Genomic DNA, 514,997 nt, shown 5'->3' with positions numbered 1-514,997 from the left:
GATTAAATATTAGTCTTGAAGTGCTGTATATCTAACTGGACGTGTTTCTTTTAATTGCTTGTGATGGGATTGATCTTCCTTGGTCCCTGGAATGAGAGAATGGCTGGTCTATAAACTGCAGTAGAACATCAAATTTCAGAATGTAAATTCAAAGAGGGCTGAAAAATTAAATGTCCAAGGGGAAATTGTTAATTTTTTATGGAAATGTTTTCATGTGCTGTGGCGATGATGCTGTATTTTAAAAGTATTTTTGTGTTTTTTCTGGTTATTTTCCTCCATTAAAATATCAACAGATCTTTATAATTTATTATACTTAGGCTGATTGTTGTTCTTCTTTACAAAATGGTATCTCAGTGAGTGTCAAGTATTTTTATTTTTTGTAATTTACCTCATAATTTTGTTGAAATAAATATATCTCTGTTCTATTAGAAAACAAAACAAAACAAGACAAATATGCATTATAAATAAATTAAAGAGTTGTTTTTTTCCAAAAAGACCTATACAAAAGATGAAATTTTGGGAAATCAAATCAGGAAAAAAGAGCAACAAGCTCAGATGGTGGGGGCATGGTTAGGAGAGATGAAAATTTAAAAGAATGAGAGATAAACATCTACACAAATACTCTAGTAAATGGGTGATTTTCGGGAAAAAAATCACAAAAATATCAACTTCTTTTAAAAGCCAAAGAATGTTTTTGCTTTACCATATTATCACTTTATTCATCAATTTATCAATTATCATCAATTTATTCAACAAATATGTTTTGCTTAGTGTTATGGGATTTATAAAGGTGAGTGGGACATGACCTCTCCCCTCTTGAAACCTAAAATCTAACAAGATTTGTTGTTGATTGATTTATATTCTATCTTGCTCCCACGATGTCTTTTAAAGCTGCATTATATTAGATATGCGCTTTTAAAATGAGGCAAAGAGAAAAAAAGGTGGCACCAGGAATGAGGACAAAACAACCACAATGCAAGAAAAAATTTTCAGTGTCATAAGTACGAAATTAAGTGCTCCAGAGGATTTTGGAGGACAGGGTCCTTTGGGCTGAAACAATCACCGAGGGCTTCATGGAGGCCAGGAGTCTTCAAGTCAATGATACTGGCTTTCCAAAGAAACCAGCTTTGTTGGTTCTACCACATTCTTGACTTCTGCTTCTTTGTGTGATTTGCATAGCACTGGTGTTGGCTGATTAGCTGATCAATGGCTAGAACACAGTCCTGGTTCTGAAGTTGGTTCTCATGAGGATTGGTCAAGTCCCTCTGGCCTTTGTCCACATGTCATACATACGACTCTGGTCAACTTTCTTACATGGTCAACATGTATGTTGGGAGGAGGCAGGGCAGAAGAGGGTGTTAAGAGCAGAGTAAAACACAGATCTGATCATGTCACCCTCTTGCTTATGTCCTGAAGTCCAGGCTACGAGGGCTGCCAGGCCCAGCACATGTTTCCAGCCTCCTGCCAACCACTCCCTGTCACAACCCTTCACTGAAGCCACATCACCCCACTGGGTTGCTAATGGCTCTACCTTCTCAGTTTCTGTTTTGATGCTAAATTCCTTCAGCTTAGAATCCCTTTTGCTGGTTTCCTGGTGAACTTACTCTTATTTTTCAGGGGACAGCTCAAATGTCACAGCCTCTGTGAAAATTCCAGGGCAAACACCTCCAAGCCAGAAGATGTATAGCTGCTTCATCAGAATTCTCATAATACTGTGCACACACCCCACTTACAGTTTTTGCCAGTAGTATTTTAATTTTATTTATGAGTCTTCTCTCTTTTTTTCTTAGTGAGTCCGGCTAAGGGTTTGTCAACTTTGCTTATCTCTCAAAGAACCAGCTCTTGGTTTCACTGATCCTTTCTATTGTTTTTTAGTCTCTATTTCATTTATTGCTGCTCTGATTTGTCACATAGCTTTTTAGTAAATTGTTCAAATGTTTTCTTTTTTCTTAAGCCTTTGAACACCTGGAGATTAGAGAATGTATTTTCAATTCATCTAAATTTAGCAGATATTTATGGAACATCTACTATGTGATAAAGATATAATTTAGAAGGAGGGTGTGAGGGTTGGGTCACTGAAGAATAATTCCAGCACAGTGAGATAAGTGGATAGACATGTGCACCAGACTACGAGAATACAGAGAAGGGGTATTTGTGGAGCGTGTTCTATGTCCCAGACTCTGTGTTGATGCTGGAAATTCAACATTCAATAAGATGTACTTGTCTCCTGCTCTTCTGGCACTTTTCTGGACCGGGGAAGTCAGGAAAATAAAATGGAAGTTAGGTGGGCTGTGAAGAGCCAAGTGGAGAACGGAGGAAAGAACATTCCAGAAGAAGGAAGGAGCATGAGCAAAGCTGGATAAGGTGGATAAGATTGGTTGTCTACAATGAGAAGAAAAGATTTTAGTTGGAAGGGTTGACTTAATAGATAAGCATTAGAAAGAATGAGGTGAGATCCAAAAGGATCTCTCCATTTCCTAATCTCTAAAATGCCCTGGTTCAGTGAAGAGATCACTTCGTTATTGTGATGATGGTCTAGGTTCAAGGTGGCACTGATCTAAGAGTGTAAATTCAATCTCTGTAAAGGCTGCTTAGCATGGCAGTGCTGGTGTGTGTGCTTGTGTTTGCCAACATCAAACAAATGATTAAAAATGTGTCATGAAAGGGTAGCATAGTGTCGTACTTAAGCTCACACCAGTAAAGCGAGGCTGCCTGGGTTCCTGTCCTGGCTTAGACAAGACCTTCAAATTATCAGTTCTATTGTTTTTAACAGGTTTTTTGAGAGGATCAAATGAATTAATACGAAGTCCTTAGAAAAAGCCTAGCACATAGGAAATCCTCAATAAATGTTAGCTATTATTATTTTTAACGCCATTTTCAAAATATACAGTTCGCTTTAAGTTTCCATCAACGCTGAAGACAAAGAAATCCTCTAGTTGATTAAAAAGGTGTTACAAGAACAAGATGTACTAATAAAGCCAAATATTTCCCCTTATGGTCCTACATAAAAAAAATGCTTGTGTTTCTCACCTCAAATGAAAAAGACTATTCAACTATCTCTTATGTGTAACAATCATTAGCTATTATGATATGTCTTTAGACAAAATTAGGTCTAATTGAAGTCATGTAAACTAACACCAGTCAAATTAGCAGCTCTGGTGTGGCCTGGAACTGAAACCCAGGCAGAGCTCTGAAGGGGTGAGGCTTATGGGGAGTTAAGTGTGTGTGTGTGTATGTGTGTGTGTGTGTGTGTGTGTGTGTGTAAGGCACCATTGCTCATGAAACTTGAAATCTCTAAATTCAACCATGCAGTAAACTTTATCAAAATTCCACTAACTTGGTCAAGATAAAGTCTCACCGAACTGGATTAAAAATTATTGACCTAGGGGCCGGCCCAGTGGCGTAGTGGTTAAGTTTGCACACCCTGCTTTGGCCGCCCAGGGTTACTGGGTTTGGATCCTGGGTGTGGACCTACACACTGCTCATCAAGCCATGCTGTGGTGGCATCCCACATACAACATAGAGGAAGATTGGCACAGATGTTAGCTCAGGGCCAATCTTCCTCACACACACATAAAAAAATTATTGACCTATTTAACTATTCCTCCTCCTTGGTATAAAAATAGTACTTCTTGATCCCTAGCTCCCAAGTTTGACTTCTCTTTTCTACTTTTAAGACTTTGGTTTAAAAAAAAAAAATGCATTACTGTATGTAAATTATGCCTCACTTAAACACGAAAATGATAAGACAATGAGAAAGATATTTTTCAAACTGCCTGTTGGGACCAAAGCCAGGACTGTGTTTTGAGAGGGGCTAATTCTTCCCTGTGTTCTATTTCTCTTTTTGAAAAGAGTGAACACTCCCAAATCTCACAGCTATTTACGGGTATTTCTGTACCATCGCTCTTTCTGAAACCATAATTTTTAATCTTATAAGACTTGAAGCTTTTTGTTATTATATTTATGTCCCCAAATGTAATTAGCGTCCTAGTGAACTCCTATCATTTGTTATCAATTAGAGATGTGCTTCAGGGACGTGAATGGAGTGAACCATGTGACTTGCCACAATCCCACGATGGGTCTCATTGCCTACGACACCAGGTGGGCCCAGTAAGGTAGGACTAAGGCAAGGAACAATTGGGCAAGAAATAGTCCCATTTCCTTAGTGGTTTGAGGATATAGGCTTGCCAAATCACATAAGGGTGTCTAGATCAGAGTATTTTAAGTTTCCAATTAAAATGAACTTTAAAAAGTGAGCAAAATGAATATTCATTCAGCTGATGACAATAGCTTTGTCTGAACTGATGGTCCAAGGAAAGTCACATTGATTTTCTTTCTGGAAAGAGCTAGACTATACTCACCTGCTTACGAGTAGCCATGATGTTGACTGAGTATTCTCTTTAGTTTTCCACTTGGTTTGACCCTAACTGGTTATATGCCAAATATGAAATCTCTGCGAGCCTTAGAGGAAAGGCGAGGGGAGGGAGGAGAAAAACATACCAATAGCATCAACTTGGCCTCAGATCTTCAGGATGCAAGGTGCTAAAATGCACAATATTATTGACGTGTAACAGAAAATGGGAGAAAAAAGAACAGAAGGCTGATTTTGCTTTATCCTGAGGCCAAATCTTCTCACACGGCGATTTTAACTCTTGATTCCTATGCGGCATATGAACTAAGTAACGTTTCATAATAACATATAATTAGCCTACCTGCAGAGCCATCTTTCTATGCATTGCAGAGAGATCACAAAATATTGCCCTGGATTTCTTGGGCAAGATTCCTGATAACGGTCATGAAATCTTAGGAAAACTGAGTCCTAGAACCACTTTTCACATTCGGGGTACACACACGTCTTTCAGGAGCGGTGTATCCAAATCGGATGATCTTTCACAGGCATTTTCTCCTCGGATCTTTGTTCTTGGCCGACTGGAGCATTCAGTCAGGAGCTGATGGAGGAGTTGAAACTCAAGACTACTTGCTACTTGTTAAGATTTCTTAATTATTTGAAATTTTCAGTTATCGGTGTTATTGATCTTCTATGCCGTTCCACCGTCCCATACACCATGTATGTTCAAGCACGGATAATGGAGAATTGATTTGGTTGTATCTATATTCTTAGACCACAGGATTTATTGTATTTATCTAAGATGTCTCCCAGATTCTTAGTAAAGAAAGGCATCTGCATGAGGCAGCTGACCGAGTGACTACTAAAACTCCTAGTCCTTCTAACAGCCTGGGATTCTTTGAGAAAAGGATTAATTCTCTAAAGACAGGGCAAAGACAAACATCTGCAGGCAGAAGTTGTATTAGGTGCCACCTGACCTAACCCTATGTTCCTTACACGTGTGTCACTTTATACCTTCTTGTGGTCTCTTGGTCCAGGTGTTTTCCTGCTAAAAGCTTCTTCAAGACCACCTGGAAAAGCAGAGTGACAGAACAGGTGGACAAGTATCACCTGGCAGAGGCAGTATTGTGGGCACAGGAGGCTCTTGTTCTGCCATAGTTAATGTTTTCTCTTTATTGTGGGACGCGTCTGACTCAAATTCCACTTTACAGGTCTTTGTGTGGTATTTTCTCAGGTTCATAACTCCTTATGTCTTGATTAATTTTCTATGAGTTAAGAAAAGAAAATCCTTATCCTTCATAAATTTAAAGCCACAGCATCTAGATACTGGCTTATGATAGAAAATGGCTTTGAAGTAACAGATTGTTGGTGTTCCTAAAAAGAAATAGAAAGTTTATATGGGGAGAAGTGAGGCAGTATTTTGTAATATGGAAGGCATCACAATAAATACTCCCATTATTGTATAGGTTTGGGAAATGGATTGCTTTGAATAATAAATTATTCTAGTCAATAGGGATTTCTTACGTATACTTCACATGATTAATGGTTTAAGAAATTGAACTACAATTACCTATACTCAGTACTAAAACTAAACACAAAGTAATTTATGTGTTTCAAAAAACCATACAAGATCCTTAAGTGCTTTGTGTTTATCACGAATATCAATTATCATTCCATTTTAGATGCACAGAACTAAAGTCAATTGATGAAAGTTGGGCTTTATAAATTTTACATATATTTTTATGTTTTAAAGCATTTTAAAAGTATACAAATAATACATGTTTATTGTAAAAAGAATTATGTAAGACAGATAAAGAAAAACAAGAAAAGAACAAAACAATAACTGACCTAATTTCACTATCCTAATTTCATCACTGATAATATTTTGGTGTGTATCCTTCCAGGATTTATAACAAAAATGAAACCATACTGTGCATAGTAATTTCCAACCTATTTTGTTGTTTAATGTATTGATATTTTTCCATTTGAATTGGGTATTATAAATTGAGTTCAAGATAAAGAAAAGTGTAGGTCTTCAAATGGCTGAAAGTGGGGCAGTTCAGTATTCATTTGCAGTCCAGACTCTTGCTTCAATGTCCCTTCCTTTAGTGTCTTCCACTTCCAATGTCACTTCCTACAGCCCCTAGACTGTCCTTCCGCAGTCTAGGGGCTATATCCTAAATGTATTAAGTTTTAAATTATTTTAAAAAACCATTCTTTGCATTCCTTTGACTTGAAGCAATGATTTTCTTCTGTTTTTAACCAGCTTCTTCGCCCAGTGTTCTGGGTGCATGACTCTTCAGACAGGAAGCCCGTCCTCCAGGAAACTAGTTGCCTGCTCCCACTCATAGCAGGAAGACAAGAGGGAACTCCCAGCTGTGACCGCCCATCTCACACCTGTAGCTTTTCTATTTGCTTGTGGGGCAGTGGAGACATGAGACAGGTGTGGGCCAGATATGATTGAAGAACGTTTACTATGCTTGATTACAACTTAAAATGGGCTACCAGTATCACTGGTCTGGTTTTTATCTTTCTTTTTCCTATTAGCTAGGGAGAATATTTTAGAACTACTTTATCATTCAACATTAGGATGGGGAAGGGAATATAGGAATCTAAAATATTCTTTTTCTGGTCATATAGGCCTTTTACATAAAGCATTTTCCAAAGATGAAAATTGTTGCTAATTTAATTTTTAATTTTTTTTTTTTAGCAATTCAAACATATTCACGGAAGATACAACCTAAAGAGTAATAAGTTCTAATCATTTCCGATCCTGTAAATTACCTTTTAACTTTGAGTTGGCTAATTCCAACCAGCATGAATATTGTTTTACCTTCCACAATTTTCATTAACAGCATACTCCAGATATTAAAACAATTTTCCTAGTTTACATTTTTAATAGACAGAAGGTGTACCACTATGTTACTTTATGATAGTTTGCTATTTCCCTACTCCTTGACATTTGGGTCATTTGTCGCTATTGCAAATGGTACTGATATAAATATCTTTGCAAAAATAATTATGAAGTTCTTTTATTTCTTGGCGATTTTCCTAGGTGAAGTTTTATAGCTTTTGTTACATTTATCAGCTTGTACTTCAGAAACATTGAGTCAAGTTAAAGTGACACCAGCAAGGAGGTAAAAGCTAAGGAAATCTGAATAAGCTATACACTTTAGTTAATAAGGTATCCATGTTGATTCATTAATTGTGACAAATGTACTATGTCTGTGTAAGATGTTACCAATAGGGGAAACTTGTGTGTGGTGGGGGGAAGAGTATCTCTTCACTATTACTATCTGCTCCATTTTTCTGTAAATCTAAAGGTGTTCTTTAAAAATCTATTAATAAAAAAAAAGCGATAGGAAGAGGAGTACAGAGCAAAGATGGTAAAATGTTAACATCTGAGGGATAGGAGTAAAGAGTAAATAGATCTTTGTACAGTTCTTGCACCTTTTCTCTAAGTTTGGTTTATTTTAAACTAGAAAATTAAAAATATATATAACTGATTATTCCTTTGTTGAACTACATCTGATCTAAATGCCCACCGATAGTTAATCCTTCAATGTAAAAAGAGCATGTTATTGTTATTATTAAATAAGGTTAGTCCCAGCCAATGGGAATCTCAAATGGCCTGTTACTAGGCAGACTTCAGGCTCCCGGTAACCGGGAAGGGGAAAGGGTTGATCAAGGATAGCCACAGGGTGGCTGTTTCCCGGCCAGGTAAATAAAGATCCAAGAGGTATATCCCGCCAGCCGCTTGAGTTTCAAAAGGGTATCTTGAGCCCCAGTCCCTTCTGGTGGCGGTTTGCCAAGGACCCCACATTCCCTATAGTCTGTCGACTGCGGCCCCCTGCCTGACACACTCCCCCGCCCCTCCAATTTCATAGACGTGCCCTTTGGGTTGAGAAAGAGGTGGACATGCACTCAGGCACCAACCCCTTAGCCTGTGGGAAAAAAAGAAAAAAGAAAAAAAAAGAAAGAAGACGCTATACAGTGTATCAACAACAGCACAGCAGTTAACAGGTTCGTGGAAGCAATTTATTTTTTCTTACAAGCTTCGCTTTGTGGCTCTGACTCTTGAAGAATCATTGCGCCTTAATCACGCGTCTGATGGAGAAGTAGAACTCAGGGCTGGCTATAAATGGAATGAAATTCCCTTTAGAATTAGGTGAAAGCGTTCAGCGTAGATTTCCTTCCAGCACAGACTCCACCCAGTTGAATCTGTATTTGGCAAACGCTGGGATTGTGATCACATGGACTGTGTGCGTGTCCCGCTTTCTCTCCTCCAGGGCATCTCTGGGAGAGGAATCCCTGCCAGACAGCCAGACTCTCTCGCTGCACTCTCCAAGTTTTAAGATGATAAAATTACATTGAAGTGCTGATGAGATGTTACCATTGTTTATCCAAAGTCCATATCCAAACAGTGACTGAATAGCAAAGGTTCTAGGAATTACGAAAGGAAGTTTAAAGGAGTTCTTTAGCTTGTTTTTTATTTTAACAGACCTATCAAAGGGTCCAGTTCAGAAATGATAAAAGCGACTGCTCACCTACTGTATTATGATCTCAAAATGATGACATAAGACACTGGTTTGAATTTAAAGCATAAGCATTTTCTCTATTTTTCTAATTTCTATTTTTCCCTAAGGGCAAGCAAACTAATGTGAGGTGCTCTATAAAACTTCCAGCTTGGGGTTGCTGGGGTCAGCTGTGCTGTAGGTTGTTGAATTTTACAGAATTTATCTTCTATAGCTGAGCTCATTACAACTGGCAAATTAGAAATAGATCAAGTCCTTGGAAGATGATAGAAAGCATGTTTTCTCGCGAGTGGTCTATGGCTTATCTGTATCATTACTTTGCTTGTTAGATAAAAATTGCAGAGGCCTGAACTCCATCCCAGATTTAGTGAATCTGAGTCTCTGGGGCCAGGACTGGGGAATTTCATTTAATCCAGAGGCTCCGGTAATTATTCTGTTTACTGAAGTTCGGAGGCCAGGACTGGGGAATTTCATTTAATCCAGAGGCTCCGGTAATTATTCTGTTTACTGAAGTTTGAGGACCGACTTCTGCTCTGCCTTACCTAGGCATTGTGTAATAATAAGAAACATGGAAAATTTTAGATAAGAGTATCGATACTTCTGTGATTTGGGCTAAGTATTTTCTGAATTGCCAGTTGCCCTACAGCATCTCATAAAGCATTACAAATCTTTGCCCCTATACTCGTAAAGTGAAAGTCCTAAACAAAAACTTCATCAGAGATGTCCATTTTAGTCATATGGCTTAAAAAAAGTTTTCATGTTATTTACTTCAATGTTTATTGTACTTAAAAAATTATAATGGTAATAAAAGCACATTTAAAATTTAGAAAATGGAATAAAAGGGAAAAACCATACCATTGTTAGCATTTTGATATATTTCTTACCATAGGTTTAGGGTTTTTCCCTCTTTTTAAATAGTTGTAGTCACAGTATAATATGATTTCCATCATGTAGCCATTCTTCTATTGCCTATTGAGGGAGCTTGCTTCTAATTTTTAATTATTTATAATAATTCTTCAGTCAATACTCTTAAGCATAAAACATTTTCTTCATTTAGAATTATTTCCTTAGGACTTTCAGAAATGGAATTACTTGGTCAAAAAGTAGCAATTGTTTTTGAAACATTTGTACAGATTAATGCATTTTCAATCTGGGCATAATAGATGATCTCTAATCTTTATTCTTGAACACTTAAAAAATCAGTCACTAAAATAATTAGTCATGAATATTAGTGATATATGTATATATACACGTATATATATGTATACGTGTATATAAACAATTTGCTAATTATCATTCTTCAATGACAACTCCATAAACCAATTTATATAGACTTTGTTAATGGAAGAATCATGCAACAGAGGCTTTTGTTGCTTTGAATAGAATATATACTGTGACTATTCAATCTAACAGTTTCTCGTTGCGTGCCTCCCAGATGCCAGGCACTGTGCTACAGAATAAGATACATTCGCTCTTAACAGAACTCACAGATTGGGGTGTGCTGGTGAGAGAGAGAAACAAGCAAGTGCAAAATAATATGGTGAGTGCTGGGATGGTATTCTCTATCTCAGATTTTAGGAACATCTAATTTAGAGTTCAGTGATCAGGGACAGTTCCCTGGAGGAAGTACTGTCTGAAAGGGACCTAAAAAGATGAATGCACCAGGCTAAGGAATAGCACATTCAAAATATGCCAGGAAGGCCCAATAAAAACGTCCTGCAGAGAAAAATAGTTGGGCAGTTTCTCAAAAAGTTAAATATGAAATTACCATATGACTTAGCAATTCATTCCTAGGTATAGACCCAAAAGAATTGAAAACATATGATCATACAAAAACCTGTACACTAATGTACATAGCAGCATTATTCATAATAGCCAAAAAAAGGAAATAACCCAAATGTCCACCAACTGATGAATGGATAAACAAAATGTAGTATATCCATACAATGGAATGTTATTCAGCCATAACAAGGAAGGAAGTATTGTTATATGCTACAACATGGATGAACCCTGAAAACATTATGCTAAGTGAAAGAATCCAGACACAAAAGGCCACATATTATATGACTTCATTTGTATGAAATGTCCAGATCAGGTAAATCTATAGAGACAGTAGATTAGTGGTTGTTGGGGGATGGGGGCAGGGAAGAATTGGGGAGTGATTGCTAATGGGTATGGTGTCTCTTTCTGGGGCGATGGAAATGTTAGATAGTGATGATGGTTGCACAACATTATGAATTATACACTTTAAAATGATTTAAATTGTGAATTTTATGTCATGTGAATTTTATCTCAACTTTTTTAAATTTGGGGAAAAAAACCCACAAAAAATCTGGAGCAAGAACTTAGCACTTTTCAGCAACTGCAAGCAGCTCTGAATTACAGGAAAGCCTGGAACAGAGAGAGTGAATGGGGAGGGCTCAGCTATGAACTGAAAAGGTAACTGGGTCACACCCTGAAGGGCTGTAAAAACTACGCTAGGAGTTTGGCTTTAACGGGAGGGCAAAAAGATGCCACTGGAGGAGATGCACTGGGGTGGTGACCTGACCTGATGATGTGTGTTTTCCAATATCTTCTGACTACAAAGGAAGGGGACAAAGAGGTTATTTTACCCACTGGCTGTCAATCAGTTCAGGACTACTGCAAATTGACCTGAGATAATTTTGCACAACATTTGGGTTTTTTTGGAAGATAACAATAACTGTTCAAGAAGTTTAAGGTGGGGGAGACAGTTACCTACCTGCCCACCCAACTCAATCGTGATACATGGATAAATGGTTATAATAAAAGTGAGTCTCAGACCAAATTCTACTGCACATTTTTAAAAAGAAAAATCCATTAGCAAGCAGAATACAGTTTATACCACCTGTTCTGTAAGCTCAGTGAGGTTCCTAGTTCTCTGGTTTTTTTAGGTGCTTCAACCACACCCTACATGAAAGTTCACTTGAGGCACACACAGTCTCCCCCAATGGTAACATCTTACATAACTACAATATGAGATATTTTAAAGTAAATTATAAGAATATATAAGTAGTTTTCAGGAGACATACATGATGTCTCTCCTACTAATACCATTGCAATTTTTAATTTAATACTAGTGTGTTTTACAGTTGGCATTACAATAAAATATTCTCAACAGCATCACTACAGTTTTAACTCTTTATTGCATTATTATTATCTATATTATAAATCCTAGCAATAAAATTTACTCCCATCTATGGTATTACAATTTTTATGTTCTTAAAACTTGTCATAAATTAAAAATGTAGCAGAATGCAAACACACATGTAAATGTTGTTCTTGGAAAATAATGGACTTTTTGTTTCTATCATAGAGGAACTCAGATTCTTTAGTGGAGTGGTTGGTGATTTGCAAGATGGGAAAGTTTGAGTGTCCTGATAATCCAACTTCTTTATAGATGAAGAAAAATGCCTTGTCCAAGATCACCCACCCCAGAAATTGACCCATCTTCTGACTTCTAAGCCATCTCTCATCCACTAGCCGTGGCTGAACTGTCTGGCTCCTTGTTGTCAGTTCACTAGTTAGATGCTTATTTGTACACCTCTCGTTATGTGCGTATATATATTATATATGTCACCGTTCTAAACATTGGAGATACAGTGGTGAACAAGACACACAAAAATGCCTGTCCTTGTGGAGCTTATGTTCTGTTTTGGGAAAAAAGCAATAAACAAAAATATCAGTAGATAAAATACGCAGTATGTTAGATTTTTCTAAGAAGAAAAATAAAGCATGGACGAGGACATAGAGTCTCAGGGCAGTGTGGAGGTTTAAATTTCTCATTGAGATGATCTGGGAAGGCCTCACCAAGAAGACTATAATTTCCTTAATGCCAGGATCCACCATGCCCTTATCCTATTTATATATTTCTTACCATGCTTAGCACAGTGCTTTGAACATAGAAGGCCTTCAACACATATATTAAATTTAATATTTTCATATCTTGACACTTGAAGTAAAAAACAAGCTAAGAAGTCCCTTTTCTTCCCAGCAAAATGCAAATAATCATAGAATTTCCATAAAGCTAGATAGGTCCTTAATGATGAAACAAACTTTGGTCATTAGTTATTGTTTTCCTTATTTTTATTTTTTGCCAGGAGTTTCATTTTAACACCTATGGTATACTTGGTATATATATATTATTTGCCCAAAATTAAAAAAAGAAAAAATCATATTTTGATAATTGGCAGAGTAGCTCCTCACACAAATATAGCTTAGGTTGAGTTTCTCTTCTGAAACTCCATAAAATCAGTCGATGTGTCATGCCTGGAAATAAGAGAACTTCTCTCAAAGATTAGTTTAGAATAAACCAGACAAGCTACATTCATGGGAAGATTTCCAACCCAATTTCTTTTTAGTATAAGAACTGCCAATATACTCTGATTCCTTGGTGCTTTTCTCATTTTAACCTAAGCATTCCAGGGAGGAAGGGATGACAATTACCAAAAGAGAATTTGTTAAACGTATCTTGCAGACAAGACTTTTCTCTTATAGAAAAAGACCTAGTTCGTTTACACAATTAGCAGATGTTTATTAAGAGCTGACCATGTGTGGGTCCTGGTGGGGACTATGAGAGTGGAGGAGGACCATACAAGAGCTATTAACTGTCTCGCAACTACTCATACCTGTCATCCAGGAAAAAGAGCAATTCCCTTTCTTTCTGTGTATCTTCATTAAACAGAAGTTTGTGACGGCTAACTCATTTCATTTGGTGAGTGTGGTGAAGAGCCCCGATCTTGCAGTTGGAATACCTGCTTCTTGCTACACCTCTGTCTTTTATTTTTTTAATTAAATTTTTTTTATTGAGATATAATTCTCACATCATACAATGCATCCTTTTAAAGTGTGCAATTCAATGGTTTGAAATATTCAAAGTAGTGTAACCGTCACCACTCTCTAATTTCAGAACACTTTCATCCTTCCAAAAGAGTCCCCATACCCATTAGCAATCACTCTCATTTCACCCCAACCTTCCCCTAACCCTAGGCAGTCATGAATCTACTTTCAGTCTGTATGAATTTTCCTGTTCTGGAAATTTCATATAAATGAAGTCATACAATATGTGGCCTTTTGTGTCTGGATTCTTTCACTTAGCGTAATGTTTTCAAGGTTCATCCATGCTGTAGAATATATCAGTAACTTTATTCCTTTTTATGGCTAACATTCCATTGTATGGATATACTACATTTTGTTCATCCATTCATCTGTTGATGGACATTTGGGCTGTTTCCACTTTTAGCTATTATGAATAATGCTGCTATGAACATTTAGGTACAAGTTTTTGTGTGAACGTGTTTTCAGTTTTCTTTGGTACACCTAGGAGTGGAATGCTAAGTCATACAGTAACTCTATATTTAACATTTTTAGGAACTCTAAACTATTTTCCAAAGTGACTGAACCATTTTTTTTTCTTTTTTAATAGGACTTTATTGAGGTATACTTTACATACAGAAAAATGCCCACACTTTAAGTGTGTAGCTGGTTAACATTTTACATAGCATGCACCCACGGTGACCACCACCCAGCTCAACACATTGGAACCCCAATCCCTCATCCCAAAAAGTTCTCTCGTGCTCTTTCCAGTCACTGAACCATTTTATATTCCCACCAGCAGGGTATGAGGGTTCCAATATCTCCATATCCTTCTTCACCAACACTTGTTGTAGTCCATCTTTTTGATTATAGCTATCCTAGTGGGTATGAAGTGGTATCTTATTGTGGTTTTAATTTGCATTTCCCTAACAGTTAATGATGTTGGGCATCTTTTCATGTGCTTATTGGCCATTTGTATATATTCTTTGAAAAATATCTATTCAAATACTTTGCCTATTTTAAAATTGGGTCATTGGTATTTTTTTGTGTGTTGTATAAGTTCTTTATACATTCTGGATTGTAGCCTCTTATCAGATATATCATTTGCAAACATATTCTCCCATTCTGTGGATTATCTTTTCACTTTCTTGATCAAATCATTTGAAGCACAAAAGTTTTAAATTTTGATGAAGTACAATTTATTTTTTCTTTTGTCGCTCTGCTTTTGGCATTCATTTAGGAAGCCATTGCTCAGGAAGTTTTACTCCTATGTTTTCTTCTAAGAGTTTTATGTCTTTAGATCTTACATTTAGGTCTTTGATGGATTTTGAGTTAACTTTAATATATTTGAGTTAAATTTTATATGATGTGATGTTAATTTTATGTATCAACTTGGCTGGGCTAAGGGCTGCCCAGATAGCTGGTGAAACAATATCTGAGTGTGTCTGTGAGAGTGTTTCCAGAAAAGATTAGCATTTGAGTTGGTGAACTGAGTAAAGAAGATCACCCTCACCAATGCAGTGGGCATCATCCAATCCACTGAGGCCCTGAATAGAACAAAAAGGTGGAGGAAGAATGAATTTAGTCTCTTGTTTGGGCTGGGACGCCCATCTTCTCCTGCCCTTGGATGTTGGCACTCCTGTTTCTTGGGCCTTTGGACTCAGACTAGGACATACGCCATCAGCCCCCTGGTTCTTGGACCTTTAGATTCATATTTACATCATTGGTTCCCCTGGTTCTCAGACCTTTGGGTTCGGATTGGAACTGCACCACTGGCTTCCCTGGGCCTCCAGCTTGCAGACAACAGATTGTGGGACTTCTTGGCCTCCATAATCACGTGAGGCAATCCCTCATAATAAATCTTTTTCTATATATGTATACATATCTCTATATCTATCTATCTACCTATCTATCTATCTAGATGTATATATCCTATTGGTTCTGATTCTCTGGATAACCTTGACTAATACAGGTAGAGTCCGACTTCATTCTTTTGCATGTGGATCTTCAGTTGTCCCGGCACCACTTGTTGAAAAGACTATTCTTTCCCCATTAAATTTTCTTGGCACCCTTGTAGAAATCAACTGCCATAAATGTAATGGTTTATTTTTGGACTCTCAATTCAATTCCATTGACCTAGGTATCTGTCCTTATGCTTATATCTCACTGAATGGATTACTATAGGTTTGTAGTAACTTTTGAAATTGGGAAGTATGATTCCAACTTTGCTCTTCTTTTTCAAGAATGTTTTGGCTATTCTGGGTCCCTTGCATTTCCATATGAATTTCAGGATAAACTTGTCAATTTCTGCAAACAAAGGCACCTGAGATTTTAATAGAGATTACGTTGAATCTATTATCAATTTTGAGAGTATTGCCATCTTAACAATATTAAATCTTTCAATCCATGAACACAAGATGTCTTTCCATTTATTTAGGTCTTTCCTGGGCATGCACTCAGCCCTACCATTTGTGTCCTTCTAGATTTCTAGGAATACTCTGGACCTTTTCAAAGCCCCCTATGAGTATCTCCTTCCCCAGCTTTTCCATTTAAGGTTTTTGGTCAACTTCTTGTTTGTCTCAATTGTTCTCACTGCCTCAGGCAGTTGTGACGTTAAACAATTGCCGATTGATTGCTTTTGACAAATGTCCCTGGAGAAAAAGTTGTTCTGAGTCAGTTCAAATTAAGACAAAGCCTTAAAACAGGGTTTTCAGGGGAACTGCCAGACATGTGAAATAATGACAATTCTCTGAGAATCGTGTTTTGGGAAGTTCCAACCCATTCTGCCTCCTCCAGGGGCTGCTAGGCTGCTGGTTTTCACTGTGCATGCGGTGCTGTTTGTTTTTAAGGCTGCTGCAGAGCTGGGAGAAGGGGTAGGAATAGGGCAAATGAAAATGCCGCAAAGCTCCCAGTGCTTACTGAAATTCAGCCATTTTTTGTAAATAAATGCTCCCCTTTGGTTAATTGCCTGAGTTCTGAAAAAGCTGTTTTTGACAACTTTTGCCAGTGTTCTCATTGTTTTTATGGAAGATCAGCTTTTCAGAGGTCGTCACACCGCCATTCTCACTATTGTCACTGCCTCTCCACCTCTACTTTGCCCTTCATTTTTGAGTAAATTTCTCTGAGCCTGTTTCTCCATTTGAAAAAAAAATGGAGGTAATAATTCACTCCCCAGAGAATTGTAAAGCTCAAATTATACACTCACAGATATATAGGCCCACTGAAGAAACTACAAAAAGTTATACAAATATGAGTGCAATTGCTATGCCCATTGTTAGGGAGGATATAAATTCTCTATGTTCTATCTCATGTCAATCCTGGTTCCTTAACCCTTCCTGGTGTGTGAATTCATTTCATTGCTTTGTTTTGTTTTTTTCTTTTTTGTGAGGAAGATCAGCCGTGAGCTAACATCTGTTGCCATTCTGCCTCTTTTTTGCAGAGGAAGATTGGCCCTGCACTAACATCTGTGCCCATCTTCCTCTACTTTATGCAGGACACTGCCACAGCATGGCTTGACAAGCCATGCGTCAGTCCATGCCAAGATCCGAACCAGAGAACCCCGGGCCACCGAAGGGGAGCCGTGAACTTAACTGCTACACCACCCGGCTGGCCCCTTTATCCCATTGTTTTTGATTGCTCAAGCAATTTATCAGTTTAGATAGTATTGGTTACTGAGAATTTTCTCTTTCACCCTAGAGTCCAGACTAGAAAGAATTGGGAAAGCTCCCTTGTTTCCTTTTGCTGTAGAAAGAGGGATAAATCAAGAATTTGAGGCAAAGAGCAGTGAAGTGATTTTTCATTGATCACTAATAATTCGTAGACTCAATATTGATTCTCTGGCCTGCCTGACTTGCTATTTCCATTGTGTCATTTGGTCTCCCAAAAGGCTAGGGAGTGGGAATAATAGAGTTCTTTTGGTACAACTTATTCTTCACTGTATGTATTATTTTTAGAGACAGTGGGGAAAAATGGATAATCTGACCCAAAGCCATAACATAAAAATAATATTTTACTTAGAATTGAAGCAATATTAGCCCCATCTTAGTAAATGTAAGAAACTTATTTGACTTTTGTTTAATTAGTTTTTGCAGGCTGCAGACAAGATAGAACCACCTTGACAAAGTGGACCAGGAAATTTTCCCTGGAGTCTATAGCTACTAAGCTAAGTTTCCAAGGATCACTATGACTTGCTTCCTTTCAGCCTATAAAGTGCAAATCATTGCACAAACAGCCCAGATAATTAAGGCACTGTTAACTTATTGATCTAGTGTGACGCTTGTTTGGCCTTAATTCACTGGTCTCGATGCGCATCGCTAGTGCTTCTTATGCCACAACTTTTCCATTATTAAATTTGCCTTCTTTCTCAGTTTGCTGAGTGTGCCTTGGAGTAATTTTTTTAGAAATGGCACGGAGGTGGTAGATTTCTGGGCCCTTGAATAACTGAGAATGTATTTCTGTTGCCTTCATGTGTGAACAACACCTCAGCTGGGCATAGACACTTGGATCACAGACGTTTCCCTCTTCAAGGTACAGACATAGGTGTAGACATTCCACTTATTAATATAGAGTTGCAACATTTCACAAGTTCTGGAGAAAGGATCTGTATGAATTACAAAAGGGACTATGCAGAAAGCCCCAGGCCCCGGTTTAGGTATTTCAAATGCTTCTGAAGGTATCTACAATGTCTTTTAAAAGTCTACTAAGGAGGAGTAACTCTGCACTGGAGAGTGTGGACAGAAGCTTGGAAAAGGAATCAATTTCTATGGCAACTTGAGTGAAATCTTCCCAGATAAAGTGAAAGGCATGGAGGCCGGTGCTTAGTCAGACCCAGTGGAAGTTAGAGCCTAAGTTCATTAACCCTTGCAGTGGACACTCCAAGAACAATAAATGCCTGGATAATTTAATAAGCCACGTTCATTTCTATGACATAACTAACGCCTATGGCTTAGCATACCACGTTGTAATAATAATAATAGCTAATGTGTTCTAAGTGTTTACACATATTAATTCATTTAATTCTCACAACAACCTTTTTATAGATGAAGAGACTAAGGCAAAGAAAGGACAAATTGTCTGCTCAAGGTTGTACCCTTCACAAGTGGCAGAGCCTAAAATAAAATTGATTGAGGCTGATATCAAAGAATTTGCTTCTCTCCACCACCCTATATTGATATAATGACATGGTAAAACTTTATCAATGTAAATGTCTTTAAAGTTGCTATTGTATTATCTGTAAAAAAGAGAGTTTACTGATTCTGACTATAAAGAATATTGTAGGAAAATGTTAATGAGAACATTCATGAATATGGACTTAGACTCTTTGGTTTGAGATAACTGAAGTACCTTTACCTGGTTCAGCTGCTGCTGCTGCCTGCTCTGACATCACTCGCTCCCCTTTTGTGACTACTTCTGTTCCTTGTAAACACAGTTCTTAAAATGATATGTACCGTGAAGGAGTTTAGATGAGGTAATCACTCAGGTTTCTTCTAACTAAAATTCTGTGATCCTGTGAGAGTTGTTAAAGAAAGGTGTTATGCCTATTAAAGTCATCAAAATAAACTGAAGTGATAAAAATATATTGGACATGCTGAAGGGAAACAGGTGCACTCATTTATTACGTAGTTCATTCGTTAAGTTTTTTCTTAAGAATAGTTTGAATATGTGTGTGCGTGCGCGCGGGCATGCATGTGCACATAGGTTTAAAAATCTGGTATTTCCATTTCTAGAAGATTATATCAGTTAGGAATGCTTTTGGCCATAAATAACAAAAAACTTGACTTGGCTTACAGTGGCTTAAACACGGTTTATGTGGCTGGTGTAGCGAGAGGTCTAGAGACAGGTGGTTGCTGGCATGGGTTCAACAGTCCAACTGTGTTTAGGATGGGCCTCTGGGATGCTCCTGGTCTTTCTTGTTTGGTCACAAAAAGACTGCCTTTGGCAGCCACAGACATTCACCACCCAGATCTCTTGCTGCGGGAGAATTCACTGACAACTCCAGCGGTCTGCATCTCCCATGGTGTTCACGCTGAGCTGCTCCCAGCCGGTGACTGACACCCCGGGGGTTACAGTGCAGGCGCCTTCCTGCAAGATGCTGTAAAGGACATTAGTGGGACAACTGGCAACATTTGAATAAGGTCCATCGATTAGACTATAGTAGTGAATCAATGTTAATTTCTTGATTTTTATCATTGTAGTGTATTATGTCAAAAAATGTCCTTTTTAGGAAGTACACACAGAAATGTTTAGGGACAAAGGGACATTATCTCTAGAACTTACTCTCAAATGGTTCAGAAAAAAAATATATAGAGAGAATGGTAAGGTAAACATGGTAAATGTTAACATTTCGGGAATCTGGTATACAGAATTTTTTTTTTTTTTTGCAACTTTTCTGTAAGTCTGGAATTGTTTTGAAATAAAAAATGAAACATATATAAAAAAATATTCTGAGATTCAAACTAGGTCTCACAATGGTCATGAATTTGTCCAGCTTTATTGTGTAATAAATGAGGAAAATGGTTCGTTGTTACCAATTTACCCTATCTTGTATTGTATTTTCTTATCACTTAGAAGTTTCTGTGCTAATTTATCTAATGCCAGTAATAACTTGCTACTTCTCAATGTAAATCAAAAAAAAAAAAAACCTGTTTTTAAAGTCCTGCTTTTCAAGGAGAACCAGTGGGAAGCAGAATTTTGTCATTCAGGTGTAACTCCGCTGGGGCATGTGCCACACCCTTTCCCTCCTGCTCACCCTCTGACCTGATGTCCAGTCTCCGGTCTCCGTGGCTCCAATGTTAGTTTCTGTTCACGAGTCCCTTAGTGCTTTGTATTTGCCCCAGGATTAGGGCCTTGGAGCACCTCTATGTTAAACTTCAGTTCAGATTGTTTCTTTGCCTGTGGTATCTCTTATTTCCTTAAATAACATTCCTTGTCTAACCCTGGACCCTAGAACCCCCCATTCTCTCCTGTCCCTTGGCTCAGCAAGCTTCAAGCCATTCTACCCTCCCCTCCCGCAACTGGTCAGAGATAAAACAAAATCCACTTATTTATCCCTTCAACAAATATTTACTAAGGGCCTACTAAGAACAAGGTGCTGTTTTAGGCCCAGGCAACAAAACAGACCAAAACTATGCCCTCATATGGAACCTACATTCTAGCAGAGGGAGGCAGAAAACAAAATAAATAGGCAGAAAACAAAATGTATAGTTTGATAGATGGGGGTAGAGGGCTACAAAGGAAAATAAAGCTTATCTTATGGAGCCTGTGGGTCCAGACCCAAGAGGCAGTGACCAGGAATAAGAGAAACCAGGAGGTAGAGGTGCATTGTGAATCATGAGAGGTGACCAAAGAACACTTTTCTAGAAGGAGAAACAAATACCTGTGACACCAAATCAAGCTGGCACAAGTAATTAAGTTCTTTCCAGGAAGGAGAATAAGCAAAGTGTAATTGGACCTTCTTGGAAATTAAGTGATGTGATCTAATAGTAAAGATAATCACCCTGCTTAGAACTGGCATCCTGATTTCCTGCTACGGTGGCCTGAGTGCTGATATTAATACAGAGATTCCAGGGACTGGGATCCTCCAGGGTGTAATTTGCTGTCTTCACCAAGACTGAGCCTGTGCTGCAGTTTACAAAGGCATTTACAATGTCATATGGCTGTCCCAACCATTCTAATCGGTCTGGTACCTGCTCAGTGTTCGAGTCAGGGTGGTGGTGGAGCAGCTAGGAGGGAGGGGAGGGAGCTTCTCTGTCTGTGCCCCTCCTGCCTCAGCCTTACCCCAGCCTCAGGCCCTAAATATCTCAGAGAGTCCTTAAGTTCCCCAAGGCCCCTCATTGGGCTCAACTTCCCCTGTAGCAGGGATAGCGGAGTCTGCTCCAAAATTGTCCTCACTCCGTTACATGTCTTTCATTTAAAAAAAAAAGAATTCCATTCTTTCATGGTAGGGAATCTCAGAAGCAAAATAATCTGATGAAACCCTCTCACTCTTGGCTGAGTGTAGACATCAGGCATGCAAGGGAATAAAAAGGTGATTCCTGGGCCCCAGGCCAGATCTACTTCATCAGAATTGCTGCGGTGGATCCAGGTAGCTGGTACGGTCACTGAAGTTTGAAAATCCCTGCTCTTTTCCATACCTGGGACTTCCCAATGCCTTTATAAAACAGACACCTGGTTCCCAAACTTCCCTGATGATAAGACACACCTGGAGCCTTGTTAACCGTTCACAGTCCCATCCAAGCCCCTGAATCAGAATCTCTAAGACAGAGGCCTGAGAATCTGTCTTTTTAATTAGCCCCTTGTTTTTTTTTTTTTTTTTTTTTTTTTTTTTGATTATCAGAGAAGTCTGAGCATGCTGCTCTGGAGGACTACCTAAAATAAATGAATTTTAAAAATATGACAGGGAGGCTACCATCAGACCAGAGAACACACGTCATAGATCAGCCATGGAATGGCTATCCAGTTCCAGGTCAGTCTGCTGTGGTCAGTTAGCATGGTGTCACATGATATAAAATATGACCACTTATATCATGGAAATAAGTGTGAGCAGTCCTGGAACCACAGCAACAACAACAAAAAGCAGAGATGTGATCTAACTTCCGAGAAATCTCAAGTGGTTTTCAATTTATGGTAAATGAAATTGGCAATTCCAATATGAATGAAGCAAAAAATGTGAAATAAGGAGAGTTTAAGCTGAAAACTGATAGCACAAATACATGTCACAGTTTGAGTTTTCAGCAGTAGCTTTCATGTTCCCCTTTGCTTGAACTATGCTGAGTGGATCACTGATTTTTGCAACTAATGGCGTCCTGCCCTTATGGGAACAATTACCCAGAAGCAAAGGAAATGGATATATTATAAAAACTTTGATTCCACATCGCTTTCCCCGTAAAATTCCTAAAAATCGTGCTGATAAGACTAATAATCTCTGAATATAAACATAGAGCCCGCTTCTATCCGGTGATTGCCTGGTATGTTGCAAAGCTGTTTGGCCCTGTGGCATGTCATGTGCTCCTCTAGACCACAGATTCTCCAACTTTTTGGTTTTTGGGGCCTTTTACACTATTGAAAATTATTAAGAATTCCAAAGAGCTTTTGTTTATGCGGGATGTATCTATTGATATTCACTATATTTAAAATTAAAACAGATCTTTAACATTTTTATTTCTTTATTCATTTTAAAATAATAATAAATGTATATGTTAACATAAATATTCTTCAAAAAATTTAGTGATAGAAGCGTCATTGTTTTACATTTTTGCAAGTATCTCTAATGTCTAGCTTAATGCAAGATAGCTGGATTCTCATCTCTGCTGCTGTGTTTGATGGGGTGTGACGTCACATGTCATGAAGCCTCTAGGAAACTTCACAGCACCCTCGTGAGAGAATGAGAGTGAAAGGGCCTCAGAGGTCCCCTCAAAGGGTTTTGGGGATTCCCAGATGTCCCCAAACCACACTCTGAGAACTGCCACTCCAGGCCTTGGAAAACATAAATTATTTTTTCTTCTTGAATGTAAACAATCTTTTCCTTGGCTTTTATAATATCCTCTTAGTCTCTAGCTTAATAACCCTCTCCATTCCCTCATCAAATTCATTCTCCAGGGGCCAGCCCAGTGGCATAGTGGTTAAGTTCGTGCACCCTGCTTCAGCGGCCCAGGGTTCTCAGGTTCGGATCCTGGGTGTGGACCTACACACCACTCATCAAGCTATGCTGTGGCAGGTGTCCCACATATAAAGTAGAGGAAGATGGGCACAGATGTTAGCCCAGGACCAATCTTCCTCAGTAAAAAGAGGAGGATTGGCAACAGATGTTAGCTCAGGGCGACTCTTCCTCACAAAAAAAAAAAAAAAATTCATTCTTCACTGCTATCAGTGTCTTAAAATAGTGAGTTAACATTTATTGAGCAGTTTCTACATGCCAGGTCCTAGACTACAAGCATTATCTCCTTTCATCTTTATACCAACCTGTGAGATAATAGAAAATATGTATGTTGGTGTCTGTCTCTGGTTCCTGGCACAGGCTCCTAAAACCCTTGTAAATTCCTAACTGATAAGAGCACCAGGAGCATCTTTTGTTCTAACATTTGGTCTTTGACCCTGGTTCCTAAATCTCTTGGAATTTCCTGGGTGATAGCAGTGTCTTTTGTTCTAATGAGGTAACTCTTGGTGGGCTCCTGGCTGGGGGCTAGTCACCAGAAAGACTAAGCAGTGATTAGAAGCTGGGAATTTCCAGCCCCACCCTCCATTCTCCAGAGAGAGGAGAGGGGCTGAAAATGGAGTTAATGATCCATCGTGCCTAAGAATCCCAAAAGTACGGGGTTCGGAGAGCTTCCAGGTTGATGAAGGTACTGAAAGAATGGCACACCCAGAGAGGGCATGGAAAGTTCCCACATATCTTGCCCTATGTGTCTCTTCCATCTGGATGTTCATGTGTACCCTTTATCATATCCATTCATAATTTACTGGTAAACAATAAGTAAACTGTTTTCCTGAGTTCTGTGAGCTGCTCTGGCAAATTAATCGAACGCAAGGAAGGGGTCATGGAAACCTCTAATGTATAACCAATGGGTCAGAAGCACAGGTGACAACCTGGACTTCCGATTGGCATCTGAAGTGGGGGAGGGGAGCAGTCTTGTAGGACTGAGCCCTTAACGTGTGGAACCTGATGCTATCTCCAAATAGATAATGTTAGAACTGAGTTAAATTGTGGGATACCCAACTGGTGTCACACAGAATTGCTTGGTGGGGGAAAACCCCCCCCGTATCTGGTGTCAGAAGTGTTCTGAGTGTGGTAGTCATGCGAGAGTAAAGGAGAAACACAGGAGGAGGACCAAGGTTTTCTTACATAACCAGGAGGCAGGTGGTATTATTAGCCCTATTTTACTGATGAGGAAAATGAGGCATGGAAAAGGGCCTCGTGTGCCCCAAATCACAGAGCAAGAGAGCTAAGAAACCAGGAATCCAACCCAGACTTCATGCTTTTAATTGTTCGATCTTTCTGATGAGTAAGTAGCCCATTTTAAGCTCAAATATAATTTTGAAGCAAAATTTCTCATTTTATGCATTCCATGTGTGTTTTAAATTGTTTTCAGTTTTGGGAAATTCTGTTCAGAAGATTACATGTCTACTGGGAACCCTACAATTAGAGGTTTTCTATTTTCTTCTGTATTCATTAGGAGTTGTTCTGTAGTTTGACTTCAGAAAGTTTGGAGTCTTTAGCTGAGCATTGGTTTTGGGGTATCCTGGTCTCAAATACATACCCTTTGAGTTTTTGTTTTTTTGGGTTTTTTTGGTCATCACTGTTGTTCTACCCATTTGTAGCGGGTTGAATAGTGTCAGCCAAAAATTCATGTCATGGAACCTCAGGCTGTGACTTTATTTGGAAATAGGTCTTTGCAGATGTAATTAAGGTAAGGCTCGAGATGAGATCCTACTGGATTAGGATGTGCCCTAAATCCAATGAAAGTGTCCTTCCAAGAGACAGAAAAAGACACAGAGTGACACACGGAAGAAGGCCTTGTGAAGACAGAGGAAGAGATTGGAGTTAGCTGCCACAAGCCAAGGAATGCCAGGAGCCACCAGAGCCTGGAAGAGGCAAGGAAGGATTCTCTTCTAGAGATGTTGGGGGGAGTGTGGCCCTGCCAACACCTTGATTTCAGACTTCTGGACTCCAGAACTGTGAGAGAAATAAATTTCTGTGGTTTCAAGCCTCCCAGTTTGTGGTAATTTGTTACAGCAGCCCTAGGAAACCCAAGCACCATCCTTCAAGACCTGGCCCCAAATCTACCACCTTCCTGTGGCCTTCCCTCATCATCTAAGATAGACGTGTTTCTCTATCCTCTGAACTCCAAGAGGACTTGCACCATTGCTGAGGTCTTAGGTTTTTATCATGTGTGTGTCTGCTTCTCCAGGAGGAAAGTTTGTTTTTTAATCCCTTCTTGAGTCTCTGCTTAGCTCCTAACTCAGTGATATACATATATTAAGTGTTTAATACATAATTGTTGAATGTATGTTTTCCCAATTCTTTCTTTTTACTTAATAAATCCATTCAACAAATATTCATTGAGTGCCTGTGATATGTCAGGCATTTTTTCTTACTTTTGGGATAAATCCATGAACAAAAAAGACAAAATGTTTTCTCTGTGAAGCTTACTTTCTAGTGAGAATCTAAGTTTATGTATTGAAATTCAGGCGCCCTAGCCCCATGTTTTAGACTAGTTTCTGTAACTTTCTCTGTCCCTTTATTGTGTGGAGCCCAGTTTCCAATGCTGGGACTCTTCTGGCATCCTTTCAGAAGTGTGTCCTCTTGACTGCCAAGGCCAGGAGATCAGGGAGTACAGTGATTTGAGGGGCATCTCAGTTCTCTCAGTCTGGTTCTCTCTCATAAGCCACCCTGTCTGAACTTCCCTCTGTCCATTTAAACATATTTGTGCACTACGTTGAAGCCAGCTTCTGGAGATTGTGTTCGTAAGTCTGGATGCAGGCCGAGAAAACAGGAAGGCACATGCAAATCTGGGCACGGTGTTAGCTAGGACCCAATGCTTTGGTCTAGTCCCAGATAGGTGGCTGGTGCCACCTTTGCCAGGATCTATGGCTCATCAGCTGTCCTCCATTGCTGCCAAAATAAAGCACTCTTGCTTTTCTAAGTGGGACAAATGCCAGGCACCAGGACCACACGTATGGGATAAGTAGGGTGTGTGTTTTGATAGCAGAAACATGTAGAACAAAGAATGGTGTTCTCTAGTCTCATTTTGATTTTTCAGCCCTGAGGAAATCTGATTGATATGAGAGCCGGGCTCTTTGTAGCTAATTTGAGGAATAGGGGTGAGTGGTGTTGGAGAGAGAATATTAGTGTGTCAATCAACCTGTCCAATAGGCAGATGCATGTTGAAAGAATAATACTTAGTTGTTGGAGAGTGTGGTAAAATAGCACTCTCATAAACTGTTATTTAGAGGAAGTAAGGTAAATTGATACAAACTTTCCAGTGAGAATTTTGGCAACACATTTCAAAAGCCTTAAAATGTGCATCCTCTTTAATCAAGTAATTCTATTTCTAGGAATTTATCCTGAGGAAATAATCTTATATTTTCACAAAGACTTATTCAGAAGGATCTTCTTTGCAGTATTCTTAACAATAATGAAAAACAGCACAAATATTCAACAATACAGAATTGGTTAAATTAACAATGCTACATCTATGCATTAGAATATGAGGGGGCCATTAAAAATTATATTCAAAGATTGGGGGGACCGGCCTGGTGGTATAGTGGTTAAGTTTGTGCACTCTGCTTCAGCGGCCCTGGGTTCACGGGTTCAGACCCCGGGCACAGACCTACACACTGCTTATCAAGCCATGCTGTGGCAGGTGTCCCACATATAAAGTAGAGGAAGATGGGCATGGATGTTAGCCCAGGGCCAATCTTCCTCAGCAAAAAGAGGAGGATTGGCAACAGATGTTAGCTCAAGGTTAATCTTCCTCACAAAAAAAAGATTGGAAAATGTTAATAATTTTTAAATTAAGTGATGAGTATATGAGGGTTCATTATGACATTCTCTATACCTTAAGGTATGGTTGAAATTTTCCATAATAAAAACTAAAAACCCTGGTTCTCAAAGAATGTTTACATCTAATGGAAAATGTTTATAAGGCAATATTAAGTTGAAAAGGTAGATTATCAAACAGTATGTATAGATGTATGGTAGGATTCCACTTCTGTAAAACAAACAGAGCTGATATATGTATATATAAAACAAATGTTAACAGTGGCTGTCCCTGGATGGTACAAATATAGGAACTGTAGATTTTTCTTTTTATACTCCTTCATATTTTCAAACATTAATTTAATAAGCAAGTATTACTTTTATAATCAGCAAAAATAATAATTCAATATTAAAAGGGAGGAGAGCCTTTTAAAAGAAGGGGAAGAGTCAGACAGGTCTGGGCCCTGGCTCATGACTTACCAGCTGCATGACCCGGGGCAAGTTTCTTAACCTTCCTGGGCCTCAGCTTTGTGTCTGTAATGAGCAAGAAATTTACCTACTCTATGGAGTTTATATGAAGATTAAACACAAACAATGCAGATAAAGCTTTAAAATGATATCTAATAGAGAGTAAGGGCTCAGTATATGTTATTTTAATAAAATCCAAGTCTGACTTCTGCTGTGGTCCTGATAGCATAACTGGTAGTTGATTAGCTTTTCTGCAATAAATAACTAGAAAACTGGACAAAATATATGAAACAACTGTCTTCAGACATTAGACAACAGGCATGCAGAACTTTGATTTCTGAGAGAAGGAAAACAAATTTAACGAGCCCTCTGATTTCCCTGGCTTTCTGGACTATAGTACAGGGAGGAGGGTTACAAGGAGAGCATGGCAGCATCATTGAATGAGGAGACAGACATAGATCAGAGTTTGGGGAGATTCAGGCAACTGGAATTTGTGGGACTAGTTACCCAAGAGAAAGAGGGTATGCAGAAAAAGGACTGTATAAGTATTCATAGAATCCCCTTGAGTCTTTGGCCAAAAACTAGGCTATACATGTGTAAGGAGAGGCTCCATAGGCTGGGCACATAAAACAACTACCAGAGAAAGAAAAACCACCAAGGACTTGCAAACTGAAGAATAACCAGAGCTTGCAGAGAGCTGAGAGACATTCTAGTTCCAACCAGCTGGAAATTCAGCAGACTCCAGAATGGCCACACCTTAGGAATAAGGCTAAAGTAGTCCTAAAATAAAGAGTACTTGAGACCCTCCTGAGAAAAGCTTGAAAATAAGCCTCAAAAAGACCAAGATGATCCCCAACTAAATTAACTGCCTTTAAAGGAAAAAAACAAAAATCCAGACACTCAACATGATACTCACAATGTCCAGAATCCAATAAAAAGATTACCAGACGTCTGAGAAAACATGAAAATATGATCCTTAAGATCCAGAAGAAAAACCAGTCAATAGAAACAGATCCAGAAATGATGAAATTAGCAGATAAGAACTTTAAGAGAGCCACTGTGAATATGTTTAAGGATTTAAAGAAAGACTCAACATAATGAGAAACATGGAAAATTACAATAAAAGAAACAAATGTAACTTCTAGATCTAAAAATCAGAAATGCATAATTCACTAGATGGGCTTAGCAAAAGATTACACACCACAGAAGAAAAGATCAGTGAACTTGAAGATGTAGGGAAAAAATGAAAAGTCCAAACTGAAGTTCAGAAGGAAAAAGAGCTAGGAAAAGAAAAGAGGCCCAGTGACCTGTGGGACAATGTCAAGCAATCTAACACATGTAATTTGAGTCCCAAAAAGGAGGAGTGTGGAAAAGATATTTGAAGAAATAATGGATGAAATTCCAGATTTGATTTTAAAAATATATATTTACCAAGAAATGCAATAAGGTCAACAAACCCCAAACAGGATAAACTCAAAGAACCACATCAAGACATATCTTAATCAAATTGCTGAAAACCAATGATAAAGAAAATATATTAGAAGCAGCCAAAGAAATAAAGACACATTACTTTCAGGAGAACAAAGATAAGAATGTCCACTGACTTCACATCAGAAATAATGTAAGCTAGAAGACATAGAGTAACATAGAAAGAGAATGTTATCCTAGAACTCTATATGCAATAAACATAACCTTTAAAAATGCAGATGAGGGGGCCGGCCCCATGGCGTAGTGGTTAAGTTCAGTGCACTCTGCTTTGGCAGCCCAGGTTCATGGGTTCTGATCCCAGGTGAGGACCTACATCACCCATCAGCCACACTGTGGTGGCAACCCACATGCAAAAGTAGAGGAAGACTGGCACAGATGTTAGCTCGGGGCTAATCTTCCTCAAGCAAAAAAAGAGGAAGATTGACAACAGATATTAGCTCAGGGGGAATCTTCATCAGCAATAAATAAATAAATAAATAAATAAAGACAGGAAAAATGAACAAAGAAGAGATAGGACAGATAGAAACAAATAGCAAGATTGTTGATGTAAAAAACCCAACAATATCAATAATTGCATTAAATATAAATGGATTAAACACATCAATTAAAAGCACAGATTGTCAGACTGAAAGAAGACAAGGTGCATATAGGTTGTCTAAAAGAAACACATTCTAAATATAAAGACAGTTTAAAAATAAAAGAATAAAATTCAAATATACCATGCAAATATTAATCAAAATAAAGCCTTATTAAAGTGGATTTCAGGAAAAGGACTATTACCAATGACAGAGGGAATTTCATAATGATAAAAGGGTCAATTCATTATGAAGATATAACATTCCTTATGTGTATGCTTGGTAACAGAGCTTCAAAATACATGAAGTAAAAACTGACAAAATTAAAAAGAGAAATAGAAAAATCCACCATTATAGTTAGAGATTTTAATACTCATTTCTCAATAATTGTTAAAATAAGTAGGTAAACAACCAGTAAGAATATAGATTTGAAAACACTATATATCAACATGACTAACTGGTGTAGATAAAATATGCCACCCAACAGTGGCAAAGTACATGTGCTTTTCACGTACACATAGAATATTCACCAAGAGAGACCATATGCTAGGTTATAAAATAAATCTCAATAAATTTAAAATGAGAGTTTTTTGTTGATACTGTAATTAAATGAGAAAAATATAACTGTAAAATATTTGGAAATTAAACAAGACGTTTCTAGGTAACCTGTGGGTCAAAGAAGAAATTATAAGAGAAGTTATAGAATATCTCAAGCTGAATGATAATGAAAATACAAAATATCAGAATTTGTGGGATTCACTTAAAGCAGTGCTTAGAGGGAAATTTATACCATTAAATGCTTATATTAGACACAAAGAAAATTCTAAAATCAACATCTAAGAATCACACCTTAAGAAGATAGAAAAGAAGATCAAAATAAGCTCAAAGTAAGTAGAAGGTAGGAAATAATAAAGATAAGAGCAGAAACCAATGAAATTAAAAATGGGCAAAAATGGAAAAATCAAGTAGAATAAAAGTTGGTTTATTTGAAGGATCAATACAATTGATAAACCTCTAGCTGGACTGAAGAAGAAAAAAGGGGAGAGGATGCAGTATTAGAAATGAAAGAGGGGATGTCACTGTAGACTTAGAGCATTTATGACAACACATTTGACAATTTAGGTGAAATTGAGAAATTCTTTAAAGATACACATAACTGAAACATAGCAAGAAATGGAGTGTTATATTTCAGAGCCTGGATTTTGCAACCTGGCTGCTAGGGTTTGAATCTGTGCCCTTTCACTTATTAGCTGTGTGAATTTGGGCAAATCCCTTAACTTCTCTGTGCCTCAGTTTCTTCTGTAAAATCAGGATAATAGGGTTTTTGTGAAGATTAAATGAATTATTTTGTAAAGCTCTGTGCCTGGCACCATATAAGTGTTAGCTTTTATTGTTTTGTTAAATCTAACGTGATTTTTCTGAATTTAGACTTATAATTGGTTCTGATGGCCTAAATGAGAGTTGGAGATTTTGGGGGAGTGCTAGAGCTTTTTTTGGTCACTAAGATGGAATATTAATGGATATGGCTAGAAAGTTCATATATGCAGTTCAAAAGTCTATTTGTAATTTGTTTAAATTCAACATAGGAAATCAATCAACTCCAAAAAAAACAGAAACAAACAAACCCTGATGAAACTTATCCTCTTTGCCATGACCCTCCTAGCCCCTGACATTGTTCAGTTCCCCACGTAATTCTGAAAGCGAGTTAAAAGGTTAACTTTATGGTATGTGGGGAGAGTTATGTATGTTCAGCAGTCAAAGTGCAGCTACAAGTGGCTGTTGGAAACAGGAGGTCTTCCTGGGTCAGCGAGCAGATGGGAGGAAATGAAGCTTATCTTCTAGTTTCCAATCAATTAGGAACAGAGTTTTTCAGCCTAGTTCTGATACACTGGGAGTTTCTTGCCCATCCAATTTCCCTCTTTCTATGGGCCCCAGAGTCTGAGCCATGCTTGCACTCTCTCAAGTCTCCGCTGTGCAGTGGACCCGCCAGCCTGTTGCCATCTATCACGCTGAAAGGCCCGGCGCGAGGCTCAGGCTCTCTGCCAGCAAGACTGGCAGCCAGCGACACCCCCCGATGGCCAACGCTGGCTTCTCTTGGGGGCCTCTGCCTGCTGCCTGGTGAATCAGCCAGAGGTTGTCCCCTCTCAATGCCTGCTCAGAAGGCTATTGTCCTCGGTGGCTTTGTTGGGACTCAGTCCCCACCACACATCAGCTGGATGGCAGTGCCTCAGGCAGAGAGGTGAGCCAAGAAATTATCCACCACAAAGGAACATGTGAATTTGAACATCTGTTTCCTATGTAACACCCTTCAGAAAGCATAGCATTGTCTGCTTTCCAAATCAGTTCCCAGAATATAAAAAAAAGCCATCAGTGTCTGAAGAAAGGCTGGGTCTTCTCTAAGAGGGCAATAGTCCTTCTCTCTGAACCTTGGGGTCCTGAGGGATGCCAAACATTTAAAGATCATGCAGACAGGTGTCCTGGCAGAGTTTGTGAAAACTGTTCTTCATGAGAAATCTGGAGCTCTCCAAGGAAGGGACAGAAATAGGCATGCACTTGAAATCCTCAGAGAATTTGGGAAGGGATTGATTGACTCCTTAAGACAGGGTACAGCAGTTGATCTAGAGTCCAGACCTGCTGTTCTGGTGAACATCCGGTAGCCAGAGATTCCACAACCATAGTGACCAGGGCGTGGGCTCGGGTTACACAGGCCCTGGAATTTATGAGCCATGTGACCTCAGACAAGTAATGTAACTTCTTGGAATTTTCAGTGGTCAAATGGAAATCATAATGCTTCCTTTATGGGATATTGTGTGATTAATATAGTGTACTTGAATAGTGCCTGGCATTGAGTAGATGCTTAATATTATTAGCTGTGCTTCTTACTATCATTATTAGGCTCACATCATCATCAGTCAGTCCTCATGAAACACATCCTGTTTGGCACATCGGGGTTTTTTTTTTTTACGGAATATGAAAATATTCTATAATATAAAGTATTACAGAAATATTCAGAAATATTCTGTAATATTCAGAATATAAAAATGGCACATTGGATTTTTTACAGAATATAGAATATGCAATTTCTGCCTTTGGAGAATTTATATCCTAGTAGATTTAAGATGATCTAACTCAAAGGGTAATATTCACTAGTTTATAAGGGAGGGAAGCAGATTAGGAAGGGAAAGCTTTATGAAGGAAGTTGGAGATTAGGGCCTCAGTAACTACAATGATGAGTCTACTACTTTCCAGTTCCATCCATTCATTCACTTAAATCACTTATTCATTTATTTGCTCGCCAAATTTATTAACCAATACTTGCTAAGGGCCTTCCTATGTACCAGCCATTAACTTTCAATATGAAAGGCCTGAGATATTGTGGTTGTGGTATGGAGTTGGAATTACAGCCTGCTGGCGAGATCTAAAATAAGATACCTGGTCAAGCAAACTTTTATGTTCTTGTTGGCAGATAATGGTAGCCCCCAAAGAAGTTTTGAGCAAGGTAAGGATTGGCTTCTTCCCCACACCTCACTACCAGGTTATAATGAAAGCAAGTTTCAGACCAAAGCCAGCCACACATACAGACGTTAGGTAAATATTCATTAGCCAGAAGGCATAGCACAGTTCATACAACTGTTCTGGGAGCTTAAGTCCTAGATCTCAGCCCTTTTAGGTGCTTCCACCATACTCCACATGAAAGGTTCGTTTGAGGTAGGCTTCTATGACTTCTAGTGGGCGTCAGACAATCAGAAATCCTCATAAATCAGTGGCTCGTCTTGGACCTGGTTTGCGATCAAGACTCAGGCACCGTTACTAAAGATTCAGGCTAAGGCCTTGCTGGATTTTTACACCTTGTTCACATAAGGATAAGGATTTCCTCTACAGTATTCTCTAGCCACTCGACCAACCTTGAATTCCTTTCATTTCACTGCTGAAAGCCCATTTCTAACATCAGTCATATGCATTAAAATGTCACTAGTTTCCCAATAAAAACCCATCTCTGATATTGAGCATACTTATTGGAAACCTATTGGTTGTTGGTTGAGGTGTGATAATGCAAAGACTGGCTCTGCAGCAGGACATTTTCTGATGTAATGCTGGCTGACTGCCCCTTCACTGCGCTTTCTTGAGTAGTCCCAGGGTTTTGGCTTAACCTAAGAAATACACATGAAATATCGCATTGTAAATGCTGAAATGCTTTAAAATAAATTACAGACACTAGAACACCTGTGTACAAAGAGCACTCACAGGATGAACTCATCATCTGGGATCTGACCATCGGTTTCCTGGGCCAGACATTTGATTTTGTCCTCGCATCACAAGAGGAAATTAACCAAGCTTATGGATTCTGGTGCATAAAACCAGAAAGTCAAATTGTTTGTTTACCATGAGCTCTCAGACTGTTGTGCAGCTTTGATACTGATGGGATAAACATATTTTCTCCCTGGACACCATTTTAAGGGGAAGTTATCATCATCACAAGTTGCTTGTTGAACATTGAAATGTGAACAAGAGGCTGTGGTTGGCTAATCCACAGCAGGTATAGACCTGCCAGAAGTACGCGAATCCATAAGCCAGGGCACTTTTTCTCCTTATCTTAGTTTAAATGGGCATTGCTAGGGGCCATCCCAGTGGCTTAGCTGTTAGGTGCGCGCGCTCGGCTACTGGCGGCCCGGGTTCGGATCCCGGGCACGCACCGATGCACCGCTTCTCCGGCCATGCCGAGGCCGCGTCCCACATACAGCAACCAGAAGGATGTGCAACTATGACACACAACTATCTACTGGGGCTTTGGGGAAGAAAAAAAAAGGAGGAGGATTGGCAATAGATGTTAGCTCAGAGCCAGTCTTCCTCAGCAAAAAGAAGAGGATTAGCACGGATGTTAGCTCAGGGCTGATCTTCCTCACACACACACAAAAAAATTCATTGCTGATTTCTGACTTTTTGGGCTCCATGCTCCAGGCTGCCCACCTTTCTTCTGTTCAAATAGCCCACAATTCAGGCCACTATATAATTCAGTGTGTTTCTACTTACTAAATTACCATGATATTTTAGTTCCCATTTCCTAGAAATATCCTTTATTTTCCTTTATTGAAGTTGGGAGTATAGTCAAATTCTTCCATTTTGACAGGAAGATGGCTAATCACATTCGCTTTGTGTGTGTAGATTATACTGATTGGAATTTCAGAGGGTGCATTAAGCAGTGTTCTTTTAATTATAAAGGGTGGAAAACCCAACTCAGAATTTGTTGGTTTATGTAACTTTGAAGTTTCTGGCACAGCTGGATCCAAGGGTTCAACAATGTTATCGACCCAGTCCTTTGGATCTGGCTCTTGCCAGATGGTGGCCCCTAACAGCTGCAGGCACACACTCTCCTAGTTTCAAGTCCAGTTGAAAAAGAGCTTCTCTTTTTCTCAATAGCTCAATAAAAACTCCTACAATTAAATCTCATTGGTCTGGCTTGGGTTATGTGCCCATCACTGAACCAGTCATGGTGTCCAGGGCAATAGGATTCATGGATTGTCTAGACCTTGGTTACATGACCACTCCTTAGTTCTGGTTTTTGAGCATGAATTGAGAGTGAGTGTAAACATGCGATTTCTGCACTGATCCCAGACCCGACAGAATCAGAATCTGCAAGGGAGTAGGTCCTTGTACTTTGCATCTGGGGCCGAGCCCAAGTGGATTTCGGGACATCCTTCAAGCCCACATTCAGCCTGCCTACCATTTTGACAGGAAAGCCCACTTCCAGTCACGTTACTTAAAAAACCCCATAGCCCTTCCAGACTAAGATTCCTCTGCCCCACCCTGCCTTACTTTTATGGCTTCGGCTGGAACCAGAGCCCAGGTGTCACAGCCTTTGGGCTGAGAAGAGCAGAGCTGAGGTGGATCCAGGAAGGGGGCAGGGTATAGGCCTCTTCACTTTAAGGAAGAAAGCAAGAGCCTTATCAGATCCACAGGATTGGCTAAGTGTTTCTTCCTGTTACTGCTCTATACGGGTGCATGGGCACAGGTCAAGAAGAGAGGCTTTTCAGATTTTGTTTGGAAAAACCCAGAACTGCGTGACGTCAGCCAGCACTTAATCTCCAAGGGCAGCAAGGACTCCCGGGCACAAACTGCAGTGCAGCGGCCTCCAGCCCTTTGCAGGAGTGGGCGGGTGTACACTCAGGTAAATAAATACTTCCACTGAGCACACATTGCCAATCGGTGACATTTTTTGCCTGCCACTGTGCTCTGCACTGAGTAGCCTGAACACTAATGTTCTAAATTAAAGGCTGTTTCCGCTGAGGAAGAAGGCCTGAGCACACTCGTGGCTCTCTATGCAACTTTTCTGAGTTCAGGGTCCTCCGTACATCTTGAGAACTGTATCAGCATTTTTGGGAAGCATAAGAGTGGACTGTGCTGTTTATATTATTTAAATTGAGCAATCAGCTCACTTAAAATTTACAAAAGCTCTACCGGAAACGGAAGAGAGAAGCTAAAGGACAGACAGACCCCGGTGGGCCTTGTCATTTTCTTCTCAGCTTATTCGTGCAGATGCCTGAAGGTGGGCACACCACGTTGGGGGTCCCGGCTGCTGTGCGTTCTGTAGTCCTGCCACCTCTCCACACTCCTCCATCTCCCTCTGGGGAGCAGGACTGAATTAGCAGAGCTGCCTGGAGGCCCCTTCCCAAGAACAGGGTCAGGAAGAGGGCACCAGGGCTGCTCCTCCCTGCAGGGCTCAGGGGAACAGCCGGTGAGTGTGTCTTTCAGACCCTGGTCTGTGCCTCCTTTGTACTTTGGTGTCCTCCAGGGCCCCAGGCTCCTGCCACTTAGCTCAGGGCAGACCAATTCAGGCCTGGCTCACAAACGGCAGTATTTGAGCTCAGGAGCTCCTGCTTCAATCAGTTGTCTCCTCAGCCTGGGATGCCATCTGTTTTCCTTCCCTTAACTCTGTACACATCCTTCTCCCTATTCCTTTTGTATTCAGTTTTCAGTCCCTTGGAGGAGAAGTGCGGTTCTAATTCCTCCTGGCTGCCTCCTAGCAGGGTGATTACTTCTTGCTTCCAGCTTCCTGGCTCTGCTGACGTGACCTTTGGAATTTCGTGACTCCCTGCCAGAAACCCCGGTTCTTCCCAGCATCTGTCTAAACACCGCGCTTCCGGGGGCGATGACCTTTGCCTTTTTAACCTTTATGTCATCAGGCTCCAAGTTCCAAAGGGGATTTTACTGCCTATCAGGTCGGTAACAGTGCCCTGTGGCTGGAAGAAAAGGCTTACTAATGCATTCTCTTTGTGTATGGAGTTTCCAACGTTTTAATTACAAGTGGGCACTTGGAGAAGATTTCAGGGCTTCTCTTTACACGTTGAAAAAGCCACAGCCTGTAGCCTGGTCTTCAATGCCCTCCTCCATGCGGACCAGCCTGCCTTCCAGCCTTTCCTCTAACCACAGCTGCTTTCCTCCAGTTTCTGCTTGCACTTTGTCCAGTACCCTGGCCTCCTGGACTTTGCTTGAGCTGTTACCTCTGTCTGGCTCACCTTCCCCCACCCATTTTCTATTTCTGCATGGCACAGTTCCTACCCATATTCTAAGTGTCGATGTGCACTCCAGAGAGCTTTCCACATCCCCCCATCTGACTTAATCTCTCCCCCAGCCCCTGCACTCCCATCATGCTATTATATTTTCTCAGTTCTAAGAGGCACATTTTTTTGATAACAGTTATGCTGAGATATAATTCACATACCGTACAATTCACCCATTTAAAGTGTACAATTCAAAGGCTTTTAGCATAGTCACAGTCGTACAACCATCCCCACAATCAATTCTAGAATATTTTCAACATGCCTCCCGCCAAAATCTCGTACTTTTTAGCCATCAGCCACCAATCCGCCCCCACCCCCAATCTTCTCCAGCCCTGTCCCACCACTAATCTACTTTCCATCTCTCAAGATTTGCCTATTCAGGACATTTCATACAAATGGAATCATACTGTACGTGGTCTTTCGTGACTGGCTTCTTTTACTTAGCATGTTTTCAAGGTTCATCCATGTTGTTACATGTATCAGTAGTACTTCATTCAAGAGGCATATTTTAAAACATTTTAGTATCTCTGAAATAAGGACCCATCTTCAAATCAATGATGTGCATAGTTTAATTACCAGCAATTTTTCTTTTTTAGTAATACTTAAAATAATGATTTCATCTTCCATGGTGTCAAATTCAATGAAATGATATATTTATGTCTATTCTATACGTCTTATCGCAATCAGCTTTGCAGCCAACTCATTTGTTTATGTGTCTATCTTGTCTCGTAAACTGTAGGCGCCAGAGGGAGAGCCGCTATGTCTTAATTATCTGTATCCCTTAAGAGACCTAGCACAGTACTCGGTTTTTAGGAGATGCTCCGTAAATAAGACACAGCAGCTTCTTACTGTTATTTTTGGGATGTATTCTCCAAAAATAACACGACAGAGCAGGAGAAAGGTGCAAAACCTTCATGCACAGTTGAAAAGTATGAAGTGTTCTTATGATTGTTAAGTTTTTGGTGACTGATATAGTTAATTAACTAAACATTTGAGCACATACTGTGTGCCAGGTCCTGTGTTCTAAGCAGAGAGTGTTACAAAGACGGTGAAAAGATTGTCTCTCTCCCAAGGAAGTCATATTTTGAAAAGACATTTATGTAAGTGGTAATGTAACAAGGAGAATGGATAAGTGTGATGGAGGGGCCACCAAGGCTGTGAGACAGAGATGGGGAGGAGGTTATTTAGAGGGTGGCGCCTGTGCCTAACACATAGGCATTAAGAACACAGGCTATATTGAGGCTGGCCCGGTGGCATAGCAGTTAAGTTCGCACGCTCCACTTCAGTGGCGGCCTGGGGTTCACCAGTTCGGATCCCAGGCGTGGACAGACGCACTGCTTGTCAAGCCATGCTGTGGTGGCATCCCACATAAAGTAGAGGAAGATGGGCATGGATGTTAGCCCAGGGCCAATCTTCCTCAAAAAAAACAAAAGAAAGAAAAAAGAACACAGGCTATACAGTCTGACAGTCCTGGGTTCTGCTACATCTCTGTGAACTCAGGCGTGATATTGAACTCCCCATGTCTCAGTTTCTTTATCTGTAAGATGGGCATAATAAAAGTATGTATCTCTTACAGTTGTTATTACAATCAAATGAGACAATGAGTGTGAAATATCTGGCATATTAGCAAGTGCTCAAATAAATGATAGTTATTCTTATGAATTTTAGATAATTAAACTTTTGGAGATTTTAGAAATTATTTAATCAGTATTCCCCGCACATACACCTAATTTTATGCCTTAGGATCTGAAGCGCTAAGGAGCTTACCCTCTAGCTGGAGAGACAGAGGCAGGCTTCCCAGAAGGGAGACTTTTGAGGGATGAGAGATGTTAAAATGGCTGAGAATTTTCATCAAGTAAGATGGGCACTTTGGAGGTGAGTTTGAGGAGGCCTGTTCCTTTAGCCTAGCCCGTTGGCCTTCCTTTTTGCCCCACCATGGGCAGCCACTTTGTTTATTTCAATGGAGCCTTCATATTCATATATGTAAAATATGCCCTGTATTTGAACAGCTTTTAGCAGGAAAGTCTCAGCCCAGTCTGGATTATAAACTCTACTTCCTTCCTGAGTATTATTTTTCTCTTCTCAACAAAACTGTACATTCCTGGGACTGTCAGGGGCTGAGGTTTCTGCATTTTTATTCCTCAAGTGTGTAGCATGATGGACAAATGAGTCCTACTTAAGTGTTGTTGTTTTAACTTTGAAATATTAACAAGTGTTGTTGAATGAAAGAATGAAAGACTATATTTTAAATGAATAGTGAATAAATGAACAAACACGGTTAGTGTTGGCTATAACAATTGGTTCCTCAAACAAACCACATTTATTTTTTAAGGATAAAATCAGGTATAGATTAAAGCTAAAAGAATTGTACTCATTTATTAACATTTTTTCAGTTTTATGACTAGCATCTTATTCACCACTGTTCAATCAACAGAGCTAGAATGATTGGGTTTATATAGTTGGCTTCTCTGCTAATAGGCACAGCACTAGGAAATCAATGTTTTATTTTTCTGCTAAGAAGACAGACTAATAAAGTTGTTGCTCCCATGGCTACCAACCTTTGTCTAAAAGAAGATGCTGAGAGATACACAAGGCTAAGAAGCATTTTTTGGAACCTGAGTCTATGTTCTTCTCTCTCTCTGGGTGGTAGAGCCATGGGTGGGACTCCAGTTTCAGGACATTGGTCTCTCAAACCTGGTCGGAGTATGAGAAGGCCCAAGTGTGCACATACCACGAATGGGGTTCTGTTAAATAGAGGGCATGAGTGTTGGCTCAGTTAACAGAAAATGTGACAGAAAATCTAAACTAATAGTGGCTAAAGCAAGATATAACTGATATCTCTCCTACATAAAAGAGTTCCAGATGAAGATGCTCCAGGGCAAGAATAGCTCTGTGGTGTCGGCTCCTTTCAGCTTTCTACTCCACCATTCCTAGGGTATGGTCCTCCAGTTTCCACGATAGCAGCTGGAACCCCAGCCACGTATCTGGGGGGAACCAAGAAAGAGGCAAAAAGCTCACACCACTTCCTTTTAAGAAGGTTTCTGGAAGTTGACCAACTTTTTAACTAATACCAGAACGCATTGACCAGAACATAATCATAGCAACACCAGGCTCCAAGAGACTGGGAAATGTAGTCTTTATTCTAGGTGATCATGTGTGCAGAGAAAAACCACAGTTCAATCACCAAGAAGGAAGGGAAGAATGAATATAGGGGTAGCAAGCAGCCATCTCTGCCACAAGTGTACAGTCCCCATTCCTGCCTCTGAGTGTTAGGGTAGGTGTGAATGATGGGCAGGGGTGAGGGGCATCTATGTCCCTCAGGGAAGCTCTGTTGGGTAATAGGCCTGGGTAAAGTGCTGTCCTGAGAGTTAGCAGCTCCTCTTCCCCCGATAAGAATGGTCCACAAGGCTTTGCCCCCTCCTCCTGCAAGCCCCCACACTCACCCTAGGATCTCTTCTGAATCCAACTGGAATGTTTTATCCCTCTACTTCACCACTCGACCATTATCCTTTGAGATTAGATTTGAAACTAGTCTCAGCTTGGTAGATATGTAATTTTGGACAAATTTTTGAACATCTCTGCACCTCATTTTCCATACCTCTGAAATGTTAATAATCTCTAATAGTAATATGCAATAATAATAATAATCAGGCCCCACACAATCTAGGTACCTAAAAAAATGTTAACTTACTTTCCCAACCAATGGGCTGTGTGAAAGTGGACTCCCCGCCCCCGCCGGTGAAATGGGCACTTTGTTGCGATATTCCAAACTTAACCCATACTCTAATCTTGATCCAATTCTGATTTTGTTAATGATGCTAGAATTTATTGAGCGCATACTATGTGCCAGGCACTATTCTAAGGGTTTTGTGTGTGTTAACTCATTCAAACCTCACAACCACCCTATGAGCTAAGTGCCATTACTATCCCTATTTTACAGAGAAAGCTTAAGTAATGTACTACAGCGTTGAAAACTAGGATGTGGCAGAGCTAGGCTGTGGGCCAGGTGGTCTGGCTCCAGAGCCTGTGAGCTTAACCACGAGTGAGAAAGCCTCCCTGGGGGCGTTCCACCTGCCCTCTCATCCATTTAAGATCTTAATCAAAGCTTTGTAAATTCAGCTGGGATCAGACCTTTTGAAGGCCCCAAACCCCTCCCACCCTCCCCATCATTTATCTTCGTAACTTTCAGACTCTTACAAAATCCTTTTTACTGGAGTTAATGATCAGTTATTCAACAAATATTTGTGTCAAGACCCAGTCTTTGTCTCTTAAGACTTAAGAGTTCGCAGTCTCGTTGGGGAGATAAGAAGTTAAAAGACAATTACAGGGCCGGCCCTGTGGCTTAGCGGTTAAGTTTGCGTGCTCCACTACTGGCGGCCCGGGTTCGGATCCCAGGTGCACACCGACACACCGCTTCTCCGGCCGTGCTGAGGCCGCGTCCCACATACAGCAACTAGAAGGATGTGCAGCTATGACATACAACTATCTACTGGGGCTTTGGGGAAAAAAAAAGGAGGAGGATTGGCAATAGATTTTAGCTGAGAGCCGGTCTTCCTCAGCAAAAAGAGGATTAGCATGGATGTTAACTCAGGGCTGATCTTCCTCACAAAAAAAAAAAAAAAGACAATTACACCATATAATTCAGCAATTGTACTTCTGAGTATAGACCCAAAAGAATTGAAAGCACAAACTTGAACAGATATTTGTACACCAATGTTCATAGCAGCGTTATTCACAATAGCCAAAGGGTAGAAGCAACCCAAATGTCCATCAACAGATGAATGGATAAACAAAATGTGGGACATACATACAACGGAATATTATTCAACCTTAAAAAGGAATGAAATTCTGATACATGCTACAACATGGATGAATCTTGAAGGAATTATTCTAAGTGAAATAAGCCAGACACAAAAGGACGAATATTGTGTGATTCCACTTATATGAGATACCTACAGCAAACTCATAGAGACAGTATACAATGGTGGTTGCCAGGGGCTGGGGGAAGAGAGAAGGGAGAGTTGGTGTCTAATGGGCACAGAGTTTCAGTGTGGGAAAAAAGGACTGGAGATGGATGGTGATGATAGTTGCACAGGTATGTGAATGGATTCAAGTCACAGAACTGTACACTTAAAAATGGCTATAATTGCTAAGAGGCTGCAGGGTAGAGGCACACGACCTGGGCAATTTTGCCTGCTCATTTATTTGGTCACTCATATGACCTCTGCCTATCTCCTCACTCCTTTTCCTTGGCCAGTCTGGAAGCATTCCCTTCTCTTGGCCCTCAGCGCTGCTCTGTGGGAGCCAGAAGGGAGTGTTAGAGGAGCCGGAGCAGCCTGGTAGAGTAGCTTGTCGCTGCCAGGGGCTGGAGGAATCCTGCCGGTGCTGTCCAGGTTGCTGAGGTCTGGACTGGGGCAAAGTGCAGGCAGTCTAGGGTGCAGCAGCTGAGGTCTGAAGCCTTCGTGTCTATCACTTAGCAATCCAGGCGAATGAAGATGGGGGCCTGAACCAGACATGGGCAGGAGGAGATAGAGAGAAGCGTAGGGATTGGAGAAAGGTTGAGAGAGCTTAGTGACCTATGGGAAGAGCAGCAGGAGGAAAAGGAGCACCCAAGGAGGACACCCAGGTTTCTGGTTTGGGTGACTGGGTGGACGGGAGGCTGCTCCTGAGATGTGGGATGCAGGAGGAAGAATGTGTTTGTTGGGGGAAATGATGAGTTCTATTTTCTATTTTTGGACATGCTGAGTTTAAGGTGCTTACAACGTATCCAAGGAGCCAGTTACCCTGAAGGAAATATCAGTTTTGATTTTATACAAAGAAGTCTCAGAAGGATCCACTAGGAGAGTAGATTGAGATTTTGAAAAAAAGAAAAAAGATGGTGCTCAGAAACCTTCCAAAGAGAATATAGCACCAGATGTGCAGCTTGCATAATTCTGGCATCTTCCTGTGCAAGTCTGATTTCTGATTTATGTTTATTTGCAGCAAGTAACCCACACTCAGTTCACTTCTCTTGGTTCTTATTAGCAAAATCACTGATTGGGATCCAGAACCAGTCATGTGGTCTTCCTGGTTGAAACCCAAGCCATCATTTCCAGTGCTTGAAAGGAAGGAATAAGCCCCTTTAGTTTTCAGGATTGTAAAATGCAACCCCCTAATTTTATGTTGTTGGGAATGGTTTCTTTGTATCTAAGCTCAACTTGCCTTCAAAAGGATTTTCATGGGGGAGATATTTCCATTATTTAATTTGCTTAGTTTTTAGATGGATTACTTATGTGTACCTCCCATTTTACATCTATTAGCACTATGGCTACAACCTTTAGACATTACTTCTGGGGACACTGAATTGGCCTTAGCCTTTCCAGCTTGTCCCCTCCTTCTCACGGCCCTCCGAGGCTTGAGGATACAACCACAGAAATCATCAAGCTCAAACCCAAGGCCTTCTTCCATCTGCTAAACTTGAGACAGTCTCTCTTCACACGTCAGCCCAGTTTTCCTTCCTCTTTTGAGATCCAGTGCAAAGAGCACTGAAGAAAGACTTAGGACACTTGGGTTTTGGGCATTGTCCCATTGCTTATCAGTTTGTGTGACCACAAAAACCCAGAAACAATCTTGTTTTTGTGTACTATGTTGCAATATACAAGTAATTTTCATTCATTATCTTATCATCACCTCCTGGGCCTCAATTTCTTAATCTGTGGGGATCAACATATCTACTGACCTTTTGTACTACACACACTTGTAAAGACCATGACTGATAAGAGATATGAGAGCCCCTGGGAAACTACCAAAACTGAGTTTTAAAAATATATACAGTATTTGGGGCCAGCTCGGTGGTGTAGTGGTTAAGTTTGCGCACTCCGCTTCGGCACCCCGGGGTTCGCAGGTTTGGATCCCGGGCATGGACCTACGTACCGCTCATCAAGCCACGTTGTGGCGGCATCTCGTATACAAAATGGAGGAGGATGGGCACGGACATTAGCTCAGGGCCAATCTTCCTCAGCAAAAAAAATATATATATATACGTGTGTGTGTGTGTGTGTGTGTGTGTGTATATATATATATATATATAGTATTCACCTTATAGCTTGTATTTCTGAAGCTCCTCAACAGCTACTCTCCTGTTTTTCCTTTTTTCCAAAGTACCTGCTAGCTCCTATTCCAATGCTTTTTTTACATGAATAATATTAATTATAATAAAACTACCATTTATCAGGAGCCACCCTGGGGTCTAGTGGTTAAGTTTGATGTGCTCTGCTTCAGCAGCCAGGGTTCAGTTCCCAGGTGCAGACCTACGCCACTTGTCGGTGGCCATGCTGTGGTGGTGACCCACATACAAAATAGAGGGAAATTGGCACAGACGTTAGCTCAAGGAAAATCTTCCTCAACCAAAAAGAGGAAGATTGGCAATAGGTATCAGCTCAGGGTGAATCTTCCTCACCAAACAACAATAACAACAACAACAACAAAACAAAAAAACCTACCATTTGGGCTGGCCCCATGGCTTGGTGGTTAGGTGCTCGCGCTCCGCTGCTGGCGGCCCGGGTTCGGATCCCGGGTGCGCACCCACGCGCCACTTCTCCGGCCATGCTGGGGCTGCGTCCCACATACAGCAACTGGAAGGATGTGCAGCTGTGACATGCAGCTGTCTGCTGGGGCTTTGGGGGAAAAAAATAAATAAATAAAATCTTTAAAAAAAAAAAAACCTACCGTTTATCAAACACTTACTAGAGTAAATAACAATTGCATTAAGAATCCCATTTAGTTCTCAGCCTTGAAAGCAGGTACAAATATGCCCATTTTACAGGTAAGGAAACAGAGGCTCAGATAGGTTAAAATAGCCAACTCTAATTCATGGGGTGACTAAGTGGCAGAGACAGGATTGTAAACCAGATTTGCTGTGAATCTGGACCCTCTGCCCTTAACCACTACAATTTACTGACTCACTAGCTCCCCATTTTTCAATGCAACCTCTTTCTTCTCTCCTCCTCCCCTCCCTCCTCTCTCCCTTTCCTAAAAGTATCTTTCCCCCCCGGGCCTTGAAAATGTCTCTTTTGGAAACCACAAGTAAATAAAAGCAATCTGGTTGGATGTTCTCCACGGGCTTGGGGAGTCACGAGTGTGGATGGGGAGGTGTGGGATGGAGGGAGGTGAGGGGTTCACCAGGTAAAGGAAAACACATTTGACTGTCTGCTGCACCCCACCATCCTGCCCCAGACGAGAGTCGGCAGACCCATGGAACAGGTCTCCAGAAGAGGAGAGGCTCCCTACTGCTTTTCAGCTTCCCAGTCCGTGGACTCCTCCCTTTTGACAGTGATGTTTTCTACCCGCAATCTTGTGTGGCTTGGGGGTTGGCCAGAGGAGGGAGGCAGAGGGGGCCCAACCGGAAAGCGGGTGGGGGAGAGGAGGACGATTAAGAAAAGGAAAGCAGCTGGAACTCATCTCCTGGGGTCTGGCCCAGAAGGAGGCCAGGCCCTGGGAAATCTGCTCGTCTCCTGTGCCGTCCCCTCCTCCCAGCCTCCTTTTCAGTCTGTGTGACCCAAGGACTTAGGCCACGTGTGGCAGCTCCCAATAGCAGGGGCTGCAGCCGTCCCAGCAGACATGGAGACCCCCACAGGGAGGGAAGATGCACTTCCAAGCTGCGAGGAGCCAGTTGCCAAAATTTAGAGCTGTCCTTCCAAGTGTCGACGTGCAAGTCAGGGAAAAAATCTCTGGGTGTGCATGACTCCAGCCAGCTGAGCAGTGTGGCCAGCAAGTATGTGGATACCTAGAGATAGAAGGACAAGAAAAGTACTGGACTTGGTCAAAGGAGAACTTTAAACTTCAGTATTTCTGCAAGACCAGTCTCCAGAGGAGCTCAGCAGAGGTTAGGAGCTCATGTGTAGAGAAAGGAACCAGGAAACGAATTTGATTGAATGAATGTGAGGGAGACTGAGAGAATCCTCTATAGAGGGTCTTCAAGTCATTCCAGACTTGTTTTAAATTTAAAGAAAATTAGATCATTCTGGAATCATCCTTTGGCTGTGCATGAGATCAGGAGAAACTATTTTAGAAAATAGAACATATCATTTCACTCCTCTGCTTAAAACTACTGGGAACTTCCGTTAGAATAAAAATAATTTCCAAACTTCCTGCTGCAGCCTGCAGACTTCATGACAGGCCCCTGCTTATGTTTCCCGCCTCATTTCCCACCCAGTAGGCTCCAGCCATGCTGGCCTTCATAGGTTCCGAGAACTCCAAACTCAGGGACTTGGCGTCTGCTGTTCCCTTTGCCTAGAAAAATGTTGTTCCTGGCCTCAGCTTATGGTACTGCTTTTCAAACTACACGTTGTTCATGGTGAAATTAACTTAGTGGGTCATAAACAACTTGAAAAAAAACTGAATGTAAATATAACAGAAAATATTAGAATGTACCATGTAATAAGGATAGGTATTTTTTTATGAAACATGTATATGTGTTTGTGTATTCCAGATTATGATGTAAAACAAAATTCTTTCTAATGAGTCTCAGTCCATAAAGTTTGACAGTCACTGGCTTAGGAGTTGGTGATGGATAATTCAGGCTTTTTTTCCCTAACAAAAAGCTACTTTTGATTTATAAGCTTTCTGATCTCTTTGTAAAGGCACTATTATGAATGTTTGATAGAAATGAATTGAGCCTGGCCTCAAAGATCGTTAACCAGCTCTAAAAAGCTTTCACGTGTCATGCTTGAAAATTAGTTAGTAGTTTGTAGTCTCCAGGTTGTATGCCTTTGTGGTATTAAGAGATGGCTGCATTTGGGATCCCTGATTAAAAGTTCTATAGCAGACATTGCTGTTTAGCCAACCCATCAGCCTTCCCCAAACTCCTGTTCCCTCACCATGTTTTACTACAGAGGCTGGAAAAGCTAGATATTCCATTTTCCAGGCTCCCTTGCAGCTATGGATGGTCATGTGACCCAGATCTGGTCAATGAGATGTAAATGAAAGTCTGCTCAAATGTTGCTGGAAACAATTTTGCTTTTCTCATAAAAGAAGCACCAGCTGGCATTGCTTATACCTCGCCTCTTCTTCCTGCTTTGAATGCAGATGTGATACGTATAGCTCTTTGGGATCAACAGCAGCCATCTTTTGACGATGAGGGAAAGTCCTAGAAAATCACAGAGATGCTGGTGCTGATACCTGGGAGTTCTGCAAGTTCTGCTTGTATCACATTTGCTGGTGTCCCCGTGGCTAAAGCCAAGCTCAGAATCAGTATGGCAGAGGACTACCCAAGGGGTGGATACCAGGGAACATGATTCATTGGAGCCATTAATATAACAATCTATCATTACCTTCCTCAAGACACTTTATTTCCATCTATTGGAAAATTGTTGTAGTGTACTCATTTTATTAGAACAAGACACTTAACTGTCATCTGCCCCTCAAAATTATTGTAATAAATATGCAAATCTATGATGTCTAAGCTGAATGGTACCCTCTTAGATGTGGGATCGTAGTGCAGTGCACAACCTGCACAACCATACCTAGTGGCCCTAATAAGTCTTAATAATCTACTTTGATTGTGTGTGAGGGTTAACTTCAACCTTTATGTATCTTTGGTGCTTCACACCTAATACCATGCCTGACATTTTATGAATTCGTATCTTCTGTCACTTCCTCCAAATTCCATTTGCCTACCACCGAGCTGCCAGGGCTAACGTTTTAAGCAAAATGATTAGAGAAACTAATATATTTTGAGTCCTTCTAATGTTCCAGGCACTGTGCTAAATATCTCATTTAATCCTCACAACAACCTTAGAAAGTTTTTTTTTTTTTTTTTTGGTGAGGAAGATTGGCCCTGAGTTAACATCTATTGCCAATCTTCCTCTTTTTGCTTCAGGAAGATTGTCACTGAGCTAACATCCATGCCAATCTTCCCCTATTTTGTATGTGGGACACCTGCCACAGCATGCCTTGATGAGCAGTGTGTAGATCCGCACTGGGGATCCGAACCTGCAAACCCCGGGGCCGCCCAAGCAGAGTGCACGAACTTAACCACTACACCACCAGGCCGGCCCCAGAAAGCAAGTATTTTTATTATTCCCATTTTATAGGTGAGGAAATTGATACTTAGACATATTATGTAACCTGCCACAAATCACACAGCTAGGACAAGGCAGAGGGAGACTGGAACTCAGATCTGTTTGTTTCCTTCCAAAGCACATGTTGGCCATCCTCTGAGCAGTGTTTCTCGCAGTGAGAGCTCTGGACCACCTGCTCAAAAGCACCTAAGGTACTTGTTAAAATGCAGAGTCCTGGGCCCCATCCCAGACTTACTGGCCCAAAGGGTAAGGCTTGAACTTCTTAGCATGGTTTACAAGGTTCCTCATAATTTGGCCTTTGCCTTACTATCCAGCTTCATCTTGGGCTGGTCCTCCCCTTGCCCCCATTGTCCTCCACCCAAATGCACACACTGCAGATACACACAGAAGTACTCGGCATGTTGGAACATGTTGGCCCCTCACCTTGGAACTTCAACTCACATAATGCAATTCCTCCTTGGAATAACTGCTTCCGCTTCTTCCCACTGGCCCAGTCCGGTGAAATTCCTTTTATCCTTCCAGGCTCAGCCTAAAAGCCAGCTTCTCTGAGAAACCTTTCCTGGTGCCCCTTCTAGCGACTGGACGCTGCTGTTTCTGAGCTTCTCTGGGTACTTCACAGCGCTACTCCACACTTCCCGACAAGCCTGTTAATTTTTTTTTTTCACACCTTTATTATTGCAGAAGGTTCTTCAAGGGGAAATGTGTATCCAAGATTTCGACTGGGGCCCCAAATTCACAATGAGTCATATTTAGACTTTAGATGATGTATTTTGGAAACAGTCCAATTATATTGTTTTGTGAATGTGTGTTAAGAATTAATTTGTTTAATGTAAACATTTAAAATATTCTACAATTTTTGTGACTTTTTTGGCATTTATCAATTTTTTTTAAAAAAAGTATTCTGGGAGCCTCAGCAAAAGGAAGTGGCCTGGGATGCTCTTGGCCTCTGAAAGACTGCTGGGGGTTAGAAGGATTCAGAAAAAGTTGCTCTGGTTGGTATTGTCCTGGGTTTTCTTCCCTAGCAGCTCCTGTCTGAAACTGATGGAGACAGTGCCAGGGTTAGAATTGAGTCCAAGAGTGGCAAAAAAGGAAAAATGAGGGAGAAGCCATTGCGTGAGGTGGCAGGAGGTGTTTTGTCGGAGAGGCAGCAAGAAGGAGAAAATAAGACAGCGCTGAGGCAGGCATACTGAGACTAGTTTGTGAGCAAGGGGAGGTGCACCAAGCTCTCTGGGTCCACAGAAGGAAATCTGGACTTAGCTTTTATTTAATCCAAATGTTTTTGCCCTTCTTAGAGAGCAGAAACCAACGCACAAAAAGCCAGGATCCTAATAATTAAATTTTTTAAAACTTGAAAGCAAATCTCTAGAGACTTAGACACTCACCACAGGACATATGGACAGGGAGGGCCTGAATTTCTGCGTCTTAAAGGAAAAAGAAACCCCTGGTTTCCCATCTCCCCCCGCCCCCGGCAGGCAGCTCTGACAGAGCCCTCTCAGATCCCCTGAGGCTTTGCCGCCATCTGCGGCTGCCGCTTCACCGTAAGGGGGAACAATGACAGGAAATCAGGGTCTCCTACTACACAAGCTCTAACCCACGACGGGGAAGCAGCCCCTTGGCAAAGCAAGAAGTAAGAATTGCTGACTAGGTTCACCCTCCCTCCCTGGGAACCCAGGGGAGGGCTTTGCAGAGTTGGTGGTGTCCTGGAGAGAGGGTGGCCTTTGTGAAAAGTGCAGGTTCAGCGGGATGCCTGGCATGACCGCTCCCGGCCGCCCTGAGTTCTCCTCCAGGAGGGGGAAGGGCGCACAGGGAGCCGGGTGTGAGGACTTGCTTCGGCAGACACGGAAGGCCTACGACCACGCAGTGCCGGCTGTTGGCTGGAGAAAGAGAATAGGGTCTGGGAGAACAGCCAATAGAGAAGGCCCCTGGGGTGGCTCGTTCGTGAGTTCATCCGTCCAGGCCGGTTAAATGACAGGCGACTGTGTTGCCTAAGAAGCAGTTCACACAGCTGAAGGTGAGAGAGCTCAACAATAGCAATCATGATGCTTTCCTCTGCGTGTGATTCACTGTGGAGGGTGTGCAGGAGAGGGCGGGAAGATAGACTGAGAGAGAGTATGACTTTTTTTTTCTTTTCTAGTAGCAAGTGTGGAGAGCATGAGCAATGATAAATCAGAAATGCATTTCTCAGAAATCTAAAAATAAAGTGATTTTGTCACCGATATAATTATTAACAACATTTCAAAATTTTTTCTGACTTGCACCTCCTAGTTAGATTTTAAGCTGTGCAGGGCTCTTTGTGATGAATAAACACATGGTAGGCTTTTGCAGTCTAACAAGTTTATGTAGCAAGCTGCATTCTTTTTGATGTTTATGCATAAAGAGAAGCCACATGGAAATTCGGATGAGGCATGGAATTCCAAGATTTTAATAAAGACCAAACACAGGAAAAACTAAACTACTTGTTTGGGATGAATGACGTTCTTTGCCAACTGCCTGTTAAGGCATTTTGATTCCAACTCAGGAAGGAGGGAAGGATGGGAGGGAGGGAGGGAGGAAGGAAACATCTTTAGGGTGCATTTAGTAATGCATTCCCGCCTCCCACACCAATGGCATCTTTCTTCTTTAGAACTCTATTTTTATCTTTGTTCTCCTTCTAGCCTCTTTCAACATTCTTCAGCTTGCAGGTGGGCAATGAGGCATGAAGAAGGTGAAGTATCCAAACTGAGGCCCAGTATGAACCTGGTTTCAAGTAGACTTTTCTTTAGACCTCACTACCTCTGCTACAGCCTAAATTCCCAGCCCCCTTCTAGCATTTGTAGGCACAGAGCCAGTCTCAGGCGTGGGAGTGGAGCAGAAGAGCCATTTAGTTCTGGTCTCATGTTCATGGAGGGCCTCACATATGGCCTTTTGGCATGATCTCCAAATGAGCTTACACGTGCAGTCATTATGTTAGTGTGCGCGTGTCAAGAGCATTGATTTATTAAAGGATATTTAAGATATAACAATTAAAATTTTTGTAACTATTTTGGCATGTCTTCATTTAAAAAATATCTTCAGAGCCTCCAAATGAAGTGGCCCAGGCCTCTTTCACCTTCTGAGGAGACTTGAGCGCACAGTTATCGCGCGCGCACAGCAAAGATGCCTCTTTCTTTCATACAGCGTCGCCCTTGATGAACTGGAGGGTAGAAATTCTCCGCATTAGTGGCCTGCCTCGCGAAGAAGCGAAGGGGAAGATGACAATCCATCTTGTAGGGGCACCCTTGGTCTCCAGGACGGTTTTTTTCTTTGGTTTCACAGCATCTCCTGAGCTGTCAGTGGAGTTTGTGGGTTGGGGCGGAGGTGGGCAGACCCAGAGAGTCGCGCACGTTCTCTCGCTCTTGGCGACAGCGACGCCCCATCCTCACGGGGCCCCGCGGTGGAGGGTTTCCTCCCTCCGCTCCCTCCTCCTCAAAGAAGTGCCGGGCGGCAGACGCTTAGTGTTAAAAGGAAACGTAATTAACAACGAATGTTTCCCCTTTGAGATAATGCGAACGCCCTGGGGAAGCTGCCAAATGTGGTGGGGGAATCACAGCTGGGGACTTGGAGGAAGACCGCGCCAGTGGCCGCGACCAGGCGGGCCTGGGATTTTATGTAAATACAGCGAGGGGAGGAAATGAGGGCAAGTTAGAGAGAAAAGCAAGGTTCGAGACCTTGATTAGCGGCTTTTTCATCTTTCGGATTCCTGAGAGTCAGCCGAGAGCAGAGGGAAGGGGTGAAGGCGGGAGCAGACGGTTGGCTGCTGCCTGTGGAGGGGACACCTGGGGGGAGACTGAGGCCCTGCGGGGGGATGGAGTCAGATGGCTCCGACTAGGCACGTGGAGCAGACCACCCCTTCACTTGTCAGTGCCGCCCACACAGCTCTCGCTCCCGTCAAGGACAGTCCCAGGGCCTGGGGCGCCTGCCCAGTGCCGGGCGCAGCGCTGGGGGCAGGGACGCAAAGGTAAGGAACACACGGGGGCTCACGGGCTTGGGAGGAGATGGGCTTTGGGGAGAGAATTACAAAACAGAGTGGTGGGTGCAAATATTCACACAGGGCAGTCGAAGAGCAGGGAGTTTGTCAATGTTGTTACCATTATTTATTTAACGTTTATGATCTTTTATTTTGGAAGGCTATAAGCACCTGGAGGAGGGCAGGGGCCAAGGGTTGTCTGTTTTGTTCACTGCTTAATCACTCCCACCTAGAATAACTCCTGGCAAATATATTGAGAACAGCGTCCATTGACTAAGTGCTTATGATATATAACTACAACTATGTAGATGTAGTGTGTGTATATATGTGCATATATACATATGCATACATGTATGTGTATATATGTATATATAAGTATACATATATACTTTATTGAAGTCATCTGATCCTATGCATAACCCTATGAGATATCAGCAGCATTTTATAGATGATCAAACTAAGGCATGGGATAATCGAGTACCTTGTGCAAGGTCACATAGTAAATTTGGCTTTGAATATAGGCTATCTGCCTACAAAACCTATGTTTTTAATCATACTTCTGTAAATAGATAAAGAAGATATTTTGAAATGAGAAATTGATTTCCCGGGGAGAGTCTAAGGCCTTCAGAGATTGAGGAGCATTTCCTTCAGGACTTGAAGAATGACTAGGAGTCTGAGAGGGCTTTTGGGGGGCTGGGGGGAATCTTTTATTTTCATACCTCTGTTCTTCAGGTGGTTGAGAGTAGGGCATCCTACAAGACCCGCTCATGTTTTGTGTTCACTACGATTTCCCAGGAGTTGGGCCGATTGCCTGTCTGAATTCCGGAGCAGGTGGCACAGGCACAATTGCTCATGGTGCAGAGGGGCTGTGAGTGAACAGAAAGGGGGAAACTAAGTTCTAGTATCTTTGTACAGAATTATACTCCATGCGAAAGCGAAGAGATGGGGCCATATTCAGTTGGACAAATGTGAACCAATTGAGCCTTATTTTTGCTGCCCTGAGTTGTCTACATTTTCCCACCTAGATCTTTCTAATCTCTTAGATACCTAACTGCTTTCTTCCTCCCTGTCTAGATCTGTACTTGGGAAAAGAAGTGTAACTCATTCACAGTAAGGTGCAAATGGCCAATAACATTTATATCAGCAAGCATTTAATGAGCCTACCCTGCAACTTGATAGGTAGATGGATACATAGAATGGATAGATTAGTGACAAAACATGAACAGAAAAATATTAATAGTAGAATCTAGGTAGTGAGTATATGTGTTTTCACTGTGAAATTGTTTATTTTTGTTGTATGTTTGAAAATTGTCAAGGCCTTGATTCCTATATGGGAAAGGGGAATAAGGAGTATGGGTACAAAAAGGAATAAGACAAATCTTTGTCCCTAAAGACCTTTTAGTCATTACAGGAGGTAAGGCACATATACAAATAACTGGGTTCTAAATCTGGGATAATATTTTGAGATCACAAGTCAGGTCTTTTTCCTCTATGTTCTTTTCCTTCTCCCATCTAAGGCAAGGGATATGACTGACTGGGGAAACTAGAAGGAGGCTGCAATCCTTTTTGGTTTTTATGTCTGAAACTTCAAACTCTTAGGAAAAGGAAATGCCCTAGAAGAGCAGAGGAGGAGTGTTGTTTCCTAACCCCTCAGATTAAAAAAAGATTCTGGAAACAGAGGGGCTCTGCTGGCTCGTGTTAAGTAGTAAGTGATATCTCATTGTAGTTTTGATTTACATTTCCCTAACAATTAGTGATGTTGAACATCTTTTCATGTGCCTGTTGGCCATCTGTATATCTTCTTTGGAAAAATGTCTGTTCAGATCCTTTGCCTATTTTTTAATTGGGTTGTTTGTTTTTTTGTTGTTGAGTTGTACGAGTTCTTTATATATTTTGGATATTAACTCCTTATCAGATATATGATTTACAAATATCTTCTCCCAATTGGTAGATTGTCTTGGTTTTGTTGATGGTTTCCTTTGCTGTGCAGAAGATTTTTAGTTTGATGTAGTCCCATTTTTTTATGATTTCTTTTGTTTCCTTTGCCTGGGGAGACATGGTATTCAAAAAGATACTGCTAAGACTGATGTTAAGGAGTGTACTGCCTGTGTTACTGTGGAAAACAGTATGGAGATTCCTCAGAAAATTAAGAATAGAACTACCATATGATCCAGCTATTCCACTTCTGAGTATTTATTCAAAAAACACAAAACCGCTCATGTGAAAAGATCATTGCAGCATTATTCACAATAGCCAAGACTTGGAAACAACCTAAATGCCCATCGATGGATGAATGGATAAAGACAATGTGGTATATATACACAATGGAATACTACTTAGCCATAAAAAAGATGAAATCTTGCCATTTGCAACAACATGGATGGACCTTGAGGGTATTATGCTAAATGAAATGTCAGATGGAGAAAGACAAGTAGCATATGATTTCACTTATATATGGAAGATAAAAACAACAACAACAACAAACAAACACACATATAGAGATTAGATTGGTGGTTACCAACAGGGGGAAGAGGGGAGGGAGAAAGGAGTAAAAGGGCACATGTGTAATTAGGCCACATGTGGATGGTAATTAGTCTTTGGGTGGTAAGCGTGATGTAGTCTACATAGAAATTGAAATATAATGATGTACACCTGAAATTTATATAATGTTATAAACCAATGTTACCTCAATAAAAAAATAATAACCAATGTAAAGCACTAAAAAAGAAAAAAAAGAAAAGTGGTAAGTGCTCAGATTAGAAATGGCTGTGTGTGGTTTAGGAGAGGACAACCACCCTTTCCTAGCTTATTGACCAAATCAGGACACATCTGACAGTGAAAGGAGGCACTATTGGTAATTACACTGGGGCAATAAGCATAAAGCAGGACTGTCCCTGGTAAACTGGGATGTGTAAACCGGGAACAGAGGCTGCCTCAGAAAAGATCTGAATGCCCTAAGCAGGGCACGGAAGCATCAAGCCACTGGGCCTGAAGGGGCCATGCAAATAGGAGTGATGGATGGATGTCCCAGTGGTAAACCTGGGTGACAATTACTTGATGGTACTCTCCCCCTTCCCCCAGGCCTTAGCACTGCCTGAGCCCCCTGGAACCTTGGCACAGCTCAGGGTGACGCTGGGGGAGGGGAGTGGGCCTGGAAGCCATCAAGATGAAATGAATATTACTCATCTATTCATTAAACCTGGAAAGGTAAAAAGAGAGAAGGAACGAGTAGATGCTAAAAAACTATGAGCTTCACAAGAACAGGGATCATGTCTGTTTTGTTCAATACCTTCTAGCAGAAACATTTCAAAGTAAGACTTAACTGTTGAATAAATGAATGAATGAGTGAATGAAATAAATCTGTGCCCTGGGAAGAATGATAGCGCTAATAACAGAAATAGAGACAGGAAATGAAGTGGGTTTAGGAGGGAAGATAGTTTTGGTTTTGAAAATACTGATTTTGAGGTGGCAGCAGTATACTTCTGAGTTCTGTGTGTGAATAAACTGGCTGTCGTCGAATGGAGCTTGCAGACAGAGGTCAGTGCTGGGTACAGGAGCCAGATGCATGTTGGTAGTGAGTGTCATGGAATGAATGCCATCACTCAGGGGGAAAACAGAATAATACAGAGCGCTGGGGGGGGGCTCAAGGGGAGAAGTCAAAAGAGACAAGAAGGAATGACCAAGCTATTTGAATTTCAACAAGGGTCAAAGTTTACATTAAAAGAATGACTCGCTAAGGATGGAATTTAACTCACAGGCAAGGCGTGTTGCGAGGGAGCAAGTAAACATTATCTACTGAGGCAGGCTATTAATTGTCCCCAGTATCTTTTTTTTTGTGAGGAAGATTAGCCGTGAGCTAACATCTGTTGCCAAGCCTCCTCTTTTTGCTGAGGAAGATTGGCCCTGGGGTAACATCTGTGCCCATCTTCCTCTAATTTTTATGTGGGACGCCGCTACAGCATGGCTTGATAAGTGGTGCGCAGATCCACACCTGGGATCCAAACCTGTGAACCCCAGGCTGCCAAAGTGGAGCACGAGAACTTAATCACTAAGCCATCAGGCTGGCCCCCCCACGCCGCCCCGTATCTATTTTTAATTCCTCTGTTTAGTAATAGAGGACCTTGCCCTTACTGAGTTTTTTTTTACCCAACAATTTATTTGAAAATTTTCAAACATACAACAAAAATACAAGAATTTTACTGTGAAAACACATGTACCCACTACCTAGATTCTACCACTAAAATTTTACTCTTTTTGTTTTATCACTAATCTGTCCATTCTGTCTATCCCTGTACCTCTCCATCAATCCGTTTAAATTTTTGATGCATTTCAAAGAAAATTCCAGATGCACCCTAAATTCTTAGCATGTCTATTATTAACTAGGGTTCAATATTTATTTAGTTTTTTCTTTTGATGTAAAATTTAAATACAATGAAATGTACAAATATAGAGTATATGCACTGTTTCTCCTTAATATTTTATTATAAAAGTTTTCCAAATACATAGCAAAGTTGAAAGAATTTTATAATGATCCCTTGTATACTCACCGCCTAGATTTTACCATTAACATTTTCTTATACTTGCTTTATCACAATCTCTCCATTTATCTGTTTATCGATCCATTAACCCACCTAATTTTTGAGGCATTTCTAATACTTTCTTTCTCTCCAATACTTCAGCATACATATCATAAATAAGAGATAGATGTTTACAGTTTTCTATCTTTTACATGTAGTAAAATGCACAAATCTGTAGTGTATATTTGCTGAATTTTAACAAATGCATATACCTGTGTAACTCAAACTCCTATCAAGATATAGAACATTACCATCACCCCAGAAAGCTCCCTCATGCTGCTGCCCACTCGACCCCTGTTCCTGCCTGTGCCAGAGACAATCACGGGTTTCATTTTTTTCCACTGCAGATTTGATTGGCAAATGGAATCATACAGTATGCACTCTTTTGTGAAAGGCTTCTGTCACACAGCATAATATGTGTGAGATGCATTCATGTTGTTGCTTGTATCAGTACTTCATATCTTTTTATTACTGAGTAGTGTTCCATTGTATGAATATGCCAAATTGTTTGTTCTCCTGTTGCTGGATACCTGGGCTGTACCCCGTTTGGGGTTATAATGAGTAAAGCTGCTATGAACATTTTTATACATCTTTTTGTGGGCGTATGTTTTCATTTCTCAGGGGTAAATACCTACGATTGGAATTGCTGAGTCATAAGGGTAGACATATGTTTAGTTTTAGAAGAAACTGCCAAGTATTTTTCCTAAAGTGGTTATACTATTTCACACTCCCGTCAACAGTGTAGAGTTTTGGTTGCTCCACATACTTACCATTTGGAATTGTCAGTCTTTCTAATTTTAGCCATTCTGGTGCATGTGTAGTGATACTCATGGTGTTTTAAATTTGCATTTCCCTGATGATTAATGATGGTGAGCACTTTTTCGTATGGAAAAATGTATATATTTTTTGTGAAGTATTTGCTCAAATCTTTTGCCCATTTAAAAAATGAGTTGTTTGTCTTTTTCTTATGTTGTAGAAGTTTTTTATATATTCTGGATACCAGTCCTTTGTCAGATATATGATTTGTGAATATTTTCTTCCAGTCTGTGGCTTGCGTATTTATTATCTTAATGATAGCTTGTGATGAGCAGAAGTTTTTAATTTTGATGAAGTTAAATTTATGTTTATTGCTTTTTGGGACCAGTTTCACAAAACTTTGCCTATCCTCAAGTCACAAAGATATTCTCTTATGTTTTCGTCTAAAAACTTTATGATTTTAGCTTTTATGTTTAGATCTATGATTCATTTAAAATTAACTGTGTATGGTGAAGAAGAAGAGACCAGATTCATTTTTTCCCATATGGACATCCAGTTATTACAGCATTATTTGTTGAAAGAACTTTTTCCCCTATTTAATTGTTTTAGTGCCCTTTGTTCCCCCCAAATAACCATATAAGTGCCAGCCTATTTCTGGGCTCTATTCTGTTCCATAGATCTGTTTGTTGATCATTAAGCCAGGATCACACTTTCTTGATTAATCTAATTGTATAGTAAATCTTGAAGTCAAGTAATATAAGTACTCCAAATTTGTTATTATTTTCGAAAATGCTTTAGGTATTCTAGTGTCTTTAAATTCCCATATAACGCTGCAATGAACACATGGGTGCATGTACCTTCATGGATGGACATTGAGGGTATAATGCAAAGTGAAATAAGTCAGAGGGAGAAGGTCAAATACCGCATGATTTCCTTCATTAAGTAGTAGATAATAACAACAATAAACAAACACATAGGGACAGAGATTGGATTGGTGGTTACCAGAGGGGAAGGGGGGAGGGAGGAGGGTGAAAGGGATAATTCGGTACATGTGTGTGGTGATGCGTTGTAATTAGTATTTTGGTGGTGAACATGATGTAATCTATGCAGAAATAGAAGTACAATGATGTACACCTGAAATTTTTACAATGTTATAAACCAATGTTACTGCAATAAACAAAAAATTAAAAAAAAAAAATTCCCATATAAATTTTAGAACAAGTTTGTCAATTAAAAAAACATGTCTCTTGGGATTATGACTGGATTACATTGAATTTATGATCAGCTTGGGGAGAATTGATTATTTAAACTTTCTGTTTATTTAAACTCCTTTAATTTCCTCTCAACAATGTTTTATACTTATATATAGAGGTCTTATATGTCTTTGGCTAACTTTATTCCTAAATATTTTGTATTTTTACACAATTATATATTATAATTATAAATTAAATTTCTAGTTCAATTTTCTTTTTTTTGAACTAAGATAAAATTGACATGTAACATTGTATAAGTTTGAGGTGTACAACATGTTGATTTGATACATTTATATATTACAATTTGATTGCCTTTGTAGCTTTAGCTAACACCTCTATCACATCACATAATTATCATTTCTTTTTTATGGCGGGAATAATTCAGATATAGTGTCTTAGCAAATTTGGTGTTTATAATACGGTGTTTTGTCTATAATCATTATACTGTGCATTAGCTCTCCAGGACTTATTTATCTACTATGTAGTTCTAGTTCAGTTTTCAACGATTTCCTGCTAATGTATAAGAATACAATTATTTTTTGTATATTTACCATGTATCTTGAAACCCTGTTAAATTCACTTATTAGTTCTAACAGTTGTTTGTGGATTGCTTAGGATTTTTTTTTAAAGCAATTTTGTCATATGCAAACTTTTGCCTTTTATTTCTTCTTTTTGCCTTGTGGCAAAGCCTAGGAGCTCCAGTACAATCTAAAACAGAGGTGGTTACAGTAGATATCCTTTAAAAAAATTTTTTTTTATTTATTTTTTTACCCCCAAAGCCCCAGTAGATAGTTGTATGTCATAGATGCACATCCTTCTAGTTGCTGTACATGCGACGCGACCTCAGCATGGCGGGAGAAGCGGTACGTCGGTGCGCGCCCGGATCCCCAGCAGCGGAGCGCGCGCACTTAACCACCAAGCCACGGGGCCAGCCCTACGGTAGATATCCTTGCCTAGATCCCAGTTTTAGGAGAGAACATTCAGTATTTCACTATGCATATATGATGTTAATTGTAGATGTTTGGGTGAGTTGTATTTTTCAAGGAAGTGCCCATTTCATCTATATTGTTGGATTTTTTTTGCATAAAGTTGTTCATAATATTCTTATTATCCTTTTAATATTTGTAGGATCTGTAGATCCTTTGTGACATAGTTACTTGTATTCTCACTGTTTTTCCTAGATTAGATTAGCTAGGGATTTATCAATTTTGTTGCCTCTTGCCTTTTTAAATTTTCTCGATTGTTTGTTTTCTGTTTTGTTGATTTCTACTTCTGCCTTTGTTGTTTCCTTACTTCTTACTTTTGGTATATGTTGCTCTTTCTTTAGCTTTTTGAAGTGGCAACTTAGGTGTTGATTTTAGACCATTCTTCTTTTCTAATATAAGCAATGTAAAGCTATAAATTTCCCTCTGTTCACTTCTTTCAATACATTACACAATTTTTAATATGTTTCATTGTCATTCAGTTTAAAATATTTTCTAATTTTCCTTATGATTTCTTGTTTTTTGACCCAGGTATAATATAGAAGTGTGTTGTTTAATTCCCAAATGTTTGGGGTTTTCCTAAGTATCTTATTGTTATTAATTTCTAATTTAATTCCGTTGTCAAAGAACATAATCTGTATGTTTTACTCATTTTAATTCTATTGAGATTTGTTTTATGGCCACGCATATCGTCTACCTTGGTGTATATACCATGTGTAATCGAAAAGAATTGTATTCTTCTCATTCGCTGTAATTTTCTGTAAATAGTTAGATCTAGGTGGTTGATAGTGTTCAATTTATCTACATCCATCCGGATTTTTTGTCTAGTTTTTCTGTCAGTTGATGAGGGAGAGATGTTATGTTCATGAATTTGTATTGTTCTCTCTTAAATTTGTTCATTTTTGCTTTGTGTATGTTGAAGTTCTTTTAATCAGGTGCATACGTATTTATGATTGTTATATCTTGCTGATGAATTGACACTTTTATCTTTATGAAATGTCCCTTTTTATTTGTGGAAATACTTTTAATTTTTTAAATTTTATTTATTTTATTTTCTTCCCCCAAAGCCCCAGTAGATAGTTGTATGTCATAGCTGCACATCCTTCTAGTTGCTGTATGTGGGACGCGGCCTCAGCATGGCCGGAGAAGCAGTGTGTCGGTGCGCGCCAGGGATCCGAACCCGGGCTGCCAGCAGCAGAGCGTGCGCACTTAACCGCTAAGCCATGGGGCCAGCCCAATACTTTTAATCTTGAAGTTTATTTTATCTGATATTAATAAAGCCACTCTAGTTTTATGATTAGTTTGCATAGTTTATCTTTTCTCATCTAATTACTTTCAACCTATTGGTTTCTTTATATATTTATATTTTAAATATGTCTTGTAGAAAACATATAGTTGGATCTTGCTTTTTTATAATTTATTTGGATGGTTTCTGCCTTTAAATTGGAGTGTTTAGGCCGTTAAAATGTAATGTAATTATTCATAATGTTGAGTTATAGGGCTACCATCTTATTTGTTTTCTCATGGTCTCCTCTGTTCTTTGTTTCTCTGTTCTTCCTTTTCTGCCTTCTTTTGGATTGTTTGAGTATTTAAAAAAATTCATCTTTAACTTAGGAGTTGACTGTGTAGTTATAGCTTTTGGCATTTCTTAATTGATGATCTAGGGATTATAATTACAGATCACAATGCTCTGTAATTTATTAAATCTTTATTTTTTTTTCCATTCTTCAAATGGGATAATTTCTATTGATTTATTTTCAAGTTCACCAACTCTTTCCTTCATCATCTCTATTTTGCCTTTAAATTCATTCAGTGTATTTTTCACTTCAGATATTGTATTTTTTAGTTTTACAATTTTCATTTGTTTCCTTTTTATAGTTTCTATTTATCTGCTGAAATTTCACTATAAGCTTCATTAATAAACACTCATGAAGAGCCTTTATTTATTTTTATTTTTATTTTTATTTTTTTTGTGAGGAAGATCGGCCCTGAGCTAACATCCATGCCAATCCTCCTCTTTTTGCTGAGGAAGACTGGCCCTGAGCTAACATCCATGCCGATCTTCCTCCACTTTATGTGGGATGCCGCCACAGCATGGCCTGACAAGCAGTGCGTTGGTGCGTGCCCGGGATCCGAACCCGGGCTGCCAGCAGCAGAGCACGGGCACTTAACCGCTACACCACGGAGCCGGCCCAAGAGCCTTTATTAATGAACGTTTTCCTTTACTTCACTGAGCTATATATAATATTATTATATTTATAATAAATATATTTATTATATAATTATTGCATATATTATTAATAATAATATAATAATAGTTTAAAATCTTTTTGTGCTAATGCTAACCTCTGAGTTTCCTCAGGGTTGGTCTTTGCGGATTGTCTTTTCTCTTGAGATTGGATCACAAATTCCTGCTGCTTCTTATGTCAAGTGATTTTAGATTGTAACCTGGATAATGTGAATATCATATCCTGGCAACTCTGTATTCTGTTATATATTTCGCTGAAGAGTGTGGATATTTTTGTTTTGACAGGCAATTAATGTGGTTGGAATCAAATTTCAAGCTCCATCTTTTGGGCAGTAGCTCAAATCTCAGTTCAGTTATTATTGTATCATTATTTTTATTTATTTATTTTTAACAGGAGCCATGAGTGATTTTAATACATGAAAAAATATGTAAAGGGGTAAATTATTCAAATAATATAGGCTATCAGGCTAGTCATTTGAAAGCAAACGAAAGTAGATCCTTACCTCACACTAAATCTTGTCAACTAACATGGGAGCAATGATCCATGAATAATATAGATTAACCCAACAAAATTTACGTCATGCGTTATAAAAAGGGAGGTATGCTGACAATATGTCAGGTTCAAAGGTTAATTTCTTGGGTCAATGATATAACAATTCAAGGAAGCATACACATTTGTTTCAAGTTGATTTCTTTTTTTTTTTTGTGAGTAAGATCAGCCCTGAGCTAACATCCATGCTAATCCTCCTCTTTTTGCTGAGGAAGACCGGCTCTGAGCTAACATCTATTGCCAATCCTCCTCCTTTTTTTGCCCCAAAGCCCCAGTAGATAGTTGTATGTCATAGTTGCACATCCTTCTAGTTGCTGTATGTAGGATGCAGCCTCAGCATGGCCGGAGAAGCAGTGTGCGAGTGCGCGCCCGGGATCCGAACCTGGGCTGCCAGTAGCGGAGCACGCGCACTTAACTGCTAAGCCACAGGGCCGGCCCTCAAGTTGATTTCTAATGCTCAAACTATTTACATCAAAATTTACAGAAAATAAGATAAATCTCCATATGAATACCTCAAAATAAATGATTTACCTAAAGTCCACATCTCAATTGCATAACTCCTACAAAAGTGGAACTTTCTATTTTAAGTTATTACTAACAGAGCATCCTAAATCAACTGGCTTAAAAATAAATTTAATCTTTCACAAAAGAAATAGTCCAGAGGTGGAATGGCTATAAGGTTGGTTGGTTCAGTGGGTCAATAACATCATTTAGGTACCAGGTTATTCCAATCTTTCTGCTCTCCTGTGCTTAAATTATAATTCATTTTTGAAAAGACGTAACCAGGCATCACATCCAGACAAGGAAATGTTCAACAAAAGATAAGATTCCACTTCACTCTGCATGATTCCTTGAATCTTTGAGGAAACCTTTTCCAGAAATAACCTGTCGGATATCTCCTTTGTTTATCTGTCTAGAATTGGGCCCTGTGACTACTCTAAACCAATTGCTGGCAATGAGAAAGGGATTATTATTAATAATTGAAACTAATCAGGATTTATCCCCTACCCTGTGAGGAGGAATTGATACCCAAACTCTGCCAGCAAACAGTGAGGAGGGAATGACTAGGGTAGTCACTCAACAATGTCTGCCGCAAACCCATATTAATGTGTTCCTAATTCATTCAGTAATAGGAAGGAATACAGCTTAATGTTTAAAAACACTATCGTATCAAATAAAAATACAGATAATTTGTAAGTTACATGGTATTTTGTGTTCTGCACACTTACACTTATGTAGGCACCCAAATAAAATAGTAGATGGAAAAAATTAGATAAAAATAGTATTTTAAGTACATTTTTTAACTGTATAGCGTGCAATGAGTACTACAGCTGGTTTTCACTCCTGGAGACTTCTGGCATTAACAATTGAAAATTATCTATGCAAAGTTTTCTATTTTATGCATAGATTTCTGATTCTTTTGCTGACAGATCCAGTTGAAAATGTTATAAAAAACATTGGGTTTTTTTTTTTTTTAAGATATAATTGACATTTAACATTGTATTAGATTTAGGTGTACAACATGATTTGATATGGATATATTATTGCAACATGATTACCTCAATAGGTTTAGTTAACATTCATTATCACACATAGTTAATATTTTTTTATTGTCATGAGCACTTTTAAGATCTACTCTCTTAGCAACATTCAAATATACAATGCAGTATTGTTAACCATAGTTACCATGCTGTACATTACATCCCCAGGATGTGTTCATCTTATAACTGGAAGTTTGTACCTTTTGACCACTAACCCATTTTGCACTCCCCCATTCACCCATTCATCCATTGATGGACACTGAGGTTGTTTCCATGTCTTGGCTCTTGTAAATAATGCTGCAATGAACATGGGGTGTTGATATCTTTTCAAGATAGTGATTTTGTTTCCTTTGGATAGATACCCAGAAATGGAATTGCTGGATCATATGGCAGTTCTATTTTTAACTTTTTGAGGAACCTCCATACTGTTTTCCATAGTGGCTGCACCAATTTACATTCCCGTCAACAGTGCACAGGGTTGCCTTTCTCCACATCCTCTCCACCACTTGTTATTTCTTATCTTTTTGATAATAGCCATTCTGACAGTTGTGAGATGTAGTTTTGATTTGCATTTGTCTGATGATTACTGATGTTGAGCACCTTTTCATGTACCTGTTGGCCATCTGTATGTCTTCTTTGGGAAAATATCTATTCAGTTCCTCTGCCTATTTTAAAATTGGGTTATTTATGTTTTTTTGCTATTGAGTTGTATGAGTTCTTCATATATTTTGGATATTAACCCCTTATCGGATATGTGGTTTGCAAATATTTTCTCCTATTCTGTAGGTTGCCTTTTCATTTTGTTGATGGTTTCCTTTATTGTACAGAAGTTTTTTAGCTTGATGTCCTTCCACTTGTTTATTTTTGCTTTTTCTGTCAAATCCAAAAAATCATTGCCAAGACCTGGGTCAAGGAGCTTACCTGCTATGTTTTCTTCTAGGAGTATGGTTACAGATCTTATATTTAAGTCTTTAATCCATTTTGAGTTGATTTTTGTGTATGGTGTAAGACAGGGGTCCAGTTTCATTCTTTTGTATGTGGCTGTCCACTTTTCCCAACACCATTTGTTGAGACAAATTGTATATTCATTTATTGTATTCATTGTATATTCCTGGCTTCTTTGTCCAAAATTAATTGTCCATATATGCATGGGTTTATTTCTAGAGAGATCTGTTCCACTGATCTATATGTCAATATGTCTTTATGCCAATACCATCCTGTTTTGATTACTATAGCTTTGTAATATAGTTTGAAATCAGGAAGTGTGATGCCTTCAGCTTTGTTCTTCTCAAGATTACTTTGGCTATTTGGGATCTTTTGTGATTCCATCCAAATTTTAGGATTGTTTATTCTATTTCTGTGAAAAATGCCATTGGAATTTTGATAGAGATTGTGTTGAAACTATAGATTGCTTTGGGTGGTATGGATATTTTAACAATATAGTCAGGTATCTCAGCGATGGGGATACATTCTGAGAAATGCGTCATTAGGCGATTTCGTCATTGTGGAAATATCAGAGAGTGTACTTACACAAACATAAATGGTATAGCCTACTACATACCTGGGTTATACGGTACTAATCTTGTGGGACCACCATCGTTTATGCAATCTGTTGTTAACTGAAACATCATTATGCTGTGCACGACTGTGTTAATTCTTCCAATGCATAAGCATGGAATATCTTACCATTTATTTGTGTCGTCTTCAATTTCTTTTTTTTTTTAATTTATTTAAGTTTTTGGTGTTTCTTTTTTTTTGCTGAGGAGGATTCGCCCTGAGCTAACATCTGTGCCAGTCTTCCTCTATTTCGTATGTGGGTTGCTGCCATGGCATGGCTGACTAGTGGTATAGGTCCACGCCCGGGATCCAAACCCACAAACTCGGGGCACTGAAGTGGAGTGTGCCAAACTTAACCGCTACACCACGAGACTTGCCCTTCAATTCCTTTCATCAATGTCTTACAGTTTACAGTGTACAGGTCTTTCACTTTGGTTAAATTTATTGCTAGGTATTTTATTCTTTTTGATGTAATTATAAATAGGATTGTTTCCTTAATTTTTCTTTCTGATAGTTTGTTATTGCTCTATAGAAATGCAACATATTTTTGCATATTGATTATGTATCCTGCAACTTTACTGAATTTTTTTATTAGTTCTCCAGTTTTTTGATGGAATCTTTAGGGTTTTCTATTTATAATATTATGTCATCTGCACACAGAGACCATTTTACTTCTTCTTTCTGATTTGGATGTCTTTTATTTCTTTTTCTTGCCTAATTGCTCTAGTTATGACTTAACATTACTTATGTTGAATAAAATTGGTGATACTGGGCATCCTCCTCTTGTTCCTGATCTTAGAAGAAAAGCTTTCAGCTTTTTACCGTTGAATATGATGTTGGCTGTGGGCTTGTCATAAATGGCCTTGATTATGTTGAGATATGTTCCCTCTATACCCACTTTGTTGAGAGTTTTTATCATAAATGGTTGTTGAATTTTGTCAAATTTTTTTCTGCATATATTGAGATGATATGATTTTTAGCCTTTATTTTGTTAATATGGTGTATCACATTGATTAATTTGTGGATGTTGAACCATCCTTGCATCACTGGAATAAATTCCACTTGATCATGGTGTATGATCCTTTTAATGTATTGTTGAATTTGGTTTGCTAATATTTTGTTGAGGATTTTTGCATCTGTGTTCATCAGGGATATTGGCCTGTAATTTTCTTTTCTTGCGGTGTCCTTGTCGGTTTTGGTGTCATGGTAATGCCGACCTCATAAAATGAGTTTGAAAATGTTCCCTCCTCTTCTATTTTTTGGAAGACTTTGAGAAGGATTGGTGTTCTCCTTTAAATCTGGTAGAATTCACCCGTGAAGCTCTCTGGTCCTGGGCTTTTGTTTGTTGGGTGGTTTTTGAGTACTAATGCAATCTCCTTACTAGTACTTGGTCTGTTCAGATTTTCTATTTCTTCATGATTTAGTCTTCGGTAGGTTGTATATTTCTAGGAAGGTATCCATTTCTTCTAGATTGTCCAATTTGTTGGCATATAATTGTTCATTGTAGTCTCTTATGATCCTTTCTATTTCTGTGGTATCAGTTGTAATGTCTCCTCTTTCATTTCTAATTTTACTTGTTTGAGTCCTCTCTCTTTTTTTCTTGGTAGTCTAGCTAAAGGTTTGTCTATTTTTTTATGTTTTCAAGGAACCAGCTCTTAGTTTCGTTGATCTTTTCTGTTGTCTATTTTAGTTTCTATTTTATTTATTTCTATTCTGATCTTTGTTATTTCCTCCCTTCTGCTAACTTTGGGCTTCATTTGTTGTTCCTTTTCTAGTTTCCTGAGGTGTAAAGTTAGGTTGTTTGTTTGAGATCTTTCTTGTTTCTTGAGGTAGGCATTTATTGCTAGGAACTTCCCTTTAGAGCTGCTTTTGTTGCATCCCTTAGGTTTTGGTATGTTGTTTTCCATTTTCATTTGTCTCAAGATATTTTTTGATTTCTTATTTGCCACATTGGTTGTTCACTACCATGTTGTTTAATCTCCACATATTTGTGTATTTCTAGTTTTTTTTGTTGTAATTGATTTCTGATTTCATACCATTGTGGTCAGAAGAGATGCTTGATATGATTTTAATCTTCTTAAATTTATTAAGACTTGTTTTGTAGCCTAATATATGATCTATCCTGGACAATGTTCCATGTGTGCTTGAGAAGAATGTGTATCCTGTTGCTTTTGGATGGAATGTTCTATATATGTCTTTTAAGTCCATCTGGCCTAATGTGTAGTTTAAGGCCAATGTTTCCTTATTGATTTTCTGTCTGGATGATCAATGTGTTGATGAAAGTGGGGTATTGAGGTTCCCTACTATTATTATATTGCTGTCTATTTCTCTCTTTAAGTCTGTTAACATTTGCTTTATATATTTAGGTGCTCCTATGTTGGGTCCATAAATATGTACAAATGTTATATCATCTTGATATAAATGTTATATCATCTTGTACAAATGTTCTATCATCTTGTTATATCATGTTGTTACAAATGTTATGTCATTTTGTTGCCAATGTTATGTCATCTGGTTAGATTGACATCTTTATCATTATTTAATGACCTTCTTTATCTCTTATTACAATCTTTATCTTAAAGTTTATTTTGTTTGATACAAGTATAGCTACCCCAGCTTTCTTTTTGGTTTTCATTTGCATGGGATATCTTTATTCATCCCTTCACTTTCAGTGTGTGTATGTCCTTAAAGCTGATATAAGTCTGTTGTAGGCAGCATGTAGTTGAGTTTTGTTTTTTTATCCCTTCAGCCACTCTATGTCTTTTGACTGGAGAATTTAGTTCATTTACATTTAAAGTAACTATTGATAAGTAGGGACTTATTATTACCATTTTGTTAATTGTTTTCTGGCTGTTTTGTAATTTGTTCCTTTCTTTTTCTCTTGCTTTCTCTTTGTGATTTGATAATTTTTTTATAGTGCCATGATTTCTTTCTCTTTCTCTTTTGTGTATCTACTATAGATTTTTGCTTTGTGGTTACCATGAGGCTTACATAAAATATCATAGAGTTATAGTAGTCTATTTTAAGTTGATAACAACATAAGTTCAAATGCACTCTAAGGCCCTAGATTTTCACTCTACCCCCTACCATGTTTTATGTTTTTGACATCACAGTTTATACCTTTTTATCTTGTGTATCCATTAACAAATTATCCTAGTTATAGTTATTTTTACTACTTTTTCTTTTTTTTTTTTGTTTGCTGGGAAAGATTTGCCCTGAGCTAACATCTGTTGCCAATCTTTCTCTCTTTCTTTTCTTTTTTCCTCCCCAAAACCCCAGTACATAGTTGTATATTCTAGTTGTAAGTCCTTCTAGTTCTTTTACATGAGGCACTGCCACAGCATGGCTACCGACAGATGAGTGGTGTGGTTCCACACCCCGGAACTAAATCTGGGCTGCCAAAGTGAAGTGTGCCAAACTTTAACCACTAGGCCATCAGGGCTGTCTCTGTCTTTTAACCTTCATACTAGATTTATAAGTGATTAACCCATCACCATTGTAACATTGTATTATTCTGAATTGGACTACATATTTACCTTTACCAGTGAGATTTATACTTTCATATATTTTCCTGTTACTAATTAGTGCCCTTTTGTTTCAACTTAAAGAAGTCCCTTTAACGTTTCTTGTAAGGCTGATTTAATGGTGGTGAACCCCTTTAGCTTTTGCTTGCCTGGAAAACTCTTTATCTCTCCTTCAATTCTGAAGGACAACTTTGCTGGGTAGAGTATTGTAGTTGGCAGTTTTTTCTTTCAGCACTTTGAATATATTGTGTCACTCTCTTCTGGCCTGCAAAGTTACTGCTGAAAAATCTGCTGATAGTCTTATGGAGGTTCCCTCATATGAAACAAGTTGTTTTTCTCTTGCTGCTCTTAAGATTCTCTTCTTGTCTTTAACTTTTGACAATTTAATTATAATGTGTCTTGGTATGGGTCTCTTGGGATTCTTCTTATTTGGAACTCTGTGGTCTTCCTGGATTTGGATGTCTGTTTCCTTCCCCAGGTTAGGGAAGTTTTTTGGCCATTATTTCTTCAAAAAGCATTCCTGCCCCTTTCTTTCTCTCTTCTCCTTCTGGGACTCCTGAAATGTAAATATTGGTCTGCTTGATGTCCCTTAAGTCCCTTAAGCTATTTTCACTCTTTTTCATTCTTTTTTCTTTTTGCTCCTTTGGATGAATTCCACTGCCCTGTTTTTGAGTTCACTGATCCTTTCTTCCACTTTATCTATTCTGCTGTTGGACTCCTCTATTGAATTTTTCAATTCAGTTATCGTCTTCTCAGCTCTGTGGTTTCCGTTTGTGATTTTCTCATATTTTTCTAGCTCTTTTTTTTTAAATTCATGTCATAATAGTTTATAACATTGTGAGGTTCCAGCTGTACATTATTATTTGTCATTCACCACATAAATGCACCCCTTCATCCCTTGTGCCCACCCCCCAACTCCCTTGCCCCTGGTAACCACCAAACTGTTCTTTCTGTGTGTTAGTTTATATCCCACATATGAGTGAAGTCATACAGTGTTTGTCTTTCTCTGTCTGGCTTATTTCACTTAACATAATGCCCTCCAGGTCCATCCATGTTGTTGCAAATGGGATGATTTTGTCTTTTTTTATGGCTGAGTAGTATTCCATTGTATATATATACCACATCTTCTTTATCTGGTCATCTGTCGATAGACACTTGGGTTGCTTCCACTTCTTGGCTATAGTGAATAATGCTGCAATGAACATAGGGGTGCATAAGCTTCTTTGGATTATTGATTTCAAGTTCTTTGGATAAATACCCAGAAGTAGGATAGCTGGATCATAGGGTATTTCTATTTTTAATTTTTTGAGGAATCTCCATACTGTTTTCCATAGAAGCTGCACCAGTTTGCATTCCCACCAGCAGTGAATGAGGGTTCCCTTTTCTCCACATCCTTTCCAACATTTGTAAATTTTTATTTTATTTTATTTATTTATTTAGTTTTTGTGAGCAAGATCAGCCCTGAGCTGACATCCATGCCAATCCTCTTCTTTTTGCTGAAGAAGACGGGCCCTGGGATAACATCTTTGCCCATCTTCCTCCACTTTATATGGGATGCCGCCACAGCATGGCCTGACAAGCGGTGCATTGGTGCATGCCTGGGATCCAAATCCGGGCCACCAGCAGCGGAGTGCGTGCACTTAACCACTACACCATGGGGCCAGCCCCAACATTTGTTAGTTTTTGTCTTAGTGATTATAGCCATTCTCATGAGTGTAAGATTATATCTTAGTGTAGTTTTGATTTGCATTTCCATGATGATTAGTGATGTTGAACATCTTTTCATATGCCTGTTGGCCATCCATATATCTTTGATGGGAAAATGTTTATTTATATCCTCTGCCCATTTTTTGATTGGGTTATTTGTTTTTTTTGTTGTTCAGTTGTGTGAGTTCTTTATATATTATGGAGATTAACCCCTTGTCGGATATATGATTTGCAAATATCTTCTCCCAGCTGGTGGGTTGTCTTTTCATTTTGATCCTGGTTTCCTTTGCCTTGCAGAAACTCTTTAGTCTGATGAATTCCCACTTGTTTATTTTATCTTTTGTTTCCCTTGCCCGGGTAAACATGGAATTCGAAAAGATCCCTCTAAGACTGATGTGAAAGAGTGTTCTGCCTATATTTTCTTCTAGGAGTTTTATAGCTTCAGGTCTAACCTTCAAGTCTTTGATCCATTTTGAGTTAATTTTTGTGTATGGTGAAAGATAATGGTCTACTTTCATTCTTTTGCATGTGGCTGTCCAGTTTTCCCAGCACCATTTATTGAGGAGACTTCCTTTTCTCCATTCTATATTCTTAGCTCCTTTGTTGAAGATTAGCTGTCTATATATATGTGATTTTATTTCTGGACTTTCAATTCTGTTCCATTGATCTGTATGTCTGTTTTTGTACCAGTACATGCTGTTTTGATTATTATAGCTTTGTAGTATATTTTGAAGTCAGGTATTGTGATGCCTCCAGCTTTGTTCTTTTTTCTCAGGATTGCTTTAGCTATTCAGAGTCTTTTGTTTCTCCATATGAATTTTAGGATTCTTTGTTCTATATCTGTGAAGAATGTCATTGGGATTCTGATTGGGATTGCACTGAATCTGTAGATTGCTTTAGGTAGTATGGACATTTTAACTATATTTATTCTTCCAATCCATGTGCATGGGATATCTTTCCATTTCTTTATGTTATCATCCATTTCTTTCAATAATGTCTTATAGTTTTCATTGTATAGGTCTTTCACCTCCTTGGTTAAATTTATTCCTAGATATTTTATTCTTTTTGTTGCGATTGTAAATGGTATTGTATTCTTGAGTTCTCTTTCTGTTATTTCCTTATTAGAGTATAGAAATGCTTTCTAGCTCTCTTTTGAAATTCTCACTTTGTTCATGCATTGTTCTCCTGACTTTGGTGAGTATCATTGTGACCATTAATTTGAACTCTTTATTGGGTAAATCACTTATCTCTGTTTCATTAAGGTCTTGTTCTGGGGTTTTAACTTTTTCTTTCTGTTGGAACATACTCCTTTGTTACTTCATTTTCCTCAACTCTCTGTGTTTGTTTCTGTGCATTAGATAAAACAGCCACCTCTCCTGGTCTTGAAGGAGTGGCCTTGTGTAGGAGATGAAACTCAAAATTCAACCCTGCCCTACCTCTTGATTGTCTCTCAAACCTTTGTGATTGTTCAAGCAGCTTTCTTTGTTCTTAGTGGTTCCCAGTAGTGGAGGGTGTGCCAAGACCTGTGCATGTCCCAAAGGGGAGGGTCTCAGTCAGCACCTAGATGCAGGTTGGTTGAAAGCAAGACTCTCAAGCAGCAGCTTTTAAAATATGCAAAAATTCCTCCTTTAGGGGAAAACTGGAAGATGGGCATTTCTATCTGTTCCCTCTGCACTGAGCCCTGGGCTGATAGCCAGTTAAGAACTGTTTCCTTTTTGCTACCATCCTGTTGAACCTGTGAACACAAGTGCTGCTGGCCACGAGAGCCAGGCTATCAAAGGATGTGTCCTCTGGGTGGCAGCCACAAAAGCCGGGGCACCAGGCGCATGCTCAAGCTCCTTTCACAGGGACACTGGTGACCTGAGGTGGGGCAGAGAGAGAGTGCAAAGATGGCACCTGCTTGGCCTCGTTGGTCTCTGAAGAGGATTGCAGTTGGCTCCTACATGTATGTTAAATTGGAAGCCTGTCCATGAGGCTACAGCCTTTAAGATCTGCAAACAGGCCTTGTTCACAGAAAGACTGGGCTTTTCAGGCTGGTGTCTCTGTGCTGTGCCCTGGGGGGATAGCTACAGTGAGTCTGTATGAGCCCATTAGGAACTGTCTCTTAGTTTTCTATAGCCTTGTGGGTCTTGTGGAGGCAAGGCCTGTTGGCTTTCAGAGCTAGATGTTTTGGGGGGCCATCTCTCAGGTGGAAGTCTTAAAAGCTGGGGCACCAGATGTGCATTCCAAACATTTCGCTCTTTAGGGAGAAGCTGGGTGTTGTGAGTTCCCTCCAGGTTGTGTGTCACTATGCTCAGGGTGGGGTTTGGTGAGATTGTGTTTCAGCCTCTCCTACCCATTTTGATGTGGGTTTTGTCTTGTTCACCGGATGTATAGAAGTAGCTCTGGATTTTTTTTCAGAGGGAATTGTTCTATATGTAGCTGTGGATTCATTGTGTCCGTGGGAAGAAGTGAGTTCAGGAGCCTCCTATGTCACCATCTTGAACTGGACTCTTTTTATTTTATCTACTTGTTACAGCAGCTTAGGTTACACCTTAACTATGATAAAAAAAATCCCTGAGAGTTTCTATCTTCAGGATCTCCAGTAATTGGATGAAGGATAAAAACCAGTTACCTATTTAGTCAATGTCAAATAACTAGTTTGCCCTAGTTTTTAACTTTTTCTTCCCACTATTTTTTTTTTGTGTGTGTGTGTGAGGAGATCAGCCCTGTGCTAACATCCGCCAATCCTCCTCTTTTTTTGCTGAGGAAGACGGCCCTGGGCTAACATCTGTGCCCATCTTCCTCCACTTTATATGGGACGCCGCCACAGCATGGCTTGCCAAGCAGTGCGTCGGTGCGCGCCCGGGATCCAAACCAGCGAACCCTGGGCCGCCGCAGCGGAGCGCGCGCACTTAACCGCTTGCGCCACTGGGCCGGCCCCCTTCCCACTATTTTTTAATTGAGATATAATTAACAATCAGTAAAACACACAGATCTTAAATGCTCAGTTTGATGAATTTTGACAATTACATACACCCATGAAACCACCACCCAAAGCAAGATATAGAATATTTCCATCATCCCAGAAAGTTCTTTTATTCAATTTCAATCAGTTAGCTTCCCTCCATCCCTAGGCAACCATTTTCTCATTTCTATCAGTATAGATTAGTTTTGCCTGTTCTAGAACTTGATATAAATGGAATCATACAGTATGCACTTTTTCGTGTGTAACTTTTTTTGCTTAACATAATGTTTTTCATCTATGTTGTCATATGTATCAATAGTTCATTCTTTTTTATTGATGGATAGTATTCCATGAATTAATGTACTGTAATTTGGTTATCTATTTACCCGTTGATGGACATTTGGGTTGTTTTCAGTTTTTTGACTATTGTGATTCAAGCTGCTATGGATATTTTTCTACAAGTATTCTTGTGGAGATATATTTTTATTTCTCTAGAGTAACTACATAAAAGTGGAATTGCTAGATCATAGGGTAAATATATGTTTAATTTTGTAAAAAACTACCACAGTTCTCCAAAGTGGGTTATACGCTCACCAGCAATGCTTAAGAACTCCATTTGTTCCACATTCTCACCAACACTTGATTTTAGTCATTCTAGTAAGTGAGTAATGAAATCTCACTGTGGTTTAAATTTGCGTTTCCCTGATAATTTAAAAATATCCATCACCTTTTCATGTGCTTCTTGGCCATTCATGTATCTGTGGAATGTCTATTTCTTTTGCCAAGCTTCTAAAATTAGGTTGCCTTTTTATTGCTGATTTGTATTCATGTGTCAAGCATATTTGTATTTAAGCATTAGGGACAGAAGTCCTTGTGTTAGCTACCTCCTACTGATTTCTGATCAGTTTGATCTGAAGAGCTGTGGTTCTGCTTTTGTTAGCAGGCTGATAAATAAATGAAAAGCCATTTGGTTTAAAACTAATTCAGCCTGACCTTGTTTTTCCGGAAAGCCCTGATGTGGCCTGTTGAGCATGCATTGTACATCTGCTTTAAACATTTACTAAGTCCCAAAGACAAGAATGATGCCCTTAAAGATAGGGATTTAACTTCCCCCCATATCGGAATTTCTTTATGGATGAGCATCTCTTCCTGGAAACTAAGGATTAATTACCAATCTGCTGTGCTCACCTTGTGACCACTGATCTGCTGTGCTAGCTAAGTATATTGTGACAGTAGTAAAAGAGATATTCCTATCATATGTGATGTATGCTCTTTGTTCCAAGATGGTATATAACCACTCTGTACACCCCACTTCTTTGGTGTGCTTCCTTCCTTGGGGAAGGAAGTCCCTGGGCTATAGTTCTCAGACCTGGCTCATATAATAAACTCATCCCAATTTTGATTTATAGATTGATTATGGATTATTTTTATCAACAAGCATATCATATACGTTCTCAATTAGCCATGGCAGTGCACATATTTAAGTATCCAGAATAATGATGATCATGCACATTTCTTGCCCTATCTGCCAAACATGCTACTCTCTCTCCTACCTGTGGAGGCACATTATTTAATCACATCTTGATTTCCTTAGATCCTAAGCACATTATTCCTTAGCCTTTAACTGACATTTACAGGAAGGCCTTACAATTTGTCTTTAAACCCTGTTATATCATCTTCCAAATTTATTGTTCAAAAAGAAGAGGTCTTCAGTAAGATTTGTAGAAAATTCAAGGAATATATTTTTAAAAGAAGCAAAGAAAAACAAGTAGAGGAAGAAAAGGATTTGCATTCTCATTGTGAAAAATATATGTCTATTCAGGGTTTCAAACTTAGATTAAAGCAATTATTCCTTGCTTTGGGGAAAGTTTCCTCAGTTTTAAATAACAACATCGAAACACATCCAGTGATGCCTGATTAAATTGAGTTTATTATTAAACTCACTATTAAACCTCTTGAGTAACCTTAGAAAAGGTCTATTTATATCCTCAGGTGAAGCTCATTTTTTGCCTGTCTACTTGCACAGAACCCTCGTCCTGGAAGGGATATCAGACTGTCCTCCTGTCTTTTAATAAATCTGCTTCCAAACCAGTTCATACCAGCTGGATCTGTATTCTATTGTTTTCTTTTAATTGTCAAGAAGGAAGACTCATGTTTTTAAGTTCTCATTCCAATGCCTGTGAGCTTACTTTGTTGGGTTATTCCTTCTTAACTCATTTCCTGTCACTACAAAACAAACCCAGTTCCTATATTCTGCTTTCATTAGAGAAGGGAAATGGCTCTCATTCACTCTTATACATACTTAAACATACCACAAAGGCTTCTTGTAGGTATCTCTCTCTCTCTTTTTATTTTTTGCTTGAATTATGTGAAATTTTTTTCCCCTAAATTGAAAAAAAGCATATTCTTGACTTTACTCACAGGTTTTCCCTTCCAGTTCTTTACTCGTTCCAACTTTATCCTTTCTAAGTCACCCCCAAAAAAGAAAGAAAAAATATAATTGGAATCATTTGGGAAATGCAAGAACAGGATGATGACAGTTGTAGAGGTTGAGATAGAAACACAGACAGGGAGAGAGAAAGGTATAACACATGGAGACACTCTGGGAGACAGACACACAGAGGCGTGCAGAGGCAGAGCTGGGCAGACAGACTGACAGACACAGCTTATACATGCTCTTAAATAGGCCTCAATTCAAATCTATTGCTTTAGGTACTCTGAGGAATATGAGTGTATGAAGTACATTTAAAGAAAACATAAATGAGAACTGCTTTCCTTTGGAAACTTTCTCCTTAAAGAGTTATAAATTATCCATTTGATATGTACTGTTTTTTCCTTTATTGTCAGAGAAATAGTTCTTACAGAATCAACAACTACAAAACTCTATGTGATACCAAAAGGTAACACTAGGGTAATAGTCTAGCAGAATAAATCTCTGCCAGTTATCAATTTATTGCCTCTTAGCTCCACAATCACCCTTTAGTATATGTTCTGTGATAGAGGACAGAATCACTTTAAGTCTCTCCCTTACAGTGTGCATGATGTTAAGCTTTCTCTGTAGAGGGTGCTGGAGGGGCAGGAGGGAAGGAAAAGACTATATTGCTGTTTTGGCTGTTGCCTGGTCATGAGTGGTGTGGGTGTGAGGACATCTGGTGGAGCTCTGCCCCAACCATGGGTTCACTCAGTGACCGTGCAGTCTCAGCAAGTGGTAACCTTCTCCCTGCCTTGTGGACTAGAAACCCCAGGGCCCTGAAGGAGTCTTGTGTGCATCGATGCCCTGAGGGCATTCTGCCAACACCCACTGCCCCATGCGGATCACCTACTACTCAGAGGGTTTCCCCCGAGCAGCACCTCTCTCTGCAGGCCCCCACTACCTGCCTTGCGTGCACATCCATGTCATGGGTGCTGAGCGAACTCACCAGGCCTGCACTCTGGAGGACTGCTTCCTGCTTGCCCAGGAACTGCAGACCAGCTCTGGCCTGGGCAAACCAACAGAATTCTCTGCTATCAGTGGGCTGAGTTCTCCAAGGAGGTCTGAACGTCAGCCTTAGGAGGACACCCCTTTCCAAGTTCGTCTTTCCTTAGGTACTCTCCCGTAGCTCCAGGGTATTGTATAGAATTTCCTTACATTCTATAGTCACTTGTTTATCAGAATTTAATAATTTCTTAAACTTCCCCTGTTCACCCCACTGTGTAAAGCAACAGCAATATTGATGTTTTAGCAAGAAATGCAGCTGCCTTTCCACTTAGAGAAGATTTGAGAGGAAGTTACAGAATGAAGTAGGAATAAATGAGCCAATTTCTTCACTCAACTTTTTTCTTGCCTAATTTTGATTTTAGGGTTTTGAAATTGGGTGATAGCTCCTTTCACTTCTCAACGGAAGTTAACACATTTTTGTTTCATTGGCTAGACTGTCAAATCCACACCAAGAGAAATTCTGACTCCTAGGTAGCATGAGACCTGTGATGTGAGGAAGCGACAGAAATCTGAGGCAAGTCCCCACTCACAAGGTCTGTCGTGATTTCAGATTAGTGCAGATATCATGGCAGAACTTACTTCCAATTCCTGACATTCCCTCTGAGTAAAAATAATTAGTGCAATTGAGCCTGAAAAAGTGCTTAGCTTGTTTAAATTTAAAACAGATCTAGGAGAAAGTGAGCAGGGAAAAAAAAAACCATCACAATCTTGGGGATTATAAAAATAGCAGGGACAGTATTAACTCACAATAATGACGTTAACGAGAGTAACATGACTGGCTTTGAATTTCTGGTATTATTATTACATGAATTCCTACTACTGTGATCACAACAATGGAAACTATACACATGACTGTTGTCAGTGGCTCTCAAATGTTAAGTGTATCAGAATAACTTGGGGAACTTGATAAGATGCAGATTCCCAGCCTACTTGGTTGTGTCCCAGCAACTGGCACTTTTGAGCACCCTGGGATTCTGATGCAGATGGTATCTTGCCCGCACTTTGAGGAACCATGACTGACTTAGTGTCTGAACGAGCTCCCATAAGAAAAGTGAGGTTTTATTTAGAAATAAGTAAGAAAACTGTTCGTGTGTCCCTTTCTGGTATTAGACTGGTCTTTATTATTTTATCCCATGCTTCATTCCAAAGAGTTAAGGCAGCAATAAATACCTTGTCCCCAATAATCTCTGTGTAGAAAGGCCTTTTGCGTTCGTCTGACTACTTTATACTTTGCTGGAGATGGAGAAGTTATTTCTGGCTGAAGTTCTTCCTTTTTCTTTCCAATAGTAAGGTGAATAAAACTCATAGTGTTCTAAAAAAGGAAAAATAATTCCAACCTAACAAAATAAAGCCAATAATGTCATGGAAAATTAAAGAGAAAAATCTGGAAACATGTAAGAATAAAAAGCCAACGTTTTCATAGGTATCTGGAAAAAAACCCAATATCTTAATAAAAGATGCTTGAATAAAATACAAACTTAAAGGTAGAGCTCATATTAAGAACAACCATGATCTACCTTTTAAACTCAGAAGAGATTTTAGATCAGATATTAACAATGGGATAATAGGAAAACTGGGATGTCCCAGGCTGGTTTCTCCTTTATATTTCCCAAAGGACCTCACTTCAGCCCTCACTCCTCACCTCAACAGTCACTCATTCTTAGTGGTTGACCCAAACTCACTAATCTTCAAGTTTGAACACCAGTTGTGCAAAACAAAACCTCAAGTGTTCCCCTGGAGCAAAGGAAAAAAAGTTTGGTTTCGACAGCGCCTCTTGGAGAAACTCGGACACCTTCGCGACGGCTCCTCCCTGCCTTCTTTGGGCGTAAGCGGCCGCCAGAAGAAACAAAACAGCATCAGAAAAGGCTGTCAACCAACATGTAGCAACATGTCCAGGAACTTACTTCTTAAGTGGCTGAGGAAGTTGGAGGCCTCCCAATTTTGTCATAGGACATGGTGCTTTCTTGGAACTTCACAGGTTTCTTGAGTATCAGCATTTGGATTACTGCAAGGCCTTCCCACTCCCACCTGACATGTATTTCTGAAAAGACCACATCCACAGGGACAGTTAGAGACTGTGAACAAACATTCTTGATGATGTCACGTGTGTCCTGAAATCTTGACCAACACGTTCCTGGTTGCTGTGTCATGATCATGGCTGAGGATTTGTTTGGAGGAAGAAGGACGGCTTCTACTGTAGATGATTATTTTTTTAATAGTGGGAAAAGAATGCAAAATAGAAAAAGGGTAAAGAACAGGCTTATTTTCTAGCTAAAGGCATTTAAAAGTTAACAATGAAAACTAGGTTAGTGGTTTCTTCTCATCAGAGCACAGAGGTCAAGTCCTGTTAGAATAAATATCACATCTACCTAAGAATTAGATTTCATAGTCACCCTTGGTACCTCACTCATGTCACAGAACATTTCAGTGTAGCAAAAGAAGGGATGTTCTCCCAAGAGTGTCATAAGCTTTCAGGTGTTGTGGCATGCAAAGTAGCATTACCTGCTATTCTACTGTGTGGAGGAGGGATCACTTACTTTGACATGTATAAATTACAAAAGGGATGGAAAAAGACTGTATGTGTAAAATGCTGCCAGTCAAATCCTTAAGAATAATCATTCAGAAGAGTGTTGGGAATTGGGAGCTCCAGAATCCTTCCAAGGAATTTCACTAAGAACAGCTGAAGACATTTGCTGGCTGGCTTCAACGTGATCTGACCCCAAGGAACCACTCAGTATCAGCAAGACAGTTAATTACCAATTGGAGTTGACTTCAGGCTCCTGTGTTGGTCTAAGTCTGATGAAATGTCAGTAAGGTGCACTGTTTACCTTGACTTCAAAATGAGCATGCAGTGTGGCTGTAGAGTGCGGTCGCTGGTTCCACTGATTTCCTGGGAGATGGGACCTCTGAATATAAGATACAAGCTTTTGAAAACAAATATTCCTGAAAACCAAGGTCCTGTCCTACTGTATCAATGGAGTCAGAGAGTGTAAAACCGCCACAGAACAAAGCAACTGCTTGGGTTGACTGCTCCCAAGAAACTGCTGGGTGGCCTATTCGTTCTAAGTTTTTCAACAGACATCTGTACTGGGACCAAAACTACGGTTTTCAAGTTCTTAACCAGAAGATAAATTTCATTAAGTAATGAAAATGTACTAAGGAAGAAAGAAGGGCATTTTGTACCCTCATACAAACTTCACTCTCCCAATACTCTAGGACTGGCTGCTATGGTACTTGCAGCCCAAATCAGCAGAGGTGGCCACCAGCCACGGATTAAGCACATGTGAAAACAACAACAAAAAATAACGCAGAGCCTGGGATGCACCACCTGCTCCAAGTATTAGGCCGTTGCCATCTCCAGCAGCTGTTACATGGCCTGGCCACTGGCCCATAGCCTCCTTCCGTGGTCCTAGTCCGTTTTAAGAGACTTACAACTTGGGCTCTTGAGTCCCCTCTGAGACATTGTTACTGAAGCACGATAGTGCAAAGTCAGTCTTTGATGGCAAGGAGGGAGTTTTTAATAAAAGTGTGGTTGATAGGTTTGACATTTTAGGAAAACAAACTTTTTTTTAAAGCATCAGTGAAACAGCCTGATAAATATATCTCACTAAATATAGGGTGTATTGAGCCCAAATCCCGTACAGGAGGACAACATGAATTCACTTTTGAATCATTCAGAAGAGTGAATTCACTTTTGAATTGACTTGGATCCTGGCCTTCCTCATGTCACACAGGTTGGAGAGTTGTTGTCCTTGTTAGTAAAATTCAGCTTTATCTTCCCACCACAGTGATGATGACACGAAGCACTAGGAAATGATGCGACACCCATGCGATAAAGCCTTCTTCCCCAGGAACGCGCGTGTGTTCCTGTTTGTTGCAGGAGTGAAGAGGTGAGGACTGACAGCAGTGGAAACTAGGATTCTCCCTACTCAGTTTAACACAAGTGTAGACGGTGTACTCAGATTTGTAAAAATCAGACGAGTTTAAGAAAAAACAAAAGTCTCCACACTCAGTGTCACTATCTTTGGAATTCTTCATTTCATTAAGGTTGTCACAAAATACAAAGCTCAAACATAATTGTCTACGTCCACCACAAAATAGAATCAAATAAGTGGTTAGCACACAAAACAATGATCTTTTTTCATTTTAAAAAATATAAATAACAACAATGTTCAAGGTTTTACAATTTTCTTCTGTGTGTTTCTTTTTAAGGCTTTATGTTGCAGACCCTTCATTAATGAGTACTTGTACCTGTCGTCAGAACACACTGCCCACAAGCAAGGAAGGCCACTGTGGATACATTCCTGAGGGTGACACACACTGATCTGTGTTGCCTCGGCCTGTTAAAAACTAATGATCAAACACCCTCCAATCAGTTCTCACAGTTTCATTAATTTTCTTTCTACTACAAGTAATAATAGAAAGGGGCAAGTTCCCAGCAGCATTCACGCTCTCAGAAGATCAATCATGAAGGGCAAGAAGAAAAAAACAGGCTTTTTCCTGGACAGAATTTTTCCTTTTATCCAGAAAAACCCCCAAATAACCCATATAGTTTAAACAGTGGTTTGTACTAAAACATTTTTCAGATTAAATAGTGTTGAGAGAAAGGGTGATCTTTTGGTTGGGTATTTTAGAAGAGGTTAAAGTGGAGAGGTTAATGTTGGAAAAATACCACTGACAGTACCTCCCCCAACGGGAGTCATTTCATTGGCGAGGTCGGGGGGCAGAGCCAGGGCCCCTGCCTTGGGAATGAAATCCGGGGGAAGACTCTCCAGCAGACACTTGACCTGCTCCTGGCCAAGTTTGATCTTGTCGTCCAGCTTTCGCTGCTCAATGAGGAGTGTTGACTTCATCTTCACAAAATGCTGGTAATCCTGGAGTTGCTCCTCTGAAAGGTAATTGGCCAGGATGTCCAACACCACCCGCTCCCTTCGGTCCAGGTTCTCCTTGAGCTCCCGGGCATCCTCGTGCTGTCCAGCCAGGACCTTCCTCTTCTCGTTCAGAGAGCTCTGCCAGGGCGAAACAAGCAGATCAGCGAAGGGCAAGGGGAAGGAAGAAAAGAGCCAAACAGTCTGCAAAGACACTTTTTCCAGGACTGCAAAATAGCTACATTTCTATTTCAATTGTCACTCTAAAGTAAGGACACAATTTTTGGAAAATCAGTTTATTACCCTTCTGTTGCATGCATATGGTTCTCTAACTTGTCCTGTGGCAGCTTTAATTTGAGAGAGGTTACATTAAATTGGCAGGGGTTATGACTTTAGGCTTCTAGACTTAAAAGGACAATCAGTGATTCCACTTATATGAGGTTCTTAGTCAAAATCATAGGGACAGAAAACAGGGACTAGGGGGTGGGGAAAGGTGAGTTACTGTTTAATGAGTAAAGAGTTTCAGTTTTGCAAGATGAAGAGTTCTGGAAATGGATGCACAATAATATGAATGTACTGAATATTCCTGAACTGCATACTTTAAAATGGTTAAGATGGCAAATTTTCTGTTATGTGTAGTTTACCACAATAAAAAAACTGAAGGGGGAAAAAAAGGGCCAGTCATCAAGTACTTACATTTATGGTGGTTCTCAAAGTGTGGACCAGCAGCAGCACCTGGGAACTTGTTAGAAATGCTAATTATCAGGCCCTAGTCCACCTATGGAATTAAAAGCTCTGAAGGTGGGGCCTAGAAATCTGTGGTTTAAAAGCCTTCCAGGTGATTCTTTTGCAGCTGAAGTTTGAGAACCTCTATCCTAATCCACAATCAACAATGGGAACGTTTTATTCACCATCTCTGAAGAAATCAGTTTCCATTTTTCAGCCCTCTGAATCTAACATGAGGAAATTCTATTTAACAATGATGGCAATTTCGTATTCTGAGAGTTTCTTACACAAACCCAATGGTAAGGTAGCATGTTATCTTTAGGGCTAATTTACTTTATAAAAATCTTTAATGTGGTTTTTTTTACCCAATGTGCTGACACGTAATGAATGTCATTTAAAATTTTTCAAAAATTCTATATTTAACCATTCATACTTTTCAGGCCAAAGTGATTGAGAAACATTAAAATGAAAATTAATCAAGAAATAAGATTATTTAAATATATACCTCAATACAAATTAGCTGATGTAGGGTTATGAAAGGCTCATGTGTCTTTACCCTAACTTCCCTTGAACTGGCCTGTGAGATCTTACATCATACTGCCTGGGGGAAAAGTGCAAAGTTACAGGTTTATCTTACAAACTTCTCCATTTTCACAGGCTTCTTTCTCCCAATCAGAAAAATACATCTAAAAAAAACCCCTTAGGGATTGAATTTGAATGAAGACACCGATCAAAATATTGTAGAGGTGTAAGTTAACAAGTGAGAACCTCTTTCTCACCTTTAAAAAAAATTGTGAAATATTTTAAACATCCGAAATCTATAGAGAATGGTATAATATCCATGTACCCATCATTAGTAGCGCCACATCTTAACATGAACATTTTCATATTTGTTTCAGATTAAAAATAAATCAGAGGTTCAGGTGAAGCCTAGATATACTTCTCCAATCCCCCCATCTTCCCCCTTTCCCCTCACTGGTAACTATTGTCCTGAATTTGGCATTTATTGAACCAAATATGCTTCCTTTTCTCATTTGTTTATACTTTTAGTTTCTTAACAAAGACTAATCATTACAAAAATCAGTACTACCGTAGTACCTGGCAGGTGGGCAAGCTTTCACTTGTATTTAAGAGTGTGTGTGTGTGTGCACTAAGTGTTGAGGTGAAGTCAATTCTGGAACAACTCATCTTCCCCTAACTAAACACTGCTCCAGGATTCCTACCTCAGGTATCTGCAGATCCATCCAGGCGGCCAAACAGGAAACTTGAATTACCTTCTATCTATCTTTCCCCTCATCTAACACACCCTGCAATTCAAACTCACTCTCTAACTCATTCCCTATTCTCTATCCCCATGACAATTGCTTAAACTAACAGCCTAAACCCTCCTTGCTGGACTCTTACAATATAAGTCTCCCAACCGTAAGCATCATCCTTACCCCTCCCCAGGCTGGTTATGTCATGAAATTAGTTCACGTCTCTCTCAGCCTACAGGCTCAAGTCCAAAGTCTTAAGTAGGGCACAGAAGGTCTTCATGATTATTTTTTGCATTGGATACTGCTGACCCCTCCAGATCCACTCTCCTGAGCCCTGCTCTGTGCCTGGCTAAGCTGAACTCTGAGGGCTGCATCACTTGGGCTCCCTTGCCCTCTGGGTTTCACCAGTGGGAGCCATGGGCAGGAGACTGGAGGGTGGGAGAAGAAAGGAATTGGGGCATTTATCCCCGCCTCCCTCCTTGCCAGGTGGTGGTGGCTGCATTCTTTCACCAAGGCCTCAGTGCTGCAGGGCAGCTATGGCTACAGTTCTGATAAGGGCTCCCTTCCTCCTGCTCCTTGAGGTCTAGAGGTAGTAACGGTTTCCCCACTGATGCTAGCCCTGGGGGGGACAGGGAGCTTCATTATCCCTTCCTGGTCTCCCTTAATCCTTCCCACACCTTCTTAGAACTTTCTTTGTTGATCTCTTTTGTTTGAGCCATCTACTTCCTGTCAGTTCCCTGACTACATACTTTTCTAATATTTCCTTACAATTTACTATTTTTAAAAACAAATCAGGGCTGGCCCCGTGGCTTAGTGGTTAAGTGCACGTGCTCCACGACTGGCGGCCCGGGTTCGGATCCCGGGCACGCACCAATGCACTGCTTCTCCAGCCATGCTGAGGCCGCGTCCCGTATACAGCAACTAGAAGGATGTGCAACTATGACATACAACTATCTACTGGGGCTTTGGGGGAAAAAAAGGAGGAGGATTGGCAATAGATGTTAGCTCAGAGCTGGTCTTCCTCAGAAAAAAGAGGAGAATTAGCATGGATGTTAGCTCAGGGCTGATCTTCCTAACAAAAAATAAATAAATAAAAATAAAAACAAACCAAACAATTACTCGATGCTCTAGACATACCAACCATACGCAAATCAGTTCCTGAACATGCCATGCTCCTCCTTGACTTTGTCCATGACATTGCTTCTAAATGGTGAAGCCCTTCCCCTCTTAGTCTACCCAGAATTAAGAAATTCTTCTAGACACACTTCTTCTAGACACAATGCTTCTTCCAGACCGATTTTCCTCACTGTATGTTGAGTTCCTTGAGGACGGGGCCTGTGTTTTAGCCAGTGTTCATCCCTAGCGCACACAGCACCTGCTATTTGACAGGCTCTCGTTAGCTGCTTGCTGAGTGGAAGAAAGGACAGCACTTTTGAGGCAGGTACTATTAGACAATTTCTAGAAGAGGAAGCTAAGGCTCAGCACATTTACATGAGGAGGGCACTCGCTGGGAGTGGAGCTGCAGAAAGTTCCTGGATGCTCAGAGTCACATTCCTAAATGCTTACCATCTAGACTTGTTCTAATCCTTTTAAAATCTATTTGAAAAAAGACATCTTTCCTTTTAATGCAATATATTAGGAGAAATAATTGGGAAATCCCTCATAGCACTGAAAGAGAGTGCTGTAGATAGGAGAAGGAGCCAGAAAGCAAAGGAGCTTCTTGATGGCTGGAGCACTTATCACCTTCTGGCACATATATATATATATGAAATAGTTACAGTTCCATTTATTGTCTGATTCCCCTTGATAAGTTTCATAAGGGCAATGATCTGTCTGCTTTGTTCACAGATGTATCCCAAGTGCCCACACCAGTAAGTGGCATGTATTAGACACCTAGTAAATATTTGATGTACAGATGAGTAGATGAAGAATGCTCTGCAGCTATGGAATTAAGTTCAATGTAGTAAATAAAACTGGGGGTCTATAACAGGAGTCCTCATATCCTGGCTCCATCACCTACTGGTCTGTTGTGAGGATTCACTGAGACTGCACATAAAGCACGTAAGCCCACAGTGCCTGATGAAGAAGAAGTACTTGAATTTTACCCAGTATTACCATGACTGTTCCCTGTCCTCTACCTTCCAGTGAGGGGTGCACTGGAGACCCCTGGGTGCACCCTTACTGCCTGCAGCCCCTCCCCTGCAGATTCCTGGAGTTTGAGCTCACGTTCCTGTGCCCTCTCCTCATCCCCAACAGTTTTGTTGTACCTCTCTTTTTTTTTTTTTTTTGGTGAGATCAGCCCTGTGCTAACATCTGCCAATCCTCCTCTTTTTTTTAGCTGAGGAAGACTAGCCCTGGGCTAACATCCGTGCCCATCCTCCTCCACTTTATATGGGACGCTGCCACAGCATGGCTTGCCAAGCAGTGCGTCGGTGCGCGCCCGAGATCCCAACCAGCGAACCCCGGGCTGCCGCAGCAGAGCATGCGCACTTAACCGCTTGCGCCACCGGGGCCCCCTCTGTTTTTAATGTCAACACCCATCATGCTTTTATCTTTTTTTTTTTCCTGGGATAGAAAGGAAGGAAAGAAACTCTGGTACCCATGTTTCTACCTTACTAAGCATTCCCTGAGCCTGAAGTGTCAGCATTACATCTTGGCATGGAAAGTGCCTTCTTCTCTGTTTCCTGGTTGTCTCTATGTTGGACTCTCTCCCTACTCCAAAGAGATCTTAATCTTCCCGAGAAGGGATCATGTCTAATCGTACCTCTCTGTGCACATGGGCACAGAGGGAAACACTGAACTGAATTGCTAGGCCACCTACCCTTTCTTCATTACTGGCATCTTCACCAAGGCCGCTCAGGACGTTCTCCACACGGGCCAGGCGCCCCGAGAGGGAGAGCAGCAGGTTTACTACCTTGTCCAAGTCCCCGATGAACATCTTGTACTTGTCAAACTCATTGGGCTTGCAGAACTCACTGATCAAGGCCTCCACCTCTTCTCCCAAGGCGTTATTGAGCTTGATGTCCATCAGCAGACTCCCCTTCGCTTCCTGGAGGTTCTCAAGCTTGTGGGTGAGGCTTCCAATCAGCTCAGCCTGTAACCACAGAGGAGACACACAGCAACGTTAGCCAGCCAGAGTGGTCAATGGGAGCATGATTCACTTCTCCCAGCCACATCCTGTCTTTTCTTCAAGGCTCAACTAAAGGCACCCCTATATGGACTTTTATGGACTGCCTCCAACATTAGGCCACAATATTCTTTCCTTTCGCTGAATGTCTACAACTGCCTTTCTCTGAACCTATTCAGTCCTCACAGGCCAACACTTCATCACACGTATCCTCGTACTGTTTTCCAATTGTGTCATGCTGTGTACAGCTCTGCCTTTCCAACTGGTTTGTTAACTACTCACTTTTACAAGTCTTTTTGAGACATGCTCTCATTTGATCCTCACAACAAAACCACAGGCAGGTAGGGTAAATATTCTTGTTTTACAAACAGAGAAGCCAAGAGTCAAAGGAGTGAAGGGACTTGCCCAAGGCCACAGAGCTGAGTTGAATATTAATCACAGCTACCATCTGTAGAGCAATTACTATGTGATTGGGAGGAAGGGAGAAACTCTACATGGATGACTTTATTCAGTCCTCCCATCAATCTTGGAGATATTATTTTATCCACATACAATAGGTGAGGAATCTAAGACTCAGTGAGGTGACACATATACCATTAGGTGGGGCTGCCCTGAACTCACGTCAGCCTGACTTTAGTCATGGCTTGTACAATCATTATAAATATTCACACCAAGAACTTTATCAGAATTCAGCCCCTCCCTCTTTCCACTACACCCCACTGTCTTCAGTTACCAGAGCTATGTAATTTGCCACCTTAGTTACAAATTTCTATACAGATAAAACAGTTACACAAATATCCAATATATTTAACTGAAGAAATGAAGTAAAAGTCCTAGTGGTTTCAAGTTTGAGTTCATTTATATTAAGTGCCTGCTACTTTTTTGCTGCAAGAGAAATTAAACTCCATGGGTTTTGAAATTAGCCTTTCATTTTCCTCTTAGCCTAAAGTAGCCAGATGGAAAAAGAATATAACCTTTTTTGGTTAAAACCTATTTCTTTACCACTAAAAAGGTTCCAGCTCAAAAAAAAAAAAAAGCTTTATACGTATATATAAAAAAATTTATGTATCTCTATCTCATCTACCTACCTATATATATATCCAAGCTGTGTGGCTTCACCTGGAAACTTGGTAAAAAAAAAAAAAAAAAAAAAAGGGTCACGACATCTATGTTAGAGTAAATCTTCATTTTTAAAGAAAGGGAAAAAATATAAATATTTTTGACTAACAGAATTGAAGAGTACTGATGACTTTGTCTACTATTTCTTCAAAATCAGCACCAGAGAATACAATAATCACAATGATACAGAGAAATATTTATTTCTCCATGATCTGCCCATCTTGGAGTTGGACCACCAGAGGTACTTCGATCTTACTAAGGCTTACAATGTTTTTGAAATGTCCAGGTGCTGGATTTAATGGTGACATTGTGTTGTCTTCTCAACCTGCCTAATCCCAGAGGCTGAAGGGTGGCTAAAAAATTCCCATCTGCTGCACCATCACATCAGGCGTTACGATCTTTGGCTTTCCTCAAGCTGTTTAGTTAAGACAAAGTCAACCCAAAAGACAATTTTTAGTAGTGGAAAAAACTGTATTGTGTATGTTACTCCTCAACTGAAGAGTCTGAGCCCAGAAAAATGCAGGTGGGAGAGAACAGTGTTTAATGTTTAATTTTCCTTATATTCTCCTGGAAAACTCATCCTTTTCCAAAAAAACAATGCTGGCTGGCAGCAGTGGTATTTGCCTGTGAGATAACCTGCGAGGCACCTCTAGCAAAACACCCAGCAGGTGTGATCTTTCACTGTGGTAACAGTTCTTATGAAGAGAAGAGCAAGGATACTGGAAAGGAGAGCAGTAGGAGAAATAAACACCACCTGCTGACACATCTCCCAGCATTCCTGCTGGACAGAGTTAAGTCAAGTCAAAGGTCATCGTTCCTGTTTTTCAGATCCATAATGAGAGCGAGACTGACATCACATGAGGTGATGTGATGGAGTTTTTAACCTCGTAGCTTGCATTTCCCAGGCTTGCCCCTCTAAATGTTACTGGACAATACCCTCTTATAGAAAACCAGGTTATACCAAATCCAAAGAGGTGGTGAACTGAGCAGCACCATTCTTATCACTCCAACCTCAGGAAAAGGCCTTCTGCTTATTCAGATTTGGGATCCATTTTAACCTCATGTTGTGAGAAGTATAATTTCTAGAAAAAGCTTTTTAAAAACTAAATAGTAGAAAGAAAAGAAGGTAACAGCCTCATGTTTTTCATTATTCCTATAAATATGACTTCTTTTGAAACTAATACTGTGTGTCATCATTTCTGGAAGGAACTTCAAAGCACTTTTGTTAATAATTTGGTATTTTAAAAAATCCTCATGACTCAGGCTGGTATTTTTGGGGACAGGTGTGATGATTTTTAATTTGCAAATGAGCAGGAACTGGTGAGGATTAGTCTGCCCTCACGTGTGGGGGTGCGTGGTGCAGAGAGGGGAGAACCCTTCCCCCACGTTTCCACTAGACTCTGCTCACCGACTCTCTCAGGCTCCTATGCAGGTCAGCAGAGCTGAAAGGGCAGCCAACAAGCAAGCACAGCTCAACCGGCGAGGACGGGTCAAAGAATGTGACACAGCTGAACAGGGACCAGGCTCAGCAGTCCCATCCATTCAGTCTTGCCTCTGTAGACCGTTTTTGTTTTCAAAGACCTCAATGCTAGGCAGATAAGCCTATCTGTAGAGGAGCTGATGTATGCTCCAGGCTTCATGGTATAAGGAAGAAAGAATGAGACAAAACGTCTAGGAGTGATCCAGGGAGGCTTCTGTGGGGAGAACCAATGCACATTGTGTGGCATTTTGATCTCTGAAAGCTATTTGCTGGGCTGTCATGTGACATCTCACAGCTCAACCATATACGCTAACGCAAGAACGGCTGAGCAGTCCTAGCAGGCACTCCTGGCTCCAATGCTGCATATTTGGATGTATTTGACTTTTTTTATTTTACATGCCCTTAAAATATGGAAATTTGGATTTAAAAATTCTGTTAAAAGGGATCTGAGTAAGTAAAGGCAACAAGGGAAAGTTGGCTGTACTAAATAGCCATTTCTTTGCCAGGGAAATCTCTTCAAAAAAACTACCAACTTCTACCCGCAGAATTCTCTGGGGGAGAGAGAAGAGCTATTCTTTGGGATTTTGTTTTGTCTTGTTAATAACATATTAGTCTCTCAGGAGCTACTTAATTTGCAAAATCATTGGCATTTGTCTACTTCTCATCTGGCATAAACTGTTAACTTGCCCAGTGAGATGCTATTTATGAGTTCTTTCTCTAAACATAGTTTAAGAGACCCTCCCTCCCACCTCACCATCTGCATGCAGCAATCCTGCTGGGCCCTCTCCCACCTCCTTCCTGCTCCAAAACCAACACGGACCAGGAGTCAGGAAACCTGGCTCAAGGAAACTCACCTGCAGGCAAGTCACTTGACCTTGTGTGTCTGTTTCCTCATCCTAGGAAGGGCATAATACTACCTGCCTAAAATTAATAGTAATGTGTAACTATCGAGCTCTTCTCTGTTCCAGGCACCACTAAGTGTTTTACTATTCAATTACTACTCACAATAACCTGATGAGATGGGTACTATTATTATCTCCATTTTACTGATGAGGAAAGTGAGGTGGATAGAGGCTACTAATTTGCCCAATCTCATGCAGCTAGAAAGTGCCAGGCTTAAACTCAAGTCATCTGGCTCTAGTGTTCAGGCTTTTAATCACTACATTAAAATAGCTCATAGGAATGTTATGGGGCTCAAATAAAATAAAGCTTGTGCAAGCATTTTGGAAAATATAAAGATATTATACACTTTCAAGTTATTATTTTTGTGTGTGTGCTATCATTAAGATTAGGCAACAATTTGATGAATGTATCCCACTCAGTTTAGGTAGATGCCTCCAGGGAATACCCAACTTCTCCCCAACACATGACAACATGGCTTTGCCTTCTGCTCGGAGGACTTGTGCTGCCAATAATGTCACTACAAACACACAGTTGGCCTCTGTTGATTGACTGTCATCATTTCAAACAAGAGCGATTCACGGCTCCTAGCCACATGGCTGGAGTTCAGGGACAGAGTGGAATTCAGGCTACTGCTGGCAAAAACTAGGACTAGATGAAGACGTTTCAAGCACAGGCTTTGTTGCTGTTTCTTTCTTTGTCCGGTTTTAAATGGGAGGCTCCAGGCAGCCACACACGACTGTTTTCTTAGCTGAAGTTTCACCCAAGAGAGAAGTCAGGGGCAGTTTCTGTCCTGAGGACAGCAGCTGGATCAAACCTCCATCTCATCTTGTGTGACCTGATCAAAGCAGAAAGATCATGGGGACTCGACTGCTACTTCAAATACTCTTTAGCACATTCTCTGTCAAGAGTGGTTCTTTAGGGGCCAGCCCCGTGGCTTAGCGGTTGAGTGCGCGCGCTCCACTACTGGCAGCTCAGGTTCGGATCCTGGGTGTGCACCGACGCACTGCCTGTCCGGCCACGCTGAGGCTGCATCCCACGTACAGCAACTAGAAGGATGTGCAACTATGATATACAACTATCTACTGGGGCTTTGGGGAGAAAAAGGGAAAAACAAAAAAAAACAAAAACAGGAGGAGGATTGGCAATAGATGTTAGCTCAGGGCCGGTTTTCCTCAGCAAAAAGAGGAGGATTGGCATGGATGTTAGCTCAGGGCTGATCTTCCTCTTCTTAAAAAAAGAGTGGTTCTTTACCATCTCCTATCAGGAAGGCATGTGACCAGAAAGTTGTTGCACCTACTTAGTATGGTCTCTTGGTTCTGGGTACCAGGAAGTTTTGACACACTAGAAACAATATTAAATTTCTTTAAATTCAACTAAGCTCATCATCCTCCCTCCCGAATGACCTCCCCGTTTTCCCCATTTGAGTTATGACGATCCCACTGCCACGAACTGAGGAGTCCTTGACTGTTTCCTTTCTTCCATGCTCCACATCCTATCTGTCTAATCTGTCACCAGGTTCTGTCTATTTTACTTTTTTTTTTTTAAATCCATCTATTTCTTACTGCTCCTACTGCACTGCCCTAGACCCATATGCCCACCTTCCTGGACAGCTGTAACACGCCTCCAACTCCCCGCTCTCCCTCCTGTCTGACTCCACACACAGCTGCCAGACAGACTTTTCTAAAACGCAAGGCTGCCACTTCTCTCTGCTACTGATAAACCCCGGGAGGGGAACTTGTAAAGCTGGCCAGGATGGCACAAGCCCACTGCAGCCTCTCCCCACCCCATCCTTACTACAGCTAAAATCCCTGGACTCTGAGGAGGGCTCTGTCCAGTTACAACAGGGGTGGCGAGCCAGACCTGCAGTGTGATCCCGAATGGGGGTGTTTCCTGTCCCCCTCTCTCTTCTTTTCTAGCTTTGACCTGAGGACAGCCCCAGTGCAGAACTGCACAGAGCGTGCAGCAGCAAAAGCTGAGAAGGCCCTGCCTTTAAAACCAGAGGACTAGAAAAGCTCTGTGAGCTAAAGAGTGTGGGGGAAATCCTGTTTCCCCCGCCCCTTCTCTTTTTTTTTCTTCTTTTTTCTCTCCCAGCCCTGCCCCAAGGATGGATCCACGTGCAGGGCTGTACTGCACAGTGATGGCACAGGCACTTCAAACCCCCGGAGAACACCCTTCTTTCTGGTCAGAGGAACTGGGAAAAGGACCCTGGGTGCCAAAGAGCATGAAGGGAATCCCCACTAGTTTTTCTTTCTCTTTTATTGAGGGTGGTCCCAGCCATGCAGCACAGCACAGCAGCACAGGCCAGAGGCCCAGGAAATGGGCTGCTGGGGGCCAGGGTGTGGGGAAAATAACGGACAGGAGAGAGCTGGAAAAGAAAATGCCCTAATTCTGTGTCTGAACTCACTGAAGTCCCAGGCTCACCCACAAGCTGCACATGTGTGGGTCAGACCCAAAGCAGCAGAGCAAAGGTTTTGAGAACTGAACTACGATAGAAACAACTACCCAGTCCCAGACTAGCCCCCGAACGGTGCATGTGTGGGACAGACCAGTACAACACAGCAAGGGCTCTGAAAGCGGAACTGACATCAGAACCATCACCCAAAGGTGGGACAGAACCTGTAGTCTGAACCTAACTAGGTTGATTGCCTGCTAAAACAAAAACAAAAACAAAAACAAAAAATCAGCATTATCCAAGGATTTCAACAGAAAGCAGTCTCACAACATAATACTCAAAATGTTCAGAATACAATACAAAATTACCCAATATAAAAAGAACGAGTAAAATGTGAGCAATTCTCAGGGGAAGACAATCAACAGGTGCTAACCCAGAGATAACCCCAATGTTGGAATTACCAAAGTCTTTAAAACAGCTTTTATAACCATGCTCCATGGTAGAAGTAAACACTCTTGAAGTGAATGGAAACATAGACATTCTCAGCAAAGAAACAGACACTATAAAAAAAAACTGAGTGGGGACTGGCCCAGTGGTGCAAGCAGTTAAGTGCATGCGCTCCACTTCGGCGGCCCAGGGTTCACGAATTCGGATCCTAGGTGCACACCGATGCTTGTCACTGCTTGTCAAACGATGCTGTGGCAGTGTCCCATATAAATTAGAGGAAAATGGGCACAGATGTTAGCCCAGGGCCAATCTTCCTCGGCAAAAAAGAGGAGGATTGGCATCGGATGTTAGCTCAGGGTTGATCTTCCTCACAAAAAAATAATAAAATAAATGAGTGGAAATTTTAAAACTGAAAACTATTAATATTTGCAATAAAAAAAGAACAGAGCTTTAGGGACTTGTGGGGTAATATCAAAAGGTCTAACATTTGTGTCACTGGAGTCCCAAAATGAGAAGAGAAAGAGATTAGTGCATAAAAAAATATTTAAAGACATAATGGCTGAAAACTTCCTGAATTTGGTGAAAGACCTAAATTTACAGAATCAAGAAGCTTAGCAAACCCCAAACAGGATAAACCAAAGACATGAGGCCCATACACATCAAAATCAATCTGCTGAAAATCAAAGATAAAGAAGAAAATTTTGAAAGCAGCCAGAGAAAAACAACACGTTGCCATAGGAGGAACAAGTATTTAAATGAGTGCATTTCTCATCAGAAACCATGGAAAAAAGAAGAAAGCAGAACAGCAATTTTCAAGTGCTGAAAGAAAAAGAACAGTCAACCCAGAATTCCATATCCAGTGGAAACAGCCTTTAAGAATGACAGCAGAAGAAAGACCTCCTTAGAGAGAAAAATGAAGAATTTGTCACCAGTAGACCTATTCTAAAAGAAATGTTAAAGGAAGTTTTTCAGGCCGAAAGGAGGACAGACCAGAGGGGAGCCTGGAACTTCAAGAATGAAGGAAGAACAGCAAATGGGCAGCTGAGAACCCCGTGGGTCGCCAACGATCTCTTGGGGAAAGTCAGCTCCGAGGAACAACAGTTTCTTTTTGGTTTTTGAAATATTCCACTAAGTCTCTATGCCAAAGCCTTTTGGCGTTCAGAATAGAGAATCATGGGATCTGTTTAAGAAGATTTTTGCCGAATAGATACAGCAGAGTTTAGCCAAAGAATGGAAAGCTCTAATTATTAAGCCGTCTCTAGTTTTTATGTGTGTCGGAAGTTCAGACAATGAAGTGTTTCATATTCTAAGTAATTTTTGTATTTACTTGGAACATTATAATTCATTATCTATGATGTATACATAGAAACTGTATTAAAGTAGAATTGATTTAAAATGCTGATTTCAATTTTAAAAATATTTATTCATAAATCAGGACTCTAGTTTCCATTGACTCTTTGTGAGTTTCATGCCTAGAAATATATCTGAGGTTATTAATAACTTTAAATATTAGGTAACAAATGATTACTTTGCAAAAGCTGGTGGAAGGCTACACTCTGCCTCAGAACAATCTTGACCAAGCATCATTTTTTAAAACCGTCCTTAGAAAAGCTTGTTGTATAACAGGAAGAAAAACGCACTTTCAGCTTTATGCTGGACATATTAATAGACACCTGCAACAACATCACTTAAAGCTCACATATTTTCTGTTTCCAAATCAGAATGTAAATGCAAGTGACATTAATGAAAATTCTATTACATATTAATAAATTTGTAGTTCATTAAAACAAACAAAATTCTCATAGGGTTCTCCACTGTCACATTGTAAAACTCGACCTCTTTGGCATTTCACACAAAGCCCCATGTGATCTGCATGACTTTCTGGCTCCTGTGGATCCTCCCAGCCTCCTCTGCTGCTATTTGTGGCCTTCCTTTGTTATTCTCTATATTTGGTCATTTCTAATTTAATCACAAGCCTTTTTGTTTTACATTCCAAAATATCAAACTACTGGAAGTACCTTTCTTCAGCACACACACTCCCTATGGTGTTTTCACACCTCTAGGCCTTTCTCATGCTGTTCCTTTGTCTTCAATGCCCCCTCTTCTCTTGTCCTGACTCATTCTGACACATGCTGATTACTTCAGTGTAAAATGTGGCAATACAGGTGTCAGGGCAGTTTTGTGTAAATAGATAATACAGCACTACATAAAAAAACATAGCCCACACCTAGAACATAAAAAGTGCTCAAGAAATAGTACCTAATGTTACCTCTCATGAGGATTAATCTTCTATTCCTTCATATTCTCAGTCTAAAAATACTTTTTGCCACATAATCCTCAGAGTGAGAGGGTGATAATAAAGTGATGGAAAAGTGGTTAACAAACAAAATTAAGATGGGAGAAAAAAGCAACAAGTAATCTGCCACATTGTTATTGTAAAGCAGGATATGTCTATGTGCAAAAAACAAAACAAGAACAAAAACTGTGTAAAATGTTCAGTTCAAGATGTCATGGCAACCTGACGCTTGTAATGGTGTTTATACAGCTCCCTCTTTGGGATAAATATAGACAGACTAGAGCAAGGTAGGTGTTTTTTTTCCCCCCAGTCAGAAGACTCATTAAATGGGGGCACTCAGCAGTGCTGAGGAAAGGATGTGCCAGGAGTGTGCTACGGAGCAGGTGTGTACGTGGGAAAACCTTGGGCGGGGAGAGCGTGTGTTACTAGAGCGGCTGTGCCAGCATGTCGGCCGTGTGCCGTGAGCCCCGAGCTGGAGCAGCAGGAGAGAGAAGAACACTACCGATGGAGGTGCTTCTGAAACCCCGAAATCCTCCTGTCCCATAACCCCCTGCGCCCAGGGTCCATTATCCTGTGGTCTCATCTTAGCACATAAGCAAGAGGGCTTAGAGCACATGTTACAGAATACATGAAACAGAATCACGTGAGAAAGTTCCTCCTGGAATTGGTACCACTGAAAACCACTTACATTCCAGGATCAGCGAGAGGCAAGCTTTAACAAAGAGTCCTTTTTCAGCGTGCACGCTTGAGTTATATGAAGAGCTGTAAGCACAGTGGCAAGCAGCCCCTCTGTGACCGCAAGGAAAGAGGAATGGCAAGAACTTTCTCCCCTGCAGGCACAGCTGGGCTTAGATCTCCATGGCATGTGGGAAGACAGCAGCAGCATCATGGTCATTTTTTTTTTAATTTTTTAATTTTATTTATTTTTTTCCCCAAAGCCCCAGTAGATAGTTGTATGTCATAGCTGCACATCCTTCTAGTTGCTGTATGTGGGACGTGGCCTCAGCATGGCCGGAGAAGTGGTGCTTCGGTGCGCGCCCGGGATCCGAACCCGGGCCACCAGCAGCGGAGCGCGTGCACTTAACCGCTAAGCCACGGGGCCGGCCCCAACATGGTCATTTTTAAAATGCTTAACATTTAAGATTTCTGTAGGAGTATCAAAGCTAACAACTAAATTCCAACACTGTGCTTTCAAGCTATTCATTGGGGTATTGGAAAGAGAGTTGGGGAATCTAAAGATTAACATTAGCTTTTCTCAGAAATGTCTTTTGATAATCGATCTCTCTTTCCTTGAAGTTTCTCGATTTTCTAGTTTTCTTTTTGACTGTGAAACATGAAATGAAAATCACACAGACCATTGGCGCTGGCTGGTCAGCTCTGAGAAAGTGTTGGGGTCCCTGTGCTGAACTAGGAGGCAGATGACCTGGGTTCTAGTCTCATCTATGAGAGAGAAAATAACTTATTCCCTGTAACCTTCACTTTTGTCTCTTGTAAAAATGAAAATGACAGAAGAGCTATGAGGAAATTGCTCAAAGTACCACGCAAGTCCAGAATCCAATGGTGGTTTGGGCGAGGTTCGTGATGGCCAGGCACCTTCCCTTCCTGCCGGGAGGGGCCTGTAACCCTGCTAGGACCTTGACAATCTTTCTGGGGAGAGCAGGACATAGGCCCCAATTCTTTCTTTACCTTCTTTTCATTGACATCTGCTTGCTCCTCTTCCTCATTCACCTCTTCTGGCATATCTTTGATTTTGTTCAGAAGTTCAGCCTTGGGAGCAGACACACTGTAGTAGGCAGAGCAGTTGACCAACATGCCCAGCGCTTCCTTGTCTTCACTTCTGGGTCATAAAGAACAAAAAGTACAGCCACACACAGCACATAACAGAAGCTTCATTTCATCACACGTCTGTCCATTCAGAAATGTATAAAACATTCTATTCAATTTCTTCCTAGAAACTGGGATGAACTAACTAATAAATATTTACTAATGAGTGATTACTATATGTAGGGCTCTTGAAGCCAGGCAAACACGGGATGGAAAACCACCAAAGGCAGTAGTGGGAAGAGGAGTGGGAGTTGGGACCGTGGACCTGTCATTTAACCTCTCTGCATAGTCCTCCTTTTGCAATAAGTAAAAGAATGATACTGACTCCCTATTTCACAGAAAGACAATGAGGGGCCATGACTCAATCGATGTTAAAGTATATTCAAGATGCTGCACAAATCTCAGATTTTAGGTTATTTCCTACTCTTCCAGGATTTCCCATAATCTTTCTGATCCCTACTATAATTGTTGCTTGGACACTTATCAATGTTCCTTCTCATGTAAGCCTGATACCACATATAAACCTGGGAAATTGGGAGCTTTCTGGTCAAAGAATACAAGATGTGAAATCTACTCATTCATTACATATCAGGGGGTTTCAAGGCTGGAGAACAAATTAGTAATTGAGAAACCTCATATCTAGTGTTCTCTGTTTTACTATAATCAAGCTGCCTTTCAGACTACAGGTCAGATCCTACCCACTGAATAAATGACTCTATGGAAGTGAGTTAGGTTCTCTTGGAGAAGTATTTCAACTATTCAATCTTATGACATTATTTAACATCTAGACCATCATTTTACTACGGAATAAAGAACCACAAAAAAGTTATTTTTACTAGTTTCCTGCTTGATGGGACTATTCCTCTAAGCAATATAGTTACATTTAATCCAGTTAATTGAAAAAATAGGAAAAAGGTCTTCTGATATGTTTTTTCTCCCACATGTATTCATTTCATTACAAATGGGCTTCTTGGGCATTTGATGAACTAAACCTCACAATGGCTATCTGCTGAGTCTCATGCACAACAAGACCATGCTCATCTTCACCAGAAGATGGCGCAGGTCACTCGTTTAAAAGCACTCTGGAAGGTCTCAGTGCTGCAAAAGCTACATGACCATTTCACTTCTAAATTGACTGAGAAGGTATATTCTCAATGATAATGCTAGGAAATGCTTCTCGAAGGATGTATTTGTAAATTACTTTGGTCTTTCTACAGCAAGTGGTCAGAGAACAGAATGAAGTAAATGGAAGCCCCTCACTTTGACCTGTGACAACCACACGAGGTGAACTGACTGGCACACCCACAGAAACACATCTTTGGGTCCTTCGTGGCACCCAGGGGATTGCTTTGCACGTTGTAGGTGCTCAGTAAATGTCTGCTAAACACATGACCCTTGGTAAGTCACTTCACCTCAATTAGTCTCTGTTTGCCAAATCTGAAAAAGAAGGATGGACAGGTGACTGTTCAGGCCTTATATTAGGAGAGCCTCCAATAACATATCACGTAACTTCTAAGTCTTACATAGCTCTTTCCTTTCTCCCGGCCCTCCCAAGTCAAAACACGGTATTCTTGTTAGTAATTTGGTTAGGATCAGTTGGAAATTTCTAAAATGCAAGCCCAAATTGAGATAAAATGTTCTGTTTTATTTAGTCTGGAAGCCACTAACTGCTGAGCCCCAGTCTGTCTAGCCACATAGTTTTCATAGAAAATTAAAAAGAAAATAAAAACCACTCTAAATCTTTCCCATAGTAGTCCTTTACAAAAATCAAACATGCAAGAAAATATTGCAATAACCCGGGAGCAGTTGAAAGAATAAAAAATTCAGACGGCTCACAGTCCTTTCACCCCACGGCCGGGCGTTGGGACACATGTTACAGGACAATAGACACGTGCTGCTCAGGGAGCTTCAGGAGCAGAGGCTCACGAACAAAACCACGAGTGCGCCCCCATTCAGATCTTTCTTGATTTTCAGGATCTGAGCAAACATCCACCCTAACTCTTCAAAGGTGAATGTCAGTGTAGTAAATAAATCTATTTCTCTAGGCTCTCATCCTTTTTTAACAGATGGTGTTCACCTCCGCCTGGGGGGCTTCTGTCACACTCACCACTTCTCCTGCTCCTCTCTCAGCACTGACCCCTGGAGGACTCTCTGTAAAGCTAACTCTGACAGAGAACGGGCAGTTGTGGAGTTAGAGGCACTGTATGATCGTTAAGAGAGCAGGCACGCTCAGAGTGTTGAGGTCAAATCCCAGATGCCATCACTCACGTTTTCTCTGACTTTGGTTGGGCATGGTCTTAATTTCTCTGTGCTTCCATTTACTCATGTGTAAAATGGAGATAAAATTGGTAGCTATCTCAGAAGGTTCTTGGGAAAATTAAATAAGATAATGTTTATATAAAGAAATCAATACAATGCTTGACATAAATAACATGAACAGCAGGTATTAACAGCAATTATTATTATTACTATATTTTTCTTGTTGGGTAAGTGCCTGGTAACTCAAGGTCAGTTTGTCCCACATCCTACTCCTCAAGGCCATTCCCCTAAGGCTGAAATGGAATGTCACTCTTGGGCCAGGATCTTTGGAAGCAGGAAAACATCAGATAAATGGTCCTAGACTTACCTCTTGCCTTCACATCCTAGGTAGTTGACAGTTCTCTGCGTGGCCTTCTTCTTTATGCTGTTTTCCTTTAGCAAATTAACATCTCGGGGAAACAAACCTTCCATCAGGTCCATAGTTGTCTTCATTCTGGAGTCTGGATCCAAAATGTCTGCCAGAGATTTGTCTTGGTGGACAATTTCCTTGGCCAGAGCCTCTGTTCTGATGTCTTCTGAGGTCTTCTGAGGACCAGAACTGACATTCTTTTCTAAACCCTGAGTCTCACTGACTGGGTCATGGATGAGGCTTTGGGTCCGGATGGGAGGCAGCTGCCCAGGGCTTGGTTGCTGGACAAGAGACCCAGCAAGTTGGGGCAGAGCGCCCACGGTGGACAGCAGGTTGGTCTCAGTGGCCTCTGAACTCTTGATAGAAGTTTGGGATCTGGAAGCTAGTAGCTGACTACCAACCAAATGGGCTGCACCAGGCCTGGGCCTTTCCTTGGCAATAGTCACCTTGGCAAATTTGCTGGAGCTGCTGGGGGTATCAAAAAGAGAGTGGTAAGAGAAGAGTCAAGAGAAGGGCGAAGGAAGACTCAGGGCTGTACCTTCCCATATCAGGAGTGGAGCAAGGTGGTCACACTTCTGAGGTTATTATTTCCTCAAAACCACCAAAGGAGCCTTCTCCTGAGCCTAGTAGTTGGTCACAAGGAGGTTGTAGACTTTTTAAGGGGGATGGATCAAGGAGGAATTCAGTTTTGGTGAATGCTGCTGTGAGACCCAGAGCCTTCTGAAAGGTCCAGGTGAACAGAGGGTGGTGGAGGTAAATTACATGGTGTTGAGAGGAAATTACCACAAAGGTGAGGTCGGGCAATGTGTTTTTTTGGTGTTGAGAGATCCCTTGTCCTAGGGAGTATGTGTTGAGAAATGCTTCTTCCCCATTCCTCTGGCTTCCTAGAAGTTTTCCCTAAACACTACTGACCTTTAGCCCTACTCTTTATTCCTCCCCATGAAAAGGGGGTGACTTTGGACAGAGAAGCTGACCATTCACAGTCCAGCCTCTTCTCTTCTAAGAGTAAGGCTGCCTCCAGGCTCACTCTGTGTGCTCGCACTCCGTGTGTGTGTGTGTGTGTGTGCGCGCACTCGCACTCCGTGTGTGTGTGTGTGTGTGTGTGTGTGTGTGTGTGTGTATCTAGCATGGACTGTGACTAGGCGGGTAAATCTATTTAATCTGGGGGCTCAGTTTCAGAAGGCCCACTAACACTCCAGCCTCAGCTGTATCAGTGATAAATGTAATGTTTTTGTCATCTATGTACCTTCTTCTTTCGTCTTATTTGTTAACTGACTCAGAACTCGGGCAGGGAAGAGGGATGCTATTTATGTGGTCCCTTTGAATCGGCCACGTCCACAGAAGTGAACTGTGCCTCCTGGGTCTTGGCTTTCATCTTCACTGCTCCCACCCCTTGGTGCCCAATGACCACGAGTATACCGTCCACCCAAGGTAAACAAGTAAAACAGTCCTGCCAGGTCCATGAGCTGAGCTTGTATAAAAAACCCACACCAGGGCTGTCCTGTGGCCAACAGAAGCAGGCTCTGGGAAGCCCGGAGCGTGAAAATCTCTTACTGGTGAGGGAAACCCTTTTCTCCCCCGTGGAAGGCTCTTACCGAGTCTGCTCACTCACCTGGCATGGGGCTCCTTGTGATCCTCGCTGTCCAGCTGCGCCTCATACACAGCTTGGGGCGGAGGTGGAGGAAAGTCATCCAAGGTATTCACTGGGGTTTCCTGGCTAGGTGGAGGCGGCGGGGGTGGGGGAAGAGCTTCAAATGTAGGGCTGGAAGTGGCATTGGGGTGCAAGTCCTTCACAAACACCTCATCATCATAGTCCTCCCGAGGTGGGGGGGAGGTCTGCAGGACAGACTCGGATATTCGAAGGGAAATCCACCCCAGAGTGCTTGGGACCCCAGGAGGCGTGTCTGGGTCAGAAGTGCTGCTTGAACTTGGAAGATTTTGCTGTTTTTTGTAGTGCTTCAGGTCAGCAAACTCAGGCGACAAGGATTCTTCGGGGAGGCTGTCCTCTCTGACTGCATGGGCCCATTTCACCCGTGGCGGGACAGGCTTCTGAGGCAGTGAGACCCGCTTCCTCATTCCCTCTTCTATCCCATGCTCTGGGCTGTTGGGCTCATGGCCCCTCGGACTGGGAGGCTGGGCCAGGCTGTGACCGTTGCTTCTGTGGGTCACTGCTGGGGTGTAGGGCAAAAGAGGCTGCTGCCCCATCTGACCATCCCTTCCAGTCGGCTGATCAGCAGCAGCCTGTGAGCAGAAGCTGGAGGGGACAGGGGAAGGCAGAACAGAGCTGAGGGGGGTCAGTGGTATAGCCCTGGGATCTGTGAGATGCCCCTGCATTCCTGTGGGCAACGGCCTGGGGCAAGGTGTTCTGCTGGCCTGCCTTTGATGGTCCAGCAGTCTAGGACATTCGCTGGGAACTGAGGCACCACTAATTGCTTTGCAGCCTGAACCACCCCAACGAGGGCTAGGATGGTGTTTGAGCAACGGCATCTCTTCTTGGCCTCTTTCCAAACAACTGAGTGACCTGCAGCAGGATACAAACACGAGGGGTACAGCTCTGAAGAAAGGGGCAAACACAGAAAAAAGCATTTGATGGGGAGAAGGCCCCCAGACTATCTTCCCTGGGCTGCTCATACAAAGAACCAAGTTTAAATTACGTACCAGACAGGAGTAAACTCCTACAGGAAAATGTCACATGGCAAGCCTGGGGTCACAAGGCATTTCCTTGTATTAGCCCCCACCTCCCGCCCCCAGCACCCATATAAGGCAGCTTTTGAGGACAGGCTTCAGGATATAAAAAGAACAAGTAGGTACATTTCTTCCCCTCCTTTTAGGACTACTTTGGGAACCAGCTCCTGACTCTGGGGAAAAGGAATGCTGCCTCATTCTCGCCCAGTGTGGGCCCCACGGGGAGGTCTGTTTGGAAAGCATTTGCATGGGCTGCTAAATCTGGAGGTTTTATTTACAACTTTCTGTTAGTCTCCTAGTGTTTTCATTTCTTAAAATGGAAAGTAAGGAGGAGGGGGAGAGTCTCACCTAAGGAACTAACATGCAGTTACCTCTGGAGAAAGAGGTTGACAGTAATGAGCAGACAAGGTGCCCGGTAATTTAAACAACTGCTGTCTAGGCTCCAAGGAAAAACCCAACAATTTCCAATACTTTTGTTATTGTGTTCTAAAGGAAAAAAGGAGAACAAAACAAAGAAAAGAGGAGTCTGCAGCACTGCCTGCCTGCCACACGCGAGTTAATATGAGGATAAAACAAGTCTCCAGCAAACCACCATAGTTTGTAAATTCCACATTTGGAGCTCCCTGCTTAGGATGCAAGCAAATCTGGAGAGCAGATGGCACTTTTCATTTTACAGACCTGAGTCCTGCCTGCCACAAAATCGTCTGAATGTCAGGCTGCACATGGAAGGAAAAGACCGCAAAGAGCCAAATTAGCTCTTCTCGTGCCGTTATTTTTTCTTTATTATAAATGCAGATGGTTCAATAAGGGGCCCATCTCTCTCAGGTGCAGCCCCTCCCCTCCTGTCACAATCCTTTTCATTTACAGGCGGTTTCTTTACCAGGAACCTCTCAATAGCCAAGCTTGGCTACTGCGTTCTTCCTGGTGGGTTCCCAAATGGGTAAACGAGAAACCCAGAGGCAGGAGATGCGCTGGGGTGCTTTCTTCTCCCACATCTTATTCAATGTGGTACCCCAAACACCTGGCACAAAATATCCTCTCAGGAAATGTCTGTGGAATAAACAATGTCTCTTCTGCCCCACTGCTGTTCAGACTGTAGGACATGAACTATTTTTTTTTTTTTTTTTTTTTTTGAGGAGATCAGCCCTGAGCTAACATCCGCCAATCCTCCTCCTTTTTTGCTGAGGAAGACGGCCCTGGGCTAACATCTGTGCCTATCTTCCTCCACTTTATATGGGACGCCGCCACAGCATGGCTTACCAAGCAGTGCATCGGTGCGCGCCCGGGATCCGAACCAGCGAACCCCGGGCCGCCGCAGCGGAGCGCGCGCACTTAACCGCTTGCGCCACCGGGCCGGCCCCATGGACATGAACTATTTTTAAACTTAGCATCCTCCAATAGGACATGGAGTCACTGGAATCTGATGTTTTAATGACTAATTCGGGAACCTTCATTTTATTTATTATATCTTGAGGCTTTTTAAAAAGGGGAGACATCCCTAAAACACACAGTAATACAATATTTATCCTTTAAGGATCCAGCCCAAATAAACCTTGATGTGATGTTTTTAGTTTATGTCTAATCTTTTTAGTTTACAGGAACCATACTTAAACTGCATATTTTGAAGGTAATATTTGAGTTAAATGCTTAGTTTGGTTGAGAATGCTTCTCCTTGGTGATTGTTTTGTATTTTTCCAAGAACAAAGAACACAGTAAAAAAGTTTTAGTTTGAGTCTCCTTTATAGTAAAGTGTGAGAGGCAAGCATCTGTTGATACATATCCAGGAATCCTAATATTCAAGAATGGAGTTTGAGAGCAATTGTCTGTTTCCTTCATAGCACCTTTTTTTAATGTGGTAAAAAATATAACATATAATTTACTACTTGAACCATTTTTAAATGTTCAGTTCAGTAATATTAAGTATATTCACATTGCTGTGAAACAGACTCCAGAACTTTTTCATCTTGCAAATCTGAAACTCTATACCTATTAAGAAACAACTCCTCTTTTCCCCCTCCCCCAGCCCTTGTAACCACCATTCTACTTTCTGTTTCTATGAATTTGACTACTTTAGATACCTCACATATGTGGAATCGTAGAGCATTTGTCTTTTTGTGACTGGCTTACTTCACTTAGCATAATGTCCTTAAGGTTCATCCACGTTGTAGCATATGACAGCATTTCCTACCTTTTTAAGGCTGAAATAATATTCCACTGTATGCATATATGACATTTATTTATCCATTGATGGAAATTTGGGTTGCTTCCACCTCTTTGCTACTGTGAATAGTGCTGCTATGAACATGGGTATGAAAATATCTCAAAAGACACTGCTTTCAATTCTTTTGGATATATACTCAGAAGTGGTTTTCCTGGATTATATATGGTAGATCTTTTGAGGAACCTCCATACTGTTTTCTACAGCAGTTGCACCATTTTGCAACCCCCTCAACAGTGCACAAGGGTTCCAGTTTCTCTACATCCTCACCAACACTTGTTCTTTTATGTTTTTTTGATAGTAGCTATCCTAATGGGTGTGAGGTGGTATCTCATTGTGGTTCTGATTTGCATTTCTCTGATGATTAGTTATGTGAAGCATCTTTTCATATACTTGTTAGTCTTTCGACTACCATTTGTGGAGAAATGTCTATTCAAGTCCTTTTTGTAACTGAGCTATTTGATTTTTTTGTGGTTTACTTTCACCTTTGTCTGCAGACCAGTTCTCTTTTGGCAGTGCTCTAGTTCACTATTAGTTTTCCCTTGTCTCTAGCTTTTAATTAACGCACCCAAGCTAACCAAAGTCCTCAGCCTCACCTTGAATACTTTCTTCACTTTAGGCACAGCTATGCGAGCAAGAGCACATAACTGTGGAAGTCTGCTCTTGGCAATTAAAGAGGTAACTTGATACCCATTTCCTGACCATGCTGGCTGCTTCTAAGTGACAGTATTAGTATTAGGTTGAGTTATTGAGAAGGGAATATAGAAAGGGAGAGAAATGGTGACTGAATGAAATATAAGAAAAATTAAAGAACTAGCTTGAAAAAACATGGAAGGTAGTAGGCAGAGGTTAAATGTATTAGCATTAGTAATAATATAGTAGATAGCCCTAGGACACCACATTAAAACCACATATAGGCAAGGCATGTGGTTCAGGAGAAACTCTTTATGGAAATTTCTACTTATTAAAGCTCGATGTGAATAGTTCAAAAATTCAAATTCTAAAAAATTGTACATTATATTTTTCTACCTAGGGGAAATGATTTTGATGGTAAATGTTTTGTTTTTTTTGTTTTAAAATGACTTACCTGCTATTTTCTATCCCTAAGTGCCTAAAAATTATGATTTTGAGTTTTATTTTTTTACTTCAGGTGCTTCCTGTGAGTATGTCTTGCTCTGTGAAGCTGTTCATGAAATGCTCATTCTTCCCCTAGCACTTTTGTCACTGGACCCGATCCTTTGTGCACAGAAGTGGAAAAGATCAGCCACACAAGAGAGGTCCACGTATGAGAGCCATAGGTTATGTTGAGAAGAGCATATCCATTAACTATTTTGATGCTAAACTTATTACAAGTCAACTATTGCCTCAATAGCACACATTCAAAACCTATTTTGAATAAATATCATTCTGAGAGAAAGTCATCTATAAATAAAAAAGTTCCCCACAGCTTAGATAAGATGGAAAGGCAGCACATGACACTATGAAATATCACAACATCACATTTCAATTTCTTGTAGAAAGGAACAGAAACATTTAACTCCAGCAGCCTTCATAAGGCAGAGGGCATCAAAAATATACATACATACCTGGATCCAGGGCCAGCCAAATAACATGGATCCTTCACAAGACTAAAGCCATTGTTTTCCCCCAAAAGCACATCCTTGAAATACAAGAAAGGCACTGTGTTATTACCAACAAACAGGTATTTGAATCTACCAAGGGGGTGGAGGTAGAGCATTTATTGGAGGCTACTATTTATTGTCAGGCACCATGGCAGTGCTCTGACATACTGTCCCATTTCATCCTCAAAGCCCCAGGAAGTATTGTTAACCCCACTGCATCGACGAGGAGACAGGCCCAAAGAGGTTAACCCTCCCAAGCTCACAAGCAGCAGAGCTAGGATTTGAATCTCAGTCTGTCTCACCAGGTGCCTCTCCTAACAAGGATATTTTCTAAGCAAAAAGTCTGATGACAATTATCTCCAGGGTTCAAAACAACTACTACCCTGGAAATATAATGATGAAAACAAATTCAAAGGGCCAAGCTTTTGAAACAGCAAGAGGGAAATATGGGAGATGTCAGGAAAAGGATAGTTTATTGAATTTAGCAGAAGTCTCAAATGCTCTGAGTTATAATTAGAGAAGATGTGAATCTGACTTGTAATATATTCTCTCTAGGAAAAACATCTCACCCACATGTAATATCAATAACTCTGGGGACTTTTACATCTCACCCACATGTAATATCAATAACTCTGGGGACTTTTTGGGGGTAATCATTTGTTTGTTAGTTTTAATAAGCATATATGTTGGTTTCCTGAAAGGGCCGTGGGTCAGTTTTTGATAGTGTAAAATTTGGCCCACGTGAACAGGTCCCTGATGAAGACAATGATGTTGCTATTGATGATAAAACATTCAACTCGCAATTATTTATGATAATAGGAGACAGGTAGACAACAGAAAAATTAAATCCATATATAACCCCTAAACTTAATTTCAGCAACTTATTTCACCATTTACTCTGTCCAAAGGGCTAACTGCTTTCCATCTTCTTTTTCTTTTTTTTTTTTTTTGCCCAGTCAGCGGCAGAGGTACAAACAAGCAATAAAAAGAGCCAAAGATGGTGGTAGGCCTGAAGAAGAAACAACCCTGAATGTCATTAGTAATTGCAGCTATTCCTCAGTGGGCATTTACTGTGGGCCAGACACTCTGCTAAGTTCCTTACAATCCTCCAATTATGTGCCTGGAGTTGTGTTAGGCACCTGCCATTTCTTCTGTAACTTAATCTATAAGAATGAGGAGAGGGGAAGTAACTGCAGCTCAGAGAGGTGAAGTATGTTACCCACAGTTAAGTAAGTGGAGGAGCTAGGATCCAAACCATGATGTCTTCAGAGCCCAAGATCTTTCTTTGGAATCTTAACAAGCTGAGTGGTGGCTGAGCTGGCTGCAATCAGACTTCAATGCTTTGAGACAAAGGAATTCCATGTGTATCTGATTTGCTCAGATATCACTATAGGGAATGGGAATTCCTGCTCTCCACAAAACCTTATGGTTCTTTTAAAGTCTTTCCCCACCCCACCCCCTCTGTTGACATGAATGTGCAGTTTTGCCAACAATTAAGTGGAAAAGCCTCTAGGTCCCCTTTAAGCTTCTACCCCAGTAACGTTTAAAAGTATTTTCCCATTCTATTATTTCCCTTGAATTACAGTATGAGCATAAGTTGATACTGATGTGAGTGTGCGTAAAATAAAGGAAGTGAGACCCAGTAACAGGCAATTGAGAGAACTCTCTAAATCTCCCATCTATCGAAATACCATTTAGACAGAAGGAAAATGCCTTCCCAACCTTGTAAAAGCCCAAGGAGGATACATTTCTGTTGCATTTCCTTGCTTTGATTGGGCATATATTCACTGTCAAAGAAGACTTGATTTTCTATAAACTGGTAAGAAGTATAAAGTACTTGTTACAGCGACTTGGAAAAAAGCAGTGGCTATGGGAGAAATACCAGATATAGCTATACCAACAGACACTTGTTTAATGTCTATTTGTTTTTGTTAATTATCTCTGACTTCCGATGACCTAAAAATACACCAGTTCTTATTCTTCATTAGGCATAGCATACTTAAAACTATAAACCTAAAGCCTACTGAATCCCAGTCTTCACTCTTGCTTTGGGTTCTGTGTTAGAAATCCTAATGTCTCTGTGACCAACAAAATATGAAGACAATATTTATCTACTTTCGAATATCAGTTTCAAATATCTGCTAAAATGAATTAGAAATCCATTTGAAAAATCTTAAAATATTATTTAAATGTAAATAACAGTAATGGATAAATGTCAAAATGAAATCAGTTCATTGATTGAAGTTTTCAGATATAAAACGTTTAACTCTCGCCTCTCTCCTCCTCCCCCAGCCTTTTTTTATTCAAGGAGGCAGCATGGTATAGTGACATGAATAGTCTGGATCAGACAGTATGGGGTCAAAACCTCACTCCCAGTACCCTGCGCAAATTTCTCATCCTTTCTGTGGCTCAGTTCCCTCATTCGTAATATAGTGATAACAATAGTATCTACCTCTTTACATAGATGTAAGGATTAATTTTATGCTTATAAAACAGTATAATGACTGGCACATAGTACACATTTGATTATTAGTAGCTATTTGTAACTTAGCATTTTATGGAAAGTTGATTCTGTTATTTATGCACAAGCTTGAATGGGTGCTTGTTGAGAGGTGCTAAAATGATTTACAAGCTGCATCCTACAGAATCAAGCCTACTTCCAACACTGTAGAATGCACTGAGCAATTTCCTCAGCAATTAAATAACATTTGTCACACCATCACATGGTGAATGTTTTACCTATCAGAAACCAAGGTCTCTGAAAATACTGTGAGAACCATAGAAGCCTACAACTTAGCATCTGGGAAAAAAATTCCCAACCAGGAGTCTTATTTCTCCAAAAGGTTTCTTTTTATAGCCTCTGTTATATTTCCATCTCTTGGATATTTTTCTGCAGCTTTGCAGGGCCCACCCATTTTAAAATGGTTAAGTTTTCCAAAGTCTCATAGAAAGTAGGAAATAAGCAAGAATTTGATGTGCTCTTCAGCTCTATCACTAATATTCATTTGTTCTGCAATTTCACCTTTCAAATGAAGAGGAATTAAAGGAGAGGTAATGGGAGGCTGCATGTTTCAGAGAGGACCATAGCTGGCTAAGAGAAGGCCCAGCCCTGCTGAGTATCATCTGAGCAGGTCTCAGGCTACAAGTGGTGGCGGCTTCTGCAGTCATTCTATCAGGCCCAAGAATGATCAATTTTTATAAACAGAGGAATTGATTTCCATGCTACCTTGTTCTGGAGGCAGAAACTGTCTTCACTAATGGACTTTTGAAAATGAGCTGAATCCTTGTCAAAAGCGTGTAAAATCCTGCTCTGCTATTAGCATTTGGCTGGCAGGAGCAAGTAGCATTTGTTCAGGATGCTATGGACTGAGCCAGCACCAGAAATAGACTCCATATTTTCGGTTTAAGTCGGGCAGATGCTCTCTACAGGGTCACTTAATTTCTCAGAGTTCTCTAAAGCTGGGATGAGAAAAATTTATATTTAACACCTTCACCAAAGCTTAGTGATAATGCTAAAATTCCTGGAATTTATTCAAATAAAAAAACAGAATATAATATCTTGAAATAATAACCACAATAATTATGTGGAGATTGGTTTGTTTTCTTTTTAACTAGTTCTACAAATAAGGTAGATGACAGCTGTATGAGAAGATTCAAGGAGCAGACCTTGCCATGGTCCAGGTCTCAGGGCAGGCAAGGTTTGGTTGCTGGGTGGGGGGATGAAGAAGAAAGCTCAAGAACACAGTCCTGGCACAATTACAATCTGGGGGATGAGAACCTATTCTCAGAATTCGTAAGAGCAAAGCAGCACAGATAAAGTATTTCATTTTGAAATATTTTCCCCCTCTGGCATCATATTCCTCAAATTAAGTATCTCAATATGGTACTGTCTTTATTGAGGAGGGTACCTAAATAATGTTCTGTATGTAGTTGTCTTTCTAAAAACTTTTTCAAATAACGTGAAGTATTTAATTGGGATTTGGAGAAATCCCTTCACTTTCTTATACCACCTATGATTTAGCTCTATTTCCCAATTTACCAGGCCTGAGAAATATTGGGTGGGAGGGAAGGCAAAATAACATTCATAGCCATCCAACCAATTCCCCAGGAGAGAATAATGACATCTAGTGAGGAATAAACAACAGAAGATAATTTGGTTTTCACCTAAACATTTCTATTTTTCTTTAGAACACACGGAGAGAAATGAAGAAAATGTTTGCTTTGCTAAGCTAACGAAGCCTATCAAACTAGCTGAAATCACACGTTACATATGTGGGTTTTAAATGTGTTTTGGTGGTTAGGGTAAGGACTGGAAATTAGCTCTGCTCTTCATTCTCAGGGGAGGAAAGTGGCTATTGGAGGCTTATGGAGGATTGCCTCGATAGATTTTTTTTTGTGGATTTATACCAGGGAGAAAATATTTCTGAACAGAAAATATCTGGGAGGGCGCAGTATTTTCTCTCAGAAGGCTGTGTATATGTGTGTTTCAGAAGCGGTGCGGCAAACAAATTTCTCAGGCAGTGACGGCTGAATCTTTCTTTGTCTGAAGCTGTTTCCTCCAACTAATGTCTCCCGCACACCACCCCCAATCCTTTCTCGACATCCTGCCCCTCCTTTACAGTCTGGTTCAAATCTCATCTCCTTCAAGAGAAGCTCTGAAGATCCCCTCAGAATTAATCACTTTCCCTCCCAAAGCATATTATTTATCACTCCTCCCAAAGCATTCACCAGTCATATTCTTCATTCATATTCTTGCTCAATTGTGAACCTCAGAAAGGTATGAGCCTTATTTTCCTTTGTGTTTCCTTCACTCCTAAAATACGGTCCTTCATACAACGTACGCTCTACAAGTGCTTGCTGAACGATTAACTTCTCTGCTGGGAAAAACAGAATTGGAGAAGGGGCAATGGAGGGGTGTTCTCCCCTGTGCTAACACATATGCGAATTCCTAGTGTCTTCTTGGTGGGAAGGGAACCGGGAGGCAGGCCACTGATCTGCAGGGCAAGCGGAGCCTGAGGATGGGCTGAGAATTAGGGAGATCAACCGACTCCTGGGAGTCGGTGCTCAGGTTCTGCTCCTAGCTCTGCCTGAAATTTCCAGTGGAAAGCACTTCATAATCGTTGCATGGTTTGGAGCCTTTATTAGAAAATCCCTTCATGTGACAATGTGCAAGTCTGTGATTCTCCTATCTCACCAGCAGAGCGTACAGAAAGAACTCTGATGGGAGTCAGAGAGACATAGGTTTGACGTGGATAATATACTCTACTGCGTAGGATTATTGTGAGGATTAATGAGATAATAAGCATACTTACCTGAGGACCTGCTACACACTTTGATGAGGGCCAGGAACTCAATAACTATCAAAGTCAGTAATTCTGCCTATTTTGTAAATATAAAATTCCAATACAAACACAGAGGGTGCAAAGCTAAAATCTTTAAAATAATGAGACACAGCCTCTATTCCATCAATTAAAAAAAACAAAAAAGCAAAAAACAAACAAGATAACCCCTAACTTTTCCTTAACCATGCATTCTTGCACTGAGAGATGGGTGACCTCCTAAAATGAAGTTACATCTCTATATATACAGATATAGATATTTATGTGTATATATACAAGATATATGTATCTATATAAGATATCTATACACCTATATAGATATCTCTCTGTATCTGTATCTCTGTAAGGATATCAGATAGGGCACTGAGAAAGGAATCACCTCATGAAAACAAATGCTACTCTTGCCTGTAAAAGGAAAACTGAAGGGGTAGGACGGGTCAGGGGAGCCGCAGGCACTAAAGCTTCTGGGGCCTAAGAGGGCAGTCCTAGGACCCCCGGCTGCACGTACCTGGAGCTTCTTGTCTGCGATGGGGGACGACCGTGACCTCACGTGGACCGGGACGGCCAGGACGTCTGAGCGCTCCAGCAGGTCCTCGGCCGACAGGGACTTCCCGGCCCTCCCGGCCGCGGCCCCCCACGAGGAGGGCTCCTGAGGGGTCCTGTGCACCCTCTGGGTGTCCTTCAGTCCGCCGTCAGCTCCACCGGGCAGCTCCCTCGGAGCTTGGTCCGCACGTCGCGGATCCCCGAGGCGGCGGCTGAAGGCGAAGGAGCCGCTGCGGTCTCGGGGGGCCCGCGAGAGCTCCCCCGCCGCCGGCAGGAGGGCGGTGGCATCCCTGCGGGGCTGCAGGCCGGGCTCCCGCAGCGAGCTGAGGCTGGAGGCCGAGGCGAGGCCGGGGCCCTCGGGCGCCGCGGGGCCGCTATGCAGGTAAGCGCTCTGCGCGCGCTCCCGCAGCGGCCCGGGCTCCTGGGCGCCGGCGGCGGCCGAGGGCCGCTTGCCGGTCTTGCGCTGAATGTAGTCGGCCAGGGCGCTCTGCTGGAACTGCTTCAGCTCGGGCCCCGACAGGCTGAGGGTGGAGCAGGCCTTGCTGTCGCGCTCGAAGAGGCGGCGCCGGTCGGCCACCGTGCTCTCCGGGAAACACAGCCCCCTCCTCGGCGGGCCCAAGGGCGCCGGCTCGGCCTCCTCCGAGACCCCCACCTCGTTCATCTTCTCGGGCTCCGAGTAGGAGCGCTTCTTCTGCTCGGGGGTCAGGCGCCGGCGCGGCCCCCTCCGGGCGGCGAGGGGCGCGGCCCGGGCCGGCTCGCCCTCGGCCGGGGTGACGCTGTGCCGCTCGCGCGGGGTGTGCGGGGACGGGGAGGCCGGCGCCTCGGGGCTGCGCAGACCCAGGTGGGCCGACGCAGGCCGCGGCCGCCAGGGCTTCGAAGCCCCAGGTGCCCCCGGCTCGAGGTCCCGGCGGCGAAAGGAGGTGGCCCCCAGCACGCGGGACTGTGCGTCCTTGATGCTGTTCCGGTAGGCGCGGCTGAAGGGGGCGTCAAGCACGGGCGACTCGGGCGAGCCGGTCCTGTGGTCCCGCCACATGGCCTCCTTCTCGGCCTCGCCGAAGAGCTGGAAGGTGCTCTGGCTGCGGACCAGGCGAGTGTCCCGCCTCGGGGGCTCACCGCCTCGGAGTGGGGGGCCACGGCTGCCCTCGGCGCCCCTCCTCAGCTGTGGACCACATGGCTGCCAGGAAGTGTCTTCTGGCTTCAGCTCCCCGTTTTTGAAGTGCTGCTCCCCATCGCCTAGGGCTTCACTGGATTCAGAAAAACGGATATTGGCTTTTGTCTCCTCGAAGTCATTCCCAGAAATATTGGAAGTTGGGACCGTCCTGTTGGGCCTATAGTTACAGCCATAACTAGAGCTGCCCGCACTCGGGGGTCTCTGGCTCCCTTGCTCTCGCTGCTCAATCTTGGAAACCTTCTCCAGCACCGAGCAGTGGGGCTTCCCATACTGAAAGCCCTGCAGGGCCGAGGCGCTGCCGGAGCTGAGCCTCCTCCGGCCCAGACTGGACGCCTGCTGGTGGGGTGGCGAGTGCGGCTCTTCATACCCTGGGTCTGAACTGTGGAACGAGACCAAGGTACTGGTTCTCCCCTCTGGCCTTGGATAAGAAACTGGCCTGTCCAGATGGCTCCTGTGATCAGGAACAGCTTTCCTTCCCGAATCTGCCTTGGTGTTGACTGCACAGGTGGGCCCGCCATCCACGTAGCCCTCCTGGGCTCCCCCTCCTAGCTCCAGGCTACTTTGCCTTCTTAGACTCTCAGGAATGTTCTGGAGAGAGGAGAAGGCTGACTTGGTCTTGCCAAAGTTGCTTGACGGGCTCTGGCTTAGGCCCTCTCTCTCCAGCCTCTGCCGGAGGTTGGCATTGTGGTCTTCGTGGAAATTGCTCTCCCAAGGCTCCGAGGGCCTGGAAGATCTCTTGTCTTCACCCACTTGCCAGGCTGGAGCCTGAGGGGATTTGAGGCTGTGGTAACTAGAATATGGTTTGTTGCTGTGGGTGCTCTTTTTCTCATTGGGATATGGGCTGTTGCCCTGGAGAGGGGTGAGATGTCTCTTCAGGGATGTATCCTCCTCGTTTTCAGGCACTGAAGGGAAATGGACTTTATAGGGGACACATTTGGCTGAAGTTTCAAGTTTCCTCTCTACTGAGGACACTGAGTCATGTTCTAGGGGTGGGTAGAAGGCAAACCCAGGCCTACCAGATACATTTTGGTTCCCATTCTCATCAAGGGTCGCCATCTTGTCGCAAGTCCCCTGAGGAGCTGTATATCCACTCTCCTTGGCCAGTGCAGGGTAGAGCGTGCCATTACTACTCACGGAATGCTGGGGCACCTGGGCAAAGTGTGGCTCCAGGGAAGGTACTGGGTAGATGCCAGTTGGCAGCAGAGGTTGGCCAGGTTGGGCCTTCTGGGTGTAATTATGCTTGGGCTTCACTGGGGGGCTGTTTTCTGGACTCTTCTCTAGCACAGTATGCAGCTGTTCCTCTATGAAGGGAGATTTCAGGGATCCTGCAGAGCTTGCCTGAGGCCGGCAGAACCGTTTCTGATCAAGGCTAGACAAGGAGCTGGGCCGCTCTCGGTGCCGAAAGGCTGCATAACTGTCACTCCGAGCTGGGGGCAGGGGCACACCCCCTTTAGGAGGCAAGTTGTCAGTGGCAGTCTCCAAGGAACTGGGGCACTGCTGGCTCCAGGATGGGGGTGGCGCTCCCTTGCCCCGAGGACCATTATGCCATTTGTCATAGCCCTGACCATCTGCTGATGCTTGGGCTTCCCGACCTTGAAGAAACAGGGCAGAAGAGTTCACCTCATATTCTGCTGAGACCCCCCTCCGGGGATCATAGACTGTCTTGACATAGCGAATGTCTGCCTGCCTCATCCCTTCTAAGAGGCCACCTCGAGCAGAAGTGGTGTCCATGGAGCCTGAACGCTCCCGCCCAGAGATGCCAGGGGGTGGATACTCTAGGATGCTAGAACTGGTGGAGAAGGAGCTGTAAGCCGAGTCTCTCTTGTTATGGAGGTGGCTGAGCTGGTCAATGCTGCTGGTGGACTTTGCAGGGGAAAGAAGATGGCAGGGTGGATATCCCCCACTGGGCTCCAGGCTCTCCATGCTCCCCTGGGAGCTGCACTGGTCAGGGCTCCGTCTCAGATAAGCATGGTCATAGTTGGAGAGGTCACTTGTCGAGGAGCTGGAAGAACGGGAGACAAAGCAGTCAGCATCACTGAGCTGTTATCATTTAGTAGGCTTAGGCACAGGACCCAGCTTATAAACGTAATCTTGTGCAAGATGTTTGGCTTTTGGAAGGGTGGGTGAAAAGGGCCATATTTGGGCCTTGCTCGGCCTCCCTGTGTGTTGTCACCAGGAGTAATTGCCCAACACTGTAACCTATGTGCCTCTAATTAATCACCCAAGCTTGCAAGGGGAGGGACAGAAGAAGGCATGTGGCCTTTGGGCACAGGCAGCACACTGATTTCATTTGCTAATTGCTGGAAATGACATTCTGCACGTGCCAAGAAATGAGAGAGGTGGGGGAGGAAAGAAGAGAGAAAGAGGATGAAGGGTGATTGAAACGGAAATTTTGTGTTTCTTGGGGCTGTTTATGGGAAGAAGGGGAAAAGCTTAGTAAGTGACTAGGCACGCGAACGGGTGAGGGAGACTTTGAGTGCACATGTATATGTTTTTAGTTAATATCTTTCCTTTTTATGGAATTGAAGGGCTACATCCTGGCAATCTTCCTGGAATCTCAACTGTACCAGAGACAATTTGTTTGTGGTGAGAAAGCCAAACATGAAGCTGAATGAGAGAAATCACAGTCAGAAAAAGCTGATGCGAGAGGGAAGCTGTGTAAGAAGTCCTAATCACAGGAGTCCATCACCTATGGATGGCTTCCCAAGTCTGACGAAGGCTCATACACTTGGGAAGGTAAAGACCTTCTATTCAACAAGCTCCTCTAGGTGGCTTTCAGAGCCGGCCTTGGGGAAGGGGAATGACTCTCAATCCTGGCATGGCACACCCCACAAAGTCGCCTCAAAACAAAATTACTTATAATTAGCTTTAATTATAAATTCAAAATAGACTTTACCCAGCATGCTGGGGGAGGGGGGCATTTTGGAAGGAATAAGTCGTTCAAAACTCAAACAGCAGTCTCCGTAGTTCAAACATTTGTGACTCACTGCTCTCTAAAGAAGGGTACATCACTAAGAGTTCTTGCCTGAGTTTCCATTCATTTAAGGCTCTACTATTAAAATTCATGGAGCTATTATTATATTTCTAGACTTCATGTAAGTAGATATGGTGCCTTATTGGCTGAGCATGTGATAATACTTTATGGCTGGACTAAATCTAGAATATATGGCAAGAGACTAGAAAGGCCATATTCTGAGTCAAAACTGGTGCTAGAATTCAACGAAGACTACATTTGCAGCAACTCACCTCAAGAATGTAATTTTTCTCTATCAGAGAAAGTCAACTTACTGAATGGAGCATCCTACTTTGGGAGGGACAGGTATCAATTCAAGGGAGAAAGGAAGGGAACAGCTCGCAAGCCAGCCAGACCAGGGAAATGAGTCCTGGCACTCAATGGCATGCATGGCAGGTGTCACTGCCAGATTTTAACCCCTACCCCCCATTCCCCTGCAAATGAAGAGGTTGTGTTAAAAATGCACATGACATAGCTCAGTTGAGGATAATTCCATACGACCCACTTATGCTTCCCTTTGTCTCCTCTAACAGAAGATTCAGAGCTAATACTTTGAGGGGAAATGGAAACAGTAGATCCCATAAGGGCTGTTTCATTCACCAATTCTATGCAAGTGGTAGACACTACTTAATCCTCCTTCCAACTGCTGAGAATTTTAGCAGTCTTCCACCAAAAGGATAATTCAAATCTAACTAAGGAGCACACACACAAAAAATAAAAGTAAATAAACTGATGGGTTAACTGAAACACTCACCTTTGAGTGGGAGGAAATGTCATCACTACTCTATCTCAAAATACAGAGATGGTGTCTAGAAACATGAACTCTCTGCTATACATCTCTCTAGCCAGGCAGAGCAAGGGTAGAGTAGGTTCCTTCCCGTAGCTAAAGGAACCTCAGGAGGAATGTGTCACGTGAGGACTTTTGTGCTGTGCTCTTCCCTCCTACTTGGGGAGGGCTCCATCCTCTCAGAATTCCCTTTCCCAAACTGACTGGGACTATGACCAAGTGACATATGCCACGCCATAGAGTGCCCTAATGTTGCCCTCTAGAAACAAGTTCTTCTACCACTTTCTGGAAGTAGTTATTTTGATTACCGTTGCCATTCCTGCTTCCAAGCTGGCACTTTATTTATTTTTTGTGAGGAACATTGGCCCTGGGCTAACATCTGTGCCCATCTTCCTCTACTTGATACGTTGAACACCTGCCACAGCATGGCTTGATCAGTGGTGCATAGGTCCGCAGCTGGGATCTGAACCTGCGAACCCCAGGTCACCGAAGCAGAGTGCGCAAACTTAACAACTATGCCACCAGGCCGGCCCCAAAGCTGGCACTGTTAATAGTGGGTAAGAACTTGGAATGAAGGTCTTAAATCCCTGCAATAGTTCCAGCTCACACAGAGATAGCCTTACTGTCAAGACGAGTGCGTCGAGTGTGTCAAAGTTCTTACTGTGGTCTTTCTTCCCCAACCTCTTTTTCTACTGTTCTCGCTTGCTGCACTCTGGGGTGACAGCCTCCTCCTTACTATAACTCAACCCATGAAATATATTCCCACGCCAGGGTCTCAGGGGCTTTGTACCCACTGTTCCCACCACACGGAATGCTCTTCACCTGGCTCACTCTCTTCCTTGATTCAACTCTGCATCAGAGAAGACTTCTGGAACTCACTATCTAAAGAGTACCTCTTCTCTCCTTCCTCCCTGTTACTGTGCTTTATTGTCTTCACAGCACTTACTGCTACCTGATGTTACATCATGCCCCTGTGGTTATATGAAGGAGACTTCAATTGTATCTACGATGTTTAGGATCTGAAGCAGGTATGACATAATGTTTGTTAATTCTGTGGTACATACATGCATTCTTATAATGTTACTCTCTATTTTGTGTACTTAAAAGCATTTTCTAAATACTTAGAACACAGCAAAGAGCACAAAAGAAGTGTATGAAAACGTTTCCTAAAGTGTACCTACAGAACGTTAATTCCTTAGATGATCAAATGTGTTTGGAAAATACTGGGCTAATAAGTTAAACAATTTTATTTACTGTAAGACTTCTGAGTCTTTAATAAACTATTGTTCATGGGATGTTCTAAAAGGAAAATATACTAAGCAGTGTTTTCTAAACTTATTTGACCCTAGAAACTTTTTTCCTAGGAGCAACTAATGGATTATTAATCCATGGAACACACTGGGAAACAAATATTTTAGGGTGGGGGCTTTTTATGTCTTGTTCAGCCTTGTACCCTCAATAACAAAATCATCTGAGACATAGTAGGTACTCAGTGCATATTTGTTGAATGAAGGAATCAGTGAACAAGTACTGGTACTTTAGTATCCTCTTCTGAGGAGTCTGGACGACATGACTTTTCAAGATCTCTTCTATAGTACTTTAATACTTTAGGACCATTGCATGAGATTTCTGTAGGACAGCAAAAAGACCATGACGGGGGTCTGACGGGAAGCAGCTGAAATATTATTTCAGTGAAATTCCAGATCCAAGCCAGCTTGCAGACAGTTAAAATTACATGTCTTCTGTCTCTTTGTATTTCTCTCTCCCTCTCTCCTGCCCCTCCCCTCCCTCCAGCTCCCCCATTCTCCAGCTTCTTCATGAGAAACAGATCCATAAATTTAGGACTGAGACAGGTTTCTGGAACTAAATGACGGCTGTCAGAGGGATGCCGACCAATCGATTCGGCATACTAGACCACTAGATGCCACTGTGCTCCTCAGAAACACGCCTAGAGTGCTTCTTCATCTGCAGCTGCCAGTGCCAGACCTTCTGAGCAGAACAAGCCCTCAGCCAGGGCTGCAAGCCGAGGCATGGAATAAACAGACCACAGGATGATGTGTGCGGGGGCAGAACAGAACCCACACATCTGTAGCATTTTGGGTAATCTGAGCTTCCCTTTCTCCCTTTGTACCCCACACAGTGCTTTTGTGCTGACAGTCATTGTGTCAGGGGGAGCTGTTCTGAAGTCTGAATTAGAGGGACAGAGTGGGAGATACAGGACAAGGGCAGATCCACCCGCCTAAACCCCTCTGGAGGTTGGGATGGGGAGGAGGACACAGGAGGTGGGGAAGTGCAGTCTTCAGAATATTGTACTTCTGATGCCAACTCTGCCATTCTCCTGAGGCCTCTGGGAGCTCACCATAGTTACCATAAGCAGGTATTCTAAGCACTGATTGCAGTAGTCTTATTTCTGCCTTTGGGCCAGCATGTTTTTTAGGTCACAGTATGACTTCAGATTTAGGGCCTCCTAAGAAGGTTAGGGGTCAGGAAGGCTCCAAAGGGCCTCACTGTTCAGGGGTACTCTGTCAATACGCACTTGCATTTTGTAAGTGTGTGCTGGTTTATGCCATTAACCTTGAAGTTCATTATCAGGTTTCACCATGCCTCTAGTTAAGTCTTCAGCCTAATTATTATAAATAGTTGTCATAATTATTGAGTGCTTACTGTGTTCCAGGAACTGCACTAAACATTTTACATGTTATTTTGTTTAACCCTCGCTAGGATGCAATGAGATATATATTATTAATTTCATTTACAGATGAGGAAACTAAGATCAAAGAGGTTAAACGATTTGCTCGAGCTCATGCAGTAAGTGGTGAAGTTGAGATTTAAACCTAAGTCTGACTTGAAAGCCCAAGCACCTTGCCATAATGCTGTCCTCCCGTCACACTGTTAGACACCCCTACACCTAACCTCCTAAAGGCTTCCACACGTGCAAGCCCACAGACCAGGAGCACTGTGCCTGCGTGGAGGTGGGCCCTGCTAGGGGACCTGTTCTCTGAGCACAGATGGCTCAGAGGGTGAGAATAAATTCTTTCCGGGTTATTGAGAGGGACATGGACAAGGGAGAAGAGTGTCTGTAACAAGGAGGAAATTATCTCTTGCTGTGGCCTGCAGCCTACCCTAATACACTGGGAGCCCTGTCCACCATGAGAGGTCTAGGATTTGGCCCTTGATTTGACCAGACATGAGTGTTAAGCGCCCTGAGTCCTGGCCTTGCCACATGCGTAGCCAACATCTGTTAGTTAAGTAATCCTTCTAGAAGCCACTCCCCCCTCCGCTGACACACACATGGATCAGCACTTGCATCTCATTTATATGTAGGACCCACATTCACTTGACCCCCCCCCCCAGCTGCCTACCATTACTCTTATCCAAGCACTTCCCAAAAGCGATGATCAATGGAGTCCGGCTCCCTGGGATCAGAAGATGGATTCCAATTTGCAGGGGTTCCAAGTCAGTAGTAAGTGTGGGGGAGTCCTGGCTAAGTTTTTGAACATGCCTGGGGAGTCAGGTTTGGCTCCCCGTCTCCCCAGTCCCTCTCAATTGTGTAAGGTCTGATTGCTTCTCCCACAACACTTATGGTGGCTCTGCTTTTTTATGACCAAACTTGACTGACACAGTGACCAGAAAGGCCGAGGAAATATAACTAGTGGTCACCTGCAATGGCCTGGATTTGAGGCTTGACTCAGCTACTGATCAGTTGTTTGACCTCGGACAAATTAGTCTCTCCAGCCTTCAATTTCCTGTTCTGTAAAATGGCGTTAAGGATACTGTATCTGTTTTAAAGGCATATATGAAGAACCACGTGAGATAATGTACACACTGAGTGGGCCTCAGTGTTAGTTTTTTCATTCGGGGCTAAGTTGGATAACCAGCCTTAACAGAGGGAGAAAAACCAAGTGGAGAGTTCAAGACATGAAAAAAATCATGCAGATAAAAAACAGATACATATTTGACTAAAGAAGAAAGGACATTAAGCATTGAGGGAAGAAGTTTGTCAATTTTTCTAGTAGAGTGTTATAATGTGGAATTGAGAAATTTCTAGTATAGTGTTATAATGTGTAATTGAGAAATGTCTGACTGAGAATGAACAGACCCCAAAAATATCCCAAATGGCCAGCCAGTGCTCAAAATAATTCTGGCCTCCCTTCACACCAATCTAGCCCAGGATATGAGGATGACTCCTACACATGTTAGGAGTTTTAAGAGGATGAGGAAGGTAGTGGGTAGAGAGATTTAATACTTGGGGTGAGTTTAAGAAAATGTTCTCAAAACGGAAGAAAATGTTCTTTTTTGGGAAAAGTCATTTGAAAGAAAGAACCCCTGGGTCTCAGCTCCACTTACCTGGAATGGTAGCTTTGGGGCCAAGGAGTGCCAATCATGCTCTGAGATATTTGCATCATGCTGGCATCGGGTTGGTTCTCCCCAAATTTGGTTGAATGCCAAGAGTGAGGTCGGCCTGCAGGTTCACTGCGCCTGGGGAGACACAGGGAGGGACGCCCAACATTAGAAGCATTCTCAGCTGAGTCTCTTCACTAATATGGTTTATGGATTTTGGAAGCAGACTGCTGTATTCTCAGAGATCAAAAACAATCAAGGAAACACTGGAAAGTAGATCTTACTGTTTGTTTCTCTTACTTACCATTGCTATTGTCTACTTTATTAATATTTTTATTTTCCTTTTCCTTTTGACATAATTTCAGCCTTAAAATAAAAATGTTATAAACTTAGTATAAATAATTCCCACATAAACTCTAGTGTACTGTTGGTGAGAATACAAATTGGTGCAGCCACTACGGAAAATAGTATGGAAGTTCCTAAAAAAATTAAAAATAGAACTACTGTATGATCCAGCAGTCCCAGTTCTGGGTATATATCCAAAGGAACTGAAATTAGGATCTTACAGAGATATCTGCCCTCCCATGTTCACTGCAGCATTACTCACAATAGCCAAGATATGGAAACAACCTACGTGTCTGTCAACAGATGAATGGATAAAGATGTGGTATATATATATACAATGGAATATATTCAGCCATTAGAAAGAAGGAAATCCTGCCATCTGCAACAACTTGCATGGACCTTGGGGTCATTAGGCTAAGTGAAGTAAACCAGACGAAGAAAGACAAATACTGTATGATATCACTTAAATGTGGAATCTAAAAAAGACAAACTCAGAAAAAGAATAGAGTGGTGGTTACCAGGGGGCAGGGGGTGGAGGAAATGGGGAGATTTGGTCAAAGGGTACAAATTTCAAATTATAAGATTAACAAGTTTGGGGATGTAATGTACAGCGTGGTGATTATAGCTAATAATACTGTGTCACATACTTGAATGTTGCTAAGAAGAGATCTTAAATGTTCTCACCATAAAAAAGAAATGGTAACTATATTATGGGATAGAGGTGGTAGCTAATGCTATGATGGTAATCATTTTGCAATTTATAAAGGTATCAAGTCAATACCTTGTACACCTTAAACTTACACAATGTTATGTATCAATTATATCTCAATAAAGCTGAAAAAAGAATTCTCATATAACCTTCACCTAGATTTCCTGCATGTTAACATTTATTAATTTAAAGCACATGGAGTTACCTGGGTCTTTCTCAGCCTCTGCTTATCCATATATAAAAATGGGAGCAATAATTCCTTCACACCTCCCAAGGGACTTTGTGTGGATATATGGTAAAAGCTTTCTGGGGATTTTGAAGTCCTCTGTCATATCCTGATGCTGGATAAATGGTATTATTTTAATTTCTTGGTAAAAACTACATAAAAATTTGCAGCTACCTTGGTGTTAACACTGATCTAAGCTACATCGTATAAACAACATGTTCTCAATAGTTTCGCATTTTGCAAGTCAATGAGTTCAAGTTTTAAACATCTTGCCCTTATAACACAAAGAAATGACACAGCCAAGGGAAGAAGTGGGTGTCCTTCAGACTGCAATACTGAAGAATGAATTTCGTAAGGAGGATTACACTACTATAGAAGGTCAGAGACAAGAGAGCGTGGCTGTGCTTTATTTTTGGCAAAAAAGTGAGGTGAGCTATCAGGCATTTCATGCAGAAAACTTTTGAACTTGAAGACTGTAGGGGAATTTTTCTGCAGTTTAGAAACACTTATGGGATCCAGGAATCCCATATTTGGGATTTAAATAAATTAAATAAATCCCATATTTGGGATTAAATAAATATGGGAATCCCATATTTACAGGAATCCAGGAATCCACTTTGATATGTTGAAGATAAAGCTGTAAGTACACCCACCTATTCATTTTACATGAAAAAATAAATTGGCTTTTGTAATATAAATGAAAAATCACTCCCCCAAGGCCAATAAAATTTCAAGAGTGTTAAGTATATCAGAATAATACTAGCCCAGGTGTCAGGAGACTTGGGTTCTTACCGTGACTTTATTATTAACTTGCTATATGACCCTGTGTAAGTCACTTCACCTCCCTAACTAAGCCTTTATTCATCTAAAAAATTAAGACATTAATCAAAGGGGTTGGATTAACCTAATTTTAATCTGAAATAACATTTAAAATGTATAAGAGAGACATTTAAGGACTTGCCAAGAGAGATAATGGTGATAGGAAAATGGTCTTGTGTGAAGCAAGGGACACAGGCACAGGAGATGTGTAGCAGTCAGTGAATAAACATTTATTGAACTGAAGGATCCTTTAAGTCAGGTGGACTGATGCCTGGGTTGCTAGATGGGCCAGGGAAAGTGAGAAAAACTGACATCTCTCTTGATAAAATTCTGGGGATGGAAAGAAGCTGAAATGTGGCTCAAGATATCAGCTCTGAGGTCAGATAAACCTGAGTTCTAATCCTGATACCACTGGTTTTAGTTTTTGGATTTTAGGTAAGTTTCTTAACCACTCTGAGTTTCCTCATCCGTAAAAGGCAGGTTATAACAGAACCTATGTCAGAGGGTTTTATGTGAAATTAAAAATTAGATAATGTACCCCATACATAGTAAAAGCTCAATAAATGTTAAGTATAATTATCATTAGTCATTCATTATTAATGAGTTGACAAAGAATAGAGAGGCCAGGGAGACAAGCCTGTCAGAGATATCTAAAAGGAAGGACAGAAAAGGGGCTGAGTGAATGGAGGAGGAGAGGGGAATAGGCAGGAGCTACTGGTGGCGATGGCTGGCCCAGCTCTGAGCTCCCCAGTTAGGTATTGCTAGTCGATAATTATGGCAGAGGCTGGTCTGAGACTTACTGTGATCACAGCCTAGAAGCCCCTGGCCACACTGGTGAGGCAGGGAGGCTGCCAGGGCAGTGGCTGTGAGTTCTAGTCACAGAGGTACACACATGCCAAGAAGGAATAGACCTGGCCCACCTGGAAATTAGGAAAGAACTAAAGGAAATAGTAGCACAGCCTTGGGCTAAAGGGATGAAGCAGGATGCAAAATCAAGAGACCAACAACGGAAGCCAATATATTACAACTCATCTGGCTCCTTGCCCCCATACCTTTCCAGGCCTCATAACAGGTCCCAGGTAACCCATACCTTTGGGTTCAGCACTGTCCCAAAGTTAAATCAACCGTTTTCTCAGAGGGAGAAATCAGGGAGCCCTGTGGCTCAGTAACTTAGCACACGGCATTCTTGCTGCTAGTCCCACTCTGACATTGGACACCCAGCTCCCTAGAAACCAGGCTGATGCCTCTTCAACCAGTTCCTCGAAGCCAGACTACCCCCCTTGAGCCCCAGTTCCTCACTGACTTAGATTCCTGCTTTATCACCCAGTTCCAGTGACTAGAAGTTCTCCCTGGCACCCCAGGCCCCTCAGGGGCTGGCCCAAATCACACAGCCTATAAGTCCCGGAGTCAGGGTTCAACCCAGTTACATATGACTTCAGGTGCTCGACAAATATTATTGGTTAATCATACAGCAAAAGCCCAGAACTTAATGAAAAAAATATGAAGTCTTTTTGGCATGAGGCACCTGGAGACATTTCATATACATATCATTTTGGACCCAAATGGATCCAAAATCATAAGAAGAAACAACAAACTGTCCTCTTCCTGCCCCATGTTCCGGCTATCTAGAGTGAGGAGTTGCCAGGATCCCTCTCAGTAGTAGGGTGCTAGCCCTGGGACTAGGTACTGGCTTTGAGAGGCCGATGGATGTCAGTGAAGAGTGAACTCGGCCCAGCACCTGAGAACAGTAACGCTGAGGATGGCTCTTCAGCAGCCTCATCCCCCAGTGGAATCTTTTTTTTTTTTTTGTGAGGAAGATCAGCTCTGAGCTAACATCCACGCCAATCCTCCTCTTTTTGCTGAGGAAGACCGTCCCTGAACTAACATCCATGCCCATCTTCCTCTACTTTATGTGGGACGCCCCCACAGCATGGCCTGACAAGCGGTGCATCAGTGTGTGTCTGGGATCCGAACCCAGGCCACCAGCAGCAGAGCACGCGCACTTAACCGCTACGCCATGGGGCCAGCCCCTCTTCCCCCAATGGAATCTGCCCAGACCAAGCTAAAAACACTGGTGCTGAGAAGCTTTTCCCACTCAAGGGAAATGGATGGGCCCTGAAAAGTTCTATAGGCTCCACAGAAAAAAGATCCCTCTTCCAGGCAAGGAGATGAGGTGTGACATAATGCTAACCAATAACTTCAGGAGTTCCAGAGAAGCCCTCTAGCCTGAAATCTCGAAGGAGAAAAGAGAGGAGGTGCCCTGAAGTACAATATAGCTACCCAGGCTTAACATCAGTCAGTACACCTCCTTCACGAAGGATCAGACACCTTGCTGAAAGTTCTCAATCAGACTTTGAAGTATAAAAGGAGGCTGTGGGCGGAACAATGAAGATAAATGGAGCTGTTCCACCTAAGTTAGGAGAAGAAAATTGCTCTTTGTTCTCTGAAGACAACAGCAAGGCTTTCTTTTAAATGTAAGCTATCCAGACCTTTCCTTGGTTCCCTTCCCATTCATTTAGGGGACATCCGTAGAAACTTTCTACACGCCAGCCACTATGCTGGCACCTGGGATACAAAGAATAAAATATCATTAGACCCAAATAATTCACAGCACAGTAGAAGAGACAGCTAAGTAAACGGCTATAATACTGTGATGGGTTCCATAAACAGAGTACAAGATGCTCGGTGAACTCAGAGGAGGGAGTCATTAACATTGTGGGGTTAGGTCAAGAAGGCTTCACTTTTTACTACAGCATGAAAGATTTCTCCAGATGGAAGGGGAAAAGGAAGGGAAGGGCATCTAGGTAGAAGAAATAGCATGATAAATGCATGGAAATGTGCAGGAACACGGTACAAGCAACTCAAGTAGCTGGAGAGGAGATGACGAATAAGGGGAAGAGGAGTAGATGAAGGTGAAGAGGTAGGAGGGGTCAGATCTTGAGATGCCTCACTAAACGTTTTGGACAGTATCCTGTGGAATTGGAAGCCACCAAGGAACCTTAGCCAAGGAGGGGCATATTCAAATTTGAGCTTCAGGAACATATTGCCAATAACAAGAAGAATAAATTTGAAAGACGAAATTGGAGGCTATTGTATTGGCCAGGGTAAGAGATAATGAAGGCCCAGCGCTAAGGCAGTGGCAGCAAACTTGAAGAGATGACAGATCTTAGAGCTGCTGAGGAGGCAAAATGCCCAGCCTAGTGACCACGTGGATGTAGGTGGTGTAGAAGAGAGTATAGTCAGGGGGAAGGCTGGCCTTTATATTCCTAGCTTGAACTAGAATGATACTATTATTAACCTATATAAAGAACTATTAGATGGAGGGGGTGGAGTGGAGAGGGGAAGAAGGAAATAGAGTGGGGAAGTTGATGGCTCACTCTGAGGCATGCAAATGTGAGGTGTACGGTAGGCTGTAGGGTCTAGAGGACTGAAGTCTGGACTGTATATAGAAATTTAGGAGTCACAAACCAAATGGCCTTTGAGAAAAGGTAAGTTGCTTGGGGAGAATGCATAGGGAGCCAAAGAAAGTAGTTTAAGGATGAGTCTTTGAGAACAATCACAATTTAGGGGAGGAAGAACTGGGGGAATAGCCCAAGAAGGAGCTTCCAGAGAAGAAGGAGGAAAACTAAGAGAGTAGGAAAGTTTCACAGAATCCTAGGAAGGAGAACAAGGAGTAGGAACTGCCAACCATCCCAACTGCTACAGAGAGGTTAGTCTGATGAGGGTGTCCACTGGACATGTCCACTGGATTTGACAACTAGTAAGTTTTTGCAATGGAATGACAAGGGAAGAAGCCTGATTATGGTGGGATAAGAAGTGAAGGATAAAATGGAGACAGAAAGGGCAGATAATTCTTTCAAAAACTTGGCTCTAAAGGGAAGAAAGAGGATGGTAGCTAGAAGACTAGAGTGGGCTAGAGGGTAAAAAGGTTTTCTTCTTGCTGTGTTATTTTAAACAATGAGAAGTTTGAAAAAGTTTATATGAGACAGAGTATAAGCATGTGCAGCTGCAGATAGAAAATGAAGAGAATATGGCATTCCTTAAGACTCATGAGGAAGTAGGAAAGAATGGCATTCCAGAGCACACGAGGAAGGTATAGCCTTATGTAAGAGTAAAGCCAGTTCCACTGAAATGAGGAGGTGGTAAGATGTTGATGCTCTTAAGTATGTAAGGGAGCGGGTGGGAGGAAAGTTGAAGGGACTTCTCACCCAATGTCTTCTATTTTCATTATGAAGCCTAAAAGAGGGAAAAGTAAGGGGATTGATGTGGTGGGTTGGGGCTCAAGTGGCATAGTAAAGGAGGACTATAAGAGTTGAAACTGATTAGAGATATTTAAAAGATTTAATGACTAAGATATGGTCTCTGCCCTTACGGAGCTTACATTCCCGTGGGGAGACCAAATGAAGTAATCCTATAGTAAATAATAAATCATAGAGAAATAACTCCTACAGTAAAAATAAAATAAGTGCCCAAGACTTGCAATGCTCCGACCTGGGGGGCTTTTTCTCTGGAGGAGACTGGAGAAGCTATTTACCCTGAGGTAGGGGTGGGTGGGGTCAGATTTTATCACAAGTCTAATTACATTAAGAAGAACAGGCTGATTTTGAAACAAACAAATCAAAAGGTCCTAAAAATATATTCCTTTCTTTTGGACACAGAACATATGTTGGGAGAAAGCTTCTGAGATAAATCTTTGTTTTATAAGATTCTTCTAATATGTACAGCTAAGTGATGAAATGAGGAAAAAGAATGAAAAAGATGACCAAAATATAGCCCACCAACTCTCATACCTTAGTGGGGGGAGTGTAAATCAGTATAACCTGAACGAAGAGCAGTTTGGCAACATCTTGCAAAATAATTTTTTAAATAACATCTCCATCAAAAAATTGAAAAACAACCTAAATGCCCATCAGTAGCAGACTAGTTAAGTCAGCATTACATCCATATTATAGAATACTTGAGTATACTAAAAGAATGGAGTAGCTCTATACATATTGATATGCAAATATCTCCAAAATATACGGTTAAATGATAATCGTAAGATGCAGAACTGTACATACATTATGCTGCAGAGTGTGGGGGACAACATACATAATCACTTATACGTTTATGAATGTAAAGAATATTTCTGGAAGGATACTTGAGAAACTTGAAACAAATTTATAGGGAGGAAAATTTATTTTTCACTGTATTTCTTTTTGTAACCTTTGAATTGTGTACCACGTACATGTATTGCCTATTAAAAAGCAAAATATTTTAAAAACAGCTTCTCATTTAAAAAATTATAATTCATTGTATCTTGAGATAACCAAAAACTCAAACAGCTGTTTACTGACTTTTTCAACGACACAAATAATTTAATAAGCATTCCTAAAGAGCACAGCATGCTTTTTACATTTTGGGATCACTTTGAACTTTAAGATGATAAGGAAATATTTTCCTAAAGTACATTACATCATGAGCACATCAATAAGAGTTAGAAGACAATTTAATTTTAAAATTGAGCAAACCAAGTTTTGTGTATGGGTGTAATTCAAACAAAGCCCTTTTGTTGCATTCCTAACCACAAACAAGGAAGCTTAACTGCGTGGGATGGGTAGGCTGATGAAACTGGAACTAGCAAGTGACACGATGTCCTTCTTAGATGATTTTGCCCTAACCCAGAGACTCAGGAATGCAAAGTATATTTCTGAGTAATCTACAATAAAGCAGTTCAGGTGTTTCAAGAAGTATTCCTTGATCACCTACTCTGTGCCTTCTACCTTGCTGAGCTATAGCTGGAGCTCTGGGAGGTCACAGATGGCCTCAAGGAGTTTATAATCTTGTTGAGGAGTCTTAGACGCAAGAAAAAGTATTAAACAGATTCAGAGTATCCATTCACTCAAAAAATATTTCAGTCCTACTGAGTGCCCAACACCATTCGAGGCACTTGACGCATATTTTTTCACTTAATCTTCATACTATCTTTATGATATAGGACTATCAATGAGAAAAGAGAGACTAAGCCCACAGTCACAAGAGTGGTGAGCAGCACAGCTGATATTTAAACTTGGGCATCTGTCTCCAGAGCCTGTGTTTTTAACTCCTAAGCAATGAGCAGTACAAATGAGAAGGGTGGGTAGACTTAGGAGCCAGACAATAAGCAAATAAATAGGATATTTTCATAGAATTATGAGGGCTTTGAAGGAAATAAAACCGGGTAATGTGCGAGGGTGACTGAGGGTACTGCTTTGGGTCAGGGACAGCCTCTTTGAGAGAGTGACATTTGAATTAAGATCTAAATAATGAGAAAGAGTCAACCATGCAAAGAGCTGGGGGCAGAGTGTTTAGCACAGAAGGAACAATGAAATGCAAAGGCCTTGAAGCAGGAATAAATTTGGAGTTTTCAAGAAGCAGAACAGTGTGTGGCTGAAGCATTATGAGTGAAGAACAGATAGTAGGAGAAGCCGTCAGATTATACTGGGCCATGTGGGCTCTGGAGCCATTTTGGATATAAGCACCAAAAAGGTCACAGGCTGCCAGTGATCAAGAACGGGGTCTGAAGTCCGCCAAACAGCCTGGCAGTAGAGAGGGACTTTAGATGAACTTGAAGGATTATGCTTTGGATAAGTGGAGAAGGTGACAAACACAACTTGGAAAATAAAAAATTCTAAGAGCTAGAGTTAATTTTTTTGTTGGCGTTGTCCTTCGATGAGCTATAAATGCTGAGACTTTGCATGGGCTCTTCTGGGTGCACTGACATTATAAAACCATGCCAGCTAGCAACTGGGCATGAGTTGAATGTGTAAGAATACAAATTATACTCAGACTACCAGCACTACCAAATAAAACATCCTATTTCTTAATCCACTTACTAACCCACCCATCTGCCATCATTTGTTTAGTGCACAATGCTATAATAGACAACCAGGTCCACCATAACAAGGTTCTAGTCTTAACCTCCCAACCGAAAAACAGAAAGAAAAAATAATATATCAAAATATTCTGTAAATATTTGGTCTATCTGGTCTATCTGAATTAACATATCATGGATTTAGGTTGAGGGTCTTCATGATACACTTACTGAACACCATACGCTTAGCCAGGGATAAAGCAAGCTTCTTAAGGTTCTTTTTGTGTGTTGCTATTTTTTCCCCTATTGTTCCTCATCTATTTTTAAAATTATGCAATACTTCAAACATATACAAATGTATTCAAATTAATATAAAGAACACCCAGGTACTCATCACCAAAATTTATCAAATCTTAATATTTTTCCCATATTTACTTCAGGTATGCTTTTGAACAGGTAATTAACTCATAGTTTCAAAAAAAAGATCAAAGCCATTGAGAAGTCTTACTCTCTGTGTTTCCCAGCCCCATTTCTCTTCCTCCCACAGCTAACCACTGTGGTTATAACCACTGTGGTTAATTTCTTATGTATCTTTCCCAGTGTTTTGTTATGCAAATACAAGCAAATATGAATATATAATTTCACTTTGCCCCTTTCACAAAAGGAACCATATGTAGTGTTCTACTCCTTGTTTTTTTTAACTAACAATACATACTGGAGATCATTCTATTTCAGTACTTAGAGAACTTCCTCATACCTTGTTTTCCTTTTAGCTGCCTAGTATTCCATTGTGTGCATATATCATATTTATTTAACCAGATCCTTTTTGTAGATATTTTTTGTTTCCATTACAAATAATGCTTCAATGAATAACCATGTCCATATACTGCTTTCCACCTATGCCAACATATCTGCAGAAATTCCTAGAAGTGGCATTGCTGGCTCAAAGTAAAATGTGCTTGCAATTTTGATAGTTATTGCTAAATTGCCCCTTTCACACTTTAAAGAGGAAACAAACTCAATATGAACAATTAAATGTCACTGTACAAGTAATTTGGAGGGGGGGGTATTATATCTTCTTTTCTTTAGAAGAATAGATGATTCATATTTGAACAACAATGTCTTTTTAGGCATTTCTTGTTCACAGGAAAATGATGGGCCCCAAATACTGACGATACAAGTATACAGCAATTGGAAACCATGACAAAGTCAAGCTACACTGAGCTGCACTCATAACCCTTTTGCATTCACAGATCCAGATGGAAGTATGTCCAGAATAAAAATCACTCTGTGTTGACATATGTTTTTGCATGTCCACAGGAGACAGAAAAGCTCTTAAGAATTCTTATAAAAGTTGAAAAAACTCATCATCTTCCAAAATATTAAAAAAAGGTGGTAATTGTCCCTTAACACACCATTGGCAAAGACATTGTTTTTGAGAAATCCCTTACCCCTTCATAGCATCCCTAACCTCTAGTTTCTATGATTACTGGGCTTTTCAAGGCTGAACCTCAGACTTTTTGGATTCACAGAAAAATCTAACAAGTAAACATTTCTAAGGCTTTTATAATTGCCTCACTAATATCTGTGTCTTAAAAAAGTGGTTCGGTGGGAGGAAAGGTACGCATTAGGTAATATAACCCCATAGCAACAGACAGTCCTTCTGGAAAGAGAAGTTCTTTTTAAATGTCACATCCTGATAATATGCCCTGGGGACTTTTGGCTGTGACAATGGAATCACAAGCAAAAGTGAAGTCTGCTAACAGACATAAGACCCTAATATCTAAACTTTGCATAAAAGGCAAAAAAACCTTTTCTGTTAAAATACATTACCCCGTTCCTCCACACTTGTCTCAATATCCTTTCACTACTAATTTGTCTCCTCACCACCCTCCATTTGGAAACTTTTTTTTTAATTAAATTTTATTGATGACCACAAAAAACAATTACCATAAAATAGAGGAACTAGCAATGGGATGGGTGTCTTTCACTTAGTCACCAATGGGTGATGACATCGAAATGTTCTTTTCACCAATATTTCCCTCTTTTTATCATTCTCCCCTCAACTCTGACACATACAGAGGAATCAGAATAGTCAACTCTCCTTCCCACACTTTTGCATATAAGTCATGGCAGAAGTTACCACAAACCCTGTAACATCTTTGATCTGTAAGAGCACTCATCTTTGTCTTTCATTGACTTTCACACTCAATTACAACAGAATTATACAGCATCAATAGAATAACAGAAACTCTGATTATCAATAAATAATTTCTTCTTCTCAACTCTCAATTTGGGACCAGACATTTTATTTGTTGGAGGAGGAAGGAGGGACTGGCCTTCGACAATTTCTTCAGCTATCAGACAGTATGATTTTAGAATCTTCTCTACTACTTCTCTGTGCTATAGAATATGTTGCTAGAGCGCAGACAGGAGAAATCACTTTCATGCTGGTTTGTTGTCATCTTCGACACACAGACACCCACAAATGCACTCTCATGGATCTCAGAGAGGGTCAGATAGTTGACAGAGAACTAGAAATATTGTGTGTGCTCCTGAATTACTACCTTTCTTTGTTTTGTGAGGAAGATCAGCCCTGTGCTAACATCGGCCAATCCTCCTCTTTTTTTTTTCCGCTGAGGAAGACCAGCCCTGGGCTAATATCCGTGTCCATCTTTCTCTACTTTATATGGAATGCCACCACAGCATGGCTTGATAAGCGGGGCGTCGGTGCACACCTGGGATCCGAACTGGCAAACCCCGGGCCGCCACAGTGGAGTGCGCGCACTTAATGCTTGCACCACTGGGCTGGCCCCCATTTTTTTTGTTTTTTTTTAAAGGAGAAGTTGCTTGGGGCCTCTCCCAGAGGACTCCTGTGGGATAACTTAGGAGCAGCTCAGCAGGGCACTGGAAAAGGTATGTATGGTTCTCCTCCTCCACCCACTGGGCTGCAGAGCTGAGGGGCGGGAGAAGAAGAGTACCCCGACTATGGCTGGAAACACTTCTCCTTAATGTATAAACCCACAGAAAATTGCCCTTTGAGGGTTTAAAGCAGTCCAAATACCAACCAAGATATTTCAAAATCAAGCTAATTAATTTTTGTACGATGCCAAAGTACAAATTAAATTTCATTTGCCAAAACAAATGAAATTGTTAAGAAACGGGTTTTTTTTTTGTGAGGCAGAACCCTCACCTTTTGGTAGTGATTTTTTTCTAAACACCATTCCATTAAACGGAAACAAATAAATGCCCTCCAAACCTCCAACACTAAAGAAACTGAATTGTCTTTTGGAGTAAGTTTGATGCACTGTATTGGTTTTCTCCTCTCTATTTCACTTTCTCCTCATTTAGAGGAATAGGCCACAAATGAGAAATTAAAGACAACAAAAAAAAACAAAGGAAAGGACAGAAAGCATTTATTTTAGATAAAAACTTCAAACAATGGTCAAAAGATCATTTTTTAAAAATGATACTGGAAAAGACTTTTGTTCATTAAAATAAAGTTTTCAAATATTATTGAAATCTGAATGAAAGGAATAGTGACGTTTTTAAGGCAGAGAAGCTGAAAACTTGAAGAACGCTTGCTCCAGTCCCTACCTACCAATATTTTCATGATAAATTTTACAAGGAGGAGTTTAACTGCCACCACCAGTCACACATCACTTGACACTGTTGGGGAGAAAATAATAAAACTCAGAAGAATGTTCTCTTTTATTCACTTTCAAGTGAAAGAATGCCAAATAAAACTTGAAAAACCAGCCCTGTGATCCCTCTCTCTATATATGTTTTATAATATAAACAGTTCATATTTTCTTTTCTACCTTTTACATGGTATAACAATAAAATGAGTGCCTGTATAATAAAATAAATATTCAAGTCACCTTGAGATCTAGAACATTACCATGACTGTTGCATCCACCTGCTCTTTTCCATGTCATATTTTCTTTTAAGCAAAAGCATCCCTAGCTGCAGGCATTGGCATTAAGCATAACTCTGAACAAAAATTTTGAATCAAGATTATAGAAGGATAAAAGCAGAATTCAAATTACTGTGAATAAGGGAAAAGATAATCAAGTATTTAAACTTTCAATTGTGATGGGGTTAAATAATGTACAACTGGCAATCTCAATAAACACTTCTTTTCATTTAAACTCAAAGGTGAATAGAAGACCATCTCTTTTCTTTAAAATTGAATATATTCACAGGTTCTTTACACAAATTCTTCTTTACACAAATATTGGCAGTGAGAATAGAGAAGAACTTGGCAACTAGTACATAGATAAGTAGCCACTGCTTGTGAGAAACGGAAATAGTTACTCTGAATTCCCTACAGAAATGGGGAAGCAAAACCATAAGGTACACAACATAAAGCAACTGCTAATCTGAATGAGATAAAAAGCCACGCTAAATACGCACATCATAAGAAATATGGCAACTGTATATACAGGAGAAAGAATGATTGCATATTCCCACACAGAAATATTAATAGTACACTGAATCACATGAGGTGCTCAAATATTGAGAATTTTCATGACACTTTAGAGAAATGGGCTTAAATTCAATATGTGGTTGCTTATTTATTTTTCTTTATCAAGAGATATAGCACAATATCAAAAAGACACCTGTGAAAGGCTTGTCAGTTGAGAATCCTGCAATGAAAGATTCTAAACCTCATTCTAACACAGGAGTAGACTTACCTTGTGGCAAACAGTAACATCCTAGATAACAACCCTCTGGCCAACTGAATGTCACACTCAGGAGAGGGATAAAAAGCCATTTCACCCTGCTACCGCTCTTTCTGCTCCTCCCAGGGTTGCAAAGTCTTCGCAACAACTCCATGTTCAGACAGCCTGAACCGCCCTGAACTTGCTGAGCTTCGTACAAGTGGGAGGGACTCTCATTCCCAATCACCTCTGTAAACTGGCCAATTAAAATTCAATTCCTGCTCTATAAGAAGGAAGAAGAGAAAGTGACCCTTAGTGACTCTTCCTGAGAAGAACCAGCATCTTAGACAATAGCACCCAGCTTAGAAATGCCAGAATTCTATTTTGTGGGCTGGAGGAGGAGGGAAGCACGGAAAATCATCAGCTGATAAAATGCATCAAACTGAAATCAGGAAGCTTCCTGAAATGATTTCTGCTAAACCAGCGCCCTCCTCCACATGCAAAAATGTCACTGTCTGCAAAAGTGTGTGTTAATTGCTGTAAGCTTCCCACAGTTTGGGAGGCTACTGAAGCAGGGTTCTCTGCTAACACCCACCGAGGCTTCCTGAGGCACGCTGTCCTGAGTACACTAAGTCAACAGCACAGGGACAGAACTCATTGCCAAGGGAAGTGAAAGTGCCAGCTGAACTAACCTTGCTGCCCAACTGAGAATGAATTAAGAGTCAAACCTGAGCTTCTATTATCCATTCATCTTGATTTACTTTACAGAGCACATAACATATCACCATGTATGGGTAAAAGCTTAATAATTAGATGAGACAGTTATTATAATAATGGTGGTGACTGGTGGCGGAAGGTAAGGAAGGGATGAGAGGTTACAGAGGAAAGCACTGGCTTGGGAAATCTTGAGTTTTAAGCTAGAACATTTTGTCTACTTTACCACTTCATTGAGCTACCCTACCCTGAGGCTTGACAGATTTTAGGGAGAAGTTTCTGCCAAGATAAATTTGATTACAGGATTACTACTGACAAGTTAGTTATGAGAGAATTCAGGGATCTAAGCAGGAAAGGAAGGATGGGATTGGATCTGGTAGAATATTAAGCCTTGATCCACTAAGAGCTTCTCTCTCTCTCTCTTTAACTTGGTTGTTTGACTAGTCCCTGTATACCTGGGGGGAGGGAGTTTCTTCCTTTTGCTCTTTCCTTTTTCTTATAAATAAGTGAGAAAATCCTTTCTGGCTATTTTCTTTATGAAAAAGGAGCTATATATAACTATGACCCATTGGACTTGGAATTGGCTCATGAGGTGACTCTAGCACTTTTCAATTCTACAATCAGTGTACAGGCTTCTGTGACTTGTCACAAATTAGACTAGCTCAATGCCCACTATTAACCTCCCACCTCAACACTTGTAAGACTACTAAGAAGATGATAAGCACATCATGTCTGCTCTCTCTCAGTGGAAGAACAAGACATCAGCATCTCATCCCTTTCCATATTTCAAAACAGGATTCAGATCTCAGCCAGCTTGAGAGAACTCTCAGTGACCAAAGCTAGAACAATTTGAGCAATAAAATAAATAACAGTACTATTGGATTATAACTCACAGAATAAAATAATATGATGGATTCCATACTGCTATAAATAGTTGAATAAATAAGTGGAGCAGAGAGACAGCTCTTCCTTACAGAAGAATTCCAATTAATAAATGTAGAAGGAATGAAGGAAATAGACTCATCTTTAGAACATTACAGTAATAATTATCACAGGCAGTATCCACCGATGGATGCTAAAATCAGTGAGAAAAAGTTTGAGAAGAAACAGGATATTTACATAGCCTCAAAGTTATCGCCCCCAATATATTTATTAATTACAGAGACAAATAACATTATAGTGGAGAAACCTGGCAGACTTCGCCTTAACCAAGTAATCAAGGTTAACACTACAAGTAATAAAACGTATGAACATCATGTAACCCCTGATAGGACACACAAAGGCCACATCACTTTCATGGTATTCTTGCCAAAAATGCATAAACAATCTAATCAGGAGACAGTATCACACAAACCCAAATAGAAGGCATTCTACAAAATAACTGGCCCATACTCTTCAAAAGTGTCAAGACAAAGACATAAAAGACAAAGCAAGACTGAGGAAATATCACAGATTAGTGGAGACTAAGGAAACACGACAATTAAACACAGCGTAGGATCCTGGAACAGAAAAAGGACATTAGTAGTGGAAAAAATGGTAAAATCTGAATAAAGTCTATAGTTTATGAAGTCTTGTAGTCTGTAGTTAATAGTATTACACCAATGCTAATTTCTTCGTTTCGATATTTGTACTATGGTTATACAAGATGTTAACATTAGGGAAACCTGGGTGACGGGTGTATGGGACATCTCTGTACAATTTTTGCCACATTTTTGGGTCTAAAACTATTTAAAAATAAAAAGTAAAAAACAAAATGGGCAGGATTTAGGATTGGAATATAATTGGATGAGAACCACTCCAATTTCCAAGTTCAGTTCTACATCAGTGACACGTGGGTTGCAGTGAGACCCCAGGGGATAGGAAAGCGTTAGGAAGTGGACTATTGTAGGGGCTTACAATATAGTTGTGGAGACAAGACACATACGTAAAATTCTTAGAGTATAAACAGAGCAAAAATTCCAGCCACAAGGATATGCGCAGGAGTGATGTGTGCAACATCTAGGTCACGCCTTTTTCCAGAGGAAATTGCTTGCCTCTCTGCTCCCTTGCAGTCTCCCTTCACACAGACACAGCACCATTTCCAGGCTTTGACCACGCTGATGAGGGCAACCCCAGCTTGTTTTAAAGACAATCTCCTCATGATATACATTCAGGTTCATTTCTTTCATCCACTTGTTAAAGCCTGTTTTATAAAATATTTTAATTTTTTCAAGCTCAAACCCAGGCCTGTGTGATTTCAGCGCGCAACCTCTGAACCCCACTTAGTCTCTGCTCTCATGGCCCTGGCTAATGGCCTACAATTACCTCCAACTGCCCCACAGCAGAAACTTAGGAGTCACACTCTTTAGTCCTTCTCCTCCATTCTCCCACCCTCATCTGCTATTGATCTGCCTCCTAAATTCTTCTCAAATCTGTCTCATCTCTTGTCCCATCACCACTTGCTTAGCTTAAGTCTTGATCATTTCTAAATTCTTCTCAAATCTGTCTCATCTCTTGTCCCATCACCACTTGCTTAGTTTAAGTCTTGATCATTTTCCTCCTAGGCTGTTGTAGTAACTTCCTAACTACCATGTTCTGGCCTCGAGTACTTCGGCACTGATGCTACATTAACCTACAGAGCCCAATGGAGTCTTGTTAGATAGAAGGCTCTGGTTCTCTACATTTTGAAGGTCCTAGGAGGCTGAAGAGAATAGTGATGACCTCGGGTTTCTGCTTCTTCAGGCTGTCCCTGGAACAACCTTTTGCCAGCTGGTTCTCTTGCTGTCAGAGCCCTTTGCGAATCTTGCCCTGTCCTCAATAGGTAAACTTCTTTTCAATCTTTTTGTCAAATGAAATCTTACAGAGAACCTTAATGTAGACACATTAAGGTTGTTGTTTTATTATACAAAACATAACTATGTTAATTATATTTGCATATCCATAAGCATGGATAACTGCATAAATCCAAATTTATCATGTTTACTTATTTATAACGCAAGTCAATGTGTCTACGTGAAAGAAGCCCCCACATTGAAATCAGGATAATTAACAACAGTGATAACCAACATTTGTTGAGTGCTTAAGATGTGCTGGGCACCACCTATGCGCATTACATGTATTAGCTCTTTCAATCCTTTCAGCAACCCTATGATTAGTTATTAAACTCATTTTACAGACTGTAAACTCAGAGAACTTAAATAACATGTCTGCAGTTACATAAGTGGCAGAATCAAGATTTGAATTCTATGTAGTCTGATTCCACAGACTCCATCTCACTCACTATATTATACTGTTCTTCATGCTGGCACACAGACTTACATGATGATGATAATAACCACAACACCATCACACCACCGCCTAATATTTATTCCACTTGATATTTATTTAGTTCTCGTTCCCTATGAGCAGGCTCTGTCCTAAGTGCTTTGAATACCTTACCTCATTGAATCCCCACAGTTGTCCTATGAAGCAGGTTCTGTTGTGCTGTTATTGAGGTAATAGAGTGTAGTGGCTATGAGCTTGGTCAAACTGCCTGAATTTAAATCCACCACCCCCTCACTGAATGCCCTTACACTGCTGCAGACTTCACAGGACTGGTGTCAGAATTCGATGAGACGTGCAGAGCCCCAGGACCCCGCCTAGCACAGGGACAGCACAGATAAGTAGCTGCAAATTTTTATTAGGCTAACTTGGCCATCTCAGGACATTCCTCAATTAGAGATGACAAGAGAAGTTTTAAATGAATATCCATTCCAAGATGAATGAATCTTGCTGTACAATTTAACACATTAGTCATTTCCAAAGTGTAAGACGTTGGTATACCGCCTTGAGTGTTTTTAATTATAGTTTTAAAAACAGTTGTGGATGCATTTTTTAAAAGTTATTTGAATCAAATGATTTGAGGAACCACCAGATGATCTCCCAGGAGCTTTAGGGTTCTTCAGGACCTAGTTTGAAAGCTGCCATTAAGACGGTTAGCCTTCTGAGCTCTGAGCTTCCATCTGACCTCCTTGTTCGGCCCCTCCTTACCTCTCACTAGCCTGTATCTTGACCAGCCTTGGCCCCCAATTCCCTCTTCCAGCAGCCGAGTGCCTTTTCTGAGCCACTCATTACAGACCTCTGTGCCCCTTACCTGTACTTCAGCCGAAGCTTAGCTCCTCCCGACCATGCTGCTTTCCTGTGCTGGGGGTCAGAGGTGAGGTGCTCTGGGCCGAAGGAGTCACAGGTGCCAGTATCTGCAGGGCCCGGGTCTGCACACGCATCTCTGGCAAAAACAGGAAAACAGGAAGTTGAGCGTGATGGTGTTCATGGGCAGGGGGCACAAATGAATTTAACAAGAAAAATGTGTGAAAATTAACCTTGGAGATAGAGCAAAGCAGCACAGCTAGGTGCAGACTTCTAACCCTGCACCCACTGAGGTTCTCTGCCTGAATGGCAGTGGATCTGCTACTGAGGGTCTTCATCCTTTCCCATCTATGTGTGTACAAAGCAATAAAGCGTACCTCCCAATCTTAGAATACCAGATTTTCCAACCAAGGGAGAAGATGCATTAACTATTATGAAGGTGAACTCCCCCAATAATTCAGTATCCATTGATAAGTATGTGAAAATTGGACTCACTGAAGCTAACTGTCAGACGAGGTGTTTCCCTGAGACCCAATCCCGCTGCCTCATGTCTCAGTTTCACTGAAAGGAGAGCGATCTCCAAGCAGAGCAGCCCTCGCTCTGTTCAGTGGGTGGCAGCTCAGAAGCACATGCCAACTCTTGAGCCTGAGCTATTTCAGATTGTTCAGATTCCACTGTGCTGGAGGCAAGCCTTTTGTGAGTCCACTGAAATCCACCCTCCCACCCTTGGTCCCAAACACCATCCTATAAATCTTTTCCTCCATATACTCCCAGGGAGTCAGAGAAAAATTTTAAGCCCTGTGTGGCCAACGTGTTCCGCCATGGGAACAGGCATGTCTCTTCTCCGTAGGAGAGTCTCAGATACTGAATTTCCAAATACCCCGACTGAACCCTTAATGCCTCCTCTTGATCAGACTGTCCCCTGCATCAGGCTCTGAAGCAGGTTTACCATCATTCCACTTCACTGGGTACTAGGGGTGTGTTTTCAACGCCTGTCTTCAAAGATCTTTCTAAGCCTCTGAGAGCCGACTGGTGGCCCCCGCACATGTCCTACAAGCAGGACTCTGGAGGAGGCACAAACACATGCTGTTTCTCCTCTTCATAAGCCTTGGCTGAGAGGGCACGGGATTACTGAATGACTACTGATTTCTTTTTATTTCAGGACATGGAAGGAGATGACCAGGGAGTCAACAGGGAGTTTCCATCTTTCATCTTTATTTTAGTTTTCATCTTTACCTTAGTGATATCTAAGCACCAGCACCTCCTTCTGTACTTGACTTTTCTCCCCAAATTTAGGATTCCTGGCTTTTAATATATTCAATATAACCCTAGTCTTGATGTCTGAAGCCCTGGTTGAGGTTCTGTCACTTAACGAACTGAGTGACATCTGAGCCTTGGGCTCCTCATTTGTAAAGTGAAAGTATGAAGCAGCGCGCATGGGGTTAGGAGCCTGGCTCTGGAGTTAGCCTCTCTGAGCTGGAGTCCTGGCTCTACCCACTGGCCAGCTCTGTGACTCTGTCCTCTCTGTGCCTCGGTTCTCTCATCTCGGAAGTGGGTGCAAAAGAACCGCTTTCATAGGTTGTTGGGAAACTTAAATAAATTAACTCAGGTACAGCCCTTAGAATAGAGCCTGGCACATATTCAGCACTCAGCAAATCAGCCACTATTATATACCTATCTTGCAGAGTTGCTATAAAGTTTCTAGATAATGTCTATTAGCTGTCTAGCATATGTCTATACATGGTATATGCTTAATTCGCTAATTATTTTCATTATTGTCTTAAACACTACCTTCATTTTAGAGCACCTTTCAGGTAAGATGTTATGTAAACTAGACACAACTAAAAAGACCTCATTTATACTGGAAATAATAGCAAGAAGAGCCTTGGCCAGAGAGTTAACACATGAAAGCCTCTTGCAGAATTTATCATGTGGTTTCCAATTAGGATTTCTCCTACAGCCCTCAGAGGCACCAACCCTCATGGCCATCTGGCTTAAGCTGAGGCAAAAAGCATATTCAAATATCTCATCATCAAATACACGAACGTGAACAGCACACCCAAGACCCCCCATTGGTACAGGCCATTCTGATAGCAAGCTGTCCTTTCCAGCTCTCCTCCAGAGCCTAATGTTGTGTGCTGCGGGAAAACAATAAGGCCAGGTCTGAGCTTTCACAAAACCTCTGTGGCATTTAATAACTTCCTCATTTTTTGCTTAAACCACCACTGTTGGCTCTGTCTTTTCTGCACAATGGCTGAGCCCTTGTCTCTTTCCTTTCCCACTCCCCCTTCCTGGGAGGCTCCGAGGGACGGAAGGTCCAGGGGTGCCGGCTGTCACACTGAAGGGCTGGCAGGAAGAACAGGCAAATGGGAAAGAGATGGGTACAAGAGGAACACGAGATCGTCTCATCTTAAGGATTTCTAATGCGTGATTCTTTTCAACTCTAGGAAAGCAGAGATCAGCACCCCAGCACTGCCCTCCATGGTCACATGTTGTCTTGCCACCTGCCACCTCCAGGGGACCAGCTGAGGTTAGCAACTGGGCCTGAGGGTTCGTGAAACCCGTAAAACACACATTGCTTGTTGCTGACTGCAACCCCCAGGCTAAGTCACGGCAGAGCCTCCCTGCTAATCCTCACCTCCCCCACCCTGGATGGGCCGGCTCCGGAGGCTCCTGAGCGGGACATCTGGATGCATCACACCAACTAGGAAACAGGCTGGAGAGAGCACAGGAAGATCGCCAGGACCCAGAGTATACCTTTTCTGCCTTAAACTCTTTCTGGAATAACCTGGACAACAAATAAACACTTTTTAATTCATGTGTTCTAACAAAAAGAAATTCCATAGTGAATCTGGGTGGAAAATAGTCCTGGAATGAGTGTTGGGAAGCCCACTGTCCCAGAAACTCCCACTCTGGAATGGTCCCTTTGCCCTTCTCTCTCCCTGCCAGTTATCTTATCTGCACATTGAACTCCGGCTGTCTCTGGAATGCACATTTTTCCACCCACCTGAGGTTACTATGCTACCTGCCTGACAAGAGACTGGAATCGACCAAGTCTGCAATGTGCTTTGATCTCATCAGGAAATGTTGCCCCAGTGGTGCCACATGACTGGGGCAGATGACACCAAGCCTTTCCTATAAAAGGATATGCATGCTTTCCCACCTGTCAGGAGTTATTTTCATAACTTCTCTTTGAAGGTGAGAATTAATGGGCTTTTTTTAAGCCCCATTTTCCAGATGAACAAACTGAGATACAGGGAGGTTGTATATCTTGGCTCAAACCACACAGAGAATCATACTCACTTGGAACTAAAATCAGTGACCCACTCACTACTCTTCCTTTCAGTTTTGCAGCTTCAAAAATTTTCAGTTTGTCACAAATTCTGTAGGCCTGGGACTTACTAACCCAGATTTTGTCAGAATGGGTGGAGAACGGTGATATGGGGCCATTAATTAAACATGCTACCAAATGAGCTTATTTTTACTTAAAAGATACTCAAAGGTACATAATTTTACTTAAAAAAGATACCCAAAGATACATCGTAGAAGCCTTGGAATCAATGAAACAGCTTCAAGTGAAAAATACTGAAATAAACCATCCAGCTCTCCAGCGTTAATGGGGTTACTTCCAGATCTGGAAAGGTACCACCCTCTCCTGGCTTATCCACACTCATCCCTCAGGTTTCATATTGGACATCATTTCCTCTGGGTGCCAGCCGGGGTGAGGTGACCCCCTCCGTGCTAGCAGAGGGGCACACTGACTATAATGTGCATTTCGAAGCGCAATTCACACCTTCTGGGACCACCCGTTTGCTGCCCCTCTCCTCTTCCACTACATGCTCAGCAAAGGCGAGCAGGCCAGCCCGCTGCAGGACACAGAGAGTTGCTCAATAAAAATTTGTTGAGTGAAGTAACTGCCAAATGTTCAATAGATCTGTAACTTTTCTTCCCTCCTATCTCCCTTTAATTCACATACTAACTTGCTGGCAAAACTAATGAAATGTTTTTGAGGGCTATTTTTATTATATTGTTTCTTGCTATTCTCCAGTCTCAGTATCACAAACTAGGAGTGATAAAACAGGAATCAAAGCTTACTTGAGGAGGGTTAGCAGGGGCTAAAGAAAATTATTGTGATCCAAAATCCCAGTACCATCTTTCTTCCCCAAATAGTTAACAAGAAATCAAGGCCAACCGCCTACATATTTCTACTTCCTATGATGAGTACATTCATATTTTCTCCCCTCATCCAATATGCATAACTCCTGAATATATACTGACTGCTTTACTATTTGGTATTTTAATAGAGTCATTAACTGCTTTCTGAACTGTTTCGGCCAATAGCAGACGAAAAAGTTCTGGATCATTCCGTTCCTGTGGCTCTCTTAAACACCATGAAAACTGGGGAAGGACTGGGGACTGGAGGGAAAGACATAAGGAGCTGGGCCAGGCCTATTAAAATGGTGTCTCCAGACCCCTGTAGTTTCTGGTTTCTATTGAGTTTAAATAGTTATATTTTGTCCCTTGGGGGGCCCGGGGGTGGTGGTAGAAGGAATCCTATCTCCTTGGCATGGACCGTTACAACCTTAGGGAAGTGCCTACCGGCCCACGGCTGGCTTTTCTTCAGTTTTGTGTTTTTAAACCACTTCACACACAGGACCTAGCAGTGAGTGGCTCATGGTAGGCAGACAATACAGATTTATAGAATGACTCATAGGAAATTGTAAAGAGAATAATTGTATAACGCACCCAAAATGGAGCTCTATGCCCTTAAACTCTTAAAGGCATTAAATTATTTTCAGTACACGTTTTGGGGAAGGTGGGGATCTCTTTTCTTTTAGTCACTTTCTATTTAGGTCATGAGTCAATTTCTTCATGGAAACAGCATTCGGTCCTAACTTTTGGTCCCTGTCATTCGCAGCTGGCTTTCATGGAGTAGAGAGGACCAGTGCTGGGGGACCATGGCCTAGCCCTTCGACAAACAGTTGGCACAGCTCAGTGCAGTTTTGCTGCCTTATGTTTTGAAGCAGCCAGAATGCTTTTTGAGATTAAGCAGATGGAAGTGCATTTACACAGGGCTAAGTTGTCCTCAGAGCCCTTTGCAGAAATTCCTCTGGATTTATGCTGGGTGCATGTGTGCACTCGTTTTCATAATTTGCCTTATGAAAAACCCTGTTCTTGGTTTCCTGTGTTTCTTTTTTTTTTTTTTGTCCTGCTCTGTGTCCTTCATGCATGACGCTGGCCTTATTATCATCTCCTGATCCTGTTAGCAGGTCTCTAGTGTCATTGCCATAGGCTCCCCAGCAAGTTTCCCTCCAGTCTCCTGGAGGCGGAGAAGGCCTGAATTCTTGGCTTCTTCAGTGTCTGGAGGAAGACTTTTAAGAACCACCCTTGGGTACAGACTTCTGTTTTTGTTTTGTTTTTTTGTGAGGAAGATCAGCCCTGAGCTAACATCTGCCAGTCCTCCTCTTTTTGCTGAGGAAGACTGGCCCTGAGCTAACATCCGTGCCGATCTTCCTCCACTTTATAGGGGACGCCGTCACAGCATGGCTTGACAAGTGGTGTGTCGGTGTGCGCCTGGGATCCGAACCCAGGCCGCCAGCAGCTGAGTGTGCGCACTTAACCGCTACGCCACCGGGCTGGCCCCCAGACTTCTGTTCTTAGCTCAGCGTTGCTGTTCTTCATTTTCTGATGGCTGAACACCAATCAAGGGTTTCACAGACATTCTCAATGGATCGCCCTTTCTTTAAAGGCCCCTTGTTCCTGTTCCTGACCTTTTGGTAGCTATACATTTAGACTTAACCTTCCAGGTCACTGTCCCTTCATTACTCTCCTTTTTTGCTTTTTTAATCATTACTTACTATCTAGGAAGCTCACTCTGCATTCCTTCAGGCCCGTATCCTATCTGCTTTCCATCACAGGCATGCCACTTACTCAGACTTAAAGACCTCTCTGCCTCGCAGCTCACCCACCCTGGTCTGGCAGCTTGGTTATTACAGGAGGGCCACACGTAACCCTTCAGCTGCTTGTAGATGTGATTTGTATGTCTCAGCTCTGTGTCCATTTGTACCTCCTGCTCTTGCTGCTGCTTTTTCTCATTTGATTCCCCTGAAACCATCCAAATGGATCCATATGTACAATTTATACCACTGGCATTTAGCATATTTCTGATTCTTTCTGAAACCATATGCTCAACTATCTCCAGATCTTAGCCAACGACCTCTATGTCAACCTTGTACAAAGACTGGAAAAGGGTAGGTAGGGGAAAAAGCCAAATGACTAGCCAAATCTTTTAACCTACCTAACAAATATTTAATCTGCTACAGATTTACTTTCGACTTCAATTCCTGCACCCACTGAGCCCTGTGACATAGCCAGCCCAAGGCAAGTGCATGAGAAAATCAAGGGCCCTCATGCAGGGCTTACGGTTAAACTGATGATGTATCTTCAGCACTGGAGCACATGGCCCTAGCTACAAACACTCAGAGCCTGACCTTAAATCAACTCTGATAAGTGGCAGGCTGCATAATGTGAATGGACAACGTGGATTCTGGAGCCTCCTGCTTGGATTCCTATTTGGGCTCCATCATCTCATAGGTGTTTGACCTTGGGCAGGTCATGGAACCTCTTGTGCCTCAGTCTCCTCCTCCATAAAATAAGGATGATAATAATAGCACTGCATCAAAGGGTAGTTGTGGGGCTTGAATGGATTAACACGTGTAAGGCACTTAGAATAGTGCCTGGCAATGAATGTTAACTTGTTACCAATAGAACGGAAGCTTACATTTATTGGGCACATGGTAATGCCAGATACTGTGCTTTAAAAACAGTTATTCAGTTAATCTTATCATTTGAGACAGTGATGATCCTCATTTTACAGATAAAGAAAGCAAAATGAAATAAGACAAGTAAAAAGAGGTCCAGCCAAAGGCCATGCCCTCTCCACTCCACCTCTCATTAAATGTCTCTGAGGATCACTGGGCTTTGAATACTTTTTTCTTAGGCATCAGCCACATGCCAAGCCATGCGGGCCTGTCATTCCTTCCACATCACCCTTTTGCTACTCATGTGAGACAAAAAGATATGCGTAAAATTAAAAGACCAGCAAGTATAGCAGAATGTTACTACTGGGGGATAAGATTATGGGTGATATTTTTCTTCTCTTTTTCTATATCTTGCAAATTATTTACAATTAATATTTATTATTCTAATTACCAGAAAAAGTAAATTAGCCTTATTTCTTTTTCCTAACTCTAATGAGTCTGAGAGTCTAATTTCTCCATATTTTTAAAGGAAAATCTTTGTGGGGAAATGGAAGTGGATATATCTATCCTGGGGGCAAATTTTGGGCAGTGGAAAGACTTCACACTGGTGGTGGGTTTACTTTGGGAGCTCCAGCAACCAGTGAAAATACTCACCGGAGGAGGAAGCAGGATTTCTGGGAAACCAGTATCAAGAGAGGGAGATGAAAGCTTCCTGAGAAAATTCAGCCTCCACCTTTCTTCCTTCACCCTCTTTCTCTCTCTAGTGCTCCCAAAGAACCTTGCAAATCTCTACAGCGAACCATAATTATTATTTACTTTGATATCATCCATCACAGCTTGAAAGTACCTTCCATACATTATTCCACTTGGCCCTCATAATAATCCTAAAGTGCCAGTAGAACAGATATTATTTATCCCCATTTAACAGATGTAGAGACAGCCTCATAGAGGGACAGTTACTTGCTTGAGTTCAGGACTTGTAAGCTACACAACTGACACATGAAGCCATGGTCCTTAACTCTAAGTTTTTTACTCTCTCTTATTTCATATTGCCTTCAGATTCTACAATCCTAAAAGTCCATTGACACAGGTGACAAACATTTAATACCAAACCTTCTTTAAAGGGAAAACTTCTTCAGAAGAAAGTGGAAAGTTATTGAAATTCAGATGGGAACCTCTGTGTCCCTAGCCCAAATGTCCCTAGATCTAGAGAAAAGCTGAGGTTAGATTCTGAAGGGCTCCCACCCTTACCCCTGCCACCCAGACTGCATTCCTGCTCCTGACTTGGAACTTCCTAACACTGGTCACAGTGCCAAAATGATACAGGACATGTTTCAGCTGAGACTCACAGCTCACTTCTATACCCAGCCCAATCATCCATTCCCTCAATCAACAACTGCTAAGAGTCAACCATGGACCACACAATGGATTAGGCACTGGGACTGCAATGGTGGCAAAATAGACATGATCCCTCCCTCTGTGGAATTACAAATTAACGGGGAAGACAGGCAAAATGATTATACAAATATATAATTACAAACAATGATAAGTGCCAGGGGGATAGAGTATACAAGACCACAAGAGCAGTCCACACTCGGCACACCTCCTTCTCCCTTCCATTTACTCTCTTACATTGTCTGTATATATGCTTGTTTCCCTCCATTCATACACCTCAAGGAGGGCAGGTATCAAAGCAGCAGTCCCAGAAGTAATTACCTTATGGAGTGCTCTGAGGCAGGCCATGTGCTAAATTATTACCTGCACAGCTTACTGTAATCTTCACAACCAATCCTGAAAGCAGGTACTTTTACTATTACATCCCTACTTTACAGATGAGAAAAGTGAAACTCAAGAGAAGCAGAGGAAACTGCTCAAGCTCTACTGGAACAAGAATGTGAATCCAGATCTGGCTGATGACAAAGCCTATGCTCCTAACCACTACGCAACAGTCTTAATCTTAACAAATTTTTCTTTCCTTCTTTGGCCAAGCATGGTGCTCCTCGAAGAGATGATGCCCAATAAATATCTGCTTAATAAAAATATGCTGAGTGGACACTAGGCCAGCTTCCTGGTAGGCTCCCTGCAGTTGTCTACCCTATCTCGTCTGGATGGGCATCACTGTCTTCCCAGAGTGAAGTTCTCTTGCTGATGCTCTGCCTGGACCACATCAGTGTGTTGTTGGTCTGTTAGGGCAGGTGGGCAGGGGTGCACAGAATATAATGCAACCAGTGCCCAGACCCTCAGCTGAGACAGCAAAGGGCACACAAAACAATCTTGACATCCTGCGTTATGGGACCCTTATGGAAGGGTAAGGTTGGGGCCAAAGAGAGAGCGTCCCAGTCCCAATTCCTGTGACATACCTCTCCCAAGCCGCACTGCATGGTGTGGTACCAGCAGTGACCTCTAGGAAAGCATATTGGAAAGGATCTACTTGGGGGGGGGGGCCAGCAAGAGCGAGCAGCAACGTGGTGGAGGTAACACAGGAAGATATATTTGGTTATACTTCCTCCCCTATTCCCACAAAACATTAGGAAAAAGGCATTTGGATGGTTAAATAGACACCAAAAGTGTCCATATATGCATGCACTATTATAGAGGGCAAGTGTACTGGACCAGCAGCCAGGAGACCAGCACCAGGTTGGTGCAGAGAAGCTTTAGGATTCCTCTTACCTTTAATGGCCTATGAAAAAAGGGCATAAATAACAAATCTTGGGTGAGAAAACATAATTTCTGAGTACCTCCATCCACAAGTGATAAGCACTCTCTACATGCAGGCTCCAAGTTGGAATCTGTGTGGAATAAAAGACAGTTTCTCACCTCTAGTCTCGCTGTAAAGACACACAGAATTTGGAGCCAGATGGACCTGGGTCCCAATCTGGGCTCTGCCAGTCGCTGGCCACTACTATCTCTGAGCCTCAGGACCTCCTCTGTAAAATGCGGACAGAGTTTTATCCAGCTGGTGGCATTGCTATGGGACCCAATGAGCCTGCCATGGCATATGGACAACCACTACAAAACGAGAGTTGATCATCCTTCAGTCAAACTGGTCTGAGAGAGATGAATATGGGAAGTCACCCAAGGGATATAAGGGGATGATGGTATAATGATGGGCTCTTTAATTCCTTAAAAAGGAAAACTGCAAATGTCCAAAGCATTTGGGGAGGGATCTAAGTATTAAACTCCAGAGTGGAGGGTTTTTGCATACAAGAACAGGAAACATGGGGCATTACCTTAGGAAGGAACTAGACAGAGGACAGAGCAACTGGTGTGAAAGAAATGGTTGCTCAAGCATCAACAATGACAGAATTAGCCTATAAGAGTTCTTCTAGATGCCTCCTCTCACTCAAGGGAGTCTCAGGCACTGAGCTGGGATGGCATGTCAGTGAATATATCCTCATGGTTGTTTTAAAAACATAATGAGTTTGGGCCCAGTTTTTTTGAGCCCCTGGAGACCCCCCACTTCAGGCTCTGGGGCGAGAGACCCCTCCCCTCCTGCAGGTGGGAAGAGGTGGAAGGACTCTGGCTCTGGAAGGTCCCTGGGATCACAATGTGATCTATGGAAGCCAGGGTTTCTCTCTCCCATCTACATGCAAATCAGTTGCTCCAGTCCAGTCCTCAACCTGCCTAGAGAAGAGGTGTGGACATAAACAATGTAAATGGAAGGGCCGGCCCGCTGGCATAGCGGTTAAGTGCATGCGCTCCGCCGCTGGCGGCCTGGGTGCACTCTGCTGCTGGTGGCCTGGGTTCGGATCCCGGGCGCACACTGCTTGTCAGGCCATGCTGTGGCGGCATCCCATATAAAGTGGAGGAAGATGGGCACAGATGTTAACCCAGGGCCAGTCTTCCTCAGCAAAAAGAGGAGGATTGGCATGGACGTTAGCTTAGGGCTGACCTTCCTCAAAAAAATAAAAATAAAAAAAATAAAAATGTAAATGGAGATTGTCATTCATTGGGAGAAAATAGGTCCCTTGCTAAATTTGGCATCAGCTGAGGAATCTTAGCAAAAATGAACTCGCCCCCTTGTTTGTGAGGGAGGCCTAATCCTTACTTTGCCCAAGAGGATTATTGGGTCTTAGAAGGAAGCTCACATGCACTTTTTTTTAAGCTCGTGCCAACTGCATTTGTGTCCACAATATCCAAGATTCATTCTGCTTTTTAGAGTAGATAATAGACATTCCATGCTATTTAAATGCCTCCAAATCTCAAACCTAAATGTTTCCAACCTTTGCTATCACCCAAAGTGGGTCTCTGTGTCCTAAGCTTTCCTCAGCTGTTGCTTTATATTCTTTAGAAGCACAGTTTAAACGGAAGACAAGGTACCAAAATGCAGCCAATTCATGGAAAAGTAACTGCCGTTTACAGTATACCTTTTCAGGTGTTTGGCTGAGTTTCCACTTATCTCCATCATTTTTCCTTTCTTTCGGTTACTACAGGGTTAGTGTAATGCAGTCTAGAGTTTTTTTTTTTAATCCTGTATGTCTCTACTCATCCCAACACTATCCTATCCTCTCCAGGGAATTCTGGATCCATTAATTATGTAACACAAAAGTGGGACTGCAAAATCTTTGTCTTGGGGCCAGCCCGGTAGCGTAGTGGTTAAGTTCACACACTCCACTTCAGCAGCCCAGGGTTCACGGGTTCGGATCCCGGGCGTGGACCTACGCACCTCTTATCAAGCCATGCTGTGGCAAGCATCCCACATATAAAGTAGAGGAAGATGGGCACAGATGTTAGCCCAGGGCCAATCTTCCTCAGCAAAAAGAGGAGGATTGGCAACAGATGGTAGCTCAGGGCTAATCTTCCTCACCAAAAAAAAAACACAAAAAACTTTGTCTCTAGTTTAGCATGGCACTCTCAAAAATATCATTTAAAAACATTATAAATCGGCACCTGTGTTGGGCTTTACAAAGTATTTTTACATAAATTTAATCCCCATAACAACCCTATGAAGTGTTCTTCCCCTTTCACAGAAAAGGAAACTGAGGGACAGGTAATTTAAATAAGTTGCTCAAGATCACAAAGAAAGTGGTAAAGCCAGGACCCAACACATTATAGGGCTCCAAAGTGTGCCCTTAACCACCTTCTACAACAGTCGCATCACCTAAGGGCTTAGATATCTGTAGGCTGAAAGAGCCCTAGAAGAGAGAGTTGCAGGGCCGGCCCCGTGGCTTAGTGGTTAAGTGCGCGTGCTGGGCTACTGGCGGCCCGGGATCCGAGCGCGCACCGACGCACCGCTTCTCCGGCCATGCTGAGGCCACGTCCCACATACAGCAACTAGAAGGACGTGCAACTATGACACACAACTATCTACTGGGGCTTCAGGGGGAAAAAAAAGTAGGAGCATTGGCAATAGATGTTAGCTCAGAGCTGGTCTTCCTCAGCAAAAAGAGGAGGATTAGCATGGATGTTAGCTCAGGGCTGACCTTCCTCACACACACACAAAAATAATAAAATAAAAAGAGAGTTGCTGTATGCCAGGAAGAGCATGACAATTCTTCCAGTATTGTCTTCCACAGGAATGATGATTTTTAATGGTTTCCACTGGTAACTACTATCCCTTACCCTTACTACAGGGGACTGTAGTTATAATTCTTGTTTTCACTTGGGGCCAATTAGACAGAGAAGGAATTTAGGCCTCCAAACAGTATCTCAGGAGGCAGCTTCAAGACAAACTCTTAGCTAGTTGTGTTCTCATCCTGAACCTCAAGTCCCCACCCTATCCTCCAGCTTCCAGGGCCTGCCTGGTCTTCCAGGCTGGATGAAACCTGCCTTTGATATCAATTCCTTCAAGATCAGAGCCTGGCCTTGTTAATGTCGACTACCCCATAAACAGATGGTACTGGGTACAAAAGCTGAAGGGAAAGCAGGTTGGGAAGTGAGTGATCATTTTTATTGGACTGGGCAGAGCAGCTCCTTCCCCCTCCACTGGGCACTAATACACAGAAGGAGCCCACATCAGGCAGGAGTTTGGCAGGGTCATGGGGCAGGCAGGCCAGGCCAGCCTAGGACAGGAAATACTCTGTGAGCTATGTATTACCCCTCATCTCCTCTCCCACTATAACCCCAACACACCAAGCCTGGGAAAGGTACAGAATTCACGACAAACAGAAGGTACTGGACTGTGACCCCATGTCACGAATCCAGCGGCGGATCCGTGGCCTCCGCCCCAGCCAGACCTGGCTCAGTAGGGGAGGCAGCCTCCTCTCACCAAGGCATTCCAGCTGCTAGTGGTGAAGAGGTAACCATGGGAACCGACACAAAGGGCTTAAAGTTGAGGGAAAGAGGCTGGAGGCTATGGTGAAGCAGAGAGGGACTTTAAGTGACAATCCTGCAATTCTCCTAACTTTAGCCATGCACATCTATTGTGAGTCAGACTGAAAGACGAGTGGAGCTTGCATACAGCACAGCAGCCTTGAGGAGTCAGGGACAGCCAGAGAGCTAAGATCCTTGTAGGTCTTCCTCCAGATTTCTTCTCTCCCTTCAGAGGGCAGAGCTCTAAGAGATTCATCTGCCAGTAATTCTGCCCTGAGATAATGTGGCTCACCTGGGTGGACAGAACTGGTACACAGTGACATTCCTTCAGATACGGGGCTGCAAGGCACACTCTGCCAAGGGGCTCCTCCCACACCCCCTGGCTCCAGCCCACTGCCTCCAGCAGCGCCTCCTCTGCACGCTGGGGGGCTTCTGTAAACAGACCTGGCACCACCTGGGTGGTTGAGGAAATGGTGCTGAGATTTGGGCTGTCTCTCATTTGCACTGCAAATGAGAGGCTTGGATGTCAAGAACATTAATACAGAGCATCTTGCACAAAAAACCAGGACTTTGGGGGTGGGAGTGGGGGTGGTATTAAGTGAAAAGGCTCATATCTAAATAGGAAATCATGTCCGTATATTTATTTAACTACATTTTTCTCCTGGGCATCTACACATTATTTTAATAAATTGGCCAAGGTGACTTCGTATGTCTTCATTAAATCAACAGGGTTCTCAACCTACCACCTGGGATTTATTTTGACTTAAAGTACCATCTCAGAGTTCTCCAGAACCTGGGAGGTGAGGAAATGCCAGTGGAAATGGGAAATAGGAACTATCTTGGGTCAATAGTTGACTTTTCCTCTTACTCTGACAGGGCTCTGGAGCACATTTCCCACCTTGCCTTCCTTGTGGAGACCAAGACAATACTGCATCTATGTGAACCCTACATGGGCTTCACAAAGTCTGGGCCAAATCCTAACAGGCCTGGTTCTCCACATTTTTTGTTCACAAATCGACTTCTTAATTGGAGTCACTGGGGTAGGGGGTGAAGGACAATTCAGAGAGGCCCAACGACAGGAGGACTTTTGAGGGCTGGGGAAAGAATCTGACAAGTTCATTAGCGCCTCTCCTGCAACCTGCCCCCCACCCCGCCCTTGCATGCAGCCCATACCGGGGGCACTGGTGCCACTTATGGTGTTACTTTCTCCCTGCAATAATTAAATCTTAAAAATAATTTTACCTAAAAGTAACTGAAATCTATTGCGAACCTCGTCAGTTGCGAGGCAGGATCTTGAGGGGTTCTAACCCTGGCAACCTCCATGCCCTCAGCTGGCTATTTAATCTCCTTTGTGTTTTGTTTCCTCGCCTTTAAAAGAGAATAACAGTGCCTACCTCATAGGAGTGTAAGGAAGGCACAAGGAGTTTCAGACAGGGCTTGACTCTTAGCAAGTACTCAATAAATAGTAGAAACTAACACCCACCAGGTGCCAGCCTATTTATTTTTACATATATTTTGTCATTTAATCCTTATAACAGCCTTAATCTGGTAAGTATTAATACCTCTTTCAAGGTATCATTACCACCATCTTGCAGATGAGGAAACTCAGGCTTAAGGAACTTAAGAACTTGCCCTAAATTCTTAGTAGGAAGCAGAGCTCAAATCCACACCTAGGTCATTCTGTCTCCAGTCTAAGACCTTTCCCTACACTAAACTGCCTTCTTTATAGAAGACCACATTGTTGTCATTGTTGTTATTTTTAGCAAGGAATAACAAGAGAGAACCTCAGCAAGAAACTCTGATGTTTAAGAAAATAGCACTAACGAAAGAGAAACAGGATTTTAAGCCTCCCACTGTAAGCAGGAGGCTTTAAAACCAAAACAAAATAAAAAACCAAGACTAGCCTAAAACGGAGCCCTCTGCTCTAAAAAAATTCCAAGAGAAATGGATACACATTCACACTCACAGTCAGGGCGCCTAGGAACCCTTGAGTGTAAAATGTCTTACTATTCATCATTGAATTCCCAGAGACTAATATGGTTTTGGTAAATGTTTGATAAATGTTTGCTGAATGAATTAAACCAACTCAACAACAAAATGCCTCTGCTGGAGTTGGCAAAGTATACAATGTCTAAACCAAGCACTTTGTTGAACTTAAATAATTTATGCTTAATAGATTAAGTAAACTATTATCATATTTACCACTCTGTCCAAGGTATTTTACTGAAAATTCAAGTTATATAATTTGTCCCCTTAAAAAAAGCACAATATTAATTTGATAGAGATTAAGAGGTTTTTTTCCACCTACGTCTTTGGAAAGAGGATGTAAAACGTAAACCTTTCACGTGGATTCCCAGAGGATGCTGTGAGCCTAGTCTGGAAGTTCAGTTTAACTAATATCATTAAATCAGTCTTCAAAAAAAGAGGCGTTTGCTTAGTAGGTACTTCCTCTCTCTGGGATTTATCTCTGTCGGCAAAGCAAAGCCCCAGGGGTATTTTGATCAGATGGGCAAGAACTTTAAATTTAATTCCCTACATTCTCAAAAAGGGACCCATTAGAATGAAGATACATACAATGCTAAGGATATCAGTTAATATGTTACAAGATCCTTGATAACCTTAAATAAATGAAATGACTCACAGAAATTGCAAATAATTTTATCAACACCAAAAGCACATATTTATCACAGTGCACGGAATGATTAGCTGACATTTATTGAGTTCTTACTAAGCTAAATACTTTCATTATCTAACTCAATCCTCAAAACAACCCTACGAAAGAGATGTTTTATTATTGTCCAATGTTTTGAGGCTCAGAGGCATTTAATAACTTGCCCAAGGTAAAACATACCTAGAGGCAGAGATGGGATATGTACCTTTGTCTCTCTCTAGAACCTAAATTCTTATTCTTCTAATTGAACTAATGCTTTGCATACAATAAAATGCATAAGTCTTAAGTGTTCAGTTTGATAGTTTGATAATTGTGTATACCCATGTAACCATCACTCAAAATGAGACATAGAACATTTCCATTGCTCCAGAAAATCTCTCCTTACATCCTTCCAGTCAATTCCCCAGAGGCAACCACTAACTTCTGTTGTCACAGATCAGTTTAGCCTATTCTAGCACTTCATAAGTAGAATTGTTTATGTATTCTTTTGTGTCTGTCTTCTTTCAGTTTAATATAATCATTCTGAGATTCATCCAGGTGGTTGTGCATGTTACTGAGTTTGTTCCTTTTGATTGCTGAGTAATATTCCATTGTATGGACGTACCACAGTTTGTCCGTTTTCCTGTCAATGGACACAGGGTTGTTTCCAGTTGTTGGCAATTATGAATAAGGTTGCTATGAACATTCTGTATAAGTCTTTCTGTGGACATTTGTTTTCATCTATCTTGGATAAATAGCTAGGCATAGAAATGTTGGGTCATGGGGTGGTGTATGTTTAACTTACAACAAACCTAAATTCTTAACCCCTGTACTCTACTCCCTCTGAATGGCACTAGCGTATTAACATGTTTGATTTCTCCTCCTATATGACAAGCTTCCTGAGGGCAAAGAACCCATCTCCCAGTTCCTGGGCTGCCTCCCACATAGTAAATGTTTGCTGGACAAATGAATGACCATTGTTCATACACCTAGTCCTTCACTGGGCGTTACTATAGCATAAGAAAACATGCTTGGCATGCATGGAGAAATATGACAAGCTGAAGGGTGTGAGGTGGAGGCACTGCTCATTCAAGCAAAGTGAAAAACTGCCCAGCCAGGAGACTCCTCGCTTGCCCTTTTTTTTTTTTTTTTTGGACATAACCTTTCCTAGAAAGTGAATCCCTCTCAGTGACCCTGCAGGGAGAAAGAGGGGGGGGCTGCTCCTGATCAAGTAACACTATGGAAAGGGAGGAAGGTGTCACTGCAATTGAGGTCACACAGTGGTTAGAATTACAGGATACTTCTGTCAAACAGGAGGGCAGAGGAAGCAGCAACCCATGAAATCCTGACCTTCTGAAAGAAACCAGCACAGCGGCAGCACTGCTGGAGCCCAGAGGAACAGCCGCCAACAGAAGTTACAGGAATCCCTGGTTTGGGTAAAAGTGCTACAAAGTTTCTACATTGAAAATGGAAAGTCAAGAAGACATTTGGGGGAGAAAGGAAAAAGTTGATGTAAAAATGTAACCAGATTTAACATACAAGACAGGATACTGAAAAGAATTTCCGGTCCAAAGTAGAGAAAGCTCTCAGGCACACCATCCTTAGCTCAGAGGTTTATGACATACACACAGCCCTTCCCGCCTTTGAGGCTGAACTTTTAATTCCCACGAATCAATTCATTCATTTACTTTAAGTCACAGAACTTACACTGTATTCAACCTATAACTCCGTAAAAAGTAATTAAATCATTGTTGGTTTTCTATCTATAAATAGAAAAGGACTGGTGAGTCCTAGTGATAATTTTAAATCTTTCTTAGCAAAAGAGAATCTTTGTTTTACATAAAACAGGGCTTCGCCTCATGCCGGACTCAGGTGCTTTGGGGGCAATCTTTATTTCCTTTGGTCCCAAGTTATTGAGGACTGAAATATGTTTAGAATTCCTCAGTTTGGGGTTCTCAGAGGTGACCTGGCCTTCCTTTATCTAGACAGTACTGCACTGAAGCCATCCTAGGCAGATGGATGTTTATCCTATTCTTAAAATCTCCAGGGAAGTAAATTCTCTACAACATCCCTTGGTAACCTTCTCCAGGGTTTTATCAAGTGTATAGTGAGGAAGTTCTGATGCAAAAACCAATAAAAATATTAACCCTATGAGCCTAACTACACGCACTGGAAAGGGGTATGTGCTTGGGCACTTTGCCTTAATGGTAGAGAGATGTATTTACAAAACAGGCTGTACAAACAGAAACCATTTGTCAGCAGCAGATGTCTGAAGCTGATTCAGAGAAATTGCCACAATAAATTCTGCTCCATGAACCATGAACCATGTGAATAAGTTACTGTTGGTTATAACATTTTTTAAAGTACAAATTTATTTCCTTGTCAATTCCTAGTTTACTTCCTAAACCAGGTTTGTTAGCAATTTAAAAAATGTCCATAGCTGCAAAGTTTCAAATGACTAGGCTTCTATGAACAACTAGGCCTTAGCAAACAGAACATACATGTCATTGTCAGGAATAAGAGTTTACTTCTTGCTCAGTTCTGTATACTCCACCGTTTCTGCTATGATCACGTAATACTTTTAGAATCCGAAAAAAACCCATATTTTAAAAGACAAAAATATCCACCAAAATTAATTAAAATGTAAACCAACTTCTGGTGAAATTATTTGGGGGAAGACTTAGCCATATGTCTAACCAACATGCTTTTAATTGGAAATGATAATTTAACTAGCCTTTAAATATTAACTAAATAGAAATAGAAAACGCACAGAACTGTCTTTAGGAACCTCTGGGCTAAGATTTCCTGTCACACCTTGATATCTCACAGCAATCTCTCCACGGAGACTACAGGCATGTGGGCACTCATTCGCCCCCACTTCGTGTACAGAAGTGCACCACAACACTACGATTTAAAAAAAAAAAATGTAATGCCAAAATACATTAGAGAGAGAAAGAACGGACATACCCCACCCCCACCGGATGCTGGATGTATTGAAATTTTATAAGCTTTCCCCTACCCCTTAGGAAAGCACTTCTCTCTCTCTGACAACTCAGAGTAAAGCATGTGTCAGGTACAATTTCATTTTCATGATTTAATTTTTGCTACATAACAGTGGAACACACTTTTTAAAAAACTGCCTTAAAATCTGGAACAAGTGGGGGGGGACGTGCCCTTCAAAACACATTTAGGGCCTTTCCTACAGAAACAAATCCAGTAAAATTAAGAAAGGCAAGTCGTTCTAAACTCAGCAGGGGCCCTCGTGGGAAGCAATTTATTAAAATTAAAATATTCCACAGATGATTTCTTCTGAAAAGTTTTCATGCTGTCAATAATCTGCAATTCTTTTCCTCTTAGAGTGGCAGTTTCTGCCTCCCTAATAAAAAAGCCAAGGCCCGGGAGCGTCAGGAGCCCCTCGCAGCGCGCCACCTACCCCCACCAGGCGGGCTGCTGGCAGTGAAAGCCAGCCCTGGGACCCGTGCTCACCGAGACGGTTTTCCAGAGTCGCCGCGGGGACCGAAATAGACACCCTTTAGAAAGCAAACGGCGGGGCACACGCCCTCCCTCCTTCAAAGGAAGCAGCGCGCCTTCGCGCCGCGGCCGCCAGCCCGGGGAAGCGGAGCCGAGCCCTGGACTCACCATCGCCGCTCGCGGGGCTCCAGGCCGACGCCAAGTTCAAACCTCGCCGCCGCTCCGAGGAGGCGGCGCGGGGCATCGCCGGCGGGCTCGGCCGAGCTCAACAATGGGCGGCCCGGCCGCGCCCAGCGCCGCCGCGCCCCGGCTACTGCGGCTGCGGCGCGGCGGGCCCGGGGCGCGCGGCTCCAGGGGGCTGAATCCGGGCGCGGGGGCGCGAGGGGTGCGGGGCGCCCGACGACCACGCCTCCCCGCCGCGGGGCCCGCGCCGCAGGGGCCGCGCTCGCTCCGCGCTCGCCACCAGGTAATCCCACAGGAAGCCTCCCGGATTGGCCCGGGCGCTCAGCACGGGATTTGCATTTCAATGGCAGAGAAGGCTCCCTAAGGTTTGAAAACGGATTCTGGGATGGAAGAGTCGGGCTCCGATCGCCCCTCCGCAATCAATGTCCTCTGGTCTTGGTGATATTAAGGGGACCGACGCACACTCTCAGTCTCCCCTTTATCAGTTCACAGAAAGGTATCTTCACCGCCCCCCCACACCCCATTTTGAAACTAAAGGGGATCCAAAAGCAAAATATCAACTTTAAGAAGCCCGCGCTCACTTTTCCGGGGCTATACAGTTAGTAACCGATCAAATGAAGCATGAATGAAGCAAGGTAAAAAGTTCACAGCTTAACAAAAAAAAAAGAAAGCTCACATTACGAGGAAAATAACCATCCTTTTTCTCGGTATGTCTTCTTTTCAGTATAAGTGAACCGGGGAGACTCAGGTTGTTGCTGATTGGCTGACGCTGTTGAAACCCCCCCCTTTGCAGCCCCTTTTTGTTTCCATGCGCATCATTTCTAGATGAGGGACAGGTGATTATTTCAGTGGTTATGACTGTGATCCTTAGGGAGATTTTTGATTCAGTTTTGCAAACTTGGGTCTTAGACAATAAACATTGGCATTTGTTTTCCATCTATGATATAGTTTCCCAGTTAATATTATTAGGGAAGGTATGGTGCTATTTTCAGTTTCATCTTTCTTCAAAGCTCTGCCAGCCTCTTTCAATGGCGGTAAGATTTTTTTCCTTAGAGAGTACCTTTCTTAATTGCTTTCACGTCATCTCCAGAGATTAAAATAACAGTAAGGTTTGAAATTGGCTTTATTTCTTCTCACTTAAGCAGAATCCCTGTAGTTAAAATTTCAGGTTATATATTTTAGGCAATAAATGTGCATATAGACACAAGAAGAGAATGCCGAATCAGGTAGGAACTGGAAGCCTCAGTTCCCGTAGAGCTGAGAGCATTTCCGTTTACGTGGCTGTGCTCTTTGTTATAGCCTGGCCGAATGCAGAAGCATCAGCCGCCACAGCAACCACCGAATAAACCTCTTTACTGATATCTTCATGGACAGGCCCCCTCACCATAAGGTATCATCCCCTTAAAACCGCATTTTGTTTTCAATATGGTATCACAAGCACGTACAAACATACACACCTGTCACACAGTCAGCGGGGTACCCACACACATTGTTGCTAGGCATTGGAAGCAGGGAAGCTAATGTTGCCTGTCCTGTGTCCGAATGTCCTGTGGGAATCTAGTTTTGGGCGGAGGCAGATGATGTTCAGAACTTAAGCTTTAAAAAGTGGTCAGACTTACAGTTCAGAAAGCACACTGCGGCCACCACCATGTTGAGGAAATAAGAAGTGTTAGCTGGAGGACACAGCCAGGAGCTCTGTAGGCAGAACAGATAAGACCTCCTCTCCTGCTGCGGCTTTATCTTGTTTTTTAAGTGTTCAGGGTCAGGTGGAATCTCCTAAGGGTGGAACAGATCCCCCTATTCCTCTGTGAAACATCACTTTAAATTGCTGATTAGAAACACATTTTGGGTCCAGATCTTACCTCCCACACAGGCTGTCTTATACCAGTGAAATCCATCACTATGATGGAGGGCCCTGGGCTTCCACTGTACCACAGATTCTGGAAAAATGCTTTTTATTTGTAACTGTGATCCAGAGTCATCATCAGCTATTTGCAGAAGAAAGGAAAACAAGCTGTCTCGGGATCAAAGGTGAGACTGGAAATGCAGAAATCTCCACAGCAGTATAAAATTATGGTAACGTCTCCGCAAGAGCTAGGGGCAAGTTCCCTCACCTGGTACCTCAGTTCTCCTGCAAAGTGGCCTGTCCCTTCCTTCACAAAGCACAACTGATAAATGACCGTGAAATAGTTCCACATATCAAGTGTGTGTATGGATAAATTCCAAGCTCATTATTAAAGACGGTCTCTGTCAAGTCACACTGCCCTTTAGTTCCTGTATGAAGACCACACTCAGAAATGGTGCATCACACTAGAATCCAAAGCGTTTTTTTTTTTTTTTAAATGAAAACAGATATATTGATCGAGAAATAAAGCTTTAAAAAAGGCTAAGATCTTGGGGGCCGGCCAGGTAGTGTAGTGGTTAAGTTCATGCGACCAGCTTTGGTGGCCCGGAGCTCGCCGGTTCAGATCCTGGGTGCGGACATATGCACTGCTTCTGAAGCCATGCTGTAGCAGCTGTCCCACATATAAAAATAGAGGAAGATCAGCGTGAATGTTAGCTCAGGGCCAATCTTCCTCACCAAAAAAAAAACAAAAAAAACAAAAAACCCTAAGATCTTTTCTGAGAAGGTAACAAATAGGAAAAAAATGCACAACCTGCTTTTAGAGACAAGGGCATGCATGGCCAGTCAGGACACTGCTATTTGCATACTTTTTCTTTTATTTAAAGTCATGATTTTTTTAAAAAACAGCCTTATTGAGATATAATATTTACATATTATATTTACATATTATATTTACATAAAATTTACATTTTGAACAAAGCACATTTTTGCTCCCCCACCCTCACCCTTCTCTGATGCTGGGGTGGGTCGTGGCAGGAAAACATAAGAGAGACTGGAATAAGTCCCTGACAGAGTGGGGACCACAGTGCCCGCCCACACAGAGACATCAGAGTGAAGTGTGGAAGGTCCACCGAGGTGGTGATGGGAGCAGGGTCATAAGTCAAAAACAGGAATGGTGACAGGATGGCAGCTGTGGCAGCCAGTACAGACACTTTGTGCATTCAGAGGCCAAATTGATCTCCTCCTGTCTGAAATATTTCAACCTACAAACCCAAATTTCAGTTTGAGATAAATATGATAAGCTAAAAATATTTAAAATCACATCAAATTAGATTATTCTAATTGAGGCTCTAGCATAATTCAGAATGGTTTGATTCATACTGTATACATATTTAGAAGTTTGTTTTTCCATTACAATTGTCAAGTTTTATTAGTAAGAAGAAACCTGTGAGACTGAGCCTTTTTTTTTTTTTGGTGAGGAAGATTAGCCCTGAGCTAACATCTGTTGCCAATCCTCCTCTTTTTGCTGAGGAAGATTGGCTCTGGGCTAATATCCATGCCCATCTTCCTCTACTTTATATGTGGGACGCCACCACAGCATGGCTTGATAAGTGGTATGTAGGTCCACACCTGGGATCCAAACCTGCAAACCCTGGGCCACCGAAGCGGAGCATGTGAACTTAACCACTATGCCATGGGCCTGGCCCCAAGAATGAGGATTTTTTTTTCAAACAAAAAGCTTAAGAAATTTAGGATTACTTCCCTATATCTCTAAATTCCAGATTCAGCTATTATTCTTTGAATTATTTAATTTCAGTTAGTCTAATAAATTTAATTAATTGTATCTTTAAAGAAACTACATATAGAAATCATACATAATTTAGGTTCTGAATTAATTTTTTCACTAATTTAGCTTCTTTTCTATTTTATGGTAGTATAGTTGATAATATATGTTGTACTTTATTAAACTAAATTTCACTAAGAAACAGTGTATCATTACTTCTATACTTTAGAATATTAAACTAAATTTCACTGAGAAATAGTCAACCATTACTTCTTACCAATTCAGTTTGGCATTCTTTCTCTTATTCCAAATAAATAAAGTTTTCATGTGAAAAATATAACTACTTGAAACATGAGTCTTTGCTAAGTAATAATAATAATAACAGCAACTCGCTCTTGCCCCAGCCGTGCAATAAATTCCCTGGTTCATCTATACTCTTCTTTGGGATGTTAACACCTTAGAAAAACAATGTCGATATCTGTTGAATGTTGAAAATCAGTTCTAGGGACTGTTTAATGGTCAATATAAACAACTCATAACCAAGAAAAAATACCTTTGAATCATGGATTGTTGCTTGGGAAAGAAAATATTAGGAAGAACGTATGGTGTGCTTCCTTCTCAAATGGGTGTTTGGGTTTAGTGTGAACATTATATAACTTCTAACGTAATATTCACTTTAATAAATATTTTAAGTGCTTTGAACCACTCACAGCAAAACGTGAAAAACAAGTAAACAACCATCCTAGTGAACAAAATATTAAAATGGAAATTTAAAGTAAGGAAATGCATTTAAGATCATTCCAAACCTGAGAAATAATTTTTTTCATGAAGTGGTGATAACATGAAAGGGGAAAACCCTATAATATCTTTCAGCTTCTCAGAGTTGTTTACGCTTTACAACCACCTTGTACCCCTCTTGCATAGTCCTTTCCCATAAATAGCCCAGCGAGCCCCCAAGTCCACTGAGCTACACCTTCCTCACCCTCTCTCCTTATTTAAGGTATCTTCTGCTGCTGGCAGCTGATGCATAGTGACAAGGGCACCTTGGTGTTTTCTGTTCTTCGTAGCCCCAGGACCTGGGTCCCAAGTAAAGGCCTTTATGCAACCTGCCTGTTACCCCTAAAGCTACTTAGAATCTTGCAGAGGTCAGAACCTAAGAAAAAGAGAGGAGAGGACTAGGTGGGCAAAAGTTCACTATTTGTGCCACTACCAACATATGTTAGTAGAGCACTCAACTGCAGCGTGCATGGCTTAGTGGGTCAGATTTGGGATCCTGCATCAAACCAGTATCGGTCTAAACAGAAGCAAAAAGGAAGAACAGAACAACAACAACAAAACCAGCAGAATAAAACTAGAAGGGATGCTTCAGAGGGTGAAGGTAATCAGCAAGTTTTTGTTCTCATGGAAACATAGGAGACAAAGGACATTTTCAATATTATGGGGGGGGGGTCACTGATTAAGTAACAGTCACTCAGGTCGGCAGCCCCAAGTCATTAAGGAGACAAAGATTGAGAGCATTCTCTTTGGAAAGTCTTGGCTGAAAGATTAGAAATGCATCCTGGAGATTGGAAGCAACCTAAATGTTCACATAGCAAACGGTCAAATTAATTGTGAAGCATATCATGCAGCATTTAAAAGGAAAGAGGTAGACCTATATGTAGTGACGTGGACACATGTCCATATGGTTAAGAGAAAAAGTTTCCCATTTGCTGTCTATATATACATTATATACAATATTTATTATATGTTTTATAAAAGTCCAGAAAAACATCTGGAAGGAGATGCTAAACTATTCCTGGGGAGTAGGAATTCTGGGGGATAAATATAAATTTATCTTTTGGCTTTTGGGGCATTTTTTTAAAACAATAAGTATGATTTACTTTTTGAATTAAATGTATAAAAATTTTAATAATTACAAAAGCACCCTGGATTCTGAAATATTTCAACCAAATAAGGTAATTTTGATTAACTGAATATTTTACTTTCTGCCCACCCTTGCCTCTCGCTTTCTCATGCTCAGGCTTTGTAAGACAGCAAGGCACCCAAGTAATAAAGTTCATCCCCAAAGCTTAGGCTGAGCTGTCACACCTTGAGGGTGAATTCAATTTCCTATGAGCTTGAGTACTCCAGAGCTAATATGGAAAGAAAGAGGAAAAGGTAGAAAATGAAAAATAGGAGAAAGAGAGAAAAAAAGACATGGAGAAGGAATGGAGAGGAGAAAAGAGAAAGAATGAGAGTAGCTGGAGGGCAGGAGAGAGAATACAAAAAGAAATATCAAACTCCTATAACCAAGAAGGTGTGGTTGAACACACGTGTTAAATGCACAAGGAAGAACATACACCAGGCTGTTAACAGATGTTACCTAGGAGAGGTGGAATGGGGAAATGTTAACTTGCTCGTTTTACTTTTATTGTGTTGTGGTATTTGTTGCAACATCAAATAACTAACATTTAAAAAATAAAACACATTGTAGATAGACGATTATGAAGAAGAAAAAACTATTCAGTAAAACTGCTTTGATTGTAATGGGCATGTCACAGCCTAAAACCTTCACCCTTCACCTAGATACATAGTCTTAATACGTATGATATTTGTTATCGCAGGGATTTATGTAATGTGGGATAACAAGAGCTTTCAGACAAAAATGTAACAGAAAAGTGTGAAATTCCAGAAGTTATCAGATTTACATACCACCACCATCTTAAATGACAGTGTCTAGAAAGTAAATAACAATCAACAAGGACCGCGTTGGCTGATAACAACTGTCGGCAGTTCTGCTCACTGCTCACATATGCATGTGATCCCCACTTGTTATTGCTGTGTCACCAATGACATTATATTCTTTTCTGGGCACACAGAATTAATATCTATGCCTAAAATAATCTGACAGCATAATGTAAGGAAAGGTCAGTTCTGGACATGAGTTAGATAATACCATCAAACTTTCAATTCCACTTATATTTTAGTTGACAAAATATATCATTCAGGCAGTTTCAGAATAGCTTAAAATAAGGGAATTTTCCCACTCATCTTTTTTCCCCTCCTCCTTCTCTTCTTTTCTCTCTCCTTGAACCATTTCAATTCAAATACCACCTACTGAGTACCTGCTGAGTGCCAGGCTTTGGGGACTTCAAGGAGATCACAGTTTAATTCAGAAACTCAGATAATTAAAGAAATTATTTCAATACCATGTGATAAGGAGAGTAGAGTGTGGTAGTCAAGAGCATCGACTGGATTCAAGAGCTTGTTAGCTGTGGGCAAGGTTTTTTTGTTTTTTTTTTTGTGAGGAAGATCAGCCCTGAGCTAACATCCGTGCCAATCCTCCTCTTTTTGCTGAGGAAGACGGGCTCTGAGCTAACATCTATTGCCAATCCTCCTCCTTTTTCTCCCCAAAGCCCCAGTAGATAGTTGTATGTCATAGCTGCACATCCCTCTAATTGCTGTATGTGGGACGCGGCCTCAGCAGGGCCAGAGAAGCGGTGCGTCGGTGCACGCCCGGGATCTGAACCCGGGCCACCCGTAAGGGAGCACGCGCACTTAACCGCTAAGCCACCGGGCCGGGCCCCCCAGCTGTGGGCAAGGTTAATTGATCTCACTAGGCCTCAGGTTTTCCTCTGTAAAATAAGAATAATTATATCTCCTATTGGTTTTTGCAAAGATTATATGAGATAATCATTGAGCGTGTGTGTCTTGAGGACAGGAGTAATAGTTAAATATTAATTGTTCTTATTCCCTCCACTGAATTTCCTTATAGTCCTATTTCTTCCCAATCGGTGCCATTCATTGACTAAGGAAAGGATGACTCGGCAAAAAACAAAGGAATCCAGGCATAGACTTAACATTTGGAAGAATATGCAATTATTCAGAGCCAGTCTTTCTCCCCAACATTACAGCTTTCTAGGACTATTGAAGAAGGGCAAGGAGATTCAGAAGAGAAAAGAAAAAGAGTTAGAAGCTGGAGCAACTCTGAGTAGGAAGATGGAAGCTCCAGACAGGCTTAGAGATTTGAGAGCAGAAAGTACGTGGGTCCTGACCCCAAGTCTCCCCAAGACTCTCCCAGGAGTCTGGAGAGCCGGCTCATTCCCAGAGTTGCTGAGAACCCAGAGCAGGAGTCAAAGAAACGTCTGTGTGGTGTACCTAGGCAGGAGAGAGCCTCACGCTTTGCTTTCTACCAATCCTCCCCACCCAGGGTGGTCCAGGAGAGGCAGAAGGTTTCTGATAAAGCCCTGAGGGCATAGATGCCTGATGGATGTGAGGCTGAGGTTACCACCATCCCAGCCGGGATGGTGACCAGCACTGACCCGCATGGCGAGATGGTGACATGGAGACAAAAGGTGCAACTTCACCTGGCCTACACACACACACACACACACACACACACACACACACACACACACACACGCGGACTCTGCCTAAGACTCACACCTCAGCTGCAAGCCCAGGAGCTGGAGGAGACTGAATTGGCTGATATTAAATTTCTGTCTCCTCAATGAATGAGGTCTCAAAACAGAAATTATAGTCAGTTTTTGAAAAAAGAAAGTTACATTTCTTCCATCATTGTGTTTGTTGCTCAAGATTTGTACCACCAAACATGCAAAATGCTCAGCACTGTGTATAGCACATGAGAGCTCAAAAATTTTAATTCTGATTAATAGTTCTATGTACTGACAGCAAACAGAGGAGAGGGTGTTTATGTCAGGGAAGGGTATAGAGAAGATGTCTGCGAGAGGTCCTGAAGTTGTGCATGAACTTACTGGGGTAAGAGGGGCGGAGAAAAAGGTCTGGGCAGAAAGTTTGAAGGTCTCAAAGCATCAAATAGCACAGGCCAATTGGGGAACTGCAAGTAACATGGCCAAGGCATGGGCCAGTGGCAAACGATGTCAATGGAAAGGCAGATGATGGAAGCGAGCCTTTTGGGCCATCTTCAGGAGTTAGACATTATCTTGCAGGCAATGAGAAATCACTAAAAGTTTTACACCAGTGTCATGATCAGACCTGCACTTTCAAGAAGTCACAGGATGGTATGTGGAGGATGGATTGAGTGGAAGGCGCTGGGCTCATTGATTTTGACCATAATGCCTAAGGTAGAATCACACTCCTGTGGGGCCAGCGTTGCATCATGGTTAAGAGTACAGTCTCTAGGAGCAGAATACTTAGATTTGAATCCTGACTGTAGCACCTACTATATGACCTCGGGCTAATCACTACCTGCTCCATGAGGCAGCTTCCTCATCTGTAAAATGAGAGCTAAAAATTGAACCTGAGTCACAGAGTTGCTAGGGTTTTAGATGTAATGCTTTATATGAAGCACTTAGAACAGTGCCTGGCATAAAGTAAGTGCTTATTGAATTCCAGCTCCTATTAATTAGGCTGAATTTAAAATCATGATCGACTTTGTAAGGAAGACAATAATGATTATGTCAGAGAATCATGGTAAAGTCTTCAACTCATCATGGTACTTATTTAAATTTTGGTCACCGAGCAAAATTTCAGGGAAGAAAATCCACTTTGTAAATTCACTTGTAAAAGGTAGAGGTCAAGCTGCAATTTAAACTAAACCTCACCAGCTCAAAAGTGATTGTAGTTATTTGTGCTGGAGAAAAAGTTTTTCCTTTTCAACGCTGAAGCTCTGAACAAGGTTGATACGAACTACTAACAGCTGCCACCTCCCATTAGCAGCAGCAACCTTCTGGAAGAAGGTGAAGTGGGCCTGGTATGTGAAGGGCATTTGACTCTTAGAAAAAGACATATGATCTAGGTGCCAATGAGTCCTGGACCGCCCAGTATCCTGAAAGGTAAAACTCCACAAGTGACAGGTCCTTAATAGCATAGGTTCAGCTGGAGTGCATTCAAATACCGGTATGTCCTTCTCACTAGGGAGAATGTGCCCAGGGAAAGCAGGGAGGTGGTGTGGGCAAGGGCAGACAGGGCTGAGCCAGCCAGCATTCTCAACCTCACCTGTGCTTGAGCAGAAGCATGAACGTTATTTTCTGTCAAGGGAAGTGAGTATTTTAATTAATGGTGTCTAAGAAGCATAAGAACTGAGGATTGAAATCTTTTCTGGGACGTAACCTGATATGTTCTGATGGAAACTATAAACCTTTCTTTTTTCTTTCCACAGAAATATTCATATGTTTCTGAAGATAAAGATAAATAGGATTGGGGGAGGTATGAGGAAGGGGAAGCATAACCCATTTAGAGATGGAATTCAGTGCAATTCCTATCATTGGTTTGCAACTTGTATTTTAACAAAAACTGCTTCCCTGTCTGAGAGCCTGCATGATGATTGGGTGGGGAGAGAGAGCCATTAAGACAGTGCAGGAGATAAGAGATAAAAAGGAAGAAAGACTGGGCAGAGTAGACCTGGGATGGAAAACACCTGCATGCCTGGAAGGCAGTAGGTGGAGGGTTTTAAGGCCAAGTTGAGGTATCTGAATCTAATCATACACGATACATAAGGAGATAGCAGAACTGGAAATAGAGACAGGTGATACTGTTATAAATTGGCATACAAATTGCACAAATGATTTATAGAAAACTGTTTTAATGACTAGAAGTATCGTGTTATTCCATGCTTACAAACCTATGACTTATTTATTGCGAAGAGCTGCTTCCCTGACCAAGAGAATTCATCAAAGTCACCAACAATGATTTCTTCGTAACATGCAAAATATCAACAAAACCAAAATTACTTTTTTTAAATTGCTCATTGATTTGGCACTTCTCTTTGTACTGTATCAGAATTTCAGGCCTTTCAAAAAGGACATCTTATTAATTTTATTTCTAGCATCAAGACACCTATTCTACTGGCTAGTTTCCTTCCTAAAACCGTATTATATGAAACTGTGTTGACTACATATAAATATTTTAAATATTTAAATGTCATCAGCATTGCCATACACTGCTTTAAGAACAACCCAAGGTGCTATAGAAGTGTAACTTCAATAGATAAAAACAAGAAAGTTGCTAGGATAAAACCAACTGGAATTTTTGACATGCAGATGACTGACTTTGATGATTTATTGCTACTGAGGTTTAGACAATATGGTATTTAATGTCTACATATTTTTCAAAAGGAGTTAAGTCCTATTTGTTGCTTTAAATTAAAAAAAAATCACCTTATTTTCATCTGTAAACTTATTTTTGAAAATAAAATTTTCCACTAGCTAGTTGGCAGCTTCTTTGGTTTTGAAGTGTTAGCTCCTCTGGCTCTCAAAAGAAAAACAGAGAAATTAAACGTAGCTCTTGTTGACTTTTTTGGCAGTCTCACTTTATTGACTTAAGGAAGCCAATTCATCTCCCCTTGTTCTTTAAAAACCCACAAACAACATGCTTTTAAAAAAGATTCTAGCCACCAAGCACCATGATAATAGTTCATTTTCTAGGATCTCTTTCATTTGCCTCAAGGCATATAGTTTTATTTTATACTTTCACACGTAGATTCAAGCAAGGGGAAATTTTTTCTTTACTTTCCAGCTTATTTGTCTGTAAGCACAACTTTCTCCCAGTAGGTGTTCAGGAAACTGTTCTAGTCCAAGCCGGATGTCAGTGTTATTCCGCATACTTTAGTGCTCTTGCCTAGGAACCAGAAGATAAGATGGGAGAGAAAATTTCTTTTTAAAGGTCCTGTAATCAGGACCTTTGGGAGGTGTCCAAAGTGTGCTTATATTGGCCAAAGGCAAGAAGATAACAGGATCCTGGGCAGATTCTAGCAGGCTCTTGGCCACCATTTCTCGATGGTAGACCAGAAAGAGCTGAGCCACAGCCTATCAGTAATAGACACAGCCACCATTTATTTGTGCTCAGTGTTAGTCCTACACATGCCTTGGGCTTTATATACCTCATTCTAATTTTTACAATAATATGTCAACATAGCTACCACCAGTCCCGTTTTATAAAAGAGAAAACGAAGCTCAGATTTTAAGTAACTTGCCAAGGTCCAACAGTGAAGAAGAGGCAGAATGAAGAATCAAAGAGGTCTGCCTGACTCCAAAGCCCATGCCTTGTTCTTATACCACCCTGGATGGCCAAGATAACACTGCAGGTTAAACTACTTTAATAAGAGGACAAGGTATGCTTGTCTCCTAGAGGGTGAAGGAAAGTGGACAAGTCCATTCTCTGTAGGCAAAGATTTTACTGTTATTCAGAAGACCAAGAAAAAGAAAGCTACTTAAAAACGCTTTTGCCTAATAAATCTAATGGAAGATGAGCAAAGCCTTAGATCTCTCCAGAATGATCTTTTTCCTCAGTAAATGGAAAATTAGTATATTTTTTCCTTTAAAAATTATGCCTTTAACCAAGCGAAGGGCACTTAACTTTGCCTGATTCCATCTTAATTGTCCCAACTATAAGGGACAGAGTTTTTCTAACTACCTTTAACGAGTCCAATAATTACCATTTTGCAAGCATGCCTTGGTTTCCCTCCTTGGCACCTTATTCACATTTTCCTTTGTCTGGGTTGAGATTCCTTCCTCAACCCCAATGTCTACTAAGGAAATTCTAGCCAACCTCCCAGGACCTGCAAAACATTCCTTTTTTTTTTTTTTTTTTAATTTTATTTATTTATTTCCCCCCAAAGCCCCAGCAGATAGTTGTAGGTCATAGCTGCACATCCTTCTAGTTGCTATATGTGGGACACGGCCTCAGCATGGCCGGAGAAGCGGTGCATCGGTGCGCGCCCGGGATTGAACCCCGGGCCGCCAGCAGCGGAGTGCGCACACTTAACAGCTAAGCCATGGAGCCGGCCCTAAATATTCCTTTCTCAATGAAACTTCTCTGATCCTTAACCAAAAGCAATTTCTCTCTCCTCTGAATGTTAAAAAAATACATCATTCAGTCATCTACCATAGCCCTTATCACCTTTTACCTTGAATAGAACTATTGGTGCCATTAAAACAAAACTCTCCCCTCCTAGACTAAAGGGTTTCAGGAGCAGGAATTGTGCCTCATTCATCTCTGATGCCCATGGGGCACAGCACGTGTTGGTATTGGGTAAATTAATGTTCCCAGATCGTTATACACATGCCCGTCATCTCATTTTTTGAGCCCGGGTTTTTTTTTTTTTAATAATTCTATTTATTTATTTATTTTCCCCCTAAAGCCCCAGTACATAGTTGTATGTCATAGTTGCACATCCTTCTAGTTGCTGTATGTGGGACGCTGCCTCAGCATGGCCGGAGAAGTGGTGCGTCGGTGTGCGCCCAGGATCCGAACCCCGGCCGCCAGCAGCGTAGCGCGCACACCCAACTGCTAAGCCACGGGGCCGGCCCCTAGTCCAGGTTGTTGTCTCCCTTTGTTTACATAAGTCCTATTCTTTCAAGACCTTTTCCCAATTTATGAACTAAATTTTTGGTGCTTATCATATATTGCTTTGAAGCATTATTTTTTATGCGTATGCCCTGTAGTCCCAAGTAGATTTCCTCCTGGGGCTAATGTCTGTCTGGATGATGCTATTATCCTTCTTGCTATTAACAACAACTTTCATTTATTGACCACTATGTCTCAGGGACTCTGCTGAGTGCTTCGTTTACCTTATCCTATCCCTTATAGAACTTCGGGTCTCCTGACTGTTTCTCAGCCTCTATCAGCCCTCAGCCTCCTCTACTGTAATATACTCCAGGGTTTTGACAACTAGATGGTACAGTTCTGGAGGCAGGGGCCACATCTCTCGGGAACCTACAGCATCTAGAGCAGTGCATGGTAGAGGATAGATCCCCAATAAATGTTCCATCGGAGTTTTGGAACTACTGAGTTCACAAAACAAAAGATGCTTTAAAACCAGTTTTTAGAAATACTAGTGGTAATTCTGTATTACTAATTATCAAGTGAGAATCCTTCCCCTATCAGTATTGGAACTGCCAGATTAAAGATTCTGATATATATATATATTTTATTCTTTCTTTCTTTTTTTTTTTGTGAGGAAGACTGGCTCTGAGCTAACATCCACTTCCAATCCTTCTCTTTTTGCTGAGGAAGATTAGCCCTGAGCTAACATCTGTGCCCATCTTCCTCTACTTTGTATATGGGACACCACCACAGCATGGCTTGATGAGTGATGCATCAGTCCACGCCCGGGATCCGAACCTGTGAACCCCGGGCCACCGAAGCAGAGCACGCGAACTTAACCACTATGCCACCAGGCCAGCCCCGATATATATATTTTAAAATCCAGCATAAGATCCCCACTCTTCATTAAATGGATGTGTTTTAGGGAAAAGAATAAAAGCCTGTGCTAAGCATCTTGACTTGGAGCTTCCCTCTGCTCCCTGCCTACCCCCCACCTTGTTTATCTCTGGTCTATATTCGTATTTGTATCTGAAGGGAGCAATGGTCTCCTTTTCATGTGCTGGAATAAAAAGATCTGATGGGAACTTAAAAGCTCCCCCACAGGAAACTGTCTGAGCCCGTGATTGACATCTCTGGTTTCCTTATTAACTAACTGCCAGGCTTCAGAAAACTGGAGCCAACCCAAGTGGGGACCCTGGCAGCTGGTGTGAAATGTGAGACCAGAGGCCAGCTTGTCACAGTTGCTGGAGAGTGGGGGGAACAGGAGGCTGGATGGGTAGGAGGGAGGAAATGGCTTCGGAAATTTGACATGTGCTCCTGGTAAAGAGTATCGTTCTGTGTGATCAGAGGACACCTCACCCTTGATCCCCATGTTAGGGGGAGAGTCAGAGAGGCCAGTCTGCTAAAGGTTCAGGGTAGGATGTGCTTCCTCCTTCTCCTATCTTAGAATGTGTAGGAGAGAGGAAAAGATAAGTAACCTAGAGAAATGTAAACAAGTAATCACTGTTCACGGAAAACAGGTATCTTTTACCTTACATAAAAAACACTTAAAATGTTTGACTTCCTGACATATGAGGTAATGAGGACATTATACAGAATCAGAAGAGTCCATCTTTTAAATTCTAATTTAAAAACAACAATAAAGGAGGGAAATGGGGAGTTGTTCTATGGGTATACAGTTTTAGTTTTGCAAGATGAAAAAGTTCTGGAGATCTGTTGCACAACACTGTGAATATACTTTACACTACTAAACTACACACTTTACAATGGTTAAGATGGTCAATTTTATGTTATGTGTTTTTTACCACAATTAAAATTTTTTTGAAAACTTAAAAGAAACATTAAAGAACAAATAAGGAGGGTCTGGCCCCCTGGCTTAGCGGTTAAGTGCGCAAGCTCCGCTACTGGCGGCCCGGGTTCAGATCCCGGGCGCGCACCAACGCACCTCTTGTCCGCCCACGCTGAGGCCGCGTCCCACATACAGCAGCTAGAAGGATGTGCAACTATGACATACAACTATCCACTGGGGCTTTGGGGAGAAAAAGGGAAAAAAAAAAGGAGGAGGATTGGCAATAGATGTTAGCTCAGGGCTCGTCTTCCTCAGCAAAAAGAGGAGGATTAGCATGGATGTTAGCTCAGGGCTGATCTTCCTCACAAAAAAAGAAAAGAAAAGAAAAAGAAAAAATACCTTAAAAAAAAAATAAAGAACAAATAAGGAAAAGAAGAAAATAGCCAAATACATTCTGAAGAGGAAAATATATTACTGCTCCTTTGGCTCTCCCCCTTTTTTCCTTTAGCAGGCTGCCTAGTAGTTACGCATAAATATCCTTTCTCTTTATGTGGACAAAGGGGGAAAAAAGCAAGATATAAGAGTTTGCAAAAGCAGAGAGGAAAACTGTGGGTCTTTCTCTTTCTTTGAAGGAACATCTCTTTCTGAACCACTGGCCAATAGGATATTTTTAAAATTACATAATAGTTTTATGTATATGTAATAGTATAATACATAATAGGAAAAGAAGCTTTTAAAGTCCAAATAACAGAATACATTAAGTTCTTACTACTTGATTCCAAATCCAAAGTCTATAGAGATTCACAGAGCTAATAGTCGAGGACAGTCATGCCAACAGGCAAAAAAAAGGAACCCAAACTCTACGTCCTTCCTAATTCTTCCTATCCCCCAAGCCCCTCCCATTTTTTTCTTTCTTATCCAGTTGGGAGGCTAAGCTCTTTATATTGACTGATTTAATTTAGAGAAGGGACTGTTTTTGAATCTGGCCTACTATGGGGTTTTTTTCTTTTGGAGATGGGTGTTTGTTGATCAAAGCAACAAACAACAAATGTTGTTTAAATTTATGCTTCCTTTAGTCCTGCAAATTTGGAGGCGAGGGCTTTTTTATAAGAGGTAATGAGGCAGAATTCTCTTAATGGCAAGGATACTTTCTCACCAAATTAAAACACATGCATGCTTGAAAAAATAATGAAATAAAAGTAGCTTTTCTTTGGGGAGTAAATCAATTTGAAAGCAGGAAACTTCCCACACAGTTTGAGCTTACTGTTCCTACCAACACAGGCTAGGGAGGGAAGTAAACAGGATATTTTCTCTTCTTTTTGTCCCTAACTTGAAGTAACAATAATTGACAGTAAGAAGGATCTGATCAAAACATTTAAGAAGTATGCCTACTAAAGCAATAACCTTAAATGCCAACAGTAGGGAGAGAACTTTTTCTGTTTTATTTCTCTCTGAAAATATATTACCTTAGTTTATTTTAATCAAATGAACTCAGAGCTTTGTATGAATATCACTTCATCAATAGTAGTCTCATATATGCACTGAGACCAGAAAATCTTGCTATGTTCCCTTTTTTTTAGAGGGATATATCATCTTGACTTTCTCACTGTGTCCTGAAGGGAAATTGTACACAAAGCTCCTGTTTCCTAGATCAGAACTCTGAAAAATGCTCTTACCTTAAGTGTGGAGGCCCTGGCATCACATCAATAACAGAGTCCATACCAGCTAAACCTGTCTCTCCCTGGATGTTTCCTTCTGGGTGTTCATTCATCTAACACGCATGTTTTATTGATGGGTGCTATGCCATGGGCGCTGTGTGATGGGATCCGTCTGGCAGGCTGGAGGATGACAGGAAGGCATCCTAAACTGGAACTGAGGGATTATGAAAGGATGCTAACCTGAGGTCTAGAGAATGAATGGGAGTTAGCTAGGCAAAGAGAATTGAGGGAAGAGAGCCCAGCAAGACCCAGGAATGGAAAGAAACCAGTATGGCTAGAGGAGAGCACAAAGGAGGAAGTGGCAAAGGGGGCAGACACAGCCTGGACACGCAGGTCTGGCCAAGTCCTGGTTAGGAGTTAGAGGCTTTTCCAAAAGGCAGCGGGAAGGCATTAGAAATTTTTAAGCAGAGGGACAGGATCAGATTTATATTTTAGAAAGATTGCTTTGCCTGCAGTGGCCACCAATGGGAAGGGAGCAAGGGCAGAGACCAGTTAGGATACAGGAGTACAGCCTGGAGGTGATGTAGTCCCTCCAGCCCAGAATGTAAGCTCCATGAGGGCAGGGCTTTCTGCTTGGTCTATTTACTGTATCTCAAGTACCTAGAACAGTGTGTGTGGCACAATAGTAGGTGCTCAAATATTTGTAGAACAAGCAAAAACAGACTGAGGTAGGGTAATGCCAGAGGGGATTAAAGGGAGGGGCAAATGGGCAGAAAAATTAGGAAGTGGAGTGGATAGGCCTTGTTAACCTTTTTCGAAACCTTCAAAATGTCTTTCTTGATTTAAATAGTCATGTTCCTTTGCATCCTTTCCATAATAAATCTATTTGATTCAATATAAATGATCTGTTATTTTTCCAAATAAAATCCTACCGTTTTTAAAGTGTGTAAATCAATGACTTTTAGTAAATTTACAGAGTTGTGCAACCATCACCATAATCCAGTTTTAGGTCATTTCATCACCTCAAAAAGTTCCCTGTGCTGATCCCTGCTCCCAACCCCAACCCCAGGCAACTATGATCTGCTGTTTGTCTCTATAGATTTGCCTTTTCTAGATATTTCAAATAAATGGAATCATACAATATGTAAGCTTTTTTGTCTGGCTTCTTTCACTTAGCATAATATTCTTGAGGTTGATTCATGTTGTAGCATGTTTCAATCATTTATTCCTTTTTGTTATTGAATAGTATTCCATTGTGTATATACCACATTTCGTTTATCCATTTACCAGTTGATGGACATTTGGACTGTCCCACATTTTGTCTATTACAAATAATGCTACTATGGACATTGTGTACAAGTCTTTGAGTGGACAGACAGAGGCCTTGTTAATTTGGATTAGATGTAGGAGGTGGTGAGAAAAATAGAGGGGTCAGGGAAGATGCCCAGATTTCAGACTTAGGCAACTGGATGGATGATGGTACAATTCACTGAAATGGGAAGACTAGATGAGGAGCAGCTTTGGTGGGAAAGTGGACCTCAGTTTTGGGCAAGTGCCTGTGAGACAGGAGTGGGTCCACCCAGTAGGCAGGTGGACACATGGGTCTGGAAGGTTAGCTTCCTCAAAATTTCTATCAAAGGCCTAATTTTTCTGCAGCTTGTCTCATGTTTAAGACTTATTTCTCAGGCATAATAAAAGCAATTTTCTGTAACTTCAGCTCTTCTCTATATAAATCTGACCAAAGAAGAAATTCATAAAACATCACATCAAATTCTTACTTTGGTTTGCATAATAATTATAATAACATCTTCTATTTGCTCAGCATTTCCTTTTTAAAAATTGTGGTAAAATACACATAACATAAAATTTATCATCTTAACCATGTCTAAGTGTACTGCTCAGTGGCATTAAGTACATTCACATTGTTGTGCAAACATCACCACCATCCATCTCCAGAACTGTTTCATCGTCCCAAACTGAATCTCTGTACTTATTAAATACTAACTCCCCATTCCCCCTCGTCCCAGCCCCTGGCAACCACCATTCTACTTTCTGTTTCTATTTATTTGACTCCTCTATGTTCGTCATATAAGTGGAATCATACAGTATTTGTTCTTCTGTGACTGGCTTACTTCACTTAGCATAATGTCCTCAAGGTTCATCCATGTGGTAGTCTGTGACAGGATTTCCTTTCTTCTCAAGGGTGAATCATATTCTGTTATGTGTACACACCACATTTTACTTATCCATTCAACCGTCAATGGACACTTGCTTGGGTTGCTTCTACCTTTCGGGTATTGTAAATAATACTGCTATGAACATGGGTGTACAAGTATGTCTTCCAGTCCCTGCTTGCTCAGCATTTCCTTTTGAGAAATTAAAAGATATAAGAGTTGAAAGATCTCTGTCATACTTTAACTCAGGCAAGCTGTATTACATAACCACTTGAATAATAGGTGGTCACATGACCAGTTCAAGATCGTAATTACAAATATCCATCTGTACTGAGTGAGGCCAGAACTTTCTCCAGCTTTCAGAGACACTGGGTATCACTGGACTTTTCTTAAACTCTAGACCTACAAAGCAGCAAATTGCTCTTTTTTTCTTTTTAGGATTTTGGTGATACCACCTTAAATCAACCAATACTTGAGCCCAAAAGCCCCTTATAAAATTCCTTCTTTTCCCAATAATCTGTAGGGTCCTGAAAGTGACTCAGTTGTTTGGTGTTGTGATAAAGGTATTCAGTGGGTTCCTAATGCACTTTAAGTTTTCTGTAGTATGCTGGGTCAGACAGGTCTGCACTGATACAGTTGGATTTACCAGAGCAGCACTTATCAGGGAATGAAGTTATGATATGGGGTCAAGATGTCATACCTGATGGCAGAGAGAAAGATTAGACATACACCAGCAAACAGCAGGGAGAGGTTATGAAGGAAGGGGCAAGCATTTTCCCAGCTCTGTTAACTTGTATCTGTCTCTCAAAAATACCAGTGTTCCATGGACAAAGAGAAAAGATTAGTGGTTACCAGAGGGGAAGGGGGTTGGGAGGTGTGCATAAGGGGTAAAGGGGCACATATATATGGTGACTGACAAATAATAATGTACAACTGAAATTTCACAACATTATAAACTATTATGACCTCAATAAAAAAATAAATACCAGTGCTCTCCACACATAAACAGAGCAGGCAGCTCATGGAAAATACCAAAACAGGGCAATGTTTTCATTCTACCAGGCTCATGAGAGATGAGAATTGCCAGGAATTAAGTTAATAAAATCAGCAAGCTTGACTAGCCATAAACATCAGAAAACACCGTTTTAATTGTAAGAGATGTGGCAAAAAGCAGCCAAATCCACAGAACAGTCCAGCACCGCAGGCAAGGCCCTGGATCTCGCCACTGCTGGGGAAGGAAAGCCAGATGGGCCTGGGCCTTAATAGTACTCTCCCTTCTCCAAATGGCTATTTCTTCTGTGGGGCTCCAAGCTTTAGGCGCAGGGGTCTGAGGGAAGGCCACAGCTTCCTGGAACACCCTCCCAGATGCCCCACCCTCAACTGGTATGGAGGGTGGAACAAGAAATTAAACACAGGATATCAATGGCAGGGAGACAGGAGATCAAAAACCCATGGATCTCAGCCAGGCCACACTGTGTGAATGAGTGCCTCATAAGCAGAGCTGTGGCCGCTTGCAGACTTGAGATCGTTCCACCATAAGAGGCCCAAGGGCAGAGGCTCATTTTTACTCAAGGCCCTCAGAGGTCCTGTTATGTAGGCAATAAACCTATCCTACCTATTTCCGGAGGCACTGGCAGCTGTGGAGTCCCAGGTGAGAACTGTAGAAGCCTTGGTCCCTCTTTAGGGATGAGATCTTGCCCTCCAAGTCAATGGTTCTCACTCCGGGCTGCACCTCTGAACCACCTGGGAAGCTTTTAAAACCAGAGGCCCAGGACCAACCCCAAATTCTGAGTCAGAATTTGGAATTTGGGGGATGGATCCCAGGCACTGTTATCTTTTAAAACTCCCAGATGATTCTCATGTGCAACTAAGATTGAGAGTCACAGCTGTCAGTCATCTAGGGATTCTAGCTACATAAACTCAAGAAGAATTATCACGGGCCAGCCCAGTGGCTTGGCGGTTAAGCGTGCGGGCGCTCTGCTGCTGGCGGCCCGGGTTCGGATCCCAGGCGCGCACCGACGTACCACTTCTCTGGCCATGCTGAGGCAGCGTGCCACATACAGCAACTAGAAGGATGTGCAACTATGACATACAACTATCTACTGGGGCTTTGGGGGAAAAAATAAATAAAATTAAAAAAAAAAGAATTATCACTTATCTTACTGTATACATTTCATAAGGCTACACAGAGGTTCTTCCAAAGAAACACAACTTAGGAAGCTGTAATAGTTAGCTAGGGCTGCCCTAACAAAATACCACAAACCGGGTGGTTTAAACAACAGAAGTTAATTTTTTCACAGTTCTGGAGGCTGGAAGCCCAAGATCAAGATGTCAACAGGTTTGGTTTCTCCTGAGGCCTCTCTCCTTGGCCTTCAGATGGCTGCCTTCTTGCTGTGTCCTCTCACAGTCTTTCCTGTGTGTATCCCTAGTGACTCCTGGTGTGTCCAAATTTCTTCTTCTAAGGACGCCAGTCAGACTGCATTAGGGCCCAGCCTAATGGCCTCATTTTAACTTAATCATCTCTTTAAAGGTCCTATCTCCAAATACAATCACATTCTGAGGTACTGGGGGTTAGGGCCTCAATATCTGAATTTTGTCTCTGGGGTGGGGAGCACAATTCAGCCCATAGCAGAAGTTCTTTAGTTGAGAAAGTAGCTTTCCTAAATGAACTCTTTGACTTCACAAATATCAAATGTTTTATTTACTTAAAGTCAGAATTTCTTGATGAGTAAGCTAGCTCATTAGAAAAAGAATACTTTTTGAAATTATATGAATGCTGAGTATTTATCCCACATGGTAACTTGACTGTGGGCCTACAGAGAAAATGCGCTTTTAAGTGGCCAGAATGCATGCCAGGAAGTAGCTCACCTATTTTGAAAATCTGGCTCATTATCTCCAACTGCCAGGAAAGGAGAGCCAAACATATTTGGTATTTATAGCCCAGATAAGAAATTGTTTGCACAGTCAGACAAGGTATCTCCAAACTCCAAGCTTGGGGTGAGGCAGGTGTCATGACCAATTCCCATAGAAACCGAGACGGGAAATGGATGAAGCGAACCAGCTGTGGCTGTGGCTGCCTGGAGCACTCATGCCCTGTCTCATGGCCTTGTGGAAAGTGGGGCCCCTGTTACATGAGCTCCCAACTTCTCACAAAGAAGCTGGACATCTGGGTTTTTATGTGAAAATTTCCAGTTTTTAAATGTTGGAAATTAATTCAAATAAAAAATATCACCATTCTGTGGGCCAAATAAAACAGCTTCAGGAGAGATTGGGTTTGCCTCTAGTGTAGCCACAAGGAGACCTGGGTTCTAGTCTTGGCAAGTTATGTGACTTCGCAACCACCTTCTCTGGAATTCATCTTGAAAAATAAGGGGACTTTATGAGAGTTTCTTGAAAGTCAGGTATACAATTCTTATATCCTCTATTGGAGGAAATGCAGAGTCCTCAAGTCCAGTGAAATTGCAAGCACACAGAATCAAGGAGTCCTAAAACCCTAGCACCTAAGTAGGGGCATGTCAACTCCACTGGCTTCTTCCCTCCCTCAGCTAGTTTCAAGCCGACAAAACGTAACTTTTCTTGGAATGGATTTAGCTAGTTTAAAATTTTTGATTTGGAGCTAAGAAAAACACTACAGTCTACACATGATTTTCAATAAATGTTTTCTAGATTGACAGAGATTTGTATAATTTTTTTTTATTATTTTTTATTTTTTCCCCCAAAGACCCAGTAGATAGTTGTATGTCATAGCTGCACATCCTTCTAGTTGCTGTATGTGGGACGTGGCCTCAGCATGGCCAGAGAAGCGATGCGTCGGTGCGCACCCGGGATCCGAATCCGGGCCGCCAACAGCAGAGCGCGCACACTTAACCGCTAAGCCACGGGGCCGGCCCTAGATTGACAGAGATTTGTATGGTGACTTCAATCTCAAAGTCCCCTTGCAGGATCAGACACCTCTCAAGAAGCAACGAGGCACAGTGTATAGTGGACAGTGCTCTAGCCCAGGAATCTAGAGATATGGCCCTAGGCTCATCTCAGACTAACTAACTCTGAATCAATTTCTCTGATCTTCACTTGAACTATAAAGATCTTGAGACTTTTCAACCCTAAATTCTATAGTCTGGTTACCAAATTTAAATACTAGTTTTCAATTTTGCAACCAGTTATAAGAGGCACCAGCAAATGGCAAAAATCAACTTGGTCAAATCACTTTAACCTGTGTCTAAGTTTTCTAGTCTTACTATTGCTAGCTAGTTAATTTGATCATGTTGGATGGGGCTGTCAAACTCAACGTTGGTGAAGCGCTTGGATGTTTTCACATGCAGGGAGTTTTATAAATGCATAGGACGTAAGTGGTAACAGATAATTATTGATACCACAGTAGGGATGGTTCTTTAGGAGGAAAATATTTTTGGAATCTCAAGCTTTGAAAGCAACTGGATAGTGAAAAGTAATGCTGGTTTTAAGGCTTCACCATGGACTGCTGTGGTAGGCAGAATTCTAAAGATGGCCCCAAGATTCCTGTCCCCTGGTTATTCAATCAAACGTTAATTTAGGTACTACTGTGAAGAGAGTTTGCAGACGCAATTCAAGTCCCAAGTCAATTGACCTTAAGATACAGAGATTATCCAGGTAAGTCTGACCCAACCAGGTGAGCCTTTTGAAAAGCAGTTTTTTTTCTGGCTGATAGCAGAAGAGGAAATCAGAGAGATTCAAAGCATGAGGGAGATTCAACGTGTTTTGCAGGCTTGAAGATGGATGGGGCCACATGAGAAGGAATGTGAGCTGCCTCTAGGAGCAGAGTTCTGCCTCTAGCGACAGTCAGTAAGGAAACCACAGGAATTGAATTCAACCAACAACCTTTATGAGCCTGCATGTGGATTCTTCCCGAGACCTTCCAGAGAAGAACCCAACCCAGCCAACACCTTCATTTCAGCCTCTGAGACTCTAAGCAGAGAACTCAAGTGAGTCACATGGGCCTTCTGACCTGGAGAACTGTGAGCTCATACATTTGTGCTGCTTTAAGATGCTGTCTGTGGTAATGTGTTACACGGCAACAGAAAACGAATACAGCTGCAAACACCAAATGTTGAGAAGGTTGTAAAGCAACTGGAACTGGATTGTAAAATGGTACAATCACTTTGAAAAATGGTATGGAAGTTTCTTATAAGGCAAAAATACATCTACCCTATGATCCAGTATTTCACTCCTAGGTATTTACCAAGAGAAATGAAAATACATGTCTATAAAAAGACTTGTACACTAATATCCACAGCAGCTTTATTCACAATAGCCCCAAACTGGACACAGCCCAAATATCTATCAACAGGAGAATGAATAAACAATGAACTACTCTTATAAGCAACAACATGGATGAAGTGCAAAAACATGTTGAGTAAAAAATACCATCACAAGAGTACACTGTGTCATTTCATTTATAAGAAGTTCTAGAATAGACAGAACTAATCTATGGTTAAATGAATCAGAACAGTGGATGCCTGGGGGTAGGAGATGGACTGAGAAGGGGCACATGAGAACTTTTTGGGGTAACGAAATGGTCTGTATCTTGATAGAAGTGTGGATTACAGAGGTGTATACATTTGTCAGGACTCATGGAACTGTAATACTTAAGATACATACATTTCAGTTTGTAAATTATCTCTCAATAAAAATATATTTATAAACAAATTTAAAAAATAATTCAAGCCTTTATGTGACAGACTAGTTATCATTAAGGTGTTAATGACTGTGTCCTACTGGTATCTATTCAAAAGCAGACAGGGCAAGAGTTAACCCAGATAGTCCCTAATAGAGGCACATGGGGCCCTAAGCAGCCGGGTGAAAGACTGTTGAGCAGTGCGGCCTATCTAGAGGGCCTCAAATCTCTCCACATACTTAATCAAATAATCCTGCAAAGTACGAGTTTATTTTATGCCCAAGTCCAGAATGCTAAAAGGTGAATGGCAAAGATGCTGATGGTGCCGGGGCTACCCAAGCAAGAAGGGCTCTGGAAGGGAGTGGGGTGCACAGGGACAAGGGGTAATGCCCCGAGACTCCCGTGCGAGGGAGAGGGGGTGGGTGGAGCTTTCAGATCTGATGGCCGAGGGAAAGCAACCAGCAGGAGTGGCCTCCATGTGATAGGAGCATGCTGAGCACTGAGGGCCTCTGGGGATACTGCTGTGCAGCTACATTCTTGGTTTCTTTAGCGTTAACACATTGGGAAATACATACATTTTGGATGGGTTGCCTCAGTTAAAATGAATTCATCTTTTCTTACTTTGTGAAAGAGGCTTCTCAAAACCCATAGAAATTTCACTGGATTCCTTAGACTCATACTTTGGTGCTTGTGAAGGACTCTAAACAGAGCCAGCAACTGTAGGCTGCAATTTTCTCAGTGTGTAACATGTGGTGCTAAACCAAAATGACGAATACGGGAAGTGATGTTTTAAAATGTGGGCTCCACTTTTTCTAAGGAGCCCTAATAGTTAGACAGTGGGGCAGGGGGTGGGGTTGGGGGAGAACTCATAGTCCTGGGACCAACCTGTTTGGCAAGGTGTCTTGGGTCTGCCGTTGGCCTCTGTCCACAGAAAGCTCCACCTGTAAAAGGGAAGTGATAGATACTCGGCCTTCTCCAGAGAGGAAGAGTCAGTAAGTCCCCATGGGAAAGCTGTTGCTAGGGAGAGGAGAGGTGGGCTAAGGATGGGCCCTGAGCATTTACAATGAGAGTTAAAGTGAGACAATTTAACTATCGTAGACACTGGAACCGAGCTTTCCTGTTAGGTGGCCAACTGGAGAAGGAAGAATGGAATCTCAATGAGATTCTTTTTCAGATGAGTCATTTTTTTTTTGGTTTGTTTAACCATAACAATGATTTGAGAAAGCCGTACCACTAAGTCAGTAATGGGTTTGGCTACGTACACGCACATTAGTTACAAATTCCCTAATTATCTCTAAAAAAAGATTTACTAGGAAATGATATAAAGTGCAATTGAATCCCTGAGTTTTGTTTTTTTATGTAAGTGTTATGTATCTGACCTGCCAGTTTTGCAATCTGCTTGATTTTGATACCGAGAAGTGTTTGACATTTTGGCTTTGAGTAGAACTGAGACTAATCACCTGTTTTTCCATCCAAAGGTGCCTATGTTAGTCACCACTCAGATCCTACCAATCACACAGGAACACACACACACACACACTGGGGGTGTACCCATAGTATCCTGCAGGAATGCTTGACATAACACTTACCACACTATTATAATTCACTGTTCCTGGTTTGTATCCCTCACTTGAAAATGAGGTCTTTGAGGGTATGCAATGGTTTGTCTTACTTATCCTTCATTCTTAATGCTTAACAGAGTATCTGACACATAGTAGGTGGAAATAAATACTTTTAGTCTTGCTATTTCCTGTTATGTTCTCCAGGGAGATGAAAAGCAGCAGTGGATATCTTTTCCTACATGGAGACACTCACTCATTGCTCCATCTCATATCTAGCCACATAATCTTTCCTTTGATTTTCTATCTTTAGAACCTTTCCCCAGGGTTCTTCCAGAAATGAAGCAGGAGTTTCTGAATGACCTGGTTAACTTCACGTAGGGCAGGGAACATAGGCCACTAAGACTCAAGGTTTGAAGACCTGTGATTTGGTGCTCAGCTTCCCATCTTCACAGTCTGGTGGATGCTACGCAGATGTGATGTGTGCTTTCCTAATTTTCACAACCATTGCTGTAGAATATTGGAAATGTAGTATCAAATATATGGAAAAGCCCTTGGCAACTGCAAAACAGGTATTGTTATCAGCTTCACTTCATCAGTGTGGAAAAGGTTCAGGGGTGAAGTGATTTGTCCCGGCTTATGCATCCAATAGCATGTCTGAATCCCAAACCAGTGCTTTCCCCACAGTCCTGTGAACTCACTGAACTCCACAAAGAGAGGAACTCCAGGACTGTCCCACGTGACCACACAGGAAGACTCAGGTGGCACTGACCTGAGCACGCGTGTCCTTGGGAAGGTCTTGAAAGCAGCCCCGTCTGCAGGGGACCCAGTGCTGACCACGAGCTTGACTTACTTGTTGGGCTTGGAGACAGTTCTCTTCGTATTTTCTGCATCCAGAAACCCAGTGGTCATGGAGCTGAGAAGCAGGTTCCCTCCATAAAGAGCACAACAGGCCAATGGATGTCACTGTTGCACCACAGAAACAGAATCTCGACCCCAAGGGGACCTTGACTGGCAGCACACTCACTACTTGCTTACATTAACAGAGCAGAGCACACTTGGAACCAAATAGAAACTATTTTTAGTGGGATGGTAATTAATATTCCATTTTTAATTTTTAGAGCTAGTAATGAGCAGGCACATTCAGATTAAGGCAAATCATTCACGTTAAGGCAAATAGCTTTGAACAGAGTGGGTAGCTACGGATGAATGCATATGTCACTTAGCAGGGGAAAGGAGGGCAAAATGAATCAAACCAGGTCCCCTGACTTCAAATGTTGTATTTCTGTCACCCTTCATGACTGCCTTTCACTATTAGATAATATGCAAAATTATTAAAAAATGCGTATGCCGATACTTAGAGTGAGACCTCTCACCAAATTAGTGGCCCAGCATAAACGTTTTGGAAGGAATTTTTAATCCTCAACCTAGTATAATAATCAAAGGAATAAATATATTTTTTAGGCACCCACTATGTGCCAGAAACAGTGTTTGACTTTTCACAACTCTTTCAGGTAAGTATTGTTATTTCCATTTTTCATATGGGGAAATTGGGGCACAGTTAGAGTAAGTGACATTTTCAGTTATACAGCTGGTAAGTGACTACGTGGATGCAAGTCCACGTCTATTGGGCTGCAAAGCTTCCGCACTTTCCAAGTTGCTCCAATTCAGTTCAAGTGATCTTTGACAGCCCACCGTGTGTCCATCACTGGAGATACTGCAATGAATATGGTGCCATCTCCGCCCCAGAGAAACTTGAAGGCCTTCGACAATTACATTACAACACAGAGGGAGGAGGGCTTTTGGCAGGTGCTCTGCAACTAAGTGAGAGGTCAGAAAAGGCCCAGAGGAAGTAACCTCTAAGCTGAGATCTGAAGAATGAATAAAATATGGCAGACAAAGGAGAATATAGATCAAGGGTGTTCTACCTGGAGGAATATCCAGTGCCTAAGCATCCAGTGGAGAAACATTATGGTTACCTATAATTTAAACTCAAAGATGATTTTTTAAAGGAATAATCTGTTTCTTTTAAATTGGACTGAGTGTGAACCATAACATTAAGAACCATTCTCAGTGATAGTTTCTAAGGAGAACCATAGTACAAGGCCCTGCTTGGGGTGGAGAGTCAAGCCCTGCCTTGGGAATGGTGAAGAGGCTCTGGTGTCACAAATGCACAAAAAATACCACCAAGGGCTCCCTTGTAGTTGGAACCCAAGCAGGAGCAGCAGGAATAGGGAATGAGGAATGCGCTTTCCTGGTACGCTCACTTTCTCTGAGGCCCTGACCCCAAACCAAAGAATCCCCGATTCTGTGGGCCACTGCAGAGGGCCCCGGGCTCTGTGTGTCTCTATATCATAATTTCATGAGCACAAAATTGTGAATGTCTCTCTGTTTTCAGGTCTGGTACAAATCCTCACATGCACAGATAACAGATATAAGCAGCTACAGGTAACTGAAGTGCTGTCGATCGTCTTCCATCCAAGTCCGGAACTTTCCCTCTCCAGCAGTTACAAAGAAGGTGATCCTGAGAGAGAAATACCAGAGACATTCCCTGGCAATTCTTATAGGCCTTTAGCGCCGTCACAGGTCACAAGCTATAATCATTCTTGGATTTTCTGACGATGAGACCTGTCACTGCTGTCAGACAGGCTTAACTGCCTTTTTTGGACACTTTCTTAAAATATAAGTAAATTGGGCAACTAATCCTACACTTTTATATCTTGGTTTTTCCAGGAGCTTTGAAGTCTAGATTTGGAGAAGGAAAGGTTAAGGAAGCAAACCTAGAGAGAAGTAACATAGGAATGTCTTTGTGTTTATCTTAACGACATCCCATAAGATTCAACCTTTAGCCCAGTCACCATCTTCCCCTTTTTCCTGCCCAGCAGTCATTCTTGGTCTTGGTCACATTTAGTATTTTCAGATAGAAATGACAGTAGGACTGGAGGTCCTCTGATTGGCCCAGAACTTAATGGTGATGCTAAAAAAATAATATAAATTACTGAATCATTTAACAAGTATTTGTAATACCTACGTCTGAAGAGACACGTGAGCATTTAAACAAAGAGGCAGAACAATGAACTGTGGGGCAAGAAGACTTCACTCGCAGGTGCCAGGAACCTGAGAAGAGACTAAAGCTGCAGCTAAGGCGGGTGCTATTTGCATGTAATACTTGGTAAGCTACTTCTTGTTCCCCTCAACAATTTGGAAAGCATGAAAATGATATGTAAATATTGGCGTAATTTTCATTAAAATCAATCATTCCTCCATTCAGTAAATACTGAGCACCTACCAAGCATAAAAAGCGAATGGTAACCGAGTCCACTTCTTTCCGAGTGAAGCCGTTTTCACCGGTTTAATCCACACTTAGCCAAAGCCACATAGTAAGATAGGGAGAAAGATAGACAGTCAAACAGAGCTCAAATTCTGGTTCTCTACTCACTAGCTGTGTGACTTTGGGTTAACCATTTTTTTCTTCTGAGCTTCAATTTTTTCATTTGCAAAGTAGGGATAAGAAGAAGTTGATATGATAGCATAATACAACGGTTACCCTCACTGAGCATTTCCTACATGCTAGACACTGAGAGAGGCACTTACAACAAGAGTGACAGGCGGTCATCCTTGAATGCTCCCCCTTCCTCATCTCCCATATCCAAGAGACACCAAGTCACACCATTTCATCTCTGAAATACTTCTCGGATCTCTCCCTATTTCCATTGCCCTATTTCAGGCCCTCACTATCTCGTGGCCTCCTAAGTTGGTCTCCCTGCTCACTCTTGTGCCCCTTAAATCCATTCTCAGCATGCCGACCAAAGCAATCAGTTTCAACAAACACGTCTCTCCCTCACTTAAACCCTTCACTGGCTCCCCACCTTCTCGAATAAAGTACAGGCAACAAGCTCATCCTGTCTCCCTCTCCACACTTTTAGCATTCCCTGCCCAACACGCAACACACTCCAGGCTTGTCTTCACCTCTGCCTCTGGTCTTACGCTTCAACCTTGCCTATGCAACACTGAATCACGCCTCTGTTCAATGTTCTCACCTCTTTCATTTACTTATCTTTTCAGACTCAGCTCAGACGAGGCAACTTAGAAAAGCCTTCGTGGATGCCTCTGGCTTCTACTCCCAAGCTGAGTCAGGAGCTCTCTCTCCTAGACCATTATCATGTGCTCCCACGTGCTCCCATGTCTATTTCACTGCATTTACCACATCGATTGGTTATTTACTTACGAGTTTTTCTCCCTTACCAGACTCTTCTCCTTAAGGCAAAAACCATGTCTTATCCATCCTTATATCCTCATCAACTGGCACAGTTCCTGGCACACAGCAAGGGCTCAGTAAATAAAGTGAACGAAGGAATGAAGACAGCAATGTGACTCCCAGCTCATGCCCTTTGCATACATCACATCCCATCTCAAACAAACACATCATGTGTCTAGAACAGCGGTTCTCAACCTGGGGCAACTGTGCTCCCAGGGGACATTTCGCAATGTCCAAAGACATTTGGTTTGTCACAATGGGAGGTGGAGGAAGTGTGCTTCTAGCATCTAGTAGGTAGAGGCCAGGGACGCTGCTAAGCCAGGATAGACCCCCCTCCGCACACCCCCCCACCCCATACAGAATTATCCAGCGCAAAATGTTAATAAGAGCCAAGATTAAGAAATCCTGATGTGGAACAGGGTCTGGCATGTGGAAGACCTCAATATAGGATTCCTAACCCTGGCAGCTTAGTGGCACCAGTGGCAGAAAGGATAATCATGCTTGATATAAATCATGTAATTGTATAGTATACAATTACACTAAGTTTTAAGATTATTGAGCTTTTAAGTTTTAAGTTTATTGAGCAGCTCTGCGTGATATTAACCCATTTCACAGTATCAGACCTAAAGGAGTTCAATTCTACTATTATATTCATACTTTAAATAAAGCAAAGGTCCTATCAGGATCAATGGGGTAGGATGCATGGCCCTCTCCTCCCTCTTCTCTCTCAAAACACATCATGATTTATCTGCTCCAGGCCTACATCTCTGAACAACAAGCCAAATGCCTGGGCCATATGCATAAACCTATATTAGCTCACCAGCAATGATGCTGTTGAAATATCAACACATATACACACACACACACACACACATATATATGTATGTACATACACACACACATATATGTATGTACACTCAAATGTATTTCTCACCCTGTATGAACTCATAACCTGGAACACCCTCTCCAGGAAGGCCTGGCCTCCCTGGAATCATAAGGGAAATGTAAATATTAAAACTTTTAAGCTGTCAGGTGAGTTTTTTATTAGCCATTTGACATAACACAGCTGAGGCAGTAGGCTGTGAGATGGGACGCAGGCTGACCCACTTCTCAGGGACCTTGTAGTCCCATCAACTATGCATAACCTGTAATGTAGGTCCATACTGGGCAATTCTTTTCATCTGTGCATATTGCACCACCCAATGCCTAGAGATGAGGTGCATGGAGAAGGAGGCTGCCTAGAGGTATCAAAACCAGGACATAAGTTCTAAATTCACCACAGTGACCCTTGCCTATAATTCAGCCGCATGACCCTGTCTGAACCCTGAGGCAAATTTATGAGCAGTTTCTTCTGGTTATCTTCAGCTCCTCTTTCAGTTGGCCTTTTATCAGTCCAGATGTCTTTTGTCCATCTTTCTTGTCTCAGCAGCTCCTTTTTCGTTTTATCTAACTCGAATTATTGAACCGCTAAAACTGACTGCCAACGCTGGATACGTTTGCCTTTGCTTAATACACACTGGCACAGAAGTGGCTGTGTACTTCTTTTTCGTAATTAAATTTAACACTTAATTCATCCTAGAATTTCCAAGCTGAGATAAGGCATCCTGGGATCTTTAAAGTAGCTTTGAGTCCCAGTATAAGTAGGAGTGACCTGCTTTCTTCTAGAATTATAATTTATTTTCAATTATAAAATGATAGTTTTATCCACCATTAAAACTAGGTTGAAGTTCAGGGGACTCTGTGAAGTTGGACTCTGTGAAGCTTCCTTTGCCAATGCCCTGATTTGCTGGGCACTGTCCCAAAGTGATGTCTTATGAGAGAGAATTTCCCATTGGCTACAGTGCCATTAAACATATCTTAAGGGAATTCAAACAAATCGTAATGGAGAGCCTTCTGCTGGGTGTGCCAAGGATGTGACGCTCCTTGGCTTGAGCAATTAGTTCATTTACAGTTTAAACAAACAGAAAATGCAGCCCTAGCCTGCTCTTAGATTTCCTGGCTTGCCAGCCAGCCACTCAGCTATCCTCTAAGTGGCAACGGCATTACCCATTAATACGCAAGTGTGGTAGGAAGCCTTTCCAAGTCCAGGAGTTCTCTGACTACTTTGTTATTGTTGCCTGGTGTTATAGACTGAATGTTTGTGTGTGTCCCACCGCACCCCCCCCCCCAAATTCATATGTTGAAGCCCTAACCCCTAGTGTGGCAATATTTGGAGATGGGGGCCTCTAAGAAAGTAATTATGGTTAAATGAGGTCATAAGGGTGGGGCCCTGATTTAAAGAAGATTAGTGTCCTTATAAGAGACACCGAAGACCTCATTTTTTTTCCTCTCTCTCTTCACACACTTTTGCATGCACCCAGGAAAGGCCACGTGAGGACACAGTGAGGAAGTGGCTGTCTACAAGCCAGGAAGAAATCTCACCAGAAACCAAACCCTGCTGGAACCTTGATCTCGGACTTTCTAGCCCCCAGAACTGTGAGGAAATAAATTTCTGTTATTTAGGCCCTGCAGGCTGTGGTATTCTATTATCTCAGACTGAGCTGACTAATACAGATGATTACTATAAACTGTATTAAGGAGAGAACCATCTACTAAGGTTATAACAATTACCATCACAGCGAACACCTACTGATTGTCACTGTGTGCATCACAGGTTGTCAAAACGCTAGATTTTAGAAAGTAAGAAAATGCCATTCACAATTGCATCAAGAAGAATAAAATACCTATCAATAAATTTAACCAAGGAAGTGAAAGACCAGTACATTGAAAACTGTAAGACATTGATGAAAGAAATGGAAGAAGATACAAATAAATGGCAAGATATTCTGTTCCCATGGATTGGAAGACTTAACATTGTTAAAATGTCCATACTACCCAAAGCAATCTACAGGTGAAATGCAATCTCTAACAAAATTCCAATGGCATTTTTCACAGAAATAGAACAAACAATAATTTGTATGGAACCACAAAAGATCCCAAAGAGCCAGAACAATCTTGAGAAGAAGAACAAAGCTGGAGGCACCACAATTCCTGATTTCAAACTATATTACAAATCTATAGTAATCAAAACAGTATGGTATTGGCATAAAAACAGACACATAGATCAACGGAACAGAATAGAGAGTCCAGAAATAAACCCACACATATATGAAAAATTAATTTATGAAAAAGGAGCCAGGAATATACAATGAGGAAAGCATAGTCTCTTCAATAAACGATGTTGGGAAAACTGGACAGATACATGCAAGAGAATGAAACTGGACCACTATCTTACACCAGGCACAAAAATCAACTCTAAATGGATTAAAGACTTGAACATAAGACCTAAAACCATAAAACTCCTAGAAGAAAAGATAGGCGGTAAGCTCCTTGACATACGTCTTGGCAATGATTTTTTGGATTTGACACCAAAAGCAAAAGAAACAAAAGCAAAAATAGGGCTGGCCCCATGGCTTAGCGGCTAAGTGCGCATACTCTGCTATTGGCGGCCTGGGTTCAGATCCTGGGTGCGCACTGATGCACCGCTTCTCCGGCCATGCTGAGGCTGCGTCCCACATACAGCAACTGGAAGGATGTGCAACTATGACATACAACTATCTACTGGGGCTCTGGGGAAAAAAAAGGAGGAGGATTGGCAATAGATGTTAGCTCAGAGCCGGTCTTCCTCAGCAAAGAGGAGGATTAGCATGGATGTTAGCTCAGGGCTGATCTTTCTGACAAAAAAAAAAAAAAAAAAGAAAAAAGAAACAAGGGGACTACATCAAACTAAAAAGCTTTGGCACAGCAAAAGAAACCATCAACGAAATGAAAAGGCAAACTGGAATGGGAGAAAATATTTGAAATCATATATCCAATACGTGGTTAATATCCAAAATACATAAAGAACTCATACAACTCAATAGCAAAAAAACAAACAATTCAATTAAAAAACAGGCAGGGGGCCGGCCTGGTGGCACAGTGGGTTAAGTTCGCGCACTCCACTTTGGTGGCCTGGGGTTCACAGGTTCAGATCCCAGGCATGGACCTATGCACCGCTCATCAAGCCAGGCTGTGGCAGTGTCCCACATACAAAATAGAGGAAGATAGGCACAGATGTTAGCTCAGGGCCAATCTTCCTCACCAAAGGAAAAAAGAAACAGACAGAGGAACTGAATAGACATTTTTCCAAAGAAGATATACAAATTGCCATAGGTAGTGAAAAAGTGCTCCACATCACTAATCATCAGGAAAACGCAAATGAGACCCACAATGAGATATCATCTCACACCTGTTAGAATGGCTGTCATCAAAAAGACAAGAAATAACAAGTGTTGGCGAGGATGTGGAGAAAAGGGAACACCTGTGCACTGTTGGTGGGAATGTAAATTGGTATAGCCACCATAGAAAACAGTATGGAGATTCTTCAAAGAACTAAACATAGAAATACTATATGATCCAGTAGTTCCACTTCTGCATATTTATCTGAAGGAAAATGAAGACACTGACTCAAAAAGATATCAGCACCCCCATGTTCATTGCAGCATTTATTTACAATAGCCAAGACATGGAAACAACCTAAGTGTCATTGATGGATGTATGGATAAAGAAGTTGTGGTGCATATATACAATGGAATATTGTTCAGCCATAAAAGAAGAAGGAAATCCTGCCATTTGTGACAGCATGGATGGACCCTGAGGGCATTATGCTAAGTGAAATAAGCCAGATGGATAAAAACAAATACATGACCTCACCTATATGTAGAATCTAAAAAAAAAAAAAAAAACACAAAAAGCAAAACTCATAGATACAGAGAACAAATTGGTGATTGCCAGTGGCAGAGGGTGGGCGAAGTGGAGGAAAGTGATCAAAAGGTACAAACTTCCAGCTATAAGATAAATAAGTCCTGGGGATGTAATGTACAGTATTGTGACTACAGTCAACAATATAGTATTATATATTTGAAAGTTGCTAAGAGAGTAAATCTTAAAAGTTCTCATCAAAAGAAAAAAAATTGTAGCTATGTGTGGTGATTAATGTTAACTTATTGTGGTAATCATTTCATAATATATATCAAATCATTATGTTGTACACCTAAAACGAATACAATGTTATATGTGAATTATATCTCAATTAAAACATGCTAGATTTTAACCCATGAATTATTTTATGTCAGATGGAAAATCAATTATAAATCAATACTAATAATACACTATTTTTTACTGTTACTCTTTAAATATCTTTCTGGATCATTTTATCTAATTTGGGAGAAAGCTAGTTTATCTTTTATGACATTATCTTAAATTTATGTAGCACATTTCTCCCAAGAAGTTCAAAGGATTTTGCTCAAAACTTCTCACCGGTTTTCATTGAAATCCAGGATCTAGGCAAAAGGCTGATTCCATAGCCCCATTTTTCATTAAAAATCATTTTGCTTTCTCTGGGTATTTGATGAGAGAAGCAGTTCTTTGATTTGGGGATCTTTTTTAGAATTGACTTTGTTCTTTTCTAATCCCAGTTGCTCCAGGCATCATTTGCTCCTTTTAATAGAAGTTTCAATTTCCTTTTATCTCTTTGAGCATGGGTTCCAATATCCTCAAAGCAGCACCTTTTAATTGGCCTGGAAAAGGTCACCCTTCTAAGAAGAGGAAACCATATTACACATTTTACAAAGCCAATGTGGGTCTTTGAGATCAGAAGGGGATGGTTGCAGGGGCTGGATTCATCCCCTAGCAAATGTTTAGGTGGCATGTGATTACATTTTTGACATAGTTACTATATAATTACAATTACCCACTCTTATCCAACACATTCCCCGCTATAATTAGTTGGCCTTTATTTAAAATTCATTTGTCTTTAAGATTTTGTCCTCCTTTGTTTATTTAGCCAATGGCTGAGGAGCAGTGTTAATTTTGACAGTGGTTTCCTCACATGTAAGAACTTTCGGTGACTCTCCTATACAGACCTTCCAATCGTATGCTTTTTAGAAAATGATACAAGGGCACCTAATGTATTCTCCCACCTTCAAGTACCCCTAACCACATGGTGTCTTGTATATTCTAGCAGTAATTTCTCCAGAGAAGTCTGAGGTGTAATCAAATCCTACATGGACATGGACACAGTTTCTAATCAAAGAAAGCTTTTTGAGGGAAACCTACTCTATTACTTTACTTTCTTCTAGTGTTACAAAAACTAATCTGGATCTGGAGTGGGTACCTAAATCCTGCAGTGAGGGAGGGAAGTTGTAAACCTTTCAAGGTAATCTGAAAGAACTCACAGAAACTTGACTCCATCAAGGCAGCAGTAAGAAGAGGGTGGGGGGAGCTGCTAAAAAAATACCCTAGTTCTTAAGGGGCTCGCCATCCACTTCAATGAATCACTGGTATAAAGACATATTCTACAATATTTCATCCCTGTAATTTTCAGGACAGTTTTAAGAAGCCCCAATATTTGGTACCTCAGGAGTCATTACTCAGACACTTAGTGGTATTTGTGAAGGGTGCCATAACGAGAAGTAGCAGAGCTCATCTTAATTGACTAACTTTTACCCTCCAGTTAACGTCAACACGACGCTATGGAAACCACTTCACACTAACTAGTTTAGGTTAAAGACTTCTAAAAGAGATCAAGAGACAGTGTGGTGCTAAATATACAAGCTTTGGAGTCAAAGAGCCAGGGTTCAAGTTCTGACTTTCTAATTGCTAGCTGTATGACCTTGAGCAAGTAAGTTACTTAACCTCTCTAGGCCTCAGTTTCCTCAACTATGAAATGGGGCTAGGAAGAGTTGCTGGCTCATAGTGAGTACTAGGGAAATGCCAGCTTCTATCATTTTCACAGAAACAGAAAACTGAGTTCCACTTGAGCTTGCCTTGAGTCCTAGACACAAAAGGAACAAAAGTGGCATTGAGGTAAGAATCTAGGTCACATCAGACCTGTTGCTCTGCTGATTGGAAAAGAGCATGAATCCAGACTGGGTCATGCTGAAAGTTAAGGTGAATCCTATACAACTTTTAAAGGAAATAAAATAAAGCTGTATGTCCTGATACGGAAAGATGTCCAAAATATATTAAATGAAAAAGCATGTTACAAAACAATATAATCACCTTTTTTTTGTGTGTGTGAGGAAGATCAGCCCTGAGCTAACATCCATGCCAATCCTCCTCTTTTTGCTGAGGAAGACTGGCCCTGGGCTAACATCTGTGCCCATCTTCCTCCGCTTTATATGGGACACCGCCACAGCACAAGCGGTGCCTCGGTACACGTCCGGGATCCGAACCCAGGCCGCCAGCAGCAGAGCGCTCCCACTTAACCGCTACGCCACAGGGCCGGCCCCTACAATTACCTTTGAGAAAAAAGGATTACTGTTAACATAAATGATGATAACGTGTCAGCATGTATAGAAGAAAAGAGTTGGAGGAATTTCCACCCAATAATGGATGATTTGTGGGCAATTAGGACTGCATAGCACGTTCACTCTATATCTGTTATTTCTGTAATATTTGAATTTTTATAATGAATATTATTAATTTTTAAATTTGGAAAATCAACATTTAAAAAGAAAAGGCTTATTATTCTATTACAGATTTTAAATTTTACCGTATACTGATCAACTTAAACTGGAGTAGGCAATTAATGATGATAGATAAGCTGATGCAGGAAATGTTTCCTTATTCTCCTTTCAAAATGATGCTAACTCACATCACATTTCAGAACCTCTTTCATCATACCATAAATCCTCCCATGAACCTGCTGAAGTGGGCATTTGTGGTTAAGACTTTGAGCTGTGCAGCCTTACATCCTGGTTTGAATCCTGGCTCTATGTCTTATTAACTCTATGACCGTGGGCACGTTTCTTAATCTCTATGCCTCAGTTAATTTATCTGTCAAATGGGGCTAATAGTACTTCAAAGCGGTGTTGTGAGGATGAATTGACATACTGTATGTAAAATGCTTAGAACAGTGACTGGCATACAGTAAGCCCTAAATAAAGCGTTTAGCCATCATTATTTTAATCCTCATTTAGAGAAAACTGTAAATACAAATGATATATTTAACTCAAAACAAAACAAAACAAAAACCCCACAATCTTGAAATTCATTCCCACTGCCACCTCTCTAAGACCAGAATTTTATCACTTAACTCATAGATTGTTGCTGTACCTTCCCACGTAGGCTCCTTGCCTCTGGCTCCAACCTCATGCTCCAACCCGTCTTGCCTGGCACTGCTGGATTCAGCTCTTTTGAGCTTTCCCTTTATCTCTTACAGCTTGGCTTAAATGGTTTCAGTGGCTTCCCTTTGTCAAAAATTTAAATTTCAAACACTTTCATTTGTCCCTTCACACATTGGCCTCATCCTACCTTTCTCACATGTGACATCCTACCCTTCTTATATGTGACACAAGCCCTCTGCTTTAGTCACTCTGGTCTACTCACTATTCCTAGTTCTGAGCATCCCCAGTTCTGAGCCTTTGCCTCAGGTGATTGCCCACCCTCCACTCTTGATCCCATCATCTCAAGGTCCCAGTGAGTAATGCTATATTCCAGGAAGCTGTCTGACCACTCAAATCCAGTTACTTCTATTTTGAATCTCTAGAGCATCTAACATTCTCACCCAAGCTCTCACTTGAGACTCAATTAGAGTCACTGGGGTGGGTATCATATGTAAATTCAACGAGCATTTATTGATCAGGCTTTGGGAATTCAGAGATGAAGTCAACAAAGTCCCTGCCTTCATTGAGCTCACATTCTACGAGAGGAGATAGAAAGTAAACAAATAATAGCTTGGTCACGGCTGGCCACGTGTTTTGTCAGAGGCACATTCAAGGTACAGTGGTGGCCCAAAGACAGAAACAACCACAAAGGAATGAATTAACGTTAGGGCATGAAGTGTGGCTCGTCTTTCTCTCTTCCAACCAAATTTGCTCTTCCTCTGGCTGATCAAAAACATGGAGCTGGATCTGAAACATTTTAAGATCCTGTGCTACTCAAGCTCTCAAAATGACAGGCTCTGACCAGTTTCCCCTCTCCAGCACCAGCCTCTCCCTGGAGTATATTTCCACCTTCCCTTCTACTTAATTCACCTTTATCTGCCTATTTATTTGTTTAAAATGTGAACCAACTGGTCAGGTACAGTAATCTATTTCTGCATTTGTTTTGAGGCCAATGCATTGAGGGCATTCAATAAATAATGGTGCCTGGTGTGCCTTTCCTAGATCCCGGCCGCATATGTCTGAGATGAAGGTGGGATCCTAGGAGGAAAGCTCAGCAGATAGTGCATGAAGGGTGTGGAGCTCTGGAGACCACGGAGGCAAATTTGCTCTGATTGCCTGACCCAGAGATTACGCACCTGTGTCAGCCTTGCTGCAGTGAAGCCCACGACATGCAAATATTACTCCCCTGAGTCAGTTAGGGTGTGCCCTACTTCCTGACATGGTTTTCCCAGATTCGATCTGAGTAAAAGTACATCAAGCCTTCCTCCCTGTGGGCACACAGGCCCGTATTTACTTGCCTTCATTAAGGAAATTCACCTTCCTGTGAGTGGGTGGTTCCGGGAGGGGTGAGGTAGGAGTCTCTGTTGGATTGTATGGGCTGTCCCAAGGAAGGAAGAGCAAGGAGAAGGCAGGGAATCCTTAAAATAAAATTTCATGGTCAACGTGTGTCCACCTATCCATCAACCCATCCATTCGTCTTATTTATCTACCATGTGATAGGCAGTGAGGCTACAAAGATGAATATTTTAGGACCTGGCTCATGGGAGATGCTCAAATATTTATTGAACTCATGATTTAAGTTTATGCATTAGCTTTACTTTAATTACCACTTCCTACTGGAGGATATTCTGTACTTTCTGTGAGACAGATATTATCTAGCACATTTCAGCCCACAGTTAACAGAGGCATCATGGCCTGCATAAAAAGGGTATTCAAGCATATTCCTTACATTCTTGATCCCAAATTTCCTCATTTTTAACCTTCTTCTCTGCTGTCTTCTCTCCATTTCTATTTATGTATCCACTGTTTGATCCACTGTTTGGTTTCTCCTGGCTTCTGAATGATAATTCAAATATAGAGCACTTTCAGGCAACATTGGCAGTTTCAACCTAGCCTCTAGCTCTCTCTTCTAAGCCGTGTTGTCTCAGACAGCAAGGGGCTGGAGAGAAGGCAAGGGAGTTGGCTCCCAGTTCTAGCTAGATCACCTGGCTTTGGGGCAATTTGGCTTGCCCAGCTGCATCTCCCATTCTCCATCAGTAGAATGGCAATGATGCCAATTGGCCCAGAGATAGAGCAAGAGTTGGTGAGCTCATAGCTGGAAAGGATGATGTATCTGAGAACAAAGCAACATTATGAGTTGAAATTCTGATTTTATGGTCCATCAATACCAAGCCTCATACTGTTTCTGGCTTTTCTGCTTCTGTGATTTTGGCACAATACTTCCAAGGAAGAGGTCTGAATAATTAGCATGACTCATCTTCTCAAGCACAGACTCCCATATAGAGAATGGATTTGGCACAAATCAGAACACCCGGCTGTGGCTGGCTACTCATCAAACACGTCAGCAGGTGAGCGCAAAGAGCACCTGGTTTGGAGAAGCGCTTCTGATGCAGGAGAGCATTCTTTAAAGTGTCACTCTAAGCTGGATTCAATTAAACTACAAGTTTGAAAAGAAACTATGTTACAAAATGACAAACCGATCTTTATGCTTAAAGATGCAGAAACTTTGCAGATTACAGCTACCAAAAAAAAAACCCAGAAAGAAACCACACACTCATGTACACACAAACAACGAATTATTTTTTCCCCTACAGGGTGTACAGAACAAATTCTGTGAGCATGAACTGTGGAGGTCTCTCTAGAAGAAAACTCCCCGTTATATCTGCTTATAATAATCTGGCAGCTGACAAATATGTTAGCAATGTACACAAAAGAGCAGCTAAAATCCAAAACGAATACTACTCTATAAGCAGGATGGAAAATGGCAAAATCAATGTCTAGTGAAGTCTGGATAACCATAATTGCTCTTATATTATAATGTTCAAACATGAGAATGAATGTTTGATGTTAGTTCAGATGTCATTTATATTTAAAAAAAAGAAACTTGCCAGAAATATGATTCTCTTAGAGAAAAGGCTGCCTAACCTAAAATCAGCCCAAAGGTCACTGGAAGATGCAGTCTACATCTATTTGGCTCTTGTGTGCCAAGCAAGCACTTTCAATTTGCCTAATGGAGGAAGTAAGAGTAATGAATGCTATATTATTGCCTTCACATTTGCCACTTCTCCCCAGAAGCCCTCATGCCGGAATATTGGCTAATAAGAAACACAGGCCAATGCTGCCCTTACTTACAGATTTTGCTGCCTTCTCGAGTTGTGGGTCCTAAGCCTGGGGAACATCAGAGCCAGGCAGCAACCCTTGCTTCGCACCATAACCGAAACAAGCCAGCAACAACATCGGTATGGGAGAGGAGGGCAGCCCAGAGGGAAGAGGAAGAGGCTCTTACTCACCATCCACTCAGAGTTGGCACTGGTTATAAAAACAACAGAACTCCTCCATGCAGGAGCACCTCCCAGCCACCTTGCCTCATCACCAATTTGCGATAATAGGTTCTGCTGTGGGCATGAAAGGGAAGAGAGGTAGATATGGGGAAATGGCCAACAGGCAGAAAACAAACAAGAGACCCCAAGCACTCCTCAGAGAAACATTGATTGCAGGGGGTGCTTTGTGATACTAGGGGCTCGTCAACAAAATGCACATCCCTCCAGAACAGAGACCATGGAGTTATACATGGATTTATTAGGTACTCAGTAAATGGCTATGGGCTTCTGTTTGGGGTTGTTCAGAATGTCTCCCTGTCACTAGAACCAGCTGCCTGCTTGGGGCTGCCAGCCAAAGGTGTCAGCAGTTCTTTGAGACCCAAGGTAAGGTAGTTTCTGAGACCTCTCAAAGATCTGGCTTCTGGATGCTTCAAGGGCACTGCCTTACAAATGTAAGTATGAAATGATGATTCTCTCTCTCTCTCTTTCCCCCAAGTCCACTTTGGTTTCTACAGAGGCAAGGGCTTATAGGTCCATGGGAGTTCTGCATTGGTCTACGTCATTCATGAGCTAATGGCCCTCTCTCCCCAAAAGGTTAGGTCACTTTTAGGGTTGGCAAAAGCTTTAGGGTCTTCAGAGGTAGTAAATACACCATCATCTTTCTTGAGCTGATCCATGGAGGACCCATTCCCTAGGTCAGATTGCAGGGGAAGCACAGATTAGAAGAGATTGTTTTATTTCTGTCTTTTTGAATTTGCTTAAAAAAAAAAATCAGTTATGTTGCCTTCTTCCTGAAGGTAATCTAAATTCAAAGCTTTGTAGATGAAGACTCAGGAGAAAAGGAGAAGGGATGGTCTTCATGGATGACTCATACCATTTAAAGTGTTGAATCCACTTGGCCTGGTCCCATTGTACGCTAGACAATTTAACTAGGTCCTTTGAAAGAAGATTTTGACTAAAAATATTTTTGATTAATTTTTTTTCTTTTTTTTTGTGAGGAAGACCAGCTCTGAGCTAACATCTGATGCCAATCCTCCTCTTTTTGCTGAGGAAGACTGGGCCTGGGCTAACATTTGTGCCCACCTTCCTCTACTTTACATGGGATGCCGCCACAGCATGGCTTGACAAGTGGTGTGTCAGTGTGTGCCCGGGATCCAAACCTGCGAACTCTGTGCCACCACGGCGGAGAGTGCGCACTTAACCGCTGTGCCGCCGAGCGGCCCCTGATTTGTTTAATTTAACACTTATGCCCAGAGTATAAAGACAACCCATGCATTGAAAATAACAACCACTCAACCAACCATCTAACATCTCTTTTTAGGGGTAAATATAGATATGCAATATCAGATAATTCATTTCTGAAGTTTCTATACATTAGTGCTATTAAAAAAAAAATTAGGATGGATAAAAGTAGAGATTGAAGTCTCCTGTTGACTCACCTAACAGGCTTGGCAAAAGCTTTCTTTGACCTCCGGGAGAAGACAACCTCTTAGGCGTGCAGCTCCCAGTCACTCCACCCAACCTCCAATCCCAGTGCAGGTTGGGTGGTGTTGCCCAGTTCCCCTGAGCTATTCAGATGCCACTCATTGCAGAGATCCAGAGTCATTACATCCTGCCAGACCTGACCTGGAGACTTGGGAGGGGAAAGGCATTATAGAAGAGGTGCTGAACCTAGAACCCTGCACACTCCCTTTCAAGGCCCAACACACACATACTTAGGTTTCAGTCCTTGGCTTTGACTCATGATTCCTAAGCCTAGTGACTAGGGTGTTTCCCTAATGAAAGCAACTGAAAGAGTTTTGTCTCACTTCTGACTAAGGACATTCCCACAACTTCTAAAGCTTGGATTCATCATTAGCACACAGATTTGTCATTCAGGGTAGAATTTTCTATCTTTATAGTTTGTTTCTCTATTAGCAAGTGTCTCATTGCCCAGGGGAGCCAGTGTCTGTGAGGTTGCCAACAGCTTCTAAAGCCAGAGCATATCCTTCTTCTCAAAATAATATCACCATCTGTAGAGGCTAAAAGGAGTGGGGAAACATTGAATTTTACACAACAAAAAGAGAAAAGCAGCCTGAGTTATTCAGAATAATCTCTCTTTTTTGAGGTCTTTCCTTCCCCTAAACATAACGATTCTTCTGTTGTCCTTAAATGTTGCTACCAAGGTTCCAGTCCTGATTATATCACCAGGGTGAGGCCAAGCCCTCAATCCTTATGTTTTCATTAGACCTGGAAAAACAATGTGAAACAGAGAGGCTTTCCCTATTGCATCTGTAAGTGTTTGGTTCAATCCCTCCAGGCCCATCTTTCCATGACAGTATACCTATTCAGAAAAGCACTGTAATATTTTCTTTCTTTTGAAAACTCCTGGTTACTTACATAAAAGAGTGTATTACATAAAACTATCTTTTCTTCCATCCAGGAATGAATTCAAAGCCTATAATTCTTGGGAAATTATAGGCAAATGGGATTGCCAGGCACATTAGGAAAAGAGACTTTAAATTAGTAGTAATTTCAGGGATGAAATAAAAGCCCATTTCTGAGTCCCTACATATACTTTATATGAAAGTAGCTACACAAGATGTCCAGTAAATAATTACCAACGTGTTTCCACTTGGGTCCCTAATGGTTGGGGTATTTGTTAAACTGGTAGAGATGTGTGTATGTTTTTGCACCATGAAGTCTGCCAAATGATTTTAAAATAGCTGGATGTTCCTTCAAATATTTATCACATGGCAGTTAAAACAAAGTAATGAAGAACATCTTGAAATTTCAGAATTTCTATAGAAGAAAACAAGCTTCTAATAAAATAAAGGGGACATCAAGCACACATTGTTTATAGAATATACTTAGGGCAGGAAGAGTTCCCAGGAACCATTTTGAAGAATTGGATTTGGCAGCGTGAGACTGGGTAGTCCCAATTCTTAGTTGTGAACAGTCGATAACCAAGAGAATTGGTTGAGATACCAGGATAATTTTCACATAAGGCACCAGGGCCAGTGCCCACACATTCTACACAGGACAACGGCGGGATCTCTGATGCTGAAATCCAGGATTGATGTGATAGCACAAACCAAGTGCCAGAAGCTTCCCTGGGGTTCTGCTCTGCATTTTTGCCAACCCTGAAGATCCAGAGGACATCGTATCTTGAGTTGCTCCTGTGGTGGAGGAGCCATGGAGTTTCTTTGAGTACCTAAGGTTACTCTGCTCTAAGGAAATCAGGAGAATAGGGAGGGGAACGATTTCTGGTGGATTCCCAGCAGTAACTCTCATGAAAGTCTAAGGGTGGGTACCCTTAGAAAGATATTGTTCCATGTTGCCAGAGGTCTTTTAGACCTGGTCTAGGCAGGATGGAAGTCATTTGGAAGATTCATGGTACCTTGAGTTCCACATTTCTAGAATTCCGGAGCCTAGATTATAGGTCTGACTATCCCTACATCAAGCTGTAGAAATGAATGTTTTTATCAAGGGATTAGAAGCCCTTGTTTCCTTTGTGTCCAGCTCACGTCAGGTCCCAAAATAAAGAGAAAAGCAGTAGGTCCTCTAGGAGAAGAGAAGTACTTTCTCTCACTAAAGGGAAGATTATAACCTCCGAAATAGGGTTGATCAGTGAGTGACCCTGGAATTAGCAGAAGCTGGGGCTACAATACAATGACCATACTGATGAGAAGACGGTCAGAGGTAGGGTCCAGTGAGGACCCTCTTTCTACCTTTAGCTGGACCACTTTGAAAACCTTTAATTTTTAGTCTTCCAGGCATAGTGACAAGTGATCTTGAAGACAGATATTATTAAGATAACATCAGCCCAGGAAGGACAGGGGTTTTGTTTCCCCAATCCCCCTCCAACTGTATCCTCAACATTTAGAATAGCGCCTAACACATAGTAGGTGCTCAATCTACACTTGTGGAGTAAATATAAGGATGCTATTGCTGGAACTAATGGATAGTCAAGCCTGCTCTCAGGAAAGAGTGTGGAATTGTCACAAAAAGAGACTTAAAGGAAACATGGCCTAACAATTCTACTTTTATTTTAGCACGTGCACGTGTGTGTGTATTAACATAGTTCAGTATATCTCTATCAAAGTCACAAACATTTTGTCCTACTTATATAATAATACACAATTATTTTTTAAAAACTTGAAAAATAACAAAGTCAGCCTTTGAAGAACAAGTTAACACACACATATGAAATATGGTTGAAGATTATCTTTAATCATTTTGGAATTTGAGACTGCTTTCTCTTTTTGCAACACTGCAGATGAAGAGCTTAGAATTTGATAAATTATAAACCTAATGAGGCTTCTAACTCCTCTAGCCAGTCATTAGCTGCCAGGAAATGATCGTTGTTACTTAATTATAAGATGAAACTAAACATTGGGAAATGCTGAAAGTGATCTGATTGGCCAATATTCCAAGGACTAATTCCACTGGCATGCCCTCTACATACCAATTAAAGCTGCATCGCCCATAATAAATGCTGCATGCCGTTGGCTGTGTTCTATGTTGTCATTTTCAGATTAGAACAACAAAAACAATTCCAGTCTGGGGCACTTCCTGGGCCCCAATAAGTGCTAGGCTTTTCTAACTTAAAGGAGAAGGACTCCTCCTATAGACTTATTACTCCTCAGGAAATGCCCTTATTTTGACTTGGGCCACACCCAAAATAAGAGCCAATCTTAAAACTAATAAAAGCAACCAATCAACCAACCATCTGTTTTACTAGCTGTCAGGTGGAAAAATACCAAAAAGCTTTCCAAAAGAAAAACATATAAGCATGACATTTTATTTTCATTTTGAGCAGCAATTCATTGGCAGCGTGAAAATGGGTATTGGAGGGAGAATGTTGAGTAATGCACAGGACTAGCATTCTGTAAGTGCAGGCTCTAAGTCCTATCACTCTCTATTTGCCAAGGTCAATGGTTTGTGATCATCTCATAGGATCCTGCAACAGCAGCATTCATCATAGGTGACTATTCCCTCCTTAAGAAACACTTTCTTTTATTGACTTCCACAACACCACACCCTCCTGGGTTTTGCCTCCCTCCCCTAACTCACTGACAGTTGCTTCTCAGTTGCCTTTGCTGGGTCTGCCTCTTCTCAAGGTTGATGTGCCCCAGGGTTTGGTCTTCATGTCTTCTCTCTTCTCTATCCACACTCTCTCTGGTGAGTGAATCAGGTCCTAAGACCTTAAATACTATTTATATAATGTTGATGACTCTCAACTTTCTCTCTAACTCTGATCTCTCCCTTGGATTCCAAACTCTAATAACGACTACCTACCCAGATATCTGATTGGTATATCAAATATAATATATGGGAAACAGAACTCTTCCTTCTGCTATCCTTGAGCATCCTCCACCCCACCCCTATGCTCTAAACTTGTAGTTCTCCAGTTTTCCCCATCTTAACTAGTGGCTCTACTATCATCCCAATTGTACAGTCCAAAACCCAACAGTCACCTTCATTATTCTTTCCCTTAATCCTTTTATTCAATCCATCAGCAAGTCAGTTGACGCTATCTCAGAAATCTGTCTCAAATCTTATCACTTCAGCCATCTCCACTGCTATCATCCTAGAGCAAGTCACCATCTCCTTACATTAGTAGAATAGCTTCTAACTGGTGTCCCTACTTCTACTCTTGCCCTCATACACTGTATTCCTCAAAAAGGAATCTCAGTGTTATTTCAAAGAAATAAATTTGACAATATTGTCCCCTTGCTTAAAATCCTCCAATGGCCTCATGCTACACTTAGACCACAGTTTAATTCCTTAATATGGCCCATGAGGCCGTACAGGATGTGGCCCCAGCCTACCTTGTTCACTATGCTTCAGCCATACTGGCTTCCTTTCATTTCCTTCGAAATCCTAAGATCGTTCCCACCTCAAGAAACTTGCTCTTGATTTTTCCCTCTACCTAGAGTGCCCCACCATTCCATGTGGCAGGATCCTCCTTATTATTTAGGTTTTAGTTCAAAAGTCACCTGACCTTCTCTTACCCTCCTACCTAGAGTAGCCTACCCAATCTCTCTCTATCCCATGACTGTTCTGTTTTCTTTAAAGCACTTATTATCTGGAATTATCCTTTTCACTTATTTGTTTACATACTTGTTTATTGTCTATGTTCCCCCATGAGAATGTAAATTCTATGAAAACAAATACTTCACCTATCTTATTTACCATTGCATTTCCCATGCCTGCCATATAGTGGGTAGTTCGTAAATCTGTTGAATGAATGAATTATCTCTAAGTGTAAGAGAAGTTTGCAAATTATATATAATGACCCATTGGAACTCAACAGCCAATCCAAATAACTCACCAACAGCTAAGAAAGGGCTGGAACCAGGGGCAAATTGAAGTGGAGTACATGTCTGACTGCAATCCACAGTCAAATAAAAATTATGTGCAGTTCTATGTTCTTTCAGCCTTCTCCAATTCATCATCAAGAATCATCAAAAGCTGATGGCAGAGTTGCCCACATTCTCTTTCTTCTCATTCCTCCTCTAGTTTCCAAGTCTAACAGGAAAATAATAATTTATTGTGACTGATTGGGACAAAAGAAATTTTTCCTTCTGCACTCCAGCTTCCTATAATGCAAAAATCATGCCCTGATTTATTTAAAACCGGGCATGAGCAACTCAGAGGCACTTTCCAACTCTCCCTTTGAGAGCAGGTCAGCTGAACTTCACTCTGTAGCTTTTTACAATAAGGGATGCCACTGCTGCCCAAGTTAACACGTAAGAGACCTCCACTACTGTGAGTTCTGCTCTGAAGGAAACAGTGGATGGCAGAAATGATCTTTGACTTTATCTCTCTGTTACCACCTTTCCTGTTCCACCTAAAGAAATCGTAAGTGCTCTAGATGGTATAAAGAAGAGTACTGAGCTAGAAGGCTGGTTTACTCCTGGATCTGCTATAACCATTTACTATAATTTTGGGCAAATCATTTAACTTCTCTGAGCCTCCTTTCTTGATCTGTAATATGAGAAACTTTTAGTGGATGACCTCCAGCTCTAACTATGCATGATGTGTAAATGTTTTGTATCTGGTAAATACAAAACAATTAAACTAACAGGTATAACTGGTTATGATTGTTGTCATCCTACTACAGTCAAAAGACAATAGAAGGTGGGGTCAACTTGGCCCACAGGATTGGAATGAGTTCTATGTCGTTGGCTACAGCTTCTAGAGATGGAACTTCCAGGGATTAGTGACTTCCCATGGGATATTTCATGGTTTTAAGTACCATATATGAGCTGAAGACTCCAAAATTCATATCTCCAGCCCAGTTCCCAATCCTAAACACCAGATTCATATACCCAACTGCCTAGTCAACATCTTCACCTGATGTCAACAGGTATATCCAATTTTAAAATGTTTAAAACCTCTTCCCAAAGCCTGTTCAACTTGTCATCTTCTCTATCTCAGTAGATGGCAATTCCATCCATCTGGTGCTGAAGCCTAAAACCTTGACTCCTTCCTTTGCCTCATTCCACATTTAATCTTCCAGCAGATCCTATTGTTTCAATCTCCAAAATAAATCCAGAATCCAACAGTATCTCACTATCTCCACTGCTATTATCCAGGTCTGCTTACCATCTCTCTCCTGGATTACTGCTAGAGGCTCCTCACTGGGATTCCTTTTGCCCTTGCCTCCCATCTCTAGTTTTTTCATAGCCAGAGTGATTCTTTTAAAACACCAGTCAAATCAGGTCAACTCTCTGCTCAAACCCTGCAATGTTTCTTCATTTCAGTCAGAGTAAAAGCTAAAGTGCTTATGATGGTCTGCAAGTGCTCACATGATCTCCTCCTCACCACCCATCCATCACTTCTTTGACTTATCTGCTCCTGTTCTCCCCCTCTCACTTTGCTCCAGCCGCAGTGGCCTCCTTGCTATTTCTCAAACACACCAAGCATGCTCCTTCCTTAAGTTCTTTGCACAGAAAATTCCCTTTGCTCAGTGTCCCCATGACTACCTCCTTCACTTCCTTCAATTATTGCTTTTGCATTGAGGACTACCCTGATCTCCCTATTTAAAATTACAACCTGCCCCAGAGTTCCCGATCCCCTGCTCCACTTTCTCCCCATGCACTAATCTTCTAACATTCTTTATAATGTAGCTGTGTACCATGTTTAGTGTTTATTGCCTATACTCCTGCCCTGAATATAATCTCAACAAAGGCAGAGATTTTGGAATGTTTTGTGCCCAGCACACAAATGGACACTCAAAAAATATTCATTGAGTGAAGAATGAGTATCACTATGGGTCAGGAGTATCCTAATGTCTGTGCTCCCACTGCACCCACTTCCTAGAGAAGTTTGTCCAAGGTTCACTGAGCATTGTCCAAATTCCCTCCTGGCTGATCCCATCCTACTATCAAGGATCTCATGAGATCTGACCTACTCACTGAACCACAATGGCACATGAGGACAATGTTTGCTTTCTTTGATTCTAAAGGTGTTTCCTCCATTGAACTGTGGACTTCAGAAATAGGGAAAAACCCAGTGATCCACAATCAACTAATTGTTAATAGTGAAAGAAGTCACTAAATATCATTCTAATGTAAGATCTAGGCTCCCTTCCTGGATTGCTTTCCTAATATCAACTTTAACTCTATAATTTTTTTATATCTCACCTTCCAAAAATTTTTAAAGCCATTTCTTTGGGGGAAATCATACCTATATTTTCTATGCCTTTTCATATGGACCTGTTAGTCTGCCCAACTATCATGAGGCAGGGTTTCTAATTCCAAAAGGCCTGTCTGGTAATCCAATATAGAGAAAGGAAGTGAAATCATTTGAAAGGAGATTCCCATCAAAGGGGAGGTTGTTGGTGTCAGATTATAGTAATTCACTTGGTTCTGATATTTACAGCTTCTATAGGTTGGAGTCACTACCCCATCTTCTGAATTACCTTTGTTAATGAAAAGCAATAGTAAGACTTTTGCAAAACAGAGGAATGTATATGCCCTTAAACCTATGATCACAGGCTTTGTGGATAATCTTAGGAATATTGTTGATTTTCTTGGCAGTTGACTTCCAAAGAGCTTAAGACAGGCATTCTCTCTAAATCCTTGCCACCACCATTATCATGTAGAGAATACAAACAATAGAGAAGACCACTCTGGAGAGACTCTTTACCCAGTGGACATCTAACTGGCATAACTATAAGACCTGAAGCTTAGGTTTCTTAAAACATTAGAACTAATTCAGCCACAAGTCCGTGAAGACACGGCTGTTGAATTATATCTTATTCTGAGAAATAAAACCACAGTTTTGGAGGGTCCAATTGGGCCCCAGGTTTTAGACTGTTTTTAAGCTTTATATGAACCCTAAGATCTCCCCCTGCAGGCTGTTCTCCAGAAGCTCTTTGATGTACCTCCTGGGACTAGTCCGGAAGTTAGGAGAAAGTCTGATAAAACTGTTAGAGAAAAAGCTTGTGCTAGCATCCCCAAAAGTGGTGTGATCCTAACAAATAATAACAAATAATATAACATGAGTGAACATGTACTGTGACATGTCCATAGAATTCTGGGAAACACAATCATAGACTCATCAGCCTGGCAATTACTAATCATTTGAGCTTTTTGGATAGACTCCCAAGAATTTGAATCAAAATCCCAAAGTTCTGCAAACATTGTCTGTGGTTACAAATTCAAGAATGATGAGACAATGCTGCTGTCAGTGGCCACCATCAGCCACTGTGTCGTCACGGTACATACAAATTACAGTATTCTACAATGATATATGTAAACATCCAACGCTTGGGAAAACAATGGTGCTTTTATCATGAAGCAAAAATACATAGTAGAGAACAGAGACCTTGGGGAGACCAACCAAATTTCAAATCCTAGATCTGCCACATACTATGTGACCTTGGTTAACTTTTCACCTTTATGAGCCTCAATTCCTTCATCTGCAAATAGAGACAATATCACCCACCTAGGGTTGTTGAGATGATCAGAAACGATGCAGATAAAATACTTGACGTCAACTTTGCATACATGTTAGCTACTTTAGGTAATTCTACTCATGCTAAACTAAGATTATATTTCTTAGTTCCAGCAATTTTTTAATTGCAATTTCTTAACTGCAATTGCTGTTATTGAAAATTTTTATGGTTAGTACAACTTGGAGATGAATGATAAGCAGTATTTGAGATAGATAGTGGGTATGTATATTTAGGAAGGCATAGTTGAAGCAAGAATAGTTTTAAGTCACCTGTTTAGTGGAAATGCGGCAACAAGCAGCACTTGTGAAATTCAACTTATTTAAATACCAACAATTAATGTTCAAGCGAGTAGCATTACTCTTAATGTAGCAGACAATCCTCTCCTGATCTCACTAAAGATAAGAGGCAAATTTTAAAATAATCTCAACCTAAAGACGGAAAGTTCCACAATCATTTTTACCACTAGAAGCAGTGTTCACTTGAAGGAAGTGATTTTTCTTTCCTTTGATTTCCGAGCATTACATGTTATATGATTTAGGGTTAGCCTGATGAAACGGCCCCATGTGCTTCCTCATGACAACTCTTTTGTGCTTCAATCTGAGATCTACATAATGCCACCCCTACCCTCAAACCGTAAAGAGCTGACTCCTGCAGTTATGAAATACCTCAGGGTACATTCTGCACCTCCACTCTACTTCCTCCATTAATAAAATGAAAGGTCAAGGAATTTCTCTGCATGTAAAGTAAGCTGAGTGACAACCAGACTCAATCGAGGCTTCAACAAAAATTTACTGAACGCCTACTGTATGCCAGGCACTGTGCTAGGCTCTAAGAGGGACAATAGAGAACGAAATGGACACAGCTCTTGGTCACAACTTCCTTAGAGTCTAAAGGGGAAGACAGATAAGTTTACAATACAATGTGGTTAGTTATAGGAATAAACAGAGATATGATATTATGAGAATACTCATCAGCATTTAGGGAGGGGAGGACGAGCATTCTAGAGAAGTAACATGTGCCATGGCAGAAGGAGAGAGAAAGCATGGTATGCTCAGGCACTGGAAGTGGCTTGAAGTGATTGGAGTGTGAAGGAGGAAAGGAAGCAGGCTCTGGTCAGGAGCGAGGCCGGAGAGAAAGACTTTGCATACTGTGTGTAAATCCTGACTCTATCTTGAAGATAATGTGGAGCAATCAGGGCTTTAAGTAAGTCAAGAAAAGACAGAAGGAAAGGAAGGGAGTAAGGAGGAGAGAGAGAGAGGTAGAAGAAGAAGCAGAAGGAGGGAGAGAGAAAGAGAAAGAGAGAGAGAAGGAGGGAGAGGGAGGAACAGAGAGAGTGAGACTATTATTGTTGAAAATGGAAAGATTTGTCTCATACCCCCAAAAGAAGAATGTTCTCTTGTATTTCACTTTGGCACAGCTGCATGACTAAGTAGCTAGCTATTTGGGATTAGGTAAAAATTTTGAAAACAAAACATTTAAGGCCTATAGTTTTTCACCAGGAAATTTTAAACCATATGTTTGATAGCACCTATTAGAATTTACTTTGGGGATGATAAAGCTGAAACTGTAATCATACTGCCATTGTAGTTTAGAAATTTTTTTGGCCTCCTGGGGAGGCAAAGATTTGTCTGAATACCTCATTTAATATAGGAACTGCATCCCAAAAGCACTATAGGAGTCAATAAACTAGGAGTCTGACATTATAATATTTCTTCTCTCCTTATACAATTCAAGGGTGCCTGAATTACTGAGCAAGGCTTACATATTAGCTTTGCACATAGAAACCTTTTCACCTCCAATAATAATGGAATAATATCATTGCACTGAGGTTAATGAGGGGACAATATGTCATAAAGGTAAAAATTAGAAATCATATGCTATTATTCCCTTTAATTCAGTAAATATCAAACTCCATTACAGACTACCTCAATAATTCTTGCAAATATAGCAAGTCTCATCTTGTTTAATTCAAATAACCTTTCCATTATTCAATATTATTATTAAATCCAAAAAGGATTTGAGGCACCTCTGAAATATGCAACATATACACTTACTCCGTATTAGTTCAGATGTACTTTTAAAACACTGATTCGTTTCAAACATTTTGCTCTAATTTCTTTCTGGCTTCTTCAAGCACAGCCCAACTTTATTTTTTTTAAAGATTTTATTTATTTTATTTTTCCCCCCCAAAGCCCCAGTGGATAGTTGTATGTCGTAGCTGCACATCCTTCTAGTTGCTGTATGTGGGACTCGGCCTCAGGATGAACAGAGAAGTGGTGCTTCGATGCGCACCCGGGATCCGAACCCGGTCCACCAGCATCGCAGCGCGCGCACTTAACCACCAAGCCACAGGGCCGGCCCAAGCGCAGCCCAACTTTAAAAACACCGTGATAGGGCTGGCCTGGTGGCTTAGCAGTTAAGTGCGTGCGCTCCGCTGCTGGCGGCCCGGATTCGGATCCCGGGCGCGCACCGACGCACCGCTTCTCCGGCCATGCTGAGGCCGTGTCCCACATACAGCAACTAGAAGGATGTGCAGCTATGACATACAACTATCTACTGGGGCTTTGGGGGAAAAAATAAGTTAAAAAAAAATAAAAACACCACGATAACCTTTATAAAAATGTGACAGAGGAGGGGTACTTGGCACCAATTTTTGACATGCAGTGGTAATCGCCCATGCTGGGAATTCTCAGGCCCCACGTCCACTCTGGGAAACCTGATAACAAAACAGGACGCAAGCCCTCCTGAAATTACTCAGGCTGGAGCAAACGTTGCTCACGCTTCATCTCCCAGGAAACTCAGAAACTTCCCAAGAATGAAGTAACGGTAGCAAAGCAGGCAGCTGAGTGAACCCTGGAGCTGTAATATACTGTCTTTTGCAGACAACAGTGCTTCAGTGTCAAAGCCACAGGACCAAGGGCAGGCACGACATCCAGAAGAAAACCTCCATCACAAGCACAAAACAGTGACCAGAGAGAGACGGCCCCAGACGGGAGGACAGGAGCGCAGCACGCTGAAATGTCTGAATGCTGAGCATGTCTGCAATCGTTTTTCAATCTGGCATTTTAATGAGAAATAAAGAGGAAATGTGAAGGTTTTACGATAATTTTATTTACGTGTTAAAAATACTGGGTAACTCTTTTAGAATGTCTATTTCTCTCCAACATAAATGAATGTTCTAAAAATATTTGATTAGAAAAATTGAAATAACCTAAATATAACTCGGTGTACATGAATTACAAATATAAACATGCTGGGGATTAAAAGCAAAACAAACCTAAACAAGAGTTTCAGAACAGGACTTAAAACTCTCTCCACTGAATGCTTTAGAAAGAAAAGGCAGAATCCTCAGTTCTGGTACATCGGAGTATGCAGGAATACATTTGCTCCTTCCCTCCGCCCCCCAAAGATCTCTTATTTCAAATTCCAAGAATGTTCTGTCAGTTTCACACTCTCAGCTCACACTGCTGGAAAACACTTTGGTGTTTCGTGCAAATCTGAAGCTGTTTGCAAAGAGGAAGAAAAAGATTTTGAAGCATAATAATCTTGAAAGAAAGTAGTTCTGTATCATATTTGTCAGTTATCAGAAAAAAGGACTTTAAGAAATATTCAACTGAATAATAATTTTTAAAATATCTTCCTTAAAATAAATATTTGTGTAAATTAGATAAGGAAAATATGGAATGTTCTTAACTCTTTGAAAAGGTCCAGGTTATTGTTTGGGCCACAGGAAGCGTTCCGAGCGGGAGCCCAGTGCTTTCCTTGGGCCCCCTGGCAATTAGCTTTCGAGCTAGGAGTCAAGTTTTATAAACTGCTAAGTGACCAGGCAGACAGACTGGCTCTGCAGGGTAATGTTTCCGATTTGACTCATGCTTATGCTCTTTGACCTTAACAGTCATTTGTGGTCCAAGTGCCATCAGCCCTTCTGAAAGGCGGTACACTGAGCGGAAAGCTGAGACATTCAGACTTTGGTTGATTTCTTGCCTTGCTGTCCATAGACTTGGGACAGCAGGAGATACACGTTATGGGGAGGGAGGAAGGAAGGAAGAGGAAAGGAAAGGAAAAGAAAAAACCACAATACATTTCCTGAAGGCAAAATATTCCAAACTTAAAAGAAGGGTCATAAAAGAAGTCAAAAGCATAAAATATGTCTTATAAGGAGGCTTTTCCCCTAAAATAAACAAATATATCACTAAAAGAGTAAACGGAGGTGAGCTGTAAATCAAAATCTTCTGCCTAATGCATTCCTGGAGTTTCTTCCGGAGAGCAAACGCCAGTGAGAAATGGACGTTCAGGAGCCCAGACTACTCAGAGGTTAGAAGAGAGCTGACTCAAGTCATTTTCATTAGAGAGATAAGATCACCTGACCCTCTGCAGTAGCTTTAATAGCTAATGCCCCTCTGTCTGATTTTCTAAACCATAAACTGAGAAGAAAAAAAACCTTTACAATTTAAGCAAAGACAGCATACAGAATGATAAAAATATTCATGGCCATCAATAAGATTTACCCTTACATCCATTATTCTTTGCTGGAAGACTTAGTTCCCCATGGCCTCCTTGCCTCAACAAGGGAAAAATATACCTTCCAGATCCCTTTTTTTGGTTCCTTCTCACACCAAACTCCCCAGAGTATAATCTCTATTTGCTTAAAGAGGGTTCTGGAAAGTGAGAGAATATTCATCTGCTTGTGGGAAATGGAATTAGCTGAAAACCTAATGGAAACTTTGGTAGGAATACTATGGTGAATAGTTAAATATTTACAACATAAGAACCAGTTCATTTGAAAACAAATGTACAAGTGCCTGGCTTCCTTCCCTGCCTCAGGAATCAAGAATGTTCCCTTGCTGAGAGCTGCCATTTTATTGACATTTAAGTAAGAATTGACTCCAGGAAACGAGGGTAGGAGCGAGCACAGGAACTAGTTCTGCAAACTGGTATTGTGCTAGATGAGTTCTTTGTGCTGTAGCTACCCTGTAAATGACAGTCACGAAGAAGAAATGTCTAGGAAAAAAAAAAGGATAATTTTGACACCAAGGACAGGAATGCCCCTATGAAAACTCGTCAGTCTACTCATCCAATTACCAAAACTAAATAGGATATAAAGAGTGCAAGAAAATCCAAATTACATCAGACCTAAATAAAACACTGGAACTACATTCTTTATGCAACTGGGACCTGCATCCCACCTAAGGTGGAAGGAAAACAAAAGAATGGGGGAGGGAAAATAAAGCTTCACTCAAACCACTGTATAAATAAATAAACAACCTCCAAGGCTCAATGTCCCAAGTTTGCTTTGGTGTAAAGGTGGTGGTTTGGGAATTAAGAAAGTGTATAAAATAATTTTTATCGGAAATCCTTTTTTGTACAGTTCAAAGAAAGATTTCTACCAAGAATGATTACTGTTTGTGTTTTGTCGCACTGAGTGAAGTCAGTTCCACTTCTCTGAAGTGAGCCCTTGGGAACCGCAGTCTAATGTCCTCCGGCGACTGCGCTTGTTCTGATCAGATCACCTGAGCCAGCACTTGTGGTCATGACTTCCTGGTGACAAGCGTAGGCCTAGTGTGGGGCTCTCTGCAGTGCTGAGACTCTGCCCTTGATTGATAGGAGGCTTTAAAAAAAACTTGGCAATAAGAGGCTCTTGGAGATGGAAACAGAAAAACCAAGGAGAAAACCACAAAAATCCTACTGCAGTCAGCTTCACTTTTCTGGACCCCTTCCATCAAAAGGGGTTGCTTTGTGTTTTTGCATTCCCTCTTGAGCGCTGAATGCTCGCAGATTTTAATTTGGGTCATCTTAGTCCCTTCACATCCTATAATGGTGCAGATAAGGTGCTGTTCTCTGGCAGAACCTCAGCTATGAGGTCAGAGAGCTGACTCAGGGAAAAGTGCTCCTTCATTCTTTCAGCTGCTCCTGGGATAGAAGTGACTGCTGAATGATTTAAAAGATTCATTAAAGAGTGGGGAAATACCTCCAAGCTGCAATGAAAGACTGAGAGTTATGCTGTAAGACACTTGTGGGGCCCCTCAGCCTTGGGACCCTGCACTCCCATCTTCCCATGCCCCTACAGCTGGACATCTCCGAAGAGTCCTCTGCCCTCTCAGCCTCTGCCTCCATCTCTACGTCCATTTATTACGCCCCCCACAGTCAGCAGTCAGGCTTTGGAGTTCATCGTTGTCCGAACTGCTCCCCCTCCATTGCCAAATCTGGCCTCTCCTCGGTGTCCATACTCCCCCGCCTCTTCAGTGTTGGCATGGCTAACCACTCCCTCCCCATAAAGATTTTCCCCTGGCCTTCCAGAATAGCATGTTCTTATTATCCCTCCATATGTCATTTTTGCAATATTTTTTCTTCCTCTAAGTACTAAGGGACAAGGCCCTCCTCTCTTTGCTGTTTCTGCTCTCTTCCTCAGGGATCTCATTGTTCTCATCTTTTTTTTTTTTTTTTTGATAATTTTTTATTTATTTATTTATTTTCCCCCAAAGCCCCAGTAGATAGTTGTTATGTCATAGTTGCACATTCTTCTAGTTGCTGTATGTGGGACGCGGCCCCAGCATGGCCGGAGAAGCGGTGCGCCGGTGCGCACCCAGGATCCCAACCCGGGCCCCCAGCATCAGAGTACACGCACTTAACCGCTAAGCCATGGGGCCGGCCCTCATGGTTCTCATCTTTATGATCATCTCTATGTAGAGAATTCCCTAATCTATAACACTGCTTCAGATGCTTTCCCCGCCTTTGCCCTGCATTTCCAACGGCCTGTTGGACAACTGCACCAGCAGAGCCTAAGACCAGTCCAAGACCAAAATCCTCATCTTTTCCCAAACAAAAAAGCTCCAGATCACCCCTCTGAATAGCCTATTTCTACTAATGACCTCAGAATTCCACGAGTCAGTGTGTTTCAAACATCCTACACAAACAACTAATGATCAAATTCTATTGTTTCCTCCAGCTCACCGGGCCTGTCCTGACCATTCTGTCCCTTTCATGCCTAGTATCACCACCCTCATTCACGTCTTCATCGTCTTTCCCCTAAACTATTACATGTCTTTCTCTTACAACAAAAATATTAGCTTGCCCTCTCACTGCCATTCCTCAACAGTATGAGTCCCCACGTTTCCACTGAACTTCTTCCCACACAATGCAGGTCTTGCACCACTTGCTGTCATGCTTCTACAAAAATAAACGAACAGGAGACCATGGGATTATATGGTATTTTTGAAATTTAAAAAATAGGCGAATTCTTATGCTTACAAATTTCACTAAGAGGTGAGAACATTTGGTCAACGGCTTCATTAAACGTCTTTAAGGGCAGAAGGCTCTCCCAAGACTGGATTGGTCCTTATAGAAAGCTCAAATACCAGGTTCAAGCCCCATCATAGGGATTCACCAGAATTGAGAACTCATCAGAGTAAATCAGCCCTCATTCAAAAGCAATGTAGGTCAGAAGGTCAAATGGAGTGTCTTCAGTATTCTATTGAAACAAAAGAAGACTATATTCTTCAAAAATGACAATTTCATTACAGACAAGGAAAGGCTGTGCACATGTTCCAGATTAAAAGAGGCTAAAAAGACATGATAACTAGTTGCAATACCTGGCCCAGGACTGGAACCTGTACTGGAAGGAAAAAATATGCTGTAAAGGACATTGTTGTGTCAACTGATAAAACTGAAGTACAAACAGTAGATTAAAGTATTGTATCCATGTTCCGATTACCAGAGTTGATCATTGTACTGTAGTTACGAAAGAGAACATCCCTCCTCTTGGGAAATATGCACAAGTATTTAGAAGTAAAAGGGCCATTTGTAACTTACCCTCAAGTGTTCAAAAACTATTATAGACAGACAGCACATATGATAAAGCAAGTAGAGTAAAAGGTAAGGAATATGTGAATCTGTGTAAAGGATATATGAGTGTTCCGTGCACTACTCTTATTCTGGCAACTTTTCTATAATTTTGAAATTATTTCAAATAAAAAGTTAAAAGATTTTAAAGAATTAAGTCTTCATATCTGTATTATTGATAAGCAGGGTAGCCCAGTACATTGGAGAGAATCAAAAAATACTGGAGGAATGATGTCCATTGCATGAACCTTCTTTAATTTAGTAACTGCTTATGTAACATTTATGTTCATGACATTCAACTTTCCATGCTTTCCAGCATCTTGTTCCTAAATTCAGCTCAAATTATACTAATGTGAAAATAAATCTGAGGATTACATAATATAATGTATAGGTATACAAATACGTATACCATATGTAAAATACAATATATGATACAAACATATGTATTTATTAGTTTCAAATTGTCATTCTAACAGTTCATATTTTAGTGCTGAAAAAGAAGTGTTCTAGAGGACTACCCAGGTATCTTAAATTTAGTTATCATATTTTAATTAAGATTCTGTGTTAATTATTGGTTAAAAAAATAAAATAAATGTGGGCTAATTCCTATAACTCAGAATATACCACTAGGCTAAGACTACATCTTAAAGAACTAAATGCTTTGATAATTAACAAAGCAAAAGACCCTGAAATGATTAAATTACATTTCTGTAATGCAATGAAGTACTCAAACATATTAGTACAGGTCTATAAGGTTGAAGTTTGAAAAATATCTGACTGTGATCAAAGGTAAATTTCCTTAAAAACAAAAACTTCCTTTAATCCTTTTATCAAATGTATCATCATTCTGACAAAGAGTCTTTATAAAGTCACCAGCTTGGACAGAAAAACATTCAGTTAAAATATTTATATACCATTCAAACACCAACATGGGCTATTATTTGAACTAAATAAATTCTTTAGGGAAAAAAAAGTAAAATTTAGTTCATCAGATCTTCTCTGTAAGCACAGCCTATCATTCTGCTGGATAATAATAGCAGCAGCAGCTAGCACTATTGATCTCATACTATGTGCTAGGCTCAGTTCTAAAGGTCCCCCCAAACCCCAAAGCCCCAGTAGATAGTTGTATGTCATAGTTGCACATCCTTCTAGTTGCTGTATGTGGGACACGGCCTCAGCATGGCCAGAGAAGTGGTGCGTCGGTGCGCGCCCGGGATCCGAACCCGGGCCGCCAGCAGTGGAGCGTGCACACTTAACCGCTAAGCCACCGGGCCGGCCCCTCTAAAGGTTTTATATGTCATTGACCCTCTTACTCTTCCCACAAATTTTATGAGGTAGGTACTATCATCAATTCCATTTCACAGATGAAGAAACTGAGGCACTGAAGGGTTAAGTGATTTGCTCACTGTCTAGTCTAAGACAGAACTAGGAGTTTAACACAGGCAATCTAGCTCCAGAGTCTGTGTTCTTAACCACTAGTTGTATTTATTTAGACAAAATACAAACCACTCTGATTAAGCTTTCAACTGCAAAGTAAGCTGATTTTTAAATACTCATCCACTTAACTTTGACTTCTGAGATTTCCTCACATTTCAAATTGTTTTTATTACCTGTTTAACTTCACTATCGGTTGTATGTTAATTTCTGCATTAGGGAAATTCAATTGGTAGACGAAGAAGCTGGATTACTGTTTTTAAAACACGATTTATGATCTAGGAAGCAGGAAATACAGGAGGGTGATCCTTTCAGGATTCTAAGCCAGATTATTAGAATCATAGAATGTCAAGGTTAGATAAGAACAGGGACTTCATCTTACCTAGACCCCACAGGATGCATGAATCTCTTTTAGAACATTGGCCACCAAGCTGTTGTTCGACCCTGACACAAGGCTTTGCCTATTTTCAAACAACTCTAATTGTTAGAAAATTATTCTAATGTCAAACCTGATTTCTGCCTCCCTTTAGCTTCTGCCCAAGGGTCCTAATTCTGCCCTCTGGAGTCTAATCCTGCTTTCACATAATGATCTCTGACATACTGAAAGGAAGACACAACCCCTCTGAGTCATCTCTACTCTAAGATAAATATGCCCAGATGTGACAACCGTGAAGCTTGGGAGTTAGATTAGCATGAGGGTCTGTGAAGTGAAGGCTTTATCTTCCTCACTTGATGCACCACTCACATTTTATATATGTATTTGAAACCAAGGGACCAGACTGTTCTTTGATCCTATCACCTGATTAAAACGCTCAATCTCAGCTAATTCTGCATCATATACAACAATCCCATTCAACTAGGACAATAATTAGTGGAAGAAGTGCTTCGTCTCTTTCAGGACATGGCCGTGGGCACCTTTCCTAGGTTATGTATCCTACATGCCGTGGGTGCTTCCCTAGGGGCCCCTTCCCTTCACTCCTTCCCATGACTCCATCGATGAGTTCATGCTCAGTCACCTCTCAAATTCTTAGCTATAAAACAGCCACAAAGCAGCAGGAAGATGATTTACTTTCAACTTCAAACAGGATTTGTAAACACCATGATAAATGAGGAGAGGCACAAAGCTGCATTCCTCCAGCAGGTCCTCTTAAATGGAAACATACTGCATTTCAGCATCAGTTGGCATAAATCATTCATTTCAAATCAGGACTGAACTTCCCCAGCGTTTCTGTCAGGCACGTTTCCCCTCTGAGCCCCTGAAGAGCACAGGTCAGTTGAAATTACAGGTAAGCAGTCAGTTACCATGCCCCAGATGACTAGAGAGCACTGACTTCAAATCCATTACGCTTTTCGTTGAAGGTGGTACTTGCAATATGCAGTACGGGGACTTTTTTTTAGGAAAGAGAAAAAATTTGTAAAGTTTTTAACACCAAAAGTTTATGCGTCTCTTCATATGTGCTTGACCTTTCTGTGGTCTCTCATTTATTGCACATTCATTCCCCCGGCCCCCATTCTCAGCTAGCTTCCTCCTTTGCACCCTGATAAGGTCAATCGATCTTAGAGGGCAACCAGGCATTTCCCTACGGGTGACACAGAGCTCAACTCAGTCTTTTATGGAGAGGGGGAGAGACTGGCAAAGGCTAACTGTAGAAAACCATCTGGATCCACGCACAGTCCCAGTTTGTGATGCCCTTACTCAGGACACAACCCATCCATGAGCTTCCCCAACCCTAGAACAGCATCTGCAAACAGAATTTGACTCACAGGCTTGTTTCGGTTGGCCTGCACTGTGTTAGTCCACACAGCACTTTCAATTTTTTTTTTTTTGAGGAAGATTGGCCCTGTCCTAACATCTGTTGCCAATCTTCCTCTTTCAATTTGAACATTTAATCATTTGGCATCATTCACATAAAAATCCAGATTTCCAGCAATGCTGGATCTGCATTCCATCATAATAATAACCGATTAGAGTTGAGAATCAGCTGCCCCCTTTAGATGGGGCATGAGTCCTTTGGTTTACCCCAGTCCTAGCCATTCCCCATTGTGCTCTTGGGAAAAGGACTCTTCACATTTTGTACCTTGCCCACTTCATTCATTTGTGTTTCTTCCTTGGTCCTGTAGCCATTTAAGTTTGCAAGCCTGATAGATATTCTGTCAAAGGCTATTAAATCTGTTTTCCTATCTGTAAAATACCAGAGTTGGCCTTTCAGCTCCATGATTATATGATTTAGTAGCTTGCCAAGCAGAAGTGATATCTTATCATTCTTGATCCCATTTCCTCAATCGTGAGTGGAGAACACAGCATGGCCAATAATAGCTGTGACTGAGTGACCAACTGCTCCTCCAGCCCTCCTCTCAGATATGCCCTTCACTTGAACCTAGGTATGGCCCTCTCTGCCTTTCCATTAACAAGATGAACGAAATGGAAGTTGAAGATAAAGTTCAGGTTTGAATGGGTGACTTCCATCAAAATCCTATCTGATTTTTCCAACTTCCATACCAACCTGCCCATCTGTAGGATGTCTCCAGGACCACCTGGGATTTTTATCAAAGCAAAGGAAAATGTTAGTGAAACAGACAAGACATCTCTCATGTAATGTTGCTACATGACTCTTGGCAATATCACAACTCTGCTAAGACACTCACAGTCCATGGTAAATACTTTATGTGAACTATGCATATGTTTCCCAAACTTGACAGCATAAGATAACAGCTTGCCTTGGCCAAGAGTATGGTCAGTGGTTGCTCAAGGTAGAGTTGAGGGCTCACAGTTTCAACTTTCTAACAATTGGAGCCGTGCAAATAAGGAACGAGCGGACTTGTCAGGTACTGAGCTCCCTGACCCTGAAACTACGCAAGGAGACGTTGGATGAACATCTGTCCTAGACACTGTAGAGGAGTTTTCTGCATTGGACACAGTGGTAGGGTGGGGGCTAGGGAAGTGTTGGGGGAGCATTGGACTACCTATCCTATAAGGCCCCCTCCAATTCCATATGCTGGGAATTCTCCTTTCTCTATGTTTTTTCTTTTCTTTTCTATAACTTAGAAGCCCACTGATTTAGCTTTTACCCACCTCATGAGATGCCGGGATGATTGATAGTACATGGATTAGGCTCTGACTTGGTTATTCAGCAGTGCTTGTTGTAAGAAGAACCTAAATGTATAACTTCGTATTTTTCAGAGTATTTGTGACATATGACTAAATCTTGTCTGAAATAAATGTCACTATTGTACTCAACTATTTTTCAGTATAGAAAGTTTGATAATAATTGCAACTAGTACAAAATATGAAGACCACTAAAGCTCTGGCAAAAAGAACACACTTTTAAGCCTGACTACAACCCCTTTAGAGGCTACTGAGCATCTCACAAGTGGTGCCCTGGGATTCATGAGCAATTATACAGGAGATTAAAACTCACTGGCTAACATGCCATTAGGTTTTCAGTTTGTGTCCACAAAGTTTTAAGTATTCCTATATCATGAGAACTGCTTCCACTCATATTTTTATTGTTTGGCTAAACAAACTAGTTCCATACCTAATATTATCATCTTAATTAGCCAGAGATTTAACTAGAAAATCCTGCCTTAGGAGACGCAAGATGTGCAAGTAGCTGCACATAGGTTAAAATTTTGCTGCTTGCTTCTGTTGTAATATTCCTGGACGTTGCCATATTTTGAAGAAAAAGTACCTCCAAAACAAATGCAGAATTCCCCCAGAGACGGTTTAGAATAGAGGCCTAGAAATGTGGGGTTTACAATAATGGGGCAGGGTGGAGGGGGAAGACAGAGGGGGGCAAGGTGTTTGGATCAAAAAGAAATGTGTCCGAGTAAGTTTCTCTTTGGTCAAAATGCAATTAAAATTGTTCTAAGAATATTCCAGAACGCAAAGTGTATCTTATTCAACACGTGACTGATTCAGCCCGTATTGTACAAACACTTCCAGGGCCAATAATCTAGACACTGGGTGAAGAAGGTCATAATCCCTCCGGATATCTTCCGGAAACTCCAGAAGTTAGAACCAGCAGAGGGTGCACCTACAGGGAAGTCTTCCCTCCCAGGCACGTCCCGTGTATCTGCTGTAGGGTTCCTGGTGTGCTGTGCACACTGAGTAAATATTAAAGAACTTCCCTCCACCCAGTTTAATGGGAACCCAAGGGCACCATGACCTTAAGAAGGTCTTATCCATGAAGAGCAAACATAAAGTCACTAAGGAGGTTGCCCTTCAGTACAGCCAGAAGGTTTACTAGGTAAAAACTAGGAGTCTCAGTTGTTTGAGAGGGCCCACATGCCCCTTTAGCACCCAGAATATATTTCCACGAATGATTTAATATCACCTCACCATTTCCTTTCTTTTGCTAAATTGACTCACAGAAGAGGTGCCTTCCTTTTTACCCCTTCACCTCTGCCATCACTCAGAAAAAAGTCAGCATTCCCGATAAGAAATAACCAAAACAACAAGATGGTTTGAATTCCACTGAAACCAATTCATCATGCAATGTAAAAAAAAAAATCCTTCCTGCTCTCCAAGCTAAATAATCAGGACAGAACATAGACTTTGAGAGAGAGAAAGACAGTACAAAGTCAACTAGAATTCGAGAGCTGAGGCTAAAAGTAAAGTTGAAAAAAATCACCTTGAAGTTCTGGAGATGGAGCGTGGTGGTAGTTGCACAACAAAGTGAATGTACTTATGACACTGAATTGTACACTTAAAAAATGGTTAAAATTGTCAATTTTATGTTATGTATATGTCTTAGTCTGTTCAGGCTGCCATAACAGAATATCATAGACTGGTGGCTTGTAAACAACAGACATTTATTTTTCACAGTTCTGGAGGCTGAGAAGTCCAAGATCAAGGCACTGGTAGCTTCTGTGTCTGGTTACGAACCACTTCCCACTTCATAGATGGCTGTCTTTTCACTATAACCTCACATGGCAGAAGGGGGTCTTTTTGCTATAACCTCACATGGCGAGGGGTGGGGGAAGTTCTCTGGGGTCTCTTTTATAAGAGCACAAATCCCATTCATGAGGGCTCTACTCTCATGACCTTATCACATCCCAAAGGCCCCACTTTCAAATACCATCACATTGGTGATTAGATTTCAACATAGGAATTTGGGGGGGGAACATATATTCAGTCTATGTCAGTATACTTTCCTCAAATTTTTTTAAATGGGGAAAAAAATCACCTTATAACCCTTCAAGCAAGACCCTCTCCCATCTGCACCCACAGTGGAGGACAAACAGGTTGAGATGGTTAAACCTCTCAACAGTTTCTCATTTGAACAAAGGCTACTGAACTTGGATGGAAGCAACACCTCACACCACCCATCGTCAGAACGTCAGCCCCACCCTGGCTCGGTCTGGGGAGAGCTTGTCCATCAGAGAGAGGTTGCACACAGAATCCCTGACCCCCCTTTAACCCTGGATCTCTCAGTCAACAAAGAGGGAGATCATCTTGAGATATGACTTGGAGAGGACTAACACCAGGATCTCTCTGCAGGGACGCCAATAGCATTTTAAAATAAAATCCCAGATTACAGAGGAAAACATGGAAAAGTTAGGGATGGGTTTGGGGGGGGGCATCTCACTGGAAAAAATACACATACAAACAAAACAAGAGTGTATCAAGATATGTGGCTATTTGAAAAATATGTAAAAGTGGAGGGCATAAAAAAAGAGAGTGCAATTATTTCTGCAAAAGAGGGTTAAATCTCCAAACTTCTCATTAATACATAAAACGCTAACTACTCTACTCTCCTTTTGGTGTTTCAATTTCCTGATTTTCAGAGCAGAAAAATCCTCGGAACCTACTGTCTCCTTTTCAGAAAGGCAAAATTACAAAAACGAACACCTGTGCTCTTGCTAAACAAACAAAGCCTTTCCACAAAATGCTGTAACTTAACTCATACCTTGACGGCACGTCACTCAACGAGAGCAGAAAAGTAAACATTTTCTGAAATGAGGGTGGCTTTCTTTGGCTGGACAACCACCACACGGTGGCTATGTTCCGTCCTAGTTTCACAATCAAGACAGACTGGCACTGGCTTATTTGCTTTGGTTTGACAGATGATGGTCAAGTGTGGTGTTGAGATGATATCCTCACTGCCCTTTCTGAAGGAAAACAACGCACCATCAATTTTCCTCCCACAAAATGCTTCTCCTTGATTGCCTGGGGGATTTGTCAAAGCCCTTCGCCCTTTGTCCTCCAAAAGATAAATAAAAATAAAGCAAAATGGGTACCAGGTGGCAAGAGCTGCCTGAAACAAGTTTGAGAATCTAAACTCAAGGTTAGTAAGAAGTTTACAGTTCAGCAGAATCTACTGAAAAAGTAAATTAATGCTGTCTCTTCTGTTGTTAACTTCAGTCAGAATCTCAAATGGGCTGGGTATATGACAATTCTAGACTCTGTCTATTTAGTTAAGTGTCAGAAAAGTCGTAGATGGGCACAAAGACTTACGTGCCTGCTAACACTGCTCTTACCATCTATTCTGATCCTGATGGGGCTGTTTAAAAGGAAAGGAAAAGTTTACAACATTATTTGGCTTTTCACATATTAAAAAAAAAAAAGTAGGACTATGATCCTAGGGACATTAATAGTCAGAAATAGATTCTAGACATGTTCTATATGGACTATGAGGTCTTGGGAGCCAGGAAAAATGATTACTTGGCTTCCCAAGGCTGAATGTGAACTCCAGAAATGAAATAACTGCCCTTCTCCATTCGGCTATTAGAAAATTATAAACACATTCAAGCTTTCCTAAATGTAAAATGGTTGGGGAAGAGCAGTATCGTTAATTGTATATCCCAATTCACTTAGCAAGATTTTCCAAATACAACCCACTAATTTTCAAAAATTAGAATATCAGGAAGTATACTTCAAATCAAACTGCACTGAACATCATTTATAGTTTACTGATGAATATATAATAATAATGATAATTATTATTATTATAGCAGCCACCATTCATCAAATGCTTGCTGAACATCAGTGGTTCTCAAACTTGAGTAAGCATCAGAACTACCTGGAGGGCTTGTTACAACTCAGATTGCTGGGCTCCACCCTTGAGTTGCTTTTTCAATTGTGGTAAAATAAGATTTACCATCTTAAGTGTACAGTTCAGTAGTGTTAAGTTCATTTACACTGTTGTGCAACCAATCTTCAGGACCATTTTCATCTTGAAAAACTCAAACTCTATACCCATGAAACAACAACTCTGCATTTTCTTTTCATGTGCTTATTGGCCATTTGTATGTCATCTTTGGAGAAACGTCTATTCAAGTCCTTTGCCCTTTTTAAAAATCAGGTTGTTTGTTTTGTTGTTGAAAAGTTTTATATACATTCTGGATAGTAATCCCTTCTCAGATATGTGATTTTCTCCCACATCCCTGAGTTTTTTATTTGGGGCCTAAGAATTTGCATTTCTAACAAGTTCCCAGGTGACGCTGATGGTCCAGGGGCCCACACTTTGAGAACCACTGCTCTATGGCAACATTATTAAGCACTTTACATACATTATCTCATGTAAGCCTCACATTATCATCCTTGTTTTACAGAAGAGAAAATGGATGCTCAAAGAGGTAAAATTTGCTCAAGGTTATTCTAGTAATAAGTGGTAAAGCAGGGGCTTTCACTGGGTTGTTCTGACCTGACACGTTGCTACACCATCTCTGCCACAATAGGGCAAATAAGGTTCACAGAGAATATGACCAAGTCAACGGACTTGAGAAAACAGGTGATGCTTTGTAAGCTCTGTCTCTCTTTCTTTAAATCAGGACTAAAATTCTGGACACTTTTCTTTGGATGTTATGTTCTGGCTTCATTGAGTTGAGTTGATAAAGCAAAAGGAGGGGCCAGCCCAGTGGCGTAGTGGTTAAGTTCACATGCTCCCCTTCGGCGGCCCAGGGTTTGCAGGCTCAGATCCCAGGCACAGACCTATGCACTGCTAATCAAGCCACGCTGTGGCAGGCGTCCCACATATAAAGTAGGGGAAGATGGGCACAGATGGGATCCCAGGGTCAATCTTGCTCAGCAAAAAGAGGAGAATTGGCAACAGATGTTAGCTCAGGGCTAATCTTCCTCACCAAAAATAAATAAATGAATGAATGAATGAATGAATGAATAAATAAGTAAATAAAGCAAAAGGAATCTGCTTTAAGGCAGTTGGGGAAATGGTGGTGGTTGGAGGCGGGGGTGGACACATGGCCAAAGGACAACTAGCCCAGACTGACCTGATGGATGAACTCACTCAAGAGCTAAATGTTTAGCTTTGGTAGATTAGGCAAGTGTTGTGCCTTCCTCCCAAGGCTGGCTGTGTTTAGACGTTTCCTTGATGGCATTCAGTCAGGACCACAGCTAGCCCATAGGGGCCTTTCTTTGTGTGTGGGGGGAAGGGGCCCCTCAGGACCTACGCAGCCAGCACAACCATGCCCAGAGAGGCCAGCGAGGGGGTGGGTTCAGTCCCTGTGTACTCTATCAGTGGGCACTGACCAGTGGGCTGCTAGAGATAAAGGGCGATAAGGTGGAAAGAGTCATTACCACTGTTGCTATACCTTAACAACCTGATAAAGGTTAGTGTTACTGTTGGTTAAAAGGGTATATGTGGCCTAATATATATAGGGAGTATATATGGCCTCCTGATTACTCATTTCCATGGATAACCAAGGGCTGGTGGTAACCTAATATCTAGGATGTTTTTAAGAACTTAGGGCAAAAACAATTTGTAGTTTAGTGAAGTCATCAACTTCAGTGTGTACCTCACGTCCTTGTGCCCAAATCAGTGACTTATTCTGATGTAAAGCTGGCTATTTAAGGCCAGCCTTGAAACTCTATTCCTTATTAGGCCTGAGAAAAAAATCCACCTCTCATAGAAACCAAGCCCAACAGTACTCTTGCAGAACCTGGGGCTTTGTGTTGGACTTCATAGCTGCAAAGCAAAAGCGTGGTGGTTAGCAGCCACTTATAAAGAGAAAATGTGGAGGTCCCTGGATGAAGACATGGGCTTTATTCATCTTCAGATGTTGCCATTCCCCAGAGCCACCACAACAAAAACAGAATTAAGAAGCAATAGGAATTCAGAACCTTCCTTTGCTATCCCAAGCCTGAGAATCTTTTCAAATTTAAATGAATATCTGTCAAACTAATTAAGAGAAGATGCAATGCTCTCATTCTGCACTCATTAGAGAACAACTTACTGGTCATAAATTCCTCAGGGAGTGGGAGTGAATAGGTCTCTACACTCTTGCTTAAATTTCCTGGCTTTGTTTATTTCCAGTTCAGCCTGTTCATCTCCTAGACCCAGAAAGACCACAAAATATGCCTTGAATCAAGTTTTAATTCCATAAAACAGAAATAGATAAGATTATGATGAGACGTTGCAACTGATGTTTTTAGTCAACAAAAAGGAGAGAAATGACAAGTAATCATTTATATCTGAGTGGCATCTTTTTTCCAAGATGTTTTATATTTAGGAGCAGATTGCAAATTTCAAACGTTTCATACACACACACACACACACACACACACACACACACACACGTGACAGTTTTCCCACTCTTCTTGCAGATTTTGAAATTGAGGCTCAGTAAATTGATTTGGTAAAATAAATGCAAATTGTCAGTCTGTGTAGAGTTTAACATCCTACAGCATTTACTGGACTTCTGCCAACTACCCAGTACAATACTATGTATTAATTTAATGCATATGTATGTAATTAATACTCTGGGTAATGCTGAGATGTTTAGCCCCATTTTACAGATAAGAAAACTGAGATTCAGTACAATCATCTTGCACCACACTGGTAAGCAGCAAAGTCAGTAGTAAGCATGATTCTTAAAAATATTTGTTTAAAAATATACGGTATTGTGCCTTTAACAAATTTTTGGAAACTGAAATAATAAAGAATGACTCTATATCTAAAATTTTATTATTGGACAGAAATTTAATTGTAGCTATTAGAATTTCCACCAAATGTCTTTATGCCACTGAAAATATATTTTTCCCTTCTTCAGCAATTCCATTAGGTTTTTCCTCTCATCACTTAGCTGAGCTGCACAGTTCTCTCAATTACTTGGGCAGTTCTATTTAACTATTTCTTTATTATTCCATCCTTTTGCTATTTATATCTGAAATAGGATTATTATAATTTCTGCCTCCCTAAACGAGATGGATAGGTTACACTTGCTTGCTCTCTGACAGCACACTCATACTTTAAAGGGATACTGCATAACAAAAGGGATACAGAATTTGAGGCTACAATGCCAGTCAAATTCAAAGCTAATTTATCGTGTTCATTATTTTTCCAACTTTTCTTAGGATTTCTATAATGAGAACTATTCTCTACCACTAACATGCAATAAAATGGGCTTCAAAATCCCTCTCTGGGCTGAATGTCACTGAGTTGTTTCCTGGGTAAATCTCGGCTCCTGATCTCTCCACTCATGTTTCTAATCAGAGGTCACTCTGCTGATGCCGTGAGGCTGTCATGTCCACTGTGGCTCCCACGCCACTGACGTCATCGTGAAACAGGGCCGACTGATCCTCCTGCGGCAATCTTTCCACAGGTGCCCTGATGCTGATGCTCTTACCACCAGGGGACATTACCTTTACAGCCCATGTTTGAGTTTAGAAAAGGGTATTTTAATCCAAAACAGTTTAATGTTTACTAGTAAGGCTTTGTTCAGTACTGAACCAAACAGCCATCTGCTTTGCCCCTTGAGGAATTCAATCCAAAAGCCACATTGAATTGATTTTGACATTAAAGACAAACTGTACCTCAGACATCAACTAGTTCATATTTTGGGTGTTAGAGATGAGTAAATCCTTAGCTTTATATATTCAAGTAATTAGTTATTTGAAATTCAATCTAAAATGAATAGAATTCCCAGATCTCTTATTTTGAATGCAATATCACTTTTGTCTTACAACACTTATAATTTTAGTGTTTTTACATGCTTATTCTTCCCTTCTCCATAGTGCTTTAGGTGCCTATGATTTCAAAAATTTCAGACACCAACAATTACTACCATCAATCCTTGAAAAACAATGATTTCTAATATTTTCAAGGCATTCCTTAGATGGATGGTGCTCATTTTACATTTTAACAAGAACAGTCAGACTTTCAAGAGACCATTTTGGTCAAGCACCTTTGTTTACTGGAATAACACACAGGCAACATAGACATCACGCTAAGTAGGAGGTACATACCTAAAGGATGCAGTTAAGCTCAACATCAATCATGTATCTTTACTTAAGAGAGCAAGTGAGATACGTTTCTAGGAAATAAACTGAAAAACATTTTGATCCTATCTTGCTTTAGGGACAATAAATGTAACATGTTGGCATCTTGGCATAAATAGAGCCAGAATATATTTGATAGCAACATCCTTTAGAGCACAATCATCCAATACCCCCAAGTAGTACACAGGCTAAAAGACCTGAAGTATTCTCTTCCAAAGCACCAGAAGCTCAAATTCTAATATATGTCGCCTGTTGCCTGAAGACTAGGACGCATTTGAGGCTTGGCAATCCAAGATGCTGATCTTATTCCAGTATTTCATACAGTCATACTGTATAGCAAGCCAGAAGATTTGGTTAAAAATCAATAAATCTCTGTCCAGTTAGTTCCAAAGTATGTGTTTTTAAAAGATAACTGTCTCAAAGAACCTGAGGTGATCAAAGTTAGGTGCATTTACACCACATTGGATTTGCACAAGCCGCAGTGGCCCCATCCATCAGTCTCCTGCTTAGTACAAATACAGGATAATAAAATACAATGCAACCATGATAATGATGACAATGAAAACAACAAACACACATTGAGCACTTACTTTGTGTTAGTTACAGGCATTAGTCCATTTAATCCTTACAGTCACCCTCTTAGGAAAATACTATTATCCGCATTTTCAAGATAAGGCAACTGAGGCACTGGGAGAGAAGTGACCCCTCCCAAGTTCCAGAGTCACAGAGAGTCAGTGACAGAGCCAGGATCTGAATCCAGGCAGGCTGGCTCTAGCATCTCCCTTCCAACTCTTATGTCATGTTTCACAGTGAGTTCCATTGAAGTATCTAAAGATGTACTAACATTCATCATAATGAAAAGTAATTTGCTTTCCTACAGGCTGAACAAGAGGGATTCAACTTAAAAACCATTTCATACAACTGATTACTTCTTGTAATTAAATTTACTTTTGCCCACTATTTACCAATATACCTCAAATAGTAAGCCTGGGTAATCTTTCCGAGATAAAGCAAAAACCCTCTAAAGAGAACAAATTCAAGAAAATTGATGTATGGCTGCAGTAGTCATTTATCATGAATTTATATATTTTTATAGCTTTCAATAAAGACAATTAAATGCATAGCAAAATGTAGATTAATTTTATACCTTGTAAGATATAAATACACAAAATATGGGGGGAAAGCCCTCTGTCCAACTTTTTCTTTTTGAGGTAACATGATTACCTACAGGACTTTGTTATTTTCTTTTAGCTATTCTTAGAATCATTGAGTTTTTTGTATCATGAGCAATACTTATCACAGGGAGTGGGTTGGAAAGTACTCAATAAACAGTTTGTGAAACAAAGATAATCAAGGAGAACAGAGAAAATAGAACAAAAGGAAGGTTCTGTGATTGCTCCTGGATGGCTTCACACTTGGCAAGTACCTGAAAAGCCAACTTTCCCTTTCCTTGCAGGAGAATGTTGAAATGTGAAGGCATCTCCTCACCCAGCCTCTCTCTTCTGCTCCTCCCCTTATCACCACTAAACAGCTGTGTGTTCACAGAGTGCTAAACCAACCAGTTGAAAGGTGAACACTTTAGTCAATCTGGTTGTTGTTTTTTCCCACCCACAATCTCCCAAGCAACTGGCCCGATGATTTTTTGAACTGAATTGTCTGATAATTTGAGAACTATGTAGAAAGAAGACAGGCCAGACTAAACCTATAAGAAGGTATACTGATTTTTACCCTATACAGACAGAGGAAAATAATTTCAATTCTCAGAAAGCAATGGGAGGCTAATTTCTTGCTGAAAGAGACAGTCCAGTATTGGACAATAACCACCTGTTGCTCCCAATATTATGTAACTCAGGGTTTCTCAACCTTGGCACCACTTGGGCCAGATAATTCTTTGTTGTGGGGGCTGTCCTGTGTTTTGTAGGATATTTAGCAGCATCCCTGACCTCTATCCACTAGATGCCAGTAGCACACACACCCCATCCCGCTACTTGTGACAACCAAAAACATCTCCAGACATTGTTAAATGTCCCCTGGGAGGCAAAATCACCTCTGTTGAGAACTACTGACAAATTTTTAACTGTCATTGAATTTTCTCCTTTCTATTTCATAGCAAACAAATTATGGATGGCTAATTTTAAACATTTTGAAAGTTTTTGTCTTTCTCAAAGGCGTACCAGATTTCAGAGTAGTATAGAAAACAGACTTTCCACTTCTCCTAACTCTGACTCTGTTTGATTCTCATGGTTATTCATGAAGATACAGCAGCAATAAGAACAATAATACTTCATGCTTAAACATGTATTTCTTATCCCTAGCACTTTAATAATAATTTCTGAATTCTCATCACTCCCCTTTTATGGATGAGATAAGAGGCACACTCGTTTATTTTCAGCTACAGTGCAGCATAAAAACATTTTTAATTTATGAAAGCATAAAATGGGAGCATTTACAAAAACATCACACCTATGGGCAATGAAAACTGGCAGGACCATCAGGGACATTCCAGAGCCATGACCAGTTACAGTCACTGAGTATCTTATCAAGACCGTTTCTTGATAAGAAAGTTAAGCACATTTTCTTTGGGTGTAACTGGCTGATGAAACCACATGCTGGTAGTTAACAATAAATATTCTTGGTTGAATTATTAAATGTAATATCAAGTGTAGCTTCAGTGGCCTATTGTATCCTAGGAAAACATCTTGGTCATGTGAAAACCGAGCGTATCACAGTTCTCTGCCTTCTTCCCGGTAGTTTCTATAGTCTAATGGTATGCTTCTCTATCCCAAGCATAATCAGCCCAATATCCCAAGGCACATAAGGAAGGAGCAGGCAGGGTATGTAACCTGCCCTGCGACTCACGTGGCATGCACCTCTTTCTCCTTGGGCCAACCCATAAAGAAGGCTACATGATATATATTGGCCATTTAATAGATGCAGGCCCAAGGAATTAAAGTCTGCAAAAGCAAACTGTATCCTTTCTTAGTATCTGAACACTGGGATTAATAACAAGAACAGCAACAACAATGGCCGCCTCTACCACCACCACTCATGACCAGCACACTACCTGCCAGGCCCAGTGCCAAGCACTTCACTTTCATGATCCCTGAACCCTCACAGCAGCTCTAGGAGGTAGGTCATATGTCCCCATTTTACAGATGAGGCTTGTAGAGATAAGAATCCTGCCCAAAGTGACAGACGGTGATGAACTTGGAATTTAAACCCAGGACCATTCAACTCCAAAGCCTGGGCTACTACACCATCATGACAAGCACAGGGAGACAGAGAGAATGCTGCTGGCATGTCCACTGTCAGAAACAAAACAAACCAAAAACTACTTTCTCTAAAGGGATGGGAAAGAGTTTGGGATATTCTAGGTTTATATCATTTCACTGTTTTTTTTTGGTAAGGAAGATTGGCCCTGAGCTAACATCTGTTGCCAATCTTCCTCTTGTTTTGCTGAGGATGATTACCCCTGAGCTAACATCTGTGCCAATCTTCCTCCATTTTGTATATGGGATGCCACCACAGCATGGCTTGATGAGCAGTGCGTCAGTCTGTGCCCGGGATTCGAACCCGCGAACCCCGGGCCGCCGAAGCAGAGCGCACAAACTTAACAACTACACCACCGGGCTGGCCCCTCATTTCATTCTTGAAAAAAAGAACAAGGGTGGCGAACTGGCTGTCTGTAGCTGGGCATTACCCTGGGTCCTATCTTGAAAGGGGTGATTACCCACTGCAGCAGGTTTTGCTGTACTGGAAAGGGGGAGTCACAAATTCCTTTAACACCAGTTGGCCATTCTCTGAAGGGGCACAGCTCAAGATCAGGGTGTTTTTCCTCTGTCTCAAAAGCTGCTATCGAAGCCTTCCTTTTAATCTTTAACCACAACACTTATATAAGGAACTTTTATTGTTATTCAACGGTTAACACCTTACCACACACTATGTCAAAGTTCTTGGGTTTATCAGTCTTTGCTGGGAAACTATAACCTTCCACTGAGCTGCTGAAGTTAAAAACCTGGGAGCCATCCTAACATCTCCCTCTCCCTCACCAAACAGCCAGCTGTCATCAAGTCTACCTATGCGACCTTCTAGATAGCAAATCCACCACTTCTCCTCCTTCCCCTGCCCTAGCCTTAGTGCAGGCCCTCATTGTTTCTCACCTGGACCAGTCCTGCCTCACTAATTTCTTTTCCTCTAGGCTTGCCATCTTCAAAACCACCTTCCAAAATGCAACCAGAATGGTCTTTCTCAAACATACATCTGATTTTGTCACTGTTCTGCCTTTTAAATTCTTTACTAGCTCTCCATCAGCTTCAGAGTCCTGTTCAAACTCATGAGCATCCTCACATATGCTCTCCAGTTAAAGAACACCACATACATTCAGACACGTTACCCTCAGCCCACATGGCACCTTGTGCAAATTAGACAAAGGCACCTCCTTCTGCAGGTGGATGCAGCTGCTCCAGGGAGCAAAGCCTGGGCTTGATTTCAGCCCTGCTCCCACCTCATCTCCTCCCATCTTTAGTAGGTCACGAGCATGCAATCAGCCCACAGCCCTGACTCAAAGTTCTGTTTAAGCACCTCTCTGTTTACTTTGTCTAGAATGCCTTTACCCACTAAATCCATCCACCTAACTCCTATTCATCCTTCTAATGATCAAGACAATCATCATCCTACAAGAAGCTTTCGCCTACTCTATGCTACCAGAAAGACTTCGTCGTACATGCCTGGTATAGATTTTCTTGTCTATTTCTCCTACTAGAGGCTGTATTTTGTGAAAGCAAGGACCCTGTTTTTCAGATCCGCACGCCAGTAAAGCCTAAGACAGTGCCTGGGAGAGTGCAGATCAACAGCCGCCGAATGTCAAATGAATGATGCCTCTTGCTTTCTTAGCCTTGTCATCGTGTAATAAGAAAGTCCCCCCACCCCGACCCCCAGCAATTTGGGGATTAGGCCACGGTGTCCGCTTCCTCAAATTACATAATCCCTACTCAAATAACAAGAAGCCAGATCTCATTTAGCAATTATTTCATTAACCTATGATTAAGAAGAACAAACATCTTGGATTTCAACTTCCTGTCCCCTCCTAACAAGTTCACTAATACATCTGTCACTGACTGTTTTGTCCTTCGCTGGATCTCACTCCCTTCTTTCATCTTCTCCCCTCCCAGACTTGTTCCACTTAACAAGAGCCATCCAGCTGGATGGTGGGCGCATGGGAATTTGTAGTACTCTCTACTTCCATGAGAGTTTGGACATTTTCATAAGAAAAAAGTAAAAATAAATATTAAAAAAGTAAAGAGTTATCCATACTCACTGAACCACAGGCTTGACTTCTTATATTTCTGCCTTTCACGAGATTTTCAACATTAGTCCTGTTTGACTCTCCCAATTGGCCTGCGCCTGATGGGCACATTGGTTTCATTTACGACTTTACTCGCTCTCCTAGTCACTCCCTCCTCAAATCCCTCACTAATTCCTTTCTGATATGAATCTGAATTCTCTTCTCGTATTTAAGTCAGGCCAAAAGGAGTACCAGACTTTAACTCCCTATCAAAGACACTGTATACCTGAAATCTAGTCATTTTATCTATGAAAAATAAGTGGCCTCACTTGGGTGGCCTCTTACGCAGAACCATTTTAGGAAGAACTGGGCAGATATCACACGTTTTAAATCAGAGATAGAGGTTATTGTCTCCCTGCTCACAATTATTCCAGAAGAACATGGCGCTGACTAAGCCCCTGCTGAAGGGGTGAGGCTGGACCAGCTCTTCCCTGGCTATGAGCAGAGCGGTTCAGGTTCTTGCCCGTGGAACTTGGAACTGGGGCCCAGAGGCTGAGTTACTCAGGTGATGAAGGCTTGAGAGCTGTGAGGACACGTGGAGTAGAACCCAACGATGGCTCCGTGTGAGCCAGGGCCACGTGCAAGCCAAGAGGAGGATGGGAGTGGGAGGATGGAAACCCAGAACCCGGGGAAATGCATCAGACAGGATTTTCTTGTTGTTATTATTGCAAATGACACAAGTGACAGTGAACCCACAAAGAAATTCAAGCAAAAATGGGCATTTCTTGGGAAGTATAAGAGTGGAGATGGCCTCAGGGACTGAAAAATATTGTCAGGTGCTCCCTCACCTCACTCTACCCTCACTCTATGTGTGTGTGTGTGCGTGTGTGAGTATCTGTCGTCTCTGTGTCTCTCTACCTGTCTCTCCATATATATATATATTTTTTCTCAACAAATAGGATTGCTTTTCAGTGTGTGTGGGGGGGTGGGGTGGGGGGGCCGGTTATGCAGAAAACAACCACAGAGCAGAGAACTTCAGGTTTATTTCATACCATATTAGCCACTTCAAAAGAAAGTAAGCTCTGGATTTATATATAAAATCTCAGGAGAGGACTCTGATTTGCCTGGCTTGGACATGTGCTCATCTAAAACAAGTCCTTACAATGGTTTACTCAAAGGTCACTGTCCCCTTCTTTCTCATAAACATAATTCTGATTCCATCACAGTATCAGATGACTATGTGCTCAGGAAGGCAGATCCTTCCATAGCCCCAAGAGATTAATCATTCCTGATCTACACCAATCATGGTACTCTGACTCCCCCGCCAGTTACTAGTATAGGCATGGGTATAGGACACAACCCTATATATTGAGATCTGACTGAAAGGAAAGTATGCAGGAAGGTTTTTGGAAAAATGTACCTCATTCTTGATAAAATACACAAAAGGCAATCCTTCCTGACTTCGGACAAAGTTATGTGAGGATGTGACGCCTGGAGCTGCAGCAGCCATCTTGTAATCATGGTGGGGGAAAATCTGAGGATGAAAATCACTATGCTAAGGATGGTAGAAAGGAACTTTAATGATGTCACTATGCCGTTAAATTAACCCTGGAACCATGTCTACTGCAGGAAAGTAATAGAACTGATGTTCAAAGTCAACTGAAACAAGGGACTATGCAGGCCAACAAGAAAGGGAATAGTTGCCTACTTGCCAAATCAAAGTAAAGGCTAATGGTTATTGGCCTCTTACCGTGTGTCATGCCGTGTTCCAAGTACTTTACATGTATTACCTCACTTAATCTACACAACAACCCAACAAGGTAGATACTTTCATTGTTCTCTACTTTTCAGATGGGTAGACAAGGTCCAAAAACATTGAATAATTTATCCAAGGTCACAAACTCAGCAATGCCAAGATAGGGACTCACACTTTGGCTTCTGACTCCTTCTGACTTAACCATTAGGTGAAACTTTGAAGTGTTCCTGGCTTCCTGCCCTTGGATTCCTTGTTTTATATCTTTTTAAAGAATCCTCTTTTTATTTGAGCTAGTCTGAGTGGGTTTACATTCCCTGCACCCAAATGTTCCCTGAGGCACGGGCATTGGCCAGACTCAGGCTTTCTTTCTCCACCCATCATAAATCTGTGGGTCTCAATGTCCATTTGTTAAACGCACTTAGTCCAAATCCCACATGAAAACCTTGATTTAGTGGAATTCATTGTTCCCTGGTTTGCTCCTTTCCCAATTGTCACATGGCAGGAATTAGTTTGGGGTCTTTTGGGGGCTCTATTTCCAGCGTGATGTGACTTATTAATTAAAATATCAATGAGCACCAACAAGGGATAACTGTCCCATGAGATCTTCACCTCTAATTTTATCTATTTTTTAACTTTTCAAAGTTAAAGTTTTTGCCCTGAGTGACATCCAGCAATCATATACGGCTCTGTGAGACCAAGAAGGCATTTCTATAGCCTTACCACTGTTTACTCATGCCACACCCTCAACAAATATTTGAGTATCTGCCGTGCCCCAGGCACTACACTAGGCACTGGGTATCAACAGGTTACTTCTCTGTCCTCACACAGGGCAATAAAGTGTAATGATATGCCAGATTACTTTTTTCTGTCAATCAACAGGAGAGCTACAACATATGAAAACGGTGCACAGGACTAGATAAAGCATTTTGCAGGCACATCCAATGTAGCAGTGACGAGCACAGACCTTGCTGCAGACTGCCTGGGTTCAAATCCCAGCTCTGCCCTGTGTGACCCTGGGTCAGTTACTGAACTGGTATCTCAAGGGTTTAACTTGTTAAATGGGGATTAAAATTGTAGCCTTGTCATAGGGTTGTTATGAGAGTTAGCATTTTTCTAAATCACTTAGAACATGATAATTACAATACAAGTGTTTGTTCAAAAGGAAAAATGAGCTGCAGTCTATTCTACTTCTACCCACTGATCATAACCAAGCAACTTTGCTGCAAGCAGTGGTGATATGGCAACACGCCAACCTCAGGATCTGCAAACGGAAGCCCAGCCTTGTCACTGTTGGGGAGGACGGGGGCTCCAGACACCAGGACCAGCGGCACCACTGCAGGGGGTGACTCCCCTGGCCTCCACCACTAAGTAAAATAGAGGCTCCACAATCAGTTGTTTCTTGCTCTCAGAATCCCCAAACTAAGATGTCGGTTAAATGGATTTTACGGTGACTTGATCTAGAGAATTTGGTTTTCAATAAGCAGATCTTGGAAAAAAAGAAGAATCAGAAATTAGGAAGAGATTTTAGAAGTCAAGCTGTAATCCAAATGTTTGATAACCCCTCTGACCATTGGTTAGCCAGCCACTCCTGGGACATTTTTAGACGGCCTTTTCCTTTATGGATCATTTCTAGTTATCATCAAGTACTTCCTTTTATTGCTCCCACACACTTGTCCTGGTTCTGGAGCACGAATAACCCCAATTCTAAATGATGGTCTTCGGATGCCTGGAGAAGAGGATTCCCTCTCTTCTCCTAGTTTCCTGAGCTAGTCACAACTTGACATGAATGATGATCAAAATCCTCCAAGTTCTAAGGAGGAAATAAATAGAATATAGAGACTCAGAGGGGTGTCCAGGAAGATCATTTTGAGAGAGGGTCCTTGAAGTACCCTGGAAAGCCAATCTTGCTTCTGGGCTCTGAAGAGAGGGAAAGACATTGATTCCTTGTTTTCATTATGTCTGAAATAGGCTCCTCCCCACCTTGAATCCTGTGGCCTAGAGAAAGGTGTTGATAGCAAAACTCAAAATGAGTACATTGCGATACCACGTGAATCCAGTGGAATTCAACCAGACTTTTGTAGCTGAAATTTAAACCAAATGTCTCAAAATACAACTGTCCCTAGAGAGTGCGGACTTAGTACTTTCATAACAGAAACAATGGTTTAGCTTAAACGAGGCTAGTTTTTAAAAAGAAAGTTTTCCCTCTGTATGTGCGAAGATATAGATTTTGGGACCTTCTTAGGTGGTAGAATGGAATACTTAAGAGGCCAGGGTTGGGATTCAATTCTCATAAGAACAATCAGCTTTGATCAGAACAAAGCTCTCTCCCGTGTGCTCACAGCGTTCTCTTTAAATCCTAGGTAGTGGTAACAATAAACAAATAAACAAATAGACAATAGCTAACAATTATGGAAGATTTTCTATGTAGTAGGCACTGTGCTAAAGGCTTTACACGAATTATTTCATTTAAACCTGGCAACAGCGTTGTGAAGTAAGTTCTCATAGGTTCATTCTGAGTAAAAGCCAAATGCCTTCCAGGGCCCAGAAGGCCTGACCTCTGTCCCTCCTGCACTCATTCTTCCTCAGACACGTCATCCATACTTTCCCCAGGGCCTTTGTACTTGCTGTTCTCTCAGCTCAGAGTGCTCTTTCTCAGCTCACTCCAAGGCTAAATCTCTCACCTCCTTCAAGTCTTCCTTCAAATATCACCTTCTCAGCAGGGCCTTCTGCCACCAACCTGTAGAAAAATTGCAATATCCCCTTCCTCCATCATATACCATACTTCCCCGCTGTATGTTTTTCCATAGCAGATAGCATTTTATAACCTTCAACACAATTGACTTATTTTGGGGTTTGTTATCTGTCTCCTTTGATCAGAATGTATGCAAGGATTTTTGTCTACTTTTGTTCACAACTCTAAACCCAGCACCTAGAAACACAGCTGGCACATGGATATTAATAAATATCCATAAATATTTATTGGTTAAATTTTCTACATGAGGCCATAGATACAGAGGGGGTAAGCAGTCATGCTTTTTATAGACAAATAGCCTTCATTAGGAACTCACATTCCAGAAACCAAACTTGGAGTACATATCCTTTTCCTGAGGGTGGGTGGCATTATCTCTGACCATTGAGGGCATTAGATCTGAATAATACTTCATGAGTAGAAACACACACTAGCAATCAAGAATCCACAGAAGTATTCTATGTGGGCACTACATTCAATTATATATGTGTAGGCACAACCACTTGTTGGAATATTTTATGACTCTACTGGGAAATTTTATTTGATAAGACTTGAGGGAAACTAAAAAATGTCAAACTAAAAACTGAAGAGGATATAAAAGTTCTTATGAAAATATTTTCCCAGGGCTGCACAACAGCAAGAATGACAGCTTATAACACTCTTTTACAGACGCCATTCAGATTCAAGTATCGTTTCCCGAGTTCCTTTTATATGATTATATTTAACCTTCCTAACAATGCAGAAACCCAATTTGCAGATGAGGTACTAGGCTCTCAGAGGTTATGCACCTTCCTCAAATAGCCCAGTAAGGGGTAGAATTTGGAATAGAATATAAATCTTTTGTCTCCATCTGGAGTGCCTCCCGCTGTACACACAGCTGCTGGTTAGGCTTCAGGTGTTTATCATTTTACAGGATCTTCTATCCCGAGGAAGGAGCTCCGTTTTTGTAAATGGCTACCTTAACGCCTCGTCAACTGAACAACAAAAACTACAAATATGACTCCCCTTCCCTCTTTTTCCAAGGTCTACTGTTACACAGATTCAAGCGATTCACATTGGAGCGTGTACATCGTCGTCACGGTAGAATGAGCGTCTTTGTCTGAAGTTCATTTCACTAACTAAACAGCCAGGTTCATAAAGCTCACATTATGACGGAGGAGAAAACGCAGCTGCTGACAGCATCGCTACGCGCAACAAATACCAGGAAGATCTCAAAGCTCTGACCACTTTTTTCTTAACCATATTTTTGCCAATTATTTCTCCACAGCTTTGGACACTTGTTTTCACCTCTACTCTTTTCCAAAAAAGAATTGTACCCCGGGGAAAAAAATTAAGACCTCAAAACCCAGTACAAATTGCTCATTTAAAGAACAGGATTTAAGGATGTGGGGGCTTTTCTTCCCTAAAAGCTCATCACTCTGGAGAAAGAATCTGAATCCTGTCCTGATTCTTCCTGAGCAGTGGAGCAGTTTTGGGTTTTGTGTTAGTTAATTTTAATTAAAAAAAAAAAAAAAAGCACCATTCTTGAGAAGCTGTTGCTATGAGACTTCCTGGGCCTCAACAGATGGCCACAGAACAGTTCTCAGCCCTGAGCTCTGGGCTCTGAAGCCCTCCACTCAGGCATACCATTAACATTCCTGAAATACCTTCGGAGGCAATGCGGGCCAGCCGCCTTCAGACTAGCTCACCCGCAGCTCCTAGGCTGGCCTCCCTTGTCAAGGGGCCTGGGTTGAAATTTGTTATAAATGAATGATCAGGCCTCTCTAGGAAAAGGCTGTAGCAGAGAGGGTGCTGTCCTTCTCAGTTTAGGCTTCAGACGAACTTGACCAACACACCCCTGGGGTTTTGAATTGTGAGCAGACAAACACGTGTGCACACATATGTACACACACTCATGCACATGTACCCCACTCCACACCCAATTAATTTCATTGTTTCTAAGCCTCTGACCCCCTCCCAGTCACAGAGTGATCCAGTTAAGAGAGTAGCATATTTTTGGACTGAAGCATTTTGAGTGAGAGGTTTAAGGATTCCTGGTTTCTCTTCTGATATTAAGACATAAAGGAAAGGAGAAGTGCATGGCATTCAAGATTCTACTTTCTCACTAACTTCTTGGTGTTGTTGGACAAATCATTCCATTTCATCACCTTTCTCTCCCTTCTAAACTGGGATAATGATATTGACCTACATGCGTCAGAGAATTTAATGAGCCATGATAAATAAACAATAGAGAAATCATTGCATACATATCAGGTCAGTAACACCAGCCTCCATCCCTGCCAGGGAAAAGATAAGGGAGGAACCTGGAGACCTACACCTGGGGGTCTACTTGCTGGGACCACTTCCCCTGGAGGGCTGGTCCAGAATGCTGACCTCGGTTTTTGGTGGGGTCTACTGGTAGCTTTATGGGTACTAAGGAGCTTTGGTACTTGGAAGAAAACAAGTGATTCCAAACAACCATAGCTTTTCAGGGTGGGGCTCATTTAAATTCCATCCTCAGAGTTTTCGCTTTAAAACCAGGCCTGGAGTGTACAAGTGAGGCCCTACTTAAGTGTCTGACGCCAGTGCTCTCTTGATCACTTGACGGGACATCAGAGCAATCCTACCAGTTTCAGTTCACAGAAGTTCGTTGAGAGCTTTTCTCCCAATGATATCAGATGATACGCCACAAATACCGCACCGCTGCCCTCATCTGACGTTCGTTTTTGAATCCAATCTGTCCAACCAAGAAGCAAAAAAAAATGAGTCGAGATTGCTTAGGTTCCCGCCTTCCAAAATCATCCATTTGTCCTGAGGTATAGCTTCCCTCTTGTCTCCAAAATGTGAACTTAGGGTTGTTGCAAGTTTTTTTTTTTACACATGACTTTTAGAGGTTTGGCATGACAAGAGCGCCAACTTTTTCCTTAATAGGAACATTAACCAGTGACATTTTAATGAAGCCATCTATAGAGGACTGGAGATAAGGAACCTGCTTCTTTTTCCAAGTGTCTAGGGCTACAGCTTGCTTGTCTGGTCCCTATGGCCATAGCACATTGAGCAAAGGGAGGTTTCACCCTGCTATTCAGCTTCTGAGCTCACAGGCTCCCCCACTCAGAAAAGTCAGAGGCAAAGGCTGAGATCTGGGGCTGTTTTGATGAGGGAGGGAGAGGGAGCGGTGGGGGAGGGAGGTGTCTGACGTATGCAGCTTTCATTTGCATAGCTGAACCTTTCAAGCAGAGCCAATGGGGCACACAGTTTGTGTCTGGGAGCGGGGGCTGAGTGCGCTCTATTGTGCCCTATTGTATGCTGTCCACGACACCAAAGGGGACCCTCGCCAGGCCGCAGCGGAGGGAACCGGGCAGGCATTCCACAGCTCCAGAAAGGAGACTTTTAAAAATTGTCACTGGGGAAAAAAAGAATTTAACATACTTAATCCCCCACCCCACTCTAACTCTCTAATGATACTGTTCTTGGGATGAAATATATATGTGTGTATCTTAGTTATTAACAATTGTGTCAAATTACATATTTGGGGGTACTCTGTAGATATGTACAAGGGCTTTCTCTACTCTTAATATGAAATGTAGGATTTTGTGACTTTACTTTTTAACTAAAAATGAAGTTTTTCATAGCTCTCTTCCTTTCTGTACCTTTTTAAGACACTGGGATTTTTATGGATAGTTTTTTTTTTTTAAGATAGTGATTGGGGCTAAGATGGTATTTATCCTTCCCCATACAAAAATGACTTAACCCAGGAAATCATCTTTGATTTATACACCTTCTAGGTTGTAATTCATAGCGAAGGCAGAATTTTGAAATTTAAATCGATGCTAAATACACAATATTTTTTTAGCTTTTCAATATCCATTTCTCCTTCAACTCCCTCAACATTTATAAATTCATTTAGTATCTACCTATCTACCTACCAACGGATCTAATTTTTCAATTATCACCAACCATCTGTGCTATTTGCACACAGATTATATTCAAAATGATCGCTGTCGACTTGTGTGACGCTCACATCTCACCCCACAGCTGAGAAAGATGGAAATTTCCAGCTGGCTAAAAACATTGGAAGAAAAAGACGTAGTTCAGGATGATTAACATCGATGACGAATGAATGGTTCCTGAAAGCTTATCACCTCTTTTTCACCAACTCTATCTGTTCTCTCTACTCCTGTTTACTACCTGAACAGAAGCACTCAGGATTGCTGAACACCTTCGTTTCATGAAGGTGTTTATATCTTCGGAATTAATAAGGTGGGAACTACTTTGGATTTATAAATGAATCTTTACCCGTTTACAGAAAGTTTTCTTTAAAAAAACCAAAATCGAAGGGAAAATTACTTCCTCCCTATCACGACGAAACAGGCAGAGCTGTAAGCACTAGTCCCAAACCACTAGTCTTTTTAGCAACCTTGGATTACTAAATCCTAGAAGTACAAGTATGCTGACAGCAATCCAAGAGGGAAGACAGGCGGGTCCCTGAAGAAACTATCAATCAGCTTACAAGTAAAATGAAATCAGAGTAGAGCTTAGGCTTAATCAGAATCATGGCTTAATATTCCTAAGCATCTCACTGTTGATCATATTTAGGTGCTCGCATTTAGAATCTGACTTTCTCTGAAACATAAGGATGAGCACAGTGACCAAGCCATAAAATCAACTCCCCCACCCCCAGTTGAAGCGAAATTCACTAATTCCTCTATGTTGAACAAACCTGAAAAAGAAAAACTGCTTTCATACCACAAGAGAAAAAGTTAAAGACAGCTTTAAAAATAAGTAGTAATTAGAATTAGACTATAAATCCTGGGGCTGCGTGACGGGAGGGAGCCAAGCTATTCAGTCTGACTATATTATTATACAAGCTAGCATACTATTTGTTGGCCTTAATTAAAAGTTACTTTATTCCATCGTCACTTCAGCTTCTCGTCAAATAGGAAGGAGTGCACAATGAGGTGTCAATTGCCTGCAAGGGTTACAGTAATTTGTCAAGTACGCCCCTCCCCATTTACATATTTATTTTTGCCTTAGTATCATTTGGCCAGCACATTTGACAGCAGTATATCTCAGTGATATCATCAGAAAGGCCTAAACTAAACAACTTCCTTGCCTTTTGTTAGTTTACCCTCCCAATACTGGCATTCCATCAAGATAAATGTAGAAATAATCTCAAGAAATATCTGGTTTAAAACGGACTTACCTTAAGAAAGTCTAAGCCGGCATTTCCAGTGTCCTCGGTTGTCTGCTGGACAGCTCTGTCCAGCGTGACACTGGGCCAAGCTGGCCCACCGAGGGGGCTCAGTGGCTTGGGAGAGGTGGCATAGAGGCACGAGTCCGGCCCGGAAAGAATCCACGGGAGCCAGCCCCAGGAAGGCGTGAGCTAAGACACAGGTGTCTGACACCACCAAGGCACCTCTGCTCGGAACCTGCAATCAAACGGCTGCCCTGATTAGCCACGTACAAAAGGCAGTTCGGATTACTGCCCTCCTGCCGACCAATCGCCGGCCGGCCTGCCTGACAGCAGCCGGCCCCCGATGGAAGGGGAAGTGCAGGCGGCCAGAACCCTAGAACCGGTTTCCACAGTGGCCGCTGGCACGCCGGGTCTCGCGCGCACGCCTGCCCCACACTCTGGAGAAGCCGTAAGGAGAGCTTGTGGCAACGGGAAAGCCACGTCCTGCCCTTCCCCAAACAGTGTCGCTCTAGGTCCTTTGACTCATAAACAACACAATGCACTGTGATGACAATTCAAGCGAAGGTAAGGAAGAATGAATCGCTTTGGCAGCTTTAACCATTTAATTAACCTGTCTGCTCTTCCTCCCGCCCCTTGTCGGGATCCACTTGGACTTCCTTGCAGCCGAATCAGTTCAATTTTTAATTAGCTATGGTTTTTGCAAGCAGCAGTTTCTCACAGAAGCTAGGAAAAAGGAGGGAGAATCAAACAAAAAGAAAAATCTTTTCTACAGTCATTGTTTCCAACAATAAGATTCAATATTGTAAAAATCACCTCAGACACAGCAGTTTATAAAGATAGTGCTTGTAAAAAACAAAACATTAACAAAACACTGCATTTTAAAATTCAGCACAGTGGAGTACCATGCGGCTCATCTTTGTCGATGGAATAAAACATTTCCTAAACTGCAACCAGCTAAAGGAATTTTACTTCAATCTATCATCCCAGGCCCTGAAACCACAATCCTTTGCAGCTGTATGGATAAGTAGTGCTTGATTCAAGTTTTGGTATTTGCCCCAGACTGTAGGGGTCAGCTTAACAGTAACCATAGACACAAAGAGAGAAAAGGAACAGTGCACGCAGAAAGAAAACGGGACACCAAGTGTGTCTGAGTTCGTGGGCATGTAAATGTATTTTCATTAGTTTACAGCTGCCATGGTGGGAAAAAACAAACCATAGGATCCACAAATAATTTGTAAACCTCCTTGCTATAGAAGCTTAAAAAGACTTGCAGATTATTTTTCGATGCAGAAAGAAAGAAGAGGGAGAGGGAGCACTCACGCACACATGGCAGAATTCTGAAATCGCAGGGGCCCTATACTCTAAAGACAGACACCAAGAAAGTCTAAAGCATCCTCAAAGATGTCATTACATTTCAAAGGTGAGACTAATTTTATTTAAATACTGTTCCTTTATTAACCAGAAAGCCTGTCTCTCCAGAATGTTCCACTTGAATTCCAGAGCTATTTATATTCCTATAACTTGAAATCGAGGGAAATAGGATTGAGGCAAGTGTGGGATGGGAACAGTGGTCAGGCAGGGCAGAGAATCATCTTTCAGAAGAGAAATCTCCCACTAGACCATGCACCATGGATGCCTTCTATCAAAAGTTAGCCTTCTTTCCTTTTAGGAAGGCACCATTCTTATCCCAGTTCTATGATTTCCTCCCCCACCCTACAACATTCTCAAAGGCCACAGCTGCGTTGCATGTCCTTCCATCATAGGCTACTCCCACCAAGCCAGAGTTCAAGCCAGGCCTTGAAAGTTATTGTTTCAAATTTAACAACCTCCTGCTGCTGACGAGGAGCTCATCTCCACAGTGTGGAATGATAAATGGCAGTGCTTGACATCTGTTTATCACAATCAGCCATGACCATACCTCAAACAGCCGAATATTCACAGAGGTTGAAAGGAGCCAGGAGTCTACTCTCTTTTCATTTCACCAGTAATTTCCTCATAGCCCAGGTCTGTTCAATCTAAGTCCACTTCAAATCTACTCTCCTCCAAGTTCCCTGGGACAACATCCTCAACCGATTAGTGGCTCCAGGAACTGTGTATAGCACCTCATGGGAGCTATGTTACATTAGAAGAGAAGATATGGGGCTGGCCCGGTAGCATAGCGGTTAAGTTCGAGTGTTCCACTTCAGCAGCCCAGAGTTCGTGGGTTCAGATCCCAGGTGCGGACCTACACACTGCTCATTAAGCCATGCTGTGGTGGCGTCCTATATACAAAATAGAGGAAGATTGGCACCAGTGTTAGCTCAGGGCCAATCTTCGTCACCAAAAAAAAAAAGAAGAGAAGATATCTCTATGTGATTCTTTAGAGAAGCTAAAACAACAGGTAAGTAAAGAAAATAATTATATTGAAGCAATTAAATCACCTGTCCTTTCACAAATTATGAGATGAATAAGGGAACCATTGTTATATTTACAAAGAATGGATGGCCATGTAGTATTAGATTGAACCATATTAAATTGTAAATATTTGACAATTTTTGGCCTACTAAAATAGCAATTTCATGTGATTCAACCTGTAGTTAACTACTATACAACTAGTAATTAACTATGTGTCAAGAGTTACTATGTTATATTTTCTAATCATCACCTCAATTCTATAAGGTGAATACTATACTTATCGATACAACTTTACAGATGAGGAAACAGAGGCTTGAGGAGGTTAAGGAAAGTGTTGAATACCTCACAGCTAGCAAGCAGCAGAGCTGGGATTCACCTGGCAATCTGACTCCAGAGCCCCTGTCTTGCACCACCACCCTCTGCAAAGGAGAATTTGAATTCTAACCTATGCATTCACTAGCTTTGTGACCCTGGGCCAATTACTAAACTTCTCCAAGCCTCAGTTTTCTCTCCTCTGAAATGGGACTGATGATAGAACCTATCTGATGTGAGGACCGAATGTGAAGATGTAAGTAAAGCACTTAGCATCACGGTGTCTGGCCCAGGGGATGTGCTCCAATGTTACCTAACAGCAGTGGTATGGGCAGAGTGATCACTCTCCCACTTTCACCAGGACCTGAAGTGAGACAGCATGTGTGTCCCCATCACCCCTTCATGGTCCGGCAGCCACCCGTGGGCAGGACAGTGAAGTCTGAGGTCCTCAAGTCCAGAAGCGACACCCTTCACGGTCAGTGCACGTTACTTTGGCACATAGGAATTTCTTCACCCTGGAATGTGCACCATCTAGAAGAGAAACCGTCCACACCATGCTGCCCACCAGCCCATCCCACCCCCATAAACCCTGTCCTCAGCCCCATCTTCTACTTCCTGCTTGCTCTTCTTCAGATTTCTATTGAGAATCCGGAACGCTTTCACAAATATCTTAGACTTCTCATCTTAAATGAGAAGTCTAGCTTCTTTGGCAATCAGCTGTAGAGGGTTCTGCTGTCCATGTTTGAAGAAGCATTGATGGTCTAATCTGGAGGCAGTGCTGTGGTACCCACAGTGCACTGGACCAGGAGTTGGGGGCTTGGCTTCCCCTTCTCGTTCTACCACTGACCTGCTAAGTGACCTTGAACAAGTCACTTATCATCTCTAGGCTCTAGTCCTCATTCCAATCCAGAACATCACTAAGTTTATTGCCAATTCTAATACCTGTGGTGAAGAGAAAAAAAATGTAGTTGAGTTTTTGAAATACAGGGTTTTCAATTTTCCTTTATTCTAAAAGCTAGTAGCTCATCTACTCAGGCACATCCTGTTTTCTTTTGATTGCCTTTCAAAAAAAAAGCCACAGTCAGGGAGTTTTACATTACTCTGTTGACAAACTGCAGACCAAGATAGATAGCCTTGATTTCAGAACACCAGATTTCCACTGGTATTTTTCCTTAATGATTTGCACATGTCCTTGTAGGGTGCTTGTCTGTGGTTAGAGATGGGGGTATCTGGAGAGAAAGCTTCACAAGATAATGAAGAAAATGTGGTTTCCTTACTCATCTGCAATTTCTTTGTGTCCTTGTCTGTGCACAACAGTTACACTGTTGTGTAGCGGCTGTGAGGTAGATTCCTCGACGACGTATGGTAGTTTTGGATAGCTGTAGGGCACTTACTTGCCAGGCCTTATACTTTTACGGTATGCTCCAGAAGCTCAAAGTACTTTCACAGAGTATGGTTTTAAAAATTAAAAGTTTGTGGGGCCGGCCCCGTGGCGTAGCAGTTAAGTGCGTGCGCTCCGCTACTGGTGGCCCAGGTTCAGATCCCGGGCACTCACTGACACACCACTCGTCAGGCCATGCTGTGGCGGCGTCCCACATAAGGTGGAGGAAGATGGGCATGGATGTTAGCCCAGGGCCAGTCTTCCTCAGCAAAAAGAGGAGGATTGGCACGGATGTTAGCTCAGGGCTGATCTTCCTTACAAAAATAAAATAAAATAAAATAAGATAAAATAAAATAAATAAAATAAAATAAAATAAAATTGTAAAAAAATAAATAAATAAAAATTAAAAGTTTGTCCTCAGTACTCCCAGGAGGAATTGAAAGAATTTTGTGAGTGGAGGAGATGGAAGCAGCCTCTTGGCCTCTGGTCTGCTTGCTTTTCATAGAGTGCTCACCACCTTCTAACATACTGTATAATTTATACACATATTGTGTTTATCATTCATTTTCTCTGCTCACGTGAATGTCAAGTCCATGAGGACAGAGATGTTTGTTTTGACCATGGCTGAGTCCCAAGCATCTAGAGCAATGACTGGCATATACTAGATGCTCAACAAATAAGTGAAACTTTGTAAAATCCTGGAAATGACTCAGGTAGAATGGGTACCCTGCACACCTCACTTTTAGAAATCACGCTATCATTAGAAGGAGGAGGCAACGTAGAATAGATCCCACTGGTGAGGACAGTGACAATGACCAGCTGATGATGATGTGTAAGGCGAAAAAAGTGAATAAACTTTTGTGGGGTTCACAGTTAATTTAGCCCAACTCTGCAAATTCCCACATCCGGGTTCCGGGTTGAAGGAAAACTGGGCAGTGAGCTGAGAGAGAGAAACTTAATAAGCTCAGTTACTTTTCTAGTCCATTTTTGTTTAATTTCATGGGAAATTGTATTTGTTGGAGAACTCCAGGTGTGTCTGAAGGAGTCAGATCCTTGAGGGCACGCTAAGGGACGTGGACACACAGCCGCTGAGTCATGCTCGCTTTGTACTGAGGTAAAAGTTTTTTATCCCAATCTGACCGCACATTGACATCAAGGTTGAGGAGATAATGCCTATAGGCCTCTTAGCACTGTAAAAGATGTCAGTTAAGTCCAAAGTGTTATTACACAATACCTTTCCTGTATAATAACCGGAGGACATAAACCACTTATGAGACAGAAATCAGAAGGCATGATACTTTTTCTTTGCTGGTTGCTGATGCGAGTCACACTTTTCAATTTAAATTCTGATTCTATCGTGCTACCTTTGACCTCAGAGACTAACAAGCTTAAAGTAATCATATCACTCCTGTTCTTTTTGCTCTCTTCACAGTCTGTAGTTCTTTGGGGAAACCAAGGTATTTCTTCACAAGAAAGTTAGTGGCCAGAAGGTAGCAAATAAAGGCATTGAGCTCAGTCATCCCTTCAAAGCCCCCACATCCCAGGTGGTGAGCCCCAAGCCACCACTTAGTGCTAAGAATAACAGGTAGAGGAGTTACCTTTGGGTTCTCATTTTACCCCTGGGGATGAAAAGAAAACTCTGGAGAAAGAGTACTGTGGAACACAAATTACAGCATTATTAATGATTCATTTCAACCTCTAGGAAAATTACACAGCTAATATAATAAATGAATAAAGTGGGGGCCAGCCCGGTGGCGTAGTAGTTAAGTTCGCGCGCTCCACTTCGGCAACCTGGGGTTTGCAGGTTCAAATCCCAGGCGCAGACCTATGCACCTCTTATCAAGCCATGATGTGGCAAGCGTCCCACATATAAAGTAGAGGAAGATGGGCATGGATGTTAGCCCAGGGCCAATCTTCCTCAGCAAAAAGAGGAGGATTGGCAACGGATGTTAGCTCCGGGCTAATCGTCCTCACCAAAAAAAAAAAAAAAAAAAGAATAAAGGGTAAAGGTAATAGCAAATATCAGTTACATTTATATACTTGTCTACTACTTAAGTTTCTTAGCAGGGGGCTTACTATGTATCAGGCAGGATATTAAGTACTTTACATATTTTGTTTTAACTCTTCTAACAGCTCTACAATGAAAGTACTATTATTATAATACCTACTTTACGGCTGAAGAATCTCAGGCGCAGAGAGATTGAAAACTCACCCAAGATCACAAAACTAGCAAGTGGTGGTAACAGGATTTGAACCCAGGCAGGCTGATTTCAAAGTATATGCTCTTAAACACCACTGCATATGTTAGATTTGCTGTGACTTAGAAATGGGATGTGTATGGCATGTACAATGTTTAGGAGTTTGGGGTATTTTTCCGACTAGCATATTTCTCCTTAGGGAGACTATGCCACGCCACCCCCAGCCAGATATCAGCAGAGTAGATCAGTAGAATGGCGCCAGCCAGCAGTAACGAGAGAGGCTGTCAAGCAATTAGCCTGATGATGATTTGGTATAATAAAACCTGCTTCAAATCATAACTTAGACAGTGTAGAGAACATTCGTCCTTTCGCTTTGCTAACCCTCCATCTTATGCTACAGTAGAAAAAGATAGTTTGAATCACAGTGGGGCTAGGCAACCACATGCCTTGAAAAGAAATGTGACAGGAGACGTACACAAGCAGGCACTCAGCACATTATGTGGGGTTTCTCAACTCACTCAGCAAACATTTCATGAGTACTTGCTATGGTGGGCACTGGAGAGACCAAAGAGAGTAAGACACAGTGATTCCCTGCCCCAGTTTAGTATTAGAAATTGTCAACCATCCCTCTACTGGAAAAGACTCAGTCTGAACAATTGGCTGGAGATGAAAAAAGACAACTGGCCAACCAGTGTTTGGGCTACCGGGCAGGCAGAGTAAGTGGGCAAAGTGGCAGGTGTAAGGTCGTAGGAAGCAGTGGACCCCCAGAGCAAACTGGAGAGGGTACGCCTCACCTGACATGGGTACACATGGCTCCAAGCCATTGCTGCCAGATCGTATGATTTTTCCAGAAGCTGGAAAGCCATATTCTTATGTAAAACTGCCAGATTTTTAATGTGGATTAAACAAATGTTTGCAAGCCAAATACTTCTAGATCAAACAAACATCTGCAGGCCAAATACTTCTGTAAGATATAGTTTTTGAATTCTGCCAATCAAAGAACTTTATTAAATTCAAGGAGTTGGCTTTTTAAAAATAAAACTGATAGCTTTCCTAGTGGCTTTGGTATGTGTCGACCTTCTGATCCTTAGTTACATCTAGTTTGAATCACTTTAAAATTTTTATTAAGATGTAACCTACACAGTGTATAAAGTGTACTAATCTTAAGTAAACAGTGAAAATGATATAGAATATTTCCAGCCTCCACATAAGGTTCCTTCCAGACTTTTTGAGCCTATTCCAGACTCCTCACCCCCTTTTTTGGCCTCCATGATCAATTAGCTTTGCCTGTTGTTTAGTTCAAATCTTAATCAATTAAACGAGAAATTGATAACAGATTTAGTTGCTTCAGGTCTGAAAGAAAGAAAACTGGGTTTAAACAAAGGCACAACCAAAAAGAGTCAGGTAAACCCAACAATACAATGGAGCCCACAAACTCAGCCCAGTGCTTCTTCCAGTTCTGATGCTTGTTGCTTCCACAGCCCTGTTCTTCCCGATAACTATCATTTCCTGTGCAAACACCATATGCCAAGGAGGCACTTGTCACTCTGCGTGGAGTACCTCATTTAAACATGACAAAAACCCTCTGAGATACAAATTCAAATAAAATTTATTCCAGCTGTACAGCTCAAGAGACCTGGCCCTGTGGTAGTTATGCAGCTAGATCCACACGGCCAACACGGGCAAAGTCGAGATTCAAAGGCAGGGCTATTACAAAGCCCAGGGACTTTTCCACTGGACTACATGGCCCCCCATAAAATTCATAAATGGGTGTTTTCTTAATTCTTCCACAAGAATAAGATAAACTTTAACTCTTAACCAGGAACATAATGAACCTTATTCAATTTAGAATCTGACTAGGAGTTCATGTTTCACATTGTAAGGATTGGTGGTAGTGGTAGAAGTATTCAAAGCTGATATTTATTATCTAGGTACTTTTATTTTTAAAACAACTTAATAAACACAGTAAATATATATATATACACACACATATACATACATATATATATATATATGTCTCACTACCTTTTACTAGCATAGGTCTTATCTTTCTTTATTTACCTAAACTAATTTCCTGGAGCTTATGACAACATCATCTTGTACAAATATAGTTCTGAGACAGGAGGCAGACTTGGGTGTTTAAAGATTTTCCTGTCTCTCAGGAAATTTGTGCAGGATAGAAATGAGATCAGAACAGTGGTGGCTACAGATTTCCTATGAGAAGGGTTCCTGGTGGCAGTGGATTATGCAGAAGTTGCAGGGAACTGGTCTTGAAGCTGTGTCCTCCATAGTAAGTTTACTGTTTTTACTTAGACCAGAGCAGTTTTCTAAAGATGCTTTCACCTATCCTTTAACAAGATTCAGAAAGCATGAATTGTTTACAGTAAAGAATATTATTTTATTGGGTGGGCAACTAATGCACATTATTGGGTGGTGGGGAGGGTTTCTAAAGCCCCACCATCTGCCAATACCACCCCCATTGCTATCTCCAGGGAGAATGGGCTCATTAACTGGATGCCAAGTGATTGGAATAGCAGAACAATAAAGGGACCTAGAAGGGTCCTATTCAAACCAATGGGCAGAGTAAATTGCCAGGCCATCCCGGGTAGCGCATCCTCTCAGCAGATGGGGAGAAACTTATGGCGTTCCAATACTTTTTATGTAAAAGGATACAGACCACTAGGAGTTCATTTATGCCCAAGGCTTTTTAGCCTAAGATATGCAAAAATTCCAAGTATATATTACCTTTTATCTCAATAGCCACACTGAGACCAACTATCCTATTTAAATTCTAGAGTCAGATCTATTTGACCAGCTTCTTACACTTTAGGTAGCTTAGAAACTCAACTAAGATCTGGTGAAATACCCAAATTTACCAGAAACATCTGTTTCAAAATTCAGATCTGAACTCTAACGTCCAGGATTATGTTTTGTGGGTAACTAGCTGAGTTAGCCGTGCCACCTTCGCTCAGATCAATACCTGTGGCTTAAGAACTTAAGCCATTTTTAACTCACAACTTTAATCTTTGCTTTAGTCACCAAATTCCTTTTGCTAATTTTATTTTTAATTAAAAAATTTTTTAATTGTGGTAAAATACAGATAACGTAAAATTTACCCTCAACCATTTTTTTTTTTTTTTGGTGAGGAAGACTAGCCCTCAGCTTACATCTGTTGCCAATCTTCCTCTTTTTGCTTGAGGAAGATTGTCACTGAGCTAATATCTGTGCCAATCTTCCTCTATGTTGTATGTGGGATGCCACCAAAGCATGGCTTGATGAGTGGTGTGTAGGTCCACGCCCAGGATTCAAACCTGCGAACCCCGGGCCACAGAAGTGGAGTGCACAAACGTAACCACTATGCACCACCAGGCCAGCCCCTATCCTCAACCATTTTTAAGTGTACAGTTCAGCGATATTAAGTACATTCACATTGTTGTGCAACCATCACCACCATCCATGTTCAGAACTCCCTTCATTTTACAAAACTGAAACTCTGTACCCATAAAACACTAACTCCCCAGTAACCCCTCCCCCCAGGCCCTGGCAACCACCATTCTACTTTCTGTAGCTATGAATTTCATTACTCTAGGTACCTCACATAGGTGGAAACATACAGTATTTGTCTTTTTGTGACTGGCTTATTTCACTTCGCATAATGTCCTCAAGGTTCCTCCATGTTGTAGCATTTGTCAGAATTTCCTTTTTTTTTAAGCCTGCAAATTCCTTTTTTTAACCATTTAAATGTTTCAAGTTTATGTAGCAAGTCAATCAACTAGATTGAAGGGGAGTACGCTGACTCATGATGGTTCCACTTACAATTTTGCAATGGTACAAGAGCAATGCTCATTCAGTAGAAACCATACTTCTAATTTTGAATTTTGATCTTTTCCCGGGCTGGCAATATGTGGTACGATCCTCTCTCATGATGCTGGGTAGCGGCAGCAAGCTGTAGCTTCCAGTCAGCCACGCGATCACGCGGGTGAACAACCGATACACTGACAACCCACACTATTCTGTACCCACACAGCCACTCTGTTTTTCACTTTCAGTACGGTATTCAGTAAATTTCATAAGATATTCAACACTTGATTATAAAATAGGCTTTGTGTTAGATGATTCTACCCAACTGTAGGCTAATGTAAGTGTTCTGAGCACATTTAAAGTAGGCTAGGCTAGGCTATGATGTTCAGTAGGTTAGAAGTATTAAATGCATCTTCAAGTTACAATCTTTTCAGCTTATGATGGGTTTATCAGGAGGTAATCCCATCGTAAGTCAAGGAAGATCTGTATTTGGTCTGTTTAATAAGACTTGAGGTTTGGAGACTGTAAGAGAGGGAGTGATATAATTTACTGAAATCTTTAAAGCTGTGGTTCTTTAGGATGCATCAAAATCACCTGGAAAGCGTGGTAAACCATCGATTGCTGGGCCACAACCCCAGAGTTTGATACACAAGGTCTAGAGTAGGGCCTGAGAATGTGCATTTCCTAGGACTTCTTGGCCAGTGACCACACTTTTGAGAACCACTGTAACCTATCCAGGGTTAGGCCTGGAGGATTCCAATCACCAAATATTTCCCATAGTCCAAAGAAGATACCCCTCCCACCTAAGACAGGAGGCTTGCAGTTATAGAAGAAGGGAAGCCTAGAGCAGAATAAGAAGGAGTGAGAAAGTCCAGCCCTTGTGATTCCAGGGTATTGTGGGAATGAGGGAAAGGATGGTGGCAAGCTACACTGTCAGAACCCACTGGTTTCAGCTCTCTGGTCTCAGGAAGAAGAGGGCAAGCATGTGAGTAAATGAGGGGAGTGTGCAGGGAGTCAGGGAATCTTGGCTCCATTTGAGAGTCTAGGAGAAGGTCACTGCGAGGAGCGCCTGGCCCAGCTCAATTTAGACAGACGTCGGATCCCAGCCAGCAGACTTGGAATGAGGCAGCTATGATGGGGTGAGATGATCCTGGGGTAGACCCCTGGGCCAGGGGTTGCTGGGTTGGAGAACTAGGCAGACACTAAGGTGTCTGAAGCCAATGGGTGCTGAGCAGAGGCTGAGTCTGCCAGTGGGAGGTGGCCAGGGATCCCCAGGGGCATCACCCAGGCCAACGCTGACCACAGATTCACCAGATGCAGAATTCAGCAGTGACAGAGGGGACCACGGATAGAACCTAGGGACCAGGGGACGGTGTGCCCAAAGACCTGCAGTCATCACCGCCCCAAACCCCCAGACACTATATGCAGAAGCAGCTGGGCAGTGGAGATGAAGATGACATCTGAGAAGGGAACATTTCATGTCAGAGCCTGAGCATTACCTCAAGGAATCACTCAAATGATTAGACCAGGCTAGCTCTTAACTTGGCTGGGACTAACAGTTACTGTTTTGTTTTCTTGCTAACGAACAAGTGTGAGTTTGTGAAAAAGACCAGATTTAGACAGAATAAAGAACTCACATTTTTTTCTGTATATCTGTCATGTGACGAGGGTTGTTAGATAAAATCAGGAACATACTTTCACTAAAAAATTATTTGTTATCTGAAATTCAAATATAACTGGGCTTCCTGTATTGTGATTTGCTAAATCTGCCAACCCTGCATGTGACCTACTATTGCATGGGCACATGTGGTGATAAGGTTATCAGAGTGTCCCTTCATCGCACTGCCTACTTCAGCCCACAAACCTCGACCATGATACAGTCTCTTTATTGTGCCAACGGAGGGCAATTGACAGAGCTAAACCCCAATCTGCGCATAGTGGGTTTCAAGCTTGTGTTAATATTTCAGAAACAGTTAAGTAGCAGAGGAAAACTAGCTCAGGATAAAATCATCCCTGCAGACAATCTACAAGGGGGCAAATCCATACCTGAAACATACTGATCACTTTCCTTTCACAATATATATTCAAACATGGATATTCGCAATTGAAGTATCACAACACACCTGTAAGACGATTTCCAAAATTGTGAAACGAGCATTTTAACTATACTGTCGGGATATCTGAGGTATCCTCTCTCCCCATCTCCAGGGCCCACTGTCACTGGCCACTAAGGCTTCCTGCCAACTGTGCCGGGAGCTCATGGGGGCTATGTCAGCCCTGCAGGCTGACACGGCCCAGGTCAGCCTTATGAGGTTGAGGTCACCTGCTGACCATGACTGGAAGGAGTCTAATGACAAGAGCCACCTCACTATCCACAGATAGCGCCAACCTATTTGTCACAGAGATAACACGATTGGGAACACATTTCTTTATGTTAAGATATTGATAACCTGCAAAATCGCTGTTAAAAATATGAATAATAGCTTTATTACTGCCATTTTATTTTAGCGTAAGATTGTACTGTTTTCAAAGGACTTCATCTATTCTTAGCTATGTCTTTAGAACTTATCAAGTAACCCCCCAGCAAGGTTCTGATGGAACGAGAAATGGAAAGGCAAGTCTGAATGAGGACCCAGGAGAGAGACAGGTGTCTAGGAACAATTCCTAGAAGAGGAAAGATTTGAGAGAGATGGGGTGGGGAGTGCAGAGAGCAGTGGGGCTGAAACGGGGAGAAGCCAGGAGGCTTCACCAGGGTGCTGGCAAGAGCAGAGCACCAAGACAAATTCCATCTCCTTCAGAAGCTGCATTAGACCTCAGTCAAGCCTATCCTGCCGTGGACAGAGTCTTTTAGGGCTCTGGGTTAGGACTCGTGAGTCTAGCAATTAAACCTAACAGCATTTATCAAGCATCTATTATTTGAGTGAGAGGTGATAAAATCTCAAATGTTCTTACAAAACAATGAAGGTTTCAACATTTCAGTACTAGTCAGGTATTTCAACCATTTAAAAATTACAGAACAAACTGTGATTGGAATCAAGCTGTGGGGTTTTTTTGTTTTGTTTTGTGGGAAAGTTGAAAATGATGAGCCTGTATTCATATCTTAATAACCATAAAACCCTCTGTCACTTCTCCCTTCTTGCTGTGTTGTTTCTCCCGTTTCTATTTTTATTGGCATGTGGACTTGCTCCCATCAAATGAGTTAGACAAGATGGGAAGGTTAATTTATGGAAGTGAATGTTAATCAACACTGCTGGGAAAACACAAGGCACCAGTGTGTGCTGTCTTTAAAGCAAAACAAATTAAAGCATTGGTGGAACCCAAACTGTGGTCACCCAGAGGCTGAAGAACTCACGCTGGTTTGGGGTTTCAACATTCACAGAATACCAGCTCGTCTGAATACCTACTGGCTTAAAATCTTGGGCTTTTGTGTGGGATAGACTGGAGTTGCAATCCACACTTAATAGATGTATCTCCTTAGCCAGGCTGCCCTACTGAAAGTCTGTTTCCTCATCTGTAAAATAGAGTAATAATAATACCTATTTCATGGGGTTGTTGTGAGAATTAAATGAGAGAATGAAATGCTTAGAAACCCAAAGCTAACAGGAGAGAGCTTACTAGAATTCTTTATTTAAAGGTGGTGGGCTAATTCATAAATCAAAATTGATTCCTAGAGATGATATTCTACATTTGATCCAAATTAATCCACTTCTTCGGAACCTGCTATGAATCTTATGAATGTGAATGCCCGGTGGTCCAGTTCAACAACCTCATGTATATTCAACTTCAAGTGCCCCCATTCTTTTATCCCATTTCCTTAATTTTAGAATGTTAATCCCAAGAAATTTTAATTCTGATACCACCCACATCGTCTGCATTTGGGGGACAAGACAGGAGTGTCCATGCATTATTACACACACAAAAAAAAAGACTTCTCACCATTGTAGGGCTGTTCCCAAAATATCAAAGATAAGTAAGCCTTTTCTGAACATTTTATTGAAAGGTCTCAAAATTAAATTTGCAACTATATGATACCTTGTAAACTCACAAGTTTGCAAAGAGGAAAAATGCAAGATAGATTAAACAAAACAAAATAAAACACTGTGGGTCTTAAATTCCTGAACATGAGCTTATTTTTCTGTTGGTTAGTATCTTGTGGAATGACTTGGCATTTTTGACCTCTGCCCCTGACTTTGAGACAGTGATGGAAAGGGGATGGGGAATCATGAAGCAAAGGTTGAAAGGGCCCTTAATCCAAACACCGCGGGTCTCAGCAGGGATGCTGCTGAATGTTCCCGGGCTGCAGCCCCAGGTTGTGTTTACCGAGGATTCCCACAGACCAATGCTGGTCCTCACGCCTCATCAAGTCAGCATTGTTGTTATGAAGGTGTCAGACGTGAAACTGTGCAAACAGAATGACATGGAGGCCATTCCTGCTTAGTGACCTGTACCAGAAAGGTCTATTTTTAGAAACTGCTGCAAGTTGCTATGCACTTGGAAAGAAGGCAGGCCACACATTACTGCTATTTTTGAACATTTCTGTGCATTTGGGCTGTGTTCTACAATGCTTGTGAAGGAGTTCAGAGAAGATAAGAACCATCCTCAATCTCTATTTAAAGTTGAAAATCTGAGTTTTGAATTTTACTTATACATCATGGCCAAGAAGAGGCATAAAGCTATTCTTTCATTTTGAGGAATAACCATGGAGTCGCTCAAATTGACACTGATCCCATCCTTTGCGGTGTTATGTGGGCCAAAGAGACAAGGAAAGATCCACAGGAATGGCTTCCTCCAGCCAGGAGAAGGCTGGGAAGCACATCTTCCAACGCTGCAGGCTACAGGCCTCAGTGGGCATTAGAATCACTTGGCAAGTTTGTTAAAAAGCAGGCTTCCCCCCAGAGAGTCTGATTTAGGGAAGAGTACAGGGATTTGCATGTTAACAGACCACAGCTGATTTTGAAGCAAGTTGTCTAAAGTTCACACTTTGAGGAAAAACTGTTACAGGAAGAAGATAGGAACACATGAAAGCAGCTGAAGAGTGAGAAGGGAGAATCATTAAATAAAACATGAAAACACCAAATTATCAATTCCTGCTATCAATGAGAGAGGAAAAGCCATAAGATTAAAGCAAAAAAGAGCACCGGCCTTGGAGTGGTCATGCATGCACTGAGAGAGCCAACGTGGTGTTAGAAAACCTGCCTTCTCTTCCTGAGTCTGTTTCCAGTCCTGTGACCTAAGGCTACGTCCTTCAATTTCTGGGTGCTTCGACTTCCATAAAGTAGGCAGCAGTCTCTCCAGAACGACCCCTCTGGGGGTCAGGAGAGAGGCTTTGCCAGTGACCTCTGACCCCCCACCCCCACACTAAAGTCCTTTACATCTACAGTCATTAGCAGGTCACCTCTTATTCCTTTTTTTTTCTGACAAATTTGATTTCTGTCCAGTTTGGTTTGACTTTCACTGGCAGGAACCATAGCCCCCATCCACCTTGAATCTTGCTCTCCCACCCACATGTTTTGGGCTTTGGGGCAGTAAAACTGGGCTAAAAGTAGGGAAGACACCATTTCTCTTAATAAAGGATGGAGCTACCTCCACCTGACAAGTAATTGCTGAGTTCTGGTGCCAGCAACTGCTTGATAACTACTCACTGAATGGACGGAAATGCACTAAACCCAGGGCCGAGTTTTTTTCTTTTCTTTACATATGTTGTCTTTATTGTCACAACCTTCAGACAAAGGCGAGATGATTGTCTTCACTTCTCAGAGCAAAAAAGGGAAAGTGAAGTGAAGTCAGTGGGCCCAGACCTCAGGGTCAGGGGCTGAGTCGCAAACCAAGTTCTGTCAGATTCTAAGCCAGGGCTCCTGACACTGCACAGCGCTGCCCCGAGAGTGGGGGTACTGGAAGGGAACCCAACCTCCACGTGACGAGGTGACTACAAAGGCCACTTGTTCCAGTGAGGCTTGCAGAAGATGGGGGCACGGAGAAGGGCCGGTCCTGCCACGGGAAGCATCCGGAAGGCCAGGCTCCCAGGACCTAACCTCCAAGCGAGGCCTGGAGCCGGTTGCCTTACTGAGGGGAGGCCCGGGGCATACAGGTGGGAGGGGTTAGGTGGATCTCATTTCACAGAGAGAAACTTTCAAATCCCATCCTTCTCAGTGGGGGGTGCAGGTGAGCAGTGTGGTTGGTGTAGTGATGAGACTCTTGACCGAGAGGGCAGTGAGCATAAGCCCAGCCAAAACTACTAACCCTGTCTAATGACATAATGCATAACTCACCACACCCGTGAGGGAGATACCGTTGTTACACAGTACCCATTTTACAGATGACGAAACTAAAGGTAGAGGTTAAGGCACTCGTATACTCCAGACTTATAAATAGTAAAGCTGGGATTCAAAGTCAGGCAACTGGCTGAGAGCCCGTGCTCATAACCACCATGCTACACAGCTGCTATCGAGTATATTTTTGTTTCATTTCACCAATATTCAGGGAGCACCTATCATGTGCCAGGAACCATCTCAGGCACTGGGGACCCCACACTGAACAAAATCTCTGTCAGCTCGGAGTTTGTATTCTGATGAGAGGAAACAGAATGAATAATTTTGTGAGTGTATGTCTCACAGGTGAAAAATAAAAAACAAGGAGTGTTGGGATATGGTAGGAAGGGGGCTGCAATGTTTAATTGGCTGTACAGGGAAGGCCGAGATTTGAGCAAATCTCTGACAGAAGTAAGGGAGCGAGTCAAAAGGGCATAACTGATAAAAATTATAATTTATTTTTTAAAACAACTTGAGTAACATACAGCCACTAGTGAAAAAGCAATGATTCTCTTTCACCATTTGCTCCTTTAAGTCATGCAGGGAAGGACGAAGAGTTATGAAAATGCCTCACTCCTGTGACAATTCCATAGAAGACTCTAGGTGGCCAGGGCTTGCGGGCCGCTTATTTACAATCAACAAATAACAATGGCTGATTCCTCAGAGACACCTTTAAAGAAACATTCCAAAATTCCAAAGAATCCTTTTAAAATGCTCCTTAGAATCACAGTCTTCATGAAAACAACATAGCAACCTTCCTACATAAACAATAAACACATTAACCAAGCAACCGTCATCCCCGCCAGCATAATTTTACACCTCCCACCCACTGAGCAAACAGCATCAGACAGGAGTTTGACAGCAGAATAAAGGGGGAGTGGAAAAGTTGCATTTTTCAAATGCACTGACGAACTGTACAAAGCAATCTGGCAGCTAGTGGAGAGAGTGACGTGGGCCTCTAGACCAGCAAGGCAGTAGAACAAACTTTTGGTGACAGAGGCAAAGGCACAAAGAGGCTAGTTTAATTTAATTAATTAATTTATTTATTTATTTATTTATTTTGAGGAAGATCAGCCCTGAGCTAACATCCATGCCAATCCTCCTCTTTTTTTTTTTTTTTGCTGAAGAAGACCGGCCCTGAGCTAACATCTATTGCCAATCCTCCTTTTTTTTTTCCCCTTTTTCTCCCCAAAGCCCCAGTAGATAGTTGTATGTCATAGTTGCACATCCTTCCAGTTGCTGTATGTAGGACACTGCCTCAGCACGGCCAGACAAACGGTGCATCGGTGCGCGCCCGGGATCCGAACCCTGGCCGCCAGTAGCGGAGCGTGCACACTTAACCGCTAAGCCACGGGGCCGGCCCCGAGGCTAGTTTTAAAGGTATAATTTTACCAAGGACTAACTAGGCTTTTCAAAACCATCCCACACTAGGGCACCAGAGGCATAGAACCGTGACGAGACAGGTGGTGACAAATACATATTTGAGGTTGCCACTTTAATTAGCAATGGTCAAAGGCAGAAGAACCTTAGGGGTCATCTCAAGTCAGATAGATCCAGGGGCTCTCTGCCTTAAGGCTAAATACCAGCATAGGGCTCTCAGCGCTTCCAGACCTATACCAAAGCCTCTTCCTGGGAACTTGCAAGGACACCTGTGATCTTGGAGTAGTTATAATTAAATGACATACAAGTATATAACCCAGAAGGAAAGGAAACAGTAAAACAATGAAATTGTCCAGAATAAGACAAAACTGCCAAGACCTTTGAAGCTCTGGTGTCCCATTAAGGATATGGGTAGTGTGTGGTATTTAACAATTCTTTCCAGAAACCATTTCTCTACCCCTCACTCCCAAGAAATGGGGGACTTGTGCTAAGGTTATCCAACATGTGATTTTTAAAAATCAGGGACTGGGCCGGCCCCGTGGCTTAGTGGTTAAGTGCGTGCGCTCCGCTACTGGGGGCCGGGGTTCGGATCCCAGGCCAGCACCGACACACTGCTTCTCAGGCCATGTGAGGCCGCGTCCCACATACAGCAACTAGAAGGCTGTGCAACTATGACATACGACTGTCTACTGGGGCTTTGGGGGAAAAAAATAAATAAATAAAAATTAAAAAAAAAAAATCAGGGACTGATGAAGTAAATGAATATTCCATAAGGATAGATAGATGCTCGCATGCTAGTTCCACTCTAGCCCCTCTTGACACGTCTTCATGTCGTATGTCCCGTTAGACTAAGTTCAATGGCATTGAGCCATCTTTCCTTCATGGTTTGTTTCCTGAGGGCACCATCCAGAAATGACACGTAGAGGGCACATGGCCACTGCAGTATGATGGGTATGGTTTTACCCCTCAAACGTCGGGACGGTCCCAAAACTTGCTGGTGAAGATGAGCACCCAGAGCAACGGCATGTGGTAACAGCTCAGGTCACAGATGTTCCTGAGGGAAGGCCAGAACAAGTGCTGGCCCTCCACAACACCTCCCCCGCCACACCCATTTATCAGCAGTAACATCACTGTCCGAGCTTTTGAAAAAATTACCCCTCTATACAGCAGTAATGAGAAACAGGGCTCACAGAAATACAAGCACATGAGCCACCGGTGATGTGGCCCGTCCCCAGCAGGCCTCCCTGGCCCCCGGGCAGGCCCGAGACCTCAGCAGCCAGGCTCTATGCTGTTGCACTTGAGTTGCCCACCCTTAACAAGGCTCTGCTCCACTCCTGCCTCTCTTGGTTCGCCTTCTTGATTCTCTGCCTGCCGCTATCCTTATGTCCCCTTCCACTCTGCGTGTCTTTCTTCTACTTCTCATCTTCTACTTCCTCATTGTTTCTCTTGATCATCTCAACCTATGGCTTAAACCAGTGGGTGTCAAACTTGACTGCACATTAGAATCACCCAGGCAGCTTTAAAAATGTCCAACGCCGGGCTACACCATATATCAATTAAATTAGAATCTTTCAGGGTAGGACCCAGGCATCAGTTTGTTTGTTTGTGTTTTATTAACTCCCTACATAATTCCAACGTGTGGCCAAGTTTGAGAAGGGGCAGCCTTAAGCCATTTTGATTCAAGGATGCAGAATTACAAATGTTTGGTTCATCTTCTAAGTCAGAATCATCCAAACTTATTCTAGCAGATGTGCCCACATTTAGAATTGGGGGAAAGGATTCCACCATAACTTGTGTGTGATCTCAGCTCTCAGACTGCATATCCTATAAAGGCTCAGACAGATATTTGAGTGTCATTCTTTAATGGGTGGGCACAGTGCGGTGACTCCTGCTTGGAATACATTTGTCTGAAATAAAACCATGTTATCCCAGGAATGAAACCAGGTCTTTTATCATCAAATCTCCTTCGTTGGGAAACAATATGGCATTCCTTTGTATGTGGCTAGTGTTCAGTGCATAGCCGGTGAGCATATGTAACCCATTGAGTAAAAATAGTGGTTATCATTATGTGCTACAGGAAAAAATGTCCCTTTTCACATTACAGTAAGGGAGTCTTATTGCATACCTCTCAGGAAACCTAATAATGTGTTACATGAATTTTCCATGGGAAGGAACAACTGGTTAGGAAATCAAATACTATACTTCTAGACAGTGACATTCAAACCTAGGACTCCAGGGAAGCCAAAAACTGCTCTGAGTATGGTCCCAGCAGGATTGAAATACCTCCTCAAAGCATACTGAGCAAATTCCCATGATGCCAGGCCTCTTGGAAAGTTTCTAGGGGTCAAAGGCCACTGCAGCTGCCTCCTTCCCCTCCTCTCAACCACTTGCTCAAGTGGAAAAAATGTTTAAGTTACCACAGTTCTCAGTTATACTGATTTCCCCTCTGGGGAAGTCTAATCCTGGGTCCTAAGATGGGATGCCAACTGTACTGCAGTGTGGGATTTGTCTTCACGTCCCAGGTATTTGCCAGCGCCTTGTTCAAATTAAGAACTGCACAGAGCAGAAGAGCGAAAGGACAAGTGAAGTAATGGTGGGGGCTGATAGGGGTGATGAGAGGGTCATCACAAGTGTTAGGGAGGCATGTGAGGTGGGAGGTATCATGCGAGCCATGAAAAGCTCCCAACAGGGAAGTCACAAGAGTTAGACTGCCCACCATATAGGCTGCCACCGCAGCTCCGTGCTCTCCTCAGAGGTTGCTGGCTGGTATAACACACCCCCTTCCTGCACCTCCGGAGAGGACTGAGCCATAGAGCACAGCCTGGGGCCCTATTTTATATCTTGAGAGGCAATTCTTGGAACTTACATGGAGCAAAAACCTTTCTCACTTGGCTTCTGTGTCCAGATGAGGTGGAGGAGGCCACATGCATTGTGCACACAAGTGAGGACCTGGAGCTTCAAGAACACTTTTGCAATTGCCTATGAAAAGATCATGGCTCCTTTTCTACTTGTCCTCAACTCCTACTGCCAGCCACTTGATGGTTATACTTGGACATCGTAATTTTTCCAAAGGCCACATACTGTGCTGTCCGAAGAACATGACATTTTCAAACGGCTTAGCCTGTGCCATGGATGCCTATACAACCTGACCAGTTAACTCAACAGAACAAAGACGAATCCTTGGAACAAAGGTGCACCAGAGGATGAAAGACATTTGCCTTCTGCAGTCTCTGGATACTTTTCTGCAGCTCAGCCTCCCACCAATGAGCTTTGATTTGCTTCAGAATCAAAACTCTTTCTACTTAAATTCTCCGGAGAATATGGTCTTTTTTTCAAAATCCCCATTCTAAACTTGGGCCTAGTTGGTACTGTCCTTTAAAACTACATTTCCTCTTAGCAAAAAGGTTATAATCAGAAACTTTAAAACCAGTATGTTCTCATTTGCACAAACAAGTCAAATCAGTGCATTAAATAGAACAATAATAAGAGAATGCAGTCAGGTAAATTTTCATGAGCTGAGACTCTGCAATAGAAGCTCCTGGTGGAAAAATGATTTAATATTTTATTACAATGAAGCATTTTCATATACACTATCTTATTTCATCCTTATAGCAACTCAATAGGAAAGGTATTATTACTGTTCTCCATTTTAAGAAGAAACTTAGTCTCAGAGAGATTGAGTTGTGCCCACGATACCATGGCCAGAACACAGCAGAGCTGAGACTGGAATCCAAATGATCTGCACTTCTCTTCCGCACGCTGTTTACCGTTTCATATCTGAGAACTGGCAACTTGGTGCTGCACAATTTGGTTTAGAGATTGCCAATTTATAAGGAAAAAACAGATGCGTTTTATGTTCTAGAAAAGTTTCAACCCTCCCTTCAAACTTCGTTGCTTTAAAAATAGGGAGTTCTGTTCAATTTACTTTTTAAAGCTCTTAGTGAACTGTTTCTTTAAACTGCTTTAAAATAGTAAAAAAGAGACATCACGTGGTTAAGCAGAGTAAGCTACTTTAAGAATATAGATGCTTTTTAAGGGAATAGAGTTAGACTGGGGGGGGGGATGGGTAGGTGGTAAAACAGTGTGAAGGATGTGGGGCAGGGGTAGCAATAATATTCTAAGAAATTATTTTCTCTGATAAACTGTAACCATGAGTTGGAAAAGGAACTAATTTGCAAAGTCCTTTTTTTATTAATAGTTAATAGAGTTAATTTTGTTTCCTTTAAGAGGGCTTTAAAAAGCATTCTGTTCATTATCAGATACTTCTTTCAAGATCACTGACTTGCAAATCCTGGGCAAGTTACAGTCTCACAACTCAATCTAGACATAAAAAGGTCACAGAAATCTGACCTGGAGGTGACAAGTGTGTGAGCCACCCATCCCATTCCATTCCAATAATGTCATCTTACCCATTTATAAAAAGAACTATTCTGCTAACCCTCAGAAATGTGGGATGGGTTTTTTGGGGGGAGTGTGGGCCCAAGGGTTGTGGCAAACTTAATTTCTTGTTATCGGGAAGGAAGCAGCTGTAAAGCAACAAATAGTTTTCTTTCCAGAGGCTGATGGAGACCCTCCCATCAGCGGGGTGCACTCAGCAGGGTGCACCAGCCGTGAAGTGCGTTTCCTCTGAACTCCCACAGGAAGTTCAAAGTCAGCGAGGAATGGCCTCTCATTTAACAGTTTTTCCAAGGTGAATTAAAAATCAGTTTATTTGGTTTTTCTTGTTTTTGTTTCCAGTCTATTTTTTAGGCATCACAAATATTTCTAAGTGGAGGAGACAGTTGGGTGGAAAGCACTAGTTCACTGCTTGAGGTGCCAGAAGTCTCCAAGACTGGCTTCTCAGAGACCTAGACCCTCATTTTGGCCATTAGCATGTGGCCTCAGGCAAGTCCCCACACATCTTTGGATGCAGTTCTCGTGTTTCTACCTCCAGGCCGAGCTGTGGGCTGAAAGTGACAAGACCTGGATTCTCACTCTGGCCTGACTAATTCTGATAATCACTAATTCTGATAATTGTGATAGTGCAGGACAGGAATCTGACTCCAAACACAGGGCAAGTCACAAAGCCTGGGAGGACACAAATTTTAGGCAAATGCTCATCGGGCTTTTGCGAATTCAACCCTCCTTTCTCCTCAATCTCTCTTTTCCCAGTAAAATGTGATCTACTCGTACTCCTCCTTCTCCTCCTCACACACACACATATACTCAGTCAAATAAGAAATAAACGTTCCCTGCTAACATGTCAACTCATAGAATAAATGAATGGAAAGGTGAAAAGCTACTTCAAATTTGCAGAGCTGGTGGGAAGGTTAGGAGTACGACTCCATTTTGAAAAGGGACTCACTTTTTCCCACCCACTGCTTCCTGTTCTGAATCAGACAGGCTGCCTCCTCTGCCCAGAAAGACCATTTCCCCACTCCAGCCCTCACATTAACTGGGACCTCCAATCGTATGCTGTGTTCTAGAGATTAAAATGGACTTCTCACAGGAGATAAGTTACTTAACAAATATGCATTTTATTTTCAGGAGAGTTCGTGCTTTAATCACCACGCTATATACCAAAGGTATATATATACACTTCTCACTTAATCCTCACAACAATCCTGTGAGGCAAGAATCAAATCAATTAAATGGCTTGCCCAGGGCCACACATCCGATACCTAATGCCATCAGACCTCAAACCCAGGCAGCATCAAACCTGCATCTCCATCTCATGCATCCTCTCTCCTAGGAAGAATGAGGCTGACTTTCAAATGGTTTATGTGAGCCTTGCAAAAAAAGTACATAACATTTACCATATAATATACCCCCAAACTTTTCCTTGCCACATAAACAAACCATTGATACCAAACTTAGTAGTAGGATAGCATTTGGCAAAAACAGCACTTTGATGCAGAAGGTTGGGCTGGATTTGCCAAGAAAAATGGGGGTAGGGGAGATGAGAATTGGGATTACAGATCCATTGATTACAGTGCCTTCTGATTATCCGATTCAGGACAGGAATCTGAGTCCCAACTCAGGGTAAAAACATGAATTTAGGTGAATACCCAGTAATTAACCCCCAGTCTGTTCTGAAGGGGCAATGTAGCCTCTGATTTTTTAAATTTAAATTTTAGGCTATCTGAGAATAGCAGTGAGTATTCCCTGGACTAAAAGCACCTTGCATCCCCCTCAGGGATGTTAGATTAAACCTGAAGACCCTTCCTTTAGTCTTTAGTTTCCATTCTAAATGTTACTGCTTCTAGGACATGTATTTGACACCTATCTGCCCAATAAAGTCTCGGTCGAACTCAGAGGGGTTTGGAGTATTGACTCTTACTCGTGTACATGTCTGCTTTCCTAATTTACAGCCTTTGTACTGTCCTTGCATTCCACAAAGGTATTCTCTCTTCAATTTTCCTTCAGCTGGGAGATGTTGGTTTTCCTTTTGGGAGGTCTTTGGCCCACTTCTTTTTTTTTATTTATTTTATTTTTTAATTTTTTGTTTATTGCAGTAACATTGGTTTATAACATTGTAAAAATTTCAGGTGTACATCATTGTACTTCTATTTCTGCATAGTCCCACTTCTTATTTATCATTGCTTCTCCATTTATCCACCACTAGCAGCAGACCTCCCCTCTTTGTGGACCCAGCAGCACACACATTCTCTGCTCTTGCAGCATCCACACGGCCCCCTTCATTCCCTCCTCCCAGAGCACTAAACTCTGCCTTCTTTATGGGTCAGCAGATCTTCCAAGGTCTTTGACCCACAACTCACTTGAGACTTGGCATTTCTCTTGTCACTGTAGCCTTTTAAGAAGGTGTTTCTAATTTTCATTGTTTTTGGTCACTGGGTAAGACACCCTCCAAACTTATATCAACACCACTACTCTGCTCTGCATTCTTGGCATTTTTATGAAGGACGTGGAAGCCAGCTGACAAGAGGTGTTGCCCTCACCCACCTAAAACTAACTTTAAGAGAAAAAGAGGCAGGTACAGAAGGAGCTGCTGATACAAAAATTTTCACTATGCAAATATTTTGTCCAGGAAACAGACCCCTCAATTATGTTTCCAGGAAGCCACCTCAATCTTTTTTAAAAGAATAGAGATCACTTAGGAAAAGAAGGAAAGCTAATAAATGAAATATCACAAGTCACCCTGTTATGAATAAATAGAAGGAAATGAAATCTTAGGGCACGACATGTGCCAAGGTATAATAGTTCATTCCTAGGAAATAGAAAGTGACAGCTCTGCTAAATACAAAGCCACATTAATCCAGAGCAGAGGGGCTTTTACCCAGTTCTCTGAAAGGTAGGGGAGGAATGTCCACCCATGTCTACCACGGCATGTTCATAATCCCCATCTCTAAGTATGTGTGAGAAGAAAAGACAGCCTCTTTTCCTCAAACTCTGAGAGTTCAACTATAAAAAATCAACACACAATAGATGAGATAAGACATATTCAACAGGCATTTTAGAGACAAAATATTTCCCACAGCAAAAGCAGAGAGTGCAAGGACTCTCCAGTAACCTTATCGATCACATTAGCATATCTATAGAAAGAATGTGTCATTCAGAAAGGGGATTTGGGGTGGAGGCTCAGAGAAGAAATGAGATTGGAGAGGAGCACTTTGGCAGCATGATTCTCTGTGTCCAGAGGGGAAAGTGCCCTGACTCAGCAGTGTGAGGTCTGGGCCACCGACACACATTTCCCTTAATGGAATGATGGACCGTCTGGCTGTCAGAGCAGATGCCAGCACACACTGGTGCCTTAGACACACTCTTTTCACTCTGAGTCTGACATCACCATGTAACCTCCTGACCCAGTTATGGTCAGACTTCCTATTTAGTTTTCTTGTGGAGATAAAGTATACTGATTCTTGGTCCACTTGGGATACTTGTTCCACTTAAGAGTTGTCTTTTTCAAAATGAGTTAACACATTGACATTCTGGTGTATATCCTTCAATACCCTGTGAGTTTGCATAATGTAAATTAACATTCTTAAATTCCATGAGCTCCTAGGCACTGTCATGACTAGTTCTGTACCTATAAGTCTGGGGACCAGCCCCTTAATGGTGGTAAATTCTCTCTAACCCAATCCAGAATAATAATGATCGAGTATTGCATATCTACTATGTACTTATACTTTATTCATTAAATCCTCATACTGCCCTTTCGAGGCAGGAATTATTATTTCCATTTTATAAATGAGGAAATTAAGGTTTAGAGAGGCCCAATGGCACACAAGTTGCAAATGACAAGGCCAGATTTCAACCCCAAACTGTTTCCTGTTATGCTAGAAGAAGTAATTCTAATCTCACGTTACCATCAACCACAAGGCAAACCAGAAGCCAGCAAGACTTCTTTTCATAGCAGTGTTAAAAGGAAACAACAGGCCCAAAATGGAGTCACTTGTGCTAAGCAAATCAAGACTTAATCCCTAGCCTAATTGCAGTTACAACTTTCCCCAGTAATGTAGTATTAACCAGTCAGTGTGGAATTTTCTGGTCAGTACCATTGAGGTAATCTTTTCCATCACCCAAAGGAAGATGAGTTAATCTGCCACATAGACCCCTTCTGTCCTCCACAGGTAGGTTACTGAAGCCTGAAATAATCTTTCTCGTTTATGACTTCCTTGTCTTGTCTTTAAAAAACCTTTCCCTTTCTATAGCCCTTTGGAGCTCCTCTCCACTTGCTAGATGGCACACTGCCCGATTCATGAGTCGTTCAATAAAGTCAATTAGATCTTTAAAATTTACTCAGTTGAGGGGCCAGCCCAGTGGCATAGTGGTTAAGTTTGCACACTCCACATCCCAGGCACGGAGCTATACACCACTCACTAAGCCATGCCATGGTGGCATCCCACATACAAGAAATAGAGGAAGATTGGCACAGATGTTAGCTCAGCAACAATCTTCCTCAAGTAAAAAGGGGAGGATTGGCAACAGATGTTAGCTCAGGGCTAATCATCCTCACCAAAAAAAAAAAATTTACTCAGTTGAATTTTTGTTATTTAACAGCAGGAAACAGGGCTGCCCTCCCCAGAAGTTAATCTATCACCAGGGTCCTGTCAAAACACATCGGTAGTGTGGATTCTACTTTCAGTCCTCAACAGACAAATGCCAGTGTTCTGAGGCTGGGCTTTGGGTTCCAATGCCACAGTGAGTTCAAAACCTTCAACACTCTTCTGGACACATGGAATAGGTCTAATGGTTCTGAGCCTTCCTACCCATCTGAGAAACCAACCACCATGTTTCGGATGACTGCTTGCTTTACTGAAATCTTGACCCAGGAATGGGCCTATGCCTAGAGTTGGCCAATAATAATAAAAATCATAGCAGCATCTGTTGTTACCATGCAGAGTATTTCATTTAATCTTTCCAATCACCTCATAAAGTAGATATTTTAATCCCATCTAAAGATGAGGAAACTGCATCTTCAATGAGGTTAAGTAATTTGCCCAAGGTCACACAGCTAGAAGATGACAGCCCTGGAATTTAAACCCAGGTCTGATCTGACTCTGGCGCCCATGCTTTGAGCCACTCTCCATCACTGGCCACCAGAGAAGCAACGTCTGGTTAGATGGCCCCAAAGAGGAACCAGATAGCCCAGAACACTGCAGAGAGTTATTAGAGCCCGGGGACATGGTGGGACCACACCCACAGCTGTGTTTTGCACTTGGGAGGAGCTGCTGTTGCCCTGAGCAAGGGCTCACTCAGTAAAGTTTGAGGAATGAATGAATGTAGGAGTGGATGTCCCATCATAGACTCTCTATGGAGTGAGTGATGAGAAGACCAGCTTACTTGTCCCATCTTGAAAACGATGTGGCTTGATTAACGACTCCTAAAGTTTCAGCCAACTTGAACATTCTCAAACATTATAAGATTTAGTTGCCATATGAGGCAGCTGAAACCTGATTAACGAAGAAATATTCAAAAAAACAAAAATAAGCCTAGGGCTTGGTAGGTCAAGGTATTGATGCTCAAGTGGAACCAGGGGCATCTAGACTCTTTTCTGGCTCTTCCATTTATCAGCTCTGCTACCTTCGGAAAACTCTTACTATAAAATAGGGCTAGTGAGCTCTCTCACCCTGTTCTTGCGCAGAGTAAATGAGCTAACATAGGTAAAACACCTGGATCAGTGCTTGGTTTGTAAGAATGAGTAAAAAAAAATGAACTCCTTTTCCTTTTCCGTGAGCAATTCCCTCCACCAAGAGCTGGTTTCCTGGGAGTAGGGAACTTCTTACTTTAAGGCATTAAAAGTTACAACCCAAATCTTTTCCAACAAAGGAACCACCCCGATCACAACCCGAAACACTAAAGAAAACAAACAGAAGAAATTTGTTTTGATGATGGTGGTGGTGTAGGTGAGGCTAGCGGAGGGAAGGCCACCTAAAGCTCCAAGCCACTTGCTGTCTCTAGTCCCACAACGAGAGGCTTCATAGAGCTCTGACCACATCTGGAATCAGGGTCACTTTTCATCAAGCCCAGAAATTTAAGACGTACAGTGAGGCGGACCTCTGCCAAGCCAATACCTGCTGGGAAAGCCAGTGTTTCAAAAGGGGAGTAGAGTGTGAAACGTCTTCACCCAACTTCCTCCTCACACGCCACAGGGGGGTGGGGAGGCAGAAGGATCACACGGCGCTGCAGGGGGGTGGGGAGGCAGAAGGATCACACGGCGAGGTTTAAAGAACAGGCTACCCAACCCAGCGCTCTCCCTGGAGGTGCGGCAGGGCGGGGTGGGCCGGGGCAGGTGTGGGAGTAACAGTGGGGCGCTCGCTGCCCAGCCTACCTGCGCACCACCAGCCTGAGCGTCTTGTAGGATCCTTTCACCAGGGAAACGGCCTCCCGTCTGGAGCTGCTCAGCGCGACCTCGTTGATGTGCACGACCTCGTCCCCGGCCCGCAGTTTGGAGCTCACCAAGTCCGCTTTGCCCCCTTCTTCGATCTGCTCGGAAAAAGAGAAAACCATGCGTGAGCAGCCCTGCGCCCTGCCTGGACACCCGCAGACCTCGACACACCACCTGCGACCACACCCCACTGGCGCCCAACCTGAGAGTAGGCGGCGTGCCAGAAGGCCAGACAGCCTCCTGTCTTCCACACCCTCTAGCACCCAGCACCCTGCCTGCCCGCAGAGGGCGCTCAGCAGCATTAGCTGAAGGGACGAAGGAACTCAGTTTCCATCCAAAAGCCACTATCCTACGGTGCTCACCACCCCACCGCCCTTTACATCTTCAACTCCCCAAGTCCACTCAAAGCAACTGTTATATTCCTTTAGAAGCTGAGTTCTTCTTACCTCATTTTTTGGTCTAAAATTATAATTTATTGGATAAAGAAACTGTGGCACACCCAGACAGTAGAATGTTACTCAGCACTAAAAAGAAATGAACAATTAAGCCATGAAAAGATATGGAGAATCCTTAAATGCATGTTAACTAAGTGATAAAGAAGCCAATCTGAAAAGGCTACGTACTGTATAATTCCAACTATATGACATTCTGGAAAAGGCAAAACTATAGACACAGTGAAAAGATCAGTGATTGCCAGGGTTGGGGGGAGGGAGGGATGAATAGGGGGAGCACAGAGGATGTTTAGGGCAGTGAGACTACTCTGTATGATGCTCTAAGGGAGGATATGTAACATGATAGCATAGAATGTACACCACCAAGAATGAACCCTAATGTAAACCATGGACTTGGGATGGTAATGATGTGTCAGTGTAGGTTCATCAGCTATAACAAACATACTGCTCTGGTGGGGGATGTTGATAATGGGGGAGGCTATGCAAGGAAGGGGAGAACTGGGGTATATGGGAACTCTCTCTACTTTCTGCTCAATTTTGCTGTGAACCTAAAACTGCTATAAAAAATTGTCTATTAAAAAACTATAATTCATTCAACAAAGTCATTCAACACTTGCCTTATGCCAGAAATTGTTCCAGGTGCTGAGGCTGTAACAGTGGACAAAACAGACAGAAAGCCGTGCTTATCTGGTGCTTACGGCGGAAATGGGGAAGCAAACACTAAACATAATCAACAAGTAACTGATGTAGGACGTTAGAAGTTGAGGACGTGCTTTGGAAACCAACAGAGCAAAATAATGCTTTATTCAGCACCATATGCCAATGGGTGCTTGTAGGATGTCAATAATGATGAAAGGGAATAAAAAGGGAAAAAATAAAATAGAAACAAAAAATAAGTAAACAAAACCTGACCCATATTTTCTCTTTTTTCGATAATTACTCTCCAGAATTGCCCACATTTTCAAAAACCTTCAATAGGTCTTAACATATATAAAATGGACCAAATTCTTATAATGAATTTTTAAATTTCGCCCTTGCTAGCTATCTTATTTTTAACTATTAAAATAATGTATGCTAAAATAAATAATTTAATTTATTAGTAATGTTTACTAATTTATTAAATCATTACATATTCATTAATTTATTATAAAGGATGAAAATAATACAGAAAGTGAGTCTTACCCCTGCTCCCTGGTGCCACTCTCTAAAGGTAACCACTGTTTACAGTTTAGTTTATGAATTGCATATGTATATTTTTTTCTTTTTACAAAACTGATATCACACTATATGTACCTCCTGAACCATCTTTTGGCATTAACAGAGAGACATTAAAGTGAGATGGTTGTGAGTTTGAGGAGTCTGAACAAACATTTTTCCAAAGAGGATATACAGATGGCCACAGGCACATGAAAAGACGTTCAACATCACTAATTAGTAGGGAAATGCAAATCGAAACTACAATATCACCTCATGCCTGTCAGAATGGCTTTCATTAAAAAGACAAGAAATAACAAAGTGGAGATAGAAATAACAAGACGATGTGGAGAAAAGAGAACCCTCATACACTGCTGGTAGGGATATAAACTGGTACAACCACTATGGAAAACAGTACGGAGAGTCCTCAAAAAATTAAGAACTACCGTATGATCCAGCTGTTCCACTTTTGGGTATTTATCCAAAGAACATGAAAACACTAATTTGAAAATATATTTGCACCCTTATGTTCATTGCAGCCTTATTCACAATAGCCAAGACTTGGAAACAACCTAAGTGCCCATCAACAGTTGAATGGATAAAGAAGTTGTGGTATAGGTATATATACAATAGAATACTACTCGGCCATAAAAAAAAGGTGAAATCTTTCCATTTGCAACATGGATGGACCTTGAGGGTATTATGCTAAATGAAATAAATCAGACAGAGAAAGCCAAATACCATATGATTTTGCTCATATGTGGAAGATAAAAAAAACAGCAGCAACAACAAACAGACACAAACACGGAGATTAGATTGGTGGTTACCAGAGGGGAAGGGGGTAGGGGAGAGGGCCAAAGGGGTAAAGGGGCACGTGTATGCAGTGACGGATGGCAACTAGACTTTGGGAGGTGAACACAATGTAATCTACACAGAAATCGAAATATAATGATGTACAGTTGAAATTTATATAATGTTATAAACCAATGTTACCTTAATAAAAAACTTAAAAAAAAAAGAGTTTGAGGAGTCAGATACCCTAACTAAGAGGAAGTCACTTATTCTCTGTAGGCTTCCAACTCCTCATCTATGAAGTCGGGACAATCATAGCACCCACTTCACAGAGCCACAGTGAGGATTACTGAGATGAGCTACCTAGATGGGTAAACACAGTTCCTGGCTTGTGGTAAAATTTCAAAAGTAGTAGCTATTGTTTTTATAAATCACATATCATGAAGATATTTCCATTCATAAAATATTCTACTATATGGGGCCGGCCCGGTGGTGTAGCGGTTAAGTGCGCGCACTCAGCGGCTGGCGGTCAGGGTTAGGATCCCCGGCGTGCACCGAGGCACCGCTCGTCAGGCCATGCTGTGGCGGCGTCCCATATAAAGTGGAGGAAGATGGGCATGGATGTTAGCCCAGGGCCAGTCTTCCTCAGCAAAAAGAGGAGGATTGGCACGGATGTTAGCTCAGGGCTGATCTTCCTCACACACACACTAAAAATTCTACTATAACATCTTGGTATGAACGTAACATGGTGTATTTAGCCATCTTCTATTGATGATCATTTCCTCTTTCCTTTCCACCCTTTTCATCCTACTAACCTTCCCTGCCAATCTTCCCAAATACACTGGGCACACTCTAACCTCAAGGCCTGTACACAAGTTGCTCAGGTTTCCTTCTACCTGAATGGCTCCCCCGGATCTGCAGCACCCTTGAGCCACCTATAAAGACTGCAATGTACCATTATGCTTAAGAGCTGGTGCTCTGGAACCAGACTGTATGGCTCTGTCATTTACTAGCTGTGTGACTTTGAGCAGGTTATTTAACTTTATTGTCCTCAGTTTCCTCTCCTGTAAGGTGATAGTACTTACCACAGAGAGTGTTGTAAGAATTAAGTGAGTTCATCATTTACTGATTAAGCAAGTGTGTAAACAATGCCCAGCACAGAGTACATATTCAATAAAGGTTAGCTCTAATTACTACCCATCCCTTGAGGCCAAGTTCAAGGGATGTCTCCTTTAAGCCTTTCCAGGTCTCTCATCAATAGCCACCCCATCCCCTTGCCCCTGCAATCTGTCCTTTAAGAAGTAATCCCTTGGGGCCGGCCCCTTGGCTTAGCGGTTAAGTGCACGCGCTCTGCTACCGGTGGCCGGGGTTCGGATCCCGGGCGCGCACTGACGCACCGCTTGTCCGGCCACGCTGAGGCGGCGTCCCACATACAGCAACTAGAGGGATGTGCAACTATGACGTACAACTATTTACTGGGGCTTTGGGGAGAAAGGGGGAAAAAAGGAGTAGGACTGGCAATAGATGTTAGCTCAGGGCCAGTCTACCTCAGCAAAACGAGGAGGATTAGCATGGATGTTAGCTCAGGGCTGATCTTCCTCACACACACAAAAAAAAGAAGTAATCCCTCTTTCCCCTATTTTCAGAGAATCAAATGAATAAAATAATACATAAACTGTGAAGTGACTTCTAAATAGTTTGTTATTTTTATACTATTTCAACATGCTGCTTGTGGTCATCACACCCTGGCTTTTGACAGAAGTATTTATGTCTGTGCCCGTTCCCTGACCACAGTCCCACCCCATCCCCGGCGTGGGCTGTGTACTCTTTGAAGATTGGAACCATTACTCCGTCTTTACTTACCCCAGGATGCCTCCCCAGAGCTTTGCACATAGGACCTCCTCAGAAAATATTGGTTCACTCATTCAACAGATATTTACTGAGCATCTACTGTGTGCCAGGTGTGGAGCTAAAAGCTGGAGCTACGAAGATGAACACCACAGATGTGGTCCTGCTCAAACGGCAGTTTGTGGAATTGAATCCTCTTTGTATTATTTACCAATATTTTCAATAAAATGAGAATGAAACGAGACCTAGGAAATGATCTACTTCTTATGTAAAAAAAGGAAGTCAAGAAAGCTCATTTGTATAGTTTATATTATGTCCTTCTTGTGACTGATTAATGTGAAAGCAAACATTATGAGGAAGAATGTCATACAAAGAGTTTCATTGTTGTTCACTGGTCTCATGAACTATCTCTATAACCCTCTGTATTTACAGAGTTTCACATCTCTCTTCACTTTGCACAGAAATTTTAGGTTTAAAATGCTTACTTTTAAAAAGTCAATTAATATAATTGTTTATAAATTTGAAAAAAGTGGGGGCTGGGACGATTTTTTGAAATGGTATTTATTTATCAAACATTAGTTGGGCACCTACTGTATATTTAGATTCTCAGATCTCTCCATACTCTCTCTTAGTGATTCATGCTGTCTTGGGATTTAATTATTACCAGAGATAACTTTTAGATCTTTTCTCTAATACTGATCTTTTCCATAAACCCCTATCGTGTATTTTCAGTTTTTTTCCTCTTCCTCCATTTTTCCTCCAAATACCCCTCCTTCATCATGAAACTTCTCTTTATCAACCCAGACAGAATCGCTCTCTTTCTCCTCTAACTGATTTCTGCCTGTCTTGAGACAAGCCACATCACCACCTTTGTTGTGGTGGGTATTGCTGATCATGCCCTATTCCCTCTTCTAGGTTTTAAACTCCTTGAGGTCAGAAACTGGGTGAACACACTCATTCTTTTACTCACCCACAGACATCTTTTGAGCATCTACCGCGTGTCAGGCACTGTTCTGGGCCTGGGGAAATGTCAATGAAGGAAACAAACTGTATTCTCTCTGAAATTTACATTCTAGTATATTTTAAAAATATTTCATACCTATGTATTAAAAAACATGCACATTCACTGAGGCAGGTCAGAGAGCCCACCAGGATAAAATCAAGGCTGGATTCCTTCTGTTCTTAGGGTCCTTAAATTCATCCATATAAATAACTCTCCCTGGGAGGTCAGGCAATTTCTAGGGAATCAAAGGAGCCCTGGGAGGTTTGCTTGGTCCTAGGACTCCCCCAGGGGCTCTACTTCAGAAGGTAGAGTCCCAGTAGCCCCAACTGAGGCCTTGAATTGAGCGAGTTTGGCACGAGGTATAGACCCCTCGTCTAACGCATTTCAGCTAACTGAATTAAGGGCTGCTCTATCAGTTTGTGGATTACTTAGGACCCTCATGTTCCCCTCCTCCTCCCTTGATGCTGCTGGTCCTTTCACCGTCTTTCTGTTTGGTAGCATCAGTGTCAGTGGCTATCCTGTTTGTTGGCCACTCACGTAATAAACCTGGTTGCCAAGAAAGTTGAAGCTATTCGCTAAAACAAGGCTGTGAATTACCTTAATCCATTTGGTTGTCTCCATTTGTTATCACAAATGATAAATTGAGATACTGAGCTGCTTTTGCTGGTGCACTGGTGACAACATAATTGATTTCAATGTCCTGAGGCTCACTAAATGCATACATCTTAAGTTTATGTCAATTACTCACACAGTTTATCTAAAATCATTATTATGACGTTTAAAAAAAATATTTACAGAAGATTTAACAATAATTTCCTTGAACTATTCATCAAAGAGGATTATACTTCTTCTAACCCCAAGCCCTGCTGATACTGTCTGTCAACAAGACTCAGTGAAAAAAGAAGCTTATTATTTTAAACCTTAAGACCAATACTTGAGCGGCTAAAGGGGTCACTGGCATTGTTTGTAGAATTTCACCTGCATGGAATTTACTTATTCCAAGAATGTGATTGTCAAAAGGTTAAATGACTTCAGATAATACACCATGTACGACTGGGTGGGAAATCCCTAAGCCAGCGAACTGGTGAGTACACACCTGGAAAATTAGCATCCTTCTTCCCGTCTCAAATCCTAAATGTATCCACATGTATAGGATTAAATTGATTTTGCTTTGATGACCATGTGAGAGGTTGGTTTTTGAATCATTCATAGCATTTTATGTTGCTGTAAATTCAGCACCTAACATAGTGCCTGCATATAAATAGGTGATTGATAAACATTTGTTGAGAAAATCTGGGGAAGCTGACTATAAAGAAATAAATACAGTACTGGGCGACCCACTCCATTATAAAAACACATTCAAAATATAGATATAGGCCCAAAGGGGGAGTTGTGTGTGCCCGTGTCAGCGGCTGGAAATGGTGTGTGGAGGTGCAGGAAGCCAGGCCCGTCTCCTGCCCTCTCTCCTAATTCCTCTGGCCCAATCTATGAGGAAGCGTGAAGCTGCCATTTGGGGATTGGTCCTATGCTCTGCTTCTGCAGGTTTTGTGCCCTTCAAACTCAAACACCTTGACCCTCTGCCTCCCCAGCCCTGTTCTCCATCTTATATCATCGTAGCAGCATTACCATGATCAATAAGCATGTCGTTGGCAGCAACCTAGTGACCCTGTTACAACCTCAATTAGATCAGGTCACACCTTTCCACATGACCTTCCTCATCACACTCAGAGTAGAAACCAAAGTCCTCCCTCTGCACCAAGGACCCTGCTGGATTTGGCCCCCTCACCTCCACCTCCTCCTGTTCTCCCCCTTGCTCACTCAACACCAGCCCCCTGGCCTCCTGGTGGCATGTGGAGTATGCCAGGCCCACTCCCGCCTCCGTCCTTGTACCAGCTGTTCCCTCAACCTGGAATACTTTTCCCTCTGATAACCATTTACCTTTCTCTCTCACCTCCTCCAGGTCTTTACACAAATTTAGCTTCTGGAAGGGGGCCTTTCTTGATCTCCCACTAAAATTTCCACCTCCTCTAATACTACTTATCTTCCTTCTTGTCTTTATTTTTTTCTTTAGCACTTAAATCATGATCTAACTCGCTGTGTTTTTTACTTATGTATTTTGTTTGTCATCTGTCTCCCCACTAGATTGTCAGCCCCAAGAGGGCAGGGATTTGTGTCTGTCTTGTTCACTGCTGTATCTTCAGTGCCCGGAACAGTGTGGGGCACACAGAGGCGCTCAATATTTATTCTAAGAGTGAACATATCCTCATTGTCATTGCTACCAGTTGTTGAGTGCCTTTTCAGTTCCAACAACTTCATCACATCTTCTTAAAAGTCACAAAGAGGGCTGGCCCTATGGCCTAGTGGTTAAGTTCAGTGCAATCAACTTCAGCAGCCTGAGTTCAGGGATTTGGATCCCAGGCATGGACCTATACCACTTGTCAGCCATGCAGTGGTGGCAACCCACATACAAAATAGAGGAAGATGGGCACAGATGTCAGCTCAGGGTGAATCTTCCTCAAGCAAAAAGAGGAAGATTGGCAACAGATGTTAGCTCAAGGGGAATTTTCCTCACCAAAAAAAAAAAAAGTCACAAAGACTCTGTAAGACATTATCATCTCCTTTTCATACAAATGCGAACACTAAGGCCCAGAAGAGTCAAACAATTTGCTCAGGGTTGCAGAGTCAGTAAAACAACAGACCTGGGACTGAAATTCAAGACTCTGACTTCAGAGCCCACGCTATCCAGCCTGCTGCCTCTGAGAAACCCCCATATCTTTGTCCCCAAACTCACACTTCTTTACTTGTCTGCCTAATCCTTCCAGTGCCCAAGAAACCTGACACCCAGTACTTCTGTGTTCTGACCCTTCTCTTTCAGAGATCCTAAGAACTCTGAAGCTATTATATGAGCTCACAGGTCAGCAGAACTCACAGCTTACACATGAGAAAAAGAGTTGGCACGCACTGCTCCCAGGGCAGGGAGATGGCCTTGCCACATACAATATGTAATGACTTCCATTTGTGTGCAATTCAATTTGAAGTTTTAATTAAAATTGAACTCATCCTGCAGAAGTCTACCACAATTGAATTTCACCTGCATTCTAATGTCTAAATTCTTGAATGATTTTTTTTCCTTTCCTGACTACTTTCATTCCTAGATGATGATGAGGTAGGAGCATGGGAGGAAGGGGTAATTCAATAATTCACAGTCAATGCAACATGACGTGCAATTTGTTGTTTGTTTTGTGCAGTTGGTGATTTGATGACAAATACGTTCTCTATAAGTGCAAAAATTGTATTTAAAGCAATAAGCAAAAGACAGAAAGATAGAAAGATAAGTAGATAAAGAAATATATTAAGAATCTCTCAAACAAAGCTTTTGAGTGTTGTTTTTTATTAACTGGGGATTATCATTACTCACAACCTGGTGGGTATTCTTGATTTTAAGCTGTATGTAAAATGGGGACAATGAAATAAAACAAAATAAATAAAAGTTCCCCCCAGGAACTCTATCTGGCTCTCAGGGCCTAGGAAATTAACAAGCAGTTTTTGGAACGCAGGACTAACTGCTGGCCTTGAAACAAAACAGAGAAACATTCCCATGAGTTGCACCGAGTGACATGAGGGTACAGCCGTGAGGCCTCCGTTCTCCCCACCCGCTTCTCATCCAACCCCAAATCGTGAGGTTTATACTGTTGAAAATTCCTTTTTTGGATCATAAAATGGTATGTATTGTAGTAGAAGAAAGACCACTGGGTTGGGAGTCAGGTCGTGTGCTCTAATCCCGACTCTGGCCCTTTTTATCTGTAGGGCCCCATATGAGTCTCTCATCCATAAAATATGGGTAATATTGTTGCTGTGCATTATGATGAGACAGTGCCTTAGAAATGGAAATGTGTGTTTCTCACACTTAAAATGACCAACAGGGAAAATTCCATAATTTTATTTTAAATTGAAATACATATACAACTGTTGCTATTAAAATTATATAATCACTTTCTTTTGTTATTTTCTTTCTTTCTTTCTTTCTTTTTTCTTTTGTGAGGAAGATCAGCCCTGAGCTAACATCCATGCCAATCCTCCTCTTTTTGCTGAGGAAGACTGGCCCTGGGCTAACATCTGTGCCTATCTTCCTCCGCTTTATATGGGATGCCGTTACAGCATGGCCTGACAAGCGGTGCCTCAGTGCGCGCCCGGGATCCGAACCCGGGCCGCCAGCAGCGGAGCGTGCGCACGTAACTGCTACACCACGGGGCCGGCCCCTGATATTTTCTAAATAGGAGGTATATTATTTATTTTGCAAAGTTCGTCACCTGGATGGAAAGCCTAAAAAGAGAGGTGGAGGCAGTGTGGTGTTTAAAGATGGGCGTTCTAGAGTCAGACCAAAGTGGGTATCAATCTCACTTCCATTACTGGGTGATCTTGGGCAAAAGATGCATCATCTCTGAGCATCCGTTTCTTTAGCCTAAATATGGGACAAGAAGACTCACTACACAGAGTTAGTGTGAGGATTACATGAACTAACACATAGAAGTTTCTTTACACAGAGCAAGGGCTTCATAAAGGTGTGTTTCATGAATTGTGGGGTTTTCTGGTTTTATTTAATAAGTTTAATACTTTTCTGACTGTTTCCACCACAAGAATATATGTGTTAGCGACTGCAAGAGACCAAAGGGAAGAAATTCGCTGGAAGAAGGAGAGAGGTTATTTTCTTAGTCAAAGAACAGGAGTTAACTTGATTTATAAGTGAAAGAGGAGACAGTGTCCCCTTCGGAGGGAAGCTTTTATTTCAGAGAGAGGTCCTGGGGCAGGAAGTTACCCAGTGACGCTCTATGGACCATCCAAATGAGCTGCAGCCCTGGAAAACCAAGACATGCCCACAGTTCTTGATTTACTGCTCACTGAGCAGAAGGTACTGATGGCAGAGGTAGGATAAAAGTCAAGCGTCACTGATTTCACCTCAGTCACTCAACTTTCCTCACTGCCTGAAGAAAAGTTCACAGACCCCATCTCCCCCAGGATGGTTGATTCCAAAGAAAAAACAAGTTTGGGTTGTAAAAAGTTGAGTAGTCAGTATTTATTTCCATTTATATGTTTGTTTATATATACCCTGCCTCATCTTACAAAAGATTTGAGGCAACTCCTTGTAAATACAAAAGAACAAAGGAAACAGTTGAGGGAATCTGAGCAAAAAGGAAAAAAGCAATAAAATGAAAGCTAAGAATAAGATTAACTGCAAGAAATGCATTCCATGCATGGGGATTCTTATTATCTGAGCATTCATTATCCAGGCCTTCACAGTTACAAGGATTCATATGGAGGCAGAGTCCTTATAGTTCAAAAATATTCACTAGTGAAGAGACCAGCTTTGACATAAGGCCCCACTCAAACAGTTTAGCACCAGCCTCCATCTCCTGCTCTTGCATCCATGTGTTTGTCAGTCTGGTTGGATGTGGAGTTGCAAACAACCATTACAACAAGCAAATAAAATGCAAATCAATTGCATAGTTAATTTGCATATCTTTCAAAAGAGGCAGGCTATAAAATAAAATGCAAATCAACTGCATAGTTAACTTGAATATCTTTCAAAAGAGGCAAACTATAAAAGATAAAACATCGAGCTATCTTAAAATTTTGTGAGAAAATTAGGACCGAAAAAGTAAACATAATCAATTTTTCATTCTGAGGATTTAGCGCATGCTTGCAATCGTAACTTAAAATATTTTAAAAGTAAGGTTGAATAAACTTAGTTTTGTTTTTCAACGACATAATATAAAATCATATTTTGCTCCCTGTTTTAAAGTGAATTCCCTTCAGACAGTTTTTTTCTAGTACAGTTGTTTGCCGATAATAAGAACTACCTGGAGTATAGTATAGTGCAGTTTTGGCTCTCAGCTTCTTGGTGGCAAAAGCAAAAAGAAAGCAGGCTTAATTAGAAATGTCATAGGGGGGGCCAGCCCCGTGGCTTATCGGTTAAGTGCACGCGCTCCGCTACTGGCAGCCCAGGTCGGCTCCCGGGCGCGCACTGACGCACCACTTGTCCGGCTGTGCTGAGGCAGCGTCCCACATACAGCAGCTGGCGGGATGTGCAGCTATGACATACAACTATGTACTGGGGCTTTGGGGAGAAACAGGGGGAAAAAAAAAGAAAAGAAAAGTCATGGGGGCATAATATAAAAACGGGAAATCATTGTGGAGCATTGGGATGATAGTATTGAAATCTACTCTTGGAGGAGACTTAAGACCCTTAGTGCCTAGGAAGAGGTCTAAGAGGGTAGAGACCATTCTTTCTAAATTGCTTTGTGTTTAGCTTAACAGCGTCACATGCTAAATGCCTAATGAACACAGTGGTGGTCATTAATGCTGTTTAACAAGTATTCCTGGCTCTCTACCTTGGCTGCAGTGAAAGTGTTCCTCTTTCTCTTAGTCTTTCCTTGGCTGGGACTCTTGCAGTTCAGTGGAGCCATGTAGCTATTTCTAGTAAATGTGTTTTAAGCAGAAGAAACATGGGCTGGCCCCGTGGCTTAGCGGTTAAGTGCGCGCGCTCCAATAGTGGCGGCCAGGGTTCGGATCCCGGGTGTGCACCGACACACCGCTTCTCCGGCCATACTGAGGCCGCGTCCCACATACAGCAACTAGAAGGATGTGCAGCTATGACATACAACTATCTACTGGGGCTTTGGGGGAAAAAAGGGAGGAGGATTGGCAATAGATGGTAGCTCAGAGCCGGTCTTCCTCAGCAAAAAGAGGAGGATTAGCATGGATGTTAGCTCAGGGCTGATCTTCCTCACAAAAAAAAAAAAAAATTAAGCAGAAGAAACATGTCACCTCCAGACAGAGACCCTCCAGAGTTTTCTTTCCCTTTGGCATGGTGACTGGCAACATTTGAGATGCTGAATGCTCTGTCAGCTAGGGTCCCTGAGTAACTAAAATGAGCTGTCCCCCTGAAGACATATCATGAGCATTTAGAACGAGCAAGAGATAAATCTATGGTTTAAGCCACTGAGATCTGGGGTTGTTTGTTACTGCAGCATAATCTAGTCTCTTCTGACTGATACAAATATCATCACGCCAGTGATAGAAAATAAAAAATAAAATAAATGAGTTGTGCAGAGACAAATTGCATATGCTGCTCAGATCCCACAATAAAGATTTCACCTGGAAATGATGATATTTTAGATAATTTAGGCAAAAGTAGGCCCAGGAACAAAACTGGATCTCTAACGTGTGCTCCAGCCTATTTTTCTCCCTTCATTTTGTGGCATGTGAATCTTGCCCAAATATATGTGGCCATGAGAGTCCCTACTTCTTACATATGTAGTGAATACTTGTAATGTAGATTAAGCTTTAGAAATGCAACTATTCCTATTGAGCTGGGATGGACTGAAAGATTATTATCAACAAATGGATGGACAACTCTGGGGAAAATTTATTAATCATAAAAGAGAATACAGAAGTAGAGATAAAAGAAAGAGGGCCTGTTTTGGAGAAACTATAGCTAATAAAAGTAAGAATGGCTGCAAAGAATGGATGCTAGAAAAAGTATGCAATCCTGAAAGCAAAAGAACGGGGAACCACACACACGAAAAAGAGAGTGAACACTGACTGCAAGATACTAGGGCCCAGGCAGAGAAATTCTGAGGACTGAATCCGGGAGTGGACTTCAGGCCAGTAATTGAGAAAGTAAGGTCAGAGTTCACTCATTTTATTTATTTATTTATTTATTTTATTTATTTTTTTTTTTTGAGGAAGATCAGCCCTGAGCTAACATCCATGCTAATCCTCCTCTTTTTGCTGAGGAAGACCGGCTCTGAGCTACCATCTATTGCCAATCCTCCTCCTTTTTTTTTTTCCCCCAAAGCCCCAGTAGATAGTTGTATATCGTAGTTGCACATCATTCTAGTTGCTGTATGTGGGACGTGGCCTCAGCATGGCCGGAGAAGCGGTGCGTCGGTGCGCGCCCGGGATCCGAACCCTGGGCCGCCGGTATCAGAGCGCGCACACTTAACCGCTAAGCCACAAGGTGGCCCTTCACTCATTCTAGAATCGAGGGGTGAACCTGGGACTAGAACCCTATGCAGGAGGGTTTCCTATGTAGCCAAGTGAGCTGAGGGGAGTGAGTTCTGACTAGGTCTAGGGAAGGTACTATCATGCGGATTAGGCTTAGGGAACCAAGCCAACCCTCGAAACATACAGAGTTCCAGGCTTTTAAAGTGTCTTATTATTTACACATCCTCAGGTTCATTTAAGTAAAGCGATTCTGGGTCAATATTCAAGGAGGTCTCTTCACACACCGCAGTGAGGTCCTGTCTGCACTATATGCAGCTGCCTGTTAGGGAACCAAAGAGGACGCCTGAGGCATGCAACAACTTCCTGGCTGGTCTTCCTGACAGGTGTCTAGTCCCTGCCCCACCTCTGGCCCCATATTGGTCCTCCACAGGTCACCAGAGAGGCCTAACTGTAGCAAGTCTGACTAGAGCACTTCCAGATGTAAAATCCTTTTGTGGCTTCACATTTTTCATGAGATGGTCCAAATTCCTGAGCTTGACAGCTAAGCTCTTCACTTTCTGGTCCCTGCCTGCTTCTCCTGCCTTATTTTTCGCCACTCCCTCCCCTTCAGCTACATCGAATCTGTGTACGGCTTTTGGGTAAGCCATGTTCTCATATGCCTCCAGAACTTTCCACATGCAGCTGCCTCGTCTCCAACCCTCAGAACCCCACAACCCTCAAACTCATCTTTCAAGACTTAGTTCAGTGATCACCTTCTCTAGGGAGCCATACCTGAACCCCAGAGACTGGTCACATGCCTTTCCTATGCTTTCCTCTGCACTCTGTCACAGCACCACCCCACTGAGGTAGTTGTCTGTTTTCTTGACTGTGTCCCCCACTACACTGTTACCTCCTCGAAGGACCAGACACAACTTACTTGTTTGGGTATCCTTTGCACCTAACACAGTGGCTGAGTCATAGCAGATGTTCAACATCTGTTTGAAGAATAAATGTGGTAAATGGGGGAATGCCATGGTCCCGAGCTTTCCTGTGTGGATGAGAACTTGCTTGCCCTGCCCCTACCCCACCCCATCATTTCCTTATCTGATGGGGAGAGAAAGTCTGCCATTCCTGGAGTGTTCATAGTCTCTTTGGTGTTTCCCCAGGTTTTTTAGGCCCTGGGCCCTTCCAGTGGAGCTCTAAGCAGATTGGCCTATTCTCTTCTACCAAGGCCTATATGCTACTCTCTATCCCTATGGCTCACTTCAGCTCTGCACTATAAGGCTAGTAGCAAGGACCCCAGCTCCAGACATCAGACCTCGGCTTTATCACTGTATTAGTTTCCTATTGCTGCTGTAACAAATTACTGCAGGGGACAGCCCAGTGGCGCAAGCGTTTAAGTGTGCACGCCCCGCTGCGGCAGCCTGGGGTTCGCCGGTTCGGATCCCGGGCACGCCGCCGCACTGCTTGTTAAGCCGTGCTGTGGTGGCGTCCCATATAAAGTAGAGGAAGATGGGCATGGATGTTAGCCCAGGGCCAGTCTTCCTCAGCAAAAAGAGGCGGATCGGCAGCAGGTGTTATCTCAGGGCCGATCTTCCTCACAAACACAAAAAAATTACTGCAAACTTAGTGGCTTAAAGCAACACAAATTATTTTACAGTTATGGAGGTCAGAATTCCAAAATGGATCTCACTGGGCTAAAACCAAGGTATCATCAGAGCTGTATTCTTTCTGGAGGCTCTAGGGACAAATCTATTTTCTTGCCTTTTCTAGCTTCTAGAGGCTGCCCACATTTCTTGGCTCATGGCCCCTTTCCTCCATCTGCAAAGCCAGCAACGGCCAGTCGAGCCTTGCTCATGTTGCATCACTCCAACACTGACTCTCCCGCCTCCCTCTTTCATTCATGAGCACCCTCATGATTACACCAGTCCCACCCAGATAATCCAGGAGAATCGCCCCAGTCTCAAGGGCCGCTGATCAGCAACCTTAATTCCAACTGCAACCTTAATTCCTCTTTGCTATGTAATATAGCATATTCACAGGTTCCAGGGATTAGGATGTGGCCATCTTTGGAGAAGGGGAATTATTCTCCTTACCATAACCGCTTACTAGCTGCGTGACCTTAGGCTAGTTATTTCTTTCCTCTAAACCTTAGTTTACTTTCCTGAAAAATAGAGAAAGTGATAATAACAGCACCTACCCCTGGGGATTGTTGAGAGAATAAAAGTAGGTTGTGATAATGAATGTCAAATTTAGCACAATACCTGACACAGAGTAAGGGATCAATATATGTTAGCCTTTATCATCATCATCATCATCATCGTTGCTAGGGGGGAAGCAGGCAAAGAGGTTATACACACTCCATGCTCTACTCCTTACTGGAGTGGAAGGAGCATCCTCTAGAGGCCTCCTGCCTTTCCCCCATCCTCTTTGCCTTGCCCTTATTTCAAGTGGGTGCAATAAAGAGGAGCAACACCAGCAGACAAAGGGCCATGGACTCCAAGTTGAGTCCTTTGAGCTTCTGGTGTTTGAACTCTCTCTGAAGTTGGCCACTGGGCTCTCACATCATAAGAAGGGGCTTGTGAGGTAGTTCCAGTCCCAAAGCAGTTTCTCAGAGTCCCCTGAACACGCGGAGGAGCCCTGGGAACCCCTAGGCTGTGACAGGGGCAAAACTCCCCAGTTCCTGGGGGGGCGGGGGTGAGTGTGGCCATGTGTCTGTGTGTACCCATGTGTGTGTGAGTCCTTGCCTCCTCAGCAAGTATCTGGTATTGTTTTCCCTCTCAGTGAAGTCCCTGAGCCCTGCAGTCATTATGTGCCGCACCCCAGTGAACTCCACGGAACTACAACGAGGAGAGAGGCCAGGCCTGGTCAGAGAACCACAGGCCAAAGCCGGCTAGGCCTCAATCTCCTCTTTCTGCTCCATTCAGATCAAAGACTTGGACGAGCACTTTCTTTAAATTTAAAGGCATTTATTTATATCTTACTCCATTCTTCAAATAATTTTGGGCATCTTAGTTGGCATGGTTATTCCATGTTCTTAAGAAAGATCCTTTCAGTTGCCCCATTTGTTTACGTTTAAGTCATAATGTTTTCTTTCATTAGACTGATTCTGCTGTATTTATTCATGGAAGTATAGCATATTATGTAAAATGTACATATATGCATAGAACACCTATTATAATGTACATATATAGAGAGTGCATATATTAACCATTTTACAAATAAAAGAAAGAGAACTTCTTTTCATTAACCCATCAATGGAGAGCTTGGATCTTTGGAAAACAAATACAATCTACAAATTACGCATGTATTTCACACATTTCATAAGTGTATAGATAAGTCCACTTCTTATCACCAATCGAATAGGAATAGGAATCATAGGACAATAGTTAAGTGTACACACATGCACACACACATAAAACACACATGTCATCTCATTTTAGCTAACAATTTTCAACTCTTTCTTCATCAGATTGATGTCAAAGTTACTGACATACTAAAGTGATCAGGCTTTAGTTTCATCTTCTCTTTTTTTCCCTACTCCTGGTCTGGGAGTAATTCTAGTGATCAAAAACTAACATCAGTGGCAGGAAGAAGAAAAATGACAAATCTTGAGATGTTTTGAATGTTTGATCATCCACTCCTAAAAAAAATGCCTGAGCTATTGGATCGCTAGCACTTAGTAAAGATACCCTAGTTCTATTGTTCTAAGACCATTTCGTTAAGCGCCTAATGGTTCAACCGGATATTCTACTGCTTCCTAAGGAAAAGTCCATTTGATCAGAGAATCAGTATGAGATTCATTTTAACCTCATGAACTATTTGTTTCCCAAAGTTTCCCCTATGTTTTTAAATTTATGATATTGAGAGAGTTTTGGCTTGCGACAAACAACTGTAATGGGACAAGGGTGGCTACTCTTACTGCTATTAGCTCAGCGGGACTAACTTCTTTGTCTCTGCAAAAGAATTCTCAGGGGTGGCTGAGCTGGAAGGAAACCAGTAATAAAACTCATGCAGGCTCCCCACCTGTACAAGATAACAATAGTGTTCTATTAGTCACCATTGTGAACGACCAACATTTTCAAGTTGGATGACATTCCAGAGGCCAGAAAGATACCTGAGCAGTAACTGGCAAAAAGATTTCTTCACTCTGGAGTTTTGAACAATGATTTGTTTATTTATCTTTCTATCAGAGCCATATAGTGGTTAAGCTTTGGAACCAGACTGCCCAGGTTCAAATCCTGCCCCCGTGCTCAGAAGCTATGCGACCTTCAACAAGTTATTTGACCTCTCTGTGCCTGTTTCTCTTTCCACGAGATAAGGTTAATAATACCCTTCACAGGATTGTTGTGAGGATTAAGTAAGTTAATGCATGTAAAGTGCTTAGAAAAATGCTGTTTAGTAAATACCCAGTAAATGTTTGTTACTCTCAGTAGCTTAAGTTCTCTTCCATAAATTAGGAATCCTAATACCTCTTTTATATACCTCACTGGTTATTTTAAGTTAAGATTAGAAAAATTTTATGAAACACTTTGAGAAGCACAGCATGGTACACTACAGTAAACTATTAGGGTGACTCTACGTCAATCTGGACGTCGGCTTCATAATTTCAACCATCCCTAGAAGAAGGCTTCTGATTAGAAGCCAGGTGCTGGAACAGCTGGAAGCTGGGAAGAAAACAGTAGAAGCAACAGCAGCATTAAGGCAAAGGAAGGAAAGATAGAAGGAGGGAAAAGAATATCTCTGGCTGTGGCTCCTATCTATTAGGAGCTTGACAGGCATAATGTCAATTAATTCTCACCAACTCTTTGAGGTAGGTATTTTGTCAACAACAAAACTAGGACTTAGAAGATTATGTAAGTTGCCCAAGGTCACAAAGTTGTAAATAGCAGAGCCAAATGCAAACCCAGGTCTGTCCAAAGCCAAAGCCCATCACCCATTCTCCCACTCAACCTTAAAACAGGCAGCACCCACTCCTTCAAAAGAATAAAGCCGTTCACTGTGTTAGTGGAACTAAACAATAGTGACGGCCAATATGATGACAGTTATCGAGGAAAGGTTACGACTGATCAGTATAGCCCTCCACCCTACTAGTGAGCAACAGGTTCTGGGGAAGCTCACTGAAATGAGATCATTATCCAGCAGTTGGGACACTCCAGCAACCAAGAGTCAGCTCTATCACACTTGACTGCATTGACAGAGATGGCCAAATGAGTAGATAATGGTGCCAGAAAGAGAATAAATATGTGTTGCATGAATGAATAAATGAATGAAGGAAAAGTACAGTAAGCCCTTAACACTTAAGGATATTTTAAGTCCTTCACAAATACCCAAATTCCAGAACATTTTCTCTAACCCCACCCCAGCTTTGAACGGCCTGCCATCAGATTCCCACTGCTATGATGCTTCCTTATTGTAGTCATCTGCAAACCTCAGGTCACTCTTCCTCATTCCCTGAAGATTTTTACCCACTGACTCGCTGTGAGACCTGTCACCAACATTACTCCTGCCACCACGCTTATGATACCCATAACCTCATAGGTGATCCGCCGGTACTTGGGCCTCCGTCTTCCTTGACTCCCTCCTCCAACCCAACTTGCTACTTGCTTCCATGGTCAGACCCTAGCTCTTGTCATTACCAATATGCAAACCCTCCATAATCTCGATTTCAAACACGCCACTCTCTGACCATCTCCTCCTATCTTTTTTTTGTAACAGTTTTATTGAGATATAATTCACATATCATAAAATTCACCCTTTTAAAGTATATAATTGAATGGTTTTTAGTGTATTCACAGAGTTGTACAACCACCACCATAATCAACTTTAGAATATTTTAATCACCTCCCCCCCGCAAACACCATACCTATTAGCCTTCAACCCCTCCTCCCAACCCTCCCATTGCTCCCAGTCCTAGGCAACGACCAATCTACTTTCTCTCTATATATATTTGTCTATTCTGAACATGTCATATCATACAATACATGGCTTTTTGTGACTGGCTGCTTTCACTTATGTTTTCAAGGTTCATCCAAATTATAGCATGTATCAGAAATTCGTACGTTTTTATTGCCAAATAATATTCTATTGTATGGATATCCTATATTTTATTTATCCATTCATCAGTTGATGGACATTTGGGTTGTTTTCACTTTTTTGCTATAATAAATAATGCTGCCAAAAACATTTGTGTACAACTTTTTATGTGGATGTATGCTTTCGTTTCTCTTGAGTCTATACCTAGGAGTGGAATTGCTGGTTCATATGGTAATTCAATGTCTAACATTTTGAGGAATTGCCGTACTGTTTTCCAAAATCACTGTACCATTTTATAACCCCACCAGCTGTGAATGAGGGTTCCAATTTCTCTACATCCTCCTCAACACTTGTTACTATCTGTCTCTTTTATTATAGTCATCCTGATGGGTATGAGGTGATATCTCATTGTGGTTTTGATTTGCATTTCCCCCCTTCTCTTTTCAGTTTATTTGCTCTAATACTCTGACTCCAACAATGTTTTGATCCCATAAAAACATACCTTTCATTGGTCCTATGGCTCTTTCACTGCTTCTCACCCATTTCATGTGCTCGCTTCCTTCCTTACCCATCTTAATGTCCATGGACTATCATTATAATCAGTTATTTGCACAAACCCTCAGCTCTTTTGCTCTTCTTTCCCTTCCTCATATTCAATTGGCAAAACTCCAGTCTTAGCTAAATCCAGCTCTCCACCTACTCCACATTTTTACCTACACAGATGAAAGTGGCTGGTCTCAGTTTAAATCCATGACCTTCAACCTCAAGTCAGCCCCTTTTTTTTGTGAGGAAGATCAGTCCTGAGCTAACATCTGACGCCAATCCTCCTCTTTCTTTTCTTTTCTTTTTTTTTTTTTTTGCTGAGGAAGATTGGCCCTGAGCTAACATCCTTGCCCATCTTCCTCTACTTTATATAGGACACTGCCACAGCATGGCTTGACAAGTGGTGCGTTGGTGCGTGCCCAGGATCTGAACCCACGAACCCTGGGCCGCTGAAGCAGAGCACACGCACTTAACCACTTGTGCCACTGGGCCAGCCCCTCAAGTCAGCCCTTAATGCTACCTGGCAATTCTAAATCCATTAATTTAGCAATCTCAAATGGATTCTTCCACTCCCCTGTTCAATTTCACAGCTTTGTCACTGTCCTGAAACTTCCAACCCTTCATTACCATCCTCACATTGTCTTTGCTTCCTATTTCACCAAGAAAACAGCTGCAATCAGAAGAAAACTTCTCAAACTTGTACCACCACATGGACCTCTCGATCTTTATCTCTATATATACTTTGTCATCCTTTCTGTTAAAGGGTGGACCAGCTACATTATGCTCTATAACTACCTGCACCATTTGTTCACTAGATTCCATCCTTTATCACCTACTCAAGGACACTACTCCACAATTGTCCCCTCTCAGGTATTATCACATTTCCCCCCTCTATTGGATTATTCTCATCACAAAATGGCATTCTATTATTTCTCCCGCTTGGGGAAAAAAACAGCAAACCTTTCAATCCTACATCCTCATCTACCTATATCCCTTTTTCACTCTATAGCCTGTCTCTCATTTGAACTCCAGGCTCATATATTCAGTTGCCTGCTGTTGGATGTTTATTTGGCATCTTAAATTTTACAAGGCTAAAGTTAATCTCCTGGTGTTCCCCTCAAACCTGCTCTTTTATGGCAAATAGCATCACTATCTTCCAATTTCTCAGACGAAAAACTTTAAGAAAGTCTCTCTCTCATGACACATCAAATCTATCAGCTAAGCCTAAATCGCTACCTTCAAAATACGTTCACAATCTGACTACTTCTCACCATTTACACCGCTACTGACCTGCTCTGACCTGCCACCATCTTCCGCCTGAATAATTAGTGGGATCATAACTGGTGTTCCTGCTTCTGTCCATGTATCTCTTCTAACCACTCCACATCCCTACCCCATAGTGTGTTTTCCTTCTTTTGCATTTTTTCTAGCTTTATTGAGATATTATTGACATATAACATATGTAAGTTTAAAGTATACAATGTGATGATTTGATACACATCCTATAATGTATTTTCAGCACAGCAGCCAGAATGATCTTTTTAACACTAAGTCAAACACATCATTCCTCAGCTTAGAACCATCTAATGGCTTCCCAATGCACTTGGAGTAAAACTCAAATCCTCTTACTGGCCTTCAAGGCCCTACACAAGCACACAATCTGGCCCTCTGTATCTCCTTGACCTCTTCTCCTTTCATTCTCTCTTGGGCTTACTCTAGTTCAGCCAACCTGGCTTCCCTGAGATTGCCTGACCTGTCCAAGTATACATCTACTGCATGGTCTCTGCGTTTGATGGTCTCTTTGTTTGGAACACCTTCCCCCAGGTAGCCTCATGGCTCATTCCCTCTACTCCTTCAGGTCCGTTGTGTTATTCATAAATTTAGCAAAAGCTGTTCCTAATCAGATACACAGAATAGTCGCAGAAAATTGCTGGGGCAAGTTGGAAGAAGAAAGAGAAGAGAAAACAAAAGGGATATTTAAACTCTGAGTGCCTCTCATTAGGCCAGGGTCTGGTTGCTTTATTATTTGGTTTAATCCTCACAACCTCTGGGATGAGAATGGTTATATCCATTTTACAGACGAGATAGAGACACCAACGGATTAAGTCATAATCTCTAATAAATCTCTAATAAATGGTGGAGCTCGGTGTCTAATCAAAAATCTAACCTCAAAACCTATCCTTGGTCGACTACATCACAGATTTCCAGTTTTCTACGTAGTTGAGAGCAAGCTGGGAATGGATGCCTATCACAATATTCAAACATTTGCAAAAGTAATCAATATGGCTTATCTTTATAAGTTCTTCACCTTGACTCTACCCTAAAATGAAACTTGTGAATGCTCAACGGAGGGTTAATTAGATTCCGGAGATTCCCAGCAATCTTTCAACTAATTATCTGGGATCATTTTTGCAAGATAAAAATTCCATCGAGTGGCCTACTGCACACGAATGCTTGTCAGCAAATTTACTCCTTCCCGTTGCTACTAAGAAGGTATAAACAGAAGGTCCTGGCCGTGAAGGAAATGAAAGGAAAGTAATTTGTTAATGGCCTTACTCAACAGTGCCATTTTCCAAAATGCCGTGCTGGGTGGCCCAAATATTTAGAAATCCATGCTCCATAGATCTTCTTTTAAGATGAGTTGTAACCCCGGGTGTTGTGCAGATGCCTGAGAAAGCTCGGGGTGTCTGGCTCCCCTGTTATTATGCTGCTGTAAGGCACCCCCACATCCATTATCTTTCAATCATCAGCTCGGCATTTCTTCCTCCCCCTCTGGCTTATTCTTCTCGCCTGACCTCTGACTCATGTATTTGCTTTTCCCTCTCTGGAATCCTTGCCCAAACTAACTTCAATCACTCAAAAACTCTGTGCTGTAAGGAGGGAGATGGACGTGGGGGAGCAGTGACAATCAAGCGACTCATATAGAATTGTTTGCAGCATGCCTCCTGGCCAGTCTCTTCCTACTTATTTTATGGTGATGAGTTATTGATTAAATGACCATGAACCATCTGTGAGGAACTGGTTTCTATCGTAGGTTGGTTTTCTATAAACATTAAATCAACTCAACAAAATAGCTAATTGAAAATGTCTTACCAAAACTGGTTTCTACATCCCACAGTTGAAGTTTGGGAATGAAATGGTGGTCAGGCTATTATGGAGCAGTCCCCTAAGTTTTATTAATTGCCATTAGTATAACTATAGTTATATATAGTTATATACATATAGTTATATATATATAGTTATATATATATATAACTATAACTATAACAATTGGAAATGTTTCCCAGGTGCTAATTAGTCTAAAGTGAATCAATTTAATCCAAATAACAATCCTGAGAAGTCAATTAGTATTGTACCTATTTTACAAAGGAGGAATGTGAAGTAACTTGCCCAAAGTCCAATATTAAATATGGAGGAGGAGCTGTAATTCAGACTCAGTTCAACTCCAAAGTCCATTAGGCAACGCGCCTCCTGATGGCTGGTAACATCCAACGGAAATGATCATTTTTTTCTGCATGTCTTGGCGTGTAAAAAACCCAACATATTGAGCACCTGCTGTGTGCTAGGCTGGAAGATAACAAAAACAGTAATGGACTCTGCTCCCTTGTAATCTAGTTGAAAAGGAATGACCTATAAAAAAGAAAGATAGCTAGCAATGCAAAGTAGCATATCCCAAGTGTCAAATATGAATTAGAAATGGGAAGTTCTATGTGCGCGTTCAGACCAGAGAGTAACCACTGAGGCCAGGCAGGACTAGGATGGTCTTTTGGAGGGAAGGAGTATTGGCCTGGACCTGGAAAGCTCTTAGGCCATTTGCTATAAGGGCTCTTGAATTATATAAAACACGTGCCAGAGAGAAAATCTTTTCCACAGTCCCAAGGAGGAAATTGAAACAAGGACAGGGGAGCACATGTCGTATTAAGGGCCAATTTCTCCTTTTAGAAAAATGCTGATGGGTCATAGGCCATGTGTGCACAGCACAGACTTTAAAACAGCTGTCTTAATGTCTAGAAATTATTCATTATTTATCTGAAATTCAAATTTAACTCGATGTCCAGTATTTTTATTTACTAAATCTGGCAATCCTACTTTCATCACCACATCCCATTGAGGACTGCCTTCCTTGAATGTTTTTTATTGACTTTGAAAAGAAGAACCATTAGAAAGAGGAAGGAGACCATTCAACTTCTCCGACTGGGAGCTCGATTTGGTCATTACAGCCAGAGGTGAGTTCAGGGTGGGCAACCTCACGTGAATCAAACTCATAAGAGACTGATGTGTATATCCAAACCAATCAGACTTGTGGCGTTCCAAACCACCATGCTTTTGCCCAGTGCCTGAATGCCCTTCTTCCCGTCCCTCATCATTTGCTTGGTAAACCCACTCATTCATTTATTTGTTTAGTCAATTCATTCATTGAGTTAGCCAATATCTGTTGAGCACCTCCTGTGTGCCAGGTACTGTATTAGCAGCTGAACACCCATACTTCCCTCGCTGTTCAAGCAACAATAATCATGATAATAGCTAATATTTATTAGGGCTTGCCATGAGCAAGGCACTGTATTAAATGCTTTATGTCTATTAAGTTTATTAAGTCATTTAATAGACATAAAGCATTATGTATTTACTGTATTAAATGCTTTATGTCTATTAAGTCATTTAATCTTCATATAACACTATGATATAGTTACTATTATTATTCACATTTGACCAATAAGGACATTGAGACATATGGAGATTTAAAAAACTAAAAACAAACAACAAGCCCACTTGTTTCTGGTTATACAGCTAATAAATGTTGGAAGCAGGATTTGAATCTAGCAGTTTCTGGAGTCTGTATAGTGTCTAAACACTACATTAAACTCTTTCCTCCTTAAAACCCTTCCCTCCAGACTCTCCCTTCCCCTAGGTTAGTCATTTCTCCCTCAGGGCTCCTGTACCACTGTGAACTTAGTGAACTTCACTAATAAATTTGTTTCACTGACTCACAGAGTCTTTGCTGACATGTCTGTCTCCTCAATCAGACTGTAAGCTCCTCCAGGGCAGGGACAACATCTTATTCATTTTTGTATCCTCAGTGCCTAGCACAGTTTGTGGCATAAAATAAGTGTCCAATATGTACTGCTGTATGTATTGGTTAATTTCTTGCCAGTTGGGGGAAGCTAGAACAGTGCATGTGTTGGTCAAAGTCTATCTAAGAAAATAGAAATTACTCTAAATATTTAAAACGGAGGGAACATAACAGAGGGAATTGGTTATGTAGACAGTGGATGAGCTCCCAAGCCACAGCAGGCAGCTACCACCACCCCCACCCCCAGGGAGCTAGAGGTCAGCCTGGTGGAGCCACGGCAGGCAGGATCTAGTGTCCTGGAGAAGACAAAACCACTGTCACAGATACTGTCTGAGATCAAGAGACAGGAGAAACACCTGGCTCTGCCTTCCTCCCACCCTCCAATCATCCGTCTCCCACTGGCCAAACCCTGCCAGAAGCCAGCTGACTAGAGAGACTGGCTTTACGGACAGGACACAGGACAGAGCACTCATCAGAGATTGTGCTTCTCTTGTGCCCATCATGAGAAACTGCGGGCTAACGATGCTGACCGCCCTGCAGTGCCGGATAACAGTGACCAGTGCTTGCCCCTTGGTGTTCCATCATTCTCTAGGCTCCACAAGGGCATCACTCTTTTGCTAACTTACTATGTCTTCAGATAAGTCTAAATTCAGTTGGATTGGGCTACATCTTTCTTTGTGTTTCAACTGACAATGACAACAATAAACACTATTGAGCATCTGCTCTGCCTCAGACATTGTACTCAGACCTGGGGATATAGAGCTCAAAAAGTGAGAGGCCCTGTATGCCAAGGAACTCTCGGTCAAGGGGAAACAGACGACAAAACAGACAATTTATCTGCTATGTGGTAAGTGCTGTGACCACAGTCAGCACCTATGTTTGAACCTGGGAGCTCCAAGGAGGGTCACACCCACCCCCAATAATTTGGAAATTTGGATTGTTTTATGAGGGTTTAATCTGTAAAATCAATGCACAATGGGTCAGTAGAGACAAGCAAAGACAAATGAAAGAGATGGAATAACTCCTAAGGCTCCACCCACCCAGCTCTGAAATCCTGAGACTCTGTGCTCTACACACACACCAGAAGGACACCTTATGGTGCATCTATTACATACCACACACTGGGTAGGTCTTTCCATGCATAATCTCCTTTATTGGACCCCTGGGTCTCTGAATTTCATTCCATGGACACTTGAACCTTATAAATAATGATTTTACGGGTGGAGAATGATGCAAGATTTTCTTTGTCCTGCCCAGGGCCGTAGAACTAAATAGTTGCAGAGCAGGAATTGGAAACCCAGTCTCCAGATTCCCATCTCTGCTCTAAGACACTAGCTACCCCAGACACAGGAGCGTGTTCTGCAGTTGCGAAAAATAAAACTTGGCTAAAGTAAGACTCCCTTAATTTCCACTTAGTTGACAGCTTCCCAGATTGTGTGCAAACTGTTAAAAAAAATTAAATGCGTGTAATATTTGGTTATTATTTTTCACATCCAAACAGCTGATTGGGTCAAGAAGAGAGGATGGTGGTTTTATATGCTTATCACTTTGTTTTTTAAATATGAAACCTTTGCAGGATGTGTTGCTTTTAAACATTCTGCACCAGTTCTGAGCTCATTCTTGGCTTTTCCACAACAATATTCTCTAATATGATGCCCACAGACTCTTCACCTCTGTCTTTTGCCCACAGTCACCTATCTGCTTAGCTACTGGAGCAGCCGGCCCCATGGAGACAAATGGAAACAGGCTTTAGAGTGATAAGAACAATGGTTTCTGACTTCAGTGACCCTTCTAAAGTCTTGCCACTTCTCTGACCCTAATATATACGTCCCTACAATAAGCACAGAATAGTGAAGTAAATTACTATAAGGTGTCCATAAGTAAAACAAAACAAAATGATAGCTCATCAAGACTTGCTATACGAGGAAAAATAAATTCTGGCCCTGATTCTTCCCACATATTGGAAATGAACTGCAGCAGGCTCTCAAATTTGAGGAAATTATTTTATTCCCAGTGGAAGAGGAAATTGAAGTGTTTACACTTTCCAGCTACTTATTATAAAAGAAGGAAGCCTTTAAGAGCAAGTTGGCAGAGAGAGCTGAGGTTGCTTCCAATGACCTTCCTGGAAAGGAATTATTTGTTTGATGGCCTTGCTCATGGCTTTCAGGATTCTCTTTGTGCAATGAAGTGGGAGCTAATTATCTTTTAGACATTTTCCAAATCCTGGCTAAATTGGATGGCTGGCTGAAGACTGTACGGACAGGGTACGCTGTCATTTGGTAATCGCTTAATAAGTGCTGTACTGAACACATTGGGGGCATCTGCATTTAATCCTTAAACCAACTCCATGAGGAAAATACAATTATGATTGGTAGATGTGGAAGCTCAGATTTTGGTGACGTTTTCAATTTTTTTCCCATCTCAGTACCTCCCCAAGGGCTGAGAGGAACAATCTCTCGGCACATGTGTACATCATTCACAGAACACTGGAGGAAAAGCTCAAGTTTGGACAGGAGTAAGTCTCTTGTGGGGATTAGGAAAGTGGCCAAGCTGAGATTTAAATCCCAGGCTATGGGCCGGCCCATGGCTTAGAGGTTAAGTGCACGCGCTCCACTGCTGGCAGCCTGGGTTCAGATCCCGGGCGTGTACCGACTCACTGTTTCTCCAGCCATGCTGAGGCCGCGTCCCACATACAGCAACTAGAAGGATGTGCAGCTATGACATACAACTATCTACTGGGGCGTTGGGGGAAAAATAAATAAATAAATACAATTATAAAAAAAAAAAAATAAATCCCAGGCTATAACTACAAAAACTGTGCTCTCGACCACTGCTTTCTACCACGGTGTGCCATCAACTCATTTGTATGGTGTTGTAAAATTCTCACAAACATATTTGTCTTTGTTTGAAGAGTGAATGTAGCTGAGTTCCTCTATGATGCTGTCGTTGGGACATGGGACACACTTTCACTTTATTTTTATTTATTTATTAAATAATTTTATTTATTTATTTATTTTTTCCCCCAAAGCCCCAGTAGATAGTTGTATGTCATAGTTGCACATCCTTCTAGTTGCTGTATGTGGGACGCGGCCTCAGCATGGCCGGAGAAGTGGTGCGTCAGTGCACGCCCGGGATCCGAACTCGGGCCACCAGCAGCGGAGCGCGTGCACTTAACCGCTAAGCCACGGGGCCGGCCCACACCCTCACTTTATTGAGTTATCCTATTGGATTGTATTTTTAGTGTTCAGGGCTTTTAGGGTCATCATCTGACTCATGTTTTAATGGAAATGGTGTCGTCTCATTGGCTACACTGTAAAATGATTCTATTACATGTACACTCTGATTGGGAGAGTGTGGGAGGTTGAAATAGCAAAGCCAAGCAAACAGCCCAGCTATTACTACACTAGAACGATTGGGGGTCATTGTGCAGCCTAATTTAACATACCCCAGGGCAATCTGGGAAAGTGAGTACATTCCTTTTTATACATCTGAGTCCACTGAGAAGCTGGTTAGGAGGATATTCCTCTACAGACCAGCTAGTCAGTACCCAGCCTCCCATGTGTGACCATCCCTGTCCACAAGGGTGAGCAGGGCTTCTCATCTGAGTGTTACTTGTTCAGCTGGTCCTCTCTGATCCGTGGTCAGTTTATCAGAAGCTTGTATGGGTGTGAGAGTTAAAGACCTCCTGTGCTCTGTCCCTCTACCTGGAGACAAAACCTCTCCTTGGGTTTCCTTCCTCCAAGTTATATTTTTCATCTTGTGAATGTTTATTACTTATTCACCTAGAATGTTAGATTCAATATCTACTGACAAAAGAAGAAAAGCAACTAAATATTTAAAGATAACAGAACTATACACAAGTTTTAATCCTAAGGAAACTCCTACCCATTTCAGTGGTATTTACTCTCAGTTAAACATTGAAGGAACCAAGAGGTGTGTATCTATTAACAAGACCTATTAACAGCTGCGGCTGTGAACTGGCCATCACAGTAGCTGATCTAAGCCTTGTTCTAGGAGCCTAGACTATCTAGGTGCCTCTTCATGAAGCATATTCCCCACAGAAAAAGGGAAATGGACATGAAGTTGCAACACCACACACTGAAAGTATTCAACCAGACTTTACCCAATGTTTATCCAACCCTTTTCTAATCTGTGCTTTATAAAACTAGCCCATTACTGAAATAGCAGAAACAGATGTCATTTACTCCTAAATGCCTTCCCATTTGCCTTGCAAGCAATGGCTTTTTCAGACCAGACCATTTTTTTCAATGTTAAAAATCTCTGAAGAAAAAAGTGAATATCAGATCTCTGATATAGATCACCGCTCCAAGAGAATTGGACCAGGAGCCCCAGCAAAGGGGTAATTGTGACAAATGTGTTTCCAGGAACAAAATCAATAACAAATAAAGCTTGAGTATACCATACTCTTCAATTTGTGAGAATGATCTATTATATTGCTAAAGCTGAGAGAACAGTTGTAAATCACATGACTGTGGTCAATGTCCAGACCTAGAGCAAAACTACTAAGTAGTAGGGATTATGCCATAACCAAGAGAGTCAAAAGAATGAAAATAATGTAAACCTCCCCTCCCTCCAACTAGACAGAGAGTTGACTTTTTTTGAAAAATCTTTGCTGGGCTGGAAAAAAAGCAAGAAAAAAAACCAGAGAGCAAGTTATTCTTCAGGATGGCTGATGGAAAGTCCAAACCCTGGGGTAGGGGTGATAGAAACTCTCAGAAGGATTTGAGGATCTCAGAGCAGGACTTGTGCCTACATTCCCCATCAAGAATCCTGCAAGGAAATATTCTCACAGAGAGCCCTATGCAACATTCAGGGATCTAGAAGAGAAGCAATGGCAGCAGGACAGGTCAAGCCAGAGAGACCATCTGAGATAGACCCACCACCTCCACCTCCATGTTTCCTGCAGCATCAAAACAGCACAGAAGAGCAACAAACCTCTTCCCATGGCTTCGCTCACACCCTGCCCCCATGAGACTGGGCAAGAGTTTGGCTGAGAGAAAGCCAATGGACTGGGAATGCCCTTATGGTAGACTAGAAGCCAAACAGCAGGGGTAGACTATGGACATCAACAGTGGATGGCAGTGAGGACAGATGACAAAAGCCAAAGCCAGCTCAGAAGAGGCCTCCTCACAAGGAGAACCTCACAGTTGCCCACTCCTTAAACGTCAAGATCATACATAAGAATGCCAGGAACCAAGACCATCCTTAGGGAGAAGGTTTAAAAAAAAAAAAAGAGGGGGAGGTGGAGAAGAATCTTGAATTGATTAAGAATTTACTCAAGAAGGACTAGGTTTCCTGAGACTAGAGTCACATTCTGACACAACCCTTGTCCTGGTGTGCTGGCATCCTCGGAGACAATCTGCTGATCTTGATTTACAGGTGAGGGCAATCAGTGCCCCCAGTAGTACCCAGATCAGAACACGCCTCACTGGCTCCTAGATGGAGTGGGCTAGTGGGCATCTTTCCTCATACCCATCAGGGGGTTGGTACCTGCCAGGTGTATTATCAACCTTTTTCTCTGTTCTTCTAGGGCTACTACAAAGTTCTGGGGAAGGAAAAGCTCCCAAAAGCAGACTGTCATGGTGAAGGCCAAATTCCTCAGCAGAAGAGCCAAGGAGAAGATCAAGGGTGTGTGTTCTGGTGGCTTGGTGTCACGTGGAGGGAGGTTCATTAAATGCTCACCAGTGCTTTTCAAAAAAAAAAAAAGACCAGGTTTTAAACCAGAAGTAATTGAATTTATCTTGAATTAGAAAGATTGAGTTTTCTATTAACAAATAGAAATTGGGGCTCATAAGTTAATTTAATTCAATTACAGAAAAATAAAATTATGTGTTATCTCACCTGACATTTGAGATAATAAAAATTTACTCCTTCAACACATTTTAGTGTATATTCGCTGCTTCTATTTCAATTTTATCTCAAATTCCGAATGTGAGACTTGATGCCCTCTTAAAGGAGTTTTAATCCTCAGTGCAGGAATTAGAAGAAACTTTTTAAGAGATGTAGCAGTGGGCATTGTGGTTGTCACCCTGGTATCCACTCCACCCTTCCTTCACTGTGAAGCAGCCATGGTGACAACGTCTCTGTCTCCAGGGTGAGCCCCCCTCTGCTACTGCAGGGACTGGTTCCTGGGCCAGAAGGGTTGGTCCTGGGCGATCAGCCAGCACTAAGGACAGGCGTCCTCTCTCTGGAGATGAGCACTGAAACATGCAGCCAGCCTTAGCTTGAAACTGACAACATAGAAGGTAAAGAAATGACATCTGGTGAGTTACTAAATCAAATCGACACTAAAACCACTGCTTCTGAACTTTCCAGGCTGAGTCAGTCAGTCTCTTTTATTTAGCCTGCATTGAGTTGGGCTTTGTGTTACCTGCAACCAAAAAACCCTGAAATATTGCAGTTGGAGAAGGGACTTTCTCAGCTCCTAAATCTCAGTGTACGAGTAAGGTTGGGCCTCACAATAGTTACCTCATAACTTAATGCCTTTTTTCTAGAAGAGTATTCAATGAGAAAAACCAACAAAGAAATATTTGTCCTTAAAGACAGGAGAGGAGGATGAGGAGAAGGAGAAAGAGCGAGAAGGAAGGCAGATAGGGAGGCAGTCAAGCATTAGTGACAGCTCCCTGCTTCAGATCTGATGGATGGAACATTTCTTATTAGCTCTTACATAAAACTAAGAATGTGTGCTCTCATTGTTCAGGGATATTGGGTGACTCCAAGAGAACAGTCCATTCCACAAATTCCACTGACAACTCATGACCAGGTGATGCAAGCAGTGGAACACAATGCACACTGAGTGTTTGATCTGTCATGGATATCAGGGCGGGCAGCTACAGGATTATTGTATTTCACTCACCCACTTCTCTCTCACGTACCACTCTTAGGCTCTTATGGTAACCTCCCAGGCCAGCGTTTAGAATAAACCATTGGACAGGATACTTATCAAAGTGCAAACATTGACCTTACAATGTGGCAGTTAAAAATAGCCTGCCAGAGACTCAGTGCGTCAGGGAAGGCCATTGTCCTGTGGGTGTACAGTGTACTCAAGACTTCCTCCCAGAGGCCTTCTCTCTCACATTCTTTTATTTCCTTCCTGTGGCTGCAAATTGACAAGGTTAAGGGGGGGGGGGCACTGTCTTTAGGACAACAGATTTGTAAGTTTCTGCCCTCTCCCATTTACTCTTTGCCTTTTGGGATAGCAGACAGACCCCAAACTAGCTGGTGCACAGAGCAGCAGTGCACAGAAACCTACTAGCATTTTTTTTTGCATCCTTTGGCTTGTGGATCCAGGAAAAGAGGTACAAATCCCAAGACTTGGTTTCAGCTCACGAAACAAGATAAGCTCAGGAGGACGTCTAAGGCTAGAGGTCAGGCTGCTCTGCAGGCAGCACATGGGGAAGGCTCCAGGCATGGCTGGGGAAGAGAAGAGGATGCAGCAGAATATTTTCAAATGTTATGTAGGGGAAAATGGCCCTGTCGAATAATAAAGGATTGGATCCTTGCATCCATATTGAAAAAAGGATGGGTTTAATATCAACACTCTGCTCGTAAGAGCTAAATTAGAATAGGTTCTATGGTTGGAAGAAGGACATTTAAGAACCTTGAAAGGGGCCAGCCTCTTAGCGTAGTGGTTAAGTTCTTGCGCTCCACTTTGGCGGCCCAGGGTTCGCAGGTTCAGATCCTGGGCATGGACCTACACACAGCTTATCAAGCATGGTGTGGCAGGCATCCCATATAAAATAGAAGAAGATGGGCACAGGTGTTAGATCAGTGCCAATCTTCCTCAGCAAAAAGAGGAAGGTTGGCAATAGATGTTAGCTCAGGGCTAATCTTCCTTACCAAAAAAAAAAAAAAAAAAGAACCTTGAATAATTCTACTAAAAGAACTCTTAAAACTCCACATTAAAAAAAACACCAAACAATCCAATTGGAAAATGAGCAAAAGACATGAAAAGACATTCAAATGAAGAGGATATATGGTAGTAAATAAGCACATGAAAAGGTGTTCAACATCACTAGCCATTAGGGAAACGCAAGTTAAGATTGCATTGAGATATCATTATATATCTGTTAGACTAACTAAAATAAAAATTAGTGATAGTGCCAAATGCTGGCAAAGATATGGAGAAACTTGATCACTTATACGTTGCTGGTGAGAATGCAAAATGCTATAGCCACTCTGGAAAACAGTTTGGTAGTTTCTTTAAGAACTAAACATACAGTTAGCATATGACCCAGCAATTGCACTCCTAGGCTCTTATCCCAGAGAAATGAAAACTTGTGTCCACACAATAACCTGTACACCATTATTCACAGCAGCTTTATTTGTAATAGCCCATAACTAAAAACAACCATATAGTCCTCAGTAGGTGAGTGGTTAAACAAACTGTGGTACATCCATACCACAGAATACTACTCAGCAATAAAAAGGAATGGCATTTATATAACATTCTTAACATGACAAAATTAGAAATGGAAAGCAGATTAATGGTTGCCAGGAGTTAGGGATGGGGGGTGAGGAATGACATGACAGGGGTAGCATGAGGGGGATCTTTGTGGTGATGGAAAAGTCCTGTGTCTTGAATGCAATGGTGATTACATGAATTTAAATATGTGACAAAATGGCATGGAACTATACACACCCATTGTATCAATGACAAATTCTTGGGTTTGATATTGTACTGTAATTATGTAAGATATACCCATGGGGGCAATTGGGTGAAGGATTCTTTGTATTATTTTTTGCAACTTCCTGTAAATCTATAATCATTTAAACAATTTTTTTAAAATTCTACCCAGAGTTTCTGGACCTAAGCCAGATGCTGTGAATTCTGTGGTTTTGAGTCTCCAGCATCCCTTCATCAATGGTTTCCCGTTCACTGTGCCCACATTTCCTCAGTGGGACCCCTCTTTGCCACTGTCAGCCCAGACAGTGGGCCTGGGCCTGAGTGGTCAGCACATCACATTCCCTTAAGCCAATCTAGGCTGGGCTTCTGCTGGAGCTGGGATAGAGATGATTGCTCTCTTGCACTGGACTCAAATCTGGAAGGATGGAGGTCTGGGAACCCCACGAGGGGGCTGCACATGGCACTGTTGCCAGGGAAGCATGAAAGAGAAATGGAGAAAGAAATTCATTTCAGAGGAAATCATTTGAGCCCTGCTTCCGTCCAGTCATGCCTGCCTTCAGACTGCTCTGTTTGTGAGCCAACACATCTCATAAATTCCAGAGCAGACAGCCCTCTGCCAGTTACCACAACACTTGGATATTTAACAGTTAATGTAATACAGGGAGGGAAAATGTTTTACTCTCTCATAAACAAACAAAAAAGCTCTCAGTGGCTGCCCACTAACCCAACTCCCTGTATCAGTGGTATTAATGGAAAGCTGTTCTCTGGGACTCCTGGCCACAAATCTATCGAAGCAACCCTTGTAAGAGGTGACGCTGAAACCTAACACCCTCCATGCAGGTACCTGATGAATGGGGCAGGGAGAAGTCATGTTGCATTAATTAAGGAGGAATACTGATCCCTTCGGCTGATAATGTTTAGGCCCCCATCTCTCCCTCCAACTCCACATTTCATTTTGAATTTTCATTTTGCTGATCATTTTGCTTCCAAATTCCCTCATGTGTAACTCTGTTCTCACCTCCTTTTGGCTAACTCCTCCTCCTTTCTCCTGTCCAACCCAATCACAGTCTCTGTGGTTATGACCTCGCCTGGTCTCTGTCCTCCTCTCCCTTGTCCCTCTTGAGGCCCTGAGGAGGTCCAAGGCTCACACCTTCCCTCTCCTCTAGCCCCCGGCCTCACCATCTCAGTGAAAACTGGAACTATTGCCCTGTGGGAACGATTGTCCTATCTGTCCACTCTTCTCAGCCAAGTTTCTAGAAAGAACATTCTGCCTTGATTGGCTCTATGCTTCCTCATTTTTAATTAAATGCCCAGTCCTTGGCCATCTGGTCTCTGCCCTATTGAAACTGTTCTCTCAGACTTCCCAATTGCAAAATGGAGAGGTCTCACGTCAGTCTCATTGTCCTTGCCCCCTGTGTGCTCTGTGACATTGCTGTCCACTTCCTTCTCACAAACACCCCCCTCCTGGACTTCCCTGACGCCATGCTCCTTGTTTTCCTCCCGCCTCTCTGTCCGCTTCTCCTTGGTCTCCTTTGCTGGGCCTTCTCCTTTTGCCCTGTTTCTCACGGTTCCATGCCCAGTTTTCTACTTGTCACTATATTTGTCTTCTCTCTACTCTAACTGGGAAATCTTTTCAAAATCCACGATTTCACTTAATACCAATATGTGCATGAGTCACCAGGCCAGGTCCATTTCCTGGACTTCAGGTGACCTCACTGAGGCCCATTACCTAACCCTTCAAGCTCAGAACGTCCAAATGGAGCATAGCCTTTATCCTCCACCAGCCTCTGTCTGCAGCCCTTCCTTCTCTTCCTCCTGTACCGCTGCAGGGAAGGGCGGCACCTCCCACCCAGTCACCCAAGCCTCCCTCTCCCTCTCTCTTCTGCAACCTCTTCACCCATTCAGCAGCCAAGCCCTTTCAGTTTTAGTTCCTCCGCAGCTCTCACACACCCTCCTCTCCTCTGATGCCCCTGGTTTCTTACCTGGCTTGTCTCACTAGTCTCCTAACTGGTTTGTCTCCAGGCTTCTACACACTCCCAGCCCCCAAACAAAAATTTGCTCAGGTTATACCTTGCTTAAAGACCTTGGCTCCTCCTGGTCTTCCTGGTGAAAGCCAATTCTCTCCATGCAGCATCCTCGATGACACACTTCCTGCCTCTCTCCGGGCTCCACGCCCACTATTTTACACACATGCCCTTTGCTCCAAGCATTCTGGCCTGTGGGCAGTTCCCCAAGTGCACCCTCACCCTGCAGCTGATTCCTACACTGTCCTTCAAAACTCTGTTCAGTTGGGTGTCACTTCTCATGGAAACCCTTCCTAACGTGCCCAAGCTGAGTTAACACAGTCATCTCTGTTCCTGTCACACGTGCACTGAGATCACCATGTTGCATGTCCCTCCACAACATCAAGATAGCCTTAGAGGCAAGGGCAGTGTCCCTTTTTTTTTTTGCATAGCATTTTTTTCCAAATTTTATTTTATTTTGAAATATTTAAAATCTTTAGAAAATTTGAAAGAATGGTACAATAAACACACACCTTTCATCAAAATTCATTTGTTAACATTTTGCCGCATTGTACACTCTTCCTTCCTCTCCCCTCCCCCCATAAAATCTTTATACACTGTACTGTGTTGAATAGTGTTCCCCCAGAATTCATGTCTACCCAGTCCCTAGGAATATGACCTTATTTGGAAACAGGGTCTTTGCAGATATAATCAAGATAAGATGAGGTCATACTGGAGTAGGATGGGCTTTAATCCAATGACTGGTATCCTTATAATAAGAGGGAAATTTGGACAAAGACACACAGAAGCAATATCAAGTGACAACAGAGGCAATGATCGGAGCAAAGCAGTTGCAAACCAAGGAATGCCAAGGATTGCTGGCAGCCACCAGGAGCTGGAAGAGGCGAGGAAGGATCCTGCCCCGCTTCAGAGGGAGCATGGCCCCCCCACCACCCTGATTTCAGATTTCTAGCCTCCAAAACAATGAGAAAATAAATTTCTGTTGTTTTAAGCCACCCAGCTTGTGGTAATTTGTTACGGTAGCCCTAGGAAATTAATAAAATAATTATATATAGCTAGATATACACATAATATAGACATTAATATATCTAATAATATAAAATCAATGTATAATATAAAATGAATATTAATATATCTATCAATACAGATATAAAATCTTTTTTTTGCTGAACTATTTGAAAGTAAGCTTTAGGCATCATGACATTTACCTCTTAATACTTTAGTATATATCTTCTAAAAATAAAGACATTCTCTTATATAATTACAATATCATTATCATACTCCAAAAATGTAACATTAATACAATAAGATAATATATAAAATAGAGATAATATAATATAACATAACATAACATAACATAATATAATATAATATAATATATAGAGTAGATATTCAAACTTCCCAATGATCCAAACTTTTATAGCTTTTAAAAAAATCCAGGATCTAATCAAGGTTCATTCATTGCATTCAATTATGTCCTATAATGTTATCCTGCAACAGTCCCTTGCCTTTTTTTCCTATTTTTTTCTTTTCTTGACATTGATATTTTTACAGAGTCCAGACCAGTTTTGTATACCGTCCCCAAACTGGGATTTGCCTGATTGTTTCCTCATGATTAGATTCCAGTTAAACAAGTTTGGCAAGGAACAACAGAGTGATCTTGTGTCTGTCTGAGCGCATCACCTCAGGAGGCACATTGTGACGTTTGATTTGATTACCAACACCCATTATTGGTAATGGTAAATTTGATCACATGGTTAAGGTGCAGGGTTGTGTCTTATTGTATTCCCAGTACTTATCAGTAGGACTATGAGCCCTTAATTGTTCATTGAATGAATGCATGAATGGATAAATGAATGAGACTTATGAAGCACAGTGGTCCATACTGAAACTAAAAAATTTAAAAATTTGGCAATATGTGCAACTTCTTATTAATCATCTACATCACCTCTTATTAATCAAGGACATCACTAGGGCACAGTAACTTTGCCATCCCCTCTTCTACAATGTTAATGATCTGCACTAAAATTTAAAATCTATTGTGCAAGCAGAGTTGTATTGGCTTATATAAATTCAACTGTGAGCTTGGGAGCTTTGGAACATAGCTCTCAGGGTGGTTGTATATAACACTCAAAAATAAAGCAAGTTATGTGTTACTGACTTGAATGTCATTATTTTCTTCCAAGATTTTTTTATTTTAGGTGCCAGCAATTTAGGCCAGTTTCCAGAGTTAGCCAATATGTTTGTAATAGCAACATTATAAAATGTTAATTCTGAAAACTGTCTATCTTTCGACACACACCCCAGGGTTTATTTCCTGTAAATCAGTTTCTGTCCACCATATTTAATAATTGGTCAATATTTTTACAAAGATACTCAACTTTAATCAAATTCTTAAAGAGAATGTTAGAGATTAGACCAGGAATCATTTAAAAAATAAAAGGCTCTGGGGGCCGGCCTGGTGGCGTAGCGGTTAAGTGCATGCTCTGCTGCTGGCGGCCCGGGTTCAGATCCTGGGCGTGCACGGCGGCACCGCTTGTGAGGCCATGCTGTGGCGGCGTCCCATATAAAGTGGAGGAAGATGGGTACAGATGTTAGCCCAGGGCCAGTCTTCCTCAGCAAAAAAGAGGAGGATTGGCATGCATGTTAGCTCAGGGCTGATCTTCCTCACAAAAATAAATTAATTAATTAATTAATTTAAAAAAGCCTCTGGTTATAGAACCAAATACTAATGAAGTCATATGATTTAGCTAACTCTCTGGAATTTAACAGCAGCTACAGAAAGCTACCCCAGATCCAAAGATGGAAATAATGGACTCTGACTGCTATAATAGAAGTTGTTGTTTCTCACACACAATGAGAATTCTCTTCTATGATATGTGGTCCCTAGTTTTAGCTGCCCAAATACCAGGAAAAAGCTGTGGTGATTGTCTTAATTGGCTTGGTCTGAGTTAACTCACACATTGAATGAGGCACAGGCATAACCACATTGGCAAAGAACGTTGATGAGCATCCTTTCTCATCAGTGTTTACAAGGTACAGCGTGCAGCTAATGGAAACAGCGTTAATAGAAATTTACTAAGTAGAAAAATGCAGTCCATAGACAGACAGGACTCATACCACTGTATCCACTTCTGGATGTCATCCTAACAGAGATGGGGACAACCTGACATCACAGGAGAGTCATCCAGCACTGGTGTTAAGAGGGAAGTCTCAAGAGCCAAACCACCTGGGTTCAAAGTGGGGCTCTGTTACTCACAGGCTGTATAACTTTGGGCACATTACTTAACCTCTCTTGCCTCAGTTTCCTCATCTATAAAATGGGGATAGTATTTACCTCATAGGGTTATTACAAGATTTATATGAGTTAATATATATAAATTGCTTAAACGACACCAGGCACATAATATGTAACCAATAAATGTTGATTATTGTTACTAGTGTCATCATCATCACCATCCTCATCAAGAACAACTGGTGAAAATAAAGGAGGGGAAGACAGAAAGGAGATTTGTAGGGACATGACTGGTCTCCTCAAAGGCTTGAAGTGCTGCCAAGAGGAAGAGGGATTAGATGATTTCCATGTGACTCTGGGAGCACATATAATATCAGAGGGTATAAATTACGGGAATTCAGATTTGGGCTCAATATACAGGGAACATCGCTCTAATGGTCAGAGTTATCTGAAGACCAGAGGCTTGCTCTAAATGAGGGGTGTCCTAGGTTCCTGGGGTATTCGATCCCACCCTGGATGATCCCTTGGGATTTAAGAATTAGCTGGAAGACCGAATTGGATGATCCAAAAGAACCTTGCCTTGTGAGTCTATAATCAAAAACACTTATTAAAGCATCAAGCAGAATTTTAAAAAATGATTCAAACATAAGAAGCTCTACACAAATAAAAACTCCTCTGTTGCAATACTGTCACATCTCCCACCTCCCATATCTACTCATTAGTCATCCTTCCCATTTCCACCCAATACCTACATAAACAGGAAAGAGACGCAGTAAGATTTCATCTGAATAACACACTCAAGTGCACACACAAAAACATAAGAAGCACCTTATCTTATAGGAGTTTGGTTTCTAAAATCAGTCAGTGTATATGGTAAAATCACATAGAGTCTAAACGGCCCTGAACATTCTAGGGAGGCACCACCTGAGTAGCTGCCTCTTTGTAAGCCCAGCACGGTTGGCTTCCTTCTAGTGTTGGAATTGATGTCTGCTTTTCTGGTTCAGCAGTAAATAAAGGAGTTGGCTTGAATTTAAGTGTCAGTTTCTACGAAAAATACGTATGTTTAAATGGTACACTCAGTCAGGGAGAGGAGATATTTGTTTTTCGGGAAATGAGACCAATGAGACTCATGTTACCCACTCATTCTCATGTGTTCTCAGTGAGTAGAACGTCCAGCTGAATTGACTGCACCGTTTATATTGCTATTTTTCTATTTTGTCTATTTCTTTTCTTTTTTCTATGTATCCAAGTGCACGGAGTTGAAGTCACTGAAGTTAATCCCACTTCTCTGAATATTTAGGAGCAAACCAGGGCTTCTTAGTCAGCGATAGCTCTCATTCAGTCCACTGTTTCTATGACTACTCCCTGGCCCCTGGAGATGCACGTGCTTGTTTACCCAGCACCCTCCTTTCTTCCGGGAAAGGCACCCCTTCTTTTGGGGTCTGCCCCTTCCCCCCACTGCAGTCAGTGATTCTAGCCACATGGGCGGGCTGTGACCTAAGCGAGGCCAATCAGAAGCCTCCGCTGGGATTTCTGCACTTGCAACCAGAGAGTAGTTCCGGCCTGTGGGTTGAAGGAAGAGGACAAGCAGAAGAGGCAGTGTTGAGAGATGAGAGAGGGTTCCTGGCTGCACTCTTGTCCATGTTCCAGTAAACTCGAGGGTCCGGCATGTCACTGCCCTTCCTGTGGTGATGCAATAAATATTTTCTTTTTGCTTAATTGGGTTTCCATCACTTCCAATAAATGGAATTTTAATACAGTCCTCAAGAATTTGATTCCCTGACCTGTACCAATCTCAATATTCTCTGGGCAAGAGAGTGTACACAGAATAGGCTTGGATGCCTGGTCCCCTGCTCGTTACAGCACACATTTGGAAATATGTTCATTTTCAGGCAGGCTCCATAGAGCCCTACCAAATGTGAGGAACTGTCTTAAATCCTCTCAAATTGTTCAGATTATCTAACACAAGAAAGAAAGAGAGCGGGAGAGAAAAGGAGGGAGGAAGGAAAAGGAGGGAGGGAGGGGGAGGTGAGGAGAGGAGAAGAGAGAAAATGAAAGAAAACCCTGTATTTTAAGGAGAATTCAATCCGCCTTTGCCCGTCTTTCAAAGTCATAGGAGAAAGGCTCTCATTTAACCCCAACAAACATTCGTTGAGTGCCTATTATGTGCCAAATGCTGATGTGGCACGGAAGAGTCTATACCTATGAATACAGGTACTCCCTGCCCTCAGGGGGCTCAGCACCTAGAGGATTCTTGAGTTGTGAGCCTCCCCAAAATACCTCTAACAGGTTCATTGATTCTTTTTTCCCCTATTTATCAGGAGTTGAGATATTTGACATTTGATATGATTCTTAAGAGTCTAGCTCTCACTCTTCACTAGGAACATAGATACACAGTATCAAAATAATCATCTTGCAATTTCTGGGAATTATTTGAGTAGACACTTCCTTATAACCTAAATAAATCTCATTTTAAAATCTGTCCTTCTGAATTAGGAAAAAAAACTGATTTAAGGAAATTTATCAAAAACAGCTCATAGCATTTACTTTGGAAGGAAAAAGGTTGTGAGTCCCATTCCTACATGCAGTAGATCATTCAATTCAACACCCCCACACAGGGGGTGTGGCTGGGAAGCCTTAGTTCAATGAGTGGTCCACGGTCACATGGTGACAAGTTCTGGCCCAGGGTCCTACTCTGCAAACACCGGTTCTTTTCCTCTCTCTGCTAGCACACATAGGCCCTCATTGATCTGGGAATTTCCGGAACAGATCCCACGATGTTTAAGAAATTTCCAGGATGACCTCAGCTGCTGACTGAAGCCTTAATGTCCAAAAGAAACCTTAAGAATTCTCTATTAAGTCAACAACTCAACCAAGAGAAATACTTTAAATTTCATTTGCATGAACAAGAATCCTAAATCTTATCTCTCTATCTAGCACATCATCTGGAAAAATGACCAGTTAGCCAGGCAGGAATTCTGAGAAGCCATCCAGTCAGAGCTTAGAATAACAGAGCTGAGAACAGTCCACTGGACATGCAGGATTAGGAATGTTCTGTATTCGGGGTGCAGCTTTACTGCTGGGGAGGTGGGAGGGAAGGGAGTGGGCCTCTGGACATTCTGTCTTTAATAATCCAGGTAATTTGTCTACACCCATTCAATGCTCATTTCGAGTAAACTGGAGTGACTTGCCAGTTCCTGGACAACAAGGGTGTGGTCCAGGATGGGCAAATACGTGGACTCTTCCCCACCTGTGCCCATGGCAGGCATTTTCCACCTATCAAAGTCAGACTCCTTTTAGAACAGAGCAGACAGGTCAACTGTCACTTAGAAGAGACCTTACTGGGGCTGGCCCAGTGGCGTAGCAGTTAGGTGCGCGCGCTCTGCTGCAGCGACCCAGGGTTTGCAGGTTCAGATCCCGGGCACATCGCTTGTCAAGCCATGCTGTGGCAGTGTCCCATATAAAGTAGAGGAAGATGGGCACAGATATTAGCCCAGGGCCAATCTTCCTCAGCAAAAAATAAAAAAAACAAAAAAAAAAGAGGAGGACCAGCATCAGATGTTAGCTCAGGGCTGATCTTCCTCACAAAAAAAAAGAAGAAGAAACCTCACTGCTACCCTTGGAATGGTCCTTTGGGCAATAAGTACCTAATCCCTTTATAAGAGGGAGTGAGACAGTTACCAAATCTGTTGTGTAGCACCAGGGAACCTACTTGAAGACAGTTTTAATGACAATGAAACGAGCAGAAGTTTCACAGGGTAGGAAAAGATTTCCACAAGTCAGAAGGTAACTCATCACTGAATTCTGGGTAAGATGAAAGTTTGGCTGGAAACAAAACTCTCAGCATTGGCTAGCTCAGAGGAGGTTCCCATGCCTCCCTGTAAAACTTTTTTCACAGATTTCCCCTGTGTTTGTGGGACTGGGGCTAGAATTAGAGGTAGAAGCTATAATTCATGAAAGGACCCAGGACCAGAAACTTAGAGAACCAGGGCTGGAGACAGAACTCAAGTATACTTAATGACTGGACTTTCCTCAGGGCTTGGCACTGGAAATGTACACTGGGACTTTGCACTCCTGTGATGTGCTGATTACATAATATCTATTAGCTGATGGTTTTGATTTCCTTTTTTTTTTTCCCATCCTATTCCTTTTTTTATATATTGTGACCAAAGTGCTGTTACCAGAGAGTGTCAGCTGACTCAGGCCATTCAGTGCAGGGATTCCTCCAGGTTCCTGGGTGGGGGCTCAGGTAAGGTAAAGTCTGATGGCCTTGCAAGGGAACCCCAGTCATTCATACAATAAGCATCTCTGCTTATAGCTTCATCTGCTTTCAACACAGGGAACCCTTGGGGCAGGGACATGGTATGATTTGGACTTTAGAAATATCATTTTCATAATGTGAAGGATGGATTTTAAGGGGGCAAGATTAGAGACTAGAAAACTTGTTACGAAGCTATTGCAATTGACCAGGCTAGAGATGAAGAGGACTGACTGAGAGAAAGGATGGAGAAAAAGCAATAAATTCGAGTAATAGTAGGATGTAAAATCAGCAGCCTTGGTGATTGATTGACCATAGTGGATAAAAGAGAGGGAAGACTCCATGGTGACTTCTAAGAAGGACCAGAACCCACATCCTTAGTCTCCTGCTAGTTTCCATAATTTTCCACTAACCTGACTCTTTCCCAACCTCTCTCGTTGTCTTTGTTTCATTATGAAGTATCCTTTCTGATTATTAGAAGTGGCTTACTCCGTAATCATAGTCCACGTCAGGCCCTATGTTGATAAGCTGAGCTTTCTACCCATCTGGAGTGTGAGAACAGGTCAAGAGCAACTCACGTCCAAGACCTCAAATTAATTACTCACCTCATAAAATTGTAACAGTTGGGTGACAGTGATAAGTCTATCCAAGGTCAAAAAAAAGATCACCTATTGGATTTCTCAATATGACTATAAATAATGGAATTAAATTTGGCAATGGAGAACTTTTATCCAGACAAGTCTCAGCTAGATTTTTACACAGTTTTTAAATGTAATATTTAACTCTGGTCGCTAACTGATGCTGCAAACTGAGAAAAATTTCATATCCTCAGTTCATTCATTCCATTGGAATAAAAACCAAGCCACTGAAGAGTTTAAGGGCAACTAGAAGACCTGGAAACAATGGTCAATGTGTCCATTAGAAAAGTTCAAAAGGCAATAATAAGTAGGTAGTAACAATCTGAAGACCACAGGCAAGTGACCCCCAGAGAACAATGTGAGAAATTTTCTGTCATGTCAAAAATCGTGGAATCAGCCACCCTTTTTCTTCTTTGTTTTCATTTTCTTTCTTGTGTCAAATGTTTTCCATCTTTCCCTATTGTCTTTTTCTTCTCTCCCGTACTTCACTTTTAATTGTAAATGGGTTATATTTTAAATGTTTAATATATTTCTTTTTTCTTTCTTCTTTTATTAAGATGTAATTGACATACAGCATTCTATTAGTTTCAGGTGTATAACATAACGATTTGATATTTGTATATATTGTGAAATGACACCACAATAAGTCTAGTTAACGTCCATCACCACACATAGCTACAAATTTTTTTTGATGAGAACTTTTAATACCTACTCTCTTGGCAACCTATATTTCTTGATTAAAGTTTCATGCTTCATATTTTATTGTGATATAATTTATACACCATAAAATTAAATTTGCATACCATAAAATTCACCCTTTTTAATTATACAATTCAGTGGTTTTTAGTATATTCACATTGTTGTGCAACCATCACTTCTACCTAATTTCAGAACATTTCATCACCCTAAAAGAGACTTCCATATCTATTAGCTGTCACTCTTCATTCTCCCCTCCATCCAGCTCCTGGCAACCACTAATCTACCTTCCATCTCTATGGATTTGCCTATTCTGGACATTTCACATAAATGGAGTCATATAATATGTGGCCTTTTGTGTCTGGCTTCTTTCACTTAGAATAATGTTTTCAAGGTTTCTCTACGTTGTAGCATGTATCAGTCATTCGTGCCTTTTTTATTGCTGAATAATATTCCACTGTATGGATATACCACATTTAGTTTATCCACCATCAGTTAATGGACATGTGGGTTTCCCCCACTTTTCGGGTATTATGAATAATACTGCTATGAACATTCATATGAACATTTGTGTGGAGATACCCTTTCATTTCTCTTGGGTATATATTTAAGAGTGGAATTCCTCTTCGTATGGTAACTCTATGTTTAACTTTTTGAGGAATTTCCGAAGTTTTCTAAAGTAGCTGTAAAATGTTACTATGCTTTATATTTTTCACTTAAATATTTATCCAGTGAATGGCTTTTAGAAAAAAAAATTTTTTTAAGTCGGTTAAGTTGCCTCTTGCTTCCCTTTAGCCTTTGACTGATTTGTAATGTGAGTCATTGGTGCTCAATAAACTCAAGGGTTCTACCCCTACTCTAGGGACTTTATTGCACAACATTTTAAATATTTAGCTAATGACTATACAGTAGTGTATCACTTTTTAAAGATCAATGTCTGACCCAGATAAGAAAAGTCAAAGTCCCAAGTCCTCCAAATTTCCCCCTTATCTTTGGCAATTTCTCAGTGCCTACCAGGGAAGGACAGAGATTTTGTCTCTGTGGGTGGTGGCTCATGACAATGAAGTCATTTTCTTTTAAAGGCCTTACTTCAGCAATTATCCAGCTCTTCTTTCCCCTTTGAAGCAACTACCTATAAACGTGACTACAAGATAAAAGTATTACCTTTCCCTCAAATGTTAGAATTGGAAACAGCAACCAGCTTCCCCTTCTCTTACAATCAGACTGAACAGCTTTTTCTTGTGTTTAGTTGGGGTTCTCTCCCTTTCAGAGGCTAAAGCTTACATGCAAATATCTGTTAGGGAATCATGAAAGGCCCAACAGTACAACAGTGCCACAGAGGGTCCTCTGAAGTCAACGGAAATCCATGACGAGTCTTTGACACAAAGTCAACCACCTGCTCCAGCTCCCCAGATGGGAGCTGGGAGCCCAGCATTGGCTAAGGTAACTTAGCACCATGCTGGCCTGAGGTGGGTGGCATGCTGCAAAGCATCAAGGCATTTTACAGGACTTGTCCACGCAGATGTGGGCGTGCTCTACAGTTGGGGTATGTTTATGAAATTGCCAAGGAAGTCAATTATGATCCAATCCACCTTCTTTCTTCCCTGTATTTTAGCAAAATATTAACCATTTTCCACCTTAGCCCCTCCATAAACCTCTCCCCAGTTAGTAATAATTCAGGTCTGTGATAAGGCCTTGACCAAATTTTCTGCTAATTCTCCCTCCCTGGGAAAGCCTCATCAAGTTCTAAGAGAAATGAGTGATTCAGCATTCATTGCAGTGCCCCTCCACCCCCAGCCCTCAGGGCCTTAGGTTTTCTTTCCCCTCACCACCTCCACTCATTTTGAGGTAATTTGTGTAGAGACTCCCAAAAAAGCCATCAAATTCAGAGGTTAAGCATTTTCCCTCTTTGTCCCTCCAACCCCAAGCACCCTGAAAAGGGTATGATCTCTAAAGCAAGCGTGTGAAGGTGGAAAGCAAGGGAATTTTCAGAAAATAGTCCACATTCCAAATCTACCATTTTCCTGCTGCTGCTTTCCCTGATTATTCTGTTCTTACCACTTTGCAGGAAGAAAAGTAAAGAAGGAAGAGGATCATCTCTGAAAATCACAACTCAGTTCATGGCCTGACAGTAAGACGGCCCTCCTTCTCCTCCTCTGGAGATGCCCTCCCCAGGAAAATCTGGAGCATTCCAAGAATCTGTACAAGTTCACAATCATCATTCTTTACCATCATGGGAGCAAATCTCAGGAAACAGGCTGAATGCTGTTAAGGGGGATTATAAGCGCAGTCTCAAGTTGCTCAAGGCATATGGCATACGTCTAAACTGTTAAACAACTTCTTCCTGGTGTTTATATGTCAATTTCCTTCTAGTCTACATGCCTTTCCTTTACTGGACCCTTGACCCTATCTTTTCAGCCCTTCCATTCTACTTTCACTGCACGCTTGGGCCAATTTCTGTCTTGAAGTCCTCTAAGACCCTAGAGAAAGGTGATCTTGTTATTTTGGCCTCACACCACTCCCTTTGGCCTCAGGTTGAAATTCCTCTCCTAAAGGTCACTTGTACCTGAACCAGGCCCTGACTCTGCCCCTAGGGATCCTCAGAAGCACCTTCTCTAGATTCTGAGGACAGGCCCCTCACTCTGTTTCCACCACAGAGTTGCCCATCTCACTTAATGGTCTGCCTCCTGCCTTCTCCCCACCCCTTCCCAGCCCACCTGGCCAGGGGTCATCAGCCAACCAAGGATCCTGATCCCCCAACCCACAGGTCTGCATGTCCTACCACCGTCTGTAACCAGGACACATTTGAATAGAACGGCAACACAGGGGTGTTTTATTTGAAACTTATTTCCCTGGGTGAGCACTACCAGATACCTCAAATCCTCCCAGATCCTGGAAGAAAGAAGTGGTTGTTTTCACCTTGTAAAGCATACAGCTGCCACCCTGCCATGCAGCCCCCAGCTCATCACAGGTGAGAATTTGGCAGATATTTTTCTGAGAAGCAGTAGCCAGCATAGAAAAGGCCTTGGGAGAGGCTGGTGTGTGGGTGCACGGGAGGCAGGTGCTGAGTGGTGGCTCCATACCTTCTGTGGCTATAATAGAAGAACAGGAAAATCCTGATTATAGTGATAGAAGCATCATTCTAGGGACATCTAACCTTGGCCTCATAGAAACCACTGAGAGCAGGCAGTGATCTTAAGCCATTTGCCGCCTTTGTTTTATAACATGGTGTAAGTTGGGGAATATCAGTGTATCCTACTGGTTGTAGCAAATGGCAGCTAAGAGTCTTGTCTTCTGCTGCCACCTTGTGTTTAAGAGAAAAAAGTCTAAATTCATAGAGTTGCTCTGGCAATGAGAAACCAGCATTTTAGAGCTGGAAGACGTGTTAGAAATTCTCTAATCCAACTTTCTGTAATTCACAGATAAGGAAACCAAGACCGAGACTGGAACCAAGAGCCACACACTCCTTCCCCTGTGCCACCACTTCTCTGGACAATGACACTCACAGCATACGCGCTTGGGTCAGGTCCTCAACAACTCAGGCCATCGATGCACATGGCAGCGAAAACCAGAGTGTCCAAATCTGTACATGTCTCATCCGTTAAGAACATTTCCGAGCCAGCCCTGGTGGTCTAGTGGTTAAGATTCAGTGCTCTCACCACTGCGGCCCCGATTTGTGTGTGGAACTGCACCACCCATCTGTCAGTTGTCATACTGTGGCGGCGGCTCACGTAGAGAATTAAACTAACGACTAGGATACAACCATGAACTGAAGCTTAAAAAAAAAAGCAAAACCATTTCCAACAGATTGCAGTCGTGTGTGACAGGGCCAAGTAAGCGATCATGAGCTAACACTTACAGAGCACTCACTATGGATCAGGTACTATGTTAAGCACTGTCTATTATCTCACTTAATTCTTCCAGTCACCTATGAGGTAACAACTATTATTATCCCCATCTTACACTTAAGGAAACTGAGGCTTAGAGTAGTTTAGTAACTTGCCCAAAGTCACACAGCCACAGCTGGTAGAGAGAGAATTCAAACTTGGGTCTGCACACTACAAAGTCTGCTCTTAACTCCTTATCATCACACATCACATTGACTTTACCCAGTCTAGTTCCACTTCACCAAGTTCAAGCTAGAAGAGATCCCTTAGGGGCTCGTTCACTTCCGGCCTTTCTTTGTCTACTTCCCGTGATCTTCCTTCCCTTTGCTCTCCTGTACTGTGGTCCTCAGACCAGCAGCTTCACCATCACCTACAAACTTGTTAGAAACACAGATTCTCGGCCAGCGTGCCAGCCCTAAATCAGAAGCTCTGCTAGTTGGGCCTGACAATCTGAGCTTTAACAAGCCCTCAGGGTATTTTGATGTCACTCAAGCTTGTGATCTACTGCTAAGAACATCTAGGTACTCCAACAACGGTTTAAAGTTAAAAAAAAGAATGGACACAGTAATTTAGGTATCTGTCTGAAAACAGAAAACAGATTTTATTTAGGAGAAGTGAGACTCCAATCTTACTTAGCTAGAGGGAAAATGCTCTTGCAATTTTTGCAGTTTCTTCTAAATCCTCTTGATCTTTTACCTTTTGGCCTTGAGAGATAAGGGTCTGCCACCCACCAAGAGAAGCAGAAAAGGAAGAGCTGCCTCTGGGCACAGGTGGGACCAATAGAAAAGGAGACAAACACCACTCCCCCCCCCACCCCCCCCACCCCACCCCCCCACCCCCGCCCCGCACCTTCCTCATGTGACATTCAGCACCATCATCATGATGCCTCTCCTTGGGCTGGGGGGTGGAGGAGGAGTGACACTGGCTAAGTGCTATATCAGTAAAGCTCCCTGGCTTTTTGGACAGTGTTCTAAAATTCTCAAACCACTTTTTAATAACATTTTTTTGATGATAAAAGTAATCCATGTTAGTAATCTGAAAACTTTAGAAAACTATAAAGAAAGTTAAAATCACCCATTCCCCTATTCCTCAGAGATAATGTTATTAACAATTTGGTATATTTCCTGCCAGCTTTCTTCTATGCAGAGATAAATATTTTTTATGGCACATTTAAATTGATTTCAACATTTTTGTACTATAAAATAATACCAATGAGATCTTTATATATAAATCTTTGAATATTAGAACTTTTATGATAGACTTCTAGAAAGGGAATTACAGGGTTAAAGGTTACAACATTTATTGAGGCTTTTGTTATCGGCGAACTGATTTCAAAGAGCCTGTACCATTTTATGTCCCATTTTATGTCAGTCGTACATGAAAGTACTCATTTTAACCCTTGCTCATCAATGTTGGAAGTGTTCAGATTTTCTCAACTTTGCTGAGAGTAATCTGAATTTTGGCAATATTCAAGGATCTGGAAGATGAGAACAACATGTATCTCATTATCCTTCTCTATCTGAGAATTCCAGACCTAGGGTAACCTAAATGATCAAATTAGAACAAGTTCACTTCTGGATACATAAAACTCTGTATGGAAAAAATTAGATAAATGTCCAAAAATTCCCAATGGAGTATTTAAAGAGCCTAAGAAGTACCTGCTAATTATCCTTACTAACTTGTTTACATAAACATAACCTTTTAAATGCTTTAAATCAGGATTCAAAAACTCAAATGTTCTCAGGAGTCAGGCAGGTAAATATATTAATAAAACAAACCAGAGAAATAAAATAGGCAGCAGTTTGCAGTAAATGTAGACTGTATATCAGAGGAAAGGCATTCAAATTCATATTTAAAAAATAATCTGTATACAGTTGCAATGAGCAATCTAAAAATGAAATTTGAAAAATAATTCCATGTATAATGGCATCAAAAAGAAGAAAATACTTAGGAATAAATTTAACAAAGGAAGTGCAAAACATATACTCTGAAAACTACAAAACACTGTCAAAAGAAATTAAAGAAAACCTAACTAAATGGAAGGACATCCCATATTCACGGATTGGGAAACTTTATATTGTTATGATGGCAATATTCCCCAAATTGATCTACAGATTCAGTGCAATCCCTATCAAAATCCAATTTGACTTCTTTGCAGAAACTGATAAGCTGATTCTAAATTCGTATGTATGCTGGGGCTGGCCCAGTGGCATAGTGAAGTTTGTGCGCTCTGCTTCAGCAGCCTGGGGTACACAGGTTCAGATCCTGGGTGCGGACCTACACACCACTCATCAAGCCATGTGGCGGCGTCCCATATACAAAAGAGAGGAAGATTGGCACAGATGTTAGCTCAGGGACAATCTTCCTCAAGCAAAAGAGGAAGATTGGCAATAGATGTTAGCCCAGGGCCAATATTCCTCACAAAATAAAATAAAATTCATGTATAAATTCAAGGAACCCAGAATATCCAAAATAATCTTGAAAAAGACCAAAGTTGGAGGACTAATGCTTTTCAATTAAAAACTTACCAGAAAGCCATCAAGACAGTATAGTACTGGTAGGAGGACAGATATAAATAGAATGGAATAGAATTGAAAGTCCAAAAATAAACCCTCACATTTATGTTCAATTGATTTTTGACAAGGGCACCACGATAATTAAATGGGGGAAAGAATAATCGTTTCAACAAATAGTGCTGAGACAACTGGATATCCATGGGTAAAAGAAGAGGTTGGACCCTTAACTCATACCATATTCAAAATTAACTCAAAATATCAAAGACCTAAATGTAAGAGCTAAAACTGTAAAGCTTTTAGAAGAAAATACAGGCGTAAATCTTCATGATGCTGAATTAGACAATGGTTTCTTGGATGTGATAGCAAAAGCACAAGTAACGAAAGAAAAAAATTGATAAATTGGACATTATCAAAATTTAAAACTTTTGTGTTTCAAATGACACCATCAAGAAAGTACAAAGACAATCCTCAGAATGGGAGAACATTTTTATAAGTCATATATATGATAAGGGACTTGTATCCAGAATATATAAAGAACTCTTAGGGCCGGCCCCGTGGCTTAGCGGTTAAGTGCGCGCGCTCTGCTACTGGCGGCCCGGGTTCGGATCCTGAGCGTGCACCGAGGCACCGCTTCTCCGGCCATGCTGAGGCCGTGTCCCACATACAGCAACTAGAAGGACGTGCAACTATGACGTACAACAATCTACTGGGGCTTTGCAGGGGGTGGGGGGAGGAGGAGGATTGGCAATAGATGTTAGCTCAGAGCCGGTCCTCCTCAGCAAAAAGAGAAGGATTAGTGTGGATGTTAGCTCAGGGCTGATCTTCCTCACAAAAAAAATAAATAAATAAAATACAGAACTCTTAGAACTCAACAATAAAAAGATAACCCAATTTTTTAAATGGGCAAAGGATTTACATAGATATTTCTCTGAAGAAGATACACAAATGGCCAATAAGCACAGGAAAAGATGCATAACATCATTAACCATCAGGGAAATGCAAATCAAAACCACAATGACATATCACTTCACCCCCAGTAGGATTGCTCTAATCCAAAGACAGATAATAACAAGTGTTGGTGAGGATGTGGAGAAATTGGAGCCCATGTACCCCGCTAGTGGGAACGTGAAAAGGAGCAGCTGCTTTAGAAAACAGTATTGGTAACCTGATATAAGGTCCATTTTTGTATGTGTTACTCGTGCTTGGTCACATGAATCTATCTGGAGGCACGTTTGGATTTATCTTCATGACATTATTCAGATCTTCCACATCCTTCTTGGTTTTCCTCTGTTGGATTACATATGGACTAACAGAGGTGACTAAAATCTTCTCCTTCTGTTCTTTCTGACCATTGCTGCATAGAGTTATATGAAAACTCTATTGTCTTTGTAAATTGTAACTTTTTCATTATTAATTTATCTCTTTGCCTCAAGACGCAAGTTCAGTCTCGTTTCACATTAATAATGTGAATCTAGGTTTCTGTTGTTAGTATTCACCTTTTTATACTTCTTTCTATCCTTTTGGTTATTGGGGGGAGGGCCAAATATACAAATATGTAATTAAATTATCTTTACATAAATAGGATCATAAATGGGGAAGAGTGGGAGGGGGAGTATAGGAGGAGTACTGTAAGAGAGCTAAATTTTCATCTTCTATAATAGAAAGTCAATAATTAGTACCTACATCTGAAAAAAATCAAGGAAAAGCCATATAGGCATGTTATTAAAAATACGGTTGCAAATATAAAAAGAAATAGTTGAGTGGTTGCCTCAGAGAGTCAGGAATGAGGTAGGATGGGATTGGGGGAGGAGAGGGTACTAGTACCTGTAGCCCGATTGTTTTAGGATACTGTAGTCTACATATCTTCCCTGCTCTCTGGGTTCACTGTTAAGATTATTGGTAATATTTACACAGGCCATTTATTGAGAACCTACTATGTACCGGGCTAAGTATTATACGTATATAAAGTGGGAGTAAAGCCAAGCACTGGGAAAGGGCTGTAGTATTGGGTCCTAGAGTCAAAACAGAAGTGGACATCCTAAAAGATCCAGAAAAAAGTATTTGAACAAATTTAACACCCATTCATGGTTTCAAACAAAATCTTAGGAAACTAGGAATGGAAGAGACCTTCCTTAAACCTCCTTTAATCTTCTCAAGAACCTTAGTAAGGTAAGTACTGTTATTATTGCCATTTATCAGATAAGGAATCTTAAGTTCACAGGGCTTGTAAGTGGCAACACTCTGCCTGGCTCCATGACTTGAGGTCTTTCTACCACCAGGTTCACCTTAGATTACTGGGACACAGGCACGCAAGGTAGTCCTTAGAATGAAAAGAAGAAAACACCAAGCTATACTTTGTACATTCTCTTATGTCCACAAGAGGGCAGTAGGGCTTTTTTAAATTCCAGTTCAATGTTCAAAGAATGAAGTAACTGTATAGTATCAAACTATTTAAATATTAGTAAATTTGGAAACCGACAAGTGTCTATTCTTCAGGGTTCATTTGCAATTTGGGTCAGAATTGACCAGCTCTGCACCTTTCAGTGATAAAATCCCGTTGTAGTTAGAGTCTCCATACACTTCTCCCTATCCCAACCCTCCAGGGACACCCAGGCCATATTAAGGATAGACTGCATAACCTGCTGGTTGGCACCTCCCCCTTGTAGTGGTAATGTGTGGATGCTATTTCAATGATTTTCAACTAGGAGAATGCGGTGTGGAAGAGGACTCTTCTAGGGAGGACATATCAGACTTTGGGAATGGGGAAATCTGTCTACAATTTGAAAAAAGCTTAATCGACATTAAATTTTATATTAGGAAAGTTGCTTATTGTTTCTATAATACAAATGTTAAAGGTATGAGGGTCTTTTTATGTTTATCAAAAGGAGGCAGGAGTTTAAAAAATTGGGAAGTCTGGTTGGTTCTATCTCATTTAAACCCATTGGGGACTGTACAAAATATTTTCTATTACAGCACATCAAGGTCTCTCACATTCATCTTCTCCTTTCCATGTTTACTGCCATTCCCTTGCTCAAGTCCTTGTTTGCCCAGTTTTGATTCATGGACTTTTGTGATTGTGGGGGTAGAGTCAAGCCCAAGGAAAGGGCTGTAGCATTGGATTCTAAGGCTGAGTCAAAACAGAAGTGGACATCTTGAGAGATGCAGAAAAAGCATTTGATAAAAGTCAGCACCCACTCATGGTTTTAAACAAAATCTTAGGAAACTAGGAATAGAAAGGTACTTTCTTATACTAGTAAAGGACATCTACATAAAGCCTTCTATTAATATCATACTTTATTGAAATTACAAGATCACTAAGATAAAGGGTCAATATATAAAAATCAATTATACATAGATTAGGAACAAACAAATAGAAAACAAATTTTTAAAAATAATTCTATTTACTATAGCAAATCAAACGTCTAGGAATAAATCGAATAAAATATGTACAAGACCTCTACACTGATTACTACAATATTATTGGGCAAAATTAAAGAAGAACTAAATAAGGGGCCAACCCGATGGAATAGTGGTTAAGTTCGTGCATTCCACTTCGGCAGCCCGGGGTTTGCAGGTTCGGATCCCAGGTGTGAACCAACACACTGCTTGTCAAGCCATGCTGTGGCAGCATCCCATATAAAGTAGAGGAAGATGGGCATGGATGTTAGCCCAGGGCCAATCTTCCTCAGCAAACAGAGGAGGATTGGCAATGGATGTTAGCTCAGAGCTAATCTTCCTCACAAAAAAAAAAAAAAAAAGCTAAATAAATGCAGAGATATACTATGTTCATGGATTGAAAGACTTAATAATGTTAAGATGTTAATTTTCCATGAATTTCTCTATACATTCACCACAATCAATGTCCAAGTAGATTTTCTGTGGAAATTGACAAGCTGATTCTAAAATACATATAAAAATGCAAAGGGCCAAGAATAGCTGAGGCAACCTTAAAGAAGAACACTGCTGGAAGACTTCCACTTCCAGATGTCAAGACTCATTATAAAACTACAATAATCAAGATTGTGCAATATTGGCACAAGGAAGCTGACCAATGAAATATAATACAGAGTTCAAAAGTAAAACCACACATATACAGTCACACAATTTATGAAAAGAGTGACATTACAGTGAACTATGGGACAGGGTTCTGGGTCCACTGGATAGCCATATGAGAAAGAAAGTATCAGGATGCTAATCTCACACCACACACAAAGATAAATTGCAGATCCAAATGTGAAAGATAAAAGCATAAAGCTTTTAGAGCACAGGAAAACATCCTTATGATATTGGAGTAGGAAACATATCTTTGAAAAATTAAAACAAGTATTGAGTATAAAGAATGAAAAATTTTTAATTGGAGTGTATTAAAATTAAGAACACCTGTTCATCAAAATATATCATTAAGAGAATACAAAGGCAAGCCTCAGAGTGAGATGAGATATTTGCAATACATATCTTTAACAAAGAACTTGTACCCATACTATATAAATCACTTTCACAAATTAATAAGAAAAAGACAGGAAACCCAATTTTAAAATGGGCAAAGACATTGACATTTCACCAAAAAAGATATCCAAATGGACAATTAACACATAAAAATGCGTCCAACTTCCTTAGTTATCAGAGAAATGCAAATTAAAACCACAATGAGATACTACTATATCCCCACTAAAATGACCAAAATGAAAAGGACAGAAAACAACAAGAGTTGGCAAGGGTGTGGAGCAACTGGAACTCTCAAACACTGCTTAGTGGGAGTATCAATTGGTATAACCACTTTGGAAAAGTATCTGGCAGTTTCTATTAAAGCTGAACATATGATTATCCTATGACCCCAAAATTCCGCTCTTTACAAAGACAGGGAAAGAGTTAAAGGAACCAACAAAGGATGTTGAAGCACCCTGAGCTAACCTCCCTGTAATAGCTTCCCAGGGACAAGGAGAGGGGAGGTTCTGAAACACAGCAAGAACTGTAGCTGTAGGAGAGGCCAGCCAACAGGACCTGTGGCCTTCCATAGAGGAATGCAGCCCCAGAAACCTGAGGCCCTCTCTCCAATTTCCCTTCCATTATTCCAACTGGAAACCAGAGGGCAAAGGAGCCAGTTGATACAGTCCATACAGCTCAGCCTCCTGGGGCCCAGAGCAGGGTGAAGGGCAGAGCATGGATCTGGAGGAGTAAAAGGAAGAAGTTGAGCACACTGTCTAGTGTCAAAACTGGAGCACGGACTCTGGCGTCAGGTAACCTGGGTTCAAGATTGGGTCTCCCACATACCAGCTGTGAGGCCTTTAGGCAACACAATTAACCTCTTTATGCCTCAGTTTCCTCATCTATGAAATGGAGATAATAATAATAGTCTACCTCACAGAGTTGTATAATAAGCAAAAGAATGAATACATGAAGTATTTAGCATGTAACAAGTATCCTATAAGCAGTAGCTATCACTATTTTAAGCATTCCCCTTCACTTATCCTATGCTCATTTAAACAGAGAAATTCATTAAATCTACATATACCCTGAGACAGTTCTGATGGCCTAGTGGTTAAAGTGCGGTGCACTCCGCTTCGGCAGCCCAGGTTCAGTTCCCGGGCACGGAACCACACCACTTGTCTGTCAGCAGCCAAGCTGTGGCAGCAGCTCACATAGAAGAGCTAGAAGGACTTACAACTAGAATATACAACTAGGTACTGGGGCTTTGGGGAGGGAAAAAAAAAGAGGAAGATTGGCAACAGATGTTAGCTCAGAGTGAAACTTACCCAGGAAAAAGAAAATCAACCCTATATATGTGCCTATGCTTATGGAGCCCCTTTCAACAGGTATGTGCCCCAATCTTTTTTCTAGAAGCTTCCGAGATGCTTCTCAAATGTGGCTTTCTCCAAAAAGACCTCCCTGGGCCCCTCACCCAGAAGGAGCCTCTTCTGTGCACCCAGAGACCCATGCCCACTCCTCTCCAGTGGTGCTTACCACAGTCGTCACAGAGATACAGCCCAGTGTGCACATGTCTATTCTCATTTCCTTAAAAGCAGGAACCATATCTCATTCTTATTTATTTTGGGGATAACTATAGTGCCTAACACAATACTTTATCTACAAATGTTTGTTACCCTGAATTATATTGGAATTTTGATGTATTGAATATTGCTTGAAACAGGTTCACCATTGGTCGACATTTTAAAATCCCTTAGTTATACTGAGTATTTGTTGAGTTGGTTTTTATTCTGTATCATCTCTGGCAACAAAAGGAATCTAATTGTAACTACTTTTTACTGAGCGTCTATTCTGTGCCAGGGCTTCACATATTACGTCATGTAATTCGCACAACCAGCCCATGCGCTAGGGACAGATGAGGGAAGTAAGGCTCAAAGAGATCATGTGATTTGCCCAAGGCCACAGCAGCTAGTAAGCGGCAGAGCTGTGATTCCCACCCAGACCTCCACAAAGCCTCTGCTATTTCTATGATGCCACGTAGCTTCCTACAATTAGTACAGACTGATGTCAGGTGTGAACAGGCGCTCTGGGCTTTACCTACTTGCTTCATTTGTACAATGAGAGAGGATTGGATGCTCTCTTAGATTGCTTCCAGTTCTAAAACATATAATTTTAAAGAAGTGGCTTTGTCTATTCCTATCATGTGCCTGTGTTGATTACTGCTGGGGACATTTCTTCCTTCATAAAATCAGTTAGAAAATAACAAGTGTTCTTGGTTTCCATCACGCAAATGCAAGAGGCAGGTTTGTGAAACTGCCTCCTATGGGGCTCAAATTTCCCCTGCTTCAGTTTCATGGGTTACAGTGAAGTCAACAAGAGTGTAATTTGTGTTTGCATAAAACCAGAACACAAAAGAAAAGATCCAGGCATTATTGAGTATTTTCACACTGAAAGGGCAAAGTTCAGTTTTGTTAGCTGCTCTCATTGTTTAGCAAATATGCCTCTCATCCACTGGTAATATCCCAGTGCCAGATCTCTCTAGTTTTCCCATTGCCTTTGGGAGATAAGCAGACATCCAATTACTATTTTGTTAAACTAGAATATATTTGTTGATTAAAGGAGTGGAATTAAGGTAGCATTAATTCAGCCATGCAACTTCTAAACAGTATGTTTGTGATTCACAAAGAAAGAAAAAGTCAACCATTCCTCCTTATATGCTGCCTAAAAGAGGAAGATCTCTTCCTCATCCTTCCCTTCCCTTCTATCTATCTATCTATTTATCTATCTATCTATCTATCTATCTATCTGTCTGTCTGTCTTTCCATCCATCCATCCATCTGTACCTCTATCGATCCATCCATCCATCCATCAAACCATCCATCCATCCATCCATCCATCTCTACATTCATCTGTCTATCTATCTATCTATCTGTCTTTCTATCTATCTATTCGTTCATCCACCTATCTATCTATCTTCCTTGAGCTATCTATCCATCTGAGACTCAGTCCAGCACAAGAAAGGTAGGCATACAGCAGGAAAATTGCAATTAGAACAAGTTACCCCTATCTGAGTGAACTCTCTGAGTTCACTCATCTGAGTGAACTGAAAGTACAAAATCTCAATCTGTAAACATGAAATAAAAACCTGCCCAAAGAAGCAGCCTATCTCTGATCATATAAATTAGATTGTTCTATCTCACTACCCAGGAAAATACAAACCTACATGATTAGGGTCAAGAGAACAAACTAGAATTCACACCAAAAGAAAAGACTGAAGACTTCAAATCACACTGCCTTGCTCAAAACCCTCCAGTGGTTCTCCATGCCAAAGTCCTCAGACTGGCCAAGGGTCCCAACACCATCTGGCTGCCCACTACTGTCCTCCTCGCTTGCTCTGCTCCAGCCACTCAGGGCCCATTTCCTGATCTCCTAGCACGTCAGGCATGCCCTGCTCAGGACCTTGGACTAGCAGTACCCTCTGCCTTGAATATTCTTTTCTCAAATTCTCCATGGTCCACTGCCTTACCTCCTTGTTTTTCTATTTCATTGATTTTCATTCTAATCTTTATTATTACTTTTTTTCTGCTTACTTTGAGATAATAAATTATTTTTAAAGCACTAAATGTGGGAATTATTTTGTTACTTAGCAATAGATTACTGAAATACAAAGGAAAATAGTTTTTCTACAAATAAGCTACTTTAAGAGGTTCCAGGAGAAGTTTTAGTTAGCCCAGACACACTGTTGGGGTTAAGAGTTGTTATGGTGTTTGGCTGATATGTCGTGAGATCAGAAATCATACAATGTTAAAATGAGTAAAAACATCTTTTGCTCAGAGAGCTGAAGTGACTTGTCCAAGATCACACAGCTAAGTAGGAACAGATCTAGGAATAGAACTGGAGCTTTCTAACACTCAGCTCACTATGCGTCATTTGTGCTACAAATATTTATTGAGCACATTCTCTATGTGAGGCATTATGCCAGGAACCGGGGATACAGAGATGGTCCTTGTCATTAGAGAGGTTACATTCCATCAGAGGAGACAGACCTTAAGCAATGAATTACTTAATTTTTTGTTTGTTTAATTACAACTGTGATAAGAGTCACAAAGGGGAACAGGGTGTTTTGAGAGTATAAAATAGGGGGACGGGGTTCTGACATAGTCTGGGGAAAACAGAAAGAGACAGTTAAGCTAAATCTAAAAGACAAGTGATAATTAACTGAATGAAGAAGGGAATGGGGAACATTCCAGGCAGAAGTAAAGGCACATATCCTTTACACTACGTCAGCTGCCGCTCACATGATAGTGTGATGGTCCTTAGTCTTCAATGCCTCGGTCAGTAAGATAATTAGGAGATAAGAATAGCAAGTGGAAATATATAGTAAAAAAGAGAGAGAGAGATCAAATAAGAGGGGAATTCTCCTGACAGAGATTTAACAGGGAAATCGAGTAGTCCAAGGGAACCTGTGACACCATGAAAACTGAAAGATGGAAAATATTTAAGCTGTTAAAAAATGGTTTCGGGCCAGCCCCGTGGCTTAGCGGTTAAGTGCGCGCGCTCCGCTGCTGGTGGCCTGGGTTCGGATCCCGGGCGCGCACCGACACACCGCTTCTCCGGCCATGCTGGGGCCACATCCCACATACAGCAACTAGAAGGATGTGCAACTATGACGTACAACAATCTACTGGGGCTTTGGGGGGAAAAATAAATAAAATAAAATCTTTTAAAAAAAATGGTTTGGGTTATATACCCTCAAGAAGAAGGGTCTCACTAGGAAATCCTGTACCTCCAATAATCTGTCTTTGCCCATTGCCTTCATTAGGGATACCTACTGTCCAAAGGCTCAGATGCAAGAAATGATGGCATCTCGGGGGCCTGGGACAGGTAAGAGCTGCATGTTCAGTGCGAATTTCTCGGGTACCTGCCAGTCCTCTGTGCTGACAGTGTCCGTGAGGATGGCCTGTCCAACTCCCTAACCCTGCAGTGCTTTGACCTCCTCACCCCGGAAACTTTCCCTCCACTTGATTCAGGCCTCTGTGCCCACGCATATCCTAGACCTGTCATTAGGCAGAAATGCTCTAACCCACAAATCTTAAATTTTTACATTCCAAACTCTGAACACACCCTCCTAGTGGCTTAATCTTGCCACATGTTCTCCGCGTTGTGTTCATCACATATATTCTTCGTTCTTAACAATATCTTTGGTCCATTGGCACCACCATTTTCTCCCAAACTATTTGTTCCTTCCTACCTTCAAGTCCTTTCTTATCATGCCTGGCCCCTTGTCTTCCTATGACATTCATCTACTTCCATCTTCATCTACTTCTACTTGTGCCATTTACTTCCCTGTTTTTATATACAGGTTGCTGAGTGCTGAAGGAAATGATACCACAATACTGATTGGTGCTGCAAAAATATCATGGTCTCTCTTGTAAGTTGACAATCAAAGCTGATCCCATCCCCCACATTAGCCACATATTCCCCACATCAGATGTTCACTAACCTTCTCAACGACTTTGACTATTATGTCTCCCACTTCAGAGAAAATAAGAGCCTACAACACCAGAACCACATCAACTTCCTGCTCCTCTACTATCAGATAGGGTTTCCTAGAAGTAGAGCCAGTGACAGAGATTCACGCACAAGTAATTTACTGAGAGGTGTTCTCAGGAGAAACCTTAAGGAAGTGAAGGAGGCAGGATGGCACAGAAGATGTGGTTCCAGCTGAAGTCTATTCTCAGCCTGATCTCATAGGATCAGCATGAAGAGCACCACAGAGTTGTCCACTTTGAGGCAAGAGGGCCAGATTTTTGTACTTTCTTATCAATCAGTCATTGGCTATGGGCCATCCCCGGGGGAAAGTACATAACCTCTAGGCATTTTCTGCTCCTTTCAGCAGAGAGTAATTTTCCATGGGAGAGTACAGCTGGGAGCCTTACAGCCGACACAACAGCTCAAGGTTGGGGACACCCATCAATCAAGGAGGCCTGGGCACAGCACCAACAGCAGCTCTTATAGCATCTAATCCCACAACCTTACCTACATCTATAGTCTTCCTCTCGCTGCTGAACTCCTCAGTGTCCGCTACCCCCAATATGCTGCACCCAAGAACTATCACCACTGCACCCATTACACTGTAGTTTAACCATCAGCTTTCTCTCTTTCATAAGCTCCCAGAGAGTGGGGGCCATTCATTCTTCTCAGTATCCCTGCTGCCTAGCACATAGAAGAAAGCTGTTCCAAATGAATGTTTTCCACTCATTAGTGGTTCAAGTCTCATGAATTTCAAGTCACTTAGGTAAGAGTTTCTTAAAAAGAGAAGAGCCTTCCACCCTATGAATCAGATTGCATAGATGACGAACTTAGGCAGCCCCTTTAGAACCGACCTTGACCAATGACCTCCATTTGCCAAATTCCATATCTGGCATGCTGGGCACCAAAGGCTACAACACAAGGACCACTGAGAGCAGCACACAGAAGGTACCACAAAGAGCCCTTCCTACTATTCATCCTTGGGATAAATAACTAAAAAGCCAGGGTTTGTGGCTGCTCTTGAGTTACCAATATTTCGGGGGGATGGGGACTTCCCCTTATCATTAGGCACCTACCTCAGCCATTTCTCGTGCCACGTGTGTGTCAGTATCAGCATGTTCTGTCTTTTTCTCGTTCATTCTTTTGCTACTTTTAACATAAGGGCCTTGTACCCTGGAATGCTTACCATCTGGGAGAGGCCTCCTCCATTTCTCCAGCTCAGCAGTCCTCTTGTTTCATGGGAAAGTACAGTTACCCAACCCAGAGGTGTTAAGTGATCTTGTTTGACAAACAGGAACAAACCTAGCAGTGCACAATGTTGATTCCGCCTCTGAAGTGCTACAGGCAGCTCGCTACACACCAGGGCGGAAACCAAGTGCAATGTCATCCTTCCATTTGCTGTCAAGACTCCTGCTTCTTACTTCCTTAAAGACATGTTCTGGGGGTAAAGAGTGTACAGACAACTGAATGACAAGCATAAATAAAATCTGAAAAGGCCCAGAAATTTAGAAAAGAATTTGAGAAATTTGGTAATCATTTTTCTATTGAGAAATAGCTCTGGGGGAAAAAAATCAATCTGGGCCACATACCAGCAGAAATCAATTCAATTAGGGAGGGAGCAGTGAGCATGGAGAAGGGAAAAAATAAACAGGGGCCAACCCACTCCTTTCAAATTTCAGAACAAGGACCATAAAAAAGATGTCATAACTATAGCCTACAATAAGAAGTTAATATTTTCATTTTTGTTAAAGCCAGTTAAAGGTGAAAAGGGATAGGGGGTAGAGATGTTCAAGGACAAATGAAGAACTAGAAAGGAGAGGGAGAGCTCTCTTCTCTAGTTTCTGATATATACCCCACTCTTCTTATTTCCCTCACCTTTGGCTGAACTCACTCAGCCTCCTCCCAGGACATCAGTTCTATCAAACCTACAGAATCCTCCGGAAACTCATCCTTTACCCCTTCTTGAGCAACTTAGGCTAATGTTATTACCATGAATTATTCCTCCCAGAATTAGGGTTGCCAGATTTACCAAACACAAAATACAGGACTCGCAGTTAAATCTGAATTTCAAATAGATAATGAATCATTTTTTAGTATAAGTATGCCCCGTGCACTATTTGGGACACACTTATACTAAAAAATAAAATTTTTATTTACCTGAAATTCAAATTTAATTAGGAGTCCTGTATTTTATCTGGCATCTCCACCCAGAATCCCACCATCAGAACCAAATTTTGTTGGGACTATACCTCTAGCAAGATTCTTATTTGTTTCCCAGTGTGTTCCGTCAGAGAGGAGTGTAGAGAAGACCCACAGCCCACACCACCTGTCATGCAGAACACAGGAATCTGTGCCCACGGGCGTAGAAACTCTAAGCCCGTGCGGACAGGATCTTACACATGATTTAGGCAAACATTTTCATTGACAAATATGGAAGCTCAGAAAGATTAAACAATTTTCAGGAAGATTAAAAGATTAAATGCCTGGGTGGTAGTTATTAATGCAGACTAGAATCTATGTTTTTTTTCCATTCCTTTCTCACAAGAATTTTCTTATCATAAACTTTATGTATAGCACAGAAAACTTCAGGAGCCAGATGGCGAAGTGGGTACTAAATTCTAAACTAGTTTTGTAAACTTAAAAAGTATAAAGTGAGTAAAAAGAGGAGTGTAATAAAGAAAGTACTGGCTTTTGTGAAATCTAATTTATAATGTACCTTTTCAATCTCATTTTGAAATTCTGCAATCGATTACTTTTCGGTCAATCAGTCCTTCAGACCTCCAGAACGCGTACTTGCTCCAATTCAAAAGCTCCCCAAAGCAGGCTAATTCTCAGCAGCGCACATCCATCACTGGCCTAAACGTGCCTCCCCGCCCGCACACAGCAGCAAACGCACGGAAGGTGGGAGGAAGCAAATGAAAAGAGCAGCAGCAGTTGTGAAAGAAGAAAATGCTTCTTGGCCTGGTTTGTATCTAGGGGCTGTGGGAAAGCCTCAATTTACTAATGAGCCCTGTTGTCATTTAAGAAGCACAATGCAACACTGAAACCTCACAAGGACCCTCACCTAGCAGCAAACTGGGCCTAAGAACGGGGCCAGGCTGTTTGACCATTACAGACTTTTGTTAAAAAGCCCTCATTTTCTAGAAATGGTATCCAAAGTGTGTTCTCCTCTTTAGGAACTCCTGCTATTTTGGAGGCTTCAGTGGACAATTCTGATGATCACTCCCCATATGGTATTTTTCCAAAGTTGGTATCTAAAAGAGAAAATATAACCAGACTTGGATCCCAAGGTATTCTGGGACCTGCATAAAGTCTACATCAATTTGGATGCTCTGGCTACAAATAACAGAACACCCATCTGAAAATGGCTTGAACAACGGGGGTTTGTTTTTTTCACACGACAAGTCAAGAGATGGATGGTCCTGGTGTTGTTTCAGAGGCTCCTCAATGTTAGGGCTCTGAGTCAACTTCCCACCTGTTTTCTTGACATACGCCTCAAGACCACAAGATGACTGCAGCCGCCCCCTATATGATAAACTTGCTTTTGAAACCCAAAGCAGAAAGAGATTTTTCTCACTAGACTTTTTGTCATCAGAGAGAAAATCTTTCCCAGAAACCCCCAGCAGGTACCCACTTGTGTCCCATGACCTGAGCTCAGACCAGTCTCATGAACAGTCTCAGACCAGTCACATGCAAGGGAGTCTAGGAAAGCAAGAATCCAGAATTTTTAGCTTCTATGGAGTGAGACGAAGGCTCTGAGAGCAAGGAAAGAACCGCCACACTTTTCCCTAACTTGTATCCCTTGCACATCAGTGCCCCACTGTCACTACAGGCCCAAAACAGGCCTAAAAGTCTTTCCAAACTGGCTTTATCTCCTGATTTCTCTGTTTCCATTCGTGATGCCAGCAATCTTTCTGTCACTGTTCTGGAGACCCCAGATTCATCTTGGACTCCTTCCTTTTCCTAGTTCCCACAACCAATCAGTCTCCATGTCTCAAGATCATCACCCCTTCTCAGGAATCATCATCCCTATCCCTCCCCTCCTTTTGGTTCTAACCCAGCATATTAATTCAGACTCATCACTTCACAGTCAGACTAACGTGCAAAAGCCACCAAACTATTCTGCCCTCATTCCAGACTCTACTTTTTCATGTTTCCTCTTCAGAAATCTTTCAAGGATTCCTCCATGAACCACAGAACATATTTCAAAACTTTGAGCCTAATCCTTAAGGTCAGCCACAATAGACTGCGGTGGATAAGAAAGCTGACTTCGTAATTAAATGACTTGTGTGATATTTGGCCACTGACTTAACGCTCCAAGACTCAGTTTATTCATTCATAAAATGGAGGTGACAATAACACACAGCACACATGGTAAGTGTCAATAAATGGTATTATTATTTTTGCTGTTGTTCTTGTTATTAAGTAGCAGACATTCTACTAGATATTAGGATGTATGAGTGGGTAATATATATTTGGTGCCTGTCTTCAAGGACAATGTGATTTCAATTGCTGAAATAAAATTCAACTATCCCATTGGCTGGATGCACCTCTAGTTCACCACTCAATATCCATTTTATAAACTGATTCTTTGTCTTTCTCTACTTGACTAAGGACAGTCCCAAGGGTAGCACCATTTTTGGTCATGCTCATTCTTCAAGGAAGCTCCCTCCAAAATCCCAAAACCTCATTTTGTCGTCAAGAAGACTTCATTTGCTTTGAGGCCATAAACCGTGGCTCATGTCTTGACTCACTCTTTCAAAGCACACTACACTTCTAGAGCTGTTAACAGTGTTTATCTTCATCTGACATCTGTGCAAGTTTAAAAAGCAGAAATGAAACATGGTGGCTCTTTGTTTCCTTATACCACAGTTAGATTGTTTCTGTAAATTTTAAGTACTGGAGGTTAAAGGTCACACCAGGGATTAAATGGACACACAAATTACATTCTTCTCACTTGGCTGTGGTCTTGTGACTTAGCTTTTTCATCTTCGAATTTTGACACCTCTTAATTTGACTCTTGTACCAGTTCCCACAAACCAGCCATAATAAAAGACAATACTGTGTACTAGGGTACTCATTCTCTGTTTAAAAAAATAATAGGGGCCGGCCCGGTGGCGCAGCAGTCAAGTGCGCGTGCTCCGCTGCCGTGGCCCAGAGTTCGGATCCCGGGCACACAGTGACACACCGCTTGTCAGGACATGCTGTGGCGGCATCCCATATAAAGTGGAGGAAGATGGGCATGGATGTTAGCCTAGGGCCAGTCTTCCTCAGCAAAAAGAGGAGGACTGGCAGGTGTTAGCTCAGGGCTGATCTTCCTCACAAAAAATTAATTAATTAATAATAATAATAATAAAAGGTATATCTTAAAGACAAGCAAGATCTGTACCCTGCTGATACTTTCTAGCCACAAAAGAATTTCACATAACTGATGCTTCTTTTGCCCTCTGAAATTATCCAAGCAGTGAAAGGCCAGGGCACTTCAGTTCACCAGTTCATTTTGGCAAAGTGCTAGTACACAGCCGAGTCCTACCCTCTCTCCTTTCTCCAGAGCTCTAGCCAGAGGCAGATGTGAGAGTTTCTCCGTGTTTCCAGTCTGTGCAGGAACACTTAAGTGTTTAGGGGTACTGACTCTAGAGCTAGACGACCTGGGTTCAAATCACGGCTGTGTGACCTTGGGCAAGTTCCTTAACTTATTTGTGCCAGAGTTCCCTCATCTAAATTAAGGATAAAAACTGACTGGCCTCATAGAATTGCTGTGAGAATCACATGAGTTAATACACATAACATGCGGGCTGGCCCCAGTGGCATAGCGGTTAAGTGCTTGCGCTCCGCTGCTGGCGGCCTGGGGTTCAGATCCGGGTGCGCACCGATGCACCGCTTGTCAGGCCATGCCGTGGCAGCATCCCATATAAAGTGGAGGAAGATGGGCACAGGTATTAGCCCAGGGCCAGTCTTCCTCAGAAAAAAGAGGAGGATTGGCATGCATGTTAGCTCAGAGCTGATCTTCCTCACACACACACACAAAAAATACATGTAACATGCTTAGGGCACTGCACAGGATTAAGAGCTATGTAGGTGTGAGCTGTTGTTATCACTAATACTCCTTCCTTTGGCTGGGCTAGCTGTCAACAGTCTTGATGGCTTGCTGGAACACTTCCTAAACATTCCTCCAAAGCTCTCTATTCAAAACCTCAGGCCAGCCTATGAATCGACCAATTTCATTCTGTGGAAAAGAGTCCAAGAAGAATAAATGGGGAATGCTGGATACGGTGGGGCTCATGCTTTATCATGTTCTTAAGAAATCTAGACAATAGAAATGCAAACTGCTTTGCTTAAAGGGGAGTCCATATTTTATTCCTCTTCAATGCAAGAATGTTCTCCTTAAAAGTCAAACAGCATCCCTCTCACTGCCACTGTTTATAACCTCCTTCTCAAATACACATGCCACTAAGAAAATTGTTAATGTTTGCACAGTTCAAATAGCTTTGGCTCATTAAAAACCAGACTTTTGACAAGTCCATTAATCCTAGGATTTCAGCTGTAAGGTAATGTTCACTTTGCAAAGTCATAACCAGAGCACCTATGTATAAAGTTACTCTTATGATAAAAATATGGTCTGTTTTTAAAAATCTTTCTGGTGGTTCTTATTCTCACTTAGACATCCTTTTTTTAAAAAAATAATGCTATAATTTATACACTTAAACAATTTGCCTCCAATACTGTAACTTCTTTTTATCATCCTTAATAATACCTCTAATAGCACAATACTAGAAACTTAGAATAGGTTGAAAGAAGCAGGCTGGAACTTCTTCATAGTTTCAGGATAAACAACACAATTTACAAGACACATAAAAACCATGATGACATACTTATTAAAAGTTCTTTTCACCTAATGACTATAAAAATACTTTGGCTGAATTATCTGTGTTTCAGGTCTCTTAGCTTAGTAAGTGGCACTAATGAAAAGCGAAAACGCCAAAAGAAAGAAGGATGGCAAGGAACTAAGGGAGCAAAGGCCTTAGAATAATCTGAAGTTGGCTCCATCCATCCTTTGAGAGTTGACTAATGGAAACAGGGAACCTCTGTTTCCACTCTATAGCTCTAATTCTTAGTGAATACTGTCTGTGTTCCAAGTGCAGTAGCAAAATAATAAATCAGAGTGAATTCAATGTAAGTATGACCCCATTCGAAGAGACTAAACATTTAGCACAATTCAGTTTTTTTTTTGGTTTACCTACTGGTTCACAACATGGCTGGGGGTGGGGAGTAGAAGGTTGGTTTAGAACCAAGAAGTACCAGCCAAGCGAGATGCAAACCATTAATAAGATGACTTCTAATATAATAGTTAATAATGGAGATATTTTTAAATTAAAAATTGCCTTTCTCCCCAGCAATTCTACTCCTAGGTATATACCCAAGAGAATTGAAAATATATGCCCACACAATCGATACATGAATCTTCATAACAGCATTATTCATAACAGCCAAAAAGTGGAAATAACTCAGCCACTAACTGATGAATGGATAAATAAAATGTGTTATACCCACATAATGGAATACAATTTGGCGATAAAAAGAAATAAAGTAGTGATACAGGTTAAACCGTAGATGAACCTTGAAAACATTGTGCCAAGTGAAAGAAGCCAATCACAAGAGGCCACACAATGTGTGGTTCCATTTATATGAAATGTCCAGAGGAGGCAAATCTACAGGGACAAAAAGTAGATTATGGTTGCCAGGAGCTGGGGGAAGGAGGGAACAGGGAGTAAATACTAATGAGGATGCGGTTTTTTGGGGAAAGTGATGAAACGTTTTAAAATTGATTGTGGTGATGGTTATACTACTCCATAAATGTACTAAAAATCATTGACTTATATACCTTAAACGGGTGAATTTTATGATATATGAATTACATTTCAATAAACCGATTTTTTTTAAGTTGCTTTTCTCTCATTTCTTCACTGAATAGGTATTTCTGAAGTAGTTACTCAGTATAAATTACAGGGTTAATAGTGAAGTATATAAGATACACAGTAGATCTTTGTCCTCACAAGGGATACTTCTGGAAATATTTCCAAATCGCCAAATAAATGATTACCACTAGAGCTGAGACATTGCACAACTACAGGGGGTGTCATTCATTTTGGAATCTATGCGAATGGTGCCCCCAGGAGGCCGGCAGAGCAAAATCTCATGGCCATACAGGGTGGTCCTGGCTACCACTAAGACGCTAACATGTGGCTTTCTTTCCTGGAACTCCCCCTCCCCATCACTATCAAAGTACGAGTTCTTTTTTTTTTTTTTTACTTTACAAGAATTATTGAATATGTGCCAATGGATTGGGATAAGGATAGTGGTTAGTCAGCCAGGCTATATGGTTTATTCCCCACAGGGAATCCAGCACTCATAAGGATCTACAAGGAAATGTTCCATGATCAATCCTACTGCCTTGACTCCATCTCATTCAAATATTTATGAAAGAGATGCCAATCTACCATGTGGTTATAAATCGTCAATCTTATTTACAGGCAAACAATCTTTTTCTGTATATTTTAAACATCTTTTTCAAAATATACTAATTGCCATCCACTGTCTGCTCTGGTTTTTTGAATTGCCAATTAAATATACAACTTTCTGCACTTTTGAAGTAAATATAGTTAGCAATGCAAATACTTATGCTTATTGATCAAACACATTAGTGTTCACTTCCACCCCAGCCCATAGTGATGGAAGCCACTGATATTTAAGCAAATGGCAGTGGACACATTTTTTCTTCTGTAAGTCAGAGACAGTAGGAAGCAACTAGTCACATCCGTAGAATAGCATTTGTGTTTGTTTAAGGGGTAGGAAAGCAGAAAAAATGGAAATGACCAAACTGCGACCATATTAGGACCTATGCAAATGAATCATATCACTATGTAGGACTAATTTCCCAAAATAATTTGTTCTATTTAAGTGGGTTTTTTTTTTTTTTCGTTTTTTGGTGAGGAAGATTGACACCGAGCTAACAACTGTTGCCAATCTTTCTCTTTTTGCTGAGGAAGATTCTCCCTGAGCTAACATCTGTGCCCATCTTCCTCTATTTTGTATGTGGGACGCTGCCACAGCATGGTTTAATGAGTGGTGCATAGGTCTATGCCCAGGATCCGAACCTGCGAACCCCGGGCTGCGGAAGTGGAATGCATGATCTTAACCACTATGCCACCAGGCAGGCCCGTATTTAGTTTTTTGTTTTTTTTTTTTAATTAATTATTATAATACATTTCAGACATATAAAGCATAAAGAATAATGAAACATCCCTGTGTCTACTACCACCCTACATAAGCAATAAATACAATTGGAGCCCCTGATCACATTATTCTCTCTGCTATTTGTTTTCAAATGACTTGGGAAAGGACAAAAATGTGATGCACAATCCTTTTCAGGAACTGCAGGGCAAAACATGAGTCACAGCCCAGCCAGCATTCTGTAAAGATACTGCCTTTTATAGTCTGATATAAAGGGATTACCTGGCCTAAGCTCACTCCGCTGCCCCAGATCCTTTCTGCCAGGATGTCTCAAATACTCCTAGTTCCTCTTTTATGCCACAGCAGCAGAGCCTCCATACAGAGGTCAATAAACACATCTTACCGATTCATAGTGGACAGCTTCATGAAAACACCAAGAATGGCTATATCTCTGAATATTTGTTTCTGAAACAAAATGTTACAAACAACTAAACATACAACTCTTCTCTCATAAATGTTCCATCAATTTTTCTATTTATATTTAGTAAAAAAATACTCAATTAGGAGCTTACCTACTTTCCAAACCTTCTTACTAATTCTGGCCAAAGAGAGTTTTGAATCCTCCTATTCACGTGGGAAAAAAAAAAAAAAGCCCAGAGCCCAGGCTATTGCAGGCAGCTGCTGTCAGTGAGAGGCAGGAAGGTGAGGACATAAGATAGGGGGAGTAAGAGATGGTTGACCCCTAATTTGACATCTCAACTCCTGAAGCCAGAGAACACACAGGACGTTGAAACAACATGGAAAGTTGACTATAATGGGTTTCCTCTGTGATCTGAGAAGGGAATGAGTTCCTCTGTGATCTAATATTGACTGCGAATTTGTTTATTGCATTAGATTCTATCTCCTAACAGAGACCTGAGGGAACAGACCGAGGCCGGCTACGTTTTGGTCAGCAGCATAGAGAAGGAAGAATGCAGAGCTTCAGTGCTTCCTCGATTTGACAGGCCTGGCTGGGCAGCATGAGAACTGGGGTCCCAGAGAGGAAAGTGGGGGAGGGGAGGAGGGAGACAAAAGGGCTGGCCCTGTCCATTTTCTCAAATGTCGCCCACTGCCCAGGCTCTGAAACTTAGATTATAATCACAGCCCTCTTATTTTCTGCTAACAGATGTTGAGTCTCCGAGTCACTACATCACAACCACATCTTTGCAATCTGAGTAAAATCCCTAGTGTTAGAAAGAAAAGAAAGTTGAAAGACTGCTCCTGCTGAACTATAATCAACTCTCTCAAGACCTATTTTTTTATTCACTCTTTGTTTCGTGTCATCTTTCTATATTTCCTGCTCACAATGAGCTTAGTGTTCCCTTGATATAAAAGAAAATGCTAACTAAAGGTATAGACAGAAAAAGAACCACCCTGCACCATGTGTTCTTTACCACGTATTTATTTCTCACTTCTTTCCAAAAACAATCATGGATGACATAAATCATGACAATGACTTAAAAATTTAAAAATTTATACAGTCGCTGTAACTGAGCATTAGTTTTGAGCCTCCAGACAATGCAGGCAAAAATGGAAAAACAATAAGTTGTGCATAATCTTGCAGCAAGGGGCAGTGGTCTGAGTTTACCTAAAGGGGGCTGTTCTTTTCTCTTTCGATACATCAAGTTAAGCAAATCTTATTTAGTTTAAGAAATGTTGCTCCCAGTCTCTCTGTCTTATTTCAGCCATTTGAACTAGTTAAGATAGATTTCATGAACATGCTCTTATATCTCTAATTTTTAATTATTCCTCTAAACTCATAGGAACTCCAGATTCATAGAAATTGTAGCCAAGCCTATCCCAGCTCACCAGCAGACACGCACATCGTAGAAACCCATAACACATTCCAGGAAGCATTATCTTAATGCAATAGGTTATACATGGGGGATTAAGAGATGAAAGGAGAGGCTACATATCTTAATTCGTAATCTTCTGCTATTTGTGCTTAAGAAAAAGAAAGGCGTTTCAGTAGACCAAAAAAAAAAAAAAAAAAAAATTTACACACAGTAAATATCTAAGACAGGTTATATGGTCAGATCTTTAGAAATTAAGTAAAGTTGATAACCAAATAGGCCCACGGACTTATTTGCAGCTCTTCTGTAACCAAGAAACAGAAAAATAGAGAGGCTCAGCTAAAAAACTCAATGTCTAGAGATGAACTGGATTTTGTTGCCACTAAGCTGGTTTACAAGAAATGCAGTAATCTGATGCTCAGAGGCCAAGTCTCTTTAATAATGGATGGATCAGCATACAGAAAACAGATCCTAGGCCAGACCTTCAGTCTTCGGGAGAGGTCATACAATTGAAGCAAATGGCTTTGAGAGTCTAGGAAAAGAGTGGAGAGATCATCTCTCCTTGTATATGAAACACACATGCCTCTCTAACCTAATTAGGTAGCTAACTCCTCCAAAACAAAAGCTTTCAAATTACTCTAAAAAATTGCTGCCTGATTCAGATACGAGGTTCTCCCACCAAAGTCTCATTCTCCCACATATGCTAGTACTCAGTATACTGCCTGACTCATAGCAATATTCTGCTGGCACAGCTGCCCTAAGATTGTTTTGTATACCTATGCAGTTCATCAGGTTTAAATAAAATAGAATAGAATTGTAATACAGGCAAGATTGTTTCACGGAATTTCTAGAAAGAGGAGGTTTTTTTTTTAGAACAGTATCGTTTTGTGTTGACTAAAACGCATGGATCTCAGGGCCGGCCCAGTGGCATAGCAGTTAAGTTCACGAGCTCCACTTTGGCTGCCCGGGGTTCGCTGGTTCTGATGCTGGGCGCAGACCGACGCACCGCTCATCAAGCCATGCTGTGGCGGCGTCCCATATAAAGTAGAGAAGGATGGGCACGGATGTCAGCTCAGGGCTAATCTTCCCCACACAAAGAAAACACATGGATTCCAAGGATTATTGTAGAAAACACTAGAAGAATTTACTACTGAATGTTTTCTCATTCACTGTAAATTTTTTTTCCCACCATGGAATGTTAGATTAAAGAAGGCTGGTGTGAACGATGAATTGGCAGTTATATTTTACTGAACCTGTCTTTCTGAAGAACTGTGTTGAGGAAGTTAAGTGTTGTGTATAAGTTCAAGTGGTTTGATTTGAATTCCTTAACATTCTAGTTCAGCCTGTAGTTTTCAACCCAAAAAGCCAATATTTGCTCTATAAGCTTTCAAAATGTCCAGTATACTCAAAGAGCAATGTGGGAAGCAGATTTTATACATCTTCTGCATTTAATATTTTACTTTAAAATATATTTATTAAAGCTTCCAAATACTAATTTGATCATATTTCTAAAAATTCTGTAAACAGTTAACTCTTCAACAAAAGTAGAAATTGACTACAGTAAAATATAGAGTAAAAAAGGCCTTTGTCTCTGACCCAGGAGTCTTGTGTCTTCTACCAGCATCCATGCAACTGGGGCAGGCTAACTTGTTAGCTTGCTAGTAGGGTAAATTCTCAGATCCTTCACAGTTCTTGACAACTCTCACTGAATTAACATAATATGTGTCCTGCTGAGACCTGGATGGATACACTAACATATTTTCCCTTTCCTGCTCTCCAAATCAGGCATCTATATTAGTGAACATGACAAAAATCTCACTTTCATCTTCTAATTTTACCTATCACTTCTTTCCTGTGAAGGAAAGTCATGTCTATATATATCCATAATGCTTTATATTATTGTGAAGGTTTATATAATTCAATTTACCAGGCTAATATGATCAAGTCCTTTGGGGGAAAATATCTAAAATTATATATATTCCCCAACACAAAACTAAACTGCCAAATACAAAACTACTTATACTCTTTAATACAAAACCTAGGAAAGATGCAGAGATGGTGACGAAAATAATGCTGGACTAAATTCCTCAACTAAACTCTAATCACATTACTTACTTTCTCAATAACCTTTAATGATTCTCCACTTCCAGCAATGGAAGGCCTTTATAATTTGATTCCAATTTATATTTTCAAATTTATTTCCTATTACTTTCTTTATGCACTTTACAATTTAGTCAAATATAACCGTTACAAAGCATGAAACTGTCCTATACTCTATATTTTATTTATTTTATTGGGATATAATTCACCTACCATGATATTCACCTTGTTAAAGTGTACAGGTCCATGGTTTTTAGTATATTCACAGAGCTTTGCAACCATTACCACTATCTAATTCCACAACATTTTTTATTACCCCCAAAAGAAATTCTGTACTCCTTAGCAGTCGCTCTCTAATCCACCCTCCCCACCACCCTTGGCAAACACTAATCTACTTTCTGTTTCTATGGATTTGCCTATTCTGGACATTCCATACAAATGGGATCATACAATGTGTGGCCTATTGTAACTGGGTCTCTCACTTAGCATAATGTTGTCAAGGTTCATCCATGTTGTAGCAGGAATCAGTACTTCATTCTTTTGTATGATTGAATAATATTCAATTGTATGGATATACCATATTTTGTTTATCCATCAGTTGATGAACATTAGGGTTTTTTCCCCACTTTTTGACTATTACAATAGTGCTCTTATAAATATTCACGTGTAATTTTTTGTGTGGACATATGTTTTTATTTCTCTCGGATATATAGCTAGGAGTGGAATTTCTAGGTCATGTGGTAACTCCATGTTTAACTTTTTGAGGAACTACCCAATTGTTTTCCAAAGTGGCTATACCATTTTATATTCCCACCAGCAATGTATGAGGATTCCAATTTCTCCACATCCTTGCCAACACTAGTTATTGTCTGTCTTTTTCATTATAGCCATCCTAGTGGGTGTGAAGTGGTACCTCATTGTGGTTTTGATTTGCATTTCTCTGATGACAAGGGATGTTGGCTATCTTTTCACGTGCTTGTTGGCCATTTGTATATCTTTTTTGGAGAAATGTCTATTGAAATCTCTTGCTCATTTTTAATGGGTTTGTCTCTTTTCATTGTTAAATTGTAATAGCTCTTTCTTCTTTTCTTTTTTTATTTTAGCTTTTTTGAGATATAATTAATAAATGTAATAGTACTTTACATATTCTAGATACTAGACTTTTATCAGATATATGATTTGAAAATATTTCTCTCATTCTGTGGGTTGTCTTTTCACTTTCTTGATAGTGTCCTTTGAAGCAAAAGTTTTAATTTTGATAAAGCCAATTTATCTGTTTTTTTCCTTTGGTTGCTTATGCTTTTGGTGCCAGATCCAAGAAACCATTCCCTAATGCAAGGTCAGAAATACCCCACAATTTTTTTTATTGAGATATAATTCACATACCATACTTAAAGACTTCTTATTGTGAATATAGCACATACACCAAAAGGTACACACAACAGGGCCAGCCTGGTGGCGTAGCAGTTAAGTTTGCACGTTCTGCTTAGGCAGCCTGGGGTTCACTGCTTCAGACCCTGGGAGCAGACCTACTCGCTGCTCATCAAGCCATGCTGAGGCAGTATTCCATATAGAAGAGCTACAACTCTACAACTATGATACACAACTATGCACTGGGGCTTTGGGGAGAAAAAAGAAAAAAGTGAAAGATTGGCAACAGATGTTAGCACAGGGCCAATCTTCCTCAAAAAAAAAAAAGTACATACAACATAAATGCATAATGTAATTATTATAGAACCACCACCCAGGTCAAGAAATAGTATTGCCAGATCCCCAGAAGTCTTCCTCCACTGCCCCACCACTGCTTCCCAATCATAACACTCTCTCATCTCCACGACAAGATTGTGGTTCTTGAAGGCAAGTCCCAAGTTAGATCCATATTTGTGCTCCTACAGCATTTATTACAGTATTTGATAGTAAATATTGCTAAATGAAGAACAAAAATAGAAAGTCAGTTAACTTTACTATCTAATAGCATTTCCTGTAAATATTTGATTGGTGAAGAGGTTTAAATTATTGCACAACGCTGTGTTTCTCAATCTGTTTTTGTTTTTTGTTTTGCCCCAATCCACCTGAGGTATATGATGCATTTTGATCAATTAATGGCTCACTCTATGTAGGGGAAGGAAAATAATAATATTAATAATAAAATAGCTTATATTTATTTATTACATGCTTACCATATACCTGAAACTGTGTCAAGCACTATATCAGCCAATCTTCACAACACCTTTAATGGGATAAGTCTATTTTTATCTCCCCCTACTCCCCTCCCCATCCCCTCTCCTTCTTTTATTTTTGCCAGCAGAAGCACCAAGGCTTACCAAGGCTATGTAACACAACCCAGGTCACACAACTAACAAACAGCAAAGACAGGATGCAAATCCAGGCAGTCTGACTCCAGAGCCTATATGATACAACCCTCAACTCTTCCCAGGTAATTTTGATGCCCAAAGTACCTGAGAGCTGCCCTTAAATCTGTTTAAGTAAAAAGGTGCTCACTGGCTCCCTGGTGTCTCTTCAGATGGTCTTTCAGATGTCAGAGCCTGGGAACACTAAGTGTTCAATAAATGGCGTTTATTATAACACATTTTCCTATTGTTAGATGTTGGACCCATTCTTGATGCACTCACGTGTCACTTTCTGATTGGGATAGCAGGCTTCATGGGTGTTAGGACTAAGTAAGGTCCCTCCCATTTTGGTTAACATTACAACCGTCTCTGCTTTTAGATTTGCCTCATAAGGGAAAGCATGTGGCCATAAAGAAAGCAAGAACTACTACTTATAGGAGATAATTATCTTCAGGTAAACTTAGAGCTGTGTGATTCCATAAAAAGATATCCATAGTAGATTAATGGTTACCCAGAGGTGCTTTCTTTGGTCAAGAAATTTACCCATTCTTTTTTGGTATGAAGATAAGTGACCTTTCATGACAAAAGTGGAGTTGAGTTTTATAAAGGAGCATGCGCGCACACACACACACCTTCTACCTCTTCCTCTTAAAAAGGCACAGACACAGCACAAGATAGGAACGTGATATCCTTGGCAAATTTTTGGACCAGCTTTCAATGGGTGTATAACCAAGACTGGACTAAACAACTCTCCGTTAACATCACTACTTTCTATTTATGGCATTACTGACAGGCTGTCACCTGATCATAGGGTCTCTGTCTCATTTATGGCACACAGAAGTGCATGTATTCGACGAATTAAATTCTGCTTGAAATGTGCTGTGCTAAATTGCCCACGGTTGGCTTGGTGTAAGTACTCTAATAATATAATGAATTCCGCTTGAGCCTGAAGAACACATCCTTGGCAAAAGGCTTCTTGGCATTTTCAGCCTCATTCATTAAGTGGGGATACATTTTCCAAGAGCTTCATTAGCAGTTGAAGGTGGGAACAATCTATTAGGCCATGCAATTATCCTTTGATAGCCAGGTCAGTCCTGTTCCAGACACCGTTCTATAAAATGTGGCAATGCAATCACAGTTTACAGCTCTGTGAAAAACTCTCACCCCATCAAAAAAGGCCATTTAAAAAAATTACAACTTATCTTGATTGTATGTCAGTTTTTCTTCTTATCCTTGTGTTCTTCTTAGTACTTATTTGGCTATCCAAAAATGCTCCTCTAATTTGTGGGTTATTTTATTTTAGCTTCGACCGTAACTTGCTTTCCAAGTACTGTATTTAAAGGATTGTTCCACAGAATAGAGTGAATAACATTCTATCTTTTGAGAACTAGCTTTTAAGTGTCTATTGCTTTGTGGTTTTCAAAGTACTTTCACACATAAAAACTCACTTGATTCTCACCGAAACCCTGTGAGGTAGACAGAGAGACACAGTGAATAAGTACAGTGAGTATTATGAGTCTGGGGTCAAATCCCTTGGTCTTTAAGTCTCTTTCCTCAACTGTAAAATGGGATTTATAATAGGGCCTACTTCATGGATGTGTCATAAAGAATAAATGTGGGTCTCCAGTCAAGATGGCGGCGTAGGCAGACTCTGAACTCACCTCCTCCCACGGACATAGCCAATTTACAACTACTCGTGGAAAAATTACCCCTGAGACAGAACTGAAAACTGGATAAGAGGAACTCCTGCAGTAACGGACAATCCTAACTGAGGTAGAAGAGGCAGAAACTCCCTTCTGGAGAGGAAAAACGCCGCTTTCACAAGCCGCCAGCTTCACGGCCGCCGGGGAGCAGCCCACAGGTACGCAGCCGTCCCTGGAGGCGCGGGGCCCTGAGCCGAGAGCCCCCGCTGTGGGCATTTTGTGGACCCAGCACAATCGAGACGAGTGGCAGAATAACTGACTTTGCCTGCTACTAAAGCATTGGGGAGTACCCCCAGAAAAGCTGGTTCACAAAGAAACTAAAACCGGCTCTTAAAGGGCCCACGTGCAAACTCACCTGTTTCAGAAAGCAACCTAAAATCACCAGAAAGAAAGGTGCACAGTGCTTTGGTGAAAAGAGACTCACCTGATAGGCCCTGAATGCATCTCGTGAGAGGAGAGACCTCTCCAGGACTGGGACATTGGCGGCGGCCATTGTTGTGGCCTGGTGTGGGCGTGCTGACACAGATGCCATTGGAGTTCTCCCTGGGGCCTGCTAGCCCACGGTCTGCCCCACCCGCTAGAGCAGCTCAGCCAGGGCAGGCAGCCCACCCTAGAGACTGGCCCCACCCAACAACAAGCCCTCAGGCAACTTGTGGGCCTGCATAGATTGGTGACTGGATTCTCTGCAGCCTGGCAACTGAGCCGACTTCAGTGGGGCAGGGTGTGCACAAGGAGTGGGTGGAGGGTGTGGGGCTGTGGTGGAGTGTGTGGGGTCCCGCCGTGGAGAGACTGGGTCCACTTCGGGAGGTCGGGGTGTGCACACGGGGCAGGACTGTGTTGACTGTGTGTGTGGACCTGTGGGTGGCAGGGCTTGTCAGCTGCAGAAGACTTGTGCTTCTCAAAGACCCACATGGGGGTTTGCCCCACCTTCCAAAACCTGAAACAATTGGGTGCTCCCATGCCTGAGGCCAGCCCCACCCAGCTGCAATCCTCAGAAGTCTGACAAGAGACCTAAAGGCTGGAGGCTTACAGCAATTGTAAGGCCCTGAGCCTGACAACCTGCCATGCTGGAGGCCTACTCACTTAAAAGAAATACTGCAACAAAAATGTGGTATTAGAACTTGCAGCCAACTGTGCTGGGGCTCCCCACACCTGATAAAGAGACTGAAGGGCCCACAACAACTACAAGCAGCTGAACATTACAACAGCTGGCCAGGAGCATAACTCGGCCTCCCTGGGCGCCTACAGGGAGAGCAAACAGGCCACAACAGAAGGACACACGTAGCCCACATAGGGGTCACCCCTGGAACGTTGAGAAGTGAGGGAAGCACACTGCAGGCCTCCTAAGCCATTACTTACATAAGGTCACCTATCCAAGAGCAGGAGACGTAGCTGACCTACCTAATACATAGACACAAGCACAGGGAAAGAGGCAAAATGAGGAGGCAAAGGAATACATTCCAAGTAAGGGAACAGGACAAAACCCCAGAAAAGGAACTAAGTGAAAGAGAAATGAGCAACCTACCTGACAGAGAGTTCAAACTAAGAGTGTTAAGGATGCTCACTGATCTGGGGAGAAGAATAGATGAACTCAGTGAGAATGGCAACAAAGAAATGGAAGATATAAAAAAGAACCAATCAGAAATGAAGAATACAATACTGGAAATGAAAAATTCACTAGAGGGACTCAAAAGCAGAGTAGAGGATACAGAAGAACGGATCCGTGAGCTAGACGAAAGACTAGAAGAAATTACCCAAGCTGAACAAGTAAAAGAGAAAAGAATTAAAAAGAGTGAGCACAGTCTAAGGGACCTCTGGGACAAAATCAAGCGCACTAACATCCGTGTTATAGGTGTCCCGGAAGGAGAAGAGCAAGACAAATGGGCAGAGAATCTATTTCAAGAAATAATAGATGAGGAGAGTGACGTCAGCATCATGGCGGAGTGAGCTTTCCCGTGAACTCTTCCCTCGACAAGATACAACAAAAGCAACAGTCACAGACCAACAACGGAATCCCAGACAGTGAAAACCTAGAGCGGAGGGATCCACACTGCCACACATCTGAGAGCGGAACGTGCTGGGCCCCCGGAGGAAGTGGGGAGAGGTAAGGAGAACTCCGCTCCCTCCCCATCAGATCAGCGATCCCAGTCCGCGCGGCTCCCAGGGAGGGGGGAGGGGCGGCCCTCGGCGGGGAAACCGTGGCTCTTCGGACTCTCTCAGCCAGTGGGAAACTCCCGCACAGAGGACTCAGAGGAGCCACAGGGCTACCATCAACATCTGAGCACCCCAGAGAGCGGATAAAGAGGGGCAAACGAGAAGCCTCCCACGTCAGGGACCCAGAGGGCAAAAGAGAGAGCTCCCCCCTCCCGGCAACCCAGACTCTGCAGCTCGACCAGACCAGACCTAGCGATCCGAGGCAGACCTGATCAAACGACTGGACCTGTGGATCGCAGCGGGGGAAAAAAAAAAAAAAACTGCAGATCGCAGCAGAAAAACTGGGGCAGAGCGCAGGGGGCTTAGACTACATAGCCCTTTACCACCAGACAGTGGTGGCAGGTGGAAATTGCAACCAGAGACTTCCAGGATAAGGAAAAACAAAACCAACACAGGAACCACAATACAAAAATATATGAAATCACCAGACCAGAAACAAAATGACAAGCACCCAGAAATCAACCCTGAAAACACAGAAATCCATAAACTAAATGACAGAGATTTCAAAATAGCTATCATAAAAACACTGAGCGAAATACGAGACAACACAGACAAACAATTCAATGAGATTAGGAATTTCTTCACAAAAGAGATTGAAATCATAAAGAAAAACCAATCAGTGCTGATGGAGATGAAGAACACAATGGAGGAGATAAAGGAGAATCTGGAATCTTTAAAGAACAGAGCTGACAATATGGAGGAAAGAATTAGTACTTTAGAGGATAGGAATACAGATATACTCCAGATGAAAGAGGAGAGAGAACTAAGACTAAAAAGAAATGAAGAAAGACTCCGAGAAATATCTGACTCTATTAGAAAATGTAACATAAGAATTATAGGTATTCCTGAGGGAGAGGAGAGGGAAAGAGGAACAGAGAGCCTATTCAAGGAAATAATAGCTGAAAATTTCCCAAATCTGGGGAAGAAGCAGGAAATACCAGTAAGCGAAGCCAACAGGACACCTATGTATATTAACAGACAAAGGCCTTCACCACGACACCTAGTGGTAAGGCTAGCCAGGGTCAACGACAAAGAAACAATATTAAGGGCAGCTAGACAAAAACAAAAAATAACGTACAAAGGAACTCCCATCAGGCTCTCAGCGGATTTCTCAACAGAAACTTTTCAGGCTAGAAGAGACTGGAATGATATATTCAAAATACTGAAAGACAAAAACGTTCAGCCAAGAATACTCTATCCAGCAAAAATATCCTTCAAATATGATGGAGAAATAGTAACTCTCCCAGATAAACAAAAGCTAAGGGAGTTCATGGCCACGAGACCCCCACTACAAGAAATACTCAAGAAGGCCCTCAGGCCTGAAAAAAAGAAGAGAAAGGGAACACAAAGCTTGGAGGAAGGAGAAAAGTAGGTAGACAAAATCAGAGAAATAGTAGATCTTTACCGGAATAGGTTAGCAACCACTTAAATACTAAACTCAAAGATCAAAGGAAGAAATTCACCAAAAATAAATTTAACCTCATCACTGTAAACACACAGCCACAACACAAGATAGAATAAGGTATAACAAGAGCAACTTAGAAGGGGAAGAGGAAAGTGACTGAATTGACTTAGTATAAGGAAATAGGAGGCTATCAGATAATGGACTATCTCATACACAAGATTTTTTGCCCAAACCTCAAGGTAACCACTAAACAAATAATCAAAGCAAAACCACATATGATAAACAAAGAGAAAACTAGAAGAATCATAAGACAGAACAACCAAACTGAATTGGCAGTCCAAAACAAATGGGACAAGAAACAAAGGAAATGCAAAAGAACCAGAAAATAAGTGACAAAACAGCAACATTAAGCCCTCATATATCAATAATTACCCTAAATGTAAATGGATTGAACTCTCCAATCAAAAGATACAGAGTGGCAGGATGGATTAAAAAGCAAGACCCAACAATATGCTGCCTTCAGGAAACACATCTTAGCACTAAAGACAAGCACAGGCTCAGAGTGAAAGGATGGAAGACAATACTCCAAGCTAACAGCAAACAAAAGAAGGCAGGTGTTGCCATACTCATATCAGACAAAGTAGACTTCAAGATAAAACAGGTTAAGAAAGACAAAGAAGGGAAATATATAATGATAAAAGGGACACTACATCAAGAAGACATATCACTTATAAATATATATGCACCCAACATAGGAGCACCAATGTACATAAAGCAACTATTAACAAACCTAAAAGGAGAAATCAACAACAACACAATAATAGTAGGGGATCTTAACACCCCACTTACAGCAATGGATAGATCATCCAGACAAAAAGTTAATAAAGAAATATTAGACTTAAATGAAAAACTGGACGAGATGGACCTAGTAGACATATACAGAGCACTCCATCCAAAAACAGCTGACTACACATTCTTCTCAAGCGCGCATGGAACATTCTCTAGGATAGACCATATGTTGGGAAACAAAGCAAGCCTCAATAAATTTAAGAAGATTGAAATCATAACAAGCATCTTTTCAGACCATAAGGCTATGAAACTGGAAATGAACCATGAAAAAAAAACTGGGAAAGTGACAAAAATGTGGAGATTAAACAACATGCTACTGAACAACCAATGGATCATTGATGAAATTAAAGGAGAAATCAAAAACTATCTGGAAACAAACGAAAATGATAACATGCCATATCAAACCATATGGGATGCAGCAAAAGCGGTCCTGAGAGGGAAACTCATAGCGATACAAGCCCACCTTAACAAAGAAGAAAAAGCCCTAATAGGCAACCTTAAATTACACCTAACAGAACTAGAAAAAGAAGAACAAACAAAGCCCAAAGCCAGCAGAAGGAGAGAAATAATAAAAATCAGAGCAGAAATAAATGATATTGAGACCAAAAAAACAGTAGAAAGGATTAATGAAACAAAGAGTTGGTTCTTCGAGAAGATAAACAAAATAGACAAACCCTTAGCCAGGCTTACTAAGAAAAAAAGAGAAAAGGCTCAAGTAAATAAAATTAGAAATGAAAGAGGAGAAATTACAATGGATACCATGGAAATACAGAGGATTATAAGAGAATACCATGAGAAATTATATGCCAACAAATTGGACAATCTAGAAGAAATGGATAAATTCTTATACAACCTCCCAAAATTGAACCAAGAAGAAATGGAGAATCTGAATAGACCAATAACAAGCAAAGAGATTGAAATAGTAATCAAAAACCTCCCAAAAAATAAAAGTCCAGGACCAGATGGCTTCTCCAGTGAATTTTACCAAACATTCAAAGAAGATTTAATACCCATTCTCCTCCAACTATTCCAAAAAATAGAGGAAGATGGAACACTTCCTGAATCATTCTATGAGGCCAACATCACCCTGATACCAAAACCAGACAAAGACAATACAAAGAAAGAAAATTACAGGCCAATATCGCTGATGAACATTGATGCAAAAATCCTCAACAAAATATTGGCAAACCAAATACAACAATACATTAAAAAGATCATACACCATGATCAAGTGAGATTTATACCAGGGACGCAGGGATGGTTCAACATCTGCAAATCAATCAACGTGATACATCACATCAACAAAACAAAGAATAAAAACCACAGGGTCATCTCAATAGATGCAGAGAAGGCATTTGACAAGATACAACATCCATTTATGATAAAAACTCTCAATAAAATGGGAATAGAAGGAAAGTACCTCAACATAATAAAGGCCATATATGACAAACCCACAGCTAACATCATACTCAACGGGGAAAGACTGAAAGCCATTCCTCTGAGAACAGGAACGAGGCAGGGCTGCCCACTCTCACCACTCCTGTTCAACATAGTACTGGAGGTTTTGGCCAGAGCAATTAGGCAAGAAAAAGGAATAAAAGGAATCCAAATAGGTAACGAAGAAGTGAAACTCTCACTATTTGCAGATGACATGATTGTATATATAGAAAACCCTAAAGAATCTGTTGGAAAACTATTAGAAACAATCAACAACTACAGCAAAGTTGCAGGGTACAAAATCAATCTACAAAAATCAGTTGCATTTCTATATGCTAATAATGAACTAACAGAAAGAGAGCTCAAAAAGATAATACCATTTACAATTGCATCAAAAAGAATAAAAAACCTAGGAATAAATCTTACCAAGGAGGTGAAGGACCTATACAATGAGAACTACAAGACATTATTGAGGGAAATCCATGATGACATAAAGAAATGGAAAGATATCCCATGCATGTGGATTGGAAGAATAAACATAGTTAAAATGTCTATATTACCTAAAGCAATCTACAGATTCAATGCAATCCCAATCAGAATCCCAATGACATTCTTCACAGAAATAGAAAAAAGAATACTAAAATTTATATGGGGCAACAAAAGACCCCGAATAGCTAAAGAAATCCTAAAGAAAAAGAACAAAGCAGGAGGCATCACAATCCCTGACTTCAAAACATACTACAAAGCAATAGTAATGAAAACAGCATGGTACTGGTACAAAAACAGACACACAGATCAATGGAACAGAATTGAAAACCCAGAAATAAAACCACACATATACGGACAGCTAATTTTCGACAAAGGTGCTAAGGACATGCAATGGAGAAAGGAAAGTCTCTTCAATAAATGGTGTTGGGAAAACTGGACAGCCACATGCAAAAGAATGAAAGTGGACCATGTGCTATCGCCATTCACAAAAATTAACTCAAAATGGATCAAAGACCTGAAGGTGAGACCTGAAACTATAAAACTCATAGAAGAAAATATAGGCAACACACTATTTGACATTGGTTTTAAAGGAATCTTTTCGGATGACATGCCTACCCAGACTAGGGAAACTAAAGAAAAAATAAACAAGTGGGACTTTATCAGATTAAAGAGCTTTTATAAGACAAATGAAACTAGCATCAAGATGAACAAACAACCAACCAGCTGGGAGAGAATATTTGCAAAACATACATCTGACAAGGGGTTGATCTCCATAATATATAAAGAACTCACACAATTGAACAACAAAAAAACAAACAACCTGATCAAAAAATGGGCAGAGGAGGGGCCGGCCCAGTGGCGCAAGCGGTTAAGTGCGCGCGCTCCGCTGCGGCGGCCCGGGGTTCGCTGGTTCGGATCCCGGGCACGCACCGACGCACTGCTTGGCAAGCCATGCTGTGGCGGCGTCCCATATAAAGTGGAGGAAGATGGGCACAGATGTTAGCCCAGGGCCGTCTTCCTCAGCAAAAAAAGAGGAGGACTGGTGGATGTTAGCACAGGGCTGATCTCCTCACAAAAAAAAAAAAAAAAAAAAATGGGCAGAGGAAATGAACAGACACTTCTCCAAGGAAGATATACAGATGGCCAATAGGCACATGAAAAGATGCTCAATATCACTAATCATCAGGGAAATGCAAATCAAAACAACACTAAGATACCACCTCACGCCTGTTAGAATGGCTATAATCACCAAGACAAAAAACAACAAATGTTGGAGAGGATGTGGAGAAACAGGAACCCTCATACACAGCTGGTGGGAATGCAAATTCGTGCAGCCTCTATGGAAAACGGTATGGAGATTCCTCAAAGAATTAAAAAATAGAGATGCCCTATGATCCAGCCATCCCACTACTGGGAATCTATCCAACGCACCTGAAATCAACAATCCAAAGAGGCTTATGCACCCCTATGTTCATTGCAGCATTATTCACCATAGCCAAGAAGTGGAAGCAACCTAAGTGTCCCTCGACTGACGACTGGATTAAGAAAATGTGGTATATATATACAATGGAATACTACTCAGCCATAAAAAAAGACAAAATTGTCCCATTTGCAACAACATGGATGGGCCTGGAGCGTATTATGTTAAGTGAAATAAGCCAGAAAGAGAAAGACAAACACTGTATGATCTCACTCATATGTGGAATATAAACCAACACATGGACAGAGAAAACTGGACTGTGGTTACCAGGGCAGTGGGGGTGGGGGGTGGGGGGTGGGCACAAGGGGTGAAGGGAGTCATATATGTGGTGATGGACAAACAAAAATGTACAACCCAAAATTTCACAATGTTAGAAACCATTAAAACATCAATAAAATAAATAAATAAATAATTAATTAATTAAAAAAATAAAAAATAAAAATAAATAAAGAAATAATAGATGAAAATTTCCCTAACCTAAGGAAGGAAACAGACATCCAGGTACAGGATGCACAGAGAGCCCCAAACAAGATAAACCCAAAGAGGCCCACACCAAGACACATCATAATCAAAATGTCCAGAATTAAAGATAAAGAGAGAATCCTAAAAGCCGCAAGAGAAAGTCAAGTTACATACAAAGGAAACCCCATAAGGCTATCAGCTGACTTCTCAGCAGAAACCTTACAGGCTAGAAGAGAGTGGCACGATATATTTAAAGTGCTAAAAGGAAAAAACTTACAGCCAAGAATGCTCTACCCAGCAAGGTTATCATTCAAAATGGAAGGAGAGATCAAAAATTTCCCAGACAAGCAAAAAATTAAAGGAGTTTGTCACCAAGAAACCAGTGCTGCAAGAAATGTTAAAGGGACTGATTTAAGTGGAAAAGAGAAGACCACAAACAGGAAAAATTATCTATTTCCATGATAAAAGGGTAATGGATACAAATGCACAAAAAATAAGTTAGATATGATATCAAAAACATAAAAGGAGGGAGGAGGGGAGTTAAAGAGTAGAGCTTTCAGACAGAGGTCAAACTAAAGAGACCATCAATTCGGTATAGAAGAAGAAAGGAACAGAGAAGGACTACTAAAACACTGAGAAAAAAAGTTAAAAATGGCAGTAAGTACATACTTATCAGTTGCTACTTTAAATGTTAATGGACTAAATGCTCCAATTAAAAGGCATAGGGTGGGGGCCGGCCCGGTGGCGCAAGCGGTTAAGTGCACGCGTTCTGCTGTGGCGGCCCGGGGTTTGCCGGTTCGGATCCCGGGTGTGCACTGGCGCACCGCTTGTTAAGCCGTGCTGTGGCAGCGTCCCATGTAGGGTGGAGGAGGATGGGCATGGATGTTGGCCCAGGGCCAGTCTTCCTCAGCCAAAAAAAACAGGAGGATTGGCATTGGATGTTAGCTCAGGGCTGGTCCTCCTCACAAAAAAAAAAAAAAAAAAAGGCATAGGGTGGCTGATTGGATAAAAAAACAAGACCCATATATATGCTGCATACAAGAGACATACTTCAGACCTAAAGACACTCACAAACTGAAGGTGAAGGGATGGAAAAAGATACTCCATGCAAATGGTAATGAAAAGAAAGCTGGGGTAGCAGTACTCATATCAGACAAAATAGACTTTAAAACAAAAACTGTAAAGAGAGACAAGGAAGGGCATTACGTAATGATCAAGGGAACAATCCAACAAGAGGATATAACACTTGTAAATATCTACGCACCCAATGTAGGTGCACCTAAATATATAAAGCAATTATTAACAGACATAAAAACAGAAATAGACAGTAACACAATAATAGTAGGGGACTTTAACACTCCACTTACACCAACAGATAGATCATCCAGACAGAAGATCAATAAGGAAACATTGGCCTTAAATGATACACTAGAACAGATGGACCTAGTAGATATATACAGAGCATTCCATCCAAAAACTGAAGAATACACATTCTTTTCAAGTGCACATGGAACATTTTCCAGGATTGATCACATATTAGGCCACAAAACAAGTCTCCATAAATTTAAGAAGATTGAAATAATACCAAGCATCTTTTCTGACCACAACGGTATGAAACTAGAAATCAACTATAGGGAGAAAATCAGAAAAGCCACAAATACATGGAGATTAAACAAAATGCTACTGAACAATGACTGGGTCAATGAAGAAATCAAAGAAGAAACCAAAAAATACCTGGAGACAAATGAAAATGAAAACACGACATGCCAGAATTTATGGCATACAGCAAAAGCGGTTCTAAGAGGGAAGTTTATAGCGATACAGGCCTATCTCAACAAACAAGAAAGATCTCAAATAAACAATCTAACAATGCACCTAAAGGAACTGGAAAAAGAATAACAAACAAAGCCCAAAATCAGTAGAAGAAGGGAAATAATAAAAATCAGAAGAGAAATAAATGAAATAGAGACCAAAAAAAAAATAGAAAAAAATTAATAAAACCAAGAGCTGCTTCTTTGAAAAGATAAACAAAATTGACAAACCTTTAGCTAGACTCACCAAGAAAAAAAGAGAGAAGGCACAAATAAGTAAAATCAGAAATGAAAGAGGAGAAATTACAACAGACACCTCAGAAATACAAAAGATTATAAGAAAATACTATGAAAAGCTATATGCCAACCAATTCGACAATCTGGAAGAAATGGATAAATTCTTAGAATCATACAACCTTCCAAAACTGGATCAAGAAGAAGTAGAGAATTTGAATAGACCAATCACCAGTAAGAAGATTGAAACAGTAATCAAAAACCTCCCCCAAAATAACAGTCCAGGACCAGACGGCTTCCCTGGTGAATTCTACCAAACATTCAAAGATTTAATACCTATCCTTCTCAAACTCTCCCAAAAAATTGAGGAGGGGGGGAAGCTCCCTAACTCATTCTACGAAGCTGACATTACCTTGATACCAAAACCAGATAAAGACAACACAAAAAAAGAAAATTACAGGCCAATATCACTGATGAACATCGATGCAAATATCCTCAACAAAATACTAGCAAATCGCATACAATAATACGTTAAAAAGATTATACACCATGATCAAGTGGGATTTATTCCAGGTATGCAGGGATGGTTTAACATTCACAAATCGATCAACGTGATACACCACATTAATAAAATGAAGAATAAAAAACACATGATCATCTCAATAGATGTAGAGAAAGCATTTGACAAGATACAGCATCCATTTATGATAAAAACTCTGAATAAAATGGATATAGAAGGCAAGTACCTCAACATAATAAAGGCCATATATGAGAAACCCACAGCTAATATCATCCTCAATGGTGAAAAACTGAAAGCTATCCCTCTAAGAAGAGGAACCAGACAAGGATGCCCACTGTCACCACTCCTATTTAACACAGTACTGGAAGTCCTAGCCAGAGCAATCAGGCAAGAGAAAGAAATAAAAGAGATCCAAATTGGAAAGGAAGAAGTGAAACTGTCACTATTTGCAGATGACATGATTTTATATATAGAAAACCCTAAAGAACCCCCCAGAAAACTTTTAGAAGTAATAAACGAATATGGTAAAGTTGCAGGATACAAAATCCACACACAAAAATCAGTTGCATTTCTATACACTAACAACGAAGTAGCAGAAAGAGAAATTAAGAATACCATCCCATTTACAATTGCAACAAAAAGAATAAAATACCTAGGAATAAACTTAACCAAAGAGGTGAAAGATCTGTACACAGAAAACTATAAAACATTGCTGAAAGAAATTGAAGACGACACAAATAAATGGAAAGATATTCCGTGCTCTTGGATTGGAAGAATTAACATAGTTAAGATGTCCATACTTCCTAAAGCAATCTATAGATTCAATGCAATCCCTACCAAAGTTCCAACAACATTTTTCACAGAAATAGAACAAAGAATCCTAAAATTTATATGGAACAACAAAAGACCCCGAATAGCTAAAGGAATCCTGAGAAAAAAGAACAAAGCTGGAGGTATCACACTCCCTGATTTCAAAATATACTACAAAGCTATAGTAACCAAAACAGCATGGTACTGGCACAAAAACAGACACACAGATCAACGGAATAGAATCGAAAGCCCAGAAATAAACCCACACATCTATGGACAGCTAATCTTTGACAAAGGAGCCAAGAACATACAATGGAGAAAAGAAAGTCTCTTCAACAAACGGTATTGGGAAAACTGGATAGCCACATGCAAAAAAATGAAAGTAGACCCTTACCTTACACGATACACAAAAATTAACTCAAAATGGATTAAAGACTTGAATGTAAGACCTGAAACTATGAAACTTCTAGAAGAAAACATAGGCAGTACGCTCTTCGACATTGGTCTTAGCAACATATTTTCAAGCACCATGTCTGACCGGGCAAGAGAAACAATAGAAAAAATAAATGGGACTACATCAAACTAAAAAGCTTCTGCACAGCAAAGAAAACCATCAACAAAACGAAAAGGCAACCTAACAATTGGGAAAAGATATTTGCAAACCATACATCTGATAGAGGGTTAATCTCCAAAACATATAAAGAACTCACGCATCTCAACAACAAAAAAACTAACAACCCAATTTAAAAAATGGGCAAAAGGCCTGAACAGACATTTCTCCAAAGAAGATATACAGATGGCCAACAGACACATGAAAAGATGTTCAAAATCATTAACTATTAGGGAAATGCAAATCAAAACTACAATGACATATCACCTCACACCCGTCAGAATGGCTATAATTAACAAAACAGGAAACAACATGTGTTGGAGAGGATGTGGAGAGAAGGGAACTCTCATACACTGCTGGTGGGAGTGCAAACTGGTGCAATCACTATGGAAAACAGTGTGGAGATTCCTCAAAAAATCAAGGATAGAACTACCATATGATCCAGCTATTCCACTGCTGGGTATTTATCCAAAGAACTTCAAAACACAAGTGCATAAAGATACATGCACCCCTATGTTCATGGCAGTGTTATTCACAATAGCCAAGACTTGGAAGCAACCTAAGTGCCCATCAAGGGACGAATGGATAAGGAAGATGTGGTATATATACACAATGGAATACTACTCAGCCATAAGAAACGATGAAATCCAGCCATTTGTGACCACATGGATGGACATTGAGGGTATAATGCAAAGTGAAGTAAGTCAGAGGGAGAAGGTCAAATACCGTATGATTTCCTTCATTAAGTACTAGATAATAACAACAATAAACAAACACATAGAGACAGAGATTGGATTGGTGGTTACCAGAGGGGAAGGGGGGAGGGAGAAAGGCGAAAGGGATAATTCGAGACATGTGTGTGGTGAGTGGTTGTAATTAGTATTTGGGTGGTGAACATGATGTAATCTATGCAGAAATAGAAGTATAATGATGTACACCTGAAATTTATACAATGTTATAAACCAATGTTACTGCAATAAACAAAAAATTAAAAAAAAAAAAGAATAAATGAGTTAATGCACACAGAGCACTAAGTTTGGGCACTTATCAAGTACTAATTAAGAGTGAGCTATAGGGCCCGCCGGGTGGCGTAGTGGTTAAATGCACGCGCTCCGCTGCGGTGGCCCGGGGTTTGGATCCCCGGCGCGCACCGACACACCGCTTGTCAGGCCATGCTGTGGCGGCGTCCCATATAAAGTAGAGAAAAATGGGCACAGATGTTAGCCCAGGGCTGATCTTCCTCACAAAAAAAAAAAAAAGAGTTAGCTATAATTTTTGTTTTTAAAAATGTTTTTAAATCTGTGTGTGTCAATGAAGGGTGAAGATTTAAATGAGATCTTTTCAGAATTTTACCAGCTAGAACTTAGCTGACCCATTCTTGATATTTTCACCTTAAATTTCAATCTTCCTTCCTATAGAGCTCCATGATCTTCAAGTGCCCATTGTCTTGTCTTTTCATATTAAACCTAGATTCATTCTTGACCTACGGCAATTCTTCCTGACCCTAAATCTCTTACCCATCTAGGGTACTATGTTAAAAGGTTATGGGCAAAAGAGAAAAGAAGAAAAGGCGATGATTGGAAATTTAAATGGGCAATCTGGCTGGCCTTGCCCCTAACAGCTTATTACACAGTCCCCAGTCAGCAGCCCCTCGCTCGCTCCCCACCTTCTAAGACCCACCTTTTACAGAGGTTGGCCTTGTCAGTTATGGAAGGAGTTGACCAGAACCTATAGTCACAACCAAAATTTCCTTATTAAATATTGAAATGCTTCTTATGGCAATAGCCCTACATTGAATCACCATAACAAACAAAACACTGTACCACTTTAAATTAGAAATAACTTTAACAACATAATCTCGGTTAATCTAATGTACGAATTATATATATACTATACATGTATATATGAATTGTTTTGTTTTGGCTTTATCATAATTATGAATTAAACTAGTAATGTAAAAATGAACCCGTTTATTATAGAAAATAACAGCTAAGTGGTAACTACTCAAAGCCCTAAGAGAGAATTATAAAACTGCGCAAAAAAAATCCTTGACAGTGACAAGAAATTCTGTCTGTTTGCTCTTTCCAAGAATGATGCAGTGAACATCCTTGAACAGACACCGCTGTGTACGAGTGAGTGTTTCTATAAGTTCAAACACTGGAAGTGGTATTGTGTCAATTTGTAATGCTAACAGATGCTGCCAAAATGCTTTCTCTCTAGATGTTGTAGCAATTTACATTTCCACTAGTAATGTATAGGAATGTCCCCTATATATAGAATGTTTTCCCCCACTCTTGCCAAATTTTGGCCAATAGGATAGGCAAAACTTAATCCCAGCCCTTTGGATGGAGCCCTATCACTCTGCCTTGCAGTTGAGAGCACATTTTTCCAGGGGGCTGAATCTTGTCCTCTAAGCTGTTCACTGGAGTCATCTAAGCTGTTAAGCGAACCTCTTTGTTCCCTCTTTATGTCAATTCAAAATACTGTCTGCTGTCTGTATTTCCTCATGTCGCACCTTCTAGAATAATGGAGGCAGCCCAAATCAAGCCTAAACTCCTCATTTCCATCTTCAGTATTAGATATTGGAAAGTAGGGGGCATGCCTTGGAAGTCAGCCTTATAACCAAGTCATTTCCCTAAGTCCTGGTTTTAACTTTCTCAAGCCTGTGCAACTGAGGGGTCAGCACGCCTCAAAGCAAATCAAAATTATTCAAATCATGACTAGGTTTCTGAAAGTTGGGACTATATATCTTCATCTCCAGTCTTCCTACGCTTCCCCTTTCTCCTCACTTACTTCCCTGGGGATCAGCAGTTGCAGTTTCAGTGGCTTTCTGCGTGAGGGCTCAGACCCTGGTCAGGATCAGCAAATTACATAGGGGCGGCCACCAGAGCCCCAGCCTTTGCTTGCTCTAGGCTGGAGCTCATTACTTGGCTGTCTCTGTGTTATTCCTTCTTCCCAGTATTGGCTCGTTCTTTTATAGTTTCCTGCTCCTTCTCTCTCCTCTGTAATTTAAGGTCAGATGGCCTGGGTGTGAGTCCCAGAGGGACCACAAACAGGCCATGTGACCCTGGGCAGCTTCTCTAACTTCTCTAAGCCTTAGTTTACTCGCCAATAACATGGAGATGACATGCTGACCTTTCTGGGTTTTGAGGAGGGCCAAGATAATATGTGTAAAACCCATCAATCACAAGGCTTAGCACAAACCTCAAATGCAATAAATTATAGTTTCCTTCTATTACTCCCTTGGCAGAGAAGCAAAATGCTATTTTATCAATATTTGACTTTCTCTTAAGCCTATACTGTCATTGCATCTTCAGCCCCAAACCCAGGCCTACTCCTTCCTTATCTCTTACTATTGCTAAAATGTAAAGTTGAACAAACAAAAAAGAGATTCTTTTATTGCCCTTAGGACTTGATTTTTGTTGTTGTTAGTTTTGTTTAGTTTGATTGTTTTTTGCAAGGCTTCTGCTGATCCAGACTTAGACTTATTGTTATTATTACAAAGTGAGTGTTTTAGAGTCTCCCATGGTTGAATGCATTATCATTAATGACTGAAAGCCTAAAGCATCCAAGAAACAGCAGGACCCTTATTTCTGCATTTGCATTAGGTAAAAAATATGAGAGAGTTGGCAGTGCCACAGGGCCTGTGGCTTACAGACCCTGTGCTCAGCTCCTGGGGAAGTCTGTCTACAAGGGAGAAGACACTTGATTCCTGCAACTGTTTCTGTAACCAAAATCTCTATCTCACAAATAACAATAAATTGTACTATGTCTTGAAAATTCACAGGGCATGTTAGAAGAGAACATAAAAGAGAAAGAACATAGAGGAGCAGATGCCATGGGAGAAGAGAAAAACAATTTTGCTTTCAGTTTATCTGATTAGGCTGTGATAATGCCCTCTACAGAACTGTCCGTCACTGCCTCACTTAGGTCAGACCAGAGTCTGACCCGAATGCCTAGGCGACAAAGGGCAAACAATGCCAAATTCAATTTTAGCTGATCCTTGAAAGAAGGAAAAAATATTCTTCAAGGAGCCTGTTGAGAGCACCACAGGAACCCCACATTTTTCATTTCGGACATGTTAGATCTTGTGTTAACACTTTATGATATAAAATAGAAAGTAAAATAAAGAGTAAGATAAAGAGAGCAGAGACAGATAAATGTGTAAATGCTGTCCAGGTTCCCAGTTTCTGCTCCCAATCCCAGGAATTTAATCTCTTACCCGGATCCACTTTCAAATTTTATTTCCAAGAGTGACACTTTCCCATTTAGAGCATAGATGTTTTTCTAGTGGAAAGAAACCAACTCTATTCAGGAGTTTTATGTATGGCACATTTAATTAATTTTTCAAAAAACTTTCAGTTACTAGGAAAGAGTAAAATTATGGTCCCCAGGGCCCAGCAATCTTGTACTTGTCAACAATCTAACATTCAATGGACTTGAGGCTTTTTTCCATGATTAGTTGATTTCTGTGTCAAATCAGGTCCTCTGAGGAACAAACGCCAAAGTGGAACTAGACGTGCAAGACACACATTAGGGGGAACATCTGTGGAAGGTAAAGGGCAAAGGGATCAGGAATAGGAGGGGGGAGTCTTCTGACCACAATGCATGCTGACACCTGTGAAAGGAGAGAGGGAAGGAAGGAGGACTGAGTAGGAGGAGCCTCAGCCTGCAGTGCAACTCTGAGAAAGTCTTGGCCAGGCTGATGGGGAGCCCTAGAGCAAAGATTGCCTATCAGAGCAGTCATCAGGCATCAGCTGGTATATACACACGTACCTTGGATAAACAAGTGATGTGGATCAACCTTCCTAATAAGAGTCAAGTGAAGTCTCGACCTTTTTATTGAGGGAAATTAAAGTCTCTAGATCGTTGAAAGTTTCAAGATACTGGTTCTTAATGGATACTAATTCCTGGGGACCCAAAACATCACTGGAGGTCAGTAGTCAAAGAGCAGACTGATGGTGCTCAGGTGATAATTGAGGTTTGGGTTCAAGTCTATCTTACAGGAGCCACTCTATGGTTATTGCTTTAGTTCATGTATAATTCATGTAGACACTCTTGGAAACTGCTCTAATCACCACATTGGGATGTGTCTAAAGAGCTAATACTGTAGGAGGGTCAAGTGGAAGCTCTTGGAACTCCCTCCACCCCACCCTAAACAGTAAACTAAAAGCAATACCACATCCCTAGGAGAACTGCCAAGATTAATGCCACCACCAAAGACTTAAAAGATGCAGGCATGGCAATTCCTAATATTCTCATTTAACTTACCTGTTTGGCCAGCACAGAAGATATATTCATCTTGGATAGTTATTTTTTTTTTTTAAAGATTTTATTTATTTATTTTTTCCCCCCAAAGCCCCAGTAGATAGTTGTATGTCATAGCTGCACATCCTTCTAGTTGCTGTATGTGGGACGCGGCCTCAGCATGTCCGGAGAAGCGGTGCATCGGTGCACGCCTGGGATCCGAACCCGGGCCTCCAGCAGGGGAGCGCGCGCACTTAACCGCTAAGCCATGGGGCCGGCCCCATGGATAGTTATTTTGGATTATTGTAAACTTAATCAGGCAATGCCAATTGGAGCTGCTGTTCCAGATGTGATAATTGTACTTGAGCAAATGAATACAAGTATCTGGCATCTGGTACACAGCTATTGATTTAATTTTTTCCCTTCAAACAATTCTCAAGGATTACAATCCTTTTGCTTTCTACTAACAGGGACAACAATATGCCTTCACTCTCTTATCTCAGAGCTATGTCACCTCGTCTGCCCTCTGTCATAGTTCAGTCCCCAGAGATCTTGATCATTTGTCTACTTCATTGAGGATATCATGCTAAATTGCTCCTCATGAGCAGGTAGTAGTAAATATCCTTAAGCTTATTTCCTGTATTAAATTTCCTCTGCTGAAATAACTAGTGTAAATTCTATTTTCCCATCAGACACAACTCCAAATCCCACTTTCCAAACCAAAAATTATGGACCAAATGTCTAAACCTAACCAAACATTATTGCCAAGTGTCTATTATTTTTCCATGAAAGTCTGAGTTTCTCCATAAAAGTCAGATATCTTTCATATGATTGATATAAGTACCACACGAGCTATTCAAACTAATTTCGCTACTGGACTCACAATTACCTTTGACTCTATATGATACTGGAGTAAATTCTGGTCCTTTGGCTAATTCCTCACTGTCTGTGGGGCAAAAATCCTGTTATGGGCTGAATTGTATCCCCTTCAATTCACACATTGAATCCCTAATCCTCAGTACCTCAGAGGACGGCTGTATCTGGAAATAGGCCCTTTAAAAAGGTGATTAAGTTAAAATGAGGCTGTTAGTGCGGGCCCTAATCCCACGACTGGTGTCTTATAAGAAGAGGAAATTTGGACACACAAAGAGACATCAGGGATGTGCACACACAGATGGGAGACTATATGAGGACATAGTGAGAAGGTGCTATCTGCAAACCAAGAAGAGAGGCCTCAGAAGAAATCAAACCTGCCGACACCTTGATCTTGGACTTCTAGCCTCCAGAACTGTAGGAAAAATTTCTGTTGTTTAAGCCACCCAGTCTGTGTGTGGTATTTTACGGGAGCCCTAGCAAACTAACACACACAGCCCGTGATATAAAGATATAATATGGCTTTTAAAACTTTCAGTAATAACAGACATGAAGGTCACAATACAAGGGTAAAAGTGTCTTGTCATTGTGTTTGTGCATCTGTGTCTTTATCTGGATCCCCACCTTCCCCAGTCTTTCCCTCTCTTGATGACTCCTCTCTTGTTTTTTGGGGGCTGGGGGTTTTTATTTGACCCCCTCTTTCTTCCTCCTTCCCCAAAATTCTCTTCCAATTAACTAGATGACACTAATGATACTTACTCTGTGTTAACCACTGTTCCAAGAACTTTACTTCCATTAACTTATTAAAACTTCACAATGATCTTATGAAGTAATTACCACCTTTCATCCCAATTTTATAAATGGGGAAATAGAAAGACAGAATGGTTAAATAACTTGTCCAAGGCACACGGTTAGCAAGTGACAGAGCTCAGATTTGGGCCCAAAAATTCTGGCTCTAGAGCTGATGTTCTTCATCACTATGCTATGCCCGATTTTGCATAAAAGAGAAAGATGCCTGTGGTCCATTCACAAATACGCTCTTTTTACTGAATTGAAGGCAAATGGAGACAGCATTTTAGATCTTATACCTAAGTTAAAGTCACTTTTAAACTTACATAGCCCTCAACACTTTTCCTTGGGTAAGTAATATTAAAAAAGCTGTCTCTCTTGGTAATGGCTGAAGTCCATACACACATAATCCAGAAGAATCATATACATATGACTTCTAGATTCAAATATAAAAATTTTAATGATAATGAATAAGAAGTATACCTTGATATTGTAACAAACATATGAGTTAACCCTATTTGATCTTCACAAGAACCAATATCCATACTTTACAGATGCAGAAATTGAGACAAGGAGAGATTGACAAGGAGGGAGACTGTAAGGCCGTGAGGAGGGACCTTTGGTATCAACTGCAGGCCCCTAGCTCTTTTACGAGACTCTCACTGCTTCTCAGAGACAAGGCAAGTGAGCTGACATCACCGCGAATAGGCAATGCAGCTAGAACGAGGATTTTAAAGATTTCTGTGCCATAGCCTAGACTGCCTCATGACTCAGCATCAGCGAAAGGAAAAAGTGGATCCATGGCACCATATCTGGCTGTGTGGGATTTTCCTCCATTGATTTTTTTTTTCTCCATATACTGCTCCAACTTGATCTTGTTAGTGAATGAGCCCTGACGGCAAACCGAAGCCTGAATAAAAAGCTCCCCGCTGAAGCGCTGTCACAGCCGCTCAACCTAGGCTCCCCAGAACGTTGGCAAGCGGAAGAATCCTTTGTCTTCAGACCATGACAAGAGTGGAAAAAAATGCCAACTATTCGGCTGTGTAGCATCATTCAAGCATGCCTTAATAGGGAAGGTCTAATGAGGAATGTAGTCTTTGAAAAATCGAGCTTTAAAAACTCCCAGAGCATTCTCACTGTACAATTCTACACAATTATAATTAATAGGATTCAAACTACAAACCAGAGATTACGTTACTATTTTCCCCAGTTTGATGGCCACGGATGCTTCTTTTCTTTACTGGTTATGTTCAAAGAGATGTTGGCCTGTTATTATAATCAAATGTGTAGGAGAAAACATCCCTATTCTTCGCGGATTCTATGGGGGTAGCAGGAATAAGAGAATAAAAGAAAAGCCAATTTTAAACTACCAAATGACCCACAGCTGCTTGGCGCCTTCCAATCCCGGCTTCCTCTCCTGCTGTTGACCTATTAATGGATTCCTCCTCTTGAGCTTAACTCAGCTTTCAGAGGGGAGCTGAACCTAAAACTAGTTTGAACAGTTTTTGAAGATACCCAGAGCCCATTTCCAAACATAGAACACGGGTTTGTGGCAGGTAAAATTCACTTATAATTATTCCTCTATACCTTCTCCCAGAGAAAGCTAAGAGCATTCACCTCCAACATTGTACTTCATGCATGGTTAAAATGTTTCCAATTAAAACAAAAAAAAAGGACAGGGCTAAAATACTCCAAAAGTGTATGATGGGAGATTTGTATGGTATGTGAATTATATCTCAATAAAATTATTTTTTTTAAGTATATGTGTAGTTGGGAAGGAGAAAGAATGGATAAACATAATTGAATATAGAATTTTCCTAATTTTAAAAAGTCATCGCTAGGGGAGGGGGTAATGGGAAGTTATTGCTTAATGGATACAGAGTTTCAGTTTGGAAAGATGAAAAGGTTCTGAAGATGGATGGGAAGATGGATGGTAGTGATGGTTGCACAACAATATGAATGTACTTAATGCCTCTGAATTATATACTTAGAAAAATGATTAAAATGGTAAATATTATGTGTTGTATATTTTACCATAATAAAAAAGCCATCACTATTTTTTAATTAACAAAAACCATTGCTACAAGATTACTTGTTCATTGTAGAAGTCTTAGAAAAAGAAATGAAAAAAGAGGAAAACATAAATCACTTAAAATCCCACTACCCAGATGCAATTATTTTTAATACTTTTGTATATATATACTCCCAAATTTTGTGAAAAACAAGTAAATTAATAAAACTTGGGTTTACTAGGCATATTATTTAGGAATCTCCTTCTCACTCAAAAGTATATAAATTTATATATCTTTCTGTGCTGATATATATAGGTACACATATATACATATATACGGCTGTGTATTCATATACACACTACATCTGCATGATCATTTTTAGTGGCCCCATTGTTGTTGGACATTTAGATATTTTCCAATTTTTTGCTTTTTTAGATAACATATCAGTGACATCCTTGTGCATACATCTCCCATGATATTTTCTTTAGGATAAACTCAGAGTTCTATAATTGTTGTGTATCGTATGCACATTTTCAAGAGTTAATACTTGGTGCCCTCTAGAAAAGACTGAATCAATTTGTACTCTCATGGAAAATGTATGAAATTACTACCACCAAGTGCATGTTATTACTCTTCCTCATCCTTATCAGTCTTACAGGTTAAAAAAAAAGTTTAAAAATTAAAAAAATTCCATCTCATTTCAATTTTATTTCTGTAATTACTAGGGAAGATAAACACTTTTCCTAGATACTGTTTGACTCCCTATCATTCTTTTCTTGTGAATTGCATGTTCATGTCCCTGCCAATTTAGCTTTTGGGGGGGTGGGGCTCTTGTTTATATGTAAGAGTTCTTTTATATTAAGGATCTTACCCCTATTTGTCATATTTTAGTTTATGGAGCTTTTGCCATATAGATATTTTCAATTTTTTACATAGTCAAATCTATCACCCTTTTCTTTTGCTTATAATTTTTGCCTTTGGTTATCATGCTTTCCTTCCTTCAAATGATGTAAATACTTATCTATATTTTATTTCAGTATTTAGTAAGTTAAAAAGTATTTTAGTACTTTTATAGATTTTTTAAATTGTGACATAATAAAGGCCATATATAAAAAACTCAGAGCTAACATTGCACTCAATGGTGAAAGACAGAACGTTTTCCTCTAAGATCAGGAATAAGACAAAGATGCTTACTTTCACCATGTCTGTTCAACATAATATTGAAAGTTCTAGCCAGAGCAATTAGGCAAGAAAGAGAAATAAAAGGCATCCAAACTGGAAAGGAAGAAGTAAAATTATCTCTGTTTGCAGATGACTTGATCTTATATTTAGAAAACCCCAAAGATACCCACAAAAAAAAACCCAGATAGAATAAACAAATTCATCAAAGCTGCAGGATACAAAATCAACATACAAAAATTAGTTCTGTTTCTTTTTTTTTTTTATAATTTTATTTATTTATTTCCCCCCCAAAGCCCCAGTAGATAGTTGTATGTCATAGTTGCACATCCTTCTAGTTACTGTATGTGGGACACAGCCTCAGCATGGCCGGAGTAGCGGTGCGTTGGTGCGCTCCCAGGATCCGAACCCGGGCCACCAGTAGCGGAGCGCAAGCACTTAACCGCTAAGCCATGGGGCCGGCCCTAGTTCTGTTTCTATACACTAACAATGAACAATTTGAAAAGGAACTTTAGAAAACAATTCCATTTACAAAAACATCAAAAAGAAAAAATACTTAGAAATAAACTTAACCAAGGAGGCGAAAGACTTGTACACTGAAAACTACAAAACATTGCTGAAAGACTAAAGAAGACACAAATAAATGGAAAGACATCCCATGTTCACGGATTGGAAGACTCAATATTGTTAAAATGTCAATACTGCCCCAAACGATCTACAGATTCAGTGCAATCCATATCAAAATCCCAATGACATTTATTGCAGAAATAGAAAACCCTATCCTAACATTCATGTGGAATCTCAAGGGACCCCAAATAGCCAAAAAATCTTTAAAAATAAGAACAAAATTGTAGGTCTCACACTTCTTGATTTCAAAACTTACTACAAAGCTATCATAATCAAAACAGTGTTGTACTGACATACAGACAAACATATGGACCAATGGAATAGAATAGAGAGCCCAGGAATAAACTCTCACATATATAGTCAAATGATTTTCTACAAGAGTGCCAAGACTATTCAATATTGGAAAGACAATCTTTTCAATATACAATGTTGGTAAAACTGGATAACCACATGCAAAAGAATGAAGTTGGACCCTTACTTTACACCACATACGAAAATAAACTCAAAATTGATCAAAGACCTAAATATAAGAGCTAAAACTATAAAACTCTTAAAATAAGATACAAAGAAAAAGCTTCATGACGATACTTTGGTAATGATTTCTTGGATATGACACCAGAAGCACAGGCAACAAAAGAAAAAATAGTGTGCTCCATCAAAATTTAAAAGTTTTGTGCATCAAAAGACACTATCAACAGAGTGAAAAGGCAACCCACAGAATGTGAGAAAATATTTGCAAATCATATATCTGATAAAGGATTAATATCCAGAATATAAAAAGAACTACAACATGATAACAACAAAACCAACCAATCTAATTAAAAATGGGCAATGGACTTGAATAGACATTTCTCCAAAGAAGATATACAGATGGCCAATAAGCACATGCAAAGATACTCAACATCACTAATCATTAGGGAAATGCAATCAAAACCACAATGAGATACCACTTCATACTGGTTAGAAGGGCTATTATTTTAAAAAAAAAAAGAAGAAGAAGAAGAAGGAAAATAACAAATCTTGGCAAGGATGTGAAGAAACTAAACCCTTTGTGCATTACTGGTAGGAATGTAAAATGGTGCAGCCACTGTGGAAACAGTGGTCAGTTCCTCAAAAAATTAAACATAGAATTACCACATGATCCAGCAATTCCACTTCTAAGTACATACCCAAAAAAATTGGAATAAGATATAATGGATTGAATGTTTGTATCCTCCTCAAATTCATATGTATGGCTGTATTTGGAGTAAGGAAGTATTTAAGATTAAATGAGGTCATAAGGGTGGGGACCTTGTCTGATAGAATTAGTGTCCTTATAAGAAGAGACACCAGAGAGCTCCCTTCCAATCCCACCATACCCTATCCCTGTCTGTAAGCCAGGAAGAAAGGTCTCACCAGAAACCAAATTGGCCAGAAATTTGATCTTGGACTTCTAGCCTCCAAGAACTGTGAGAAAATAAATTTCTGTTGTTTAAGCCACCCAGTATTTTGTTATGGCAGTCCGAGTAGACTAAGACAGAAGGTACTTGAACAATATTTGTACACTTATGTTCATAGCAGCATTATTCACAATAGTCAAAAGGTGGGAACAACCCACATGTCCATCAATGGATGAATGGATAAACAAAATACAATGAAATACAGTACAATTCAGCCCTAAAAATGAAGGAAATTCTGACACACAGTACGACACGATGGACCTTGAAGACACATTAAGTGAAATAAGCCAGTCATAGAAGGACAAATACTGTATGATTCCACTTATATGAAGTACCTAGAGTAGTCAAATTTATAGATACAGCAAGTAGAATTGTGGGGAGAGGTTGCCAGGGATTGGGGAGAGAGGAGAATGGAGAGTTGTTTAACGGGTACAGAGTTTCAGTCTGAGAAGATGAAAAATTTCTGGAGATAGATGGTTACACAACAATGAATGTACTTAATACCACTGAAATGTACACTTAACAATGACTGAAGCGGTAAATTTTATGGTATGTATATTTCACCATCATCAAAAAAATTTTGAGGGGCCAGCCTGGGGGTGCAGCGGTTAAGTGCGCATGCTCTGCTTTGGTGCCCCGGGGCGCACAGGTTCGGATCCCAGGCGTGCACCGATGCACCGCTCATCAAGCCACGCTGTGGCGGCATACCGTATAAAGTAGAGGAAGATGGGCACGGATGTTAGCCCAGGGCCAATCTTCCTCAGCAAAAAAGAGGAGGATTGGCATCGGATGTTAGCTCAGGGCTGATCTTCCTCACACACAAAAAAAAATTTGAAGAAAAATATGCTTTCTGAAAGAATTCAGACAATACAGAAATACGTGAAGTAAATTTATTTCACTTTTTATATGTGAATCTTTAATTCATCTGGCTTTATTTTGGTGTTAGAAATCAAGTGAATCCAGCTTTTATCTTCCCTGGTCCCAATATTATTCTTAAATAATCCTTTCCCTTTGCTATGTTCTGGTTTATAAGAAAGATATTTTTCTTTGGTCATCTGAATGACGAAAATATATTTCTCATATATATTTGGTCTTCATTCACAGTTCCTATCTCACAGCTCCCAAAACCCTTGGAATTTCCTAAGCGTTAGAAGTAATAAAGGTGTCTTTTGTTATGTTAATGAGGTGACTTTTGGAAAGAACCTAAGGATGGGGGCTGGTCACTAGGAAACAAGACCATGTGGTTAGAGGGTTGGAACTTTCAGTCCCAGCCCCTGATTTCCAAGGAGAGGAGGGGGGCTTGAGATTGAATAAGTCACCAATGGCCAAAGACTTAGTCAATCATGACTATGTAATGAAATCTCCATAAAAACACAAAAGGACAGCAGTTGCCCTCTTTTTCCTCGTTGAGAGCTTCCTCACTGGGGAACCAGAAGGCTTCATTCTATCTCATTCCCTAGGTTGCCTTATGAACAACTTTTTAGATTGTCCTGATTCCGTAAATAGTTAGGACAATGCAATGTTTTTTAGATCTTCATTTTGGTCATCTTCTCTACTACTTGAAGGTTCAGTTAACTGAATCAATACTGAGTGCTTAACATGGCAAGTAATAATCTACTTTGTGATTCTTATTTTCTTTTTCTTTTTTTGTTTCTTCTAATTTTATTACCAGAATAAAAAGTACAATTCAATCATTACAATTCATTGATTTTTAATATAGTTACAGAATTGCGTAAGCATCACTGTGATCTACTTTCAGAACATTTTCATCACCTCACAAAGAAACTTGGTACCTATTTATAACCATTCTCCATCACCGTCCCTAGCCTTAGGCAACCATTAACCTACTTTCTGTCTCTATAGATTTGCCTCTTCTGGACATCTCATATAAACAGAATTACATAATATATTGTTATTTTGTATCTGGCTTCTTTAACTGAGCATATATTTTTGAGGTTCATCAATGTTGTAACATATTTCAGTATTCAGTTCCTTTTCATTGCCAAATAGTATTCCATTATATGGCTACACCACATTTTGTTTATCCAGTGGATGGCATTCAGATTTTTTTCCACTTTGTGACTATTGTGAACAATGTGGCTATGAACATTTGAGTAAGTCTTTGTAAAGACATGTTTTTATTTTTCCTGGTATGTACTTAGAAGAATAATAGCTGGATGATAAGGTAACTCTATGTTTAACATTTTAAGAAACTGCCAACTGTTTTTACAAAGTGGCTGTACTATTTTACATTCCCGCCAGTGATGTATTGAAAGGCGGTTTTCTTGTATGTGTGTGAGAAAGATTGGCCTTGAGCGAACATCTGTGCCCATCTTCCTCTATTTTGTACGTGTGGTGAAACCACAGCATGGCTTGATGAGTGGTGTGTAGGTCCACACCCAGGAGTTGAACCTGCAAACCCCGGCCACTGAAGCGAAACACGGGAACTTAACCACTATGCCACCAGGCCGGCCTCAGAGATGTGCATTTTTAATCTCCATGAAATGACAGCCTAAATAGGGCAAACCAAGGAATTTTAACTAAAAAGAATGCATCTTAGGCTGGCCCCGTGGCTTAGTGGTTAAGTGCGCGCCCTCTGCTACTGGCGGCCGGGGTTTGGATCCCGGGCGCGCACCAATACACCGCTTCTCTGGCCCTGCTGAGGCCACGTCCCACATACAGCAACTAGAAGGATGTGCAACTATGACGTACAACTATCTACTGGGGCTTTAGGGAGAAAAAGGGAAAAAAGAGGAGGAGGATTGGCAATAGATGTTAGCTCAGAGCCGGTCTTCCTCAGCAAAAAGAGGAGGATTGGGCCGGCCCCGTGGCTTGGTGGTTAAGTGCTCGCGCTCCGATGCTGGTGGCCCGGGTTCGGATCCCGGGCGCGCACTGAGGCACCACTTCTCCGTCCATCCTGAGGCCGAGTCCCACATACAGCAACTAGAAGGATGTGCAGCTATGACATACAACTATCTACTGGGGCTTTGGGGGGAAAAAATAAATAAATAAAATCTTAAAAAAAAAAAAAAAAAAAAAAGAGGAGGATTAGCATGGATGTTAGCTCAGGGCGGATCTTCTTCACACACACACAAAAAAGGAATGCATCGTTCCCCCTGCTTGAGAGATGGGAGGATGGGAGATGGTTTTCTTCTGTACTACTTTTTTTGTGTGTGTGTGAGGAAGATCAGCCCTGAGCTAACATCCGTGCCAATCCTCCTCTTTTTGCTGAGGAAGACCGGCTCTGAGCTAACATCTATTGCCAATCCTCCTCCTCTTTTTCCTCAAAGCCCCAGTAGATAGTTGTATGTCATAGCTGCACATCCTTCTAGTTGCTGTATGTGGAACGCGGCCTCAGCATGGCCGGAGAAGCGGTGGGTCGGTGCGTGCCCGGGATCTGAACCCGGGCCGCCAGTAGTGGAGCACAAGCACTTAACCACTAAGCAATGGGGCCGGCCCCTCTGTACTACTTTCTGAATCTATATTCTATTCCACTGCCTCCCTGGACCTAGGGTAGGCATAAATGTGTTCAGCAGTCAATGTCATGAGGTTAAAATGAACATTGACTTGCCAAGACCTTCCTCTTTGTGATGAAATGCCACTCTCTATGCTCACATACACACACACAAACACAATTTTTTAAAACGCTTATTAATTTCCACTAACACAAAGAAGCAAACACTTATCTTGCTTACTTTTTGTTTTTTGATAGAGTATATGTTTATTGCTCACTTATTCCGAGTTCAGACTGCTATAAAAGGGCTTTAACTGAAACAATGCCTTTGCATTATTATATTCAAATATGAATTTAGAAAAGAGAGGACTGGAAGCATATTTAGTTTCTCTTGAACTGCCAATTTCATATAGCCGACAACATGAATTATGGTACATGAAATCTATTCATTATTCTATCCACTCAAGATCAAGTTGAAGTTTAAGGCAGACTAATGGCTGTCACATGAAGCTACTGTTTGTCAGTCTTCAAGGAACTAAGCAAAAAACAAGGAAACTGGGGAAGGACAACATAGGGAGTCAAAGAATATTCATATTGTGGGGAAACAGCTCCAAAAGAAAAGAAGCTTCTTGTATTGAATTTGGCAGCGGTACAAGTTATGCAAGGAAACCGCATTTTAGTGTTGAAAGTTATTCTGCTATTTTGGGGTTGGGATGGGTTGGAAATTATGTTATATTTTATTGCTTGCTTAGGTGCCAAACCTCATACCACTGCCATGTTACACTATCTAATATTCTGGGCTTAAAAACAGTATGCTGTCCACTTTTCTTCTTGTGCTACATTTATAGTATGAATTGAGATAGAGAAGAAGTAATGTAAATAAAATTCTAGAAAAGAAGCTATGCTCAGACAGCCCCAAAAAATCAGATATAATTTTCTGTCTATTCTGCTCAGAGGACCACATTTTCCTTACCCACTAACCTATAAAACCTATAGAATAGAAGAACCTATAGAAAAAAGGAGAGACTGGATCTCCCTCTCAGAGGGGAGGATGAAATCTCTTGGTGCTTAATTGATACGGAAAAAAGTGATCATTAAAACAGAATGTGGCTCATCAACCCATTCAGTGGAGAAAAAGAGAAAGGCATGCCCATCAGTGAGAAGGTAAAAGATGAAAGAGAATTGCAAAACACCAGATCTAGGAATGAATTCCTCCTTTTCTCAGCACCCAAGAAAATATTAGGTTTAAGATACTATGGGATGACAAAGAAGCCAAGAACATACAATGGAGAAAAGAAAGTCTCTTCAACAAATGGTGTTGGGAAAACTGGATAGCCACATGCAAAAAAAATGAAAGTGGATCCTTACCTTACACCATACACAAAAATTAACTCCAAATGGATTAAAGACTTGAATGTAAGACCTGAAACTGTGAAACTTCTAGAAGAAAACATAGGCAGTACGCTCTTCGACACCAGTCTTAGCAACATATTTTCAAACACCATGTCTGACCAGGCAAGAGAAACAATAGAAAAAATAAACAAATGGGACTACATCAAACTAAAAACTTTTGCACAGCAAAGGAAACCACCAACAAAACGAAAAAACAACCTAACAATTGGGAGAAGATATTTGCAAACCATACATCTGATAAGGGCTTAATTTCCAAAATATATAAAGAACTCATGCATCTCAACAACAAAAAACTAACAACCCAATTAAAAAATGGGCAAAAGAGCTGAACAGACATTTCTCCAAAGAAGATATACAGATGGCCAACAGACACATGAAAAGATGTTCAAAATCACTAACTATCAGGGAAATGCAAATCAAAACTACAATGAGATATCACCTCACGCCCGTCAGAATGGCTATAATTAACAAGACAGGAAACAACACGTGTTGGAGAGGATGTGGAGAGAAGGGAACTCGCATACACTGCTGGTGGGAGTGCAAACTGGTGCAGCCACTATGGAAAACAGTATGGAGATTCCTCAAAAAATCAAGGATAGAACTACCATATGATCCAGCTATTCCACTGCTGGGTATTTATCCAAAGAACTTGAAAACACCAATTTGTAAAGGAACATGCACCCCTGTGTTCATTGCAGCGTTATTCACAATAGCCAAGACTTGGAAGCAACCTAAGTGCCCATCAAGGGACGAATGGATAAAGAAGCTGTGGTATATATACACAATGGAATACTACTCAGCCATAAGAAACGATGAAATCCAGCCATTTGTGACCACATGGATGGACATTGAGGGTATAATGCAAAGTGAAATAAGTCAGAGGGAGAAGGTCAAATACCGTATGATTTCCTTCATTAAGTAGTAGATAATAACAACAATAAACAAACACATAGAGACAGAGATTGGATTGGTGGTTACCAGAGGGGAAGGGGGGAGGCAGGAGGGTGAAAGGGATAATTCGGTACATGTGTGTGGTGATGGGTTGTAATTAGTATTTTGGTGGTGAACATGATGTAATCTATGCAGAAACAGAAGTATAATGATGTACACCTGAAATTTTTACAATGTTATAAACCAATGTTACTGCAATAAACAAAAAATTAAAAAAAAAAAAAAAGATACTATGGGATTTCTCCTGCTTGAGTTCCATAGCAGAGTGGAAGGACCATAGACTTTGGAACAGATCTACATTAGACTTTAGGTTCTGGCTTTCACTTACTAACCACTTCTTCAATGGTGGCAAGTAGTTAATCTGGGAAGTAAAGAAAACAGAGGGAAGTAGGCAGAAAAGGTCAGAGAAAGAAAGGCAGTCCATACAGATGCATTATCAAGCCAGCTACAACGTGGACAAGTGCAGCTTAATTCTGCAGGGGCAACTCTAAGAGCTAGTAGAAAACACACACCTCAGAGTTATCCCGTCCGAGGGCTAAGAGAGCTGGGCTGTTTATCCACCAACTCCACTCAGTCATGGGTTGAGGGTTGCTCCCAGAATCATTAACCAGGTGCTATTGAGGAGGCAAAATAAAGTCCTTCAGCCAAGAAATGCAGATGCTAACAGTTGGAAGTGAAGCCAGTGTGCACAGAAGTGAAAGGTGAGGGAATGTGGGTGTGGCAGCCACTGGGTCAGCTTCAAGTGGCGTAAAAGGAAACAGAACGCTCGCCATCTTTGGGTGCAGGGACCTTGTTTGCTGTTTTCCCTATGCTGTCATATTTTAGGCATTCCATAAACAATGTGTTGACTAAATGTGTTAGTGAATGCATGAAGTAACTTAGCTGTAAATCCTGGCTTCCTCATTTATGAAAAACCCCTTTTCTCGTATATAAAAACAAATCTCATTCTACAAAATAATAAAGAAAAGAACTTAACATGGTGCCTGAGCCATAGAGGCAACTGAGTAAATATAAATATCGTTATTATGTGTCCATTTCCTTCTTTCTACCATGCAGTCCTCTCTCCTTTATAGTGCCTTCTCTTATAAAGAGGAGAGGTGGCTGTAGTACTTTATAGTGCTTGGGTTCAGAAATTTGCAATGCATCTTGGCCCACTGGAAGGGCCCACACCAACGGTTTCTTCTTAAAGGTCAAATTCATTGACTTACATATGTATGGGAAACTGTGATAGTTATTCTTTCAAGAGAGTGCCAACACCTTATTTAATTGTAAACACTGAGCCAAGAGCACCACTACGCAACTATGAATGCACTCTTGAAGGACAAGACTAATTCTTTTACCCTTCCTGCTGCTTATACTTAGGTGAATGGCTGCCTTGGTTTTGACCTGCTGCTCGTCAGTAAATACTCAAAAGTAAAAATACGAAAAACAAAACAAAAAAATCAAGGAATAATATGAAAGCGTCAAGTATTTTCTGCCTTCTTATTCCCAAAAGTTTGCTCACACTCCTATTCTTTTAATGTTCCATCTCACCACCCAAAACGTGTATTTATTTCTGGAACCCAGCCAGATGCTGGGTCTGAATTCTGGCAGCTCATTTCCCAGTTTCCATGAGACAAGGCCTAAAAAATGTGAACTTCTCAGAGAACTATACACAACAAGATAAAAGCTTAAATTATACCCATACGACTTTACAACTTTCTCCATTAAAAATTTCAACTTTTCAAAGGAAAAGAATAAGACAATTAGTCCAATCTTTCTTTCCACCTTCTAGCAAATGTGCGGCTCAGCATATAATTTAATACCCAAAGTGCTAAGCACTTAGTCCAACTAACCTAAAGTCAGTTATTTCACTTAAATTGCCTGTGTTTTGATTCTGAATTCATATCAAAATTATTTTTAAATTTGGAGATCTTTAGAATTCTAGGATCTGTCTGAACCAAGTTCCCAGGAGCCAAGAATGGCTGAGGGATGAGTCCAGTTGAGCTAGGACCCTACCAGGCAGCAATGGCTTTGAGCAATTGCAGGCCCAAGATTATGCCAATTGAATGTACTATTGAGAGAACCAGAAAGTATACCTTTCAGGGAAGGTGAGTGCTAATGAGAGTCATAGAACCAGTGCAACCAGGTGGAGTAGAGAGAGCCAGCTAAGCAGGAGATCAAGCGGGAAGAGCAGAGCAGAGGCACTATATTATGAACTAAGCAAGAGTGAGAAAGGGACAAACAAAACAAAGCTTGGTGCAATGGCCACTTCCTCCATGAAAGACCATCTGTTGTGGTGCTGATCTCATAACCAGGTCTCTTCACTAAGTTGGGAAGCGTGAATTTGAAGTATCCCAGAAAATCAGTGCTCTATCATTTTGAACCTCAAGTCTGATTTCCTGTACTAACTGGATCCAGCCCCTGTTGAACACGTTCATTTAGTCAGTGTTTCTCCTTGGGTGACAGGCCTGATTTGAAAGTTAGGGTTTCATTTACCACGGCTTATCCAGGTAATGGAACGTATCCAGCCCAAGAGACAAGCCTTAGGGTTTAGGCTGGTGGAGAGTGGGGAGTTTAAGTCAGTTAAGGACACAAAGGCATGATAGAGAAACCAAGGCAACGCTGATGGCTGTGCACTAAGCTGAAACACAAGATCCCAGTTGAAAACCAACAATCAGAGAGGTGAACTGAGACCCAGGTTAGAAGTTCACAGAAGTAAAAGGTAGCAGGAAGCAGGGTCTGGGAAGATGTGGGGAGTCCAGTTTAATTCTCGAGGCTGACATCTCGGGTGCACTCCTCATTTCACAGCACAAGCTGCCTTCGAAATACCATTGAGCTGCCTGACTTTTCACAGTTCACACATCCCACTTCTCCCAGTTTATCGTGACATGGGATAAAGTAGATGGAAGTACTCTTTGGAAGTACAAAATGACAATGCAGTTTTTACTTTAAAGAGTATTTTTCAGACTTAAAGTTTAAAAAGTCTGAGATCAACACCTAAATAGTTTTATGACCTTAAGCCAGCTCCAGTTTTTTTCTTTCTTTTTTTTTTTTTTGTTGAGGAAGATTAGCCCTGAGCTAACATCTGCTGCCAATCCTCCTCTTTTTGCTGAGGAAGATTGGCCCTGGGCTAACATCCGTGCCCATCTTCCTCCACTTTATATGTGGGACAGCTGCCACAGCATGGCTTGATAGGCAGTGCATAGGTCCGCGCCTGGGATCTGAACCTGCAAACCCCAGACCACCAAAGCAGAGCACGTGAACTTAACCATTACACCACCGGGCTGGCCCTGGAGCTCCCAGTGTCTTCATCTATAAAATGGAAATAATAATAGGACCTCTACCTCACAGAGTTTTGTGACGCTTACGTGAGGCAGTGTGCCTGTTACAGAGCAAGACCTCAGTAAAGTTAGTCACACTACTGTGACAAAAGCAACCCCAGCAAATCTTATTGACTTAAAGTGAAAAATAACCCAAGAGATCAACAGTTATGGGGTAGAGGAGAATAACCTTCTCCTCTAATCAAAAAAAAGAATACTGTTTGTTTGGGCATTGTTCCATAAATTACAATGAATTTTGACAGTTGTCTTTTGGGAGACCCTATCCTGTCGTAGACCCGCGAAGTGTCCTAGAAACGTATATGAGGGAGAGAAGAGAAGGCGGCTTTAAGAGCCAGCACTAAAAATCTCCCAGAGTTTAAATACAAGCAATCCGTCCATCTCACCATAAGTAGAGAAAGACTCATGACGTGATATACCCTCACACCCTGCATTTAAATCCAGTCCAAGGTCCTTCCCACAACATCCAAGTCCCAAGGCCCTATATGATCCGACCCCTGCCTACTTTTCCATTTTCATATCATACCACTCTCTCTTGCTAACTGCTATAGACTGAATATGTATCCCCCCAAAATTCATATGTTGAAACCTATTCCCCCAGTGTGATGGTATGTGTAGGTACGAGTCTTTGGAGGTGATTAAATCATGAGAGCGGAGCCTTCATGAACGGGATTCATGCCCTTATAAAAGAGACCCCAGAGAGCTCCCTTGCCCCTTCCGCCACGTGAGGACACAGTGAGAAGATGGTCATCTACGGACCAGGAAGTGAGCACTCACCAGACATCAAATCTACGTCAAATCTTGATCTTGGACTTGATGTTCAGAACTCTGAGAAATAAATTTCTGTTGTTTATGAGCCACTCTGTCTATGATATTCTGTTACCGCAGTCTGAACGGACTAAGACACTTACCATGCTCCAATAACAGTGACTTTCTTTTTATTTCTGGAACATTCCAAGACTTTCCTGCCTCAGCCCAACTTATAAACCTCTTTCCATGTCTGATTTCTTATTTCTCATCTATCAAGTCTTAGCTCAGATGTCATCTTATCATAAAACTCTTCTCTAATCACCCCATTTAAAGTAAACTCCGCTCCCCATACCTACACCCCGCAGACACTACCACTCGGAACCAATCATATTGTTTGGTTTTTTTAAATGCAGTTGACGTAAGAGCAAATTCAGGCTCAGATGCCCAGGACAGAGTGTTCTGCACATCAGTTTGCCAAGTTAGAAAAGCCTCCGGTTTTTTTTAAATAACACTTACCAATCCTGAAATTATCATGGACAAATATATTTATTGCCAGTCTCTTTCTACTGGAATATAAGCTCCACGAGGGCAGAGAATTATCTGTTCAGTGTTTCAGTGTGAGGTGGCGACTGCTGGTCATGATACAGAAAATCAGCCAAGTATTATCTTTGTTATGTGAGTTGCTACCTTGTATTCAGTACCTGTTATTCTCCCACCAGTCCACATCATCATAACTAAACTCTGGATTGTGTTTTGCCATTTCAAAGCACTGTTATTTGGTTTAATCCACTGGATACTTATAAGAACTCCATTAGGTGAGAATGTTCGATTTTTATCTTTTTTTTGCTTTGTGTGTGTGTGTGTGTGTGTGTGGAAGATCAGCCTTAAGCTAACATCTGTCACCAATCCTCCTCTTTTTGCTGAGGAAGACTGGCCCTGGGCTAACATCCGTGCCCATCTTCCTCTACTTTATATGGGATGCCGCCACAGCATGGCTTGACAAGCAGTGCATCGGTGCACGCCTGGGATCCGAACCTGTGAACCCCCAGGGCCACCAAAGCGGAGCGCATGCACTTAACCGCTATGCCACCAGGCCGGCCCTCCATTTTTAAAGATAAGGAGAGTGAGGTCCAGGAAAGCTAAGTTACTTGCCCACAGTCACATAGCCAGTAAAGACTATGATAGAAATGAAACTTGTTCATTTTCACTCCAAGTCCTATATTGTCTGGATGTGTATTTTGTTACACTGGACAGCCTTGCCTAAAAAAAGATAACAGAAACTACAACCCTAAATCAATACAAACATACCAAAGAGCATTTAAAAATAGACTTTAAATCTCTAAGATAAAATTCAGTTCAAAATGGAGAAGGATATAATGAATAGATGCATGAATGGCTGAGGAATGAAAAAATGCAGTTGACGTAAGAGCAAAGTCAGGCTCAGATGCCCAGGACAGAGTGTTCTGTACATCAGTCTGCAAAGTTAGAAAAGCCTCCTCTGAAGGCAGGAAAGAATTGTCACTTCCATTCTACACAAGTTATCTTTTGCAGGGAAAGTCATTAGAAGAGGGGGAGAAACAGTGCTTGGACTGGGCAGAGAATCTTTGCCTCATTTTGTTTCATTGAGAAGAGCCTGGGATGTCAGAGCGTGAGAGAAGGATGGACTCCTGGGATGGACCGGGTGGGAGAACACTGACTCTGCAGCTCTTTGGATCAAGATGTTTGCTCTTTGGAAGTACATCAAAGGAAGAGATGTGGAAAAATCTGTCTATGAATTAGTTAAAACCCAGAATGTCCTGTGAGGTTTTGTTTTTTTCAAAGATTGATAGAAAGTCTCTCATTATGTGTCTCCAATCACATTGTGGGTTCACTAAAATAAGACAGACAAATATTTCTTAAATTGTGTTCCCTGCATAGGAGGCAACGCCTGGGGAATCTATTAGCTTTAAAACAAAGCAGAGTTCTTACTGATGCTAAGATCCATTTGGCACACCACCTCAGAATGCTACTTGAATAAAAGATGTTTCCAACAACATTGATAGTATCACAAGCTTAGTTTGTGTCTAAAAAGACATAACAACATAAGCAAAGTTTAGGTAATTTCTAAAAAGTCAAATAAAACCACAAATTTCTCTTTATTTTCAATCTAATTCAATTCAACAGACATTTACCAAACATTAAATATGTACAAGACATTCAATTGAGAGTCAAACTCAACTTACTCGCCTTACTTTTTTAAACAGGTTTTTCTAGTATCATATTTGCACACTGCCCTACACTCTCTCTAACAAAGATTTTTAAGAAGATCCTCTTTAATATTCATTTGTCTGCCTCTTCATTCATTAATACATTTACATTTTCATCACTGTTATGCATTGTTTAGGCACTGTGGATAACAGAAAGAGAGGAAAGAAGAAAGGAAGGTAGGAAGGAAGGAAGGAAGGGAGGGAGGGAGGGAGGGAGGGAGGGAGAGAGAAAACGTCCTTAGTTTCTAGAAGTTAACGGCCTAACAGGGGAGCTAGGATTCATACGAAAGTATGAACGGCACAACCAGAAAGCAATTATTCCCTTACTAGCTGAGCTTTACATACACACACATAAATTTGTTTGCTAAGGCAGAAACCATCTTGGTAAATAAATGACCTCTATTGTGTCTCAGTTTTCTCTCTGTGTAATGCGGAAGTCAGATTAGATGATTGCTGAGATTCTTTATAGCTCTAAAACCCTATAAATCATCTGACATCTATTAAGCATTTGTTGCGTGTGAAATGAGAAGTATTTTTCTAGGAGAAGTAGGATATACAGCATGAGTAAAACTCATTTGGCTTTAAACAGATTACAGTTTGTTGGTAGGATGCCAAATGCAAACCACTACCTGTCTCAGAAGATGGCATGAATAAACGTGCTGGCGAGATGAGAGGAAGGAGGAATTGGTGCAAATACAGGACAAAGGGAGATGGAACAGTGAGGGAACAAACAAATTAGTTTAAAGACAGCAGAGAGATGGGGCTACCCTGGTATGAAGGGCAAAGGATGTTAAAGGAAAAAGCAAGAAAGTAAGGAGAGGACCTCAGAAAGGATTGGCTCTGTGAAAAGGCTGATAACAAGCTGATCTAGCCTGGTGCTCGGAAGGAGGCAAAAAAGATGACTTTGGATGAACTAAATAAACTAGCCCAAGGTCTTGGGAACTGCCTAAAAATGAATTCAGATTGAATTCAGGGACCATGGCTGAAGAGCTGGTAAAATAATCCTCGTTTTAGTGCAGAAGAAATGGGCCAAGAGAGATTGAATGTGTTGAAACTGAGGAGCACTAAGGCAGCTAGAATGTTGAAAAGTACTGAATCTGGACAGATGGATACAGAAAATCCAGAAATGAGGAAAACTCAACAATTTTATTATCTTTCAATGAGTAATTTCCTAACCTACGGACTGTTTCTATTTCCAAGGTTTCTAGCAGTGCAGGAAAGCAGTTCATTTCACTTTTAAATGGCAGGTTGATTAAGATGTTTTGGATGATTCTTTCCAGAGGAGGAATTATAAAGAGGACAGAGGGATTAGATAATATCACTAAGGCTAGAAAAAACCAATGAAAGACTCCATTTTAAAATCTGAGTAGTGTCAGCCAACGGGAAGCCTAGGGACATATGTTTGATCAGGCCTCTGATGTCACATAGCACACACACCGCCACAGATAAAGAATGGGAAGATGGGGGGCCGGCCCCATGGCTTAGTGGTTAAGTGTGCGCGCTCCGCTGCTGGCGGCCCAGGTTCGGATCCCAGGCGCGCACCGACGCACCGCTTCTTCAGCCATGCTGAGACCGGGTCCCACATACAGCAACTAGAAGGATGTGCAGCTATGACATACAACTATCTACTGGGGCTTTGGGGGAAAAAATAAATAAATAAATAAAATTATAAAAAAAAAAAAAAAAGAATGGGAAGATGGGGATGGGATAGGGTTACTGAGCCGAGCCTTGGTAGACAAAGCCTAAGGGAAGGCTGTGATTTGGATTGACAGGAAGAGGCTGGTGGTGTTATAGGTGGAAGGAGTTTCAGAGAAGGAGGGGTGATAGTGTGGAAGATGGAACCAGCAGGATTTATACATGAGATGGCACAGAAGAGAGTCCAGCTAGAGCACAGATATCTCCAGAGGGGTAGGAATCAGGAACATGTGCTCTGAGTGTCGACGACGTAAGAGACATGAGAGACCCAGGCAATGGCTTACCTTAAATTCTGAAGCCCATGTTTGAAGTGCACAAAAAGATGTCTCTCCTGGTGAAGACACCACAAAGATACTTACTGAGAACTGCTAAGGGGACCCTCCTCAAACGGGTCTTGAATTACTTAAAGCATTTGCTTGAGCAGTAGTCACATCTATTTTATGGGACCTTATAGGACTAAGTTGTGTTTTTTTAAATTATTTTCCTCGAACAAATTTAAAACCATATTTAACAATATATCAATCCTATATTTTACCCAGATAATAGCTCTAGAATCTAAACAGAGCCAAATATTTGGTGGGCAATGGTGACTGAACGGCATAGTGTGTTAAGTGCATGGACTCTGGGGAAGCAGAATGCCTGGATTCCAATTCCAGCTCTGTGGTTCCTACCAGCTATGAGAGCTTTAGAAAGACACTCAAATTCTGTGTCTCAGTTTCTCACGTATACAAGTGGCATAATAATATTACCTTCCTCGTGGAGTTTGGAAATTAAATGAGTTAGCACATGTGGATCCCTTGGAACAGAGCCTGGCACATGGGAAGCACTCGGTAAGTGCCAGCTGTTGTTGATGATGTTCACTGTTGTTACAGTTCTTACCTATTTAGGAACTCTGGGGGCAGGTGCATCCCCACGGCAGGTGGACCTGCTTTTCTCAGCCACAATACAGAGTGAGTCATAATAAAATCATGCTGCCAACTTCCTGAACTATTGAATTACTTGAGCTTCCACATACAATCACTATTTTTTTTTAAAAGTTACCCTTTCTTTTTGAAGTTCACAGATTACAGAGGCTCTTTCCTCAACCCCACCTTTCCTTTTCAAAGATGTTAAATCTCAAAGAAAGAGATTTGAACATGATTTCTTTTATTGCTCCCCTTTTGTGCTTCCTTGTTTCCATTCATTCTGCTGTCTTATTCGTACCTAAAGACAAATGATAGTTCATTCATTATATTGTCGTCCATACCGGGCAGCTTATGATTGCTTTGAATAAGAAGTGTACGTGCCTTTCATATGTATGACTCAATGTGTACTACCCCTTCCCTTCCCTACAGTGGGGGTCACCCTTCTCTGGGGGAACAGTGGACATTTGGTTAGCAATGTATGAGCTAATATGCACGTTTTTCATTGTCCTAGAAAGAAGATCTGGGATATGCACGATCAGCCACTAAATTTCACTTTAGTCTCATCCTCAGTACTGTCCTAATTATATGGACTTTCATCAATGCTCAAATGCCTTGTGGTAGGCAGAATAATGCCCTCTCCCCCTAAAGACATCCACACTCTAATCACTGGAAACTGTGAATATGTAAGGTCATATGGCAAAGGAGAACTAAGGTTACAGATGGAATTAAGGGTGTTACTCAGCTGATCTTAAAATAGGGAGATTATCCTGGTGGGCCCAATGTAATCCCAAGGGTACTTAAACTTGGAAGAGAGAGGCAGAAGTTAGAGATCAGAGTGATGCAGTATGAGAGGGACTCAACCTGCTGTCACTGGATTTGAAGATGGAGGAAGGGACCATGAGCCAGGGAATGTGGGCAGGCTCTAGAAGCTGGAAAGGGCAAGGAAAAAGATTCTCTCCTAGAGCCTCCAGAAAGGTGCATAGCCTTGCTGATACTTTGATTATAGCCCAGTGAGACCTGTGTTAGACTTCTGACCTATAGAACTTTAAGATAATAAATTTGTATTGTTTTAAGCCACTAAGTTTGTGGTAATTTGTTACAGCAGCAATGGGAGACTGATACACGCTCTGTCTCTGGAGATCTGCCTGGCATCCTCATCTCATGGGACTCTGCCTCCCTGCTTAAACTGCCCACTGCTCTGTTTTGTCTTTGTTTATTAATTCAATAAAAGTTATTGAGCACCCACTCTGTGCCAGGCACTCTGCTAGATCCTGGAAATGCAAGATGAAGACATAGCACATGCCCTTTCATTTACTAAACAAATATTTGTGTACCCAGGCTCTGAGTTAAATGTGGTAGAGATGAAAAGAAAATAGTCCCTGCCCTAAAGGGACTCTTAGACTTCTGAGAAGACAATCAACATAAATAAAAAACAAAAACAGTGTACTAAGTGCATTCTATAGGAGTATAGAAGAGAGACCACCTAACTCAGCTTGATAAAATCAGGAAAGTTTCAGAGAGATGAAGAAATGGAGCTTAGATAAATATGAGTTTGCTGGACAGACAGCATGGGGAGAGATATTCAAGAGCTTTGAAGCATGTGGTACTTGAAGTCTGGCTAGGGCATATAAGGAACAGATTTTTAAATTTTATTTCATTTTAGTTACTTTTAATTGAAATGAAAATAGCCACAAGTGGCTGGTGGCTACCATAATGGACAGAGCAGATTGCATCAGATTATACCCTTGAAAGGAAAGAGATTACCTTCTCTTTCCCCTTTTTCTACTTCTTACTGACTGGAAGGCAGATGTGGCAAATGACCTTGGACCTTGTAGAGAGGGCATCACCCCAAGGGGGGAAGTAAGAAAGCAGAAGGGCCTTGAGTCCCTGACACCATGCAGCCATCTTCCAGTGTGGCTTATGCTCAGATTGCTACATGAGAGAGATATAAACTCATATATTGTTTAAGCTATTGTTATTTTAGATGTTTGTACAGCAGCCAAATCTGTATCCTAGTACAGATGTCCCCTAGAACAATGAAAAGCAATAATCATAATCTTTGCTAAGATTTTTTTGAGCTCCTTCTGTGTGCCGGGCACTATGCTAACTGCTCTAAGCACATGGTCTCATTTAACCCCCACACTTTCGATAAGGGAGATAATAGGATACTCCCATTCTGCAGGTAAAATGGAGACATAGAGGAGTGGCTCATTAATGGTAACATTAGGCCTGTCCAACAGCACACCATACTCTAGTGTACAGATACATAATATCTTATCATTAAAGGCCAGGCCAATTGAATGTACAACCAGAGTTTTAAAATGCAGAGAAGATATTTACGTTTATGGCAGACATTTTCAGTTGTCTACCCAGCACCCATTCCCTCCATTTTCTTGAAAACAGAACTCTAATTTGTTCAAATAGTGGGCAGAAAATCCTTGACATCAGGAATGGTAGGTTCCCATTGCAGAATCCAGGAGAGAAATCCTGACTGGTTTAAACTAGTCATGGTAATCTCATTCCCCTTGGTCTGTAATTGGTCTGAGGATAGCTATGTGGCACAGTTCTGGTCAATGAGACGTAAGCAAAAGTCTGATAGGGAGAGTGTCCCTTTCCAAACAAAGAGCCAAAACCCTGCCCAGAATGAAGATGCAATGCTGGAGGTGTGGCATCCATCACGCAACCATGAAGACAAAAGCCCACATCATAAGGATGGCAAGGTGGAGAGATAAGCGAAGTCCCTGTTGACGTTGCTGAGCTGCTACTCCTCGCCTGGACAGCCTACCTCCAGACTTCTTGTAATGTGAGAAAAACGAGCCTCAATTTACTTAGGCCACTATAAATCAGATTTTCAGTTACTTATAGCTGGAAGCCTTCTTAACTGATATACACACATATACACATACATTTTGTTTTCTTAGGAAAGATAAGGAAATGTCACACAGCTTAGAGTGGTATCCTGCACACTCTTGGTTGACTGCTGAAAATCAGTTTCCGCTGCATCATCCACAGTAAGAATCATTTTGGTCTCTCTCAAAACACACATTTTTGGGGATATGAAAATTAACCTTAAATAGGTAACAGAGCTCAGGCAAAATGCATATTTTTCTCTTTCCTGCCCTCAAACGAAAAAAAATTTTCGCCTCAATTACAGAGGTTTCCTGAGTAATGCATATGTGTGAAAAGCTCTTATATTCTGTTGTTTTAGACTGTTAATGTTCTGAAATTTTAAAATAAATCTCTGCAATCTCTCTTAATCTCTGTAGTTTAAAAGAAAAGCAGAAATATTAAGTCTAATGCATAAAAAGGATTCATTCAATGGGTATACCTACCCACACCAAAGATTGATAAAGAATTGAGGCATGTTGCAGGATGACCAAGGTTTAAAAATTGGTTTAAATACATAGATAAATAGAAGAGGCAGAAATGGTGTTTTGCCCTTGAATTATACTGAAAGCTGATTTAATTCTCCTGTGTGCAAAAAGCAATAAATCATATTTATGTAATCAATTATCTAGAATTACAAATTCTAAAATATTTTGGAATGCGAGATATTTTCAACCACAGGGAGAAAGAGCAGATATTTTTCTAGGCATATGCTAAATAAAGGCGCACAGACGTCAACATACCACGCCACCGCCTTAACCACGCTGTTAATCTCTAATCTGATTTATAACTGAAAAGATCATGTGGTAGCTGGTTCTACACTATTTCATTCACAAAAAGAGATGATCCATCAAACAAGCAAATTTTTCCCTGGGATTTCACAGAATAAATGAGCTAGACACATTTTTCTTTCAAATACCAAGCTATGCAAAATATTTCCAGATAGAATCAGAAACATATCCAGATATAATCAGAAACCGTAAATTAAGCAATATTCAAGCAATCTTCAGCATTATTTTTGCATTTTTGACAGATCTGACAAAAGATTAAAAGTTGAAAAACCAATTTGAATAAAGACAATATTGGAAAAAGAAACCTACCTTGGAGATGATTAATGGCTCTCCGTGCTCCAGGCCACCTTTCAAAGTAAAACCCCAGGGAGCTCCTCCCTGCAGGAACGCTTCCAGATAAACGTACCTTCCCTTGGGGGGGGGGGTAGGGTCTCGTACGGCAGTACTCTCATCGAAGTTCTCTGTGGTCCTCATCATGCCAAACACATGATCCCTGGAGTTAAATCTTAATGTCTGAAGCAGATTCAGGAAAGCAGTGCTTCTATAGCACAAGTTATCCCATCCTTCATGACACACGCCGGCCAAAAGAGAGGTTTTGAGAAAACAATTCTTTCAGACGTAAAATGTCCTTCGGAGCTTAACTCCAAGATGCTGAACCGGGAGGATTTTTCACTTCAACATTTCTGAATGTAAATTCTTCTCCTGGAATTCCGGGTTCTCACTGAAGCCCCCGAGTGGTACATATCTCTCCACTCTGTTTGAAACTACTTCTTTTAATGGCCCTCTCAAGACTGCTTTTCTCTCACACACACCCCCCCCAAAACTTTTTCTGCATATTTTACAGAGAACATTAAAATAGTCTTACAATATAGTAAGAAAATTGCAAACACGCAAATGAATACCTGGTTTTTGATTGATTATCAACCCTTTCTTCCTCTCGAAGTGAAATTTACCATTACAATAGCCTCCCGCCTCCCCAGAAGTAGCTTTACAAGAAAGCACTTACTATGCTTCTGCTCGCTTCAGAATTTTCTAACTTGTCCCAAAGAGACAGGGAAGCTGTGCTAAAACATCTTGCTTATGCTTTTTCAGCAATAAGTTCATGGTTTATTTCTTGCAAAAAATAAAGAAAAGTTTTTGCAGGATGTAGAGAAAAATGAAAAAAGTATGGTAAATTAATCCAGGAGGCAGCCTAGTTCTTTCTTTGGTATTTTTAGTGATGTTTGGCCACCGCTGCTGCCGAGGCAGCCACTTGCCTCCTCTTAGAGAAAGAGTAAGGAAGTGAGAGGAAAATGGATTAAGGCAAATAGAGGCACCCGACCTTTCTGCACAGCAAGCACTGCGACGCAGAGTTCAGTGCAGCACAAAGACCTGACCAATCAAAATATTCTTACCATACAGATGGCTGATCACCAAGAAGTAGAAAATAGCTGATAGAATAGCCCACCTTGTACCAATTAAAGCTGAATCCCTGGGGGTGAGACACAGGCCTTGGTATTTTTTAAAACTCTGGGCCATTCTGCTGGGCAGCCAAGTTTGAGAAGCTGTGCCCTAATCGGTTTTGGTAAACATTTATGTAAACGTCAAACTGGTGGCACAAGGGCTTTATTCTTTTCATTAGAAGAAAATACCAAGTATCGTGTACTATATGACCAGCCTCTCCTGTTGAAATCGGACTCTCCAATCAAATTTCTGCTTGTTTGACTCAATACAAACAGGAGGCAGGCTTTCTTCTATATTTTAATTGTTACCTACTCCCAGACTGTTTGCTATCCATTCTTTAAATGAAAAGAAATAATGCCTGGCAAGTAACAGACACCCAAGGTTGAATGTTGTTCTGATTTCGGGTTATCAATGGAATTTTGTAATACTGTTATATAAAATTTCAAATTACTACTTTTTATTAAAAATTTGAATAGTGTAAAATAACTATATATTTTACCCAGAAGCCTCCGCTATTCAGTTATTGGCACCTTAGAATTCTTTGCAAGAGATATGTTTGCTAAAGCTTTTTCTGTTTAAAAGTATGTGATAATGTGAATTACGTTGGAAACTGAGGTTGAAAATTACTGTGGGTTTTGATACCAATTTAATTTTGGTGTTTGTACTTATAATTAATGAAAAGTTAATATAATAGAGAAGTAGACATAATATGTAAATAAGTTTAGGCGATATTTAATGTACAACACATGACAAGTGTTATTTGATTTTCGGTAGTAACTTCATCTGAAGGGCTCAAAGACAGAAAAAAATAAAATCTCATTTTTATGTAATGATTTGTACTTTGTCATGTAACGTAATGAATGTAAGTATTTTAGTGAAAATATAAAGTGTACCAAATGAAAGTATATGGCAAATATTGTCTGATTCTTGAGAGTAATTTATCCAATTTTTATTGGGGCTTCTTTTTCAGCCTAATTTATAAATTAAGAATAAAAGGAGAAACATTGGCTTTTCTTTCACTCCATCATTCAAAGTACATATATATATTTAAATAAAAGTCCTAAGTAAATGAATGGTTTTTTCGTGAAAATTATTTTTTGTGGCACTTATGATCTTGCTCCTGATTCACTTTGTAAAAAATGGGATTTTTACAGAATCAACATTTAATATTAAAAGTAATGAAGCTGAAAACAAAAGGCAAAGGAAATGAGAAAAAGGTAAGCAGTAAAGAATAGAACTCAGTGCTTGTAGACTGATGAAATCTATTTTATATTATCACCAAAAATATTTCAGACATATTTAATGAAAATTGATATATAATCTGAAAAAAATGTAAAACTTCATTTGGCAGATATTCAGTGTAGCAACTGATAGATCAGGGTTAGAATAACTTTTTTCTCCATCTTCCATTGCTCAGATTCAAAGAATGTATCCTGTTTTTACAGGTACGGACACAGAGGCCATGGAAATGTTAAGTGACCTGACCAGAGTCATCCTGCAAGCAGCATAAGTGGGCATGAAATTAAAATCTTCAGACACTTAGGAATGGAATCTCAGCTTAAGGTAGGTCTTCTGCATAATTTATGGCAAAAAGACAACTTTCTATGTGGCCAGCATTGCTAATTCACAAGGAGAACTTCTGTTAGGGCATGTGATTTGGACCCAAACTCTAATTAGAGAATGAAATTGGACCCTCTATCCTCCCCAGGGAGAGAAAAACCACCCTATTGTCTCAAGAGGCTGACAGTGGAAGGCACAGGGATTCTAACTGAGAACAGGGTAGTTGTCTCCCTAAATCTTTGGCATTGGATTCAGGCTTTCTGGGAGGACTATTTTTGTCTGCTCAGTATCTCTCCCGGGAGCCACTCCTTCACCTATCCTGTGGTGCTGGTAGGCTGACCCTGCCCCCAGCTCCAGGAGTCGACATATGATCCAAATGTCAACTGTCCCTTGGCTCAAATGATTGGTATATGGATGGGCATGTGACTCAAGCTTGGCCAATGTAATAACTAGAAATTTTACTGGAGCTATCCAAAGGGGCATTCTCTCCTATGGGTTGCTAAGCTGGTAGATACAATCCTGGATTTGTAGAAGGTCATCTTTGCCATCACAAGCCTGAGAAGGAAGCTAACCCCTAGGAAATCAGTCCAAGATACGGAGACAGTGTTCTGGTGATACCATTTCAGTCCTGGGCCCAGCTTTACCTCACGTAAGCCAGCAATTCTCAAATTTTTTGGCTTCAGGACCCTTTTACATTCTTAAAAATTATTGAGGACTCCAAAGAAATTTTGTTTATGTCTGTTATATTTATCAATATTTACTGTACTAGAAAATTAAAACAGAACATATAAAATATTTATGAATTAATTTTTAAAAATCTATTACATGTTAACTAATATATTTTAATGTAAAATAACTATATTTTCTCAAACAAAAAAATTACTGAGAAGCACGACATTTGCAATTCTCCTTAATAGCCAGTTTAGTAGAGACAGTTGGATTCCACTATCTACTTCTGCATTCTGTCTGTTCGATATCACGTGTCATGTAGGCCCTGGAAAACTCCACTACACATTTGTGAGAGAACAAGTGGGAAAAAACAAACAATGTCTTAGTATTATTATCAAAATGGTTTTGACCTCATGGACCCAAAAGGGTCTCAGGGGATCCCTGAGGTCCCCAGACCACACTTTGAGAATTGCTACCTTAACCAGATACAGCCATACCTGAAGCCATCCCACTTCTACCAGTTTTTGAGCCCATAAATATCTGTTTATGTTTTTCTTAAACAGCTGGAGTTGGGTTTCTGCTACTTGCAACTGAAAGAGTTCTAAGCAATACACAATGAAACACTTCATGATTCTTCCTGGTTTAGGAGAAAGTTTAAGGAAGCTTACTGCAGTCCCACAGACGCAACTTTGCATCTTGTTTTCTCTCTTTCTATTGCTTCCCTCCTTCCTTCTGCCTCTCACATAGAATTACTCATATTTTTAATCAAAGTCTTCCTTTCATGACAAATAGATCCAACGCAGCTCACAACTTGACTTTCTGTCTCTATATGAAAAATTCCCACTGTTAGTAATTGAGGTCATGCTGCTCTGTTACTGTGAATATGACCTCAGGGCAGAAAAATATTTCAATCATATTGACTCTCCTATTCATCTGGAATTCTTATATGAAATACTTGTGTGTGTGTGTGTGTGTGTGTGTGTGTGTGTGTGTGTGAGGAAGATTAGCCCTGAGCTAACATTCATTGCCAATCCTCCTCTTTTTTTTTTGCTGAGGAAGACTGGCCCTAGGGTAACATCCATGCCCATCTTCCTCTACTTTATATGGGATGCCACCACAGCATGACCTGACAAGCAGTGTGTCAGTCTGCGCCTGCGATCCAAACCTGCGAACCCTGGGCCACCGAAGCAGAGCACACGAACTTAACTGCTATGCTGCCGGGCAGAGCCTTAAACACTTTTATGTCATTTGCCTAATCACTGTTTTGACTTCTTAGAAATTGTGCATCACTCTATTTGTTAACATCATTTAAGAAAAAATTAACTTATTCTTTTAAAAATTCATATTTATTGATTTTATTTTTTCATAGTAATCCCTAATGCTTTTCTCTTTATCTTTGCTAACATTTTAAATGTGATTTTTAACTTACCAGATTTTTTTAATGCCTTTCAATTTAATATTTCAAAGACTGAAAATGTCACTAGATTACCTCTGAAAATAAAGTCAGAGTGACATCTAGTGGTTCTCCTGGCTCCCTAAGTAATCATTAAAGTAACTGTGGACAATAAATTGTTAAATTGTAGGTTGGGAAGGTTATTTAGTCTGAGAAAGATCATCTCAGAACCATCCCAAATAGACAAAAATCAACCTTATTTTAAAGTTTGCAGAATCTCTCATGGCAACCCTCCAGAGGCATAAAAGAATCATCTCTTCATGTGTCTCCTTAAGATTGAGGAAAACTTTCCCAGCAGACCTTCCTGACTCTAAATGCCAAGAAGCCTCCCCTGAAAACAGTCACTGGGAAGAGGAATGAAAGCCCAAAGATTAGTTTAAAATACTCAGGATCCACCCTGAGTGGATCCACCCAGGCTAGAACTTCCCCTGAAGCAATATCATGGCTCTGTAAAATGTTGTGTTGAATTCTCAAACAACACCAGGATTCTCTGAGAAAGGAGGATGGGGAAATGGATGTTGGGTCTGCAGTTTACAGCATCTGCCTCACCACCTATCCTAACAGTTGTCACAAAACCATCAAAGCACAGTCAATTCAAATCTTTTGGGAATGATCAAAATGTTCTGTGTCTGGATTGAGGCCGTAGTTTCACAGGTGCATATATCCGTCAAAACTCATCAAATGGTACACTTTAAACGGATGCAGTTTATTGAATGGAAATTATACCTCAATAAAGTTAGTTTTTAAAAAACTCAAGGACTTCATCAATGGATGAATGGATAAACAAAATGTGGTATATACGTACAATGGAATATTATTCAGCCTTTAAAAAGGAGGCAGTTCTGACACGTGCTATAACATGGATGAACCTTGAAGATACTATGCTAAGTGAAATAAGCCAGTCACAGAAGGACAAATACTGTATGATTCCACTTATATGATGTATACAGAGTAGTCAAATTCATAGAGACAGAAAGCAGAATGATGGTTGCCAGAGGTTTGGGGAAGGGGGACTGGGGAGTTAGTGTTTAATGGATACAGAGCTCAGTTTGGGAAGATGAAAAAGTTCTGGAGATGGATGGTGGTGATGATTGTAAACCAATGTGAATATACTTAATGCCACTGAACTGTATACTTAAACATGGTTAAAAGCATAAATTTTATGTTATGTATATTTTACCACAATGAAAAGTTTTTTAAAAAGCACTGGTAAAAGGTAAAGAAACATTATCAGGGGCCAGCCCGGTGGCGCAAGTGGGTAAGCGTGCGCGCTCCTCTGCGGCGGCCCAGGGTTCACCGGTTCAGATCCCGGGCGCACACCTTCGCACCGCTTGCAAAGCCATGCTGCGGCACGTCCCAGGGCACGGATGTTAGACCAGGGCATGGATGTAGTCCAGGGCTAGTCTTCCTCAGCAAAAAGAGGGGGATTGGCAGGCGTTAGCTCAGGGCTGATCTTTCTCACACAAAAAAAAAAGGTAAACAGGGGCCGGCCCGGTGGCGCAAGTGGTTAAGTGCGCGCGCTCCGCTGCGGCGGCCCGGGGTTCGCTGGTTCGGATCCCGGGCGCGCACCGACGCACTGCTTGGTAAGCCATGCTGTGGCGGCGTCCCATATAAACTGGAGGAAGATAGGCACCGACGTTAGCCCAGGGCCGTCTTCCTCAGCGAAAAAAAAAAGAGGAGGATTGGCGGATGTTAGCTCAGGGCTGATCTCCTCACAAAAAAAAAAATAAAAAAAAAAAAAAAAAAAAAAAAAGGTAAAGAAACATTATCAAATATGATACTATAATTAATCGTTTCATTATTCATCACTTAACCACGCTGAGCAAGGTTGTGGGTAGGTGTCACAAGATTGCCAGATGCATAAAGAACCACATAATAATAATACCTGACAACATGTACTAAACATTACACATCTGACAGAAGTTATAACTGTTACAGGAATTATTGTAATAGGTTACTATAAAAAAGCTGGTAGAAATATATCCATAAACTTATTTTATTTCCTAGATGAGAAGTAAAAGATCTTAATAAGAATATACTTAGCAGAAGCAATAGTATTAAGATCTTAAACACTGGATGGTTATGATAAAGGGTATAAGTTTTCTTTACTTTGGAAGAAACAGAGCCAGCTTTAAAGATGCTAGTGACGATGGTGATTGCTCTCAACTGCAGGAAGATAGCCTAGAGGACAAAAGACGGTCTGTCTTTATTGTATTAGCTATTTGACTTCTGTCTCCTACTTCTATCCCCTTTTTCAGACTTCTGTAAAATAAAGCATTTGTCCTCAAAACAAACTCAAGGACGTGTATTTTTTAAAAAACTCAACTCATAACAGTGTTGGGAGAGAGAATGACTGCAAAGGGATGCAAAGGAACCTTCTGGGTAGACAAAAATGTTTTGCCTCTAGATTGGAAGGCTGGTTACTAGGTGCATACATTTCTCAACAGTCATCAATCCGTACACTTAAAATGAATGAATTTTATTGTAAGTGAAGTACACCTCAATACAACTGATTTTAAAGACTTGCACTCTAAAGAGTAGAAACATTCCTGCACTTAGGATGGTATATGCAAGTCTTCTTTTAAAATTAGTTTCAAAAGTAACCCGAAGTTAGAAATTGCTCATCTTCTTAGTCCGCCCTGCCAGGAAATGTTCCTAGAAATCTAATCACAATTTTCCTGGGAAGCAGGTGGGTCTTTCCCTGCTCTATTTAAATTTCCATACATCCCACAATCCCTCTTCTTCCCTGCTTTATTTGTCTCCGCAGCACTTACATCTTCTAATATCTCAGTTAGGTTATAGTGATTATTTAGGATCTGTCTCTCCCAACTAGAAGGTTAAGCACCATGAGGGCAGGGTTTGGTTTGTTTTGTTCACTGATGTTTCTGGTTGGTGTTTAATAAATATTTGTTGAATCAATTCAAACTTTATTATTAAATATATTTCTTTCCATGTGTTCTTGGTGGAGAGAAGAATATCAGAACATTAACTATATGGTCTTTAATATGTTATACCCTATCTACTTGCAAAAATTATTGGAGATAATTTGCCATTTATTTCTTCTACAATATATATTGAGTCACTTCTATGTGTCTGTGTTGTACTAGGCACTGGGGGAAATATGGCTGTCAAACAAGACTTAAAATAGAGAATTTTAAAAGTCAGAAAGAGAAAATAACTATACTAAAAATCCAGGGTATTCTGTAATTCCGGTTTGGCATTACATTTAGTTTTGAAGATCTTTGGCAAAAGACTTTTAAGGGCTACATCATAAAGGAAACACAATGGTTAAAAATTTTTCAAAATCTACACTGTAATTTTTCTAACTACGACTCATTTACAAAATTGATTGCGCTGGGTGAAGAAAGTTTTTTTTTTAACTAAGCAAATCATGATTTAATTTTAAGTGACCTTATGTATACATTCATTCATATGATGTTTGGAGTGCTTTGCTGGTACAATTTTAATAAATGATTTTGTACTGAGATAAAGTTCTATTCCTTGATTTTATAGAATCGTAGTATTTTTTTCAGTTAAAAAAATCTCTTGCAATAATTTCTGCATCTAACATTTTGCAGATGAAAATATTAATGCTCCGAAAGCTTAAATGCCTTGCCCGAGGTCATTAGTGCCAAATCTCTGGGTTCGTTATTCCTGAACCATCCTCAAATCAACCGACTCTTCTTAACTGCACCTCAGAAAGGCCAGCAGCCATTTGGACTGACAACAATAAGGAAGTGGTTCCTTGGGGGCAGAAACTGGAGTTTCTTGGTATCTCCCACACTGCCCAGCACAGGGTCTGGTCCAGAGTAGGAACCCAACGAAGGGAGACAAATAATAACCCTGGATCCAGGAATGGACTCTCACTAAAGAGCTCTTGGTGACTTGGGCCCTATATGACCAGAACCCCCAACCTCTTCCTGTTAGTCTACTCTGCTCGGGCCTCACTGGCCTCTTGGCTGATTCTCAAACACACCAAGCACACATCTGGGAAGCTCTGTCCCACAATATCCACATGGCTCCTCCCTCCAGTCCTATAGGCCTCTGCTCAACGTCACTTTATCAATGAGGACTTCTCAGACCACACACAAACAGCACCCCACTCTCTAACCTCCTTACTGTCTCCATAACACTACCCTCATCTGCCAGATTTGAACTTGTCTCTTTGTGCATTGCTCATTTTCCTCCCCAAGAATGTAAACTCCACGAGGGTAGGGACTTTATTTGGTTCCTGGCTATACTTTCACACGGCACCTTCACCTTCAGATGGCATGTGGCAGGTGCTCTATGAATATATGTGAAATGACTGAATGAATGATAAAGAAACTTTGGACCCTTTCCTGTCTCTGTAAACTCTTTATTTTAAAAGCTAAGAAGCTCTTTTCAATTCAGTAAAACTGCAAGACACTTCAAAATGCAAAGAATTTTATAATAAAATTAGGTGCACATAACTTTCATACATATAATTGGGTTTAAATTGTTTTATGCTGTTCTTTTTTTTTTTTTTAAGATTTTATTTATTTATTTTTCCCCCCAAAGCCCCAGTAGATAGTTGTGTGTCACAGCTGCACATCCTTCTAGTTGCTGTATGTGGGACGTGGCCTCAGCATGGCCGGAGAAGCAGCGCGTCGGTGCGAGCCCGGGATCCGAACCCAGGTCGCCAGCAGTGGAGTGCGCTCACTTAACCACTAAGCCATGGGGCCAGCCCTATGCTGTTCTAATTAACACATTATTTTGAGACATCAATAGAAATCACATACTAGGTAACAAAACTTTTTTCTTGCCATAGGAACACACTCATGCTTGGATAGCATAAAAGATTAAAACAAAATAAAATTTACTTTCTGTCTAGCCACAAACTTAAACTATTTACTTTTCCATTTAATACTTTTGGCTTCATTCTCTGTTAAAATGCTTGATTCTATAGGCAATCTTAGACCTCTCCAAGTCAATAAATGGAAACATTTAAATTATAGGTATGATTAAAAGCAATCTTTAGAGGCCAGCCGGGTGGCGCAAGCGGTTAAGTGCACAAGCTCCACTGCAGCAGCCCAGGGTTCCCAGGTTCTCATCCCAGGCGTGCACCGGTGCACCACTTGTCAGGCCATGCTGTGGTGGCGCCCCATATAAAGTGGAGGAAGATGGGCACAGATGTTAGCCCAGGGCCAGTCTTCCTCAGCAAAAAGAGGAGGATTGGCAGACGTTAGCACAGGGCTGATCTGCCTCACACACACACACAAAAAGCAATCTTTAGTGGCATTTAATACTATTTTTTCTCCTCCCTAAAGCCCCAGTACACAGTTGTATATTCTAGTTGAAGATCCTTCCAGTTCTTCTAGGTGGAGCCAAAACATGGCTACTTGACAGACAGGTGATGTGGTTCTGCACCAGGAACCCAACCTGGGCTGCCAAAGCAGAGCACACCAAACTTTAACCAGTAGGCCATTAGGGCTGGCTCTAATACTATTTTTATTCAAATTTATAACTACATTATCTAATGTAGGATTTATTAATATTTCCAAATAATTTATACACAAAAAGTTATTTGCTGTGGGTGTCTGTGTAATGTGACTGCTAATAGTATTAGCGCCCCAGGTTGCATCCATCACACTCACCTTTCTGGATTCCTTCCATTTGAGCAGTAATTTGGGCAGCACTGAGAGGTTTGAGTGTGTAATCATATAACCTGATAAATTCTATATTGGAGATGAAGACAGAGAGCAACTGAAGCACAGCGGAGGAAACAACTCGGGATGCAAGAGGGTCAGCCATTCTGAGAAGAACGCATCTGACCTTGAAAAACATTTCCGACAGAGGATCAGCACAAGCAGAGGCAGAGCTGCAAAATGTGAGTTCTGTTAACTTGAAACGGTCAAAGGGAAATTTAAAGGGCGGGGGCGGGGAAGGGGCTGGGGTGGAGGAAGTGTCAGAGGGTGAGGCAGGGTGAAGCGGCGCAGGTAGAGACAGAATTTGTGCCGGTCAGTAGGAATCTGGGAAGAGCATTTGGGGGACAACTGCGGGAATGGCGTGGGGCGTTCGGGTGGGGGGGCAGAAGGAGGATGGGGAGACCCGTTAGGAGGCTGTAGAAAAATGAGAGGCCTTGAGTGGCAGAGAGTACAAGTGGGGGCCCGACTCCACGGCCGTTTCTCGGGTACGACTGGCAGGATCTGACCGCCGGCTGGGCGCAAGCAGCCTCCTTAGTCAGGGCTCCTGGGCAGGCGCGGCGCTCAGTTGCCCTGGCGACGGCGGGTCGGGGGCGGAGTTGACGGGGAGTCAGCCCCCGCCGGGCGCCGGCCCAGCAGCCCTCCCCCTCCCCCCGCCTCGCCGAGGCGCCCAACGGCCGCCCGCGCGGCCCGCGTGGAGGGGGCGGCCTGAGCCCGGGCGCCGCGAAGAGCGGGCGCCGGGGGGGGGGCGGGGCAGCGTTCCGCGCCGCCGCCGAGGAGGAGTCGCCCCGCCGCCGCCCGGTCGACGCAGGTGCGGCCGCCGCGCCTGCCGGCGCCCCCGCGGGCATGCGGCCGGTCTCTTAGGATGAGGCGTTGGTCGCAGGTACAGGGGCGGGGAGCGGCCCCGCCAGGGTGAGGGGTGGGTTGTTCTCCCGAGGACCCGGAGCAGCGCGTCTTCATTTCTGGGACCTCTGTGTTGGCTTTGCACATGGTAGATGCCCCGTAAATTGTTTCTTTACCGAGATGGACTGCTGTTGTTTTCGGGGATCGCAAGACCTCCGGGGACGGTGGCTGTAACTCTGGGACGACAGGGCCCTGTGCAAAGTATTCGATTTGGGGGAAATAACCGCAGAATGCCCTGTCCCAACATTACTGCTAACTCCTGTTCCTGCCCCACTTCCGGAGGGCAGGGAGAAGGGATGGGGATGACATGGAAGTAAAGAGGACTGTCCAGCCTTGCACAGTCATCAGCCTCTCATCCAAAATGAGATTGTATTAAATCCTGTGCAAGGGCCCGTTCAGCTGGAGCCCTCCCTGTAAGCGACATTAGGAGTCTGGCTCTGCCGCATTAGCAGCATCAATCAGAAACAATGAGTTTTCAATGAAGTTCATCCTTTTCCACAAAACTCTGCTCCAAGTCCCCACTTGGGCTGTTCCAGGTTTTGTTCGTTCATCTTGGTGTACCTTAAGGTCAGGGTAAAGTAGAAGAGAAGTGAAGTCGGCTATTTCTCAAGGTTTTTTGACTAGCAACCATTTCTTCCTCTCTCAGCAGCCGAATCAGGAAAGGGCGGTTCAGGGCCTTCCACTTATGCGAGAGCCCAACTAGGCAGGACTGTTTCTGTGTGTGTCAAGTCATGGGGTGGGGGTGGGGGAGTGATGGGGCGGCCTGGTCCTCTCACCTCGGTACCACACTTACTGTTTTTAATCTTGTATAGTTATCTGCTTGTTTGTGTTGTGGGTAAAATGGTTTTTATGCTGTAGGGATATTATTTACCCCCAAAATAAATTGAGGGCAGAAATTGACAATTTATTTGATATATGCAAAGCCCTTACTATTGTGTTTTACAAAGAGGACTCAGTGTTGTCTAATTAATGTTAGGGTCATTCACTTTAAAACTCCACAATTGATTAAATAGGGCCTCTTGGGAACCATCTTCCCAAACTAGATGGCCCCAAATTATATGGTGTAGTAGGCTGAATAAGGGCCACCCAAAAATATCAAGTCCTAATCCCTGGAACCTGTTCATGTTCTAAGGAAAAAGGGTCTTTGCATAGATCTTGAAATGGGGAGATTATCCTGGATTATCTGGGTGGGCTCCAAAAGCAAACACAGGTGTCTTTATAAGAGAGGGGCAGAGGAAGATTTGGTACAGACAGAAGAGGAGAAGGCAGTAGGACCACAGAGGCACAGGTTGGAGTGATGAGACCACAAGTCAAGTAATGCCAGCAGCCAGCAGAAGCTGGAAGAGGCAAAGAATGGATTCTTTCCTAGAGCCTCTGGAGGGGGTGCAGCCCTGCCAACACCTTGATATCAGCCCTGTGAGACTGAGTTTGACTTCTGGCCTCCAAAACTGTGAGAGAATAAATGGCTGTTATTTTAAGCCACCAAGTTTGTGGTAATTTGTTATGGCATCTACAGGAAACTAGCACCTATGGTCATGCTTATAAATCACATAGAATCAGTCCTGCGTTGATGAGTGTGTTAAAGCTCTCCAGCTAGGGCAGAGACAGGTATAGTACTGGAGACCACTAAATATTTCCCTGAACTCTGTAAATCCTAAGGAGAAGATTTGAACAAGGAATTTGGTAAAAAGAGAAAATAAATTACTTGCCTAGGAAAGAGGTAGTCTAGCACTTAAAGCAATTTTTAAAACTTTCATCTATATTCCTATTAATATATCATGTATTTGCTCTGGTTAAGAGAATAAAGGTACAAAGTGACTGAGGCTTGGTCCTTAGCTAAGATGTTACTGGATATCCATCATGTGTATATCAAATAAGAGTTGCAGACACCTGGGGATTGAGTTCCAGGCCTGGGGCAAGAGGCAGTGCAGAAGTGCATCCATGTGAGGGGATGTTAAAATCTAGCTAAAAGCAACCTCGAGGCATCTTGAAACGTAGGCACTTTGGAATTTTCAGGATGCAGGAAAAAAAACAGTGTTCAGGTTTAATTGATTGACTTTTGGGACCCAGGCAGCTAACTTGCAGCCCCGCTTTTACCCCACAAAACATCGTGAAAATATACATAAAAGAGTAGCCAATCCATTTTCTTTTTGATAGATCTTTTTTGGGGGGGGGCAGGAAATTGGCTGTCAGCTAACATCTATTGCCAATCTTTCTCTTTTTTTTTCTTTTTTCTCCCCAAAGCCCCCAGTACATAGTTGTGTATCCTAGTTGTAGGTCCTTCTAGTTCTCCCATGTGGGACACTGCCTCAGCATGGCTTGATGAGTGGTGAGTAGGTCCACGCCCAAGATCCGAACCTGTGAAACCCGGGCCGCCAAAGCTGAACGTGTGAACTTAACTGCTGCACCACCGGGCCGGCTCTCACTTTTGTTTTGAACTGCTTTTTTGAGGTGTAATTTACTTACCATAAAATTCACCAATTTTAAGTGTAAAATCCAATGGTTTTTAGTAAATTTACAGAATTGTTCAATCATCACCACAATTCAGTTTAAGAACATTTCATCACTCAAAAAAGATCCCTCCTACCCATTTGCAGTCAATCCCCAATTCCCAACCCCAGCACCCATCCATTTTTGGTCACTGGTCTACTTTAGAGTTAGGTTTTAGTCTCTCTGCTGGGCTACTCCAGTGGCCTCATAACTGGCCTCTGCTTCTACTCAGTGTGTTTTCTACCTAGCTGCTGGAGGATTATATGCCCCTAATTAAAATCCTTCAATGGCTTTCCATTGCAATTTGAATAAACCCCAAAGTCCTTAGTATGGCCTTTTCAAGGCCCCATGAGTTCCACGCCCCTGCCCACCTCACCAACAACTTCTCAGGTTCATTTAGGAAAGGAATTAATAATGAGCACAGCATTCCTTTGGGCACAGTACACAGTTGGCTGTCCATAAGTAGGCCTTTCATCATCCCTTGACTACATGCAGCTTCACTAGCCTTCTTCCTCACCAGTCAGTGAACACTGAGCCCTTCTCATCTCAGTCCTCTGCGGGACTGACTCCTTTTTGTCATTCAGCTCAAATATCACCTCCTCAGAAAGTCCTTCCCTGACCTACCCTAAGTAGCCTCAACTCCGTCTCTCCATATACTACTACCCTGTGTTATTCTCATCATTGCACTTAACCACTCCCTAAAATTATGCTTTTGATTTGTTTCTTTAGTGTCTCTCTTTCTTCATTAGAATATGAGATCCACGAGGGTAGAAACTCTAGTATTTATAGAAGTACTATTCATAGCAGCAATACATTTTAAGCTATCAAGATGCCAACAACAGGAATTAATAATTATCGAATGCTTACTATGTGCCAGGCCCTGTGTTAAGTGCTTTATATGCATGAATGACTTAATTGAAGCTTACTACTTTTAATGTGAGAAGAGTAAGGGGAGCGTGTCCTCCAAATTCAGTCTCCTACATTAAATTATTTTTTTCACAGGCGTTGGGCAGTTTTCTTTCTCATTATTAGAACATTGATTTTAAAGACTGCCTCAGTGTACATTGCCACCGGTAATATAGTATTTTTTTTTGGTGAGGAAGATCAGCTCTGAGCTAACATCCATTGCCAGTTCTCCTCTTTTTGCTGAGGAAGACTGGCCCTGGACTAACATCTGTGCCCATCTTCCTCCACTTTATATGGGACGCCTCCACAGCATGGCCTGACAAGCGGTGCGTTGGTGCACGCCCAGGATCCGAACCCGGGCCGCCAGCAGCAGAGCATGCGCACTTAACCATTTTGCCACAGGGCCAGCCCCCCCCACCCCGTAATATAGTCTTTTTTTTTTTTTTTTGTGAGGGAGATCAGTCCTGACCTAACATCCGTGCCAATCCTCCTCTTTTTGCTGAGGAAGACCAGCTCTGAGCTAACATCCGTGCCCATCTTCCTCTGCTTTATGTGGGATGCCCCCACAGCATGGCCTGACAAGTGGTGCCTGAGTGCGCACTCGGGATTTGAACCCTGGGCCACCAGCAGCGGAGTGCATGCACTTAACTGCTACGCCATGGGGTCGGCCCCCGGTAATATAGTCTTGAACCTCTTTCTCCATATCCCTAAACACTGAGCTGGAGAGGTTTTTGCTAGAAAGGAAAAGAGGAACAAAAAGAAGAGTATAAATAAAAGCAGAGCCCTAAAAGAGCAGGGCACGCTCAGGACACAGCAAGTAGACTTCGATTGGAGCACAGTATGTGTCAGGGGCGTGAAGATGAAGGAGATGAAGCTGGGAGGGTGATCAGTCAGATCATAAAGGGTCTTGAGTACCAGTCTCAGTTCAAACCTTAGTCTTTGAGCAAGATATGGCAAAATGGCTCTGGTTTTAAAGGAAACTCTTAAAGATTATAAGAAACCGAAGCTAGAAGATCATTTTGAGGTATTTTGTAGTAGGTCTGGCAAGAGTTGATTAAGCATGACAGAATAATGAGGCTAAAATTAAATTGTATATTCAAGGATTGCTTCCTTATGACTTATGACTACACTTAAGTCTTCTTCACCGAGTTAAAAGATATTACAGAGATAGACTCAACAGAATGTGGTGACTAAGTGGATGTGGAGTTTGAATAGATGAAGCCAATGAAATGTCTAGCTTGGGAAGTTGAGTTTATGGTGTCATTATCTGAGAACACCCTAGAAAGCAGATTAGGTAGAAATGTGAAGAGACCAGATTCAGGATAAGATGAATTTAAGATGACTGTAAACATATATGCAGAGGTGATAAAGGAACAGATACTCGTAGAGCCAACTTTTTTTTAAAGGGAATTTATTTGTCTGGCTCCTTCCTGCCTTGTTCTTTTTTTTTTGGTGAGGGAGATATGCCCTGAGCTAACATCTGTTGCCAATCTTTTTGCTTGAGGAAGATTGTCCCTGAGCTAACATCTGTGCCAATCTTCCTCTGCTTTGTACGTGGGATGAGCAGTCTGTCAGTCCGTGCCCAGGATCCCAACCTGTGAACTCCGGGCCCCTGAAGCAGAGTGTGCAAACTTAACCACTATGCCACTGGGCTGGCTCTTAGAGCCAAAGTTTTTTTTAACAAAATAGCATGCAACTAGCTAGAAGCAGTGGAATTGTTCCCATCTGGCTTTGCTGTTGACTGAAATCACCTATGCGAAGTCATCATATTTTTTTTTTTTTGAGGAAGTTTGGCCCTGAGCTAACATCTGTTGCCAATCTTCTTTTTCTTTTTTCTCCCCGAAGCTCCCAGGACATAGTAGTATATCCTAGTTGTAGGTCCTTCTAGTTCTTCTGTGTGAGACGCCACCTCAAAATGGCTTGATGAGAGGTGAGTAGGTCCACACCCAGGATCCAAAGCAGCACACCCCAGGCTGCTGAAGTGGAACACGTGAACTTAACCAATGAGCCACTTGGCTTATCATATTTTTGGTCTTTTTTTGCTGAATATTTTCCATAGGAAATCATAGAATGTCTAAGTTGGAGAATATTTTAGAAATCTTCTAGTCCAACACTGTGCCCAAGAGAGAATAGGCAGTGACAGTTGTAACCCAACAAATGCTCATCCACCCTCAGTGTGAACACCTCACAAGGAAGTCCACCGTGTATACATTCTAGGTGCTCTAGATTTTAGAAAGTCCACCTCCACCCTGAACTAGAACCTCCCTTTACTTCTGCTCATTAGTCCTAATTGTGCACATAGAATAATGTCATTCATTTTTCCAAAGTGACAACTGCTCACTTAGATTCCACTGAGATATTCCAAAACTCGTAGTTGTTTATCATCTCAGTTCCACTGCTTAAAATTGATAGATCTATTTCTGACTCACAGAATTTCCTCTACCCAGTAATTTTTCTAATGAAGCACAAGAGCTGTTGCCTGGTCAAAGCATCCCTAAGCAGTGAAAAGCAGTTTAAAGGGTCAGAAGACATTCAGCTGGTCTGTTTAAGTCAGTTTGGACTGCACCTAGAGAAAGGCCAAGCCTGGGAATGTAGATACGGGGGTCATGTGCCGGTAGGTTTACTTGCTGTGTATCTCCGTAATGCCAATAAGACCTGTAGCAACAAAATTAGCATTGGAGTAACAGGCTGCATATAATTGAACAAGTTCTGTTGTACAAACATAGCCTAGATAATTGCCATAGGCTGTTAATTAAAAATATACTTTCCTATACAAGCCCAAAGGAAAAAGAATTTAAAGGTTTTTGTTGTTGTTTGTGTGTGTGTTTGGTATTGTCAAGATCTTAAGTGATGAAAATGAACTTGTGAATTGAACTTTTTGAAAATAATACATGTTAGATAATAGAGTATTATATATTAATGAGCAGATTTTAAAACATTTTATTTTTTTCAGGTGTTAATAGGATAAGTGAAAAGAATATCCAGATACTAAGGTATCTTTTGTTTTACTTTGGGTTATATTTAAAAATTGTGAACGTACACAACTGATATACTATTTATTATATCTATATCTGTATCTAATTTATTTTAGAACTCGAAGGCTCGAACTTGATGAATGCCTAGGCTGGAATATCTAAGATAGTAAAGCTACAAGGGCTTTATCTCTATAGTTTTCAAACTCTACCCAGTGGAGCCTTCTGCATTCTATAAAGGTGTCTCTGGGGCAGAGAGCAGGGTGTGTAGTTGGGGCTCTGAAGATTTAAAGAAAGGCTTCCACTGCTTAAAAAAAGATTGGAAAACCCAACTGTAATCTCATTTAGTAATGGTGGAAATTGAGGCTCAGAAATATGAAAAGATTCGCCCATGTTCTCACAGGTTACCAGTGACAGAATTAAGTTTCCTGATTCTAAGTTCTGTGCTTCTTCCCTACTGCCTCCCTACAAGACAGTATTCTGTACTGGTGAAGTATGACCTTAAATGGCTTAATTTTGTATTACATTATAATAGTCCCTGTGTTTACTTAATGCAATTTAAACCCACTTTCTTTCCTGTTAGCGGACTATATGAAACTTATATCTTCTTTCTAGATAAATAGAAAGATACAGCCATTATGGGGAAGTGAGGTAGTATACACTGCTTAAATATAAAGACAGTATTGTAATTCATGTTTTACTATCCTACTATGTAGCACGATATACATGTAGATTGAGGCAGGTACTGTATAATAAGTTAACATGAGTTATCTCAATTAACTCTTATTCTTTTGAGGTGTGTACTCTTTATCTGCATCTTTTAGTCTTATATAGGTTAAATATTGCTCTCAAGGTCACATAGCTAGTAGATCACATAGCTAAGATTTGAACCCTAACAGTCAATGACAACATCTAGAGAGAAAGAATGTGATTGAGAAAGCAGACGCTAAGAGTGGTGTGAGGTTAATAAGCAGTTAATTGTAGCTCAGGCAGTAAGGTGCTGTTGAGCATTAACTGTTCTCATGACGTTTCTGAGACTGTACCAGCCCAGACATTTTGTATTTGGATCAATCTTGGGGTACCTTAGAATTTCAAAGGAAAACATACCTGCAGATTGGTTCTAGGAGAGTATGGACGAGTTTTATAAAATCCCCAGTCTCGGGCTTCTGTGAAAGGTAGGATGGTTCACATCCTAGGGGCTTTAGTCATTAGTTGATGAATTGGGAATCTAAATATAACATACATTATATGTAATCTGTACTCAACCAAAATAAAGCATGTGATCTTTTTTTTTTTTTTTTTTTGCTGAAGAAGAAGCACCCTGAGCTAATATCCATTGCCAATCTTCCTCTTTTTTTCCTTTTTATGTGAGCTGCTGCCACAGCATGGCTGCTAACAGACAAGTGGTGTAGGTCCACACTCAGGAACCAAACCCAAGCTGCCAAAGCAGAGCACACTGAACTTAACCACTAGGCTGCTGGGGCTGCCCTTTTTTTTTTTTTTTTTCCTGAGGAAGATTTGCCCTGAGCTAACATCCACTGTCAGTCTTCCTTTTTGTTTGTGAGCTGCCACCACAGCATGGCCACTGACAGACGAGTGGTGTAGGTCTGCACCCAGGAACTGGGCCCAGGCCGCCAAAGTGGAGCATGCTGAACTTAACCACTAGGCCACTGGGGCTGGCCCACGTATGATCTTAATTCGAATCAAACTCATTTTCCACTTTATCCTCAAGTGTACATTGTCGTACTTTTTTCTTGTACTTTAAAAAAAATCCTTACTGCTAAACTTCCTTTTTGTCTTCATTCCCTTTTCTTTCTTTTGAAAAATTGCATTAAAAAAAATTTTACTCAGGGGCTGACCCGGTTGCGCAAGCTGTTAAGTGCGCACACTCCGCTGCGGCAGCCTGGGGTCCGCCGGTTCGGATCCCGGGCGCGCACCGATGCACTGCTTGGCAAGCCATGCTGTGGCGGTGCCCCATGTAATGTGGAGGAAGATGGGCATGGATGTTAGCCCACGGCCAGTCTTCCTCAGCAAAAAGAGGAGGATTGGCAGATGTTAGCTCAGGGCCAATCTTCCTCACACACAAAAAAAAATTTATTCAATTTATTTAAACTAAAAAACAAAACAAAACAGTTCACCTATTTCTCCAGCTTCCCGTCCCTGGCCTCTTGTAACTACCAATCTGTTCTCTGTATCTATAAGCTTGGGTTGTTGTTTTGTTTTGTTTTTAGATTCCACATATAAGAGAGATCATATGGTATTTGTCTTTCTCTGTCTGACTTATTGAGTCAGACCATTTTGAGGAGGAATCAAACAATGCAAATTAGAAATAGGACATTGCATTTCAAAAGAACATTTCCTTGCAGATGTTATAGCTGAATGTACAGTCTACTCTTACCTTTCCTCAGAATGGCAAGGCAGCAGATGAGGAATAGAGAGAAGGAAGCAGAAAATACATGGGAGTGAAAAAGAGACAAATCACAATGGGAGACCTATTATCAGGGTCAATTATTATTCAACTCAATTACTTGATTTACTTTAGAAAATAGCCTTTAAAAATTATCCTTTTATGTTTTCTGTATGTTCTCTTAGGGATTTTGTATTAGTCAATATTCTGATGCAGAGAATAGATTCCACCCTAGACAATTTGAGTAAAACGATTTATTAAAGCATGTCAGATGGCTTACAGAGTTATTAAGATGATTGAATAAAAATCTGTAGGATGAGATTCCAGAAACTATTCTCAAGTCTATACTGCAGGACCAGGCTGCCCAAGGAGCTGCCTATAAAGATAGGACTGCCTCAGTCTGAGCTGCTAAATTCGCTACAGTTACTGGTTCCCGAACTGCATCATTGTGCTCCAATCAGGAAACCTTGTGTGCAAAATCAGGAAGCTACCGCTGTAGTTTCAGGGTCCCACATCATGCCATCTTTTCTACTTATCAAGACACCATTTCTGCTAAATCAGCAAGCCTCAGAGACCGAGTTTGGCCCCGGAACCATGCCACATTTGCTATAATCCAAAAAAACGGAAAAGTAAAATAGAGCATAGATTCTAAATAACTTACTATGGAGACAGTCACATTCTATCGCAGTCACAAGAGGGGTCCACCTTCAGTAGCCTTAAGGAAAGAAAGCAAGGTGAGGACTGTTCACATTAGGGGAAGTATAGGTGCACAGCCTTCATGGCCTTTTGGAATCCAAGGAGAAGGGATAAAAACCCAGGAGATACTTTTAAGTCCTTTAGCTGAACTGTATAACAAACACTAAAGCCTATAAACTATTTTCCTCTAAAAGTCCTTTTTTTGTGGTCTGTGGTTTCTAAGGCCTTTTCTGCAACCCTCCAATCAACCAACGAGAGTAGAATCTTCACCTAGCTATTTCTTGTCAGAAATTGAAGGCTCCTTTTAATGTAAACCTGTTCATAACTTTAAATTAGGCAGAATTGTTCATCATAAATCTTGGGCATGCCCTAAGAGGCCAGGATCTCATCTTTGTACTTTACGCAGAGATTTAAATCAGACCCATAAGTTCATGTTATGATTTCCAAATCAACAAAGTGCAGTGTTTTAACAATTCTAAGACTTACTGAGGCAAAAAAACCTTCCTTTTTCCAGAAATCCTTAATAATTGAATAAGCTTTATGCCTGAAAATAGGAATAATGTTTCAATTTTTATAGAGTCATGAAAGTAGATAAACATTGAATGATTTGACCAAATTGAGGATGCAGTCAATCTAAAATAGTGAAAATCTGAATTACAAATATTTTTTAAAGACAGATTTCATTACTCTAAGGTAAAATAACTAGCAGCATTGGCAAATAGAAGTACTAAGCATCTTTTTTACAAATAAATGATTGTTTTAAAATTCTTATTTAAGTAAATAAACCTATGCTGTCTTCTTTAAACTATTAATTTTCTAAGAAAAAAATTTCCCTCTGAAGGACTGCCGCTCTTCAGTGGCCTACTACCAATCAGTGGACATTCAATTATTGAGTTTATTACATTCATCATCTTATGCCACAGTAAACAAACGTGGTTTCTATATCACAATGTTCTAAAGTCAAACCTTCTCCTTTCTTCTTTTCTCTCTTCTCCAACTTCTAGTTCCAGTTCTGCTTACCTTGCTCGTAGGTTCTGTTTCCTGCTTGATACCAAGTTTTTGTGGATTAGTGTATGATTTCCCAACACTAGCTATGATTCTGTCCTGCTCATTCCTTCATGCTTTCGATCTATCTGTAATTTGTGATGGTAACATTACTCAGTAATTTGAATTTTCTTAGGGTCTTTCCTTTTCCTGAAGAATCTCCAAATGCATCATTTCAGTGTGTGAGTTAAATTATACAGCAAACATTCGTGATAAAACTTGTTTAAATGAGGGTATTTTTTTCTTTTCCAAATAGCAGTCTCTTCGGTTTAGAACACTTAAATTGCCTAGCAATCTTGACTAACATTCTATTTGTTATAATTCTTTATGGAACGTCTTCCTATCTACTACTTATTTCCTAAAAATGATAGCACGAAACATATTAAGGTAGAATTTATCTAGTTATAGTTTTGACAGGTGGTACCTCAGTAATCAAAAGGGAGAAACTGTGAGTGACAATAAAAATTCTCTTTAGATCACAGGTTTTTTAAAAAAATTTTTAACACTATGCTTACAATCATGAATTATTATAAAATGGTAAGCAGTATTTATCTGTGATCTCTTTCCATCACTTTGATGATCCTTGCCTGTATCTGTTGTGTTTTTTTTTAAAGAATTAGAATTCTGATTCATTAATTTGATCTATTGTTTTTCTGTTTTCTGCCTCGTTAATTTCTGCTTTTATCTTTATTATTTCCTACCATGTGCTTTCTTTTGTTTTACTTTTTTCCCCCTACCTTTTTATGTTAAAATTTTAATTCACTTATTTTCATTCTTTCATTTTTTATTGAAATAAGTGCTTAAGGCTAGGAATTTTCCTCTTTTCATTGCTTTACTGTATCTCAGATTCTGATGTGTAGTGTTTTCATTATCATTATTTTTCAGAAATTCTTTAATTTCTGTTTATATTTCCCTTATCACACAAGAGTTATTTAATAGAAGGCGTTTTAATTTCCAGGTGGAAAGGCCTTTTTGTTTTCGGGTTTCACTTTAAGTTTCTAGTTTTATTACATTGTGACCAGAGGATGTTGTTTGTAACATTTCTGCTTTATCAAACCTACTGATCTTTTATCTGTGCCCTAGAATATGATTGGCTTTTGTGAATGTTCCATTTGCACTTGAGGGGAAGGTATATTCTCTAGTATTAAAGTGTGGTGTTCAATAGATATCCAAAAAGTCTACCTTAGTGATTATTTCATCTAAATCTTTTATATCCTTACTTTTTTTTTGTCCACTTGACCTATCTCATACTGAGAGACTTGTTAAAGTCTCTTCTTATTACTGTGTTTCTAGTTCGTATTGCATTTCCTATAATTTATGTTGTATCTAAGTGGTTGCTGTGTTATATGGTGTATAGAGTCAGACGTAGTATATCTTTATCGTGGAATGTGGCTTTTCACTTTAAGTGCCCTTTGTCTTATTTAATACTCTTTGGCTTGAAGACTTCTTGGTCTGATATCAGGATTTTAACCTGTGCTTTCTTACTGTTTTCATTTGCCTGGCAAATCTTTGCCCATCACTTTATTTGTAGTCCTTATTTTTTTGTGTGTGTGTGAGGAAGATTAGCCCTGAGCTAATATCCATTGCCAATCCTCTTTTTGCTGAGAAACACTGACCCTGGGCTAACATCCATGCCCATCTTCCTCTACTTTATATGGGATGCCGCCACAGCATGGCTTGATAAGTGGTGCGTAGGTCCACACCTGGGATCCAAATCCATGAACCCCAGGCCACCGAAGCAGAGCGCACGAACTTAACCACTACTGGGCCGGCCCCTATTTGTAGTCTTTTTGAGTCAGTGCCGTTTAAGTGTCCCCTTGTATACAGCATACAGTTGAATTTTTTAAAGAGCCAATTTGAAAATCCTTTTCTTTGAATAGGCAAGTTAAATCCCTTCACGTTTATTGACATTACTGTTATGTTTGGTCTAAACTCTTTCGTATTATTACATTATTGTCTTGTGTTATAATTACTGTATGTATGATATTGTATTTACTGTGTTTATTTGGTGTTTCTTCTTTACTTTTTCTTTTTAAAATTCTTTTGCCACTTGAGAAAGTTTGTATTTTTGTTCTGGTGGTTACCTTTGCATTAATAGTTTTTATAGTGCACCTATAAACCCCTTTTTCTCTTACTTAACCTTTTGTTTTTTTTCTGCTTTAAATGGTATCCTTTGACAACCAATGACCATCATCTACTTTCCCCTTTTTCCTCTCTTCTCTTCCCATTTTTAGTTACATCTGTTCTTTGTCACACATATAATAAATATTTATATATTGTTCTTTAATGCCATTACCCCACCTGTGTTTTAGTCTCAACTCTACAATTGAATATTTAGATCTTCACCATCAGTCCTTTTGCAAAGTTTACCGAGTCATCTTTTTTTTGTAATGTTCATCTTTACCTTTGTTTCCAAAAATGAAAAATTTAAAACCTACAGAAGAAAACAAAGGATTTTCACCAGTTGTTAACACTTTGCCACATTTTGGGTGGATGAAGCTTCACCCCCTAGTAGATTCTTCAGAAGGGACCCATGTATACAGTGTTCTGGCACATTCAGAACTGCTTTTATATGGCTTTGAATCTTTTGAAGGAGATCTTGGTTGGATATACAATCCTTGGTTTGTACTTTCTTTCCTTATATTTCTTGAAGACACTCCTCTACTGTTGCTTTGCTTCATATGTTGTTTTTGAATAATCTGATGCCATTCTAATCGCTTGCCTTTGTAAATTATTTCATCTTTTTTGCCTAAGGCCCTGAGGATTTTTTCATAATATTTAAAGTCTTAATATTGGTTTATTAGGATATGTTTCAGAGTTGATCATTCTTAGTCAATTTTCCCTGGTATGAAAAATGTGTAGATTCAGGTCTTTTTTTATTTGTAGGAAACTTTCTTGGATTATAGTTTTAAATAATAGTTCTGTTTCATTGTTTTGATTTTTTTCTTCAGGGACGCCAGTTATGTTCAACCTCCTTTGCCTGTCTTCCATTTCATTCACTTCCTCTCCAACCCTTTATCTTTACCTGTTTTTATTCTCTTGGTTGTTGTCCTGATTTTCTTCAGTGCCTTTATTAAGTTTTCATTACAATCTCTCCTCCCTTGTGTACTTTGTAATTTGCTCTTCATTTCTGATATAATTTTGTCTTTTTCTTCTCTTTCTTTCCTAACTTCAGTCAACTCTCGTTTCATTTCTTCCTGTTTGTTTGCTTGTTTTATTTGTTTCTTGTCCGCTTCCGTCCTTTGGTTTTACATTTCTGATTCAAGGGTGATTTTTCATATCCCCAGATGCTCACTGGAGATTATTTAGTTCAGTTTGCAGTGTTGTGTTACAGTTTCCTTGACTTCATGTTTGTCTGTGGGGTGGGCGAGGGGGGTACTTTTCGTCAGCAGAAAAGATTTTTTTCACCGTTTCCACATTTTATAGTAGTTTTCTATGGATGTGGTCTGCTTTTACCTATTCCTGTTTATTTGGTGGGCAAGATTCCTAGTTTGAGAGTGCCCTCTTTCAGGGAGTTTCTGTTATGGATGGTGGTGGTGTTGCAGTGGGAGGGGGAGGAGGAGGGTTGGCATATGTTGCCTCATTTTGTTTCTGCTGGTCCTAGAATTTTCCCCTCTCTTTTCCTCCTTTCCCTTTACTGCCATGTATCCAGGGGAGACCACCTCTTCTCTCATGTATCTGACTCTCCTCCAGAAACACTGCTTCTCCTAGGCTGCTACTTCTGGTCCCCGCACACTTTCAAGCCCTTACTGGCTATGGACTGTCAAGTTCCGACCTGTGCTTAGTGTCCTGGCGTTTGTTGTTCACTTTCTGGGGGTGAGTTTGTGTGTACTTCCTCTCAGCCCTCTGCTCTCCTCTGCTCCTTTTCAGACTCTTCTCTCCCATTCTCCATACACACTGGCCTGCAATGCTGGCAGGTAGACTGTGGCAGCTCTTTTCGAAAAAAATTTTCTCCCTGCTTACAAATAATTTGAAGGTTGCACTCCTTTCTGTCTTCTAGTGATGCTGAAGGTGTGGAGCCCATGTGGTTTTATTTATTTGTTATCCTTGTTGATTTTACGGTTGTTTTCAGAGGATGAGGGGGACGTTTGGAATTAGGCCACCACCATTGTTCTCCAAACCCAGAAGTCCCTTCTTGGCCTAATCTAAAATTATGAGCACTTTTTGATATCAAAGAAGTTTTTCAACTTTTGTATATGATTTCCAAATTACTGATTTGTGATTTTTTTACTAATTCGTGACTTTTTACTAAGGAGATATTTTCTTCCGTTATTTGACAATGTAACTTTATGAGAGACTTAAGAAGAGAAAAAACTGTGCCCCAAATCAGAGTACCAATTATCATAATAATTAGAGTATTAGTTTTTGATTTCAAGGTGTCTTTAATAAGCTACGTGGCCATTAAAATCAATAATTTTTACTTATTAATCACTTAATTCTATGTAATAAAATATTTCTGTATAAATATTTTCTTGGTGAAAAATTATTACTGAATTTCAGATATGAACAAAGTCAGTTCCTCTTCTATGAATTTTTTTCACATAATACCTTATTAGTAAAGATTCAATCTCTGTCTTTTATAGATAAGAACTTAAAGAACCAAACAGGGAAGCATTCATATTGCAAGATCTCTAAGAACAGGTAGCAATATTTAATATGGAACAAAAGGCTTGTGAATCAAATAATGAAGATCTTTTATCAAGTAGTGGCATCACATCCAATGGAGGTATGTGTTCTCTATAAAACAAGATGGGAAAAAAATTAGAATTAAGCAGTCTCATAATATTCATTCAAGTTGCTGGGGTTTTTTTGTTTTTGTCAGGAAAACCAGCCCTGAGCTAACATCCGATGCCAATCCTCCTCTTTTTCCTGAGGAAGATTGGCCCTGCGCTAAGATCCATGCCCATCTTCCTCCACTTTATGTGGGAGGCCACCACAGCATGGCTTGATAAGTGATGCGTCGGCGCGCGCCCAGGATCCGAACCTGCAAAACCCCCGGCCACCAAAGCAGAGCGTGCACAGTTAACTGCTGTACCACTGGGCTGGCCCCCCAAGTTGTTGTTTTTAAAGATGTTTTGGTTTTAACTGTGCAGGGCACAGACCTTGGTCATGAATGTTTACTATGTTGGTTATAGTTCTACTTTTTGAGGAAGCAATTGTTTAGTCTTTTAAAAATAGCATATCTATTTTTTAGTGTATGTTTACATTACTTTTTTGGTTTAAAAATTGTTTCCATGTTGAGGCACTTCACCACATTCCATGTCTCCCTAATGCCTTCTTTTCCTCGGTCCACTCTAAGCCAGAATTTGTATCATTTTGACTTCTTTTTCCTTACCCACCGCCACATCCAGTCAGGGACTAAGTCCTGCTCTTTCTATTCTCAGAAATGTCTCTTGAATCCATTTTTCCTTCTCTTTTCCCATTCCTACTGTCCTATTTCAGGCCCCCATCACCTCTGACTGAAATTATTTCAATCAAGAGATAGCAGTCAGGAAAACAGACACAGGTAGAATAAGTAGGCAGAAGTTAATACAGGGAATTAGTAACACAGGTGTTGAAATAGCTGAGAAGCCGCACAGGGGATGGATGAGACGACCCAGAGATTAGCAACTGCAGGAAGCTGCTACCAGCCTTTGGGCTAGAAGGACCATGAGAAAGGGAACTGTTCTAAGGGCATAGAAGCAGGAGCTAGAACCACAGAGAGGGCTGCCTAGAGGGAGCTGAAGCCACCAGAACTGCCAAAAGCCCATCTGAGGTGAGAGGGAGCAATACCTTAGCATCTCACCTCCTCCTGCCTTCTGGTCTTTTCCCAGCACCTCCTGTTGTGAACCTACCAGGAAACAAGTTGGGAAGAGAGCCTGGGAAAAGTAGTTCTCTACAACACACAGCAAAATAGGGGAAGGACAGAGAATGGATTTCCTGGCAATCAGGCAAATGCACAGTCCTGACTGCGTTCCCTATCTTCTCTGTCATCTAAAAGTATGCATCCAGAGTTTATTCTCTATTACAGGTCTGTTGTTTTGCTGGTCTGCTTAAAAACCTTTGTTTTAGCAGCCTTATTTTGTAAAAGCTTCTGCTTCTGAGGATGCTCATGCCATCCTAAGATGCCATCGTCACCTCTACCCTACTATACCCATCTCCCCTGCCCACTTCCTCACCTCCTTGCTTATGCTGTATTCCTCATACTCATCACAGGCACTGGCACTTAGCTCACGGGTTGTCTTTCCCTCGTTAGGTACATGATCATCTGATAATATCCTTGTCCTCATGGGTGACCCACCTAAGATCTTAGACTCGCAGCTTCTTGACCTTTATAGTTCTTATCATTTTGACCTTTTCTCTAGCCACCCACTTCCCTATCCTGGGTCTTACTACCAAGAACTGTTGGACTTCTGAAATCCAGCCTCCTGTCTTCTAGCACTCTCACTCTCTTATTCCTGCAACACCTATTTTTCTGCCTCGTGAGGGTAGTGCTTTCAACTATCGGCCCATGTCAAAATCACTTTTTGAGATTTTAAACATTTAAATGGCTTAGATCCACACCTGGAGGTTCTGATTCAATAGGTCTGGAACAGGGCTTGGGCACCACTGGTTTTATTTTGTTTTTTTTTAAAGCTCCCCAGATGATCCAGATTTGCAACAAAGGTTGAGAACAACTGCTCTAGATTCTGCCATTTTCTCCTAAATTACCAATCTCTTCCTATCTTTATTTTCTTTTGTATCATTCATTATTCCAGCCAATCACTTGCCAATATCCTCAACTTCCTTTTTCTCTTATTTTTCTGTTGCATTTTTACTTGAAAACCCCAATCCTTATTAGGCTGACTGCCTTCTCCATTTTTGTACTGGGATGCTGGAAGCTTCTGCTAGAGAAAATACGCAAATGTGGATTTTTCACCAATTTGCCACTTCCAAGTTATAATCTCCCACCTTAGCTGGGTCCTTGATGCTGCTGAGGAATCTTTCTCATAATCTTAGCCAGTTGTCTCTCCAATTTCCCACAATACTTATTTCAAAATTACACCATTCTCAAGTCCCTTACCCCACCACCTCTTTCTTACTCTCTGATAACATCACTTCCTAATTTCCAGAGAAAATAAAGCCATTAGCCTGGTACTCTCTTATCGTCTCATATCCTGCCCCTAAGACCCACCATTTTTCACAATCTATGCCTCTTTCCTTCATAGTTCAATGGAGGAGGCAGCTTCTTAATTTGCTACCCATGCTTTAATTCCCATCCCCACCATCACCACCTCAGCATCCTCAGAGATTTGGCTCCAGCATCTCTGCAGAATCTCTGGCCCCACTCACTCTGATATCTTCAGTCTCTTCCTCTCCATTTGCACTTATCCATCAATATAAACGTGCTAAATCTCTCCCAGCCTAAAAACACTGATGAGTAAATATGACAAACCAAAACAACAAAAAATAAAACCTTTTCCTCAATGCCTTCCTTATCTCTTCTTTCCTTCATAGCTGTGCCTTCCGGAAAACAAGTCTGTATTCACTTTCACGTCTTTACCATCCATTCACTCGGCAAGCTACTGCCTTATGACTTCTGAACCCAGTTATTCCAATGAAATCCAGTGGCCACTATGACTAGGTTTCCCTTTTTTCGCTAAATCCAGTAAACTCTTTCCCTTCAACATTTTATTTTGAATTTTTCCATAATGGTAGAAAAATTGAAAACTAGTATATTGAATACCTTATTTACCCTTCAACTGGATACACTAATTGTCCACATTTTATCATATTTGCTTTATCTCTTTACCTACAATTTATATTTCATTTTGCTGAAGTTGAAGGCATCGTGGTTCTTGCCTCAAAACCTGAACGTACATCTCAGAATAAGGATGATTTTTCTGCATCACCACATTATCGTCTCTAAGAACATTATTATCAATGCAGTATCATCTAATTTGTATTAATATTTAAATTTCCCCAGTTGTCCCCAAAAAACTCTTAGTTAGCTTTTTTAAAAAATGTAATCAAAGATCATGAATTGTATTTGGTTGTTTGGTCTCTTTATTCTCTTTAAAAATATAACCATCAGGGCCGGCCCGGTGGCGCAAGCGGTTAAGTGCGTGCGCTCCGCTGCGGTGGCCCAGGGTTCGCCAGTTCGGATCCCAGGCGCGCACCGATGCACTGCTTGGCAAGCCATGCTGTGGCAGCATCCCATATAAAGTGGAGGAAGATGGGCACAGATGTTAGCCCAGGGCCAGTCTTCCTCAGCAAAAAAAGAGGAGGATTGGTAGATGTTAGCACAGGGCTGATCTCCTCACAAAATAAATAAATAAATAAAAATAAAAAAAAAAAAAAGAAAAGGGCCGGCCCCATGGCTTAGCGGTTAAGTGCGCGCGCTCTGCTGCTGGCGGCCCGGGTTCGGATCCCGGGCGCGCACCAACGCACCGCTTCTCTGGCCATGCTGAGGCCGCGTCCCACATACAGCAACTAGAAGGATGTGCAACTGTGACGTACAACTATCTACTGGGGCTTTGGGGGAAAAATAAATAAATAAATAAAAATAAAATTATAAAAAATATAACCATCCTCTCTCTCTCTCTTCTTTTTTTTTTGTTTTTGTTTCTCATGGCATTTTCTTTGAGAGTTCAGACTAGTTTTATAGAATGTCCTACATTCTAGATTTTTCTGATTGTTTCTCATGTTTAGATTCAGATTAAACTCATTTGGCAAGAGTTTTGCATAGGTGACATTGTATGCTTTTACATCATACTTTAGGGAACACATAATGTCAGATGCCGCTAATTAAAAGTTATATTTTCCCCTTTATAATTAATAAGTAATCTGTGGGATGGCCTTTGAGACCTTGTGAATATCCTAGTACCAAATAACCTTTCATCCAAACCATCTCAATGGTTTTAGCATCAATTGAAGATCCTTCCCTGAATCAGTTATTGTATTGATGATTTTATTAGCTGACGTTCCTCAGGACAGAAAAGCTTTCCTTTTATTATTATTACTATAGATCCATAGATTGTTTTTTTTTTTTTTTTAAAGATTTTATTTATTTTTTTCTCCCCAAAGCCCCAGTAGATAGTTGTATGTCATAGCTGCACATCCTTTTAGTTGCTGTATGTGGGACTCGGCCTCAGGATGGACGGAGAAGTGGTGCCTCGGTGCGCGACCGGGATCCGAACCCGGGCCACCAGCATCGGAGTGCGCGCACTTAACCACCAAGCCACGGGGCCGGCCCCCATAGATTGTTTTTTAATTCAAAGTGCTATAATGCATTGCTGTCACTATTGTTTTTGATGCTCAGTTGTATCAAATTTGGCCAGCCCCTTTAAGGCAACTTCTGTGTCTTTTTAAAACATGACCCCACTTCATTGCTTTCTGGTACCTCAATATGTTCCAGGCTCACACTGTACTTTGCAGGTTCCCCCAGACCTGGAATCAGCCATTTCGCTAAGGAGCCCTGGTTCCTTTTAGTAGGGAATAGTATTTAGAAACCAAGATTTCATGTGCGTATTGCTACTGAAGTGTCACTGTGTCTAGGAGCATTCAGTGTCTAAAGCTTGGAAATAGACTTTTTTGAAATCATAAATTCACACTGATAACTCAAATTCAAATCCAGTACCGTAGAGTTCTTCCTCATCATCCCTCATCCTATATCTGTATCTCCCCTACTGTGAAAACTCTAGTTTCCAAAAACTTCAGTATAATTATTCATTTTCTCTCTTCTACAGAACACACAAAATAATTTCAGAATTATAACAACACTACTATATTAACAACTTACCTACGGTAAAGTTCTCTGAGGCCATACGGTCAGGGTACTGTGTTCCAAAGTTATTTGAAGGAAATATTTTCTCTGTGGGTTTATGTTATCAACTTACTGTACTGTTAGGTTTGTTTCTGTTAGTATTCAATTTCATGTTATTTTTATTTCATTTTATTTTTTCGATATGTATGATATGTATATGGCTCAAAAGTAAAAACTTTATAAAAAGGTATATTCAGTAATCTTGCTGCCATCTCTACCCCTTCTATTCTGTTTCTACTCATTCCTATACCCCGATAGATAACTGTTTTCGCAAGTTTCTGTCTTAGTCTTCCACTGTTTCTTTTTTGCAACATTAAGCAAATGCTATACATACACACACATGTGTACATACACACATACCCTCTTATTTCTCCTTGCTTACAAAGAGGAGGGAAATTGATCTCCGCCATAAAAGAGAGGAGTATCAAAGAATTTGTGGACATATTTTAAAACCACTACATTGCCCTCTGGTCACAAATTATTTACATTTCTCTTACATGCAAAATATATTCACTCTCTCCCAAGAAGGCCTCTAACAGTCTGATCCCATTATAGCATCTGCTCGAAGGCCAGAATCTCTTTATCTAAATTAGATTCAGATTGGATGAAACTCCTCAATTGTAATTCCTTAAATACAGCTCCTTGAGTAGAGTTCCTCTTAATCTGAAGACCTGTGACACCCAGCATACAATGGTGGCAGGCATAGGATAACCACTGTCAACACTACCATTCAGAAAGGGGAAAACAGGAAGCACATGGGTCCATTGCAATTCTGAAATCCAGCTGGGCACAGGTTGACCATTCCTTGATTAGAACTCAGGCCTGGGAATAATTCTCTATGGGTCTTGGCTATATCCTCTGGACTCTTGGGTCTGACTTTGAGTCCTCCTTCGTTTTGTGTGAAAGGTAGCATATGTTTTCAGCTGAGTGGTTTTCTCAGCCTGCTTATAGAAAGGCTTTTTTTCGTCTCACACTATCTCTGTCCCTCAGTCCAAACCAGCAGTGCTTCTTGACTACAATTCTCTAAAATCTTTGTGGGTCTTCTGTGAATCTTACTGTGTTTCACTTCCTTTGTCTTCCTTTAAATATTAGTATTTCCTCAGAGTACTCTTCTTAATCCCATTCTCTTTTCACTCTCTACACTGCCCCTGGATGATCCCATTGACTCCAAGGATTTACTAAAATTCATATCTGATGATTCCCAAATCCTGCTCTCTGAAGCAAAACACGCTCTTGAACTTCAAGTCCATGTACAGTGTTTGCAAATGAAACGTCATTACTTGGATGTTGCTGAAGCTCAAAACCCAAGAGAAATCTTTGACACCTCCCTCTCTCCCACTTACCACATGTATTTCTCAAATCCATGCCCTTGCATCTGTCACCATTGCCTCTGTTCTAGAGCAGACCCTTGCCACTTCTTGCCTGCATTATTGAAAGCTTTCTCCTATTTGGATTCTCTGCCTTCAGTTTTTTCTCCATCCAATGCATTCTCCGCACTGATGCCGGAGAGCCTCTTCAAACCACAGACCTAGTTATATTACCCCCTACTTTCCACTCCATTAATGATTCCCCAGAGCTTTCAAGATGAAATCTAAACTCCTTGGCATGACCACAAGACCCTTCATGATCTGATGTATATTTTCATTCTCGTATCTGGTGATTACTTTCTTTTCAGCTGGAATATGCCATGCTTTCTCAAGCCTCTTCACCAATAATTATGGTGCTCCCACTGCCTGGAATGCCTTTCCTCTTCTGTCCTCCATACTAGTTAATTCTTGCTCATCGATACTTCAGGGTTCATTCAGCTCAAGTGTCACTTGAACATTATCAAATAAAACTACCTCCTCATCCCTAAGCCACCTTTTTACCTTGTGCTCACCTCTCTCAGAGCTCTTACCAATCTTTCTCTTGTTTGTTTTCCCCATGAGACCTTGGGCTCCTCGGAGTTCAATAAGGAATCACCTAGAATAATGTTTGCCACAAAATTATTTAATAAGTTAATTAATTGATCAATTCCTTAATATTTAGGTTCTTCAAGTCCGTTTTTTATGTCGTCTATTCGTGGTACAATAATTGAAAACACATCTTCAGTTGGGACATTGACACAAATTCCTTTTTTCCCTAAATATGAAGTGGAACTTGATTCTCATAGAAAAGTCATCCCTTACCCTGGAAAAGAACACATTGAACGTGTTTTGGAAGAATATTCACATCAAGTCAAAGATTTGCAGAGAAGACTAAATGAAGTGAGTTACATTCCTTCTTCTAGTACTTTATGCCATTTTGGGATGACAGTGGAGCACATTGCCTTAGAATAGAACCTAAACTTCCTGGAAGAAAAACTTAACAATGGATTTATTGGTTAAACTTGTTCATTTGGCCTATGCCTTCTATTTTAGTATTAAAAATTGGGGTGATGAAAAGTCTACATACCTATCTTTCTTTTGTTAATAATTAGTCATAATGCCTTGGTTTCATGGTAAATTTTAATGAAACTTGAATAGTTCAAAATGTTATAATTAATGACACTTGTCTGTAATTATAATTAATAGTTGGTTCAGGCCTGCTCTCCTGCTGTCATAATACCTGATTTTTCTGTACAAAGCAGTGGCAGGAATAGATTTTTAGATGTATATGTATACATGATAGCCACATAGTATATGGAAGTTATTTGCTAAAAATTTTAAGTAGACCTTATGTAGAATCAAGCTGGCTTTGGCCAGCTTTACGATTGCATGTGTCCTGTTTGTCTATAGCATAAAAGTCAAACTTATCATCGGATACAAGGCCCTTCATGATATAACCTCTCCTTGTACATTTTAGCCTCGTCTGCTACCTGTTCCCCATATGTACCCTCCATTCCAGCAATATCAAGCTACTTGCTCTTCCCTGGATGTACCATGCTATTCTAGACCTTCATGCCTTTGCCCGGGCCATTTCCTCTTCTTTACCTTGTCTGCCTGGCAAATTCTCATTATCCATCAAGACTTGGCTCAAGCATTTCCTTCTCCGAAGCCTTTCCTCTAGAGAGCATTAGGTGTGTTCTTCTCTATACAGCCTGTGTGCACTTATTTCTTGTAATATTTAGTGCATTTTATTGTATTCATTAACACATTGTTCTACCTTATCAGATGTGTGAACACTTTGAGGAAAAAACTACAACTTTATTAAGTGCTGAAAATTATATACTATTGGATTATATACAGGGGATACAAAGATGAATAAGATAGGACTCATAAAGAGTCCATAGACTTGAAGGGGAGCTGGTATATAAACAAATAGTGACAATACCTTATGATAAGTACACTAATAAAGATGGATGGATGGACAGACGGACGGATGGATGGATAGATAGATGGATGAAGCACAGAGGTACCAATGAGGGAAAGAAACAGTGTCTTAATTCATTTTCTATGTCCATCCTCTGGCAGAGTATCTGACAGTTGATTGGCTCCCAATGAATATGTAAGTCAGTAAATAAATAACAGGGCTATTTGGGTACTTGTAATATTTAGCATGAACCTCCTATATAACAGATATTGTACTAGGTACTGGATATATAAAGATGGAAAAGATGTGGTCCTTTCCATGTACACATTTACAGTCTTGTGGCTGAGATATTTAAAATAGAAAATGATAGTAACAGTGAGATCTGTGCTACAGTAGAGGTAAGCAATGATGCTAAATCCAATCGATGCTTTATGTTCCTTATCTTACTTGACTTTTCAACATCATTTGACACAGGTGACTATCTTTTTCCTCTTGAAGCACTCTTTTCTCCTAGTTCTTATGGAAACATACTCTCCTGATTTTCCTCAAGCTCATTCTTTTTCAGTTTCTTGTTCCAGCAAAACCCTCCATAGACAGTCATAGTGATTCCCATGACTTCTGTTGCCATTTATACACCAGTGAATGCTCAACTTATATTTCTAGTGCAGACCTCTTATCTTAGCTTCACACCAGTTAGTATACCCACATACCTACTTGATATTTCTACTTAAAATGTTTTTCAGGCTCTATAAACTCAACATTTCCAACTGCATGCATGATCTTTCCCCCAAAACTACTCTTCCTCCAGTATTCCTTCTGACTATATATGGTGCCACCTTTACGTAGTTGTGCAAGGCAAAAACCTGATTCGTTCTTGATACCTCTTCCTCTTCCCTGACATCCACTTTATCACCAGGTCCGTCCAATATACCTCGTATATATTTCTCAAATCTGTTTCCATTTCCACTGTTACCATCTGAAGTTCAGACTACTGTAGTCATTCATCTGGACTATAAGAGGTGAAGGAAAAGGGACTTACCTTATATTGACTATATAAACGTTGTCAACTGCAGAATCAGGTAGTATCCTATTACATTTTCTTTCCTGTGTAGTGTTTTGTTTTTCTGGTGGTTCCTAATTGCCTTTCTTTTTCCTTATATTATTTGCCTTTATCATATCCTCATTGAAAAAAAAAACTGTCATATAGGTTCTATCTCAAATTCTCCTTTGATCCACGACTCTTCAGGAGTCTTCTGTCTTTTTTTCCAGTCTAGATGAGTTTCTCCTTAGTTGTTGTATAACTATTTTCCTGAGACTCCTATCATTGCTTTCCTGGTTGGATCCATGATTTCCAGGATTCACTGTTTCCTGTCTTCCTCTTTCTTGATCTGCTTCTTCATAGAGTCAAAGCACATCATTAGAGACTTAAGAAAGAGTGTATAGGACATACATTTTATGAATCTTGGCATTCTTAGAATGACTTTAGCTGGATAAAAAAATCATATTCTCTCAATCCTTTGAAAATACTATGCTCTTGCATTCAGTAATGCTACTGAGAAGTAGATGTCTGTCTGATTCTTGTTCCTTTATAGATGATATGTTTTTACTTAATTAAGGTTCATCTTTGGAAGCTTTAGAGTTTTCTCTTTATCTCTGAAATTTCACCATAATGTGCTTAGGTGTGGATTTTAGTTTTTTCAGTCACTGTGCTGGGGAGTCAGTGGCTCATTTTGATCTGCAGATTCATGCCCTTCAGCTTTGAGGAATTCAGTTGTGTTTTTTCTTTGATAATTTCTTTCCCTCTGTTTTCTCAGTTCTCTCTTTCTGAAGCTCCTGTTAGTCACATATTATCTCCTAGGTTGAACCTCTAAATCTCTTAGCTTTTCTTTCAAATTTTTTGTCTACTTTTTCTACTTTTGGGGAGCTTTTCTTGACTTCCAACATTTCTATTGCGACTTGTTAGTTTGCAAACATATTTTTAATTTCCACGAATTCTTTCTTCTCCCCTGATCACTTCTTTGGCATAGTATCCTTTCTTACTTTATGGCTGTAATGTCTTTCAGATTTCTCTGCAAATACAAGTTTTAGGAAGTATTCTTCCATTGTTGCAGTAATTTTGTTTTTTGGACCTTTTTTTCTGAGGGTTTGCTTGTTTGTTTAATCTTGGTCTCTGGGTTTTTTTAATAATCTTCCTTCAGTGGCTTTTGGTTTTTTTGTTCATAACTCAAGGATGAACAATGAGAAAGCTGATGGCAAGCTCTCTATTCATGAGCAGAACTAGATGGCTTTGCTTTGGGATGGTTAGATGGGCATCAGTTGTTATGCTGGAAGATGTCTCAGTGCCTGATTTAAGAGATATTAGTGAATTTCTTTGTAGTAGAACACCTTGATTTTTGGGTGATGGTAGTCTGCTGTCAAGTATTTTAAGTGGGTTGGAAGTGGGAGTTGACTTTTCTGGAGAGAATTTCAATCAATTCTCCTGTTTTCATGAATAAATCTTATTCCTGTCTCTATCTTGAGCCAGAAGTCAGATTTGTTTTAGAAACAGTGTTTTGTTTATAAGGTAGAGAATGGATCAAAAGAAGGCAAGCTTGAGAGAATGGGACTAAATTATTCCAGTTATCTAGGTGTGAAATGATTAATTAGGCCCTGAACTATGGTGAAGGGGGAAGGAAGTACACATAAAAGTAAATTAATATATAGTTTTTTGGAAATTATTAGCTATAAGGAAATATGTTCCTCTAGTGAAGACTAATTTGCATGGTATTATTTTCAGAGCAATGAATTGCATGAGAAACAAAAGTTTTACTTACGACAGTCAGTCATTGATTTGCAAACCAAACTTCAAGAGATGCAAATGGAGAGAGATGCCATGACTGACATCAGGTTGGGATTTGTTACCTGAAATAATTTTAAAGTTTGACTCTTTGTAGTATAAGACTACTTGTGTGAATATGAATTTTATCACTATTATTTCTTCTCTTTCATTTATCTCATAGACGAAGGGAGAGTCAGTCCCAGGAGGATTTAAGAAATCAGCTTCAAAATACAATTCATGAACTTGAAGCTGCCAAATGCCTTAAGGAGGACATGCTGAAAGATAGCAACACACAGATAGAGCAGCTAAGAAAGATGATGCTTAGTCATGAGGGAGTGCTTCAAGAAATCCGATCAATCCTAGTTGACTTTGAAGAAGCCTCAGGCAAGAAAGTCTACGAACACGACACCATGTCTTCTCTCCACTTCCGCAACATGAGCTCAGCCATTAGTAAAATCCTAAGAGAATTAGACACAGAGATTTCTTATCTTAAAGGGAGGATATTTCCAGTAAGTGGTGAGAACACTACTTCAATTTCATATTAAAATTCATTAAGAGAATAGTATTAGGTGTATAAATTTTTAAATTCTTGAAAGTAAGCCAAGTTCTCATTTTTGTTCTCTAAAATAACAAGTTACTTCCACAATGGTCTCTCAATAAATAAAGGGAACTAGCTTGGTTTACCTATATAGCTTCATGAGAGTATAACCAAAGTAAAAAATTTCATAAAATGTAGTGATAGAATGTATCTTATTTTAATATTCTATTTGCATCTTTCTAAAGCATTCCTTTAGTTGTAAAATCTCTAAATTTTCCAAGCTTTAGATTTACCAGTCCCTAAATCAACATTTCTTTTTTATAACCAGGTAGAGGATCAGCTTGAAGCACTGAAATCTGAATCACAGAACAAAATAGAACTACTTCTTCAACAACATCAAGATAGGTAGGTTTCTGACTGAAGTACAGTTATGTGCCACATAATGATATTTCAGTCAACAATGAACCACATATACGATGGTGGTCCCATAAGATTAGTACCACATAGCCTAGTGTGTAGTAGGCTATACCATCTAGGTTCATGTAAGTATACTCTATAATGTTCACACAATGAAATGCCTAATGACGCATTTCTCAGAACATATCCTCGTTAAGCAATGCGTGACTGTATAGAAAATCATAGTGAAACTAAACATCATATCTACAGTCCCTTATCAGCAATTCCAAAATCTAAAAAGCTCTGAAACACAGAATTTTTTTTCATAGGTTTGTGGCAAATTCATGTTAAAGAAAAAATTATTCTGGCACTTGTTAAAATGGTAAGGAAGATTTTATTCAAGACTATTGCAATAGGAATTTGCATTAGGGAAGAGAGATCAGGCTCACTTCCCAATACAACCAGGAAAGTGGGGATTTATAGCCAAGGAGGAGGGTGAGGGGGTCAGTGGATGGAAAATCACCAAGAGGAGACATCCTCTTAGGGTGGAGAAATTCTCACTAAACTGACTTAACAGGATTCTTACTAAGCCTGGGCTAGGCAGGCCAAAGTTGGGGAGGTGCAGGAGGAAGGGTGCCAAGGTCAAGGCCTAGAAGAGGGCTCAGAGGAGCCTGACTGAAGCTTGGTCAAGGAGAGAGTCTCAGTCACTCCTTTGTTTGCAAAACCTGATCTGAGCTAATATAAAGCTATTTGTAGTCTTTATGATTTAGTGTGAATATTTAAAAACCTGTTGTTGCATTAGTAATATGTTTGGCTTATAGGGCACTTCCCTGGGGGTGTCATATAATACATAGTACTTGTAATTTATTATCATTGTAAAATAAAAAAAAAGTCTAAATTCCAAAACCTAGCTGGCCTCCAAAGGATTTAAATAAAGGATTCTGGACCTATCTTAGAAACTTCTCATAAAAAGAATAGCGTATTCAAAGCCAAAACAAAATACTGAATTTGAGAGTGTTGAAAATTATTAATTTTTGAAATAATTCATACTCAGGCAAAATCTTGTGTGTCAGATAACAATCATCACATTCTTTTTACAGGATTGAGCAGTTAATAAGTGAACATGAAATTGAAGTAACAGGACTTACCGAGAAAGCTAGCAGTGCTCGAAGCCAAGCCAACAGTATCCAGAGTCAACTGGAAATCATTCAGTATGTGTGTCCCGGTGGTTTGAAATTAATAGTCATTTATCTTCATGTTAGATATATTATTTTAATTAATTTTTCTGTTCTAAGATCTTTTAAAAATTGCTTAATAATTCCACAAGAAAGTAAAACTTTTCTAACATTCAAATGAACAGAAAAGATTATTTAAATGATAATATATGACCATATCAGAAGTTTTATTGCAAATATTTGGACCTGTTGGAATTGGATGTTTTAAATATTGTTCGTATTTCAACTGATAGGATAAATCAAAGACACACACACTATATATGTGTGTGTGAATATATATAAATAAAATGTATATATATGCATATAAATAATTTTATAATTTGAGCTTTTGTGTTGAAACTTTTTATATGGACGTTTTCAATCATACACAAACGTAGAGAGAAAATAGTACAAATGGACTCCTATATACACATCACCCAGCTTCAACACTTGACGACATTTTTGAGGTGAAGCTTTTAGGAAGCAATTTTGGAAAATAAAAAACTTTTGGCTGGGCCAGCCCTGGTGGCCTAGTGGTTAAGTTCGGTGTGCTCCACTTCGGCAGCCTGGGTTTGGTTCCCAGATGCAGACCTACACCACTCGTCTGTCAGTGGCTCACATACAAAATAGAGGAAGATTGCAACAGATGTTAGCTCAGGGTGAATCTTCCACAGCAAAAAAAAAAAAAAAAAAGACTTTTGGCCTAGTAATGCCATACAAAATAGCTAGTGGAAGTATCTAAAAGCTAGAGTACACTTAGGTATCACACTTATTTTTAGTTTCTACTTGCTTTTATTCTCCCTTTAAACCCTTCTTAGAGAACAAGCAAGAAACCAAAATTCAATGTATATGCGTCAACTCAGTGATCTGGAATCTACTGTTTCTCAGCTACGTTCTGAATTAAGGGAAGCCAAAAGGATGTATGAAGACAAGGTGAGCTTCAATTTTGCTGTTCTGCTTCCAGAGACTGTTATACACAGAACCAATTATATACTTTTTAATAGTTTATTTGAAGATGAAGAATCAAAGTAATAATTTCAAACTAAAAGCAGTCAGTAAGATGAAGTAGGAAGATCCCAAATATCTGTATGTTAAATTATGAATAATTTTAATTTAAATTGTTTGCTCAAATTCATTCATTCTTAGAAAAAAAATTTTGCATACTTCAAGTAAGTTTCTCAAAATAAATTTAAAAATAAGACCATTTAAATTATTTTTACAAGGCTTAGCTTTAGGAAATACTTTGGTACCGGTTGGTCTCTCCCTACCACTCAGTACGTGAGGGGCCTTCCTCCTAGCTCTTACTTCAACTCCTAATTATTAATCATTGTGCAGCTAGAAAACTGGATTAACTTCAAGATTAGTCTAAATAAAAAATAATTAGGAAGATAAATCTTCATCTCTCATCACATAATTCCTCTTAAAACTGGATATTAATGAATATTTGATTCTGTTGTTTTTGTTCTCTCACTTTCCATAGCTAAAGAGGAGCTGTTCACTATCATTATCAACCGTTTATCGAGAACTTATGCTTTTGTTAATTTCAAGCATTTATAAAACAGTAGAGACCCTAAAAAACAAGTGAAGAGCTACCATTCAGAGGAGCTTGTGTTCTTTGTTCCTGTGAGAAGAGTGATCGTACAGGCCCATTTGTTGGGACGGTCCCAGTATACACCTGCTATCCCAGTGTCCTGTTTTGTGAAACCACTTTTCATCTCCAAAGTGTCCCAGTTTGGAAGATAAATTCTATATATAGTCATCCTACCTATAAGAGAACTTACAGTTCTAACCATCGCTTTTAGCCGATTTCTCACACCTTAGCTGATTGGGAAGAAATAGAGTATAAGGAAGCTGCCAGATTTTCTTTATAAAGTAACCCAGTTCTGCAGGATAACAGTACAAGAAAAAAGCTTCACATGGGGAGAAGCAGTTGAATATTGCAGCTCTCCTTCTTCCAGACATTTGCCCTCCTTTGGGCCACCCCTCATTTAATTACCACTGTCACTCCTGTGCTGGCCACAGGAGGGGGCAGTTCCTCCTTGGTTTTCTAGTTCAAGCACAGAATCTAAGACCTCAACCTTAATTCCCTGTGGTACAGCTAAAATAAGAATGGAAAATTTAGACATGGCTTTACTAAAGTCTAAACAATAGAGTAACATGAAACTCTATAATCTCAGTTGTGAGATTTAGATCCTCTACAGCAGTGGCTTTCCAACATTTTCGATCACTACCCTCACTAAGAAATAGTTTATTTATGGTCTCGTACACAAATCCAGTTGAAGCAAGTTTCACAAAACACTATTTACCTCCGTTACATATGACACTGGCTATTCTCTGTTCTCTTCAGATGCTGATTTGATGCTCACTAAACTGATTCATGATTCACTGGTGGGTTGCAGTTTGAATAACACTGCCTTACTAAACCTCCTTTCTTAGCTCTTAGCCTAAATCCTTGTGTCAGGGTCATTTCAACCACTGCCACCTATGAACAGCCTTAAGGAACCTTTCAATGCTTAAAGGCTAAACCCAAGCAACAAAAGCCCAGAGAGAAACAGTTGTCCTTTTCTGCTTCTCTGAGGCTTGCTGTTTGTGTTCTAGTGTTTTTTTACTCAGGACAAACTTTTCCTCTGAAGATTGATAGCAGGAATGTCCACCCTATTCTGGGCAGACCAAACCTACACAAAAGGGCTTGATCTCACCCTGCAGGATGGTCATGATTTCAGTGCAGCATAGGGTGGAAGGAGGCTCGAGTCTAGTGGAGGTAGGCACATTGGTAGCCACGAGCTCTGATAATCTGACAGTGAGAGAGGAAATAGGAGAACTATTGTGTTACAGTCCCATACAATAACTAAATAAAATTCAACTCACGTTTGTTTTCTTACATAATTTGAAATTGGTATAGCTTTCCGTTGTAATGTTGCTTGGAAAAATTATCCCTTCATAAGCTATCACCCATTGTTTACTAATTTGCATATGGTCTGATATATAGCATCATGCTGATCAACTCTAAATTTAGGCTTGGTAGGAAATTTTAACAAATACTGAAATATCCATCCGAAGAATACAAAAATAGTTATTGAATTTTTATAAATATTTATCTATTTGGCATTGTAGAAGCATAAGCAGCCAGATGAATGAGTGCAGACTTTTTTATATGAATGTTTTGAGGTCATATAGATAAATGGTACATATATATATGCTATTAGAATCATTATCTTATTTTGCTCTATAGTGGATCACCAAAAATTTTGATAGTCTTAAATAGTCAACATGTAATAGAAGTAAGGGAGGATGTATCAGCTTAATTAATTTTAAGCGAGATCACTGAGATTTATAATACAGCGTATTCAGCCTGTTCAAGTTGGTACGTAGTTATTGGTTAACTAGGTTCTCTTAATAGTAACTCCCTTTATTCAGGGAACACTGAAAGGTGATTATCTTGTCAAATGTAATATAGAGTTGAATATACTCTGGCCTGAAATGGCATTAATTCATGGTGTACCTGAGCAAGCTAGTTAACAAAAGGATTTCGTTTTTGGGTCATGAAAAATTCCATTGTTATAAAATGTTTTTATTGTAATGAGTTGAATATAAAATCTAAAAAACACAAATTCTTCATTTAATTTCTTTCATTTTCATATACTTTGACTTTACATTGCTAAAGCCTATTAAAATTTTAAAATCTATTTTATTTTCTGCTGCTTCAGTGCACATTTTAGTATATACTGTCCAAATAACAAAAAGGAAAAAAAATCAAAGAAAATAATACATAAAAGCTGTAATTAAAAATAAGATTTGTGTGAAAAGAAATTTATAAGAGTGTATTGATATTACACATCAACATGCTTTATGAGAGGCAGTATCAGTATTTTCTCTTGAGGTCATATTCCTTCAGAAAAAAGTTAATTATTTAAAAAAATTGATGACGACAGATCTGAACAACACTTTCCAACTGAAATGCATAAATTTAGAGAAAACTCATTTAGGAGGTCGTTGTTTCTCTTCAGATTAACAAAAGTATTTTCATATTGATGAAAATAGAAATTGTGTTTCAAGGAAAATTTTAGACGTAGCTTTTGTAGCTTACGAAAGCGTTTTACTGTAATGCTTTTTTCTATTCTTCTTTTTCCATTTTAGGAGAACCTCCAGAATTCCCCTTTACGAATTTGGACCAGTAGAAGCTGTCACTATTGGCTCTGTAGATTTGGCTTTACTCTTAACTTTCGCTTTTTGGCAACAAAAATATCTCATGATCTTGTTTATGTGTTAATTTTTCCTACTTTGAAAGCATTTGGGGCTGAATTTCGTACTCAAAAAGTAAAGATTTAGTAGCACTGGCTGGAGCTGTATACTGTGCAGGAAGATTCTGTGCAGACGTCTTTGCATAGTTCTGCCAATGCACCTCGTGTGGACCTGCAGCATTCCTTACTGTCCACTAGCTGTGTCTTTTTGAGCACAGAAAACAAAAGATACAATTTGGTATGATTGGTAATATCTCTAAAATCACTGTCAGATTAGAATGAGATCCCAATACTTATTTGTCCAGTCATCCAAAACAAAAATCCATTTCCAGATGGTGAAAGGGAAAACCAGTGCTGCTATTTAAAAAGAAAAGAAAAAGAAAAAACCTAATATATCTCAGATGTCAGGATTTATTCTGGACATTTTAAAAGGCTTTTCTCTATAGTGTTTTGTACAGCTGTTTGTATCAGCTCAGCTGCTACTTCAATGGTTTTCCCTTTCACTCTCTATCTTTTTGATCCATTAATTAATATAAATATTTTTACTCTAAAAAGTGAAAGGTAAAAGCAGAGCTATAGCAGTTGAGTCAGTACTGACAGCTACAAAACCAATGTGCCTGTGGGGGTCTGGAGGAACTTCTGATACTTTATGAACTAGGACGGAAATATAAGACTTGGCTCTTTTCTTTTTCTTTTCTTTTTTTTCTTTCTTAAATTTTGGTCTCATAGATTTTACCATCAAGTTTATCAAATGGTCATCTAGAATTTAAAAAAAAAATGAAAACAGACATGAAATAGCAAGTCTTAATTTAAGCTTTTAAAGTGCATATACAAATACTTTGCTCAAAGATAGAAATAGTTTTATGCCCAGGCCAGGAGTAGAAAATGTTTGTTTTAGTCATATGATTAACTTTTCAAATCGGAAGTGTTCTTGTTAAATTTATAGCTCAAAATGTGGTTTCTTTGACCATATTTTGTTTCCAAAGATAGGTGGAAAATAGAGAATTTCAGCTTTATTAATACTGTTCTTCTCCCATACAAAAGTATGCGAAGCAGAATTGAAAGGAATTTGAAAGATCATCCAGAATGCTCTTTTCAAATTATAGATGAAAAAAATTGAGACTCAGTGAGGTTATGTGACAGAACCTGGATCAGAACCTAAGGTGTTTGACTCTTAGCCTGATCATATTGCCTCTCTGATCACGTTTGTCTACCCAAAGTAAAAGTTTGTGGGGTTTTTTTCCTAAGTATTCCTAATGTCCTTGGTAAGTCTGTGCTGACTTAGTCTTTCTCAATAATAATAGAGCTGAAGAGATTATATCAACTGATATTATTCATTCATTTTTCTTAGGAAGCTACTTGTGCTACAGATGTTGAATTGTTGGGCTTTTTTCTGTATAGGCCCTCAGAAGAGCACAAGAGTGAAAGTACTTCTTTATACGATTACTAGAATCTATTAACACATTTCTATCGGTAACCTAATGTTTTATGTATATCTAGTTCTTGTGAAATACTTTTTTATATATAACATACAACCAAATACAGAGTCAGTTTTAAAATATATCCAGTATAAATATTAAAATTTATATTCTGATCCCTGTAGGCTGTGATACTACTCTGTAGGTAAATGTGAAACTGTTTGATAGTCCTACATTAATACTTTCTTAAGTCATATATGTATGTGTAGATAAGGAGATATATATAACTTTTATGTGTTCATACTTATTTATCAAAGAGATAGTTGCATATGTGTGTGTGTATATAATATGATTAACAAGTATGTGTTGAATTAATAAATAAAGATCTTAAGTGAACCTAGTCCAGGTAAAAATAAACTAGAGTCATCAAGAAAAACTTAGTTTTCTCATATGTTCTCTAAGAAGGTTTAATCACAGTTCATCATCCAGCTATGAATAAGTTTTATTCTTGACGTCGTAGATTTGGAAGCCTGTTGAATAGATGCCTTAGAAGTAAGAAGGAATATGTAGCATTTATGCAGAAGAGTTCTTATTACTGGAAGTAGATGATGATGGTATTGTAGGTATCGTATTAAAGATCAGGTATTACCTCATAACATTAAGTGTCAACATGTTCTCATTATTTTAATATCTCAGTGTCTAAATTATGAATTTGTGCAGCTCAGCCAAAATCCAAACCAGGAGTCTCCATTATCTGAGATCTTAACCTCTTAGCCCACACTGTACCTACACAGTAAGAGCTGAGGAATGCTATTAATAGTGATGGGCCTTCTGGCATATGTCATGGAAATGCATAGTCACACAGATCAAACAGCTGCCCTGTCTATGAGAGGAAAATACACCTATAACAGTCTTTGAAAATTGGTACTCTTGGGCGAGCCCCAGTGGCCTAGTGTTAAGTTGGGCACACTCCACTTCAGCGGCCCAGGTTCGGTTCCCAGGTGTGGACCTACACCAGTCATCTGTCAGTGGCCATCCTGTGGTGGCGGCACATACGAAAAGAGGAAGATTGTCAGCGGATGTTAACTCAGAGCAAATTTTCCTCAGCAAAAAAAATAAATAAATAAAATTGGTACTCTTATCCCATTTTATAGTTGAAGAAAATGAAGACTGGAATATATAATATGTATATAAATATATTAATGTATTTAATACATGTATATGAATTCACTCATCCTTTCAAAATAGAGTGAATATTTAATAATGTAAAACTAAACTGAAACTTGATATTTCCATTCATTCTTTTATATTCAATACCTTTTATTATTGAACCTCTGATATTCTGAAACAAAATAACTCTTCTAAGTATAATATAGTTCATTTGTGTGGACTCTACAGAATGTTATTTATGCCACATCAAGCTTCCTTAAATATCAAATTACAGAACACATTCTTTGAAGATAAATCTTGAATAGTGTGAGAATGACAGAGATGTATTACAGACAATGCCCACATCTAACAGTATCAAATATTTCATTTTGGCTAATTTCCCTGGCTAAATTCTACATAGATCTTAAGTTTAGAAAACTTTGCAAAACCCATCACAATAAACTTTTATTTTTGACGCCAAAATAATACCATTTGTTTTCCAAAGACTGTATTTATTTTATATTACCCACTGACATGGTCGGACCGTTGGATTTGTGCTTTCCTTTTAGATAGAAGAGCTGGAGAAGCAGTTAGTCCTTGCCAACTCGGAGCTAACTGAAGCACGGACGGAACGTGATCAGTTCAGTCAGGAGTCTGGAAATCTGGATGATCAACTTCAAAAGCTGGTGGTAAGATTATGCTCTAAATAATGCATGAGATTAATTTGGGGAAGTTTTTAACCAAAATATTTCACAAAACTTGTTTCATTTATAAAATTAAAAATTTTACAAAATATTTGTTCATATGTACACAGTAGAATATCCTAGACACTATTCAAGTTTTGCATATAAAATACAATATTCTATACCCATTTTTTTCTTAAGCAGAACTGTTATGGCTTAAAAGTTAGGTGAGGTTGATCTTTAGATAGGCATAGTCTTTCAATTAGATACTGTATTCTGCTAAATCGAAGTAGGGTTGAGTATTCATTTCAAAGCCAAATAACATTCAAAACATATACAAATTATGTACAGTCATGTGCCACATGACATTTTGGTCAACAATGAACCACATATACATCAGTGGTTCCATAAGATTAGTACCATATAGCCTAGGTGTGTAGTAGGCTGTACCGTCTAGGTTTGTGTAAGTGTACTCTAGGATGCTTGCACAGTGAGGAAATTGCCTAATGACGCATTTCTCAGAATGTATCCCCGTTGTTAAGCAACATATGACTGTATCTAGAAAATTTGAATGGAAGTTTAGGTAAAAAATTTTTTAAAAAGAAAGAAAATAGGATTCTGATAATAGTGAACCAGCCTCCGCCCTCCGTTAGAGGTACTACAGGCTGAGAAATTTAGGAAAGGACATGCTTGGTACTGCTTTGTGTGATATCAGTGGTACAGGAGAATAAATTTCTCTCTTACTACCAAACCCCATTCTAGGGTATAGTGCTCTGTGCTGGTAGACCCATCCTTCATAGGCTCATAAGGGGCTTGATGAGCATGCGCTAAAGGTAGACCTGGCAGCAGTGTGTGAGAAGCTCTAAACCTTGGGATAATCCTTCACTTCTTTCCCTCCTATTGTGTGTTTCCCGATGTCCTCATATCTGATTTGAAAATCTTAGAGATTAAATGTCTCAAAGGTCCTCAAACCTGTCCCCTCCTTTTCATTCTTACCACCACCTTTCGTCCAAGGCCCTCATTACACCTGAAACATGACAGTGTCTCCTTACTAGGGTTCCTAATTCCGGTTTCTCCCTTCTTCAATCCACTGTAAAGTGCTGCCATATTCATCTTTCTAAAATATAACTCTGATGGTGTCACTCTTCGACTCAAACATTACTTTCCCCTAAAGTCTAACACCCTGCCTTTCAAGACTGTTCATGATCTGGCCTCAGCCTGCCTTTCCAGTTCTTTTTCTCTGCATATACCCAGTGCTCCAAGCAAGCCACACATGCCCCTTTCTAGTCCTTTCTTCCTAATCTCTATGTCTCCAAGCTGTTCTCAAGGTCCAGCTCAGATGCCTTCTTGAAGCATTTTGATCTCATTAGTGATTTCTCTCTGCTGTTCCTTATCTCTGTCTCTTTACTGAAAATCCACTTCCAGTTATTTGTATCTGTCTTATCTTTCTCTTTGGGTGATAAGTCATTTGAAGATCTGTGTGTCTTTGTTTCTCAACTCTGTTGAGTTTTTACTAACAGTAAACACTCACTGTGTATTTTTTTAGTGACTGAAGAGGCAGGTAATTCTATTCACAGCCCAACTACTACTCCAATCCCAGAACCAGACACTAGTCTGCCATTTCTGAAGCAGTAAACCAAATCGCTGTTGCTATTCCTTCAAGCTTTTGAGCGTTTCTTTATTACAGGAGTACACTTGATATAAGCATAATGCCTTTGTTAGAAAATTCAAAACTCAAAAACAGGATGACCTTTAAAATCTACTGTATTTTCCTTTTCATTATATGTTATTTGGAGTCTAATCCATTGAGATTTACTTATAATGCTAGAAATTATAAGTAAGAAAAATATTAACTTATTTTTCTAGGAAATAATTGTTCTTAATCGAGCCATTAAAAAGGAATGAGATCCAAAATCAAAGGCTTCTCAAATCACATAAAAACTCCAAAGATGATATAAAGAAAATAAGAATTTTATTTTAATTATTTAATACTAGGGGGGAAAGCATACCTCACTTCTTGTAGGCTGATCTTCATAAAAGAGAGAAGGAGCTGAGTCTGGAGAAGGAGCAGAATAAGCGTCTGTGGGACCGGGACACCGGCAACAGCATCACCATTGACCACTTGCGGCGGGAGCTCGATGACAGGAACATGGAGGTGCAGCGCCTGGAGGCCCTCCTCAAGGCCATGAAGAGCGAGTGTCAGGGCCAGATGGAACGGCAGGTCAGGCAGGACGCGGCCCGGCTTCTCCAAGTGGTCTCTTCTGCGGGGGCAATGCATTTTATGTCTTATTGGTAGAGCTATTTTTTCTTTTTAAACATATGTGGGCCTAAAATAGCTCTAAAATAGTGCCATGGATTCTATGAACAAGTTATAAAAACCTGTTATTTATTTCATATTTTTGACCACTTATTAAAGATGTTAAGCTTTGTCTCATTTTTGTACACTGTTGAGTAGTGAAACTCCCATCCATTTGCCTTTTCATTTTCACCTAGAAATTGGTAACATAATAATTATTTCAGAAGAGCATCAAACCATAAGGAAATCTGAGGAACAGCAGGGTGGAAGGTTTCTAACATATTGTGTTTTGTTTCTCCCCCAAAAGAGACTGTCCCCTCCTTTTCCCCCAAACTGAGGGAGACTGATATATACACAGGATGGGGGCACTCCAGTTCAGTGCACCAGTAGTCAAGTGTGGAATGCTTTATTAACAGCAGTGTACCTTCATACTGGAAGGACGTGGCTCCAATGCCAGTTATTGCCACAGAGACATAAAAAGCATCCCACAAAAGAGTAAGCTTCCCGAAATGTGAAAGCAAACCGGAGGGATCAGTCTTGGCTTAGACCCAGGCAAAGCCATTTTCTTATTCTCTGGCCCAACATGGGCAGGAAGAAAGATGAAAGGAGTGACTAGAAGTTAGGATCTTACTCTTTTCCAAACAAGGACCAGAGAATGTAAATGTATGTTGGATAAAAACCATTATTCACTTTTCCCTCAGAGGTAGAATTAAGGGGCAGGTTGGAAGGAAATAGAAGACAGTTACCTTCAGTCCTTCCACACTTGGCCCTATAGCTAGTGTTGTCCTAATTTAAATTGGTGCAGAAAACATCCTCAGAGGAAGCTTCCCAAGCCCCCCACCCTAGAAAACCATTCTGGAGGAGCATTATTATTTAAGGTATCTCCACCTTGGTCTAATTAACACGTTGGTCTATCGTCTTTATGGAGTTTTGTCAGCAAACTGATTTGAGTTAGTTTAAATAGATATTATCTGAGTCATGATTTCATATTTTTGAGCTAACTTGTTATATCTCTTGAGGTTACCTCTACCTGTCTGCCCAAATCCACAAAATTCTGTCTTCTTTAACAATCAGATGGCAGCAATTCAGGGAAAGAATGAAAGTCTAGAAAAAGTGTCCTCCCTGACTGCTCAGCTTGAATCCACCAAAGAGATGCTCCGCAAAGTAGTAGAAGAGTTGACAGCCAAGAAAATGACCCTGGAGAGCTCAGAGAGGACTGTATCGGACCTGACAGCTTCCCTCCAGGAAAAAGAGAGAGCCATCGAGGCTACCAATGCAGAAATCACAAAGCTCCGCGCCCGGGTGGACTTGAAGTTGCAGGAGCTGCAGCACTTGAAAAATGAAGGGGATCACCTCAGAAACGTGCAGACGGAATGTGAGGCCCTCAAGCTACAGATGGCAGAAAAGGACAAGGTGATCGAGATTTTGCGACAACAGATTGAAAACATGACACAGTTGGTAGGCCAGCATGGACGGACGGCTGGTGCGATGCAAGTAGAAAAAGCTCAGCTCGAGAAAGAGATTAATGATAGGAGACTGGAACTACAGGAATTTAAGGTCTGTAGAGTTTTTTGGTGGTTTAACTTTTGAAATATCTTTTTCCCCATAAGTAAGTATGAAGGTCTGTAGAGTTTTTTGGTGGTTTAACTTTTGAAATATCTTTTTCCCCATAAGTAAGTATGACCTAATTTACTGAAAAGGGGTTCTCTAAAGAGGATCTGTGGACGCACTGAAATTGTGCATATGTGTGTTTTTGTGAGAAATGATCCATACTTTTATTAGATTCCAAAAGGAGTGGCCCCAGAATGGTTCAGAACTATCCATATGAAAGAGAAAAAGTCAGAAACCCCAGCTTCTTCGGGAAGCCTTTCTTGATGCCAGTTTGAAGTATTTTCTCTCTTTTCAGACACACCTAAATTTGAACCCCGTCTCTCACCACTCAATAACTGTAAAACACTGGACTGTTTTGCTGAATCTTGACTCCTATGTCTGTAAAACAAAACGAAATCAAAGAACAAACAAAACAAAAATTCCCCAGTAACCTTATTGGGTTACTTGAGGCTTAAATGAGAAAATATATATCAAGGGCTTAGCCTAGATCCTGGCCCGTAGAAGATGTTTAGAAAATATTAGTTCCCTTCCCCCGTTCCATTCTTTGTCTGACCCTTATCACACTTTATTTGTACCTGTTGTAACCTGGATCACATTCTATATTGCACTGTGTGTGTTTATATAGCAGTGTCTCCTCTCCCCTGTAAGACTGCAGACTTCTCAAGCAGGGCACACATCTTATTCATCTTTATCCCCCTGCCCCACATCTTTGTGCCTTGCACCCAGCAGATATTTATCAAAATTTAAAATGATTGAATGAGTTTTTTAAAAATTTGATTTCCTAAGCTCTGTGTCACCTGTATCTTTGCCTTGGTGTCTAATAAGAGACAAATCACCTGTAATTTGTTTTTATTCTTTCAGTATTATTGAGATGTAATTGACACACAGCACTGTATACATTTAAGGTATACAACATAGTGACTTGACTTACAAATATTGCGCAGTGATTATCACAATTAAGTTAACATCCATCATCTCACATAGATTAAAAAAAAAAAGTTTTTTTCCTTGTGATGAGAACTTTTAGGATCTACTCTCTTAGCAGCCTTCAGATATACCATATAGCAGTGTTAACTCTAGTCACCTTGCTGTACATTTCATCCCTAGTACTTATTTACCTGATAACTGGAAATTTATCTTTTGACCACCTGCTTCCAATTCCCCCTCCATCCCACGCCTCTGGTAACCACAAATCTCACATAAATTTAAGATGCCTGAGTTTCCTCATTCTAAAAATAGGGCCAACGATAGATTATTATCTATCTTATGGAGATATACAAGTTCATTGCATAAAGAACTAGAATTTTCTGGTGCTTAAGTTTTTTACTTGATTATATCCTAAGAACTTTTTTTTAATGGCCAAACTCACCATGAAAGAGACTTTTAAAGGCTTCTCAATGGCCAATCCTTACAATGAAAACTTTAGAATAGGTTTGCAGAACATGTTAGAGGAGAAAAGATGATTGGTCCACCTTCTTGTTAAAGAAAAAAGATGGATTTCTAGTATTGTTAAGAGTACAAACAAATGGGAAAATCCTATTGAGTCTTATACTCTAAAAATTAAATCAATTTAATCTTCATAAAAACCTTATGAGGTGGCACATTATTATCCCATTCTACAAATGAGGAAATTGAGACTTGGAGACATTAAATCACTTGCCTTAAAGCCACGCTACCTTGAGTTTGAATCTAGGCAGTATATGAGAAAATGTTATAGTGCAGTGGCTCTGATCACCTGAGAACCAGAAGTTTTCAATCCCCTGGACTGAGAACAAGAATCACCTGGAGGGCTTGTTAAACCAGACTGCTGGGCTCCACCCCCAGAGTTTCTACTTCAGTAGGTCTAGAATGGGGCCTGAAACTCAGTGTTTCTAAACAAATTTCCATATAATGCTGGTCTAGAGAGCACACGTGAAGTTCTAGTATTAGAGTACCTCAGAGCAGTGTGGATTACTGATGAGAGTGGCCAATGAAGACTTCAGTGAAGAGTGGGAATTTGAAATGGGTAAAAACTAGGCAAAGAGAAGGAAGAAAGGCATTCCTAGCAAGGGGAAGAAGCTCAGTCTATACTTTATCATAGAGGTGGTGTGGGAGCCGTTAAAGGTTTTGGGTAGAGAAGAGGAGGTGACATGAAAAAGGCAATGTTGAGGGTAGGTTAATCAGGCAGAGTTTGGATAAAGATAGATTGGAGAGAGCAGAAACTAATGTTCAATTCCCAAATATGGAGCTGGAGCAGCTCCAGGGAAGGATTTCCTAGATGAGAAGAGCTTCACAGGGACACAAAAAATATAAGTTAAAAACTCATTATTATTATTGTTATTATTATTATTATAAGAGCTTTGATGCCACTTCCACTTCCCTCCACAATCCAGTGAGGGAGAAAGGAGGGGAATCCTAACCCTAGAAGATATGGTTTCTCTCCTCTCTTAAAGTTGAGCCCTGCTCACCCTGACAGCAGAGAAGCGCTTTCTCCCAATAACTGCAGGTCCTCAAAGCTGAATCCTTTCTTAGAAGGATAAGAAAGGACTGAGTGTCCATCAGCTGGTCCCACGAGGTGGGACGAGAGTAGCACAGGCCCAGTACATGTTGTGATGCCTCAGGCTGTCTCGGGTAAAGCCCTTCCCCTGCCTTGCCTCATGAGGCCAGCTGGATCCAGTGTGACAATTACCGGGAGTGGCTGGGCAAGCAGGGATCAGATAGCCTTGTTTAGGACATTTACTGCCCAAGCCCATCACAGGTGGGCAGTGAGCCAAGCCTGCAGCTCTCCACCAATCCTGTTTGAAACAGCTGAAAGCTTGTTATATGTTTACATTTTAAATATAGCATTGGCCTGTACATTTAAACTGCCATTATATAGTCAAACTGTATTAGCTAGTATTATATTTAAAGCCAATAGGCCTTAATTTCAGGGGACAATCTGATGACCAAAAAAGTAAGTTTCTTTTCAAATGGTATTTGCTTGGAAGGATCTAGGCCAGCTCTGTCCACTAGAAATATAATGTGAGCCACATATGTAAATTTAAAATTTCTATTAGACACATAAAAAGAAACAGATAAAATTAATAACATTTTATTTAACTCGATATATCCAAAATATGGTGATATTTTTATATTGCAATCAATATAACAAATTGAGAATTTTACATTCTTTTTATAGAAAGTCTTTGAAATCTGGTGTGGTTTACACTTAACAGCACATCTCCACTTAGATTAGCCACATTTCAAGTGCTCAATAGTCACATGTGGCTAGTGGCTTTGTATTAGACAGTGCAGAGCTAGGTCCTGGGAAGAGAAAGGTTCATCCTGGGAAGCCTTACCAACACAAATAGAGGTGATTGTAGGAATCCACATGTGAGGTAATGATAATCCAAATTGGAGGTTGGGAAGGACTTCGTGAATAGTTGAAAAGAAGGAGGAAGGGGGAAGAGGAAGTCATAGGAGACTTTGAAGTGTCAAACTTAGGTGGCTGGAGACTTGGAATAAGGTAGCACCTGTAACAGAAGAATTAGGAAAAAGTCAAGAGGAAGAGCCCACTGTGAGGAAGGAATAGGAGTGGTTTGGTCAGAGTTTGCAGAAGCATACCAAGCTGGGAATTTCTGAGTCAGTTGGAGATGCAAAATCAGTTTACATGTTCATATTCCCTGCTCAATTCAAAGGACCAGATCCAGCTACCACCGTGCTCACTTGCTCTCGCAGTTGCCTTCTCATTGGTCTCCCTGCTTCCACTTGTACCTCCACCCCCACCACTGTTTATGCTTCACACAGGAGCCAGAGTTGTAGTTTTAAAACATTACATCACTCCCATGCTCAAAACTGTTCAGTGGCTTCTTATCTCACTCAGAGGGAACTCTCACATCCTTAAGACGTTGCCTCTAAGGCCAGTCTTGCCCATGGATCCCAGTCTGACTTCGTTTCCCACTACTTCCCCCAAGACTCACTCCACCCCAGTGTAGAGGAGGAGAAATCCTTTTCCCTCTATCTTTCTAAATTCTCAGTTGGGGCTCCGTAAACAAGACAAATTAGCCAGAGAAAAACAAACAGAAGTTTATTAACATGTATGTCTCATATACACTTGGGAGAAACCCAGAAAAATGAATAACTTAGAGAGGTGGCTTCGAATTCAGGCTTAAGTACCATCTTTAGCTAATACAAAGAAGAGTATGGGGGAGGCAAGTCATGGGAAGTTGACCACTAAAATGGTGGTTAACAAGGATGAGATCCGTTATGCAGATTTAAGTCAGTGCCTTCTCCATTGATAAGATTTTCTTGTGATTTAGTCATCCTTCTCTTCCTGGTTCAGAGAGGGAGACACCCTTACCAATGGAGATTTCTTTTATAAATGTAAATTTCCCTCAAAGGGTAACTTCCAGTCTCTTTTCAGAGCTTCTCCTGTGTGTGCTTTTTCTCAAAATAATCCTTATACCAAAGAGGCATATTTGGGGGTGGCATATTCTGGTTTCCTCCACCAGCATTCTGATGGCCTTACTATTCCTACAACAGGTTACCTATGCCTAGAGCTGTCCCTCAGCCTGTCACATGGCTTGCTCCTTCACCTTTTTGAGGTTTCTGCTGATCCAAGACCTTTCCTGACCAACTGTGTCAGGGACCCCAGGACCACCCCAGGTTCAGTCATTCGCTAGGAGGACTCACAGGACTCAGCATATAGTCATGCTCCTGGACACACTTTATTACAAGAAAGGATATAAAACAAATCAGCAAAGGGAAGAGGTGCATGGAGGAAACCAGGCCCAGGCTTCTGGAAGTCATCTCCTACAGTCCCACAGGATGGGCTGAATTCCCCCAGCAGCGAGTTATGACAACACATGTCAAGTGTTGCCAACCAGGGAAGTTCATTAGAGACTCAGTGCCCAGGGTTTTTGTATTGGGGGCTGGTCACATAGGCCCTCGTAGCCTGGCGGATGAATACAGTCTTCCAGAAGGAAAGCAGGTGTTCAGCATAAATCATTTTGTTTGCAGAAACAGTTTAGGCACAGTGAGCCACTCTTATCAGTTAGAGTGGTGGGAATCCTCCCAGAATCCAAGTTCCCAGACACCAGCCAAGGGCCAACCTGGTTAGCAGGCTTTAATAAGGAAGGCAGTCAGGCTCTCTTCTCCATACAGTTGCCCTCCAAATCTGCGGGTTCCACATCCGCGGATTCAACCAACCGTGGATTTTGTCCTGTGCTTACCAGTCCCCCACGATACTGGGAGACAACTGTACCAGCTTATCTCAAGTAGCAGCCTTTCCCATGCATTCCTTCTCTACCCCTCACCTTCTTTTATTCTTTTCTTGTCACTTATCATTACCTCACTATTAAATATTTGTTGTTGTTTGTCTCCTCTCACTAGAATGTAAGCCCCGTGAGGACAAGGACATTGTTTTGTTTACTGCTCTGTTTGGCCAGGACAGGGTAAGGCGAGTGAGGCGTAGGGCGGGAAACTCCTACTAAGGAGGCACTCACCTAGGGCCGCATCTGCTCACCCTTGTACCTGCCCTGCTATGCCATCCCCAATGTGTAAAATAGTGCCTGGCACAAAGGAAATGCTCAATACATCTTTTTTTGAATGAATGAATGTATGGAATAGGAATAATGAAGGATTGTGGCAAGTGATACTGGGAATTGACATCTAAGGTTAAAAGAAAGGTCAAATATTCCTTTTGTTTTCCCACTTAGTATTGATGCTTTCTAATAAAATACAAATTTAATATCCTGGGAAATAGTGAAAAGATATTAAATATAGATAGGATACTCATATGATACCTAATATAACTGTATATGTACATATTTTTTGTTTCTTACTCTATCCTTTGTATTTATCCCTATATTTAGATTTTAAAAGATAAAAAAGATGCAAAGATACGAGAGCTCGAGGCCAGAGTGAGTGACCTGGAGCTGGAAAAGGTGAAGCTGGTGAATGCAGGCTCTGAGCGGCTCCGTGCAGTGAAGGACATCAAACAAGAGAGAGATCAGTTATTAAATGAGGTGAAAACCAGTAGGAATGAGTTAAACAGTCTTACAGGTATGTTACTTCAGTTTAAATTCTGCTAAAAAATAAGAGTCCTATCAGTGAAGTCCAATGTGGATACTAGGACTGTTGTAAAAGAATGGTTCCTCGTCCCACGTTACAAACATGGATAGTTGTGCTGCCCCAATGGAGTATTTCGGCGCCTGAAATCCTGATACTTCTCCTTGAAGAGCTTCCATATCTTGCACTTATTAACCGTTAACGTTAATTAGCCCTCCGAGTCCACTGAGTTTCTAAGAGAAGGATGAGGAAAGTAGAAACCTCGAGTGCTTTGAGTCAAATAGCTGTTTAGAGGTTTAATAATGAAGCAACACGTGAAACAGCCTTATACAAATTTCTTGAAGGAAAACTCCAAGGCCTTAGCTTTAAAAATGAAACACTTCTAGTTCACGATTAGTATGGTACAGGTATCATTTACTTCACACACACACAAAGTCGGTAATTCCTGAGTGTGTACTATGCCAGATCCTGAGGTAGAACCTAGAAACACAACAGTGAGGCTCCTAGCTAGTTGGGTGCCAGTCCTGTGGGGTGGGTTACGGTACAGTGGGTGAGGCACGGTGGACCTGTGCTGAGTGCAGATGTGGGAGAGGGTAAAGCATCAGCCTCCGTTAGGAGGTGACATCTGTACTAGTTTGAAGGAGGAAAAGGAATTAGGCAGGTGAAAAGTGGTAGAAGGGCAATCCAGGCAGAGAACATTATGGGCAAACGCATGAAGGCGTGAAGTAACATAATCTGACCTCAGAAATATTTGTTGGAGTGAAAGTGCAAAGAAAGGAGGACTAAGAAATGAAGCAAAATAGATAGGCACAGCCAGACAATGAGCAGCCAGCAAAAGACATTAAATAAGAGATTGTTGTCATCAAATTTACATTTCAGAAGCACAGTGTCGGCAGGTAAATAGAGAAAGACTAACAGGACAGACGCCAACGAGTTAAGGAGGATTTTGCAGGGATCCCAGGGAAATCTGATGAGAGCCTGAACTAAGGCATTGACAGTGGGAATGAGAGGAAAGGGAAGAATTAAGAATGTTTTTGGAGATGAAATCAATAGTACTTAGAGGTTGGAGGGGTTGTGTATGCTTTTCGGGTTTTAAGTTTGCAATACTGGGAGAGCAATGATAACAGCTGAGAGAGAAAAACCAGAAGGAGGGGTAGGCTTGAGGGTGGGAGGGTTGGAGGGTTAGATGTAGTCAGTATGAGACAGTTGGTTTGGGTGACACTAGGACATCCACTTGGAAATGTCTGCATAGACACAGTTCAGCAAAGAGGTCTTGGCTCTCTTTGTCCCCGTTATATGTAAATCTATCTAGCACTTATAAATATAAATAAATAGATATTTGAATAAGTTTGTGTGTGTGTGTGTGGGTATTCTTGTATATGAATGATGAATGTGTGCCAGGTGTTTTGATAGTTACTGGAGATAAAAAGATAAGGCATGTGGCAGCCTCAGGTTACTTATTGTGTGGCGGAGATTCATCTGCCTATAGATGGTGGTTAAATCAGTTGTAGTGGATATGATCATCCAAGAAGAAGGTTTAAGATGCAAGCCAATTACAGTGGTTGGGAAAAAGCAGTGAATAATAAGTGGGTAGAGAAGGATAATCCACCCAAGCAGATTAAAAATAAAAAGTCAGGTCCCTGGAAATGTATATGTACATCTAATTTCTGTTAACAAATGACAGTGTAACTAAATGCAGTCTCTTCCAGCTCTAAAATTCTGTGATTGTTAATTACAAATAAAATATACTTCATAACAATGGGAGAGAAAAATGTAACCATCTGTTATTGATTATCATGTTGTACAGAGGACTATGAGGTCTTAAAAAGGAATTTTCGAAACAAAAGTGAAGAAATGGAAACTACTACAAATAAGCTGAAAATGCAATTAAAGTCTGCACAGGCTGAATTAGAACAAACAAGAAATACATTAAAGTCAATGGAAGGATCTGATGGTCATGGTATGCTTTATTAGATTTTCCTTCTGTTTTTTTTTTTTTTTTTTTTTTTTTTTGTGAGGAGGTCAGCCCTGTGCTAACATCCGCCAATCCTCCTCTTTTTTTTTTTTTTTTGCTGAGATAGACGGCCCTGGGCTAACATCTGTGCCCATCTTCCTCCACTTTATATGGGACGCCGCCACAGCATGGCTTGCCAAGCAGTGCGTCGGTGCGCGCCCGGGATCTGAACCAGCGAACCCCGGGCCGCCGCAGCGGAGCGCGCGCACTTAACCGCTTGCGCCACCGGGCCGGCCCCTCCTTCTGTTTTTAATTCCATTGGTTTAGGTTTATTAAAACACAGACCTGGATACATTGCATGTCACCTCTTCACAGTGCCACGTGGTGTGAAATACAGCAATAGGTATCAATGATGGGTGTGATATAGCAGTAGTTCCACTAAATACAAGTTACTTCCATTCAACCCCTTATTTTTCACATGTTCATTATCTACATAAACTATGTGTCTATGGCTAATTGTCAGTTCCTGATTCCTTCTCAGAGATAAAGATGGGACGGAGCCCTGGGAAGTGAACTGCCAGGATGAGGGGTCCTTCTCACCACTTAGACCTGTTCCCTTTTTACCTTGCTACTCGTATCAATTCAGAGAGAGAGGGTTATTTGCTGTTTCATATTATTCATATCGTTGTTGATATAGCTGTATTAGCTGACTATAAGAATAAATATCTAAGTAAAGCCTACATTTTTCTATTGCTCAGTTTTTTTTTAATCTCAAAGATTTATTTTTGTGCTGGACTCAGCAGCACATATACCAAAATTGGAACTGTATAGAGAGAATTATCATGGCCCCTGCACAAAGATGGTATGCAAATTCTTGAAGCATTTCATATTTTCTGTGGTCCTCAAAGGTTCAGCTCTTTCTTTGCTGGTTAACTTAACCAAGAAAATGGTGGGGTTTGGAGATGACACTCAAGAGGCCCATTTGGATTACCCCACTACCACCACCAGACAGAGTCCCTTCCTCAGTGCCCTCCAGGCATTCCACAACTGCCCCAGTCACATGACAATTATTAAATTAACCAGGTAATCCTGTATTTGCATTGAATGCTTATTTTCATTGATTAAAATCATCTTAAAATAAAAAGATTTAAGAAATTACCTTTGAAGGCCAATCATGATCTACTTAATCAGACCAGAATTCTTCAGAGTGGTGAGCAAATGATGTCAGACTTTTGATCTATTAATAAATCAATGTACTGTGCTTGTATATTACTCTTGTCTTTGACAGTTTAGCTGTAGGAACTATATCTCGTTAGCAAGAAATCAGACCTTTCATCCTCTCCAATAGTTTGTTTTTAAAGAATGGTACATTTTCTTTTTTCTTTTTAACCTCTAAGCTATAGCTGGACCTGACTCAAAGCAGTGGCATTTTCAAACCTCTTTCCTCAGCTAACTATGAGAAGCATATGGTCCCTGACTTTGAATTTCCAAGCAAGGATGAGCTTCATGTGTCTTTTCAATGGCCTGCCATGTCTTAAGTATTTAGTGCCTACTACCTGTCTAGAACATTCTCATCCTGTCACCAGTTTTACTAAAATGATCACATATATGCTCATGCTACCAATTTGACTGTTGAAACAGTAATGAGTTCCAAGCACATGACTATGACCATGAGAATCAAAATTGAATGGTTTGTGATATCACTGGAATCTTTAAAAAGATCACTAATAATAGGTGTCTTGTGGTTTCTAGAAAAATTATTTTAGTAAAAATACTATATACATTTTTCATTATATGGCTATATATTTTTATGTATATATTTTCTACGTGTAAGTATGAATTTGATCAGTATTATTTATTACCATTGAAATATGGCAAATTATGATGGTCAACGAAATAAATTCTAATAGCAAAGAAGTCACAAAACATCATCATTTATATATATTTCTTAGCTCAAAATCTGAGCTCAAAATCTCTGAGTAGTTGCTGAAAATTGTTATGTCACAAAATTGTGAAATATGAAGACCTTTTTCAGTGATCACTGCCTTGAAACTGTCCAGGTGCCTAGGAGAATCTTACTTGTCACCTTCTCATAATGTTTAACCATCAAATGATAGTAGCCTCTCAAAATTTAGAAACTTTAAAAACTAAAGCACAGTTTACTTCCTTTTTTTTTTCCAGCTATGAAAGTGGCAATGGGGATGCAAAAGCAAATCACAGCTAAAAGAGGTCAGATAGATGCCCTTCAGAGCAAGATACAATTTTTGGAAGAGGCAATGACAAATGCAAATAAGGTGGGTCCCTGGCCCTGGAGTGTGGGAAGCTAATATGTTCATTCATTAATACACTACAAGACAGAATAAGACGTAGCAGAGATAACAGAGTACAATGGAGAAAAGACAAGAGGTTATTTCTGACTGAGAGAATGAGGGTAAAGTTCCTGAAGGAACATTCAAGCAGGATCTCGAAAGAGTTAGTATTTTAAGTACAGGAAACGAGCAAAAGGACATTCGTGGTAGAGACAGGGAATGATTATAAATTAAGCACATTTAGTTCTGCTATAAGGTGACATATATATTCCTAAAATCACTGTGCTAATCAAAATTGTGCAATGAAAACCACAGGACTTATGAGAATTGGAGCTCCACACTGACACATTTCATCAGTGACACCAAAAAAATAGCAACCTAATGAAAATGGTAGCACACTTTTACACATGTTAAATGGTTAAGAAATACATAAATACTACAATAAGTAAGGTTCTTTATCTTAAAAAAGACCTGAAGTTTGCCTTTGGGTGTGTGCATCGAAGGGTTGCAGCTTGTGAGTTATTGTGAAGGATTAGAAGGTGTGTTTTCTGTAACACTAGATGTGCATGGATGTGGCTCACAACACAAGGTAAACTGAGGTAGTTGACAGATAGTTGTTTGATGAGTGTGCACTTGTGCTTTGTGTGTATTCCTCTGCAGCTCTGTTTAGCTGGTGCAGTTTTCTCTGTTAACCTAGTATTTCTCATAAATGAAGCTGCACTTAAGTAACTGTGAAATTTGTGTTATGCTCGAATATTCCCTGATATATCAATCACTTTGGGACAAATTTGCATTTTCAGAAGAAGAATTAGAACTGACTATAATGGAGGTGAGAAAGTAAAGAGCTTAAGTAGAAAATAAGTGCAACTAAAGTAATTGCTTTCCTCATACCCAAATGAGCTGCTGAAATACTTTTTTAGAAGGAGGCTAAATATTAGCAATATGTACATACGTTTGTGCATACATCATATGGACTTATTCCTTTTTTTTTGCACTTTCCCTTTCTTTTCTCCCCTCCTTTTCTCTCATCCTAAATTTGTTTTTTTCTTTTTCTTCTTCCATTATTTGCCTATTTGGAACCTAGAGCAGTACTTTTCCTCGTCCTCCCTGAGGGTACTTGGGGCGTTGAGAAGTTTCTGCCTGCCGTCATCAGAGATGCCTGCCCCCCTGAAGGAAGGCATTCATCAAAACTTAATGACATTCCCTTCAAACAGGAAGGAGGCAGCTTGTAAAATTAATCCCTCTTTCTTTCTGAAGCTTTTCTGCCTAACTAATCAGAAAAGGAAAAATTGTTTGCATCCAAAATGTGTGTTATAGTTACAGTACCTTCCCCCTTGTTTACATTAAAGATTTTCTCTGTGAGAAAACTATATATTTAAAGAAATATAGAGTCAATAAGTTGAGGTCTATTTTAACTTGACTACTATGCATTTCTTTTTGTCTACCTAATCTATGATGTTTTTTAAAGGAAGGAACTAATTTTAATGAAATTTTGTTGAATACCAAAGACTCTCTGTAAGTATATCAGTAAGTTCATTCTCATCACTGGACCGTTAAGTGACTTGAGGGCAGGAACTGTGTGTCCCATTTCTTTTTATGTTGGGAGGTCTGCAGTAGGCATTTGTGAAATAAATATTCAACCTTGAAACAAAATAGAAACCCATAAAGCTTTCAAATAAATGCATCTTTAAATCTCTTCTGTCATTTTAAACTTCTCAGTAAAATTTAGTGTACGATTACTCAATCTCAATTCGTCATAACATTGTCTCTTTTTATGACAAGATAGTTATTACATATTTTTTAGGTTTCATCAAAGATTTATTAAGCCTGGAAAGAAGTAATAATACTAGTAGTGATAAAAATGAGTACAAGGTAACATAATTCTAGCAGCTCCCAATTCCAACTCAAAGCAATTAAATGGCATATGACTTAAACTGTAGTTCAGATCTTTATATAATTGTTTTATATTTCCATCACATCTCAGCATATTATTTCTGATATTTTCTTCTCTATAATTGTAGGAAAAGCATTTTCTAAAAGAAGAGAAGAATAAATTAAGCCAAGAATTGAGTACTGTTGCAACAGAAAAAAACAAGATGGCCGGAGAACTAGAAGTCCTGAGATCTCAGGAACGCCGTTTGAAAGAAAAAGTTGCAAATATGGAAGTTGCTCTTGATAAGGTAGTTATTAACTAAATATATAAAGTAGCTATCAACTAAATAGTTATTAACTGGGTAGAATTGTTCTTTATGAAAGCTTCACGTTGATAGGAACAAAATCTGTCAAATTGTATTGCATCCCAATCACCTCGCGCGAGGAAAAACTACGTCCTATAGAGAAGGCTCTTCTGAGCTTTAAAAACAGTAAAAAGTATGCATTTAGAAAGCCTCTTTTTCAGGTTAACATGGTCACAGGGGTAGTAAGATATAAGATGTAAGATGCTCTTGGTGTCCTTAGTGGCCTGAATAATTAAAAATGCCACCAATCTACCTTATCACCAAAGAATGACTTGAACACTAGGTAGAATACAGTTTGTTAATAATATCAATAAATAGATAAAGTAACGCTAATGTCTGACACTTTGTGGGGTCCAGAAAGTGCAGGTAGAAAACACAGCTTAAAGAATGAGAAGGATGAAGGACACTATATTTGTCATTGCCATTGATTATAGAGACATAAATCTCTCTTTCTGTCACCTGAAAACTCTGGAAGCCTAAAAATGTACCAAAACTAGTCCTTGATTCTTAAGAAATCAGAACCTTCATGATTATATAAAATGATCTGTGATCCCATCTATGCCACCTTTGATCTTCAAACAGAATATATTGACTCAGTGAATTTCAGTTGTTATTTTTATGTAAATATTTTTACATTGCTAAAGCTGTTTGCTCATTTCATCCTTAGTTCATTCATTCTTCTGAGTGCCCTCTACATATCAAACGCCATGCTGGGGATATAGAGGAGAAAGACATGACCTCCAATTGCTCTCAGTTTACTGAATAAAACAGATAAATGTAATACAGTGTGCTAAGTGTGGGGGACTTCCTTGAAGAGATGGCGACTTTGCATTTATAGGTTAATAAAATAAAATTGCATAAGGAATAGAGGATAAACCACATGTGGTTGCTTGATTGTAGGCATCTTTGCAGTTTGCAGAATGTCAAGATATAATACAGCGTCAGGAACAAGAATCTGTGCGCTTAAAACTTCAACACACTTTGGATGTAAAAGTAAGGTCTTTTTTTCCATCATAAATAGTAGTTTAAAAAAATAATGCCTTTGTTTGATATACTTTTGTATATCTTCTTCATGCACCTTAGATACATTCAAGTGTACTTTTAACATTATCTGATACTAGCAATTATAAAATATGTACAAATGTTTTTATACAATATACCTATCCTTTTCATATATAGTAACAAATTGCAGTGCCATGCTTTATGTTTAAGTTTATAATAAGGGAGGGAAACACAAAAGTACTTGCCTTGGGAATACCTGAGGGAGAGTTGTGTATACAGAAGGGTCAAGCAAGTACAAAGGCCCAAAGTGAGAGTGTGTTTGGGTTGTTTGGAGAATAGCAAAAATGATATAATCTGCATGACAAAAACATGTGTTCTTTAAAAATTGTACATTTTCCATTGAAATATACGTCTCTTTTCCAAGTATATTTTAAAGTTGCAGACATACTTTCAAGTTGCAATAATGGATACTTTCACAGGCACAAGCACTCCATAGTTGTAGAGGATCTTTCTCAGTAGTATGCCAGAATAGTGGGGAGTCTTTGGCAAAAGTTAGAAACCAGTGTAGTAGCATACCATCCTAGGTGTGTTTTCACATCTGGGATGCTTTTATCAATCAGAAGTGTGAAGGCATCTTCCTAAGCACATACTTCGTCCTCCAGGAGTAACTTCTACATCCAGAATCATCTTGCTTAATACTTTGGTTTATAACCTTGTAAGTTCAACATGTAAGACTGAAATTATGTTTGCAAAAATAGATTTTGATTTCCCAATTCTAATTGTAGATTGACAGTTATTTTGCTCACATAATATATTGTTTTCCAGGAACTTCAGGGCCCTGGGTACACCTCAAATTCTTCTGTGAAACCACGCCTTCTACAGTCGTCATCTGCTGCCCGTTCTCATTCTAATGTACCATCGTCCCAGTCTACAGCCAGCTTCCTGTCTCATGTAAGTAATTAGTCTTATAATCCATGATGCAAATGACATAACATGTAAGTACTTTTAAGAAGAATTTCATTTTAAAAACATGTCTTTAAGACAAACACCGGATGATTTCACTCGTGTGGAAGATAAACACATGGATAAAGAGAACAGATTAATGATTACCAGAGGGAAAGGGGGTGGGGGCTGGACGAAAGGGATCAAGGGGCGCATACGTATGGTGATGGATAAAAAGTATCCATCCGGTGGTGTAGTGGTTAAGTTCGCACGCTCCGCTTTGGTGGCCTGGGGTTCTCGGGTTCGAATCCTGGCTGCAGACATACGCACCGCTCATCAAGCCATGTGTAGGGGCGTCCCACATATAAAATAGAGGAAGATGGGCACAGGTGTTAGCTCAGAGTCAATCTTCCTCACACACACAAAAAAGTAGACTATTGGTGGTGAGCATGATGCAGTTTATATATAAACTGATAAATAATAATGTACACCTGAAATTACACAATGTTATAAACCATTATGACCTCAATTAAATAACTGGAAAAGATATATATCTTTAGTTATGCCATTTTCAATTACTAGATTTTAGATTTCTACAGACCAGATGAATGAAAATGTTTTCTTCACTACTGGGTGTTTTCTTTGGGAAAAACAACATGAAATATTCAGTGGGATTAATGTTAACAATAATTGTTAAAGTAAATTATTGAATAGCCTTTGTTCAATTTTTTCCATCACAAGCATTTCCAGGTTACAAAGCAAATGTAGAGATGGCTAAAATAAGCATCATTTCGAATGGCAAAGGCAAATTAGTGGTGTATTTGATACGCTACCAAGATGAACATGATTTGCTGTATATTGTCTTTTCAGGAACTTTATGTGAACTTATGTATAATCAAAAAATTGTATTAATCTTAAAACATTTTTATTCCCTTTATTTAAAATGTTAGAGACTTTGGAAAAATTTTAGTTTAACCTTTCATACTTTTAAAGCTCAGGAAAAAATATGTGCAATGTAAAATTCACACTTTGTCTCTTCTGAAGATATATATGTTTATGGAACCACAAATCTCTTGCAACCAGTATCCAGCTCCAACTCTAAAGAAATGAGACTTATTTCATAAATCACACATAAAAATCAATTTCATTTGCTAATGATCCTATCGTATGTACAGCAACAGGATGTATGTACAGGATCACCAGTGACCTACCAGTTATTCTACCTGTGCCATTTAAATGAAAAGTATGTACTGTGAAATGACTAAAACTTGAAATGGACTCCTCTCACACACTTAAGATGTATGTACTGATAAACAAGCTATCCTACAACAAATAATAGAATATTCTATCAAATAATAGAATAATGATATTAATATTAGAAGTTAAATGGTTCTACCGGAAGACTGGAACTTGGAGGTGGGCAGAGAAAAAGCAGGGGACTGCTGCTTTTTGTTTTAAGTGTTATAAAATCATTTTACCTTTAAAACTATGTACATATTACATTGATAAAAATTAAACTCCCTTCCCCAAAATAACCCCACGAACCAAACAACAAACAGACAAACAAAACAACAACAAGGAACATTTGACCAGGCGTCATTGGGACCCAAGATGTGTCTCTTAACTACTTTGAGTGACCTTGGAAACTCAGTTAAATATATTGTGCCTTGCTTTTTCCATCTCTCATGAGGAGTCTGGACTAGATAATCTCTAGGGTCATCTAGAAAGATCAGCTCTGAAATTTCATAACTTTTCATTACCCAAAAACCAGCCTAGTAGATTTTACCTAGCTCCTTAGTACATAGACTCCACTTGATTATACGGAATCTCATCCTGTCTCTAAAAAAGTACTGGTTATAAGTCTATTAAATTAAATTTTTAAATTATAATTCTAACAGCAGTAATGAACTATATTTCTAAATAGACTGTCAAGCATGCTTTATACAATTAATTTCTTCTCTTGAAATGTTTATTATATAATTTTATACAGTAAAAATAACATACATTCTTTGTTTTGTTGACTGATAGTTGCAAGTACCTAGAACAGTGTCTGGCATATAGTAGGTATTCAACACATATCTATCTAATGGGTGAATCAGTTCCTTGTGTAACATTGTGTTCAGGTTTTCACTGTTTCTACTACTAAGTCGGTTTCAAGTCTTACTGTTGCTCTTTTGGAGATAATTTTCTTCTCTGACCACTTGTAAGATTTTCTCTTTATTTTGGTTATAGCAGTTTGACTGTGATGTGCCTAGTTGTGGTCTTCTTTGTATTTATCTTTCTTATGGCTCACTGATCTTCGTGGATGTGTGGATTGGTATCTTTGATTAATTTTGGAAAATTTTTATCCCTTTCCTTCTCGATTATTTTTGCTGCCCCATTTTCTTGTTTCTTTCTGGGACTTGTACTATTAAATAACATTATTTTTTAAATTAGTATGTAAATCCATTATCTGAATTCTCTCTGGGCCTGTGGCCGTTGTTTCTCTTGGTTTCTAGTCATGTTGTCTGGTCTTTTTGCTTCCTTTTTTTCAAGACTTAATTTTTTTAGAGCGGTTTTGTATTCACACCAAAATTGAGAAGAAGCTATAGAGATTTCCCGTATACTCCCTGCCGCTACACATGCATAGCCTCCCTCATTATCAACATCACTCACCAGAACGGTACATTTGTTGCCAAGAATGAACCTAGATTGACACATCATAATCGCCCAAAGTCCATAGTTTGCCTTGGGGTTTGCTCTTGGTGTTGTACATTCTATGGGTTTGGACCAATGTATAATGACGTATATCCATCATTATAATATACTCAGTATTTTCACTGCCCTAAAAATCCTCTGTGCTCTGCCTATTCATCTCTCCCCCCATTTCACCCCTAGCAACCACTGATCTTTTTATTGTCTCCATAGTTTTGCCTTTTCCAAAATCTCATCGAGTTGGAATCATTTAATTTAGTATGTAGCCATTTCAGGTTGGCTTCTTTCACTTAGTAATATGCATTTAAGGTTCCTCCATGTCTTTTCATGGCTTGATAGCTCATTTCTTTTTAGCGCTGAATAATAATCCATTGTCTAGCTGTACCACAGTTTGTTTATCCATTCACCTACTGAAAGGCATCTTGATTGCTTCCAAGTTTTGGTAATTATAAATAAGGGTGCTATAAACATCCATGTCCAAGTTTTTGTGTGGACGTGTTTTCAACTCCTTTGGGTAAATAGCAAGGAGCACAATTGCTGGGTCATATGGTAAGAGTATTGTTTAGTTTTATAAGAAACTGCCAACTTATCTTCCAAAGTGGCTGTACCATTTTGCGTTCCCACTAGCAACGAATAAGAGGTTCTGTTGCTCCACATCCTCACCAGCATTTGGTGTTGTCAATGTTGTGGATTTTGGCCATTCTAATAGGTGCGTAATGGTATCTCGTTATTTTAATTTGCATTTCCCTGTTGACATATGCTGTGGATAATCTTTTCATATACTTATTTGCCATCTAAATATCTTTTTTAGTGAGATATCTGTTAAGGTCTTTGGCCCATTTTTTAATCATTTGCTTCTTTTTTAAATGAGTTCTGGATATTGAATATGAAAAATTACAAGGATAATTTTGGGTTCTAGATGATTTTTTTTTCCTTCATAGAGGATTTACATTTGCTTCTGGCTGGTAGCTAAATTTAGGGCACTAACAATCCCACATCACCTTAATTGATTTGAGGATTGAGATTATTTGGATTAAGGCTCTTATCTCAAAGCCTGAGATTTACCAATTATTCCCCACCCCTTTGATATTGTTCCAGTTTTTATTGCTCTAGCTCCTTGATTCTGCCAAAAGCTCATCTCACCTTCTCAGCCTCTCAGCTGCTGCTTTTAGAATTGGCAAATGCTTCTACAGAAAAATGGCCCCAAATGCCTCCCTTCTCTGGATTTTTTGTTTCAGACTTTGGCCCCATAATTCTTAACTGTGTTGGTATCTCTCTAATGTTGTCAGGCAGACTTAACAGATATATTTTGTATACTTTTCTAGTGAATTCTGAACAGAATTGGTCTACCATTACTGGAAAAAGAATTCCTCTACTGTTATTCATTGCTCATATAATTTTAGACAGTATCTATAAACTACTAGAGAATATAAAAATTGAGCTCTTTTTACCTCACACACATACGCATTTCTTTTCCCTATTTAATCCCCCCCATATAATCATATCATAAATTTTGATTAAGTTTCCTTGAGTGTTCAAATTATTGTGACTATGTAAAATATTGTTCCCTGGCTGAAGTGTGCAGTGAACTGTGATTATATTTTCTTTTAGCTCTTAGATTTACTAATTGTTTTGTTTTACTTTGTTTAGTTTTCTAGACATCTAGAACTAATTATCTCTCAAAATTCTCTGGAAAAAAACTATAAAACTCCTTTTACTATGAGCAAAGCATAGGGGCATAAAATTTTTCCCTTCTTCACTTCTGGGTTCTTTGGCTGGTCTAATAATTAAATTGGCATGAGACAGATTAACAGGAGAAAAACAAATTTAATTTCATATGTATAGGAGCCCCACAAAGACAGTGAGACTCAAAAGTAGTCAGGCAACTGAGTTTTATATGCCGTCTTGAGCTAAGGAATGGAGTAGGAGCCTGGGGCTTCAAAGGTGTGGGAGGAAGGCAATTCACAGGAAGATGAGAAGAGTAGATGTTTGGTAATCAGACGTTTGCCCTGCCGTGCAGGTGGTTTTTCAGATAAAAAAAAAATTATATCTGGTAATAGCTCTCTTTCTGGGCCAGGCTACCTGAATCCTTTTTGGCAGTTAAGGGAGAGGTATAAGTTTTTCCTGAGTCTACTGGATTTTGATTGCCTCAGCTTAAAATAATCCACATGCCAAAGTGGCACATTTTGGGGTGCCATATTCCATCCCCTTCAGAAGTAATCAAATATTTTATCATTTCGTTTATTTGTTTATTATGTAATATATGTCTTTTAGAGCCTTCCATAGTCCTGTTCTAATCTAGATTGGTTGCTCTCTAGACTTGCTGTGTGCTTGCCTTCTTGGATTTTCCTTCTACCAAAATCCAGGGAATTTCTTCCATCTTTTTTTCTGTGTTTTAGGTTTAATTCCCTTTCTTGGTTTATTTTTTTCTTTTGGTAGAGCATATAATGCAGTGGCTTCCTCTGAAAAGGTGCATTTCATTCTTTAAGTGTTTTAAAACCTTACATGTCTGAAAATACCTTTATTCTTCACTTACATTTGATTGATGCTCAAAATGTTGTTGCTGTTGTGCCATTTTGATTCCAGAGGCTTTGTATGTGACCTGTTGGGGTTTTTTTCTTAAAGCTTTTAGGGTCTTTCCTTTATCCCTGGTATTCATTTCAGGAAGTTCCCTGCTGAGAGTCTGGGAGTCTTTTTCTTTTTATTGTGCTGGGTACTTAGCAGGCTCTTGTGTTCTTTCTTTTCCGAAATTTTCTTATATCGCTTATTTGATCATTTTCTCCCTCCATCTTCTCAGTTCTCTCTTTCTGGAATTCCTGTTAGTCACCTATTAGACCTCCTGGATTGATTCTCTGGTCGTCTTTAATTTTGGCTTCCATTTTCCATCTCCTCATCTTTTATTTTCACCTTTTGGGAAATTTCCTCAATTCTATCTTCTAAACATCTGTTGAGTTTTTTTCTAGTATCATACATATTTTTTTAATTTCCAGAAGCCATATTTTGTTCTTTAATTCTTTTCTTTATATAGTTTTATCTTCTTTCATGGATGTGATACTTTCTCATCTCCGTTTAAGGATATTAACTTCAGTTCTTTGATAATTTCTTCTGTAACCTGAATTATTGATGTTTCTTCAAATTTATTTTTTTCTGTTTGTTTTGATGTCTATCTTCCTGTTAGAGACTATCCTTCAATGTTTGGTGATCAATTACTGTCCATTCATATTTAAGATTGAGGCCCTAAAAAGCTGATTAAAAGCTCTTTGTAAAATTGACAGGATTTGTTGACTGGTAGATGGTTAGGTATTACTTTTTTGTTGAGGGACCCCAAAAATTTCTATAGGTCTTTTTTCTTGGTGCTGTCACTTTCCCTAAAGAGGAATTCTCTTACTACTGACTTGTAGGTATAAATCCATCTGCCAGTATTCTGAGAGGTGAGTGGGGCAGTGCATCTGGGGTATCTATCTATCCAATCTGTCTTAATGCTCATATTTTCAGTTTGCAGCCTTACTCCTGCTATGCCAGATATCCCTTTGGAGCCTAAGATTAAGCCTCTAAATTCATTTAGGGGAAAAGAATGAGTAATTACCTGACTACGTGAAGAGAATATTTAGGATTCTAACAGCTTCTCCCGTAGACTTTTAGCCAATCCTCCCATCCTGCTGCCCTGTCTCTTACCCTGGTCTTCAGAAATACATGAGGCCTCCAATTCCTGAGTCTTCTGGAATACTTTGATGCAGGGCAGCTTGCTTCTTGTTGGCTACTTCTCTGCAGGTTTTAACCTTCTTTGTTCTGCTGTATCAGTTATAAATTATCCATTTGCCTTCCATCTCCTCAAATTTTGTTATCATTACTCATCCAGTGTTATCTCTCCTTTCTTCTTTATCCTTTTTAATTCCTTTAGTGTCATTTTAGTGGGGCTTCAGATAGAGCAGAATTAAATGCTAAGTGTTATTTTTAGAAGTAGAATATTACTGTTTGCATTGTTCTGCATTGCCCTTTAATTTATCTTGTTTCATTTTAGTCTTCTTATTCCATGATTCTAATAATAGCTGATATTTACTGAACACCAGACACTGTGCAAAGTACTTTCTGTAGACTATCTAATTTATTCCTCACAACTACCTATTTGAGGTAAGTGCTGTTATTATACCTATCTTACAGATGAAAAAACAGGCTTGTGAGGCCGGCCCCATGGTGTAGTGGTTACGTTTGGTGCCCTCCACTTTGGCGGCCCGGGTTCATGGGTTCAGATCTCAGGCACAGACCTACACCACTCATCAGCCATGCTGTGGTGGCAACCCACATACAAAATAGAGGAAGATTGGCACAGATGTTAGCTCAGGGCGAATCTTCCTCAACAACAACAACAAAAAAGAAACAGGCTTGGAGAAGCTAAGTGACTTACAGAGTGCACGCACCAAAAACACAACTGTGCCAAGACTTAACCAAGACAGCCTGAGTCTAGAGCCTGTGTTCTTAACCATTATACTGTAGTGATTCTCTACACTACACTGCTGAATGCTGTTTATAAAAAAATAATTTAAATAATGGATAATGTAAGTAGATACTATACCGGAACTAATATTGTATTTCATTAGGTCTTTGTGAATGAGGATTATACTATTTTAGAGCTTCAAAGGCATTTAAAATTATCCAATTGATTCCCTTTGTGTTATAGGTAAGAAAAGAGGAGAACCAGAAAAATTATGTTGCATGATTTGTTCCAACCTCAAACACCAGAACATGTATATATATATGTATGTGTCTGTGTACATACACACACATACATGCAAATACACACACATGTATAATTGATAGCTTCACATAGAAGTGTTTTAGATTAATATTTCAGATAAAGGCTATTTTAGCATATAAAAATGAAATATTTCCAGGATAATATAATTTATTATATTTCTATATCAGACTCTGTACACGTGCACTGTAATTTGTACTAGCTGTGCTTGGTCTTACTGAAGTACCCATGATTGGGGCAAGATTTTTAGCAAGACTTTATAACTTATGTCTTGGAAGTTTCCTACTAACCCATATATATAATATATAATATATGCCTAATATAAAATATAAATAATATATTTGTATTCTAAATAGCATATTTATATTCCATTTTTATTACAGTCTTCTAACAGGAATACAAGTATAAGAGATGGATTTGGTCAGACATTCTCAAAATAGAATACTCTAATTCAAACTGAATGAGATCAAGCTTTTATTTTTAGCTTTTACATTTATCTTCTATCTTTGGAGAATGCAGATAGGGCCAGTTGAGAAGAACACACTCTCCCTAGACATAACTTATCTTACATCATAACTCATAAGTTTGCCTGCAGTGGACTCAGGCCATTAGAGAGAACAGTATTTGGAGAAGATGGAGGTGCATTAGAGATATAATTTAGGAATTATTTTGGAAACAAATCTAACATAAAATGATTTCAGGGTCAAAATATAATAGGAAATTAATCAAATAAAAAAGTAAACCTTAAGTTCAACAACGACAGTAAAAGCTTGTATTTTTCCCTTGAAACCAAAAGCCTGTAGAAGCTTAAACCTGAAAATGTATGTTCCGGAGAGACAGCCTTAATGTGTTCCTAAAGGTCAAAGGATTGGGGTGGAGAACATGATCCTCTGATGGGCTCCAGTAACTTCAGGAAGAGCTTATGCTTAGTTATTACTTTACCACCCAGCCAAGAGTCATATGTAAAGAGTGTTTTAGAATTGTTTATTTCCTAGCTATTTTCTAATTTTTTAAAAAGGAAATTTTGCTTGTGTTATAAATCAAAATATGTTCCATATGAATGAAACAGTAAATTCTTAAAAATGAATCAATAATAGTATTACAAAATATACAACCATTAAAAGGAAAGATTGATAATTTTGACTAGATAAAACTTAAATCACAAAACCATGATATACAAAATTAAAAGGAAATCACAAACTATAAAAATATTTCCAATAGATAAAAGGTTAATATCTATAATATATAGAGTTTTTACATACCTGGATGAAGATAGCATATACTCTAAAAGAAAAGTGTACTAAAGATATGGATACAAAATTCACAAATAGGAAATGCGTATAGCCAATAAACATGAAAAATGTTCAAACTTATTTATAAACAAAAACAACAACAAACAAAAAATAACAAAAAACAATAACAAACATATTAAAGCAAAAATAAACTACCGATTTTGCATATAAAAATGGTCAAATGGTAATGGAAAGGGTGTGGCATAATGGGCGTTCTTGTATCATATCCTGTGGATAAATATAAATTGATGTCTTTTTTTTTTTTTTTACCACAGCTTACTTAACCATTTACCTATTTTTTTAAATTTTATTGAGGTCATATTGACTTTTAACATTGTGTAAATTTCAGGTGTACATTATTTCGGTTTCTGTAGATTGCATCATGTTCACCACCAATAGTCTGGTTTTTATCTATCATCATACACATGTGTCCCTTTACCCCTTTTACCCTACCCCTACCCCCTTTTGCTCTGGTAACCACTAATCTGTTCTCCTTATCTATGTGTTTATCTTCCACATATGAGTGCAATCGTATGGTATTTGTCTTTCTCTGTCTGACATTTCACTTAGCATAATACCCTCAATTGTCCATCCATGTTGTCACAAATGGCACAATTCTGTCTTTTTTTTTATGGCTGAGTAGTATTCCCTTGTGTATATACCACATCTTCTTTATCCATTCATCCATTGATGGGCACTTGGGTTGCTTCCATATCTTGGCTATTGTGAATAATGTTGTGATGAACGTAGGAGTGCATAAATCTTTTTAAATTGTTAATTTCATGTTCTTTGGATAAATACCCAGTGGTGGAATAGCTGGATCGTATGGTATTTCTATTTTTAGTTTTTTGAGAAATCTCCATACTGTTTTCCATAGTGGCTGCACCAGTTTGCATGCCCACGAGCAGTGTATGAGAGTTCTCTTTCCTCCACATCCTTTCCAACACTTGTTATTTCTTGTCTTGTTAATTATAGTCATTCTGACAGGTGTGAGATGATATCTCATTGTAGTTGTGACTTGTATTTCTCTGATGATTAGTGATGTTGAACATCTTTTCATGTGTCTGTTGGCCATCTTCTTTGGAAAAATGTCTGTTCATATCCTCTGCCCATTTTTTGATTGGGTTCTTTGTTTTTTTGTTGTTGAGTTGTATGAGTTCTTTATATATTTTGGAAATTAACCCTTGTTGGATATATGATTTTCAAATATTTTCTCCCAGTTGGTGGGTTGTCTTTTCATTTTGTTGATGTTTTCCTTTGCTGTGCAGAAGTTTTTCAGTCTGATGTAGTCCTATTTGTTTATTTTTTCTTTTGTTTCACTTGCCTGAGTAGACAAGGTACTCGAAAAGATACTGCTGAGACTGATGTCAAAGAGTGTACTGCCTGTATTTTTATGGTTTCAGGTCTTACATTCAAGTCTTTGATCCATTTTGAGTTAATTTTTGTGTATGGTGTAAAATAATGGTCTACTTTCATTCTTTTGCAAGTGGCTGTCCAGTTTTCCCAACGCTATTTATTGAAGAACCTTTCCTTTCTCTGTTGTATGTTCTTGGTTCCTTTGTTGAAGATTAGCTGTCCATAGATGTGTGGTTTTATTTCTGGACTTTCAGTTCTGTTCCATTGATCTGTGTGTTTGTTTTTGTACCAGTACCATGCTGTTTTGATTACTATAGCTTTGTAGTATATTTTGAAGTCAGGGATTGTGATACAACCAGCTTTGTTCTTTTGTCTCATGAATGCTTTAGCTATTCGGAGTCTTTTGTTGCCCCATATGAATTTTAGGATTCTTTGTTCTATTTCTGTGAAGAATGTCGTTGGGATTCTGATTGGAATTGCACAGAATCTGTAGATTGCCTTAGGTAGTGTGGACATTTTAACTGGGTTCATTCTTCCAATCCATGTGCATGGAATATCTTTCCATTTCTTTGTGTCTTCTTCAGTTTCTTTCAATAATGTCTTATAGTTTTCAGCATATAGGTCTTTCACCTCCTTGATTAAATTTATTCCGAGCTATTTTACTCTTTTTGTTACAATTGTAAATGGGATTGTATTCTTGACTTCTCTTTCTGCTAGTTCATTATTAGCATATAGAAATGCAACTGGATTTTGTATCCTGCAACTTGGCTATAGTTGTTGATTATTTCTAATAGTTTTCCAATGGATTCTTTAGGGTTTTCTATATATAGAATCATGTCATCTGCAATAGTGAGAGTTTTACTTCTTCCTTGCCAATTTGGATCCCTTTTATTTCTTTTTCTTGCCTAATTGCTGTGGCCAAAACATCCAGTACTATGTTGAATAAGAGTGGCGAGAGTGAGCCCCCTTGTCTTGTTCCTGTTCTCAGAGGAATGGCTTTCAGTTTTTCCCTGCTGAATATGATGTTGGCTGTGGGTTTGTCATGTGTGGCCTTTATTGTATTGAGGTACTTTCCTTCTATACCCATTTTATTGAGAGTTGTTATCCTAAATGGATGTTGGATCTTGTCAAATGCTTTCTCTGCATCTATTGAAATGACCATGTGATCTTTATTACTCATTTTGTTAATGTAGTGTATCGTGTTGATTGATTTGCAAATCTTGAACCATCCCAGCATCCCTGGAATAAATCCCACTTGACCGTGGTATTTGATCATTTTAATGTATTGTTGTATTCAATTTGCTAATATTTTGTTGAGGATTTTTTGCATCTGTGTTCATCAGCGATATCAGCCTGTAATTTTCGTTTTTGTGTTGTCTTTGTCTGGTTTTGGTATCAGGGTAATGTTGGCCTCGTAAAATGAGTTAGGAAGCATCTGTCCTCTTCAGTTTTTCAGAATAATTTGAGAAGGATAGGAATTAAATCTTTTTTGAATGTTTGGTAGAATTCATCCGAGAAGCCGTCTGGTCCAAGACTTTTGTTTTCTGGGAGGTTTTTTTTGTGTGTGTGTGTGTGAGGAAGATCATTGCTGAGCTAACATCCATGCTAATCCTCCTCTTTTTGCTGAGGAAGACTGGCTCTGAGCTAACATCTATTGCCAATCCTCCTCCTTTTTTTTTCCCCAAAGCCCCAGTAGATAGTTGTATGTCATAGTTGCACATCCTTCTAGTTGCTGTATGTGGGACGTGGCCTCAGCATGGCCAGAGAAGTGGTGCGTCGGTGCGCACCCGGGATCCGAACCCGGGCCACCAGTAGCGGAGCGCGCGCACTTAACCACTAAGCCACGGGGCCGGCCCTGGGAGGTTTTTGATTACTGTTTTGATCTCTTTGCTTGTGATTGGTGTGTTCAGATTCTGTATTTCTTCTTGATTTGGTTTTGGGAGGTTGTATGATTCTAAGAATGTATCTTTTTCTTCTAGGTTGTCCAGTTTGTTGGTGTATAGCTTTTCATAGTATTCTCTTATAATCCTTTCTGTTTCTGTATTGTCCATTGTATTTTCTCCTCTTTCATTTCTGATTTTGTTAGAGTCTTCTCTTTTTTCTTAGTGAATCTGGCTAAGAGTTTGTCAATTTTGTTTATCTTCTCAAAGAACCAGCTCTTAGTTTCGTTCATCTTTTCTGTTTTTTAATCTCTATTTTGGTTATTTCTGCTCTGATTTTTATTATTTCTTTCCTTCTAGTAACTTTGGGCTTTGTCTGTTCTTCTTTTTCTAGTTCTTTTAGGTATAGGATAAGCTTGTTTATTTGAGATTTTTCTTGTTTGTTGAGGTAGGCCTGTATTGCTATAAATTTCCCTCTTAGTGCTGCTTTTGCTGTATCTCATAAGTTTTGATATGTTGTGTTTTCATTATCATTTGTCTCCAGGTATTTTTTGATTTCTCCTTGATTTTTTCATTGATCCAATAGTTGTTCAGTAGCATGTTGCTTAGTCTCCACATACTTGTGACTTTCTCAGATTTTTCTTGTAGTTGGTTTCTAGTTTCATAGCATTGTGGTCTGAAAAGATGCTTGATATGATTTCAGTCTTCTTAAATTTATTGAAGCTTGCTTTGTTTACCAGCATATGGTCTATCTTCAAGAATGTTCCATGTGCACTTGAGAAGAATGTGTATTCTGCTAGTTTTGGGTGGGATGTTCTATGTATATGTATTAAGTCCATCTGGTCTAGTGTTTCATTTAAGGCCACTGTTTCCTTGTTGACTTTTGTCTGGATGTTCTATCTATTGATGTAAGTGGAGTGTTAAGGTCCCCTATTATTATTGCGTTGCTGTCAGTTTCTCCCTTTAGGTCTGTTAATAGTTGCTTTATATACTTTGGTGCTCCTCTGTTAGGTGCATATATATTGATAAGTGTTGTCTTCTCTTTTATCATTATATAATGGCCATCTTTGTCTCTTATTATCTTTTTTATCTTGAAGCCTGCTTTGTCTGATATAAGTATAGCTACACCTACTTTCTTTTGGTTGCCATTTGCTTGGAGTATCATCTTCCATCCCTGCACTCTGAGCCTATGTTTGTCTTTAGAGCTGAGTTGTGTTTCCTGGAGGCAGCATATTGTTGAGTCTTTTTTTTAAATCCATCCAACCACTCTGTGTCTTTTGATTGGTGAATTCAATCCATTTACATTTAGAGTGATTATTGATATATGAGGGCTTAATACTGCCATTTTATCTTTTTTTTTTCCAGTTCTACATTTCTGTTGTTTCTTTTCTCTTGTATTTCTGTCTGCCATTTCAGTTTGGTAGTATTCTGTCATGGTTTTCTCATTATTATTTGTGATTCTGCTCTGATTTTTTGTTTTGTGGTTACCATGAGGGCTGTATAAAAGGTCTCATAGATGAGATAGTCCATTTTCTGATAGCCTCTAATCTCCATTAGCCTAGGTAGGTTCTATCCCTTCCCTCTTTCCCTGCTATGTTTTTGTTCTCACAAATTATTCTTTTTTATGTTAGGAGTTTCTCACCACATTGAAGTGTTTATAGTTATTTTTGTTTTTTTCTTTCCCTTTGTCCTGTATTTTATAATTGTTTGCTAACCTATTCTGTTAGAGAGCTGCAATTTTCTGATTTTGCCTATTTATCTCCTTGCTCAAAGCTTTGTAAACTTTTGCCTTTTTGTTTCAGGTAGGAGGGCTCCATTCATCATTTCTTGTAATGCAGGACTAGTGGCGAGGAACTCCCTCACCTTTTGTTTGTCTAGGAAAGCTTTTATTTCTCCGTCATATCTGAAGGATAATTTCCCTGGATAAGAGTATTCTTGGCTGACATTTTTTGTCTTTCAGTATTTTGGATGTATCATTCCACCTTCTTCTAGCCTGTAAGGTTTCTGCTGAGAAATCCACTGAAAGCCTGATGGGGGTTCCTTGTACGTTATTTCTTCTCTCTTACTGCCCTTAATATTTTTTCTTTGTCATTGACTTTTGACAGTTTTAATATTATATGCCTTGGAGAAGGTCTTTTTGGATTGTTGTAATTAGGAGTTCTATTAGCTTCATGTTCTTGCCTGTCCAGTTCCTTCCCCAGGTTTGGGAAGTTCTCAGCTATTATTTCTTTGAATAAGCCCTCTATTCCTTTCTTCCACTCTTCTCACTCTGGGATACCTATAATCTTTATGTTACTTTTCCTAATTGAGTTGGATATTTCTCGAAGAATTTCCTCATTTTTTAAAAATTCTTAGTCCTCTCTCCTACACTTGAATCATTTCTAGGTTTCTATCTTTGAGCTCACTGATTCTCTCCTCTATAAGGTCTGCTTTGTTTTTTATGCCCTCTACTTTATTTTTTATCTCATTTATTGTGTTCTTCATATTCAGAATTTGTTTGGGTTTTTTTAGAGCTTCAATCTCTTTGGTGAAGTATTCCTTCTGTTCATGAATTTTATTTCTCAGCTCATTGAACTCTCTTTCTGAGTTTTCTTATAATGCATTGAGGTTCTTTTATGACAGCTATTTTGAATTCTCTGTCAGTCAGATTGTAATCTTCTGTCACTTCAAGTTTGGTTTCTGGAAAGCTGTCCTTTTCCTTGTGTTCTGCCATGTTACTGTAGTTCTACATGATGTTTGATGAATTGATCCTCTTCCAGTGTATTTGTGGTTGTAACCACCTTTCTTATTTGGGTACAGCTTTGGTTACTTTGGTTCTGGGCTGCTTCTGGTTGTTTTTGAGAGCCTGCACTTTCCACCCTCCACTGCCTATGCTAGAGGTGTCGTTGGTGCCCTCCTTGTGCTGCTTTTGCCTCTGAGGTTGCTGGTGCCTTGCTGCTTTTGATGTCACTGCAGCTTCAGGTGTTGCCCCTGGAGGCACCAGGATGTAAGCACATCGGCTGTTTCCAGGGTCGCCTGGGTTTCGTATTCCCCCACTTGCTCTTCATGGGCTTTCCACAGGCTTGGGTGCTGCTGCCCTGTGCACCACCTGCACTCCTGCTCCTGGGTTATCTGGGGGTGCTGGCAGCACCACTGCCAGGGGCACTGGGTTCACAGGAGACACTGTTGCTGTCGGACACCTGAGTTCTTTTATGCAGCCCCCACTGTTGGTAGAGCCAATGTTGAGGGTGCTACCACTGGGGGCTGAGTCTTAGGTTCTGCTGTGGTTCCTGAAGCCTCAGGTCACAGGTACCACCTGTCACTGCTGGGGGAGGAGTAGGGGCTAAGCCACAAGTGTTGTTGCGGGTCCTGCAGTCTCTGGTCACTGGTGCCCAACAGTGTGCTTTTTGAGACCTCAGGTCAGGGCACCTTGCTCCTGCCAGTGAAATCTGTGTTTTGGTTGCTGTCCCCACTGCTGGAGAGACCACCGCCACTGCCAGGGGAGGAGAATGGGCTGGATCACTGACACTGCTCTGTCCTGAAGCGTCAGGACGTGTGTGCCACCCACCACAACTGAAGGGGAGCAGGGGCTGCAGCCTCTGGTTGTTGGTGCTGGTGTGCACTGATGTTCTGCTCTGAAACCTCAGAGCAGGGCACCCTGCCACTGCCAGGGAATTTTATACTTTGGATGTAGTCCCCACTGCTGGAAAGACTGGCGCCACTGCTGGGGGAGGGGGAGAGGGCTGGTTCGCTGGCTCTGCTCTGTGTCCTGAAGCCTCAGAACATGTGCGCCACTGCTAGGGGCAGGGCAGGGGCCAAGCCATGATTGTCGTATTTGCCCTTGCGTCCTGTGGTCACTGACGTGTGTGCTGGTGTGAGGATCCGTGTTTTGGATCGCCGCCACTGAGGGAGAGAGAAGGGGCTGCTCCCCTAGTTCCACTGCCTCCTGAAGGTCCAGTCCCCTCATCTTCAGATGTATAGATGTGTGGTTCACGCAGGCATTCTGGTGTGCTGTGCGGGAAGTCCTTTGTTGGTCACTGGATGTCTGACTGCTTGTAACTTAGAGGGGAGAGACAAAGGGAACGACTCACTCTGCCATGATAGTGTCATCACTCTAAATTGATGTCTTCCAAAGCCCACGATTTCTTTTCTCTTTTTAAATTAATAGACTTTATTTTTGGGGCCAGTTTTAGGTTTACAGAAAAATTGAGCAGAAAGTATAGCGAGCTCCCATAGACTCCCTTTGCCTTGGCCCCCCACCCCCCACCAGTTTCTCCTATTATTAACATTTTACATTAGTGTGGTGCATTTGTTACAATTGATGAGCCAATATTGATACATTATTATTAACTAAAGTCTATAGTTGACATTGGAGTTCACTCCTTGTGTTGTACATATGAGTTTTGACAAATGTATAATGACGTGTTTTCACCATTACAGTATCATACAGAATAGTTTCACTGCCCTAGTAATCCCTGTGCCTAACCTGTTCATCCCTCTCTGCCTTCCCCTGAACCCCTGGCAACCAGTGATCTTTTTACTCCCTCCATAGTTTTGCATTTTCCAGAATGTCATGTAGTTGAAATCATGTAGTATGTAGTCTTTTCAGATTGGCTTCTTTCACTTAGCAATATGCTTACAAGATTCCTTGATGCCTTTTAGTGCCTTAATAGCTAATTCTTTTTATCAGTGAATAATATTCCATAGTATGAATATACCACAGTTTGTTTATTCGTTCAGCTAGTGAAAGACATCTTGATGGCTTCCAAGTTTTGGCAGTTATGAATAAAGCTGTTATAAACATCCGTGTGCAGGTTTTTGTGTGGACATAAGTTTTCAACTCCATTGGGTAAATACTAAGGACCATGATTGCTGGATTGTATAGTAAGGACATGTTTAGTTTTGTGAGAAAGTGCCAAACTGTCTTCCAAAGTGGCTGTACCATTTTACAGTCTTACCAGCAATGAATGAGAGTTCTTGTTGCTCCACATCCTTGTCAGTATTTGGTGTTGTCGGTGTTTGGATTTTAGCCATTCTCATAGGAGTGTAGTGGTATCTCATTGTTGTTTTAATTTGCAATTCCTTAATGACATATGATGTTGAGCGTATTTTCATATGCTTATTTCCCATCTGTATATCTTCTATGGTGAGATGTCTGTTACAAACTTTTGCCCATTTTTTAAGTTGAGTTGTTTTCTTATTGTTGAGTTTTAAGAGTTTTTTTGGTATATTTTGCATACCAATCCTTTATCAGGTAAGTGTTTTGAAAAGATTTTCTCCCAGTCTGTGGCTTGTCTTCATTTTTTTAACTGTATCTTTTGCAGAGAAAAGTTTTTAAGTTTAATGAAGTCCAACTTACTGATTTTTTTCTTTCATGGATCATGCTTTTGGCATTGTATCTAAAAAGTCATCACTAAACCTAAGGTCGTCTAGATTTTCTCCTGTATTATCATTTATGAGTTTTATAGTTTTGCGTCTTACATTTAAGTCTGTGATCCATTTTAAGTTAATTTTTATGAAAGATGTAAGATCTGCATCTAGATTCATTTTTTTGCATGTATATGTCCAGTTGTTTCAGCACCATTTGTTGAAAATACTGCCTTGTCTTCATTAAATTGCCTTTCCTCCTCTGGCAAAGATCAGTTGACTATATTTGTATGGGACTATTTATGTTTTATTCTGTTCCACTCATCTGTCTATTCTTTCACCAGTACTGTCTTGTACTGTTTATTATGGTAAGTCTTGAACTTGAGTAGTGTCAATTCTCCAACTTTGTTCTCCCTCAATATTTTGTTAGCTATTCTAACAATATAAACTTTAGAATCCATTTGTCAGTGTCCACAAAATTAAAAAAAATTACTGGGATTTTGATTGGGATTGCATTGAATTCATAAATCAGGTTGGGAAGACCTGACATCTTAACAATATTGAGTCTTCTTATCCATAGCATGGACGATCTCTTATACATATTTTGTTAGATTTATACCTAAGTATTCTGTATTTTTGGTATCAATGTGAATGGTGTTGTGTTTTAAATTTTTTTTAATTGAGGTATAATTGACATATAACATTATATTAATTTCAGATGTACAAGATAATGATTTGATATTTGAATACATTGAGAAATGATCACCACAATAAGTCTAGTTAACATTCATCACCTTACATAGTTACAAAAAGTTTTTCTTTCTTATGATGAGAAATTTTAAGATCTAATCTCTTACCAACTTTCAAATATGCAATATAGTATTAATAACTGTAGTCACCATGCTGTACATTACATCCCCGTGACTTATTTATTTTATAATTGAAAGTTTGTACCTTTTGACCCCCTTCACCCATTTCTCCCACCTCCCAACCACCAATCTGTTCTTTGTATCTATGAACTTGGTTTTTTTATGTGTTTTTAATTTTAAATTCCAGTTATTCATTGCTGGTATGTAGGAAAGCAATTGCATTTGCATATTAATCTTGTATCCTGCCACCTTACAATAATCTCTTATTTGTTCCAGGAGTTTTGTTCTTTTTGTTGTTGATTCTTCAGGATTTTTTACATAGAGAATCATGTCATTTGTGAAGAAAGACTATTTTATTTCTTCCTTCGCAAATCTGTACACCTTTAATTTTCTTTTTATTTTGTTAGCTATGACTTTCAGTATGATATTGAATAGAAGTGGTGAGAGGAGACATTCTTGCCTTGTTTCTGATCTTAGCAGGAAAGCATCTAGTTTCTCACCATTAAGTATGAGGTTAGCAGTAGTTTCTTAAATAGATGTTCTTTATCCAGCTGAGGAAATTCCCCTCTATTCCCAGTTTGCTGAGAGTTTTTATCATGAATGAGTGTTGGCTTTTGTTGAATGCCTTTTCTGCATCTATTGATATGATCATGTAATTTTTGTTCTTTAGCCTCTTGACATGATAGATTATATTAATTGATTTTTGAATGTTGAACAAGCTTTGCATACCTGGGATAAATCCCACTTGATTGTGGCATATAATTTTTCTTATAAATTTTTGGATTATATTTGCTAATATTTTGTTGAGTATTTTTGTATCTATATTTATGAGAGATATTGGTCTGTACTTTTCATGTAGTGTTTTTGGTTTTGGTATTAGGGTAATACTGGCCTCATAGAATGAGTTAGGAATATTCCCTCTACATCTGTTTTCTGGAAGAGGTTGTAGAGAATTGGTGTAATTTCTTCCTTAAATGTTTGGTAGAATTCACCAGTGAACCCATTTAGGCCTGGTGCTTTTTGTTTTAAAAGGTTATTAATTATTGATTTAATTTCTTTAATAGATATAGGCCTATTCAGATTGTTTATTTCTTCTTTTGTGAGTTTTGGCAGATTATGTCTTTCAAGGAATTGGTCCGTTTCATCTGGGTTATTGAATTTGTGGGCATAGAGTTGGTTATAACATTCTTTATTATCCTTTTAATGTCCATGAGATCTATAGTGATTGTCCCCTCTTTCCTTTCTGATATTAGTAATTTGTGTATTCTCTCTTTTTTTTTTTTTTCTTTTTTTAGTTAGCCTGGCTAGAAAGCTTATTGATTTTATACATCTTTTCAAAGAAGCTGCTTTTGGGCTATTGATTTTTCTCTATTGAATTCTTGTTTTTAATTCCATTGATTTCTGCTCTAGTTTTTATTATTTATTTTCTTGGTTACTTTGGATTTAATTTGTTCTTCCTTTTCTAGATTTCTAAGGAAGAACTTAGATTATTGTCTTGTTTTGTTTTTTTTTTATAATTTTATTTATTTATTTTTTCCCCCAAAGCCCCAGTAGATAGTTGTGTGTCATAGCTGCACATCCTTCTAGTTGCTGTATGTGGGACGCGGCCTCAGCATGGCTGGAGAAGCGGTGCGTCGGTGCGCGCCCGGGATCCGAACCTGGGCCGCCAGCAGCAGAGTGCGAGCAGTTAACTGCTAAGCCACGGGGCGACCCAGATTATTGTTTTTGGATCTTTCTTTTTTTCTGATATAGCGTTGAAGGCCCCTCTATCTCTTTACTTTTAATCTATGTGTGTTTATATATTTAAATTGGGTTTCTTGGGGGCCGGCCCGGTGGCACAAGCGGTTAAGTGCCGCGCTCCACTGTGGTGGCCCGGGGTTCGCCGGTTCGGATCCCGGGCGCACACCAATGCACTGCTTATCAATCCATGCTGTGGCGGCATCCCATATAAAGTGGAGGAAGATGGGCACAGGTGTTAGCCCAGGGCCAGTCTTACTCGGCAAAAAGAAGAGGACTGGCAGATGTTAGTTCAGGGCTGATTCTCCTCACACAAAAAAATAAATAAATAAATTGGGTTTCTTGTAGACAACATATAGTTGGGTCTTGTTTTTTGATGCATGCTGACAATCTCTGTCTTTTAATTGGTATATTTAGACCATTGACATTTAAAGTGATTATTCATATAGCTGGATTAATATCTTCCATATTTGTTACTGTTTTCTTGTCATTGCCTTTGTTTTTGTTTCTGTTTTTGTTTTTCACTCTTTTTCTGCCTTTTGTGGGTTTTTTTTTTTTTTTTTGGGAGAAAGATCAGCCCTGAGCTAACATCCGTGCTAATCCTCCTCTTTTTGCTGAGGAAGACCGGCCCTGAGCTAACATCCATTGCCAATCCTCCTTTTTTTTTCCCTTTTTCTCCCAAAAGCCCCAGTAGATAGTTGTATGTGATAGTTGTACATCCTGCCGGTTGCTGTATGTGGGACGCCACCTCAGCATGGCCGGACAAGCGGTGCGTCAGTATGCGCCCGGGATCTGAACCAAGGCCGCCAGTAGCAGAGCATGCGCACCCAACTGCCAAACCATGGGGCCGGCCCCGCGTTTTGTGGTTTTAATTGAGCATTTTATATGATTCCATTTTCTCTCCTTTTTTAGCATATCGATTATATTTCTTTTTTTTTTTTAAGTGGTTATCTTAGAGTTTGCAATATACATTTACAACTAATCAAAATCTACTCTCAGATAACACTATACCATGTCACGGGTAGTGCAAGTACCTTCTAATAACAAAATACAGTCATGCGTCACTTAATGACGGGGATACATTCTGAGAAATGCATTGTTAGGTGATTTCATTGTTGTGGGAACATCACAGAGTGTACTTACACAAACGTAGATGGTATAGCCTACTACACACCTAGGCTACATGGTACTAATCTTGTGGGACCGCTGTCGTATATGTTGTCTGTCATTGACCGAAATGTCGTTATGTGGCGCATGACTGTAGTCCTAATTCCTCTTGTCCCTTGTATCAGTGTTGTCATTCATTTTACTTACACATAAGCATATATATTATATATAATAATCATATATTACATTATTATTATGTATTATATATAATATGTATACATAATCAAATACGTTATTCCTATTATTATTTGAACAAACTGCTGTTAAAGCAATTAAGAAAAAATTTTTTATTTTTCCTTCACTTATTCCTTCTCTAATGCTCTTCCTTTCTTTATGTAGATCTGAGTTTCTGACCTATATCATTTTCCTTCTCTCTGAAGAATTTCTTTTAACATCTTTTGCACGGCAGGTCTGTTGGCAACAAATTCCCTGAATTTTTGTTTGTCTGAGAAAGTCTTTATTTCTCCTTCATTTTTGAAGGATAATTTTGCAGGGTACATAATTCTAGATTTGTGGGGGTTTTTTTCTCTTAATACTTTAAATATTTCACTCAACTCTCTTCTTGCATAGTTTCTGAAGAGAAGTCTGATGTAATTTTTATCCTTCCTGCTCTATGGGTAAGGTGTTCTTTTCCTCTGATTACTTTAAAATTTTTCTCAATGTCTTTGATTTTCTGCCGTTTGAATATGATATGCCTATGTGTAGACCTTTTGGGTGTTTATATTGTTTGGTGTTCTCTGAGCTTCCTGGATCTATGGCTTGGTGTCTGTCATTAATCTTGGAAAATTCTCGGCCATTATTACTTCAAATATTTTTTCTATTTCTTTCTCTCTTTCTTCTGCATATATTGCACCATTTGTTATTGTCCACAGTTCTTAGACATTCTTGTTCCATCGTTTTCATCATTTTTTCTCTTTGCATTTCAGTTTTATAAGTTTCCATTGACATATCTTCAAGCTCACTGATTCTTTTCTTGGCCTTGTCAGACTGTTTATGAGCCCAACAAAGGCCTTCTTTATTTCTTTACAATGTTTTTCTTTCTAGCATTTTCTTTTGATTCTATCTTAGAATTTCAGCATTTCTACCTACATTACCCATTTGTTCTTGCATGTTGTCCGCTTTTTCCATTAGCGCCCTTAGCATATTAATCATAGTTATTTTAAATTCGTAGTCTGATAATTCCAAAATCTCTGCCATATCTGAGTCTAGTTCTGATGCTTACTCTGTCTCTTTAAACTGTGTTTTTTTTTATCTTTTAGTATGCATTGTAATTTTTTGTTGAAAGCTGGACATGATGTACTGGGTTAAAAAAACTGAGGTAAATAGACCTTTAGTGTGATGCTTTATGTTTATTTGGGTAGGAGTTAGGCTTTGCTTACTGCTTGCTGTAACTATAGGTGTCAGAGGCTAAAATTTCTTCTGGCATCCTTGTTTTTGTCTCCCCTGTTGTCTTTGGGTTTCTGTGGAGACCTCTTAAATAAGGTCTTTGACATGCAGTCCTTTCCATTATAATCTCGTTATTATACAGAAGCCCTATTGATGTCATGGTAAGGTGTGGTGGGAGAGGAAGCATTCTATAGTCTTATGATTAGGTCTCAGTCTTAGTGAGTCTGTGCACCTAGGACCCTCCCAAGTAATCAGTTTGGTTACCCCACCACCACCACCACCTGTAAGTGAGACAGGAGGGATAGAGAGAGTTGAATTGAGTATTTCCCTTTCTCCAGGTTGGTCAGGCTCTGGTAAAATCCAAGGTTTTTAGGCTCTGGTTTAACAGTGTCCCTTGACAGCTGGATTTGTTAAGAAGAACAGAATGCTCTGAGCATATTTCAAAATAGTTACTTTTCCCGTACTCCTGCTGGAAGCGCAAGAGGATTTCTGTGTAATCTTCACCCTGAGAACCCAGTGGAGCTCCTGGGAGTAAAACTCACAAAAGTGTGATGGTCCTAACCTGGAGTTTTCTGGGGTTTTTTGTTTTTTTAATTTTATTGAGGTCATAATGGTCTATAACATTGTGAAATTTCAGTTGTACATTATTATTTGCAAGTCACCATATATATGTGTCCCTTTACCCCTTATGCCTGCCTCCAACCCCTTTCCCCTCTGGTAACCACTAATCTGTTCTCTTTGTCCATGTATTTGTTTATCTTCCATATTTGAGTGAATCACATGGTATTTATCTTCCTCTGTCTGGCTTATCTCACTTAATGTAATACCCTCAAATTCTATCCATGTTGTTGCATATGGGACGATTTTGTCCTTTTTTATGGCTGAGTACTATTCCATTATATATATATATATATATATATATATATATATATATATATATATATATATATATATATATATACACGCATCACATTTTGTTTATCCATTCATCAGTCGATGGGCACTTGGGTTGTTTCTATGTCTTGGCTATTGTGAATAATGCTGCAATGAACATAGAGGTGCATAAGTCTCTTTGAATTATTGATTTCAAGTTCTTTGGATAAATACTCAGAAGTGGAATAGCTGGGTGTTTTGATTTTTAGTTTTTTGAGGCTACCTCAGATTCAAAATACCAAAATTTTTTGAGAAATCTCCATACTGTTTTCCATAGTGGCTGTGCCAGTTTGCATGCCCACAAGCAGTGTATGAGTGTTCCCTTTTCTCCACATCCTCTTCAACATTTGTTGTTTTTTTTCTTGATGATTATAGCCATTCTAACAGGTGTAAGGTGATATCTCACTGCAGTTTTGATTTGCATTTCCCTGATGATTAGTGATGTTGAACATCTTTTCCTGTGCCTGTTCACCATCCGTATGTCTTCTTTGGAAAAATGTCTGTTCATATCCTCTGCCCATTTTTTGATCGGGTTCTTTGTTTTTTTGTTGTTGAGTTGTATGAGTTCTTTATGTATTTTGGAAGTTAACCCCTTGTCAGATATATGATTTGAAAATATTTTCTCCCAGTCAATGGATTGTCTTTTCATTTTGTTGATGGTTTCCTTTGCTTTGCAGAAGCTTTTTAGTCTGATGAAGTCCCATTTGTTAATTTTTTCTTTTGTTTCCCTGGCCTGAGTAGACATGGTATTCGAAAAGATCCTTCTAAGACTGATGTCAATGAGTGTACTGCCTATATTTTCTTCTAGGAGTTTTATTGTTTCACGTCTTGCCTTCAAGAATTTAATCCATTTTGAATTAATTTTTGTGTATGGCAAAAGATAATGGCCTACTCTCATTCTTTTGCATTTGGCTGTCTAGTTTTCCCACCACCATTCATTAAAGAGGCTTTCCTTTCTCCATTGTATGTTCTTAGCTCCTTTGTCAAAGATTAGCTGTCTGCACATCTGTGGTTTTATTGATTACTGTAGCTTTGTAGTATATTTTGAAGTCAGGGATTGTGATGCCTCCAGCTTTGTTCTTTATTCTCATGATTGCTTTAGCTATTCGAGGTCGTTTGTGCCTCATATGAATTTTAGGGTTCTTTGTTCTATTTCTTTGAAGAATGTCGTTGGGATTCTGATTGGAATTGCACAGAATCTGTAGATTGCCTTAGGTAATGTGGACATTTTAACTATGTTCATTCTTCCAATCCATGTGCATAGAATATCTTTCCATTTCTTTATGTCTTCTTCAGTTTCTTTCAATAATGTCTTATAGTTTTCAGCGTATAGGTCTTTCACCTCCTTGATTAAATTTATTCCTAGGTATTTTACTCTTTATGTTGCAATTGTAAATGGGATTGTATTCTTGACTTCTCTTTCTGCTAGTTCATTATTAGCATATAGAAATGCAACTGGATTTTGTATCCTGCAACTTGGCTATAGTTGTTGATTATTTCTAATAGTTTTCCAATGGATTCTTTAGGGTTTTCTATATATAGAATCATGTCATCTGCAATAGTGAGAGTTTTACTTCTTCCTTGCCAATTTGGATCTCTTTTATTTCTTTTTCTTGCCTAATTGCTGTGGCCAAAACATCCAGTACTATGTTGAATAAGAGTGGCGAGAGTGAGCCCCCTTGTCTTGTTCCTGTTCTCAGAGGAATGGCTTTCAGTTTTTCCCTGCTGAATATGATGTTGGCTGTGGGTTTGTCATGTGTGGCCTTTATTGTATTGAGGTACTTTCCTTCTATACCCATTTTATTGAGAGTTGTTATCCTAAATGGATGTTGGATCTTGTCAAATGCTTTCTCAGTGTCTATTGAGATAATCATATGGTTTTTATTCCCATTTTGTTAATGTGGTGTATCACATTGATTGATTTGCAGATGTTGAGCCATCTCTGTGTCCCTGGTATAAATCCCCACTTGATCATGGTGTATGATCCTTTTGAGGTATTGCTACATTTGGTTGAGGATTTTTGTATCTATGTTCATCAGCGATATTGGCCTATAGTTGTCTTTCTTTGTGTTGTCCTTGTCTAGCTTTGGGGTCAGAGTGATGTTGGCCTCATAAAATGTGTTAGGAAGTGTTCTGTCTTTTTCAGTTTTTTGGAGTATTTTGAGGAGGATGGGTACTAAATCTTCTTTGAATGTTTGGTAGAATTCTCCAGAGAAACCTTCTGGTCCTGGACTTTTTTGGGAGATTTTTTATTACTGTTTCTATCTCTTTGCTTGTGATTGGTGAGTTCAAATTCTCTATTTCTTCTTGGTTCAGTTTTGGGAGGTTGTATGAGTCTAAGAATTTATCCATTTCTTCTGGATTGTCCAACTTGTTGGCATATAGTTTTTCATAGTATTGTCTTGTAATCCTTTGTATTTTTGAGGTATCTGTTGTAATTTCTCCTCTTTCATTTCTAATTTTATTTATTTGAGCCTTTTATCTTTTTTGTTAGTGATTCTGCCTAAGGGTTTGTCAATTTTGTTATGTTCTCAAAGAACCAGCTCTTTCATTGATCCTTTCTACTGTTTTTTTGATTTCAATTTCATTTATTTCTGCTCTAATTTTTATTATTTCCCTCCTTCTGCCCACTTTGGGCTTTGTTTGTTCTTCTTTTTCTAGTTCTGTCAGGTGTAGTTTAAGATTCCTTATTTGAGATTTTTCTTGTTTCTTAAGGTGGGCCTGTATTGCTATGAATTTCCCTCTGAGGACTGCTTTTGCTTCATCCCATATGAGTTGGTATGGTGTATTTTCGTTTTCATTTGTCTCCAGATATTCTTTGATTTCTCCTTTAATTTCTTCAACCATCCATTGGTTGTTCAGTAGCATTTTGTTTAGTCTCCACATGTTTGTCACTTTCCCAGCTTTTCTCATATAGTTGAGTTCTAGTTTCATAGCATTATGGTCAGAAAAGGTGCTAGATATGATTTCAGTCTTCTTAAATTTATTGAGGCCTGCCTTGTTTCCCAACATATAGTCTATCTTTGAGAATGTTCCATGTGCACTTGGGAAGAATGTGTATTCTGCTGATTTTGAATGGAGTGTTCTATGTATATCTATTAAGTTCATCTGGTCTAGTTTTTTGTTAAGTTCCACTATTTCTTTGTTGACTTTCTGTCTGGTTGATCTATCCATTGATGAAAGTGAGGTTTAAGGTCCCCTACTATTATTGTGTTTCAGTTAATATCTCCTTTTAGGTCAATTAATAGTTGCTTTATCTACTTTGGTGCTACTGTGTTAGGTGCATATATATTTATAAGTGTTATGTTCTCTTGGTGGAGTGTCCCTTTTATCATTATATACTGCCCCGTTTTGTCTCTCATTGTCTTTTTTATCTTGAAGTCTACTTTGTCTGATATAAGTATGGTACACTTGCTTTCTTTTGTTCGCCATTAGTTTGGAGTATCATCTTCCATCCTTTCACTCTAAGTCTTTGTTTGTCTTTAGAGCTGAGATGTGTTTCCTGGAGGCAGTATATTATAGGGTCTTGTTTTTTAATCCATCCAGCCATTTTTTTCTTTTGATTGAGGAATTCAATTCATTTACATTTAGAATGATTATTGATATATGAGGGCTTAATGCTGCCATTTTATCACTTGTTTTCCAGTTGTTCTGTATTTCCCTTGCTTCTTGTCTCGTGTATTTCAGACTGCCAATTCAATTTGGTGGCTCTCTTTGATGGTTTTCTCAGTTTTATCTTTTTTTGTTTTTTTTTTTTGTGAGGAAGATCAGCCCTGAGCTAACATCCATGCTAATCCTTTTCTTTTTTGCTGAGGAAGACCAGCTCTGAGCTAAGATCTATTGCCAATCCTCCTCCTTTTTTTTTTCCCCCAAAGCCCCAGTAGATAGTTGAATGTCATAGTTGCACATCCTTCTAGTTGCTGTATGTGGGACGCAGCCTTAGCATGGCCGGAGAAGCAGTGCCTCGGTGCGCGCCCGGGATCCGACCCTGGGCCGCCAGTAGCGGAGCGCACACACTTAACCGCTAAGCCACCAGGCCAGCCCCAGTTTTGTCTTTATTTATCATTTATCTCTCTGTTCTGATTTTTTGTTTAATGGTTACCATGAGATTTGTATAAAAGATCTCATAGGTGGGATAGTCTGTTTTCTGATGGCCTCTTATTCCCTTAGTCTAAGCAGGTTCTGTCCCTTTCCTCTTCCCCTTCTAAGTTGTTGTTGTCACAACTTATTCCATTTTGTGTTGTGAGTTTGTGGTTAAAATGAAGTTATTATATTTATTGTTGATATTTTCCTTCCCTTTATCTTTAGAGTTATAATTAAATGTTTTCTGATGTGTTCTGATAGAGAATTGCAATTTTCTGATTTTGTCTGCCTATTTATCTCCTTGCTCAAGGCTTTGTAAACACTTTCTTCTTTTTTTATTGGGTATGAGGGCCTTCTTGATCATATCTTGTAGGTGGGGTCTTGTGGCGATGAACTCCCTCAGCTTTTGTTTATCTGGGAAAGTTTTTATTTTTCCATAATATCTGAAGGTTATTTTCACTGGATAGAGTATTCTTGGCTGAAAATTTTTGTCTTTCAGAATTTTGAATATATCACTCCACTCTCTGCTAGGCTGTAAAGTTTCTGCTGAGAAATTCACTCAAAGCTCGATAGGGGTTTCTTTGTAGGTTATTTTCTTCTGCCTTGCTGCCCTTAATATTTTTTCCTTGTCATTGACTTTTTCCAGCTTTACTAATATATGCCTTGGAGAAGATCTTTTTACATGGATGTAATTAGGAGTTCTATTGGCTTCGTTTATATGTAATTCCACCTCCTTCTCCATGTTTGGGAAGTTCTCAGCTATTATTTCTTTGAACAAGCTCTCTGCTCCTTTCTCTCTCACTTCTCCCTCTGGAATACCTGTAATCCTTATGTTGCATTTCCTAATTGAGTCAGATATTTCTCAGAGAATTTCTTCGTTTCTTTTTAGTCCTAGTTCTCGCTCCTCCTCCATCTGAAGCATTTCTGTATTCCTATCCTCTAGATTACTAATTCTATCCTCCATAATATCTTCTCTGTTATTTAAGGACTCCAGATTATTCTTTATCTCATCCATTGTGTTTTTCATCTCCAGCATTTCTGATTGGTTTTTCTTTATAGTTTCAATCTCTTTTGTGAAGAATTCCCTCTGTTCATTAATTTTGTTCCTGATTTCATTGAACTATCTTTCTGAGTTCTCTTGTAACTCGTTGAGTTTTTTTATGATAGCTGTTTTGAATTCTCTGTCATTTAGATGGAAGATTTCTTTGCCTTCAAGATTGATTTCTAGGTGTTTGTGTTTTTCCTTCTGGTCTGGAGTATTAATATATTTCTTCATTCTGGTTGATGGAGTGGATTTGTGCTGTCACATAGTCATAGTATCTGGTCACAGTTTCCACCTAACACCACGGGTAGCGGGGCAGGAGTTGTGTAACCTGAGCCTGCCACAATCCCTGACAGCTGTGCATATCTGAGCCTGGGCCACTCCTTGGGACTGTAGCTGCCCTGTGGGCTCTCCCACCAAATGGGAAAGCAACCACGCAGGGCTTCAGGGCTGCTGCCACCTGCTCCCATAGTCCCACCCAGTTGTGCTCCCCCCTTCGGAGCCACAGTGGTACTATCGGCATTCACGGTACTATGGGCATTCACAGTAGCCACGAGCTCATTCGCCTGGGCACATAGCTCCGCCATGGTCTGCTCCTAGGTCGCACCAGCTGTTGTGCTTGGTGGGTGGGGCCTCCCTACTGGGTCCAAGCCAGAGCCACTCCCTGGGACTGTGGTGGGACTATAGGCTCTCCCACTGGACAAGAGAGCGATTATACGGGGGCTCAAGGCTGCTGCCGCCTGCTCCCATAGTCCCACCAAGTTGTGCTCCCCATTTCGGGGCCGCAGCGGTACTATGAGCGTTTGTGGCAGCCAGGAGCTTGTTTGCCTGGGCCACAGATCCACCACCATCTGCTCCTAGGTTGCACCAGCTGTTGTGCTTGGTGCGCGGGGCCTCCCTACTGGGTCCGAGCCAGAGCCACTCCCTGGGACCACAATGGGACTGTGGGCTCCCTGGTCCAGAGAGCAATCACTTGGGGGGCTCAGTGCTGCTGTTGCCTGCTCCCACAGTCCTGCCGAGATGTACGCCCTCCTTCAGGGCCACAGCAGTACTATGTGCATTCAAGGCAGCCAGGAGCTCCTTCCCCTCGACATGCAGCTCTGCCACCATCTGCTCCTAGGTAACACCAGCCATTGTGCCTGGTGCATGGGGCCTCCCCACTGGGTCCAACCGTGAACCACTCCTTGTGGACCATGCGGCCCTGTAGGCTCTCCCACCGAGAAGGGAAATGATCACACAGGGGTTCAGGGCTGCGGTCACCGTTTCCACAGTCACGCTGAGGTGTGCTCCCACCCTTGGGGCCACAGCAGTGCTATGAACTCTCCAGCCAGGAGAGCGGTCACACACGTGTACCGGGCTGCCTGGGGACTGGAGAGTGCTCACCTATCTCCACCACCTCCCCAGGGGTAGTCCATCCACCTTCAGTTGTATAGCTGCATGGGTCTCTCAGGCATCCTGATGTGCTATGTGGGTATCCTCTGCTGAACAATGACTGTCCGTTTAGTTGTAGTTCGATCGGGGAGAGACAAAGGGAACGACTCACTCCACCATGTTGCTGATGTCACGTCCCAACCTGGAGTTTTTAACTCTTAAGCTTGTCCACACTGAGCCTCTAACAAATCGTCAATTAAAGTTTTTCCACCCATTACTGACTTCAGTGGAAGGTTCCTGGACTTCTACTCCAGTAAGCTGTAATTCTGTATATTTTCTAGTTTTGAGGGCAGCAGTGTGCCCTGTGACCTCAATTCTCTGATGGATCTAAGAAGAGTTGTTGATTATCAGTTTGTTCAGCTTTTTTCTTGTTGCGAGGACAGAAATAATGACTTCCAAGCTCCTTGCATACTGGATTGGACTGTTATGACTTTTCTAGAAAATAGTTATCAGAAGTCCTAAAAATGCCCTTTGATTCAGTAATATCATCTCTGGAAAATGATCTTGAGAAAATAAGTAGAGAAAGGCACAATGGTAAATGTATGAAGATATTCATTGAAGCATTATTTATCATTGCAAAAGATGGAAATAATACAACTATCTGACAATAGGGCACTGGTTAACAATTATGAAACATCAATGCATCCATTAACAGTTATGTTTTTAACTAATGTTTAGTGGGAAAATGCTCATGTTATATCAGATGACTAAAAATATGATGACAAAGTATATCCATATGCAGATGGCCTGTCTCTCAGTTTTACCTGAGGCCCCAAAGCCAGGAACAAGACATAGACATCCTAAAGCAAGGTACTAGACCACCTATGTAGCACTAGCTAAAAGATTGTGAAACTAGTTTTACTGCTCTTGGCTTATCATCAGTTCAAGGTTTTGAAAGAAGAAAGGTTGCGAATTAAAGAGGCCCATAGAGGGAAGTATTTGGGAGAGACTTGTCAGTATGCTATGGTTCTCCTACCCTCCTCCACCCAAGTGAAAGATGGAGTTTCAGGGGTACTCTTCCAGAGCTTGACAGATGCCCCTTGGGATTTGATTTGTGACTCCTCTTGAGAGATCTATAGTCAACAGCCTCTCTGTAACTGGCAAAGTAGAAAAGAGGACTGCTTGGTCCTCTTTGCCCCCAGTGGAGGGCAAAGGAAGGCATATACTTCCCATGGACCAAATACAGGCCCTAGAGGAAAAGGGTCATCTTAAAAGGGACTCCAACCAAGGGAACAAGCTAGAGAACCAACATGACATCCACGAAGGTATAAACTGCTACGGAGCTCAGCAGGGGGCTCATAAACCAGCTCACCTGCTTCTGAAGTCCCCACACACCACCCCAGGGACCTCTCAAGTGGGGCCTCACCTGCACACTCTGCTTCCCTCTACTTCCCTCTGTCGTCAACCTTGGAGGGGTCCAAAGCAGCACCGTACAAGTGAGGAAGGAGTAAGGCAAAAAGGGAAAGCGACTTACACCCCTCTTCCCTGAAGCCTTCCAAGCCTGCAACAGACCTCTCAGCTCATTCTATAAATTTATACATTGCAAAAAGACAAAGAAATACATCAAAATGTTAACAGTGTTTATCTTCTGGCATGTGGGATTTTCTTAATCATGTATTTCAAAAATTTTTGAAATGTAATGCCTTTATAATCAGAAAACATATATATAATTCAGAAAAAAAATTTTTTTTAATAATGACCCTTCAAGAATTAATTTGTTGTCTATAAAATATAAATGGGCAATTAATTCTTCAGAAATATGCTGTTGCATGGTATAATTTCATTTGAGGTCTTGTTCTCTATAAGAATTCTTTTTTGATTTATCAGGTTGGGAATTTAAAATTGTATTTATTTTTCATCAAAATGGATTCTGTCTTGATTTAAAAAATAGCTCTTATTGATTTAATACTGACTATAGGTCATTTGCTCTGTATACATTATTTCTAATCACAGTAATCCAGCAAGATAGATTGTATTGTCTCCATTTTCAAAATGAGGAAACTGGGGCACTCAGAGAGGTAACATTGCCCAGGATCCTGGGAGAGGCCATAGAGGAGGCAGGATTAGTACCCAAGTCTGTTTGACTCTAATCCCATGCTAGATATATACCATGCTGCTCAAGTGTTCCCAGATAATTTACGTGTTCTTTCTCTGTGCTCTTCTATGTTTCTGTTAAGGAAAACTTTTGATCCACACACTAAACTTGCACAGAATTGGTGCATAGAATTGGATTAGTTATAATCCTTGGTGTATGAAACACTGTTGTTACTGATCCCTACACAGCTTTATTTATTTGATTGTTTAAAATAACAGTGAACATAGTTGAACATATTGCCAGCCCAACAACTAGAACATTACTAGTTAACTTTCCTCTGTGCCCCTCCTCATCCCATCCCCTGAGAAGTAACCACTCTCCTATAATTTTGGGATAGTAGTAGTATATAAACAAATCCTCAGTGTAAAAGCAGTTAAATATGTACACAGACATTTTTAAGTAAATGGAGTCATACTATACATATTGCTTTGCGACTTTGTTTTTTTACATTTAGTATTTCTTGGAGGTTTTTCTCCACAAGATACTCCGATGGAACTAAATTCTCTAAAATTTATTGATAAATGAGAACTGTGTCTACAGGTATATTACATTTCTGCTTTGATTCCACAACCTTTAGGGGACCTTTGCAAAGCCTTCAGATTACTTGGTTTGAACTAAATGCATGTGGTGTCTGAAGATAGTTCCTATCCCTCAGCATGTACCAAAATTATTTACATAAAGCAGGAGATATGTATATATATGGCTCAACAAATATTCGTTTATTAAATGGTTTAACATTTGTTACAATTATGTCAAGTTCACCTTTCCTGTAGTTAAAAATAATAATGTAGTTTGCATAGAAAAGTAATTATACTTTTTAAATAATAAAACTAATAATTTAAACACATAGTTATAGCAAAGAAATACTTTCTTTAAGTGGTGGTAATTATGAAAGTCACTGAGATGTAATTTTCAAGCTCTGCACTTTTGTTCCTAGATATTTATGCTATTGGCTATTTATTTTTCTTATAGTGTAAATATTTAATTTTCTGAGATTTAATTAGAGCTTCTAGAAAATTTTGCCCGTTACTGAATCCCTTTTTATCCTGTTGCTAATATTTCCTCACATGGCTCACTTATACGTATCTTACTGGGAAAACTAAAGAGAGAAAGAATTATCTTCTTCCAGGCTCACGGTAGGTTCAGTTCCAGAGCCACCATAGGATCTTTATTTGAATGGCAGTGTTGAAGGAATTGAGTAAAAACACTAAAGTGCTTTCCTCCCTGTAGAGCAGAGTTCCAGAGAAAAAGGTAAGATGTTGAACATATTCCTCGCTTGCAAGAAGTTGTTCAAAAAACTATTTGGAAACAAAGAGGAGATAAGTTTCTTACTGTGTCCATGTAATTTTTTCCCTGAAACATAAATAAAAAGAAAGAAAAAGGAAAAAGGAAGACAACGTCTCTACTTATAAGAGGAGCGTAGTAGCTAGAATGCACAGTTAACCCTGATAACTTTGTATTCCTGGCTTTGCCCTGGCACTGACACATTGGACCTTAAATTGTAGTACCTTTCTGATGATTCTAGATCAGTAAATATGAAGCATTTAAAATACTTTATGTTTTTATACTAAGGAGAGAGGAAAGTGGAAGCCATCCTTTCTTGAATACTTACTATGCACACTAAGTACTTCTCATTTCTTATACCATCCTTGTAAAGTAAGAGTTATTTTCCTCGTCTTCACAGATGAGGAAATGGAGATTAAAAGAAGCATTTCACTTATTATAGTGAAATTATGTTTATGCATTTGCCTCCCATATTAATCTGTATGGTGATGGTGCTCAGGGCAAGCTACCCCAGGAAGCACCACTCTGGTATGCGGATTATTTCGAGCTGAGGGCAATAAGGACTCAGAGAACTGAGGAAAAATATTTGAGTTTCCCCTCCCAAACTGCCTAAAGAATTTAAAACAAAAGATCTGTTTTAGGAAGGAGTTATTATCATGACTGCTATAAAAGATAATTTAGGATAGAGGTTACAATAGAAAAGGCACCAACAAGCCCATCTTATCGGGAGTTCTGTCTCTCTGGCCACATTCTTTGGATGGCCCTGCGAGGAGTTGTCAGACAATCATTTACAAGGGAAGTCTCCATTTGTAAAGGTATCTCCCTCTCTGTATTGGGAAAAGGGGGGATGAGCTCATTTCTAGTGACTTATCAATGTGGAAGGTGAGGCCTTGGGGCTGCATAATAAACCTTACTCTTGTTTACTGTGCTTTAGTGGTAATCTCCTGTAACTGACTCCCCCCACCCCCAAAATCCTCCTTTATCATTGGCTGAAAATGATATTTAAGACGAGAGTTTCTGCTATTGTGTTGAGAAACACAGTGTCCCTGCTTTCTCCCATGTATGCATGTTATTAAACTTGGTATTATTTTCTCCTGCTAACCTGTCTTGTTGATTATTTGGCCAGCCAGAAGAACCTTAAGGGAAAGGACAGAGGGAGATTCTCCCTCTTCCCCCGACAATGGTCATGGTCTCTTCAGGCAGGGCCCAGTTTTATTTGTCGTTTTACTTTCGTTTCTAACAGAATGTCTGGCACATAGTAGGTGCCCTGCAAAGTTTGTTGGTGTGTGAGGGGTAACTTGCCCTGGATCACGTAGCTGAAGAATGGTAGAGGCCATGATTGAAGAGCCTGTGGTCTTTTCCACTGTTCCACACTGCCTCTCCACTCCCTATCACCTCAGGAATGGGTTAGGAAATGGTGTTGGCATTTGTATTAATGTCTCTTCAGTAGTTTTAAAGATTCCCCAGGTACATTTGACTTATAAATCAATCTTTGTTTAATGCTTCTGAGTTTGGGATAATTGCCCTCATGTGATTTGCGAATTACTTTCAGTAATAACCAGACTATAAGTGTGTTGAGGTAAGGTATTCCACTATATTATTTAATTCTCACCTATATTCTGCAATTTTGTGATTTTGAGATCCTAAATTTGGACATCTCATAACACACTGATTGTGTTTCCTAATGAATATATCCGGTGGTAATCAAGCAATGTACCACAGTGGAAAGATCGTGGGCTTTGAATTCAGACAGATGACACTGTTTATCCTCGCTTTGCCATTTACCCCTTGTGTAATTTTTAGCAAGTTATTTAACCTCTCTGTGCCTCAGTTTTCTCATTTCTAAAATGGAGGTGATGATTTCTACCTTATTGGCTGGTTTGAAGATTAAAGTTTAAATGAGATCATTTATAGAGTGCCTGGTACATGACAAGCACTAGATAATCGTGCCTCTATTCATTGATCTTGACAGTCTGGAACAATGAGCCAAGTCTATGAAGAGAAAGTTTGATTGGAATAAATGTAATCTTGAACTTGGTACTAAATACACAAAAATACAAAGGTATAGGACATGGAAGATGTGGCTTACCAATAACATGTGGAAAAGACCTGGGGAGCCTCACTTGACTGCCTGCTCAGTCTGAGTCAGCAGTAGTATTTGGCAGCCAAAAAAGGTTTTAAGGATAGCATCCAGATCCAGGAAAGGGACAGGTCTTCTCCACTCTGCTCTGGTCAGACTCTCCCTGAGTTCTCTATTTCATTTTTTGGGCATGAGAGTTTAAGAAAATCATTGATTAACCAGAGTCTGTCAAAAGAAACACAACTAGACTGATAAGAAGTTGTGAGCCCACGCCATATGAGAAGAACAGATGAATTGAGATTATTTAGCCTGGAGTGTGTGTTAGAAAGTGGAGGGTGGGGGAGGGAAAGCTTGGAGTGATAAAATAAGTATCCATTTCTAAACAGTTATCATGTTAGACTTGTGCCCTATGACCCTAGGAGGTAAAACAATAACCAGGGATGGAAGTTGTCTGGAGGAGATTCAGTTTAATAAGCCTTTCTTTCAAAGGATTAAAGCTATATAAAAATTAAACTGCCTTCCTTGGTTTTTGGTGATCAAGCAAAGGCCACATAGTGTATTGCTGGGATGCCACAGAGAAAATTCATCATCACATCTGACTGGAGATTGGATGAGAACCAAATGATCTTCAAGACCCCTCCAACCTTGATAGTTTTGTGATTTTATACACAAGCAAAGTATGGGTTATTTTTAGTGGAGTATATAGAGACAGTGATGATCAAACCAAGTCCTTGCCTCTATGGAGCTTACATTTTAATTGGAGAAGCAACACACATTTCAAAAGTTAGGGCGAAGTCACAATAAGAGAATTCATAGGGCTGATTATGATTAATTGCTAAATGAATGTTAGAATTGAATGCTTTTTAAACTTTTATGTCTTACAAAGCACCAGTCACTCTCAAAGAACCTGAGTGCCGTGATCCCATGGGGGAAAAAAAGCATGTTTATATGTTTATAGGTTATTATACTGATCATTTATAATAAATGTCAAGGGCTTAAAATTTTTAATAATTGCCAAAACTTATTAAATAAACTTTCTTGTAGGCAGAAGATATGAAGGTCTGGGTGGTACATTGAGATTTCAAGGTTAGAACTAAAGTGACTGAAGATTGTGATAGGGTAAGGTTTTCTTGATAAAGTTTTTGAAGTTTTATTCCACATCAAGATATATGTCCACCAGGGCTAGGACAAGAGCAGAAACCAGTGTTTGGTAAAATTGGATCATCTACTTAGAGACAAATGCTTTTATTCATGATTAAGAAGCTGGTTCAGCATGTGTGGGATCAGGGGGTTTATGGGAAATCTATGTACCTTCCACGCAATTTTGCTATGAACCTAAAACTGCTCTAAAAAATAAAATCTATTAAAAAGTGATTCACGTCTTTACATATTTTAAATTGAGTCATTTAATAATTTAATGGTGTCTAATTTATGAAACTCTGAACTCACAGCAGTTTCCAGGTAAGATGACCATCAATAAACTGAAAAGACCGTACTTAGTACACATTCAGTTAGTCAGAACTCTTGACATCTTCAGCTGGATATCATGTGTGGTTTGTCATGGGGTTAGGAAGGGGAGGGGAATGCGAGGGTTATACCAGTAACATCAACACTTTGTTGGCCTGGACCCTAGAAAAATAAAGCCTAAAGAACAAAAATTTTGTAGTGTTCATCCCTCAGCAACCAATCTATTTGGCAACAGACCAGCTAAAATAGCCGATGATGCTTGATGACTATATAGCCATGAACGTTCTCCAACTAAGTCCACCTGCTCACCAGAGCAACTTCTGACTGTCATTTGGTTTTCACTTTTGAGGTGCCTATTGGGAACGTCTGTACTTCTTATGATATTACAAATATATTCATCAAATGATACTATATATCTGAAAATCTTTTTATGTTATTCTCAAATACCAACTAACAGTTTGAAAATATTGAATGTCTCTTTCCTCATCGGTAAAATGTAGGGAGTAGATTAACTCATCTCTAAAGAGTTCCTTACTTCTAAAGTTCTATAGCTTTATAAAATTAGTTCAGCCCTAAACAAAATATTGAAATTATTTTGCCTGGATGTAGTTGTAAATATTTAATGACATAGTACAGTGTTCATTCTACGTTGTTAAAATTAAAAAATACAAAAAGTTTTAAAAATAGATATGTATAGTTTGATCCTGTGTGTGTATACTCTAATTTATGAATATGTATGCATAGATGTATAAATAAGTATACACACATTTATAAATTAGATATGGCACTATGTTGGTTATTGATTGGTTATTATTGATTATTCCTCAGTAGTAAGATTACAGGTGATTTTGTTTTCCTCTTCTTTCTCTTCCGTAGTTTCTATTTACCAGTTGAATTAATTTTATAATAGGAAATAGCATTTAAATCTGAAAAAACAAAGTGACTTTATTTTGTAAATTATTTTAATTCAGCAATCTATGAAACCTAACACACTGAAGGAAGATCCGACAAGGGACCTCAAACAGCTTCTCCACGAGTTGAGAAGTGTGATCAACGAGGAGCCAGCTGTGCCTCTGGGCAAGCCCGAGGAAGATGGGAGCACACCGTCTCTGGGGGTTTCCTATGTGGCTGTGTAAGACTGAGTATACTTCAGAATGGGAAAGCTTCTCTTATCAGTGGCTTGCCATTAAGTTGTCTGTGTGTTACTCTGAGAGGTTGAGGTTTAAATACCTTTGAAGAGTATCTGATGTTATCAGGGAAAACAATAAGAAAGTGGAGGAGTTAAGCAAAAGCAAAACAACTTGACATCAAGAGAAAATAATACAGTTATTCTATTCAGAAAGTAGTTAGGGCAAAGCATTACCCAAAGTTGCATTCATATAGTAATTTATAACTTCACCTCATAATCTTATTGGATTACCACAACAACTGTTTGAGATAAGACAGGGCAGGATTTATTTATCCTATTTTACAAATGAGAAAAACACGAGTTTCAAAAGATTGACTTGCCTACAGCCAACACAGTTCGATATTGGAGCTGAAACTAGAACCCTGAGAACTGCTACATAACTCTCCAAGTGTAAGCTAATAGGAAAGGCCAGTTCACCAGCCCTTCCCTGTACATACCTGCAGAAATCAATGAGATTCTCATATTCTTTTCAAATAGTGTTTTAAAATTTTATTGTGTTATTAGATTAATTTAAAGCATTTTAATATGTTTTATTTTTAGTATTATAATGCTGGTTGTATACTAGTTGTTAGTATTATAACAACCTATTGTTATAATATTCGTTTTCTGGTTATATGGCAAATATCTAAAAGTAATAATTTCTGAAATAATACTTATATATAAACAATCTCCAGTTTCTTAAGATGTTCAATTAGTATATATTAAGGTAGCAAAATATTACCTGGATTTATTTAACTTTTATTAATAATATTATTAATAGTCATTGTAAAATATTCGTAACTGCCCAGTTACCAGCATAACATTGTATCCTCAGAATCACATCAGAAACATTTCATTGGCCCCTCTATCAAAAAATACTTACATGTGCAGAGCACTTTCATTCTTGTCATAACCCTATAATATGCCATCTAATCCAGGGCAGTATTATTAAGTATTATCACTTGACAGATGAGTAAATTTAGGCACAGATTAAGTTGCCGCCTCCTATGAAGCAAAGAGGGAAAGCCAGAAGTAAAGTTAAAGCCCCTGTTCCCGGGACTAATCATTCCACAAGATTACCATGACTGTAGCCACTAATGATGGGCTTGAACTATATTGGGCTGTACTGAACATGAATATATTTGGTCCTTGCCTTTAAAGAGTTTATGTTAACTTGCTGTCATCCTACAAGTGACCTTGTCACCAAAGCCAAACTCAGCCTAAAGCTCTTAAGAGTCCATGGAATGAAAGCATTTCTGAGTTGATAAACTCCAGGGGTAGCCCTTTGCAAAATTTGCTTGGAGGCCTAAAATCTACTGTTGTGCCTTAAAGAAGAGTTAAATACTCGTGAGCAATTGATTATTCTAAAAATACGTGGAATCTGGAAATTGTCCTTTGTATAATTCACTGAGAGTTATATTTATCTATACCGAGATGATAGAGTAAGAGATTGCGTTACTGAATTAAGCCTGAGATTAGAGATATGCCATAGGTAAGAGGAATCTGAGATTCTGAATCTGATTAATTGTCCAACAATTTTGTACGTGACCAGGTAGTTTGGGAAGTCTGTTTGGACAGACTTGATGGGCATTTTGGGTTCATTGAAGGAAAGCTGTTGCATTATTTAATTGAAACTAAAAAGTGTCTCAGTGACGTACTAAAGTAATTTGCTTTCTAGAAATCAACTTAATAGGCATTTTTTTGGTGCTTATTTTAAATTTTGGTGCTGTTTACCCAAATGAAGATATTTATATATGGTATGCCGTACCAAAAATGGAAGACTTTTTCTACATTTACACATATTTATAGTGGCTTACATAACTTTTGAAAGAAAGGTGGTCTGGGAGGAAATTAGAACAACCTCAATATAGGATTATAAGAATCTCCCTGAAAACAATTCTATTTTCATCAATAATCGAGTAGCTGAATTTTTTAATGAAATCATAAAAAGAGCATAATGAAATGAAATCCATAACCCCTATACAAAGACAACTTCTGAGAACTGACTTTAACCAAAAAAGAAAAAAGACTAATATTAATTTGTTATTCATTTGAGATGCAGAGGCCACTGCTTGTAGATCTTCAGTAGCTCCTCGCTGTCTGCTGCATTTAAGTACCTGGTCCCTCAGTCTGACACTGAAGACTCTCCCTAACTTGTCACCAGCTTGCTTTACTCCTATATTATGCTCTAGTCAGAACAGACCACTCGTGATTCCCAGGAGTTCATTTCTTTTTGTCTTCAAGCTTTCTTCCGTACTGTTTCCTCCACCTGGAAGAGCCAGTGCCCGAGTCTCACTCTTTTGAATCTGTTTGTCTAAAAGCAATTTTCAGAGGAACAGTTTTGTTTTGTCACTAAGTTTAAATGAGTTGCATAGTCTTTAATTTCTTCTATCCCTCTACCAACAGAAGCAACAACTCATTAAGGGACTCCACGGAAGGCAGCAAGTCAAGTGAAACTTTTAGCAGGTAAGAAATGATCTTACCAGCCCCTGACTTTCAGAGTGTCCCCTTTCCTACTGTTCATTCATTAATTCAGAAGATCGTTAACTGCCCGTGGTGTGCCACACTGTATGGTAGGCCCTTAGAATGTAACAGTGAGGCCTGGCCCGGTGGTGTAGCAGTTAAGTCAGTGCACTCCACTTTGGCGGCCCGGGGTTTGCGGTTTGGATCTTGAGCGTGGACCTACACACAGCTCATCAAGCCATGCTGAGGCGGCGCCCCACATAGAGCAACTAGAAGGATGTACAACTATCTACTGGGGCTTTGGGGAGAAAAAAGGAAAAAAAACAGAAAGACTGTCAACAGATGTTAGCTCAGAGCCAATCTTCCTCAAAAAAAAAAAAAAAACGAATATAACAGTGAGCAAGACAGACATGGGCCCTGTCCTCAAGTTGCTTACAATCATAAGGCATGTTTATTGACTGGCTACCTGGAAAAAACACTTAACTTTTATCTTTTCTATTTTCACAACGTATAAAAAATAGAGCTATCAGAGCCCTTTTTATATCATAAGAATATGAAAATGAATTCTACTGTTTAAATTCCAGTTAGACAGAGGCTTATTCCTTGCTGTCTCTTCAGCACCAAGCATATTGCCTGCCACATAGTAGCCATTTAGCAAATATTTGTTTAGTGAATGAATTAAGACAATGTTATAAATATTTTCTCCCTATCGCTGCTACTTGATCAATATACAATGAACTTGAATCTTTCTAAATATATCTCTCTCTTAGCCTAAAAGAAGTGAGTTTTGATTTTTTTCTTACCTGGTTGTGTAGCCCTCCATTGTACCTGTTACTATCTATAGCTTTCTACTGCATATTTTTATTTTTACTATTTTCTGGGTGTTTTAGACTTATCCCTTTGTCGAGACTTTATGAGTGTAGGCATAATTATTCCCATATATAGGTTGGAAATGAAGACTCACATTGCTTAAGCAACTTGCCAAGGTCGTACAGCTTATAAACAGTGGAGTCAGATTTGAACTCGGGTCTGGCTGGCTCCGGAGCTCAAGCTTGTGATGACTCCTGTGTTCTGCCTGTGTACCTGGACTGTGCTACCTGGGAAGGAGCCCAGTCCTAGGCCTGGGGCACAGAGGGGCTGCTTCCCTGGGAGAAGTAAAGCTCTGCGGTAGTTTTTCCATGACTAGAAAAATCTGCTTTCTTCATCACTGATGTGTTTGTGAAGAAGAGAGAATGGTGAGGAAGAGATGGGACCTAGCCCCTTCCTGTGTTCAAATGAGAAGAAGAGATAAATATTTAATAGAAGCTCTGAAAAGTATGAAACATACTACAAAATTAAAAATGCATTTGAATGCTCTATACTATGGCAAATTGGCCATTTTTTAACTAATACTTAAATGAATGAGAAAGAATACCACTGTTTTACTACATTTCACTGTAATTGTAGGACCTATTCTTTAATCAACATCTTACGGTAATGTTTCTTAATCTAGAAACTTCTGCAGCCATGTAAGCTAAATCAACGTAGTCTACATACCCAGAACAGAATAAAAAAGAAATGAGTAACTCTGGTATGTGGATTTGTGCTTGAATTATTCTGAGAGCCACATCTCTCAGAAGTTTTGTGGAGAATTGACTTTTCTTTTTCTATGTTATTATAACTTAATGAGCAACATTATGCCCTAAGAAGTATTTCCAATAAAGCCTTCAAAATATCTAGCTCCCTTTTACACATCTCCATATGGATATTTCAGGAGATGAAACAGAATGACCTAAAGATCATAATGACCAAAACTTAACAAAGATGGTCATTCCGCAAAACCATTCCCCTCCATCTCGTTCTATTTCTGTAAATGGCAGCACTGCTTTCCCGGGGCATCTATGCTTAAATCTTAACATTATCTTTGATTCTTCTTTCTCCCTTGTCTCCTTTCTCTAGTCACCAGATCTTATTAATTCTGACTCTAAAACAGTTCTGAAATCCATTTTCTTCTTTGCGCATCCCCTTGAACTGCCCATATTAATTTTCTATGGCTGCTGTAACAAAATTAGTGGCTTAAAGCAACACAAATTTATCTTTCTTACAGTCCTGGAGGCCTGAAGTCCTAAGTCAGTTTCACTGGGCTAAAGTCAAGATGTTAGCAGGGCCACACTCCCTCCAAAAGCTCTTGGGATTAATCCATTTCCTTACCTTTTTCCAGCTTCTAGAACTTTATTCCTTGCACTCTTTGGTTTGTGGGCTCCTTCTTCCATTTTCACAGCCCATAGCATCTTCAAATCTCTCTCTCTGCTGAGATCGTCACATCATCTTTCTTCTGTGGGAAATCTCCCCCTGCCTCCCTCTTATAAAGGCATTTAGGGCCCATTCAGATAATCCAGGATAATTTCCCCCATCTCAAGATCCTTGATTTAATGACATGTGTAAAGTTTCCATTGCCAGATAAGGTGACATTCACAAGTTCTTGGCATTCCCACGCGGGTGTATCTGGCAGCCGTCATTCAGCCTGCGGCACTCCTTTAGGCCTGTTTACCTTTCTTATGGACTGTTGTGGTGCCTCGACTGTGGTCCCTGTGGATGTCTTTAAATCCAGTCTCTTGCACAGTCCAGTCGCTTCTTCATATCAATTTCAAATTGATCTGCTTTAAGTACACCTCAGGCTATGTCTGTTCCCCAAAACCTTCAAAAGCTCCCCATTGCCTACTGCAGCAAGAACAAACTCTTTGCCCTGATAATGAAGATTATCCACAGTATAGCCATGACCTTCCTTTCCTGGGCTTTTCTCCTAATATAGCTATTCTCAAACTTTTTTGTCTCATGACCTCTTTGCACTCACAAATATCATTGAGGATCCTAAAGAGCTTTTGTTTATATGGGTCATTTCTACCACTATTTTAAGTATCGGAAAAGAAATTTTAATTTTAAACATTTTTGGAATTTAAAACATTTTGATATTTATTCATTTAAAAATAACAAAGTACATATTATCATAATAACATTTTATTATGAAAAATAACTGTTTTGGGGCCAGCCCCGTGGCTTAGCAGTTAAGTGCACGTGCTCTGCTACTGGCGGCCCGGGTTCGGTTCTGGGCGTGCACCGATGCACTGCTTGTCTGGCCATGCTGAGGTGGCATCCCACATACAGCAACTAGAAGGATGTGCAACTATGACATACAACTATCTCCCGGGGCTTTGGGGAGAAAAAGGGAAAAAAAGGAGGAGGATTGGTAATAGATGTTAGCTCAGGGCTGGTCTTCCTCAGCAAAAAGAAGAGGATTGGCATGGATGTTAGCTCAGGGCTGATCTTCCTCACAAAAAAAAAAAAACAAACTTTTTTTTAAACAAAAATATCATTGAGAAGGTATTGTTTTAATATTTAATGCATGGCTTAATAAAAGATAGCTGGATTCTCATATCTGCATCTCCATTTAGTCTGTTGTGATATCAGATATCATAGAGCCTCTGGGAAACTCCACTATACTTGTGAGAGCCTGAGAATTAAAAAGCAAATAATATCTTAGTATTACAATAAAAATAGTGATGACCTCGCAAACCCCTTGGAAGGAAACCACCTTAGCAACTACTGCCACGTTATCCTTGTACTGGTACCCAACCCACAAAGAACTATGCGGTTTATTTCAACTTACTGATTTAACAAAGTCTGATAGTTTTGTAAAGTGATAACTACAGTTGCTGAAAGGTGTTTGTTTTTTTTGTCTTTGTTTTTTTCATTTTTAAATATGTCGTTAGGATTGTATCTCTTAGAATCTGTGAGAGAAATATTTGGGTTTTATAGCCATTATTATACAAAAGTGAATTTTCTAACCAAGATTATATATTGTAACATTTTGATTCTGCAAAACATTCATGGGCACTGGATGAATAAAGATAATGTAACTTTGAATCTCTCTCAGGGTATTTTAGGACTTCTGCAATTTAGGGTTATGACTGTCATCTTGAGTTTATATTTTAAGCCATCGCTTGCTTCTGTCCATAAATCTTAGCACTGTGTTTGTGAAATGGAATGTTTGCATGACTGTTCTTATGCTTCCAGAGAGCCAGTCACACTGCATGCAGGAGACCTGGAAGATCCATCTAGTAGCTTCACATTCGCATCTGCAGGTGAGTTTTCAATGAAACCACAGAAATGGGGCCTGCTTAAAACTCTGCAGTGGCTCCCCACTTCCCTGAGAGTAAAAGCCAAAGTCATTACAGTAGCCTGGAAGTCCCCAGTAACCCTCTGCTCTCATTTCCTACTATTCTGTCTTCATTCACTCTGCTTTATCCACCCTTGAATTGTTCCTTGAACATGCCAGGCAGCTTCTATATTAGGGCCTTTACACCTGCTGTTCCCTCTGCACTGCTAACCCCTCACCTCCTTTAAAGCCTTTGCTCAGATGTCACTTTCCCAGGGAGACTTACTCTCCCCACCTTATGTAAAAATTGTAACCCTCTCACACTCCCCCTTATCTTTTCTTTTTTTAAATTACGCTTAGTATCTTTTAATATACTATGTAACTTACTTATGTTATTCATTGCGTGTCACCCCCTGCTAGACAAAAGCTGCACAAGGACAGAAGTCTTTAATTGTTTGGTTCTCTGATATATATATCTCAGGTACCTAGAACCTTCCTAGCACATAGCAAGTGCTCAATAAATACTTATTGAATGGATGAGAAGAAAAGGAGAAGAGTAGAGACAGATGGTTCTCCATATGATTTCTAAAGACTGAGAGAATGCTCTCTATAAAACAAGGAGGTCAGGGAAGAGATTGAAAGATAACAGAATCTGTTGAAAAGCAAAATGGCATAACTCAGACTAGAAATGGAAGAGAAAAATTGAAACATTACAGGGAAAAGCCTTAGAAATCAAAAACTAGGATAGGCGTGACTGAAATCATAGTCAGGGACATGATGGACCCCCACCCCCCAGAAAAAATTACACAAAAAGAATTTTTTAAACTAAGAGAAACAGAAATTAATTATAGAGAATATGTTAGATTTGGAAGGCAAAGGCAAACTAACAGACACATAATCAGTCTTCCTATGGAAGAGAACAAAATAAATGGGAAAGAATGAAACTGAAAATGATGGCTGTTCAATAAAAGTTTAGCTATAATCTGGACAGTAATAATGTAAATAGGGAAAATGAGGTAAAAGAGATAGGAGAAAAATAAGTTTCCAAATTTTTTTGTCTTTTATAGAAGAGTGTCAATCAGGTCTAAAATCAAAACATAATATTCATAAATAAATACAAATTCTTAATTTTTAAATAATGTTTAACTTGTGAGAAATCTTTTAAGAACTAATATTTTGAAGAAAAGAGCATTTATTTGAAGTTAAACAATTCCTTCAGATTTACTTCATTCGTATGTTTTTACTGTGGTTTTAATGATTACCCAAGAGAACACATGTATCTTTGCCTTATTAGATTAATATAAATGAGTGCTTTTACCTTTTCTCATACATTGTGAGTACCTTAGAACATGTTGACTCTATTCACTATGCTTCCAACTTATGGTTGTCACATATTTTAATTATAAATGTAAATACCACAGTGGATTATTTGCATTGTTTTGTTTAGTTACTATTCATTTATCTATAGCCACATAGTTAACACTTTACCCTCTATCTGGTATCATTTTACTTATGCCTTTAATGTTTCCTTTAATGTAAGTCCTGCTGGTGACATATTCTCTCAGTTTCTATTTTTCTGAAGTTATCTTTATTTCATCCTCATTTTTGAAGAATATTTTTGCTGAGTATAGAATTCTAGGTTGACATTTTTCCTTCACTTTGAAATTATTCCATTGTTTTCTGGCTTGCATTGTTTCTATTAAGAAGTCAGCTCTAAATTTAATTGTTGCTCATTTAAATATAATCTGTCTTTTTTGCCCTTTGGCAGCTTTAAGATTGCTTTTGTCTTTGGTTTGGTGTTTTTTGTGTCTTTTTTTAGCAATATTCTTTATATGTCCAGGTACAATTTTCTTTATATAAGAAGAACCTGTTTGGGGTTTAGAGTAATGCCATTTGAATCTAAGCTAGCCTTGCCTCCATTATCCAGACTTTGTGGGTCTATATCTATTATCTGTACTTTTTCTCTTGGTTTTCTGCCATGTCATTTTGTCTCCTCATATGCCTGATTTTTATTGTATGACAGACATATATGAAAAATTGTACAGATGGTTTGAGGCTTAGAATGAGGTTACCTTCCTCCAGACAGCATTCATGCTTGCTTCTGGTAGACATCTAAGGACACCAGCAATCCCAAAGCACTTTAATCCAGTCAGGAATTAAGATGATTTGAAGCTAGACCTCAGGATCCACAAGGGCAAGTCTTGTTCCTGTTCATCCTGTTTCTAAGGCATGGCCCTTTTCAGTTCCAACCCAAAGCCTTGAATATTTAACAGAACTTCCCCTCCCTCCACCATTGGGAACATTTTCTCCTTCAAGTTTGACTTTTTAAGAGATGCAATGTACTATTGTTAATTAATTATATCCTTTTAATTTTGTTCTTGCAAAATTTTAGCAAGTCCATCTGTGAAAAATTCAGCTTCTCGTTCATTCCATTCTTCTCCCAAGAAGTCTCCAGTTCACTCACTCCTAACTAGTTCAGTTGAAGATTCAGTAGGTTCCACATCACAATATAGATCCAGCAAAGCTGTTCATTCATCTGATTCTGTTAAAGGTAAGAATGGTCTGATATCACTGATGAGATTAATTGGTTTCCTACTCTGGTGAACTGAAAGTTCTTTTCCATTATCAGAATTAATAAGATTTTACATGGTGTTCTTATATGCAAGCTCTGACTGATGCTATGTAACTTAAGTGAGTCTTATTTAAATAGAATAGCTATTGTATACACACACACACACACACACACATACCCCTTAGTAAATATACGTAGATATTATATGTAAATATTATGTCTTTCCTTCTCTGACATGAATAGTGAACTTTCTTCTCCATTATAAGATTTTGGGTCTTCTTTTAAATGGTGTGAGTGACTTTTCTTTCTTATTTACATGCTCTAAAATCCTGGCTCTTCAGTCTCTGCCTTTGTAAGTGCACATATCTATCATACAAATTTGTTGAAATGTTCTCGTTTTTTAAATTTAAGTTCATTTGTTATTTGCTAAGACAGATGGGAAAATGGTTTGATTTAGAATAAGTGCCTGATAAACAGTGGACGTTAAATACATATATGTTGAATTGAACTTGAGATGTTTTTCATTATATATGACAGTGACTCAGACAGCCCCCGTGCTCTATGGCATCATTCCCTCTGATAAAGGATAAACGAGGCAAGTGGTTGCATCATTAAGTCAGTTCTTAGTCTTTTGGAATTCAATGCCTAACATGTATCTATATCCTAAAAAAATATGACAATCAGAACCTAATCACAGATTTTAGTATATTTTCTTTTTTATTGTCTTTTTTCTGAATTTTTGTCCTCCTTCATCTCTTATGTTTCTAAGTTATCCTTTAGTATTTTTAAAAATTTAGAGTAGCAAATTATTTAACTATTACAGTAGTGTTTATTGCAGGAGTAGAACAATGCTGCTGGTCACCTTGTTATTAATTTGTGGTTACATAATAGCATGGCATTTTCTTTTTTTTTTCCTATTGTCAGATACTCATCATACATCCCATATTTTATATTATTTATGTTAAAAATCTCTCTCTGAGAAATTGTTTTTTATCCTCTTGAATTAAAATAATTCCTAGATGATTGCCTGTAATACTAATATCTGTAATGAAAAGGGTTTTTTTTTTGTTTTTTTTTTTTTTTGCTGGGAAAGATTTTCCCTGAGCTGACATCTATTACCAATCTTCCTCTCTCTTTTTTTTTTTTCCTCCCCAAAGTCCCAGTTACATAGTTGTATATTCTAGTGGTAAGTCCTTCTAGTTCTTCTATGTGAGCCACCACCACAACATGGCTACTGACAGACGAGTGGTGTGGTTCCACAACTGGGAAGCAAACCCGGGCCGTCAAAGTGGAGTGCGCCAAACTTTACCCACTAGGCCATCAGGGCTGGCTCTCAAAAGGGTATTTTTTGATAGGAAAATGAGCCATCAAAAAATATTTTCAAGATTAAACAGCAAGTCAAAGACTAAGAGCAAAATTAAAATCTTGAGATTGTCAATCAAGTATTTTTTAGAGGTCAACAAAACTTAGCATGCTTATTAGAGAATAGCTTACATGCTTCTAGCCCCTCTACATTTGCTACTGTCGCATTTATTCTAGGTTCACGTGGCCATGTCAACATCCATACTACCCTCTCCCGTCATACAACACCATCTTCATTGAGGTGACAGCAACTAAAAGGGACACTTGGCCTCACACACATTAAAAAATGTTGCCAGTATCACTATTAAATCTTGCTCTTCCAAACCCTAAGGTTTGGTATGAAAAGCTGTCATTGATAGTGCAGAATGTACCATTAAACTTGAAGCGTTCCTCTCACTCATCCCATTTAATCCTACATAGTGGAATAGTAAAGCAGATAGGTTTGAAACAAAATCTGATAAGCTAGTATTGCAATATTTAGATAAGACCCCTCTTTATTTTAAAATAGTGTTTTAAAGTTTCCATTATTTTAAAGGAAATATTGTTTAACCTGTAATTGGAAGATTTCTAAAAAGAAATATTGAATAGCCTTTTAATGTCACATCTAAGCACTTTTCTAATAGCTTCACAGTCTCAGCCAATAGAAACAACAGGAAAAACATGCAGGAAGCTTCAAAACAGACTGGAAAGCTTGCAGACTCTGGTAGAAGATTTACAGATGAAGAACCAAGGTACAGTGTACATTTTTGGAGAGATCTTCCTTGCTCAAAAGAATATTCACCTTCCCTTCAGGTTAAGCCTCCTATCTATAGACCCACTGAAAAGGATATTGAATTAGCAATTCAGAAACCTTAGTCAAAATATGAGGGTCTTAATTAACCATGACTAACCCCTGATTAATTGGGTGACCTTGGGTGGGTCACTGTAGAGCTGCTCTAAATGTTCATCTAATAGGGCTGATACTGCTGACCAATCTGCAGTGGGACACTTGTGTGTGTGTGTGTGTGTGTGTGTGAGGAAGATCAGCCCTGAGCTAACATCAGATGCCAATTCTCCTCTTTTTTTGCCGAGGAAGATTGGCCCTGGGCTAACATCCGTGCCTATCTTCCTCTACTTTATGTGGGACGCCGGCACAGCATGGCTTGACAAGTGATGCACTGGTACGTGCCCAGGATCCGAACCTGCAAACCCCAGGCCACCGAAGTGGAGCACGCACACTTAACTGCTATGCCACCAGGCCAGCCCCCACGTTTTTTTGTGGTTGCTGTTTGGGTTTTTTTTTGTTTTTTTTTTGTTTGTGTGTGAGGAAGATTAGCCCTGAGCTAACATCTGTTGACAATCCTCCTCTTTTTTGCTGAGGAAGATTGGCCCTGGGCTAACATCCGTGCCCATCTTCCTCTACTTTATATGTGGGACATCTGTCACAGCATGGCTTGATAAGTGGTGCATAGTCTGCACCCGGGATCCAAACCTGTGAACCCCGGGCCACTGAAGCAGACTGCGAGAACTTGACCACTATGACACCGGGCCGGCCCTTGGACACATGTTTTGAGTGGTTTTTCACATGAGACTTTCCCACACACTATCTTTCTCATTTCTGTTAGGTCTCTAGACAAGCATTTGTATGACGTTAGCCAGGATAAGATGGCAGTCAAGAGCCAGAAAACAAAATTACGGTATTTAGCCTTACATAGAATTTAAATTAGCATGGGCTATAAGAGACTATGCCACTCAATGAATCACTAAATAAAAAGATAAACTACTTATAAATATACAAAAGCTATTTGAATGAGAAACTATTGTACTCTGCAGATGATAGGCAACTTTTTGGGTATCAGTTCTATGTGGATGTTCCATGCATATGGAGGATATGGATATTTTCCCATGGATTTAGGAGGGCTATCATGTTTTATACTTTTCTGATATAAATTCATGAATCTAGGAGCCTTTGTCAGAGAGAAATTAATTTTGGAGTATACATGTTACTCTTATTCCATCTTTCTATCTCTAGAGAATATAAGTTGCTAGATGAAGGATAATAAATGTTTTTCTAAGAACAAAATCCTTATAAAATAAGTTTAACCTTATTAATACTAGCAGTTGCTATTAGCATTTATTGAGCACTTACCTGCTATATGCTGGGCCTTGTACTCAGTGCTGTACTTATGTTTCTTCGGGAGCCTCATGATGACACTGGGAGGTGGGTACTAATATTATGTCATTTGAAAATGAGGACACAGAGATAAGATCGTAGTCAGTCAATAAGTTCTAAGTCATATGCTGAGTAATAGAGCTGACACTTGATCCTTGCAATTTCTGATTCCAAGATTCGCATTTTTAATATACTAAATCTATAACAAATTGTTACTAAAGAAAATTCCAAATCCCTTATGATAACCCCAGATCCCTGTGTATATAAACATCAAGAAAAATGTGTGATTTTAAGTTTATTGTGAGTTTTTTAAGGAAGATGCGTTATCTTATTGGCCCCATTTTTAGTCACACTTTGACTTATATTTCTGAGTTTATTTGAATAATGCCGCCATGTAATAGTCCAAATGGGAGACATGTTATATTTGTTTAAAAAATAAAAAGACCTTTTTATTGGATGCATTGTCTGTATGGGAAGTCTCTTGGATATTATGAAACAAATATTTTGGAGAGAATTTATCAAAATTTAAAGTGCACATATGCTGTGACCCAGAAATTCCACTTCGAGCAATTTATTCTACAGGAAATAATTGTACAAATGTATAGTCTGTTTACAAAAGTACTTCCTATAGCATTGTTTATAAACGAAAATAAGAAAGCATCTTTTAAAAATTTATTTACTAACATGTTGGTACATGCATATAATGGAATACTATGCAGTTATAACAAAACATCTTCCCAGCTGAACTGGAAAGGTTAAGTGAATAAAGCAAGCTCCAGAACAGTTTATACCACATACTTCCATTTGTGTAAAGAAGAAAACTCCTGTGTATGTGTACATGAAGACATTCACCAGACTGTTTACAGTGATGACCTCTGAGGGAGAGTTCAGCAGATTAAGAGAACAGAAACAGAGACTGACCTTCTTCCTTCTGTACCTTTCTGAGGTGTTCAAAGTATGTACAGTTAGAATGTATTACTTCTATGATAATAATTATCATGCTCACTTAAAACAACTGAAAAAGATTTACTCTTAGCTCTGTTTCGTAACATAAATCTTTTAAAAAATGTGCTACTTTGCAATTTTTAAGAACTTCTTGAGCTCAGAATGTATGTATTGTATAGTGGCAGCTGACCTTTTAAGAAGAACATAATAGAATGTAAAGCCTGAGTAAATGTTGCTATTCTAACTTTATTTTATCAACATTTTCAGCAATGTCTTCAATGATCAGAAATCAGGAAAAGAGGATACAGAAAGTGAAAGATCAGGAAAAAATGTTACTAAAATGATACATTGCTTGCCTATTCTTTACAGAGGAATGATGCCCAATTAATTGTGGTGTTACTTATAATTAGTGCCCTGTGTACCTTTTTCTTTTTATGTGAAAATTTAATAAAAGATACCCTGTCCTGTAAACTCTATTTTGAAATAAACTATTCTTGAATGCTCTTACAGTAAAACTTCAAACAGTACTAGCTAGATGCGAAAGTATTCATACCTTAAAGATATTAATTTGTGCTAATACCGGTGTGTTGAAATAATTACATTTTTTAAAATTATCTTTAGTGGTGCTGAGGCGATAGTCATTTTTTTTTTTTTTTCAGCTTATAAAAACTCCTTTCACGTGAAGGTGAAAGATGTGGTATAATGTCCAGAACATAGGACAAACTCCAACGTACTGACGGGGATTCCTTTGGTGATCCTGAACTCACTGTTTGTT

General features: G+C 40.6%; 2 protein-coding genes and 2 non-coding genes across 16 annotated transcripts; 3 read left to right on the top strand and 1 right to left on the bottom strand.

The window, feature by feature from the left end:
* Nucleotides 1-81,462: 81,462 nt before the first annotated feature.
* SHROOM3 (shroom family member 3) lies at nucleotides 81,463-397,494 on the bottom strand. Of its 6 annotated transcripts, none has more exons than XM_058547303.1 (12): nucleotides 396,745-397,494; nucleotides 275,481-275,635; nucleotides 143,326-143,475; nucleotides 140,695-140,826; nucleotides 122,281-122,412; nucleotides 112,928-116,135; nucleotides 107,045-107,118; nucleotides 102,168-103,076; nucleotides 100,514-101,023; nucleotides 97,750-97,900; nucleotides 87,121-87,393; nucleotides 81,463-82,458 (listed from the first exon to the last, which is right to left on the bottom strand). In XM_058547303.1, exons 1-12 carry the CDS (start codon nucleotides 396,910-396,912, stop codon nucleotides 82,090-82,092), a joined length of 6,231 nt encoding a protein of 2,076 aa, XP_058403286.1. In that variant the 5' UTR covers nucleotides 396,913-397,494; the 3' UTR covers nucleotides 81,463-82,089. The 6 variants fall into 6 exon arrangements, with proteins under 6 accessions (XP_058403286.1, XP_058403288.1, XP_058403287.1 ...); XM_058547305.1 differs by having other exon boundaries at nucleotides 97,750-97,897; XM_058547304.1 differs by having other exon boundaries at nucleotides 100,514-101,020.
* LOC131409878 (small nucleolar RNA SNORA3/SNORA45 family) lies at nucleotides 305,778-305,907 on the top strand. The gene has a single exon (XR_009221065.1). It is a non-coding gene; the product is annotated as a small nucleolar RNA SNORA3/SNORA45 family (small nucleolar RNA).
* Nucleotides 397,495-407,940: 10,446 nt separating the features above from the next.
* On the top strand, nucleotides 407,941-514,698 carry CCDC158 (coiled-coil domain containing 158). Of its 8 annotated transcripts, none has more exons than XM_058547295.1 (24): nucleotides 407,941-408,034; nucleotides 414,476-414,515; nucleotides 423,225-423,367; nucleotides 430,454-430,671; nucleotides 434,472-434,581; nucleotides 434,695-435,022; nucleotides 435,380-435,456; nucleotides 436,548-436,658; nucleotides 437,480-437,594; nucleotides 444,039-444,158; nucleotides 446,176-446,373; nucleotides 447,523-448,005; nucleotides 453,891-454,080; nucleotides 455,894-456,046; nucleotides 458,222-458,334; nucleotides 460,371-460,529; nucleotides 461,487-461,579; nucleotides 462,414-462,539; nucleotides 500,397-500,557; nucleotides 503,000-503,059; nucleotides 507,110-507,177; nucleotides 509,584-509,742; nucleotides 511,757-511,856; nucleotides 514,490-514,698. In XM_058547295.1, the coding sequence occupies exons 3-24, from the start codon at nucleotides 423,298-423,300 to the stop codon at nucleotides 514,608-514,610; spliced, it is 3,333 nt and encodes a 1,110-aa protein (XP_058403278.1). In that variant the 5' UTR covers nucleotides 407,941-408,034; nucleotides 414,476-414,515; nucleotides 423,225-423,297; the 3' UTR covers nucleotides 514,611-514,698. The 8 variants fall into 8 exon arrangements, with proteins under 8 accessions (XP_058403278.1, XP_058403282.1, XP_058403280.1 ...); XM_058547299.1 differs by having other exon boundaries at nucleotides 407,941-408,106; nucleotides 430,559-430,671; XM_058547297.1 differs by having other exon boundaries at nucleotides 407,941-408,106; nucleotides 461,499-461,579.
* On the top strand, nucleotides 456,828-456,934 carry LOC131409866 (U6 spliceosomal RNA). Its single transcript, XR_009221055.1, has one exon. It is a non-coding gene; the product is annotated as a U6 spliceosomal RNA (small nuclear RNA).
* Nucleotides 514,699-514,997: the final 299 nt, after the last annotated feature.

Source organism: Diceros bicornis, chromosome 8 (assembly GCF_020826845.1).
Source record: "Diceros bicornis minor isolate mBicDic1 chromosome 8, mDicBic1.mat.cur, whole genome shotgun sequence".
In the NCBI taxonomy this organism is placed as follows: Eukaryota; Metazoa; Chordata; class Mammalia; order Perissodactyla; family Rhinocerotidae; genus Diceros; species Diceros bicornis.
Note: the sequence above shows the minus strand (reverse complement) of the source record. Positions and strands in the feature narration are given on the sequence as shown.

What these genes read in the sequence shown, in the direction of transcription:
- SHROOM3 (XM_058547303.1), bottom strand. Translation starts at nt 396,912, where the DNA reads ATGATGAGGACCACAGAGAACTTCGATGAGAGTACTGCCGTACGAGAC. An exon ending in TCGCAGACAAGAAGCTCCAG is followed by an intron (nt 107,119 to 112,927) that starts GTACGTGCAGCC and finishes TTGTATTTCAAG; the next exon opens with GATGTGCTTTTGGGGGAAAA. An exon ending in ATGCCAGTAATGAAGAAAGG is followed by an intron (nt 82,459 to 87,120) that starts GTAGGTGGCCTA and finishes TCGCCCTGGCAG; the next exon opens with AGCTCTCTGAACGAGAAGAG.
- CCDC158 (XM_058547295.1), top strand. Translation starts at nt 423,298, where the DNA reads ATGGAACAAAAGGCTTGTGAATCAAATAATGAAGATCTTTTATCAAGT. An exon ending in TGGCATCACATCCAATGGAG is followed by an intron (nt 423,368 to 430,453) that starts GTATGTGTTCTC and finishes CTTAATATTTAG; the next exon opens with GTTCTTCAAGTCCGTTTTTT. An exon ending in ATCAACTTCAAAAGCTGGTG is followed by an intron (nt 444,159 to 446,175) that starts GTAAGATTATGC and finishes CACTTCTTGTAG; the next exon opens with GCTGATCTTCATAAAAGAGA.